Below are 576,716 nucleotides of genomic sequence, written 5' to 3' on the forward strand. Positions count from 1 at the left end.
CATTTTCCATCCGATTACCGACTTCAGGTTATGTGGGGCTTTAAAAGGAAAGGGGAAAAAAAAGTGGGGGAGGAGGGAGCGGGGGAAGAGAAAGAAGCTTGCATTATTTCCAGATGAGGGTGAGACTGGATGGTGTTTTAAAGTGCAACCGGGGAAAGCTACAAGTGGAGTGTATTTTTTTAATTCAGTACATTGAATGAAACCTCAATGACTGCCCAAAAGAAAATAAATCCAAAGTCAGACCCCCAGAAAAGAGGGGGGCGGAGGGGGAGAGAGGACAGGAACCTTGCTGTGATCTAAAGATAAACAAACAAAACCTCAGAACTGGCTCTTCAAGCTTCCCAGTCCCACCCTCCCGCCCTCCACCCCCTCCCTACACACCAGAAGCCAGTCCATACTTTAAGGATAAAACACCACTACAACGTAGCACTTTCACTTTCATTTGCTGGGAGAAAGCCACTGGCATAAACCTGTGGGGGAAATGCCCAAATATGTTTTCCATGTCCTAAGCAAGCAAACAAAGTCTGGCACACTAATCGGAAACAGGAGAGGGAAAAAAAGTGAAAATAGCTCAGGACAAATGCTGTCCTTCAGCGGTGGAATCTGCTGCATCATTTATCTGTTTCTACCGTTGAGTGCAGGATAGGAAGAGGTTTAAGAGTTTCCAAGGTTGGGGGTGGGGGTGGAGGAATTGACGCCTTGAAATTCCAGTCGGTAGTTAACGCCAAGTCAATTTCCGATGGCCAGAACCAGAAAAGGGAATTGGACCGGAGGGAAGGGGGTGGGGAGGAGGACCTTTCTGAAAACAGGCGCTTAAGTTTCAAGCTTCTGCTAACATGATTGCTCATTTGATTTTTTTTTTTCTTCCTACACCGGAGGTAGTAGGTGTAATTCTTCTGGTGAATACATGAATAGTTGGCTAAAAGAAGGCATGAATCAGACTGAGAACGTCCAAGAATTCTTTTTTGAGGGTTGAAAGGGGAAAGCATCTGTCCACAGTCAATAGTCCTCATCTTGACCTTAAATCAGTAGTATTTGGCTCAATGCCATTTAAAACGTAGAAATACGTTCTGTGGCTGGCATTCACAGTTTTAAATAAAGATGGTTCATATAGAAATATAGATATTTGCATTAGCACACAAGAGGTGGCTGATGTCCTAGCAATAATTATAAACGTCAAAAATAAGAAGAGTAGCCACAGAGCTGTTTTTGCATCAAACCCATCCTTTAAATTGTTGTGGACTTGGTCCTTAATTTTTCAAAAACTGGTGGTGGATAAACACAGCCATCACAGAAAACTAAACTTAAGGTGTGAATAGTAATCATTTCTATAAGCTATTTGAAAAATTTTTACTCACCACTAAGACAAACTGCCTAGGAAGTAGCAATATTGTAAAGGAAAGGAGCTTATCCAGTGAGAAGTGGACTTTGACTAATTACTTATTCAAAGAGTGCCATCCTGCGTCTAAACAGAGTAATGAAAATTTCCCAAAAGATTCCTTTTCTCCTCCAAATGACTGTGAATTTAAAAAACAGTATTAGTAAGGGTGAAAAATGATTAGCGAGAGAAATGGATCCATGTGTATGTGTGTATGTGTGTGTTTGCATTTTAATTGCATTACAGAGAATTCCAACACATACAAAAGTAGAAAACTCCAATGTATCCACCATCCAGTTTCAACAAACAAGTTTTGTGGCACACACATTCAAGTAAAATAAAAGGACTAATAAATAACCATTACTACATCACTACTACTCTTAGAAAAATAATTCCTTAATTTCATCAGATTTCAGATTTTCTCAATTGCAAAAAAGGATTTTTTAAAAACTTCCTTTTATTGGAATTAGGATTCATATATTGCATTAGGTTGGTCTCTTGTCTCTTTTTAAAATTTTGTTGTTGTTGTTTTAATCCTCAGCTGAGGATATTTTTCCACTGATTTTTAGCGAGCGTAGAAGAGAGAAGGAAGGATAGAGAGAAACATTGATGTGAGAGAAGCACGTATATTGGTTGCCTCCTGCGTGAGCCCTGACCAGGGCCGGGGCTGGGGAGAAGGCTGCAACCAAGGCACCTGCCCTTGACCAGAATCAAACTCTTTGGTCTTCGGGCCCATGCTCTATCCACTGAACCAAACTGGCTAGGGCCCTTGTCTTTTTTTAAAAAACTTTTTATTGAAGTAGAAAAAGCATACAGAAAAGTGCATAAATATAAAACTTGATGAAAGTGTTCAATCCAATAAATCTTCACAAAGTGTGCCCAAGTAACCATGTAACTCTTTTCATCTATTTCAATCTATCAGTTCTCCCTCATTTATTCTTTAACCTGAAATATAAATGCTAAGTTAATAACTTGTCATCTTAATACTACATATAGCACTTTCATGTGTATGCAAATGTTTTAGTGTAATATCGAGGCATTAGTTCTTAATTTAATCATATGAGACAAATTTAAATTTAACCCTGAATGAATTTCAGTTGCAGTAGAAATTCTTTAAAATTATTTTAACAACCAATCCTTTACTCTTCAAAAACTTTTTCCTATAGCTTTCCTTTTCTCTGTTAAATTATGAAGACAGAGTAGAGTTGATCACAAATCCCCTATTTATACCTACAAAAAGCTATGTGAGTCGTCCTTAGAAGCCTAATAAATCTAAGTGAATAGAGCCCTTTCAGGAAATCAAAGATGGAATAAAAGGAAATTTGAGAGGAAGCAATTTGTATGTATGTATATATGTATGTACACATGTATGTATTAATGTATGTATGTATTTCAGAGACTGAAAAATAGAAGCAATGTCAGAAAAGTTTGAGAGCCAATGAATCGGGACTAAGAAACTTTTAAAGGTAAAAAAGTAGACTTCTAACTTATAATTTTTAATAGATAAGCATGCAAATTTAACTTAATTTTTTAAATAAAAACTAAGGCATTTCTTAAAATTAGACTATACTTGTATTTTAAGAAAAAGAGATGAAGAATTCTGATTTTATGTTTGCTTGGAATTATTAAATTGGAGCAGGTGACTATCTCTAAAGAAGATAAATTTTGAATTCTATATCCCAGACATTAAAATCAGATTCAGCCCTAACCGGTTTGGCTCAGTGGATAGAGCATCAGCCTGCAGACTCAAGGGTCCCAGGTTCGATACCGGTCAAGGGCATGTACCTTGGTTGTGGGCGCATCCCCGGTGAGGGGTGTGCAGGAGGCAGCTGATCGATGTTTCTCTCTCATCAACATTTCTAACTCTCTATCCCTCTCCCTTCCTCTCTGTAAAAAAATCAATAAAATATTTTTTTAAAAAAATCAGATTCAAGCCCTGACTGAGTAGCTCAGTTAGTTAGAACATCATCTCAATATGCCAACGTTATGGTTTTGATCCCCAGTCAGGACAAATACAAGAATCAACCAATGAATGCATAAATTAAGTGGAACAACAGATCAATGTTTCTTTCTCTCTAAAATAAATTTTTAAAAATTAAAATAAATTTAAAAATAGATTCAACACATTAAAACCAAAGTTTATACACTTTCTACACATACATTTTATTCTTTCAGTGAGAATGGATTTGAATTTGATATAGTGAAAACAAATATTTTTTAATCTTTTGAAGGCTCATTGTAGCATTTCTTAAGATGCAAAAGCTCAAAGCATAGAGAAAAAAACTGATAAATTTAACTTAAATTAAAAAGTTAAAAACCACTAAAAAGTAAAATACAAGCTAGAGATTAGGAGAATTTGCAACACATGTAAGTGAAATATAACAAATATCTAGAATATTGAAAGAACTATCACAAATCTATAAGACTGTCAACATAAGAAACTAAGAAACATATCCACTTACCTGTAGAGTATTTTTATGAGTTTCGTTGAGCCAAACTGAAGACAGTTGCCAGGGAGCAAAATCTCAATGAATTGAGAAAATGCTCCGGAGAATGGGAGTTTTGCAGCTTATTTTATACATTAGAATAAAAGGAGAAGACGTAAGAAGTGTTATATGCAGTCCATTGGTGGTAGATTAGGGAGGCGGGAGAAAGCAAAGCGTGGAAATCTCTGGGATTGGATAGAAAGCGAAATGGAGAGACACGCACTTCTTTTACATTGGTGGATACAGTATTAGTTAATAATTGACCTTTACAGCCCATAGAAATGGTATGCGTGGCCTGAGATAGCAATGCGAGATTCTGTGGTCTTGTGCTCTAGCGCAGGTCTGGAAAAGAAGATGACTCTGACATTTCAAAAGTATGTTGTCTTAGACGCAAAAAGACAATTGACAGGCGCACTTAGGTAAAGACTGACCTTTGTCAAGGAAGCTACAGGCTTAGGACATGACTACCCACCGTGTCTGGCCTTTAGCTAGGAATTTGCATGTTCAGACCATTTTATTTGGTTACTTTTGGTTTCTGAGTTTGTAAGTCCCGCTACACAGGCCTCCCCTGAGCTAGTCAGGTTTGGTAGATGGCCTCTATTTCATCCGCAAAAGAGAGAGACCAAAAAAATTAAAAATAGGAAAATGGCATGAATAGAAAAGTCACAGGAGAAAAAAAAAGCTAAGGACCAATAAATGACTAAGGGAGTGTTCAATCTTGCTAGCAATCATTGAAACGGAAATGTTTCTCTTTCATTAGAGTGCTAAGACTGTGAAAATTTAATAATATCAAGTGTTTGGGAGAATAGAGCAAACTGGACATCGGATATACTATTGATGGAAGTACAAATTAAGTGCAAACACCATGGAGAGCAATTTGGCAATATCTAATAAAGAGGAAGATGTGCTAGTCTTTGACCTGGCCTTGCATTTTTAAGTATATAACCTTAAGAAGTTCTTGCACATGGGAATCCCCATTTATAATTACAACAACACAATTTGTCGCAGTGAATAATTGGAAACCACCTAAATGATCACCAATGGGAAAATAAATTGTAATCTATTCCTACAATAGAATTTTACATGATAAATGATGAGCTATATAAAGGTATCAATGTGGATAAATTATATAACATTGAGTTGAAATGCTACAATAGGACACATTACAATTCATATTGGGGTAGGATGTATATAATATACCATTTATATAAATTTTTAATGCTTCACCAAATATATATCTCAAACTTTAAAAAGTGTGCACAGGAGGACATGAGATCTTAAAAATCGCAGCTACCTGGGAGGGGGGCAAGAGAAACAAATGGGGTTAAGGACGAGCACAAAGTGGTCATCAACTAAATCTGTAAAATTTTGTTTGAAAAACAGAACCGGAATTATTATTTTTAAATGTTTAACATCTGCTCATTCAGGGTATCTAGTGTAAATGGTGTCGACTTAAGAAACGTCCAAACACGTAGAGAATTTTTATGAGTTTATTTGAGCCAAAACCGATGCCAATTGCTGGGAAGCAAGATCTCCAATGCTCCAGAGAATAACAGTTTTAGCTTTTCAAATTAAAGGGGGGAGTAAGGAAGATTACATGAAGGTGGGAGAAAGCAAAGATGAGATTACAGACTAGTTAACAAGATTATGTGCTCTTTTGAGTGTGGTTGCTGAAGGATCTGCAGAAGCATTTCAAAAAAATGTGTCAACCTAGCAGTATAGAAACAATGGACAGGGCTTGCTTAAGGCAAAGATAAAACTTTTGCTAAAGAAGTTACAGGCTTGGAGCATGACTACCCCATGACCTGCCCAGTTAGGAATTTATGATCACATCATCCTGTGAGTTTATTTTCAATAGAATCCCTATTTTGTCCCATATTTTAATCTCTGTGTAGTTGGAATTAATACAACTTTACAAAAATGAAAGAAAAAAAAAGATTACTGTTGCCTTAGCCGGTTTGGCTCAGTGGATAAAGTGTCAGCCTATTACTGAAGGGTCCAGGGTTTGTTTCCAGTCAAGGCCACATTCCCAGGTTGTGGGCTCAATCCCCAGTAGGGGGCATGCAGGAGGCAGACAATCAGTGATTCTCTCTTATCATTGATGTTTCTATCTCTCTCTCCCTCTCCTTTTGTCTCTGAAACCAATAAAAATATATTTAAAAAAATAAGATTACTGTAATTTGTTATTACAATTTATCTGGAAATTTCAGAAAGACTTTCATACTTTAAATTTGCAATTATCAATATAATGATATATTATGGATGAGCAAAGCTAACTGAAATTCTGTATATGATTTATCATATTTCAGTCTTTCATTTACCACAGAGAGTGACAAAAAAAAATAGTTTCATTTTAACCTCTCTTTCCTTACCTATTTTCTTTTTAGAGTGGTATAATCAATGGTTTATAACTATATTATAAAAATATCTAACATTCAAAAAGAAGGAAGAGCCTTAACCGGTTTGGCTCAGTGGATAGAGCCTCGGCCTGCAGACTGAAGGGTCCCAGGTTTGATTCCAGTCAAGAGCATGTACGTTGGTTGCGGGCACATCCCCGGTGGAGGGTGTGCAGGAGGCAGCTGATCAATGTTGTTTCTCTCTCATCGATGTTTCTAACTCTCTATCCCTCTCCCTTCCTCTCTGTAAAAAAATCAACAAAATATATTATTTTTAAAAAGGAAGAGAAAATGAAGTTACAGCTAACAGCAAAGACCCTGACATACTACTAATAATCACCTACTCTTTAGCATTGTGCAAAGGACTAAGAAGTATAAAAAAATAAGACAAAGTTCCTTGCCTCCATACATTTACGAATTGGAAACAAGATGAAAGTGTGATGAGGGAAAATGCAGTAAGTTATATAATTTAGCAACATACATTGAAGTGTAGTGGGATTCAAATAATAGAGACTTCAGTGAAGTCTAAATAATTTTTCTGACATCCATGTTGCCAATCTCTCTTCGTCAATTTTGTGGTTCTTATTTGAGTTCCCAGCAACATTCAATTTAGTTGATTACTCCCAACTTCTAGGAATGCTGTGTTTTCTTCCCTTGAGCTCTGTGACACTAGACTCTTCCTAGTTCCCCTCCTAACCCAATGTTCCTTCTTCCTTCTCTACTCAGTCACTAGGTTGTGTGTTAGATACCTAGTCAGCACACATACAAGAATCAACCATTGAATGCACAAATAAGTGGAACAACAAATCAATGTTTCTCTCCCCCTTTCTCTCTAAAACCAATCAATAAAAAGAAACTAAAATGAAAATAATAAAAGGCCCAGGGGTTGGTTCTGATAGCCACTCTATTCTCTGTCAACTGATTTTTCCTTTGATTAATGTATCCTTTTCATAGTTTTGAAGAACATCTATATGCCAATGACTCCTCTAAATTTCTGCTTGAGTGTGTGTAATATGCAACACAAACTTCATGTGACCTAAACATAATTCAACCTGTTTCTCCATCTTTTCCATTTGGTAAACGCAATCCCAATTCACCAAGTCCCTACCCACTGTACCTTCTTCAGTTCACTTTTTAGTTTTCTTAACATGTGTTTTATAAATACTGAGCAAACTTTTTAGCTGTATGTAGCAGGAGGGAGAAGTGTGTCTATTCCAGTTTTAGTTGGAAACTAGAATTCGTCTCTGCTATAGTCTGAATGCTTGTACCCCCAATTCATATATTGAATTCCTAATGCCTAATGTAATGGGTATTAGGAGGCGGGGCTTTAGAAAGGTGCTTAGGTTATTAGGTGGAACCCTTAGAACTTGGATTAGTGTTCTTATAAAAGAGACCGTAAGCAATCCCTCATGCTGTACACGATTGGAGTGAGAAGGTAACAGCTATGAACCAGGAAGAAGGCCCTCACCTGACTACGTTGGCACCCTGATCTCAAGACTTCCAGCCTCCAGAACTGTGAGAAATAAATTTCTGTTGTTTATAAGTTACCGAGTTGGGATTATTTTGTTATAGAAGCCCAAACAGTCTAACAAACTCTCTCTCCTTTATTTTTACATTTTCAAGAAATTTGTTTTTTATTGTTAAGTATCTCTAAAGTCATTTTATCAATATAATTTTGAGATGTAGATCTTCTACTTATTAATTTTTTGGGCACTCTATATACGTTTCATATTTGAGTTCTTTGTTGACTATCGATAGTAAATACTTTCTCCAATTCTATAGTTTTCTTCTCTAAATGTGTTTTCCTTTTTTATAAACAGAAATTCTTTAAAAAAAATTTTTTTTAAAATATATAGTCCATTTTAACGTTTTTCTATTTTATGTTTAGGGAACTTTGTAGTCTCTTAAAGAGATTTTTTTGCTCACTTTTTAAAAAATATTTTTTCATTGATTTTGAGAGGGAGAAAGAGAGAGAGAGAGAGACCAATGTAAGAGAGAAACATGATTAGTTGCCCCCTGTATGCACCCTGAATGGGAATCAAACCTGAAACCTGAGCGTTGCCCTGACCTTTTGGTGCACGGGATGATGCTCAACCAACTGAGCCAGGACTTTGCTTACTTTTTATAATTCTTTTCCTTACAAAAAAGCAAAACCCAAACAAACAATAAACCCATTGGTTTCTTTATAATATGTAACTGTCGTAGAGCGAAAACAACCCTTTCCCTGCTGCCATTACACAGTAAGAATGCATATCATGCTCCATAATCAAAACAAACATGTTATATCCTAAAATAAGCAAAAAAAAATTAGATAGGAAATCCTATCTCACCTTCAAAACACCATATTTCCCACAAGTTAGCTTCCTACCAAATATTTATTCTTTACCTCTGCAATACTGATGTCTAAAAATACATTACAACTTATATGTGCATATGATAATGATGTGGAAAATAATGGAACCAGAAATGTTAATAGGGATGTACAACCACAAAAAAAAAACACAGGATAAAACTAAACAAGGTCCATTCAACTGGTTTAAATTTTCAACCAAATAGAGATTTAAATTCTTCTAAATCAATCCATGTGCACACATTAACCAATAACAAAGTTAAATATGTTTTGTGGCAAGCTAAAACAAATATTTGTTTTTAGGTTAGGCTAACATCACCATCTGGTGTGGGAAAGCTAGACTGTGGTATTCCTTTCAGGCATTTTGCATTATCATATTTAAGAACTGGTAAAATAAAAACAAATTCTAAGTCTGAATAGATTTCAGTGATTTCCTTAAATCCATGACAAGTGAAAATACATATAGATCCTCAGAACTTGAAACATTTTCTCCAACATACTCAAAACCACAAAAAGGTTCAAGGATGGAAGCTTAGATGGAATACAAATCAAGACTAATTCTACTGCGATTTACTTTGTTTATGATTGATCTCAAAAGTGGGCAGATCATCTTGCTAAGAAGCCTGGGTTAATGAATTAAAGCAGCGGTTCTCAACCTGTGGGTCGCGACCCCTTTGGGGGTTGAACGACCCTTTCATAGGGATCACCTAAAACCATCGGAAAACACATATATAATTACATATTGTTTTTGTGATTAATCACTATGCTGTAATTATGTTCAATTTGTAACAATGAAATTGGGGGTCACCACATGAGGAACTGTATTAAAGGGTCGCGGCATTAGGAAAGTTGAGAATCACTGAATTAAAGATGAAATAATAGTCTTCTTTAGAGCCTTATACAAGACACTGTAGTAAAATGATCCTAATCTGGAGATTTATCAGTAAAATGTGAAATGAAGACTTGCCAAATAAATTGTTTATTGCCTTTATCTCATTCTTTCTGTAATTTGTAACACAGAGGTACACGGACAATCACACCACCTGTTCTGGAGAATCATTGTCAGGCTTATTCTGCCAGAACCATTTCTTCTTTCTGCAGTCACTGAAATGAATAAAAAGTTGCTTATTTCTTTGACTCCCAACTGGAGTATTCTAGGAAGGTCAATGTCATCTTCCTGTAAAAGAACTTCAATTCATTAAAATATAGTAGTATTTGTATTTTCTATAGAAGAGACATGAAGGGTACTGTAACCATGTAGAAACTTCCTTTCTTTAATATGACCTTTCTTCCCTTTTTTTATTTAAACTGGCCTCACTAGCACCCTGACTCACCTGCCTCCTTCTCCCTTGCATGTCACTCCCTTAATCATTAAGCCCTCAGGGCAATGAGGTTCTGATCAGCATCAAATACTCTTAGAAACAAAGCCTCGGAACTGTTGGCCAGAGACAACAAAACTAGCCCTAACATCTAGGCCTCAGTTATGTTCAGCTCCAGGGCCAAAAGAGTGACAAAAGCAGATAAAGCGATGCCATGGCTGACATTAGGACCAAATGCCATGATCAACTACCCTGTACCCTAGCACCAACCAATCAGTAGAGACCACAACCCTAACTCCCTTAAATCACCTGATTAATGATCCCCCCGCCCCTCCTTATAACCCATCCCCTGGAAGCCATTGGGGAGCCAGGTCCTCGAGCATTAGCTCACTGTGGGCATGGGCCACTTCCTCAAGTAAAACCCTTTCTTTCTTTGCTGCAAGCTCCTGTGCATGTCTTTCTTTTTTTAAAATTTATCTTTATTGTTGAGAGTTATTACACATGCCTGGGTTGCGGGTTTGGTCCCTGGGGGGGGGGGGGGGTGAGGGGGAGGGCGGCGAGCAGGAGGCAGCCAATCAATGATTCCCTCTCATCATTGATGTTTCTAGTTCTCTTTTTCTGAAATAAAACAACAACAAAAAAGAGCCTATATGGTTTCGGGGACTGATATTGTGTAAGCCACTCAGAGAGCTTCCTTGAACTGGTGTCAGGACTTTCATTATGGATGTTCAGGCTGTAGGAATCTGTCAGATTGTCATGGCTTCCCTTCATTCCAACAAAAATGAAGCTCTGAAACTTTCATATAGGTGTCTTCCTGACTGGCAGCCTTAAAGACTCAGAGCCTAACTGTGATGTGCTCTAATACTGAGTACACATATCCTGGCCTACTGCTTCATCTACCATTGCTGTGGTTCCTGCTCGTAAATGAATTCCTAGAATGCCCCCTCTAAGACACAGGGAAAATGAGCTAATCCTCCCTCTTGATTGAAACTGGACACATTCTTTCTACTTTTTTTACTTAAACTGGCCTCACCCAGCACCCTGTTTCCTTCTCCCTACCATGTCCACTCCCTTAATCATTAAGTCCTCAGGAGAAGAGGTTCTAGTCAGTATCAAATAATCTTAGGAACAAAACCTCGAGTCTGTAGGCTACAGAGACAGTTTTGTCAAACTAGAGATAACGTCTAGGTCTCAGCTGTTTCAGCTCCAGACCCAGAGAAGTGGCGAAATCAGGTGAAGCGATGCCGTTTTTGATGTCAAGACCAGATGCACTGGTCAACTACTCCCTACCCTAGTACCAATCAGTAGAGATCATGACCCTAAATCCCTTAGTCACAACGATTAATAACCTGAAAGCCACTGATTAGTCGGATCTCTGAGCACTAGCTCACCTGTGACTCCGGGACACTTCCTGAACTAATTACCCCTTACTTTTTTTGCTGCAAGCTCCTGTGCATGTCTTACTGGGCTGTGATGTGTCCGGGCAAGTGAACCCATTTAGTCCAGTAACAATACCGAGTGAGTTTTGAATTCTATAATTTAGCTTGCATGAGCCCTATATTATCTTCCTATCAAAAAGTGCATTTATTTTATAAAAATATCATACCACATCACCAAAAGCTAAATATTTTTAGGTAAGAGAATTTTATTTACAGAAACGTCACAAAGATAAACAAAATTTTATTAACACAATTTTGTTAGTAATAATGAACAGACGAATGGTTTAATATATATCACTTGATATGTGATATACATTAAAAGAGTTTTCTACTTTTATCCATTTGTGTGTGTTTTTTATATTTCAATTTTTAACAAATCTAGAAATAAGGCAGTATACATGAGGCATATTTACTAAATACTTTTAAATTATGCTTCCTTCTACATATACCAAGTGAATTTTAAAACCATCTGCATATTAAATGGCCTTTTTATTATAATCCCTAAATTTAACAGAGTTAAGCAACAAACAGAACTCAAAATGCATAAAAGAAACTGTCATAAATTTTTCAAAAATTATGGCTCAAGCAATATCACAAATTAACTAAGAATTTTCCAAATATCGCTGTAAGAGGTACATTAAATGTTTTATAATTAAGTCTAGAATATTTTTACTTGTATCCTTGTCCATCAACTTGAACACACCATCTGTAAACAAATAGTACATGGCAGCACCTGTCATTTTAAGGATAGAAGGAATATGAACTACGTGCTTTCATATGCATATTATTTTCTTTATCCAAGTAACACTCAGTGTTTCCATTTATCCGTGAGTGACAAGATTCTTTAAGTACTTGTGGAAAACAGACCATTCTTTACTGATGGAAAGCTTCCAGTCTTATTCGGCTTGGATCTTCTGGGTGTCTCAAAGCAATTCCATTACGAAGGAGCAGCTCAATATAAGGTGGCCAAAAAGAATCACTAATTTTGACATATGGATCATGTGGAACATCAAACAATCTATTTAAAAGAATCTAGGAAAAGATATTATTTTAAGGAATGTGGAAAAGAAAATGCATCATTTATACAAATACTAAGTGCCGTAGCAATAAAGTAAAACTATACAATTCTCATCTCATCACACTTCATAATATCAATATCTCAATTATTGAAATAAAATTTTCATCTATCATTAACTTTAGCTATTTCAAGTACATATCTGAGGGGCATAAATCTTTTGATCTCACTTAGGTATGATGATAATAGAATTAAATATTATTCCTATTTTAAAGCAATTACTTATTTTAATATACTTAAAATCCTTCTTTTCATTGCTAATTCTAGTAGATGCTAGAAATAATTAAATGATAAAAATTCAACTTTAAAATGAACATGTATACTCTTTTATTTTTTGCTAAATTTCAGTTTATATATTGTTTACTTTTATCATTGATAATGTAAGTTGGAGACAAAAAATGGTTTCTAATTCTAAATTTTAGATGAGATCTCAGGGTATACTATTGGAAAATTACACATGTATTACCCAGTTAATCACTGCTAATATCAGCCACGTATATGACAACTTTTGTTTAAAAAAAAAAAAAAAGTTAAGTCATCCATAAGAAACAGTAGTTTCTTAGTTTCAGTATAAACTGGAATAATTAGAAATATATTAAAATTTTCTAATATAACTTGATATATGATACACAAAAATGGGTATCATATGAATCTAATAAATATTTGTATTTTGCCTTTTCTTTTCTTTTTTTTTTTTTTGCATTTTGCTTTCAGAGCAATAATATTCTTTATTAAGATATCTTGAGGCACCAAAACTATTTAACTGGGTAAAAATGGAGACTTGAGCATCCAATTCATAAAATTACAATGAAACAGAAGACCAAACTAAGATGGCGGCATAGATAAACACCGGGAAATAGTCGCCTCCCACAGCAATTGAAAATTATACCAAAGGACGGAGCAAACATCGTCCAGAACAACAGGAAGGCTGGCTGAGTGTAATTTCTACAACTAGAAGAAAAGAAAAGCACGCTGAGAGCCAGAGGAGCTGCGGAGGCTGAGTGCAGAGGTACGGCGGCGGCTCGCGCGCGCGGAAAAGGGGGTGGCACCTGAGGACGCGGCTGTCTTTTTGAATCACAAGCTCCCGACTGCTCTGAACTCCGGTTCTGAGAAGTCTCTGGGGACCCAGGACACATACGGGGAGAGGCTGCTCTCTCAGGCGGCAGCGGGCGAACTTGAGGGCGGATTTCCCTCAGAGGTGCTTGCAGCCATTACCGGGACACTGAGACGCGCGACTCCGGGCGCGGAGAATCAGCCATTGCTTCTTTCTGCGCCCTTTGACTCCCTGAGACCCCGCCCCACCCAGGCTGCGGCAGAGGCTTTTGCATGTGAATGCCCCGGCCCTTTGCAACCTGATAATTACCTAACTGCAGCCGGGCCAGCCAGACCCGGAACTGCCAAGAGAAGGCCCAAGGCCCCGCAGCGGCTTGCATTGCTTCACAGCTGAACCTCTTCGTGGCCCGGCTGTGAGGCCTCAGGCAGGGGCTGAATTAGCACCTCCTTAGATCCAGGAGCCACTGTACCCAGTGGTCAGAGGGGGACCATTCTCCCACTTCAGACACAGCTGCTTCCCACAGCCAATTGGCCTGGAGGTCAATTCCTCCCAGTGATCCTACAACAACCAAGGCACCAAGAGTGCACCAAGAGTGTCCACCACAGGTAACTGGGGAGGCTGAGCCACTGGGCCCTACAGGACACCTGGCGCGCAGGGCCACTCTATCAACACAGGGAAGCAGCCAAAATGCGGAGACAGAGAAACAGGTCACAATTGTCAGAAACGGAGGAGGACAGACGACTGGATATAGAGTTCAAGGCCACGTTTATAAGGTTTTTCAAGAACTTTATGGAAACCGCCGATAAATTTAATGAATCCCTCAAGGAGTATAGTGAGACCATGGAGGACATGAAAAAGGACCAACTAGAAATTAAGCATACACTGACTGAAATAAAGAATATTTTACAGAGATCCAACAGCAGACAAGAGGATCCCAAGAATCAAGTCAAAGATTTGAAATACAAAGAAACAAAAAATACCCAACCGAAAAAGAAAAAAGAAAAGAGATTCAAAAAGTATGAAGATAGTGTAAGGAACCTCTGGGACAACTTCAAGCGTACCAACATCAGAATTATAGGGGTACCAGAAGGAGAGAGAGGGCAAGATATTGAAAACCTTTTTGAAGAAATAATGACAGAAAACTTCCCCCACCTGGTGAAAGAAATGGACCTACAAGTCCAAGAAGCGCAGAGAACCCCAAACAAAAGGAATCCAAAGAGGACCACACCAAGACACATCATAATTAAAATGCCAAGAGCAAAAGATAAAGAGAGAATCTTAAAAGCAGCAAGAGAAAGACAGTCAGTTACCTACAAGGGAGTACCCATCCGACTGTCAGCTGATTTCTCAACAGAAACCATGCAGGCCAGAAGAGAGTGGCAAGAAATATTCAAAGTGATGAATACCAAGAACCTACAACCAAGATTACTTTATCCAGCAAAGTTATCATTCAGAATTGAAGGTCAGATAAAGAGCTTCACAGATAAGGAAAAGCTAAAGGAGTTCATCACCACCAAACCAGCATTATATGAAATGCTGAAAGGTATTCTTTAAGAAGAGGAAGAAGAAAAAGGAACTCTTACCATTTGCCACAGCATGGATGGAACTGGAGAGCGGATAAATACCACAGGATCTCACTTATTAGTGGAATATAATGAACAACATAAACTGATGAACAAGGACTGATCCAGAGACGGAGAGGCTTTGATTGGACTGTCGGGCCTTGGAGGGAAGGTAGGGGAGGGTGGGGGCAAGGGGGAAGGATCAACCAAAGGACTTATATGCAAGCATATAGGACTAACCAATGGACACGGACAATGGGGGCGTGAGGGGATGAGGGGGGGGGTACAGGGTACACATATATAATATTTTAATCAATAATAAAAAAAAATTACAATGAAACAAATTTAATGATATCACTCTTTCTCAACTTGCCAATTAATTTAAGAAGACACACTAACCCTAGCCAGTTTGACTCGGCTCAGTGGATAAAGTGTCAGCCTGTGGACCGAAGGGTCCCAGGTTCGATTCTGGTCAAGGGCACATGCTTGGGTTGTGGGCTCAGTCCAACGTGCAGGAGGCAGCCAATCAATGATTCCCTCTCATCACTGATGTTTCTATCTCTCCCTTCCTCTCTGAAATCAATAAAAAAAAAATATATATATATATATATATATATATGATAAAATAAAATAGATAAAAAGACACACTAATTGTTAAATATCTACCTCTTCATAGACTATTTTACCTTCCTCTCTGCCCAATTCGCAATGGATTGTCAGACCAAGATTTCTCAAATATTTAACATACTTGATAACTGGATGACGTTCAAAAGCATTTTTTTTAAAATGTCAAAGAGCCCGGCTGGCATGGCTCAGTGGTTGAGTGTCGACCTACGAAGCAGGAGGTCATGGTTCAATTACCAGTCAGAGCATATGCCCAAGCTGTTGGCTCAATCCCCAGTGTGGGGCGTGCAGGAGGCAGCTGATCAATGATTCTCTCTCATCACTGATGTTTCTATCTCTCTTTCCCTCTCCCTTTTTCTCTGAAATAAATTAAAATATGTTTAAAGTAAAATAAAATAAAATAAAATAAAATAAAAAGGTCAAAGATATTTATAAAAGAAAAGGCAAATGTTAAGCAGAAAAAGGTATTTCTTTACCAATTCTGTAATTATTTGGAATTACTTAGTACTCACATTATGAAAAAAAAGAGGCTGATGTTACTTAAGGAAATATTATGTATGGATTTCTACAATTTTGTTAAAAGAATCCTTAAACTATGTACTGTGTTTTCAATAGAATGTAGAGTTGCTAACTAAAGATACATTTAATGTAACAGCGTAAGATTTCATTGTGTAAATATTAAATAATATCATAAAATTTTCTTGAAGTAATAATCTTGGAATATTATTAAGAGTAGGCTCTAATTTCATGTTCTTTAAAAAATGACACTATTCTTACTAATGCTATATAGAAAACACAAACTAATTTTATACCAAAGATAAATTAACATAAGTACATCTAATAAAGATTGGTGTTTACCTTAAGAACTAAAGCAGTACTTTTTCTTTTTCAAGCCTATGTAAAATTATTCACAAATCACTAATTAAGAGACATCTTCAAGACAAAACAACTACACAAAACACTTACCTCTAACATTTCATGCAATGTTATCAGCTGTATATTTGATTCTTGAGTATTTTTCTTTGAGAGAAACGTGAATAACAAAGAATTAACATTATGATTCTGCCAATGGCAGAATATTAAACTATACTTATTACAAAAAATTAATATTTCTTAATTGCAATGGTACAAGGTATACTAAAACCAAACACCTATAATTAGGTGATTTAAAAAGAATTCTGAATATAAACGACCTGCTTGTACTAAGTCATTTTCATAAAAAAAAATAAACAGTTGAAACAACCTCTAAGACAGTGAAATCTTTTGCAATTACTAGAAGATACATTTCAGACTATCTGTAAATATAAAATGGATGCTATATTATATATATTGTACACTGGCATATGTAAAAGTCTAGTGTTTGACCTCAGAGGGAAGGTAGGGGAGGGTGGGGGTAAGGGGGAGAGATCAACCAAAGGACTTTCTATGCATGCATACAAGCCTAACCAATGGACAAAGACACCAGGGGAGTGAGGGCATGAGTGGCGGGTGGGGGGGCAATGGGGGGATAAGGACACATATGTAATACCTTAATCAACAAAGAAAAAAAAATTTTTTAAAAGTCTAGTGTTTGAATCTCCCAATCAAAATAACCCAAACAAATGACATTCCAGAATGTATTTATACAGCTTCAGTACAGGAAACTTGCTTCCCAGGGAGCCTTATTCGTTCATCTTTCTATAGTTCTTGACAGTTCGTAATGTTAACTGGTTCTTTATCCTTGAAATGACAGAATTTCTTCCAATTCCATGAAAGAGTTCCTTAAATATTTGAAGGCAGCTATTATGAATCTTTTCCATATTAACCATTATCAGTTCCTCCAATTATTTTTTATAAGCCATAGACTTGTAGCCCTTTCATATTATGGTTGTTCTTTAAATGTGGCCTAATTTGTCTTTTCTGCTTTTTTTTAAAACCCAGTCTCCACAATGATATTGGTGTGATTTGAACACCAAAGATAAAAAAAAAGACTTATTTCCATACTTGTAGATGCTGGAATTCTATTCATTAAGTTTAAGATTACATTAGCTTTTGGACATCTATTTCACCCTATTAACCTCTACTTGAACATAGTGTCATATTTATTTTTTTAATCCTCACTCAAGGAGCGAGGATATTTTTTCCTTTGATTTTTAGAGACATTGGAAGGGAAGTGAGAGGGGGAAAGAGAGAGAAATATTGATGTGAGAGAGAGACACATCTATTGGTTGCCTCCCACACGCACCCTGACAGGGGACCGGAATCAAACCTTCAACTCAGGTACAGGCCCTTCACCAAGAATCAAGCCTGCCACCCCCAGTGTGGAGGGGAATGATGACACTTTAACCACAGAGCAACACTGGCCAGGGCACATGAACAGATTTTAAACAATTCTTCTGATTTTAAAAGTTACACGTGCTCATGGAAAATATTCAAAATAGCAAAAATGAAAAATCTCTCCTATGATCCTAGCCCCTAGACATAAGCACTATTACATCTTTTGGTATAAATTAGACATATAATTTAATCATCTATGTTTTACCCATTCAACAACAAATTGTGAGCATTTCATTAATTCCTTTGATAGTGAGTGTTCAATACATTTTTTAAAAAATATCTTTTATTGATTTGTTTTTTAAGAGAGAGGAAGGGAGAGGGAGAGGGAGAGGCAGGGGTGGTGGGGGGAGAGAGAGAGAGAGAGAGAAAAGAAACATTGATGTGAGAGAGAAACACTGATCAGTTGCTCCCTGCTCCTGCCCCACCAGAGATCAAACCTGCAACTTAGATATGTGCCCTGACTGGGAATCGAACCCACCACCTTTTGGTGTATGGGACAACTCTCCAACCAACTGAGCCACTGGACCAGGGTTCAATAGGTTTTTTAAAGCTGCATTTTCCCCATCATATGGATAAATATAAAAAAATGTATTTAACTCCTCTTGTATTGTTGAACAACAAGGTTGCTTCTAATTTTTCAATAAATATTTTAATGTAATGAGGAATTATTTCTCTACATCTATCTATGTGTGTGTCTTTGAAATGTATAATAAACATAGAAATATTTATCAGAAATTTACACTTGATCCTATCTGAAACAATTTCATACATGCATATACACATGAATGTTTTCTTTAAAACTTACCCTTTTCTTTTTAACATTTCTATCAGGCAGAGGAAAGTGGTCTTCTAGAAACTCACTCAAGGTAACCAATAGTTTCTCCTTATATTCTTTTACATCATGTAGTTTAGTTTTCAGCTCTTTAAAGGTTCTAATAGATTTCAAAATAATGAAGAGAAATAGTTCACTGACAAAATACCTAAGTATATAAAACTGGTTATTCATAAGGTTGATCAAGAACTCAGTTCAAATTTCATTTGCTCAAACCAAATTTAACTAGTTTTATGAAAGTAATATTCTCTACTTAATATATAGGGAAACTAAAAGTCAAGTCATTCATAGAAGATCATGTAATAATAGAAATCAAAAGCTGGTATAAGACTCATTGTTTCTGGTAAAATTTACCCCTTTTCATGTTAAAAAAAAAAGAAAGAAAGGAAGGAAGAAAATACTTTCTCCTAGTTTAAAAACATAGGACACAAAAATAATACCTTGATTCTGTCACAATCTGATGTTTCAATTCATTGTGTAGTGCAATAAGAGATTCAAATATCTGTTGCTGCTCATCCAACCATTGTTGCTCCCTTTCAACACAGAAAAATAAAACATCAATGCCAATAAAGCAGCCAAATAAAACATCAATGCCAATTCCACAAACCAATGACTTACAGTAATGATAAATATACCTTTCCAAGTCTTCCTTTAACTTTGCATTCTTTGACTGAACAGTAGATAGTACCAATTCAAGATCATGTCTCAATTTTTGGAACTAGAACAAAATAATTCATATTAATTGCTTATTCTTTAATCATATAACTAGTTATATTTCTGAATGATAGTAAAATTTATGTTTAATTCTAAATTTATATTCAGAAATTAACAGCAAAAAATCTGAGCAGAAAGTCTTTAAAATGGACATAGACAGCAGGTGCTAAGTTCTCTGTAATATTCCATTGTCAAATTCAAAAATATAAGACAGGGTTTTTGAGCAATACATTACATACTGAAAGGCAATTTAATGGTGAGTTTTCAGTAATCAGGTAAATTAGGTCTCCTTTCTAAGGAGACTATACAAAAACAAACACAAATCAATATTATTCATTCAACAAATATTTATTGACTGTCAGGCATTGTTGAAGGGAGTCAGGGATGCAAAGGTGAACAGAACAAAGAGTGGAATCCAGACAAACAAATATATAATTCCAGTGAGTGATAAAGTCTATGAAAAACAAAATAAGTCTAGCCCTGGTTGGCTGGGCATTGTTTCATGCACCAGAAGGTCTCCTGTTCAATTCCCATTCAGGGCACATGCCCAGGTTTCAGGTTAAGTTCCAGTCGGGGTGCATACAGGAGGCAACCGATAGATGTTTCTCTCTCACAGCGATGTCTCTCTTTCTCCCCATCTCTCTTTCTAAAATCAAGAAAACCGCCAAAACCGGTTTGGCTCAGTAAATGGAGCGTCGGCCTGCGGACTGAAAGGTCCCAGGTTCGATTCCAGTCAAGGGCATGTACCTGGGTTGCGGGCACATCCCCAGTAGGAGATGTGCAGGAGGCAGCTAATCGATGTTTCTCTCTCATCGATGTTTCTGACTCTCTCTCTCTCTCTCCCTTCCTCTCTGCAAAAAATCAATAAAATATATTTTAAAAAATAAATAAAATCAAGGAAACATATTTTTAAAAGTAAATAAATAAACAGATTTAGGGCAACCTCAATCAAAATTCCAGTAAGCTTTTTTATGGGATAGAAAGACAAGCCAACTCTATATGAAAAATAAAACAATTTTGGTAAAAAACAACAAAGTTAGGTAACTCATACTATTTATTATCAAGACTTATTACAAAACTTCAGTAAGTAAAATAATGTGGTATTGGATTAAGACAGAAACACAGAACCAAGGAAGAGACACATCCAAAGCACAGAAAGGAGAACAAATAAAGAGTCTAGAAACTGATTCACCCATACATGGTAATTAAATTTCAGTAAAAGAAAAGTCAAAACAGATAGTTCTTTGGGACAATTTGTATCTATATGCAAAAAAATCAACCTTTAACAACTTATTTCATGTATAAACATTATTTCAAAATGGATCATAGACCTAAATGTGAAACCTACAACTTAAGATTTCTAAAAGAAAACATACATGAACATCTTTGTGACCTTAAGTTGGACAAATATTTCCTATATTTGAGCATAAACTTTAAGAGTTGATAAAATAGACTTAATCCAATTATGAGCTTATGTTCTTCAAAAGACACTTAAGAGAATAAAAAGACAAGTTTCAGTGGAAGGGTTAACTCAGCAGGCCAAGGTTGCACAAACTCTGCACATTACCAAGAAAGGCTTTTCTTTAGGACTGGCTCCTGGTGGATTCCTGGAAGAGAAGCTATGAGACACTGGAATATTCTGCCTATTGCGAGTGTTTTTGCGTATGCCCGGAGCCTTGGGCCAGTTGGTACCAGTCTGATTACACAGTTTATTCTAACTATGTCATTCTTGGTAAATGCATTTTTGTTCGGGGACCTGGAGTCTGCGTAGCTGAGGTCGGTCAAGGAGGCCCTGCATGCATAGTGATGGGACTCCTGATAAAAACCATGGACAATAGGCTAAAATGCATTTCCCTGGCTTTTTTTTAAAAAAAAATATGTTTTTATTGACTTTAGAGAGAGAGGAACGGAGAGGGATAGAAAGAGAGAAACATCAATGAGAGAGAAATTTCGATTGGCTGCCTCCTGCACACCCCCTACTGGGGATCCAGCCGGCAACCTGGCATGTGCCACAACCTCTTGGTTCATGAGCTGATGTTCAACCACTGAGCTGCACTGGCCAGGCGAACTTCCCTGTTGGACCACACTTTGACCAAGCTGTCACACATAGTTGCAGGGAGAAGTAAACACATCCACTGGGAAAGGACAGCTATACGCTTGGCCCACGTGCCTTTTCCCTTTGCTCCTTTTAGCCTGTATCCTCTCACTATAATAAACACAACCATGACTATAATAGCTCTTCTGAATGCTGTGAGCCTATCTAGCTAATCACAGAACCTAAGAGTGGTCTTGGGGAAAACCCTGACAGTTGGCATCAGAAGTGGACTTTGTGGCCAAAGGAATGGTGGCATCAGAGGTCTCCTTGACGTTTCAACAGCTTGAACAGCTATAATTCAACAAAGGATTTCCTGCTCAACAAACACATCTAAGAGATCCGAGTATTGAAACAACTGAAGGTGGGCAAGAAGAAGAAAATGGGGGAGGTGGAAAGGGAGAAGAGCTGAGTTGGTGCCAAGGATGCAGCCTGGATCTCGTGGCCCAGAATTCACTGTGAGGCTCAGCCTAAAGAGGGGCAGAATCAGGTTAGCACTGGTACTCCCTTCAGCAGGGAGGAGCAGAGAGATACAGTGAGTATTCCTGAAGGAACGGTTAGTATGAACTGTGGCTGAACCCAGTGACCTGGGCAGGGATGACAGGCACACTCTGTGACTAATCCAGGGTTGGGTGAAGACACAGAGGGGAGGCCGCTGAGGTTTGCCAGTCACCATTACTGGGAGAACAAAGCAACAAAGACAGCCGCCCCCATCCATCACAGCTGTATCTGGCTGCAGTGGACAGCACTGGGATTTCACAGATTTAGAACAAATTGTCCACCACATTCCCCCATTGGGTCTGGCCTGTGACACTGAGGCAACCTGAACACAGAGGAATCTTCCCAGGAAACACAGGACATTTCCATCATCCTGCCGAGACCTGAAAGTCAGAGCTGTGCAAAAGACGAAACAACTTGTGCATCAATGCCACCTACCAGAAAACAGTAGAAAGACTGCTTATCAATTTAATGCCACTCACATATAGATACCTCAGTAGAGGAATCCACCATGAATAACCAAGATAACAGAGCAGCTCAAAAATAAAATAAAAAATCTCCAGAAAATAAACATGAAGACATATTAATACGTAATTTAAATAACAGAGAATTCAAGATTGCAGTTCTGAAAAAAACCTCAACGAGTTATAAGAAAATACAGATATGAAGTTTAATAAACTCAAAAATAAAATCCATGAACAAAATGAGTACTTTACCAAAAAGATTGAAACTTTAAAAAAGAACTTTAAAAAATTCCCTAACTTGACAAAGGAAATAGGTTAAGTCCAGGAATTGCAGAGAGTCCCAAACAAGATGAAACCAAAGGGGCCCACACCAAGACACATTATAATTAAAATGCAACAGATTCAAAACAAAGAGAACCTTAAAAGCAGCAAGAATAAAGCTGTTACTTACCTAAAAGGGAACTACCATAAAACTGATTTTTCAACAGAAACTATACAGGCCAGAAGGGAGTGGCATGAAATATTTAAAGTGATGAAAAGCAAGGACCTACAACCAAGATTACTCTACCCAGCAAGGCTATCATTTAGAATGGAAGAAGAGATAAAGGGCTCCCCTGACAAGAAAAAGCTAAAGGAGTTCATCACCACCAAGCCAGTTTATAAAAAATGTTAAAGGGTCTTCTTTTAGAAGAAGAAGATAAAAAATATTAATAATAAAATGTCAATAAACATATATCTTTAAATTACTTTTAAATATAAATGGATAAAATGCTCCAATCAAAAGACACAGGGTGGCTGAATGGATAAGAAAAAAGACCCATACATATGCTGTCTACAAGACTCACTTTATGAGACTGACGCGCTGCCTACTGCGCTAAGGAGGCAGCTAAGACTCACTTTAGACTGAAAGATACACAAAGGGATAAAACAGATATTTCATGGAAAAAAAAAAAAAAAAAAAAAAAAGCTTGGGTAGCAATACTTATACCAGACTTTAAAACAAAGGTATAACAAGAGACAAAGAAGTACCCAGTAATTCCACTTCAGGGTTATTTATCCAAAGAAACCCAAAACACTATGGAAAAGACATATGTATCTGTATGTTCACTGCAGCATTATTTAAAATAACCAAGATATGGAAGCAACCTAAATGCCCATCAATAGACAAATGAATAAAAAAGAACTGGTACATATACAATGGAATATGATCACTTTGCAAGTTATATAAAGGTCTAATCACCAGGTGGTATACCCAAAAGTAATATAACATTGTACATGAACTGTAATTTTAAAAAAATTAAAAAATAACAGTAATAAATATCAAAGGTCCAAAAATTATAAAATATTTTCTTCAAGAAAGCATAATTAATATCAAAGTAGAAAAGATGGTTTTAAAGAATCTTTATCCTATTCCTTATGGCATGAACTTACCTAAAACATTTATAGTAGGGTGACTAAAAATTCATTAAGTGACTTACCTCTTCTTTTCCTAATGTTACCAGAACCTCTTCACTAAGTGGAAGTACTACAGAAACAAAATTAACATATGCTTAGTTAACTTTGAAAAATCAAGAATTTGACTTTGTGGTTTCTCAGATACCACTTTTCCTTTCCATTTAATGTTACAGAACTTTTTATGAAATATGTACAGTTTATGAAATTATTCTTATTTAGAAGCTCTACGTATATATTAATTTAGACCAATGGTTGGCAAACTGCAGCTGGCGAGCCACATGCGGCTCTGTGGTCCCTTGAGTATGACTCTTCCACAAAATACCACGTGCAGGCAAGCATGTACAGTGCGATTGAAACTTCGTGGCCCATGCGCAGAAGTCGGTATTTTGTGGAAGAGCCACACTCAAGGGGCCAAAGAGCCGCATGTGGCTCGTGAGCCGCAGTTTGCCGACCACTGATTTAGACAAATGTGCTATCATGCATTTTGTTTTTAGTGGCTTTTTCTTTTCTTGCTTTGTTTTCCCAACCATTAAAATTCAAAATTAATAACCTCTAGTGCATTCCTTCTTTGCATAGGATCCTATTCATGTATACATATACACATTTATCTGTTCATATACATGCAAGAGTTATTAATTTTGTCAGTGCTGGTTTTACAAGAATGGGATCATACCATATACATTATTCTTATCTTTTTAAAAAATATGTATTTATTGATTTCAGAGAGGAAGGGTGAGCGAGAGGGATAGAAACATCAATGATGAGAGAGAATCATTGATGGGCTGCCTCCTGCATGCCTCCCACCAGGGACCGAGCCCACAACCCAGGCATGTGTCCTGACCGGGAATTGAACCGTGACCTTCTGGTTCATAGGTCTACACTCAACCACTGAGCAACACCGGCCGGGCTAGTGATCATTAATTTGCCATTACTTTGTTTACAAAAATATAAACCTAAAAATAAGAATCTTACTTTCAGGAGTTTCTTTCTGCCATTGACTGAGTTCAGCAGTTAAACATTTCACTTGCATAATTAATAATGACAGCTATAAAAAACAACAAGAGAATAAAATAAAATCATTTCTTGTAGAATATTCATAGCTATTCATGATGAATGTGTAGAGATTTTTTATACATTAATACAAGGTCTTAACATAAATGGCTAAGATAATAGCTACCTAAACTATAAAAAAATTATCACTCCAAACAGAATTCTGCTTTAAACCACATTTATAGCTCACAAATTGCCAGTTACATTAGTGATATGGTATTAAAAAATGATCAATTCTACTTCACCACTCAATCTAAAACAAAAGAACCTAACTACATTAAGTTTATTCCCTAAATTAATATATATATTTTTAAAAGGATGCTATTTCTTGCCAACATTTTTAAGACAAATTTGCACTAAAATGCTCTTTTTCCTCTCTATGTGTTTTTAGGAAAATTGCAACTGTTTTTAGCCGAGTAATGAAAAATAACTTCAAATGCATACATAGAGATAATTATAAAATGAGACTGGTTCCACAAGCACATATAAAACAGTTTTACTACACAACAGCTTGTAAATTAGCCAAAGATACATTTAGGACGGGTATGTTTCCGTTACTAGAGGCTCCAATCATTGTAATGTTGATAATTACAAATTTATGTGATAAATATTTTGCCTGATGAGACCACAAAATTAAAGTCCATGTGTGGTTAAAGCTAAATTTCAGCACGTTTTATCTCATCTATATAATTCTTATTAGTAGCCAAACATAAAAAAAATTCATATTTCAAAAATGCAGTAGGTATTACTTCAATATTTACACTAAAAGTACTGTCTTTTTAAACCAAGTTTTATTATACAGAGCAGGTAGTTCCTGCTTTGTATTATAACACTGCCTGTTGAATAGTCATAGGTTAAAAAAACACACAAAACCTAGCCTCTTTAAAAAATTCATATTATTATATAAAAATGCATTTGCAGGTATTTAAATTATTTGCCAAAGGAGAGTTTAACATTATTTTCTTATAGATAACTAAATAAGAATCTGGGAAAGTTTTTTATTAACTATAAAGTGATGTATAATGTTAATTATTATTATTACTAGGAAGTGGTAACAAATTCTTAAAAAGCAGTATCTAAACTAGGCAAAACTATCCTAATGATAAAGAATTCATGTATTTTCCAGCACATATTAGGTTGAAATATATAAAATTACTAATATTCATTTTTAACCTATTAAAAAACAGTAACTTCATACAGTTCAACCTTGTACTATATTGATGAAACACAGCTCTTACCTTGCCAAAGCCCAGCTAAGGCAAACACTCAAATTATTTCTAATCTATAACAAAAGCATAATATGCTAATTAGACCGATGTCCTTCTAGACGACCTTCTGAACGAAGCCGCAGTAGTGGGAGCCGAGGCAGAGGCAGCCACTGTGACAGCAGGGGCCAAGCCCCTTGCACGGATTTTGTGCATCGGACCTCTAGTTCTTTTATAAAATTAAACAACCTTTTCTTAAAAAATATTATGTATAAGGGTAGTACTTCTAAAGGTACATAAACATAAAAATTTGAGAATCTTGTCATTCTCTCATTTAAAATAACATTTTGCTTTAGAAAATGAATTGTTTTAATTGAAGATTTTAAGTCTAATAGGTATACAGAAAAGAGTTAACAAAGCAAGCCCTAAGATTATCCCTAAAGGTCTGCTTACAAGGGTGGCATGCTCCCACCAGTATGGGAGAACTTTCGTTGGACTCATTTGTATATTTTTGTCTTCGTTCTTAGAATTTTTACTACTAAAACATTTTTAAGTCTTTTTTTAAAAAAATATGTTTTTATTAATTTTAGAGAGAGAAAGGGAGAGGGAGAGAGAGAGAGAGAAACATTGATCAGCACGCCCCCTACTATGGATTAAACCTACAAACTGAGCATGTGTCCTGACTGGGAATCAAACCAGTGACCTTTTGGTGTATGGGACGATGCTCAACCAACTGAGCCACAGCAGCCAGGGCACATTTTTAACTCTTATATGATCAAATACATCTAAGTGTTCATATATATAATGTGCTCATAATATATATATATATACATATATATAATAAAAGCATAATATGCTAATTAGACCAGACAGCCAAACAACCTTCCAGACATCATTCTGGACGTCCTTCCGGATGAACTGGGGCAGTGGGGGCTGAGGCAGAGGCGGTTAGGAGTAATCAGGTAGGCAGGTGAGCAGTTAGGGGTGATCAGGCAGGCAGGCAGAGTGATTAGGGACGATCAGGCAGTTAGGGGAGATCAGGCAAGCAGACAAGTGATTAGGGGCGATCAGGCAGGAAAGCAGAGTGGTTAGGGGTGATCAGGCAGTTAGGGGCAATCAGGCAGGCAGGCAGAAGTGGTTAGGGGCGATCAGGCAGCAGGCGAGTGGTTAGGGGTGATCAGGCAGGCAGGCAGAGGGGTTAGGGGTTATAAGGCAGGCAGGCAGGCGAGCGGTGAGGAGCCAGTGATCCCGGATTGTGAGAGGGTGCAGGCCAGGCTGAGGGACACTCCCCTCCCCTGCACGAATTTCGTGAACCAGATACACACACACACACACACACACACACACACGTATATATATTACTGATTTCAGAGAGGGAGAGGGAAGAGAGACAGAAACATCAATGATGAGAATCATTGATTGGCTGCCTCCTGCACGCCCCCTACTGGGGATTAAGCCCACAACCCAGGCATATGCCCCTGACAGGAATCAAACCGGGACCCTTCCGTCCGCAGGCCTACACTCTATCCACTGAGCCAAACCGGCTAGGGCTAAGTGTTCTTTTATAATGTCTAGATTTTTATTAATAGCCAAGTTCTCCCATGTCACTAGGTTGCACAGTCTCCTTGCTTTTCTTGTAATGAAATATGATTGTACCACTATCATTCCTTAACTAATTCATCCCTTTCCCATACATTGGAACTATCATCTTTGTTATTTTAAATTCTTAATCTGTTGCAAAGACCCTTTGGTGTACTCCTAAACCAATTCCATAGGTCTCTGATTATTAAAATGGATATCTTAATCCTTTTTTAAGCCTCGGTAAAATCAGCTACGATTCCACACAGATAGTGAAATACCTGTGGCTACTGTACCTAACACAAAGTAGAAAAGTCTTTGTTCTAATTTTTAACAAAGTACCATAATAGCAGCCAAGGGGCAATTGACTCAACAGTTAAATGTATGTATAGTTGTGGAAAGATAAAAAAGAAAATATTCTTATTTATTTATAATAGCTTATTCAAGATAGTTTTTAAAATACTTCTCTTAAATCAGAAAGAGTAGAGAATTATCCGAATGATTAAGCATACAGGTATTAACAAAACTATTATACTTGACAGATAAACTTCTTATCCAAAACAATGAATTTCAAAGAAAGGAAGGTTTCATACCTGAGCATTTGAATCAGTGAGTGTCTCGGTTCCAATAAGTGATAATTTATTCTGATACTTGATTTAAAAAGTAAAAAACAAAAACACAGAAAAACAAGTCACACTATAACCCAAGATTTCCTTTCCCTCCCCTTTTATACCAGTCAATATCATATTCTTTTAAAACAATACACAATTACCTGATGTAAGACAACAAATTGTTTTTAATTCCTCACTTTCTAAGCAGGAGGGTAAGGAAGGCAGCCAAATTGGTCCCAAGATGAAGACATTAAAAGTAAAAGGGTATATAGACTCTATACAGAATTTAAAAAATTAGTATGGGAAAAAGGAACAAAGAGCAAAAATGAAAACTAGGGTGAGTTAGAAGCTGGATAACGGGAAAATGGGGAACAAGAGGGAAATAACTATAGGAAAATAACAAAAGAGGTAAGAAGACAGTTATGATTATAAAAAAATAAAGCCTTTTAGAGACAGTTTTTTCTGTGCCATTAAAAAAATCCACAACTGTTAATAGCAATTACTGGTATATCTGAACAAAATTATGATTAATTTAAATTTTATTTGTGATTATTTCTATTTACAATATCTTTTACAAATATATATTTTTATTGATTTCAGAGAGGAAGAAAGAGGGAGAGATAGAAACATCAACGATGAGAGAGAATCATTGATTGGCTGCCTGCTGCCCACCCCCTACTAGGGATCGAGACTGCAACCCATCAAGCCTGCAACCCAGGCATGTGCCCTTGACCAGAATCAAACCCGGGACCCTTCAGTCTGCAGGCCAACACTCTATCCCCTGAGCAAAACCAGCTAGGGCAACAATATCTTTTTTTAAAATAAGAGTTTAGTTGAGCCAAATAATGACATAGGCCGTGGAGCAAAATCTCAAATGTTCTAGAAAATAACAATTTTGTAGCTTCTTTTATGCATTTGAAATTAAGGATGGAAAGTATATGGAGGTGGGAGAAAGTAAGGTGGGTATTGGATTACAGGATAGTTAACAAAATATGTGCTCTCTTTTTTAAATTTCCAACTGAAAATTTACTGGGAAGAATAGAATGTGAAAAATGGCTGTAGCCTGCATCATATACTATGATACACTATCATATGCTATTTCAAGTAGAACAAATTTTTATCAAAATACTGTAGTGTACCAGAAGTGACTCTATCTCATGAACTAAAAAAATATATATATATATATACATTTCAAAAATAACATTTTCTAAAGTAACTCGTACTTTTACTCAAACTCCAGAATTGGGTGTCCTCTAACTTCTATATTCTCTATCTTAGGAAGTAACTCCACTAATCATCCATTGGCCCAAGCCAGGAACCTGAAACTATCCATAACTCCCCCATTTCACAACAATTAATCTCCAAGTCCTTTTGGTTCTACCCTCTTAATATCCCTTAAATTCATTCTTCTGTTTGCAATGACAGGAGTTAGCCCTTCAGTACTTCTTACCAGGACGACTACAGCCTCCTAAATGCTCTTTCTATCTGTAGTCTCACCTTTCTTCAAAACCACCAGAGTAATTTTCTCAAACTATATATCTCATCATGTCACTTCATATTTATAATACTTTAATGGCTCCCCACAGTATACACTCAACAAATCTGGTCATGTTCTTGCCCCTAACTATCTCTCCAGTCTCACTTCACAAGTCCTCTCTTCCTAATTTACATAAGTCATAATAGTCTACATGGAGTTCTCTACCAGTAAACTCTTTCAACCTTTATATATTTTGTTCCTTCTACTTTGTATACCTCTCCCAATTTCACAGGCTAACTCCTATTAATCCTTTAGAAATGAATTCAGTCATTACCTCTTTTAGGACACTATCCTTGACCCCTTCAGTCTAGGTTTAGGAGTCCTCCTAAGTACAGTCTTTGTATTTCTAATATAATGGTTACTGCCTTCATTAGATGATAATCTCCTTGAGGGTAGGGATTGCTATAATTTTTTTCTCTTCCTACAGTTCATCTAGTATAAACTTCATTGAATGTTATAGGTCTAAAACTTATATAAATATTTATCGTACAATATAATGACGTTCAGGAATCAGCAGAATTATTTCTCAAGTCCATTATTGAAATAGAAATCTTATAGTAATTAATTGATATATCACTTTAATCTCTTGATACTTACTTCTTCCAGATCTTTCCACATTTCTTCACATTTTTTAATAAGTTCTTCCTTAGCAGTTGTAATATCTTCATCTGTAGTACTATCTGGATCTAGATCTTGGTTACTCATTGACATTGCCCTGTGATTTCCTTAGCCTTTTAAGAAAACCTAAAGTAAAAAATATTTGTTGAACACCTATTACTTGCCAGATACTCACCTAGGAGCTAAAGGTGTAACAGTGAACAAAATAGATTAAAATCCCCCCTATGATGGTGCCTACATTCTAGCTAAGAAAAACAAAAATAAGCCTAAAAATGTTAAAAAATCATACTATAGTACATCAAATGATTTATAAGTGCTATGAAGAAAAGAAAAGCAGAGAATATAGCCAGTGCTCAGGAAGGGGCAATGTAATTTTACATAAGGAGGCCATATGAAGTCACTAAGAAGTTGAGAACTGAGCAAAAACAGAAAGGAAATAATTGCGATCTGGTGATATTTAGGGGATGACGATCCAGGTGAGGTATCTGGAAGTGCAAAGGCCTTGGGCAGAAGATGTAAGATAGAGAACACCAGATGAGGTCAGAGAGATGATAACAGATCATGCGGGCTCTAGGCCATTTTAAGGACTTAGGCTGAGATCGTAAGTGATTAAAGAGGAATGACATGATTTAAATCACGTTTTAACAGTATAACTCTGGTTAATTACAGCCAAGTAAGGACAGAAGCAGGAAAGCCTGTTAGAAAACTATTGCAATAGCCCAAGGATTAATATTGAGGCTGTACCAAATGTCTAATTCTGAATATATTTTTAAGATAGAGCCAGTAGGATTTCCTAACAGCTTACATATAGTGTAAAATGAAGAGAGGAATCAATTATTACTGAAAAGGTTTGGACCTGTGCAATTGGAAAGATGGAGTTGCCAATTACTGAGATGGGGAAGATGGTGGAAGAAACAAATTCAGCAAGATTAAGAATTCAGTTTTGGCCTGGCCAGCATGGCTCAGTGGTTGAGCATCGACCTATGAACCAGGTCACTGCTCAATTCCCGGTCAGGGCATTTGCCCAGATTTCGGCTCTATCCCCAGTGAGGGGTGTGCAGGAGACAGCCGATCAATGATCCCCTCTCATCACTGATCTTCCTATCTCTCTCTCCCAGTCTGAAATCAACAAAAGTATGTATATTTTTAAAAAGTGTGTATACATTTTTTGGGACACCCTATATTTGCACAAGTCTGCATGGGTATGCTTACTGCAGCATTATTTATAAAAAAAAGAATTATACTAGTAAGTGTAACTCAACAGATTGTCTAGGTTTAAAACCTGGCTTCAATACTTACAAGCTGTGTGACCTTGGGCAAGACACTTGAAGTGACTGTCCATGTTTCCTAATCTTTAAAACGAAGATAATCAGACACACAAAAAAGTGATCTGATTAGAGCAGAAGGCAGAGAAGAAATGAGACCAGCTAGGTAGAATAGGCCAGATAAAGGGAGTCTTTAAAACTAAAAGCAAAACAAACAAAAACCCTTAGAAAGTACTTACTACCGGCAGTTCCTTTCCTGTACCTGGGGTCCACATCAAAGCAAAAGTAAAGGAGAGATTCATCTAGTTTGAAATACAGTAGGTAACCAGGAGACTGCTAAGTAGGTTTTTTTTTAAAGCAGTGATTTATGGAGGTCATTTTGACAAGTTGTACTTCACGGATTAAAAAACAAAGGATTAAGATGGTAAATGTCATGTTGGGTGTTTGTCTTTAACCGCAGTATATTTCCTTTCTTTTTTTAAAGAAGAGAGCCAAGTCCAGAAGGCCACTAAGGGATGGAAGCCTAGGCCAGGGTGCCGGCGGAAGGGTGAGCGGTCCCGCCGTGGGCCACTCGGACAGGGCTGGGTCTCTCCCCAGAGAACAGTAGCCAGCGCTCGCCACCTTCTTCGGAGCGCGTGTGGGAGGAGCGAGCAGCTCTGGGGAGAAGACCTGTTGGGAGCACTGGCGGGAGCCCAGGGAGCTCGTTCCTTCCAATCCCCACCGCGCCGTCCTTCTCCCCTAACCCGCGGGGTTCTAGAGCCGAAGAGCCGGGCTCCAGGCCCCGGTTCCCAGGAGGTCAGGGTCCCGGCTGGCGCGGTCGCCCCGGCCCGTTTCTTACCACTGACGCCCCAGACCTGCAGCCGCCGCCTCCAGCTGTCAACAAGCCTGCGCCCGGGATCCGCGCGCGCTGCTTGCTGATTGGACCCGTCACAGCCAATCCCGAGCCTCTCTCGGCGGCTGACGAGCCGGCTGCGCTGCCTGGGGATTGGTTGTTGAGCTGGGAGCGTCGCGCCTTTTCTGACGATTCGGGCGACATGGCGGCGGAAGCGGGTAGCGATTCCCAGCTAAGACGGAGAAGGCGCCGGGACTCGGAGGAGCCGGAGCAAACGGAGCGCAAAGAGAGGGAGCTGGCAGTGGCCGTAGCCATGGCCCAAGGGAACGAAGAGGATGATGAAGAGCGCTGGGTTGGACCTTTACCGGTAGAGGCAACATTGGCCAAGAAGAGGAAAGGTAGTGGCAGGGATTGGCACGGGGCGGTGGGCTTGCTGCGCGCCCCGAGTGGGGGCGTGAAAGCCAGGCCCGGAGACGCTGGTGTATTTGTGAGGTTTTGTGCCCTCGGAACCGAGGGACGTCTTCTCGCTTCAGGCCACTCTGGGCCTGTGCGTGCCCCCGAAGTAATGATTCGGACGCAGGACAGCGTCTTTTCGATCATGTCAAATACCGTCAATCACTGAGTCGTTATGTAGATGCTAATGCTTATTTATGCCAGGCTGTCTGTGTTCTTGGCACCGCTCGTGTAGTCCCTGTATACAGCGGCCCTAGGAGGCTGGATCTGTGACTCCGGTTAGGAGCTGTGGAAGGGAGTTCTGGGTCTCTTAGAGGCGTTCAGCTCCGGAGCGGTGTCAGGTATGGGGACGCGAGGCGGTGGTATTTAGAATCATCAAGTGGACGTAGGCAAAGATCGTTTCAACCCTGACTCTTCAACTAATGAGTTTTGTGATCCAGGGGTAAAAGTTTCCCGGATCACATATTTTCATCTAAAACACGAGGTCTGTGATTTTCAAACCTTACTCCTTACATACCAGGACATGAAGCATTTTGCTATTAAGGTGGAACAGTGAGAAAATGGTATCAAACAAAAGAAGTGAGTAAAGGAATAGATTGCATTTTCTTTTCCTTCAAGTTCTATGAAATGTTTCCTTAAACGGGCAAGGCCATAAAATGTGATCTTTTAAGAATTCAAATCTTACTTGATCACTTCCCTTACTTAACTCTTTCATTATTTCTCATTATTGTCAAAATAAAGTCCAAACTCCCTATGATGGCTTACAAGGCCTTTCACGATAGCTCCCTCTCTCCTTATCTGGACAGCGTATTTCCATAATAACCCCTTGTCGTTTCTCCTGTGCACGTGGGCCATACTCTTTCTCCACTGGATGGCTGTTGGGGTATCTTGGTGTCTGTCTCTACCTGGAATATTTACCTTCACCCCTTTGACTTTGGCTAACTTTTTGTTGTTGTTCAACCCTTTGCACTCAGCTCAGATATCACCTCCTCGGGGAAGCCTGTGACTTCACCAGTCTGGGCTGGGTTTCTTTTTTTTTTTTTTTTAAATATATTTTATTGATATTTTACAGAGAGGAAGGGAGAGAGATAGAGAGTTAGAAACATCGATGAGAGAGTAACATCGATCAGCCGCCTCCTGCACATCTCCTACTGGGGATGTGCCCGCAACCCAGGTACATGCCCTTGACCGGAATCGAACCTGGGACCTTTCAGTCCGCAGGCCGATGCTCTATCCACTGAGCCAAACCGGTTTCGGCTGGGCTGGGTTTCTAAAGCACATTGCTAATAACTCTGAGATCATGTTTACCACAGGTAATCTTCAAATTTTATGTATCCGAATTTTGAAAAAGCTTTTTTTTTTTAATCCTCTCCCTAGGATATTTCCCATTGATTTTTAGAAAGAGTGGAAGAGATAGGGAAAGGGAAAGGCAGAGAGAAAATACCGATGTGAGAGAAACACATCAGTTGGTTGCCTCCTGCATGTGCTCTGGCTAAGGGCACAAATCACCGAGGTGTGTACTTTGTGCCCTTGACCAGCATCCTTTCCGATGCTTTATCCACTGAACCAACCGACTAGGGCAAAAAAGCTATTTTTTTTAACCTTGTACATTGACACCCTTAAAGTGTTATTACCTTTTTTTTTTTAATTGCCACGGCTTCCAGATAAATGTTTCTGTAATAACTTTTCCTCATTGCACGTTTTACATTTTGAAATTGTATATTTATTCATGTGATTGTCTGATTAATGTTTCTCTCCACTGCTAAGACTAAACATATAAGAGCAAGTCTTGCTGCATAGCTTTGCATATAGCAGGTACTCAATAAGTATTTACTGAATGAATAAACGTTACAGTATTTATGCTCTTACTTATTTTATTGAATTAGAATATTCTTGCATATCCTTTTTTATAGAAAATAAGTGTGGGGGGGGGATCCAAAAATATCAAAGTGCTGATATTATTATTAGGAGACAATGATCTTAGAAACTTAAAACAATTGAGACAGATACGGAAATTATTAGGTGTGAAAATCTACACCCTTAATTAGATGCTTATTGTATTTAAGTCACTCCATAGTGTATTCAGTTTGAAAAAAATTGAAATTTCAAAGATGTATGAAATGTTTTAAAAAATCATTGAAGCCCTGGCTGGTGTGTGCAGTGGTTAGAGCATGCGCCCCGAGCGCCAAAGGGAGGCAACCAAGATGTTTCTCTGTCTCTTCCTCCCTCCCTCCCATCCCACTGCCTTCTACTCTCTAAACATCAATGGAAAAAAATATACTTGGGTAAGGATTAACAGCAACAACAAAAATATCATTGAAGATTTTGTCTGAAAGTACAAGAGTTGAATAATATATTTAACCTTCTAGAAATGGAACCATTTCCTTTAACACATTGTTTGGATATTGGACTTTTGAATACATTTTCAGAAAGACATTATAAATGACTAGAGGCCTGGTGCACGAAATTTGTGCAAGAGTAGGCCTTCCTTCCCTCGTCTGCTGGCACCAGCTTCCCTCTGGCACCTGGGACCCAGGCTTCCCTTGCAGCCATGGCTTTGTCCAGAAATTCATCCGCTCTAATTAGCATATTAGGCTTTTATTATGATAGATTGTATGGCACTACCTTTAATTAAACTAATGGATTCTCAAGGACAGAACTATGTGTTACTCTTCTTTATTCCATGTGCCTTGGAATTTATTTTCAATAAATATCTGTTCAATAAGTGAACTAACTGGCAGCAAAAGGCGTGTGTATCAGATAGGATCAAATTTAACTCTATATTATAGAAAACAACACAATAACATTGAAAAGATAAAGATATACTTCTCTCATATGTAAAAGAAGTCCCAAAGTAGATAGTCTACAATTGGTATGGAGGCTCCAAAGGAACCTAGGCTTTTTCCAGTGTTCTGCCCCAGCATCACTAGGGAATGGCCCTCACCTTTGTCCTGAGTGGTTATTAGAATTACGGTGCTCATGTCCCAGTTCCAAGCTGTAGGACTGAGGAAGAGAAGAAGGGTACACCTTTTGAAGAAGAATTCTTGACTGTGACACAACATTTCCACTTTTATCTCATTGCTACAAGGTTACACCTAACTGCAGGAGAAGGTGAGAAAGGTTATCTTATAGCTGAATGTCAGTATGCTCATATAAAAATGGGGATTTTGTTACTAAAAATGATGGGAAAAGTAACCTATTGGACACAGCTTTGAGTCTGATATACAGTAGTTATAAAAAAAACTGAAATAGCTCATTTTACTTGGCAACTTTGTGGACATTTTTGGGTAAATAAAATAGTCATTGGATTATTTTGTTAGGTACACATATAATATCTTTTACCTGTGAAATTGTTTATGGCTCATATAATGAAATGAATATTTTCTCACATCATCACTCTTAAAAATGTTTTGCCTCTAGAAAGTGCTTTGGAAGCATTCAACTGGATACTCTCTAGGGCAGTGTTCTCAACCTTCCTAATGCCGCGACCCTTTAATTCAGTTCCTCATGTTGTGGTGACCCCCAATTTCATTGTTACAAATTGAACATAATTAAAGCATAGTGATTAATCACAAAAACAATATGTAATGATATATGTGTTTTCCGATGGTCATAGGCGACCCCTGTGAAAGGGTCGTTTGACCCCAAAGGGGTCGCGACCCACAGGTTGAGATCCGCTGCTCTAGGGTTTTCTCAACTCTAAAAAAACCAGTATATTGCTTCAAAGAGGATTAGTGCCTTAAAGATAAACTGAGACATCTTATAGATGGCTACTGGCCTCTTATTATTTAAATTAGCACTAATAATTGGATCTATGTGGTTAGAAAAATGGTTGTGGTATTTTCATGAAGCTTTTTAAGGCTTTTGGTTTTGTTTTTGAATGAAACCTTCATATTAAGCCAGTCAGTCATTCAGTGCCTAAGTTTTGGGGACAGTTAAGTATGTATGTATTACCTAAGAGCTTGTGACTGGCTAAATATTAGTGCTGTTCAATATTATGCAATAATAAAAGTTACAACTGACATGAGACACTGGATTTTTGTTTTTATTACATGTGGAATAGACAGAAATTCAAGAAAATCTAGATGAAAAGACAACATGGAATTTAGAAATTACAAAATAGTATTGAGTTCCAGTTGTTAAAAATAATTTTTTTTCTCAGTTCTAGAGTTTGAAAGAGTCTATCTTGATAATCTCCCCAGTGCATCTATGTACGAGCGCAGTTACATGCATAGAGATGTTATCACCCATGTAGTGTGCACCAAGTAAGTGTATCATATCTTCTTACATTTTCTGAAAAGATTTTTTTTTAATGCTTCAATTTTGACATGAACTAATAGAAGAAACTTTAGGATATTATGGACTTCTGTTTAATTTTATAGGTTCAGTGGAAGTTTAAGTTAAAGGCTGACATGTTCTTTCCTATATCACACAAGGAATGCATCCTCTAAGACATAACTCCTCAGTTTGTGTGCATGTCTTTTGGAAATAAATGCCAAAAGAAGATGAGGTTTCCAGGAGAAGAGTATATTAGTTAAACAGATGGAGTAATTGGTAGCTGGCCCCGTCAGTACTAATGGGGAAAATGATGAGAACTAAGACAACCTGGAAATGTCACAGGACCTTCAAAATAAATGAGTGGGATTTGAAGAATAATCATCATAATAGTAATATTCTACTGTATGTTAAGTGCATATTATACCCAATACTGTTCTAAAGCTTTTTCATAAATTATCTCGTTCATCTTAAGAACAGTCTAATGAGGTAGTAATATAATCTACATTTTATAGGTGAGGAAAATGGCAGATGAGGCTGGAGCAAAAAAATGCAAGGATTAAGTCTTAGAGAGTTTTCTATTCCTTGTATGGATTTTGAGCCTGTAATCAGGAGAGTAATATCAGGTTTGTTTTTTTTTAAGACCACTCTGGCTGTGGTGAGATTAATGGACTTAAATAGGGCCGGAATGGATATAGTAAGAGCAGTTAAGAGACTAGTATAGAAATCTAGATGAGATATAATAGTGACGTGGATGATATTGGCTGTGATTATGGAAAGAAGTAGATGAATTACTTTGCTCTTTGGATCAGTCTATTCTTAATCTCTTGGAAGCCATTTAAGATATACATGTAATTAAAATATTATTATTTTAATTGTGGTAATATAAAATATTCTTATTTTTCCTTTATAGAATAATTCTGACAGACATTAGCACTTTTCCCAATCCAAAGTTATCACTGTATAAAGCAGTATATTGGACTAGAATTGCTATCACTCTCTTCTCAAGTTTTTCTGTTGTTATTGTTAATCCTTACCCGAGGATATTTTTCCCATTAAGTTTTTAGAGTGGAAGAAAGAAAGGGATGAGGAGAGAGAAACATTGATGTGAGAGACACATTGACTGGTTGCCTCCCACATGTGCCCCAACCAGGCCAGGGATCGCACCTGAAATATAGGTACATGCCCTTGATTGGGAATCAAACCCGTGGCACCTCGGTGCTCGGGCTGATGTTCTATTCACTGAACGACACTGTCAAGGCTCCTCAAGATTTTTGTTTTGGTGGGTTTTTTTAGCCCAAAACAGCAGGGTATAATAGAAAGATTATAGAATTTGAAGTTAGGCAGATCTGACATTGAATGCCGCTCTTCAGTTGTGGACCTAGGAAAAATACATTTAACATTTCAAAACTATTTTCTAATTCATAAAATGATGATAAAAAATACCTACACTAATAGAGTTCCTGTAAAGAGTAAATAAGGTAATGTGTGTAAAGTACCTGGCACATACTGGGTTCAATAAATGGTTTTTATTTTTATACACCTGCAGACAAGATTATTCTGTACAAAATATTTTTCCCCCCTAACTATATTTTTGGTAATTTAAACAACCAAAATACCTTGCATAGAATACAAACAAACTTATGTTGAATTTTGCTATATATGAAAGTAATATGTGGAGATTTAATTTATGAACTTCTGAAAAATAGAACCTTTTCCCTGTGAAAAGATAGCCTGTAGGGTAATTTTAACATTAAAATACTCTTAAGGTCTAGTGATTCTTAGTGAGATTTCTTTATTTTTTTAATGTCAAGTCCCAACTCAATTCTGAGCCTAGGTCTTAAGATGAAAATTAGTTATGATATCCAGAAAAGAACTTCAAAATTTGCAATGTTCTATCTATCCTAATATAGGGGCCAGCATAAAGGAAGATTTTTTTGAAAACCTATTCTGAAAGAGTCAGAGATTCTCAGTGAATGATTGGCTTGGGGATATTGAATGATTCATAGATTTATTTTAGATGTTAACTTTTATAATTTCATATGTGCAGGACAGACTTTATTATCACTGCCAGTCATGATGGACATGTTAAGTTCTGGAAAAAGGTAGAAGAAGGAATTGAATTTGTTAAACATTTTCGAAGTCACCTGGGTAAGAATTTCACCTTTTCTTTTTTTTGGCTCTCTTAAACTGTACTAACGTGTGTGTGTGTGTGTGTGTGTGTGTGTGTGTGTTTTAAGTTCCAAATATACTTATTATTAAATATAAAGATGTTAGCTCTGTAAAGTTTCTTTTAAACTGATTTTTTTCCTTTGAATTGTGTGCATTTATGTCATTGGTATTTAATGTTTTACTTTTATTTATTTAAACAGGAGTTATTGAAAGTATTGCAGTTAGCTCTGAGGGAGCATTGTTTTGTTCTGTGGGTGATGATAAAGCAATGAAGGTGTTTGATGTAGTGAACTTCGACATGATCAATATGCTGAAGCTTGGGTGAGTCTTTTTTAAATTACATATTTTTTCACTTAGTGAACTAATTTTTTTAAAAAATATATTTTTATTGATTTCAGAAAGGAAGGGAGAGGGAGGGAGAGATAGAAATATCAATGACGAGAGAGAATCATTGATTGGCTGCCTCCTGCGCAACCCCTGTAGAGCCCCCAACCTGGGCATGTGCCTGACCAGGAATTGAACCAGGTCCTCTGGGTTCATAGGTTGACGCTCAACCACTGAGCCACACCAGCAGGGCATGAAATAATTTTTAAACTAAACTTCACCCATAGGTATTTCTAAACAGAATATGTTACCATCCCATTAAAAAATGTACCTTTGGATTTCGCTTGGGAAATGGTTCCTTGTTATGATGCTATTTGGAGGCTTCTGCTGTGGTTTTTGTCATAATCACTGCAGAAATTTCCGAACAGCATCATAGCAAGAATTCATTATATCTATTTAACACTGCTTAATAACAAGGGTCCATCATGTCTAATTTATTGGCACTTATAGAGTTAAACTTGTGGTATTGTTCTTAGAAAGCTAATGCACATTTTTAGAATAGAAGTTAATTGTTGATGATTTTAAACTTTGAAGTATATTGATACCCAAACTTTGTCCTTAAACTGTACAGTAATGAGACTAATACTTTGCTTCAAGCATGTCTTTTTAAAGATAACACACACCTGCATTTATATACACCTAAATGAATGTTACCTTGAAAGTTGTCAGAAACAGTTTTGAGACATGTTTTTGTCTGCTCAGACTGCCACAACAAAAGACCAAAGATTGGGTGGCATAAACAGAAATTTATTTTCTCACAATTCTGGAGGCTGGAAAGTCCAAAGTCAAGGTTGCAGCAGGGTTTGGTTTCTGGTGTGAATTCTCTTCTGTGTTTCACGTTGTATTTTCATTGGGAACGGGATGAAAGGAGGAATGATATCTCCCTCTTCTTTTTAGAAGGCCACAGGCCTATGGGGGTAGGGCCCCACCCATAAGGCCTCATTTAAACTTAATTACCTCCTAAAGACCCTGTGGCCACATACAATTACATTGGGGGTTAGAGCTTCATCATATGAATTGGGATGGAGAAAAACAGTAGTTCAATAGAGAGCAGGACTCCTTTTGGAATTTCCTATTAAACCAGTGTACAAGCCACTAAAGGAAATCAGTCTCATTTATGGTCAGAACTTATTTTTTTACTACAAATAGAAACACCTATTGATCATCTGTCTTACTCCCCAGCTTTGTTTCCCCATGTTAGCTATTTTTAAAAATCAAATCTATTCATAAATGTTGAACATTTGCCACCTTTGCAAATACTGACAGAATATTTTTTTAGGCTTTGATAGAAATTCTAAGAGAAGAATCCCAAAAATGTTTTGAGCATCAGCCCATCATTAGAATAACTGTAACTTCTCAGACTGATTATTTTGAAGGAGACAACACTCATTTGAGTGTAAAAGTTTGGTGTGTTGATTAACTCTGTCTCATTTTTTTATACTCTGCTCATCAGGGAGCATGTTCAAAGCTTATAGTTATAATATCAAGTTACCAATTATGAGAGTGTGATAAAAGCATGATTTTCTTTTGAACATAGTCATAACTAAAATATTTTGAGTTTTAATATTTCAAGGATGGATTTATAACATACTGTTCATGCTAATGTACTTAAGAGTAAGTTATATATAGACTGAGATCAGAGATTCAAAAAGCATTGCCCCAAACTATCTTCAGCCCTAGGTCTAGTTAGGTTTCCTTTTCTACTCGAGAGAAGTGAATGGTCTGCTATAGCAGTTCTCTTCTAGTAGATTGTAGACCTTCAGAAGTTATTATCTATGCACTGATGAGGTCAGAATGAGAAAAATCAGTAACTGTCCTTAGTTGTTCCTCCCCATTCTGTAATTCTCTGCCTTTTTTGAGCAAGGAATCCAAAACTAGCCAAATCACTGGTCACTGGCCAGGACATATTTTGGTGGTAGGAGTAGGAAGGGATGCTTATTTCTTGTATTGACCTCCTTATTCTCTCAATTCTGTATTATTTCAGCTATTTTCCTGGACAGTGTGAATGGATCTACTGCCCAGGGGATGCCATATCATCAGTTGCTGCTTCTGAGAAGAGTACAGGAAAAATTTTTATTTATGATGGTCGAGGAGATAACCAGCCACTTCATATTTTTGACAAACTCCATACGTCACCTCTTACTCAAATACGGCTAAACCCAGTTTACAAAGCAGTAGTGTCTTCCGACAAATCTGGAATGATTGAATACTGGACTGGGCCACCCCATGAATATAAATTCCCAAAAAATGTGAACTGGGAATATAAAACTGACACCGATTTATATGAATTTGCCAAGTGCAAGGCTTATCCAACCAGCATATGTTTTTCACCTGATGGGAAGAAAATAGCTACAATTGGTTCTGATAGAAAAGTTAGGATTTTCAGGTTTTTAACTGGAAAACTCATGAGAGTCTTTGATGAATCACTAAGTGTAAGTGCAATTTAAATTTAATATATATATATATATTTTCTTTCTTTTTTTCAGAAAATGTCTTTGTTTTGTGCCATTTAAAAGATTTTTTCAGGATATTAAATTGATAACTAGTTATTTTCTCTTGGCACATTATAATATTCAATTGCCTGCTGTCTTGTATTGTTGCTCTTCAAAACTCTCTTCCCTAGGTTTATTTCTTCTGAGCCAATGATCCTTCTAGTATGTATCTGCTTTTTTCTGTTTTGTTTTGTTTGCAAGCTCATTCTTTTAAGATCTTCAGAATTCATTCTAAGCCACCCTCTCTTCCCACTCTGTTCACTCTTGTCTGTCTATGACTATTCCCAAATTTACTTCTCCACGTTTCTATTATGAACAGACATGGTACTGTCTTTTCTTTTTTTTCTATCTTCATGAATGGCATCAATATCCATTAATTGCACAAGCCAGAAACCTGAGTCATCCTTAACTCTCTTCCTTACCCCTCTATTTAATTTGTATCATGAGTCCTGACAATTTTACTTTCTAAATATACTTTAAATCCATCCATTTCCTTTTAGCACACCTATCACTACCATAATTCATGATCTGGCTTATAACATGATCTGCTAGTATCTAATCTGTTATCCATGCTACATGTAGAGTAATTTTTTAAAAGGACATGTTTGATCATGTCTTCCTTTGAACCTTTCAGTTACTTCCTGTTGTTCTTAGGATCAAGACCAAAATAATGGCCCTAACTGGTTTGGCTCAGTGGATAGAGTGTTGGCCTGTGGACTGAAAGGTCCCAGGTTCGATTCTGGTCAAGGGCATGTACCTTGGTTGTGGGCACATCCTCAGTAGGAGGTATGCAGGAGGCAGCTAATAGATGTTTCTCTCTCATCGATGTTTCTAACTCTCTATTCCTCTCCCTTCCTCTCTGTAAAATATCAATAAAATATATTAAAAAAAGAAAAAGACCAAAATAATGGCCTGCCATGTTGTAGTGTCTGCCTACTATTACAGCCTAGTGCAGGGGTGGGCAACCTTTTTGTGAGTGCGTGCCAAAACCAGCAAAATCTCTGACTCAAAATTCTTCTGCGTGCCACCCCTAATTTTTTGAGAACATGTTATGCCTACTTGATATCTCTTAAGGTGTACGTATGTGAAGAACCTTGAAGAAATAAAATTCAATCGAGCGACAAAAACACAGTATATGATGATGAAAAATAATTTATTTTTTAATGTATACATGTACACTGATAGTCCGACAGAAAACTTTATGACTCCGTTTGATATTATCGGTGGGACTTTTGCTGCTGCATCACTGATGACAGAATTTTTACATTAGGTTTATATTTCGTGACCTTCAGAGATATGCACGAGCTACTACTTTCATCCGTCAGGCTACTCCAATTACGAGACTTAACAAAATTCATCACTGAGAACAAAGATTGACAATTGTAAATGGAAGATTATAAGAGAGGGTTTCGTGTGCCTGCAAAGGTTACTGGCGTCCCATGTTTGGCACGCATGCCAGGGGTTGCCCACCCCTGGCCTAGTGTAACTCACCTTTCTCCCTGCCTTTTACTCTAGCCAGTTAGGCCTTGCTTCAATTTCTTGAACATTCTGTTCCTTCTACCTGGAGTTACCTCTCCCTCCATCTCTCCCATTACCTGTTGAACTTGTTCTTCAAATCTCAGCGAAAGGGTCTCTTCCTCTGGTAGTTTTTCACTATTCATCCAGTCTAGGACAACTTTTTTTTATGTGACTTTATAGTACTATTGTCTTAGAAAGCATTTTGTATGATCTGATTATTTGATTCATGTATATCAACCTCCAGTAGACTAAACTTTATACAATCTATGGTCCTGTATCTGTTTTGGCTCATTATTGTATCTCCAGCATTAAGAATAGTACCTGACACATAATTACTGCTAACAAGAATTTGTTAGAGTGTATCATTATAGAATAAGAGTATATCCATGCAGAGTTAACTAGTTTTTCTGGAAATTGGGTCTCATCAGCTGTTTTCATCATGTGGTTCTTTAACAGCTAGTGGTAAGTCTATGTTGAACCTTTGTAGCAGTAATGTTTACTGTATGACAGTGTTGATTCCAGTCTCAGTAGTAACCAATTTACATTATATTCCCTGCATTAAGCTCTTCAAAAATTCTATCACTCTTATTAGTGGCACTGTTGTTTGGTGGCAAGTGTTAAATATAATTTGCAAAACTCTACCAACTTGCAGCTCTTCTAAGCTTTCTTAGGAGAAGAAATATTCAAATCCTAGTTTCTGGATAAAATCTCTTTAACATACATACTCTGAGCTGTTCAGTCCCCTCTATTTCTTCATTATTGTCTTCAACATTTGTTGAAGTGATAGAACTAAAGTATCAAGAGCTCAGTATTAAAACCTATGTCAGGAGTTGATTCAGAATGAGAGAGTTTGAAAAAAAAAGAAAATGGCAAATGCCATTTAAATTCATTCCAAAGCTATTAACAAGTAAGTCACTGGGTTTTCACAGTTCCATGTCACAGGGGGAAGTTTCTAACCAGTAAGAGTCCTAGTTTAAAAGACAAGAAATTTGATTGGAGGGTGTGAAGTATCTTTTGGCATTTATTAGCCAGAATCACTGCATATGGCCACACAGCTGTGTATCACAGAGGCCCTGTTAGTAAGGCTAGAATTCTGTAGCAGGATTTTACTTATCAGGTTAGATTAACGTAAAATAAATATATGGCTCAGTGGTTGAGTGTCAGCCTATGAACTAGGAGATCAAGGTTCGATTCCTGGTCAGAGCACATGCCCAAATTGCTGGCTTGATCCCCAGTAAGGGGCATGCAGGAGGCAGCCAGTTATTCTCTATCGTCATTGATGTTTCTATCTCTCCATCTCCTTTCCTCTCTGAAATCACTGGCAGATGGCCATCTACAAACTTTGTCTTGAAACTGAATCCTCTCTCTAACATCTAAGCTGTTTCTGACATATGAATATAAGAATCAATAACATATATTAGTCTCACAGATTGGAGAAAAGGAACTCTAATGACTAGGCTTTTTAACTGGTCTATAAGACCATTCCCTAACACACATACCTCCTTTTGTTTTTTGGAGCATATCGTTCATTCCATATATAAAAAACTGGAGATTTCTAGTTAACACAGACATGAAAAAAGAAGTAGGTGGAACATAAGTCTGGCTTATTTTCATCTGCAATGGAGAACTGCTTTTGAATTATGTTCTTTGATGCCCTAAATGTCTGGAAAACTAAATGTAAAGATCATATATTCTGGGAGGCCTATAGTGTCATAATAGTAATTGGATGTGACCCTTGTTTTTATTTATTAATTATCTTTAAAAAAAAAAAAAAAGGAGCCCTACCTAGTTTGGCTCAGTGGATAGAGCATCTGCCTGCGGACTGAAGGGTCCTGGATTCAATTCCCATCGGGGGCACGTGCCTGGGTTGTGGGCTTGATCCCCAGCAGGGGGCGTGTATGAGGTGGCCAGTCTATATTTCTCTCTCATCATTGATGTTTCTATCTCTCTCCCTTTCCCTTCCTCTCTGAAATCAATAAAATAAAATAATTTTTTAAAAAAGTAAAACATTTCCAAACTAAAGTATACCCATAAAAATAAGCATCTATCCTACATCATATTTACTAATGATGATCTAACTATAAGTATTACTCCATGTCAAAACAACTTGAAATATTTTCTGAAATATCATGAAATTGTTACACATTAGTGAAATAGTAAGAGTTTATTCATTCAACAAGAATTGAGTGCTGCCCTAGCTGGGTGGGTCAGTTGGTTAGAGCATGATCCCCTGCACCCTGCATATGATCCCAGTTAGGTTGTACATCCTGGTTGGGGAGTGTCTCATCAATGTTTCTCTCTCTCTCTCTTTCTCCTCCTCCTCCTCCCTTCCCACCCTCTCTCCCCCCCAGTTCCCTTCTCTCACTCTCATTCTCCTTCCTTCTCCCTCCCTCTTCTCCATCTGTCTCTAAAATCAATAAACATATCCTAGGGTGAGGATGAAGACAAAAAAATTGAGTGCTTAGTATGTCTCCTTCTCCTCCCGTTCCCTTCCTCCTCCTCCTCCTCCTCTCCCTCCTCCTCCTCCTCCTCTCCCTCCTCCTCCTTCTTCTCTCCCTCTTCCACCTCCTCCTCCTCCCCCTCCATTGAGTGCTTACAGTGGTTCTCAACCTTCTGGCCCTTTAAATACAGTTCGTCATGTTGTGGCCCAACCATAAAATTATTTTCGTTGCTACTTCATAACTGTAATGTTGCTCCTGTTATGAATCGTAATGTAAATATCTGATATGCAGGATGGTCTTAGGTGACCCCTGTGAAAGGGTCGTTCGACCCCTGAAGGGGTCGCGATCCACACACAGGTTGAGAACCGCTGGTTTAGTATGTCAGGCCCTGTGATCCTTATATAAGGACTTCATAGTCTATAGCTACATCATCTACTATAGTAGCCACTAGCCATATGTGACTCTTGAGTACTTGGTATGTGGCTAGTTCAAATTGAAATAAACTGAAAGTAAAAAATACAATTTCAAAGATTTAATATAAGAAAAACATGTAATTTTATCTTAATTTTATTGAATTGCTTAATGTTTAAATGTTAATATTTTGGATACGTTGGGTTAAATAAAACATTAATTTTAACTTTCATTTTTGTTTATTGTAGCTACTTGAAAATTTTAAATTACTTATATGGTTTGCATTATATGTCTAATAGAAACTGCTAGTCTGTAGCTTATAAATCGCAGCAGAAATATCCTATAAAGTAGTAATTACATTGACTGTTTTATTTAATTAGAAGAACCAGTTAGTGTAAATTATTTTTTATGATTGAAATAGTGTTTAGAATCCTCCATACGAGATAACACAAATACACAAACTGTCAGTTGCTCTTAATGTATACTCTGCTTCTATTTGAATTCACATTCCCTTTATTATGTAGCTTTTTTGTTAATAAATGGGTTGTTTCCTAGATGTTTACTGAACTACAGCAAATGAGGCAACAGCTACCAGACATGGAATTTGGCCGACGAATGGCTGTAGAACGTGAGTTGGAGAAGGTGGATGCAGTGAGATTAATTAATATAGTTTTTGATGAAACTGGACATTTTGTGCTATATGGAACAATGCTGGGCATTAAAGTTATAAATGTAGAAACAAACCGGTAAGCTTTAATATGCTGTATTTTTTTAAATGCATTTATTGGGGACCATTTCCTCCTTCAGGGAAACAATGGGAGTTTTGTTTGTTCCAAGACAAGTGGAATGGTCCCAAATGTCTAAACTTAACCAAATGTTTTGACTGGATTTTTCTGTGGTCTTTCTGTTGTTTATACTCTTATGTAAAAAGTTTCCACTCATGTTTGTGAAAGAAATGGAAAGAAGATATGCATAGTTTCAGGTTGTTGTTGTTGTTTTTTTTAACAAGTTATAGTCTGTCTTTTGATTATTGATTTAAATTAGCCTGGTTCATGTTAAATGTTGCCAAATATTTTAACCACAGAATTCGGCATTACATCCTGCTAGACATAAAATCAGAACTTAAAATGCATGAAACCACAATAAGCCTTTTGTGCAAACAGTCCATTTGGTTTTAGTTCAGAAAGCTACAATCAGATACTATCACTGAAGGTAAATAAAAAGAACTTAAAAGTGTATTTTAAGGAGAAAAAAATCTTATGCTGTACATTCTCACATATAAACAAATTTATATTTAGTTCTTAGCAATACAAAAATCTTTGAAGGTTTGCACATAGACTAAAATAATGGGGATAGGTTAAACTATATGATTGAACAATTGCAATTTTTTTTTTACCTGAAAATTATAGCTCCCTACCAATTTTAAATAGCTTTTTTTGGTGGTGAGGTGGGTAAAGAAAAACTTTTAAAAAATCTTTCACTATTTTGTACAAAGATCAAGGATAGCTGATTCCCAGCTTTTATCTGTAAAGGTGTTATGATTGGAATTAACTCTGAAAATTTTATTGTATAAAACGTGTTTTCCAGGTGTGTGCGGATCTTAGGCAAGCAAGAAAATATTAGGGTGATGCAATTGGCTTTGTTCCAGGGAATAGCCAAAAAACATCGTGCTGCAACTACTATAGAAATGAAAGCTTCTGAAAACCCCGTTCTTCAGAATATTCAAGCTGACCCAACAATAGTCTGTACGTCTTTCAAAAAGAATAGATTTTATATGGTATGTGGAAGTACTAAGAGATGGACCTTAATGTTTCTTCCAGTTTGGTTGGAGTTTTCTTTTCTTGGCTTGTGCTTTCAACTGAAGAGAATGTTGGCAATAATTGGCTTTCTAAACAACCAGAATACTATCTTATAACATTAATATTATAGAATTTTTAAGTAGGACTTGATTGTAAGTATTTCTGTACAGTTTTCTATTCTGTTTTGAAAATTTTTTAACCTGGCTTTTATAACTATTTGTGTTGTCTGAGATAATAGGAAGTAAGTGGTTATGGTAATAATCGAAGCCAAAATAGTCTTTACTATGGGGTTTTAAAAATTATTCTGTGTTTTTATTATTTTACAATTTTTTCTCTTGAACATAATTTATTTCCCCTGAACTTGCACATTTTCTTCTCTAAGCACATTTTTAACCATTTGACTCCTTTGTAATGTTGCTAACTTTAAAACTGTATTCCTGAGAAATCTATTTTCCTAGTGAGTTAAAAGTACTTTACATGTTAATTAAAATTGGGCTCAAAATCAAACTACGAAGCTATCTAGAAGTAGCACTGTTGGAACTGTTCAACCAAACAGAAAAATCTAAAGTATAGAGACCTCCTGTCCTTGATTTCTGTCCTTCACACTGCAGTCAGAGACATTCTGAGACCCAAATGTGATTACAGCAGGTCCTCAAATATTGTCATTTCCTTTTAACATTGGTGGGGGTGGGTTGGGGGGGGGGCTAGAATTGATTCTCGGCTGGAACCACTGTCATTGTGGAGTTTGCACATTCTTCCCATGTCTGTGTGGGTTTTCTTTGGGTACTCGTTTCCTCTCACATCACAGAGATGTGCACATTAGTTAATTGCATGTCTGAATTGTCCCAGTCTGAGTGAGTGTAGGTGTGTGTAAGCGTGTCCTTCATGGAACAGGGTCCTGTCCAGGGTTGATTCCCGCCTTGAGCCCTGGACTGCAGGGATAGGCTCCAGCCATGCATCACCCTGAATTGGAATAAGCAGGTTGTGAAATAATTATCTAACTGGTTCTTATTAATCTTTCTTTAATATATGTATAGCTCACATTTATTTCAATGTTTCATCCCATTGTTTAATATTAGAAGTGTTTTGGATCTTTATTTAGAAGTTGGGATGATGTTTTTGTGATCAGAAGTAATACCATAGGAACTTAACTCATTTATATCAATTAGTCTGTGGTAAAATTGATTTTGTTATATATTGTTTTGACTAAAGTCACATTTCCAAGAACCTATCGATGGCATTGAGGACTTACTATATTTCTCTGCCTAACTCCCCAGCTGCCTGTATTAGCTGGCCTCCTACCTTAATATTCTTTATTTTTAGGTCATTTGCTACTTTAACCACACGGAACTTGATCTCATTTGTGATAAGTTGGTTATTCTTTTATTTTCTTTTTCTTTATTGATTAAGGTATTACATATGTGTCCTTACCCCCCAGTGCCCCCCCACCCCACCCCCATTCATGTCTTCACCCCCCACCTCCTAGTGTCTGTGTCCATTGGTTATGCTTATATGCATGCATACAAGTCCTTTGGTTGATCCCTCCCCCTTCCCTTCTCCTTCCCCCTGCCTTCCCACTGAGGTTTGATGGTCTGACCAATGATTATCTGTCTCTGGATCTGTTTTTGTTTATCATTGTATGTTCATTATATTCCACAAATGAGTGAGATCATGTGATATTTATCTTTCTCTGACTTATTTTGCTTAGCATAATGCTCTCCAGGTCCATCCATGCTATTGCAAATGGTAGGAGTTCCTTTCTTTTTACAGCAGCGTAGTATTCCATTGTGTAAATGTATCACAGTTTTCTAATCCACTCATCTGCTGATGGGTACTTAGGCTGTTTCCAAATCTTAGCTATTGTAAATTGTGCTGCTATGAACATAGGGATGCATATATCCTTTCTGATTGGTGTTTCTGGTTTCTTGGGATATAGTCCTAGAAGTGCGATTACTGGGTCAAATGGGAGTTTCATTTTTAGTTTTTTGAGGCAACTCCATACTATTCTCCACAGTGGCTGCACCAGTCTGCATTCCCACCAGCAGTGCAGGAGGGTTCCTTTTTCTCCGCATCCTCGCCAGCACTTGTCGTTTGTTGACTTGTTGATGATAGACATTCTGACAGGTGTGAGATGGTACCTCATTGTCGTTTTGATTTGCATTTCTCGGATAATTAGTGACTTTGAGCATGTTTTCTTATGTATCTTGGCCTTTTGTATGATTATTCTTTTTTACATCTAAGCATTTGCACATGCTATTCCTTTTGCCAGCTACACATACTAGTAAACCACCCAACTCCTACACATCAGATCTCAGCTTGGAAGCCTTCTCTGACATCAAGTCTAGATTAGGTGTGCCTGGTTGTGTTGTTGTCACACTTTTGGAGTAATTTGCTGGTATTTTTTTTTTTTTTTTTTTTTGGTTTCTGATACTGTCATCTCCTCTTCATGATAATATAAAATCTGTAAACAGAGGCACATTTTTTTTTCCACTATTAAATCCACAAAGTTTGGTAAAGTGTTTGGCCCATTATAGTATATTCATTTATTCATCTGACATATTATAAGCATCTGTGATGCTATTAAGGTTACCAGCATTTGGTACATGTAAGAAATAGCATTTCCCTACCCTGACCAAGCTTTTAACCTAGAATGGGTACATTCTTTTAAGGTGAGAATTTTCTTATAACTTCCAAAGTCATTGCTAAAATTTTATCAATATATGTTAAAGGAAAATAATTTTTCTTGTTTTTACCTGTAATTTAACTTTTTGAAGGTACAAATTAATCACAAAATATAGTTCTTGATATTCACTAAAAACATAATTTTCCAACCACTTTATTTAAAAACTAAGTAATAAGTTTTCTTTTTCTTTCCCAAAAATTTACTTTTATGTTGATTAAACCACAGATTTTCTCATAAACTTGGAATAGAAAAACAAAATAAGTCCCTCACAGTGTGTCTTTATACAGGTAACATTTCATGAATTATCTTTGAGGTTTATTAGATGTACATATTCTTAAGCAAAATTAAAATGGTCTGTGTACATTTCTATTACCTTTTAAATCCAATATCATGAAATAAAAGTAAAATTTCATAAAATTTGAACTTTAGTAGTTTCATATGTGAGCTAAGTCAAGATAACTTTAAAGATTCATATAAATAGTACAACAGACTTGCCATTCTCCTTTGAAAACTGGAGAATAATATGTGAAGGCAATCGCATCGTAACTTGCTTGTTTATTTGGAATCTATCCAAGTGGACCAAGGAATGCTATTAGGCAAGACAGGGCCTGGGCACAAGCTTTACCTTCCTGCAACTCAGTTGGCATTAGGTAGCGCTTTCTTCTTCCTGAGAGTCAAAAGAAACAGGCCTTGAGAAATCCAGAGTTTTAACAACTGAAAGGTTTTTCTCAATTCTCTTTATACCCTGAGAATCCTGAGATTTCTGCAACTTCACTCAAAATTTGCATTCTTTCTCCCAGGCTTCAGGGTTTAGGTATATCAGATGGGGCTCTGCAAAAAAAAGAGGTCAAGATTCACTACTGATTTGTCTGTGAATCCTCATCCTACCTTGCCCAAGTCTTGTTCATAGTAATAACAAGTGTTAATATATACACAGTGCTCTCTGTACGGTAAGCACTATTCTCTAAGCAGTTTGCATCCCCCTTCATTTAATCTCGTAACAGGTACCATTTGGGGTAGTTCTTATTATTCCCATTTATGAATGAGGAAATGTAAGAAGTGAATTTACTTACCCAAAGTCACATAACTCGTAAATGACAGAGCTGGAATTCAAACCCAGGGTTTCTAGTGAAAAGTAGGCAATAGGTGGCAGGTTAGGACATGATATAAGTATAAAAATAATTTAACTGCCTTACACACCCTTTGATAGGAAGTGATTCCTGAAATAAGGGTTTATTCTGATGTGAATTCATACCTTCCTCAAATATTTCACTAGAAATTAAATTTGCTTGTTCATAAACTTTAACCAGATGAAAATTTTAATTCATTTACTCACTTTTTACTGTCCTCCTTTAGTTTACCAAACGAGAACCAGAAGATACAAAAAGTGCAGATTCTGACCGAGATGTTTTTAATGAGAAACCTTCTAAAGAGGAAGTCATGGCAGCTACTCAGGCCGAAGGACCCAAACGAGTTTCAGATAGTGCCATTATCCACACAAGCATGGGAGACATTCACATCAAACTTTTTCCTGTTGAGTATGTATTGTTTTTGTTGTGTTAACCACCATTTTAAATGTGTATATTTGAAGAAACTGTGCAACTTAAAATTTTTGTTATTTTGACTTAAGGAATTTTGCAGAATTGAAATGTTTGATAGAACATCAACCCTGAAATTTCTGATTGTTACTCTAGACATTTTTATACATATATACACATACTTAACAGGTTTAAAATACGAGGACAAACATCTTGGCTATGAAAGGGATGAATGAAACTAAAAAGTTATGCAAATGTATATTTCTATTACCATTAACTGCACATCCCAACTATAAGATTTGTGGCTCGCTTATTATAACTGGTTTTCCTCTCAAAGCAATCTCTTAAGGGGAGAATACTTATTTTTCCTTCCTGACATTTGCTAGACATATACTTCCTCTTTCTTAGACTCAGTAGCTGTATTTTTGAAAATGAATTCCAATAAAACACATAAGGGCTTCCATTGGAAAAGGGAAAATAGTATTCTGGACATTTTTAAGTTTGCAAAATGAACATGCAATACCAAATACAGTAGTGTCTCTGGCTAGTCTTGATGCAAAAGGTGACAACTTTACAACTGATTTATCTTCGAATCCTCATCCTACCTAGTACCTTTATTTAAAAGTACTTATTTTGAATATCAATGTTTTATCATGCCATACCTTGGTACTGAACAAAGAACTAGCTGGTTTGGCTCAGCGGATAGAGCATTGGCCTGCGGACCAAAGGGTCCCGGGGTCAATTCTGGTTAAGGGCACATTCCTTGGTTGCAGGCTCCTCCCCAGCCCGGGCCCTGGTCAGGGCTCATGCAGGAGGTAACCAGTCGATGTGTTTCTCTCACATCGATTTCTCTCCATCTTTCCCTCTCTCTTCCACTCTCCCTAAAAATCAATGGAAAATATCCTTGGGTGAGGATTAACAAAACAGAAAAAAGACGAACTAGGTATGTAGACTCCTGGATCATCTCATTTCAAGTATTTAGAACCCATGTACCCATTAAGCCTGTTGCTCCCTGATGTACTTCATGTAGGATTCTCTTGATTTCCCCCTCCAACCCCAGCTCTAAGAGTACTACAGGAAAATGATACCACATTAAATTACCCCGTGGGATTAGTTAATATTATTTAGAATGCTTCATACTCAGTGTGTCTGATTATCACTTAAAGTTGATTAAATTTAGGAGATAGCATTTTGGTGAATAAGTCCTTGGTCAGGAATGTGTCACTGTAACCATTAATACTGTTTTTATGAGAAAATTACCTTTCCTGGGAACTTAACCCATCATATATAGCAAATTGTGTATATTTTAAGGTGCTATGGTTGTTGTTTTTACATTTTGGTGGTTGTTGTTAATCCTATCTAAGGATATTTTTCCGTTTATTTTTAGAGAGAGTGGTAGGGAAGGGGAGAGACAGAGGGAAACATCGATGTGAGAGAGACACATAGATTGATTGCTTCCCACTTGCCCTGACTGGGGCAGGGACTCAAGCCTGCAACTGAGGTACGTGCCCTTGACTGGAATTGAACCCAGGACCCTTCAGTGTGCCAGCCAATGCTCTATCCACTGAGCCAAACCAGCTAAGGCTATGGTTGTATTTTTTAAACTAAATAACCTTGAAGTCTAAATATTGTTAAACTCAACTATAATAAGCAAATTGATATAAAGATACTACATTAAACAATAATATGCTATTAAACAATAATATACTACTGCTTATATGCCCTTTCAACTCTTATGTGTCATCAAGGTTAGAAGAGGTTATGAAAAAAAGACTGTCCTTCTGAAACATTTAGATGATATTGAAAACACCATTAGGAAGCAGAACTGCAAAGAAATTGTCTTAAATACTCTGAATAAATTTCATATTTTTAATATATGTCTTACTGTAGGTGTCCCAAGACAGTGGAAAACTTCTGTGTTCATAGCAGAAATGGTTATTATAATGGACATACTTTTCACCGTATAATTAAGGTAGGTTATGCAAATTTTATCATTTAAGGCACAACAAGAAGTTTAAACCTAAGGCATAGCATTCTCTCACACTTAGTTTATTAGAAAGGAAGAGGAAAAATAGATTATGGAAGCCAAAAGAATGGTCATGAATATCAAATCTATAAAAGGACTGGAATAGTAGCGTAATTACCATTTTAGAAACACTAAACACTGCAACAATATTTTTTCAACAGCTGAAAACAAGGTCACATAATGAGTAAAGGGGTCATGCTGAGATAAAACCAATAGCCACTATTCCCTCTGCCCAGGATCTTGTTGGGCAGCATTCCATAAAACATATGTAGTTCTTGTTTACTGACAAGTCAGAAATGATAGGAGGAAAAGTCAAGCTTCAGGGTTCTGGAGGAATTAATGAAATGAAATCCAGAAAATCGAGTGGTTAGGGAAAGGTAGGTGAGAAGAATGAGGCAATTATATATTATACACAAACTAAAATTTACACTATTAATTGTAGATTATTGGGGAAGATATAGATGTCTATAAATGAGAATACCTTTGCATTTTGTTTTAAATTTGGTAGCAGTTGAGTAGTAGAAATACATCATCCAAATTAAAGTATAACTTACTGAGTTTAATAAAATCACTTTATAAAGTGACTGTTAACAAAGTTACAATTTTACTAAATACAAAGCACTCTTTACAACCCTAACTCCAAAGCATACATATAGAAAAGAACAGTGTAATATGTTTGTTTTTAATAATTCTTAATTTTGAAAGTATTACATATGTTCCCCTTTTTCCCCCCATTAGTCCCCTCCAGCCCGTTTAATATATTTTTTGTGTACTTTCTGTTAAGGGCTTCATGATTCAGACTGGAGATCCAACAGGTACTGGTATGGGAGGAGAAAGCATATGGGGAGGAGAGTTTGAAGATGAATTTCATTCAACATTACGACATGACAGACCATATACACTCAGCATGGCTAATGCTGGCTCGAATACTAACGGATCTCAGTTTTTCATAACAGTAGTACCAACGGTGAGTAGAACAGCATTATCTGTAAGCCAAAGATTCATAAGTTATGATCTAAGAGTAAATTCAGTGGATGAGAGCTACATTAGTCTTTATCAAAATGTAAATAATTTAGATAAGAAAATATAAATTTACCCAACAAATCAGAAATACTTTGTAAAACAATACTTCTGTAATTTAGGACACTTAAGTTTTAGTCATCTTCGCCACTGTTATTGTTTTGTACAGTTCAAAACAAATTATTTCACCTCTGGACCTGTTTCCTCATCTTTAGAATGGAGGATTAAAGTACATGAATTCCTGATTTTAAGACATTTCCCCCACACATTTTTATATCTCTAAAATCAGAATGCAACCAATAGCATTGTAGATTTGACAGAATACAGTATAAGAATATCTAGCTTTATTGCTTTGTAGTTCTACATGATTATAAAAATTATACACTTTATTTTTTGGAAATAAGCATTAAGCATTGAAAGAAAAATATAACTACTGTCTGCCAGACAGTCTCATGTAATATTCACAATACGTCTAGTATCACTATACCCAGTTTTAAGTAATAGATGAGGAAACAAATATGACTGCCTTGCCAAAGGTCAAGTAGCAGAGCGCCAGCATTTGAGTGCCCACGTCTTTAATGCCAAAGCACATGCCGCTTAAACTATTCCAAATTGCCTTTTAAACTATGCAAAGGAACTTGCCTTTAGCAAACACATTCCAGATCCCTTTGATCCGAAAGCTGCACATATTTAAACATTATACTATGCTTTTATATTTTTCTTATAAACATGGAAATTACTCTTAAAATACTCTAAGTGAAATTACTGTAAATCTTTTTAATTACATAAAAAAGTAAAGCATAAATTTAAATTCTCTTTAATTTGCTCGCCCAGAGGGTGTGAATTAAGAAACCTGGTTTACCAAGATTTTCCATTTGTCCTCCAACACAGCCTTGGCTTGATAATAAGCACACAGTATTTGGACGAGTGACTAAAGGAATGGAAGTTGTACAAAGGATCTCCAACGTCAAAGTCAATCCCAAAACGGATAAGCCCTATGAGGATGTCAGCATCATAAATATTACTGTCAAGTAAATCAGATGTATCGTTTAATGTGTAAATAAAAATACACATAAACAGGATTATTTTACATTGGGAATCTCTTAAGACTTGCTGAACATACAAATCATGTTTCAAGGATTGCAGTATTGTATTTTTATATTTTTCATTAAAGGCCATTTTTTAAAGCTTTGCTTTTTTCTTGCAATATTTCTCATTAGGTGAAAAATTGAAATGGATTAAACTCAGGCAAAATAGCACTCCTTATATGTAATTTCTCATGAGACTCAAAATCATAGTAAATAATGAGTGGTATGCCTTTGTTCCTTAGCTTTTCAAACATGCCTGTTAATCTGCCCTCACATGTTTCTTCAGACTTATGAAGAAAGGATCTGAGCCCTAGCCAGTTTTGCTCAGTGGATAGAGCCTCGGCCTGTGGACCCAAGAGTCCTGGGTTTGATTCTGGTCAAGGGCACGTACCTTGGTTGTAGGCTCCTCCCCGGCCCAGGCCCTGGTCAGGGCTCGTGCAGGAGACAACCACTCGATGTTTCTGTCTTTCCCTCTCTCTTCAACTCTCTCTAAAAATCAATGGAATAATGTCCTCGGGTGAGGATTAAAAAAAAAAAAAAGGATCTGATAGTATATAATGTTTCTTTTACAAGGTTTGTGTTCCATGCCAAATAGCTTTGTCTTTTGATCATTAAGTCATAAGTAGTGGTAAGTAAAACTTCAATAAATAAGTAGGAAGTCCCTTTGGTCATATTAAGTTCCTTAATAATTATCAAATATTCTTTCAAATATAAGAATAAATGAATATATGAGTCCTTGGTTTTATAGACAGATTTACCAGTTCATTCTTTTTCTAATGCAGCTAAATAATTTTTGTCCTCATTTATACTATTTCTTTTCTTACCTTATATACTATCAAAAAAATATACATTGAGTAAAAATCTTAGTATATAACGAGAGATTAATAGAAATTGTAGTAAAACAATGAGTCCAAAGTCTTATAGTGCTTTCCCTTATTGTTTACTTACCCTGATAACTTCATAACTATTAAGAACTATTGCTTCTAATTTCTGGACAGACTCTTCAAGAACTTATAGAAAGAACCTGTGCAATAGATCTGTTTAGGGATTTCATTCGTATACTTTAAATCTTAGCTTACACTTTTCCTTCTGTTCGTCAGCAGGATATTTCCTTTATTCATTTTATACCACAAACTTTTTTTAAAAAAAGTATGTTTTTATTGATTTGAGAGAGGAAGAGAGGGATAGAGACACCAATGATGAGAATCATTGGCTGTCTGCCTCCTGCACACCTCCAATTAGGGATCAAGCCTGCAACCCAGGCACGACTGGGAGTCAAGTAGGTGGCCTCTTAGTTCATGGGAGGATGCTCAACCACTGAGCAACACCGGCCGGCTGCACCACAAACTTTTATGTGATGGAAACACATGCAAGTTTTGCTACTTTAAAATTGTATCCTCTTCATAAGATGTAGAACTTGAAGTTGGACATAAAATGTCTTTTCACTATGACATTTACCATTTCTTCCTCATTTTTGGTGTTGAGGCTTCTCTCACTAGCAGATATATTCATTCCTAAAAGCTCAAACCTAAATTTTTGATAATACTGCCACCAGGTGGTAGTGATGCCTCATTTCCCTCAAAATCTCATTGTTTTGTCTAAGTGAAAATAATATTTAATGAATTTTTCCATTGTGTTACAAACTTAACATAATCAGTAGACCTAAACAAATTGCCAGATGTTTTTTAAAAGCATGTTTTAAATTATTAGCAAGAAACCATCTGACATTTATTAGTCCTTTTCACTCATTCATTTAGGAGAAAAGTATAGCTAAGCTATCTTCTTCCCTATTCCTATTTTGCAAACTGAGAAGTATCTCAATGTTACATAAAACGTCTTTTAGCAATATTAGTTCATAGACTACGGCTAAGTTTTCCAAGCCATTTTCTAAAAATGGTTATTTAAAATGCTATGCTGTCTTAACAATATTTAGGTCTTACAGAAGCCTACACCTGAAACCTGTATGATCTTGTTGACCAATGTCACTCCAATAAATTTAATTAAACACACACACACACACAAAATAAAATGCTATGTTCTCAAATGAAATAAGGTTGAGTTTAAAATTTAAAAAGCAATAGACTGTTCAATGCAAAATTTTAGTCAAAACACTAGTTATAATACTCATTAAAATGTGACATTGCAAATACAGACTATGTTATTTCTAAATCTTTAATATACTACATCTCAAATTTGACATGTGAATCCCTACCCCGTTTTATTGTTTATCTTCACAACACAAACATGAATTTTTTTTCATTAAATTTTAATGGGGTGACATTAGTCCACATGTGTGGATTACTAATGTACAAAATCTGTATATAGGGCCATGTGCCCACCACCCAAAGTCAGATCTTCTCCTGTCACCTATTAGGACCCCTTTCTTCCCCACCCCCTCCTTCTGGCAACCACCACACCGTTGTTTGTGTACATAAGTTTCAGTTTTATATTAAACATGACTTTTAAAAATAGTTACTACCCCTACTATTAGATGGTTCAAGAAACAGAATTTTTAGAATAACAATAGGACTTCTTTAAAAGGATTGTAACAGTTTATTGCTGTCTATACTGATCATATGTGTAATGAAAAAATGGCTTCTGGTGATTATAAAGCATTCCAGAATTACACACCAGGGCTATACACTTGAAAAACCTGCTTTACGTAAATCATACAGTAATATGTAGGCTTAATACAGAAACTCAGGGCTAGGAATCAAATCCTAATAGATTGTATTTAACATGTTTCTCTTATTCTTAAATTTGACATTCCCCAGAGGGAACTAGCACAATCTTAACTAATCATTAGTGAAAGAATACCACCACAAATAGTAATAATGGCCTAAGAAAAATATTTCTTAAAAAAAAACACACAAACATTACTATTATGTACATTATAACCAGGTCTAAGCACAGTTTTAAAAATTGTGTTTAGTAATATGTTAAGAATGTGAATACAAAGTTTAACAAAATCGGTAAAATAAAAAATAATTTACAAGGAAAGCAAGTTTACATATTAGTGTTAGACATTTTTCTTTCAATTACCTAGTAGATAGAACAGTTCAAGGGCTCACAGGCAAATGTAACATCTTTATTTTTCACAGTTACTGCAATCAGTCCAATATTAAATAATTTAATTCATAAGTATTATTTATATGCACAAACTACACTTGTAACAGCATGACCTTTTACTTGAAAAATAAAGGACAATATAATTATATTATTTACACAATGCCCATAACACTAATGGACAGTTTTTTAATGCTTTGTTTTCTAAAAGTTTTGTTGTTTTTAAACAAAAATAAAATTGAAGAGAATGAACCAAAACAGTACCACCAAGTCACATTTTGTCATCAGACACTGATGTCCTCATAGTGGTTCAACTAAGATTATGATTGAACTTCCATACTAAAATATAAAAAGTATTTTTTAAAAACCATGAAATCCGCCTGGCTGGAGTGGCTCAGTTGGTTGAGCGTCATCCTTGCACCAAAAGGTTGCCAGTTAGATTCCTGGTCAGGGCACAGACCTGGGTTGCAGTTTTGATCCCCAGTTAGGGAGCATATAGAAGGTAATTTGATCAGTGTTTCTGTTCTCTCATTGATGTTTTTCTTCTCTCTAATCATGTCCTTGGGTGAGGATTAAAAGAAAAAAACAAAACAAAACACAAGAAATCCAATCTAGCTATGTTCAAATATAATAAATTGTACTGCCATAATAAGAGAACATCCTTAAAATATGAAAACCAGTAAAGAGCACAGAATTTTTTTAAACTTTTACTCACAATACTGCATAATAAATGTGATAATGACTTTTTCAATGTTTCTTCTGTTCTTTTCTTAGATGTGCTTTTTCTCTTAGCTTTTCAAGGTCTTATCACAAAGAGCCTTAATCACATTTTATTGTCAAGGTAAATGCACTTATTTTGGTAAAACATTTCAAATGACGTAAATGCTAAGCATTCCCCACTGTTTAAATGACTTCTCATAAGGTAAAGGTAATTTTCTACTTAGATGTCTCTCTTTTATATAAAGGCAACCCTGGTTCTTTGTGTAATTTACTACCTTTTATGTATAGTCATTCTCACTAAAGATGCAATATATTTTTTAAAAGAAATACTAAGTACTTTAAATATGCTGAAAAAGTAGAAGGGCCAGTTTAGAACTATAATCTAGGAAATAATACATCCAGGTTCAGCCCTGAAAACTAGTCTTTCATAAGTGAAGGTCAACTAGAACATAACTGACTTTCACAGTTTTATTATTATTAATTATTCTTCAGGTTAGTACTAATGTTACAAATCAGGCCTAGTTAGGCAACATTTCATTTTGACTCACTGGGTTTTATACAAAATGCTTTAGGAGAAAGTTTTAATAAAACACTGTATAAAATATTAATTTTCTATAGCTTATAGTCTTAGCTTTAAAGGTTTTCTATTACTAAAGGTAAAAGTAATTCTATAACCCAAAGATGCAATTTGTGAACCCTATTTCATTAAGTCATTGTCATTCTTACTGTTAAATACTGCCAGAATTCAGGAAAGACAAGTAAAGAAGCCATGCCTCACTTGCTGCAGAGGTCTTTAGGCACTCAGTTGGCTATAAGAATACATCTTCACTTACCCTTTCTCTGTAACTACTTCTCAATATATGGGTCACATATAATCTGAAAAACTCAAATAACAAATGTACATTTTAAAAAATGTAAAATCAAGAAATCCCTATTTAATCCAATTTAATCTCAATCAGATATTTAAATTTTGCTATAGAATAATTTTGGTAAAGCAATATTGTACTGAATTCCCAATCCAAAATTCCTTTCATCTACATATCCTAAATTAACTATCTTTGAGATGTAGAATTTCTTACAACATATTATGTGCAAAATAACTCTTAACCACAAAACGTGAAACAACTGCTGCATTTAAAATCAAGCAACATCCAATACTCCAGCAGCCACAAGCTGCCGTGAGAGCCAGTCCAACCCTTCGTATAGTCCCATCCCACTTCGAGCATCACAGCCCTGAATATACCAACTACGGCCACAGCACAGTTTATGAAGACTGAGAAGTTCAGTGATTTCTTCTACTGAAAGGGCTCCAGCAACATCCTGAAAGATATATACACATCAGAATTTCTTAAAAATCAGTTAATATTGACCATCAATATCATCATTTTTTAAATTATTACCATTTATAAAGAATTCTATTGGTACCATTCTAACCATTCACCTTTCAGTAATTATTCTGAGATTAATAAAACTAGAAAAAAAAAAAGAGTTTTGGTTAAAATCATTTACTTACTTGTATTATATATTGTTTATATAGCACCTTTACAATGAAATCAATAAAAGCCATGCAGCCTGAATGAAAGATACTGTCTGAGTCATTATAAGGCATCAATTTAAAAGAAAAATTAATGTATATATATTTTTAAATTCGTTTATACATAGGGTTTACAAAATGAAGGGTTTATTAAACTATTCAGAATACTCGAACATCCCTACTTCCCAGAAGAGTCCACCAGTAATATTCTCATATTTTTCCAGAAAATTTCCATGCACATTTGTACAAATAAACACAAATAGGAACATACTCTAATTTTGTTATTTACTTAACACACATGTTGAATATTGACAGCTTTCTATTAGGACAAACAGATTTTCTACATTAATTTTAACATGTGAATTGCATTCCACTGTGCAGGTGCAACATCATTTTCTTTACCAGTCCTATACCAAATGTTCCAATCCTATAAGAAGTTGTGTGCTTATGTGCTATTACAAATGCATACATATTTTTTACATACATTTGCAAAAGTATCTGTGGAATAATCTTAGGATATTTGTCTGCAGGATATATTACTAGAGGTATAATTACAGAGTAAGAGGGTATATGCATTCCCCCCTAAGAAAATGTCTCAGTTTAATAACGACAGCATAGTGTATGTAAGTCTGATGATTCTCAAAGATTTTTGTCTTTCACAATGTGATAATTGGAGAATGGCATTTTACTTTGTCTTATTTGTATGTCTTTAATCATAAGTACAGCAAAGTGTATCAGCTTATTTTTGGCCATTTTTTAATTAGGGGGAAATCCTATATTCCTCATCGTACTCCTCCTTATGACATCTAAGCCGCTCTGTGGCACTTAAAACCATTTTGATCCTCCTAGAAACTTATGGTCAAGATCTAGAAATCTGCTGTTCCCTGTCCTTCATCCTCCCCTTTCAATCACCAAATTCTAACAATTCTACCATCATAAAATATCTTCAATCTGCTTCCACCTATCTATTCCTCTAAACAGGGATCTTGTTAAATCTCTCACTTGAATTACTGCAGCAATTTACTGCATCTTCCTGTCTCTAGTCCCTTACCCTTGATTAATTCTACATCCTACCACCAGGATTATAGTCTGAAAACAATGATGTGACCTTACAACCAACTAATCCAAAAACCTTTTGATAGCTCTCTTTTCCTCACAGAATAAAACCTACATATCTCAGTATGGTCCTGTCAGGCCTTCCTTCACAATGTGGCCTCATCTGTTATTCTAGATTTTCTTCATCCTCTACCTGCTCCTCACATACAAGTCCACTGGATACTCCCTAAAAATACGAATGCTTTTATTTTCTCTGCCTACCATATTTTTGCCTTCACATACTGATTCAAAGACTTATCCATAATTTCAACTTATAATTTCAACCAAAATCCTACTTTTTTACCAATCTTAGAAGATGTCACCTTCAGAACTACTCTCTAATTTGCCATAACATTTTGTTAACATTATTGAAGTTACTTACCAGTTTTCTTTGTATTAGAATGTCATATATATATTCACTTACATGTTTACTTACATACATTGGAGTTTCAGAGAACATCAACTGACTTACTTCTTTTTGAATACTCCAAGGAATGAAGCACAGAATTTGTACTTTCCACATAGATTGCACTCAGAATAGTTAGCAGAAACTTCATAAATATCTACTAATTATTTCTCTTTTGAAATATTTCTAGCTACCCTATGATATGAAATACACAAAACTACTAAAATAAGTATTCTGAAATACAAATGTGTTACCTGTTTGTTAGCAAAAATCAGAAGCAAAGCATCTCGGAGTTCTTTTTCTGTTAACAACTTCGCAAGCTCACTGTGTGCTTCATTAACTCTGTCTCTATGACTGCTATCAACAACGAATACAACAGCTACCAACAAAATGACAAAAATTTCAGTTAGTCACCTGCTAAGTTTCAGTAAATGGACAAAATATTTAATGCTCTCATTATATTATGGGTAGTCTACCATTATTTTTATGGAAAGGCTGCTTATTATTATAGGAGCAATATTTAATGGTATGATCTCAAATAGGTCACATAACTTTTCAGCTTTCATTTCCCCACCCATAACAAAATTTACACTTGCTCTACCAATTAATATTTCCTCTTAATGAATGAAAATGTACCCCTCATGATCTACCTATTGACGCTACTTATTTGTTGATTACTAATTCTTTTACAAAAAGAGAATCCTTTAAAAATAAATCACCATCTTTCTCTCTCCAAAGTACTCTTTCTAGACACCTAGCACAGCACTTTCCAGCAGAAACTTGATAAATATCTATTGAATGAATACTTTTTAGAAATCTTTCCAGCTAATTTATGGTAGCTAAACATATTCAGACATTTAACCATTCCTCATGATCAAAATTCCTTTTTTCTCCATTAATCATTGGCTCATATTAAATATCAAAAATCCCAAAGTAAACATAATTATCTAATCTCTCTTCTAGGTGGAAAGTAGGATGACGTATGGAACAGGTGGTATGAACATAAGCTTTTTATTGGGATACAGGAGGCAAAAGTTAGAATGGGGTCCAACTGTTAATTAGTGCTGGATGGAATATATGTGACGTATCAGAGTTTGGTCTAAAGCAAACCACTATAGGTTCTTCTGCAGATAACAACTGTGAATGAAAATGGAGCTTTTAAGATATTATAATGGGATATATGTTTAATTAAATTGAACCGCATAATCATACACCACAAATTCTATACTACACAATACTGCCAGTGATCATACTCATGACACTAATAATTTAACTGTTAAGAGCAGTACTCATAACAGCGCACATATACAAGCTAAGTATTGTTTTTATGCTATAATTATTCCAGTCTTTCCACCTTCATTTTTTTTAATAATGTGGGGCTGGCTACCAATATTTAAAGGTATAATCAATATTTAATAAATGCTTAAATATCAGCTTTACTATTTAAATCAATATACTGAAAACTGGCATCCTAAAAATCTGAAAAATTACGGTGTCATTTTTTTCTCTTACCTTGGGTATTCAGGTAATAATGTTTCCACAATGGTCTTAATTTGTGTTTTCCACCTACATCCCAAATAGTGAACTTTAGATTTTTATATTCTACAGTTTCCACATTAAAACCTGAATTAAAAAAAAAGTTACTTTAATACTAAACTTATATTTACAGTGACACACCACACACAAGGCAACTCCCTGTTTATAACTGTGACTTACAATTATCTTCACACAGCAATATCTATTGCTGCCCAACCAACTCCACTCCTAATCAACCTATGTGGGGAATGTATACCTTTATCAGTTATTAGACCCCTAAAGCTGGGTCCTTAGGACCTTAAAACACAAGTACCTGCCAACTCCGCACCACTACCACCCCTCACCCTTAACCCTCAACAAGGTCACCAATCATTTATTCCTTCCACCTGTGCCACCAAAATTCTGTTCCTTCTTATTATCCCACCATCCACATTTCAATCCAATCCTACAGCCACTGAATCTTGCATTTTTCCTCTGAAATGCTGGTGTCTTACAGCCAGAAAGAAAAGCCCAGCTCCATGACAGACTGGCATATTATAAGATCCCAAAAGCTCAGCTGTAAGCTAGGGTTTGTTAAGGTAAAAAGCAATACTCATACTTACCAATTGTTGGAATAGGTTGCATAAACTCATCCTGTTTTAACTTAAACAAAATAGTAGTTTTTCCAGCACCATCTAATCCTAATGTAACAACTCGAATTTCCATTTTTGGTCCAATGTGAACTCTGTTGTCCTATAATTTTAAAAATATTTTAAAATTTTAATTTTGACATAGTGTTAGAAAGCATAAAGATTTATACTTTTATTTATAAAATGTCACTGTTGATTACTGTCCTTTCTCCTATTCATTTCTCAATCACTGAAATCTGATCTGAAAGAGAAAAGTCACTCCTTAATGCCACATCCTTTACTAAAACGGACTACTTTGTTTTTGTGTAAATTAAAAATGTATGTATCCACCTAATTTTAATTTCTCCAGATTTTTTTTTAGCTCAACTGAATCTTCTAAGGGTTTTTATGCTGTGTTAAATATGTTGATAAATATATTAATCAAAAATGAAAATTGCTGCTCACTTCCCAGAAATATACAGTTAACAATTTCATATATATCCCACCAGACACTTTCCTATGAACATACTGGTTGATATACACAAACAAAACAAGTATACTTTTGTTTGTTTGTTTATCCTCACCTGAAAATATATGTTTCATTGATTTTTCAGAGGGAGTGGAAGAGAAGGAGGAGGGGAGGTAAAGTGAGAGAGAACATCGATGTGAAAGAAACACATCGACTGATTGCCTCCCACACGTGCCCTGACCCAGGTACGTGCCCTTGACCCTTTGGTGCGAGGGCCGATGCTCTTACCGCTTAGAAACACTGGCCAAGGCAAAACAAATATATATTTTTTAAAATTTTTTTTTCTTCATTTCAGAGAGGAAGAGAGAGGGAGAGATAGAAACATCAGTGATGAGAGAACCACTGATCGCTGCCTCATGCATGACCCCCACTGGGGATCAAGCCCACAACCCCGTCATATGTCCTGACTGGCAACTGATCCGTGACCTCCTGATTCATAGGTCTACGTTCAACCACTGCGCCACACCAGCCAAGCCAAGAATACATTTTAAAAAGATAAATTTAAAAAAACAAACATACACTCAACTTTTATACTCAACAGTATATTATGGAATAATTTCATTTCAAAATATAAAGGCCTGCCCTTTTCTTTCAATTACTTTGTTATATTCCATGAGCCAAGATTTAACCAATTCCCAACTGACAGATGTTAGATCATCTCTGAATTTATCATAACGAACAACATTCTTGTAATGAGTGTACATATTACTAGCTGCATGATCTCTCTGCCTCATTTCCCTCATCTATAAATTCAGGATTAAAACAGTACCAAACTTACACAATTTTTACAAGGATTATTTTTTAAAACACATATAAAATCCTTACAACAGCTCCTAAATAATTGTCGGTAACTATTATTTTGCCTCCTCGTTTTAGCACTCTTCTTTTATAATACAACACTGTCCTGGTTTTTATCCCACCTTTTTGGATGCTCCCTCCCATTTTCCTTTTGTCTACCTTTGTAATATTGGTGTAGCTGAGAGTCTGTATGAGGTGTATTTCTTATCTACATAGTCTCATTTACTCCATGTGGTTCAGTTACCATCTTTATGATGATGGATCCTAAATATACACTTCCGTACAGTCCTACACTTCAGAAATAAAATGATATATGAACCAGATTATCTTTGTGAGAATTCTAGAAACCAGTTGTGAAGTTAAACACCCAGGGCAACAAAAAACGAAAAAGGGATTCCAACAAAAGAGGTAAGAAAATTGACAGAATTCTGCACACCCATCTATGCCCCTGCCTAACCTGGTATGGCACAATGCAACTAAAAGGAAAACACCTATACCAGGACAAAAACATAAAGGTTTTACTGAGCATCCAGCGTTTTGGCTCATCTGGGGTTTGCCTTAGATAGAGACCGGGTACTGTCTCACCCAACTTGAACCTCTTAGGGACAGCCAACGGCACAATTTGAAAACCACTAGAAACAGAGGCAAGGACATGGCACATTAGAACTCCTGCTGTGCAGGGAGAATAAGAGATTATTGGCTTCTGAAAAAATGCAGAGGCAAGCTGCTTCAGGAATTCAAGGCAGCTAAAGCACACACACAACCCAGAGACGATAAACCCCAGAAAAAGTTTGAGAAGTCTAGAATCTCTAGCTGGTGAAGGTCTTTCCAGGCTCAAAGCCAGTTCATAAAGATTGGAGAGGTAGTTGTTTATTCAATTTTTCAACTCTCAACAAAAATAGGACAAGGCATAAAAGAAACAGGAAAACATAACCCAATCAAAGGAATAAATAAAATTCCAAAAACTGACCCTGAAAATTCAGATTTATGAGTTGTCAAAGAATTTAAAAAACCTGTAATAGAGATACTTAAGAAGTTAAAAGAAACACAGACAATAAATAAAATCAGGAAAACAAAGAACAGGCAAATTAGAATATCAACAGAGATAGAAATTTTTTAAAAGAACTAAAATTCTGGAGATGAAAATATAACTGCACTGAAAAAGTTCACTAGAGGCTTTCAAAAGTATACTTCATCAGGCAAAAGAGAGAATCACCAAACTTGAAGATATGTCATTTGAAATCAAGTGAGAGGAGAGAAAAAAAAAAAAATGAGTGAAGAAAGCCTAAGGGATTTATGGGACACTAGCAAGGAGATCAACACTTGTGAGAGTCCCAGAAAGAGAAGAAAGAAAGGGGCAGAGAGAGAGCTTACCTGAAGAAATAATGGTTGAATACTTCCCAATCTGAGGAGAAATGGACATAAAAATTCTAACTCAATGCATCCCAACTAGGATAAACCCAAAGAGACCCGCACTGAGACACATTATAATCAAACTGTCAAAAATCACAGACAAAGAGAGAATCTTAAAAGCAGCAAGAGAAAAAAGGCTCATCACATACAAGGGAGCTTCCATAAGATTACCAGCTGATTTCTCAGCAGAAAGTTTGGGATCCAGAAAGGAGTGGGAGAAAATATTCAAAGTGCTGAAAGAAATAAAACAAAACTGTCAGGACAGACTGACAGTTGTCAGAGGGGAGGGAATTGGGTAGCTAGGTGAAAAAGGTGAAGGGATTAAGCAGTACAAATTGGTATTTATGGATTAATCACATAGATATAGATTCTAGCATAGGGAATATAGTCAATAATATCTTGGTAAATATATATGGGGCCAGGTGGGTACCTGAAGCATCAGGGGGATTACTCTGTAAAGTACCTAAGTGTCTAACCATTGTACTATACATCTGAAACTAACACAAAATAATATGAAATATAAACTGTAATTTAAAAACAATTTTTAAAAAAGAAAAAAGCTGTCAACAATGAATGCTATATATGCCAAAACTGTCCTTCAAAAAGGAAGGAAAAAATAACGTTCCCAGAAAAGCAAAAGCTGAGGGAGTCATTACCACTAAATATGAACAAATAGTAATCTGTACTGTTGTAATTTTGGTGCATAAATTTAATTTTTATAGACTTGAAATAACAAAAACATTTTATACGCCTGAAATCAATAGAAAATAATAGTGAATGTAAACTGTAATTGAAAACTTTTTAACTGTAAGCCTCTGTTAATAGGTATACAGTATATAAAAATGTATTTTGTGACATCATTAACAAAGTGTGGGGGATGAAATAGGTATGCAATTGAAGTTAAAGCGTTTAATATTTAAAATAGTGTTAGAACTAATGTTTTATGTAATTACAATGGTAAACACACAAAGAAAACTTCCATAAAATATAAACAAAAAGAAATGAGAAGGAAATCAAACCATGTCACTACAAAACAATACAGTAAGAGAGGAGAGACAAAAAAAGCTACATGGTATATAGAAAACAATGAACAAAATGGCAATAGTAAGTCCTTATCAATAATTATTTTAAATATTAATGGATTTAGCTCCCCAATCAAGACATAGTTTGACTATATGGATAAAAAAACAAGATTAAAAAAAAGAAGAAAAAACAAGATCCAACAATAGGCTGTCTACAAGTGACTCACTTTACATCTAAGGACATATATAGGTTCAAAGTGAAAGGATGGAAAAAAATATTCCATGCAAATCATACCCAAAAGAGGAGGGATGGCTATCCTATCAGACAATGGGCTTTAAGTCAGAAACCATTATAAGAGAGACAGAAGGTCCTTATATGACTAGAGGCTCGGTGCACAAAATTAGTACATGGGTGAGGTCCCCAGGCCTAGCTGGCAATCGAAACCTGAGCACCTGGCATGGACGGGCAGGTCCCAGCTGACCTCTGGGCCCTGGGCAGCACCCGGCCCCCAGGCTCCTGCGCACCCCCCTCCACCTGAGTCACAGCACCGGCACCGGAGCCCCACGTGGAGATGCAGTGAGTCGGCCAGACGCCGCAGGCCAGGGCACCACGTGGGCCTCTGGGCCACCCAGCAGCACCACACGGAAGCCAGGCGGGCAGCATGCTCTCTCCTGGCTGGCCTCGTACAACAGCTCCTGCATGAACACATGGGGAGCCCAGCCGGCCCCTGAAATCCTAGTGGCTGTGGCCTGGCTCACCCGGAAGAGGCCATGTGGGAGCTTCCCCGGTGCGTGAGCCCTGGCATCCCGAGGAAAGGTAGCAGGCGGAGTGAGAACAAGCTCAGCGGACACCCAGCATTCTCACTGCACCTCTGCCCCCGTCACCCCCACCCACAGGTAGTTTGCGAAAGGTCGCAGCCCCCCACCTGGGCGCCACAGGAGGTTGGTCGATGCCCCCTGATGGTCAGCGCATGTCATAGCAAGCGGCTGAACTCCCGGTCGAACAACTGCCAGAGGAAACAACTTGCATATTAGGCTTTTATTAATTGTCTACACTAATAAAAGACAAATATGCTAATTGACCGTACCTTCACTACATCCATCAGTCAATCAGAAGAGTATGCAAATGAACCCAACTAAGATGGCCATTAAATTTGCATACTGCAGGTGGGGCAGGGCAGTGCCATCCGCCGCCCGCCCCAACCTCGGATTGGGCCTGCTGTGTGCACGACATGGAGAGGCGCCCCAACCCTGGGATCAGGCCTGCTGTGTGTGCGACCCGGGGCGGCGGGGCAGGGCAGCGCCATCTGCCGCCCACCCCAACCCCGGGATCGGGCCTGCCGTGTGCGCGACCCGGGGCAGCGGGGCAGGCACCGTGGGATCAAGCCTGCCATCTGCCACCCAGGGAGCAGGCCTAAGCCAGCAGGTGGTTATTTCCCGAGGGGTCCCAGACTGTGAGAGGACACAGGTCGGGCTGAGGGATTACCCCCCCCCCCCCCCCGCACAAATTTTTGTGCACCGGGCCTCTAGTTTAGGATAAAAGGATAAATTTACAAAGAAGACATACAATTATAAGTAGTTGGATTATAAATATATAAATTAAAGCCAAAACATGAGATCTAAAACTATAAAACTCCTAGAAGAAAACATGGGATGAAAGTTTCATGACATTGGATTTCAGAATGATTTCCTCAATATGACACCAAAGTATAGTCAGCAAAAGCAAAACAGACAAATGGGACTGTATCAATCTTAAAAACTTTTATGAATCAAAGAACACAGTTAACAGAATGAAGCAACAGCCTAGGTATTGGGAGAAAATATTTGCAAATCATATATCTGACAATGGTTTCATATCCAGACTATATAAAGAACTCCTACAACTCAACAACAAATATCAAATTACTCAATTAAAAAACAGGTAAAGGACTTACACAAAATTTCTCCAAAGAAGATATAAGATGGCCAGAAAATATGAAAAGATGCTCATCATTAATAATCATCAGAGAAATGCAAATTAAAACCACAATGAGATATCACTTCATGCCCATTAGGACAGCTACTATTAAAAAAATAAAAAATACCAACCCCCCAAACCAAACACCAAAAAGTAACAAGTGTTGGTAAAAATGTAGAGAAATTACTGCTGGGGGGATTATAATATGGTGCAAACACTATGGAAAACAGTACGGCTCTTTCTCAGAAAATAAAAAATTGAACTACCATCCAGTAATCTCGTGGCTGGATATATATCCAAAAAAATTGAAAGCGAGGTCTCTAAGAAATAGTTGTACAGCTATGTTCACAGCAGTACTATTCACCATAGCTAAGAGGTGGAAGTAACAATAATGTCTTTCAATGGATAAATGGATAAACAAAAGGTGGTATAAGCAAACAATTCTGTCACATTTTAACTGTGAGGGCACTGTGCTATATGAAATAAGTCAGTCACAAAAAGATAAATAATGTATGATTCCACTTACATGAAGTATTTAGAGTAGTCAAATTCAAAGAAACAGAAAGTTATCAAGAGCTGGTAAGGTAGGAGAAAAGGGAAGTTATTGTTTATAAGGCACAGAGTTTCAGTTTTGGAAGACGGAAAAATTTCTGGAGATTTGATCCACACAATGTGAATATAGTTAACAATACTAAATTGTACATTTAAAAATGGTTAAGATGGTAAATTTTTATTATTTTTTTTTACCACAATAAAAAAAAAAAAAGTGGTACATCCTCACAATAAAGTATCTTGCAGCTATTAAAAGAAACAAAAAAATGTCACTGTATACTGCCATGAAGTGTTCTCCAGCACATAACACTTAAGTGAAAAGGGCAAGGTGGAGAAATGTATAAGGTATTCTACCTTTAAATGCAGGGAGTGTGCAGGTAAGTATATAAAAATTTCCTCTATTTTTAAATGATGAATAAAACTCAGAAAAAATTCTTAATAGTTTTATATGGGGAATGGTGGAGATGGTAGGGGGGTCGGGGATAGAAGCTAGGCTGCTCTATGTGAACCTTGCTTTATAGTTTACAGATTGGACTCTGAACATTTGTGTGAAAAACTGAACTACCATACAAGCCAGTAATCTCATGACTAGAGATATATACATATAATGTTTTACACAATTATAAAATAGCATTAAATTTTTAAAAATATATATATTTTATTGATATTTTACAGAGGGGAAGGGAGAGGAATAGAGAGTTAGAAACATCGATGAGAGAGAAACATCAATCAGCTGCCTCCTGCAGACCCCCTACTGGGGATGTGCCTGCAACCAAGGTACATGCCCTTGATCGGAATCGAACCTGGGACCTTTCAGTCCACAGGCCAATGCTCTATCCACTGAGCCAAACCGGGAAGGGCATATTAAATTTTTTTAAAAGTCCCTAAAAACAGCTCTATCTCTCATCACTGATGTTTCTATCTCTCTCTTCCTCTCCCTTCCTCTCTGAAATCAATAAAAATGTATTAAAAAAAAAAAAAAGTCCCTAAAAAGAGAAAGCAAAATGGAACACATGCACGTTTTTAAATTAGGGGAATCCACTTTAAAAGAGACTAAAATATATCAAACAAGTACAGGATTCTGCCTCAAAAAAAAAAAGCAACTTAAAAAATTTTTAATAGTCTAGGAGATCTGAATACTCACTGGATAATGAATAATATTAAAGATCTATTGTTACATTTTTTAGGTGAGATAACAGTTTTTGTTATTTTTTTAAGAGTCCTTACTTTTTAGAATTATATCTGAAAATATTTTGTAGATGAAATTATATGACGTTGGGATGAAATATGTTGGGATTTATTTGAAAATAACTTGGGAGCCTGCAGACAGAAAAGGGAATGGGGAAAGGAGAGATGAAATTTAAAAGTTTTTCATTGTTTTGTTTTTAATATATTTTATTGATTTTTTACAGAGAGGAAGGGAGAGGATAGAGAGTTAGAAACATCGATGAGAGAGAAACATCGATCAGCTGCCTCCTGCACGCCCCCCACTGGAGATGTGCTCGCAACCAAGGTACATGCCCTTGACCGGAATCGAACCTGGGACCCTTGAGTCCGCAGGCCAACGCTCTATCCACTGAGCCAAACCGGTTCTGGCTAAAAGTTTTTCATTGTTAAAGTGAGTTTTGGGTACAAGGAGATTCCTTATACCCCTTTCTATTTTTCACTAATAGATTTTTTTAATCCTGTGATTCATGAATTTCTTAGTTCTCTTTTCAAGCTGATTACCATGGAATTTAAGCAACAATGATTCGTCAGAAAAGAAACATAAAGTGCGGTACAGTACATTACCTTCGTAAAAGTGACAGGGATGCTGGCATCCAACTGAATGTGATCTGCAACCTCTGTAAACTGCTGCTGCTGCTTCTGCAATGTTTCCAGTAACCTTGTAATTTCTTGTTTTGCCAAAACAACTCTACAATCATCCTAGGAAAGAGAAGACAGTATTCTTATAAACATGTTAAAAAAGAGATATTATCAAAACTCAAAAAAAAGATCATTTAACATTACAGTATTCAAAGTTAACCTAAGTGTAAATTTGACTAGGATAAAAATAATCAGGCATTAATAAAGAATTTGAGAACCTATCAAAAGAAGAATGAATAAATTGTAGTATATAGTTCACACATACAACATTATATACCACCACTATGAGAATGAACCACAATTACATGTGCTATGAATCTTATAAACATAATGTAGTGTACAAGGAGAAATAACATAAAGAGTTCATACTGTATTACCAAAACAGGCAAAAATAAGAAATGCATTAGAAGTCAGTATAGTAGTTTATCCTTGGGGAAAGGGCTAGTAGTTACCAGCAGGAAGTCTGAGAAATTTCTGGGAGCTGGTAATGGTCTGTTACTTGGTCTGAATGCTGTTTATACAGTAATGCCCTGTCCGAAAATTCAGCCAGCTGAACACTTAGGAACACAGTTCTTTATGTATGTTGTACTTCTATAAAACGTTTTTAAAATAATATAAGATATACATGTATTGGTAAAAAAAAGAAAAAAGAAAGAAAGAAAAGAAAAAAGGACTTCACATCAGATTGTGAAAAGCCTTACTCTAGATCCCCAGGCTCTCCTCAAAGTCAAACACTTTCTAGTTTCTCAATTGTTATTCCAGATATTCTATACATGTGCCAATATATTCTTCAAAAGACAGAGATGTCCCAAAAATATGTACGTTCCATGACAGCAGTGGTGTTATCAGTTTTTATTCACTGTTGCATATTCATATTAGTTGATGGAAATTCCATTATTCCAGTGGCTCAGAACAAAAAACTTGAAGTCACTCTTGCCTTCTCCTCCCTAATAACCCACAACAACCTGTCCACAAATCCTACTGGATACCCAGAATCTGGGCATTTCTACCTGCTACTAACCTAGACACTATTCTCTCTCACTTGGAATTCTACAACAGCCTCCTAAGCATTGAACTCCTTCCTTCTACCTTTGCCCCCACTTCAATCTATTTTTTACACATTATCCAGAGTGATCCTTTGGACATGTAAGATCAAGTCATTTTTATGCTCAAAACCCCACTTCAATCAGGAAAAGCTCAAGTCCTTCCAATAGCCCAAGGCCTTCCTTACATATAATCCATATGACTTCTCATTTCAGCTTCTATTATTCCCTCCTTCGCTTACTTCATTCCAGCCACAGTGCCCTCTTTTGCTGTTCCTCAAACACACTAGGCATGCTGCCTCTAACCATTTCCTCAGCTGGAATTCTCTTCCTCCCAATAGGGCTTTACCTATTTCCTTCACCTCCTTCCTCTCTGTGTTCTTGCTCAAGTCTTATCTTCTCTCAATGATGTTTACCCTATTTATTTATTTGTCCTCACCCGGGAACGTCCTCAGACAGAGGAAGGGAGGGAGAGAGAGAAGAGTATCAATGTGAGAAATTAGTTCAGTTGCCTTCCCTACGTGCCCCAACCAGGGATCAAACCCGTAACCCATGTATATATGTATGTGCCCTGTGAATCTAACTAGCAGCATTTCAGTGCACAGGACGACGCTCAACCAACTGAACCGCTCCGACCAGGCTACCCTGACTATTTAATTAGGCAATCTGCTGTACCTCCACACTTTCTCTTTTTTCCTTAGCTCACTTTTTCATATCCTATATAATTTACTTATTTAGATATGTTATGGTTTATTACCCATCTTCTTGCTAGAATGCCAATTCCACAAGATTATGGCTTTTTGCTTGTTTTGTTTACTGATATATCCTATGTATCTGGAATGTACATGCATATACTAGGCACTCAATACATATTTGCTAAATCAATAGATAAATCCTCACCATTTAGCAAAGTATATCATATGCAAACTGGGTAACAAATGCCTTTTAATAACTCAACTATCAAAAAACATAGTTTTTCTGCCCTAACCAGTTTGGCTCAGAGGATAGAGCGTCGGCCCAAGGACTGAAGAAGGGTTCCGGGTTCAATTCTGGTCAAGAACATGTCCCTTGGTTGCGGGCTTGATCCCCAATAAGGGGCGTGCAGGAGGCAGCTGATCGATGTTTCTCTCTCATCAATGTTTCTAAGTCTCCCTCTCCCTTCCTCTCTGTAAAAATCAGTATTTTTTTAAAAAAATAGCTTTTCTGTGACATCAAAGTTAAGAACCACTAAATTAGAGCTAGAGAGGTACCCCCCAAAAAGAGCAAGGAAGAGAGACTTCAAAGATTAGCAGACATTTCAGCTAGACTTTGAAGGAGGATTTCCACTAGCAGGAAAGGGAGATATGAACCTGCCAAGCAGAAGGAATAGTACATGGTTGGCAAAGAAGAGTAAAGAACTTGGCGTGACTGAAGAATGACAGAGATAGAAGTTCTAGAACCCACGGTTTTATGGTGGGGAGGGCACATGAAGAAGAGGACACTAGTTTGTTGGTGGAGCAGCTGGAGGTTATAGAGACCATGTCCTAAGTACAATGTTAATGAATGCAGTAACATACAATAAAATAAAAATATTTATTAAAGTAATAAAATAGACTAGTGTGTATCTCTGGTAGTTATCTACTTAACCTTAAAAATTCTTCTCCTTAAACTATACCCTTCCTATGTTTAAACTACCTACCTGTTGCAAAGTCTTTTCACAATGGAGACAGGCTGTTGAAACCTGGGACAGCAAAATAGTCATATCTTCTTGTTGTTGCCTGAGCCAAATTAATTTTTCTCGAACATGAGCATCGACAACACTTAAAGCCATTTCTTCTTGACGACACAGAGTTTCATGTAGATCAGAAAAATAAGCTCGAACACATGACCGGGCATTCTCCGCAGTACCCGGTACCTAAGAAAATAAAAATAAAGTTTAAGCAACTCTAACTATAACAAAGATTGTATATGTGAAATATGAAAATTTAAATACCACCTATTATCCTTAAAAATTCTAAAATTTGTATCTTCACCACAGCCTTTGGATACCCAACTGTTTAAATGACATCTCAATAGCAAAAGAGTCTCTCTTCTCTAAAATCCAGTTTCCTCCATCTCAATAAATGGCAACTCCATCCTCCAGATTGTTCAAGACAAAAAAATTGAAACCATCTTTAACATTTTGTTTGTGTCCCACAATTAGTCCCTCGGCAAATTCTCTGGACTCCAGAATATATACAAAATATAATCATGCATCATCACCTCCACCTCTTATCAACCTGACCCAAGCTATTATCATGTCTCACCTGATTATTATAATAGTCTTCTAATTGGTCTTACTATATCTGCCACTGCACACTACAATGTATTCTCCACCCAGCAGCCAGAATGATCTGTTTAAAATGGTAAGTCAAAATATATTCTTTTGCTCAAAATTCTTCATTCCCCTCAGAGTGAATGCCCACCTCCTCTCTGTATCGTGTGTTCAAGGACAGACTCACTGAGAAAAGGATGCCTGAACAAAGACCTGAAGGAGGTAAGAGAAGAACCACACAAATATCTTGAGGAAGAGCATTCCTGGCAGACAGAAGAGCAAGTACCTCTAAGGCCTATTCTGCCTCACTCCCCGCCCCCAGTCACTCTACTCCAGGTGCACGCAGCCTCCTCACAGTTTCATAGCACACCATGCACATTCCAACCTCAGGGCCCTTGCCACTTACTTTCCTCGTCCTGGAATACTCGTCCCCCCGGTATTTTCATAGTTCCCTTTCCCATCTCTTGTAGGTCTTTGCTCAATGTCACCTTCTCAGGGAATGGGTCCTCAAATAGAAATCTAGGTCTCATGCCTGGACCTCCAAGTCAGCTATTCAAGTCAGCTATACTAATCACTAAGACCTAACTATTCAACTTCAAAATCTCAAATTCATCTACCTCTCTCCATTCTCACTACTTTAGTGAATATTGGTCATAAAGCATCTCTCAACTGGATAATTTCAGCAACTGAAATTGTTTCCGGCTTCCAATCTTGTTGCTACTCCAATTCATTTTCTACGTTGAAGAGCAACTTTTCTTTTTTCCTGTTGTAAATTCTCACCCAAGGATATTTTTTCTATTGACTTTTAGAGAGAAGAGAGGGGAAGAGACAGAGAGAAACTCCGACGTGAGAGAGACACACCGATTGGTTGCCTCCCGGACATGCCCCAACCAATGCTGGGGATCAAACCTGCAACTGAGGTACCTGCCCATGACCAGAATCGAACCTGCGACCCTTCATTCGAAGGGTATCACTGTAAGCCAGCCAGAGAAAGATAAATATCACATGATCTCACTCATATGTGGGATATAATGATCAACATAATTTGATGAACAAGAATAGATCCAGAGACAAATGGTAGGGGAGGGGAGCGGTTAGAGAGCAACCAAAGGACTTGTATACATGCATATTAGCATATCCAATGGACACAGGCACTGAGGCGGTAGGGGCTTGCCTGGGGTGGGAATTGCTGGGGGCGGCGGGGGGGGGGGGGGGGCGTCAATCGGCGGGGGGGGGGGGGGGGGGGGGGAAGGAGACATATATAAAACTTTAGACAATAGCCGAAACCGGTTTGGCTCAGTGGATAGAGCGTCGGCCTGCGGACTGAAGGGTCCCAGGTTCGATTCCGGTCAAGGGCATGTGCCTGGGTTGCGGGCATATCCCCAGTAGGAGATGTGCAGGAGGCAGCTGATCGATGTTTCTCTCTCATCGATGTTTCTGGCTCTCTATCTCTCTCCCTTCCTCTCTGTAAAAAATCAATAAAATATATTTAAAAAAAAAACAAAAAACTTTAGACAATAAATAAATAATAAATTTAAAAAGAAATTATTTCATGATTAGTTCAGTATAATTGCTCAATAAATAATAGAAGGTGAAAGGTAAGAAAGAGACAGAGTATAAGGTAAAAAAGAAATTTAAAAATCCATACATGTTCTGTGTGGGCCATTCCAATTCCATCTTCCACTATTTGTTCTCCTCCTTCAATGTGCTGAACGATTCCAACTAATTTTCTGGAATAATCTGAGATTTCCTCAGTGAAGGTCCGTATACAGTGAGCCATATCTAAAATTGAGGCTCGGATCTGGTTAGCTTCTGGTTCCAATACTGAATGCTATAAAATGCAACATTATAGGAAAAAACTCATAGTATTTGACTAATAATATAAAAAATTACTTAAATCATTCCTATTAATTAAAAAAACCTTCAACCACAAGTGGCTTTTTTAACACATTTTACAAAAGCAAGCATATAAAATGCTAATTTGCCTTCACCCAATAACTATTTATCCTGCAAAGCAATACTTTAAATTTTACAAATCAATTTCTCACTAACCAGGAACCCACAAGTACCTCTAAAATTTTATCACAGCAGTTCATCAATAGACATAAATATTATCAAAACAACCTAGTGCATTATGAAAACATACACTGAAGAAAAGAACTTTTGTTTCCTGCTGGAAAGCTATTTTCATTAAAGAAAGAATCATGATGCCTTGCTACTGAAATTTTTGTTATTCAGAAATTAAATCTTGTTTCTTTTCAGTCTACCAAACAAACAGTGGGTTGGCAGACTAGGTAAATCATCCAGTTTAATTACATTCATACCTTGTGACCTTGGTGTTTTCCATATTCTTTGCAGACACAGCACATGAGTGGGCTAGTTTGACAGCCTTCTTCCAAGCAAACAAACTCAATGGCATGCACCTGATGCTGAGAACACATGGTTTTCTCATGAGGTTTATCAGCGAGAGGCACTCGCCTGTGCTTTGCTAATGTCTTCGTAGAATGAGTAACTTGGGAACACTCTGAGCACAAGTGAGTTGCACATACAGTGCAATATACAGATGCAACGTGAGCTTCATCTTCATCGCAACGAATGATGCTCTGATAAAAACAAATTAATGCCTTTGAGTCTAAGACTTAGACTGAACTCCGATCACTATAGCATGACAAATTTTGAAACATAAAAGCCTATAATCTTTTTTAAAAATAATTAATCAGCCTTTTTATATGAAAATACACTGGTAATTAGTACAAAGGTCATTCACTACTCATCTGAGAAATTATTCATTTCTATGGGTGAGAAGCTATTCCCAAAATTGGTTATCAATATATGCTAACGTACTTGAGGCCAAAAATAAAACTATTCTCATAAATTCACAGTCAGAGTAAAGTTAACTTCCACAAAACCCCTTTGCTTTATAAGAAAGAAACTGAATAGAGGTTAGAATTCTTTTTTTAAGACTAAAACCACTGATATTAAAAACATACCTACTGCTTTAGCCCTAGCTGGTTTGGCTCAGTGGATACACATTGGCCTGCGGACCAAAGGGTCCCGGGTTTGATTCCAGCCAAGGGTAAGTACCTTGGTTGCAGGCTTCTCCCAAGCCCGGGGTCTGGTCAGGGCACATGAAGGAGGCAACCAATCCATGTGCTTCTCTCATATCAATGTTTTTCTCTGTCTTTTCCTCTCTTTTCCACTCTCTCCAAAAAAAAAAAAAAAAATCAATGTAGCCCTGGCCGGTTTGGCTCAGTGGATAGAGTGTCGGCCTGCGGACTGAGAGGTCCCAGGTTGATTCTCGCCAAGGGCACATGCCTGAGTTGTGGGTTCAATCCCCAGTAGGGGGTGTGCAGGAGGCAGCTGATTGATTTTCTCTCATCATTGATGTTTCTATCTCTCTCCCTCTCCCTTCCTCTCTGAAATCAATAAAGAAATATATATATTTTTTAAAAATCAATGGAAAAATATCCACGGGTAAGGATTAACAAAAAAAACAAAAACAAAACAAAACAAAATATACCCACTGCTTTACATATTACCTGTCATAATGATAAATAGAAAGAAGAGAAGCACAATGCTATTTAGATAGCAAGGGGTGTGCATCAGAATTAGCTATAAAGCTTTTAAAACCATGGTGCCAAAAGGGGTTAATGAGGGGGGAAAGGGGACATATGTAATATTTTCAACAATAAAGATTTTAAAAGAATAATAATAAAAATAAAAAATAAAACCATGTTGCCAAGAATCCAACCTGGGAAATAACAGGTTAGAGATGAAGCCTGAGTTTGTGTACTTTTCTCTAAAGTTTCACAGGTGAGTCCAATGCACAATTCTAGTTGAAAGCCACTGATTTAAGCAAATAAACAATTAACACCTATGCTGTTAAGTATTAAGCTTTTAGTATATGTGCTGCCAAAGCGAGCACATAAGTATTAAGCTTTTAAGTATTATTTCTAATTTCCATTAATTACTAAAAAGCTTCAAGTTGGAAAATTTTACATGTCAGATCACCAAGAAAGCTTGCAATTTTTTGCTGAATATTAAAAGGCCATAATTAGAAAGGGAGAGATTTGGTATAAAATTTTTCCAGAAATAAAAATTAGAAAATATACCAATGGTGTCACTCAATATCACAAATTAAAAAAAGCACACAAAGTTAGACAGCTTTGTTTGCAATTATGGGAAATACGTACATGTAAAATAAAAATTCATGTCTTCTGTTTTCAAGATCTGACAAGTAATTTACAAGGTCAACATTAGATAATACTCTAATGCAGTGGTTCTCAACCTTGGGTGCACATTAGAATCACCTGGGAATCTTTTTAAAATCCTGACTTCTGGGCCTTATCCTCCGGAAATTGTTTCTTTGTTATGGGGTGGGGCCACATTAGTAACAAAGAAACAGAATTTCCGGAGGATGAGGCCCAGGAATCAGGATTTCAAAAAGATTCCCAGGTGATTCTAATGTGCAGCCAAGGTTGAGACCCACTGCTCTGTCTTTTGAAATAAAGATAAAATCTAGAATGTGTGGAAGAACTGCAAAAATTTCAGAAAACAATGCTTCAGTTTGAAATTTATTTCAATGATTTACTTTACATAAAGAAATCATGATTTAATAAAAGTGAAAATCATTTCGACTTCTTTTATCTTGATGTTAAACATGCTTTTAAAGCTGATCACCAAAATCAATAACTGCTATTTACTATTCTTATATCCAGAACAGCCTATGAGCTATGCAGGCAAACAATTCCGTAAGTGTTAAAAATGTATTTTAATCTGTGTTCATGGACTTCTAATATTTCGGGATATCTACCTGTCTGGAAAAAGAGGATACACCTACACGTAACCTTCTCATAAAGATATTTAATAGTAGTAATTCCCTCAGGAGCTAGTGCTATCTTTAAGGCATTTTGCTTCAATATTAAATAGCCTCCTTCATAGAGTTCCTCTTTCTTTCTTTTTTTTTCTTTCTTTCTCTCTCCTCTCTCTTTTCTCTCTCTCTCTCTCTCTCTCTCTCTCTCTCTCTCTCTCTCTCTCTCTCTCTCTCTCTTTGTACTTTACTGTTCACTAGTTCATTTTTGTATCCTCTGCTTTAATGCACATTTTACTCTTTCATAATCGTACTCTTTCACTTTCTGGGATAGAAAGGATTTATTATAGGGAGATAAGCTTATACACAAGACATAGTTTGGGTATAGTATTATCAAAGAATTCAGGTTTCAGTGTTACTTTTGTTCTTTTGGGATTTTTGTTGCCTTAAGAACTATAATGTAACAAAAAGTTGTGTTTCTAGGATCCTATCAGCTGGAGTAAGTGAGGTAATATTGTGCTTTTCATGGCAGATATTTTAAATTAAAAAAAAAAATATCCATGCTCATAACAAATATTTCACCAAGTTCAATCAATACCTCTCCAGATATCCCAATGGCTTCTTCTGCAGCACCATACTGACCAATATGTCCATTCTGTAGTCGTTCCAAAAGTTCCAATAAAGCAAAATTTTTTTTCAATCCCCAAACACCTGAATCTCCTAGAATAAATATAAAAATAAAAACTAAATCTAACAGAATGCAATCATAATCACTTTACCTCATACCTCAACTGTAATTTCTAAGTCATACAGTTTAGCCATTAATAACGTCTAAATTTTAAAAATGCAAATTTCCCCCATTTCCTATTTATGATAGAACAATTGTCTTAATATTCTTTAAAAAACAGAATTCCTCAGGATTCTACATAGAAACATACTTTCAAGTTTCATTATTTTTCTATCATTTAACTTTATAAATCCTATTTTGTCACTGACTTTTACTATATATTCTAAAATAAGTGCTTTGAATTATTTTTACAGCAACCTAAGGTAAGAAATACAGTTTACATTGCAACCCAGGATCATATGTCATATATATAACTGAAACAAAAGTTTCACACACCAGTATTCACTCTTTCAGTGTGCAACACACTGTTTTAGGTTTATTTCTTTTTAAAACAATTTCGTCACAACCAATTAAATTGATTTCATGACCACAAATAAGCTATGACTCATGTTTGAAATTCCCTGTACAAAAAATACACAACCTAAAATAGCTCTATCTCTAAGCAAACTGGAACTAGAACAGCTAAAGATAATATTTCCCCCACTCTTCATCTAACCTAGAACCTTATAGAAGTTAATGACTATATAAACTCCTTTTCACGCAGATACATCAAAACAATACGGTTGCGGGCACATCCCCAGTGGGAGGTGTGCAGGAGGCAGCTGATCGATGTTTCTCTCTCATCGATGTTTCTAACTCTCTATTCCTCTCCTTTCCTCTCTTTGAAAAATCAATACAATATATTAAAAAAAAAAAACACAATACAACAATCCCTTTTAGGTAGATAAGACTTTAGGAATATCTGGATAAAAAACAATGCTTCTTTTCCCCAGAACTGACCATAAAAGGCCAGATGCGAAAGCATATATGCATGCATGCAAACCCACTCATTCTGATTCTCTCTCTCTCTCTCTTCCTAAATCTACAAATAAAAGCCAGATTCTTCAGCAGTTAGAAGGAATATGTCTGTTATGTTTGTTATGGTGAGTTTCTATGCAACAAATACCACCTGACACATTGTTGTCACCTAATCTATATTCACTGAATGAATGTATAAATGAAAGGATGATGGGGTTACTGGCTGCAGGGCTCCCCTTCCTCTTGGCCAAGCTTTTCTTTAAAAAGGAAAAGGAAAAGGAAAAGGGGACGTAAAGGAAAGACCATTTCTTGTTGTGGTCCTCCAAAAAAATTTCAAATTAGGCAAAATAGCCTCTTCTGACTTTTGTGACCTCCTTTCCCCAGTACCTTCATGCAGCCAATCCAGCATTTCTCCCTCAACCCACTAACCAACTAGGCTTTCTCCTTAATTGTTTACATTTTCCACTCTTATTCTACTACAAGCTCAGTTGTATCTAGTCTATTTATATAAGCATTAAAAAGTATACTAAGCAAGTCCTTTAATTAAAGATATTATCCTGACAATTTTCTAAATATTGTCATCCTATCTAATAAAAGAGAAACATGGTAATTGGCGTATGACCGCTACCCTTCACATTGGCTAATCAGCGAGATATGCAAATTAACTGCCAGCCAAGATGGCGGCCAGCAGCCAGGCAGCTTGAAACTAACATGAGGCTTGCTTGCTTCAGTGATGGAGGACTCCAACGTTCCCCGCCTGCCGCTGCAGGCCTCTGAACTGCAACTCTAAGCAACTATGTAACAAATATAGAAGCTAAACAAAACCCCAGAAACCTGATTTAGTCCGCCAGGCTTCCGCCAGCAGGATCGCAACATTGTAAGCAAAGGTCAGAAACCTACTTTCAGCAGCGGAGGCCTAAGAGCTGGAGCCAAGCCTCAAAGCTAAAGCTGGCCCAGAATAAAAAAGAAAAAAAAGAAAAAAAGGAGCGGTTGGGAGCTTCAGTCACCCCCAGCGTGAAAACAGCCCTCAGCCCCTCACCCAGACTGGCCAGGCACCCCAGTGGGGACCCCCACCCTGAAGGGTGTGTGACCAGCTGCAAACAGCCATCATCCCCTCACCCAAGCTGGCCAGGCACCCCAGTGGGGACCCCCACCCTGAAGGGGGTGTGACCAGCTGCAAACAGCCATCATCCCCTCACCCAGGCTGGCCAGGCACCCCAGTGGGGACCCCCACCCTAATCCAGGACACCCTTCAGGGCAAACCAGCCGGCACCCACCCGTGCACCAGGCCTCTACCCTATATAGTAAAAGGGTAATATGCCTCCCAGCACCGGGATCAGCGGAGCCGCGAGGCCTCCCGGCACCGGGATCAGCGTGACAGGGGGCAGCGCCCAAACCCCCTGATTGCCCTGTGGCTCTGTGTGTGACAGGGGGCGGGGCCACAACCTCCCTATCCACCCTGCTCTGTTCGTGACAGGGGAAGGCGCCCCAACCCCCTGATCAGCCCTGCTCTGTGCCTGACAGGGGGGAGCTCCCCAACCCCCTGATCACCCTGCGGCTCTGTGTGTGACAGGGTGCGGCGCCCCAACCCCCTGATCGGCCCTGCTCTGTGTATGACAGGGTGCGGCGCCCCAACCCTCCCCCCCACCACGGGCCCTGCTCTGTGTGTGTCAGGGTAGAGCCATAACATCCCCATCGGCCCTGCCCTGAGTGTGAGAGTGGCGGCGCCTGAACCCCGATTGGCCCTGCTCTGTGCGTGACAGGGTACAGAGCCCCAACCCCCCTGATGGGCCCTGCTCTGTGCCTGACAGGGGGGAGCTCCCCAACCCCCTGATTGGCCCTGCTCTGTGCATGACAGGGGGTGGCGCCACAACCTCCCCATTGACCCTGCCTTGAGTGTGACAGGGGACGGTGCCCCAACCCCCCAATCAGCCCTACCCTGAGCGTGACTGAGGGTGGCATCACAACCTCCCGATCGCCCTGCTCTGTGCATGACAGGGGGCGGCGCCCCAACTCCCCAATCGGCCCTGCTCTGAGCCTGACCAGGGGCTGCACCTAGGGATTGGGCCTGCCCTCTGCCACCCAGGAGCAGGCCTTAGCCAGCAGGTTGTTATCTCCCGAGGGGTCCCAGACTGCGAGAGGCACAGGCCGGGCTGAGGGACCCCCGTCCCCCCCCCCCCCCCCCCGAGTGCACAAATTTTTGTGCACCGGGCCTCTAGATATATAATAAAAGCCCAGTGACCGGAACGACCAGAATGACCGGTGGCTATGGTGCATACCGCAGCAGCCAGCCAGCCTGATCTGGGCCCCGGTTGGCCCCCCTCCCTGGCCAGCCCGGCCCCCACTCCGCCCCCAACACCCTGATAGGGGGCGGGGCCAGCCAGCCAACTGCCTGCGCCCCCTCCCCCCCACTGGCCCAGCTCGATGAGCCCCCTCAGGACAGGCTGGCTGGACCCTACCCATGCATGAATTCCTGCACCAAGCCTCTAGTTAAATAAACTCCTAGCAGTATCAACCTACTGTCTAGTAGTATATCACTAATATTTCTGTAACTGTCAAAATAACTCTAAAATCACAATGGTTTAAACCAACAAAGATTTACTTTTTGTTCATGCAAGATATCAGGGGATGGGGAAAACAAGAAAGACTTTCCCCTGCTATCCACGATCAGGGACAGAGGCCCCTGAGCCTCTAGCACCTGGACCACCTCAATGTATCAGGAAGGAGGATTTACTGCAAGCCATCATAAATCCCTTCTCAACAGCTTCTATCTGGAAGTTGACACTTCATCCTATTCATATTTCACTAGTTAAAAGGGAATCACACAGCCATACCTAACTCTAAGAGAGTAGGGAAGTATAATTTTACCACAGGGACAGCAGAGAAGAACCAGAAATATTACGGAAATGTACTGATAACTACCACAATTAACTACTAATACAGTGGGGCCTTGACTTACGAGTGTCCCGACTAACGAGTTTTTTGAGATACCAGCTGTCTCTCAGCCCGATTTTTTGCACTGAGTTGACAGAGTAATTTGAGTTAACGAGCTCCTTAAGGAGCTCGGTCTTGGAACGAATTAAACTCGTAAGTCAAGGCCCCACTGTATTTTTCTTGGACTAGAGAATAAATCTGATGCTGACTCTCTCACATTAACAGTCATTTTCTTCTGTAGAAAAGGGAATCACAAATTATTTTTTCTTTGTTATACTTTAACAAATTTCCAATTATCTGCAATGTACATATACATTATTTTTCTAGTATAACTAAAATAGATTTTTAAAAACAATGGCATCAAACTATATAAGGGTTACTAACACATATTTCACAGACTAAAATCTCAGTAAAAATCTAATCTATAAGCTATAGTAATTACAATCTACATCCAAGGCAAAGTTATTGATTGGTTTGTTGGTTTTTCTAATGCCATATGACAGCAATGATGTATAACTTCAACCTAGAACATGACTAAACCATTGTCTGTCACAAATTTCTGATTTAGTTAAGCACTGAGGGTGGTAACAACCCACACTGTGGTATTTATGTAGAAAAGGTATAGTGCCCTTCAAAAGGGAGAAGGGTCCACCCTCCATTTATGAAACATTTTTTTCTAAAATACACACTTCTATAGTTCTCTATAAAGATGAGATATATACATATATATATACATATATATATATATATATATATATATATGTATATATATAATAGAATAAAAAGCCAAACAAAAGAATGTTGAAATACAGGTATCTTTCTTTTCCCCCTAATTATTTCTTGGCTAATAATGCATTAATGTCATCTATAGTAATGATAACACTGTCCTATATTAGTTTTCTGGCAAGAGGACATACTACATATTTATTTAAATCAGAGATTACCAAAACCTTAAGAAACCTATCCTTTCCCTACAAGAACACATTTAAAATCATGTTTTTCAGCTTTTTAAAGTTTTCCAGTCTAAAAACATTTTTTTTCATAAATTATTTTGAACGTGTTCCATTTGACATCAGCCTTAAAACAAATATTGCTACTGACCTAAAGAAAAATGACAACTTTAAACTATTTCTTTTAAAGAAAATTCTGTTATCAAAAAGAATAGATTTATAGAACTTGAGTTTGTAAAATAACTGTTAAAATGTTAATGTTATCATTTCTAAATCCAGTATCCCATGTTAATAACTAATTTTGAAATATAAAGCAAAGTTTTAGAAGATTTAGGAAACTAAAAAAATCAACAAAACGTTTACACTTATTTAAATAGAAAACAAGTAATTATCACAAGCCACAAACACTTCTGTTTTGGTACCAGTAAATAAAACCATGCTGACACTCAAATTACTTAACCTGTATTTTCATTATTGGCCTATTTATTATAGAAAGATTGTTTTATTGTATCAATGGCTTCAGGCAAAAGAATTTTCTTATTTCTTTGAATAGATTATGTTCTCGGGTATCTTAAAAAGCTCTTCATATATAAATAAGTATTGAATATAAACATCTCATAAGATTAAATAAAATTAGTACCTAAGATTGAGTAATTTATACTTACAAGACTACTACTGGCCTTAAAGAAACTGAATCTATCTTCTAATTATGTAACTTTAAAAATCAACTGGGAAGAAATATTTCCCTATGATGTTTGTATTCCATGGACAATTTTAAATCTTAAATATATACACATATATTTTCCTACCTAGGTCTGTTACTTGTCGATCAAAAGGGCAACGGATTGCTCTTCCATGAAGAGGCAGGCGGGTGAGACAGTCATGGCAGACGGTGTGGCCACAGAGCAGCAGGCGAGGAACTTTGTCTCCTTGCAAAGAAAAGACATCTTCACAAACTCCACACTCCAGCACCTAATATTTGAACAGGGAACATGTGGTCTTTAAGTGATTTTAAAAGCACACATATTGCCCTAGCTGGTCTGGCTCAGTGGATAGAGTGTCAGCCTACGGACTGAAGGGTCCCAGGTTCGATTCCGGTCAAGGGCATGTACCTTGGTGGCGGGCACATCCCCAGTGGAGGGTGTGCAGGAGGCAGCTGGTCGATGTTTCTCTCTCATTGATGTTTCTAACTCTCTATCCCTCTCCCTTCTTCTCTGTAAAAAATCAATAAAATATATTTTTAAAAATAAATAAATAAAAGCACACATATTTTTTTTTTTTTAAAGCTGATCTAATATGTTGAATAACGCTTGTTAAATTACTTTATTCCTCCATGGGGGGAAAAACTGTCTAGGTTGGAAAACTTTAAATCACCTTTCATCATTTCATCTGACAGACCCTACCAAAATTACATCAGAGTGAAATCTCCTTGACATGTTGTGTTAAGGGACTAGGATAATGGTGTAAGTTAACATGATCTTTATCTTTTGAAAATTATGACTTGATTCGTTATATCTGAAACAATATATAATTCTCCCAAACATGGGTTATTAAACAACTCCTCTGCAATTCCCTAACCTCCAAAACATCACCATTAATTTGGACAAAACAATTTGGAATATGTGCTAGGATGACAATTTACCTTTCTAATAAAGAACATGTTAAGACTATAAGTAATTTTGAAGTATCTAGTACCCACTTATATCACATAATGTAAAGGAAAGAAAGCAATCACCTTTGACTTAAATTTCAATTCCTTGTTCTCAATTAATAAATATGCCCCTTGGTTAGAGAATATTTTGTCTAGCTAGTTCCAATGACAAGTACATGTTTTGTCCAAGGCCATGTAGTCAGTCAAAAGGAAGGTGACAAGAATCGACATATTCTGATTCCCAGGTCCATGAGTTTATGTTTTATAATTAGTCAACAAACTGTAATTATATCAATGAAAGATTTTTGGTGCTTTTATTTCTTAATACTAGTATATCTGAAGTATTTCATTATTTAAAAATGTACCCACTCTGAACTGTTTACGTGTACCACAAACCCCTATGCCTGCCATCTGTGACCTGCTACAATCTGATCTGTAGTTCCCAGATTGTTTTTGCCACTTTCTTTCTGCTAATGCTGAGGGAATAGCTAAAAAAACACTTTTCTAGTGGATCCTCTTTTACATTAATAAACCAAAAAATTCCTAAACACTGTATCTCTCAGGACTATCTACAGCTCAGTCCAACTGAAATGACCACAGTGTCCCTGGGGCCCCCATGTACCATGAATAAGTGTCTATCTTAACACCCAAAACACTGGAATACCTTTATTGGCTTTCCAACCTGTCTTTCCTGTTACACCAAAAAAGCTCTCAGGGGAACAGGGTATTTCAAATACCAACTAAAGTCCAACAAAATAAAAATGTAAAAACAAAGTGGCCAACCACCATCCCCAACAAAAACATAACTGGAGGTAAAAAAAAAAAAAAAAAAAAAAAAAAATAGAAACTCTCCCCCCTCCAAAAAAAAGAAGGAAACCCAGAGTGGAAATCAGACTTAATCCATTAAAATTTTAATCTTAACTCTGAAATTATTTTGGACTGACTACCTGATATGGAAGCATCTTTCACTATAAATAAACAGGTAATTCATAATTGGCTTGCATCCCAGTATGTTTCAAAAGGAGTTTAAATGTAACACACAGCTCACAAAAAAGGAAATGAAAACAATCTTAAGACGTGTTGTCTTTCCTTTAAATATATAAAAAGATGTTCACTATCACTCGAAACACTTTGAAATGCAATGAAAGCTATATCAGTATACTTTTTTTCCCAGATTAGATCAAAGAGGTTGATAACACTTTGTACTAGTGCAAGTGTCAGGGCGCATATCCCTCACACATTGCTGGTTGCTGTGAAATGTTTTATTGATTGATACAGCTTCTCTGGAAGGGAATTTGGTAATGACTATCAAAAGTTAGAACAGCTCAACAATTCCACCTCAGGAATTTAATCCTACAAATATTTCACACATGTGTAAGAAGATCTACATGCTAATCCTTAACAGTACCATTTGCATTAGCAAGAGATTAGAAACAAAGTACACACCAGCCGTGGGCAAACTACGGCCAGCGGGCCGGATCCGGCCCGTTTGAAATGAATGAAACTAAAAAAAAAAAAAAAAAGACCGTACCCTTTTATGTAATGATGTTTACTTTGAATTTATATTAGTTCACACAAACACTCCATCCATGCTTTTGTTCCGGCCCTCCCATTGTGGCCCTCGAGTCAAAAAGTTTGCCCACCCCTGGTATACACCAATACAAGACTGGAAAAAAATTATGGTACATTCATATACTGCAAAAACGATGTAGTCTACTGAGGAAGAGCTAGGAAACAGCTGCACATAAATTATATATATTATACATACATACACTTCAATTTATCCTGTGTTTTTTTAATGCGGGAAAAAGGTTTCACATAAATATCAAATTCAATTAAATACAGAAATGATATTCACCACAGAATTAGATATTATAAAATAAATGCAACATTTTTTACAAATGTTCTCACTAATGTGACACAATACATTTTACTGGTTATGATAATGAACTCTAAAGAACCAAATTAAAATTTAACTTAGTTCATTTATATCTTATATTTCTGACATTATTATTACACAAGCTAAAAGAACGTATGCTGCTACTATAGGTTTCTTCAAAAAGCACTAGCAGTACACTGATTAGTAAACTAAACACAGGTACAAAAATAAAGTTATTAGACTATTTTGCATCAACTCAGTAAATAATAGAGTAAGAAATTCTTTCTTCAGTATTTATGAATAGGAATTTGGGCCAACAATCTATATATATATAAAACCCTAATATGCAAATAGACCGAATGGTGGAAAACCTAACAACCGAACAACCAGTTGCTATGACATGTGCTGACCACCAGAGGGTGCACACGGAACATGGCGAGTGTTGGCCGTGGCAGGAGGGTGGAGCAGGTGAGCAGGGGTGCCAGACCAAGGTGGGGCGCCAGTTGCTGTCACTGGGGTGAGCCTCTGGTGGTTACTGAAAATTCTTTCCTCCCTTGGTCCCGCCCAGCGCTCACACCTGCTGCTGGCACCTAGTGCCAGCCCTGATCACCCCTCAGGGCTTCTCCACCTCCCCCTGCTCCTGAGGGGCGATCAGGGCAGCAGCCGCCGCTCATACACACTGACAGTGCTGGCCCCACTCACACACACTGCTATCACCAGCCCCAATCACTCTGCACCTCAGCAGGGGAGCAGCAGCGGCAGGAGCGAGGCTGCTGGCTGCAGCAGGAGGGGCCGGGCGGAGGCACGGAGGATGGGCTGAGACCCGCCCCAGTGCCCACTGCAGCCTTGCAGCCCACAGTTCCTTTCAAGGTGCACGAATTCGTGCACTGGGCCCCTAGTATAAGATAAATTGAGTCCTAGGTAGAATAGCTTTTAATTTTATAAACTTTACAAATACGCCGAAGAGGACTTCATTACATGTACTTATTACATATAAATAAAATTTTAATTAACCAGTCCATATTTTTAAAAGACTAAGAAGGCTCACTTTCTCTTTTTTTTTTGGTGCCCTACACGGGATTTCAAACAGCAATCTTCCCGTGCATGGGACGATGCTCAACCAACTGAGCCACAGTGGCCAGGGTGAGGCTCACTTTCAAAAGAAACTTTCCTGATTCTTTTCTGAATGTAAATAATATAATTTTAGATATTTATCTTTGTTTCTCTAATGATAAAAGCCATGCCACTGTCAATTTGTTCATTAAACAAGAGGCCAGTTTACATAATGTTGGCATTATTATACTTCAATTCTTACCTTCCAATTAACACTCCTTGCTTTCATCTATGAAAACGACAATTTAAAAAAAAATTTATGCCAACATATTTCTTACAAATTACAGCATGAGGCTCTTGCCAAAAAGGACTGTCCTATTGCATAGCTTAGGCACATATTACATGTAAAGATTAAAATTAATAAAGTGAGCCTCTAATATATCAAACTGTGTGCTATTACAGACTGAAGTACCATCAGGCTTTGGTAGAGTTTTGAGATTTTAAGATAAACAGAATAACAAAGTAGATACAGCAATAATATTCATGCCTAATACAACTTCTTAATTCACGTTAATTCACAAAATAATCCAGATATTCTCTACTTAGAAAAACATACAATTCAATAAATAAAATGTCAACCACACAATATGCCTTATAATAAGAGGGCTCCTTTGCATCTTGGATATGCTGTGTGTTTTCAGAATAACTTCATCAATACTAGTATATAAAGGTCAGATGAATCAACAACCACCAATACTGACTGAGAATACAGTTGTGAGCAGAAATGTATCATTTGCTGTCATATAAACCCAACATTAGGTGAAAAATCATAGAAGGCTATTATAAATAAAAAATACTTCAGATATTACCTGGTCCAGTGGTTCTCACACATGGTTGCACATTAAAATCATTTCTGGGCCCTGATCGGTTTGGCTCAATGGATAGAGTGTCGGCCTGCGGACTGAAGGGCCCCAGGTTCGATTCCGGTCAAGGGCATGTACCTTGGTTGCAGGCACATCCCCAGTAGGGGATGTGCAAGAGGCAGCTGATCGATGCTTCTCTTTCACTGATGTTTCTAACTCTCTCTCCCTCTCCCTTCCTCTCTGTAAAAAATCAATAAAATATATTTTTTTAAAAATAAAATAAAATCACTTCTGAGAATGTAAAAAATATACTAATGTCAACTTAATCAGAACTGGGGGATGAAGGAGGGGCTGCATCAGTTTGTGTTTTTTTAAACATGCTCAGTGATTCGAAGATGTAGCCAGTAATGATCAGTATCTCAGGTTATAAATAAGGGATTCTATAAACCACTATGATCAGTTTCCCCTTCCAAATTTTCCCATATACATAGTGGGAGGGAAAAATGAATTCCACGTTATTTCAGTTGATTCTTTAGTAACGGCATCTAGGAGCATTTACACAGGGTAGAGTTTCAAACTTCAAGCACAGGGCAATTCATAGACCCTAGTGTTAATGTGCTGATGTTGGAGACTTCTGAAAAGCGTTGACCAGGCCCTAGCTGCTTTGGCTCAGTGGCTACAGCGTCGGCCTGGGGACTAAAAGGTCAAGAGCACATGCCCGGGTTGCGGGCTCCATCTCCAGTAGGGGGGACAGTGCAAAGAGGCAGCCGATCAAAGATTCTCTCTCGTCGTTGATGTTTTTCTCTCTCTCCCTCTCCCTTTCTCTCTGAAATCAATAAAAATATTTTCTTTTTTAAAAAAGTGTTGACCAAGAGAGGAAGGGGGAGATCACCCAATAATTGATGTCTGATCAAGTAATGCAATAGTGAAAAGCAAACTTTGGAGCCTGTCAACCCTGGCTCTGCCACACACTGTTCACTTAAACCTTTGTTTCCTCACCTGTAAAACGGGAATTAACATCAACCTCATCAGTAGACACAAGCGATTTAAAAAGCTAACATAATACCTGGAGATAATAATGGTTTAATAAAAATAAGCTAATTAATGCCTGTTGAGTTTAATTAAAATCAGAAGACCTGGGGGAAGAAAGCCCAGGTCACTTCACGGGCCCATAAGCTTTTCACAAATGCCCCCTAGGTGATGCCCGGCAGGGGACTGGCAAGAACACAAGACCAGCCGCGGAGGGGAGGGCCTGGCTTGTGCAGCCAAGAGGGGCCCAGAGGCCGCGCATCCCGCCCAAAGCAGCCCGGGCCGCGGCGCTGCAGCCCCATCTCGGGGATGAACCCTAGGCAGGCCAACGGTGGAGAACAGAGAACGCAAGGCCCCTCACCTTCACCACGGCCGTGCCCCAGCTGCCCTGACGGCCACTGTCTAGTCCCGATCCAGCCTTGTTTACAACCAGAGCAGCCATCCTTGGAGCAGCAGAAGCACCCGAAAGGGCCTCCAACCGAGGGGCGGGGCAGAGCCACCTACCCAGAAGCCTCGGCGCCCGCCACTGGCGCACAGGCGCAATACGGCGCGGGGCGGGGGAATGTTCCCAGGACCGCCTCCTTCCTCCTCCCGCCAGTCACTAGCTGGGTGCACATCCTTGCGCATGGGCGCTTTATTCTTATTGTTATTAAAGAGTCTGCCATTGATGGAAGGAATGAAGTTAAGAAAAAAAGTAAAGCTAAAACAGAAGTAAAATGTTGGGATGCAACTCCCGCTCCAAGAGCAAGATATTGTCCCCAGCCGCGAAAGGAAGGGGGACCAAGAGGGACTACATCTCCCTGCATGCAGTGCGGTTTTTATGGAAACTACAATTCCCAGCGTGCCACCTCTGTATCTTTTACGCCACAAGGTCGCAATTTCGGAGGCCGAGTATTGCTCTGGCGAGTGGTGTCGTGCAGTCGCCAAGTGTGAATGCGGATGGGAGGAGGAGTATCCTATGTATAGGTATCCCACAGGCCAGATGTGGCCTCGGTGCGAAGCCGCCATTGGGTCGTAAAGGACCTGATAAGGAGGGCATTGAAGACACCACCGGAAGGGACTGTGTTTGACGCCCTGCCTTCCCGAAAGTGCGTTTTTCTGCTCTTTTCCGAGTCGGATTGAACCTCCTCAACCCCCGTAGGCTCTCGGTGGAAAGTGCCGGTCAAAATGGAAGTGAACCCCCCCAAACAGGAGCACCTGCTGGCTCTGAAAGGTAAAGTTTTGCGAACCCGACTCCCCTTCATCTGGTCTCTCCCCTCCTCTCTCTAGATCTCCAAGTCCTGGCCTCACAGCCCTGGCCTGTGGGATGTAGGCCTCGTTCTCCTGACACTCGGTGCATGCCCTGCTGCTCTGCCCCTGGTGCCGAAGCGGCGGGAAGCAATGTCAGCCCTGATTTTAGGTTTGAGAGCCTCCCTCTGGAGTGGAGAGAGAGACCCGCCGCGGCGGGGAGGGCATGGCTTGTCAAGCCAAGAGAGGCAGATCCCTCCGTTGTGTGTGTTGCAGTCACCAGACAGAGCTCAGCCCCAGGAGCTGACGCTCCCACCGCCCCCGGGAGAGCCCTGTGGCCACGGTGACGACGGGCGCCCTGCGGAGCGGTTTTCTCTGGGGTCTTGTCTCTTCCTGCCGCGGACAGAGCCTTCAGCTCCATCCGTAAAAGAGCAGTGCCCAAGAGTTAGAAGTACCCAGTACGGACATAGGTATAGTTCAGGTTTGTTAAAACCTGCTGTGGTGTGCTTCGAAATAGTGTGTATATGGGAAAGTTCACCTCAGCGTTCATTTTCTGTACCTAACAATCAACTTGAGTATGCTTGATAATCAGATCATTATTTAGAGGAAAAACAGGTTAGAGTTTTTCTGGAATTCCTGTTGTTTCCTGGAAAACTTTTTTAAATGCTTTCAGCTGTATCCGATCTGTTTTCCGTACCACAAATGCACTTTTTTAATTCCTTGGATGCTCTGCTCTGTGGTTACTAATCCCTTCTTCGACTGAGCTGAGAAAATGCTCAGTAGACGTTAGAATCCAGTTACATTGCACTTCCTTGTGGTATCCATGGTGAGGGGCCTTCCCTTCCCGAAGCCCGCCAGTCCCATTTGTAGCATAAAATCGGATACTGATAGCTGGGGTTAACAGGACCGTCTCTGCCTGTATAACTAAGGAAGGGCACTATTAAGTCACATAGCAAAATGCCCAATAAGCTTAGTTTGAGCAAATGAGCTGGACTGAAGTGGGTTATTCCCGAAGAAAAAGAAGAAAAGGTGCTGTCAGGGTCTTTATCTCTCAGTCTCACAGCAAGCACGCCGAATAGGGGCTCCTTAACGCTCAAAAAGGTTTCCAAGGTCACAAAGCTAATTATTGATTGAGGCAATATTTCAGCACAAGGCCTTCCTTCGTCTTTTCTAAACTTGAAGTTTAGACAATACTGAAAGAATTCTCAGTGTCATTACCTTACAGTGTGAAAGTATAAGGGGAAAAGTTAAAGCATTCATTCTTGAAAGAATGTGCTATCTAATAATTTAAGAAACACTAAAAGTTATGAATATTATGAATTTACAAGTTGTCAAATCTGTTAATGGACATTGACAGTAGGTGAAAATAATCATGAGATGACTTCTTTTGACTCTTCAGGAAGTGGTCAAATGAGTGTTGACATCATGCCAGGAGTCCCCACCACTGTTATCCTGACAGTGGGAGAACCCTCATCAAGTAGTTCTTTTAATGATTTTGAGGAGAAGGGATTCAACCTCTCTCTCTCTCTCTCTCTCTTTTTTTTTTTTTTAGTGCAAGATATGAAAGAACTTGCAAGTATGGCTTTTGCAGCTTTGTACCTGGTTAGGAAACCTAACTTGCAGATCCTGGAAGGCTCCATTCTTGAGCCTGTATAATAATATGCTGGAACTTATTATCAATGCTTCTTGGGGGGCAGCTTGAGGGACTTCTGTGTTACAGGAAGAAAAACATACAGGTCTAGCCTTCTTGCTTCCCTCCAAACTGGAATTCAGGAGCCATGGTTTTGATGCTGCTGAAGTGCCCTAATTATACAGAGGAGGCTGTCACAGAACCAGTCCCTGGCCTGGATAAAATGCAAACTGAAACCGTTTTTATGCTTTTAGTGTTTACTACTGAGATGTCTCAAAATTTTAAGTATTATTACCTTTTTTAAATTATCTATCTATGAATCTAGTATTTTAAGAATCACTAATTTTTCTTTGTTTTGTGTATAGTCTTAATATTATTAGTACCTACTATATTAATATCATTATTTCCAAATTCTTTATTATCATTTGAGTTAAACATGTTGACTACTAGCATTTTTAGGTTAGAAGTGAGCTGATAGGGCATCTAATCCAGATCCCTTATTTTCATGGGAGAAAGGATTTCCGGTTTTGTGGATTACATTCACATTTACCAATAGCACTTTGGTAAAATAGTATACTGGGATTGGTTTTTGTTTTTCCTTTCCTCCCTGCCTGTTTGTATGTAGGCTATCCCTTCCATATCTTATTCTTTGCAATACTTCCACTTTAGGTCCTGTTTCCCTCTGATTTGGAAAGAGACAGTCTTGTAATTTTAAATTACATCCTAGCTCTGAGGAGCTCAGCTAAGACATTTTCTGTTCATTAAGAGTAATTGGATTACTTCAGAATGACCACAGAAATAATATTGCATTATCGCGCATATGAGAGTGATCCCACACAATTGCTGAAAGTTGCAGAAAAAGCAATTCAAGACTTTCCTACACATCCACTATCAAGATTTATCCCTTGGTTTCCACATGATGGGTCCAAACTTCCGCTCAAACCTAAACGATCACCACCTGTGATTTCTGAAGAGGCAGCTGAAGATGTGAAACAATCCTTAACCATTTCAGAACATGATGTTAAATCACAGAGTTATGATTGTACAGTAGCGTTATTGGAGTTTCAACCTAATTTGAAAGAAAAGAAGCACTTAATCCGGTCACACACACTCAATGAACAGACTACTTCTGGAAATCTGGATAAACAATCAGAAAAAGGGAAACCGCACAAGAAGAGGTCTTGGAGTGTTTCGCTCCCCGGCAGAAATTGTACTGGAGATATTTTTCCTTTGTCTAAAAAATTGCAAGATAGTGTAAAGGCACTAGATTTACACTTATTTTACAGAGCAAGATGGACAATAGATCACACTATATGTAACAACCAAACTCTGGAAGACATTTGGGCAAAACTCAATAGAATTATCAGGCACAATGAGCTTCCATCTTGTAATGCTACAATTCAGAGACATTTGGGCCAAATATGGGTGTTCTGTGATATTATGTACTGTGAATATGTGGGAAATCTCCTTAAAGGAAGATTAGCTCTTACTGGGAAAATAAATTTATTTGTGCGTAAATATGGTATTATTTTTAGTATGTAATGAATTCCAGTGATTGTCAAAAAGAAGACTATTCTGAATGAACAGTATATACTGAAATAGATTAATAAATTTTTTTACTGGTTTTTAAATTTTTAATTACAATTTTTATTTGAACCTTTGCTAGCATAGCCTATTTATTCTTACCATTGTGAAAAATAATTGTGTGGTAGTATGTGTTCAGTTTGTATCCCAGGAATAAATATCATGTGAGTTTGTAGACTGGTCATTTAAGTCAAGAACTTTCTTGATTCTACTTTTAACAGCCACTGTTTAAATTAATTGTGATAAATTATTATTTATACTGAAGTTTGAGGTAAAATGTGCCATTCCTTTTTTTTTTGTTACTTTTTCAATGGTTGAGTTATATATTCCTATGAATTACAGTGAATAGTTTGGATTTGGGTAAATCCTTAAAATCTAATTTTTCTAGTATTTTTTCTTAGCTCATCTAAAATGTAATAATTTTTAAAAAATGAAACTAAAGCCAGTTTCAGTTTCAGGGAATGCTATTTACATGGCATGTATATAGTTCACAATGGGAGACCAGCCAAATTATGCTGATGTTCCCAAAAATATGTAATAGATAACAGTTGATGTGTTGTCTTGAAACAAAGGTTAAAAAAAATGTATAATTTTCTTAAGACCATAATGTATCTTTAAGACTATATAACATGTTTTGAAAAGAAGTATCAAATATGATAAGAAATCAAGTTACTCTTTATTCTAATACAAGTAATTCCATCTTAATGACTGTTAATACCAGTTACTAGCCTGCTGGTTCTTGAAGTCATTGTTGGTTTCCCATAACCAAAATGTTATAAAATGGATTTATGCATCACCTCATAGAAATAACCAAAGAACTTATATGGGTATATGCACAGCCCCTGGATACACAATAGTGGGGGCAGGGTGGAGGGGGTCATTGGGGGAAAAAAGGAGGGACATATATAATGTTTTCAACAATAAAGATGATTTTTTAAAAAATAACCAAAGTGATTATGGAATAAAAGGTGTATAAAAGCATGTACTTATTTAATAAATTTAAATGCCTCCTATGAGCTAGGTACTGGAATGTAGTAGGAAAGGACGCAAACATGTACCCTGCCCTCACAGAGTTTACATGGAATTACTACTATTAAGTAGTAAAACCAAACCCTTGAAAAAACCCAGTAAGAGACATGTTTGCCTTGTGGCATAGTGCCTGGCATCGTAGAGGTCTGTAATACGTGATAAATGTGCCCTTTGGAGAGATTCTTCACAGGCTGATATTGCTGTGAGTCTACTAATTTTTAACTGAAGAGATCATCTTTTCCAATTAGATTTTACTCTGTTCAAATATTGTTTTGTTTTTAACTATTTTTAGTATCATTTTATTGTCTCAAATGAGACTGCTATCTAGAAAATAAGCAGCATGTGCATGAATGCTTCCAAAAGTCTTTAAATGAAAAATCACCTGTTGTAGAGGGAGTTGCCAAGGTAGCTTCTTCAGTAATGACTTCCTCTTTTGTTCATCGGTCTTACTTTTCAATCCAAGACGGCTGGAGAAATGTCAAGAAGCCATTGAGTCTTGCTAGTGAGCTTTTGAATAAGAGTTGGCAAAAATAAATGGTGAATCTGATTTATATTGTTCAGGTCTTATTTACTGTAAGGTTGCTAATCAAGGGTTAAAAGTTAGGTACTCGTGCCCTGACCAGTGTGGCTCTGTTGGTTGGGCATTACAGGTATGTGTCAGGGCACATGCCTGGGTTGCAAGCTCAATCCCCTGTAGGCGGGTGGAGGGTGCAGGAGGCAGCCGATGAATGTTTCCCTCTTAGATTGATCTCTCTCTCTTCCCCTCACCCTTCCTCTCTCTAAAAATCATGCACTAACCTGTTGGGCTCAGTGGATAGAGCATCGGCCTGCAGACTGAAAGGTCCCAGGTTCAATTCCAGTCAAGGGCATGTACCTTGGTTGCGGTCACATCCCCAGCAGGAGGCAGCTGATCGATGTTTCTCTCTCATCGATGTTTCTAACTGTCTATCCCTCTCCCTTCCTCTCTGTAAAAAATCAATAAAAGATATATTTTTAAAAAATCAATTAAAAAAACAAACCTAGGTACTCATAACACTGTTTTTCTTTGATAGCTTTTTATTTATTTTGAAATGATTGCACACAGAGCTGAAAATACAAGGTATAGTCTAGCATCATGGGATTCTTATGAAGAGTAGTAGCTTTTTAATCCAAGAACCACACATTAAAAAGAGCTTGTTTGTTTTCATATGTGGCAGATTTAAATTTTTCTAATTTACTCTCTATCAATTGCTTTTTAACCCTTTGAGAAAAAATGAAAAGGTCATTCAGAAATGGGAAACTGAAGATTAAGTAATATTGCAAATATTGTCAGGATCTTAAAAGAAAGGGTTAGAGGGGACTCATTTTTCTTCTACCTAGAGAGTACTTAAGAAGTAATCAAGGCCTAAGAATTTAGAATCCATGGCTACTTTGCATATTTAGAAACCTTAGAACTCACGATTCTGTCACAAGCTAATAGTAGGGCTAAACAGTGTGTCTGGGTTACAATCTTAACATAGACATGGAAATAAATTGGGGAAACAAAGGCACATACAGGAAAGTGTATCTGTGAGGGCATTTGGTAAAATCCAATCAGCTTTTACTCTCCAGGGAAATGCAACAGCACCATCATTTTATTTTTCCCTGATAACCCATCTACCTTCAAATAAATGTTAGTAAAATGCAAAGAAAAAAGATGAAAAGGCATTATATTAATTTAACTTTATTTGCTAACTCATCAAATAACTTAAAAATCACTTTTTGAAAATTTTCAAAATGAGCTCCTGCATAATGATTCTCTTTGATTTAATCTCAAAATGCCCAAAATTAATTCAGAATTCACAGACATAAATGTCTTCAGGGACTTGATAGTCTGTAGAATGTGGTAAGGATTCCAAACCTGGAGATTAATTTTTTTTTTTTTTTTAATGTTATGGCCAAGCAAAATTTGTGTGCAAGTGGAGCTAGGCCCAGTTTATCACTTTGTAACTTCAGGCCTATCTTTTTCTTAACTTATTTTATAAGAAACCTGAATTTCATAAATAAATGAAATGTCTGTTTTGTGAGTTCTACTGTAAGTGTCACTACATATGGCAATATATGAATATTTGGCACTCAACTAAAAATCACATTGCTTATTGCTCTAATTTTTTTGGCAAAGTACCTACTTTAACATTCAAGGCTGGTTACAAAATTACTGTTTACCAACCAGGGCTTTATTATAATTCCTAAACCTTGCTTCAGTTAGTATTTGCTCTTTCCAACTAACATTATATATAATTTTTGATGTCTATTACTGTAAGACAGTAAATACTGTATTTTAAATGTATATTTGATATAGGCATACTTTGGATTATCTTTCAAGGAGTGAGATAGTTGTATGTTAATAACTAGGCTTTCTCAGTTTGTATTTAAAATCTGCAAATATGACATATAGTGTCTTTTTAATATGTCTCTTGATTTTTAAGTGGATTTATAGGTTAAATTATTTTTCCCAAATAATCTAATATATGTATCTGTATGGTCTTCAGTTAATAAGCCAATTAATTTATTGTAGACCTAAATGTTTAAATATATGGTAAGTCCAGTTCTCCCCCCTATTTCCCCATTTATTTTCTTATTTTCATTTATTTTTCTAGATAAACTTTAGATACATTCTTCTATGTTCCAAGAACAAATCTTACTTCTGGTTGGAATTAAATAAACCAATAAACCTTTAACTGATATTTTTGCAATTTCTACAAAGAATTAATATTACTAGAAGGGCCACTTGCTGAACTTTCGGTGGTCAGTAATTATAATAGAGGGGTACAGCTCACAAAAGTCCTTTTTGTCATAAAGTTTTTGTTTCATATTCAAAATGATGCATCTAAGCTTATTTTCCTGTCAGGCTTCTTTTGATTAATATTTTGTTGATATTGTTTACACTGAAGTCACTCAGGATTTTTTTTAAAGCCTTGTTCTCCTAATATACCTTAATAAAGTCTTTTTTTTTCTAGTTTTTCTGTAATGAGGTATATTATATTTACATTTAATTTTTAAAGTTCATTAAGTTAAAAAATATAAAATTATTTTCTTATGTATAAAATTGTTTCATATATTAGCATTTTTAATGAGCTATTGCTATATAATCTTAGGAAGTATTTAATATCATATTTAGTTTAGGAAGTATCCTATCTAATGAAATAGTAATATGCAAATTGACCATCACTCCCAACACAACATGGCCGCCCCCATGTGGTCAAAGATGGCCGGCAGGGTAGGGCAGTTGGGAGGGACCAGGCCTGCTGGGGAGGGCAGTTAGGGGGCGACCAGGCTGGCAAGGGAGGGCAGTTAGTGGTGACTGGGCCAGCAGGGGAGGGCAGTTGGGGTGACCAGGCTGGCAAGGGAGGGCAGTTGGGGGCGACCGGGCTGGCAGGGGAGGATAGTTAGGGGCAATTGGGCCAGCAGGGGAGCAGTTAGGCGTCGATCAGGCTGGCAGGGGAGTGGTTAGGGAGTGATCAGGCAGGCAGGCGAGCAGTTGGGAGCCAGCAGTCCTGGATTGTGAGAGAAATGTCCAACTGCCCAGGCATCCCTCGAGGGGTCCCAGATTAGAGAGGGTGCAGGCTGGGCTGAGGGACACACACACCCCCGTGCACAAATTTTGTGCTCCAGGCTTCTAGTATAGTTATATTTTATATTAGTATAAAATTGATGAATGCCATGGATTGGCTTGGGAATACTAGCCCAAAGCAATATTAACATATATATTTTTTTTTTACTGTTGGAATTTACAGTGATGCGGTTGACGAAGCCTACTTTATTCACCAATATTCCAGTAACATGTGAAGAGAAAGACTTACCTGGTATGGCACTTACTTTATTCTACTTGCACTTAGGGAAAAATTGGCATCTTGATGGCCTCTATTACCTTCGAATAAGCCCAGCTTTGCCAATTTTATGCTCTTTGCTACATTCTCTGTTCCCTGTTTTTGTAGCATGCGAGTGGTAGCCGTTGAGTAACAGGTCTCATTTATAAGGTACTATTAATATCCGATGGCAACAGGAGATTTTTATTTTAGGTTTAATAATAATACATCCCATAGTCATAATACTATAAAAATTACATTTGTCTTTAAATGTTCCATCAATGTATGTACTAGCATTCCCTTTTTTAAAAATCACTGGAGCTTACTACATTTTGTATCACATGACCTTTATTTCCCATTGTTTCTAATGTTCATTCTCTGTGAAACCAGAATTTTTTGGTATGCGCTAGTTTCATTGAAGATTAGATATTAGATTGTTTAAATATAACTTTTGTGAAGAGATTGTTTTTTAAAAAATCTCTCTTCTAGATAAATATTTATGTTAGTAAAGTTATTTATAAGGTAGAGGTTAGAATTATATGTTTTTTTCTTTCTATAGGAGATCTCTTTAACCAACTCATGAGAGATGATCCTTCAACTGTAAATGGTGCAGAAATTTTAATGTTGGGAGAAATGTTGACTTTACCACAGAATTTTGGGTAAGAAAGATGTAGTCACATAAGACATGTAGCAGTACTTTAAAGGCATTACAAATCTTTAGTTTTCAAAAAAATTAACTATGGGTTGGCAAAGTGCTCATGATCCATTTAAGTGGTAAAAAACCATTTCATCAAAATTATACTATGTGATACTGGTTTTTAAAAAACCGTAAGATATATATGGTTAAGAAAAATAAGAGACATACCAAGATATTAATAGTGATTCTTCAGGTGATAGAATTTTAGTTTTCTCCATTAGATCTTACTATACAAGGTTGGGCAAAAGTCAGTTTATAGTTGTTCGTATGGAAAATAATACAATAATTGATAATAATATAAGAATAAACTGTTTTGCATACTCACAACTCTAACAATACTTTTGCTCTACTCTGTATTTTTTAATGCCCATGGATTCCTTTTATTTTAACTTATTTAATACAAATGTCTTTCAGAATCACCTCTTTTATTCAACTTCACAGCCCTCTCTCAACGTAAGTTATCAGACTTGGCAGCTAATTAGGAGCTATAAATTTTTTTATTTCTTCTCTTGCTCTTAGCTTATTCTAGATTATTATTGGGGTGGATGCCCCTGATTCCATTCCTTTTGCAACGAAGAAAATTTGACATTAAAAGGTATTTTTTAAGTTTTTATGAAAGGTTTACAGAATGTGGCCATTGACTAGTGTCTTCAAAACTTAGAAATATATTCATGTAAAAATATATTGTATAAATATATATTTTAAAATATTTTACATAGTATATACTTACAAATGTACATTTTTATAAAATATATTTTATAAAATGCTTACAGTAAAGCCACTAGTTATTATTTTTATTAGACTAACTTTGAAAAATCAAATATATCAGTAAAAAAGACTCTGAGACCAATTACTTGGGTCTCTTCTAGATTCAGGTCATAAGTTAGTTAACAAAAATTGCCCTTTTTCTATCTTCTTCAGTAACAAATCTTAAGACTATTAACATGGACCTGATTTCAATGACTTATTCCTAAAGAGACTGGCAGTTGGTGCCATAGTTGAGGGCCATGATTTATAGCATGCTTTATAGATTAAACTGGAGGACCGGTGCATGAAATTCGTGCATGAGTAGGGTCCCTAGGCCTGACCAGTGATCAGGGCCGATCTGCGGGGCGATTGGGGGGGCCCCCTGCTGGCACCGCCTTGGCCAGCATGGCGTCGCCCACTCACCAGCTCTGCCACTGCCGCCCGTTGCCTCCCTCTCAAGGGCGATCGGCAGGATGATTGGGGGGCCCCCGCTGGCACCCACCTTGGCTGGCCTGGGGCCTGCGGGCTGGGGGCAGCTCCCGCATTCACTGTCTGCCCCCTGATGGTCAGTACGCGTTATAGCAGCCGGTCGTTCCACTGTTTGGTCATTTGCATATTAGGCTTTTATTATATAGGATAAGTACTTTGAATCACATCCTATATAATAAAAAGCTAATATGCAAATCTAACAGCAGAACAACTGGTTGCTGTGACATGCACTGACCACCAGGGGGCAGACACTCAGTGCAGGAGCTTCCCCCTGGTGGTCAGTGCACTTCCACATGGGGAGCACCGCTCAGCCAGACGGCTGTCGAGTGCATCGGCGGTGGCGGGAGCCTCTGCTAAAGATGTCTGACTGGGCAGTGGGCCCAAGCCGTCAGTCAGACATCCCCCAAGGGCTGAGGGCTCCCCTCCCCCCGTGCAAGACTTCTGTGCACCAGGCCTCTAGTTTAGGAATAAAAGAGCAGCCTAGTGTAAACAAGGAATGTTGAAGCAGTATTTTACCTGATCTCTATCCTTTAATAAATTTTTCTACATTTCAAGTTCCCAGTGGTGTTCAAATAGAATATTTATGATAAATCTTGAATGGATTTCTATGTAAAAATTTATTTTATTTCACAGGAACATATTTTTGGGAGAGACCTTTTCCAGTTATATCAGCGTTCATAATGATAGCAATCAAGTTGTAAAAGATATATTGGTAAAAGTAAGTGGCATTCTTGTTTGTGATATATTTTTTAAAACGACTTTTCTATTATGTTTTTTAAACTTAATTAAAATGTATGTTTGATACAGAAATTTTTGTCATCAACAACAAGCAATAATTAAATACCTAATAGTATAGTAAGCTAAGCACAGAATCATTTTCGTTATCCTCAAAGTTTGTGATAGGTTGGGTAAGAAAATGTACCAGTCAAAGGTAAATAGCAGAATGTTTTTGTTAACAATTTCTGATTAACATAATAAAATTTGAAAGAGGTGCCGAAACCGGTTTGGCTCAGTGGATAGAGCGTCGGCCTGCGGACTGAAAGGTCCAGGTTCGATTCCAGTCAAGGGCATGTACCTGGGTTGCGGGCACATCCCCAGTGGGAGATGTGCAGGAGGCAGCTGATCGATGTTTCTCTCTCATCGATGTTTCTAACTTTCTATCTCTCTCCCTTCCTCTCTGTGAAAAATCAATAAAAAATATATTAAAAAAAAAATTTTTGAAAGAGGAGGAAAGATTACAGGGGGGATATTGCCTAAATCAGGACAGCTTATTAGAAGAAAAGGAACACAAGAAGGTCTTAAAAGAATGGGAGGCTTTAGAGAAAAAGACAAGAGGAATTAGGTAATCGGAAGCAGAGACATAGGAATACATATTGTGTTCTTGTAGCACTAAACAGAATTCACTTGATAAGAGTAAGTAAGATTATAGAGATGTGCACACTGTGGAGCATCTTGCAAGCTAGCCTAAGGCTAAGGTTTTTGCCCCTTTTTTTGTTTTTTGAGACAGTGGGCAGTCAGAGGAGATTTAAAATATATATATTTTTTGTTGATTTCAGAGAAGAAGGGATAGGGAGGGAGAGATAGAAACATCAATGATGAAAGAGAATCCTTGATTGGCTGCCTCCTACATGCTCCCGACTGGGGATTGAGCTCGTAACCCGGGCCTGTGCCCTGTCACGGAATTGAACCAATAGGTCAATGCTCAACCACTGAGCCAAACTGGCCAGGCTGTCAGTGGAGATTTTTGAGCAGAAGTATTCACACTGTTTTGGAAGACTGATGAAAACATTGTATGGGATGGTTTGTAGGAAATAGACCCGTTAGAAGATTTTTACAGTCATTTAGAAATTAAGAGATAGAATATGCCAACTCAATTAAACAACCTGAAATCTATTTACATAGAGAAAGGGCATAAAGAAAGTAAAAACTCACTCTATGTGAGGGAGAAGTTTTGTAAAAGCTGTCCCAAGTGATGCATTAGATCATTTGAGCATTACCAGAATGGAAGTCCAATTAGGATGAGTTTGAAAATGATCAATTATTAGAATTGAAAAGGACCTCAGAGAGCAAATATTCCAAATTTCCTATATGACCCAACTTCCAGAAATTGGATGCAAATTTTTGCATACATGTGCATATGTTTGTTATACTATTGATGGGGTTTCTGCCTTTCATTAAATCAGGGGTTGGCAAACTATAATCAGTAGGCCAAATTTGGTCCATTGCCTGTTTTTATGACTTTTGAGCAAAGAATGGTTTTTACATTTTCAAATGATTGGAAAGAAACATAGCTTATTTTGTGATGTGAAATTCAAATTTCAGTGTCCATAAAGTTTTATTGACACACAGCCACACTCATTTATTTCTGTATTATCTGTAGCAGATTTCAAGCTACAATGGCTGAGTTGTAGTTGCAACAGTTTGTATGACCTGCAAAGTCTAAATTATTTGCTTCCTGGCCTTTTAAAGTTTGCCAATCTCTGCATTCGATTATGAAAAGGTCTGACTTTCAGAACTTTGAGAATGTATCCTTTTTTCCTGGCATTCAGTAAATGTTCTATTTATTTTTATAAGATGAATAAATTAACCAAGGCATGTAATTTAAGATAAATAAGTATTAAAAAGAGCAAATAATATAATAGCATACTTATAAAATATAAGTATTTTATGTAAGTATTTTGGCTTTATTGAATTTTAATTTTTATAAAGGCAGTGGTGTTTGAAATAACAACAGTAGCAAATGTTTATTGAACAGTGCTATGCCCATCAAGAATCCTCTTTTTTTAAAAAATTTATTTTATTGTTGAGAGTATTACAGATGTCCCCAATTTTACCTTCTTTGCCTCACTCCTCTCAGCTCCCACCTCACCCCAGTCCTTCCCCCGTCTATTGTCTGTGTCCATGGAAAGAATCTTCTTCGTCTTAAAAAGATATTTAGACTTATTATGTACACATAAGCCATTTTTTTATATCAGACTCACGATGACATAGGTAGCACAACATGATATTGGCCTGTATTTTTCTTTTTCATGTTTTCTTTTATCAAGTTTTAGGTATCAATATTATGGTTGCTAAAGGACTTGTATGCATGCATATTAACATAACCAATGGACATGGACACTGAGGTGGTGGGGACTTGTCCTGGGGGGAAAGAGTGGCGGGGGGGATCAATTGGGGAAAAAGGAGACATATATAATACTTTAAACAATAAAAAAATAATATTATGGTTGCTAAATAAAAGATTTAGGAACATTCCCTTTATTTTCAATGCTTCGGAGCAATACATGGAGCATTTAGACAATCTGATCTTTAAAAGGTTTGTAGAATTCTGTGAAATCATATAGGCTGGTGCTGTTTTGGGGGGAAGTTACTTGATAGCATTTTCACTTTCATCCTATGGAGATTAGTATGTATAAGCTTTCTATCTCTAATGGTGTAAATTTTGCAAAACTGTTTTATTCTAGGAAATGGTCCATTTTATGTAAATTTTTCAAATTTATTTGTATATAGGTCTTCATGGTAGTCTCTGAAAATTTCTTCTGTTTCAGTGCTATTTTTCCCTGGTCATTTTTTATTTTGCATATTTTTGCTTTCTTTTTCTCTTGATTTAGTTTAGCTATCTCTTGGTTTACATATTATGTTTTTTATTTAGTACTTTATATATAATGCTTTTCTATTCTCTACCTCATTAATGCTTGCTTTTAACTAGCTCTTTCTTTGTGGTTCTGATTATTTACTTTGTCCTTTTTCTACCTTTTTAGCTGGGGATTTGATGTTTATTTTATTTTATTTTTATAAAAGTGAATTTTCTGCCGAAACCGGTTTGGCTCAGTGGATAGAGCGTCGGCCTGCGGACTGAAAGGTCCCGGGTTCGATTCTGGTCAAGGGCATGTACCTGGGTTGCGGGCACTTCCCCAGTAGGAGATGTGCAGGAGGCAGCTGATCGATGTTTCTCTCTCATCGATGTTTCTAACTCTCTATCTCCCTTCCTCTCTGTAAAAAATCAATAAAATATATTTTAAAAAAAAAAAAGTGAATTTTCTTCTGATTCACTGGTTTGGGTGTATCCTACAGATTCTGATACGTAGCTTTTTAAAGAATTTTATAATTTCCTTTGTATTTCCCATTCTACCCAAGTTGTTTAAAAGGTTTTTCAGATAGAAAGGCCATTTTACCTTATTAATAATTTGTAATTATATTATGTCATAATCAGACAGTATTGTTCTTGTAATTTTTCTGTTTTTCACACTAGATTTGGGGTAGCAGTTTTTATCAGTGACTTGTTTAAATTCTCATTATCTGTTTTCTTTTTTTAGTGTTTTTGTATAGATGAACACTATTGATGGCTTTGCATTCTGTGCAGTTTGAAGATTTTTTAAATACCTAAGTTAAGAATGCCCTTTATAGCAGTGTGAGCCTTTCGTATTTAATTTTGAATTCCCATACTACCTGGCTGATTTTATTCTGTTTTTCTGTGTGCATGTGTGTGTGAACCAGGCAATGGTTCTGAGTGTCAGAGCTATACAGAAAGACTGAGGCAGAGAAGTCTTGCTCCTCCTTCATCCTCCTTCTGTGTTCCTGTTCTTTGCAACCATACCGATCCTCGCCATCTCAGTAACCAGTCTCATTTGACTATTTCTGACCACTTTCTTTCAAGGCTGATCTTCAGACAAGCTCTCAGCGTTTAAATCTTTCTGCCTCCAATGCTGCAGTGGCTGAACTGAAACCTGATTGTTGTATTGATGATGTCATACACCATGAAGTAAAGGAAATTGGGACACACATGTAAGGTTTATTTTTACTAGTTTTAGAAGGCTTTGCTTTATATATGCCTTTATTTGAAACTTTTGCTTTATTTCCAGTTATCATTAAACCTAGTGCCTACTTCAGAAGGAATTTTATGTTTCATGTTTACATTTTATCAGAACCAACTTTGTATGTATTTGAATGTTAAAGCTGTATTTTTCTTTCAATCTGAGAAGCAAATATGAACATTTCAGCCATCTAAAGTAATTTTATATTTCTCCACTGCCTTACCACTTAATTAATTCACAAATTCTCTAAGTTCTTATACTCATCTTTCATTACCATCTCTTCTTCATCTCCACTTACATCACCATTTTTGCCTCTCCTCTTTTTTAAAAAAATATATATTTTTATTGATTTCAGAGAGGAAGGGAGAGGGAGAGAGACATCACCATTTTTGCCTCTCCTCTTTTTAAAAAAGTATTTTTATTGATTTTAGAGAGGAAGCGAGAGGGAGAGAGAGACAGAAACATCAATGATGAGAGAGAAACAATGATTGGCTGCCTCCTGTACTCGTACCTACAGTGAGCATTTTGAGAGAAGTTACTGTGGTGTGTTGTTTGTTTCTTTTGTGTGTTAATCCTCACCCGAGGATATTTTTTCCATTGGTTTTTAGAGAGTAGAAGGGAGGGGGTAAGGGAAAAGAGAGAGAAACATCCATGTGTCTCACATCAATTGGTTGCCTCCCACACACGCCAGGCCAGGGATGGAACCTATAACCCAGGTATGTGCCCTTGAACAGGAATCGAACCTGCTACCCTTCATTGCATGGGCCAATAGTCTAACTGCTAAGCCATGCTGGTCAGGACCAAGTACTGTGTTTTGATCAATACTATGTCCCTAGGACCTGGCTTAGTACTAGGCATAGGTATAAAGGAGAAGTTAAATTAGCTATAATGTCATCACCTAGTATAGCCAGTCTTAAAATATTGCTGTATTTCTTTTCATTCTTTTCTATGTGCATATAGGTAGCAGATGTGTATAAATAATTTACGTAATATTTTACAAATGTCATATTACCCATGGTTTTGTCTTCTTCAATTCACTATAATATTTTCCCTCTTGAGTCAGTAATCTTTGAAACACTTTTTTTTTTAAAGGATAGTTTATTGACTTTTAGACATGGAGGAAGGGAGAGGGAGAGAGAGAAACATCTGCTATAAGAGCATAACATTGGTAGGGCATCGTCCTGTGAACTGAAAGGTTCCTAGTTGGATTTCCCGATCAGGGCACGTTCCTTGGTTGCCAGCTCAATCTCTAGGGGTATGTGCAGGGGGCAGCCATGATGTTCCTCTCTCATCAATGTTCCTGTCTCTCCCTCTCCCTTCCTCTCTCTCTCTAAAAATCAATGGAAGCATTTTTTTTTAAAAGGAACACAACTAAAAATGATTCAGAATGATTAAGACATCTTTCTATTTCAGCTTGGTGTGTGCAGTGAGTTATACAACTCAGGGCGGAGAAAAAATGTATTTTAGAAAATTCTTCAAATTTCAGGTAATAGAATATGACAGTGGTAAATGTTTTTATTTGTGTGTGTGTGTTTTAAGTTTAGTTATTTCTATTTATCTACAGTGAAAATAGGCTCCAAATAAAGCAAATAATATTTTTGGACTTGTTATATTGCTAGCAATCTAAAGTTAGATGTAATTAAGTTAATTAAAAGAAGAGAAATTGTCATTACCAATCTATAATAATAAAAACATAACATGCTAATTAGACCGGACATTTTCCGGGCAACATTCCAGACGGAGCAAGGGCTGCAAGGGCTGAGCCCTTGCACCAATTTCGTGCATCGGGCCTCTAGTGTACCAATATGATGTTCTTGTAATGAAACTTGAAGATTTTTACCCCCTGAATTTTTTATTGTTTTTATAACTTCACAAAGCACACATGAAGAGGGGGGAAAATGATTGACAAGTCCTGATAAAATAAGTGTAGTAAATTTTATCAAATTTATACGGAAATATTTAAATGAGAAATTATTGACTTGGGCTGAGTACACCAAGCTTCATCATGGACTCTAGGAGAATTTTGTATTTATACACAATTTCCAAAGTCAGTAATCAAAAATAATTTAAAAACCACTGTTTAACATATGTATGTGTGTCAGCTGGAGACAAGACTACCATGTATGTCTATATATAGATCTAGCTATGATGCTATATATATTTTTGTATTCCTTTAAGTGAAAGAAAAAGTATTGTCAATAGGAAACATATTTTGCTATTGCTTTGCTACATTGCCCATTTGTTTAAGATTTTACATGCCTTTTGAAAAAATAAAAGGTGTTTGAGTTGCTTAATTTCGTAAACATTTTTTGGTAAAATAAACATATAGAAAAATACTGAAATAATGTGTTCAGTTTAGTCAAATGTCATGAAGTAAAACCCAAGTAGCTATCACCTAGTCAAGAAATGATGGATGCCTTTTTAAAGATGCATTTAGGATTATTTTAGGGTTTTTTGTTTTTGTAAGAGTATTGCATACGTATTAGAAAAGTCTTTTAGACAAATAAATTGGAAAATGGCTTTGACACATTTAAGCCCTACTATTTAAAACAAGCAAACAAAAACAACAACTGGTCAAATGATAAGAATCTCCTGCTTGATATGCTTTATTCAACTAGGTTCTCAAACCACTGGATGTGAAAACCAAATTTTACAACGCAGAGGTAAGTGTTGGGCACGTAATAATTTGGATAAAACATTAAGATCTTTTTTGACTAAAATTATGTATTACGTGTCTTTTCATATTTAAATCAATTGCTGAAAGTACTGCAAATTGTGAAAAATGAGCATAAAGTTCAATCAAAAGTGAATAATTTCATTGTAGATCACTTTAATCTGCTGTTTTCAACTTACATGGAATCAGTATGATTTTTATTTTCATTGGTAATTTTGTGAAGCTTTCACCCCTTTCATTAAATGATTGCCCTATGATTCCAATTAATGGTTCTTATTACTGTTTAAAAACATCAGCAATCTGCTGAATATTTACAATGTGATTCCGATATTTCAAAAACTGAAGTGGTAGCTCTAACCCTGCAAAAAAGATTTAATATTTACATGGAAAATATTGATAAGTAGAGCTCAGCAGTATAAAGTTTGTTCTACAACTGGGCATACCAAAATGTCTAAGATAAGGAACCTGACCTTCAGTAAAGACCTATGAGGAGGAAAAACACACACATATAAAATAACAAAACTAGCTACTGTAGTATAAAGTGAGCCTAAGAGAATGATATTAAAAAATGTGCTACAGGACCTCTGGGGAGGAGATTTTGGAGTAGTCTGAAGAAACATCATGGAAGAGGAGGGGAACTGAGCAGAGTCTGGAAGAAGGAATGTTGGGGAGCTCAAGTGTCAGAGCAGTGAAGGCATTCCAAGCAGAGTTGCCCATGCACATGGAACCTGTAGTGAAAAGAGTACATATTTGATGGGAGGGTAGAGTCACATCAAGGAGATTCCTAGATGTTTTGGGGGTTTTTTGTTTAATATATTTTTACTGATTTCAGAAAGGACGGGAGAGGGAGAGAGAGATAGAAACATCAATGATAAGAGAGAATCATTGATCGGCTGCCTCCTGCACGCCCTGCACTGGGGATTGAGCCCACAACCTGGGCATGTGCCCTGACTGGGAATTGAACCACAACCTCCTGGTTCATAGGTCAACGCTCAACCACTGAGCCACACCGGCCGGGCTGCTAGATGTTTAAAGAGTTGACATTTCTTTTTGGGGTTAGGGGAGTTGGAATACTACATAAGTGCTCCACCTTTTTTGTTATTTAATACGTAATTTTGATTAATTGCAATATTAGCTATTTGGCTTGGTGAATTTTAAATATTAATTTATTGCTTTGATAGGAAAGATTTCATTCCTAGTAGGAGGGGAGATTGGTAACTATTCTGTTAGACTAGATATGTTAGAAAGTGAAAAATAAATAGGGCTGTAGGTGGGTCTTTTTTTCTATAAGTGGCTCATAGGAAAGTACATATTGAGGTATTTTGGGTTTTCTTTGTTGAAAATATGTTGCTGTATTCAGATACTTGACAAGTAGTTTTATAATACTTGTAACTTATTCAGTGATTTGTGAATAGTTTTATGAATTGCTAGTTACTCCATGAAAAATATAAAAGTGACTTACTCCCATAAAAGAAAAAAACCCCACAATTTCACCACACCAAAAAGTAACTGACTTTTCATTAATCCATATTCTCTTTCAGTCTTTACTCATTTATACGTAATATTCTGTTTTTATAATCATAGTAACAATTTTATTTACTGCCTTTTTTTGCTAACATTATATGTAAATAAACATAAACTTCAAACTTTTGCCAACAAACTTCAGAACAAAAGTTTTAGTAAAATTCTGAACTTTTGAAAATAGACATCTCTTTAAAAACCAGGAGTATCCAAATAGGATGAGTTCTGTTGACCCCCAAATAGGAAATTCAAGGAAATGATAGGAGTTAGTAAATCACCCTAGAGTAGGTGATACTTTTTATATTCTGTGCCATAGTCCTTACACAATAACTAAAATTAGTCCAACATTTGTCGCAGACATTTGTATGCTGTTTCTAAGAATTCTAATAATATATGAGTCACCTAAAGAAAAACAAGTTTTTATGAAAATGTTGTCATAGTCTTCTAAAATAGAAAAGCCTCACAAGAAGTGACATTAGATGTTGGGATTCAAACATTTGGTCACCTGCTAGGTATAGAGCTCCATGCCAGGTGATGAAGAGAAATAAACTGAACATCTTCAAAATCCTCAAGGAACTTAGGTCTTATGGAGGGGAGTGGCCTGACATAGCTTCGGTATAGTATAAGCACCCCTCCCCTCTAGATCATGAAGTATACTAATACTCTGAGAACATAGAGAAGTGAAATAAGATTTCCAGCTATGTATTTGACAAAAAAGGACATTTGAGATGACCCTTGATTATGGGTAACTTTAGAAATATATTAAAAAGAAAGACTCACTGAAATCTATTAACAATAGAATAAATTCTCAATTGTCTGTGGTCTAGCCCAATGTTCTCTGAAGTGTGATCCATAGAATTTTAATCACACAAGATGCTCCTTGAAAAAAGAATTCCATTATTAGATAAATTTAGGAGAAGCTCTTCATTATAAATATTCTGAATGTGGAGGACAGTGTATGTCCATTTTAAGTAATCTATGAAGAATTACAATGTAGTAAAGAATTTATAGAACTAGAAAGGCATAGAATATACTTTTCTCCCCCAAGATGTGCCCTTGAATATTTGCTTCTATTAAGTACTCACCTATCATGTTCATCTCTATTCATTTAACCTTAGTAGTTTCACCTGTTTAGAAAAATGTAGCTTTCTGTTTACTTTCTTGTTTTACTAATGCTGTCTTGTATAGTAAATTAAAAAAAAATGCAGAGATGCATTTTATTTTAAAGTTAGTTATTCTTTTTCTTTAACATTTAATTCTGATTTTTCTAATTTTTCTTTTTTATTTTTCCATTAGAGTGACCTCAGTTCTGTGGTAATTTGATTTTTTATTATAAATTTATATGCTTCTCTTACCACTTTTTTACTCTGTCTAATTAATCTCTCTTTACAAACATAGTGGGAAAATAAAGTTAGTATGAATACCAGCTATTTGACTTCAAAAAGATGTATATAATTTTTGTACTTTTCAACTTTACATTAAGTATCTTATTCTGTGAGAAAAAATAGATCAGAGATTAAATTATCATATTGAAACAATTATATTCTCCTTTTTAGTGCTTTTCCCTTAAGTGTTTTTTAAAAGAAACATGTTAACCTTGTTTAAAATAGCCTTGGGATTTTCAATATCTTACTATAAAATACCCTACTAGTACTTCAACTCTTTAAATAAACTATCTAATTTAAATTTATCTTCAAAGGCACAGTGGTTTTAGTTTTAAGTCTGGGTCAGGTAAAGATGGCCCTTTGATAACAGTAAACAGAAGAAAATCAAATTTTCCCAAGTTGGCTAAAATCATATTTTCAAATTTCTATTTACTATAAGCATTATTTGCTTATGCAGTGTTACATTATATACATAATAACAATATCAACTGCCATAGCACTGAATTCTTAATTTTTCAAATGTCAAATAATTTTATACTAACTATTCAAACTAACTTAATTTTCCATTATGCTGCTTGTTTTTCTTTCATTTTATCTAAACTCTTCCTAATTTATGCAGAAAATTGCACTTTTCAAATTGAAATGTGGATCTATGGTTATTTTTAAAGCAATGGATTGATGGGATATATTTAGGATTCTTTTGAGAAAAAGTAGCAGAATAATGCCTTTAAATTAAGGTATATTCTTTTAAACTGCTACATCATTATATTTCTGTTTTCATTTGAGCACATGTGCCAAGAACTAAATAATTTGTTTTATTTTAGATAATAATACATTAAAATATAACCTTATTATATTTGCAAATGATTTTCATTTTCTGGACTTAGTGTTTAAAGGCTTCTAAGTGCCAAGATATTTTGGTCATTGTGTGTGTGTGTGTGTGTGTGTGTGTGTGTGTATATAAAGTTTATATACATATACACACACACATATATACACACACATATATATATCATATACATATGTAACTACAAAATTTTGAAAAAATTCATTCTTGAATATCTTTATTATTTCTTATATAGGTTAGTTTATAAAATAAACCAAATTATCTGTTATCCTTCAATTACATGCACAGAAAATAATAACCAAATAGCATAAAAAGAATGTTTAACATAAATAACCAGAGAGTAAAATTTTTTTTATAAAAGCACTTATTTAAATTACCCATTGATTAAAAATACTGCTGAATAGCACCACTTTTCAAATCATCACTAAGTTCAAAATACCTTTTGTTTTGTTTAAAAGTTCTAAAATTGTCAGGTGTAATTCACATATTTTTTACCTTAAATTTATATTTTAAATGAACCAAGAAATTACTAATGGCCACTAACAAATTGCTTTAATTAAAGTTAAATTCTATAAGATTATATAAAATACATTATTCACGTTATTAGTGGTTTCTCTACTCTATAAATTGAAGCAGTATGACAAAGTTATATTATGCTCAAATGTTATAAAGACCAAATTATCTTTTTTTAAAAAAATATATTTTATTGATTTTTTACAGAGAGGAAGGGATAGAGATAGAGAGTTAGAAACATCGATGAGAGAGAAACGTCAATCAGCTGCCTCCTGCACACTCCCTACTGGGGATGTGCCCACAACCAAGGTACATGCCCTTGACCGGAATCGAACCTGGGACCCTTCAGTCCGCAGGCTGACCCTCTATCCACCAAGCCAAACCAGCTAGGGCAAGACCAAATTATCTTAATGTATCACTATGAAATGATAGGTACGCAGGTATGCTAATCATACTAAATTTCATTTTAACATATTAATAACTTATACTAGAAGATTTAGGATATTTGTGAATGAAATTCCAGTTAAATAAATATTTTTTTTTATCTTAATACAAAAATATCATAGTTATCCCCCATCCATTGTTTGACAAGTTATCAATTGACTAACACTTGACTTTGCCCCTGCTAATTATGTTAGGATGAAGATTTCTTTTCTTGCATTAATTTTGATAACTTTGACTTTCAGGCATGAACTAATCACATTTGTGGTTAATATTTTTTCTTCGTATAGATCAGATATTTTGTTGAGGTTAATATTTTAAATAGCATACACTTTGGTGGATATTTTTTCATATTCTCAGACCGATGAAGTATTTCTCGAAGCCCAGATTCAGAATATTACGACCTCACCCATGTTTATGGAGAAAGTTTCATTGGAGCCATCTATGATGTACAATGTAGCAGAATTAAATTCAGTCAACCAAGCTGGTGAATGGTAAGTATGAATTATGAAGTGTTTATTCTTATTTTGAAAGGTATAAACTCTTCTGATATCTGTTACTCTTAGATGGTTTTTAATTTTTTTAAGTTAGTAGACTTTATTTTTTTATTTTCATAGGAAAATTTGATCCAAAAGCAATTTCCCACTCAGAGCATCCTAGTATTTACATGTTGCTTTAATGTGGCACATTTGTTACAATTGATGAACCATTATTGATACTTATAATTAACTAAAATCCATAGTTTACATTAGGGCTCAATTTTTTTATTTTGTACATTCTATGGGTTTTGAGAAGTGTAATGACAGGTATCCACCATTATATTACTCAAAGTAGTTTCACTGCCCTAAACATGCCCTGTGCTTTACCTGTTCATAAAAATAAAGATCCTAGTTACTTGCATTTTATGTCTTACTATTTGAAGCACTTGTTCTTTTAATTTTTATAATAATTCAGTGAGTTAAATGTGAAACCTTCATCTTACCCTGCAAATGATAAAACTGAGGCATGGGAAGGAATGATGGAGGGATTAGAAATGGTGAGTTTAGTTTTAAGAAGAAATATTCAGCCATCATCAAAAGGAGAGGGCATAGAAATAGATGATTGAATTTTTTGTGAAAACAAAAACATATATCTTTCTATAGGTAATTTAGAAAAATAAATAAATGTAGGTTTGGCATTAATATGGATAGGAAGGTAATAGCTGGAGAAAGTGCCTGACTTTCTTAAACAAGAATGAAAGTTTACTGTTATCTTATTATGTTGGTTAGATATAGAAGAGTTCTTAATCTCCCATTCTCCCACTGGGGAAAACAATTTTCCATTCTCTTCCTATTATTTTAGTTCATTTCGGAAATAATTACTTAGTTTATAATATTATGTTTCTTCTTATTTTTTTTGTCTTAAATTTTACATATGTCTCCTTTTTCCCCAGTTGACCCCCTTCTTCTTATTCTTAACTATTTTTTATCATTATAGAGAAGAGAAAAGGATATTTAAAGTTTTGATCTTTATTGCATTTTTTTTCAGTTAATTGATACATATCCAATATTTTAGGTAATGTATTGCATTCTATTATAAAGAACCTCAAGATTTTCCATATCAGCAAAAATTAAACAAAAATAAATCCTCTCAGTATAAGTTCTGTTGAAACAACTCACTTGTTCTGTTTTAGATCTTTGGATGGTAAATCATTCAGTTCCTTTCAAAAGGAACAATCACATGATTTTTCTTTTAAAAGATGCTAGAGCAGCGCTTCTCAACCTTTGGGTCGCGACCCCTTTGGGGGTCGAACGACCCTTTCACAGGGGTCACCTAAGACCACCGGAAAACACATATATAATTACATATTGTTTTTGTGATTAATCACTATGCTTTAATTATGTTCAATTTGTAACAATGGAATTGGGGGTCACCACAACATGAGGAACTGTATTAAAGGGTCGTGGCATTAGGAAGGTTGAGAACTACTGTGCTAGAGAAATCTCTCCATCTCTATCTCCACCCCTCTCAGTGTAACTACGTTTGGGTCAAGAACCTATTTGCAGCCAATGGATACACGCCAGTACTTGTATTGTCTAAAGCCCAAGAAGGAGTTTGCAGAAAAAGCAGGCATCATTAAAGGGGTAACAGTAATCGGGAAATTGGATATAGTATGGAAAACAAATCTAGGTGAAAGGGGAAGATTACAGACCAGCCAACTTCAAAGAATGGTGAGTCTGGGGAAAACTTCGGGTTTTGGTGTGTGGGGAGGGGCGGGTATGTAGGTAGGACAACTTAAATTTTCCTAGGTCTACACACTAAAAACCAGAGCACTATAAAAGGCATTAATATTACTAGACTATAAGAGATAAAAGACTAATAATTTTACTGACCTCTAGGAAAAAAATTGGTATTGAGATAAATGGAAAATCTTCAACTGTTAATTTATCATTTATCCTTCATATGTGGTTTTTTCCTTTACCAAACAGAAATTAAAGTATCTGCTTATCAGTTGTTCCCTCCTAAGGTGACTCATACTCTCTGTTCACCTGACTTCCACTATATTAAAATTTTCCTTTTTGCAGTGTCCTGAAACTCTTAACTACAGTCACCTACTCAGTTTATACCATTTTTAAGATGTTTAAAATCTGAGTCATCAGCAGCCAGGGTGTGAGTCCCACTAAAGTGACCTTGTAAGCATTGGTTGGATACCTCATTTCTGCTCTGAGAATAGGGATAGCTAGCAGTCTTCCTTTCTTGTGTTAGTTAGAATACACTACAGAATCCACCCTTAGTGCTGAATAGTACCTGTTCTGATATATTCTAAAATTAACTGTTCTTTCACTGTCTGAGGTAATAATTTGAAAAAGATTGTTACTGGCCTATTTTTAATGTGACAGTTAGCTATCACCTGCCATGGCATGTTCCAAGCTTTCATGTTTCTGTGGCCTATCCCTGCCCATATGTCTTGTGAAAAGACATGATTTTCTTCCGGGATCATTTCAGAGTGATCATCCTCTTTCTGTTTAGGCAGTAATCTTCCCTATTTAGAGCTATGTGTATATGAGCCACAGTATCTTTGGAAAGCATCCCTTTAAGATCAGACCTCCTGAAATGTCTTTACTATTTACCTATGAGATTTATAGACCTTGAGATTCATTATAACACTACTTAACATGGAGTAATTATAGCAAAAACAGGCAGGGTCTATAGTGGTGTTCTGCAGGTAGTGGCGGCAAAAGAAGTTAGAATGAAGAATAGAATAATGGAAAAATATTTTCTCAGAACATCATCTTAGAGACACAAGAACTGTTGAGTGAGTGTCCTGCTGTGGTACCTTCATAACAATAGAAAGGTTTTAAAATACATATATGTTAACTGTGTTGCTTTTTCTTTTAGGCTCCAGGTTATGGAGATGTTAGGTTGTCTTTGGAGGCAATCCCAGATACCGTAATCCTAGAAGAACCTTTTCATATTACCTGTAAAATAACAAACTGCAGGTAATGCCAATGTTTGTGGATAGATGTCCTTTCCTCCTCACCCACCTAAAAGATAATTTTTATTCCCTTTTTTTCTAAGTTATATTTTATTTTTTAATCACAGTTTACTTTTAATATTATTTTGTATTGGTTTCAGGTATACAGTATAGTGGTTGGACAATCATATACTTTAAAAAGTGTTCCTCTGATATTCCTGGCACCCACCTGGCACCGTACATAGTTATTACACTGTTATTGACTATATTCCCTATGCTGTGCTTTACATCCCTGTGACTTTTTTTAAAAAATATATTTTATTGATTTTTTACAGAGAGGAAGGGAGAGGGATAGAAAGCCAGAAACACCGATGAGAAACATCGATCAGCTGCCTCCTGCACATCTCCTACTGGGGATGTGCCCACAACCCAGGTACATGCCCTTGACCGGAATCGAACCCGGGACCCTTCAGTCCGCAGGCTGACGCTCTATCCACTGAGCCAAACCGGTTTCGGCCCCTGTGGCTTTTATAACTACCACTTTGAACTTCTTGATCCTCAGAGAGAATTGTTAAGTCTTTTAAATATGTTGTCACCTTTCAAGTTTCCTGTTGACATGTAGCCTTCTCTGACGTTCATGTTGAATACTGTAGTTGTTCATGTGGTATCTGTACATTACATATCTTTAAGTTGTGCTGCATTTGGCAGTTGATGTATTTGATTACATTCATGCATTATACCCTATGAGGTAGGTATTAATTATTCAGTCTATGCAAGAGAAAACCAACTCAGAGTTTAAGTGACTTTATTTAAGCTCAGAGAGCTAGAAAAGATGGGGTCAGAATTTGAAACTGGGTGTATTTGACAAAGTCCATATTCTTTTCATTGTTTACACTTCCCTCACACTTCACATCACTAAAGCATGAGATAGTAGGTTCTTATGGAATAATCTATATATATAAAAGCCTAAGTGACCATAATGACCAGTCGCTATGACACACACTGACCACCAGGGGGCAGACACTCAATGCAGGAGCTGCCCCCTGGTGGTCAGTGCGCTCCCACAGCCAACCTCCCGCGGTCCCTAGCCCCCAGCCTGCCAGCCCCAGTCAGCTCCAATCAGGGCGGCCGGCCAATCTCCCACAGTCCCTACCCTGGCCGACCAACCTCCCGTTGCCCTTCCCCCTGAACTAGGCGAGATGGCCCCAATTGCTCCAATGGCCGTCCAGGCCAAGAGACGCCACCTGTGCACAAATTCATGCACTGGGCCTCTAGTATATTACAGATTTAATGTAACAAGGCAGATATTTCTGAGCTATACTTACACTGGAGCTATGTCTTTAGTATCAAGAAAGTAAAAATAGGTTATGAATTTAATATAAGGGATAACCATAGATTGGAAAATAGGACTTTGATAATAAAGGGAAAGTATAATCTAATTATTAGAAAGCTGAGCCCAGAGCTTTGAAGCCAGAAAAACCTAGGATTAAATCCCAGTCCTGTCACTTTTGGTACTCCATCTATTACTACTTGGTATTATTATTTGGGGCATTTTAAGAATATTTCAGTGATGAGTCCCAGCCCTCACTGTGTGAATATATAATCCTTTCTAATCCATTTTCATTTCCACCTTACGATATTTGAGGGAGATAGGAAATAGTCATCCTTCAAAACTTAAAAAAATACCTACTTCCCCTATGAAGCCACCTAGACCCTCCCATGCACAGTTAATATCCTTTTCTCTCTTACAGCAAAGTTTAATACAGTTTTTTAGTGACACTCATATATTGCTACAATTACTAGTCTTTTCCTCACTAGATTGTGAATTATTCAAGGGAAGGGCCCATGTCTTACCCAGTATTGCCGGCCACATTGGAGGAGCTCAGCAAACAACACACACAAGGCAAAGACCCTGCGCATTTACAGTGGGGTTTTTGATTTTTTGTTTGTTTGTTTGTTTGTTCGCTTCTTTCAAGGTGTTTGAGGTATAGCAAATCCATTATTGGCCAAATGACAAAGTGCTATCAACATAGTTTCTGGGTTTCTGTGAAACTTAATGCGAAAATTCATGTAGTGCATCTAACCTGGTCTGCGGCACAGTAGACATTTCAAATGTTTATTTAGGAGACAGAGGCCTATAAAAGCTAAGTACCATTAAATTGTTATATCTAAAAATCAATAAATTAATTTTTAAGTAAATATTTTAAAATATGGAGCCAACTATGAAAAAAAAAAAGAGTTGAAGGTAGTCATGAATGGTGGTAGAGTATTTTTCATTATGAGCCTTTGGTTTGTGTGTTTTTTTAAACAACATGCATACTTTCATTAAAAGTTGTTCTAACATATTTAAGCTGAACTGATTATATCAATTGTAAGCAGAAGCAGGCTTTTTATGTTAACAGTGAACAAACCTGAATAGTTTTTACTTCTTATAAATCATGTCAGTCATTTTCTGTGTTGCCTCCATGTTAAAGAAACATAAATAGGAAAAGCACTGGACCAGTCTCCGTTTGTTACTCTATTTCCTGTGGATTACCTCACAGAAATAGGAAGGACGCACAGCACCAAGATTAGACACAGATGTCTGGAAGTCTCCCAGAGAAGTGGCAAAGCAGGGAGCCAGGTGTCTAGTAATAGAACCAGAAGGCCAACAACCAGAGAGGCAAATTAGTCTCAGTGACACTAACCCTAGAAGACGCTATCTTCTTTCATTTTCCTGACTCTGTCATAAGTGAAATAAAAATGAGATATTTTAATTTGTTTCTGGCTTTTAATTCTCCTGGACACCCAAAAAACAAATTCACTGGCAGTAATGCAAGAATGTCCCACCCTTCTTGTGAAAGGAACAAGATTTATTCCTGTTTTTCTGATTCCCCCAGCAGTGAAAGGACTATGGACCTAGTTTTGGAAATGTGCAATACCAATTCTATCCACTGGTGCGGCATTTCAGGAAGACAGCTTGGAAAGCTGCATCCAAGTTCCTCTCTCTGCCTTGCCCTTACTCTACTGTCTTCAGTACAGGGACTGCAAGTATGTTATCTTTTCAGTCATTTCAGTATTTGGGAGCTGTTAGCCCATCGCATGTACTGTATCCATACTTTCTCTAGTAATTACCATTGAATGAAAACTTAGGCCTATATTTTTCTCTCAATAGAGCGTCTCCGGCTTAAGACTAACAGACACGTTTTTAAAGAGAACATATGAATATGATGACATCGCACAAGTCTGTGTGGTATCTTCGGCCACTAAAGTGGAAAGCTGAAGAAAATTTCCAATGTTATGCTTTTTCATTGAGTTTCACAGAACTTCCTGTATTTTTTGTCACCTTTGTAAAATGATCAAGTCAACAGTAAAAAGAAGTATGCTATTTAAATTTCTTTCCTGTAAAACAGTTAAAATATTAAATATTTGTTTTGAAAAAACCCATCTACTGATTATATTTTGTGAGTTATATTTTAAAACATTTGTACATTTTCTACACATATACTATTTGTTTCATTTAGATGACCATTGGACTTTGTTCTTTAAAAGCTCTATATTTGAGGCCATTTGTCCCTAGCAAGTATCTAGACCAGGCATCAGCAAAGTTTTTATGTAAAGGGCCAGATATTAAATATTTTAGGCTTTGCAGGTCATGTGATTTCTATTGAAGATACTCCACTCTTCTGTTGTGGTGCGAGAGCAGCCACTTGGCCAAAAGAGCACAGTGGGTTTTACAAATCAGGCAGCCAGCCTGCAGGCCATAGTTTGCTGACCTTGATCTAGGAGGTACAACTGTTTTTCTTTTTTTAAAAAATATATTTTACTGATTTTTTTACAGAGAGGAAGGGAGAGAGATAGAGAGTTAGAAACATCAATGAGAGAGAAACGTCAATCAGCTGCCTCCTGCACACCCCCTACTGGGGATGTGCCTGCAACCAAGGTACATGCCCTTGACCGGAATCAAACCTGGGACCCTTCAGTCCGCAGGCTGACGCTCTATCCACCGAGCCAAACCGGCTAGAGCAACAACTGTTTTTTAAAACTTAAGAATTTTTATATGTTATTCAGTAATATTTCAGTTAAGTCCAGATTTTTCCTAGCTCCTCAGTTAACAGAAAAAGTTGTTTAAAACAACTGAGGTGGTCCTCGAATAGCCTTGTATTTACTAACAGAGTATGAATTCTTCTAGTTGTTTTCAAAATTAGTGTATTGGTGAGTATCTGTGTTAGTGTATACATATAAACCCGCACATGTCTAAGTTTCAGTTACCAACAGCAGATCAGAATTGGTTTTAATTCTTAGAATATTGCTTACTCTTAACTTTTAACTAAGAAGCTTGACTCTTCTAAGTCCCAAAATCCTGTTTTTTTCCCCGTAAAATCAGCCACTTATTTCATAGGCATATTTAAAGAATTTCCAGCTTCTGATATTTGACTTTGAATTCTAAATCATGTATTAATATTATAAAACTGTCTACCTCTGCATATAACACTAATTTTACTTATACCTTGAATAAAATAGTGAAAAAGATTGAAAACAACTTTGCAACATGAGTATGTTTTCAATATTTTGTCAGGAAAATAAAAGGTTATGCTGTTAAATAAACACTTATTTTGGTAAGTGAAAATGTAAAGATGTCCTATATAATAAAAGCCTAATATGCTGTGTCCGGTTGTCTGTTCAACCAACCAAAGCTAATGCTAATGATCTGCTAAGGCTGCTCAACCACCATGATGTGCACTGACCACCAGTGGGCAGACACTCGACTGGTCTACCAGTTGCTATCACGTGTACTGACCACTAGGGGGAAGACACTCCAACTGGTAGGTTAGCTTGCTGCTGGGGTCTGGCTGATTGGGACTGAGTGAGATGGGCTAGACCAGGGGTGGGCAAACTTTTTGACTTGAGGGCCACAATGGGTTCTTAAACTGGACCGGAGGGCCGGAACAAAAGCATGGATGGAGTGTTTGTGTGAACTAATATAAATTCAAAGTAAACATCATTACATAAAAGGGTACGGTCTTTTTTTTCAATAGTTTTACTCATTTCAAACTGGCTGGATCCGGCCCGCGGGCCATAGTTTGCCCACGGCTGGGCTAGACACACCCCAGCGCCCTCCCAAGCTGGCCAACCTCCCGCGTCCCTCCCCAGCCCTGATTGTGCACCGGTGGGGTCCCTTGGCCTGGCCTGCACCCTCTCACAATCCAGGACCCCTCTGGGATGTCAGAGAGCTGGTTTTGGCCCGATCCCACAGGCCAGGCAAGGGATCCCACTGGTGCACAAATTTGTGCACCGGGCCTCTAATATATATATATATATAATTGCTTAAATGTAAGAGTACATTAAGTCAAATACAATAATTGTCTTTTCTTAAATGCATAATTATTTATTGCCATGACAAATTGGTCCAAAATGAAGGCTATATTCGAAGTGAGATTTGCCCCTTAAATTGGAGTAATAATTAGTGAAATGTCTGTACAAGATAAAGTGTAAACAGTGTAAAATATCTCTCTCTTCCAAAATGAATAAGATTGATTAAATGATAAATAAGACTTTATAGCCACTGCACTGGGTACGTCCATGGTTTTTCAAGCATCTTCTCATGATCAAACCTTCAGTTTCACTCTGTTTCAAATTTAAAAAGTAGCATATAATGGGTCACTCGGAATCTGCTATATGATTTGATTACAAAGTCTCTTTTTACAAGCAATAACCTAGACATATATTGTTCATTCTTTAAATAAAAGACAATCTTATTTTAGAAAGGATCTGTTTAAACCACATTATAAAAATTAGATAAACAATTTGTTACATTAAATGAAAGTGTCATTTGCATAAAAAAGATACTTTACGTTTTACATAGCATCATAGCTACAGCTACTACAATGAAATGTGGTTAATGTAAGCAGTTATTCCTAAGTAGATTGTATATAAATATTTACCTTAATGCCCTGTTTCAGATAAGAAAGAATAAAATATTTGGGGCATTTCTTACAATCTTAAGAGTAGCTAGCACAATCCAACTACACAAAACTTTCTTGAAATGGAGTGATTCCAAAGTGAGGAAGATACTTGAGCAAAAATGGCTTGAATCAGATGGAAATCCAGGTGAGGGAACTGCTATCATTTAGACTGAATTTGGTATGGGTAGTAGATTAGCAAAGAAACAATCTAGGAGGTAAAAAGGAATAAATACACCAGTTCCTATTACTTATTATAAATAAGTAATCATCACAGCAGATATTAGCAAATCAAGACATTGATGTAAAGGGTTCTGCTTATAATGTCTGATAATGGTATCAGATTAATAGGTATATAAAATGAGTTGTGAGGTACTTTCTCCTTTTCTATTTTCTAGAAGATTGTGTAGCTTGATATTATTTCTCCCTTAACTTTTTGATAGAATTCCCCACTGAAATAAATTGTTTGGGACTGGAGCTTTCTTTTCTGGAGGATATGTTTCTTCAATGAGCCTTAGCTATCTTACAAAAAAAAAAAATTTTAAGTTAATATTGTTGAATATATAGACCTAAAGTTGGTGGTAGTATTTTCTAATGATCCTGTGGTATTTTCTAATGTCTGCATTGATATCCCCTCCTTCACCTCTGATGTTGTTGATTTGTCTGTTCTCTATTTCCCTAGTCAGTGAGCTAGAGGCTTACTAGTTTATCAATCTGAAAGCATTTTTTTAATCCTCACCCAAGGAGTGAGGATATTTTTCCATTGATTTTTTTTTAGCGAGAGTGGAAGGAGAAGAGAGAGAAGCATCGATGTGAGAGAGACACATCAATTGGTTGCCTCCCACATGCGCCCTGACAGGGGGGTGAGGATCGAACCCACGTACGTGCCCTTTACCAGGAATCAAACCCAGGACCCTCTGGTGCAGCGGTCGTCAACCAGCAGGCCGCGGACCACTGGTGGTCTGTGAAGTCCGAAAGGTTGGCAACTGCTGCTCTGGTGCTCAGGCCAGCACTCTAACCACTGAACACACCAGCCAGGGCTGAAAGCATTTTTAATGCACTCAAGATAGCTATGCTAGAAATTTTTTCTTACTCAACACTGGATAACAGTGACTGATTTTTAATTAAGGATCAGCTTTGCTTTCTTTTCATCAATGTCATCATATTCATATAATTAGTCCTTCATTCTGTATAATCCTTGGACACTAGGAGCTGAATTTATGAAAAATTATATTGGTTTACATGGAATAAAGATTTAATTCAGGGGGCCTAAGACTTAAGTCCTTCTCTTCTCTGGACAGAACTGTAGGTTCATTTAAGTCTTTATTGTGGCCTAAGCCCAGAGTGGGGTTTAGGTATTTGCTGGTCAAACTGAGGAGAAATCTCTAACCTCGTACTGTTTAAAATGGTGCTTCCTGGGCCTTTTTACAGGACCTATTAAATAAAAATTGAAAGTGTGGTCCTGAATCTGCATCTTCAGCAAATAAACCAGGTGACTCTTACAGTGAAACTATAGAACCATTAGTCTAATCTCACAAAGGGAAAGAGAGAAAAAGGTTTTTAAACTTTATTCTCTTTTGAGGAGAATAGTTCTAATAATGCCCTATTATCAGTATTACTAATTTAATATTACATTCTTTTTCAGTTTTTTCTCACAACACTTGCAACACCATGTGTCTGCCCAACTTTACCTATTTCATAATTAACAAAAGAAATTCCAGTTAGAACAGCCTCCTCCATCACTATAGTTAGAGCCGTGCCATTAATACCAAACAATGCCACTTCTCTCCACTAATATGTATTCTAGTTTAAATGTAATATTTTAAATCCCCTATTATGTTTAAGTTGCATCAAATTAAGTTAAGCATAAAAGCAACATGCCAAACCAAATCATAGCAGAGGATTACACGAACAAGCACTGTTAATGACAGATGCTTTCTGTATTCTATCAAATAATTAGGTGTTTTTTTAAAAAAAAATCAGTGTTTATGGGCACATAATTAAATGCCACTTAGAAAATCCTTAACTTAAGAGCCAAGCCATTGGCTTATTTAAATGTAGGTATATTTGAGAGTTTTCATGGTAAGGTCACCACTGGAGAAGTTGTGCTAGTTAAACTGAATAGTTATACAACTGGCCTAACCAGTACCATTAAGGATTTCTAAATGTATTATATTATGTACACAGTATAATTAGCCATGCTAATATTATAAATACCAAACTACAGGCAAGATTAGTTAAAAACTAGGCAAAAACCTGAGCATCCTACCTACCTTCACTTTCTATACATTCACAGCATCAATTCTTTTTTTTCAAACAACTCTTCCACCAAATTCTGCTTTCTACCAACTCTGATGCCTCCCTGCCACCCATTAAAATGAGCAGCATTAAAGACAGTGCTGGCTCCTGTGATATATATTCATCACTGATGGCATTCTCAAGGCTAAACCTAGATGTCAAAGTTCTCTCCAGACATGCTGCTCATTGGCAAGCACGTTGCTCTTAACCCAGCATGTGAAACCCTTCCTCTTGGTCATCTTCCCTCTCAGAAAGTTTGCTGAAGGGAATTGGGAGCCAGAGCACTCACCAGTAAACAGCCTTCCTGCTGTTAAGTCTAGCATACAGATATGACGATGAGGATGTGAAGATGAAACCCTGTTGAGTGACCATGTACAAAGGAGTCACATGACGGTGAAGTCTGTTTGTGATAAACCTATTGTCTACACAGATGTATTCTGTAGGTTTTTTGTTTTGTTTTTTGGCCACTATCTACAGCAAACACTTCAGAGCAGTAACCGTTTCCAGTCTAGAATCCCTGATCGAGAGTCAGGAGTGGTCTTCCGTGCTGCTGCTGAATGACCTGCTCCGGATGTGATTTCTCAGTTGCTCTATGAGTTCAGGGTTCTGCTGCTGTATCTGCTGAGCAAACTGCTGTCCCCTGGAAGTGAAAGGGCAAAGTGGTGTGAATTAGGGAATTCCCAGTCACACAATACCCATAAACATGGACTGCAAAGGATGTGGGTGCTACTCAAAGGGAAGTTCTAGAAAGACAAGTTTTAGAATCACAACTGTAGTATCTGCAAGTTTACCATTGCCTCCATATAGCATTATTAAAAGGCATTGTTCTTTATAGGAAGCAAAACACCCAAGCCAAAAAGGTCCTGGATTGGGGGAATACACCCCCCTCTAGTGCCTAACCATGAATAAACAAAGGGTCCAAAAGTATGTGCTTTTATTGTGTGTGCTCAAACATATTACAAGGTATTTGCTCTTGTAGTCAAGTCTTCCCTATGACAGGATGGTACACCCATGTGGGGATGTGTATAGAAGTCACTGAATAGAACTAATTTTTAAAAAGTTACAGAAATTTAATACGATTCCTGATGTGTGACCCGCAATTGGGAGCATTAGACATTGCTATAATCATGCCACTTAAAGATCATTCTGAAAATGCAATGTTGCAAATGGGGCAACATGGCCATGACTACAAAACAGTAATTGATACTTGTGGCTTCGGGTAAAATCTGCAGTGACGGCATCACACAGATTCAAGGAGCAGGCTATTTTAAGCACTTGGTGGAAGTGAAGAAACGAGGTGATGCAAGAAGTTCCTCTAGTGATGACATGCACTGAAGAGTTTGGATAAAATTCTGTCCTAGATTGGCTGAACATTGATATATATGTAAAATTTGATTTTTAAATATATATGTTTACCTAAGTCAATGCAGATTTTGAGTAGCTACTTGACTTCCATCTCCATCCTTGAGTAGCTATTCAAATATGCTGAAAAACGTTTTCTTGAGTGGATTCCTGCCCTTCAGTCTGAAAATCCCAACTTATGAACTACTTTTAAATTTAATAACTAGTGAGGCCACTGATACTAACAGTAAATGATAAAAATTCAAAAGGAAAGCCTCTGCCTCCACCAGCTTCTCAGTGGTTAGAGCATCAGCCCAAGGACCAAAGGGTTGTGGGTTTGATCCCCAGTCAAGGACACAAGTCTGTTACAGTCTTGATTCCCGGCCGAGGTCAGGCTGCATGCGGAAGGCATCTAATCAACATTGGTGTTTCTCTCTCTCCCTCCTCCCTCGCTTCCACTCTCTCTAAAAATCAATGGAAAAATGTCTTAGGGAGAGGATTAGAAAAAAAAGTCCTGATCCCCTCACTTTAGAGACAAACTATAAAACATAAAGTACTTTTAAAAACTTTCTAACTACAAAAAAACTGAAAGACAAACACTTTTTTACTATTTCTATTTCAAGTAACACTTACGCTTGGATGAGGCTAGACAGGTCAGTTAGGCCCCCAACTCCAGCAGCAGGTCCCCCAATGGCATTTGTCATCATTCCTGACATTCTAGAGTAGGCAAGAGGTAAATCACTGGGTTGGCATATAGTCTTAACAAGGAGGATACTGGCCAAGGAAAAGAATTAAATATACCCACCAAACTTTTTAAACAGGGGCCAGTTCACTGTCCCTCAGACCGTTGGAGGGCCGGACTATAGTTTAAAAAAAAACTATGAACAAATTCCTATGCACACTGCACATATCTTATTTTGAAGTAAAAAAACAAAACGGGAACAAATACAATATTTGTATTTACATGTGGCCCGCGGGCTGTAGTTTGAGGACCCCTGATGTAAGCATTAGGCTAAATGTGTGTGACTTTAAGTGCCAATTACTGGCAGTCTCGGTAGTTTTTTTCATTTGGGAGCTAATGTGCCCAAATTAGGAGCTTGCAAGTAGAAGGGGGAAATGTAGTATGCTCGTTCTATATACTCACAGCTGTTGAACTTGAGGATTCTGCATTAAACTTGCTGCCTGGAATTCAAAAATGGCATCGCCCATTAAAGATAGTTAATATTTAGGGATCTTTAACAAAGATTTCTTTTTAGAAAAACAAAAATGAAAGCTAAACCATGTGTGTACTAACATTCTGTAAAGTTTTAGTGTGCTATATAAAGTGAATCTACACTAATAAAAGAGAAAAATGGTAATTGGCGTACGGCGATACCGTTTTCATTGGCTAATCAGGGCTATATGCAAATTAACTGCCAACTAAGATTGGCAGTTAACTGCCAACTAAGATTGGCAGTTAACTGCCAACTAAGATTGGCAGTTAACTGCCAACAAGATGGCGGCTAATTTGCATATGTAGGCACAATGCAGGGAGGCGAAAGGGAAAGCAGGAAGAAGCCCCCTGCCACTGACAGTGATCGGAAACCCAGGGGGGAGCTAAGAGCTGGGGGGCCCTGTGGCCGCCTTTGCCCTGCCCCCCAGCCATGATCAGAGAATCAGGCGCCTTTGCCGCCCTGGCCAGTGATAGCAGGAAGTAGGGGTGGAGCCAGCGATGGGAGCTGGGCACGGTCGAAGCTGGCAGTCCCAGGAGCTAGGGGTCCCTTGCCTGGGCCTAAAGCGAAGCCCACGATCGCGGCGCCCCCCACTGCTACTGCAGGTCCCCGCTGCCCGGGCCGGAAGCCTAGGCCAGAGGCGTTAGGCCTGGGCAGGGGCGGAGCCTGCAACCGTGGGGAGCTGGGGGTCCCCTGCCCAGGCCTGACACCTCTGCCGGAGGCCTCAGGCCTGGTCAAGGGGCCGATCCGGTGATTGGTGATCGGAGGGTGATGAGGGTCAACTCCTCTGGCTGAGGCATCAGGCCTGGGTGGGGGGCGGAGCCGGGGATTGGGGGGATATGATGGTCCCCTTGCCCAGGCCTGAAGCCTGGGTCAGAGGCGTCAGGCTTGGGCGGGGGGTGGAGCAAGCGATCAGTGGGAGATGGGGGTCCCCTGCCCAGGCATGATTCCTGGGCCAGAGGCCTCAGGCCTGGGCGGGGACCAGAGCCAGTGATCGGGGGGAGATGGGGGTCCCCTGTCCAAGCCTGACACCTCTGGCGTAGGCGTCAGGCCTGGGCAAGGGGCCGATCAGGCGATCGGAGGGTGATGGGGGTCAACGCCTGAGAGCTCCCAGTATGTGAGAGGGGGCAGGCTGGGCTGAGGGACACTCTCCCCCCACCACCACCACCCAGTGCACGAATTTCGTGCACCGGGCCCCTAGTGGGAATATAAAAAAGGTACTAGAAAATGATGGCATTTAAAATAGTTTGCAAAGGTAGAGAGACTACAAACATGATAAACTACAGATATTAACTTATTACTACTGATAAGATCAATAATGCCAAATGGAGAAATAGGAACTTGAAAAGTATAAAGCATCTCCTACACTGGAGAGGCTTCACTTCAAAAGAGTACTGTAAGACATGTGACCTGATTCCATGGGCTTAATAGCTTCCACTCTTGCCATGCTAAGGGGGAGGGGAGTTGTATTTATACAAACATATACATTAAAACTACATTTTGAAAGCATAAACAATTTTTTTGCCTCAAATTTTTAGTCAACAATATTCATGTAAATTTTTAATTGAGCCTAAATCTGTGTAGACAGTAGTAACTCCAATGGCTGTCCCCCCAAATCCTCTTTTAATCTCTATCAACCTGACCCTTTTTAGAATGTCACACAAAGTGTTTTTAAGCTCCACCTTCTGCACCTCCTGTATGATAGTCTCACACGTCACTTCAAGCATCTTGAGGGATAAGCTGAATTGGAAACTGAAATCCATTTTCACATCCTATTACAATAGCATAACCTGAGACCTAGATATGAGTAACAATGCTCAAAAATGTCACAAAACCTATAAAGAGACATACATTTACTAGTTAGGTAGCAAGACCATCTTAAATTTGGCCCCAATCCTGAGACTCAAGAGTTATTGAATTACTTGCAAGTCACTTCAACAGTATTTTTCTGGTAATAAAAGCAAGTGGTGGCTTTCCCAACACCTCATTTAGGATCAGTGATTAAAAGACAACTACTGTCTACAAAGACTTCAACTAACAATTTTAAACTACCAATTGCTACAAACCTACCAATTGTTCAAAAGGACTTTTTTATCTCACTAGGAATGCGCCATCTGTATTTCAATTCAGCTGAAGATGTAGTGGATGCAAGACATTTTTTGAAGGAAACAAAGAAGTATTACTGCCTTCAAGGGGCATAGCATCTGGTAGTCTAGTTCTCAGCCAGAAGTATACAGTCACCCAGGGAGCTTTATATACCCAGGTAACATCCTTGATGCACTAAACCAGAGTTTATATATACCAGAGCATGTGTGTTTTCAAAAAGATCTATAAGTAATATTGTTGGTTTGAAGAATGGAGTTTATATATGAACTAGAAGCCCAGTGCATGAAATTCATGCATGGGGAGGGACGGGGGTCCCTCAGCCCGGCCTGCACCCTCTCGCAATCTAGGACTGCTGGCTCCTAACTGCTTGTCTGCCTGCCTGCCTGATCGCCCCTAACCGCCTCTACCTCAGCCCCTGCTGCTGGGGCTTTGTCCGGAAGGACATCCAGAAGGTTGTTCGGCTGTCTGGTCTAATTAGCATATTACGCTTTTATTATTATAGGTTATACTAAAAAGTCAAATTAAAATAGAAAGGAAGCAGACAATGTTGAAAGGAGAGCATAGGGAACCACAATAACCAAATCCTCAGAACTCAGTTACTAGATATCTTCCTAGGGCCATTTTCTTGTAAGAGTGGTCTTCACCCTTTTGTAAATTTGCAGATCCATGTGCCAATCTAATGAAAAATATGGTTCTCACCCTAAAAAAATGCACATAGCCACCTGTACACAAGTTTTCATATACAATTTCAGGGAATCCATTGGTTTCCTGAAGTCTATCCATGACTTTCTCACAAACAGATACACAGGCAGGTTTAAAATCTCAGCCAGAGCATTACATCACTGTCCTATTACCACCACCACCTCCGCCGCTACAAAAGCTCCCTTATTTGTTTCTAAAATGTGTTAGAACTATACTGCTTCATGAAAAACAGAGCCAGCAAAGCAGAAAGGGAAATATACTTACCATACTAATGAAGGCTGGATTATTTATTAAGCTAGTCATGTCAAAGCTCAATCCAGTTCCTGTCTGTAAAAGAATTATATATGAGGATTATTCTAACCACTACAATCTGATTACAGTAAATTGTGAATGACAGAAAATATTTCACTCATTCAGCATTAATAACTTACAGGACTGGATACCTCTCTTAACTTCTGTTCTGCTATTTTCAGATTTGACTTATAGGAATCATTTTCAGGGTCAAGATCTAATGCCTTTTGATAACTTGTAACTGCTTCTTCAAATTTATTCATGGCAGTGAGGGCCAGCCTGAAAAGAATAAAGTATATGGGTATAAAATATATAGTTAAAGAATGTCAAGATATCACAAACGTAGTCAAACAGCTGTCTTGGTATTCAACTAGAATCCAAATTACACTTAATTTATTCATTATACTATGGTTCACAGGAGTATCCTTAAAATTCCTTCTATTTCCAAGATTCTGTAAGTCTGGATTCTCCATTCTGCTTGCTGACAATCTTGGCTAGCTTATATTAACCATGAACTTAATGCTTAGGAATGAACCTTACCTACCCCCTTCCATATGTGAAATAACTTGCTTTATGAATGATTAAACTCCACATAGATGTGAGCTAACTAACCGTCCTGTGGTCATGTAACTCCATGGTGTTAAACTCATTTTAGGACTCTGAACTAGATTTGTGCTTCAGAAATCTCTTCCTATGTTCTAGCAGAGACAGAGTCACAATAAATATCAATTCACCTTAAAAAATAAAAATAGGCTGTGGGGCACTCCTGAACAAGATATGTTAGTTGTTAGATAAAATTAGCATCCTTTACAACTTAAGACATTATAACCCCAGTCACAGATTTAGTTATTTAATTTTTGTTTTCCTCCACCTAGTTAGAATGTATTTATTGGAAAACTACTTCAGAACTAAACAATAATGGTATAAATGGAGATATAGTATTGAGGTTTTTGTTTTTAACAAACCAAGTCAGCTGGCTTACCTCACAGACTTCCAACCTGGATAAAATACTGTGCCTAACCACAGAAAAATTCTCAGACCCTAATTAGTTTTCTACCAGCCAACCTGAAAGATGCTTCATCAAAGTCCTCAGTTAATCAACAGTCAATAAATATTTACTGAAGCCCTACTGTGCACCAGACACTATTTTATAATCCACAATGAAAGAAGGTGAAGTTCTTGAATTTAAGAAAATGTCATTCTACCTAGGGAAAGCAAACAATAAATATGCAAAGAAAAAAGAGTAATATTAAGAAAATGAATAGGGCAGCTGCTCAGAGGCAGCCACACTAAGAAGACCTGAGTGATGAGAAGAAAGCAGGCATATGAAGATCAGGGAGCAGCATGCTAAACAGAAACAGCAGTGGACACAAGGCCTGGGAACCAAGCCAGCGAGTGAGGTATGCTCCAGGAACAGGACAAAGGCGGACGAGGAGAGAGCACAGAAAGCAGGGTGGAAAGAGGTGATGTCAGGGAGTAATCAGGTGCCAGATAATATGGAACTAGGGTTTGGAGTCTGGGTTTTATTCTAGTTGCCGTGGAGCAACATGATCTGATTTATGCTTTGGAAAGCTCTCTCTGGCTTTTTTGCAGAGGATCAGCATGGGGTGTTAGTTGGGGGGGATGGGGGAGGAGAGAAACCAGTTAGGAAGCTGCTGTGGTAGCCCAGGTAAGAGATATCAATTTGGACTAGTGTTATAAACAAGGTAGCAATCAATGCTTCAATTTAAGATATGTGTATGTGGAAACTAGAATTAACAGGACTTGCTGATAGATGTGTCAAGTATAATAAGAATAAAGGATGACTCCTATGCTTGACCCAAGCACTGGTAGGTGAATGATGGTAATATTTCCTGAAATGGGAAAGATTAAAGAAGGGAATAAGAGTCCTGTTTGGGACATGTTAAATTTAAAATGCCTATCTATAATAATAAAAGCATAATATGCTATTTAGACTGGACAGCCAAATGACCTTCTGGACATCATTCCAGACATCTTTTGGCAGGGGCTGAGGCAGAGGCAGTTAGGGATGATCAGGCAGGCAGGCGAGTGGTTAGGGGTGATGAGGCAGGCAGGCAGAGGCAGTTAGGAGCGATCAGGCAGGCGAGTGGTTACGGGGATTAGGCAGGCAGGTGAGTGGTTAGGGGGGATCAGGCAGGCAGGTGAGCTGTCAGGGGTGATCAGGCAGGCGAGGGGTTAGGAGCCAGCAGTCCCAGATTTCAAAAGGGATGTCTGACTGCTGATTAGCCCCTGAGGGGTTCTAGATTGCAAGAGGTTGCAGGCCAGGCTGAGGGAGTCCACTCCCCCCTCGCCCCCCCCCCCCCCCGCACAAATTTCGTCCACCAGCCCTCTAGTTAAACATATAAACAGATGAAAAGAAGTTAATATGATATGGAATTCAGACATATAACTTAAAATATACAGTAAATTAAGAGATCCATCAACATATGGAGTTGATTCTCATTATTCAGAGTAGTTATGCTTTATAAAGTCCCCACAGACACTGATTTAAGAAATACTAAACAATCATTCCTAGGGGAAATACAGGGTTAAGTTCCTGTGAGGTTTTGGTCACAACATTCTCATCAAATGTTCGATACATGATCTTCTTTTATATGTGATTCTGCTTAAAGAAACCTTATTTAGTATATATTATTAATTCATTAGCATCATACTGACAGCCAACAGCACTAACTCATGCCTGAACAAAACTTATCTAGCGCGTATGTTTTCTGAAAGGCACATTGCAGCCTTCTTGCACTTAGGAACCCTTTTCAACACTTCAGTCTATGTTTGGGTCCATTGTAAACAGGGAAATCAACAACAAAAGACACAAAAATGCAAAAAATATAGCATTAAGTAAACTGCAAAGAGGACACTTGTTTACAGCATGCGCATTCAAACAAAAAGGCAGAGTATGGCCTATGCACCTCAGCGGAGACCTTGCACATCAGGTGACTCAAATTTTTCACCCCACGGAATGAACACAAAAGCACAGTGACTTGATTTTGGGGTTATCAAATTTTTTTTAGCAAGTAGGTGAATTCATAAATACAGAACCCATGAATAATTAATATAGACTTTAAGTGGAATTTAAAGGCATCAGTATGAAAACAGAAGAGAGAATAGACAGACAAGAGCCTCAGAAGAGAGGACAGAGCTCTGAAGGGCACCATTAGAGTTGGTAGGAAAGGAAGATGCAGGAAGGGAGACTGGGAAAGAACAGTAAAGTAGAAGGAAAACCAACATGTGTGGCGTCACAGAAACCTAGAGTATGAAGGGTTTCAAAATAAGCTAATCATGCAACATACTAAAAGGTGGATAGGGGAGGACACAGAGTTGCCCTTTGGCCTCAGCACAATATGAACAATTGGTCACCTTGAATAGAGCTCTCAGTTGAGTGATATAGACAAATGCCCCATCAGAATGAGCTGAAGAGAAAACAAGAGATGAGGAAGATGAGGCAGGAAGTGCAGACTGCTATCAGGGGCTTTGTAGAGAAAGGAACTGACAAATGACGTAGCTGTGTGCAAGGATGGTTCCAATGGATGATTCTCTGACGATTTCACATGCAGTTATCGCTGTTACAGACAGGAAAACTAGTGCTGCCACAGATAAAGCAGATGATTACAAATGTAAAGCCCCAGAGAAGGTACAAAGCGATGAGATCTAAAGCATGCATGAAGGCACCCGTCTTAGATAAGAACCCTTCCATTGTAACAGGAGAAAAGGCAGTCTGTGTAGATAAAAAATGCAGGTAGATCAGTGGATTTGGCAGCAGGAAGAAGAGCTATTTTTCTTCTAAATGCACCCATTTTCTCAATGAAGTATAAAGTAATATCATCAGCTAAGAGTACCATGGAGGATGGAGAGAAAATTTGAAGAGAGAAGAGTAGGTGTAAAGCACTCAACTCAGAGTGGTAAGGTGCGCTTAGAAGGAAGTATCTATTAGGACTGTCTGCCCCAAAATACTGGGTGCTCATGAGATCTGTGTCTTCAACATGAAGTGAGTCGACTCATTATGGTTATATGATTTTCTCCACCAACCAACCATTCTTCATACATCTTCAATCATCTCTCGCCCAAGTCACAGAAACTGCAGTCATTTCCTCACTCAGTGTTATATTTATCTTCTTGTAAGCTGAGAAGATGCAATATTAAGCAGGAAATTCAAAATCAAGCCAGTAAGAACAGCATATCTGACACAACTTGGTGCTACTTTGAACGTTCTCCCAGAACTTACCCCATTCTCCCATAGGCCTTGCTGTACTTTGAATCAATTGCTATTGCCTTTTCACAATCCTTTATTGCATCTGTGTAGTGACCTAATTTACTCTGAGCAGCAGCCCTAAGGGAAAAAGAAGAGATTTTTTTGTTATAAGCATCCTTCAAGACACTAATTTAGATTTTCAGATGCTAATACAACATTTTCCTTGTCCCAATTTGTATATCACTCCCAGGAAACATCTATATCAAACTGTCTTAAGAAAATTCCATAATCAAATGAAAAAACACGCAGAAACAAAATTCAGAGAAATTATGAAAGTTGCCTTTCACTGTTCCCTTTGCTATAGAAAAGACAAAATATGCAAGCCATACAACTGATCTACCTACTTATTGCCTTTTTAATTTGCCCAAACAGAAAACTGAGAATGCTAGGACATTTGGGATTACTAAGAAGGCATACAGAGTGACTGACTGCTGTGAATGGCTATTCAGAGTGTTGTGCTGTTAAATGATCACTATACTAGCAACATTAAGATCACTGGACAAGTCTAAATTGAAAATCCCAATTTAACCATGTGCCTAAGTCTGGCTGTAAAATAAGGATGGCAATGTATTCCATCTACTTAGATGGAACATGTATTCCAGAACAATTAAGGATTTTTTAATCCCAGTTTATCTCTAGCAGACTTTCTGGAATAAAGTCTGGGACCTGACAATGTAACGAAGCCCCACACTACCCCTCCACACAATCCTGAGAGTGAGCAGCTCTGTTTCCCTAATGGAGCACTGGCTTCAGTCCTCCGGGCCATAATAAACAGGTAGCATGTCTGTTCAACATGCATGTCCTTCAAACTGGAAAGTTCCCAAATGTCTCCTGTCCTGCATCCCACTTCCACCCCATTCATTCTCCAGACTATTTCTACTTTATTCATTCAACTAATATCTTTATTGAGGGCTCACTAAGGCACAGACACTTTTCTAGGCATAATAGATAGAGCAGTAATTAAAATAATACTCCTGCCCTCAATCATGCTTAGATCTCTGGGTTGAGTCCAATTCCCTGTCAACCTTTCTTCTTACAGTATGCTTGAGACCGTTACTTCTAAAACTAAGATTATAAAATTGTGGGGGAGAGAATAAACAGTCTCCTTTGCTTCAGTTAAAAAAAATTACGTGTGAAAATACAGAATTCAACAAACCTGTTTTGTTAGGTAATGTGGAAAAGAGGTATAGCTATTTGACTGAATACTTGATGCAAACTAATAGTGTGACAAGGATGACCATTAAAAGAAGAGATATAAAGTGTATCACTTTCACATAATTAGAAAGAAAGAAAATGAAGTAAAAATAACTCAGTCAACACAATAACACACACACACACACACACACCAAAGGGGGGGTAAGAAAAGAAGTCAAAAAAATAAGATAGCAGAAAACAATTGAAACACATAAGTAATCACAAAGTTACCTAGATGAAAATAGGATTCTCAAATTGTATACTTTAGAAATCACTTAAAACATAATCAGCCCAGCCAGCATGGCTCAGTGGCTGAACATCAACCTATGAACCAAGAGGTCAGTTTGATTCCTGGTCAGGGTTGCAGGCTCAATCCCCAGTGTAGGGCTTGAGGGGGCAGCCAATCAATGATTCTCTCTCGTCAGTGATGTTCCTATCTCTCTCTGCCTTTCCCTTCCTCTCTGAAATCTATAAAAAAATATTTTTAAAAAAACACATAATCACACATAAGTTGAAGTTTAAAGAAGATAGAAAAAGAAAATCAGGCAAACTGAAAACCTAGCAAAAGAAAACTGGTATAGAAACAATACCAGACATAAGGCAAAGAGCATCATTAAGGATAGAGTCATTATTTATTGATCATCCTATAGAGGATTGGTGGGAACAGGTTAGATGGGATAGAAATGGGAATGAGACATCAGAAAGGATGAAAAAGAAACCTTCATACTGAATAAAACAGAAACAAATTATTCTAACTGGATATTTAGAAAAAGAATTCAAGTAACGTTCAATCACAGTACTTTGAGTGTATATCCTTTAGTGAGATATATTCTAAGGACAAAAATAATTTCAAAGAAATTCTGACGTTTACTTAGACTTACTAGTGTTGTAGTATTGGTGTAATACCAACTGAAGGATAGAGCTGATGAGTAAAGATACTGATGAGGTGGAAAACAGGGTTTTTGTTCGGGAGAAGAGAGATACAAATGTAAAATGGGAGAAGTAAGGGAGATCTCTGTGACACTGAAATGTAAATTGAAGTTATCTGTGTAAATTGATGACTTTAAAAAAAAAACCTTCATATTTCATAGCTCTGTCCACTGAAAGGACCTAGAAGCAATAACATTTCAGTAGCAATGGTCACCTCTTACAACCAGGTCTTGTTTTCTAAACACCATTCTCTGTTAAAAGGAACAGGGGCTACTTGTAGAAATAGCTGAGCTCACATCTAGGGCAGTTTAAAGGAGCTCCCACTAGCCAAATATGGGAGAAAATAACAATTATGATGATTTATTATAACACACCAATTAGTGAATTTTTAAAAATTCACAAGTCTATAATTATGCTCAGAAAGTTAGGGGAGGGGAATGAGAAAGAAAGTGGAAAGGGGAGAAAGGTTAAGGAAGCTCTTCTTTATAGACATATATGAGGAAATAGTATATATACACACACATATATAAAACATGCTGCCATGTGACTGCTTCACATTAGAAGTCTTCAAGTTGAGGCAATTCTCCCTTCTAACATTCACCGGATCAATTCAACTCAAACTTGTGTTGAACATCTATAACATGTTAAACCCTGAACTCAAAACCAGGCAGATATACAGAAATGGAGAAAATATATCTCTGTCTTCCACTCTTTCCCTGTTTAATAGAGAAACAGACATGTAAATAAATAAATAGTATGAGGAATACAATGGAAGTATCAAAGTAAGAGACAACAGGGAAAGGTGTGGTTAACCCTACGCAGAGCTGTCTCCTGGAACGAACGTGACAGCAGAGTTCTTGTCTGTGCTAGCCAGTGCAGTAACGCCTAGCCACACGTGACGAAAGAGTACTTAAGCTAGTGCAATTTTATTTTATTAATTTTTACTTTGTTATTTTATTAATTTTAATTAATTTACATTTGGAACAGCTGCACGTGGTTAGGAGCTACCATACTGGACAGCACCCCTCCATTGGATGTGGCAGGAAAGGGCGTAGGGGCATGGTCAGGAGGTTGCGGACAGAAGAAATTAAGAAAGTCTTCCCAAGAGAAGCAATCCCTACCAGGGTCTTGAAGGATGACTAGCAGTTGACCAATCAGATAAGGCAGGAAATATTCTAGGCAGAAGAAGGAGTACATAAAAGCATGGAGAGATGTCCTAACATGGTATGTGTTTAGTCAGTAAATTTCACAGAGAGTAGAGAGAAGAGGAACAGGAGAGGAAGAAAAGTAGAGCTAATAAAGCTAAAAGAAAAAAAGAGCCCAGATTATAAAAGATCTTATGTATCATGCTGAGGAGCTTAAATTCAATCATGAAAGTATTTACAACTAGTGAACAGAAAGGAAGAATTAGATGATTAACTTCACATTTTAGAAAGATCCTTTGGGCAGAAGACGGGAGTGAGGAGTGCAAGTTGAAACTGTAAACCACTAGTCTAGCAAAAGTTAATCGCCTGGACTAAGGAGCAGTGATGGAAAAGGAGGAGGGAACAAATGAGCTATTGGGGAGGTAAAAGGGAAACAGCAGAAGACGCCCCGATTGCTGGCCTTAGATACTGATAATGAAACAAGGACTAACGCCGTAAGAGTCAGACCCAGAAAGGAGAGTGGGTGGAAGAGAGAAGAGGATGACTTTCAATCTTGATAGCTTTAGCTTCAGATCACCCACTGCAAGCTAGGATGAAAGCAGATTTGTGCAGCTCACAAAAGGAAGACCTCTGAGGCCGGAAAAGGGAATAGGAGTCAGGCTACATCTGAATCTCTTGTGAGATGAAGCCAAACATGCCAGTGTCTGAACTGAATAACAATGTGGTCTGGGCTGTCTGCCCCTGCTGTCTGGTTATCAGGGCATAACTAATGAAATTCCAGCATAACACTACAGTCAGTCACCATGTTTGCAGGCAACCTTGCTTTCTTTAGCTTGTTAGAGCAAGAGCATGAGTTATTTGCACTCTATTTTTATGAAAAATAAGGCAGAAAAATCACAGGTACCTTACATTTCCCATACTACAGAGGAGGGCAAATGTAGGCTTACAGTTGTTTGTATGGAAAATAATACAATAATTAATAAGTAGCAATACCAGAATAAACTCTGTGTTTTGGGTACTCACAACTGTAAACCTACTTTCCCCACCCTGTATTTATTATGCATAAATAAATTATACCAAAAACCTGTTCCTACAACTAGGAATTAGATTGTTTCTGAAGCATATATTGAAAGCCTAGACAGTGATGGCGAACCTATGACACGCGTGTCAGAGGTGACATGCGAACTCATTTTTTTTTGGTTGATTTCTGTTTGTTAAATGGCATTTAAATATATAAAATAAATATAAAAAATATAAGTCTTTGTTTTACTATGGTTGCAAATATCAAAAAATTTCTATATGTGACATGGCACCAGAGTTAAGTTAGGGTTTTTCAAAATGCTGACACGCCGAGCTCAAAAGGTTCGCCATCACTGGCCTAGGACTATGCTAGGGACTTTATATTACTACTCCTCACAACTACTATTATCTCTATTTTACAAGGAAATGAGGCTCAAAAAGGTTAAGTGGCTGCCCAAGGTCACGTAGCTAGTAAGTGGCCAAACTGAGATTCAACTCCAAATTTAACAATCCAAGTACAAATCCTAGTGAACCTAATGACTACAAGGTGCTTAAACTCTGTTATAAAAAGTTTCAGATTGGTTAAAACGGTCATACCAGTATAGTAGCACAAGCTGCATGCAGCTATACAAAATTAAATTAATTAACTAAACATTAAAAATTTAGTTTCTCAATTGCACTAGCCACATTATGAGTACTCAAGAGCAACTCTTGCTAGTGGCTACTGTATTGGACAATGCAGATAGAGAACACTGTCATCATTGCAGAAACTTCTATTGGGACTTCGATATTTAAAACAGAATAACTTAGTGCAGGGAATTCATTACACGGCTGATATAAGAGCTGAGGTACCAAACAGGAGGCTGTGCAGCAATCCGGAGACCAGCAGTAACAGGAAGCCGTTACTTCCTGAAACAGAGGATGAACGGCAGAGCCCATAAACCCAACATCACCTGCTAAAAGCTGGGATAGCAGGGACCCTGGGTGGGAGCTAGACATGAGGATGAGAAGCAGCCCCTGCTGGATAAACACCCTGATGTCAAAAGAGGGGAAGAAATACCACAACTTCTCCCTTCCTTCTGCCCTCCAGGCTCCTGCCAACACCTCCCATAGCTGAACCCAGCCCAAACTCAGGGAACAAAGGAGCCTGAAAAAGGCAGCCTATAGGAGACAGGCTCTGTTTAAAAGGCAGAACAAGGAAAGAAAGAAAGAAGTGTAAGGGCACACAGGTAAGGTGTGGCACAGGTACAAAAAGATCATTTAGATTAAAAAGGAAACCACAAATGGCCAACGTTTGAAAAATGTCCAACCTCAGCAATAATTAAATATAAATTAAAACAATTACTGTGAAAATAACAATATTAAATAACAATAAAGGTGTAGTAAAAACATGTACACTCATACAATCCTAGGAGAGGAAATTAATTTTCAGAATATTTTCAAAGAAATTGGAATAACTTTGTAATTTGCATCAACAATTTTTAAATGTTCATGTTGTTAGACCTCCTGAGTGAATTTTCAAGGATAAGTCCAAAGTCTAAAAAAAAAATAATAATTTCAGAAAGATGTTCATTGTAGCTTTATAATATTGGGGGACAGGAAAGAACCGCAGTGTCTCCCAGTAGGTCAACAGTTAAGTAAATTAAGATACATTATCCATTTAGTAAAAGAATACAGTGTTTGCCACCACAATGATAGGTGCTATAAATATAAAAAAGATAAAGAGGTAATAATACACTAATTTATGTCAACTTAAATAATATTTATGACGGATTTCAATAAAAGAATAATGATCTGCCTAGTGAATAAAGCTGAATCTAAAATTGATAACACATCAAACAAAATATGCCAAGAGGTTAGTAACAGAGGTTGCTTTAATGGAAAGTGTATGAGTTTGGGGTTTGTTATTTTCCTTCTTTATCCATAAATTTTATAGTTTTCCTTCAGAGCTATTAATGCAAATGCTTTAGAGCTGTAAGCCTGTCACAATTATGCCAGTTTACCTGTTGCAGTAATAAACCGCATTATTTGGATCCAGTTCTATTGCCTGTGTGTAACAATCCACTGCAGCAGAATAATTTTCTTCTTTCATGTGGTTATTGCCTAAAATAAAGTAATCAGTAGGTACAGTAAGACAATATACGGGAAAATGTAAAGTCTGAAAGATAAATTTTAATCACAGAAACTCCAATAATATGAAAGTGATCGACATGATTTTTCAGTAACATAGGAGATAAATTTTATATTGTACAATGGAGTTGATATGCCTCAGTCTTTGGTGTGTTTGAATGATTTCAACAACGTGGAGTCTTAATAAAATTAATATTTGTACCGGTATATCTTATAAAATTTAGGCTTCAATAAGTGAGTAAATGCAACAATTATGATTACCTCATGGAAAAAATTAATATATTCCCACCTTCCTTATCTTCATCTCTTCCCTTCCTTTAGAGCCACCCCATCTTAATGCAGCACCCTCCTCAACTGTCACCTCAATCTAGACCTGGCCTTCTGCTCCTTCCCTGTCAAAACGTCCATCTGCTGAGCAGCCAAGCCCTCACCACCGCTGTGTGGGTAAGCTGTAAGGCTAATCATGCTAATATGTTACTGGCAGATAATACTTTTGTATGCTATCTCCTCCAGACACAGATTCTTTTGAAAAGGAGCTTATTAGACATGAATTGCTAGAAAGACAAAATTTCAGATACATGGCTAGCCCACAGGGTACTGATTTTCAGGAAGAACATCTGCAGATACACCAGGAATAATTTAGCTAGGTTAACAATGGAATTTCTTGTGGCTATCTTTTGTATTCCATTAAAGAGAAAAAAGATCTGATTCTTAAAAAATTAAAAATTTTAAAGCACTAGGAGAAAGGATTTGCATCCCAAAAGGCTCTATTATTCCTCCACCTGTCTCTAAACCAGAAGTTCTCCTACGAGGTTTGTTTTGTCATAGACCATTAGCTAATTAATGGGAGAAGGATGAGTGGATTTTTGTTTGTTTTTTTGTTCTTTGCAGGGACAGAAACAGGAAGATTAAATTAAATGCAGGTAGACAAAAGCACTTAAAATCATAAAAAGTTACTGCAAATTAAGTCAGAAGTGAATACAGAGTGGCTGTTAATGGGTGCACAGTTTCTTTGGAGGGCAATAAAAATGTTCTATAATTATGGTGATGGCTACACAAGTCTGTGAATCTGCTAGAAACCAATGAATTTATATACTTTAAAGGAGTAAATTGCAATGGTATGTGAATTATAGCTCAATAAGGCTTTTTTTAAAGTTAAGAAAATTAATTTTCTCCCCACGCACAAAAAGAAATGAATATAATGCTTTTAAAGCAGCTAAGAAGAATACACAGCTTTTATGATTAAGTAAGACGTCAACTACATTAGCTGAGGTACTAAAACAAACTTGCTTCTTCCATGTAAAAGATTTACGTTTTCTGAGTTATTTGGATGTCCTTGTTTCCATTGGAACTTTTTGTCTTGGGATGGTGTTTTATTATCATTACATTATTATTATTATTAAAACCTATTGTATGTCTTTTCCTCTAAACCACCTCAAATGTATAGATACAGTAATATACATAGACTACATGTATAAATACATTTATACACATTGATGAAAAAGCTTCAAGTTACAAAATATGTAATATGCAAAACTTAAGACACAAATGATGAATTTTGTGAAGATAAATATAACTAAGCATTGCACAGCACTTTATAGTTACATGGCCCTCTCCTATAAAATTGTCTCCTTTAATGACCAAAACAACCCTATCAAATATGCCAATATTTCTGTGATGTGTCAGGGAATAACAACAAAGAACTCTTCTTAATTTCATCTGTTCTTTCTGTCGCTCTTCAGAAGCAAAGCACACAAAAATAATTGAAAGCAATTTTCAGGAAGGTACTAGTTGGCTAGAAGAAAAATTTCAAAAAACTCAAAAACACTAAATATACAAAAGTTAAAATAATACTGACAATTATCTTCATCTCTTTGATTAAGCATAAAGAAGAACTTGGGATCATAGAGTACACACAAAGACAGTTACAAGTGATGACCCTTAAGTTATTTGTTTTGCATGTTTTATACACAACAGATCTGGTTCTCTTGAGAAAAGCCACAAACCTTTCTATACTTTTAGATTTCTTCTCTATCACTTTCATTTCTCTTTCACAGTATAAACCAGAATCTTATCCATTGATAGAGTCACATTATCCAGAGTTTCAGAAAGTTTTACCAAATAAATAATTTTTCTATGAAATATTTACCTTCATCTTTTAATTGGTCAGCTTTTCCCACATCTCCAGGTACTGAGTTTGAGAGAGGCTGAATGTCATTCTGAAATAAATAAAAATTTAATATACTTCCACTTAGCTACATTAGGAGTCATCCAATAGAACAATAAGTAATGTAATAATGGACTGATTTACCCATTTCACAGTAAATCATCTGCAATTCCACACCATGAAATCTAACACCTAAATGATAGTGTTAGCAAGAACAGGGGAAAGCCTTTACTTTTATTAGGAGAAAGAATATGTGGAATTTTTCTAGAAGATAATGGGCAACTGTGACTCAAAATTTTGTTTTTTACTTGCTTTCCCTATACCCAGAAATCCTACTTCATGGACATAAAATGGAATCAGTATATGAACAATAGGAATAGAAATATGTTCAAGGGATTGCTTATATTAGTGAAAATTTTGAAATATAATATTTAATATCCTAAAAGATATCTTAGTAAGCCAAATTCACAGTTTACCAACAAAAACATTTACTATAAGATCCTATTATTTAAATGTGTGCACACACATACACACAGTCTGAAAAACAAAGCCTGGAAGGGCACACACGAAAGGTTAACAGCTGTAATCTTTGGAGATAAAAGTTTCAGTCTCTTCTTTATGTCTTTCCATACTGTCCAACTTTTTTTAAAACAATGAGTATATATTAATTTTACCATAAGATAAAAACAGTATAAAATCCCTGTTTTTTAGCACCTACTATCATCGTCAAACTCCCTTTGCATTAAAAAGATTTAAAGCAAAGGCACTTATGAACTAAATGAAAATTTGCAAATATCTTGAGTGACATTGGAAACACACACATTTTCCATTTTTAAATGATTCAGGTTTTCTCCCCAGTTCCCCATTCTGTACTGAAGATTGAGCACAGAGCTAGAAAAACAAAAGTTCATGAGGCACCAAAATGTAATGAAAAAATGGGACGTCACTGTGGGCCTCAAAGTCACTAAACTTAAACTTTTTCAGACAATTTTATGGCCCATGTTTCCTGAAGAGGCCAGAAACCAGAGACACTGTTAGAAGGAGGAATCAGAAAAAGTGGGTTTCAATCTTAGTTTTGCACATTGACCCTGAACCTTTCCCTGTTTTATTTTATTTATTATTTTACCTTTCCCTGTTTTAAAGAGCCCATCAATGGCCAAACTTGCTTCCATCTGCTTCAAAATGATGATTCAATTTCTGATGAATCTATTTCTATGTGGTTACTTCCTAAACATTAAACCTTTTGTTTTCAACTTATAATCCATGTCTTAGGAGAATGTCAATTCAGATGTCAGAAATCTAAAAATGCTCTGATACTGTAAAGGACTTAAAAAGTCAACTAAGATGTATTAAATATAAAAGAAGGCGAGAGGATGAGAATAACTACTAATATGAAAATCTAAAGCACATTAAAAGAATTATGCTTTAGGTCACAAGTCATATCCATGTGGACTGTCTTATATCCAGAAAGAAGTTAGTTACTTATAGGCCTGATCCCTCAAATGTGAACAAATCCAACATAATACTATAGTCGAACTTAACTCAGATACTAATGAGAAGACAATGACAGCTTACCTTACAGAAGGAATTTGTGAACATTTCTGTCAGAGGCTGTGAAACTGCTAGATGTGTATCTTCTGGGCTGATTTTAAAAACTGTCTCCAAGCACTGAATTGCAACTTGAGACAAATTTTAACAGTGAAAAAAAAAAAGTTAGCAAACTAAAAAAGAAACAATCTTTTTCTTTTTCTTTTTCTTTTTTTTTTGTAGAAATCTTCTGCATTCTATTTGCCATCTGTGGTAATTCAGCCTTTATGATCACAGAACATAAGGTTGAGCTGAATAGAGATTTCTGTTTATAGACCAGCAATTGAGGGAAGACAACTTGATTTCTTATTCCTCACTTAAGAAAAACGTTACTTAGAGTATAATTCTCCATATATCTATTACATCATATTTTGTTGAAGCAAGTCATTATCTGCTTTTGGTGTATAACTCAGGTACGGACTGGGTGGGGAGACATGGTGGGCACTTATACTAGAAAGGAAGTCTGTTGTTGTATGACAAGACACCGTAAACAACATTTGTAAAGGATGTGGACTTAATGCTGTGGGCAAATGGAGAACTATTAGAGAATTTAGTTAGGAGAATAACATAACTGGATTTGTGTTCAGAACTGAAGTCTGGTAGGAAGGTTGATAATGGATTAGAGAGGGAAGGAAGCTAAGAGAAAAAATGAAAGCAAAAAACCAGTGGGTTCCCACTTAAATGGTCTAAACAATTCAGGGGTCTGAACTAGGGCAGTAACAGTGAAGAAAGCATATCCTGTCCTCTCTACAAGTACCCATTGAGAGGAATGGAGGCAGATTCTTATCCTTCTAGTGCTCTTGTTTAAAAAGGAATGCTCTCCTGGCTTAACAAGATAAGAATGTGGCCAAAATGTCAAGTGTACTTCCAGACAGTGTGGAATAGATTCACTTAGATTTGTGCATGACTTTTAAATGATACGTTATGTATTAACTGTGGTCCTGAGAAAATTATCTATCAAGAAAAAAGCATTACTACTTTTACTACCCACAGAAACAATCTCCTTAGAAAAGGGACTGAATAAGGAAGTTATAAGTTACCAACTACAAAATGTCAAAGTGTCTTTTAGATAGAAAATACTAGTAATCTACTGTTTACCTATCCCCCAATCCCCCCCTCCCCCCCGCCTTTTTACTTCTGCCAAGCAGTTGTTCTTTTTTTTGTTTGTTTTAAAGAGAGGAAAGGAGAGAGAGAAAGACAGAGAAACAGAGACATCGATTTATTATTTATACATTCATGGGGTGATTCTTGTATGTGCCCTGAGTGGGGATGGAACCCACAACCTTGGCATATTGGGACCACGTTCTAACCAACTGAGCTACTTGGCCAGGACCCAAGCAGTTGTTCTTACACTTCAATTGTACTTGCACTAAAAACATTGGGCCATGCCCTGGCCTATTTGGCTCAGTGATTAGAGCATGAGCCCTCTTACCAAAGGGTCTTGGGTTAGATTCCCAGTCAAGGCACATGTAAGAGGGAACCAATCAATGTGTCTCTCTCACATCTCTCTCTCTCTCTCTCTCTCTCTCTCTCTCTCTCTCTCTCTCTCTCTGTCTCTTATGATCATGAATTTGAAGTGGGACTAGTCAGCAAGGTTGTATTTTGCTCCATCTATATACATTCAGATGGATATGAGAAAGAGTAGATGAAGAACTGGATTTAAACAAGGTTGGATTTTGCAAGGAAGGGAGGGATATACAAGAGTGTGATTATAATGATCAACTATGGAATTTAAATTGGGTAAGAAGAGGGATGTGAAAAGGTAAGGGGTCAAGAGATTGGAGGCCTTGGTAAGGCAGAAGAATTGTTTGGGGAGGGATTCAAGAGGGAATGAGCTGGCAAGACAAGCAATCATGGTCAAATAAAATTATTAAGATAGTGATTATGGAGGGAATGCCAAGGTGGTGAAGTTCAGGGAAGAGTTCCTCAGCCTTGGCACTACTGACATTTTGAACTAGATAATTCTTTGTTGTTGGAGGCCATCCTGTGCATTGCAGCAGCATCCAGGGCCTCTATCCACTCAGTGCCAGTAATACCAGCTCCGCAGTTGTGACAGTAAAAAATATCTCCAGACATTGTAAAATCACCGAGTTGAGGACTACTGGTCGAGGGTCTGACCAAGGGAGTGAGTGGTTGGAATCATATCACCGGAGGGAAGAAGGTCAAGAAACTGAGAGCCAAGGGAATTGCAAGAATCAGCTGTGAGTATATTGCAAATGCCAAGAATGAAGACAGGAGTAGTGCTAGAGAGAGTGACAGTGAGCAGGAGCCACAACCCTCAAAACGTGAAGTAGTTGTCAGGAGATGGCAACCATTAGGAGGAGTGGGTGACAAACTAAGGAAAGGTTCAAAGCCAAGAATATACCAGCTCATTGTGGTGGTAAAGCTGGTACCAGAACTTAAGCTTCTTTTCTAAGGCTTTTTTAAATGTCTAGAAGGTGGGCAGACATCTCCACATGATCTCATATTCAATAAAATTAGACTCACAGAATCAAAAATAGGGGTTGGTCAAAAACAATTGGCACCATTTCTGGGTGCCATGTATAAGAAACAGCTGAAGGCACATAATTTTGGCTGAACACCATTCTAAAAATAGGATACAACATCTTGTTTTTTTGTGTGTGTTTTTAAACTGAATTTTCCTTCTGGCCCTTAAAAGTATGATACTGCCTTTGATTAGAGAAGAAACATCTTTTAGTAAATGACTGCATTTACCTGTTTGCTACAGAACAGCCATAACCAACACCCTCCTTAGGTAACCAGTCACCTTCCCTTCACATACTCTAACCAACCTTAATATTAAATGGACTGATTGCAACGTTCTCCAACTGTGTCACCTGCTTCCCTCACTGCCACCTGGAAAAACATCATCCCACCGACTGCAAGCAGTTTTAGAGCAAAGGCCCAATTTTCATCCCCACCTCCTAAACGCATATTCACAAGGGAAGGGCTTGTTAAAATTAATAGATGTGTCCCCTTCATAGGAGAAACAGCTTCAAGATGGGAAATTCAAATTGTACTGTTATTTATGTTCTCCCAAATGCACTGTCTCATTGCAATAATTAAGTCTCTAGGCCATAAGGAAGCTGGACTCATTGACCCTCCACAAGCCCATGTGCAGAATTCTGCCTTGTTATGGTTATACTAAATGTACATTGATAATGGAGAAACATGAAGCAGAAAAGATGCTGTCAGGAAGCATGTGATGCTATCCTGCAAGTCCTGCTCAACTGAACAGATTACCGAATCTACTATTTAAAGCTCACAGAGAACAAGGGTGCAGTCCTCTCATCCCAAGTCCCCAAATAGGAAGTTGTGAGAGAATAATATGATATAATTATTAGACTTTTACATGGTGCTTTCATAATGACTAAGGTATTTTCATTGATTCTCAACTCAATGCTTTCCTATTAAGAAGATACAGCAAGATCTTCGGAGGAGGAACCAGGATTTAAATCTCAGCTCTGCTACGTGTTAGCTGTGTTCTGTTATATCTGGCTTCATTTATTTATCTGTTAATTGGGGATAATACTAATTTAGCAGGCACTGTGAAGAAAAATTCCCTACAATAGGAATAGCATAGTTCTGACATATAATAGCTGTTCAGTAAATAAACAATAGTCCTCTTATCTTGTTAATTAAAACAAACAACTCAGAAAATGGAAACTCATGATTACCTTAGGTTAGGTCTCTCCTCTGGAAAGGTAACAAACTATTTTGATTTTGTTATAATACGTCATAAAGCCAGGCTTACAGCTATTTTAGTTTGTATTTATAATTATAATACAAATGAACATAAAAACAGCTGCCTACCTTCCAAACTTTCTTGTTCATCTGAAGTATAAGCATCCATCTGACTTTGTTCCCGTAAGAAACGTATAACTGCATAAACTAGGTGCTTGATAGATGACATTTTTTAAGTTTCAGTACTTTTCCTTGTTAAGAAAAAGGAAAACACTGAACTAAGATATTTTAAAGAATCAGCCAGAAAGGTTATAAACGGCAAAGGTTATAAATGACACTGAAAGTAAAAAGCAACAACTAAAATCTGTATTACCTTCACTCCTTTCTGTTTTTAAAGAGTCAGGTGAGCATAAAGTGTTCTTATGGTCATGCATTATATATTTTCATTTATATCTTGCAAAAGCATAAACCTCGCAAAAGAAAGTTCTTCTCAAAACATGTATAACATCAAGCTTTGACTCTCACTGAATATCTCACTATATCTTACCAGTATGCATGGTACAGATAGGAATAAGGATTGGGGTAGAGCTACAGGGGTAGAAATCCCCCCAAAGGCCTCAGGACTAAGTGGAGGGAGATTTCATACTGCTGACTCAGAAGCTGATCCACGCTAAGCATCTTCCTCTATTCCATGAGATTTTAAAAATGTATACATAATTTACACTCCGCCTACTTTTGTAGGCTGGGACAGGTATTTGATGAAGTATAATGAGAGGTTTTCAATCACTGAGTGCCATTCTTAATAAAAAATGGCATTCGTATTTAATCACCAGACATGTCAGGAAATCGTTGCCGAAGTCGATGGATACTATACACCGACCAGAGCTCTCTGCAGTAGCTGTGCTCTCGTGGACAAGCTGGAAGCTCTGGGTCATGTTCATTCACATGGAATACTATCGCATCCAAACAGTGGCGCAGGGCCAGCCGGCATTAATGGCTTATTTCCACTAAATCGCATCGTCCATCTGCTCCCCGGTCCCTAATTCAAAGCCAGGGTGTGGTACCCACCGCTAGGATGTTTATTATTTGTGTGCTTGTTTTAAAAGCGAGCCCCGCCTCTAGGCCTTGGGGTTGCAAGTACTAAAAAAGGCCCCAGGGCAGAAGATGAGAAAAGAATGGGGGGGGGGGTGCAGAGGGGAATGGAAATGTCCAACCTCTTCCAGGCTTCTCATTCTCCCCAGAGCACGGGCACCTCCTCCTTCCTCCCTTCGGTACCCGGCCCGCCTCCGCCCTGACCGATGTTGCAGGGTGCGCGGTGCAGGCCCCGTCCGGGCGGCGGGAGACGCACCCTTCCCAGACAGAAGCCCCTTACCCGAAGGAGGATGCGAGACCGTGGCAGCGGGCCCGCGGCGTCCGTCAGCGGGTCCGTCCGCCCCTCGTCCTCGGGGCTTGACCTGGCTCCCGATCGCAGCTCTGCCAGCGGCAGCCCCAACTTCCCCGCCGCCCAGGCCCCCGCCGCCCACCAGGATGTGCGCCCACCAGGATGCGCGCCGTGCTCCGAGCTGCTGGGTCTCACCAGAACCGCCCCTGGGGCGGCGCAGGACGCGCGGGGCGGGGCGAGGGCGGGGCTGGAGTGGGCGCCGGCGTGGGGCTGCCGCACGTGGGAGGCCGGGCCGGACCTGCCGCTGCCTCCTCCGCCGCCGTTTTCTCTTCCGCTAGGCCGCCTCCCGGCTCCCCGGCGCCCCGCCTCTCCCACCCCCAAACCGGAGGACGACGCGCCCGCCGCCGCCGCCGCCTCTCGGCGCTCCCATGATCGTCCAGTGCCTTTCGGCTGTGCGAGGCCTCCACAGGTACCTCCGGTGCGCGTGGTAACCTTGACCGTGGGCAGGGCGGGGTCTTGTGCCCTGGCCGAGGGGGCGCCCGGCCCAGCGTTTTCCGACCGCACCCCTACGACGCTCCTCGGACCCCCCGCCCCCTCCCCGCGACCCACTCGGTCTACCCTGGGGACACCTGGGGCCAGGAGGTGAGGGCCACCTTTCCTTCCTCCGCCCCCTCGGGAGGCCATCCATTCCCCTTTGTTTGGAGCTGCCTCCGCTGCAGTCCGCAAGGCTGGCCCAGCCTCGGCTCCAAATGAGTGCAGTAAGATGGTCCGGATGAGAAAATCATTTGACTTTCGCCCCCACCCAGAAGTGCAGACCCGTCTTTAAAAGTGCCGCAGCTGTAGACTCAGGAAAAGCAATTTTCATTTGCCCCACCACACACACTTAGCATGCAAATCATGTAACGTCCACACAAGATGAAACCGCTGTGGTTTTGCTGATTTCCGTCCATGCTAATATCCTTTATATTTACCTCTTCCCCCATGAAACATTCGGCCTCTTGCCGGGGCAAATTGACTTGGCTCCAAATGGAGGGAATTATTGCTTGGACACGGTTTGGGGCAGCCTCAGCTGCTGTTTTGGATTGCTTCCTAGCTCCCTAACCCCACCCCTCTGCAACAGATCAGTAGCAAAATGGGAAGAGAATGAAATTCCTTGCACCGATGCGCTGGATGGAGTGGTTTTCAGAAACAATGTCCTGCCCCTCCATTCCCACATCTATCCTTGAACTGTAAGTCTGAATGAAGGTCCAACAGAAAAAAGAAAATTTGTGTTTCTTACTTGATACTTCTAAAACGCCTTGGAACATACCAGTATTTAAGGTTTTTAACGGTTTTCTATTGTACATTGCCACTCATCTGTGTGTTGTTCAGTCCTTAGGGTTAGGATGCATCTGGGGACAATAATAATTTAAAAGATGATTTTGACCATATTTCAAGCTGTCCTTTTAGTCTGCAGGCTGCAAGTGGTATAGCTGGCAAATAAAGCTATACTAACAGATGTAGATCTTCACATAATGCAGTGAGAGAAGAGAGAATAAATTTCATGTAAGACGGTGGTTTTCAAATTTTTTAGTCTCAGAGCTCTTTTACCTCTCAAAAATTAATCAGGACCTAAGAGCTTTTTATGTGAGTTGTGTATTTCCATTTTTACTACCAGTATATTAGAAATGAAAACTGGGAGATTTTTCAAGTATTTATTAGTTTATTTTTAAAAACTAATAAACTCATACATGGATAAATAACATTATTAATAAAAGTAACTATTTTCCAAAACTTGTCCAAAAAAAAAACAGAAGAGTGGCATTGTGGGGTTATTATTTCTTGTGGGGTTTTTCGCCAGCTTTTTAAAATTGTTGAAAATAGGCATAACAAAATTTACCATTTTAGCCCTGGCCAGTGTGGTTCGGTGGTTGGAGCACCAGCCTGGGGCACATACCTGGGTTGCAGATTCGATCCCTGTGCAGGAGGCATCCAAATGATGTGTGTCTCTCACGTAGATGTTTCTTTCTCTCTCTCTTTCTCTCTCCCCTCCCTCCCTCCCTTCCATTCACTCTAAAAATCAATGGAAAAAATATCTTTGGGTGAGGATTAACAAAATTTTTTTTTACCATTTTAATCATTTTTTTAATGCACAATTTAGTGGCATTAAGTACATTCACATTTTTTTGTAACCATTACCATCATGTTTTTCCTAAGCTTTTTCAGCATCCCAAACTGAAACTATATCCATCTATACTAATAAAAGGGTAATATGCTAGTTAGACTGGATCGACTGGACATCTTCCAGACGTCCAACTTCCTTCCAGACAAAGCCAGGGTGGCAGGGGCCAAGGCAGAGGCAGTTAGGGACAATCAGTCCGGCGTGGGGGAGCAAGCAGTTAGGGGTGCAATCAGGCCGGTGCGGGGGAGCAAGCAGTTAGGGGTGTGATCAGTCCGGAGCGGGGGAGCAAGCAGTTAGGGAGCCATCAGGCCGGCAGGGGAGGGCAGTTGGGGATGACCAGAGTGGCAGGGAAAGGCAGTTGGGGGCAACCAGGCCGGCAGGGGAGCAGTTAGGCGGAGATCAGGCAGGCAGGTAGGCAGAGATGGTTAGGGGCGATCAGGCAGGCGTGTGGTTAGGAGCCAGCGGTCTCTGATTGTGAGAGGGATGTCCCAGATTAGAAAGGGTGCAGGCTGGGCTGAGGGACACCACCCATGCATGAATTTTGTGCACCAGGCCTCTAGTTAAACAATAAGTTCTCATTATCCCCTCTCCCATTTCCCAGTAACCACTATGTTTTTTGCCTATGAATTTGACTATTTTAGGTACCTCTTATAGTATTTGTTTACTTGTGACTGACTTAATTCACTTAGCATAATATTTTTAAGGTTCATGCATATTTTAGCATGTATCAGAATTTCCTTTTTAACACTGAATGATAGTCCACTTTATAGACAGTCCACATCTTCTTTGTCCCTTCATCTGTCCATGGACATTTGGGTTGTTACCCCCTTGGGCCATTTTGAATAATGCTGCTATGATCATTGGTGTGTGCATATCTGTTTGAGTCTGTTTTCAATCCCTTGGGATCTATACCTGGAAGTAGAATTACTGGATCATATGATAATTCTATGTTTAATATTTTGAGGAGCCACAATACTGTTTTTCATCACATCTGTATCATTTTATATTCCAATTGACAATGCACAAGGATTCCGATTTCTCCATATCTTCACCAACATTTGTGGGGTGTGTGTGTGTGTGTGTGTGTGTGTGTGTGTGTGTGTGTGTGTTTTGTTGGTTTGTTTTTTATAAGAAACATCCTAGGAGTGGTGTTCTTAGGCACTTTGGCAAAAACAAATGTGTGACTTAATAGAGAATAGCTGGATTCTTACATCTGCTTCTGCATTTAATCTGTTGCACTGTTTGTTTTGGCTTAAGAAGATGAAGAAACTCCCACCTTTCACTCATGTAGTTGGAAAAAAAGAATATTTTAACAGCTCTTTTATTTTATTTTATTTTTTTTAATATATTTTTTATTGATTTTTTGCAGAGAGGAAGGGAGAAGGATAGAGAGTTAGAAACATCGATCAGCTGCCTCCTGCACACCCCCTACTGGGGATGTGCCCAGAACCAAGGTACATGCCCTTGACCGGAATCGAACCTGGGACCCTTCAGTCTAAGGCCAACACTCTATCCACTGAGCCAAACCAGTTAGGCCTTAACAACTCTTTTAGATAATCATAGATATTTAATACCCATCAAAGTTTGACAAGTGGTGGTTTTTTAAAGGTTAGTTGCAATGTGGAATATGAAACTATCAATGTACCAGTACTTCTATTACTCTGTTAACATTGAAATCATGGGTCTGTCTTATATTTTGAATGGATCTAATACTCATGCATGATTTTATAATATCAAACATACTCATTTGGAAAATAGTGGCTCATTGTGTTGAAGAGATCTTCCTAATTTTGACATATTTCTTTTACAGTATCAATCATATTCCTTTTAATATCATTATCCATGTCATCATAAAAGTCTTAAGTATTAGGAATCTGGCAGGCTCACAATGGCAGATACAATTTTTCAAAATTTTCATTTGAAAGCTAAAATTTTATCATTGGTAACATACTGTCAGTTGTCCTCTAAGTGACAGGTTTTTTAAATAACATGTTTTCTCAATAACCACAGTTTGTCCGTCAGTCCTTTTTTTCAAGGACAGACAGTGTTTTAGGGGAAAAAGCAGCTATTTTGGCTCACGATTCAATCAATTGCACAAGTGCTTTTGTGGGGTCTTTTGTTTGTTTGTTTGTTGACTTAAGCTACAGAAATTTATTTTCTCACAGTTCTGGGCACTGAAAGTCTGAGATCAAGATGTCAGCAGGGTTGGTTCCCTGAGGCCTCGCTCCGTGGCTTGCAGATGGCTGTCCTCTATGTCCTCACAGGATCTTCCCTTGCTTTTGATTTCCAAATCCTCTGGACGGCCATTATGTCCAAGAATGCAGAAGTGCTTTGTTCATGCTTTGCCACACATACATGTTCAGTAGATGAGTTTTAGTAAGATTAATACTTTTTAACTGTTTCATCAACGACATCTAAAGTGAAATTGACATTATTTTTTGCATAAGGGAGTGTCAGTGAAGAATACAACTGTTTGGGTAGTTTGGTGCCACTGCCTTGATTTGTTCTAAGGTGCCAGCAGTTTCCGTCATCAGTGCAAATGTCAACCAAGTGAAAAGAGCAAATGCTGTGTTAATATTCTTATGGAATACTTTTAACCCCAAAGACCCCTGCCCATGCCTCCACCCGCAAGGCTTGCAGACCACATTTAGAACCACTGATATGTGTTATTCAGATTTTTTGTTTATGCACGGAAAAAAGTGAATATATGAAAAGCCACACAGTTATTACCTTGTTAGAAGTTGGCAGTCTACCATACATATATCAACTGTTTTGTTACTTAAGGACATAGATTGCATTAATTTACACATACAGGACCTAATTTACATATACAGGACTGGTGGTCATTAACCTAGGGCACTTGTGAGTGACTGAATCACAGAGTCACCTTGTTTCCCAATCTGTGTCCTCCAAAAGGAATCGGTGCTCAACAACATGGAAAGCCCTGTGTTCTCTTGATAACGTTTTTCCTGTTTCCTGACACTTGGGAGTTCCCTTTAGTGTTATAAAAGTAACTAGGTGTTTTTGCTTAACTGACTGACGATTTCTCTTGGGTTTTCCTATTGGCATGTATGCTCTACCCGCTTCCCAAAGCCAGCTTAGCAGCCAGGATCATTGATGGGGATGCTAGGCCAGTTTCTTGGGAATAAGTGAACCGGGAATCTGGAGATCAGAGGGGTTGCTGTACAACTCACCTGTGACCTTAAGTAAAGGTCACCCTCTGGGATCTGCCTCGAGTTCCTTATTTTATAAAATGAAAAGGACTAAACTAAATTATATGTAAGATTTCTTTCCACTCTTGTTGCCATAGCAATTAAACCAAGAGAATTTCTCCTCCTACCTCAGCCAGATTGCACAGCATGTGAGCCAGGAAAAGAATCTAATGTATATTATAGAGTGAGGGATTGACGGAATGGTAAAAAAAAAAAAAAAAAAGAGAGAGAGAGAGAGAGAGAAAGATGATTCAACCGTTTTTAAGCCAAATTATAGCTATAATAGCCCTAGTTTCCTCTCTTAATTGAAAAGACACTTTGGTTTCTAGAATTACAGTAATGTATATTCAGTTACAGAAAAGTTAGAAAGTATTGAAAACAAAAGAAAATACACACCATCCACCTACCCAGAATCAGTTAACAGCTTCCAAGTTCTTTTCTACATATAGACATATTTTTTTTACAAATATGAGGTTATGAAATACTTATTATAATTTTTATGTAATGTAAAGAACCTTTATGTGCCAAAGCCGGTTTGGCTCAGTGGATAGAGCGTTGGCCTGCGGACTCAAGGGTCCCGGGTTCGATTCCGGTCAAGGGCATGTACCTGGGTTGCGGGCACATCCCCAGTGGGAGATGTGCAGGAGGCAGCTGATTGATGTTTCTCTCTCATCGATGTTTCTGGCTCTCTATCTCTCTCCCTTCCTCTCTGTAAAAAATCAATAAAATATATTTTAAAAAATAAATAAATAAATAAATACTTCCATTTAAAAAAAAAAGAACCTTTATGTAATATAAACAGCCACAGTACAATCCATTTATGGGTGTATGATCAGTTAATTAATCCCTAATATTGGACACATCAGGTATTTCCCACTTCATGTGATGAGTTATAGTCCTTAAATAAACATTCTGCTAGTAAGTCTTTTTCCACATCCTGACTTCCTTAGTGTAAATTATTAGCAATGGAGTTTATACATCAAAGGGCACCCATGTCTTTCAGGCCTTTGGCACTCGAGAGCCAGGCAGATTTGTCAGTAGTGGGTTGGCCAGTCGTGGGTCCGCAGGGCCAGACATTGGGGCCACATAGATACTTTGAAATATGTTTATTGAATGGATGGATGAAAAGATGTCACCAGTGATGATAACTGAAAATTCAGCATTTGCTGCAGATATTTAAAGAGGATAGGCCTAGCCCTAGTCTGGTTGGCTCTGGATAGAGCATAGGCCTGCAGACTGAAGGGTCATGGGTTCAATCCCCAGCCCAGATGGGGCACGTGCCGGAGGCAACTAATCGATGTGTCTCTCTCATATTGACCTCTCTCTCTCCCTCTCTCTCAATTCCCCCCCCCCCCCAGTCTTTCTGAAAATCAGTGGAAAAAAATATCCTCAGGTGAGGATTAACCAAAAAAATAAATAAGTATAGAGGATAGGCCTAGATTTGGCATTTTGATAGTGACAGTGAGAGATGTAATTTTCAGTAGAAAGTATTTCAAACCCTATATAAAATAGCTTGTTGTAAGTTTCTTTATGCAAAAAAAAAAAAAAGTAGCCAGGAATACTTACATACATAGTAAATGCAAAAGTATCTCTCTGTCTATATATATATAAAAGGCTAAGTGACCGACCGGCCGGCCGATACATCTGATGCACACTGGCAATTTAAAAATAAACGTTGACTCTCGCATATGTGATACATATAAAGCTCTTGCTGGTGCCAATCACACGCATGTTTTAATTTTATAATGCTACTAGAGGCCTGGTGCATAAAAATTTGTGCACTCGGGGGGGGAGGGGAGGTCCCTCAGCCCGGCCTGTGCCCTCTCGCAGTCTGGGACCCCTTGGGAGATAACGACCTGCTGCCTTAGGCCTACTCCCGGGTGACAGAGGGCAGGCCCAATCCCTAGGTGCAGCCCTTGGTCGGGCTCAGAGCAGGGCTGATTGGGGAGTTGGGGCGCCGCCCCTGTCATGCACAGAGCAGGGCGGATCGGGAGGTTGTGATGCCACCCTCAGTCACGCTCAGGGTAGGGCCAATTGGGGGGTTGGAGCACCGCCCCCTGTCACACTCAAGGCAGGGTCAATGGGGAGGTTGAGGCGCCACCCCCTGTCACACACAGAGCAGGGCCAATCAGGGGGTTGGGGCGCTGCCCCCTGTCACGCACAGAGCAGGGTTCATCAGGGGGGTTGGGGAGCTCCCCCCGTCACACACAGAGCAGGGCCCATGAGGGGGTTGGGGAGCTCCCCCCTGTCACGCACAGAGGAGGGCGGATCAGGGGGTTGGGTGCCGCCCTCTATCACCCACAGAGCAGGGCCGATCAGGGGGTTGGGGCGCCGCCACTGTCACATTCAAGGCAGGGCCGATGGGGAGGTTATGGCTCTACCCGGTCACACACAGAGCAGGGCCCGTGGGGGGCGTTGGGGGGGGGGGAGGGTTAGGGCGCCGCACCCTGTCACACACAGAGCCGCAGGGCGATAAGGGGATTGGGGAGCTCCCCCATATCAGGTATAGAGCAGGGTTGATCAGGAGGTTGGGGCGCCTTCCCTGTCACGAACAGAGCCGGGTGGATAGGGAGGTTGTGGCCCTGCCCCGTCACACAGAGCCACAGGGCGATCAGGGGGTTTGGGCACTGCCCCCTGTCACACTGATCTCGGTGCCGGGAGGCCTCTCAGCTCTGCTGATCCCGGTGCTGGGAGGCCTCGTGGCTCCGCTGATCCCGGTGCTGGGAGGCATATTACCCTTTTACTATATAGAATAGAGGCCTGGTGCATGGGTGGGGCTGGCTGGTTTGCCGTGAAGGGTGTCCTGGATCAGGGTGGGGGTCCCCACTGGGGTGCCTGGCCAGCCTGGGTGAGGGGATGATGGCTGTTTGCAGCTGGTCACACACCCTTCAGGGTGGGAGTCCTCACTGGGGTGCCTGGCCAGTCTGGGTGAGGGGCTGAGGGCTGTTTTCAGGCTGGCGGGTGACTGAAGCTCCCAACTGCTCCTTTTTTTCTTTTTTCTTTTTTTATTCTGGGCCAGCTTTAGCTCTGGCTCCAGCTCTTAGGCCTCTGCTGCTGAAATCAGGTATCTGGTTTGTTTGGGTTCTATAATCAAAACACTGTTATCAACTCCAGCTCTGAGATCCTGGCGGGCTGAAAGCAGGTTTCTGGGGTTTTGTTTAGCTTCTATATTTGTAACAATGTTTCAAACTGCAAGTTCAGAGGCCGGCAAGGCAGGCAGGGAACGTTGGTTTCCTCTGTCACTGAAGCAAGCAAGCCTCATGTTAGCTTCAAGCTGCCTGGCTGCCGGCCGCCATCTTGGCTGGCAGTTAATTTGCATATCGCCCTGATTAGCCAATGGGAAGGGTAGTGGATGTACGCTAATTACCATGTTTCTCTTTTATTAGATAGGATATAATTTTGACATGTAATTTTTTCCAGTAACGTAATTACCGCACAAATTTTTCTTCTAATTAATTTCCTTTCAATATGCACAAATCCATGCACTGGGCCACTAGTACTTTATAGGGTCTATTTCTTATCTTGACCTTTCTTTAAAGGCCAAGCCAATACAGCCTAGTAAGGGTGATAAGGCACATACATAAATAATTAGAATACAAGGTAGCAGCTGATAAGTACCACAGAGAGTAACAGAGAAATTGATATGGGAGTTCAGAGAAAGGAGAGCTTACCAGGATTAAAGGGAGGAACAAGGTCATAATTGGTCCTTGAAGGGTGGTAGGATTTGGACATGTGAAGATCAGGGGAGGGTGTTCTCTCCCCCCTCAGACTGTTTACCAGAATTTATAAATAGCCACACTGAGTAAGTTGACTGTCCAAGACAAACATGCTAAAAACTAATGAAATGACTTTAAGAAATAGAGCGTGCTATACTGTTAATGTATATAATGTTATATGTGGATTATATCTCAATAAAGCTAGAAAAATACAAATCTCAGAATATGGAGATTTACACACATGCACACACTGAGGGGAGGGGAGGGGAGGGGAGGGGAGGGGAGGGGAGGAAGGAAGGTGATGTGCAAACCACATGGCATTGGAGGTAGACCTGGTTTCAAATGCTTGTGTAATCTTATTAAGCCTCAGCTTTTTCATCCCTAAAACAGATAACATTAGCTACCTCTTACAATTTTTATAAGGATTGCAGGAACTAATGTATGTGAAAACATCTAGTACAGTGCTTGATACCAAGTAGGTAAATACGTAGTAACTTATAATGTCTTACCTTCCATTCAAAGTAGGAAAATAGTAGTCTTAGGGACTTGGATAATAAGAACTGACTATAGGTGGATATTGCAAGTGACAAATGCTTTATGGGTGACTTGGGGGATGATATAAATGACCTGATAAAATATTCAGGTGACTCTGTATTAAGTATGAAGTCCTGGATTAAAGCTGAGTTGATCACCACTGTGACAGCAGGATGGCATAAGAACAGCACTTAGGAAATACTTAGAACCTTGATTTGTTTCCAGATTTGGTGTTAATTAGCATATTGTGGCTGCCAAAGAGCAAAACAGGAAAGAGTCACTAATCAGATGACACTTGAAGTCTTGGGTGTTAGTTGCCCAATCCAATGGATACTTTCCAGGCCTGACTTGACTGGGTCTCCATGAAACCTTTACATGCTGGGCCACACAGTCTTTCTTGACTTTCAGAGAAACAAATTCTCGATTTTCCTTTACTCTGAGCATTCCTCAAATTTCTTTCATGCTTCCTTTCCTGACATCTGACCCTCAAGTGCTGGTTTTTCTCAAGTTTCTATTCTCAACTTGTGCAAAGCTCTTGTCTGTCTCCTTTCCTTGAGCCTGCATATGTGCCAAGTCTCTCCCACACAACCCCTTCTGTCTGAAACCTTCCCCCAATTCAGTCAGTGGGGTAGACTTCTTTCCCTACTTTTCCAGACTCCCCCACTATTCGTATTTACACATCTGCTTAGATGTTCCAGTCTGTTCTAAGTTACATGTTTGAAGACATCTGTCTCTGTCTCTCACTAGTCTTCAGGTTCATATATCCAATTGTCAAATCACCACACTTCCACACCCTGGCATATCTCACAGGCACTCAAAAATCAATGTCTAAATTTATCTACCAGTATTTCCCCAAACCTGATCTTGTTTTTGCATTTTCTATTGTCCAATGGAAAATTTGCTGTGTTTCCATCTACCATTTACCACATTCTACCAGTTTTACCTCCTGAGCAATTCTTAAATCCATTGTTTTCTCACCTACTCTTACTGTTAATTCCCATTGTTTATCTGGATTACTGCAGCCTCCTAACTGGTCTCCTTTGCCTCCTAAACTCAGTCTTCTACACTTCCCACAGCTACCAGAGTGCCTGGCTAAAATACAAATATCGCCCTCTACTTGGCGCTTCCCACTGCCCACAATGCAAAATGTAAGCTCTCTAGCATGGTAAACAAACCATGGAATCTTGCTTATCAACCTCTCCAGGCTCATCTCTCTCTGATTCTAACTTCTAACTCCAAATTGGTTGTAATTCCGGGAGGACACTGTGACATTGATTGAAAGTGGCCTTTGCTAGTCCTGTCTACTATTCCAGGCTTGCTCTTACGCTTCTCCACACACTCCACCCCATCCTTTCTTAGATAATTTCTATTCATGCCTCATCTCCAAGAAGCTTTCTCTGAGAACAGTCTAGATGACCTCCAGTTCTGAAATTCTGTTATTCTATCCCATTGTCTTATACCAAATAATAGGACATTTTTAGGTTGAAAGAGGCAGCTTGGGTAAATAGTTAAGATTTCACATCCCAGATCTGTACTTATATAGCAGTGTGACTTTGGAATGATTGACTCAACCTTCCTCTACCTCGGTTTCTTCATCTATATAGAGAGAGAATTAAATGAGATAATTCGTAGACAACACTTAGCACAGCGCCTGGACATAATAAGCACTTTATAAGAAAGTAAATGACCTTGTAGTATATTCATGTAGGTGCTTTCCTTTATTTTCAGTGTGACTTCCAAATCTAAAGGATATAAAAAGAAATTGGTAGTTACCCATCTTTCATCATTGTTAGGGAATTTTTTAAAAACCTGCTTTTTTTGTTTGTTTGTTTGTTTGATTTTTGTTTTTTTTTACTTTTTTTTTTTGCCTTTTCATTTTTATTTTTATTTTTTTTTTAATTGCTTAAAGTATTACAAAGGGTATTACATATGTGTCTTTTTTTTTCCCCCCGCCCTTGACTATCCCCTGGCCTCCCTCACCCCCCAGCGTCCCATGTCCATTGGTTATGCTTATATGCATGCATACAAGTCCTTCGGTTGATCTCTTATACCCCTCCCTCCTGCCCCCCAACTTTCCCCGGCCTTCCCGCTGCAGTTTGACAATCTGTTTGAGGCAGCTCTGCCTCTGTATCTATTACTGTTCAAAAGTTTATAATGGTCTCTATTATCCATGAATGAGTGAGATCATGTGGTATTTTTCCTTCATTGACTGGCTTATTTCACTTAGCATAATGCTCTCCAGTTCCATCCATGCCGTTGTAAATGGTAGGAGTTCCTTCTTTTTTACAGCAGCATAGTATTCCATCGTGTAGATGTACCACAGTTTTCTAATCCATTCATCTACTGATGGGCACTTAGGCTGTTTCCAGATCTTAGCTATGGTGAATTGTGCTGCTATGAACATATGGGTGCATATATCCTTTCTGATTGGTGTTTCTGGTTTCCTGGGATATATTCCTAGAAGTGGGATCACAGGGTCAAATGGTAGTTCCATTTGTAGTTTTTTGAGGAAACTCCATAGTGTTCTTCCATAGTGGCTGCACCAGTCTGCATTCCCACCAGCAGTGCACAAGTGTTCCTTTTTCTCCACATCCTCTCCAGCACTTGTGGTTTGTTGATTTGTTGATGATAGCCAGTCTGACAGGTGTGAGATGGTACCTCATTGTTGTTTTGATTTGCATCTCTCGGATGATTAGTGACTTTGAGCATGTTTTCATATGTCTCTTGGCTTTCTGAATGTCCTCTTTTGAAAGGTGTCTATTTAGGTCCTTTGCCCATTTTTTGATTGGATTGTTTATCTTTCTTTTGTTAAGTTGTATGAGTTCCCTATAAATTTTGGAGATTAGGCCCTTATCAGATATGACATTGGCAAATATGTTTTCCCACACAGTGGGTTTTCTTGTTGTTTTGTTGATGGTTTCTTTTGCTGTGCAGAAGCTTTTTATTTTGAAGTAGTCCCATTTGTTCATTTTCTCTTTAGTTTCAAGTGCCCTAGGAGCTGTATCAGTGAAGAATTGCTTCGGCATATGTCTGAGATTTTGTTGCCTTTGGATTCTTCTAGAATTTTTATGGTTTCCTGTCGTACATTTAAGTCCTTTATCCATTTTGAGTTTATTTTTGTGTATGGTGTAAGTTGGTGGTGTAGTTTCATTTTCTTGCATATATCTGTCCAATTTTCCCAACACCATTTATTGAAGAGACTATCCTGGCTCCATTGTATGTTCTTGCCTCCTTTGTCAAATATTAACTGAGCATATTGGTTCGGGCCAATTTCTGGGCTCTCTATTCTATTCCATTGATCTATATGTCTGTTCTTGTGCCAGTACCAGGCAGTTTTGAGAACAGTGGCTTTGTAATACAGCTTGATATCTGGTATTGAGATCCCACCTACTTTGTTCTTTCTCAGGATTGCTGCAGCTATTCGGGGTCTTTTTTTATTCCAGATGAATTTTTGGAGAGTTCGTTCTAGATCTGTGAAGTATGCCATTGGTGTTTTAATGGGAAGTGCGTTGAATTTATAGATTTCTTTGGGTAGTATGGACATTTTAATGATGTTGATCCTACCAATCCATGAACACGGAATGTTCCTCCATTTGTTTATGTCTTCCTCTATCTCTTTTTTCAACGTCCTGTAGTTTTCTGAGTAGAGGTCTTTTACCTCTTTAGTTAAGTTTATTCCTAGGTAGCTTAATTTCTTTGGTGCGATGGTAAATGGGATTGTTTTTGTAATCTCTCTTTCTGAAAGTTCACTATTGGTGTATAGAAATGCCTCAGATTTCTTGGGGTTAATTTTGTATCCTGCTACATTGCCAAATTCATGTATTAAGTCTAGTAGTTTTTTGATGGAGTCTCTAGGGTTTTGTATGTATAATATCATGTCGTCTGCAAATAAGGACAGTTTTACTTCCTCTTTTCCAATTTGGATGCCTTTTATTTCTTCCTCTTGCCTAATTGCAATGGCTAACACTTCCAGTACTATGTTGAACAGGAGTGGTGAGAGCGGGCATCCCTGTCTTGTTCCTGTTCTTAGGGGAAATGGTGTTAGTTTTTGTCCATTGAGTATGATGTTGGCTGTGGGCCTGTCATATATGGCTTTTATTATGTTGTGGTATGATCCTTCTACTCCCACCTTGCTGAGAGTTTTTATCAAAAATGGGGGTTGGATTTTGTCAAATGCTTTTTCTGCATCAATTGATATGACCATGTGGTTTTTTTCTTTCAATTTGTTTATGTGATATATCACGTTTATTGATTTGCGGATATTGTACCATCCTTGCATCCCTGGGATGAATCCTACTTGGTCATGGTGTATGATCTTTCTGATGTACTGCTGGACCCGATTTGCTAAGATTTTGTTGAGGATTTTGGCATCTATGTTCATGAGCGATATTGGCCTGTAATTCTCTTTCATTGTGTTGTCTTTACCTGGTTTTGGTATTAGGGTGATGCTGGCTTCATAGAATGAGCTTGGAAGTGTTCCTTCCTCCTGAATTTTTTGTAGTAGTCTGAGGAGGATAGGTTTTAGTTCTTCCTTGAATGTTTGGTAAAATTCCCCTGTGAAGCCGTCTGGTCCTGGGCTTTTGTTTGATGGAAGCTTTTTGATGACTGCTTCAATTTCTTCCATAGTTATTGGCCTATTGAGATTTTTAGATTCTTCCTGATTGAGTTTTGGAATGTTGTATTTTTCTAGGAATTTGTCCATTTCCTCCAGGTTGTCTAGTTTGTTGGAGTAGAGCTGACCATAGTATTTTTTAACAATCATTTGTATTTCTGTGGGGTCTGTTGTTATTTCGCCCCTATCGTTTCTGATTTTGTTTATTTGGGTCCTCTCTCTCTGCTTCTTGGTGAGCATGGCTAGAGGTTTGTCAATCTTGTTTATCCTAAAACCTGCTTTTTTTATTGGTGAGGAAACTCTTCTGTACTTTAAAACAGGGGCGGGGAACCCTTTCTCTGCCAAGGGCCATTTGGATGTTTATACCGTCATCTATGGGCTATCCAGAATTACCAACTTAAAAATTAACCTGCTATATTGGATCAAACATTTAATTAACTCACCCCTAATGCCTCACAAGACCATACCAAATGGTTTTTTGGGGCCTCATACAACCTTTGGGCTAGAGCCAGGGGTGTGCAAACTTTTTGACTTGAGGGCCACAATGGGTTCTTAAACTGGACCGGAGGGCCGGAACAAAAGCATGGGTGGAGTGTTTGTGTGAACTAATATAAATTCAAAGTAAGCATCATTACATAAAAGGGTACGGTCTTTTTTTTTTTTTTAGTTTTATTCATTTCAAACGGGCCGGATTTGGCCCGCGGGCGGTAGTTTGCTCACGGCTGGGCTAGACGTTCCCCACTCCTGCGTTAAAGAGTAGCCTCTTGAGGAGAAACTAAGATGGCGGCATAGATAAACACCGGGAAATAGTCACCTCACACAACAATTGAAAAATATCCCAAAGGACGGAGCAAACATCGTCCAGAACAACAGGAAGGCTGGCTGAGTGTAATTTCTACAACTAGAAGAAAAGAAAAGCACGCTGAGAGCCAGAGGAGCTGCGGAGGTGAAGTGCAGAGGTACGGCGGCGGCTCGCGCGCGCGGAAAGGGGGTGGCACCTGAGGACGCGGCTGTCTTTTTGAATCACAAGCTCCCGACTGCTCTGAACTCCGGTTCCGGGAAGTCTCTGGGGACCCAGGACTCATACGGGGAGAGGCTGGTCTATCAGGCGGCAGCGGGCGAACTTGAGGGCGGCTTTCCCTCAGAGATGCTTGCAGCCGTTACCGGGACACTGAGACACGCGACTCCGGGCGCGGAGAATCACCATAACTGCTTTCTCCTCCCTTTGACTCCCTGAGACCCCGCCCCACCCAGCTGCGGCAGAGGCTTTTGCATGTGAATGTACCTAACTACAGCCCAGCCAGGAAGACCCGGAACTTCCAAGAGAAGGCCCAAGGCCCCGCAGCGGCTTGCATTGCTTCACAGCTGAGCCTCTTCGTGGCTCCGGCTGTGTGGCCTCAGGCAGGGGCTGAATTAGCACCTCCTTAGATCCAGGAGCCACTGTACCCAGTGGTCAGAGGGGGACCATTCTCCCACTTCAGACACAGCTGATTCCCACAGCCAATTGGCCTGGAGGTCAATTCCTCCCAGTGATCCTACAACAACCAAGGCACCAAGAGTGCACCAAGAGTGTCCACCCCAGGTAACTGGGGAGGCTGAACCACTGGGCCCTACAGGACACCTGGCGCACAGGGCCACTCTATCAACACAGGGAAGCAGCCAAAATGCGGAGACAAAGAAACAGGTCACAAATGGCAGAAACGGAGGAAAGCAAACGACTGGATATAGAGTTCAAGGCCACGTTTATAAGGTTTTTCAAGAATTTTATGGAAACCACCAATAAATTTAATGAATCCCTCAAGGAGTATAGTGAGACCATGGAGGACATGAAAAAGGACCAACTAGAAATTAAGCATACACTGACTGAAATAAAGAATAATTTACAGAGATCCAACAGCAGACAAGAGGATCCCAAGAATCAAGTCAAAGATTTGAAATACAAAGAAACAAAAAATACCCAACCGAAAAAGAAAAAAGAAAAGAGATTCAAAAAGTATGAAGATAGTGTAAGGAACCTCTGGGACAACTTCAAGCGTACCAACATCAGAATTATAGGGGTACCAGAAGGAGAGAGAGGGCAAGATATTGAAAACCTATTTGAAGAAATAATGACAGAAAACTTCCCCCACCTGGTGAAAGAAATGGACCTACAAGTCCAGGAAGCGCAGAGAACCCCAAACAAAAGGAATCCAAAGAGGAACACACCAAGACACATCATAATTAAAATGCCAAGAGCAAAAGATAAAGAGAGAATCTTAAAAGCAGCAAGAGAAAGACAGTCAGTTACCTACAAGGGAGTACCCATTCGACTGTCAGCTGATTTCTCAACAGAAACCATGCAGGCCAGAAGAGAGTGGCAAGAAATATTCAAAGAGATGAATAGCAAGAACCTGCAACCAAGATTACTTTATCCAGCAAAGCTATCATTCAGAATGGAAGGTCAGATAAAGAGCTTCACGGATAAGAAAAAGCTGAAGGAGTTCATCACCACCAAACCAGCATTATATGAAATGCTGAAAGGTATTCTTTAAGAAGAGGAAGAAGAAAAAGGAACTCTTACCATTTGCCACAGCATGGATGGAACTGGAGAGCGGATAAATACCACAGGATCTCACTCATTTGTGGAATATAATGAACAACATAAACTGATGAACAAGGACTGATCCAGAGACGGAGAGGCATTGATTGGACTGTCGGGCCTTGGAGGGAAGGTAGGGGAGGGTGGGGGCAAGGGGGAAAGATCAACCAAAGGACTTATATGCAAGCATATAGGCCTAACCAATGGATACGGACAACGGGGGGGGTGAGGGGATGAGCGGGGGGTGGTGGGGTGAAGGGTACACATATGTAATATCTTAATCAATAAAAAATATTAAAAAAAAAGAAAAAAAAAAGAGTAGCCTCTTAATACATAGACAAATAGTTGAAATCATTATCATCTTGAGGTAAAAATTGCTAAGAATTAATATGTACTACAGAAATACAAGGTGTCATCATTATTTTGCTTTCTCACATAGTGTGTTGGATTACTTATTTCCCATATAAGTAAATGGCAGTGGCTCCTAAGGATTATTGTGGCAGAGCAACAGGAGAATCGGGACATGGCACGGATCAACACAGGCCATGTGGGCCATGCCCTCTGATTATGTCTCCCTGTCTCTCAACACGAACAGGAGAGAATAAAAGAAAGTAGCAGGCACTGATGTGGGCTTAGGTTAGTAGATGTGGACACCTGGAGGAAAATGGCAGAATTGCCAAGTGATGGGTGTGACTGGTGGTATGGTGTGGTGTGGTGTGGTGTGGTGTGGTGTGGTGTGGTGTGGTAGGGTAGGGTATGGTAGGGTATGGTAGGGTATGGTAGGGTATGGTATGGTATGGTATTTGACAGCCTTGACTCTGGAGCAAGACTGCCTGGGTTACTAGCCATTTCCAGCTGTGTGACCTTGGTTGGGTATGTTCTTTAGTCTCTCTGCCTCAGTTTCATCCTCCCTAAAAATGGGGATAATAATAGAGTCTGTGTCACAGTGTTGTTGGAAGGATTAAAGAGCCAGTATATGCAAAGCACTTAGAACTGTGCCTGTTATAGAAATGGTTGCCATTGTTATTATTGATGGTAGTGATAGTGATGGTTGACAGTGGCCAAGCAGCAGCTAGAGCAGTCGTGGGCAAACTACGGCCCGCGGGCTGGATCCAGCCCGTTTGAAATGAATAAAACTAAAAAAAAAAAAAAAGACCGTACCCTTTTATGTAATGATGTTTACTTTGAATTTATATTAGTTCACACAAACACTCCATCCATGCTTTTGTTCCGGCCCTCCGGTCCAGTTTAAGAACCCATTGTGGCCCTCGAGTCAAAAAGTTTGCCCACCCCTGAGCTAGAGGCTTGCTCAGAACTCTACTGCATGCCAGCTATATGATAGCTGTGCTCAGAGTCATCGGCCTCAAGTTTTAGATGCACTAGGAAGCAATATCACCTAAATCTTCCCTGATCACCCATTTGTAATGTAACATTCTCTGTATCCTCAATGAAGTAAAATGCTCACGCATAGGCTTCTAGTTAGTTACTCATGACTGAACATCGCTGGGCTTTATCCTAAATTAAAGGATTTCAAAGAGCTGAGTTCTAAGGCCTCTTCCAGCTGTGAATTTGTGAATCTTCGATTACTGGTCAATATATATTTATTCTTACCTGCACTCTAGTTTTCCCTTGAGGTTTTCTTCATTTATTATCCTTTTTAATATGCTTGTCAGCATGAGTGTTGTTTTCATGTTGTGTTGATATGTTTTTCAGCCCATATGTGTAGAATAGCAACTAGAGCTAGGCACATAAAGTTATTATTAGTATTTTTACTTTGTACTATGTATATTTTCAATTCTGAGCAAAAGTCAAGAAATCTATATAATGAACCTTCCCATCATCAACCTTCAAAATTGACAGCTCATGGCCAAGCTTTTTATGTGTACCTCTTCTTTCTGCAATTATTTTGAAACCTATGCCCAGCATTATATCACTTTAATCATAAATATTTCTGTATATAGCACTAAGAATGAAATATTTTCAAAAATGCATAATCATAATACCATTGTCACATATAAAAACAATAAATACCTATCTGTGATTGAAACAGTCTCCTCCTCCTTCTCCACCTCCTCCTCCTCCTCCTCTTCTTTCCTCCCCCTCCTCCTCCTCCTCCTCCTCCTCCTCCTCTTCTTTCCTCCCCCTCCTCCTCCTCCTCCTCCTCCTCCTCTTCATCCTCATCCTCTTTTTCTTGTTCTTCTTCCTCTTGTTCCTCTTTTTTAAAGCAAGCTGGTAATTCGCCATGCCTAGAATGAGGAATTAGGCATTATCATTCACTCAGCAAAATAACCATGTGTAGGTGACCCCCCCCCCCCAAAAAAAAGCCTAAATATTGAATAATGTACTGAAGAGAGATCTCTCTCATGAGTAATACACTGAGGATTTTGTTTCTGAAAAGTATACCCCAAACACCAGTTAAATGTGCTAGAAGCAATTTATTCAGCCTCTTAGAGAAAAGTGAGTGGAATGTCTTTTTTGAGTTGTGGTTTTCCATGTGTGTGGGTAGCCCCTTTACTAATGAATTATTAAGGAAGTCTTGATTTCATTTGTGACATAGCACTTTATTTTTGATGCTCTATGGTTTAAGGTGGGTTTACTTAAGCCAGCTAAAGGATTTAAGAAGAAAAATCTTTTCATGTTTATTTATAATGAATTTATTTCAAACCTGTAGTAATTAAACCACTTGTTCTATATACAAAATTAGGTGAAAATCAATTGGACTATTATCTTCTGTTTCTTATTTTACAGAACCTAAGTTTTTAAATTTTTATTTAAATTCTTTAGAATTTTATAATACGAACTTTTCCTAAAAGTTCTATTTGCCAAGTAGAAATATTATAAATATTTCTAATGTCATCCAGTTCTTCATATGAGCTTTAACAGTTTCTGTCTATCATTTCTTATTCTGACTCCTATTTCTTGGAAAAGGTGACTTTGAAGAGTCCCTTTTCATTGATTTACAATGAAGTTTGGAAACAAGAACTTATTTCTATTACATTCCAAAATCTAACATAAAATTGCTTTTTTCTCTTTTTAATTTATTTTAATTTATTTTTAATTAAATTTTATTGATGTGACATTGGTCAACATGAACATATAGGTTTTCTTTCTTTTTTTTTTTTTTTTAATGGATCACTGACATTTTAACAAAGAGTTGAAAGTAAATCATCATTCAACCCAAGGGAGACTTTGTATAATATAATTGGTTCTAGTACTTTTAAAAAAAATTTTAAATTCTTTATTGTTTAAAGTATTATATATGTCTCCTTTTCCCCCCATTGACCTCTCCCCAGCCATTCTCACCCCCCAGCACATACCCTCACCCCTCTACTGTCTGTGTCCATTGGTTATGCTTATATGCATGCATACAAGTCCTTTCATTGATCTCTTATCCTCCCCCCCAACCTGGTTCTACTACTTTTTAAAAATATAACTTTATTGATTTCAGAGAGGGAGAGAGAGAGATCGAAACATCAATGATGAGAGAGAATCACTGATCAGCTGCCTCCTGCATGCCCCTCACTGGGAACTGAGCCCACAACTGGGTCAATGCTTAACCAGTGCGCCACACTGGCAGGGCTGGTTCTACTATTGAACCTTACTGATAGAGGAAGTTGTACACAACTGAGGTTGTATGTGGCACTGTTTCCAAAATAAATAGTATATTTTTACTATGTAGGACTAAGTCCATTATAGTTGTAATGGTCATTTTAGTCATCAAATTTAAATACTACCTTGTGAGGACAAAAAAGGGACTGTAGAATGAAAGAAAATGGATAATGCTTTGGCTTTATCAGAACCTGGACGCTCCTCAGAATAAAAGCCACTGGAATGTCTCTGTGTTTATGGTAGTTCTGCTCTGTACTCCAAATATTTGTAGCTGAGTTGATGGTGTACATTTTTGTGAGGGGCTGTTTATAGGAAGTGTACTATGTTACCTCGACAAGAGCACTTTGAAAGTTCATTGTTTTTATAAAGTTTTTTTGTATTTTTCTAGAGCTGCCCAATCTAAAAAATTACTTTCCTATACCAGCAGGTGGAAGCAAGAGCAGTCGAATTGTAGTACTGCCTTCTCCAAGTGTACTGGCATGTTCTGTGGATCATTTACCCATGACTCAAAAGTATTTTTACTACATATCACTCACTTAACTCCTTTTCTTCAACAACTTTACTATCTTAGCACCTTCTCTTGATTACTTCATCCCCTTATTTACTTGGTGTCTAGGACAGGGTAATTTGGATTTTTATATTCTTTGATTCAGCAGTTACAACATACATGCTATGCACCAACACACTCTTCCACATTTGCCAAGAAATACAAAGATGACTAAGACGTGGACTGTGTTCTCAAAGAGCTTACAGTCCATCAGAATTAGGAGAATATCTTCTTCACTTTTCCCCTGACTTGGGGGAGCAGATCACTCAGCCTTCCTAGTCCAGCTCCAACCAATCCATGGCTGGCTTTCAGTGTTCACCCAGATTTTAATTCATTCAACAAATATTTACTGAGTGCCAGGCACAATATATGAGCTTAATTGAAAAATTTATGCTGTTTTCCTTACAGATTAAAAAAAAAAAAGACCTAATAGTCTTCAGGAGAAGTATCATTTATTTTTTTATTGAATTTATTGGGGTGATACTGGTTAACAAAATTATACAGGTTTCAGGTGCACAATGCCACAGCATATCATCTGTATATTGTATTGAGTGTTTACCACCCCAAGTCAATTCTCCTTCCATCTCCATTGATCCTACCTATACACTCTTCTATTTCTCCCCACCCTCCAAAGTATCATTTATTGTTTGAAAAATTTTTAATACAAAGTGTATAGAGCAAGTAAGCAACTGACATATAGACCCTAAAACATTGAACTGAAGAAATTTAGATGTAGTTAATGTAACATTTCCTGGAATACACTTAGAAGACCTCCCACAAATGCTAATTGAAATAAAAGTATGTACTCTGTCGGGGGTGCCAAACGTCCAGCCCTTGGGCTGTATAAGGCCCGAGGAATCATTTGGTCTGGCCCTGCCAAGGCATTAGGGGTGAGTTAATTCAATGTTTTGTTAAATATAGCAGGCTAACTTTTAAGTTGATGATTTTATATGGTCCAAGAATGATGTTATACATATTCAAATGGCCATTAGCAGAAAAAAAGGTTCCTCGCCCCCTACATCTAGATCAATTCTGTTAGCTGTTAGTAATAATAACAAATATTTAATACAAAGGATAGAAAAGAGGAAAACCAAGTTCTCAGGTTATGTGTGTGTGTGTGTGTGTATAGACTCGGAAATGTAGAAGAACCTCCCCAAACCACACTTTCTCTGTCCTTTGGATTCCCTATCACTTTATTCATATAGAGTTTGCTCCCTAATAATCTCTATGTCTCTTCTTCTCTCGTATGGACAGCTCCTGAGGGCAATAACCATGTCATATTCATCTCTGTAATCTCAATAAATATTTACTGAAGAATGACTGAATCAACTCATTTGCCTCATGGGAAATCCCTTTATAATGAGCCTTTTTTTTTTTTTTTAATAAAGAACTAACATTTGACGCATATAAAGTTTTCTTAGAATGCCTCAGCTGAATCTTATCTATCAGCAATGTAGTTTATGCCCTGGCTTGTGTGACTCAGTTGGTCGAATATCGTACCAAGTACTGAAAGGTCACCAGTTCAATCCCTGATCAGGGCACATCCCCAGGTGTGGGTTCAATCCCTGGTCGGGGTGCATACTGGAGGCAGCTGATTGATATTTCTCACATGGATGTTTCTCTCTCCTGCTCCATTCCTCTCTCTCTCAAATCATTTTAAAAAGCATATCAAAGAAATTAGGTTATGTGTTTGCCTGAGTACTTTCAGAAAGCCTTTGCAGCTTCCTAGGAGTGCACCTTTTCACGTAGTTTCCTGCTTACCGAGAACAGTTAATTAATGGGCTCTGGAAAGGAATGAGACCAGGGTGCAGAGGGTAGCCATCAGGTTGTCCCAGTTTGGGTTGCTTTACTCTTTGGAAATGGGTGACTAAAAGCTGCCCAGGCCTACATGGCCTGTTTTTCAGAAAGAGCTGGATGGAAGCTAACATGGGGCACTCCTTCACGGCCCTTGGCAGCAATCCTTCAGGGAGTGGTATAGATAGCAAACCAGACAAGCTGTGTCAACCTGTAGTCTCTAACTGCTGTATTTACCTCAGTTTCTCCCCATTGCAAGCAGGTGGAAGACCGGGGAGGTGAATTTGTGAGAAATCTGATGTTTTTCTTTTTTAGAATGCAGTTGCAACATGAGTATAGGATAGCAGTTAAGAATATGGGCTCTGTAGTCAGGCCTGAGTTTAAATCCCAATTCCACACCTCCTGTGTGATCTGGAGCAAGCTACTTTACTTCTCTGTGTCCAGAAAAGTTGGGTTCATAATACCTGCCTCTTGTCTTATTAAATAAGAAACAAATTAAATAAGAAAATGTATGTAAACTCTTGGTATAGTGCCTGGCACAGTAACTGGCTCGCTAATATGTACAAGTTTCTAGCTTAGGATCCTAGATGAAGTGTGGCAAAAGCTAAAACTGTGAATTCAAGTTTGAACTTGCTGCATTTGAGACGTCCGTGGGCCTGGAGCTTCAACTAGATATCTAGCTGGAATCAGAAACCCGACTTTTTTGAATGAGTACAGGAAGAGAAGCTAGCAAAAGAGGCTGAGAAGAGATAGTCAGGAGAGGACTAGGAAGAGGACTAGAATACCAAAAGTAACAATTTTGACTGTGTTTACTGGTAAAAGTTGATTTATTCTAAGGCATTTATCTCTAAAACATTCTGCTCATAAAACTGTTTGATCCTAAGCCAAATTGAAAGATCGTTAAATGAAAAAGCTGAGGGCAAGCCGAAGCCGGTTTGGCTCAGTGGATAGAGCTTCGGCTTGAGGACTGAGGGGTCCTAGGTTCGATTCCGGTCAAGGGCATGTAGCTGGGTTGCAGGCACATCCCCGGTGGGAGATGTGCAGGAGGCAGCTGATCGATGTTTCTCTCTCGTCGATGTTTCTGGCTCTCTGTCTCTCTCCCTTCCTCTCTGTAAAAAATCAATAAAATATATTTAAAAAAAAAAAAAGAAAAAGAAAAAGCTGAGGGCAAAAGGGTGGCATTGAAAAAGCCAGAGAAATAGGGGCAGGTCCAGCAGGGCCTTGAATGTAGCTTTGATCCTGAAGTCAGTGGAGTCAGAACTTGATCCTGAACCATGGCACTGAAGGGGACTGCCATGATCAGATTTACATTTTAGGTAGTTTACTCTGTAGGCAATCTGGAGAATTGATTGTAAGACATCCAGAAAGTCTCCTGGGTTTTTGACTTGGGCGACTGAATGGATACTGGTGATCTTCACCGAGATATAATATAGGAAGGAGACAGGCTTGGTTCTGAGGGGTAAGGAAGATGGTCAGTTTCATATTAGACATATTGGATTTGAGGTGGCCATTGACATCCAAGTCAGCTACCCAATAGTTTTTAGATACATGGGTCTAAAACTCAGGGGAGTTGGGCTAGAGCAGGGGTGGGCAAACTTTTTGACTCGAGGGCCACAATGGGTTCTTAAACTGGACCGGAGGGCCGGAACAAAAGCATGGATGGAGTGTTTGTGTGAACTAATATAAATTCAAAGTAAACATCATTACATAAAAGGGTACGGTCTTTTTTTTTTTTTTTTTAGTTTTATTCATTTCAAATGGGCTGGATCCGGCCCGCGGGCCGTAGTTTGCCCACGGCTGGGCTAGAGGCACAGATTTGGAGGTCTTTAGCTATGGCTAGCATATGCAGCCACACAGGTGGGCCAGAACACCCCAGGAAGAGTGTATAAAATAAAGAGAAGAAAAGAGAGCACAGAACTGAATCCCAAGAAACACTAGGGAATCTTAAGGAAGGGAATAAAGATGTTAGATGATGGAAATTGTGAAGATACAGCCAAAGACATAGAACGAGAAGCATAATCATTATCACAGATGTTACGGAAGGAAAAAGTTCCAAAAAAAGAGGGAGTTAAAAAAAATCCCAGCCAGTGTTGCCCAGTGGTTGAGCATCAACCTATGTATGAGGAGGTCACAATTTGATTCCAGGTCTGGGCATATGCTCACGTTGTGAGCTTGATCCCCAGTGGGGGGCATGCAGGAGGTAGTCAATCAATGATTCTCTCTCATCGTTGATGTTTCTATCTCTCCCTCTCCCCTCCTTTCTGAAATCAATAAAAAATAGACTTTTTTTTTTTAAAGAAGGAACAAAACACTGTCGAATATCACAAAAAGTTAATTTAGGTAAGTACTAAAGGATTAGTTGGATTTAGTAAGTGTCAGTTGGATTTAGTAAAAACACTAGGGACCCTGCTGAGAGCAGTTTTCTTTCTTCTTCTTCTTCTTTTTTTTTTATGAGGCCAGGACCCAGATTGAAATAGGTTGAAGAGTAAGAGAGAGATGAAGACATGAAGATGGCAACGCTGGCTTGACCACTCTGAAAAATCTTGGGAATGAAGGGAAGGGGAGAAATAGAGGTCATTTCTAGTGAGGGACCCAGGATCAAGGAAGTTTTTGTTTTATTTTATTTAGATGAACACACTTAAGCACTCAAGCATGTATACGTTTGTAAAGAGGCACTGTAAATGAGACCTTTAAGACTCTACTAAAAAAGATACTATTTCATGGAGTGATGTCTTGGAAGAGATCACATAAGACTCTCTCACAGATTGAGAAATTGGTTTTAGATAAGACAAATACATCCATTGGGAGTAAAAAAGAACGAATGTTATAGATGTAGCTATATTTGTAGGTGGGAATTTCTATCTAATGGCCAGCAGGGTTAGCTAGTGACAGTGAGAAGAGAAATTTTGGGAAACTGATCACAGTTTGAGATAATTGGTGTGGGATTGGGGGAGCACAGGGTGACCTGGATGGATTTTCCTGAAGTCTTGAGAGTCCAGCATTTGAGCTGGATAAAGACTATGATAAAATAGCAGTTAAACCCCATAGCCCTGGTTGGTGATCTGGATGTAGGAATAGAGAAGGTGGCTGTTTAAAATAGTCCTGGGCAGAGGTTTTTATGGTGTATCTAGCAGAAGGACTAGAAGCCGGGCAATTGGGTTTTTAGTGAAGGATGATTGAATTGATAGATGTGGCTCACTTCCAACATTTGTGTAGCCTGGACAACAGTATAATTGGGAGATTGCCCTGGCCCCCTTCTGTACCATGAGGCGCCGCACATGTACCTGGACTCCCCCACCTGTAAGTGCAAGCTCCAACCATACTCTCCCCTGCTAATGACTCTCCCTCAACCCCAGCAGCATGTACACCAAGGGTGCACTTCACCCTCAGGGGGACTGGCCCAGGGAAGAGGCCCACACAGGCTCTGGGGGCCATTTGAATAAGGAATTCTGGAGTCCAGAGTTGTGTGGTGGGGGTGGGGGGAAGGTGGATGTAGGCTCTGCCTGGGCACCTCCTCTTAGCTCTCTTGAGAGGAGTGTAGAGGCAGGAGGGCAGAAGTAGGAGTCATCACCTAGGTCTAAGCAGAGCTACAGAAGAAGCCTGTTAGAGTGAGAAAATAGAGGAACCAGGGAACTGGAGGTCTAGGAACAAGAGAAATAAGAATCACAGGTGTAAAGTGGGAGCTGAGAAGACAGATCATGGTCAGAGATTGGAATACTATCAGAATGTACTGCCTCTGAGGAGCATCTCCAAGAGGTGATAAGAATAAACGTGAAGGTTCTTGGAGTGAAGTAGGTCAAAAAACTGAAGTTAAGGGAGCGATGTAGCTCATCCATCTACCCTTTTAAAGTCTCACCAGCATAATTTTGGAGCTTAAGATGGAAAGGACTTTAAGACAAAGTGGAAAAGGCAGTGCTCTGGGAAGAGGTTGAGGAGGCAAGGAAGTTCAGTTATCAGGAGAGAGACTTGGAGTATAGGAGAGGTTCACCAGTGGGAGATGACTTAACATTGGGACAGCGGCAGCAGTGTGAAACCTGCAAGGATGTTCACAACGGAGAGAAAACTAGGCTCACGGATGTTTGATATGTTGAGGGTCTAAGACAGGGGTGGGCAAACTTTTTGACTCGAGGGCCACAATGGGTTCTTAAACTGGACCGGAGGGCCGGAACAAAAGCATGGATGGAGTGTTTGTGTGAACTAATATAAATTCAAAGTAAACATCATTACATAAAAGGGTACGGTCTTTTTTTTTTTTTTTAGTTTTATTCATTTCAAGCGGGCCGTAGTTTGCCCACGGCTGGTCTAAGACCAGGCAGGAATCTTCAGGTAAAATTTTGTAACTTGGTTAGCATAGCTAATAAAATTAACTCTCCATTGTAAAAATAAGGATTTGTGAAATTTAAACAATCTTGTAGAAAAGCCACTTTTAAATTTTAATCATGTTGTTAGTACCTTTAGCCCTGTTCCTTGTAGAAAGAACTAAAAGTCTGTGGCTCTTGAAAGGCGTGCCTCGTCATACTAGGTGTACTGGTTAATAATAGCGGATTTTGTCATCAAAGAAAACAATAATTTCCAGAGAAACATCAAAAGTGCTTTATTCAAAGTAATGTCCATCGCTAGCTACACATTTCCCCATCTTTCAGGTAATTTGTGGATACCGTCCCAATAGAACTTTTCTTGTTTTGAGGCAAACCATTCAGAGACCCCATTTTCCACTTCTTCGTACGATTTGAAGTGCTGCTCAGAAAGTGCGTGTGCCATTGATCAGAACAAGTGGTAATCTGAAGGAGCAAGGTCTGGTGAATACGGCGGGTGGGTTAATACTTCCCAGGCAAGATCTTTCAATGTGTCTTTAACTGGTTTTGAAGTGTGTGATGGTGCGTCATCATGAAGCAAAATTACTTTGCAGTGTCTTCTGGAACATTCTGGTCGTTTCACTATCAAAGCATGGTTCAAATTGATTATTTGTTTTTGGTAGCAATCGATATTAATGGTTTCACCTGGTTTTAGAAGCTCATAATACTAGTAAGGAGAGGGGTGACTTAGTTAAATCAGTGAGTGCAAAAAACAACTATATGAAGAGTAAGAATCAAGATTAGAAGGGGGCGGTTCAGATGAAATGGAACAAGGTAAATAATTTAAATAAATATAAAGTAATTACAGTCTGGGTGGTTGATGAAATGCAGCCCTCAGTAGGAGCTTGTAGAGAAATATTAATTCCAAAGTAAATACTAGGAATATTTTCGAAGTGTTTTTGAAGAATTGGGGCAAATGTCAAGAAATGCCATGCAAACCATGTGCTACAACACAGTAACACTACAGGGAAAGGATGAGAACATGGATAAAATGTAAATTGTGGGGAAAGAGAAGTTAGGACATTTTACATAATGGAGTTTCACTCGAGTCCTGATTCTACTAAGACACATTTCCCTGCATGGATGTTTATTTGTGACGATGACGGGAGATGGTGTTGTTGTAATGTTTTAGCCATACCAGTCCCATCCATCTCCTTTCAAATCTATAAGATAATACAAGTGTAATATGCTAATTAGACAGGACATCCTTTCGGATGACCTTCCAGTCGAAGCTGGGGCTGCGAGGGAAGCCCAGGTCCCGGGTGCCTGCCGGGTGCCTGCCGGCGTCAGGAGGGAAGCCCGGGTCCCGGGTGCCAGAGGGAAGCCAGTGCCGGCAGCCTAGAGAAGGAAGGCCTACTCTTGCACGAATTTTGTACATCGGGTCTCTGGTAAATAATGAGCATCTGTTATGTGCTCAGCAGTGCAGTGAGCTCAGGTTAGGGTTATGACAAAAGAAATGTGCCATGGTTATTATGCTTGAGAAAGTCCTAGTCTAGTGCAGAATACAAGACAAGCCAATCGAACAGGTGAATGACAGTAATTTAAATGAATGGCACAGATGAAAGATGATAGAAGCTCAGATCTGGATGAACTGGAATTGTCAAAGAAGCCTTGATAAGAGGAAGTAGAGGCTTTTAAACTATGCTTCAAAAGGAAATGAATGCAGCAAGTCTCAGAGCATTTCTGAAAGTACATTCCATAAAATGTTTTGCAAAAATTTTAAGACAATGAACTCAAAATAGCTGTGGCATGCTCATTTGTCCAAATGAAATTCTGCAACGTGGTGGTCTCTGTCAGAATCTATGCCACTTGCTTTCTTTGCCTAAGCACTTCATTTGTGTAGTGGACACAGGAGACTACAACTGCACCTTCCTGTCAATCCCAGTATAGTTTCTGTACTGTTTCTTATTAGAAATTGCAGAGTTGTGTGGTTGAAAGTACTTTAAAGACTGAAGAGACCATGAAGAAGGTGTGGTTGGGACAGAAATAATAAAGAGCCTGGAAGTTTGTAGGAAAAAAACAACACCACCCTAGTGTTTAATTAGATAGTAGACATCTCTGATGTAATCTAGATTTTAACTTTCAAATGTACATAATAACCCCTGTAGAAAAAGACAGGATCACACTCTGTTACCTGTTTTCAACTTTTATAGCTCTCAGTTGCAAAAAGTCAGTTTTTAAAAATCCTCACCAGATTCTCAAGCGAACAAGCACCGTTGCTGGAATGACTGCAGGTGCACTCACCAGTTTTCCCAACCAGGTACGGAGGCCCTTAAGAGCAAGAAGAGAGAAATGTACCAACATTCTAAGCATTGAATGAGCTTGAAATGGTAACACAAGGGGAGGAGGAGGGATGCTCGGCAAAATGACGATGGAAGAAGAAAAGCAGATACAATGCAGATAGAAAAATTCTCAGTAGATCAAAATGTTTTCATTAGCCCTGACCGGTTTGGCTCAGTGGATAGAGCGTCGGCCTGCGGACTGAAAGGTCCCAGTTTCGATTCTGGTCAAGGGCATGTACCTGGGTTGCGGGCACATCCCCAGTAGGAGGTGTGCAGGAGGCAGCTGATCGATGTTTCTCTCTCATCGATCTTTCTAACTCTCTCCTCTCCCTTCCTCTCTGTAAAAAATCAATAAAAATATATTTTAAACAGATGTTTTCATTAGAAGCATAAGGGGATCCTTCAGTCTTCATTCCTTTTCTTTGATAACAAGAATTCTAAATCATGAAGTAATGAAATTAAAAATTCCAGAAGACGAGAAAAGACGTTATAATATAAAAAATTTAATATGTTCTGTTGACTCTGGAAATCATGATTTCTATTGTCTGCGTCTTTTTACCCCTTCCACATTCAGGGAGTATTACTTCAAGGAAGGTGTAACTTTTTATTCATTGCAGTAGAGCTGTACAAGGGTGATCATAGGTATATTTGTACAGCCAAGGCAGGGTTGCTCACATCTTTATCATTTTAACTGAGTTAAAGTCAGGTGATGCTGTGACCAAACACAGCCTTTTGATAAATGTTAGGAAATAAATTGGTGGAGGTCATCTTATCAGTGAAATATTTGGAGTAATTTTGTTTTAAAGCTGTTTAACAATAATGAAAATGTGTCCATAATACTTGGTTTATACTAAGAAGAGTGGTGAAAAGAGCAGGGTATTAAGATACAGAAGTCCTATGTTTTGTCATTAGTCATCCACTTGCCGTTCATTGCCTGAGAAACCTCATGGCCAGCCTCTTCACCTGTGCGGAACTTCCTTGGGAGCCCCATCAATCAAGGTCATGGCTGACTCCTTCGAGGCCTTAGTTCTGTGTGTCTATGAGGAATTGGGGGAATAATTATTTTGGAAACTTTTAGCCAACACCACACACTGAACTTCACATCCCTGGTATTTTAGGCGACCACCAAGCTTAGAAGACCCTCCAGTCACTGGTCATTTCTTGTATTCCAACCTTTATAATTCTTTTTCCTGTGCTCATTCCTTTATCAGTTTTCATTCCTTTATTAGTCAGTGCTCTGTGTGAGCCAAATAACAAAACCACATTCAAACTGGCCTAAACAATAGACTCACATAACTGGAAAGTCCAGCTGTCGGTCAGGCTTCAGGATTAATTGATCTAGGGGCTCAGTGATGTCAGTAAATATCTAGTTTCCTTCCTTCATTTTTCTATTCACAGTGTTTATTTCATCCTAAATCAGGTTCCATTCTTTCTCATAAGCTGGATGCTGGCTGTAGTCAAGGACACAAGCTTTCTCATTTATACCCAGTAGGAATAAGACCCTTTCTCTCGCAGGATCTGAGGTAGAGGCAGCCACCTTTAAAGATCATGGACTATGTGGGGGATGCATGGATATGGGAAGAAAACGCATATATAATTAGATGGGGGAGAGGTGGGCTGGACAACCAATACCGATGTAGCTGTCTGCTCTAGACTTCTCCCTTGTTACTTCTGGAGCTCTGGTCTTGTGGTAAACATACTCCACTTTGTCATACTCTGGATGGTCTCTTCTCCTTTTAACCTTTCCTGAAATCCCCTCAGCCCTGAGGAAAATACTTCTCCTACACCCATCTTTTCTTCCACATCTCATAGCACAAAGTAAGGAGGAAAATCCACCTCTTTTGTCCCCCAGATCCTACCTTGCCCCCAGTTACTCTCCCAGGCCAACACTTCTTCACCTTGTATAAAACCACTGTCGAGGCTCGCAGTCTGGTTTTACCATTCTATACCCTGCCCACAATGTCTTCTCCCAATCACCTGGTCAGCCCATCCTATTCTTTGAAGACTTCTGTCCCTGGTTCACTCTTCCTTTCTACTCCCAGGCCCAGCTGTCAAGCTGTGGACTTCAGTGTTCATCGTAGACAATTTATCCAATACTAGGATGTCGGCTCTTTGCATTCTTCAACTTGTTTATCTCAACCATCCACTTCCAAGAAAATATGCTGGATTTTGTCAGTCTGTTTAGCTTTTCAATTCCTAAACCCAGACATCTCACATTTTTATTACAATCTAACTACTCCCATTTTATCCATTTTATTGACCTTACTGAGATTGTAGTCTTTTAAAACAAATTGCTGTCCATGCTTTATATGCCATTTGTTCCTATCTCCTTTGACCTTTCTCTAAATGTCATTTAAGAATAAATTTAAAAAATTAGTTTCAAGTGGAGTCATGAAAAATGATCAATTGCTTAAAATATATATTCAAACAAAACAGAAATGTATATTTATTTCTAAATATTTTGATGTAAGATGAAGGCTTTTTTAGCAACTATGAATCACTTGATTGGAATTCCTCACTGTCCTTGCTTAACTACATCTAAAATGTACCATTTTTAAATTTCCAATTTTTTTTTTAAGTGGAACAAGAACACACCTAAAGACACACATAATTAATCTGAATCAGAAGTCTTCTGAATCATCACAATTCTTTACTTAAACTTCTATTACAGCCGGGTTTTGTTTTTGTTTTTTTGGTTGGCTTTTTAGTCACTATCTATTAAAAAGTATTTCCAAAACAGTTTAGCTAAACAGCAAATCATTCTGTTTACATACATTTAACCGGTTAAATATTTAAATTGCATAAAAACAAATAGTCATAAACAGGTTTTGGAATTTGACCTTTGGTGAATATATAACTCAACTGGTTAAAGGAGAAATGTGAAAATATATTAGAAAGTAGTCTGCCAGCCTTGGGTCCATCAGCCAGTGTTTCACATCAGAGACTTCAGTTCATGTGGACAGACAGCATGTAGATCTCCCCAATCTTCCATTGCCTCGGCCCCTTCCAGCTGCGCAGGCCCCTTCCAGCTGCGCACCGAGTTAGCTACCTTTGTTTTCATGCCAGAGAATTGCTTAGGTGTACTCTCCAGTTTTCACCTTCTTCACACCTCTTAACAGTAATCTGACTTCCACCCCTGTCACCCCACTGACACTGCTCTTGCCAGAGTAATCAATGGCATTCCTGTTGCTAAGTTCAACAGGCTCTTCTGTCTTTCTTTATATTGTTATTCGCTCCCTCCCTTCCTTTAATATATATTTCTTTATTGATTTCAGAGAAGGAGAGAGATAGAAACATCAATGATAAGAGAGAATCATTGATCAGCTGCCTCCTGCACACCCCCTACTGGGGATCGCACCAGCAACCCAGGCATGTGCCCTTGGCCGGAATCGAACCTGGGACCCTTCAGTCCGCAGGCTGACACTCTGTCCACTGAGCCAAGCCGGCTAGGGCTCACTCCCTTTTTTAATGCTTACTTTTCACAACTTCCTAGACCCAGCCTGGCTTGGCTTTCCTTCTACCTCAGTGATTAAACCAGAGCTAGAACTCAGTTCTTCTGTTTTCACTCTGCAGATTCCCCTGGGCCAGTCCAACCACCCCTCTAATTACCATTTAATATTAATGTATTCCACTTACATGTGCCACAACCACTTGGCATGTCCAAAGTTGAATTTCTCACCCCCACCCCAAAGAGCCACCTCCTCCCCTTTCTCAGTTCCCTATTTTAGTGATGGCACCACCATCCATTTCCAACACAGAAACCTGGACATCCTCCTTGACTCTCTCACCTCCCCACACATCCATTCAGTACCATCTCATATTGATTTTTTTTAAATCACTCCAATTCCCTTTATTTTCTAGTTCAGCATGCCAAAATTTTATGCCCTAAATACAGTAATAGCTTTCCTCTAGAATGATTTCTCTTTTCCAAACTTTTCAACTCACTATAATTTAAGTGATTTCTCTAAAATGCATATTTTATTTCCTCTCTCACCTGATTAAAAGACTTCAATGGCTCTCATTGCCTTCAAAATAATATTGAACTTTTTTTTTTTTAATTTCAGAGGGGAATGGAGAGGGAGAGAGGGACAGAAACATCATTGATGAGAAAGAATCATTGATCAGCTGCCTCCTGCATGCCCCATACTGGGGCTTAATCCTGCAACCCATGCATGTGCTCTGACCAGGAATCGAACCGTGACCCCCTGGTTCATGGGTAGATGTTCAACCACTGAGCCACACTGGCCTGGCAGGGTTGAACTTTTAAATGATTTACAAGGCTTTGCATTCAGTACTTCCTACTTACCTTTTCAGACTTCTCTCTCCTTAAGCCTTTGGCCTTTGGATAGCACATTGTCTAGATCTTGGCTTGCGCATTTCTCCTTCTAGACAATATTCCTAGAAAAGTTCCTTTTGTGGCCTTTCAGAGTTCCCTCTGCTGACCCTATCATAGCCCTCATCTCAATATAGTATAATTGCCTATCGATCCATTTGTCTTCTCCACTGTATTGTGATAGCATGGTCCCAGTCAGTTCGCCTTTTTGTTCTCGGCACCTATCACAGTGACCAGACACAGTACACGCTCCTAAATATTTGTGAGTTTGTGAGTGAATGGCCTTGAGCAAGTCACTTAGCTTCTCTGAGCCTCAATTGCATCATATATTTAAAAGGGAACAATGTCTGACCTACATTATACGGTTGTTTTAGGGTGTTGTAAAATAATAGGAATGAAGTTTAGCGTAGCAGTTAAGAGTGTGGGATCTGGGTCTATACTACCTGCTTTTTTCTTTTTTTTTAAATTTATTGCTGTGACATTGGTCAACATGAACATACTAGTAGAGGTTTCAAGTGTGGGTTTCTGTTACAAGATACTACCTGGCTTTTAACCCTAGCTCCCACCATAGTGACCTTGAGCAAGTTACTTAACTGCGTTTTAGTTTCCTCTTTGGTAATACAAGAATAACCATAGCATCTGCCTCGTGGGGTTTTTGTGAGAACTGAGTTAATATGTGAAAAGCACTTAGTACAGTGCCCAAACACAATAAATGTTAGCTATTAATTGTAACATTTTTATTTATAAGCTCTAAAATTACCTGTACACACAAACACATGCATCTGTAGATAGATGCACACATGGCACCAATTATTAATTTGAGTATTTAGGGCAGGGGTGGGCAAACTTTTTGACTCGAGGGCCACAATGGGTTCTTAAACTGGACCGGAGGGCCGGAACAAAAGCATGGATGGAGTGTTTGTGTGAACTAATATAAATTCAAAGTAAACATCATTACATAAAAGGGTACGGTCTTTTTTTTCAATAGTTTTATTCATTTCAAACGGGCCCGAATCCGGCCCGTGGGCCGTAGTTTGCCCACGGCTGATTTAGTGGGTTGGAGGACTATTATCCTTAATTTTTTTATCCTTAATAATTATCCTTAAGTTTTTCTTTTAGAATAATGTCATAACTATACCAGAGTTTATTTTCCAAGTTTTAAATTCAAATTCCTATTCTTGATATTTTGGTAAAAAAAATTTTTAACTGGTGTTCAACCTAAATTTGAATGCTGAATCCCAAACATTTTTGAGACTGCATAAGTAGTAGGTGGCCATTGCACAGGAAAAACATTTAAATAATAAAAATTACTGGTTTAATTTATAAAGTACAATTATTATGTTTTTGACATGTAACTTTATTTTTCTATGATTAATTACACAAACAATTTAATGTTTGGAAAATACAAATTTAATTAAATCTGTAACTATTCAAGAAAAAAATATAAGCATTGATGGGTTTTTTCTGTATACTTACTTTTTATTGAATTTGTTAATGTTACAGAGCTCTTGCACTGCCAAAGCATGCCTGAGAATTCAGAGAAAGAAATGGCACAATAGACAGCCTATTCACCATCATACAGTATATTAAAACTTGATTCATGTGCATTTTGACAATTTCCCAATTTTTAAAAAGCTCTAATAAGAGTTGATGTTAAATCCCCTTTATATGTATAGTACAGTGTGCCATTAAATAAGTTCCACATATCCATATCAGTTTATTCCTCAATAACATAACCTTCAACATTTTGCTGGGGGGGGGGGGGGGCGGGAAATGCATATTTTTCAGAGAAAACATGTGGCTCAAGGTCCAAGAGATTTAAGAGTTTTGGTTCCCAAATGAAGTCTTCAGTTTAAGCAGGAACCCAACCTCTCCTTGGCTTGCTCAGCAACTCACCCAAACACATCAGAAGTCAGGCATCCTGCCTGCCACCTGGAATAACACCGGCATTATTGCCCAGAAAGAGTGGGCGGGTCCTGTCAGGAGATCCCATAAGCCCCCAGGAGTCCGAGTCCCGCACTGACACTTTCACAGGAGCGTTGTGCATATGTGTTCAGCGGAAAGAAATTGCTCAATTTTATTAAAAAGTTCTCTTTTATTTAAATTTAATTAGATAATACCCACTTGTCTATTGACTTTAGATCGACAGAAATGCCTAATTTTTATTCTCTTTCTGATTCTCTTTAGAATTGGTGGTTGCAGGATTTTCTTCAGAATGACTCTGGGGCAAGAAGTGATGTCTCCTCTTCAGGCGATGTCTGCCAGCACTGCGGCTGGCAGGAATGTGTTAAGATGGGATCTTTCACCAGAACAAATTAAAACAAGGACCGAGGAGCTCATTGTGCAGACCAAACAGGTGTATGATGCTATTGGAATGCTTGACCTTGAGGCAGTAACGTATGAGAACTGCTTGCAGGCACTGGCTGATGTAGAGGTGAAGTACATAGGTGAGTAGGATGCAAAAGCACATCAATATTTCATTTTGTGGGCATCATAAACCATTGTACGTGTTCTGTCTTATCAATCCGTTTTCCAGTTTCACAAGATATTGATTTTTACATAATGATTAATTAATTGCTTGGAATTAAGTTACCTCGCATTAAAATTTTTTTATTATGTTAGCAAAGGTGCTCTAAAATGTACACTCATTACAGCTGCTTTTTGGAGTGCATCGACAGTATCTATGAAAACTTTTAAGAAGTTCAAACCCTGGCCTAGTAATTCCACATCTATGTATTTAACTAAGGAAATAATCAGATACAGGAAAAAATCATCTATAAATTTATGTATAGATAGATACTCTCATAAGCAAAAGCTTGGAACAACTCCTAAGTGTCAACTAATAGAATGACTAAATAAATTGTGATACATTCACCCTAACACTGTAAAGCCATTAAAATCATGTATAACCCTGGCTGGTGCGTGTTAGTTGGTTGAGCATCGTCCTTTGCACAGAAAGGTCACCAGTTTGATGCCTAGTCAGGGCACATACCCAGGTTGCAGGTTCCATCCCCGGTCAGGGTACATACAGGAAGCAACCATTCGATGTTCCTCCCCCTCTTTTTCTCTCTCTCTAAAAGTCAATAAAAATATTTTTAAACATAATAACAAAATAATGTTTAGATGCAGTATTTAATGACCTAGAGAAAAGGACAAAGAAGGAAAGCCAAAAGAAAATTTTAATAACAAATTTTAAAATAATGGTTAGTATCTTAAATGGTGGGCTGACAGTTGACTTTTTTACTTTTCTCTTTATGCTTTTCTCTATCTTCCATTTTCCCTACACTTAAAATGCATTATTTTTATTATATGAGTATGGCATTCTCTGAGTTATAAGAAATGAAGATTCACAGGAGTTACCTCTACGGGTTGGATATATTTGGTAGGATAATTATGACTAAGCAGCCTTGGCTGTGTATCCACACTTCATAAGAGCATGGATAACGTAAACATTAGTATGTCTTTTGGAATTTGGAAGGTTGTCTAGAACCCTCCACAGCCCTAGTGCCCTGGTCATCGCTCTACCCTCCCCAACCCCTCAACACCAAGAGCTCCCTGCTCTCTCCCACCACAGTGGGGACTTGGCTATTCTCCCTGACCTCTGCTCTTCTGTTTCAGTTTCTGCCTCAGCTACCAACTGCATCACTCTCATCAGTGGCCACGACTTCTTGCTACAAGTCCTGAGTTTAAACTCTGAATAAAAAGGATCTGATTGGTCTCGTTAGTCCAAGTCAAAAGGGAAGGGGTTGGCCCCCATTCGGCAGAGCTTTCCCAGTAGGCAATTTCATATGCATCTCCCACCCTATATATGGTTTGTCCCACGTTCAGATACGAACTTCTTTATTCACTTATGGCCAAGTTGGCGTGCCAGCCTGGTAACTTATGTATACACTTAACAAATATAAACATCAGTGGGAGGAAAAACAAAAACAAAAAACTTATTTATTATATTTTTCCCCAATAATGCATCTTCTAAATATAGTTTTAGGTTTGTGATGTATGTTCTTACTCTCTTATAACTTTTTCTTGGTGGATTAATCATCCAAAGAATAGCCTTTTAAAGACTAACTTTCTCTTATCTGTGTGTTCTCATTGTTCATTCTACCTCCAGCAAGAGCTGTTAAAATCCTTCCCATTTAGTGTCAGTTACTAGACATCAGCATTGTTTATAGTTTGGCAGCTAGAGTATAAGTCTGGTTTCAGGTCTTTGTGGGCAAAGTTAGGAAGGAAATGGTTTGCAGTATTATTATTTAAGAATATGTTTCCAACTTTAGGTTCCTATATTTTATGATGCTCATTTGAGTTCTTGAGCAATTTTGCCCTTCTTAATAATATTTTTGAGCTTATTTTAAAAGTAAACAGAAATGATAACTATTAGTTAATTATATCACTTAAATACTATAGGTATTAAAATTTAAATCTGTTTTATTCTTTATTTAAGAGACATAAAATTATAGACTAAGTCAAATCCTTAAAAATAATTATCTAATTTGATTTTTAAAAACACATTATTAATGTATTGAGATATTTGTGACAATTTTTTATGCCTTTATTTGGAGGAACAGTGTTTTAAGAGGACTAATAAGAGTGAGGTTCGAAACCGGTTTGGCTCAGTGGATAGAGCGTCGGCCTGCGGACTGAAAGGCCCCAGGTTCGATTCCGGTCAAGGGCATGTACCTGGGTTGCGGGCATATCCCCAGTGGGAGATGTGCAGGAGGCGGCTGATCGATGTTTCTCTCTCATCGATGTTTCTAACTCTCTATCTCTCTCCCTTCCTCTCTGTATAAAATCAATAAAATATATTTAAAAAAAAAAAAAGAGTGAGTTGGCTTCTTTAATTGTACAGTTTCTTGGTATATAAAAGAGAGCTCTACTGTTTACCATATATCACAGGTGTAAACTTTGCCTATTTACAATACCTTTAAAGTACCATATATAAAATAAAAATGTATTCATTGTCATAGTATAACCACTACCATCACTATAAACCATACTCATTGTTCCTATAGTATGGATTATTACATTGACATTAGATTTTTGCCCAATTAAAGCCACACACAAAAAATATGTGAAAAACCCAGAACCAACTTTAATGTGTAAAAGTTAGAATGGGCTACATTAGCACCATCATTTAACAGGAATAACCCCAATATTCAGCTCTTTGCTGGATGTGTCTACTGAGTTTCCCAGGAATCCTCTGAAATTGTATGGAACTCATTGTTTGTATGAATGTTTGCATTGGGGAGGAGGGGTATGTAATTTTGATTAAATTATTTAAGAAATCTGTATGCAGGTTAATAACTTCTATTCTAGCCCGGCTGGTGTGGCCCAGTGGTTGAGCAGCAACATATGAACCAGGAGGTCACAGTTCTATTCCCAGTCAGGGCACATGCCCAGGTTGCGGGCTCAGTCCCCAATAGGGGGCACGCAGGAGGCAGCCAATTAATGATTCTCTCTCATCATTGATGTTTCTATCTCTCTCTCCCTCTCCGTTCCTCTCTGGAATCAATAAAAATATATGTTTTATAAAGAAAAAAAAAAGAACTTCTAAATTAAAGCCACCCCACTAACTTGGTGTGCTTGTGTTTTAAACATCCTCTGCCTCTGCCTCTGCCCCTGCCCCTGCCCCTGCCCCTGCCCAGGCTTGCACTCCCTGCTTCTCCAGCCTCTCCTTTTGCCCACCATCCCACCATCCTCTAAGGCCCCGCCTTCTCCGCTGGGCGCTGCACAGTGGCCAGCCCTCCGCGTTGCTGCCTTTCAGTTACTATCCCACTCATTTAGCAGCTAACCTGCTCTGTCCTGCATTGTCCTTTGTCTCTTTATGTGCTGTTCCCCACCACCGCTCCCCAGATTATAAAATGCCTTAGTATAAGAACTATGTCTTTATTTTTCTATATTGCCAGTTAGTAAATTACACCCAAAGAATACTTTAATAAGTGCCCAGTGCACACCCTATTGTTCCTTATAATGCCACTGGGACAGCCAGGCTCTGTATTAAATGCTGTGTCTTTTTATAGCCTTAGGAACTTTTACAGAAAGTGTAAAATGAAAACTTTTGTCAGGATAATCATTCATCTAGACAGGAGGTATTTTTTTTAATCCTGACTTGAGGAGCCCTTACAGTTTTCCCCTCTATTAACAGTGGAACGAACCATGCTAGACTTTCCCCAGCACGTCTCCTCTGACAAAGAAGTACGAGCAGCAAGCACAGAAGCGGACAAAAGACTTTCTCGCTTTGATATCGAGATGAGCATGAGAGAAGATATATTTCGGAGAATTGTTCATTTACAGGTAAATGATGTTATGAATCCCTTTAAAAGAAAAAAAATCTACAATAAAAAAGTAAAAACCTTTGATCAGCAATAAAAAGTACTTGAATGCTTCTAGATTTTGTTTCTAATTGTTATAATAATGGGCATAGCACAGTGTTATATAATGTTATATTACACCACTTAGGTTTATGTTTAGTTGCTTGCCGGGAGCCGGTCCATGCTTGCTGTTTCAAGGGACCTGGCATATGTGGCATACTGTTCTTAATATGTTTGCTCACCTTCTTGGCACTATGTGTTTTAACCAAGGTCTCTGAGAAAGGTTGTTTCCCCAGGTAGGGATTTTCCCCTGAAGTTAGGGAGGGAATAAAACCTCTTAACTAAGTGCCAGGTGGGTAATTAATCACTTTAACTACGAACAATCATGCTTAAGCTACATAATCCTTACTCCCTGGAATGGAGATAAGAAACGCCCTAACCTTTGAAATAGAGATTGATAGGATTGGAATCAACTGGTATAAATACAGATGTAAGAAGACAGAACAGAGAGAGAGACAGAAATTGGCACAGAACCTACACAGAATGTTCTCTAGAGACAGAAGAACTTCGCTGGAGAGAACATGGCAAAACATCCTGGACAGAAACTGGCCTCAGAACCTAGAGACAGGCCTGACCGGTTTGGCTCAGTGGATAGAGCATCAGCCTGTGGACCAAAGGGTCCCAGGTTCGATTCCGGTCAAGGGCATGTACCTTGGTTGCGGGCACATCCCCAGTGGGGAGTGTGCAGGAGGCAGCTGATCAATGCTTCTCTCTCATCGATGTTTCTAACTCTCTATCCCTCTCCCTTCCTCTCTGTAAAAAATCAATAAAGTATATTAAAAAAAAAAAAAAAAAGAACCTAGAGACAGAACCTAGCGAAAGAACATGGCAAAAGATCCTGGACTGAACCTGACTACAGAAATTGGCAAGAGAACCTGGACAGAACCTGGCTGGAGAACCTAGCAAGGGAACATGGCTACAGAACCTGGCTAGAGAACCTGGAAAACCTAGCAAGAGAACATGGACACTGAACCTGGCTGGAGAACCTGGACAGAACCTGGCTGGAGAACCTGGAGAACCTGGCTGGAGAACCTAGCGAGGAAACATGGCTACAGAACCTGGCTAGAGAACCTGGAGAACCTAGCAAGAGAACATGGACACTGAACCTGGCTGGAGAACCTGGACAGAACCTGGTTGGAGAACCTGGAGAACCTGGCTGGAGAACCTAGCAAGAGACAACATGGACACAGAACCTGGGTGGAGATCCTAAGCAGAACCTCTCTGGAGATCGAGACCAGAACTTGGCTGGAGATCCTGGCTAGGCTGCTGATCAACTGAACGCTTTCTCCGTGTCATTCCTTCTTCGCCGACTCCGTCTACGCCTTTGGGGACCCCTGGACCCGCTGGGGTTGGACCCCAGCAGTTGCTGATTATATTCACCTAAGATTAGAGACCAAATATAAAAGAGTATACATCTAGCTCTAGCCAGTTTGGCTCAGTGTATAGAGCCTGCTGACTGAAGGGTCCCAGGTTCAATTCCGGTTAAGGGCACATGCCTGGATTGCGGGCTTGATCCCCAGTAGGGGACGTGCAGGAGGCAGGCAATCAGTGATTCTCTCTCATCATTGATGTTTCTGTCTCTCTCCCTCTCCCTTCCTCTGAAATCAATAAAAATATTTTTTTTTAAAGTATGACACATTAAAAGAGTGTACATCTACAAATCTAAGGCTGCTTAGCCATCATGAACTTGATGGTTCAATGTAAATATCTCTTTAAATTTTCAAAATATTACAAGATATTTATTAGATCAGATCAACTAGAAGCAAATGGGTTTGAGTTGTTTATCTGTAAATATCATGTGCTTTTGGCCATCATACCGACAAATGTTGATGCTGCATGCCATAGTCATTCCTGTCTGTCATCCTCACATTTTCCAGGACTCAGGGAAATTATGTATAATAAATGTTGGAGGTGCGTCTGCCATGAGTGTTTTGGTCTTTTCATAACCAGTGTTGATTTGCTTTCTAGTATTTTTATCCTCTCTTTGCTTTGAATTTTTATTTTCATGACACCTCAGCAATTTGGAAAATACCCAAAGTTTTATATAATTTTAGGCATTTTTGTTTAATTTTACATGTTTCTTTATGCAAAAATCTCAAAAATTTTGTTCCTTTTAGCAAGTTGAGAGTGTTGAAATAAAACAGCAGTGTTATTCAAATAGTTTATTTGTAACTCACTACAGAATATGTAGTCATGACTTATTTAGACATATAAGAGTATATGCTGTCTATTCCCTCATATCAGATGAGCATTTTTCAGCCTGTTATCTGTAATCTCAGTGATTCAGAATTGTTCATATTTGGCACTATAAAAATAACATTGATTAAAAGAACTTTATGATTCTTTATTAGTTGTTCCCTTTTTTCTTTTTGACCTTAGTTATTATTCTGTATGATTCAAATCATGACCTTTATAAACTTTTTATTTCATTCCCAATAATCGAATTTCCATTCTACCTATGTATTATATATGTATTTTTAAACTTTCCTCAGAATTTTTAATTTTCCTTAACTCTGTTTTCATCCTGACTTCTAAGTTCTCATTAGGGATTTTCAAAATCACATTTCCCAGTCCTGACAAAGGTTTCCCACTTGTTGGCTAAAAACCAGCAAAGATGAAAAAAGGTTTTACAGACACTCTTTCCAGCCATAGTGGTAAGAAAAATGTACAGTGTCTTCATGTCAAAATAATCCAGACATGCAGTTTTTTATTCCAGTGGTCTGCTACGTAATAAGTACAGAAGAGGGATTCTTTAGTGAAAATAGTCTGAATTATGCAAGCTAAATTGGGAAATACAGTTATCTGATGTAATATTTATATTTTTTTAGATCTGTGGGCTTTGGTCTTGCCAATTCATCTCAGCCAATTAGTGATTTAAGCAGGAGACTTTTGACATAACGGTGTAAATGAATAGATCATGTGATTAAGTATTGTGATGTACTCTAACAGTCATGGAGACCCAGTGCCGAAATAAAATACAAGATCCCAGAACCCAAAGGTGCCCTAAAACTTGTCCCTTTGCTAAGCTCTTAAAAGCCTAGGGATCCCATAGAAAGCATCAGCTCCCTTGCCTCAGTTTCTTCCTTAGGCAGGCCCCCCTCTTTTGTGCTCCCTAAGTACTCACCTCTCTTTTCATTGACTACATGATGGACATATTTGCTGGTGCATCCTTTTTTTCTTCATACGACTTAAAGAACCTCAAGGATATTCATCTCTGTTTGCCTGGTGCCTGGTGTGAATAGGAGCTCAGTGGACGCATGTTGAATGGATCTGAACTGGCCCCAGTTAAAATGTGGCTCCGTGCAGTGTGGTTCCCCACTCCCAGGGCCCTCATTCTGCCTGTGGCCCGCACAAAAGCAGTGAATCTGGTGATGGCATGTTGAGTTATCAGTCAGCAAGCAGACATTTTGGCACTTCTATCCTAACTGTAAGCAGTTGCCTAAGAAAGTTCTCTTCTCAGTAACAGGATAGGAACCTAACAGTGTACTGATTGGGAAAAAAAAAAAAAGAAAAAAAAAGGAGACCTGAAAAATTGCAAATACCAGTATAACACATGTAATTAAGTCATACCTCTATGTCAGCTTTTGCAATAAGATATATGTTATCATACTCTGTTGTCTTATATTGTCTTATATTTCTTAGCATACCTGAAGTTTATGAATCAGTTTCTCTAAATGATACTCAGGGAATATACTAGCTTAATTCTCAGAGCTCTTTTAACAGTGTTGTAATTTCTACTTTGTATACACACTGAAATAATTTTTCATTTACATATTTTAGAAACTGGAAATGTGAAGGTCTTGTGAAGAAAAGGACAAAAAGTCATGGGACAGAAAGCAGGGGGGATTTGGGGAAAATTAAGAAAATTTTTCACTTTTTTATTATGAAATTCTAAAGAATTATGAATTAAGGATGTTAATGTGGTTGTATGGCATACTGGGCAAAGTACTCAACTAAGAATTTGAAGGAGTTATTTCTACCCCCATTTTTACCACTAAATAGCTATGTGATCATAGGAAACTCATTTACCTTCAGTCTGCCAAATGAGTATACAAGATACAAACGTACGTGTAAGAGTGTGTGCGCGCGCGCGCTCGAGTTCACACTTACACAAAAGCCCTTTGCCACGGGAGGAAGTTGGGGAGGGAACTAAATCTTGTCACCACAGAGATTTAAAAAGAACTCTGCTGTCATATAAATTGGAAAATTACTTCAAAGAACTTCAGCCCCCCACCCACCCTACTCCTAAAGAAGAGAAACTTCACGCTGAAATGCCTGAGACCTGGTTCCGATCCAAGGGGATTAAGTTCTGGTTCGGGAAGGAAGGTGCAGCTGCAGCAGAGCAGCCTGGAAGTGCTGAGTCCCTCCTTGGAAGGCCTTGGGCGGTAATTCCAACCTTGCCTGGCGAGTGTAAGGGAGAATATTATGATCCGCTCTGGGACAGGAATGTGCGTTAGAAGCACATTTTAGAAGTGCCTTACTCTTACCAGAGACCTCTGGAGATTCCCCAGGACCTCAGCGTCTGACTGGCAAAGGGCGTCTGGTTACAATTGAGGCCGATTTTTGTGGCTAGTCACATATTTCGGTAATGGTCATATTTTAATTAGACCTACTTCAGGGCTGGTTTTTCTCAGAATATCCTTCCACCTGTTTATATATACTTGTATTACCTATTTGGAGAGTAAGTCGTCTTACCTAATGTAGAGCATGAAGTTGGAGTTGACTATGCTGACTATCTTCCGGGCTTTCTGAAGTAGCAGCCCAGCTATGGCAAATCCTACTGAAATAATTTCTCATTGGCATATATGAAGAAAAGGACAAAAGGTCATGGGACAGAAGGCGGGGAGGATTTGGGGGAAATTCAGAAAATGTTTCACGTTTTTATTATGAAATTCTAAAGAATTTAGAATAAATTAAGAATGGTAATGTCTGAGAGCCATCCTGAGTGTAGAATAATTCTGTTTACACCAGCCGGTGAGACAGATGAGCCTCTGTCCTGACCTCAGGACTGAATGTACCCAGTGAACCCTGGGAACCAAGTGCCCACACTGCTGTCCAGCTCTGGGCTGGCTTCTGTCTTGACTCACTGCCCTGCTGGGAAGGCTCCCTGCCCTGCTGGGAAGGCTCTCTGCTCTGGATCTCCACCTGCTCACTTGGGTCCTTCAACTTACCCAGGCCCTTATCAATAGGGATATTTTCCCTCTCCCTCCACTACACATAGCTACAGCCTATGTTCTCCCCTACCTTTCGACATCCACCACTGTACCGTCTAGAGACTCCTGTTGCCATGCCTCACACCTCAGGACAGACTTCCTGGCGCTGTCAAGCCAGCCTCTATCAACTCAGGTGAATCATCACATCCGCATGAACACTGCGATTTGAGCCACTAGCCATCCCCAAGGGAACCAGCCCACATCGCAGTTATCTCCCTGGCCATTCTGGGTGTCTTCCCATTGCAGACACCTGCTGCTGAGATCCCAGTGTGTGCCAGTACCAGCTAGAGAGGGTTCCAACTCCGGTCATGCCTGCATGCTCAAAAATGCTCTAAGGACATAAAGGAGGTTATTATGGAAAAATGAGTAATTGTTCTCTGCCTCCACTGAGGATTAAGTCAGAGGAAACTGTGAGTAATGTATGCACAACAGGTGCTTTACTACTGTGACATAATATTTTTTATCGGGAGGCAAGGTGAGATACAGATTGTTTTATTAAGTAGCACCCTCAGAGTACAACTCTACTTACCTGCTACAACAAAATGTAAAAAAATTACAGAATTATTGTAGCAAAAGCCTTGCATAAACAATATAAAACACAGGCTCTAAAGCAGTGATGGCGAACCTTTTGAGCTCGGCGTGTCAGCATTTTGAAAAACCCTAACTTAACTCTGGTGCCGTGTCACATATAGAAATGTTTTGATATTTGCAACCAGAGTAAAACAAAGACTTGTATTTTTGATATTTATTTTATATATTTAAATGCCATTTAACAAAGAAAAATCAACCAAAAAAATGAGTTCGCGTGTCACCTCTGACACGCGTGTCATAGGTTCGCCGTCACTGCTCTAAAGCGAAGATCTAATTGGGCCTTTCTAAGATCTAATTAGTTGGGGAAATACAAAACTCCGGGATGGACAGTCCAGGTCTTCCCTGGAGAGAGAGTGCAACCAATGGCAGGGTCCTAATGCTGAGCGGTCTCTAAGGCTCTAGAGGCAAAGGCCCTCATTGCCTCTCAACCAAACAATTTGCTACTCCCCTGTCTGGAGTCCGTTTCCTCCGAGGGACCACACACTGGCCAGCCTTCCAGATGTGCCCTGTATATTTTGCCACCTGTTTGGAGTAAATACCTTGCTACGGCTCATCCCCTAGGGCCCTTCGTTCCTTTGAGCGAGTGCCGTTCGTGTTGCTGCTGGCAGGTTGAAATGCACTGTCCAGTGTTCCTCCTGTGTGCTGTGCGGACTCCTTTCCCCCATGTATTTGTTCATGCGCAGCTTGCTGCAGCCCCCTGATCTCTCTCGCTAAATGACAGTGAGGCATTTTTAAAGTGCTAGAAGCCTTTATCCAGCTGTCCTTTTTTGGTATGTTGGCCAAAGAGTCCCACTCTCCACTCTGTATTATTTGCCCTTTATATTTATGCCTGCCTCTCAAGTGGAACCAGGTTAGCAAATGATAGAAAGTTAAATCCAGATGATTTGTGGGAAGGAATGTGTTTTGTGAGAAAGACCACTGGGTCATAGAGAATACTGAGAAGGCGGTTATGCAAATGCTTCTATGATCACGCTCTCACATGGTGCGGGCACTCTTGATTGTGATGCAAGGCAGGGCAATTCTGGCTAGCTTTTTGTTTATTTAAATTTTCTGTTTTAGGTGAGCAGAGGCTCATGAAAGCATAAAAGAAATTAGGTCTTCAAAAGGGCCTGAATCACCTATGTGCTACATAGCTCAGCAGAGATGATGAATAACTTTGCTCTGGCCTCTAGTTTATCATTTACTGACACTGCTGTAACAGAATGGTTGTCACACTCTTTAATTTCAGGAAACCTGCGATCTGGGGAAGATAAAGCCTGAAGCCAGGCGATACTTGGAAAAGTCAGTTAAAATGGGGAAAAGAAGCGGGCTCCATCTTCCAGAACAAGCCCAAAATGTGAGTTTATGTTCCCTTTTCTTTGTGGGGGGAAAAAAGAGAGTAAATAAAACAAAATGCAACGAAAAAACAAACAGGAAATAAGGAAAGACGTGTTTTTAATGTGGGAAATAATGCATAATAGAAATCCATTTACAATGTATTGGATAGTCAGTGGTTTCAAATTCCACAACTCCTATCCACCTCTTGGTGACTGACAAAAAGCTGGTAACTTAATTTTTCTTTAACCCTGTCCAAGTTTTCTTTCTTTCATGTGTGCTGGGCCTATTTTCTCTGCTCTATCTTACCTTCTCTAATACCTAGTTCCAGGCCTTAATAGTTGACTTGTGTTTTTATTCCTTTGTTCTTACAGAGATAGGGCACTGGTAATAAAATCCTTATGATGGGGCCGAAACCGGTTTGGCTCAGTGGATAGAGCGTCAGCCTGCGGACTGAGAGGTCCCGGGTTCGATTCCGGTCAGGGGCATGTGCCTGGGTTGCGGGCACATCCCCAGTGGGGGATGTGCAGGAGGCAGCTGGTCGATGTTTCTTTCTCATCGATGTTTCTAACTCTCTCTATCTCTCTCCCTTCCTCTCTGTGAAAAATCAATAAAATATATTTTAAAAAAAAAATCCTTATGATGGGAAATTATAAAACCAGCACTTTAAAGTGGAATACCCTGCGATTACTATATGCCCCTTAAAGGTAGACAGATCAGCTGCTAAAAAATGCTTCTAAACTTTTTCTTTTCTCTAATGCCAATCAAATCTTACAGTTTCAGAAATAAACTCGACGGTAGGATTAATTCATTCTTTGGAAAAGGAAAAATGATTTATTTCCAGGTGATTCTTCTAGGCCCGTGGTCGGCACACTGCTGCTCGCAAGCCACATGCGGCTCTTTGGCTCCTTGAGTGTGGCTCTTCCTAAGCCTTAGGAGCACTTTAATTAAGTTAATAACAATGTACCTACCTATATAGTTTAAGTTTAAAAAATTTGGCTCTCAAAAGAAATTTCAATCGTTATACTGTTGATATTTGGCTCTGTTGACTAATGAGTTTGCCAACCACTGTTCTAGGCAGTAGAACTAGAAACTAGTTTGAAAGGAGTGTAGACCATGTGATGTCAGCATGGCAGATAGACCTGAAGGCACCACTGAGGTACAGGCACCTTTCTCCCACCTGCACGCCCTTTGAACAACTTGATCCTCTTCATCCTGGTTACAGGAAAAGTGGGACTGATCTCACTTATCAGACTTGCCCTGGTCAATCATCAGTTCTGTTTGGGGCATGAACACTGTGTTAGTTAAAATATCTTTGGTTGCAGCTAACAAAACCCTGTTGGAACAATTTAAATAATAGGAGAGATTTACTTGCTTGTATAGCTGGAAGGTCCAGAGGTAGTCAAGCTTCATGGGTTAGTCTGATCCAGATGCTCAGTGATGTCATTGGCCACCTGATTTTTCTTTTTCTTTTTTTTTTAAGTATATTTAATTGATTTTTCACAGAGAGGAAGGGAGAGGGATAGAGAGTTGGAAACATCAATGAGAGAGAAACATTGATCAGCTGCCTCCTGCACACCCCCTACTGGGGATGTGCCCACAACCGAGGTACATGCCCTTAGTCGGAATCAAACCTGGGACCTTTCAGTCGGAAGGCCGACGCTCCATCTACTGAGCCAAACCGGTCAGGGCCCACCTGATTTTTCTATTCCTCTACTCTGTCTTCACAGTTAGTGCTATGCAAAGGTAGCTCCTTTTATTTCTAAAACTAGAGGCCCGGTGCATGAAAATTCATGCACTTGGGATGGGGGGTGTCCCTCAGCCTGGCCTGGCCCTCTCACAGTCCGGGAGCCCTCAGGGGAGCGGGCCTAAGCCGCAGTCTGGCCTGCCTCTGCAGGAGGTGACCGGGTGGGCCAATCAGGGGACTGGCGCAGGTGGTGAGCAGCTGGCTCCACCCCCATTGCGCCACTGCCACTTGTGGCCTCCTTCTGCGGGAGGCAATCCCGGCGGGCCAATCTGGGGATGGTGAGCGGTGGGCCCCACCCTGTATCGGCCCGCCACCATGGCCAGTGGCTTCCCTCTGCAAGAAGGCCTACGGGAGGCGACCCTGGACTGATGGGGGAAGGCACCAGGCAGCCCCGCCCCGAATCACACCAGGCAGGCGATCAGGGGATGGCGTTGCTCCATCACCCCACCCCTGGTCGCTGCCACCCCGCCACCCCACTCATCCCCTCCCTCTGCCCGCTGGCACGCACCTTGACTGGCCTGGCACCACCTGCTCACGGGCCCTGCCCCCACCAATCCATCGTTCCACCGATTGGTCAATTTGCATATTATACCTTTATTATATAGGATGACTACAAATCTAAAGACCCCACCATCTAGAAGTACACAGAGAAGCCTCCATCAAACTTCTTCTCATGTCTTAATGGCCCAAACTGGATCATCTGCCTGATCCTGAATCCCCCATTAGTTGAGCGAATGCCAGACCTGGGTTACCTGAACCAGTCATTAGTGCAGTGCAGATGGGATTACATAACCAGTGCAGAGATCACACCCCTGGAACTTCAGATAAAATCAGATCCGACTCAAACTCCATGACTGCTATGGCGTATGGAGGAAGTGGAGGGAACGGGGGAGATAACCAGAATGTCCAAAAATGACTGTATGTGTCAAATTTAGTGTTCATCAGAATTACTTGGAGGGCTTGTTAAAACTCTGAATGCAGGAACCCACCTCTGAGAGTTTGTGTTTCAGTAGATTTGGTGTGGGTCTCAAAAATTTGCATTTCTAACAAACTCCCAGGTGATGTTGATGCTTTTGGTCAGGGCCACGCATGGAGAACCAGTGTGGTTTACATAAACTTCATTATCTAGCATTTCCAGAAAAGTGGGACAGATTAATAAAATTATTTCATGTTTTTTCTTGTGGTTCCCTTCATATTGCTTCCTTTGATCTCCCACCTAATACTTATTAGACAAATGTTAGGGCTCATAAATTGCATTTGTTTGCAAATGCTCTATAAAACTAGGACGTACTCATAGACACAACTTAGAAGAGAACAGACAACTGTGTAATCAAGTACATCTCCAAGATGGGACTTCCTAAGGGTTGGGTACAGAAGTCAAACTTTATCTAACAGTAAAATTTACTTGACTGATGGTGATACAAAGAAACAGTTCATTTTATTGTTAATGTCCTGTATTTGTGCCTTTGTTTCAGGAAATCAAAGCAATGAAGAAAAGAATGAGTGAGCTGTGCATTGACTTCAACAAAAACCTCAACGAGGATGATACCTTCCTTATATTTTCCAAGGCTGAACTTGGTAAAATTTTGTTATTTTTCTAAATGAAATTATGTAATTTAGGTAGATGATGTCACCTCACAATTTGGCATGTCAAAGTTACAAGAATTCTTTATAAAATGATCCACTCTCTTCTATAGAACCCACCATCTTTTCTACAGAAAAGACCAACAAGCCATTTTTAGATTATAGGCTAATGAGAGTGTATACTGTTTCTGGAGACAGTCCTGAGAAGATTTCGTAATCTTTCTTGGTTAACAGCCTTCAGTGCCTTGAAAAATTTTTTGCCCCAGTGTCCCCTACATTGTAACTTAAACTAGTTTCTTCTTATTCTGTTTTGGACCTTGCTTGGTTTAATTTTCCTGTTCTCCATCAAACCAGCACTGAAGCCTATGCATATTTTGGATTAGCATCTCCTGAGACACCTGTTCTCTAACCACCATCCACATGAGATTATAAGAATTGTCATCATTTTACTTGAATTTTAATTACTCCACAAAATTTCTCGAGTTCTTAATGGCACCATGCCAATGCTAAATTAATCAATAATGAGTGGAAAACTTGATGTATGAGAGAATTTCTTGCAGGTGCTCTTCCTGATGATTTCATTGATAGTTTAGAAAAGACAGATGATGACAAGTACAAAATTACCTTAAAATATCCACACTATTTTCCTGTCATGAAGAAATGTTGTATCCCAGAAACCAGAAGGAAGATGGAAATGGCTTTTAATACAAGGTGCAAAGAGGTACTTATAAATGTTTGTCTTTGTTTGTTTATTTGTTGTTATGGAGGACTTTAAGAAAAGGGTTTGCTTTATTAACCAATGTTGAAGTCAGCTCTGAGACTATTATTCTTATTTGTGAGCATTATGCTTCCTAATTCCTCAGACCTAGAATTTTAGCTTTTTCCTTGCCCACTTGACAACCTCCCTTGTCTGGCCACAGGTTAAACTATTCTAATGAAAATAGAATGGATTAAATAAACTAAAAGTTGTATTCTTTTCCCAAGTCGATAGTCCAGGGCTAGTGGAGCATCTCTCTCTTTCTCTCCTCAGCAAGTGACTTCCAAGGGCATTTCAGTTGTCATCTTCCCAATCTGTTGGAAAGAAGGAAAATAAAGTACAGTGAAAGTATCTTTGAGAAAAGGACCTAGAGCCCAGCCATTGTGACTCAGTGGTTGAGCGTCGACCTATGAACCAGGAGGTCACAGTTCAATTCCTGGTCAGAGCACATGCCTGGATTGCAGGCTCCATCCCCAATGTGAGGCATGTAGGAGGCAGCCAATCAATAATTCTCTCTCATCATTGATGTTTCTTGCTCCCTCTCTCTTCCTCTCTGAAATCAATAAAAATATATTAAAAAAAGAAAAGGACCTAAAAATGACATATATCAGTTGCACATTGCATTGACCCAAATTCCATTATATAGCTACTAGAGGCCCAGTGCACGGATTTGTGCACATTGAAAGGAAATTAATTAGAAGGTGGCCGGTGGGGCAGGACTGAGCAAGACGGGTTGGACATGCCCTTGAGCCAACCTCCCAAGGTCCCTCCTCCACCAGCCGCACCTGGGTGGTGCCAAGGCTCAAAGGGCATTTGACCAAAACCAGCAGTCTGACATCCCCTGTGGGGTCCCGGAGTGCAAGAGGACACTCTGCAAAGTTGCTGTCAGAGGGATCCCACCTGCCAGAGGGATCCCACTCACTCCGCAAATGCCCTTTGAGCCTTGGCACCACCCAGGTGCGGCTGGTGGAGGAGGGACCTTGGGAGGTTGGCTCAAGGGCATGTCACTCAGCAGCTCCTGCATTGAGTGTCTTCCCCCAGTGGTCAGTATACTGGACAGTTGGCTGGTTGCTTATCCTTTTGTATGTATAGATATCTAGCTATAAGGGAGGCTAGGAAATATAGTCTTCAATTGGTAGCCATTTGTTCAGCTGAGTGGATTCTATTACTAAAAGGAAGAATTAGAAATGGATTTTAAGAGTCACCTAGCCAGTTGCACCACAGTCTATCCAAGTAACATGAGCACATTTCCCCCATTCACCACGTGTCAGATCCCAACCAGTTATTGCCTTGAGCTCAAAGACTAAGCTCTCTCCGTGGTAGACAGTCCTCCCCAGTTGTAGCTTCTCATGATGTAGCAGCCAATGAAAAGGAAGACAACTTGTCTGGCCCACTCACCCAACACGCACACCCAGTGGTGGAATAGGAACAGAATAACCACAATAAAGAAAAACTCCCACTTGGAGTAGGAGAGAATGGGATACATAGCAGGCCTTCCAACGTTCAAAAACAGTTTGGCAGGAATTATAAGGATTCTGAGTCTGGGAAGTTCCTGGGATGGCCCATTGGACTTATTTTGGGTCTCTTTTCAGGCAGGGATTCCTTTAAGAATTATATCCGTGGCCTCTGGTTTTACCTGCAGAGAATTCTTTATTGTTCATTACCCCTCACGACCACATTGTGGGCGGCTGCTAGCATAGATTCCTGCCGATACCAGCTCAAAGCCCGAGAGTTGCTTTAGAAATCAAATAATCATAAGCTTTTGTAGGCCAGGCTTATATCTTTGGTAATAAAATCCAATAAAAAACTTAGTAGGTTTTCTGTCTGTCTGCTTCCAATCAGATTCATGTTAAAAAAAATAGCTATACATGTCCTGGCTGGTTTTCTCAGTGGTTAGAGTATCGGACCAAAGGGTCTCGGGTTCAATTCCCAGTGAAGGGCACGGTACCTCAGTTTCAGGTTCAATCCCCGGTCTGGTTGAGTGGGAAGCAACCAATCAATATGTCTCTCTCACATCAATGTTTCTCACTCTCTCTCTCTCCTCCCTTCTTTTCCCTCTCTTCCACTGTGTCTGAAAATCAATGGAAAAAAATATACTCGGGTGAAGATTTAAAATAATAATAAATAACTATGACTTTTCTTAAACCTACCAAATCTTTTCTAATATATGGGTTCCTGTATCATGTCCCTCCTGCTCTTCCTTAATTTAATGGTGCCCGTTTCAATTTAATGGTGCCCGTTTCAGTGCTGAAATGGCAGACTTGAGCAGGGAGACAGCCTTCTCAACCAAGACTCCACAGTTCAATAACTCCAAGTCTTTGCTCCTGACATTAGGATGCAGGGGAACTGGCTTTTCCAGCAACCCGAGGCCCTAGACCAGCCGTAGGCAAACTATGGCCCGCGGGCCGAATCCGGCCCGTTTGAAATGAATAAAACTATTGAAAAAAAAGACCGTACCCTTTTATGTAATGATGTTTACTTTGAATTTATATTAGTTCACACAAACACTCCATCCATGCTTTTGTTCCGGCCCTCCTGTCCAGTTTAAGAACCCACTGTGGCCCTCGAGTCAAAAAGTTTGCCCACCCCTGCCCTAGACTGTGGGCCACAGGCAGAACCTCTCTCAACAAATCTCTTTTCCTTCCATCTTGCAAACTGACCAGTTCTCACTTAAGCACATCTTTCTCATGTAATTTCCATAAAAGCAACAAATACCAGCAAACACACAACAATGTTATTAGTTTTCCCAAACAATTCCCCTCTCTAAGACTCAGTAGGTAACTGGCCTACCTTCCAAATTACAGCAAGCAACAGTTTTAACAAATGGGACCTCTGGTGTAATGAGGAATACCAGCTTCCCAGCCTGCGGAGTCTGTGTGCTCATCCTCACCTCCCACTCCTGTACATTTTTTCATTTTTGTTTTAGCAGCACTCTATTCCTAATATCAGTCCTCGGGATATTAGGGTATAGTTTAAGCAACTGTACAAGAGTCCAGCAAAAGCACAGAGACTCAAATAAAAGTTATTTCTCTTCAGAAAGCATTAATGGTTACCGGGGCTGGGGAGCCTGGGGAGTTATTTCTTAATGGTTACCAAGTTTCTCTGTGGGGTGTTGGGTAAGTTTTGGAAACAGATAGTGGTAATGGCTGCACAGCAGTCTGAATGGAATTAGTGCCACTGAATTATACACTTAAAAATGGTTAAAATGGCATATTTTATGTTACATATTTGACCACATTTTTTAAAAGGTTTATTTCTCTTAAAACTAATAGTACAGAGGTGAGTGGTCCAGAGCTGGAGGACAGCGCTGCCATCCTCAGTATGTGGCTTTCAGGGTCATTGTTGCGGTCGTCAGTTCACAGCTAGCAAGACAAAGGGATGACCCAGAAACTTCAATCATCACCTCATTCATATTCCACTGTCCTACAACCAGCTTTAAGGAAGTCTGGGAAAAGTAGTCAGGTGACCTATGTGTCTGGCAAAAGCTCAGAGAATTCTAGTACTAGGACAGTGATGGCGAACCTTTTGAGCTCGGCGTGTCAGCATTTTGAAAAACCCTAACTTCGGTGCCGTGTCACATATAGAAATGTTTTGATATTTGCAACCATCGTAAAACAAAGATTTATATTTTTTATTTTTTCTTATATATTTAAATGCCATTTAACAAAGAAAAATCAACCAAAAAAATGAGTTCGCATGTCACCTCTGACACGCGTGTCATAGGTTCGCCATCACTGCACTAGGAGGAAGAGTGGGGGAATAGATATTGGGAAGAAATTGACAGTCTTAATTTTAGAACTTGGAGAATTATGCCATGTGTTTCTCTTATTGATGTTTCCATTCCAATTTTAAAATAAGGGGAATGTAACATAATTATATAGTATTGGCTCTTGTACCAGGCACTTTTCTGTATACTTTACATATATTTTCATTAGCCTCTTCATTGCACCCTATGACTTAGCTGCTTTCATTATATGTATTTATATGTGTTTTAACAGATAAGAAAACCGAGGCTTAGAAAGTAACTTCAGGGACTTACCAACAGTCAGACAACTAGTAAGTGGTGGAGCGAAATTTGGAATCTAGATAGACTACTGTGGCGTGTGATCTTCCTTAGAAGCACGTCTATTAAATTGCTCATTTAATCATTGGGAGTAGTAGTTCTTTGACTTCAATGTCTATTTACTTTATCTTTTATTGTTTAAAAATGTTATGCTAAGTGAAGTAAGCCAGACACAACAGGACAAATATTGTATGATTCCACTTACATGAGGTTCCTAGAGTAGTCAAATTCATAGAGACAAAAAGTAGAATGATGGATGCCAGGGGCTGGGGGTATGGGGAGTGGGGATTAGTATTTAATAGATTCAAAGTTTCAGTTGGGAAAGATGTAAAAGCCTGGAGATAAGACTATCATTATTTGTATTCTTAATACAAATATAATATAGAAAATGTTTGTAATAATTTGAGAAAAATCTCTGAAATATTTTTAAGTGTAGAGTTCTATGGCATTAAATATATTCACGATGTTGTGCAACCATCACCACCATATGCCCTCAAGTTTTATCCATGTTTTAGCATGTGTCAAAAGCTCTTTTTAAGGCTGAATCATATTTTATTGTATGTATACACCACCTTTTCCTTATCATTTATCCATTGCTGGACATCTGGGTTGCTTCCACCACTTGGCTGTTATTCACATAATGCTGTAGTGAACATGGTGGGACAAATATCTGTTTGAGTCCTTGTTTCCACTTTTTTGGGATCTATGCCCACAAGTGGAATTGCTGGAACATATGGTAATTCTCTGTTTAAAATTTTTTTGAGGAATCCCAGTACTGGTTTCCACAGCAGCTGCACCTTGACATTCCCATCAGTAATGCACAAAGATTTCAAATTTTCCTCATCCTCGTCAACACTATTTTCTGGTGGTTTGTTTTTTTTTTAATAATAGCCAGACTATCATTAAAAAATAGGCTATTAGTATGGCTATTATAATGACGTTAAAGAGGCTAATTTTGTGTTACATTTATGCTACCACAATGAAAAAACAATGTAGGTACCAATATGTGTTACAGTCTTGTCAGTGAGACTAAATGTGGCTTCACTCTTATCCTTAAGAATACATTTTCACTCTAAGTTTACAGTACCTAAAATTTTATTAAGACCTCATAACTAAAAACAAACGAAAAAACCAACAACCTCATAACTATCTCCTGAGGTTGAAAAAGTCCGTTAATTCAGAAATACAGTTGGATCGGGAATTTTAAAAAAACTCTTAACACTGAAATGAAATAATTTATTAGAAGTTGAGATGGTCTAAAAATATTTGATAGTTTTACCAACCTGAAAATAAATATAATAACTCTTTCAGTGCTTTGGATCCAATTAATTATTTTTATCCAATTAATTATTAATGTTTGTTTTTGTTGTTATTGTTTATTACTAGGAAAACACCAAAATTCTACAGCAGCTACTCCCACTGCGGGCCAAAGTCGCCAAGCTACTCGGCTATAGCACACATGCTGACTTTGTCCTTGAAATGAACACTGCGAAGAGCACAAGCCGTGTAACAGCCTTCCTAGGTTAGGTCTCTTTAACTTACTTATTAGTTCTCTAATTCCATTTCTGTGACTGTTTTGCTGCATGATACCCACTTGACAGAGAGCCCTTAGACTCTAATACACTTTTGAGGACATTCTATTTTTTATTCATTCAAGAGAAACTTATTGATCACCTACTATATATTAGATACTGTGCTTGGTTGTAAGGGTTGCCCATTGTTTATATTACTAAGGTAGTCCTTGCTTCATTCTGTATTGTGTCTTGATTGGGATTTTTATACTAATGTCTAACAAAACATCTAGGGTCCTAACAGCAAGTATTAGCTTATTGGCTTTGTTTGCTGCTATTTGGTGATTGTAGTTATAGTGTAGTTAATTACTAGTTTATATGAAATAAGCTGACAAATGTGACATAAATAAAACATTATAATCCAAAAAAATAAACATTTTATAGTCTAGAAGCCACTTACTATATACAAAAGCAATATAAATATGCATCAAAACTATTATCTAATAACTATATTCACATTTATTTAAAACCACTTTCACTAAACTTTTTAAAACCGTGATTCTTATGTCCATGATATTGAGTCACTGGTACTCTATCACTCCTGCCCATCTCTATCTCAACCAAGGTGTCACTGATCCAAGAGTCAAACTGTTTATCTCTCTATTGTAGTGAAAGTGGTTGAATAACAACCACGGTATAAACACTGATTTTTATTGTAATCTTTTCTAACAATAAAAATCAGTGTTTATACCTTTTTAACTTTCCTCATTGACCCGTTTCAGACTTTATTTACCTTTAACAACTAGTCCAAGTATGTAGTCTGTTACTTTGGTATTTTTTTATTAGCTTAATTGAGTTAGAAATTACTAATAATGCCTTAAAATAAGCCTTCAACCCAAGATTTACTTCTCTATGTCCTAAATGGCCATACCTGGCATTACTAATGTATAGGCTGGCATCAGATATGACTTATAGCAGATGCACCATAAATGGTAGTTATTTGTTATTATATAATTGATTTATTCATTCATGAGACATTTAGGAAATCACTATTCTGCATTAGGCAGTATTCTAAATGGTAAACCATAAAAAGGAATAAAACGAGGTTCTTTTCTCAGTGAGTTTTCCCTGAGTGGAAATAACAGAGATGTGAACAAGTAATTGCCATATATTCTGATGCATGTTGTACAGAAAATGACTCAAGGAGTTAACAATTTTGATGAAAATGCTTTCTTTAGTTGTAACTGCATATACTGAAAAATTTCCTTAAGAACTACCTGATTAACTTAATTTCTTTAAAGTCATTTCCCTCTCATTTGAAATTGGCATATGTCCATCTGGGTTGTCCTCTTGCTACCTGTACTTTCATATTCTCTGGCAGGCCCACTCAGAATTATCTCATGTATCTTCTAGGCGTTTCCTTCTTTCTCTTCACCTCATTCCTCAGACTCTTGTCTTCACCTCACAATTTCCATGTCCCTTACAGAGCCAAACACATGTTTATCTTATATTTGTAACAGATTGTGAGGAATTAATACATAAATAGAGCATATTCATTGAGCCAAATACAGTAAAATAGTCCAAAATAGACCACAGTATATAAATTGTGGTATTCATCTAAAAAGTGGAATTACTGTGTCCAAATAGTCCTTCTTCATAGGAATTGGGTAGTGAAACATACTAAACCCATGGCCATCAAAGGCATTGAGCAATTTTTAGTAATACTAGTCACAGGTTACATTTGATTTCTTTTCCCTGCCTTTCTGAGAAGCCTAATCTTCTTGAAGAATAATCATGTATATGAGTTTAGTTTCACTATTCCTTTTTCCCCTGAATTAGAAAATTTGTGAGTCAGAGTTCCCTGTGATAAACTTCAGTTTTGTTGATGCCGTGAAGAAGTCATGGCCTAGTTTGGGTGGTACTAAAAGAAAAAGGGCCGTAGCCGGTTTGGCTCAGTGGATAGCGCGTCAGCCTGCGGACTGAAGGGTCCTGGGTTTGATTCCGGCCAAGGGCATGTACCTTGGTTGCGGGCACATCCCCAGTGGGAGGTGTGCAGGAGGCAGCTGATCGATGTTTCTCTCTCATCAATGTTTCTGACTCTCTATCTCTCCCCCTTCCTCTCTGTAAAAAAATCAATAAAATATATTTTTAAAAAAATAAAAGAAAAAGGGGTGAGGAGACATAAAATAAATTACCTTAAAGAGAACAACAGTGCTGTCATAATAGAGTCTGCTTTCTTTTCCTTCCCTTCCTCACTGCCACTCTCCCTCTATAGAAAGCACCATGCTGAAGCACAGGTATGTATGAACATGTTTGCTCCTAAGAGCAATAGATATTGACTTTCCCCCCTTCCCTCACAGATGATTTAAGCCAGAAATTAAAACCTTTGGGTGAGGCAGAACGAGAGTTTATTTTGAATTTGAAGAAAAAGGAATGTGAGGAGAGAGGTTTTGAATATGATGGGAAAATCAATGCCTGGGATCTGCATTACTACATGACTCAGACAGAAGAACTCAAGTACTCCATAGACCAAGAGATCCTCAAGGAATACTTCCCAATTGAGGTGGTCACCGAAGGCTTGCTCAACATATACCAGGAGTTGTTGGGACTCTCATTCGAGCAAGTGGCAGGTGCTCATGTGTGGAATAAAAATGTTACACTCTACACTGTGAAGGACAAAGCCACAGGAGAAGTATTGGGACAGTTCTACTTGGACCTCTATCCAAGGTACTGATGACCATATTGTTGGAAGAGACTTTAGGGATTCAGCTCCTATCCAGATTATCACTATTGTCTTCCGTAGATCTCTTGTGTGGTTTTAGTAAAGGGAATAAAGATGTGGGCTCTGAAGCCAGAAGGTCTGGCTCCATTCCTTGATAGACAGGTTCTTAATGTTTCTGTGCCTCAGTTTCGTAACCAATGTTACAGGGCCTATAAAATGGGAATACTAATCCAGGTTTGTTTTTTTTAAGTTGCTTGAAGTTTCCTTCCTCTCTCTCCTTGGGGGCACCTGTCTTAGATTGTATGTTAGTTGATTGCCATTCAACCTCTGCTTTCTGAAGGATTCAAGAAAAGGTGTGATTTGCAGATTGTCCAGCATGTTATTGTTGTAAGGATAGGAGCAGTAAATGCCCTTTCTAGCAATAAATGCCCTTTATACATTATAACAGGTAGCTGGAAAAAGATAAGTGTGTGTTTTTTAAAACCTCAATAGCATCAGCAGAAAAAGCCCAAGAGGAATGAGTCACTAAGAAAAGTTAATACAGAAAAATACATACAAATAAAATTCACCCAAACCTGAGAGTCCTGTTGGCCTCCTAGCAAAAAAAGAAAAAGAAAAAAAGAAAGAGGAGGAGGAGAAGGAGGAAAAAACCTGGTCCTAGAATAAAGTCTAATAGCCATTAGCTTTTGGAGAGACCCTCACTGATACCTCATTGTCTAAGAAGAGTCAACTTTATAGTATAATTCATGCTTTTCCCCAGGCTAACAAAAAGCATTCTATTTCAAAAAGACTTGTGAAGTTTATCAAGGGAGCTCATTTAATTGTGAACACTGATTCTTCCTTCCCTCCTTGAATAAAACGAACAATCTTACTGTATGGAATTTGGTATTTTATCAATTCTATTTTTAAAGGAAAACTACCTCATAAATCAAACTGTACCTTGTAGCTCAGATTTCTCAACACTATTTAGTGTTTAATGACTCCATTTTTTTATTGCATTTATTGGGGTGACATTGGTTAGTAAATTGTGACTCCATCTTCGAAGATGAAAAGTATGAGCTCATTAAAATAAGTTGGACATGTAATCGGGTGGTGAACACACAATACAATATACAGATGATGTGTTATAGAATTGTTCGCCTGAAACCTATATAATTTTATTAACCAATGTCACCCCAGTAAATTCCATAAAATGAGCAAACAAATAAATAAGTTGGACATTCAGCCATACACTAGGTGTGGTATATATTCTTAGTTCTGATATTAAGATTTTTTGCTGTAACCGGTTTGGCTCAGTGGATAGAGCATCGGCCTGCGGACTGAAAGGTCCCAGGTTCGATTCCGGTCAAGGGCATGTACCTTGGTTGCGGTCACATCCCCAGTAGGAGGTATGCAGGAGGCAGCTGATCAATGTTTCTCTCTCATCGATGTTTCTAACTCTCTGTCTCTCTCCCTTCCTCTCTGTAAAAAATCAATAAAATATATTTAAAAAAAAGAAAAGATTTTTCAACAGAATTTGAAACCTTGGAGTAATAACTTATATGACGTGATCGTTGGGTTTTTGTATGTTTCGTTTTAGTCTTTCCATCTGAGTACAATGTTGATCTACTTTCTAAAAGGTGAATTAAATGTTTTGAAACATCTTCTACCAAATATGTATCAAATATGACTTAATGACTGAGAGAGGCCAGGGCAATCTTGTTAGAGAAGGGTGTTCATCTCTCATAGATTGCGCTTCCGGTTCCCAGGGAAGGGAAGTACAACCATGCAGCCTGCTTTGGTCTCCAGCCTGGCTGCCTCCTCCCCGACGGGAGCCGCATGATGTCGGTGGCAGCCCTTGTGGTGAACTTCTCACAGCCCCTCGCAGGCCGTCCCTCCCTCCTGAGGCACGATGAGGTGAGGACTTACTTCCATGAATTCGGTCATGTCATGCATCAGATTTGTGCCCAGGTGAGTGCCAAATGCTTTTTCAGATGTTTTTTCTCACTGCAGTTGGGTTGCTCCCCTTAACATGGTTTTTCAGAAGCTGAACATGGTCAAGAATTTCTCAGGCCTCTTGCAAAAATACAAAATTTTTCTGATTGGGTCTGTTTCACAGCATATTTTTCCTTGGAGGTGGATTCACTGATGAAAGCATTCACTGAATACCAGATACTGTCCTTGTGGTTTTCAACCATCTCAAACTCTTTGCTCCTTTTTAAATAATAAATATTTTGTAATACCTTTCTTTACTAGCCTCAAATTAAAATCATAGATCATGTAGTATAATCATGGGGAGACTTTGCCAGAGAGGGGATGTGTGTGTGTGTATGTGTGTGTGTGTGATGGATTGCAATTGACTTTTCTTTCTTTCTAAAAATGAAAAATTACCCTTATTTCCAACTTGATGCAGTCCAGTAAACTAGGCCAGTACTGTCCTAGAATAAACCAATATGAACTTGCTGATAATTTCACTGTTATTGACATATGAAAACATCTAGTTCAGTTGTTCAATCTAAGGTTAAAAAGCTGATGTTGGAGCATTTGAGATCTTTCTTCCCAGCATAAGTTTTCAGTTTGGCTCAAATAAACTCATAAAATAACATAAAAAACAGATGTTAACAGAAATGGAGGGACACTTTTCCAATTTGAAATCTCTATATAGCTCTAAAGGAAAACTTTTAAAATATATACATATATACATATACATATACATATAATAAAAGTTCATTATTAGGGAATTACATATGTGTGTGTGTAAGTCACATACACACACACATATTATTGATTTTAGAGAGGAAGGGAGAGGGAGAGAGATAGAAACATAAATGATGAGAGAGAATCATTGATCGGCTGCCTCCTACACGACCCCCAGTGAGGATTGAGCCCACAACCCAGGCATATGCCCTGACGGAATTGAACCATGATCTCCAGGTTCACAGGTCAATGCAAAACCACTGAGCCACACCAGCCAGGCTCTAAAGGAAAACTTTTAAAAATAATCTCTTTATAAGAATAGTTTTATATCTATAGAAAAGTTGCAAAGGTGGTACAAAAATTGCCCAAGTGCCCTTTACCCTGATTCTCCTACTGTTAACATCTTACCTTACTATATAGTAGGTAGTGTCACAACCAGGAAGCCAACATTGATACATCACGCTTAACTAAACCCCACACTTTATTTGGATTTTACTAGTTTTTCCCTAACAGCCTTTCTTCATACAGAGAATTTTTATAATTGATGCAATGTCCTCAGTAAAAGAAAGATTTTTTAAATGACTTTTAAATGGTAATGCCTTAGCATGGCTATGTACTAAGGCATACTGAAGTATTCATGGATTTGCACTATATGTGAATAACCCTGAATCCAACAGCAAAAACTGCATATTGACCTAAGGGGTTTGTGTTGTCAACTGGAGTCGAAAAATGGTATTGCCATTGTCTTAGTTCATGTTGCTATAACAATACCATAAACCAGGTAGCTTATAAACAACAGAAATTTCTCATACTTCTGGAATCTAAAAGTCCCAAGATCAAGATGTCTGGTTCATAGATGGTGCCTTCTCACTGTGTCCTCACATGGTGGAAAGGGTGAGGATCTCCGTGGGCCTCCTTTATAAAGACACTAGTCCAGTGCATGAGGGTTCCACCTTCATGAACTACTCACCTCCCAAAAGCCCCACCTACTATCATTGCATTGAAGGTTAGGTTTCAGCATATTGACTTGGAGAGGGAACAAACATTCAGTCCATAGCACCAAAGGTGACATGATTTCTCAAAACGGTGAACACCTCTTAGGAAAATTCCAAATGAAAAAGAAGTCTTACTTTGATTTACAGAGTTGATCCCAGTAGTTGGTGCCTTGGAAATTAAAATTGTACAAAAAGGACTTTGCAAAAATATGTGCAATGGAGTTAGTTTCTAGGTTCTTCAGTGTAGATTTTTCATTTATTTGAATTCCAGCAAGAAATATAAGATGTGCAGAATAAGGGACAATTTTTGTGGTCCTGACATGTGCAATAAAATAACCCCCAGAGAAGCCCCTAATTATTGCAAGAACCAAAAATGTAGCTACTCATTTCTAAAATACTACATCCTGGTGCTTCCATGTTTTACTTAAAAACAAACAGGGGAATAGGATATGAATCTGTTCAGATAAATAAATAAGTCCTGACATACTAATATAACCATTTATATCCTCAGTTTAATCTAAGGAAATTAAATCTTTCAGAATAACCTAAATTTTCTTTCTTAGATACTTATAGAGCCTATTTTCACAGCAATCAGATTCCTGAAATACTTATTTTCCATCAATGTCCATTCTATAACTGATGTTTTATTTAATTATGATATATCAAAAATACTCATAAAAGTATTTTTATGAGTAATTTAGGAAACTGAATTTTTACATGGAATTCCAAAGGACTCACAGAAACCTAGAAGCCCAGAGCATGATGGATTCCAAGTAAAGAACTCCTGCGTTTATAGCAGCTTCCTCCTTATTTGGATGTAATTAACAGCTAATGATCTCACAAGGAAGTAATTTGGTATCCTAATCGCATTTATTAAAATAATAGTGATCCTCAAATAGGATTTTCAACGCTGTTGATGCATGTCCTTGTTTTCAAACACAGAGCTCTTATAACCTTAATATCATATGCTTACCACATATTCCTAGCATAGTTCTCCACAACTCTATTTTCATGATCTATATTATTTTTGATTCTTTGAGATGGCCACATTACTACTAGAAAATATATCTTTATACTATGTCATCTTAGAGCTGTTTGACTTGTGACTAAAATATTTTATTTGTTTGTTTGTTTGTTTGTTTGTTTATTCCATTAGTTCTGTGTCTCGTGAAATAGATATATTCAAGTCTTAGAGTTTGCCTTACCTCATTCATGAACACAAAATGTATCACACAGATGTTGGTACAATCTCTTGCTTGGTCATCTCACGAGACTATCTTTGACAAATCTCTTATTTGTCTATTAATCCTTTCAAATGTCCTATAACATTTTAAGAACTTTTAAGATAATCATATTTGGAATCAGTAATCACTACTTTTGTCTTAAAAGTGTAGGCACAGATCCATGTATTTGCAGTAAGAATTTCAAAACCTTTTGTACTGACCTGACCTGAATATTAGTGAGGGAGTTTTATAGCTTTAATGTTCAGTAAAACACTTCTGACTTATCTAAGACACATATTGCGAATTAAAAAATGTGCCACATATATTTAGTAGATTGGATTTGAGCTGTGGCAGCTCATTGTTTGAGTTCTCCACTGTGGCAGTTTGCAAGTTTGATGACCAGCCGAGTTCATTGGAGCTTGTCACAGGGATATTTAAGTGTGTCGGCAGGAACATCCAGTTTCAAACATGTAGATGTACTAGTTCCATCTGTCTGCCATCTCATCATTCAGGAGATGAGTTTCACTCCTGTCTTCCTGTGTTTACACGGCGGGGGAGGTAATTTTGAAGATAGCAATCAAGAGGTGGTATCTCTAGTGTCTGTTCCTGTTTCTCAGCTTTATTGTGTCTTGGGCTCTCAGTAATCAATGGCCTTTTGAACTTACGAAGACAAGAGCAGCCATGCTTCCTACAGGCTCCCTTGTGATGCCCATGATGGCTTGTGAGTTAAAAGTATTAATCATTTTTGAACTGAGAGATATTTTAAAGCAACACCTCAGAATCACAAAGCCTTATTAATTAAAAATAAAAGGGATGGAAGGGCAGAAAAACCTCAAATAATGAGATTTTTAAATAAACTTAATTTGGTTGAAAGACTAATAGGCATCTTGTCTGCTTTATGTGTATTTAGTTAGACACGGTTGTAAGTAGACGAATCCTGTATGAGTCTGGAAGGCACAGTAGTGTTACAAGATCACTAGATTAAAAATCGTCCATGTAAAAAAAAAAATCGTCCATGTGTTTGCGGATCTGGTTCCGTGACTTTGGCAAGTTATTTGATCTCCTTGAGTGTCTCATTTTTCTTATTCATAAAATGAGGACAACAATACTCATACCTACTTCCCTAGGGTGCTGGTGAGATTAAATGATGTGTGAAAAGGTAATTGGGAAAGCATAAAGTGCCATACATATTTGAAGTATTCTTGTAACTGTGCTTCTATATAATTCAGAGCTTTTGGGGTCAATAAGTAGCACACAAGTCATCATTTAAGAGGGGGGAAAGGGAGTTGCCATGAAGAAAAGTACAGTCACTTAGGGTTAAAGAGAATTCACAAATGCTCACCCTCAGTGAATTTGGGGTGAGGATCTGTGGAAGGTGATTGGAGACCATTGGGTTTCTGTCTGGTTTTGCTCTGTTTTAATGATTATTGCCTTCTTAGAAGTTTGATTCCTGAAGCTGGAGTAGAATGGGCAGTTAGAGTATTGGGAGTCGTAGAAGATTAGCTGAAGAGAAATGTGCACATGTTATCTTCAGCATGAGCACCAAGGAATAGATGCTTGGAAGAAGCCTAGAACAAGCTTGGTCGGACCAGCCAAGACCATCCTGGTCAGGCAACCTGGGCAGGCTCAGAAGTATAATAGCAGCCAGGATGTGCATAGTGCTTTCCATGTGCCAAGCACTATGTATACTCAGTGCCTTACACCCGTTAGTTAATTTTGTCCTTACAATATTCTCTGAAGTAGATTTCCCAATCTGCTTCTATTATTATGCCATTACACTATTATTTTCCCCATTTCCAAGTGGAAAAAACTGAGACTTAGAAGAGTTAAATGATTCACCGAGGATCTGACCGTTCAGGTTCTACACCCTATTGCCTATAACGAACCATTCCCTGTGATCTCAACTCATGCACTGGAGATGCTAGGTTATGCCTGAATTTGGTATCTCCACTATGTATTCCGTTGGAAGAACTTTTTCTTCTACATTTCTTAAATGGCACTCCCTCCAAATCAGTCTCATGTAAGCTTGTATGGAATAAATGAGTTTATCTAATTCCACATATCCCTCTTTGCAAGTTGACCTCTTAGGTTTCAGCCCTGATAATACAGTGAACATCTATCAACAACCTTGTATTCTTTGCTCCCTACACCCAACCTATAGTTTCCAACATCAGTGTTAGAAGTGATTTCTTTCAGGATCTCATTTTTGTTAGTTTAGTTAGTTGTGTGTTCATTTGTTTACATATAATACATATTCACATATGTACATAGAATAAATGCCAAAGTCACAAACCAAATGTGATGATCTTTGCATTATTTATTTCTGCTTGGAGACAAGCTATTACTTACTGTATTTTTTCTGTGTTTCTTTTTAAATAATTAGAAAATGTTTTTGGTTTTTTTGGTTTTTTAAATATAGTTTATTGATTTTTTTACAGAGAGGAAGGGAGAGAGATAGAGAGTTAGAAACATCGATGAGAGAGAAACATCGATCAGCTGCCTCCTGCACATCTCCTGGGGATGTGCCCGCAACCCAGGTACATGCCCTTGACCGGAATCAAACCCGGGACCTTTCAGTCCACAGGCCGACGCTCTATCCACTGAGCCAAACCGGTTTCGGCTAGAACATGTTTTTATAAGAGAAATGTTTAGTTACCTTAGAGACAAAGTTATTGATTATCTCTTGTGTCTGATATACTAGGTATGGCAAGATGAGGTTGAAAAGGGCAGGGGGAGATAGTATCTTGAATGTTTAGAGTTTAGTTGGAGGACATGAGATGCAACTTTTAAAAAATTAACAATATTATTAAATGATGCAAATACTTAAGTATTGAAAAAAGACAGATGGGAACACCTACAATACTTCCATAATAAAGATAAATTTTTTAAAAAAGGAAGAAAAAAGACAGAACAGTGAGATGATGTTAGGTCGGAGGCTAAGAGGTCAGGTCAAGCATGATAATAGGAGAAAGTCTCTGAGAGCTGTTTAAGTTTGGGTCTTCATGCAGAAACATTCCCACGGCTTCACTTATTTCACAAATACTTACTGACCAACAACTTTCTGGGCATGTGCTGGATTCTGGAGATAGAGTGGTGTATAAGGTATGCATGTGAGTTTGAATAGTACTTGTATTAGTTTATATCTAAAAAGAAGCAGTTTCAATATAAGAATTAGTGGTCAGGAAGGTATAGCCAGTTTGGGAGTAAGCCTGTGAATTTAAGATGTAGTTTTCAAGATTCCTGCAAATTATGTGTTGTTTCATATGTCTTTAAAATGATGTGGTAATACTGAGCTGTTGAACTATGGGCTGTTGTGAGGATTAATAAGAAAGTTAACAGTATGGTTCAGGTTCTCTCTATTACTATTATTCCAGTGATTTCTAGGTATACGTGAAGTTGAAAGATGACCTTTAACTCTCTTATTTATGGCAAAGCCTAAGAGACTGTAGCACTTTCTTTTTTTAATACCTTGTTTTATAAACGTCTCCATCATCCCAGGTTTAGGGGTTGATTAAACAGGTCAGGATATGGAATGACCACTAAGCAATCATAGGGGATCACCCAGACAGCCAAGGTCGGTTCTTCTGAGGCCTGTTTATTTTCCTAAACACAGTACACTTACTGATTTTAACAAATGCCTTTTCTTTGAGTTGGGGTTTGCTATCATGAAAATAACACTTTAGGTGTAACCACTAATAGCAAATGGTCTCTTAATTAGAAAAATCCCATAGGACTTTGGTCTTTATTATTAATTTTTTAAGCATATATTTTTTAAAATATTTTTATTGATTTCAGAGAGGAAGGGAGAGGGAGAGATAGAAGCATCAACAATGAGAGAGAATCATTGATCAGCTGCCTCCTGCATGCCCCCTACTGATGATTGAGTCTACAGCCCGGTCATGTGCCCTTGACCGAAATCAAACATGGGACTCTTCAGTCTGCAGGCCAACACTCTATCCACTGAAGCAAACCAGCTAGATATTACAAAAACTCACATAAGTTTTGGAGCTTTAGTTTATATAATTTTGCTCCAGCTCTCACTGCGTTGTATAAATTGAGAAGTTACTCTTTTTTTTTAATTGATTGATTTGAGAGAGAAAGAGAAGCATTGATTTGCTGTTCCACGTATTAATGCATTCATTGGTTGCTACTTGTATGTACCCTGACCTGAGATTAAACCTGCAACCTTGGTGTATCAGGATGATGCTCTAACCCTGAGCTACTCAACCAGGGCAAGAAGTTACTACCTACAGCACCAAGTCATCTATATATATAAAAGCTTAATAAGCAAAGTGTCCCCTCTGGAGTTCTACCAACCAGGAGTTCGATTGCTTGCTATGACATGCGTTGACCACCAGGGGGTCGGTGTGGAATGAAGGAAGGCCCTGGCCAGCAGCAGGGGAAGGAAGACCCCAGCCATCAGCCACTAGGGACTCTACCTGTGCACGAATTTCATGCACTGGGCCTCTAGTCTATTATAAAAGCCTGTAATGGAATGTATTTTAGGCATCTTATTGTATGTTTATAAAGATAATAAAAAAAATCTCATAGTTTTAAACAACCTTTTTTTTTCCTCAAGTACCTCTAACCAAATAGGAATCTAAGTTTACATTGTTTTTCTACGCTTTTATTGTCAAAATATTTCCTGTAGCAGTAATGCCTTAAACTTTTGGAAGTGTCACATGCAAAAATCATTTGTTAATTAGATGATTTTGTGTGTATTTTACAATACTCTGCTTTATCTGGGAAGTATATTAGCGTCAGCAGTTACTATGGCTCATAAGTTAATATATTCAACACCTTCAAGTTGTTCATGTTGAAAACTATATAAAGTACTTTTTAGGGTGCTTTGGAACCCACAGTTTACAAGTGGGAATGGTATTTGCTAGGTCCTCCACAATGAATAATAACTCAGCAGCCACGCTGTTTTGCAAGCCCAGCCCCCATCAGGCTGCTGGATCCTAAGACTTGCCTGCCGTTTCTGTGTGTACACAGACTGTGTGGATGCCTTTCTCTTTAAGATTTAGTTGTTTGCTAGAAATTGAGCTTTTGAATTTTGTCGGGTCTTTGTACTCCTCATTTGAAAAATATTTAAATGATATTGCCCAAAGGGCACACAGAGAAACAGCGTGACTGACTTTCGGGAAATTAGTAAGCAGCAGAGTTATTTTTAGTTTTTACTCTTTGCAAACATTTCCTTTTGTTCTTTAGAAGACATTGTTGATCTGTTCATTCATTTGCTGTGCTCTCTCCCCCACTGCAAGATGGCTTTAGATAGAATAAGCCTTCTCTTCTCCACTCTGCATGACATAACTGTGTTAATTCTTACTTTATTCAATTTTAACTCATGACTTATTCATTTGCTCATGTTTTCCTAGGCTCTGAAACACCATCCCCACCACCAACACACACATGCATTTTGTTGTTATTTAGGGTTGATTTCCCCTCATCTCCAAATATTGACTGAAAAATATGCACACTGGCAGCATGTACAAAATGTATATTTTATTAAAAATTGTCTAGTGGTAGCTGATAGTGTGAGTTTGCATTTATTTGCTGTTAGTACTTATTTTAAAACTATAATCTTAAGAAAAGTATGCAGTTCAGATTACAGATTACCAGTCCAGAATAGGTGGTTACAAAGGCTGGCATGTGCACGTCAGCCTCATGTTTGGTCTTTGAAAAATCTTCCAGCACATAGAGGAAGTCAGGTTTCTACGGAAGTGCGCTGAGACCACACTTACTCTTCACATAAAGGCAAATGTGATATGATTTTTCTACTTCAGATCCCTTTCAAGAACACTTAGTCATTTTGTAACATTATAGCTTAACCTGTTATTTTTCCCATTTTTTTCCTATAAGATGGGGGGAGGCATTAGAGCATTTGTGGTTAAAATTGCGGGTTCTGGAGTTAGACCACATGGTTTCAAATCCTAGTTCTACTGTTAATCGCGGTATGCCTCAATTTCCTTATCTCAGACATTGCGATTACAGTATTTACTTCATACAATTGTTTTGGAATTTAAATCAGATACTACATGAAAAGGACCTAGCATAATGCCTGACATAGTGAAGTCTCAGTAGATGTTGACTATTATAATTACTGTATATGTTTGTTTTATCTAAATGTAGGATCAGTTTTTTTAGAAGATTATATGTGAAAAAGAGGCAAAATACTCAGTTATCTGGAACCCTTTCTCTGCAAGAGTATTTTATTGGGATGTCCTCTAACACAGGTGGCCTATTCCAGCAACCCAGCGATTTTAGTCTCCTTTGGCCCTTTAGGATTTGCAGCTCTTCATATCTAGGATCAGCACAATTAGAGTGGGAAGTCAAGCAAAACATTTTTTGCATAAAGGGAGGAAGGCAGAATGTGAGTTGGCGTTGACATCTGTGCTTCTGCCCTGGGCCAAAAGCAGAATGGTTATTGCTGCTGATTCGGCATCCCATCTGCTCCCTTCTCAGTGGTTAAGCCGCTCTTCCTTTCCCTTCCCTGTAGAGCCGTGGGGATGATGAAGTCAGGGAGTGAAGACTGGGATCTAAAGCTTGTGAAGAGGGAAGCCTATCAGATAGAGTTGCAGGGAAAGACAACAGAAGGATAACCCCAGTGACCCAGCTGGGAAAATGCTAAAACTCCGCTGCCAGTGGCAATTTTACACAAGTTCTTTGGATGGTGTGAAGGTTAAAACCAGCCTGTTCTAGTCAAGCTCCAGCTCTCTGCTCAGGAACTTTTCTGACATCCAATTCAACAATTTACTAAACTTTCCCTAAAACAACAACAGAAACCTTTATTTTAACTCTTAGCCAGAGCTTAGAAGTACTTTCTTTTTACAAGGTGTCAATGTAAGAAACACCCCAACCTGGAGAGAATTTTTATGAGTTCATTTGAGCCAAACTGAAGACATGCCAGAAAGCAAGGTCTCAAATGCTGCCTGCGAATGACAGTTCTGAAGTTCTTATGTTTGGGATTGAGGGAAGTAAGGGAGATTACCTGAGGGTGGGAAATCTCTATGATTGGATTACAGGGTGGTTAAAAATTGGGAGCTCTCTTGGTGGTGGTTTTCAGAGAGGTCTGAAAAAGAGGCATTTCAAATGTGCATTAACCTAGATCAGTGATGGCGAACCGGTGACACGCGAACTCATTTTTTTGGTTGATTTTTCTTTGTTAAATGGCATTTAAATATATAAAATAAATATGAAAAATATAAGTCTTTGTTTTACTATGGTTGCAAATATCAAAAAATTTCTATATGTGACACGGCACCAGAGTTAAGTTAGGGTTTTTCAAAATGCTGACACGCCGAGCTCAAAAGGTTCAAGGTTCACCATCACTGACCTAGATACACAAAAACAATGGACAGGGCTTGCTTAAGGCAAAGAGAACCTTTTACTAGGGAAGTTAAAGGCCTGGGGCATGGCTACCCACCTTGACCTGCCCAGTTAGGAATCACTCTGTGAGGTTACGTTAGGTCACTGATTTATTATAGCACCCCTTTTTTATTCACAGAAGAGTGCTTTAACTTCTGAATATATTCTTTGTTTCTCCTTTCTTTAGCCGCATTTATCTCACCCCTCTTGCCAACTAATAGCCTAACTCCCACTGAAGTGACATCTCATTTTATTTTTTAAATTTGTTTTAAAAGTTTTTTATTGCCCCGCCAGTGTGGCTCAGTGGTTGAGCATCGACCTATGAACCAGGAGGTCATGGTTTGATTCCCAGTCAGGGCACATGTCTGGGTTTCGAGCTCAATCCCCAGTGAGGGGGCGTGCAGAAGGCAGCTGATCAATGACTCTCTTTCATCATTGATGTTTCTGTCCCTCTCTCCCTCTCCCTTCCTCCCTGAAATCAATAAAAAGCAATAAAAATGCCTGGCCAGGGCAATGGCTGGCTTCTCATTTTACAGTAACATCTTCTACCTAATCTGAGAGGTACTACTCAGACTTTCTATAAACATGGTTTTCTTAGACACACTCACTTAAAGTTTAGAACATAAAACATCACACATACACAAAGGGTATCTGTCTGTAGTGTTGTAATTTAACTCTTTAATTGATTTTGATTAAAACCTGAGTAGTTAAGTAGTAGAGAAGAATCAGTTTAGAAATCAGTAGAAAAATCCTGATTTTTTTTTCCAGTTATGATTTCTGGATAATTGTTCCATGTTTGTTTATGATTCAAAAGAATAAAACATTATTTTAATATAGAGTATTAGTGGTTATTTTTTATGCTGCTTGGCTGCTGTGTTTTATTTTCATTTAATTTTAAGGTTTTCTAAACCTTCATTTAAAGGGGCAGTTGAGCCAAAACTGGTTTGGCTCAGTGGATAGAGTGTCAGCCTGCGGACTGAAGGGTCCCAGGTTCGATTCCGGTCAAGGGCATGTACCTGGGTTGTGGGCACATCCCCAGTGGGAGATATGTAGGAGGCAGCTGATCAATGTTTCTCTCTCATTGATGTTTCTGTCTATCTCTCTCCCTTCTTCTCTGTAAAAAATCAATAAAATATATTAAAAAATAAAGGGGCTGTTGACTCTGATTCTGACAAGTTTTAGAGAATTTTCTTTATATGTAATTCATCACCTATTTGTTTTTCATCCCTTGTTCTTGTTGTTTTAAAAAAAGACCTCTATGTTTCCTTTCTAGACTGATTTTGCACGGTTTAGTGGAACAAATGTGGAAACTGACTTTGTAGAAGTGCCATCACAAATGCTTGAAAATTGGGTGTGGGACATTGATTCCCTCCGGAGACTGTCAAAGCATTATCAAGATGGGAGACCTATTATGGATGATCTGCTTGAAAATCTTGTTGCTTCTAGACTGGTCAACACAGGTATGACTTGTAATTTTAGAAAGGGAAAATAAATTAGAATTGCTTAATAGGGGATTGCTGGCATCTCCTATAGAACTGTTTCCCCTTTAATAATGACAGTACCTCCAGAGCACTAATGTGGGAAGACCACTTAATACACAGCAATACTGAGCCCTGGGATTATGTCCAAGAAAAAAAATACATCTACTTTTCCATCTTAAATGAGATGTTTGCTTCCATTTTGTAATGAGTACTACAGGAGTCACTTTTGAAATCTATGATCTTGTGCTATTAGATCACACAGTTCTCTTCTGCAAAACATGCCCAAACATTCTTATGTTATTAGGTCTTCTGACCCTGCGCCAGATTGTTTTGAGCAAAGTTGATCAGTCTCTCCACACCAACACATCGCTGGATGCTGCAAGCGAATATGCCAAATGCTGCACAGAAATTTTAGGTGTTGCGGCTACTCCAGGTACGGAAGTTCTGTTACGACTTGAGTTCGGTTTTCCTGTGTCGCACAGGATGTGCTCCTCACGCTGCCAGGGAAGAAGGGGTTTGTCAGGCACATTACCTCATGCATTTTGTTTCTGATTCCTGTCATCAGACCATGACTTTCGGACTTTCATATTATGAGTTGTCCTCTCCAAATGTGCTTGAAGGAAAGGTGGTTCCAGCTTTTGCAGCATTTTAGTGTAATCAGGCGTGAGCAATTGGCCTCCACCCCAGAGCGCAGAAAGCCATTCACATTTGGCAGCACCCACCCGGCTCCTCCCTCCCTGTGTGCACCAGGACTTCCCAATGATTTCAGGAGGAAGCTGGGGGGGTGGGGAGTGGGGGCAGTTTTAGAGAGAAGCACGACTTCTGCGTTGTTTCTGACTCTGAGATCAGCTGGACTTAGATCTCTGACCTAATACTTAGATGATTCATGTGGGTGGGTGGATAGCTGCACACACATATGTGTTTACACTTATATTATGTATATTTAAAGCTAACATGTAGTTCTACTTATATGTAGTTGGTAAGGAGACTTTTTTCCACCAATAAGTTGTTATTTAAATGAATCAGTCATAGTTGTAGAGATGATAAAGTTCAGAATAGTCAGTAGAGTCTAAGCTCCTCACTTCCTTCTGTGACCTGTTTATAGTTGACCCTACAGCAGCTTTGTGCCTGAGGCCACTTCGACAAAATCCTTTCAAATGTATCCCTAGAGGTAAATGGAGTTGTTAAAAACCTTTTTATACAGGAAAAAAAAAAAACCTTTTTAGCTTTTCAAGTAAAGAGTTCATTTTCCATAATTATGAATCTAATAAGTGCCGTTCTGACACATTTTAAATATAAAGATGTGACAAAGAATAGGCTTAATATTAGAGTATTTGTAAAACACATGTGTGTCTAAGGGAGAAGAAAGGACTGAGGGATTCTGAAACACTGAGCTATCTGATGGGTGTGGACAAAGCCTCTGAAACTATTGTTAAGCATTCCAGAGCTTAGGGCCGAAACCAGCTCCTAGGTTGAGCCATCCCTGGAGGGAAGTTTGTAAACATCTTGACCAAGGGCACAAGGAAACCTAGGTTGTATTGGAGGTGAAATCCTATCTCTCCTCCCCCAGCAGGGCTCCCTAGGAAACCTTAGCTAGCTGATAACCTGACCTGGTAATTAACATTTACCATCACATTGATTGAAATGTATCTTTCCTTAAAGGCACAAACATGCCAGCTACTTTTGGACATTTAGCAGGGGGATATGATGGCCAATATTATGGATATCTTTGGAGTGAAGTATTTTCCATGGATATGTTTTACAGCTGTTTTAAAAAAGAAGGAATAATGAACCCAGAGGTATTGTATTCTTTTCTCTTTTTGTTAATTTTAGTTGCTTTCTCCCCTTTAACTCCTAGTGTAAAATACGAATTACACCTAGATTTTAGAGTAAGAGATTTGATAACAGCTTTTAACTTAAAGTCTTGCATCTTCTTAAATCATCACACTTCAAGTTGCAGCACACAAGTGATTAACTCTAATTCTCTATGTTTAAAAAAAAAAAAAGCCTACTGCATTTTCTTGCTTATTAACATTCCAATATATTGCATAATTAAAATTGAAAGCTTTGTTTGTGCATTTGCACATTTATAGCTGCTAGTTTTGACATGTGCCACACAGTGCTTTAGCTTTACGGGTGATTGGGAAAGAAAACCAAACTCCTTCCTCATATAAATGGTCTATTTGGGTTTTGATATTCTCTACGCACTTTCCTTATACATTTTCTGTGGGAGACACCCTTTTCCTGTGACTGGCATACCCCGCCTACTGCATAGTTTGTAACCTGAATGCCTTTAAGTAATTTAAGCTGCTTCATTAACCTGAGCTGTTCCTTTCCGTGTACAGCGAGTTGACTGCCAGGTGGCTGCCAGCCAAACCTTCCTGAGTTACAGTCCCCCAGTCTCCAGTCTTGCAGAAGAGTCAGCTGTCAGATTTTCTCTAGGGCTAATGCATTTTCCACTGTGTTTTTTTATTTTTGTCATTCTGTTTGATCCAGAAATTAGAAGAACAAATTACCAACATCAGACTCTCTGTGCCTATTTCAACTAGCTGATTTGTTCCTCAAACTTTATGTTTCTGGGTTGCATAGTGCCTTACATGTTCACACTGAATGCATTGATGTAATTTAGATTACTATCCCTCCCACCCCCCACCCCCCCATCACCACCACCACCACCATCACAAAAAATAATGATGATAATAATAAAACCCACCTCCTGTGTACCTACATTCTATACCAGCCATGGGCAAACTACGGCCCGCGGGCCGTATCCGGCCCATTTGAAATGAATAAAACTAAAAAAAAAAAGACCGTACCCTTTTATGTAATGATGTTCACTTTGAATTTATATTAGTTCACACAAACACTCCATCCATGCTTTTGTTCCGGCCCTCCGGTCCAGTTTAAGAATCCATTGTGGCCCTCGAGTCAAAAAGTTTGCCCACCCCTGTTCTATACACTAGCCTTTCTAATCACTCTGTCTTCCACCCTCCCCTACCCAAGCTGTGAGGTCCCTTTAAGTCTCCTTCATTCCTGGGCCAACTCATTTACAATGGCAGTGGTCAACCGTGGACTGCTGTTCTCATAAATATCCTGACTTCAGCATGACCTTCAGCCAGTGCCCAGCCCTGGATTCCTCCACCGAGTCATTTAGAGATGGTGCCCTTGGGGTTCAGAGTGTTCTGGGGAAGATCGTATGACTCCATTAACATGCCCAACTACAAAGTCATGCTGTCCGACTGAACTGGACACCACTGTCACTCTGCAATCCTGCTCCACTCCCTTGTTGAGTTCTCCTGTCTCAGAAGTGATTCCTCTAATACTAAGCCTTCCTAGTTTGCCATCTTGGAAAAATTCTGGAGCTATTGCTGTTAGCTCTGATAACCTGTGTTCTTTGTTACACAGTCTAATTTCTTAGTGTAAGGAACAGTCTTTGCAAACCTCTATTTCCAGGCTTTTGCCTCCACCCACTGAATTGGAAAGTTATCCTCTCTCCAAAGTTACCAAGGATGACCCAATCGGCAACCTTTAAAGGCACTTGTCTACCTTTTTGATTTTTGTAACTTCTTGCTGCTTATTATTCCTCTCTTTGTTCACAGCCCTGAGGTTAGCAATCCTTCCTTCCCAGAACCTCCTGAGTTCCTATAGGTCTTTCCCCCTTCACAAATATATTCATTCTATTTCTTCCACCTAAAATGTATGCCTTCCTTGCCTATGCTTCTCAAAAAACATTCTTAAAGGCCCTACTCAAATGGCGTCATCTTTCTTGGCAGTTAATTTGCATATCACCCTGATTAGCCAATGGAAAGCGTAGCGAAGGTACGGTCAATTACCCTGTTTGTCTTTTATTAGATAGGATAGACTCTCTCTGTTTGCTATCTCTGTGTGTTTTCTCTCTAGTTTTTTTTTTTTTTAATATATTTTATTGATTTTTTTACAAAGAGAAAGGGAGAGGGATAGAGAGTTAGGAACATCGATGAGAGAGAAACATCGATCAGCTGCCTCCTGCACACCTCCCACTGGGGATGTGCCCACAACCACAGTACATGCCCTTGACCGGAATTGACCCTGGGACCTTTCAGTCTGCAGGCCAACTCTCTATCCACTGAGCCAAACCGGTTAGGGCTTTTCTAGTTTTTTATATTTTTCACTAGAAGCCCAGCATGCAAAATTGCGCAGCCCCGCCCACCCGCGGCCGTCTTTAGTCAGTCATTATGGCGTTAGGGCCACGGCCTTTTATGATACAGATAGTAAACAGAAAATCTTAACTGTTTAACTAGTTTGTTAAATGTTATCTAAAGTTTTTGTTTCTAGTGGAAAATGGAGAAGTCTCATTATCAGACATATCTTTTACTTCTCCAACTGGTCTCTTAAATAATTGGAAGTGCTTGAGATGAACACTTTTCCAGTCAGCTCTAAGAGCTCTTGAAGGATATCTGTAAGGTCACCAAATGTAGTTTCAAAATCCAGCAGCTAATCATAGGGTTGAAAACACGGGGCTTTTAACTAGGGCCATTTCTTTTTATAAGACAATTTCATCGTGGGAAATTTTCCTAAGAAGTCATAGATTGTGGACTCAAAGGCAATTATATTGTTAAACTAGAATTATCTCCCTCCTCTTTTGCATTCAGAGAAATTGCTAAGCTTTTTTTTTTACCATCAATGAAGAAGAAATGGCAATCAGGTATCACTGTAGAAAGGAATACCAAGAAAATCAAGATAAAGTGAAGCTATTCTATTTAATGCGTAATGCCCTAAAGAAGCAGCTAGATCTTACATCCAGTAATAGACCAGACACAGAAACATGAAGAATCTTGGTTAAACATGAAGAACAACAACCTGGCGGAGAACGTGTGCTGTGAAGCTAAATATCCCAGTGCTTTCCACATAGAGTCCTAACCCCAGTTCCTGCCGTTATGTGTTGCTAGGGGAGAACAGGAAATTTCCGCTCCCGACAGGCCTCGCCAGTGGGTTAACCTCTGCTTCAGCTCTCCTAATCTACCACCCCAAACTGATTCTTCTCACACTTCAGCCTTTTCTGAGTTAGATTTTGCCTGATTTCAAGGACAAAGGAAGGAAATAGGATTGATTTCCAGCCTGCTTTTTGAATATTTACAAGGCCAGACCTTGTAAGTCTTGAATCCCAGACAGCTAGAAGCAGTTTTTCTTCCTTTGTGCTCTTACAGCCCTCCTTTGTGTTTCTCTTAGAGCCCTAATAATCTGCCTTGTTAATTCCCTATTTCCTTATCTTACCTTGTAACCGGAACGGTTCTATTCAGCTGTGTTTTTGTCCTCTGCTTCAAACCTGTTACATTTAATTAGTACTGTTAGGAATGGGCACCTCTTGGGATCTAACCCGTAGTTCTGAGCCTATCTGCTTCCATTCCTCTATCCCCCTGACACATACTGCTACCCAGGCTATCTTTTTTCTCCTGATCTCCTCCCTCCCCTTAAATAAAGGTCTATCCTCCTAGCCTCACAAATTGAAACTTTGCTTAATGTTTCCAGAAGGCCACTTCTAGTCAAGGGCCGATTCCTGCCACTGTTCTTGTTTTTATCCCCTGACTACCAGCACCAATCTTTCACTGTCTCTCTCCTTCTTTGTTGTTGTCAGAGGTATTCTTTTCCACCCACCATCTCCCCACCTTCGGAGAAAACAAAGGGTGTACTGTTGGAAGGAGCTTGCAAACAGGCTGCAGAAGGAAGATTTCGAAGTCCACTTTGAAAGCAGGCCCGGAGCCTGTTAGGTGCCGGCTCAGCATTCCCTGCCCTGGGTGGGTGCTCTGCCGGATGCCTGTTACTCTGTAGGAAGGAGCCGACTCTGGCTGCACTCCCCAGAGTCCATCCTCACGAGCAGGAGGAAGAGAGGGAAGGAGGTTTGGAAGGCAGTGGGCGCTTGCATGTGCTGCTTTAGAGATGCCAGAGGTAGCAGGAGGCCCAATCTGTTTCCCATTTATATAGTATTCGCATTACTCGTAGATTGTGGACATCCTTCATTCAGGTAGTTTTGAATGCTCTTAAAGTATCACCTCAAATAAAAGGTACATATTCGTAGATAAAATGAGTGCCTTGTCTCTCCTACTTAATATTCTTACTGAATTACAGTTCTTACTAATAGTGGAGATGAAGTCTGTTGTGCTTTTTTTTTTTTTTTTCATGTGTAGTAAGACACAGAAGTAATTTTAAGGAAATACCAAACCAGGACTGCATTTGTTTCCCTGAAATTTACATGAGAAACTGAACAAAGGGCAGTGTCAGAGGGAAGGAAATGAAAGGGGAGGGATAGGTGACAACTAAGGCTTATTGAATACTATATGCCAGGTATTAAAGTAGGGAGTAGCCAATGTACTGAAATCATCTCCTCCGATTCCCCATAAACCAGCCGTGGGCAAACTACGGCCCGCGGGCCGGATCCGGCCCGTTCGGCTGTTCTCTCCGGCCCACTGAGCTGAAAGAGCGGAGGGTTCTCTTGCTCTCCCCTCCACTCCTTCACCAGCAGCAGTGTTAACATGGCAACGTCGGGAAACACGGCCGCAGCTCCTTCTTCTGAGTCCAGTTTAAGAACCCATTGTGGCCCTCGAGTCAAAAAGTTTGCCCACCCCTGCCATAAACTGTGTGAGGTAGGCATTTTCCCATTCTACAGGTAAGGAAACCAAGGCCCAAGGTCACATAGCTGAGGGTGAAGCCAAGAGTCAAACCTGGGCCTGACTCCAAAACTCCTGATCTGGCTTTAGAAATCACCCCTGTTAGAGAGGACTTGCCAGAAGATACACTTCCCGGATGAAAGACCAGAGAGGTGGCTGATGGTGATTCTCCTTCATGGAATAGGTACTAGGTGCTCTTACTATATGCAGATCCTCCTGAAGGATTTCTTTAGCCTGAAAAATGTTAGTGATTGTCTTAGAGCTTCTCTTCCTGCTTTCCTCACAGTTGAAGTTTCTTTACTGTCATATGCAAAGTAGAACAACTTAGTGCAAAGACTTCTTCCACCTGTGGCATGTGTCTCCCAGACCACGTTCTCTCACCCAGAGGGCCCGGTCCCTTCCAAAAATGCAAAAATTCACTTAACTCTTTCCTTCCTTCCTTCCTTCCTTCCTTCCTTCCTTCCTTCCTTCCTTCTCCTCCCCCTCCCCCTCCCCCTCCCCCTCCCCCTCCCCCTCCCCCTCCCCCTCCCCCTCCCCCTCCCCCCCCCCCCCTCCCCCTCCCCCTCCCCCTCCCCCTCCCCCTCCCCCTCCCTCCCCTCCCCCTCCCCTCCCCCTCCCCCTCCCCCTCCCCCTCCCCCCCCTCCCCCTCCTCCTCCTCCTCCTCCTCCTCCTCCTCCTCCTCCTCCTCCTCCTCCTCTTCTTCTTCTTCTTCTTCTTCTTCTTCTTCTTCTTCTTCTTCTTCTCTCTCTCTCTCTCTCTCTCTCTCTCTCTCTCTCTCTTTCTCTTTAATCTGTTACCAAGACAACTCTTAAACTCTTCTCCAAACTTCATTGCTAAGGAAATGAAACTATTAAAAGGCCATTGCTCTGTAATTCAGGAAATTGAATCAACTTGTTTGGAGCCCTGAGCAAGGAGGACTAGAGCTGCACTGAGCCCGTATTGTGAGACTAAACAGTGCCCTGCTCTGCAATGATTTGACCACGCAGAGGAGGATGAGCTGCTCTTCACAGCACCATGCAGCTCGCTCAGAGCTTTTTTTCACCACCTAAACTACAGTTCTCTGTGCACCATGAGAATGCTTTGTAAGATATTAACAGTTAGGGTAATTTCTTTTTTACTTTATTTAGATTTTCACAAAAGTTCCTATATTTGTACAATGAAATATATCTAATAAATAAAAGATTCTTAGATCATGAGCATTAAAAATTTCTGCAGGTAAATATTAAAATTATTGAGGTTGGGTAATAGTCACATGATGGTTCATGATACTGTTTTCTCTGCTGTTAGTATATATTTTAAATTTTTCTGTAATAAAAGGATTAAAATATTTTTATTAGACTGCAGATAAATCTAACTCACATTTTCTAACTTCTTCCGATACTGCTAATCCAGAGAATGTAGTCTTTCCTTGCCTCTCTTCCCCTCCCTAACTTAAAACTAGTCAAATTTAGAGACATCAGGCAATAGATGGAAGGGGAGGGGGGAGGTAAAGTATGGTTAGGCTCCAGAGCTCTGATCTGCTACTTCTTGAAATAATAAATTCTATGACAGTCACTCACATTTTAGGGTCTAGATTGATAGCCACATAGACTATTGAGCACTGGAAATGTGGCTAGTGCTGCTGAAGAACTGAATCGAGATGTGCTATAAATGTAAAAAACACACTAGATTTTGAGGACTTAAAACAAAAAACATCTCAGTAATATTTTATATTGACACTAGAGGCCTGGTGCACAAAATTCGTGCATGGGTAGGGTCCCTAGGCCTGGCCAGCGATCCGGGCCGATTGTGGCCTTTTGGCTGCTGACTGGGGCCTTCCTTCATTCTGCGCCACCTCCTGGTGGTCAGTGCACATCATAGTAAGTGATCAAAGTCCTGGTTGAACTCCCGAGGGGACCCTTTGCATATTAGCCTTTTATATATATAGATATGTGGAAATAATATTGTAGATATACTGATTTAAATAAAATATTTTTCTAAAATTAATTTCACCTATATTTTTAACTTTTTAAAATGTGATCACTGGCCTGTGTGGTTCAGTGGTTGAGCATCAATCCATGCAACAAGAGGTTGTTGATTCGATTCCTGGTCAGGGCCCAGGTCAGGGGTTGCAACTCAATCTCCAGTAGGAGGGGTACAGGAGGCAGCTGATCTGTGTTTCTATGCCTTCCTTCTCCCTCTCCCTTCCTCTCTCTCTAAAAAAATTAAAAAGATGTCATTATTAGAAAATTCAAAGGCATATATGTGCCTCACATTGTATTTCCATTAGATAGTATTGCCCTAGAGTTTATGAGAAGATAACTTTATGTGACTGATTATTTATTCCTGATTAGGGCCCAAGACTGTAAAGTTAGATGTTAGCCTGTAAATGATTAAAAAGCTGATGGTTTCTGTTTATAATCAAAAGATAACCCCAAAAGTTTTCATTTTATGGCCCCCTAGGGTACTAGTTTTGTATCTAGTTGGTAGATTTCATTTATCCATATTTTCTTTTCTTTAATGGTTTTACTAGACTTATCTCTCATGGTTGTACCAAGCAGAATCATTGTTGTAAGACAAAAGTTAGATTACTTTTGTTTCTGGAAATTGTTTTAGCTATTCTTTTTTAATTAATTTATTGTTATTATTGTCTAGCTATTCTTGTAGTCAAAAACACTCTTGGTCCTATAGATCAAATGAGATAATGGATATAAATTTAAGAGTGTTAACTCTGAGAACTATGGTTTAATGTTTCTGTTTAGAATTATGCTTCATTGAATTGTCTTGCCTTGCTTCCCTAAAAGGACAGTTAGAAGGAAGTGAAAATATTGAATAACATGGATATTGAGTTACAGTTCTTTTCTTTCACTTGATCTGCTCATGTGTTTATGTACATAAAGGCATAGGAAATGTAATATTTTATGAATTTTTAAAAAATTTTTAATTGATTTGAGAGAGAGAGAGAAATACTAGTTTGTTCTTCTATTTATTTATGCATTCATTGGTTGATTCCTGTATTTGCTCTGACTGGGGCTCAAACCCGCAAACATGGTATATCAGAATGACTCTTGAGTGAACTGAGCTACACGGCCAAGGTAGAAATGTGATACATTTTAAAACTGCAGATCTGGTTCCCAAAAACACCTTTCCAAAGGCCCTCATTTCCAGTGCTGGGCCCACAGAAATGCCTCACCCTGCACCATGGGACATGTGCTATTCCTACCCCCTCCTTGTCCGCTTGTAATAGGGGTGATTTATGAGCCCCTCATAAAAACAGAGAAGAAGCCAGTTGGCAGGAGCTGTGTCACCATTTCCAGGTACACAGAACCCTGCTTGTGGCCTTCTTGAATACTTGGCTTTGCTAACCCTTTTGAAATCACATTTGAGGGGTGGTAATAAATAGGAACCTGTTATACATTCCATCTGGCAATTTTTAAAATGTTTTATTTATTGATTCTTAAAGAGACAGAGAAAGACAAAGAGAGAGAGATGTGAATGTATTGTTCCACTTATTTATGCATTCATTGATTGCTTTCTTTTGTGTGATCGAACCCCAACCTTGGTGCATCAGGACAATGCTCTAACCAACTGAGCCACCCGGCCAGGGCCCACCTGGCTATTTTTTGTTTGTCTGCCTGTTCACATTGTCAGTTTGCTACTGAGAATCAAAGGAGACAAGACAGTAATAAATGGAAGTGTAGAAGACCAGAGGTCTGCGCTTCAGATCGCTTAGCTACCAAAATAAATAAATACCGCAGAGATGCCGCCCAGACGGAGTAGAGCTAAAAGTCCCCTTTTTTTCTCACTCCTACCCCTTTCTCTTTTGTATCTAGAGGTTTGCGAAATCATTGTGACCGTGAATTGTTAGGCATGATGTTTTATTTTATTAGGTTGGAATGAAATACAGAAACCTAATCCTGAAACCCGGGGGATCTCTGGACGGCATGGACATGCTCCAGAATTTCTTGAAACGTGAGCCAAACCAAAAAGCGTTCCTAATGAGCAGAGGCCTGCACGCTCCGTGAACTGGGCTCTCTGGGAGCGGTCCATGTCTGCAGGACAAGTCGACATCGCCGTGTGTGCTACTGGCCTGGAAACTGAAGGGAGTTTTGCAAATGAAAATGTAGATTTCTATTGACTGCCTTTTGTTTCTTGATTTGAAGAATTACACAGATGTAAATGGAATTATAAATACGGTGACCTACGGAAAGACCCATTCAAAAACAATTGTACTATAAAATTTCATAAAAATAGATTTGATTTCTTTTTTTATAAAAGTTTCATATGAATGTAATTTGATTTTTTTACTCTTGTAATCTAAATAATATAATGTAAGAGGGCTCAGAATTCTTAAATTGAATCACATACATTATATAATTTGATCCTACTTATGTCTTGCAGTTCTTTACTTGGGATTTCTGGACATAAGTGAATCACCACATTCCTCTGGTGAACATTTTCTTGGAGCCCCGCATCCACTTTGACTCTTTGTGTCACAGTCAAGTGTGACCTCTTTGCCTACATACCTCAGGGCCAGGGGAACATGCCTCAGTAATGCATTTATCTTTGTATTTAAGGCCTCGTGATTCCAACTTTCTGCCACACTTAAATTATGTTCCTCTATTTGGGTTTGTCTTTTCTGTCCAAAGTCCAGTCAGAGAATACCGAACAGTTACGAACTCTAGCCTTGTGTAGATTGCAAATTTTTGTACCTTGTTTAGACGATCTGGGGAGCTTGTATTAGAGTTCATTTTCACGTCGGGGTACAAGATTGTCAGTCTTTTGGCTCTGTAGCCAGTGAAAACACTGAAGCAAGGAATCGTTCCCCATATCACGTTTCTAGTAAGTGGTGGGGCCTCTGCCTCATTTACTGCCCACCTCACCCAAAGTGGCTGGTCCACCTGCCCCAAGTGGCTCTTTAGAGATAGAAGCTGACGCAGAAGAGGTCCGGAACCGCAGTAGAGTGGCTTCCGGACAGAGCGTCTTCGAGCAGCTCTCCCAGGTGGCAGGTGTGTGCTTACACTCAGCCACTTACTGAGGGAGGGGCCTCTTCAGGAGTCTGTTTTCAGAGACTCTTGGGATCTCTTTCAGCAAAATGGGGGCCTGAATTCCAGTTCTGTAGCAGACCAGTAAACTCTGAGCTTATTTTTCCTCTAGGAGTCTACTCAATAAGAAAAACACAACAGGGTAATAAAACTTTTTAAAGGAAAAAAGCAAACTTTGAATGTACGCTACCTAAATCTTTCAGGTGCTCCCACTGTGTGCCTGAGGTCTGACTTCACTGGCCCGCCACAAAATTAGAACCTTTTTATTGTCTAGTCAAAATGGACTTTGTGCTAAGTAAAAAAATATATATATTATGCTGCATAATAAAATTATAGACAGCAGGAGAAGTCGACAGCTTTAGAGACACAGAAGAAAACCCCGAGTTTATGAGTGCCAAGCAAATACCTTAAACATCCACATGAAATCCTACCCTCCCTTTGGAGACAATTGCCTGGCCCTTTTCACTCCCCACTCAGTCAATGTCACCACCTCTCGTCCCCAAAGCTGTTTTTTATGTTCTTAGCAACCTGTGGTACTTTTCTATATTTTTTCCCCCAGACTGTTCTGTTTTCCAGTTTCAGACAAAAACTCTCTTCAGCTTTTTCTATTGCCCAGTGTTTCTCCTTAACAATAACTTTATCATAACTCTTAACTTACTTCACGTGGAAAAACTAATACTTGGTGTGAAAAAAGCTGCACACAATAAAGTTGCATTTATTATCCACAAGAATGAGCTCACATTTCTTTCATACATGCATGTGAAAACTGAAGTGCATAGAAGAAATAAAGCTATGTTGTTCTTTTCACTTAAGGTGCACATCTAATAGTTAAAATCTGCCAAAGAACAGCAACAAAAATGCACACACAAATACGTATATATTCTCTGGCATAATTTAAAACTAAGGACTTAGTTGTTAAAGCTCTTTTGAATGTGACTATCCATCTGCTTGTTCTTTTTTTCCAGATCTGCGCATAAAGTGTCGACAAGGCACTCTGAATGGTGGGTAACCATAAAAATTGTAGTTGCACAACCTACACTTGAGGTTTGTGGACTGAGCCCACACATAAAGTCTCTCTTGCCCTAGCCAGTTGGCTCAGTGGATAGAGTGTCGGCCCAGAGTGTGGACTGAAGGGTCCTAGGTTCGATTCCAGTCAAGAGCACATACCTTGGTTGCAGGCTCAATCCCTGGCCTTGGTCAGGGCGTTTGTGGGAGACAACCAATAAATGTGACTCTCATGGACATTTCTGTTACTCTGTCTCTCCCCCTCCCTTCCTCTCTCTCTAAAAATCAATGGAAAAATATCCTCGGGCGAGGATTAACAACAACAAAAAAGATACTTGAACCCTGGCCAGTGTGGCTCAGTTAAGCATCTTCCAATGCACCAAGAGGTCGCAGGTTCAATTCCAGGTCAGGGCACATGCCCAGGTTGCGGACTCCATTCCCAATTAGGGGTGTGCTGGAGGCAGTCCATTGATGTTTCTCTCATCAGTGTTTCTCTCTAAAATCAATAAAAACATATATTTTAAAAATAGACACTTGATGTCTCTGTTGACATCTTTGTGGCTAAGATGAGGATATGCCTGGATAATCATTAGTCAGGTAAATTCCTAGCTATTGAAACCACTTAAGAGAGTTGAATAATGATTCACATTAAAAGTTTTGGGAGCCGTAACTGGTTTGGCTCAGTGGATAGAGCATCGGCCTGCGGACTGAAGGGTCCCAGGTTCTATTCCGGTCAAGGGCATGTACCTTGGTTGTGGGCACATACCCAGTGGGAGGTGTGCAGGAGGCAGCTGATTGATGTTTCTCTCTCATCGATGTTTCTATCTCCCTTCCTCTCTGTAAAAAAAATCAATAAAATATATATTTTTTTTAAATTTTGGGAAATTTCTAGTTCTTTGGGTGAAGACACAAGAAATTCCATAGACAGTATTATTTATTTATTTATTTACTTTGCATCTACTTTTTCATTATTATTATTAGCTAAGGTATTACAAATAAATGTGTCCTCATCCCCCTCATTAGCCCCCAATTCCCCCCCCCCCCCCGCCCCGCACACTCATGCTCCCATCCCCCTGTTGTCCATGTCCATTGGTTTGGCTTATATACATGTATACAAGTCCTTCTGTTGATCTCTTCCCCTTACCCCCGCCCTCCCCTACTTTCCTTCTGGGGATTGATAGCCTGATCGCTGTTTCTCAGTCTTTGGGTCTGTCCCTTTTCATCAGTCTATGTTGTTCTCTATAGTCCACAAATGAGTGAGATCATGTGATATTTATCTTTCTCTGACTGGCTTATTTCACTTAGCATAATGCTCTCCATTTCCATCCACGCTGTTGCAAAAGGCAAGAGTTCCTTTTTTTTTTTTTTTACTGCAGCATAGTATTCCATTGTGTAGATGTACCACCGTTTTCTAATCCACTCATCTGCTGATGGGCACTTAGGCTGTTTCCAAATCTTAGCTATGGTGAATTGTACTGCTATGAACATAGGGGTGCATATATCCTTTCTGATTGGCGTTTCTGGTTTCTTGGGATATATTCCTAGTAGTGGGATCACTGGGTCAAATGGGAGTTCCATTTTTAGTTTTTTGAGGTAGCTCCATACTGTTCTCCACAGTGGCTGCACCAGTCTGCATTCCCACCAGCAGTGCAGAAGGGTTCCTTTTTCTCCACATCCTCTCCAACACTTGTTGTTTGTTGATTTGTTGATGATAGCCATTCTGACAGGTGTGAGATGATAACACATTGTCATTTTGATTTGCATCTCTTGTATAATTAGTGACTTTGAGCATGTTTTCATATGTCTTTCGACCTTCTGTATGTCCTCTTTCGAAAAGTGTCTATCTAGGTCCGTTGCCCATTTTTTTATTGGATTGTTTATCTTCCTTTTGTTAAGTTTCATGAGATCCCTGTAAATGTTGGAAATTAAACCCTTATCAGTGGTATCATTGTTCTCCCATGTAGTGGGTCTTCTTGTTGTTTTGTTGATGGTTTCCTTTGCTGTGCAAAAGCTTTTTATTTTGATGTAGTCCCATTTGTTTATTTTCTCTTTAGTTTCCATTGCCCTAGGAGCATTATCAGAGAAGAAATTCCTTCGGCATATGTTTGCAATTTCGCTGCCTGTGGATTCCTCTAGTATTTTTATGGTTTCCCGATAGACAGTATTATTAAATTTACAGATAACAGCAGGAATGTTTAAATATGACATTATTAAGATTTAAATTATTTTAGTGCTGAGACCAATTTGAGATGAAGTTGGACACATTCTCTTGCCAAGGTGTAAAAGGAGGGGAACCTGACTTGATAGTGGCACTCAGAAAAAGACCTGGCAGTTTCATTTGGCCAAATTCCTGTATAAGCCCGCAGTACAGCACATGCGGGCAGGGTAACAGGAGGAGAGAATGAAAACCTTATAAGATTGTATGATGGAAGGGTGTACCTAGATCAAAAGAATAAGCCCTCTGGACTCTGGTGAAGTAAGATCAATCACAGCTAGAATATCATGTTCTGTTCTAGGTGTCGGGTTTTAAGCAGACTATGGCCAAGTATTACAGTGCTTGGGAGAGTATGAACAGAAGGGTGATGACCTTGAACTTCTCAAGAGAAATACATGAGAGAATTAGGGAAGTCCCGGCTGGAGATGAATTCAGAAATGTTTTCAAATCCTTGAATGGCATGGGAGAAAGAATAGGATGATTCTGCATTGCTGCAGAAGCCAAAGCTTAGAGGAATGGTTGGAAACTGTAAGGAGGCTTCATTTCAATGTGAGGAAGCGGTTTCTAATCATTATTGTGGATTTCAGACACATTTTGCTAAAGCTAATGAGTATCCAAACAAAGCCTGTGGCTGCCGGGAGTGTTACAAAGGGGATTCCTTCTTTGAGTACACATTCGTACCAGGTCAGCTTTGAGATAAGTTTAAGGTGCAACAAATTTGTAATAATCATCAAATTTGTAATATTTCACTCAGGTGAAATATTTACATGCTGGATCTTAGAAATGGCATTTAGATGGGTGCAGCTCCCTTGTAATGCAGGGATATGGTTCAAGCATTTATTGTTTAAGCATTGCTTACTCCTCATCTGTAATCAGTGACTGCTTATCTGCAGGTTATCAGTCTTCCTGTGAGTAATCAGATAACAGGGTGGGAGGGTAAGAGTTGTATATGACCGTAATAAAGCCAAAGGCTCTACAGAAAGAAAAAAGGTTTATTTTCTTCCTTTACAGCATTTACAGTTGCCCTGTCCATTGCACCCACCACTATCTTCATCACACACTCAGAGGCAAAAACGAAACTCAGACACCCAGTTTGTGCTCTGCACCATATTGTGATTCTTTGAGTCATTGGTTCTATCCTACAGCCCTTGACTCACAGTGTATAGTTCGTAAATATTTTTAAAGAAACATACCTACTTTAAAATAACCTTTTGCTATAAGGGATCATTTTTTTCTATAATATTGCAAAATATCTCATAAGTGAATCTAAAGCTACATAGATAGGTTCTTTTTTACACTCTGTACAAGAAGAGGCCCTTGTCCTTAGTGTGCTGGAAGAGAGTGTGAGGTAGATGAAAGAAAGGTGCTTTTCGTAAAAAACAAAACAAATTTTAAAAATATATTTGTATTTTATTCTTTTTATTTATTGATTGATTTCAGAAAGAGAGAAACAGACTTGTTGTTCTACTTATTTATGCAGATCCCGCAACCTTGTAGTACCAGGATGATACTCTAACCAACTGAGCTACCTAGCCAGGGCTAAACCTAGGAATTTCTTTTTCTTTTTTAAGTATATTTTAGTGATTTTTTTTTTTTTTTTACAGAGAGGAAGAGAGAGGGATAGAGAGTTAGAAACATTGATGAGAGAGAAACATTGATCAGCTGCCTCCTGCACACTCCCCACTGGGTTTGTGCCCGCAACCAAGGTATATGCCCTTGACTGGAATCGAACCTGAGATGGGACCTTTCAGTCTGCAGGCCGATATTCTATCCATTGAGCCAAAGCAGGGGTGGGCAAACTTTTTGACTCGAGGGCCACAATGGGTTCTTAAACTGGACCGGAGGGCCGGAACAAAAGCATGGATGGAGTGTTTGTGTGAACTAATACATGTTAACACTGCTGCTGGTGAAGGAGTGGAGGGGAGAGCAAGAGAACCCTCCGCTCTTTCGGCTCCGCGGGCCGGATAGAACAGCCGAACGGGCGGGATCCAGCCCGTGGGCGATAGTTTGCCCACTGCTGGGTTAGGGCCTAGGAATTTCTTAATCTCTCTAGAAGATCTATGGTTCCCTAGAAGATGTATGAAAGGGGAGAGAGAGCAGATGTCCACAATTGCCTTGAAAGTATATTGAAATTTTTTGTACCTAGCTTTGTGCATTTCTTGTATGGAAAGAATCCCTAGTGTGCACCAGAAAATTGTAAGAACTACTGTCTTAAACAATTTGTTTTCAAACTTATGGTTTTGAATTCAATTTGAAGAATTCTTCAAATTCTTCATTTTGAAGAATTGAATACAAAGTGCCCGTGATCTTTAGGCACTGTTCTTGGTAATTAAGATACAAGAATGTCCACCGTGAATCAAGTTGCTCACAAGGGAGTGAGGGAGGCAAGTATGTTAATAATACACTGAGATAAAGTGCAGAAGAAAGGTAAGTATAAGAAGCTTTTATGTTGTTTTCTACCACACTCGACCCTTATACAGTTTAACCTTTATGCCTCAGTATTTTATGATCACATTCCACCCACCACCACAGACTTATTCCTAACCACCTGGTTGACTCCCTTTTCAGCATGTCCACAGTTGGTCGAAATGGTGTTCTTCCATGTTTGTTATATCCAGGAGTTCCTTAGACCCCGTGGTTAAAGGACTCACAAGAAATAGATGAAAATACTCACTTTAACCATTATTATTCCAAAGAATAGTTTATTAATTTTTAGAGAAAGAGGAAGGGAGGGGGAGAGAGAGAAAAACATTGATGAGAGCATAACATCTATCTGAGAGCCTAACATCAATCAGCTGGCTCCTACACGATCCCCAGTGGGTGTTGAGCCTGCAACCTGGGCATATGCCTTGACCGAGCATAAGACGACACCCACCAACTGAGCCACACTGGCAAGGGCTCACTAACCATTTTTATGCATTGTGAACAAATGGTTGTAAATTCTAGCCATTAGAGGAGTGATGTGGGACTCCTGTTGACCTGGTACGTTTAATATACCCAAAAGGCATTAGTACATCCTATAAATATAGAAAACGGGCTGTTAAGATGACCACTGAGCTATTTGGAGATGGTCCAGAATTAGTCAGGATTCTTTATTTCCTTCTCCCATCTGTGTAAATAATTTTGTGTTACTACTAATAAGAACAGAAGGGAAAGCACCCAACTCTTCAGTCCCTTATGGACTACTAGAGGCCCAGTGCTGAATTCATGCACAGGTGGGGTTCCTCAGCCTGGCTGCTGATCAGGGCTGATTGAGGCCGGCTGCCAGGGGTCGGGACCACAGGAGGTTAGCTGGCCAAGAGAGGTTGGCTGTGGGTGCGCATTGACCACCAGGGGGCAGCTCCTGTGTTGAGTGTCTACCCCCTGGTGGTTAGTGCACGTCATGGTGACCAGTTGACCGATCATTCGGTCAACTGGTCATAATGGTTGCTTAGGCTTTTATATATATAGATGTACTTTCTTTATATAGCAATGATTTAAGCAAATGAATGAAAGATGGAAAAACTTCAGAGTGCTGGGGCTCATGACAGGGCCTGGAACTGGACTTTAAACTTATATCCCATTTCCTTGTGCAGATGTACAGTAATTTATTTCATCCATCTTCTGGTGAACTTTCAGGTTGTTTTCACTCTTTGAACATTGCAAACAATGCTGCCATGATTATTTTTATAAATATGTTATTTTCCACATCTGTCAGTGTATCTGTTAAATAACTCTTTAAAATGGAATTCCTGGTTCAAAGGGTAGAAGCATTTTAAATGTTGGCAGATACTGTCAACTTAAAGCCATGTTCTTACTAGTGTTAACTACAGTTGTTTAACAGGCAGTCACTGAAGATAAATGAGGAAAATTGATGATTAGCAAACAAAGCAAAAATATCTGCATGATATCACTTATGCTTTCTCACCTCATTGGGTGATGGTTACTTCTTTCAGAAAGGAGGAGGGGTTCCAGACAGGAATTTTCTTTCTCTATCAAGGGTTGGGTAGGTCCTAAAAGGAACAAAGCAGTCATCAGTCCCTTTGTATTCAAGGGCAAAGTGGGAAACACCAAAAAATCTATTTTGTCATCCTTGTCCCAAATCAGATGCCTTCCTGTGGTCTCAAACATCTGTGTGACAAGTGGGGCTTCTGTTGTAGCTCACAATCCAGTCACTGTTCTAAACTGCACCCGGCGCACTGCGTCTCAGCCTCAGAGATAAAGTCTTCCGCCAGAGGCTGTTCCCCTCTGTTCTGTTCAGGCAGCCGCACAGCCAGTGAATTTCCAGCTGGGATCAGGCGGCAAGAGGGAAATGTCTCGCACGTCATCTGTCAAGGCCTTCTGCACCCCAGTGTGTTTTCTCCTCTCATGGGTCCCTGATTGGGAAACCTTTTCTGAAGCCATTTGGGAAGGTGACCCACCTTTACGTTTCCTTTCCTAGTTCTACGTTAGTTAAGGTTAGGGAAATAGGAGTGGCTTAATGGTGACTGTAAATCGGGCGTGGGGGTGGGGATGGAGGTGGGGGGGACATCCGGCCCACAGGTCCGCAAAATCATTTGGTCTGGCCCTGCCAAGGCATTAAGGGTGAGCTAACTAAATCTTTGACCAAATAGAGCAGGCTAATTTTTAAGCTGATAATTTTATATGGCCCACAAATGATGCTATACATATCCAAATGGCCCTTGGCAAAAAAAAAAAAAAGTTCCCCACCCCTGGTCTAAATGAAGACAGAACCTCTCCATCCACAGAGCTCAATGCTTCTGTTTTATTATTTTCATGTCAGTAATTCTTTAGTAGATAAGCTTCCTGCTGTGTTCTAAGCAGCCATAGGCAGCATCTCTTTCTCTCCTGACCTCCCTTCCTTTCATCTTTCTTTTTTTTTTTAATATTTTTTTTATTGATTAAGATATTATATATGTGTACCCTCTACCCCCACCCCCACCCCCGCTCATCCCCTCACCCCCCCGTTGTCCGTGTCCATTGGTTAGTCCTATATGCTTGCATATAAGTCCTATGGTTGATCCTTCCCCCTTGCCCCCACCCTCCCCTACCTTCCCTCCAAGGCCCGACAGTCCAATCAAAGCCTCTCCGTCTCTGGATCAGTCCTTGTTCATCAGTTTATGTTGTTCATTATATTCCACAAATAAGTGAGATCTTGTTGTATTTATCCGCTTTCCAGTTCCATCGATGCTGTGGCAAATGGTAAGAGTTCCTTTTTCTTCTTCCTCTTCTTAAAGAATACCTTTCAGCATTTCATATAATGCTGGTTTGGTTGTGATGAACTCCTTTAGCTTTTTCTTATCCGTGAAGCTCTTTATCTGACCTTCCATTCTGAATGATAGCTTTGCTGGATAAAGTAATCTTGGTTGCAGGCTCTTGCTATTCATCTCTTTGAATATTTCTTGCCACTCTCTTCTGGCCTGCATGGTTTCTGTTGAGAAATCAGCTGACAGTCGGATGGGTACTCCCTTGTAGGTAACTGATTGTCTTTCTCTTGCTGCTTTTAAGATTCTCTCTTTATCTTTTGCTCTTGGCATTTTAATTATGATGTGTCTTGGTGTGGTCCTCTTTGGATTCCTTTTGTTTGGGGTTCTCTGCGCTTCTTGGACTTGTAGGTCCATTTCTTTCACCAGGTGGGGGAAGTTTTCTGTCATTATTTCTTCAAAAAGGTTTTCAATATCTTGCCCTCTCTCTCCTTCTGGTACCCCTATAATTCTGATGTTGGTACGCTTGAAGTTGTCCCAGAGGTTCCTTACACTATCTTCATACTTTTTGAATCTCTTTTCTTTTTTCTTTTTCGGTTGGGTATTTTTTGTTTCTTTGTATTTCAAATCTTTGACTTGATTCTTGGGATCCTCTTGTCTGCTGTTGGATCTCTGTAAAATATTCTTTATTTCAGTCAGTGTATGCTTAATTTCTAGTTGGTCCTTTTTCATGTCCTCCATGGTCTCACTATACTCCTTGAGGGATTCATTAAATTTATCGGCGGTTTCCATAAAATTCTTGACAAACCTTATAAACGTGGCCTTGAACTCTATATCCAGTCGTCTGTCCTCCTCCGTTTCTGACATTGTGACCTGTTTCTCTGTCTCCGCATTTTGGCTGCTTCCCTGTGTTGATAGAGTGGCCCTGCGCGCCAGGTGTCCTGTAGGGCCCAGTGGCTCAGCCTCCCCAGTTACCTGGGGTGGACACTCTTGATGCACTCTTGGTGCACTCTTGGTGCCTTGGTTGATGTAGGATCACTGGGAGGAATTGACCTCCAGGCCAATTGGCTGTGGGAAGCAGCTGTGTCTGAAGTGGGAGAATGGTCCCCCTCTGACCACTGGGTACAGTGGCTCCTGGATCTAAGGAGGTGCTAATTCAGCCCCTGCCTGAGGCCTCACAGCCGGGCCACGAAGAGGCTCAGCTGTGAAGCAATGCAAGCCGCTGCGGGGCCTTGGGCCTTCTCTTGGAAGTTCCGGGTCTGGCTGGCCAGGCTGCAGTTAGGTAATTATCAGGTTGCAAAGGGCCGGGGCATTCACATGCAAAAGCCTCTGCCGCAGCCTGGGTGGGGCGGGGTCTCAGGGAGTCAAAAGGCCGGAGAAAGAAGCAATGGCTGATTCTCTGCGCCCGGAGTCGCGCGTCTCAGTGTCCCGGTAATGGCTGCAAGCACCTCTGAGGGAAATCCGCCCTCAAGTTCGCCCGCTGCCGCCTGAGAGAGCAGCCTCTCCCCGTATGTGTCCTGGGTCCCCAGAGACTTCCCAGAACCGGAGATCAGAGCAGTCGGGAGCTTGTGATTCAAAAAGACAGCCGTGTCCTCAGGTGCCACCCCCTTTCCCCTTTCATCTTTCTTTCTTCCAAAAGACTCATCAGATGGGTGGGAAAATCTGAGCAAATCCCAGTAGGAGTGTGGCAGCGGTCTGAGTCAACCAGGCCATGGATAAAGTTCTAGGTGCTTTTTAATTTGGGAGTGGGGCTTTTCTCACAACCTCTCATTGTAAATTACAGTCAATATTCTAGTGCCTGCAGGCTAAATAAGAGGTTCAAAAGGATTATGATAAGAGTAAATTATATACAATGACTCCTAAAAGTAAATGCCTTTTTTAAAATGTCTGTACTTAGAAGATTTGGCTGCTTTTATTTTATTTTATTTTTAATATATTTTATTGATTTTAGAGAGGAAGGGAGAGAGAGATAAAAACATCAATGATGAGAGAGAATCATTGATTGGCTACCTCTTGCACGCTCCCTACTAGGTAGGGATCGAGCCCGAAACCCAGGCATGTGCCCTTGGCCAGAATTGAACCTGGGACCCTTCAGTCTGCAGGCTGACGCTCTATCCATTGAGGCAAACCAGCCAGGGCTTGGCTTCTTTTATAATTCAACCAACTTTAATATTAGCAACTTGTTCCAGGAAAGTCAGACTGCTATCTAGTTGATGGGTATCTACTGAAGTTCAGGTTCAGGAGGAAAAAAAGAAAAAAGTAGCTTAAACGTTTTTTGTTTGTCTCCTCAGTCATTACCCACAGGATTCTGAGAAGTTGTAGGAATATGCAGGCACAGACTCAAGGCTCAGCTTTCTCTCCAGCGTTGTGGAAAGGGACTGTACATCACGGGCAGAGCCCCAGCTTAAACTTTTTTGTTGTTGTTTTTTTAAATATATTTTATTGATTTTTTACAGACAGGAAGGGAGAGGGATAGAGAGTTAGAAACATCAGTGAGAGAGAAACATTGATCAGCTGCCTCCTACACACCCCCTACTGGGGATATGCCTGCAACCAAGGTACATGCCCTTGACCGGAATCGAACCCGGGACCTTTGAGTCCGCAGGCTGACACTCTATCCACTGAGCCAACCCGGTTAGGGCCCAGCTTAAACGTTTTAAGCCTAGTTTAACAGGCCAGCTAGTATCATAAAGATTGTGTGTATTTATATTCAAATCTACAAAGGCCTGATAAGTTCCTCTGTCTACCTAATGAGTTTCTCAGGAGCCTATCAGAATTTACTGGGGAGTGTTACTACCGCAGCTCACTGTTTTCTGTGGTGCCAGTAGCGAAATGTCCGCATGCCTGCTGCTGTCCTCGGGGACAGCAGCAATGAAGTCATTGCACTGGAGAATGAATCATGTGCCCAGGATATACTTCTCTCACCCTGAACACACTGACTCTCCCAGGTTAGGTCTCCGGTCAGGCCCCTGGAAGGGTTCTAGCAGCGGTGCCACATCAGGAACACTGCGGTTTGTAATATTTGAGGTGGGAATGACCAAGGCTGGTGTGCAGGCTGAAGTTCAGATTTGCCTGTCAGAAGGTGAATGCTGGGAGGTCAGTGTTAGGATGGAGAGCCAAGAACTTGGTAGCAGGAAGTGCCGCTATAAACTAGAGCAGTTTCAGGAATGTTAGGCGGGGAGGCACTATAATGTTCAAGAGAAGAAAGTGTTTTTGACTTCAAGGATATGCTTGATTAAAAAATTAATATTTTAATTCAAGGTGAATAGGGGGAAGTTTTCTTTTCAAAAATAATAGAAGAGAATATCTAACCCATTTCCAAAGCATCTTCAGGTTTTATTAACCGTCAACAATCAAAGGCATGAGTTAGAAGAAAACTCCTAAAAACTTCCTTATTACCTCTTATGTATAAAAATGTTTGTAGTCATGTTTTAATGGAACATTACCAAAAGTTGACCTTTACTGGGCATGCCAGGAAAATCTACCTGTCATCTAGAGACTCTAGAGCAGCGGTTCTCAACCTGTGGGTCGTGACCCCTTTGGGGTCGAACAACCCTTTCACAGGGGTCTCCTAAGACCATCGGAAAACACATATATAATTACATATTGTTTTGTGATTAATCACTATGCTTTAATTATGTTCAGTTTGTAACAATGAAATTGGGGGTCACCACAACATGAGGAACTGTATTAAAGGGTCGTGGCATTAGGAAGGTTGAGAACCACTGCTCTAGAGGAAGTAAGAAAAGGAGCTGTTTGAAAAACGTGACAAGTTTGTTAAATTTCTAAACAACTTAATCAATAAACAAAAGAACAAATTGTGTGGCTCAACTCTCTGGGAACCTATAACCAACATACATAACTCCCCCAACAGAGGCATCTGTCTTAGGTCTTGAAAATTATTACTTTTATCATGGTTTTTATCTTGAATATTTCTTTGTTCCCACAAAGCTCACCTTGCACCTGCACCCTCTCAATATACATTCTCATACCACAATCTTTGAATAAAGAAAATACAGTTTCAGGCTGGCTGTTTCTTTTGATACTAAGACACATAAAAGGTAAGTATGGGAAAGCGAGAGAAATTAATTTTTATTCCTTTCCCATCTGGCTTTTGCAAAGCAAACTGCAGGAGAATAGAGTATAGTCTCAATCAGCGTGCATTGTATTTCTGCCTGTCTTTCCCTCACTCTGCTCAGGATTAAATGTTCCCCTTGTCCTCAACCAAAATGGAAATATGATCTCATGTTTGTTTATTGTGTTGACTTTGTATTTCCTAGGTCAATAGGGTGTAAGTTTTGATTTACTGATGTGACTTGTTCCCACAGAAACTCTTTGGGGAGGTTGCTGGAAGCATATCCAAGTGTCGCTGAATCTCTTAGGTAGACAGTATAAAAATAGAATGGTGCTTGGAGTTGCTGAAGTGGCATCATTGAGTAGTGCCATCTCTAAGCTCCAGGTGCAAGTCCAAGGATTCTGTCAACAGGGCTGCCAAATACTAATTAAACTAAGTGGGTATCAATGCTATTCTTAAATCTTTGATCTTGGGATGTTTCCAGTAAGAAGAAAGGGGGGGATATATTCCAATTCCTATACAAAAATACAAAAATTCAGGTCACATTAAGCAAGAAATTATCAAGAAAAAAATTACTGTATCTCAACCAGTGTCTGTGTGTGTGTGTGTGTGTGTATTCTTTTCTCTCATTGTCATTTTTCTATGTAAAAAATAAAAAAACATATTTCAAAGGACAAAACAGCCTATTTAAATAAGATACATCAAGATGAAGAGATTCATAATAGCCACTACAATTTTCGATGAAAAAGGAAAATTTTCAGCATAGAAAACAGGAAAAGTTTATGAAACTGTGGAGTTTCAAATACATAGAAAACATAAGAGAAAAAATAAATTATTGTACTTCTGAAACCAACAATGCCATTTCATTTCATAGCCATCAGATTGGCAGCAATTTGTCTTTGAAGGTTGAAGATGAACACAGCCAGTAATTCCACATTAAGGTAGGCACCACCAGACACACTCTTCTGTACGTGTACCATGAGATACCTACTAGAATGTTCACAAAAGCCTTGTTCGGAATAGTGAAACAGTGAAGGAAAACAAAAGTGGATACTGCCTTGGATTATCTAAATATATAAAAGCCCAGAGACCATTATGGCGGAACAACCGGTTGCTATGACATGCATTGACCACCAGGGGGCAGACACTCAATGCAGGAGCTGCCCCCTGGTGGTCAGTGCGCTCCCACAGCGGGAGCACTGCTCAGCCAGAAGCCGGGCTCACCGCTGCCGAGCACAGTGGTGGTGGTGGGAGCCTCTCCCATCTCTGTAGCAGTGCTAATGAGTGGCAAGCCAAGTGGTAAGGAGCAAGCAGGTGGGTGGTTAGGAGCGATCCGAGGGGTCCTGGATTGTGAGAGGGCGCAGGCTGGGCTGAGGAACATCCCCCTCCCCCTGCACGAATTTTGTGCATCGGGCCTCTAGTATTTCAATAATGGGCTGTACTGCAATTAGGTACGTGAACTGAAGCTACCTATATCAATATAAATTTCATTCAAGAACAATGTTGAGCAAAAAGTGTCATTGCAAAAAGATATATTCAGGTTACCATATATATTCAAAGCAATACTATGTATTTTGGATCTATACATATTAATAAAAGTGTAAAATATCCACAGGAAAATGGACACCATATTCAGGACTGTGGAGAGGGAGACTGGAGAATGGGGTCTGGGAGAGATACTTGGGGGTCTTCAACTATAACTGCAGTCTTTTAATTTTTTTCTTTAAAAACTCAATGCAAATAGGGAAAATGTGAAAAGACTTTCTGTTTTTTTAGGGGGGGGCGTGTCAAATGATCTTTACTTGGAATTTTTTCCTGTGTAGTTCTTAACTAACTGGGCAACCCACTGCACCACTGCTATGTTCTGAGGCTGACAGGTTGGTGGCCATCAACACTGCAGCCCACAGACCGGGCAGTCCTCAACATCTCTTTATGGTTCCAGAGAGTTCTCTAGCTAAAGATCGGTGCTGCCTCAGTCAGGCAATGTTGACGATCTCATAAAAAATATTTCCCTTGAGCTCAATGGTGTGTTTGTTTGTTTTTGCCAGGTCATTGCACTTGCCGTTCTTCCTACCTAGAGCATTCTTATTCTACTACCCATATTGCTGGTGCCACACTTCCTTCTGATCTTTGCTTAAACGTCACCTTCCCAATGATGAGATCCCTGACTACCCTACTGAAAAGAGCAGCACATGCCCTACCCCCCCACCCAGGTTCTCCCAATCACTTTCCCTGTTTTTGTCCCATTATCACCATGTGACCGCCCACATATTTTCCCATATATTGTGTTTGCTTCCTATTTCCCTCTATATTTTCTCATATATTGTGTTTGCTTCCTATTTCCCTCTATTTTTTGCCTGTCTTATTCACTACCCTATCCCTGTCCCTACATCTATGTCTAACCCATAGTAGCTGCTCAATAAGTATTCGTTAAAAATGGATAAATTAACTAATAGTGACAGAAAGCAGGTCATGGTTGCCGTGAGCTGGTGAGTCCAGGGAGTTGACTGGGAAAGGATCCAAGGAACATGTCCTATATCTTGATTATGTATTTGATTACACCGGTGTATACATGTGTTAAAACTCATTGTCAATATACACTCAAATAGGTACATCATACTGTAAATAAATTATATCTCCATGAAGGGAATTTTTTAAAACTAACCATTTGCTTAAGATCTCAGCATTTGCAAAGCAGTACATGTATAATTCAAACTCAGGTGTGTCTGAGTCCAAAGTCCCTCATCTTTGTATGAGATATGCCACCTCCCTAACCTCTGCCCTACCTCTTCACCAGAAGGCTCGGTCTCACTTGTTTTCAGATGTACACATCTCTGAGACAAACAATACCTTTTCGGTTCTGTTTCTCCCACATTTTTAAGACCTTGGAAACATGAATCATATAGATGGTTAGACTGTGTGTGTCTCCCTCTGGGAGACATGGTATAGAACAAAAAATTAGAAATCCCCACAGCCTGTTTTCTAGGACAAGAGTCATTATCTCTCAGAGGCTCAGATTCCAAATCTAAAACCAGATACTTGACAGGTACTCCATGATACTTAATGGTGTGATGGTCACTTTTATTTGTCAACTTGCTAGGCTATGCAGTACCTAGTTATTCAGTCAGTGCCAAGTGTTTCTGTGAAGGTATGCTGTGGATGTGATAAACACCTGCAATCAGGTGACCTGAAGGAAAGGACATTATCCTCTATAATCTGGGTGAGCCTGATTCAATCAGTTTAAAGTTCTAAGAACAGAATTGAGGTTTCCCCAAAGAAAAAGACACTCTGCCTGTGGACTGAAGTGTCCACTCCTCCCTGAGAATTTCCAGCCTACCTTGCAGGCTCTCTCATGGCCTGCCCTGTGGATTCCGGACCTGTCTCCCTAACCCCCAAACTGCCAATTCTTTGCACTAAATCTCTCTTTTTCTCTGCATATGTGTGTCACATATATGAAAAGCATGCAGAAGTCCTGAAAAAGTGTCATTTCTTCCAACTGTTAGTGTCCTAATGGTAACTCCTGGGGCTAATTAATTCCCAGGCATTCACATTGCTAAACTGGACTTAGGGTGTCTGCAGGGCTGAGCCCTGAATGATCATGGATATGTTGCCATCTCTTCCCTCTCCCTGCCTATGATGGAGTGGGCTTATTATTGATCTCTATATCCAAACTTAAGCCCTTCCTTATCCCTCTAACCCTTGCCCCTGGTTCACCTTTCACTGAGTCCCGAGTGGTGAGTACCACCTGAATTTCCTACTTCTGTGCCCAGTCTGCTTTATTGGAACCCTAGTGATCACCATCTCTGGAATTGAAATGATTGTGTCCTTTGGACACTGCATGAATAGCTCTGCCTGTCCAGCTGGTTAGGCTTCTGCAGTCAACCCTGGCAGCCAAGCCCATCTTACCATCCTACCCTGATGGGCAGATCTCAAACCTTCCCCACCTCACCAACTCCATGCAGCCCCAGCGGAGCATCAGGCTTCCAAGTCCAATGGCACAACCTATAAAAGATGATTAGAAAACCAATTCCAGTTAACTATGAGTGGCTAAGCCACAGAGAATAGGGCTTTTCCAAAAGCAAGTAAGACCCAATTTTCCAAAACTGAGATTGGAAATATTCAGTGTGTGTGTGTACACGCTGAACTTTGTGACTGATTATTTTCAGAAATTAAATTCTTTGTCAGCTAGCTGTTTTGCTGTGTTATCCATAGTTCTTAACCATTCTGTACGTAAAGCTAATTGCAATATATGCTAAATTCTGTAAACTTACATATCCAGGGTGCTTAGCAAATACTGAGTTTTTAAGAACTACTCATTTTAGTACAATTGGTGTGGCTCAGTGGTTGAGCATTGACCTATAAACCAGGAGGTCACGTTTCAATTCCCCATAGGGGCACATGCCTGGGTTGCAGGCTCCATCCCCTGTAGGGGGTGTGCAGGAGACAGCCAATCAATGACTCTCTCTCAACATTGATGTTTCTATCTCTTTCTCTCCCTCTTCATTCCTCTCTGAAATCAATAAAAATATATTTTAAAAAATGAAAAGTTAAAAAAAAAATTCATGTTACTCATGAATTTCAACTTCCTTCACCACAAAAACCTTACATCCAAGTTTTGAACAAGAATGACTAACTTGAGATTCCTTTTCTTGCCTCACTTCTCCCCTGATGATACTTAAAGCAGTGGTTGAAAACAAACAACAAAAAAGGAGAGGTCTGCCTAAACCAGTTTGGCTCAGTGGATAGAGCGTCGGCCTGCGGACTGAAAGGTCCCAGGTTCGATTCCGGTCAAGGGCATGTACCTGGGTTGCGGGCATATCCCCAGTAGGAGATGTGCAGGAGGCAGCTGATCGATGTTTCTCTCTCATCGATGTTTCTAACTCTCTATCTCTCTCCCTTCCTCTCTGTAAAAAATCAATAAAATATTTTTTTTTTAAAAAAAGGAGAGGTCTTCATTATTTCTAAATTTAATGGTAGAGATTTCTACACCCAATCACTGTATTCTTGGCCAGATCACTTACTGCCCTTGAACTTTATTGAAAAAGGAAGGCAACTAGGCTGATATTTTTCAAAGACCCTTTTAGCTCTAAAGTCCCATCCATGAGCCTATGTGCTCTGGCCTTGAAAAATCAAAGTCGTGTTTGATATGCCCATTCACCTAAGGAAGGAGGGCGAGGCCAGGCCCTCCGAAGTGCTGGGGGCATGTGGCTCTCCTAAGCTCCACAGGCAGCTGGTAGTGGGTTAATCGGTAAAAATGTGGCCAGTGCAACATGTGAGCCCCTTGCATATCACAACACAAAGAATGCCCTTCCTTTCTCTTTCTAGAACAAAGAGGGATTTCAACTAAAGAAGAAAGGCGCTTTGGGCAGTGAAAAGGAGGAGGTGGGACAATGTTTGTTTTATTTTTCTCCTTGGTGGTGGGAGGGAAATTGTCAGAGAATGGAAGATGCCATGAGGTAGATGGCTAATTGTCCATTTACATATCCTCTTTGGAAAACTGCATATTCAAGTGTTTTTGTCCATTAAAAAAAAATAATAATGCGTCCTTGTGCAGCGGCCAGGCTAATCTTTTCTGTGTCATTCTAATTCTAGTATTATGTGCTGCCAAAGTAACAACGCTTTGTCTATTTCTTAATTGGGTTGTTTGTGGTTTTGTTGTTGAGTTGTAGATCTTTATGTATTCTGGATATTAATTGCTTATTATATATATGATTTACAAATATTTTCTCCTGAAACAATTGTTTTTAAGTTGGTGTATTTTAATTTTTTCAAGCCAGAGCACACATAATGTATGACTTAAGTGATACATGCTTATGCTATATTTTTAAAAAACATTAAAAAAACTAAAAATCACTTGGAACTGCACAGTCCAGGGGTAAAAACATTATTTTGCTATACATCCTTACAGGCTTTTTTCCTATGCATGTAGAAAACTTTTTACAACCCAGACTCTACATGCTATTTTATAATTTTCCTTTACAATAGACATATGTATAGTTGTCCCTCCATATCCAGAGGTACCACATCTGTGGATTCAACCAACTGTAGATCAAAAATATTTTGGGGGAAAAAAGTTATGTGTTGTGGACCTGTACTATGTAGTTAGGCCTATGATGGTTGCATCTGTACTGAACATGTACAGACTTTTTTTCCTGTCATTATTTCCAAAATACAGTATAACTATTTACATGACATTTACATTATATTAGGCATTATAAGTAATCTGGAGGTGACCAAGTATATGGTAGGGCATGTGTAGGTTCTATGCACACACTACGCCATTTTTTATAAATGGGACTTGAGCATTCAAGGATTTTGTATCCGAAGGAGGTCCTGGAACCAATCCCCTGGATACCAAGGGACCATTGCATATATGGCTATTCTAATTCACCACAAAATACTTCAGTGAATAGATATACCATATTGCCTGAGGAGAGGGGCTGGGGGACTCGGTGAAAAAGGTAAAGGGATTAAGAAGTACAAATTAATAGAATTTGTACAAAATAATCACAGGAATGTAAAGTACAGCATAGGGAATATAGTCAATAATCTATACTAATAAAAGGTTAATATGCTAATTAGACCAGGTCAACCAGCTATCTTCTAGACATCTGACTTCCTTCCGGACAAAGCCATGGTGGCGGGAGCCGAGGCGGAGGCAGTTGGGGGTGGTCAGGCCGGCAGGGGAGGGTAGTTGGGGGCAAGATCTGGCTGGCAGGGGATTAGGGGTGATCAGGCCAGCAGGGGAGGGCCGTTGGGGGCATTAGGCAGGCAGGCAGGTGAGTGGTTGGGGGCCAATGGTCCTGGATTATGAGAGGGATGTCTGACTGTCGGACATCTCTCGAGGAGTCCCATATTGGAGAGGGTGCAGGCTGGGCTGAGGGACACCCCTCATCCCCGTGCACGAATTTCATGCACCAAGCCTCTAGTATTGTAATAACTCTGTGTGGTGCCAGATGGATACTTGAAATGTCAGGGGGTCACATTGTAAAGTATATGATTATCTAACCACTACGCTGTATTCCTGAAACTAATATAAAATAATATTGAATATCAACTGTAATGGAAAAATAATTTTTTTAAAAAAAGTAAACAAAGGAGAGAAATAGATTGGGGAATGGGGTGGTGAGAGGGTCCATAGGAATAAATTAAGGTAACTCTAGTTTTTTTCGTTTTTAGAACTCAGGTTCTGATTAACTTAAAGGGCAATAACCCAGTTTGAAAAATAAAAGTTGACTGATTAAATTGTAAAAAAAATATAGATATGCTGTATTTAATCAGTATACTAGCAATAAAATATTTAGGTGGTTTCCAACTCCTCCTTATTATAAACAATGCTTCATGGAGGCCCTTTATGTCTTTGCATATTTGTCCAATTCGTTTACTGGGATAAATTCCCAGAAGTTGAATTTCTGGGCCAAAGGATATTCATATTTAAATTTTTTATACCCTCTGTATTGCCAATTACCTTCCAGAAAGGCTGGACCAATTCATACTCTTACTGTGTATGAGAGTGCCCATTGTCCCGCCCCCTTGCCAAGTTGGCATGCTTTCAACAATGGTAAAAATAGGTTCTTGTCTGCTTTTCTCCCATGAATCCTGCCAAAGTGCATGATGTGAAACTAAATGAGAGGAATATAAAGTTGACAGATGGGAGGTATTTTGGTCACTGTAATGTTTTATCTAAAGCACACAATTTTCCCCTCAGAGCAAATGTGATAGATAAGGTCATTTCATTTTTTACTACAAGTTCTAGGAAGTAATTTCCTAAGTGGATGGATTCCTTAGAGAGAGAATGTCTCTGAGGATGTAGAAATTATTCAAACCAAATGTGTGTTGTGTTGATAGTGGATATGCATTTTTTTCTTACATAACAGTAGGCATCTTTTTTTTTTTTTTTAAGATGTAGTGTTTTACTCTATATTCTCCAAAGTGTCCTAGCACAGCCTTTTCTGAATATAGTCACTTATTTGTCTGAAGTTCTCACAAAGGAATTTTTCCCCCAAACTTATTTTTTGTTCTTTACATTTTTAAATTTAGGTATAATTTCTATTCAGTGTGAATACGTTTTTTTCTTTAAAATCAGATTACAAATAAATGCAACTTTAAAACATATATATATATGTATATATATTTTTTTTTTAATTGATTTTGGGGAGGAAGGGAGAGGGAGAGAGAGATAGAAACATCAATGATGATAGAGAATCATTGATTGGCTGCCTTCTACACAACCCTCCCCTGGGGATCGAGCCCACAACCTGGACATGTGCCGTGACCTGGAATTGAACCGTGACCTCCTGGTTCATAGGTTGATGCTCAACCACTGAGCCATGCCTGCTGGGGTAAATGTGCATCTCTTATGTGGGAGTTACTAGGGGGTCTGGTAAGAGCATCTAGACTCAGAGGAGAGGGGAATAAAATCAGAATTCCTGAGGAAGCAGGGAGCAGAGCACCAGACAAGTGGCCCTCTTGTGTCTTGGTGCTTGGTCCCATTGTGGTAGTTCAGCTTTCATTTCTGGAGCACATGAAGGGCAAACCTTGATCATGAGCCTGGCTGAAGTTTTCCAGTGACCTTCTAGAAGACCATGCATGCCCACTGCCCGCGAGTTTGGCATGCTTGTTCTAGACCAGCGGTTCTCAACCTGTGGGTCGCCACCCCTTTGGGTGTCGAATGACCCTTTCACGGGGGTCACCTAAATACATCCTGCATATCAGATATTTACATTACGATTCATAACAGTAGCAAAATTACAGTTATGAAGTAGCAACAAAAATAATTTTATGGTTGGGGGTCACCACAACATGAGGAACTGTATTAAAGGGTCGTGGCATTAGGAAGATTGAGAACCACCGTTCTAGACCCTCTTTGGCTCTGGTCAGGATCCTAGAAGACTAAATGTACCAGTGAAAAAAATAATAATAATTAAATAAATAATAAATAAATAAAATCTAGACTGAGGTAAGGAGAAATTTTATTATATTGCAATAAGGAGTGGGGACTACCAATAAGGAGAATACTCTAGTCATAGACCGTAGATCTGCAAGCGTCTCAAAGGGCAGGCAGATGAGGAGGAGTAAAGAAGGATGGGAAGAACCAGGTGTGGTGGATTGGGATGAGTAGGTCGAATTAGGAAGCTAAGCAGGGAATGTTCCCCCTGAGGTCAGCAAGAGGTGGTGGTTAAGGAGGGGTTGTTCCTTGTTCTAAAACAGGCATACCTCGTTTCGTTACACCTCTCTATTGCATTTCACAGCTGTTGCTTTTTTTTTTTACAAATTGAAGGCAACACCCTCCACCAGCAGAAAGGTTATGACTCACTCTATTGACCTTATTACCATAGTCTGGACGTGAACCTGCAGTATCTCCAAGGTACCTCTATACTCAGAGATAGGCCAAGTTCCAGGACCAAGTGTTGGGGGGTGGAGAAGAAAAGTCTGACTGAAGTTTAACAAATTAAGTTAGAGGGTCTTTTGTTCAGCTTGGTCAGTGGAACAAAAGATTCAGCTAATTATTTAGGAGATAAGGGAAAGTTAGAGAGTTTGTGTCTGGTTGTCATAAGTAGACAAGGAATCAGCGTGTCACTTGGGTAAGATTCTTTGCAGTGAGACATTTCCTGGAACACAAAGGGTGAAGGGAAATGTGAATGGAGGCAGGAGTATGCCAGCAGCACAGGGCTCAGGTAAATTTCAACGTTGTCACCAATACCCTTTGTCACCCCATGTGGTGACAGAACGCCCCTTGTGGAGAATCCATCCACTTGGTTTGGGTGAGGTTGATCTTACCTCCCTCCTTATATGGATAGGCGTGTGGCCGGCCTTGCCCATGCCTTCCCAATTCAAATATCTTCTTCTCTGTTTACTAGTAACAGTCCAGCAAAGGGTACATGATCCAAGCAGGACCAATTTGTCCACTGAGATTTGATTACATGGATGCTGGAAAAGAGAACCCTGGCATTGTTCAAGCCCCTGGGTCCAACCATGCCCAGCTTAGTTTTACCTCTAGACTTCCCAGGTATGTTATCCCCTTTTGCTTAACAAGTTGTTGTTTTTTTCCCCAGGGCCTTGGTTGCCTTGGAATGGTTGAAGGGCCCCGACAACCTCTGATATGAAAGATTCCAGGTCCTGTTTTAATTCCAAGAGTGGGAATATTGGCTACAGACTTCAAGCTATATTTCAAGCTTGAGTAATTCCATCTGCCCATTCTGAAAATTTTTACTGCAAGAATATTCAAGATTCTCAACTTCCTTCACTAGACTTCTAAGCATCATTAAATCTCCATGATTGTTTTTTGGTAGTCAAAGGCAAGTCCTGAATTTGGGGGGGAAATCTGTTTTCCAATTCCAATTTTATTTATTTTTGTTGTTGTTATTTTGAGAGTACATTTATTAAAGCTGAGGACAATGAAATAAGGAAGGGGCTTGGACAGAAGAAGCGACAGGAGAGAGACTAGGTGGCACTGCTCTGGCTCACTGAGAAATAAGTCACCGTGAAAGAAGTGAGCCAAGCCGGGGCTGCTGTCAGCTCACTGGAGACTCAGAGAAAAGGGGCCTTGTGGACAGGTTCAGGGGGTTGGCCAGGGATGAGCTGCTCCCCTGGTGGCAAGGTTCGTGGGGTCCCTTAGGGTTAGGAGATGCGTGCCTGTGGGGACAGGGAAAGGGGCAGGAGTACTCCCAGAAGAAAGAGCAGGCGCTGGTTCCTTCCTCCTGAGGTTTAAGGGCTGGGAGTTTAGGGGAAGTCCTAGAGAAGGATCTCAATAGAATATTCATTAGCTTTTCCAGGTGTGTTCTTTCAGGGTTGTGGTCTCTACTTGTTGGTCAGCTGGACAGGGGGTCATTAGTGATTGCAGCTGGTCCTGGCATCAGCTGCCTGGTTTTGCTGCTTTTCTGGGCCTGGAGCTGAAATACAACTGAGGCCTGGGGGAAAGGCCTATCTCTAGTGAGGAAAGGCCAGGGCGTCTAAGCCGCCTGCCAGCGATATGCCTGGGGAAGAAAGACCACCCTGGGGGCAAGGTCCAGCACCAGTTTTGCCAGGGGCTGGACTCCCAGGGCTCTCCACCCGGTGACCTTCTGTATGTGGCTGTAAATGCTTGGCCAGTTTGTTCAGCTCTCTCAGTTTCCTCATTCCACTTGCCAAGGAATTTCCCTCGCTTCTTACTATCCTGCCTCAGCTAAACAGCACCGGAATGCTACCCAAGACTGGATCTCGGCTCAGCAACCTCAACTTTAACTCTGGCTAAGGGAGAATTCAGAGCTAAGACTCAAATATAAGCAAAAGATTATTTAGCCACGGAGGGTGAGGCTAAGTTGGTTGAGTGTAGTCCCATGCACTGAGGTTGGGGCATATGCCTGGTAGGAGGCATGCAGAAGGCTGCCAATTTCTCTCATCAATGTTTCTCTCTCCCTCTCCCTTCCACTCTCTCTCTCTGAAAAAAAAAAAAATCAATAAAAATGTGTGTGTATATATATATATATATCAAGAAACAAAGTTTAAAAAAAGTTTATTTAGAAAGTCATAAAGGTAGAAGAAGTGAGTCATGGAAGAAGTTAGCCAGCTGGGCTGCGTGGTGGGATCAGGAAGCAAGTTACAGATGCAAAAGAGGGGCCCTTGCAACTTGGGAGAAACAAAGCAAGGATATACGTGGCGAGGCGGTGGGGAGGAGAGGGGGAAAGGCTCAGGAGTGCTTCAGAGAGAGGGTGTGCTGGGGAAAGAAAGGGGTGGGGAATGGCAATGCTTCGCTCAAGAGCCTCCCCAATTCCAGTTTAAAAAAGAAATTCTAGTTTGTTTGGTTTTTTAAATGTGCTGCAATACCATAGATACTCAAATGGTTTTCAGGTTCTATTTGGTAAGTTATATGGGCAATGGGTTACCATAGGGATGGAAGGACTTGCTTCTGCACTATTCAGGGAGAGCGCACAGCAAGGCATCGCAGAAGAAATACAGTGTGACATTAATATGAAGCATGCAGCTTTTGTTTACAATAGACATTTTTACTTAATAAGCAGATTGTTCTGATAAACTTAAAATGTCTTAAAATGGAACAAGAAAGGGATTTTAAATGTTTTAATTATGAAGAAATAAATAGGAAGTGGCAGCTAATCTTCATAAGTAAACTTGAAAAAAAAAAGTTAATTCAACAAATATTTCTGGCATGTCTGTGAAGTGCCGGGCACTGGATACAGCAGTGAACAGCACAGACAAAATCTCTGCCCTCTTCAAGCTTCTAGAAGGAAAATGTGCCAGGAAAAGAAAAATGACAAATGTCCAATAATAAACTTGTCTGGGTCCCTAGGCCAGGAGAGTCTCTAATCTGCTCTTGTTTAGCTATTCTCCGCCTATTAGAAATTGTCGATATGAAATGCTACAGTGCCCTGACCGGGAATCAAACCTGGTTCAGAGGTCAGTGCTCAACAACTGAGCCATACCGGTTGGGTGGTTCGTGACTTCTCAAAAGAAAGATTTCAATCAAGATACAAAGGGCAGTCCTGGCTGGTGTGTTCAGTGGTCAACACGCCCGCAGAAGGGTCAAGGTCCTAGTCCCAGTCAAGACACATACCTCTGTTACAGTTTGCTCCCTAACCCTGGTCAGGAAGCAGCCAATCGTTTCTCTCTCACATTGGTATTTCTTTCTCTCTCTCTCTCTCTCTCTCTCTCTCTCTCTCTCTCTCTCTCTCTCTCTTCCCTCCCTCCCTTCCAGTCTCTGAAAAGCAATGAGGAAAAATATCTTTGGGTGAGGATTAACAAAAAGAAAAAAAAATTTTTTTAAACAAAACAAAGCAAAGCTAGCAAGAATTCATTGCCCACAGCAAAAACACACTTAGGACAGTGAAACCAGAAAGGACATAGAAGAAGCAACAGGAAAGCCTAGGCTTGGCTGCTTTGGCTGACTGAGAAGTCAGAGGAAAGGGGGCCCTGGAGACAGGTTCAGGGGGTTAGCCCGGGGATTAGTTGCCACTGCCCATTGCTCCCCTGGCTGCAGTCTCATGGGGTCCCTCAGAGGGAAGAAGGGGGGAGGGAATGGTGTGGTGAGTGCCCCAGGGGGAGAGCTCCTGATGAGGGTATTTATCTCCCTGTTGCAGGTGGGAATCTTAGGGGCGGTCTCAAGGGAGGGTCTCACAGACTATTCATCAGCTTTCCAGGTGTGCGCTTTCAGGATCATGGCCTCCACTGATTGGTCAGCTCCAGGTTAGGGAGTCATTAGTCAATGAGCTGGTCCTGCGGCAGCCATAGCTCACGTGTCTGGTTTTGCTGCTTCTCTGGGCCTGGAGCTGAAATACAACGGAAACCTAGATGCTATCCCTAGGTAAGGAAAGGTCAAGGGGCTAAGAAATGTCAGGGGGTCCAAACCACAGGAAGGAAAGGTTACCCTGGGGTCGAGGTTCTTGTTTCCCCAGGTTGCCCCTTGCTAGTCATCCAGGGCTTTCTGCCCTGGTGAGTTTCTGTACTCGGTCTATCGTCCTTGCTCTGCTCAGGTCTGTTTAACTGCCAATAACATTTTCAGGTTTTGTCTATTATAAGAAAAGCTACTATGAAAATTCTTGTACATGTTTTTTGCTGGACATATGAATTTCTTTCTCTTTGATCTATGCCAAGGAGTGGAATTGCTGGGTTATAGAGCAGACATAGCTTTAGCTTTAATCAAATTATTGATATGTCTACAAGGTTCTGAATTCCAAGGGCACAAAAAAGTATAGAGTGAAAGTCTGTCTCCCACCCCCAGTTACACAGTTCTCTTTCCCAAAGGCAACAGATGTTACCAGTTCCTTGTATTCCTCCAGAAACACTGCATATAAAAAAAAAACACACAAGCATTTATATGAATAGTGTCCTGTTTTACACCAAAGCTACAACACAGTGCAAACTCTCTTGTCAACAGCTGTGCATTAATCAGCCCCGGATGGAAGGGTCAAGGTATTTCAGATAGAGGCAATAATTTCTGCCAAGTGAACTGTAAAAATGCCCTTAGGTAATTCAGATAGTTGGGTGTGATGGAGTGAAGCCTGTGAGCATATAGGAGCTGGTGAGAGATGGTGCAAAAATGATACCCAGAGGCCAGATCCTGAAAGGCTTTGAAATGCCATACGCAGAAGTTTGGATGTCATCCTGAAGGAAACAGGGAACCATTGAATGGCTTGGGGTTGGGTGGGGGGAGGTGAGGTGGGGAGTGACAGGATTGGGTTTGTAGTTTTAAAGATTACCGTGGCAGATTAAGGGGAGGAGAGACAGGTGGCTGAAAAACTATTAGTCCAAACAGCAATTGATGTAGCAATAAGAAACTGGTGAAGGAAATACATTAGGACTTGACTATGAAATGTAAAGAGTGAGGAAGAGTTGAGAGATATGGCGTGTAGAATATATAACTATTTTTTAAAGGGGAAGATAGCCGAAACCGGTTTGGCTCAGTGGATAGAGCGTCGGCTTGCGGACTAAAGGGTCCCAGGTTCGATTCCGGTCAAGGGCATGTACCTGGGTTGCGGGCACATCTCCAGTAGGAGATGTGCAGGAGGCAGCTGATTGATGTTTCTCTCTCATCGATGTTTCTAACTCTCTATCTCTCTCCCTTCCTCTCTGTAAAAAATCAATAAAATATATTTTTTTAAAAAAAGAAACATTTAAAAAAAGAAAAGAAAAGGGGGAAGATAAAGAATTCAGTTCAGACATTCTGTCTGAGGCCTGATGTAACACCTAAATGTAATTTTAATCAATGCCAATTCCAAGTTTCCTGAGGTAATGACAGTCCATATTGATGTAGGTCAGTGGTCGGCAAACCGCGGCTCGCGAGCCACATGCGGCTCTTTGGCCCTGTGGCATGGGCCACAAAGTTTCAATGGCACTGTACGTGCGCGCCCGCACGTGGTGTTTTGTGGAAGAGCCACACTCATGGGGCCAGTTTGCCGACCACTGATGTAGATAATTAAAGTCGATCTGGGTGATTCCTACACCTCCAGAAGGTTCCGAAGCCTTCCTAATTCCTAAGGCACCCTTGGGAAAATTAGGCCCCCAGAGAGGCAGAATATTGTCTAGTTTGAGTCTCACATCTTTTTCTCTCAGCCGAGTACAGGAGGACTTCTTTGTCCTTCTAACAGTATCTTAAAGCTCTCCTCCAACACCATATTTCAAATGAATCTTTTTTTTCCCTATCAGCCTTCTTCACATGCATCCATAGTGATTGGGAGTACAAGGGTATGGATAATTTTAGCCTTGATCTCTAAAGACACATCTTTTCTCTCAGTGTTCCTTCCTAAGTCTTCCATTGCTTAGAAGTCTTAGCCTTCTCTTGATTTATTGGCTAATGTCTCCATTTGAATCAGTGACTGAACCAAAGTAAGCAAAATCTTTAACAATTTCAGTGTCTTCATTGTCTATTTCTTCTATAGTTGTGATTTTTGTTGTTTTCTCTAAAAAAAAATTTTTTTTGTATTCTTGATGTTCAAATGCTGTTCTGCTTTAGCAGTTCCTTCTTTCACTTTCATCAGAAGTCATTTCAAACCATTGCTGCTTTGCGCCAGTAAGATGGTGTCATCTGTATATCTTAAATTATTGGTATTTCTTCTACCAATTTTCGTTCTTCCTTCTTTTGAGTCTAGCCAGTAGTCAGCAAACTGCAGCTCGGCAAACCGCGGCTCGTGAGCCACATGTGGCTCTTTGGCCCCTTGAGTGTGGCTCTTCCACAAAATACCGACTTCTGCACATGGGCCACGAAGTTTCAATTGCACTGTACGTGCACGCCCGCACGTGGTATTTTGTGGAAGAGCCACACTCAAGGGGCCAAAGAGCCACATGTGGCTCATGAGCCGCGGTTTGCCGACCATGGGTACTAGCCCATCTTTTCATATATGTTCTGTGTACAGGTTAAACAAATAATGAGATAAAATGTGCTCTTGTCTGACACCTTTGCCTTTAGGAAGCCATTGTCTCTCCTATTCGGTCTGACAGTGGGTTCCTATCCACAATACAGGTTGCACCTCAGGACAATTAAGTGCTGAGGCACACCCATTTCTTTCTGAGCAAGCCATAGCTTTTCATGTTCCCACAGTCAAAGCCTTTACTGCAGTCTATAAAACATAGGCTAGCCTTCTGAAATCCTTTGGAGCACTCCAGGATCCAGCAAATATTCACAATTAGATCTTGAGCGTCTCTTCCTTTTCTGAATCCAGCCTGAACATCTGGCATTTCTTGCTCCATGTCAGGCATAAGCTTTCTTGCATCATCTTGAGCATCACTTTACTTGTGTGGGAAATTAGAGCAATTGTCCTACAGTTACTACACTTCTTGGTATCTCCTTTCTTAAAGACTGGGATGTATATTGAATGTTTCCATTCTGTAGGGCATTGCTGTTTTCCATATTTGTTGACATGTGCTTGTTAGTATTTTGACAGATTTAGTCTCTGTGGCTTGAAATCATTCTATTGGTATCCCGTCTACCCCTGGTGATTTATTCTCCTCCCCCCCCCACCCCCCCCCCCCCCCGCCCCCAGTACTTTCAGGGAAGCTTTCACTTTGCTTTCTAGAATTACAGGTTCTTCCTTATTACTGTCAAAGGTATCTGCCATCCTTTTCTCTCTCCTATATATATATTTTCAGGACACTGTTTCCACCTTCCTTTTGTTTTCTCCTGGTCAAATATTGTACTTCGTTGGTCAATCAGCATTCCTAGTCCAGGTTTGGGTTTCCCTTTTATTTCTTGAATCTTCTGGTAGAAATCTCTGATTTTCATTTTTTGTTGTTCTCGTTTATCTCTTATGTTGACTATTGTAATAGTTCTCTTTATCTCTATGTGATAGTTGTTGAAAATTGTGGTTAGGATTCTAACCTTGCTTTTGTCACCTTTAACTTTTGCTTCTCACCTGCCTTTAATAATTCTTAAATGTTTCTTTTGTTATCCATCTCAATTTTTCTTTTGTTTTTACTTCTGGCATTGTCTTTTTGCATTCTTCCTTAATAACATTGCTAGTATCAGTCTACAGTTCTTCTGTCTTTTGGTCAATTAAATTTCACAGTAAAAATCTGTTTTTTATGTGGACTTTAAATTCATCAGGAATGTTATTTACATTATATTTTGGCACTTTGATTCTTTTAGTGCTTTTTTTTAGTTTCACTCTAATATTTGATAGTAACAGTTTCTGTTCAGTACCACAATCTGCTTCTACTCTCATTTTGGAAGAAAGAATACAGCTTCTCTATCTTCTGCTTTCAATTATATAGTCGATTTGGTTTCTATATTGGCCATCTGGTGATGCCCACGTATACAGTCTTCTCCTTCCTCTGATATAAATTGTTATTTTCTTCAAGGAAATCAAAGGAAATGTGAGCATATGTTCCAGGTACTTAATATATAAACAGGAAGTAACATAGACCTTGAGACATTCTGGCTTATTAGCACTGAAATGAAAACCTCAATTATTTTTTAAATTAGTAAGAACTTTTTTTTTTTTATATAGATTATAAAGCATGTACGTATGAAAAGTACATTGGGCTTAGAATATAGCCCTCGCTTTGGCATTAACTATGTGGTCTTGGATTTATTTTAACCTCTGTATTCAATTAATCCAGAGTCCACCTCGTGGCTGTCAGTGAACACTTTAATGCGACCTCGTTTGTCTGTGCCTGGTCTATGCCCACCCCTGGGACTGGGGGTGAGATCAGCCCTCTCCAAACAGAAAAATCATGATTCGGGAGGAGTCCCAAAGAAAATTCCATGGCAATGGGTTGTTACCAGAAGAGGAAATGGATTTGGGGCAGGGAAAAACATTAGATGTCCATCACATCCCACTGTGATCTTAGTTTCTTTATCTATAAAATGACAGGGTTGGTATAAAATTTTGTTCCTTAGTCCTCTTAGGGCAGTCCTCACATGATTGAAAATAAAGTATTGCCTGAGTTAAAGTGGGAGAAAAACGGTGTTCTTCTCTTGGAGTTCTAATTTGTGATATCCATTCTTTGTGACTTCAGGGCAGTCTCATGAGTTCAGACCAAGAGGTTTAAAACAGGTTCCAGAGTGACTTTCCTGTTTTTGTGAGCTGTCTGTGTATACTTCCTGTAGAGAGACTGTCATATAAATAGCAACATACGCCCTGAAACAACATACTTCTTTGACCCCATCACTGTTTTTATCTTTGGAAAGGCTATGATGTGTTGTTGGGTGTTAAGAATAGTTACTCCTCAGTGTGCAGTTGCCAAACTGAATTTATTTTTACACAAACCAGATAGGGTCTGACTAATACAATAACTTCCCAGAATTCAAGTTTTTCACAGCATGTCTTCTTATTCTACAACTCTGGGGGTGGGCTAGATTCAAAGGAATGTACAAACACGCTTTCGCATAATTTTACATCAGTAGCTGCTTTCTCTCCGATCTCTGTGATTATTTTTCAGTGATTATTTTTCATGGACCTGGCTTTCACAAGATAATTGTGACATTACCTTTAAATTATATAATTACACAGAGATATGTCTATTGAAACATTTCCTGCTCTAAAATTCTAACAGCAAATTTGTCTATGTTATCATCATTAGCAAACTGGAATGACAACAACAACAACAATAATAATAATATTGGCTCCCTATCTTAGAAAGTTGTTGGACTCATGACAATGAGATAATGCATGTAAATTACTTGGCACGGTGTCTGGCACAGGCCAAGTGGTTATAAATGTTAGCTATCATGATTATTTGTAAAAAGAATAAAATACCGCCCTACCCAGTTTGGCTCAGTGGATAGAGCGTTGGCCTGTGGAATGAAGGGTCCCGGGTTCGATTCTGGTCAAGGGCACATGCCTGGGCTATAGGCTAGATCCCCAGTAGGGGTTGTGCAGGAGGCAGCCAATCAATGATTCTCTCTTAACATTGATGTTTCTATCTCTCTCTCCCTCTCCCTTCTTCTCTGAAATCAATATATATCTATAATAATAACAACATGATATGCTAATTAGACCGGACAGCCAAATGACCTTCTGGATGTCCTTCCAGATGAAGCCAAGGTGGCGAGGGCCGAAGCAGAGGTGGTTAGGGGGATCAGGCAGGCAGGTGAGTGGTTAGGGGTGATCAGGCAGGCAGGCGAGTGGTCAGGGGCAATCAGGCAGGCAGGCAGGTGACCAGTTAGGAGCCAGTGGTCCCGGATTGCGAGAGGGATGTCCGACTGCTGGTTTAGGCCCTATCCTGCAGGGATCAGGATCGGGCCTAACTGGCAGTCGGACATCCCCATAGGGGTCCTGGATTGCAAGAGGGTGCAGGCTGGGCTGAAGGACCCCTTTCCCCCCATGCATGAATTTCATGCACCGGGCCTCTAATATATATATATACATATACATATATATATATATATATATATATATATATATGTATATGTATATATATATATATATGTATATATATATATATGAATAAAATACCTACCATAAAGGATCATTCTGAGGATCAACAGAGATAACAGAGATAAGCATATAAAGTGTTTAACATAGTTCTTGGAACATCGGAACCATTTACAAATAGTTTTCTGCTCTGCTACTAGTAGAAGAACCTTGTGTTTTTTTAAGGACTAGTAGTATTTTCAAGGTCAATAGCTAGCAATATTTACTTTACTCATGAATGAAAAAATTCTTCTAGGTAAAATACCAGTGTTACTGCTATTTATTAGTTTAGCCCTATTTTGAGTCAGCTGAATAGTGTTATAGTTAATCTACACTAATAAAAGAGAAACATGGTAATTGGCGTACGACCGCTACCCTTTCCATTGGCTAATCAGCGACATATGCAAATTAACTGTCAGCCAAGATGGCGGCCGGCAGCCACGCAGCTTGAAACTAACATGAGGCTTGCTTGCCTCAGTGACGGAGGAAACCAACGTTCCCCACCTGCGGCTGCAGGCCTCTGTGCTGGCAGTTTAAGAAACATTGTAACAAATACCGCCGGACTTCAGCCAGCAGATTCGCAACATTGTAAGCAAAGGCCAGAAACCTACTTTCAGCTGCGAGGCCTAAGAGCTGGAGCCAAGCCTCAAGGTGAAGCTGGCCCAGAATAAAAAAAAACAAAAAGAAAAAAAAGGAGTGGTTGGGAGCTTCAGTCACCCCCAGCCTGAAAACATCCCTCAGCCCCTCACCCAGACTGGCCAGGCACCCCAGTGGGGACCCCCACCCTGATCCAGGACACCCTTCAGGGCAAACCAGCCAGCCCCACCCATGCACCAGGCCTCTACCCTATATAGTAAAAGGGTAATAAGCCTCCCGGCACCGGGATCAGCGTGACAGGGGGCAGCGCCCAAATCCCCTGATCGCCCTGCGGCTCTGTGTGTGACAGGGGGCGGGGCCCCAACCCCCTGAGCAGCCTTGCTCTGTGCCTAATAGGGGGGAGCTCCCCAACCCCCCCCCCCCCCACGGGCCCTGCTCTGTGTGTGATAGAGGGCGGTGCCCCAACCCCCTGATGGGCCCTGCTCTGTGTGTGACGGGGGCAGCGCCCCAACCCCCTGTTCCGCCCTGCTCTGTGCATGACAGGGGGTGGCGCCGCAACCTCCCCATCGACCCTGCCTTGAGTGTGACAGGGGGCGGTGCCCCAACCCTCCAATCGGCCCTACCCTGAGCGTGACTGAGGGTGGCATCGCAACCTCCCAATTTGCCCTGCTCTGTGCATGACGGGGCTGTGCCCCAACTCCCGAATCGGCCCTGCTCTGAGCCCGACCAGGGGCTATACCTAGGGATTGGGCCTGCCCTCTGCCACCCGGGAGCAGGCCTAAGCCAGCAGGTCATTATCTCCCGAGGGGTCCCAGACTGCGAGAGGGCACAGGCTGGGCTGAGAGACCCCCCCTCCCCCCCAAGTGCACAAATTTTTGTGCAGCGGGCCTCTAGTTATATATAACACATTATATTAAAAGCACATACCAGCTCTGCCATTTACCAGCTATTCTATCTTGGGCAAATTTCTAAATTTTCTAAACCTTCATTTTCTTATCTATAAAAGGTCTATAATAATATTTATCTTACTTCATATGACTATACTAAAAGATCACATGAGATTGGGTTAATTAAAGAACTTTGCAAAAGATCAGAAGGAGAAGAATATAAATTAATTTCTTGATTTATTGTGAATCCTCGAAATGCCAAGTCTAAGCTTTATTTATAGTATTTTACTTAATCCTCACAATAACCTCATGAAGTAGGTACTTTTAAAAAATATATATTTTATTAATTTTTTTACAGAGAGGAAGGGGAAGGGATAGAAAGTTAGAAACATCGATGAGAAAGAAACATCAACCAGCTGCCTCCTGCACACCTCCGACTGGGGATGTGCCCACAACCAAGGTACATGCCCTTGACCGGAATCAAACCTGGGACCCTTCAGCCTGCAGGCTGATGCTGTGTCCACTGAGCCAAACCAGTTAGGGCAGTAAGTACTATTTTTATGTCTGTTTTTACAAGTGGGGATACTAATTTAAAAATTGAAAATAAAATGGAGGAGACCAACAAACATCTATTCAGACTCCAGGTTACTTTTAATCTGTCTATAAAGGCAAGGTGTTAATATTATTTTGGTTTATGGTCATAAACTAAAGAACTTTTCATGACCTAGTGGTAGAGAAAGCACATCCAGGTGACTATCTCAGAGAGTCATTTACTGACGTGTTTCACACATTGCTAATGTGTTTAAAGGAACAGTGCTAAATAAAAATAATTACTATCGCCGAAACCGGTTTGGCTCAGTGGATAGAGCGTCGGCCTGCGGACTGAAAGGTCCCGGGTTCGATTCCGGTCAAGGGCATGTACCTGGGTTGCGGGCACTTCCCCAGTGGGGATGTGCAGGAGGCGGCTGATCGATGTTTCTCTCTCATTGATGTTTCTAACTTTCTATCTCTCTCCCTTCCTCTCTGTAAAAAATCAATAAAATATATTAAAAAAATAATAATAATAATTACTATCTCCTACAAACATGTATAAAAAAGTGATAATTTCCTAGGAAGATGTAGACTGGTTCATTTTCCAAGTAGGAGCCAGGCCAACAAGTGCCTCTTTTTATTACAGAAGCTGTCCATTTGACAGGCATAGGACTTCACAAGGAAAACAGAGAAATCCTTTCTTCCACAGAGATTCTGACTCATATTTGGGACAAATAGAACGGGATCTGGTACAGCTAGCTGCTGCTCACTCCTAAAAGAGCATTTGAACTTGATGAGAAGAGAGGAGCATAGTCACGCATGCAACCATAAGTGATGATGAATTGATTTAGTTCTTGGATTAAAATCTTTTTGCGTTTCACTACATCCATGGTCCTAGCCAAAAACAATTATTTTTCTTTAGACTATAATTCTTATAAATGTTTTATAAATAAACCTTTTAAAAGTGCAATTAGCTCAGCTTTCATACTGTGAGACCCTTGGAGTCTTTGAAAGTAGATGCTGAGAAACTTGTGGTGTAGGTGTGAGTTGAACTTTGCTGCTCATTAGACTGAATTTTGAACAATAAAATGGCCTCAAATGCAATAATTGCTCTATTATATTAACTGTCAATCTATACTTACCCACCAGAAAACCAAGACTGTTGATTCTTCGTGAGGTAGAGCCGGTAGCAAGCTGGAACCAGCTACAGAGCTGGATTTTGAATGCTGATTATTAAACCTTGAAAGGCTAGAAGCTGCTATGATGGGAGTATTTACACCACAGAAATTGACAAATCCTGCAAATCAGCCCACCTTACACTTGGCGCCTGTCCCACAGAGATGGTTAGCATCACACTGCTGGGTAGAGTCATCCATCCTGTTTGCAGTGAGACGTCAGGAAATCACTCCCAGGCCTGATGCTGCTGCCAGTGATCAGCAATTGGCTTCCCATAAAACCTAGAAAGTTACCAACCCAGACAAATGTGAACCTCAGAACACCAACAGTTACAGCTGTTTCCGTCTCTGAAGGGCAGAGGTGTCACCTGCTGCTTAGCAATGGCAGGTGGACATGCAGCACCAAAATATCTTTAGTTCAGTGGAAAGTGGGTGACTCATTCTTCCGGTCAGCAAAGTGGGGGGGACATTCATCCCTCCCAACATGATGGGGTTTTCCTTTTAATATCATGAATCACAATGACTATGTATGAAGATTATGCAGCAACAACATGGGAGAAATTAGATCTCACACTGTTGAAATACCTGAAGAACAATTCTCCATTGGACTATTAGTGGTCGGCAAACTCATTAGTCAACGGAGCCAAATATCAACAGTACAACAATTGAAATTTCTTTTGAGAGCCAAATTTTTTAAACTTAAACTATGTAGGTAGGTACATTGTTATTAACTTAATTAAGGTACTCCTAAGGCTTAGGAAGAGCCACACTCAAGGGGCCAAAGAGCCGCATGTGGCTCGCAAGCCGCAGTTTGCCGACCACAGGACTAGGTCATTCATTATTCTACTAACGTTGCCTTGTGTAAATACTGCCTTCCCTGTATGTCAGCCAGGCCAGAGCTGTTCTAACTTGTCCGTTTCCTCTTCCAGGGAATGTTTGAAGAACCCGGTTTGTTTATTTTGTTTGTTTTCTGCAGATTCACCAGGCCTCTACCTAATTCACCTGAGGCCTACCATAATGTCTGACTAAAGCCCATGAATACTTATGTTTTTTAATCTTGTGACTCAAGGTATAGAAATGAAGGTAAGCCCTGGAATACAATCCAGTGTCTTTGCCAAGAGAAGAAATATGAATTTCTTCAGACTATTGCTATGCAGTGCCTGGTTTGAATCCAGTGAGATCTCCCCCAAATGTGGAACCCATATCGTACTTTCAAGAGAGCCTCAGAAATAGAAAGCTGTATCACGCATCTTTATGACGAATGGGCAGAGAGTTCGGAAGCTTTTCAAATTAACATTTAAAGCAGAAATCCTTGATCATGGCTCACATTAGAATCACCTCAGGGGCTTAAAAAAAAAATCTCAACGCTCAGGCTCAGATCAATTAAATGAGAATTTGGGGCATGAGATCCAAACATTGATAGTTTTTCAACTTCTCTGATGATTTTAGTGTGAACCAAGGTTTGAGAACCATTGACTTAAAGCACTGGATTTTCTGCCAAGTGAGATTTATTCTGTTTAGTCACCTTCCTAGTATGTTAGAAATCTTTTTTTTTTTTTTTTTGGTATCTGGTTAAACCCAGTTGTTGGCCTTACAACTTTAAAAAGGCAATGAATCATGCATTAAGAACAATGATCTGGAATGGCCCAGCTACCTAACATAACACAGCTATGATCATGTCACATCCTTGCTCAAAAAGCTTCTTTGTTGATAAGATCTGGTACTGCTGAAGGTGCAGAGCAAAAAACATTCGAACACCTTCTTTGACAGCATAAATGTATATAAATTTTCCAGAGGACAGTTTGAAAATATATATCAAATATTAATGTGCCTCTATCCAGCAATTCCACACTTAGGAATTTAGCCTAAAGAAACAATTGGGCAAGTGTCAGGAGATAATCCTACAAAGATATTTATTGCAACATTGGTTATGTTAACATATTTTCCAGATTCTTTCATTTTAGTACATACAAGCTTTGAAATGCTTGAGTGCTTAAGGCTGTTCAAAAAGTCTTCATAGCGTGCATGAACATGCAGAGGTGTTCATGATACATTACTGAATGGAAACAAACAAACAAACAAGCAATGGCCCCAACACATGTATAGTATAATTCCACTTACATTAAACAAATCTATATTTTTATGAATTTTTGAAACTTGGAAAGTGGTAACCAAACAATTAACACTGATTATTTCTAGGGAATAATATTATGGTATGGTGGGAAAGAGGAGAACGTTTGCCATCTTTCTGTACTTCTGTATTGTTTGAATTTTTAAATATGACATATGTTACTATTATAATTTAAAGATGTGTTAAATCATTTTTGACTTACCACTTTCTGTGGAATAAAGTCTAACTGTCTTAGCTTTTATACCTAAAGCACTCAACAATTGGTCTCCAAACCACTTTTGCCAGTCTTTTAGAAATGTTGGTTGATAGAATTGAGGTTTACCTTTACTCTCCTACTTATACTAACTTGTGCCCAACTGTTCCCACCAAATTTGCTTTGGTGTTTTCAACCTTTGGGAGTGCCCCTGCCTTTGCTTGGAATGCTCTCTTTCATCCTCCCCATTAGCTAAAATCCAACTAAACTATGAAGCTCAGGTCAAGTGCTACCAATACAGCTTTCCCTCCCTTGAATTCCTATATTACATGATATCTGATACCCAAGAAGTGGTCATGATCGAATGAAGGAATGAATCTTCACAATCAAATTCACGTCTCTGTTACGTTTCATTTTCTCATTTGTAAAATGGAAATGTGTTACCTATCATATTGGGTTACTGTGAGGATTATGATGATTATGAAAAGCACTCAGCACAATATCAAAACATAGTAATTCATAATTCAAAAACGCTGATGTTGTGATTGCTTTTTCATTTATTGACATCTTAGTCAACTTCTAGACAGCAAAAAAGGCATGCCTTATGTCTCAGTATCCTTCTCCAAACTCTGTGCAGTAGGGCTTTCTATCTGATACATAATGTGTGTTGTTATTGATGCCAATGAAATATACATAATACTAACTTTCAAAAAATAATACTTCACTTAGTTTGGAAAATACTATAACTTCATGTTACCAAGAATAAAATATTAACATGGAATTATAATAGCAAAGCATTGCTGGCATACAATACTAGTCAACAAAACAATATGCTTTTCTTTTTTAGTGAAATCACAGAGGATAGGGTAACTCATTCTTAGAATTTTATTTTCACAAACACAGTCAATACGAGATGCTAGACAATAATAGTGAATTAGTTACCAAAAAACACCAGATGAATTTGGTTTGTTTAGTATCTCTTTGGCATATATCCACGATGCTTCTGAGGAAGGCTCCATGTGTTCTCGAGTTTTGACGTAATGGGTGTTTACTGCTGTCATAGAAATAGAATGCTCTACTGCAGAGCCATAGCAAGAAACACAAAGTTTCGCCCTAGCTGGTTTGGCTCAGTGTGTAGAGCGTAGGCTTGTGGACTGAAGGGTCCCAGGTTTGATTCCAGTCAAGGGCACATGCCCAGGTTGCAGGCTCGATGCCCAATGGGGGATGTGTAGGAGGCCAATTAATGATTCTCTCTCATCATTGATGTTTCTATCTCTCTCTCCCTCTCCCTTCCTCTCTGAAATCAATGAAAATACATTAAAGAAAAATTAAAAAATAAAAGAATGACCAAGTTTCATGTTTAGTTTCTCAGACTGTTCTAGCTTAAAATGACTACTAGATCACAGCTTTAAAATCTCAGTAAAGTTACTGGCAGCTTGATTGGAACAGTTTCTGTTCTCACTTAATCCCACCGGACAGACAGGATCTTTGTGGTGCGGCACAGTGCCATTGAGACAACTGGTGTCACCTGATAGAGTGCATTACTCTAGGACAAATAAAGTCAGGTTTGTATTTTATCTTTGGAGGCCTAATGAGCATTTTGCTGAGCATGACTTCTTGTCTGTGTGTCCGCTCACTACTTTATAGTTTAACAGACTTTGTCCCTCAGCAGTTTGTGTCCAACTCTGTGTCCAATAGCTCATAGTTAATATAAAAGTCAAAGTGGGAATCATTACAAAAAGATACATCAATACCTTAAATATTTTCTTAATCTTACAGCTTATATGTGTAACTAGTTTAGCAATCTTTTTAAAAAATATATTTTTATTGATTTCAGAGAGGAAGAGAGAGGGAGATATAGAAACATTAATGATGAGAGAGAATCATCGATCAGCTGCCTCCTGCACGCCCCCACTGGGGATTGAGCCTGCAAACCAGGCATGTGTCCCCAACTGGAATTGAACCTGGGACCCTTCAGTCCACAGGCCGATGCTCTATCCACTGAGCCAAACCAGCCAGGGCTAGTTTAGCAATCTTTTGATGGAACATCAAAGACTTTACATTTGGTCTGCTGATTATTAACAATCACTTTTATTTTGATATTTTATTTTTTTCACTTTTATTTTTAATTAAATTTATTGGGGTGAAATTGATAATAAATATTATATTATTATATTAATATATTATATTAATAATTAATATTAATTAATATTAGTATATTATATTAATAATATAATTAATAAAATTATATAGGTTTTAGGTGTACAATTCTATAACACATCATCTATATATTGTACTGTGTGTTCATCACCCAAGTCAAGTCTCCCTCCATCACTATTTATCATCTCCTTACCCTCTTCTGCCTCCCTCCCACTCCTGTTCCCTCTGGTAATCACCATGCTATTGTCTGTGTCTATTTTGTGTGGGTTTTTTTTTGCTTGATTCCTTTACCTTTTTCACCCAGTCACACAACCCTCCTCCCCTCTGATAGCTGTCAGTCTGTTCTCTATGAGTCTGTTTCCGTTTTGTTTGTTAGGTTTTTTTTTGTTCATTGGTTTCCATGTATGAGTGCAATCATGTGGTGCTTGTCTTTCTCTGACTGGCTTATTTCATTTAGCATAATAATGTTCAGGCCCATCCATGCTATTGCAAAGGGTAAGATCTTCTTTTTTTTACAGCCAGTAGTATTCCATTGTATAAATGTACCACAGCTTTTTTTAATTCACTCATCTACTGATAGATACTTGGGCTGCTTCCAAATATTGGCTATCTATATAATAAAACACTAAGCGACCTTTACAATGGAACGACCAGAGCGACCAGTCGCTATGATACGCACTGAGCACCAGGGGGCAGACACTCAATACAAGAGCTGCCCCCTGATGGTCAGTGCACCTCCACAGGGGGAGCACTGCTCAGCCAAAGCTGGGCTCACAGCTGGCGAGTGCAGCAGCGGGGGCAAGACCATCTCCCGCCTCTGCGGCAGCGCTAAGAAGCAGCAAGCAGGTGGGTGGTAAGGAGCAAGTGGTCCCAGAATGCAAGAGGGATGTCAGCCTGCCAGGAGAGGAACAAAGCAGGCGGACATCCCCCGAGGGGTCCCAAACTGCAAGAGGGCGCAGGCCAGGCTGAGAGACACACACAGCCCCCCCCCACCCCCACCCCCCCCGCCGCCAGTGCATGAATTTTGTGCACCAGGCCTCTAGTTGTAAATAATGCTGCAGTAAACATAGGGGTGCATATATTCTTTCAAATTAGTGTTTCAGGTTCCTTTGGATATATTCCTAGAAGTGGCACTGGGTCATAAGGCAGTTCCATTTCTAATTTTTTGAGGAAGCTCCATACTGCTTCCCACAGTGGCTGCATCATCCACAATCAGTTTTAGTGAGGCATTCAAACCAACCAAATAAAAAACCAGCCAGCACATATGAACTGAGCTCATTTATGTAAAATGGATAAAGATGTTAGATAAAAAGATGAAATTAGGGAACTTCATGGTAATAGGCAAGTGAAAAAGCAGGTTACAGAATAGTGTTTATTATGGTGCTAGCTATTCCAGAAAAGCAAACTGATAAAAACCCCTGAATGTTGGTATGTACGGTGAATGAATAAGGAGAAAAGTGTGGAAGGCTGTTAACACCAGTAAATTCAGGAAGATGAAGACATAGAATGTGGAATGTGGCAGGGGACAAGGGAATGATTAGCTTTATTTTAGACATCTTTGTATTGTAATGAATTATTGCAGAAATACATGATCAGTATAAGATAATATGAAATAGCTATGTTTATTAGAAAATGAAAAAGAATCTATAGAAAAATTATTAGAACTAATATAAGACTTTAGTAAGACTGCTAGATAAAAATAAAAATTCATTGGATTTCTAAGCACCAGCAACAATCTGTTGGAAAATACCATTTACAATAGCAACAAAATATAAAGTAACTGAGAATAAACCTAACAGAACATATGCAAGACCTGTATGGAGATGATTACATACATTACTGAATGACATTAAAGAATACTTCAGTATCCAGCGAGATAGACCATCTTTTTAGATTGAAAGACTCACTATTTTAAGAATATTTTCACAAAATTGAGTTATAGCTATAATGCAGGAAAAGCAATTATGACAATGTAGAACAGAATAGAGAGATCAGAAACAAAACTACAAACTATACATTATGCAAACTTGCGTTATGACAAAGAGTCATAAGCAGCTAAAAAGAATGATCTTTCCAAAGTTATGCACTCTCCCTGGGGGCAGCCTGCACCCAGTGACTGGTCACAAGGGCTTATAAAGGCCTAGCAGCCCACCCCAAAAGAGGTCAACCTGAAGGATCCCGGCTTCAGAGCTCCCTGTGGGGTGAGCTGAGACTTTTCTTGAAATCCCACCACAGTTCAGGTCCCCTCTCTGTCCAGACCTGCTTCACTTCCCTTTCCCTCCACAGGTGTTATCCCAAGAGCATTTCCTCATTAACTTCCTGCACATATCTCTGTCTCAAAGTCTGTTTCCCTGGATTAGCCCTGTCCGGTTGTTCAGTGGTTAGAGCGTCGGCCCAAGGGCCAAAGGGTTGCAGGCTCACTCCCTGGCCTGGTAGAGGTGCGTGTGGGAGGCAACCAACCAATGTGTCTCTCTCACGTCAATGTTTCTCCCTCTCCCCACCCCCACCTTCCTTCCACTCTATCTAAAAGCAATAGAAAAACATTCTCAGGTGAGGATTAAAAAGAAAAGCAGGTTAGAGTACTTGGTAAAGTTGAAGATGCACATGCAATTCCATTCCTAGGTATATACTCTAGAAAAACTCTCACGTGAAAATATACAACAGAGTTCTTCGTAATGGGGAGAGATGAGGACGTCATCAGAAAAGTGCCATATGGGGGTTCTAAGGTACTGGAAGAGATGAAATTGTCTCAAACAAGAACAAAGAACAAAGGACTTTCTATAAAATGAAGAGCTCACTTGCCTGGGAGGGTAAGTGCCAGGGGACTTGAGGACTGAAGGTTGGTGGAATGCAGATCAGTGGCATATCTGTAGAAGGCAATCTAGCAGTGGATTCTGAAACCTCTTGGCCTGGAAAAGGTGGGAGGCGTGGGCCACAAAGGCTTCCTAATCTGGCCTAACAGTAGGGGTCAGGCAAGAAGTTAGAAGTTTCGCTTTATAGAATGAGGCCAGCTAATGGAGTACCGTGAGGGCCAATTAAAATGATCCATATTTGGTACGTTGGAAAGAGAAGTCAGGAACAATTGTGAGCAGAGGCGGAACATCCTGGAAGAGGTGTATCAGGAAGGGGAATCCAGCTGCCGAGTCTGTCCCTGGTCGCAGCATTTGCACCTTTATAAACACGTACCCTTCTCTTGACTGGAAAAAATGCTTCTAGTAAATGGTACTGGTGACTAAGATCAGTGGCTTGTGGGCAATAAATTACTTACTGGATTTCTGTTTGCAGAGTTTGGTGCTGCTCTCTGACTAGCAGTGCACTCTCCGTGCCACACAGCTGTTGCTCTGACCGTGTTGTTGTCTTTGCAGGCTCAAATGGTTAACGTTGTCCTTAAATGACCGCATGGAGAGCCGCCCTGTCCTGATTACAATAGCATCTATGTCTGATCTTGGACAAGCCATGCTACAGTCATAAGTCTGCCACTCTGGTATGTGCACTATCCCAGCAACACGTTTTTCTCAAAGCTGAAAGCCACGCAAATAATAGACAAGGTCTCATTTCCTGAAAAGATCTAAAATTGCTTTTGTTTTGAGGGCCTATTATCTCTTTGGAAGACACTTGATTAAAATACAATGCTAATGGGCCTAAGGTTTCAAGTGAATCCCCTGGTGAGAGCTAGTTTCCTCCGTTTCTATGGCCTCAGATGGTATTTCTAATGAGTGCTCTGGCTCCTTTCACAAAAATGGGGCCACACAACAATCCTTACCTGTAGTTTAATACCGCTGCAGATTCTGGAGCTAATCTTGTTCTTCGACCAGGGGAATCACAGCACCTGGGCTATTAACTCCATGGTACTCAGCAAAATGATTGCTGTTTCTGGTCCTCTTCTTGCACCTTCCAGGCATGAAAGGACTCTGGTCTTGCTTTCTGTAGACACGTCTTTTTAGTCCCTGTAAATACCTAGTTTTATCTCTGTAGATGCCCCTTCCCCTTAAGGGCTCCAGACTGGTCCACCCCACTCCCAAATTTCAGGAAATGAAGGTCAACCATACTCAGATGTTTGTCTGGGCCTGTATTATGTGCTGCTGCATCCCTGGCACCCTTTAACACCAGGGGAAATGCAAGGTTGCCCCTCCCTGCACTCTGCTTCCTGAGGAAGAAGAGCTCAGCTGTAAATTATCCAAAGTACTTGGGCTCTGTAACTTGTGTGGTGTGAGGGAGTGTGTGGGTATGTGTGTGTGTGTGTGGGGGGGGGGGGGTAGAAGGAAGGAGAGCCATGGGGTTAAAAATAAGTGTGTTTTTGTACTTCTTTTTGAGGTGTAGCAAACAAAGTATACATATTTTAGATGTACAGTTTAATAAATTCTTGTATATTGAATGTACCCAGGTCATCCCTACCCAGAACAAGATATGGAACGTTTCCAACAGCCCAGGAAAATGTCTTCAGTCTTTTCCCAGGCAATGTCGAACACCCCCACCAGCCTGGACCCAGAGACAACTACTAGTCTGACTTCATGGCCATGGCCATTCTTAGTTTTGCTGTTCTTTAACTTTATAAACTTGAATCATACAGTGTGTTCCTTTTGTGTCTGGCCTCTTTTGCTCATTGTTCTGTCTGTGAGATTAATTCATGTTGTTAGTCTATGTTCTTTTCCTTGGGTATCGCTCCCTTTGACTCATTTCACCATTGCAGTAGCGAAACCACGATTCAGTCCTGGGCCTAGCGGAGAGGTAGACCTTAGGTCAGAGGAGAAGCAGTCTCATACAATCTGTCCTATAAGTAAGACTTGTAGGCTTTAGGACCAAAGCTTGGTAGTGACTGTCCTGGAGTGTTGCAGTAGGCACCTGGATGATGGCCACATTATCTTTTGGCACTTTTCCTTATTCCTTTGAACATGGCACTTGTCTCAACAGGGTTTTCCCCTGGTCATGTGATCTTCTGTGAATGCCTAACTATAGATTCTGCTAATTCCTACCTGTTCACGGCTCTCACTCCTGACCAAGGAGTAAAAGAATAGAGCCAGCCCAGCAGTGTGGCTCAGTGGTTGCCCAGAAGGTCATGGTTCAATTCTGAGTCAAGGCACGTGCCCAGGATGGGGGCTCAATCCCCGGTGGGGTAATGCAGGAGGCAGCTGATCAATGATCCTCTCGCATCATTGATATTTCTATCTCTCTTTTCCTCTCCCTTCCTCTCTAAATCAAATATATATATATATGATATATATACATATATATATAAATCATATATATGTGTGTGTGTGTGTGTGTGTGTGTGTGTGTGTGAATATATATATTCTTTCTTTCTTTCTTTTTTTTTTTTAGAATAGAGCCAGTTTAGGACAAATCTTTTATTCTTCTAAGAGCAAGTTCTACTAATGGGGATGCTGTGCATTCTTATTGTAGACAAAAGGCAGCATACTAATGAAGTGTAAGATTTATTATCTCCCGATGTCAGCTGGTCTTCCAGGAGATCCATTAGTTTTCTGACCATGTGTTCTTTCTCCAGGTGTAAGTTATTGATATCCTGGTACAAAGTTTTTTATCCCTCTTTTCCTATACATTTAAATGGTGGTTTAAACCATTTTGATAGTTTCTCATTTTATAAAACAGGATTACGAGTCAGTCTTTCTCCTGTCTACCTTCTGAATCCACATCTCCTCAAAGTGAGAAGAAAGAAAGAATGTGAGTTTTGTGGGGTCTCCTGTTCATCACTGAGTTCATCATTGATGCAATTTTCCTAGAGCTTCTACATAAACCCTTTATTGTCACCTAATCACCTAATTCCTTTTCCCAGGAAATAACCTTCCCTTTCTACAACAATCTGCTGCTGCAAAATGTGATTTGTAATTCCTTAGCTACTTACCTATAGAAAAAAATGTGTGTATGTGTGTGTGTGTGATTAAATGCTATTTATCATTGGCTTATATTATTTTATAACAAACAATCCTTCACCTTTTACTCTTATTCTACTTTGATAATGGATGGGTATTGATAGCTTATCTATTGCCAACTTTTTTATTTACTTGCCTGTCTTCTTCATTAGGTTAGCCTTCCTAAGATAGGATTGTCTTTCTTCCCTCTGACCCCTGGGTCTAGCTCTGTGCCTGATGTATAGCAGCTTCTCAGTAAATGACAACTGCCGTGTCAGCAGTGGGGCACTGACTTCCAGGATACTGGCCGAATTTACAAGACTCATTCACTCATAACTGGCCGAATTTACTTGGAAAATCTATTGCTGCTCTGCTACTGGTAGCCATTTACCACTTGACTCATCCTCAGCACATCCTCTGATGTGATCAGCATGACTTTCTCTGACAGAGTCAAATATAGAAGACTGTTAAATAAATATCTCTTTTGTTTGTTTCATAAAGGGCTTAGAACTTCAAGAAGGATGAAATAAAAGCCTCGTTCATCACTAGTCAATCACATGGTTTGAGCACTGATTTTGCACTAGGCACTGGGAACACGAAGTTTGGTATGGAAAGGATCCCTGGTTTCAAAGAGTGAGACTAACAGTCCAGGGAGGCAGACTGCCATGTCAACATGTACTATAATGAAAGGAATAAACTCGGTGCTATGGTGGCACAGGGAGGAGATAAGGAGCCAACTCAGCCTGGGAAATCTATAGACCCCATGTGGATATGACCAAGCAATTGGAAGACTGAGGAAAATTCACAAAAACAGGATTCCCTGTAACCGATACAGTTTGTGTACTCTGGGAAGTGAGCTCTGAGACAGAACTTAGTGTTTGGAACATTTATTGGGGAAGGAGAGAAAGCAAGATTAGGCAGAGGGAGAAGTCAAGGTGTGATGCAAGCCTGGCGGCCTTAACCAATTCCTGGGGGAGCTCTGGAGCTGAAATTGTCTACGAGTTGTCCCACAATTGGGCAAAATTGGCCAGGCCTTTCTATCCTCAGCTCAATCATTGGATATGGGCAAGAGGTGACCTTGGGAAGGCGGATTTCTGCAGCTGAGGCAATTCCTACAACACCTAAGGCTGTTGAATGCTGTCAGTTGCTCTCCCAGACTATCCCTTGTGCTACTCAGATTCACTACTTCCTTTGTGTCCAGTAGGCCTCTCTTCCTTAGAAGGAGAGGTTAGAACAAGTTACACCCCCTGCTACTGAGACCCTCTCCTACACTAACCACTCTAGAATCCCCTTGCTCTCAGCTAGTATATCTGCTGGGTTTGGTGGCTTAGCTGGTGGCATGGCCCAGATTCTCATTCTTTTTTTTTTTATTTTTTTTATTTTATTGATTTTTTACAGAGAGGAAGGGAGAGAGATAGAGAGTTAGAAACATCGATGAGAGAGAAACATCGATCAGCTGCCTCCTGCACACCTCCTACTGGGGATGTGCCCGCAACCCAGGTACATGCCCTTGACCGGAATCGAACCCGGGACCCTTCAGTCCGCAGGCCGACGCTCTATCCACTGAGCCAAACCGGTTTCGGCAGATTCTCATTCTTGAGTGGAATGAGTCCCTCATCTCCATGCCTTTCTCAGGCTAAGGATACTTCTTTCATCTATTTCCATCACAATTTGGCAAGAGTGTAACAAGAGGTTCCTAAGTAGATCACCTGAGTTCCACAACATGTTCCTCCATGCCCATGCCCCCATTGTGTAATAGTGGCCCTACCTCCTCTTGATGATTAGGGTCAAGTCTCCCTGCCTAGATAAGGACTCCTCTTCTTATTTGTTTTTTCTTCAACCAAGGAGCTTAAATGCCCAGGGACAGCCTTCTTACGGTTCAATGGTATGTTTATTTTGTTCTCTGGGGGAGTGTTTCCTCTCTGGACATCAGAATCTCTAACCTCCACAGAGCCTGTGGTGATGGGAATGGGTAGCACAAATTCCCTAGGTGTTTTGTTGGGAATGATGGGAAGTAGGATCATTCCTGCTTTGACTCCTTTGGTTCAAGTCCCATGAATTTTTCCTACCAGGGACATTGCAGCCCAGAGGATGGTGCCCCATTCTTGCAAAGTATTGGCTCTGAGCTGGCACTTAAGCATGTCTTCAGCAAGCAATTTCAAATATTTAACTGACCCGCAGCTTGGTGTGGAATGTGATAAAAAAGCCAGGGGAATTCCATGGCCATGGGCCCACTCCCACATTTCCTTTGCTATAAGGTGGGTCCTTTGGTGTGATGGCTCTTATGTGGGATCTCATGTTCTTGGATCAGACACTCCTAAAGCTCTAGGATAGTGGTCCTGGCAGAGGCTCTGTGGTCAGAAAAAGGTAACATATAACCAAAATGTTTGTCTATCACTGTCAGAAAAAAATGAGTGGAAGGGGCCCAATGTATTCAACTTCTCACTAAGTGGTTATTTGGTCTCTTTGGGGGATGGTGTTTCCGTCATGACTCAACACTGGTTTCTGTTGCTGACATATTGCCAGTCAGCCAACGACACTAGTTATATCAGATTTAGTTAGTGATAGCCCATGAAATTGGACTCATGTACAGCCTCCATCTTTCCTCATGGCTCTGTTCATGTGCTCATCTGCTCAGCATGCCAGTATTGGGTGGCCTATGACATTGGCTAACTGACATCAACCAGCCCAGTTGTTTTGTCTATTTGGTTGTTTAGTGCCTCCTTCATGGTAGATTATCCCTGGTGGGCATTAACGTGTGATAAAAAGATCTTCACACTTCATGTCCACTCTCTTATGTCCATCCACAAATGTATATGCTACTTAATGAGAAATACCGTCAATGCACCCTAAATCAATGATTTCCACTTTAGCCTCTGGGAACTCATTCAAATTTTCCCAAACTAACCTTTGGCTAACTTTCCCCAGGACTACCATTGAATTGATAGTAAATCAATTCAAGATTCTTTTTAACTGTTTTTAGAAAGAGACACCATTTAAGCCTGGTCTCTATGGAAGATGAGTAATTTATTACTTCTACTTTGTCTTCAAACATTCCCTAATGCTATTTATCTTTAAGGAATGTCAGACTGTATTATAAGATTTGATTTTTAGAATGTGTAGTTGTCAGTTTTACACCTTAAGGGATTAATTAAAAACAAAGCATTCTGAAGGATGATTTTTACATGAATTTTTTGACCATTCAAAAAATAGTGTGAATTAACCTTACCTTTAAAATTTTTGTAAATATCTCTAATATTATGTAAATAGCTCCAATTTCAAAAGATGTTGAAGTGTTGGTATACATTTCATTGCTGAAAGCTAGTCTCCTAACCTCATTTTGTGTATGAGCAAAGGGTGAGATTATTTCTGACACATACAATAAAAAAGATATTGTTGCTGAATAAAGGCTTGTCATTAGAAAGAACTTATCCAACCAGTTAGACCTGTGATAGTTACGTCAACAGGGCCAGGTTAATGCTAGCATCCAACAAACCCTGTGGGCTCATAAGTAAGCCAAAGCACAATCCACCTTGGCTTATAGATTCATAAGCATATTTCTCTCTAGTGATCTTTTTTTAAATTATATATGTATGTATAATTTAAATATATAATTTATATATATATAAAATCCTCAACCAAGAATATGTTTTTATTGATTTAAGAGAGAGAGGAAGGGGGAGAGAAAGAGAGAAAGAGAGAAACATCAATGTGAGAGAGAAACATCTATTGGTTGCCTCCTAGGAATGTGCCCTGACAGAAAATTGAACCCACAACCATCTGGTGTACAGGACGATGCTCCAACCAACTGAGCCTCTGGCCAGAGCTTCCCTAGTGATCTTGCTCTAATGTACAACATTAGGACAGTTTGAGCATTGCAAGAAGTCTTGGTCATCAGCATCTCCCCATGTTAGCTACTATCACCAGTTAATTATATAATTGTTAAGGCGAAAGACTGATAAAACTCAATGTGTGTGCCTTGAACAGAGGTATGAAAAACTCTCTGTAGTTGGTTCATTGTCTTCAAGGCTGGGATGGTGTAGAAGTATTTTCTGGTTCCTTTGAAATAAACATTTATTGTATTTCTGTTTTCCAGAATGCTTGGCTTCAAGCATGAATCACAATTCTCTCCCTCTGGTTTCTACCTGGCCTTTTTCCTTTTCTTTGGTTTCTACATCCCATTTATACCTATGAGGGAGAAGAGGAAAGCAAAAAAAAAAAAAAAAAAAAACACAAAAGAAGGATTTGGTTGAGGTGGCTTGTATAAGAGAGAGAGATTTATGTGCTGCTGTTCCATTGCTTTCCTCCAAAACCAGTATGTGGTGAGTACCCCACTTGTATTATATTCGTCTACTATTTACTCTTGTTAGAAGTAAAAATTCAGTGTCTGAATTTGAGTATCAAGAATTATGATACTCAGTGTGGCTCAGTGGATAGAGCATTGGCCTGTGGACTGAAGAGTCCCGAGTTTGATTCCAGTCAAGGGCATGTACCTCCATTGCAGGCTCAGTCTCCAGTGGCAGGGCATGTGCGGAAGCAACCAATCTATGTGTCTCTCTCACACTGATGTTTCTCTCTGTCTCTCCCCCTCCACTCTCTCTAAAACTCAATAGAAATATATCCTCAGATGAGGGTTAAAAATTAAAAAGAAAAAGAACCATGAATGCAATTAATTGAAATTCACCTCATTGGACACTGGTGAATGTAACTGAGATACCAATCCCTTGTCAAATAAAGGGAAAGAATTAAGCATCAATTCTCTGTTAGGCTTAGTTAAGGAGGAAAAGTTCTTCACAGAAGAATTTCAGCTAATAAATGTGGAAATAATGATAGGATTAAAAATAATGATTTGAAGCCCCTGCAATAACTGATTCAGGCAAAATTCATTAATGGTTGATACCATTAGTTGAAAGGCTAACAGGGAACTTACAATGGAGGGATCAGGCTGTCACCATATGAACCCTCTGATAATCTTAGCATCACAATTGTAGAGCAACCAAATATTGTGGGCCATAGGATGAAGTTGGAAGCTCACAGTACTTCCTATGAAGTGTTCTTGTGGCCACAATTTTAAAAAGTTGAACTTGAATATAATCAAGCCCCTAGAGTTAACTTCCACTCGTATTAAATATAGGTGATAGAGAAAAAAGTTCAGTCCTACAACAAAGAAGCAAACATCGTATCAGAATGTGGGACATTCTTCAGGCAATTATCTGATTTCGGCAAGTAGCCAACAGCAATGGGCAGAGAAAAAGGGAGAGAGCTGCTCTATAGTGCAATAGGCCAATGCAACAACCGAATGCCACATGTTTTGGATCCTGATTTGAGCAAATCAATTATGAAAAGATTATTGTTATTTTTTTTTAACAATCTGTGATATTTTATTGAGGAATGGATTTTAGCCTTGGCCAGATAGCTCAGTTGGTTAGAGTGTCATCCCCATAAAGCAAGGATGTGGGTTTGATTCCCAGTCAGGACACATATAAGAACCAACCAATGAATGCATAAATAAGTAGAACAACAAATCAGCCTCTCTCTCTCTCTCTCTCAATGTAAAAAAAAGGAATGGATTTTAGATAATGCAAAGGCATTGTTACATTTTCAGTGCGATAATAGCATTATGGCTATGATTTAAAATTTCTTATTTTTAGAGATTTGTAAGTCAGGTTTACAGAGGTGAGATGATGTCTGAGGTTTACTTTCTGAAAGTACTGCAAAGACAAAAAAAAGACAAATGAAATGTTGCAAAATCTTTGTAATTATGTGATTATAATTATATGTACTTATAATCAGCATAAGGGGTAGGTACATGGAGGTTTATTGTACTATTCTGCTATGCTTATGTGTGTTTGGAATTTTTTACAATGAAGATTTAGGCATAGGAGGGAGAAAAAGAGAAGGTGAGAAAGAAAGAACATATACTAATACAAAAGGACATATAAACATTTTAGAACCTAGAGACCAAAGCTTAAACAACTTCAGCTTTTTATAGGTGCTCACAGGTTTCAAATATCCTGTTATGGAGGAAAACATGCCATGGGAAAATGATACAGTGAAGTGTGTGTGTGTGTGTGTGTGTGTGTGTGTGTGTTTATATTTCTAATTGTTTAAATAGTAGGCAACAAATCTCATCTTTAGCAAAATGATAATTGTTCTCAGGCAGACAATCCACATGCAATGTATAAGATAAATATTTTATCCTTACTAAATACTTTAAATTCTCCCCCAAATGTCTTCATTTAAGAATAAGTTAAAAATCATGCTCAATATAAATACCAAACATAGAGATATACCACAGAACAGATGTCTTATTAGTTCACTGTAATTGTATACATAGGGACTCAAGTGTACCAAACCAAACTAGAACTGATTTGGTACCTTGCCCTACATTACAAATGCCAAGTATCTGGGAATGAGAAGACCTGAGATTCATCCTTCCGCTGCCACTGACGTATTATATGACCTTGGGCATGTTCATTCATTTCTCTTGGCCTTGTTCCCCCATCTACTGAATGTGCATAACATTTTCCATCTACTTACCTTGGGGAAATGTTTAGGACAAATGAGAAAACATCAGTGAAGTGATTTGAGCTGCTCAGGAAAAAAATATTTTTCTAGTACTATAGTATATTACATTTTTATTTTAACAGAGAACTACACAAAGTTTCTGAATTCTAGATAACAAACCAAGCTTTATTATAATCAACAAACACTACATAGATAACATTTCCTAGCAAGGAATGCTGTCCAAATAACTTTTTAATTGCACTCAGATTCAATTCCCCTTTAAACCCCATAGTTTCACTAGAAAGGCTATGGAAATTGCGAGTTAACAGAGTAGATTTGCAAGATTTCAGCTATGTACTAAAAGGTCTAGACCGAAAGGTTTTAAAACCCTGACCTGATGGTTGGCTGTGACTATAATAAATATTTAATTTGAATAATCACACAGGAGCAGAAAAGGTTAAAATTAGTAATTAATTTTAGTTCTTAAAATTACTTTCTAATCTCCCATTGTGTAGGAGCAGTAAAAGTATTAAAATGTGCATGGAATATTGATTCTTCACCTGGAATTACTAATGACGAGGATATTTCTAAGTCTTCCTTCAATTAAAGAAATTAAATGTATGCCCTAACCAGTTTGGCTCAGTGGATAGAGCGTTGGCCTGTGGACTGAAGGGTCCCAGGTTCAATTCCGGTTAAGGGCATGTACCTTCGTTGTGGGCACATCCCCAGTAGGGGATGTGCAGGAGGCAGCTGATCAATGTTTCTCTCTCATTGATGTTTCTAACTCTCTATCCCTCTCCCTTCCTCTCTGTAAAAATCAATAAAATATATTTTTTAAAAGAAATTAAATGTATAATAAATGTATTTTAATAGTTCAACAAGTCATTCTGAGTCCTGAAATGCTGAAAAAGGCAAACACATAGTGTTGGTTTAAGTAGGAGAGGTTAAAAAAAAATACTTCTTTTTCTACTTTTAACTCTTTCCTCTTCAGTCTATAAATTCAAGTGTTTAGATAAAGTCAGTCACCTGCTTAGACCTCTCCAGTGGCTTCCCTGGTGCACTGATTATGAAACCCAAACTCCCCCAGCCCAGGCTCAAGGCCTTGTTCAACCAGCCTCTGCCCACTGCCTGCCTTTATCTGCAACCATTCTCTCCCTCACCTCCCCCTCCACCTCTTCACACGGCTCTTTCTTCTGTTCCTGGAACTTGCAAATTTATTCTTTGCACTTGCTATTTCTTCCAACAGAATTATTCATCCTTCATTTATTTACATGCCTGCCTCCTTTTCACCATTCAGGTCTCAGCTCGATGTCACCACTTCAAAGAGGCTTCCCTGACCCCCTATTGTCAACAGCCACCTCCCCACCCTCACCCTCTATCACATCACTCTGTTTTGACTGCATAGCATTGGTCACTTTCTGATTTTATCTTGGCTGATTTATTTGTTTGCTTATTGTCCCGCTCTTCCCTTCTATACAGCAGGGCCATTGTTTCTTGTTCACCTCTGTTTCTGGCATAGTCCCATAAAAATATGCTAACTATTCATTCAAAAACTGTGTCTCGGCATTATTCTCCAGCACTTATCTTCATCTTCTTCTGCCTATCTGAGGTTGAAACCATCTCATCCCTGAAACAATGCTCCAGCAAAGAAGGGGATAGGAAACTCATTTTGCCTAGTTTATAACCCATTTTGAGGCTGACATTGCTTCTATCAGAATCAGGGATTAGGGGTTTTTTACAAATCACATGCCTCAGACTGTAAAAGAACTGCTGGTTCTGGACCAGCAGTTTAACCTAGGCAAGACCCTCCATCAAAACTCAGAGTCCTGATTTTCCCCAATCTGGGTAAATCTGAGGGTTTACTTGCTAATCCAAACAGTCAAAAGAACTGGAGCTTTATTTGTAAATGTCCTAGTAGCCAGGGAACCTGTTACTTCTATAACGTCATTCCTTGGTTCAACAAATGTTAATTGGGAGCTCATTAGGTTCCAGAATTTTACTAGGTTATTTACAAGACCATTACAAGACATAGAAAAGTAAATAAAACATTATATTTCTCCTTAGGGAGCTAACATCTAGTAGGGGGTCACAGACAGGCAAACAAAAAGTTAAAATACAGGGAGTAAGAATGAAGTGTTATGGGAGTACTGAAGGGCGTCTTAGTCTAGTGGAGGAGTGATGCTGAGAAGGCTTCCCAGAAAATAGAATACTTAGACTGAGATCTGAGACTGAATGTAGTTGATAACCTATCTCAGGTGACACAGAGAAGCCAGAGTACCAAGGGGTGAGTACAGTACACACGAAGACCAGGAAATAACAGCACACACAAAAAGAAGCTCATTGTAGCTACAGCAAGGTTTGGGGAAGGGGAAAAGGAAGGGGGTGAATCTATAGAAACAAGAAGGGATACCCGGCTGGCATAGCTCAGTGGTTGAGCATCAACCGATGAACCAAGAGGTCATGGGTTCAATTCCTGGCCAGGGCACATACCCAGCTGAGGGCTCAATCCCCCATTGGGAGAATGCAGGAGGCAGCTAATCAACGATTCTCTCTTATCATTGATGTTTCTCTCTCTCTCCCTCTCCCTTCCTCTCTGAAATCAATAAAAATATATTTTAAAAAAAAGAAAAAAGAAAAAAACAAGAAGGGATAAAAATCATGAAAATCTGATAAAGCCAGGTTGAGAAACTTGGACTTAATTCTGAGGGCAGTGGACAGATATACAGTATATTATTTGTAGCAGGAGATGGTCCTGGCCGGGTAGCTCAGTTGGTTAGAGCATTGTCCTGATAAACAAAGGTTTTGGGTTCCATCCTGGTCAGGGTACATACAAGAAGCAAACAATGGCCCGGCTGGCGAGGCTCAGAGGTTGAGTGTTGACCTATGAACCAGAAGGTCACGGTTTGATTCCCGGTCAGGTCACATGCCCAGATTGCAGGCTCAGTTCCCAGTGTGAGGTATACAGGAGGCAGCCAATCAATGATTCTCTCTCTCTTTTTTTTTTAATATATTTTATTGATTTTTTACAGAGAAGAAGGGAGAGGGATAGAATGTTAGAAACATCGATGAGAGAGAAACATCAATCAGCTGCCTCCTGCACACTCCCCACTGGGGATGTGCCCGCAACCCAGGTACATGCCCTTGACCGGAATCAAACTCGGGACCCTCCAGGCCGCAGGCCGACGCTCTATCCACTGAGCCAAACCGGTTAGGGCAATGATTCTCTTTCATCATTGATGTTTCTATCTCTCTCTCCCTCTCCCCTCCTCTCTGAAATCAATAAAAATATATTTTTTAAAAAAGAAGTCGCCAATCAATGCATAAATAAATGGAACAACAAAAATCTCTCTGAAAAATCAATAAAAACTGTTTGTAGCAGGAGAGTGTCATGATTAGGTTTATGTTTTAGAATGACCACAGTAGCTACTACAATGTGTAGATTGGATCTTTAAGGACAGAGATCAGAGGCAAGGAAGTGATTCAGAAGCCTTTTGCAGTAGTGAAGTTGAGAAATGTTAGTGGTACTGTTAGTGGCTATGGTAATGGAGAGAAATGATTTGCAATATGTTGAACAATTAGAATTAACAAGACTTGGTATTTGAATGTGAGGGATTTTGGACTAGAATGAGTCAAAAATGACAGTTTGCTGACTTGGGAAGCTAGTGTGATGGTGAGGTCATTCACCTAGTAGGTTAAAGATGAGAGAAGGGGATGGGAAGATGATACGTTTTGAATGCATAACCCATGTGGTGCTTCTGATACCTCTTGAGTTATCGATCTGGTAGTGGTCATCTAGGGCTCAGGAGAGGGATCTGGGCAAGAGTCTAGAACTGGGAGCCAATGGCATAGTAATGGTAACTGGATCTATGGGGGTGGGTAAGATCTGTTGTTCTTCATGGCACATGTTGCAGGAGAAAGCAGTTAATTTTTTAAGAAGCAATTGATTTCTTCAATGAGAATGGCTGATACAGAATAGAAATAGGCTATAAAAAAAGGCAAAAGAACTTGGGGTGGTGAACACACTACACAATATACAGATTATGTATTATAGAATTGTATACCTGAAACCTATATGATTTCATTAACCAACTAGAGGCCCAGTGCACAAAATTTGTGCAGCGGGGGGGTGGTCCCTCAGCCTGGCATGCACCCTCTCACAATCCGGGACCCCTCAGGGGATGTCCAACTGCTGGTTTAGGCTCAATTCCACATGGATTGGGCCTAAACCGGCAGTCAGACATCCCTCTCACAATCCTGTACTGATGGATCCTAACTGCTGACCTGCCTGCCTGCCTGCCTCATCACCCCTAACCCCTCTGCCTGCCTGCCTGATCGCCCCTAACTACTCTCCTGCCTGCCTGATCGCCTCTAACCACTTTTCCTGCCTGCCTGATCGCCTCTAACCACTTTTCCTGCCTGCCTGATCACCCCTAACTGCCTCTGCCTCCACCTCTGCTGCCGCAGCTTCATCCAGAAGGATGTCTGGAATGGCATCCAAAAGGTCATTTGGCTGTCCAGTCTAATTAGCATATTACACTTTTATTATTATAGATGTCATCCCAATAAATTCAATTAAAATGTAAAAAAAAAAAAAAAGGGAGAGAGACACTGAAGCAATATATCATTATTGTTATCAGATTTTGGAGGCTTTTAAGTCGAGGCTAAATAAGTGCCCAACATGAATGACTAAGTAGTGAACAGGTTGGAAAAGTTTCTTTTTGGAGGGCTCTTCACTGCTAGTCGAGGGAGCGCATGCTTCTTCCCAGGGTTCTTCTTCCTAAGGAGCTTTCTGAACAGCTCTTTGAGACGTACAAATGTCCATTGTACTGGCGATTTCTCCCAAGGTAATACTTTTGTCCTGCTCCTTCCAGGAATCCAGTGCCCCTGTGAACCAGTGTAGAGGTTTGCCAGCAAACTGCCAAAAACAGAAGTTATCTTTGCTTTACTGGAAGTGCCATTTTCCCAAGATGTTTGTTTAAATGTTTATAAGAAAAGGGATGCATAAAATCTGGAGACTTTTTGTTTGGGTAAAAAACACTGTTGTCAAAGAAGTGAAGGGAAAGGGGGTGCATCATGAGAAAGAGAGGAGCATTTACAGAATATCTATTTTCTTCAACATTAACTCATTCAGTCAAATAGTTGCAAAATCTAGTGCCAACTGCAGGCTCTCAGAACCTGATTTCTGTAATGGCCCATTTGTATTAGAATGTGGCAATGTCAGAGGCCCCAATTCATTCTCTGAATGCCCTAAAACATATGATTTCAGATGAAGAGAAAAATTGGCAGCCACACAAGGAATAATGAGCTGAGGACTCTGTAAAAGATGTCTATGGAATTACATCCAGAAGGAAGAATGGCATTCCTCTGCAAAGAACAAAAACAGAGCCAAAATATTAGACTCAAATGGATAAAGTATGCGTAGCCCAAAGTTAAGACAAGAGTGTATTGATTTGTTTCATAAACTGAGAACTCAAAGATGTAAGCATCTGGAAGAGAAGCAAAAGACATGTTAAGTATATCATGTCTATTTTTATGTATATACTAGAGGCAGCTGTAGGGTCCCTGGAGGCTGCCGTCCACCGGCCGGGTCCTCCCTCCTTTCCCCCAGCCAGCCCCGCACCCTGGTAGAACTCCCAGACAACTCCCAGTAGAGGAGACAATTTGCATATTACGCTTTTATATAGGATTTTTAATTGAATTTAATGGGGTGACATTGGTTCACAAAACCATACAGGTTTCAAGTGCACAGCTCAACAAAATATCATCTGCATAGTGCATTATGTGCCCATTGCCCAAAGCAAAGTCTTCATCCCCATTTATCCCCACTTTGCCTACCTCTCCCTACCCCTACCCCCTTTCCCTCTGGCTATCACCTACTGTTGTCTGTGTCTATGTGTTATTTATACATGTTTGGGGTTGTTGTTTTTTTTTGTCTTCTTAATCCATTCACTTTCTTTTATCCAGCTCCCCAACTCCCCTCCTCTCTGGCAGCTGTCAGGCTGTTCCATGAATCCATGCCTCTGTTTCTATTTTGTTCGTTAGTTTATTTTGTTCATTAGATTCCACATATAAGTGAGATCATATGGTATTTGTCTTTCTCTGAATGGCTTATTTCACTTAGTATATAATCTCCAGGTCCATCTCTTTTATGGCTGAGTAGTATGCCATTGTATAAAAATACCACAGCTTTTTAATCCACTCCTTGTCTTCTGATGGGCAGTTGGGCTGTTTCCATGTCGTGGCTATTATAAATAACGCTGCAATGAAAAGGGATGCATAAATCTGGAGACTTTTTGTTTGGGTAAAAACACTGTTGTCAAAGAAGTGAAGGGAAAGGGGGTGCATCATGAGAAAAAGAGGAGCATTTACAGAATATCCATTTTCTTCATCATTAACTCATTCAGTCAAATAGTTGCAAAACCTAGTGCCAACTGCAGGCTCTCAGAACCTGATACATATATTGCTTTGACTTAGTGTTTCAGGTTTCTTCGGATATATTCCCAGAAGTGGGATCACTGGGTCAAAAGGCAGTTCCATTTTTAATTTTTTGAGAAAACTCCATACTGCTTTCCCTAGCGGCTGCACCAATATTTATAGTAAAAGAGTACTTTTCCCACCAATAGTAAAAGAGTATTAATATTTGTTGATTATGCAAAAAATACAGCCTTCCTCCTTGCAGAACAATGGAAAATATGAAAGAAGAGAATAAAAATTAATCACAATCCCACATCTCTCCAACCTTAATATTTTGCTGTATTTTCTTGCATTCTTTTTTCTAAATGTATGTATGCTTACATGTGCATGTGTTTAGTTAAGACACTGATTCATATTATAATGTATCTAAAATTGTGGTGAGACTTAAATTGTTGGCTACGTTTAATTTCATTTTTTTCCCTAAAAATGAGGAAAAAATCTTTGGTGTCTTAAAACTGAGGACCTACAATGTATAATTTTATAAAAATTGAAGTTTATACCACTTTATTCAGAGGTAAAGGCAATGTGCTCATGTTTGGACAAAATAGTATCAACTGGAAAGAGGTTATTTTGGAGTATTTTTGGCAGAGGTAGGAACTATAAGAGAAAGAGTGGTGGCAGGCAAAATGTGACTCTCCAGAAAATCTAATAAAATGCTACTCAAATAAAATGAGATGTCCAGGCATTCTTATACCAACTGAATTCTCCAACAGCAGAGCCAACCTTATTAGTGTGTGTCCTGAATATAAATATTCCCTCAACCCAGAGGAAACATACTAATGCCTTCCTTCCAGGAATTCAGTAAAGACAATATTCATAGACAAAACTATATTAACATAATTTAATAAATTAAACTGATAAGTTCCCTCTTTTCTGTGGTTCCTGACAGATGAGTTTCTGTTACCAAATCAGACAAACATTTTTCAACACATAGGAAGGAATAGTTCCTTTCTTCTATATATGCCTCTAATTGGCCAAGGTGCTTATTCATTCCGGGACCTGTGCGAAGGTCTGGGGATATAACTGTGAGCATATGCGAATGGTTGCTCTCTTCAGGCAGCCGAGAATCTTGTGTGGGAAGCAAGGGGAGTCCAGTAAGCACAGTGAGGTGAAAGAATAGACAATGGAAGGAAGTATGGGGCACTCTGCAAGCACATGGGAGGGTTTCTTAACCCAGATTTGCAGGGCTGAGCGGCTTTCCTGGGATGTGATAGCTAAGTGACCTCAAGAATAGTAGCACCCGTGGGCATAGCTCAGTGGTTGAGTGTCGATCTAGGAACCAGGAGGTTACATGCCTGGGTTGTGGACTTGATCCCCAGTGTGGGGTGTGCAGGAGGCAGCTGATCAATGATTCTCTCTCATCATTGATGTTTCTATTTCTCCCTCTTTCTTCTTCTCTGAAATCAATAAACAGTATATTTTTTAAAAAATTAAAGTAATGTCCAGTGGGAGAAGCCAGACACAAAATAACACACATTATTCTTCTTGGGTACAGTACAAAAACAGGCAAAGTTATCTGTGTTGTTAGAAGTCAGTCTAGTGGTTATCCTTGAGAGAGGCAGTGACCTGAAGGGAGCAGGAGGAGGTTTATCCTGTATTTTGTAGTACTTGTCTTCAGAGCACTAATTATATATCCTCCTGCCTAAGACTTCTGATAGAAATAAAATTTATGTCCAGAAAACATATACAAAACTTATAAAGAGGGCTAAAATATACTTTGCCTAAATGCGTCAGAAACACCATCAAATTTATGTTGAAGTTAGAAGTGCTTTCTTCTTTCTTAAAATCCTTAGTCATCACCTCTTTATCTTCTTGGGCCCAGTATGCTTTCTGAGATTTGGTTGCATGGCCCAAGCCTCTGGAGCCTTTCTGCTGGACCAGCTGTCAATGAATGAAAAATAAGGAAGCTCTCAATTGTACAGCATGTATCAATTCATGCAGTTCTAGAAAAGGAGTATGTGATTTGATCTTCAGTAGCTGGGGTCTGGTGGTGGGAAAGTGATGATAACTATGTCTGGTTTTTATATCAACCTCAATCATTCACTGTCTATCAATTGGTTCTAAAAAGATGCTCAGAGCCATACATTTAATTTCCATAAATTATTTGTTAATTACCTGAATTAAATTTTCTCTGTCCAGCTTCTCCTTGTACTCTCTTAGGCCACTTTCCCCACCATCCTGCTGGTGAGTGCCAGTAGAAATCAGAAACTAATTTTGATTTTGGTGTAAATTCGTGGTTTTCAATTGGGACCGATTTTGCCTCCCTAGGGGGCATTTTTGGTTGTCACACTGGCATCTAATGATGGAAGCCAGGGTTGCTGGTAACATCCTATAATGCACAGGCAAAGAATTATCAGGTCCAAAATGTCAATAGTCTTGAAGTTGAGAAATTCTGCCCTCAATGAGGATAAAATACAGAAGCAATTCACAATTAACAAATATATTTCAAATTGAAGTATGAGTGATTTGGAGCTTACCTCTCTTTTGGACTCACTATTCCACAACGTCCTCCATGAACAAATATAACGGACATTGAATATGCACTTCCTACTCCTTGTGCACATTTCTCAGTGGTAGACACTCTCTCTTTTCAAATGGGAATGTCTAATGCTGGTTAATTACACAATGGCTTAGGTATATATATGGGCAGTAGAAATGCAAGTGAAGAACTTTTCATAGAGTCTTAACTAAGAGTGAGGAAAATATTCTCCATGTCAGATCTTTTGGACTTCAAGAGGGCCAAGCCTCTGGATGTTTTGCTTTCTGCATGTTTACCCAATTTTTATATAGTCTTTTGATACCTCGAAGGCCTATTTCTTTATCCTCCTTTGGCCCTGATTAACTGAGTTACTTTCATGCTCAGACTTCAGTTCTGCACGACTGGACAAATTCTTGGCACGAACCTTACTTTCGCATCCTCATGCTGAAAGAATTGTTAATATTGATCATTTTTTAATTGCTTTTCACATTTCTTTCAGGAGTGAGCTTGGAATGTTCTTTAATTTACATTTGTCGCTACAGCACTGGAAACAGCATTTGTTCTTTGACATGAAATAAATTAAATTTTATTTGGGAAAAGTAATTCAACACAATGTAAAGTTGTAAGCAGCGTCCCTGTAGGGACACTTTCATTCTGTGGCTGCTCGTCTGCACTTCCAGCCATAGGTAACTTACTGTCTGCACCCCAAAAAGGAGTCTTCAGCATCTGAACGGTCAGTTGAAAGGGCCCAAAGAAATGTGCTCTTATTAATAGTCCAGCTATAATGTGGCCACATGTCTGGTTCAAAATTGAAATTCATAATGGCATCTAAAAGAATGGGTTGATTCCAGGACCTTGCAGGAGCTCTAAGCCACGCCAGAAGATTCTAGTGAGCCCCAATTCTGCCAGCCCTTACCCAGCACTCCTTCCCGAGAACTTTGGGGGATGAGAAAGAAGTAAGGAGTAGGTCTGAGGACCCATGTGCTGCCATGGGAGTATACTATCAAAGCATACTTTAAGCTTCCAAATTGAAGGAAGAATGTGTCAGGTGACTATGTTTCTTAAACCCAGGTCTAACCCAAACCCTGGTCCTCTCTCCAGACCCTGGAGACTCTGAAGTCACTGTGTTTAGAAAAATAATTGTGAAATTTTTTTTCTCCAGTGTGCTGCTGACCTTGCCTTGGGAAAATGTGTGTAAAATGTATCCTAAATCGCATCTTCTCGTTGACTCTGTCCCTAGCTGAAATAGAGTAAATGTACAATGATTATCACTATTTGACATGACCATAAAAATATGAGGATAATAATCATGGAAATTATTTTCATGGAAGTTCAATTAACCAATTTTTCAACAGCAGAAACACAGACATTTAAAACTTTTTAACGTTTTAAAGTAAACATGGCAGACATTTTAGGTAAACTCATAGGTGGAAAGTTATGAAAAAAATTTTATAACCACAAAGATGCTGTATAACAGGTCCCTATACGGCAATATAGAGCTAGTGTGGTCAGATGACTATAACAATGTTAAGAGCAAAGATTTGGAGTCAAACAGGCCCTGCTTTTGCCACTTATGAGTGGCCTTTGACCAGTGACAAACTTAGCCTCAGTTTCTTATATTCAAATGAAGATAATAATGATACGGACTTTGAGAAATATTAAATGACTTATTGTGTATAAAATGCTTATTCAGTCCTTCAATAAATACTCATTTATATTTATTATTCTTATACACCAGGTAATAGTGTACTTAATTCACTGGCATTAATGGTTGTTGTGCAACCATTACCATTATCCATTTCTAAAACTTTTTCATCATCCCAAACAAAAATTCTGTACCCATAACAATCATTTGCCATTCAAGTAGTCATTTTTAAATGATTATTTTATTATCTTTTTACATAATGAACAGCATAATTCCCTTTAATATTATGAAGTATACCATCACTGTAGAAAATTAGAAAATATAGATAAAAATGAAAGTTAAATCATTTGAAATTTCACTCTTCACAAATCAGTAACATTAAAAATTTGGTATATTGTGTCATTAGTTTTTCCTCTTACAAACATATATGTAAAGTGAAATCCTATTTTAAATTTTATTTTTTAACCACTTCAAAAATCTTTTCACTAGGTAAGCACATTTCAGTAGAAGTGGTACATAACCATGAAAAAAAGAGGCGAAAAACTACTTTTTCTCTTTAAAAAGGTTTGATGGGGAAGCAGTGAGGAAAGGCCAAAATGACTTGCTTTTATGGAAATCACTTCATCTGAAGACTAATTTTCCTTAATGTACAGCTGCCAAGAGCCTAAGAATTACTATAGGAACTCAGCCTAAAGCCTAATTGTCATTCTTCAGAGTCTTTCAAAATAAACAGAGATCTCAAAACATAAGACTCAAGCGCTAGCTGGTTTGGCTCAGTGGATAGAGTGTTGGCCTGTGGACAGAAGGGTCCCAGGTTCAATTCTGGGCACATACTTTGGTTGCATGCTTCTCCCCAGCCCAGGCCCTGGTAGGGGCTCACGCAGATGGCAACCAATCGATGCGTTTCTCTCACATTGATATTTCTCTTTGTCCTTCCATCTCTCTTCTACTCTCACTAAAAATCAATGGAAAAGCATCCTCAGGTGAGGATTAAAAAATAAATACATAAATAAATAAATATAAATAAAGGGCACACCTTAACAGAACATATTCTAAGAACAAATAGATGTACAAAGAAATCATAATGTTAGAGGCAATATTGCTATTATTATATGGAAGCTATTTAAAATAAACTATAGTTTATTGCAAATAGTAATGATATTGAGGTTAGGAACAAAGATTTTCAGTGTAAGAAAAATAAGTAGAAAGTCAAAGAACTTAAGTAAAAATATCCTATAGGATTACATTGTTCAATGTTAAATTTGAATTAGAAATAAAATTTCCCTCAGCATTTTTTTCCTTTTTGAATATACATTTCTCCTAGTATTATCTACTAAAAAGGCATATAAGCAATGAGTCCAGTAGCAATGATGATTCAATGATGATTGAATGAAACCTTTGGTTGAAAGGCAGATGGGAACATTACCATGAGGGATAATAAGGCTGTCAGCACATGACAGGTCAATCTTAGCATCTCTAAAAGTGGAAAAACCAGATATCATATGTCTCCTGATGTGATTACGTGCCACCTCATTGAGTGGGGGGAGTTGACCCTGAATCTACTAAATTCTTTTCACCCAACTTTCATGTACAGGAACAACAGGGTATAGAGGAGGAAGTTAAATGACATCACAAGAAAGCAAACATTCCTCAAACAACTTAACATGGTTTTTGCCCCTCCTTAAAGGCAGGGAGGAAAGGAAAAGGGAGAGAGTGACTATTTCAGATGAAAAGAAGCTAAGAGGCACAGCAACCAAATGTTTTGTATAGATGTTGTTTGTATCCTTATCCTAAGAACTGTAAAAACATTCTTTTGAGACAATCAGGAAATTTGATTATGCTCTTGGATATTAAAGGATGCTGGAGAATTATTAATTTTGTTAAGTGTAAAATGACATTTTGGTTATGTAAGAAAATGTCCATTCTTTTTAGCTATTCATACTAAAGTATCACTATGATACTTGACATGACACAATGTCTGGGATTCACTTTAAAACATTTCAGCAAAGAAAAAAAGGGGAACAGATGAAGCAAACGTGGAAAAACTTTTGTTGAACCTGGGTAGTATCTGTTCTTGTTACTATTGCTGTGTAATAATGTGATCTCAAGATTTACTGAATTAAATGCAATAATCATTATATCTTGTATTTTCTCTGGGTCGGAAATATGGGAAGGGCTTGGCTGGGCAGTCCTGGCTCTCGCGATTTCTCATGTGATGATGGTTGTTGCTGTAACAGATGGTGGGATGCGGGTGCAGACAGAGTGGGTGCATGTAGTCACAGGCCTCTCCCTCTGATCTCTCCATGAGGGTTAAGTTGACCTTTCTCTCACATGATGGCCTCGGGGCAGACAGAATGCTTGCTTGGTAGCAGTTGCCTTCAAAAGCCAGTATTCCAGTAAACAGAGTAGAAGCACATTGCCTTTTATGCCCTCCCCTGGGAAGTCACGTAGTGCCATTTCCTCTGTAGGGTACTGGTCGAAGCAGAAGCAATATAGGTTGCACTTTTGGGGAAAGGATTGTCAAAAACTTTGTGCACATATTTTAAAACTGCCACATCATCCCACACATCTGGTGACTAGCCCCCAACTCAAAAGACCACAAAAGAATTGACAGCCTATTTATCATGGTTACTCATAAGTGGGGATTTTTATGATTTCCCCCGACCACGGAACAACTGATTCTTTCTGAACTTCCCATAGACCTTACAGATTTATCTAAAACTTCATAAGCTGGGACCTCTTAAATTACTTTATGAGATAGCACTTGTGAGATGCCTGGCCCAGTACTGGGTCCATAATAAATATTCTGCAACTGTTGGTTCTATCTGATCATTTGTTGTTACTGTTTGAGCACACCATTAATAAATCATAGTTGGTATGACATCATGAGTTTCTGACAGGCCTGGCACAGATACAGCTTTCAGGAGGAATGGAACCTCTGTAGAAACTAAAATTCAATCCCAAAATGTTGCAATTGGACAATGGTTGGAGATAACAGGGAGTAAGCTACTATATAGGCCAGAATCCTTATTTTGCTTTCCAATTTGTTTATATTTTCTGTCAGCTTTCTTTTTTCCCAGATTGCCTTTTTAAAAACTTTCCTGAGCAACAGAAAAATAAGAGCATCTCCCTTATGTGAAGTATGAATACATCATGCCAAAGCTTTTTATAGAATACTATTGATGTTTAGAATCCCATCTGTTTTAAAATATTTCTGAAGATTAAGCAAAATATAGACCAGATTTGAATCTATAAGAAACCTCATATTTTCTTTTTAAATCTTTTTTTTAAAAAATATATATTTTATTGATTTTTTACAGAGAAGAAGGGAGAGAGATAGAGAGTTAGAAACATCGATGAGAGAGAAACATCGATCAGGTGCCTCCTGCACATCTCCTACTGGGGATGTGCCCGCAACCCAGGTACATGCCCTTGACCGGAATCGAACCTGGGACCTTTCAGTCCGCAGGCCGACGCTCTATCCACTGAGCCAAACCGGTTTCGGCTTCTTTTTAAATCTTAAATGTAAAAGATAACCTTAAATTCTAATGTTTACACTGAAATTAATTTGCAATTTCAATTAATGTGTAATTTCTCAAACTGATAGAAATGTTAATCGGGTAATTACTATAGTGATTAAAAAAAAAGAAAACTTAATATTTTTTCTTTCTCTTAAAAGAAACTTAATATTTTAACATTCTAATATTTTCTCTTCCCTAAAAGATCCCTTAAAATTACAAGTCACGTAACAATAGGCTAATTATAAATTATGAATATTTATTTATTAAAATACTTTATTTTCATTAATGTTATTTTATTAATAAAATTACATTGTAGTGTTCAAACTCTTTACTAATATTGATTGTCTATCCTTCCAACAATTATAAAATTCAATGCCTTCATTTTTTCCTCTTCATTTTATTACCCAGGGATATTTGTGGAATTGATATTTAGCTCCACATACCTTGGCTTAATAACTTTAAGAATTCCATGTTCCCAATCAGTCAATTATGCTATATCATAGGGCATACAATTTCAGAGGTTCAAAGGCTATTGACTGAATTCAATTGTGATTTTTATATCACATGCCAAAAAAGAAATCTCAAAAATTGCAAACAGATGAGTCTAGAATGAGTCCTTACATTCTTAGCAAAATGGCTTATTTACCTTCTAAATCATGTCCTGTAAGAAAAATGCTTTTTTTGTAAATGACATTTTATTGAAATCAAGAGTAGGCCTGGGAAAAAAAAGGGGGGAGTACTACATATATTTTCTTTATTACATTCTTTGTGTGATATGTTCTGGCAAAATAGAAGGCATTATAGAAACCATTTAACTGAGAAAAAAATTCTACTCCTCACACAACTCTCACTGATGTCAGTGGGAGTTCTGTGAATGGAACAAATGTTGAACTTTACCCTGCAATGTTTAAACTGCAATCCTCCCTGCTCTTGGCGGAGCCTGGCTTCCCACTGAAAGGCATTGTAGTCTGTGCAGGGATTACACAGCGGGTTAATAGTCTAGGTTTTTTTGCTTCTTTTGGAGCAACAGATGAAACACAATACCTTCTTTTAGGGCTATTACATATTTTTCAATACAAAAGACTTTAAATGAGGTGGTGTGAGATAGTAAAAGGTAGAGTCTGTGGATGGAAATTTACGTTGGTAATGATTCTTGAACTACCTTCTCTATTAGTCACTCAGAAGCATCAATGAGTCCTATACATTAAAGGCAAAAATATTACACACTGTATAGCATATCAGTATGGGAGCCATGCTCATTCTATTTTTGTTATACTCCATTAGACACGTATAAAGAATGATTATCACCAAGATTCCAACACAGATGGTTTTTGGTAAAATGAGATAAAGTGATTATAAATGAGATGAAGAGAAAACACAGTATCATCATTTCAAGGTAAACTTCTGCAGTACCAAATTGGAATGGCTTATTTCTTTAAAACAAACAAACAAATTATATATATAGTATTGATTTCAGAGAGGAAGGGAGAGAGAGATAGAAAGAAACATCAATGATGAGAGATAATCATTGATCAGCTGCCTCCTGCACGCCCTCACCAGGGATTGGACCTGGGACCCCTCAGTCCGCAGACTGACGCTCTATCTACTGAGCCAAACTGGCTAGGGCAGAATGGCTTATTTCTTTATATTTAATCCCATGAATACAGAAGATGTGACTCTAGTCATGAATAGCACCATTATCAGGATTCTATTGTTTCTACTTGGTGAAATATTTCCACCAAGTAGAAACAATACTTTGTAAGTCCTTTATTTTGTATATTTTGTAAGTCCTTTATTTTCTACAATGCATACACATTGCCTTTCTAATAGAAAAAGGGAGAAAGAAAGAGAAGGGACCAGCTTTTGTTTTAAAGGAGCAGAGGAAGAGGAAGACAAAGAAACAGGAAGTACTTCAAGGTGAAATCAAAACTGCTTTTGTTTTTATTCAATAGAAGATTGCGAATTACGAAAAAAAATCCCCAGTGATTAAAAGTGAAAATGTGGGCAAAAATATGATGTGGAAAATCTATTGATACAGGCAGTAAAAGTAGTCACAGGGCAACATAGAAGTTAATGGCGCTTACACTCTGTCCCAGGCTGCTGGGTTCATATTCCAGTTCTACAACTTCCTAGCAAGGTAATCTTGTGCAGGCAGGTTATCTATTAACTGGCATCATAATTTATTGTTCTGATAAGGATGTATTGAAGAAGAGGAGTGAGTCAGAAGCTTGGGAGAAGTTTATAGAGGCCAGGCTGTGCTGCTTGGATCAGCTGTAAAAGTCAGATACTAGCTTCCAAAGGTAGCTGAGAGGAACAGTGGGGAGCCTCAATGTCTGCAGTCAAGGTTGCCCTCTGTTCCACTAATTTTCTACTCAGAGGCACTTGGTACAGCAGGATCCTGTGTCCTGGGATATCAGACACATTCAGAAATGGAATGGCCTTTAGCAGTTTCCTTTCTTTTTAACTCATTCACAACTATTATTTTTTATAGTATAGATTTTTTTTTTTTAGTTTATCTATACTCAATGTCAATGTTATTCATTTTTTATTTTTTTTAAACGTTTCCCTTATATAGTATATTGAAATCGATCTCATTTGTGGCTTTTAGGAGCATTTAGCCTTAAATTTTTTTCTCTACTTGCTGTTTTTGGTGATTTTTTAAAACTCTCATTTTCTCTCTCCCTTCACCTGTTTGTTTTCTACAAACTTATTTTAGCCTTTTAAAAATATTTTGCTGGCAAGCCAAGATGGCCTACAAGTACATCCAGCAGCTATGGAGGAAGAAGCAGCCAGATGTAATGAACTTTTTCCTCAGGTTGTACCGCCCGCTCTCCACATCCACAGAGGGTCTGGGGGCCTGGCTGCAGGAATGGCCGTGTGTGGCAGGAGTAGGGGCATCCACAGTGAGAAGGCTATACAATGCCTGCATGACTATCTGGCCTCCTACTTGGTAAAGGTGAGAAGCCTGGAGGGTGATAATCAGAGACTGGAGAGCAAAATCTGGGAACACCTGAAGAAGAAGGGAGCCCAGGTCAGAGACAGGGGACATTACTTCAAAACCACCCAGGTCCTGAGAACTCAGATCTTTGCAAATTCTGTGGACAATGCCTGCATTATTCTGCAGATTGACATCAGCCCATCTTGCTGCTGATGACTTCAGAGTCAAGTATGAGACGTAGCTGGCCATGAGCCAGTCTGTGGAGAGTGACATCAATGGTCTCCGAAAGGTCACTGATGACATCCATCTCATCTGCTGCTGGAGAGAGAGAGAGAGATCAAGGCTTTCAAAGAAGAGCTGCTCTTCAAGAGGAAGAACCCCGAGGAGGAAGTGAATGATCTACAAAACCAGATTGCCACCTCTGAGTTGACTGTGAAGTTGGATGCCCCCAATCTTGGGACCTCAGCAAGATCATGGCAGTCATTCAGTCCCAGTATGACGAGCTGGCTCAAAATAATCAAGAAAAGCTAGACAAGAATTGGTCCCAGCAGACTGAGGAGAGCACCACAGTGGTCACCTTGCAGACCACTGAGATAGAAGCTGCTGAGATGACACTCACAGAGCTGAGACATACAATCCAGTCCTTGGAAACTGACCTGACCTGAATGAGGAATCTAAAGTTCAGCTTGGAGAACAGCCTGAACGAGGTGGAGATGCACTATGCCATGCGGATGGAACAGCTCAACGGGATCCTGCTGCAGCTGGAGTCGGAGCTGGCCCAGGTCCGGGCAAAGGGGCAGCGCCAGGCCCAGGAGTATATGGCCTGCTGAACTGCAAGGTCAAGCTGGAGGCTGAGATTGCCACCTACCACCACCTGCCAGAAGAAGGGAAGGACCTCCATCTCGGTGACACCCTGGACAACAGCCACTCCATGCAATCCATCCAGCAACGTGGTGTCTGAGGTCAAGACACCGAAGTTCTGAGGTATTAAGACAGCAGAAGCGGGGCACCCCTTGGGGTGCAGGAGGCCAATAAAAAGTTCAGAGATCATTGAACATAATTATTTTTAACTTCATGTCCTAGTTTTAAGTCTTGTATTAGTCTTTTTAAAGAAATTATCTTAAGCCTACTTTTTTCTCTTTCTCTTCTATTTAATCCCCTATTTTTTCTCTATTACTTGTCTTGATAATAATTGGCAGGAAGCAAATCCAGAGGCAGGAGAGGCATTCTTCTCTTTCCTCTTTCCTATGGCTACTCCTGCGCTTGTTTCCTTGGATCCTTCCCACGATTCTCCAGCCCCAACAGAACCTTAGTTCGTGAGCCTGGGGGAATCAGAGAGTTAATTCCCTTCAGGGCCTTAAACTCATTACAGCACTTTTGATTTGTGAGAACATTTGCTACCATCTCACCCTGTTCAGCCCTTAGCCGAGGAAACTAAAATCTTAAAATCCATAGTTTCCACAGTGTAATCATTGGAATTTGGTCACACTGTGGCAAATACATATCCAGAAGCCTGGGGGTCTGGCCTAGGGGAATATGCCCAAAGCGGGGGTCCACCAGTGTGTGCCCAGGCCTGGCCTTTTGAGGTGGTACTGTTGAGCTTCCCTATAGACATTCATGACAGCAGCATCAGAAAGACTCTGTGTCTTGTTTCTGGGACCATGTTTAAGCCAGTTTAATGCCAATTTATTTGTCATCAAATTAGTTCACTTCCCTTTCTGTCAAGGTCAGAAGAGCACCCTTTGTTTCTTTGGCTCCTCTCTAGGCCACTGAAAAGGTACTGCCCCAACTGCAATAAAAGAGCAAAAGCTAGCTGGAGTTTCAGTTATCCTGGTTTTAAAATAGGGTTGCTCCCCACCTGATTTTTATTGCCTTTGTATTTCTTTTTTGTGAACTGCTGGTTTATGTCTTTTGTAAATACCTCTATTGGAAAACAAGCTGATGGTTACCAGAGGGGAGAGGATTAGGGGGATTGGGTGAAAAATGGTGAAGGGATTAAGATGGACAAATGGGTAGTTATAAAATAGTCATGGGGATATAAAGTGCAGCATAGGAATATAGACAATAATATTGTAGTAACTATGTATGATGCCAGGAGGGTACTTGATACTTTGTAAATTATATGATTATCTAATCACTACGCTGTACACCGGAAACTAATATGAAATAACACTGAATGTCAAAAAAAAAAATACTTCTATTGGATTATTTTCTTCTGGGTTTTAAAGAGCTCTTTATATTTGTATTATGGATATTAGCTATTAATTCTTATACATATTTTCTCTCATACTGTCATATGTCTTTTAACTTTGAGGTATCTTTTGCCAACAGAAGTTTAAAAACTTTAAGTAGTTCTATCTGTCACACATTTCTTTGGTGGTTTCTGGTTGTTTGTTGTCTGGATTATAGTGGTGGCAATGTGGTATAGTTGAACACATTCTGAACTGGGGGGGAGATGGGTTCTAATTATGCTTCTGCCACTAACCAGTAGTGTGACGTTGGGCAAGTCTTCAAACCTGAGGTTCTTTACCTGTAAAATTAGAAACCAGATGACCTCCAAAGTCCCTTCCTATTTATTCAACTGCTATGAAGAATTCTCAGATTCTATGTTTTAAAAGCTTATTTTCTTTAAATAAGCCAAATGTTCTCCCTGAAATTAACACTTCTAAATTGCCTGGCAATGTTCTCATAGAGTAAAATGTAGCCAGTATCTCAATTATAAAAACTCCTTAAGTTTTGGCATCTGAATTAATGACCTAAATTTTTTTATGAAAGGTGAATGAGTTTATATCTACTTCCTGTTATAGGCCATAGGCTTTATAGGAAATAAACTTTGCATTCAATATGTATTCTAAAGTATTTATACTATAGAACCACTATGTCAGTGGACATTGAATATGGCTTAGGATATTTTATTAATGATAATGATCTTTTATTTGGTGTTTATAGTGTGCTTTTATGTACTTCATCTCATTTGGTGCCCTGATAATCCTATGAGGTAGATAAAATAGGCCTTATTATTTCATTTTATAGATCGTGAACTACTGCACAGAGAAAATAATTTGTCCAAGGTCACTAATTAATAAATTCTAATGCCAGTGCCATAACTTTTCTGAAAGACAATAATGCTGAGAAAAAATTTATTGGCTGTTTCATTACTTCGGAAGACAAAATAGAAATATCAGTTATGTATGAGGTAGGGTGGTCAGAAATCAGGTAAATGAAATAAAATATCAAGACTGAAAAAGAAAAATTATGTTGAAAATTGTAAAATAAATATTTGAAAACTATTTCTTCTCTATATATTTATTTCAACATAAAGAAGTACAAATGCTGCCCTGACTGGTTTGGCCCTGACCAGTTTGGCTCAGTGGATAGAGCGTTGGCCTGCAGACTCAAGGGTCCCAGGTTCAATTCCGGTCAAGAGCATGTACCTTGGTTGCGGGCACATCCTCAGTGGGGAGTGTGCAGGAGGTAGGTGATCGATGTTTCTCTCTCATTGATGTTTCTAACTCTCTATCCCTCTCCCTTCCTCCCTGTAAAAAATCAATAAAATATATTTTAAAAAAGTACAAACGCGTTGGAAGTGACATTTCTATAAGTAGGTTGGTATGCTATATGGCAGGAGATATGAAAAAATACTATGTAAAGTTTTGTATAAGAAAACTAAAACCCTCAGAGGGAGTTTCCAGAGGTAGAAGGAAGAGAAACCTAGTGTCCATTTTAGAGAAAAACTGGAAGAACAAGAAAATAAAAAATGAAGAAAACTAAAATACTGTATGATCTGATGGTTGACATTAATTTAATGACATTAACTTAATGGCATTGATTTAAAGGGATTAGACTAAGGAAAACAGACGAGAGAGGAAATATAAAAAATATATTACTCAGATCAGCCTTTTTGAAGGAAATTTGCCGTCAATTCCCAGAAAATAAATTTCTTTCCAACTGAGGAAAATATGAGTATGAAATGTATATCCAGAATTATTTTAGAAAATCCAACTAAGAAATATCATTTTACAAATACTTATTGAACCAGATTTGGGTGAGACTTTTCCAGTATTTTGATTATGATGTGGTCATCATCAACAATGATTTACTCCTACTTTCAAATAGAAATGACATGCTTAACTAAAAAACAGTTTTTATTTAACATCTTAGAGCAGAGCATTTAGCCTCTTACTATACCTCTGATTATGCTTGATGCCTATATATTGGCTATTTTCATGGCAGATTTGATGCTGAATAGTTTTTATTTTTCAAGACAAAATACTATACAAAAAAAAGTAAAGCTATTATGTCAGCTTAAGTAAGTAGGAAAAGCGGTTTTGTTACTCAAAGAAAGATAATATTCTTAAGTGAAAGCCTCCATTGAAGGGAAGTAGGCAGCAGTATTTACCCTTTTCTTTTATTGATTTAATAGTGTTATGATTTAGAAAAAGTATACATATTGAAACAGATTATGATTCATACCAGGGAAAATTTGAGATGGGAGGTAGATCAGAAGGTAATAAAGTTGGAAATTATAGGCTCACTATTTGCTGCAGTTGTCCTAGTTTTACATATGTTGTCCCTGTGTAATTACTATTATTGTCTATTAATTAATTCTCAAAAGTGTTCTAGTGTGGATGATATACTATACGCTGTCAGTGCATTTAAAAAATATTTTTTTGATTTCAGAGAGGAAGGGAGAGGGAGAGATAGAACATCAATGATGAGAGAGAATCATTGATGAGTTGCCTCCTGCACATCTCCTACTGGGGATCGAGCTGTACATGCCCTGACTGGGAATCGAACCATGGTCTCCTGGTTCATAGGTTGATGCTCAACCACTGAGCCATGCCAGCCAGGCCTGTCAGTGCATTTTAAAGTGCACTGCTAACAATAGCTAACACTTTGGAGTCTGCCAAGCATTGCGCTAAGCACTTTATGAGCATTGTCCCATGCAGTCCTCCCAATAATCTATGAAGCTGTTAATACTGTAGTCCCCATTCTAAAGAAGAGGAAAGGCAAGTTTATGTTTATAGATGCTCAGGAACTTGCCCAAGTTACTCAGTAGCCAGCTTTTGAAGTCAAGCCATCTTTTTTCAGAGGTCACACAAATAATCACCATGCATTATTTATTTTCTCCACACTTACAAAACTATAAGACGTCTGAAAAAAATTTAACTATGATAGGCTACAAAATGTCTGATAGAAAAAAAAAAGATTATCGAGCTTATACTAGGGGAAAAACAACTTCAAAACTTTTCATAAAACTTTTCACAAATAGAGGCAGACTTCTTGTGATTTATAAAATATTATTGAAAATATGTCTGGCCCTGGTTGGTTTGGCTCAGTGGGTAGAGTGTCAACGTGCAGACTGAAGTGTCGCAGGTTCGATTCTGGTCAAGGGCACATGCCTGGGTTGCGGGCTTGATCCCTAGTGGGGGGCATGCGGGAGGCAGCCAATCAATGATTCTCTCTCATCATTGATGTTTCTATCTCTCTCCTTCTCCCTTCCTCTCTGAAATCAATAAAAAAATATTTTAAAAAAGAAAATATGTCTGAAAGCCAGAAACATGCTGTGGGAGGGATGATTTCATCCCCAAAGTATTCTAAAATCCTTAATTTTAATTCTTGCATGTACTGCCTCTTTTGATCCATAGCATCTCTTTCCCACACACTTGTCACCCTAACCTCCTGCCGTTTCTATCTAGGGGCTAAGATGGAAGTGAAAATAGGGAAGTCAATCCCTATGAAAAATACATGTTATAATGTGTTTTGATCTGATCTAACGCTTCTAGACTTTTTCAAAAAAGAAACCTAACCCTAATCTAGCCAGAATATTAAATTTTCCCAAACACTACTGTACAGTGTTTTAGGAAACCAGTTTGGTTTTAGGTAACCAGTTCTTTACTAGGTGTTGAGAAAGGGAGAAAAGAAGAATGATCATTCTAAACTTTCCCTCTGCTAACTTGGTCTCCACATTGCTTCTGTGCAGCTGCTCGGGTGGCAGGGGAAATGACAGGACGGCCCTTAAAAACAGTGGGTAGGCTCTCTGCTGAGAAACATCCTCCCCACCCCCGATGGATGCTGTGTGCTTTCCCTGGAATGGCCAAGGCCTTGAGGCTTTCCTTCAGTTATGTGGCTTATCTCTAGTAGACAGTAATTCCTCTCCTGAATCCAGCCATTGGGAAGGGGAATCCCAAAGAAGAATTCCTGTCTTTCACAGAGAATTATTTAGAGAAAGTATTTAGAGAATCACAATTGGGAAGATCAAGCTATACCATCCACAAATATTTATTAGCTTACTCTCTAAGGTCCTGGAGTTCAGTTTATTATTACAGAATCACAGTTAACCAGCCTTGTTTAAGGTGAGGTTTTACTTCTCCTTTTAATCATAGTTGAAACTGTGAAGTCCATCTCAGTTCAACTATGGGAAGATTGTCAAAGAAAACTAATCTGTAAAGCACCCATTTGTTAAAAAAAAAAAAAAAAAAAGAACAAATGGAAGATTTGGCTATATTTGTATGTGCTGTTCATATGAGTTAGAACTAAGTAGTCAGTGATGAATAACAAAGATGCATCATCACTTCTGATTACTGAATACCCTGATCATATAGCTGTTATGTCACCATTGTGTATGAGCACAGATGCAGAGTTCCTGCTGAAGATATCTTACAAAGGGATTTGTAAAGAAATATTTGTCAAATAGTTTAATTGGTAAATGCATCCTGTCTTCCATCCTTGTAAGGCCAGTGTTTTGGAGCTCTTACCGTGTAAGTATCAAATGGGGGGCACTTTTTTGTCTATACATCTGTACTCTTCATATATTGCCCTCAAAGTTAAACCACATTTTCCTCTCCTACCTACTCAGCATCAGCATATGTCATCGTTATATTCCCTTCCATCAGAAGCTGCTTTGGGGAAACAATCTGATGAATTAGGTATAAATAACGAGTAAGGCTTAAAATATTGCCTTCCCCTGGATTATGGCTTTGTGCTGGAGAAATAGACTGAAAGGGATTAAACATAATGGTAAAATATCAGGTGAGTTGGAGTAGGGACTTTTGGTTATAGGACTTTCCTAGTGCAAATGATAGGGTTGGTCCCATATATGAGTTTAACTTTAAAAACAGGCTAGGGCCAGGGCAGGTCCTACTTATTTAGGGTGGGGGAAGTTAGGTTTATTTGAGTCTATGATGTCACATGTAAAGAGGTGTGGAATCAACCTGAGGCTAAACACAGCCCTGGCATTCCAGATGCCTCAGGGAGGGCAGGGGGTGCTTCCCGACAGTGACCTTTCAGTTCAGAGCTCTGCCCTTGAGTCTGCTCAACGCAAACCAGTGGTTGAAAGTGGGGCGGGAAATCTTCCGTGTGCAGATTAACAATACAATATGCTAACTTTAGAACTGACCCAACGCCCAAGACTCGCGTTCACATAAAACCACCAGCGCGGTATTACCAGCATCCCTGGCTGCCGTTTCCTTTCCTAGCTGCTGCTGAAGCGCTCTTGCCTCCAGTTCAGCAGTGAGCGAGCCTGCATGAACCCTTTGGTCCTAACGGAGAGTGAACCCTCAACCTCTGCGCTGGGAGAAGGAGCTACCTGTGTCTCTTCCAGCAGTTGTGGAAGTCGTTTAAAATGCTCCCGCCCCTAACAATGTCTTCCATGTCGTCGGGAGGCATTGCACGTGTTTGTCAGGAGCGTACAACTCAGTGCGGCGAAGGATTCTGATGGGCTGGATGAATTCCTTCCTCTCTTTGGATGCGAGTCAGCAATCATGTGCAGGGCGCACAGCTCTTTATTCAAACTTGGTGACACGGAATTATCTCTGGGACCCAGGCGGAAGGACTGAACCGGCGACTCGAGGGACACGGGAGAGTAATTACCGTCCCGCGCCCGGTTAAGCACCGCGGAGCCTGGGGGCGGGGGCGTGTTCCGGAGCCAGGACGTGCCTCCTCCGGGGGAAACCAGGCCGCCTTCTCCGCGAGCACACTTAAAGCAGTAACTGCGAAAACGGCAATGTTACGGCTGAGGCGCTCTCTGCCATATGTGTTGACAGGAAGCGTTGAGTCCCTGCAGTAAACGCCGGCGCTGCCAGGCTGAGCGGCGGGGGCCAGCGCCGCGCAACGACGGCCCCGCCGGCCCCGCGGGCGCTGGAAGCCCGCGTCGCCTTCAGAGCGCGGCCCCGGTTTCCTCTAACAAAGGCTCGACCAGGAGGCGGTTTCGCGGGCCGTCTCCCCCTCCCACCGACGGCTTTGTCTGCCCGCCCGCCCGGGCGAGGCTGGGGCTCGGAGGACCCCAGCGGCTCGCGGTGCGGGGGCTCGCAGCCCGGCCGGCGTGGGAAGCGGCCCCCCGCGCGCGCCCGGAGAGGACGCGGGAGAGCGCGGCGGCGATCCCTGCAGCCTCCGCCGCGGCCGCCCCGGACGCCGAGCCCCCGCCGCAGACGCACAAAGGAACTCCTGCCCCGCGCCGGGGCCTGAGGGCTCCGCGACTCCCGGGCGGGCGCGGGGCGGCCGGGATCCTAAGCATCCCCCCACCTGGGGCGGCTCGGGAGCGGCCCGGGCCGGGGAGGGGGGCTCAGGCCGCGCCCCCCTAGCCGAGCCTCGCCACCCCCGGCCCCCCGAGCCGCCGCCGACGTGGGCCGCCCCGCCCCCGCGGCCGTGACGGGCTCGCGCGCCTCGGGCCGGCCGTGGGCGGTGGGGGCGCCCCCGCGGGAGGCCGCCCCGCCCCCAGCCGCCGCGCGCAGCCTCCTCCCCGCCCCCTGCTCCCGGCCGAGGCCGCCGCCGCGGAGCCTGGGAGGCAGCACCTCCCTCCGCCCCAGCCCCCTCCCCCCGGCCCCGCTCCCCTCCCCGCCCCTCGCTCTCTCGCTCTCGTGAATGTGGCGCGGCGGCGCGGGACGCAGCCTCTGCCCCTGTGGCGGCCCCGCGAGCTCGTGAGGAGACGCAGCCGCCGCCCCCTCCCCTGCGCTTCCCGGGGGAGCCGCGCAGCCGGGGAAGAAGGACGAGGAGGGAGCGGAGGCGCGGCGGCGGGAAACCGAGAGCGGGAGACGAGGGCAAGTGGGGAAGGCGGGGCGGGCCGGACGGAAGGACGGACAGCCCGACAGACGGCCCGCTCGGCCCCTCGGCCCCGGGCGGCGGCGCGGCGAAGGGCGCGGCAGGCGCTGTCGAGACAATAACCCCGCCGCCCGGCTCCGGGGACGGCGCGGAGGAGGAGGCGGCGGCCTAGCGCGGCCGAGGTCCCAGCGCCCCGCCGCGTTCGTGTCCCCGCGGCCGGGCCCCGCCGCCGCCGCCGCCGTCGGGAGAGCGGGGCGCGCCGGGGGCCCGGGCCGAGGCCGCCGCCGCCCCCTCCGCCGCCGCCCCGGCGCGGAGCTGGTTTTCCGGGTTCCCCTGGACCGAGCTGGATCCTGCCGCTCGCCAAGGCCGGAAGTGAGTTTCGCACGGTAATTCCGGGCGGTGTCACGAGTGAAAAGTTTTTTTTTTTTCCCCTCCCGGCGGAGATCCTGGTCGGGGCTGGGAAACTCCTGCAAAACTCGAGACGCGAACGCCGGCCCGCTCCCAGCCCCAGCCCCCGCCGCCGCCGCCGCCGCTCTTCTGACCGCGGGAGGCCGCCCCGCATCCGCTCTCACCGGGAGGAGTTCGGCCGGAGCCCCAGTGACTAACGAAGGGGAGGAAACCATGTCTGGCGGAGCCCTGAGAAAGCTGCCCTGAGACACCGTCCGACCGAAAGGTAATGGGCACGAAGCGTGTCTCCAGGTCCCGCAGCTCCTGGGCAGGGAAGAGGAGAATGCAGCTTCCTTTCCCCCAAGTTGTCCTCAGTTCTCCTTTGCTGCTGTCGAGCTGGGTAGTGTTTCAGGTGCTAAAGAGCAGAATCGGCCCCCCACGCCACCCCCACCCCCGACCCCACCCCCTCCCCAGCACCGTCTGGACTCGAGTTAGTTCAGCAGAGGTCGGAAGAATGCGGTGGGAAGAAAACTTTCAAGCGATCGGAAGAAAGACCGCCTTTGTTCAGCACTAGGTCCCGAAGTCTTGCTTTTCCGGAGCATATGCCATATACATATATATATATATATATATATATATATATATATATATATATATATATACACACACACACACACACACACTTTTTATTTATTAAGTTGCTGAGCCTGGCAACTTTTGCTGTGGGAGAAAGTTAGTGAGGTGGCTGCAGCGAGTGATTTGCTGCTGTTGAGATGGCTGCCGCGTTTGTTTATACTGAGACCGAGTATCTGGCGTTTGCGTTTAATCCTATATAGAGATTTTTTTTAGTTCCAATCTTTATAACTATGTGAGAAAAGCCATATAAACAACAAAAAAAGCGCCATTCTTAGTTGTTTTTCTAGGTAGGTAATATTTCTTCAGTATCTGGTTCCTTTCAGGCATTTAGAACCTTGTAATAATCGTCGGGTTAATTAATTGAAAGCAGCGTCTGCTCGATGTTTCTATGTAACTGACTTGGTGGGAAGAAAAAGGAAGGAGTCGTGTTATGGATGAAGAGAGTCAGGATAAAAAAACGAACCCCTGTGAGTGGTTGGATTTGTTGGGACTTCTCTGCAATTGAGAGCAGAACACACAGGAAGGGAAGTAAAGCCCTTGCAAGGATTTTCATGGGAATCGTACTGACTGATAAATAGCAGAGTGTCTTTTGAATAGTAGAGTGTTTCCCTGTTTGTGTCGGCCCTAACGTTGTGGCCCGCTCCACCTCCGTGGCTGGTTAGAGGTGCCCCACTCGGGGGGCAGGAACTGGGGAAGCGCGGGCGACGTTCCACCGGTCAGGGCTGCAAACACCTCGGAGCCCTCGGCGGCCCTTAGAGGGCCAGCTAGCTCCGGTCGCAGCAAACACAGTGGTGTCTTCGAAGTGTGTGTCTCCACCCCCGCCCTCCCCCCCATACTTTTGAGGTAAAGGGAGGTGAAAGTTAATACTGTGCTTTTGACTAGTTATTAAATAAATGTGAGATTCTGTGGGTAGGTATATCTTAAGTATAAATTGTTGGGTTTGTCCATGCTTCCCCAAGAAAAATTGTTGGCTTAAGTTCAAAGAAAAGAAAAGGTAGGTCTTAAAGAGCAGGATCAAATATTTCACAGCTTGTTCTTTGTTATTTAGTAAGTACATTTCAAAATGGAATTCTTTTGACTGTTTGTTAGTATATATTTTGATTTTTTTCCCCTCAGAGCTTACTTAGTCTCTGGAAATCTTTTTTTTTTTTTTTTTTGGTAAGATTTGGGAACCACCCAGAAATTCCTGTTAAGTCAAAGTAGCCTTATCAAGGAATTTAAGTGCATAACTGATCTACTTTATGATTTTGGAACATATCATTAGGCAGCGAAAGGTTATTCTTGGGCACCTGAAAGAGCGGAACAAAATAAATGGCATTGAACCTCAGTTTCCTTATATGGCTTATACTTGGCCTCAGAGCAACAAAGCCTTAATGGAGCAAGTCTTTTATAGAGAATTATCACTTTAATTCTCTGCATTAGTAAATTTTACATACAAAAAGTATTGCAGCACTCAACTACTTAAATCCCTGTTTTTAGATCTTGTTCTTGAATTTTTTTCTTGAGGGGGCAATATGTTTGCAGAGACACATTTTTTAGAAGCGAGATATTCATCTTTGTAGTTGCCATCAATGCCTCCCTGCCCCTCCCCCTGAAAGGAAAATTTACTTTGTGGATTACTTACACTTTTGTTAGTTTAACACTGAATTAACTTAATGAATATTAGGCCTTATGTTATTGTCACAGTATAAATATTTTCAAAGCCTTGTTTAAATGTGACAATGGTTTGTAAAGAAATTTTAAAAAGGTGATAATGAGTTAAAATATCTCTAAATGACTTTAAATTTCGGATATTCTTGTATTTGTGTGGGTTTTCTCGGGTTAAATTGTCAGATCTAGAGTATTTCCAGTATTTGCTTATATTGCATAAAATGTACATTTAATGGAACTGTTTATTTGAAGGTGCTAGTTTTCAGTAGTGATAAACTTAATCCTTCAAGTAATTAATTCAAGTATTACGTTATGAAGTCAGTCTACTGTTTGAGAACAAGCGGTTGCAAACTTTTCATGTATTTTTCCAGCTTACAGAGGTTAAAAAATGGAAACCAATATTTTATTGTAATAACTAGATATTTTACATTTATCATTAGTAAGTCTTTAAAATTCAGCTACTTTAGAGATATTGGTGCTGAGCTCTTGATAGTAAACAATATCATACTTTAATAAACACATTTTAACTTTTCAGAAAGTTAGATGCATATATGGCACTTATTTTAAATAATTGCTTATAGATAACCTGATTTAGAGTTTAAGCTATTTTTGGTTTAGAAATAGATAATGGCAATATTTACAAAGTATTTGGGATAATGCAGAATTTTACTGGTTTTGGATGGCAAAGCACTTCTTTATGTAATTGTTATTTATCTAGAATTTTTTTTAAACACATTTCATTGCTTTCCACTCTTTCCCATCCATTTCTGTTACATGCTTTGTTTTTTTTTCTGGGAACACTGGATAAAAGTCCTAAAGATGTCCTTTTCTGACAACATATTGTTCACAATAGGTTATTCCGTTTTTGAGTGCATACTATTTGCTCTTGAGTAGAAAATGTGTACATGAATTGTTGCTGTGTTATATTTGCTTTTGAATTTTCTAAGGAAATAAGCCCAGCACTTCTGTTTTTTACCTATCTTTGATTTATTCCACATTATTTGCTTTTTGTTTTTTTCTTGGTGCTTATCATCACTAATTATTGAATCCTACTACACTCATGTTTCAGTTTACCTTTTAGCTTTCTCCTCTATCTTATATTTCCTAATTGTAAAAAAAAAAAAAAAAATCTAGCTGTTATTCCACTTTCTTTACTAATTCCTTTAGCTTCCTATTTTTAGTTAGCTTCATTTACTTCCCCTATTTCTCTATATTCAGCTGATGTTTCTTAATTATATTTTGTCCTTCCCCTCTCCTAGACTTTATTAGTCCATGTTTATCACCTAAAAAACCTGTTTAAAACATGAGTAGATAAAGTTTATTTTGTCAGCCCTGTGTAATTCTGAATATCCCTTTTGCATTCCAACTCAGTTTACATATCAATATTTTAATCTGGTATTTATGAATTTGTTGTTTTTATTTGTACTTTGTTGCCTCAATTCTTTTTTTTCTTTAATATCCCCTAAGTTACCTTTGCTAAGATCAGGTTGTTATGTACTATTGTATTAAGACTCTCTACAACCACCTATCCATATTTTATGTGTTTGGCCTCTTAAAACACACAAACCTTTTATCTATGTACCTACCTTCTACATTTTGTTCTTTTTCTTCCTGTCTTACCTCTTAAAGTTAGATGTCTTCTCTGTAGTGTTCCTAAAATTTTGAAATTGCCTTTCTTTGTCTGTTTTTATGAAATAAGCACAGTGAAATTCTGTCATTCACTTTATTCTTGTCACTTCAAATTTTGTTCCAGGTGTCATTGGATGAAGAAGGCCTTGCCAGGCTTTATAAATAAGTGATAGTATGTAAGACAATAAAAAAGAATATCAAAAAATTAAGTTAATAAAAGAAGTAACTACTTACATGGTGGTTATTTATGACTTTAGATATAGAATGTAGTAGAAAAACTTGAAAATAAAAAGACATCTAAGAAATCAAAACAGGCAAAATACAGTCTGAGGATTTCATTCATAAGGCCATCCTTATGCCAAGCCCATTTAATTTTGTATATAGTAAGCTGTTTCCTGCCTTTTTGGTGTACCAGAAGGGGTGAGGAGGCAGTTTGACAGCATCATGAAGTTATGGCCTATGGCAGTGGTTCTCAACCTTCCTAATGCCGCGACCCTTTAATACAGTTCCTCATGTTGTGGTGACCCCCAACCATAAAATTATTTTCGTTGCTACTTCATAACTGTAATTTGCTGCTGTTATGAATCGTATTGTAAATATCTGATATGCAGGATGTATTTTCATTGTTACAAATTGAACATAATTAAAGCATAGTGATGAATCACAAAAACAATATGTAATTATATATGTGTTTTCCGATGGTCTTCGGCAGCCCCTGTGAAACAGTCGTTCGACCCCCAGGTTGAGAACCGCTGGCCTATGGTGTGACAGCAAGGGAATAGAAAAGGAAAAAAGACTGAAAACTTTGAAGACAGGGTTGTCTTAGACAACTTGCTTTGGGACAGAGTGCCTTATATATTTCATTTGTCCTTAGAAGGAGACACTCTATTATAGCATAGTATAATTAGAAGTAAATAGCCCTAAGGTCTTGGGATCTCCTTATATTCTAGCAAATTACTGAGAACCCAAAGCTTTGGTTTATGTGGGTTATATTTCCCATATTAGAAATTTTAAAATATTAATTTAAAATAACAATAAACTATGCATAACACTGTATAACTATTTTTCAAAACAAATCTTAAGCCAAAATGTGGGATTGTTATATATTTCTGCAAGTCCCTTATGTATGGTTGAATAGAAAACAGCTCGACTTGTCATATCCACTTGTACATTCAATCTTGCAGTATGTTTTGGTTGAAATATATGAAGAAAATCCAACATTATACAGATAATGTTTGAAAAGGGGAGGAGTATTTTCATAGCGTTCTTAGGTGGTTGAGGGTATTCTTTGATACCATATCAAAATTTTTTTAAAATATATTTTATTGATTTTTTTACAGAGAGGAAGGGAGAGGGATAGAGAGTTAGAAACATCAATGAGAGAGAAACATCGATCAGCTGCCTCCTGCACACCCCCTACTGGGGATGTGCCCGCAACCCAGGTACATGCCCTTGACCGGAATCGAACCTGGGACCTTTCAGTCTGCAGGCCAACGCTCTATCCACTGAGCCAAACTGGTTTGGCAATAGAATATATTTTTTAAAAAAATTAAAAAAAAAAGAAAAGTACTGGTTCATTGAATTACACATTTCCCCCCAAATGTTGACACATTTCATTATGCATTAAGAAAAAAAAATGTTTATATCACCACTAATCTCATCAGAAAGTCTTTAATTTTGTGAAGCTCTCAAGCTCAAAGTTTTTACCATTCTAAATTTTCACTTGGAAGTTGAAGTATTAATCATTGGTAACAGACATGTTAGTGTCTTTCCTTTGAAGTTGCAAGCTAACTTTATTTTTGAGAAGATGTCTGTCAAAAAAAGTAGGGTAGTTTTCTATTTGTTCGTTGGTCAAATGGTGTTCCATGAAAGAAAGGTTAATTACACTCATAACTCAAAATAATTATACAAGAGCTTTAAAGAAAGACATATATTGAAATGTTGAGATGGAATAAAGTTATTTTTCACCGCTTCATTAGAGATATTCTTTTTTTAAATTTTTTTTCTTTTGAGTTTTAGAGAGAGAGGAAGGGAGAAGGATAGAGAGATATTGAGCCCACAACCCAGGCATGTGCCCTGACTGGGAATAGAACTGGTAACCTCTTTGTTCATGGGTCATGCTCAACCACTGAGCCGCAGTGGCCAGACCGTTAGAGATATTCTTAACTGAAAGTGGCATTTAAAAAGATATCTGGGCCCTAACCGGTTTGGCTCAGTGGCTAGAGCGTCGGCCTGCGAACTCAAGGGTCCCAGGTTCGATTCCGGTCAAGGGCGTGTACCTTGGTTGTGGGCACATCCCCAGTAAGGAATGTGCAGGAGGCAGCTGATCGATATTTCTCTCTCATTGATGTTTCTAACTCTCTATCCCTCTCCCTTCCTCTCTGTAAAAAATCAATAAAATACATTAAAAAAATAAAAAGATATCTAGGAGTATGTAGTGTGGTATTAGTATGGCTTGGTACCACAGCTTATTGTGTGCGCTAAGGTACTAGCATTTTTTTACCCACAATTTCTTTTGCACCATTGCTGTCAGGAAGGGGCAAATGATCTAGTATTATTATGAAAATAGTTTTGACCTTGAAGACTACTTGAAAGTGTCTCAAACTTCCGGGGCCCTTAGATAACACTTGGAGAAATAGGTGAATATTGGGATTTATGGAGCTTTCATTACTTCTCTCCCTCCTCCTACCTCCCCCCCACCCCCCTTTCCCCTGGTGTCAGGGAGTATCTTGAGGCTTGATATTTTAGCTCACTTATTTGGTCTTCAGTTCTTTTTAATTATTTTCTTATTTTTCTGGGGGGGGGGGGTGGCGGATAGAGTTGCTAAGAGCTCTGCTTTTTTATAGGAGTTGATTTTACTTTTACATTTTCCTCTATTTTCAGTATAGGAAATTTGATCTTATTGTACATAGTATACACATCAGGCTTTTGGTTTTTCCTCAGATGTTAGATTTTTTTTTGTTGTGGTGGTTCAAGTTTCATGTTATGGTCCAGACTATACCATATTGGTTATTTAAGTATATTTCCCCCACCTAAGTGAATCCCTATTCTTCTGGCTTTGGTTTATTTAGCTAATGGGTTTCTCTTTTAGGTATTTGGGTTCCTTGTCCTCTAACATGTTTCCTGTCCCTCGGGACATAATATTCTCCTGTTTTCACAATTATACTGCCCAAGTGTCTATACCTACAGTATAGAGACCTGTGCTGGAGGCCTTAAACATGGCAGCTATTCTGTGGTTTTTACTACCTGGATGACTGCCCAGGACACACTGCTCCCAATCCTTCTTGTTAAGAAAACTTATCCTTCTTTTGGAGATCCCACTTTATGCTTGTTTTGTGTATCTGGTTCCTCAGATGTGTTGTGCTTTATTATCATTCCCCTCCCCTCAACCCCCAATTCATTTTGTGTTATCTACAAATTCCTTTCTGTTCTCATGTGTAGATATACTACTCCCAGGTTTTTAGTACTGCTGTAAATTTTTTTGTAATTCTTTTTTTCATATTTTAAAGTTTGGAAGAATAACAAATATACAGGAAAGTTGGAAGCATAGTACAAAGAACATTTTTGTTCCTGAACCACTTGACAATAAGTTGCCCACATGATATGTCATTAACCCCCAATACTTAATGTTTATTTCCTACAGTAAACAAGGACATTCTCATACAGAATGGCTTCGTAACAATCAAAATTAGGAAGTTAACAAAGAATGCATAAATTTCACCAGTTGTCCCAGTCTTTCAGAGCAAAAGGATCCAGTTTAGAACCATGCATTACATTTAGTTGTCATGTTTCTTTAGTCTTTAATCTGGAACAATTTCTGCACTTACTTCCAGGGTCTTGACCAGGGGTGGGCAAACTTTTTGACTCGAGGGCCACAGTGGGTTCTTAAACTGGACCGGAGGGCCGGAACAAAAGCATGGATGGAGTGTTTGTGTGAACTAATATAAATTCAAAGTAAACATCATTGCATAAAAGGGTATGGTCTTTTTTTTTCAATAGTTTTATTCATTTCAAATGGCCGGAGGCCGTAGTTTGCCCACGGCTGGTCTTGACACTTTTGAAGATTACAGATCAAGTTATTTTGTAGACTATCCCTAAATTTGCATTTCTCTGATATTCTTATGAGTATATCTTTGATTAGGTTTCATGACTAGATTTGTATTAGATCTTTGGCAGGCTTATCCTGAAAGTGGTACTGCATTCTTCTCTTTGCATCTTACTAGGTTGTAGGTAGTTCCACTTGTCCCGTTGCTGGTAGTCGTTGATTGTGTGTGTAAGGGTTATAACTGCTAGACACCTATGTGAAGGTAATCTTAACTCATTTGTAATTAAATATTTTTAGGGTAGGTTTTTTTGAAACTGCAAATATTTTCTTCCTCATCAGATTTTTAATTTATTCACTTACTTGCACTTACTAGAGGCCTCTACCTACTAGAGGCCTGGTGCACAAAATATGTGTACAGGTAGGGTCTCTGAGCCTAGCCGGTGATCAGGGCTGATTGGGGCCTTCTGGCTGCTGGCTGGGGCCTTCTTTCATCCCGCGTTGCCCCCCTGGTAGCGCATGTCATAGCGAGCGGTTGAACTCCCGAGGGGACACTTTGCATATTAGCCATATATATATGATTATATTCACTGGGTGGTACGCCATTATCTTTTTTTTAATCCTCACCTGAGGATATGTTTTTATTGATTTTTTGTTGTTGTTTTTAGAGAGGGAGAGAGGAGAGAGACGGGGAGAGACAGAGAGGAAGTGGGAGAGAGCAAAGGAGCATGGGGAGAGAGGCAGAGAGAAACATAGATCAATTGATTGCTTCTTGTATGTGCCCCAAAACCTAGGTATGTGCCCTGATTGGTAATCGAATCTATAACCCTTTGTTTTATGGGACGACACTCCAACCAACTGAGCCCCCCCAGCCAGGGCTCCATTATCATGTATTTTGATTAAATTATTCAAGAATCAGTACTTTTATTGTCCACATTGGATAAGTTTCTTGTGAAGATAATGTTGGAGCTCCATTTTAGTGTGAGTACAGTGATTTTGATGCAGCTGTGTTTTTCCATATTGAGGTTATATTGTTTGCATAATTCCAATGTTTGGAGCATGTGTCTATCCTGATAATGATGTCCTTGGAATTTCAAACCTTAGAGTAATTTTAGAACCTTTGTGTATCTGGTGGTGGGATGGGGAGGAGGTTATTTTGTTTGTATTAGCCAGTAAGAAACCTGTAATCTAAAAATGAATCTCCTTGACAAGGCTAACACCCAGCCTAGAAAAAGTTGGTTTGACTTCCCCATCCCTGAAGATTTTGGAACTGGTTTAAGAGGCATACTGGGATATCTTTTTGTGACTAGAATAGATTTACTCTCAGTTTTCTAGGAAAAGATAAGGATCCTGGCTGCAGCAAATGGATTCTTTGGGTGCCCTATTAATCTCTGGAGACTTAAAAAGCTTTAGTTAATTGTTCTGGGGCTAACTGCAGAATAGCAGAGACTGTGTATAGTAGATACAGTTTGATTTGTTAGATACCTGATATCAACATAGTGTCTTGTTTGCTATTTCTTTTGAAAACAGTTCACAAACAAGAAATTCTGGGAGTCATCTTCGTTATCTTCCTAACCTTAGTTATTAAAATCAATACTATTTCTAGCAAGTCTATCTTTTAAGTATTTAAGAGTGAGATACTTTAAGGTAGGCTAGGAAGGTTGGAACTGGAAAGGTAAAGGGCTAAAACAAATACCTTCATTTTATTCTGCTTCTAAAAATTCACATACAGAACTTAATAGAAGATGAAAAGTCTTCATAATCCCATTTCCCAGAGATACTCTTGTTAGTGTGTTTTGTATTTTTGGACATTTATATGCATTACAGCATAACTGTGTGCATGTACATATATGTGCATGTATAAGTATCTTTAAATAAAAATGAGAGATATATTTTATTTATATGTAAGGGAATTGTGTGTGTGTGTGTGTGTGTGTGTGAGAGCATTAGGATTGTTTCTAGGTTGTTATACATGATAATACTGTACAGAATATGGGTTTATTCTTTTTTAAATATATTTTTTATTGATTTCAGAGAGGAAGGGAGAGGGAGAGAGAGATGGAAACATCCATGATCAGAGAGAATCATTGATTGGTTGCCTCCTGCATGCCCCTACTGGGGATCGAGCCCACAAACTGGGTATATACCCTGCCCAGGAATCGAACCCTGACCTTCTGATTATAGGTTGATCCTCAACGACTGAGCCATGCATACTCACAACTATAAACCTACTTTTGCCCTACCCTTAGACATAAGAATGGCTTCTTGAGTCTTGTGGTTTCTTAACTTTTTTGTTTATCGCTGAAAAAAAAACAACAATACTAATTGTAAACATTTTCCTTGAACTGCTTAGTATTTAGTGTGACGCACAGTAATTATTATGTATATCAGTAACAGTTATTTTGGTCTTTTATTTGATTACTAGTGGCCCGGTGCACAAAAATTCATGCACATTATAAAAGGGAATTAATTAGAGGAGATATTTTAATATTGCTATTTGCCCTTTCTCTATAATAGAAGTGTCAGAGATGGAAGAAAACTAGTAAAATGTATATGAAAATCTTCCTCCTGTCAGTGTCTGGGACCCAGAGTCAAGTCCCTGCCCACCCATGTGCGCCTCAAAATCGCACGAGACCCAGACCTGGCTGCTCCCCCTCTCCATTGGGCTAGATCCAGACCCGGCCGGTCCCACCCTTGTCAAGCCCTGCCAGGCGGTGGGCACAGCCTCAGGTCCCCTGGCCCGGCACCTGGGCAGGGGGCACGGCCTGAGATTCCCCAGTCTGGGGCGGGGGTCATGCCTTGAGGTCCACTGTCAAGCCCCGCCGGGTGGGGGATGTGGCTTGAGATCCCCTGTCAGGCCCTACCAGGAGGGGGCACAGCCTCAGGTCCCCTGTCAAGCCCCGCTGGGCAGGGGCGTGGCCTGAGGTCTCCTGGCCAAGGGAGAGGGGAGCAGCCTCAGGTCCCCCAGCCCAGCACTGGAGTGGGGGGCGCACCTTGAGGTCCCCCGTCAAGCCCCAGCAGGCGGGGGGCGTGGCCTGAGGTCCCTGGTGCCAGGACAGGGGGCACGGCCTGAGGTCCCCTGTCAAGCCCTGCTGGGCAGGGGGTGCGGCCTGAGGTCACCTGGCCTGGTGCCAGGGTGGGTGGGGGTGCAGCCTCAGGTCCCCTGTCAAGACCCGCGGTGGGGGGCGCAGCCTCAGGTCCCTGCTGATTGCTTGTTACGGGAACTCGGCCTCCGCTGTGGGTGCAGCCATCTTGTGTTATGGAAACCCCACCTCCACTGTGAGCGCAGCCATCTTTATGGTGGAGTGACGGTCAATTTGCATATTCCTTCTTCATTATGTAGGAGGATAATAGTAAACTCTCTAGTTATGTAGTTTATATGCCTAATAAGTATTTCCCAAGAGATCTTTGCCACTACTTACACCCTAGGGTTAATTTTGTCAATTTTCATGTTTCACTGACCTTGGTATCATCCTTCATTGTAATATATTTAATAGATGATTTGGTATAAATGAAAGCTATATTCTCCAGAATGCTAATATTTTCTTCATATTCAATGGATTTTATCACTGAAAGTGACTAACTTAGAAATAGTCTGTTCACATAACCTTCTTCCTTTTCTTTTTAATTATCAGAAGAGGAAACTATTGGCCCAGAGGGGGAAGTGAAATCTTAGAGGTCATCTAGTTTGCTAGTGACATAAATGAGATTAGAAAAATAAATTCAGGTTTCCTGATTATTGGCTTTTCCCTTATACCAGCATTTTCTTAAGTATGTTATGAAGTGTATAGTTTCTTTGGAATAGCACTGTGTTTTATGTGCCAAATGTTCACTTTTATTTTACTTTATTTTGTACGTCCTTTCAATTCGCTTCTCCTCCTGTCCCAGCTTTATTGAGATATAATTGACATATAACATTGTGTAAGTTTAATGTTTACAACATACTGATTTGGTGTACTTACTTTGCAATATGATTACCACCATTGAGTTAAGTATCACCTCTTATCATTCCATTATGTCACATAATTACCCTTTTTTTGTGATGAGAATATTTAAGATCTATCTGTTAGCCACTGTCAAGCATCGTTAACTGTATTTGATCCCCAGAACTATAGTTTGTTTTTTTCCTTCACAACTATACTTCTAACTGGAAGCTAGAATAGCACTGTTTTCCAAATCTTTTCAATAGATGTTATAAAAAAAAGTTTTGAGTTCATAAATAAAATCTTGTATTAATATACTTTTTTACCTCTTTGGCAGATGCCAGTTCTTCATAGATGATTGTTTTAAATTTTAGAAATAACTAGAGTAACATCTAAATTTACAAAAAAATGTTAGCATCAATATTTGAGCCAAGAAGTTCTATGGAGCCCTGGCAGGGTAGCATTGTCCCTGATACACCAGGTTGTGAATTCAATCCCAGTCAGGCCACATACAAGAATCAACCAGTGAATACATAAATAAGTGGAAGAAGAGATCAATGTTTCTCTCTCCCCTTTCCTCTCTTAAATCAATAAATTTAAAAAAAGTCCCATGGTAAGATTTATCCTAAGGCAGTATGTAATTTATAATTTTAGATTTTAACTTTATTTTTTAGTAGTTTCAACTTTATAGGAAAATTAAGAAAGTATAGAGTTCCCATAAACTTTACTGCCCCCATTTTTCCTGTTAACCTGTATATTTGTTACAATTGGGGAACAATTATTGGTACATTATTAACTCACATTACATTACCATATTAACTCATATTACATTACATTTACTTTAGGGTTTACTCTTTGTGATGTACATTCTATGGGTTTTGACACATGTATAATGACATGTATCCACCATTGCTGGCTAGAATAGTAGCAGTGTATTCAGTGGTGAGTGAAATTAAAGGAGAAGAAGAAGGAATTAGAAATACTCTGTTAAAAGGTACTTGCACTATTTGAGAAAATCAAACTGCTTTTTTACTGGCACATATACAGGAATCGTGTAACATCGATGTTCAAGTTACCTATATTGAATGTTGGGAAACTAATTTTGAAAGAGATGATAAACTTTTGGTACTTCGCCTTAACAGTTTCTGGAGAAACAAGCAGAAGTGGAAGCATTCTCTTCACTAATTTTTTAGTTATTGTTCTACTTATCCATCAAGTCCAATTCAAGTACCATTGTTTCCCCTGAAGCTTTTCCAGATATTTAAGAAGCTTTCCCTTCTTTGGAGTTATAACTTAAAATCTTTTTTTTCATTGTTTCCTTTTTTATTAAATTTCTTGACATTGGTTAATTAAATCATATAGGTTTCAGGTGTACAATTCTGTAATACATCATCTGTATATAGTATTGTGTGTTCACCATCCCAAGTCAGGTTGCCTTCCATCACCATCTATATCTCCCTATACCCCTCTCCCCCATCCCATTTTCCTTCTGATAATCACCATACTGTTGTCTGTGTCTATGAGGTGGTGTATTTTTTGTTTGTTTTGTTTTTTGCATGCGTGTGTGCACGAGTCTGTATTTGCTTGAATTGTGGTAAAATACACATAAAATTTACTTTAACTTTTTATATGTTCACTTTGGTGGTATTAAGTACACATTGTTGTGCCAGTCAACACCATTCATCTTTAGAACTCTCTGCATCTTGCAAAATTGCAATTTTTTACACATTAAACAATAGCTTCCCATTACTTTCTTCCTCCCAGCTGCTGGCAGCCACTATTTTTTCTGTCCATATGATTGTGATTACTTGAAGTGCCTCATATAAATGGAATCATAAAATATTTTTCTTTTTAGATCTGGCTTATTTTACTTAATGTCCTCAAAGTTTATCCATGTTAAAATTTCCTTTTTGAGACTGAGTATTCCATTGAATATACTTTTTTTTTTTTTTTTGCTTAATTCATCTGCCGAGGACAGCTGGGTTGTTTCCATGTTTTAGTTCTTGCTTAGCATCACTTTGAATATTTCTTGCCATTCCCTTCTGGCCTGCAAAGTTTCTGTTGAGAAATCAGTTGACAGTCTTATGGGAGCTCCCTTGTAGGTAACTAACTGCTTCTCTCTGTTCATAAGAATCTCTTTGTCTTTAACACATTGTATGTGGGAAACGTGTTTACACGTTTTACGTATTTATACGTTCTACCAGTGTAGTAGAGCGCGAGACACGTATTAATACGTTTTTTATAGTCTAGCGGTAGAATGCGGGTAACGTATAAATACGTAAACTAAAGTTATCGTAATTTTACTGAACGTTGCCATTTGCGCAAAAAATTAGCAAAAATGGCCCGCGCCACCTGTTAGCACGCGATAAAAACTACCCGCAAACAATGTGTTAACTTTTGGCATTTTGATTACGGTGTGTCTTGATGTGGGCCTTCTTTGAGAACACTGTGCTTCCTAGACTTGTATGTCTATTTCCTTCACCAGGTTAGGGAAATTTTCTGTCATTTTTTTTTTTTTTACATAGGCTTTCAAGTACTTGCTCTCCCTTTCTTCTCCTTCTGGCATCTCTATGATAATGAATGAATGTTGGTATTCTTGAAGTTGTCCCAGAGGCTCCTTATACTATCCTCACTTTTTTGGGTTATTTTTCTTTCTAAGGTTTTTTATTAATTTTTAGAGAGAGGAAGGGAGAGGAAGAGAGAGAAACATCAGTGTGAGACATTAATCAGCTACCTCCTGTGTGCCTTCTCCCAATCTCCCCAGGATTGAGCTAATAACCAGGGCATGTGCCCTGACTGGGAAGCAAACCAGTGACCTTTTGGTCATGGGACAAAGCTCAACCAACTGAGCCACACCAGCCAGGGCTGGGTTCCTTTTACTTTTTGCTGTTCTGGCTGGATGTTTCTGCTCCTTATCTATCTAATCTCTGATATGATCCTCTGCTTCATCTACTCTACTGTTAATTCCCTGTAATGTATTCTTTATTTCTGACTGGTTCTTTTTTATGTTTTTAGTTTTGTTTCTAAGTTTCCTTTTTCTTTGTTGAAGGTCTCACTGAGTTTACCTACTGTTCCCCTAGTTTATTGAGCATTCTTATAACCAGTGCTTTGAACTCTGTGCCTGATAGATTGCTTGTCTCAATTTTGTTTAGTTCTTTTTCTGGAGTTTGGTTCTTTTCTTTCATTTGGGACATGTTTTTTTGTCTCCTCATTTTGGCAGCCTCCCTGTATTTGTTTTTATGTATTAGGTAGAGCTATAAAGTTTCCCAAGCTTGATAGAGTAGCCTAATGTAATATGTACTGTGTAGGGTCCAGTGGCACAGCCTCCCCATTCACCTGAGTTGGGCATTCCAGGTGTGCTTCTCCCCCCCACCCCCACCCCATGTGCACTGTGTGCACCCTCCTGTTGTAGATGACTGTGAAGCAAGACCGGCTGCCACTAGTGCTGGGCCTGAGGCTACTTATGATTGGTATGGGCATGCCAAGGCCATATGCTGCTTTTTTGAGAGATTTTAGAAAAGTCTGAAGCATGGTCCAAGACAGGCCCCTACACGCGGAAAAGCCACTGGAAACAGCTTGGGTGGGCCCTCAAGTTGAGTTCGGCAACAATGATAGCCAGGTTGATGGAGACTCAGATATGGCACCTGCCTGCCAGCTCTGTGGGGAGGGGCTCAGAAAAGGAACAATGGCCTCTGCCAGTACTTCTGACTGGGAGAAAGCTGCTTGTCCAGCTCTCATCCTGATGCCAGACAGTTCAGTTCTTCCTTGTATGTTTCTGGTTTCCTTCAGGAAGCTGCAGCCCCCGTGCTTGAGCCCTTTAAGAGGAACATCTGGGACTCCAGCAGTCCTCTGTCTCACTCACCCACAATCCCCGTTTGTTTTTACAGCCAGAAGTTACGGGGTCTTCTCTTCCTGGCACTGGAACTGTGGACTGGGAGGTCTGGTGTGGGGCTGGGACCCCTCACTCCTCTGGGGGCTTCTCTGCAGCCCAGATATCCCTTCTGATATTTATCAGCCACATGTGGGTGTGGGACCAGCCCCTCCTACTAGCCTTGATGTGGCTGCTCCTTTATATCCTTAGTTGTAGGACTTCTGTTCAGCTAGCTTTCTGAACAGAAATGGTGGTTCTATATGATGGAAGCCGCCTTTCATTCTTTTAGCAAGTTTTTTACAGAGTAAGATTTTTCATTTATGAGGTCCAATTTATCAGTTTTTTATTGTGCTGTTCTTAAATATAAGATGCTTTGCTTATCTCTATGTCCTGAAAAATTTCTCCTATAAGTTTTTCTGAAAGTTTTAACATTTGACATTTTTTTTTTCTTGTAGTTGGTATATTAAGGAGACACTCATAAATTTCAAGAATTGCTTAATTTCTGATATCCAGTTTTAAGTTTGGGAACATGACTTTTTTTGTTGCTGTTAATCCTCATCTAAGGATTATTTTTCCATTGCTCCCTGTTGGAGCGGGCCTAAGATGTCAGTCAGACATCCTCCGAGGGCTCCTGGACTGTGAGAGGTCACAGGTTGGGCTGAGGGACCCTCCCAAGTGCACAAATTTTGTGCACTGGGCCTCTAGTATTAAAACAAAAGCAATAGCAAGTGGTAAGTATATTGTGATTATAGTCCTTAACTCATTCACTACTGCATATAAAATGCCAACAGTGAGATTTATTCACTGGCCCCTTAAGAAGTCTGACACTGAACACCATCCCTGTGATAAATTGGCATGCCTTCATTTAGCATGCACTTGATAACTCTGTTTGACAATCAGACCTGGATGAGAGGTGATGACTGTGGTTTGGTTGTCAAGAGTAGCTATTGGCTTTTATTATTATTATTATTTTTTTTTTAATATGGAATGCTTTACGAATTTGTGTGCCATCCTTGCACAGGGGCCATGCTAATCTCTGTATCGTTCCAATTTTAATATATGTGCTGCCAAAGCGAGCATAGCTATTGAAAGGCACACAGTGCTTCAATCAGTTGTATGTCCATACACACAAAAAGGTCGTCTCCTTGTCTAGTGAAAACACCATGGTCCTTCTGATCTAAAACAGTGATAATATTTCTGGCTCCAGTCCTGGTTTTTGGTGTCCTTCATCATGGAATGTTATCTTCTGGTCATTTTTCATATCTTTGTCAATGTGAACTTCTAGAATCTTCTCTCCAACTATCTTCCTTCCATTGCAGCTTTTGCATCTGTCTTCAGTGCATCTGACCTGGCATTCCATGCACACAGGCTGAATTTGCTAAAGGTCCCATCTGATGAGTTCTCATTTGCATCCCAGTACCTCTGAGATTGGGCCAGTACTCTACTGCTCCTTTATTCCCACCTCAGTCTTCACATTTGTTACAGATCATATTTGTTTGCTGAGATAGTTTTCTTGTTGCACCATTATATAAATCTAAGGTTACTGAGAGCTGATGCTTCTTTTTATCTGCATCCTTCCTCCTCCTCCTCCAAAGAATATATCAAAGATGTCCATGGGAGAGCCAAAACTGCCCCCTCTCCACCTTCTTTAATTGCCTGTTCTCCTCCTTTGCCATATAATTCCCTTTTCTTTGCATCAAGAACACTTCATAAGCTTGAGAAATCTGTTTAAACTTCTCTCCTTCATTTGGATTCATATCAGGTGGTACTTCAAGGCCAGCTTCCTGTAAGCCTTTTCAGTTCTTCTTGGGTGGCATTGGGTTTGACTCCCAGGACATCATAGTAAGTGGTTTCTTTTACCAGTTTTGACAGCCAGTGAGCAGTCCCCGGCCTGTGTGGGGGAGTGGGAAAGAGCCTATTGCTCTGTGCAGCTTGGGCAGCTGTACTCCCATTGAGCGTTGTGGAAAGTCCCACCAACATTTTACATTCAAATCTGTGATCCATTTTGAGTTAAAATTTTAAATAAGGGGTAAGATTTGGTTAAGGTTCTTTTTGTGGCCTATGGATGTCCAGTTGCTTCAGCACTGTTTCTTAGAAAGGCTACATTTTTCCTCTGTGGAAATGCCTGTATCTTTGTTGAAAATCATTTAGAAATATTTGTGTGGATAGGCATTTTTTTAAATAAAGAAAGGTAAAAAATAGAAAAAAATCACATGCAATTCCACCCCTCTGATATACTTATAACAGGGTAATATGCTAATTAGACCAGATAGACCGGACATCTTCCAGATGTCCTTCCAGACAAAGCCATGGTGGCGGGGGCTGAAGCAGAGGTTAGAGGCGCGATCAGGCTGGCAGGGGAGATCGGTTAGGGGCAATCAGGCATGCAGGCAGAGTGGTTGGGGGCGATCAGGCAGGCAGGCAGGTGAGTGGTTAGGAGCCAGTGGTCCCAGATCATGAGAGGGATGTCCAACTGCCGGTTTAGGCCTGATCCTGCAGTTGGACATCCCCTGAGGGGTCCCGGATTGGAGAGGGTGTAGGCTGGGCTGAGGGACCCCCCCCCCTTCCCACCCTGGGCACAAATTTCGTGCACTGGGCCTCTAGCCTATAATAATAAAGGCGTAATATGCTAATTAGACCAGACGTCCTTCTGGACGAAGCTGGGGCTGCGAGGGAAGCCTGGGTCCCAGGTGCCTGCCAGTGGCCGGAGGGAAGCCAGGTCCCCGGTGCCAGAGGAAGCTGGTGTTGGCAGCTGGGGGAAGGAAGGCCTACTCTTGCACGAATTTTGTGCATCAGGCCTCTAGTCTATTAATATTTGTTGTGTTTCTTTCTAGTCTTTCTTTAAGCCTGTGTGTATGTGCATAAGATGATATGTTTTTTTTTCTAAAAAACACAAATTGTTCCTAGCTTTTTGTTCTTGTATTATTAGCAATCTTCTTTTATGTAGCTCTGCTGTAATTTATTATTTATGAGATTTTATAGTATTTCCATTTTTTATAACAAAAATTCAACACAAAATAATACTCAGTTTTAACTTGTTAAATTAATTTGACCTATGCATCATTTACCTTAAAAAGGACAAAACTCTACTTTTTGTCCACTTTTTAACCTACTATCTCTGCCAAGCATTGCAGTATGTACTAGTATTGGGCACTTTAGAGTAGAGTACTCCTTTGAATTGTATAATGTGAAGAGATTTCTGTGTATCAATTTACAGAGCACTGTTTCTACACTTTGGATATCTATCTACCTTGTCTACATCCTATGTAGGAACAAGGACTTGAGGCAGATTTCTGGAGATTCTATTCTTCTAGCTTTAGAAATTATATATAGCAACAGCATTTATACATCTACCTTGTGCTAAGAACTGTTCTAGGCTCCGGGGAGCGGACAAGGAACAAATACTATATGAAGTCCTGCTTAATTATGTTGTAGGCTGTAAGTAGCACCACTTTTATTCTAGTAAAGGAGGAAACTGAGGCATTCTTTTCTTTTGTCAGGATCCATTGTGCCATACAGCCTCTTGATTTATGTAGTTAGTTTGCTGTATAACTTTCTAGGTGTGTTTGCTTGTTTGGTTGGTTGGTTGGTTTGGGGATCTTTTGAAATGATACTTCAAGGGCAAACTTAAAAAAAAAAAACTAACTTCTTTTATTTGTTCACCATATGATAGAATTATTTAAATAAGATACCTGTATGTTCAGTTTGACTATTTTGACTATTTTAATATTTCTTCATAAAATAAGATTTGAGGTGATTTTTTTTAATTAAATCTTTATTGTTCAGATTATTACATTTGTTCCTCTTTTTTCCCCCCATAACTCCCCTCCTCCCAGTTCCCGCCCCACCCTCCGCCCTCACTCCCCACCCACTGTCCTCATCCATAGGTGCACTATTTTTGTCCAGTCTCTTCCCGCATCTCCCACACCCCTTTCCCCCCCAAGAATAGTCAGTCCATTCCCTTTCTATGTCCCTGATTCTATTATGATCACCAGATTATTTATTCACTTGATTCTTAGATTCTCTTGTTGATAGATGCATATTTGTTGTTCATAATTTGTATCTTTACCTTTTTCTTCCTCTTCCTCTTCTTAAAGGATACCTTTCAGCATTTCATATAATCCTGGTTTGGTGGTGATGAACTCCTTTAGCTTTTCCTTATCTGTGAAGCTCTTTATCTGACCTTCAATTCTGAATGATAGCTTTGCTGGATAAAGTAATCTTGGTTGTAGGTTCTTGGTATTCATCACTTTGAATATTTCTTGCCACTCCCTTCTGGCCTGCAAAGTTTCTGTTGAGAAATGAGCTGACAGTCGTATGGGTATTCCCTTGTAGGTAACTGAGTTTCTTTCTCTTGCTGTTTTTAAGATTCTCTCTTTATCTTTTGCTCTTGGCATTTTAATGATGATGTGTCTTGGTGTGGTCCTCTTTGGATTCCTTTTGTTTGGGGTTCTCCACACTTCTTGGACCTGTAAGTCCATTTCTTTCACCAGGTGAGGGAAGTTTTCTGTCATTATTTCTTCAAATAGGTTTTCAATATCTTGCTCTCTCTCATCTTCTGGCACCCCTATAATTCTGATGTTGGTACGCTTGAAGCTGTCCCAGAGGCTCCTTACACTATCCTCGCATTTTTGGATTCTTTTTTCATTTTGCTTTTCCGTTTGGGTGTTTTTTGCTTCCTCGCATTTCAAATCATTGACTTGATTCTTGCGCTCCTCTGTTCTGCTGTCGGGAGTCTGTATAATATTCGTTATTTCAGTCAGTGTATGCTTAATTTCTAGTTGGTTCCCCAATATACGATCGAGGGTCTCACTAGTTTTCTTGTAGATCTCATTAAGTTTATCGGCGGCTTCTAAACAGTTCTTGAGAGACCTTAAAAGTGTGGTTCTGAACTCTATATCTTCCATTGACAATTTTGTCCTGTTTCTTTGTCTCCGCATTTTGTTATGCTTCCTTGGTGCACCCCCTGGTGGTCTTTGTGCGCAGTCTTATAGTTAAACCTTGATTGTTGTAGCTAATACCAGGGAGGGTTTGACCTCCAGGCCAAGTGGCTATGAGAATCAGCTGTGTCAGCAGTGAGAGAACTTCTGTCCTCTAGGGAGGTGCTAATCTGGCGTTTGCCTGAGGCTATCCGGCAAATGCCTCTGTGCAGGGCTTGGGCGGGGTGGGTAGCACAGGATCAATAGGGTGGGCCAGAGAGAGCAGTTATGGCGGCTCTCAGTCCTGTCCCCAGGGCCTCTGCCTCTCTGAGTCCCAGCAATGGCTGCAAAGCTCGGAGAGAAAGCTGCACTCGCTCTGACCGAAGCCAGGCAGTCCCGCTTCTCCCGTTTGAGTCTGGGTCCCTAAAGACTCGCCTGTATCTGGAGCTCAGAGTCTGCGACTCCCTCCCGATTGAAAACGCCAACCGCGCCCTCCGCCGCCAGCCCTCTCCGCGCACTCCGCACCTCAGAATTTGACTTCAGCACTGTGCCTCCTCTGAGTGTCCGTATGCGTTTCTCTTTCCTCCTAGTTGTAGGACTTCCACTCAGCCAGCCTTCCAGTGGTTCTGGGTGATGTCCCTTCCGCCTTTTAGTTTCACTTTTGAAGTAGTTGTTCAAAGCAGCAAACTCTGGCGTTAACCTATGCCACCATCTTGGTTCTCCGACCAGGTGATTTTTAATAGGATGTGAATACTGTAGTTAATAGGATTGAAAAGTCAGATCCAAAAAAGGAGTGAGGAACTATGTAACTTTTAAGTAATTTAGCATCATTGCTGTGATAGAACACCTGATTTAACTAAGCTTCCTGTGAGCCAGTCTTCTCATTACCCCAAATAACGATACATCACAAGTTCTTTAGAGGAGATGAAGGTTTTTTTAGTGTTTAAATTATAAATGATTTTCAAAGTGTCAATTCTCTTATGAAAGAGCTACTGAGTGATGAGTGGATAGTGTTGACAACAATTTAACAGCACATATTCTATGACTCTCAGGCTCTTTTTCATAATTTTTTAAATAAAAAGAAAAGGGTATAATAACTAAAACTCAGCAAAGATGGATTATATAAGACAGTAGGCAAGTATGCTTCCAAATAATAGATTTTTTTAATACCCTAACTTGATCTAAGGTTATAGTATTTTCAATATCCCTTAACCATTATTGTTCTAGTTTGGACTTTTTCTAGCTAGATAGAAGACAATTCCAAGGTTTTGTTTTCTAATGAAAAACTAGCATATCAGAAATCTATTTTGCTTATTGATGCTCTGGAAATCAGTTGAGGAAATCACATGTTTGTTTATTATTGTGTTAAGAAAGTTGAGAAGTATTTACACCTGACAAAAAGGCTGTTTCTTCTCTACAAGGGTACTTGTTATAGTAAAGCCTGTCGTTTTCTTCAGGAGGCAAGTGTAGATCTGCTCCTAGCACCTAAATGCAAAAGCTTGACTGAGACCACTAACAGCACCAAAGAATGATACAGATGATTTTAGCTTAAGAGATTTTCAAGATTTCCATTCTTGAAATAAACATTTACATGTCTGTTATGAATTAAAAACTTCATAGTCCCAGGAAATGTCAAATCTTGGGCAGCATGGTGTCCCAGTTTGCTTGACTGAGTTCGCTTAAAAAAAATCAAAACTGTTCAGGTAATTGATAGAGGTGACTAAGAGTGAGGTAGTATTCAACACTAAATGTTGGAATTGCATGTTGGAATAAGTGACACTGACACAGATCAGAGATGGTATTGTATAGCCATTCCTTTTTTCATAATAAGTTAAGCATCAGGTCTAGTTATCCTTTTCTTTAATAGACTTGATTTTTTTCAGAGCAGTTTTATGTTCACAGCAAAATTGAGTGTAAGGTACAGAAATTTCCCGTATATCCCTTGTCCCCAATATGCATAGCTTCTCCCATTCATTTAACTCTTAACAAGTGTACCACAATGACAAATAATTATCACCCCAAAGTTAGTGGTTTATTTTAGGGTTCACTCTTGGTGTTGTACATTCTGTGAGTTTGGACAAACATGTAATGACATGTATTCATTATTATGGCACCATAGAGAATAGTTTCATTAACCTAAAAATCCTCTGTCCTCTGCCTGTTCATCCTCTCCCCACCCCAACTGGAAACCTCTGATGTGTCCATGATTTTGCCTTTTCCAGCACGTCATATAATTGTAATTATATGTATGTAGCCTTTTCAGAATGGCTTTTTTTTTTTAACTGTGCAGTATGCATTTAAGATTCCTCCATGTCTTCCTGGCTTGTTAGCTAATTTCTTCTTAGCACTTAATAATTCATTGTATGGATGTACAGTTTATTTATCCATTTGCCCCCTGAAGGACAACTTGGTTGCTTATAAGTTTTGGCAATTCTGAATAAAACTGCAATAAACATTCATGTATAGGTTTTTGTGGAGATACACATTTTCAGTTGCTTGATATAAATACCAAGTAGCGTGACTACTGGATCATATGGTAACAGTATGTTTAGTTTTCTAAGAAAGCACCAAACTGTCTTCTAAAGTGTCTGTACCATTTTGCATTCCCACCAGCATTAAATGAGTTTCTTGTCCTCACCAGCATTTGATGGTATCAGTGTTACAGATTTTGGCCATTCTAATAATTTTACAGTGCTATCTCATTGTTTTAATTTGTTTTATTTCTAATGACATATGATGTGGAGCATCTTTTCATATGTTTACTTGCCATCTCTATATCTTCTTTGGTGAAGTGTTAAGAACTTTGACCAATTTTTAAATTGGATTGTTTTCTTATTGTTGACATTTCCTAGCTCTTTTTGTATTTTGGATAATGATTATTTATCAGATGTGTCTTTTGCAAATACTTCTGCCAGTCCGTGGCTTGTCTTATTTATTCTCTTGACATTGTCTTTTTCAGAGCAGAAGTTTGTGGTTTTAGTGAAGTCTAGCCCTTTCTTTCTTTCATGAATTGTGCCTTTAGTATTGTATCTTAAAATCATCACCATACCCAGAGTCATCTAGGTTTCTTCTCTATTATCTTCTAAGACTTTTATAGTTTTGTGTTTTACATTTAGGCCTGTGATCTATTTTGAATTTATTTTTTGTGACAGGTGTAAGGTTTGTGTCTAGAGTCATTTTTTTGCATGTGGAGGTCCAGTTCTGGCACCATTTGATGAAAAGACTGTCTTTGCTCCATTGTATTGCTTTTGAGGCTGAAATTTTTAAAAATTACATGAAAGTAATTTATGAGTTAGTGGTCACCTTTTCTCAGAGAACAGTGTCTGCTGTTACTTTTTCCAATCATCCATTTTAGTATATGAATATCTGTATTGAAATTTTAGAATGGTTACCATCCATAGGCCATGGGGTTTTATTGCAAAGGACTCCCGTGTGGTGTGTGTGTGTGTGTGTGTGTGTGTGTGTGTGTGTTTTCTCAATAGGAATATTGAAAGTGTAATTACTCAGAGGGAAGGTGGGGGAGGGTGGGTGGGTAGGAGGAGATCAACCAAAGAACTTGTATTCATATATGCATAACTCTTGGACACAGACAGTAGGGTGGTGAAGGCCTGGGGTGGGAGGCAGGGGCAGACTAGAAGAGGTCAGTGGGGGAAAAGGGGACCATATGTAATACTTCCAACGATAAAGGTTAAAAATAAAAAGAAAGTGTAATTAATATCATGTTGGTCCTTGACATTTTTGGTCCTTGACATTGAGAATCATGATGTTATGGAATACTGTTATACTTGGAGTCTTAAAGACTTACCTGTGTGGGGTTTTTTTTAAGATTTTAAAATTGGTTTTTAGAGAGAGAGTAAGGAAGAGGATGAGAGAGGGAGAAACTTTGACTTGAAAGCAACACATAGATTGGCTGCCTCCTGCACTCTTCCCGCTGGGAATTGTGCCCAAAACTTGAGCATGTGCCCTGACCTGGAGTCTGACTGGCAACCCCTTGGTGCCTGAGACAACACCCAACCGAGGCACACCAGCCAGGACAAAGACTTACCTCTTATTTGTCCTTATTTGACCTTTGTTCGTATTTAAATGTACATAAAATAACATTAGAGGGACACCAGAATTCATTGTGTTTGAATGAACTTGGCACAGAGCACCCAGCAATTCTTAGCTGCTCTAACAACATTTCTCACTTCCTTTTACTACAGAGAATTTTAAAGAAATTTGTTATTTAACACAAGTACTTTCAAAAGTAATGTTTGAAAAAAATCAAGGCTGATTGCATGCATTATATGAATTAGATAAGCCCAAGAGGATTTAAGTATAGTATAGGTAGGGGGTTTCTACAATAGGACTTGCTATAGTTAAGGTATGAGACCTTGGAGCCAATAAGGCTGAACTCAGGAGCTCAACTGGGCCACCTTCCTAATACAGGTTTCCCCACTATCTGAAAGCAGAGTGTTCCTATGAAACCTTTCGTAAGCCTAAATGGCATAAAGTGAAGAAGCAATTGCCATTGATTTATATGGGAAAATTTTTATCATTCCCTGATCAACCCCCCCTCCCCCAGTAACCTACCAAATCATCTATACTATCTACACTAATAAAAGAGAAAAATGGTAATTGGCGTACGGCGCTACCCTTTTCATTGGCTAATCAGGGCTATATGCAAATTAACTGCCAACTAAGATGGCAGTTAACTGCCAACAAAGATGGCGGCTAATTTACATATGTAGGCACAATGCAGGGAGGCGAAAGGGAAAGCAGGAAGAAGCCCCCTGCCACTGACAGTGATCGGAAACCCAGGGGGGAGCTAAGAGGTGGGGGGCAGGGCAAAGGCAGCCATGATCAGAGAATCAGGCGCCTTGGCCAGTGATAGCAGGAAGTAGGGGTGGAGCCAGCGATGGGAGCTGGGCACGGTCGAAGCTGGCAGTCCCGGGAGCTAGGGGTCCCTTGCCTGGGCCTAAAGCGGAGCCCACGATCGCGGGGCCGCTGCAGCTGCGGGTCCCCACTGCACAAGCCGGACGCCTCAGCCAGAGGCGTCCTGCAGGGGCAGGGGTGGAGTCCGCGCGATCGCGGCGCCCACCGCTGCCACTGCGGGTCCCTGCTGCCCGGGCCGGAGCCTGCAACCGCGGGGAGCTGGGGGTCCCCTGCCCAGGCCTAATGCCTTGGCCAGAGGCGTTAGGCCTGGGCAGGGGCAGAGCGGGAGATCGTGGGGAGCTGGGAGTCCCCTGCCCAGGCCTAATGCCTCGGCCAGAGGCGTTAGGCCTGGGCAGGGGCGGAGCCTGCAACCGTGGGGAGCTGGGGATCCCCTGCCCAGGCCTGACACCTCTGCTGGAGGCCTCAGGCCTGGTCAAGGGGCCGATCCGGTGATTGGTGATCGGAGGGTGATGAGGGTCAACTCCTCTGGCCGAGGCATCAGGCCTGGGTGGGGGGTGGAGCCGGGGATTGGGGGGATATGATGGTCCCCTTGCCCAGGCCTGAAGCCTGGGTCAGAGGCATCAGGCTTGGGCGGGGGGTGGAGCAAGCGATCAGAGGGAGATGGGGGTCCCCTGCCCAGGCATGATTCCTGGGCCAGAGGCCTCACGCCTGGGCGGGGGTCAGAGCCAGTGATCGGGGGGGTCTGGGGGTCCCCTGCCCAGGCCTGACGCCTGGGCCAGAGGCGTCAGGCCTGGGCAAGGGCCCGATCCTACGATTGGAGGGTGATGGGGGTCAACGCCTGAGGGCTCCCAGTATGTGAGAGGGGGCAGGCTGGGCTGAGGGACACTCCCCCTGCCCCCCCCCCCACCTAGTGCACGAATTTCGTGCACCGGGCCCCTAGTCCTATATAATAAAAGGGTAATATGCAAATTGACCCTAACGGCAGAATGACTGGTCATTATGACACACACTGACCACCAGGGGGCAGATGCTCAATGCAGGCGATGCCCCCTGGTGGTCAGTGCGCTCCCGCAGGGGGAGCTTTGCTCAGCCACAAGCCAGGTTGATGGTTGCCAGCACAGCGGTGGTGGCAGGAGCCTCTCCCACCTCCTGAGCAGCACTATGGATGTCCGACCGCAGCTTAGGCCTGTTCCCCACTGGCAAGTGGACATCCCCGAGGGCTCCCAGGCTGCCAGAGGGATGTCTGACTACCAGCTTAGGCCCGATTCCCCGGGGAGCGGGCCTAAGCCAGCAGGTGGACCTCCCCTGAGGGGTCCCAGACTGCGAGAGGGCACAGGCCAGGCTGAGGGAACCCCCCCTGCCCCCCCCCCCCGAGTGCACCGGGCCTCTAGTACCAAATAATACAAAAACCTTTGTTTTATTTACCATGATTGAACTATTTAGTTAAGTCCAGTTTTACGCTATACCTAATACCCTTTCAAACTCTTCAAACTCTTTTAGGCTTTTCTGATACCTTAGGACACATCTTACTAACAGATGCACATACTAAATCAAGATACAGTACATATGCTTACAGTCACAATTCAAAGCTACACCAGCTTGATTCTGAGATGCTGAGTGTATTTCCCTAGGAAGGAGTTTGGTGGCACCACTCCCACTACTTGGTATGTGCTGTCTCTATAATGCCATGTTTCTCAACCTTCCTAATGCGACCCTTTAATACAGTTCCTCATGCTGTGATGACCCCCAACCATAAAATTATTTTCGTTGCTACTTCATAACTGTAATTTTGCTGCTGTTATGAATCATAATGTAAATATCTGATATGCAGGATGTATTTTCATTGTTACAAATTGAACATAATTAAAGCATAGTGATTAATCACAAAAACAATATGTAATTATATATGTGTTTTCCGATGGTCTTAGGCGACCCCTGTGAAAGGGTCGTTTGACCCCCCAAAGGGGTCGCAACCCACAGGTTGAGAACCGCTGCTATAATGGCTCACTGCAAAACAAATGCTGAACACTATTTTTGCTTTTCACCTTTTTTCATAAAAGCAATAATCCTCTTTGGATTTCTTTTTGTTAAGAAAAACAGTAATGCCCTAACCGGTTTGGCTCAGTGGATAGAGCGTCGGCCTGCAGACTCAAGGGTCCCAGGTTCGATTCTGGTCAAGGGCATGTACCTTGGTTGCGGGCACATCCCCAGTAAGGGAGTGTGCAGGAGGCAGCTGATCGATGTTTCTCTCTCATTGATGTTTCTAGCTCTCTATCCCTCTCCCATCCTCTCTGTAAAAAATCAATAAAAAAATATTTAAAACAAAAAACAAAAAGAAAAACAGTACTAATGTCGGTCTTTCCTAAAAGTATAAAAGCAAAGTGGTGTACTGTGAACTTTCTGATGGCGGGGGGAGGAAAGGTGCAGATCTGTAGTATAAGCTAATTAAGCAACACACTTCTCTCATCTGTGGAATGGGTACAAAACTAGAACCTGCTTTACAGGGTTATTTAAATCATAAATGAGATTGTTGATGTATTAGCAGACCATCTAGCACAGAGTAGCAAACAATAAATATTTAGTTTTGTTTTTACTTTGTATTATCAACTAGTGAGACAATCACTAAACCTCAGTTTAAATTTTGACTTTAAGACAGCGATGTCTTATAACTACAAATGTCAGGTTAAAAGTTTCTAATTTCATTTTGATTAAATGGAATAGTTTATAAAAGTCTGTACTACAGCAGCATTTTCAACCTTTTTCATCTCATGGCACACATAAACTATTAAAATTCTGCAGTGCATCAAAAATACCTATTTTTGCTGCTCTGACAAAGTTATAATTTTGATTCATTCACACTGGACTGCTACTTTTGTATTGGCTGTTATATTTTTATTTGATAATCTAAGGGAAAAGAGGTCAGTGCCCCTGATTAAACAGGTATCGCATGTTTTAAAAATTTTTGTGGCATACCCGTTGAAAATTGCTGCAATATAGCAAGATAATTAATGTTTAGAACTGTACATTTTCTGCTATAGTGATTTGTTACTAGACTTGGTATTTCTTTAAAGCCCAAACATTGTTATCCTACATAACAACAATGATGGTAATAGTTTTCTTTCTAGTGTTCATACATCTTACCAGAATGTTTATTTCTTGCATTCTAGCAGATTCTTAACCATGTGCCATTTTAACTATTGTCTGACTTTTTAAAATTAATTTCTGTTTTGTGTCCCCTATCTATATATATAAAAGCCTAAGTGACCATTGCAACCTAACGGACGACCGAACAGGCTGCATGGAGCAACTAGGCCAGCAGGGGGGTTAGTGAGGGGCGACCAAACGACCGAGCAGCAGGCTGCATGGGGCGACCAGGCCAGTAGGGGGGTTAGTGAGGGGTGACCAAAAGACCAAGCAGCAGGTTGTGTGGGGTGAACAGACCGGTAGAGGGATCAGTGAGGGGCGACCAAATGACTGAGAAACAGGCTGCGTGGGGCGACCAGGTCCACAGGGGGGGGTTAGTGAGGGGCGACCAAACGACCGAGCAGCAGGCTGTGTGGGGTGACCGGGCCAGCAGGGTAGGGCAGTGAGGGGCCACCAGGCTGGCAGGGGGGGCAGTGAGGGGTGACCAGGCCAGCAGGGGGGGCAGTTGGGGATGATCAGGTTGGCATGTGGGGCAGTTTGGGGTGACCAGGCTGGTGGGGTGGGGGGGCAGTTAGGGGCAACCAGGCCGGCAGGGGAGCAGCAGTTGGGGCCGATTAGGCTGGTACGGGGGGCAGTTAGGGGTGATCAAGCAGGCAGGCAGGTGAGCAGTTAGGAGCCAGTGGTCCCAGATTGTGAGAGGGAGGTCCGACTGTCAGTTTAGGCCCGCTCCCCAGGATCAGGCCTAAACTGGCAGTCGGACATCCCCCGAGGGGTCCCGGATCGGAGAGGGTGCAGGCTGGACTGAGGGGACACCCCCCCCCCCATTCACGAGTTTCATGCACCGGGCCTCTAGTTATCTATAATAATAAAAGTATAATATGCTAATTAGACCCAGCATCCTTCCAGACGAAGCTGGGGCTGCGTGCGAAGTCTGGATCCCAGGTGCCAGCCAGCGGCCAGAGGGAAGCCAGTGCCAGCACCTGGAGGATGCAAGGCCTACCCTTGCACGAATTTCGTGCATCGGTCCTCTAGTATTTTATAAGCCCTTTGAGGTCAGAGAACCACATATTCTACTTTATATTCCCACAGCACCCTTAGTAGTGAGTCAATGAATAAATAGGTGACTAAATGATGTAATTGAGAGCTATGGGGGGGGGGGGAAGACCTATAAGAAAAAGTAATGCTTGATTAGTAGAAAATTGTTTTTGTTCTTCTTCTAGTTTTCTCTACATATATGATGCTAATTTACTTAAAAAGTAAATGGGTTTCAGCTCTAAAGGATATTTTAAATGATTTAATAGAATCATAGGTATTATACCTAAAATGTTCATCTGAATCCTACTAAAAATGAATCTTTTAATAGATAAGGCTTTCATCATGTAGTGATATTTTTAAGCTTTACTTATAAGTATTAATTTTCCTGTAACAAAGTGTTAACAGTGATCTGGTTTCCTTTGGACAGTTTGTAATTTTCATAATCATACCAAGGCTAAGGTAACCCCAAAGCAAACACATTAGCTTTATAGAAAAACTAGAGGCCCGGTGCACGAAATTTATGCACGAGTGGGTCCCCTCAGCCCAGCCTGCACCCTCTCCAATCCAGGACCCCTGGACCACTGGCTCCTAACTGCTTGCCTGCCTGCCTGCCTGATCGCCTCTAACTGCCACCCCTGCTGGCCTGGTCACCCCCAACTGCCCCCCTTGCTGGCTTCGTTGCCCCCAACTGCTCCCCCTTCTGGCCTAGTCACCCCTCACTGACCCCCCTGCCGGCCTGCTCGCCCCATGCAGCCTGCTGCTCGGTTGTTTGGTTGCCCCTCACTGACCCCCCCTGCCAGCCTGGTCGCCCTACGCAGCGTGTTCGGTCGTCTGTTCGGTTGCGATGGTCGCTCAGGCTTCTATATATATATATAGACTAGAGGCCCAGTGCACAAAAATTTGTGCACTCGGGGGTAGGGGGTCCCTCAGCCCTGCCTGTGCCCTCTCACAGTCTGGGACCCCTCGGGGGCAACCACTTGCTGACTTAGGCCTGCTCCCCAGGGGATTGGGTCAAAGATGGCAATCAGACATCCCACTGGCAGCCCGGCAGCCCTCAGGGGATGTCCACTTGCCAGCGGGGAGCAGACCTAAGCTGCAGTCAGACACCTTTAGTGCTGCTGAGGAGGCAGGAGAGGCTCCCACCACCACTGCTGTACTGGCAGCCATTAGCCTGGCTGGTGGCTGAGCAGAGCTCCCCCTGTGAGAGCGCACTGACCATCAGAGGGCAGCTCCTGCATTGAGCACACTGACCATCAGAGGGCAGCTCCTGCATTGAGCATCTGCCCCCTGGTGTGGTCAGTGTGTGTCATAGTGATCAGTCATTCCCAGTCCTGCTGTTAGGGTCAGTTTGCATATTACCCTTTTACTATATAGGATAGAGGCCTGGTGCATTGGGGGGGGGGGGACCGGCTGGTTTGCCCTGAAGGGTGTCCCGGAGCAGGATGGGGGTCCCGCTTGGGTGCCTGGCCAGCCTGGATGACGGGCTGATGGCTGTTTGCTGCTGGTCACACCCCTTTCAGGGTGGGGGTCCCCACTGGGGTGCCTGGCCAGTCTGGGTGAGGGGCTGAGGGCCATTTTCAGGCTGGCAGGCGACCGAAGCTCCCAGTCTCTTTTTTTCTCTCTCTTTTTTTTTTAATTCTGGGATTTATTTATCTTCTATAGCTGTCACTGGAGCTGAGGCCCGGCTCCAGCTCTGAGGCCATGGCTGGCTGAAAACAGGTATCTGGGGTTTGTTTGGCTTCTATAATTGAAACATCATTGCTGTCCTGCTCGCTCCAGCTCTGAGGCCGCGGCTTGCTGAAAGCAGGTATCTGGGTTTGTTTAGCTTCTATAATTGAAACATTGTTGCTTCCGGAGCTCAGAGCTGTACCGTGGCAGGCGGGGAACCTTGGCTTCCTTCATCACTGGAGCAAGCAAGCCTCATGTTTGCTTCAGCTGTGTGGCTGCTGGCCGCCATCTTTGTTGGCAGTTAATTTGCATATCCTGCTGATTAGCCAATGGGGAACGTAGTGGAGGTATGGTTAATTACCATGTTTGTCTATTAGATAGGATTAGGATTTCAAACTATTCTTTCTTGTGGTGGTTTTTTGTTCTGTTTTTCTGATTCCTACTTTTTTTTGTTCTTTGCTCATGGTTCGTTCTCTATTGCTTCTCTTCTCTGATTTAGGAAAAAAATCTATACTAATAAAAGAGTAATATGCTAATTAGACTGGGAGACCTTCTGGACATCCTTCCAGACAAAGCCAGGGGTGTGGCCAGCCTGCAAACCACCTCCAAATGACCCTCAGCCCCTCGCCCAAGCCAGCCATGCCCCCCCCAGCAGGGACCCTCACACCGATGGGGGCGTGGCCATCCTGCAGATGGCCCTTGTCCAGACTGGCCACACCCCCTTGCGGTACCCTCACCCCGATGGGGCGTGGCTGGCCTGCAAATGGCCATCAACCCCTCACTCAGGCTGGCCCCACCCCCAGCAGGGACCCTCACCCCGATGGGGGCGTGGCCAGCCTGCAAACTGCCACAGCCCCTTGCCCAGGCTGGCACCACCCCCAGAGAGGACCCCCCCACCCCGATGGGAACCGCCCTGAAAACTGCCCCAGGCCCCTTGCCCAGGCCAGCCCCCAAGGGGACCCCCACCCTGATCCGGGACCCACTTCAGGGCAGACCAACCTGTGCCCCAGTCTCTATACTAATAAAAGGGTAATATGCTAATTAGACCGGACGTCCTTCCAGACAGAGCCATGGTGGCGGGGCCAAGGCAGAGGCAGTTAGGGGTGATCAGGCTGGCAGGGGAGAGCAGTTAGGGGGATCATGCCAGCAGACAGGTGAGCGGTTAGGAGCCAGTGGTCCTGGATTGCGAGAGGGATGTCCCGTATTAGAGAGGGTATAGGCCAGGGCTAAGGGACACGCCCCCCTCCTGTGCATGAGTTTCATGCACTGGGCCTCTAGTATACTTACAAAGAAATTCATCTTAAGAAATAAGAGCTTTGCTGAGACTGGTTTGGCTCAGTGGATAGAGCGTCGGACTGCGGACTGAAAGGTCCCGGGTTCGATTCCGGTCGGGGGCATGTGCCTGGGTTGCGGGCATATCCCCAGTGGGGGATGTGCAGGAGGCAGCTGGTCGATGTTTCTCTCTCATCGATGTTTCTAACTCTCTATCTCTCTCCCTTCCTCTCTGTAAAAAAATCAATAAAATATATTTAAAAAAAAAAAAAAAGAAATAAGAGCTTTGCCTTCACCAGGTGAATTTGCATTTTAATAGAGGTGTTTGGAGAGGGTCTAAAATAAGAGAAGGAAGGAAGGGAGGGAGGAAGGGAGGGAGGGCAGGAGGGGGGAGGGGAGGGGAGGGGAGAGAAGTAGGGAGGGAAGGAGGGAGGGATAGAAAAGAAAGAATTTAAAGCAGTGTGGCACAGTGTCCAGGATCCTCAAATCAGGTCATGCTTTTCAGTAGGTTTGGATCGGTTTCTAGGATGGTATACACACTGCACAAAAAACATACTAGTGGTATTAACTTGTGTCCTGGTATGTTTCTTTTTTTAAAAGCTATTTTTCAGTTGAGCTATAATTCACATGCAATAGAATTCACCTGTTTAAAGTGTACAGTTTGGTATTTTTAGTACATTTGCAAGTCTCTGCAACCATTTTCACTATCTGTAACTCCTAAAACATCTTATCACCTCCTAAAAACCCATACCTATTATTAGCCACTCCTGTTTCCCCCTGCCCCTAGACTCTGGAAACCACTAAACTACTTTCTATTTCCATTAATAATTTGCCTATTCAGAGCATTTCATTAAATGGAATCATGCAATATTTGGTGTTTTGTGTCTGGTTTCTTTTTTTTTTTTTTTTTTTGTAATGTTTTTATTGATTTTTAGGGAGAGGGATAGAGAGATAGAAACATTGATGAGAGAGAAACATCATTGATTGGTTGCCTCCTACATGCCCCATACAGGGGAGCGAGCCTGAAACGTGGCCATGTACCCTGATCAGGAATCAAACTATGACCTCTTGGTTCCTGGATTGACACTCAACCACTGAGCCACACAGGCCAGGCTATGTCTGACTTTTTACCACAGCAAAGTTCATCCATATCATAGCATGTATCTCTATGTTTATCTCTTTTTACAGCTGAATAATCTTCCATTGTATGGATATACATTTTATTTATCTAATCGTTATGGATGAATATTAGATTGTTTCTACTTTTTGGCCTCCATGGTTAATTCTGTTGTGAACAGTACTTGCTGCAAGTTTTTCTGAAAGCGTGTGTTTTCGATACTCTTGGTTGTATACCGAGGAGTGGAATTGATGGTCATGTGGTAATTATGTTTAACTTTTTGGAGGAACTGCTAAACTATTTTCCAAAAGTGACTGTACCAATTTACATTTCCCTCTATAATGTTTGAGGGTTCCAGTTTCTCCACACCCTCCCTGACACTTGTTATTGCATGTCTTTTTCATTATAGCCATTGCTAGCTGGTGTAAAGTTTTATCTCATTGCGGTTTTGATTCATATTTCCCTAATAACTGTTGATGTTGAGCATCTTTTCGTGTGCTTATTAGCTATTCCTGTATCTTTGAAGAAATGCCTGTTCACATCTTTTGCCCATTAATTTTATTTGTTTTTTTATTGTTGAGTTTTAAGAGTTTTTTATATATTCAGGATACAAGTCTCTTATCAGATATATAATTTAAAAATATTTTCTCTCATTCTGTTGATTGTTTTTTCCCCTTGCTAGATAGGGTTGATATTCTTTTTTATTTTAATGGGAATGTCTCTGGTATTTCTTCTATTTTCTTGAACATGATGCTAATGGTTGTGTTTTTTTTTAACTGAGGAAATATCCTGTTTCTAGTTTACTAAGATTTTTGTCAAGAATGTTAGATCCTTTTTGGCAGTTTCAAAAAGATTCCTCTTCATCTATTTGTGTGATGTACTGTTAATAGATTTTTCTCATGTTTATTCATCTTGGCATTTATTCTCCTTAGTCATGTATGGTATTACTACTACATTTGAGTTTCTCCTCAAATCTAGGATTTTTTTTAAACATTCTTGAATACAAATGGTATATGTGTGTTTATGTTAATTTTTGGGTATTTGATAGGTGCTAATATTCGAATTATGTTGAATTTGTATCATGAATTGGGAACATAATGAGTCCTGAACCTTGTATTAAATTCTTTTCCTTGAAATTTTGCAAGTGCTTTGTGTCTTTTAGAGAAATAGTTTATTAACAAACTTTTAAATTTTTTGATATTCTATTTCTTGAGACCGTTTTGTAATTTAAATTTTTATAGGAAGTCATCAAGATGTAAAATATATTACTACATATTTTAACTTAGTAATTTAAAAAAGCTTTTTGTTTTGTAGTATATGATAGGTAAAGGTCTGTCTAATCCTAAATACAAAAATACTTTTTTATTTGTGCTATTAAATTCCCATTCTGATTTCTACTGGTATGTTTTGTATCTTTAGACTTGCTGGGAAACTGTTTATTCTTAATGTTTATATTTGGCTACTCCCCCCAAAAACAGATCCAGCTCTTGAATTCTCTCATCATTTTTACTCTTTCACTCTTCTAAATTATTACTTCCTGCTTTTTCCTTTAAATCCCTCCATTGAATGGAGATATTCTGGTGTCTAACAGGCCATTCTGGTGTCTAGCAGCACATCCTCTGGTCACCTGTGATTTTAACTCTAGGTACAAAAACAGTACCATAGAGCTCAGTCACCTCAGGCTGATCTTTCTAGTGAAAGGGAGCCCCTGTGATTTCTCTGCTATGGGAGGCTAGCTAGACCAGAAAACAAGCATGGGCTAATAGTGAAGGGAATTTAATGTCCATGGAGCCAATTCCTAATAGTGGGAGACAGGAGCAGATGGATAACAACAGCTCACCTCTCTACCTATAGGCCAGGGGTGGGGAACCTTTTTTCCCCCCAAGGACTATTTGGATCGGTATAACATCATTCTCAGGCATACAAAATGGTCAGTTTAAAAATTAGCCTGCTATATTTGGTCAGACATTTAATTAACTCACCCTAATGTCTTGCCAGGGCCGGACCAAATGATTTCACAGGCCTTATACAGCCTGCAGGCTGGACGTTCCCCGTCCCTGCTATAGGCAGACAATTCTGAGAGCTCTCCTGTGTTTAAGTAAATGAGTTGTTCTTGGGAATGATTTTGATAATGTACCATTCCTTATATTGACTTTCCCTCCATCTCTGTCATACTCTTCCTGCTCCCACAGGTCATCTCCTAGACAGAATACCTGTCAGCCTTTGCTTTTGGGAGAGCCCAAACTGAGATAGGTGTCATAACTCTTAGTATTTAAAGAGTTAGTAATATTCAGGACTTGAAACTGGATATCACCCAGGGTATGACTATAGAGAAGAGGGCCAAGATCTATGTTCTCTGTCACTATAATGTGTTAAGTTGGCATAAAGTGGAGCAACTAGCAAAAGAGACTGAGTTGTCACCAGTGGTGTAGAATGAAATTAGGAGGTGTTGTCTTGCTAGCTAAGTGAAGAACAGGTGTAAAGTACTGGGGAGGGATGCTGCTAATCAAGTAAGAGGTGAACTTAGGATTGTCTATTGGATTTGGCAATATGTAGGCCTTTGATAACCTTGGAAAAACAGTTTCCATTGAGGTGTTAGGAACAAAAGTGTGATTGGAGTGGGTTTAAGAATAAAGGAAGTGAGTGTATACTCTATAGACTGTTTGTAATTATGCTGTAACAGGGAACAGAAAAATGGGTTGGTAGCTGGGGAGATGTCCCCAGGAGAGGTCCTTTTTAAGATGGGAGGAGAAATATGCCTACTTGGTATAGCATATTGCTGCACATGTTCAAAATCAGTTGATCCTTGGAGCAGTTTAGAGAACTAGGATTCTCTTTGGTTTATTTGACCATTTGTTCTGTTCCCGTTAAGGCTTCCCAGATCATGCTTAAAGAGTTCAAGGGGGGAAATAAATTACCAAATGTCATTAGCAGAAACTTTGGAGATTGGGAGTTATTCTGGCATGGAGATGAATACGAGGAAATAAAAATATGGGAAGTTAATCCTGCCACAGAATTGTGTTGTGGGAAAGGGTTTAGAATCCAGTCAAGATTGTATGAGAAAGGTATTTCTACGTTTGAAATAATGCCAAGATTTAATTTTCCTACCGCATTAAGCAACATCATTGTGAATGTATGTTTGTGATACATATTGCCACAAATGTTGCCTTGCACAGCTTTTTTGACTGGTTGTTGAACCAGCTATATGTTAGAAATTTACACCCAGACAACCAGTACTCTTTTCTGCATCCTTTCACCTTCCCTGAGTTTGGTTATGAGTCATAGTGAGCTGCTTTCTTTCCTTATTCTCCCTCTAATTCCTCCTTCTGATTATAGGATGACCAAATGTTAGGCTTTCAGAGGTAAGGAAACCAATTAATTCTGTGTGAGATGTTTGCATTTGTAGTCTTATTTCTAACTAGGGGCCCAGTGCACAAATTCATACACCTTGAAAGGAACTGTGGGCCGTGGAGCTGCGGTGAGCACAGGGGTGGGTCTCAGCCCATCTTCCGCGCCCCCGCCTGGCCCCTTCCACTGCGGCCCCGCTCCCCTGGCTGCTGGCAGCCCTGCTCCCGCCGCTGCCACTCCCATGTGCTGACAGCGCCAGCCCTGCTCACACCTGCTGATGGTGTGGAGTGATTGGGGCCAGCGCCATCAGCGGGTGTGAGCGGCGGCTGCTGCCCCGATTGCCCCTCGGGATCACTGCGGGTGGAGAAGCCCTGAGGGGTGATCAGGGGTGATCAGGGGTGCCTGCGGCGGCTCCAGCACCAGCAGCAGGAGCGAGTGGGGCTGGCGCCGGCAGCAGGTGCAAACACCGGGTGGGACCGTGGTCACAGGAGCAAAGAATTTTCAGTAACCACCAGAGGCTCTCCCCGATGACAGTGACCAGGACCCCACCTTGGTCTGGTGCCCCTGCTCACCTGCTCCACCATCCTACCACAGCTGACGCCTGCCATGTTCCACGCTCTGCTGCCTGCTATCGACGCCCGCCCTGTTCCGCGCATGCCCCCTGGTGGTCAGCGCACATCATAGCGACTGGTTGTTTGGTTGTTCCGCCATTTGGTCTATTTGCATATTAGCCTTTTATTATATAGGATCGTGGAATGAAAGATTGTTATCTGTAAAAATAGGCCCTCTTGTTTTACAAAGTATGTCATTCCTCCTAAACTGTGATGGAGAAGAATTCTGAAGATTTTTCTTCTACCTTGAGCAATTTTCCTTCATGATAAAGAATCTTGGGGAGAAACCAAGATGGCGGCATAGGTTAACGCCGGAGATTGCTGCCTCGAACAACCACTTCAAAAAACAACTAAAAGACAGAACGGACATCATCCAGAACCACAGGAAGGCTGGCTGAGTGGAAATTCTACAACTAGGAGGAAAGAGAATATCATACCCAGACTCAGAGGAGGCACAGTGCTGCAGTGAAATACTCAGGTGCGGAGTGCACGCGGAGCGGGCTGGAGGCGGAGGGCGCGGCTGTTGTTTTCAATTGGGAGGAAGTTTCAGACTCTGAGCTCCAGATCCGGGCAAGTCTCTAGGGACCCAGACTCAAACGGGCAAAGCGGGACTGTCTGGCTTCGGTCGGAACTCGAAGGCAGCTTTCTCTCCGAGGTTTGCAGCGGTTGCTGGGACTCTGTGAGGCAGAGCTCCTAGGGACAGAACTAAGAGCAGCCATAACTGCTTGCTCCGGCCCGCCCTGTAGATCCCCGGGGGCCCTCCCTGTAGATCCCCGGGGACCCGCCCCGCCCAAGCCCTGCACAGAGCCATTTGCCGGATAGCCTCAGGCAAACGCTAGATTAGCACCACCCTAGAGATCTAGCACAGAAGCTCTCCCACTGCAGACACAGCGGATCTCACAGCCAGTTAGCCTGGAGGTCAAATCCCCCCGGTATTGCCAACAACAATCAAGGCTTAACTACAACAAGACTGCGCACAAAGACCACTAGGGGGTGCACCAAGAAAGCATAAAAAATGTGGAGACAAAGAAACAGGACAAAACTGTCAATGGAGGATATTGAGTTCAGAACCACACTTTTAAGGTCTCTTAAGAACTGTCTAGAAGCCGCCAATAAATGTAGTGAGATCCTCAAGAAATCTAATGAGACCCTCGATGTTATGATAAAGAACCAACTAGAAATTAAGCATACACGGACTGAAATAACGAATACTATACAGACTCCCAACAGCAGACCAGAGGAGCACAAGAATCAAGGCAAAGATTTGAAATGCAAAGAAGCAAAAAACACCCAACCAGAAAAGCAAAATGAAAAAAGAATCCGAAAATACGAAGATAGTGTAAGGAGCCTCTGGGACAGCTTCAAGCGTACCAACATCAGAATTATAGGGGTGCCAGAAGATGAGAGAGAGCAAGATATTGAAAACCTATTTGAAGAAATAATGACAGAAAACTTCCCCCACCTGGTGAAAGAAATAGACTTACAGGTCCAGGAAGCGCAGAGAACTCCAAACAAAAGGAATCCAAAGAGGACCACACCAAGACACATCATAATTAAAATGCCAAGAGCAAAAGACAAAGAGAGAATCTTAAAAGCAGCAAGAGAAAGAAACTCAGTTACCTACAAGGGAATACCCATACGACTGTCAGCTCATTTCTCAACAGAAACTTTGCAGGCCAGAAGGGAGTGGCAAGAAATATTCAAAGTGATGAATAGCAAGAACCTACAACCAAGATTACTTTATCCAGCAAAGCTATCATTCAAAACTGAAGGTCAGATAAAGAGCTTCACAGATAAGGAAAAGCTAAAGGAGTTCACCACCACCAAACCAGTATTATATGAAATGCTGAAAGGTATCCTTTAAGAAGAGGAAGAAGAAGAAAAAGGTAAAGATACAAATTATGAACAACAAACATGCATGTATCAACAAGTGAATCTAAGAATCAAGTGAATAAATAATCTGGTGATCATAATAGAATCAGGGACATAGAAAGGGAATGGACTGACTATTCTTGGGGGGGAAAGGGGTGTGGGAGATGCGGGAAGAGACTGGACAAAAATCGTGCACCTATGGATGAGGACAGTGGGTGGGGAGTGAGGGCAAAGGGTGGGGCGGGAACTGGGAGGAGGGGAGTTATGGGGGGGAAAAAGAGGAACAAATGTAATAATCTGAACAATAAAGATTTAATTAAAAAAATAAAATTAAAAAAAAGAATCTTGAGTTTTGGGGGTAGGGGAAGGTAGAAGTGGGGTAAGAATCTTGAGTTTTATATCTAACTAGAGGCCTGGTGCATGACATTTGTGTACTGGGGGTGGGGGTTCTCTCAGTCCAGCTTCTGGCTGAGCGGTGCTCCCCCTGTGGCAGTGCACTTACCACCAGGGGGCAGCTCCTGCATTGAGCATCTGCCCCCTGGCAGTCAGTGCGCATCATAGCGACCATTTTGCCGTTCGGTCCATTTGCATATTAGGGTTTTATTATATAGGGTCTTCTAAATCAAAATCTCTAGGTGTGGTAATCTATACTTCTGAAAAATACTGTACATGAGTTTTATTCAATTAGTTCCACCATCGCACCCCAGGTTTCTGTTTTCCTCCTCATGAGTAGCTTTTTTATTGGTGAGAGATTTTGCTAGGACTGTGTGAATTGTTGCCTAAATTGCTTTATAAAAAAATTTCAATGGGCTCTTCTCTTTCTTTAACTAGATTATTTCCACCTGCCTACAGATCCATTGCTGTGACTCATTCTACCCTCACTACTGCTCTATTTTTCTAATGTCCTTCATAGCCAAACAGCCTGAGTTGTCTTTATTTATGTCAAGTTATGCTGTTCTTATTTCTTGAGTCCCCTCCAAACATTTTGTTCTCCACCACTCCACAATAAATGAGCTTGTCAAGATAATAACCTTTGTATTACTATACAGTGGTAATTCTCATTAACATACTAGTAGCTGATAACTTCTTCCTTGAAACCATCTTTTTTCTACCTACATTTATTCCCTTGATGCTTTCACCTAATTTTATTGCTTTAAATATCATCTCTAAGCAGATGACTTCCAAATTTATATCCTCAGCTTGGATCTCTTTCCTCCATCTCTGAACACCCATATCCAATTGTTCACTCAGGATCCCACTAAGACAGCTGTCAGGTGTTTTTACACTAATGTTTCAAAGCACAAGCCCCTCTCATCTCTCTTCTCTCAAACATGCTCCTTCCATGGTCTTAGTCCATCTCAGTTTTATTGGCAGTTCCATTCTACCAGGCTATCACATATGTGGGAATATGTACAATGACAAATTTTTAAAAAATACATTTTACTGATTTTTTACAGAGAGGAAGGGAGAGGGATAGAGAGTTAGAAACATCAATCAGCTGCCTTCTGCACACCCCCTACTGGGGATGTGCCTGCAACCAAGGTACATGCCCTTGACCGGAATCGAACCTGGGAGCCTTGAGTCCACAGGCTGATGCTCTATTCACTGAGCCAAACCGGTTAGGGCTGTAGAATGACAAATTTAGTGGCCATCCTTTGCTTGCTACATACAAAGGTATTGTTTGTGGCAAGTACTATATGTAGAATTTGTGGAGAAGATTAAACAACTCAGTAGTCCTAAACTACTTAGCATAGAGACAAATAGCCTGTTACATTACAGTGATTCTGTAAAACTTCAAAACACGTTTTTTAATATCACTGAATTTTCAAGAAAGAAACTATGATATATATGCTTTTTATTAATGGGATTGCTTTGGGTTTCAGATTATTTCACTTTGGAATATATGTTGGTTATAGGTATAGAAAATTTAGCAATGGTTTAAGCAAATAAAAATTTAGTTATCTTGCAAACTAAGAAATCCAGAATTAGATAGTAGTTAGCATTGCTTCAGCTAATTTTAACAGCAATGCTATTAGAGACCCCACAGCTGGTTTTGTGCTTCTACACTGTCAGACTTATTGATTTGGTGTTAATTCTCTTGCTTGCTGACTTTTATGGTTCTAGGATGATTGCTGAGTAGTAGACATTACATTCACATCTAGTCCTGGATATGGACAGCACATTAAAAATTTTTTTTAGAATCAACCCTCCTCATTCCACCCCCAAAGCAGATTTCTGAGTATATGTCATTGGTTTTAACTGTTATCCATTCATTGCCTTTCCAGCCTTAGAAAGCTTAAAAGTGGGTATTTAGTGGGGTCATTACCAGCCTGAGAGAAGAAAAATTCTGGAAAGGAGAAATAGAATCTGACAAGCAATTAATAGCTTCTGCCACATAAAACTAATCAAAAACTACTCAATTTCTATATAATTGGTGATTAGCATTTATTTGCTTGTAAAAACTTGATCATTTCTCAGTAAGTTCAGATAAATGGGATTTTAATGGTAGATTGAGAGATATTTGTTATTTGATATAGAGCAGGGCTCTAGATAGCATACAAATGAATTAAGAATAATCCAATGACTGACTGAGAAGTTAGCCATTTATTTAGAAGTTAGCAAGTTTGCATGTATCAGTTTACACTGGTGAATTTTTGAGAATTTTAATTTACATTTTGAGGTAAATAAATTAGAAGAGATGTTTCTTAGAGTCATAAAAATCTAATTTTTGTGTTAATTTTGTTTGTTTTCATAGAATGTTGGCTCAGTTAAGAAACAGCAGGGAGATAAATTCAGCCAAGTGGTAAGTGGCTTTAATTTTTGTTGTTACAAAGTATTTTGGGGGGAGAAAAAGAAAGTATTTTGGCTTATTATTATGCCTTTTTTTCTTGGCTCGCTCCTCTTTCTCCATTTGATTAGAAAATTTTTTCATCTACCGTGTTGTCTGATTTATGAAGTGACTCTTGCTTGTCACAACACTAAAATTCTAATTAATAGTCTCCATGTTGATCTCTTCCTGTTCAGACTAAGTGAGGCTTTCTCCCTTTGGTTTGCTTTCTTACAATATTGTGTAAGGGAGGATTTCTTTGGGTGTTGTCACTCAACTTATTTCCTTCTCTCCCCTCAATAATTGAAGTTCCCTCATTTTCAATCAGCAGTGTTTAGTCTGCTGAATTGGGTCCATTTTTGTATTGGCTCAAGGCCTACTGTATTTATTTATTTATTTATTTATTTTTGTAAATTCTTTTTTTTTTTTAACTTATTGCTTAAAGTATTACAAAGGGTATTACATATGTGTCCATTTTATCCCCCCGCCCTAGACAGTCCCCTAGCCTCCCCTATCCCCCAATGTCTTATGTCCACTGGTTATGCTTATATGCATGCATACAAGTCCTTTAGTTGATCTCTTACCCCCCTACCTCCTGCCCCCCAACCCTCCCCGGCCTTCCCGCTGCAGTTTGACAATCTGTTTGAGGCAGCTCTGCCTCTGTATCTATTATTGTTCAAAAGTTTATAATGGTCTCTATTATCCATGAATGAGTATTTAATCTGAAGTCTAAACTGTTCTCTTCATAGCCTCTGTTCACAGAAAGTTTTCATTTGAGATATAAACTCTTTTTGTAGCTTCCTAGAGCTATGCATCTAATTCCTTTTCTGAGTTAATTGTCTCTTCTGACCTCTGCAGTTTCTGAACATATGTCTGCGCATGGTCTATTCATGATTTCCAATATAGAAAAATCTTGGAAGTTGTTTTATGTTCGTTAACTATTACTTTGAGGGGGAACAAATAGTGGTAGACTGAGACTTGACTTGGGGTGGTGAACACACAATACAGTGTACAGATGATGTATTGTAGACTTATACACCTGAAACCTGTATAATTTTGTTAACCAGTGTCACCCCAATAAATGCAATAAAAAAACCAATTACTCTGCCCTATAAATTGCCATATATCTCAAGTGACCTACACAGATAATATCTAAAACAACTTCTTAAAATCACATATATCCTATCTAATAAAAGAGAAACATGGTAATTAGTGTACAACCGCTACCCTTCCCATTGGCTAATCAGGGTGATATGCAAATTAACTGCCAGCCAAGATGGCGGCTGGCAGCCAGGCAGCTTGAAACTAACATGAGGCTTGCTTGCTTCACTGACGGAGGACTCCAATGTTCCCCGCCTGCCTTGCCGGCCTCTGAGCCTGCAGTTTGGAACATTGTAACAAATATAGAAGCTAAACAAAACCCCAGAAACCTGCTTTCAGCAAGCCAGGATCTCAGAGCTGGAGTTATACATTGTTTCGATTATAGAATCTAAACACACCAGATACCTGCTTTCAGCAGCGGAGGCCTAAGAGCTGGAGCCTCAGAGCTAAAGCTGGCCCAGAATAAAAAGAAAAAGAAAAAAAGGAGCGGTTGGGAGCTTCTGTCACCCGCCAGCCTGAAAACAGCCCTCAGCCCCTCACCCAGACTGGCCAGGCACCCCAGTGGGGACCCCCACCCTGAAGGATGTGTGACCAGCTGCAAACAGCCATCATCCCCTCACCCAGGCTGGCCAGGCACCCCAGTGGGGACCCCTACCCTGGTCCAGGACACCCTTCAGGGCAAACCAGCCAGCCCCACCCATGAACCAGGCCTCTATGCTATATAGTAAAAGGGTAATATGCCTCCCAGCACCGGGATCAGCGGAGCTGCGAGGCCTCCCGGCACCAGGATCAGCGTGACAGGGGGCAGCGCCCAAACCCCCTGATTGCCCTGCTCTGTGCCTGATAGGGGGGAGCTCCCTAACCCCCTCATCGGCCCTGCTCTGTGTGTGACGGTGCAGCGCCCCAACCCTCCCGCCCCACTGGCCCTGCTCTGTGTGTGACGGGGTAGAGCCATAACCTCCCCATTGGCCCTGCCCTGAGTGTGACAGGGTGCGGCACCCCAACCCCCTGATCCGCCCTGCTCTGTGTGTGACAGGGGGCGGTGCCCTAACTCCCCTATCGGCCCTACTCTGTGAGTGACGGGGAAGCTCCCCAACCCCCTGATCGGCCCTGCTCTGTGCGTGACAGGGTATGGAGCCCCAGTCCCCCTGATGGGCCCTGCTCTGTGAGTGACAGGGCAGCGCCCCAACCCCCTGATTGACCCTGCTCTGTGTGTGACAGGGTGCGGTGCCCCAACCCCCCCGCCCCACAGGCCCTGCTCTGTGTGTGACAGGGTAGAGCCATACCTCCCCATTGGCCCTGCCCTGAGTGTGACAGGGTGTGGCACCCCAACCCCCTGATCTGCCCTGCTCTGTGTGTGACAGGGGGCGGTGCCCCAACTCCCCTATCGGCCCTACTCTGTGAGTGACAGTGGGGAGCTCCCCAACCCCCTGATCGGCCCTGCTCTGTGCGTGACAGGGTATGGAGCCCCAGTCCCCCTAATGGGCCCTGCGCTGTGAGTGACAGGGGGCAGCGCCCCAACCCTCTGATTGGCCCTGCTCTGTGCGTGACACGGTGTGGCGCCGCACCCTCCCCATTGACCCTGCCTTGAGTGTGACAGGGGGCGGTGCCCCAACCCCCCAATCGGCCTTACCCTGAGCGTGACTGAGGGTGGCATTGCAACCTCCCAATCCGCCCTGCTCTGTGCATGACGGGCGGCGCCCCAACTCCCCTATCGGCCCTGCTCTGAGCCTGACCAGGGGCTGCACCTAGGGATTGGGCCTGCCCTCTGCCACCCAGGAGCAGGCCTAAGCCAGCGGGTCGTTATCTCCCGAGGGGTCCCAGACTGCGAGAGGGCACAGACCGGGCTGAGGGACCCCCTCTTCCCCCCGAGTGCACAAATTTTTGTGCACCGGGCCTCTAGTTTAATAATATCCCATGTCCTTTATTCTCAGACATTATACTCACAAATCTGTTATGATTTCTGGAAAATGGACTTTTAGGCCATATCTTTCAAATTTTTGGCTACTATCATATTATGTAAATATAAGCAAAGTAGTTATAATATGATGAACCAGAATAGTAGAGACATCTCACCGTAGTTCCATAGAAATTCAGTGGTAGAAATGTTCTGTATCTTCTCTTATTCAGTATAATAGCCATAGCCACATGTGGCTACTGAGCATTTAAAATGTGCTTAGTGCAACCAAGAAACTAGATTTTAAATTGTATTTGGTTTAACTTGAATTTTAAGATTAAAATGCCACGTGGTCTAGTGGTTACCATATTGGGCAGAGATGAGATGCTTTTCCATTGTTTTTACCCCCTGATTCATTATCAGCTAGTCTTAGCATCTCTTGAACAAAACATTTTGTTTTTATTTTTTGGAATCTTTTTAATCTTAAAAACACATAAGTACAAACTATATTCCCCTTTCACAATTAAATTTTTACTAGATCAATAAAATTGCTTATTCTTATCAGTAACCCTCTTCATATAAACATGTATTGTTAATAAGCATTCAGTAAACTTTACTGAATATTTGTTGACAAGATTTTTATTACTGTTTTTATTCAGTATAATTGACATTATATTAATTTCAGGTGTACAACGTGAATGATTTGATATTTTGTATATATTGCCAAATGATCACCGCAATAAAGTTAACATCCATCATCACACATAGTTACAAATTCTTTTTCTTGCAGTGAGAACTTTTAAGATCTATTCTCTTAGCAACTTTTAAATATACAGTACAGTATTATTAATTATTGTCATGATCCCCATGAGACAAAGATTTTATAGAAACATTGGATGTTTGATATCATAGTGTAAGGGAAGAAAAAATTTTCCTTAATGGTCTCTGGGTCCCTGGCTGCATCTGAAAATTAAACTAACAAAGACAGATTAACAGGAGAAAAGCATACACATTTATTTAATATTAGAGGCCCGATGAATGAAATTGGTACAAGGGGCTTGGCCCTCGCAACCTCGGCTGCCTCGGCCCTCCCAGCCCCGGCTTCGTCCAGAAGGTAGTCCGGATGGTTGTTCTGCTGTTCGACCGTCCAATCTAATTAGCATATTCTGCTTTTATTATTATAGATAAGTTTTAAATGACATGTGAGCCTTCATATAGAAACAAAGACCCAATGAAACTGTTAAAACTTAGTTTTAGCCGAAGCCGGTTTGGCTCAGTGGATAGAGCGTCAGCCTGCGGACTGAAGGGTCCCAGGTTTGATTCCGGTCAGGGGCATGTACCTTGGTTGCGGGCACATCCCCAGTGGGGGGTGTGCAGGAGGCAGCTGATCGATGTTTCTCTCTCATCGATGTTTCTAACTCTCTGTCTCCCTTCCTCTCTGTAAAAAATTAATAAAATATATTTAAAAAAACAACAAAACAACTTAGTTTTATTGTGTATTTTTTTTAAGAGAGAGAGAGAGAAATGGGGAGTGGAGAGAGAGAGGAAGAAAGAGAGACAGACAGACATGGGTTTGTTGTTCCACTTATTTATGCATTCATTGGTTGCTTCTTGTATGTGCCCTGACCAGACATCGAATATTGGGATGATGCTGTAACCCAGTGGTTCTCAACCTTCCTAACGCTGCAACCCTTTAATACAGTTCTTCATGTTGTGTTGACCCCCAACCATAAAATTATTTTCGTTGCTACTTAACTGTAATTTTGCTACTGTTATGAATTGTAATGTAAATATCTGATATGCAGGATGTATTTTCATTGTTCGCGACTCAGGTTGAGAACCGCTGCAACCAATTGAGCTATGTGGCCAGGGCCAGAAGTGCTTGAATTTAATTTGATATGTGATATATATAAATTTTATAGTACGGCAATGTTAAATGCACTTCATTGTGTGTAGGTGAGGTATTTATCTGTGATACGTAAATTGTGATAAATGCATAATTTGTTTTGAAAAATTGTTTTAATATGTATGTTTTTTCATTTTACTTATTTTGTTAATATGTATGTTTTAACTAAATTTATTGTTTGAATATTGCAGTGTCTAAAAATGACTACAAAACGAAGTTTGTTTGTGCGGTTGGTACCCTGCCGATGCTTACGAGGGGAAGAGGAGACTGTCACTACGCTTGATTATTCTCATTGCAGTTTGGAACAGGTTCCCAAAGAGATATTTACTTTTGAAAAAACTTTGGAGGAGCTCTATTTAGATGCTAATCAGATTGAAGAGCTTCCAAAGGTATGTTAATACTGTCTTTAAAGGATTGCCTTGTTATTTTTATACCTAGAAATATGATATTCCCAATGTTGCCTTAATGCTGCTGATGTATAAGGTATCCCCTAAAAATATATGTACACAGTAATTATAAAGGCAGTGTTTTCAAAATTGAGCTCTCAGCTGTTGAAGTATGTATACGTTTTTTTTTTGGGACACCCTGTATTTGTGTGCACTGTTTCAACTTTTTTTGGTTTAATTTTATCTTAGGGTATGCCCCACTATCCTATCTAATAAAAGAGAAACATGGCCGAAACCGGTTTGGCTCAGTGGATAGAGCGTCGGCTTGCGGACTGAAAGGTCCCAGGTTCGATTCCGGTCAAGGGCATGTACCTGGGTTGCGGGCACATCCCCAGTAGGAGATGTGCAGGAGGCAGCTGATCGATGTCTCTCTCATCGATGTTTCTAGCTCTCTATCTCTCTCCCTTCCTCTCTGTAAAAAATCAATAAAATATATTTAAAAAAAAAAAAAAAAGAGAGAAACATGGTAATTGGCATACGACCGCTACCCTTCCCATTGGCTAATCAGGGAGATATGCAAATTAACTGCCAGCCAAGATGGCGTCCGGCAGCCAGGTAGCTTGAAACTAACATGAGGCTTGCTTGCTTCACTGACGGAGGACTCCAACGTTCCCCGCCTGCCGCTGCAGGCCTCTGAGCTGCAACTCTAAGCAACTATGTAACAAATATAGAAGCTAAACAAAACCCCAGAAACCTGCTTTAGTCCGCCGGGCTTTAGCCAGCAGGATCACAACATTGTAAGCAAAGGCCAGAAACCTACTTTCAGCAGTGGAGGCCTAAGAGCTGGAGCCAAGCCTCAAAGATAAAGCTGGCCCAGAATAAAAAAAAAAGAAAAGAAAAAAAAGGAGCGGTTTGGAGCTTCAGTCACCCCCAGCCTGCAAACAGCCCTAAGCCCCTCACCCAGATTGGCCAGGCACCCCAGTGGGGACCCCCACCCTGAAGGGGGTGTGACCAGCTGCAGACAGCCATCATCCCCTCACCCAGGCTGGCAAGGCACCCCAGTGGGGACCCCCACCCTGATCCAGGACACCCTTCAGGGCAAACCAGCGGGCACCCACCCTTGCACCAGGCCTCTACCCTATATAGTAAAAGGGTAATATGCCTCCCAGCACCAGGATCAGTGGAGCCGCGAGGCCTCCCGGCACCAGAATCAGCGTGACGGGGCAGCGCCCAAACCCCCTGATCGCCCTGCGTCTCTGTGTGTGACAGGGGGCGGGGCCACAACCTCCCCATCGGCCCTGCTCTGTTCGTGACAGGGGAAGGCGCCCCAACCCCCTGATCAGCCCTGCTCTGTGCCTGATAGGGGGGAGCTCCCCAACCCCCTGATTGGCCCTCCTCTTTGCGTGACAGGGTACGGAGCCCCAACCCCCCTGATGGACCCTGCTCTGTGTGTGACAGGGGGCAGTGCCCCAACCCCCTGATTGGCCCTGCTCTGTGCGTGACAGGGGGTGGCGCCGCAACCTCCCCCTCGACCCTGCCTTGAGTGTGACAGGGGGCGGGCCCCAACCCCCCAATCGGCCCTACCCTGAGCGTGACTGAGGGTGGCATTGCAACCTCCCAATCCGCCCTGCTCTGTGCATGACAGGGGGCGGCGCCCCAACTCCCCAATCGGTCCTGCTCTGAGTCCGACCAGGGGCTGCACCTAGGGATTGGGCCTGCCCTCTCCCACCCGGGAGCAGGCCTAAGCCAGCAGGTCATTATCTCCCGAGGGGTCCCAGACTGCGAGAGGGCACAGGCCAGGCTGAGGGACCTCACCCTTCCCCCCAAGTGCACAAATTTTTGTGCACCGGGCCTCTAGTATATATATATTCCTCAGCCAAGGACAGCCTTAGAGAGAGGAAGGGAGAGGTAGATAGGTAGCTAGAGGATGGATGGATGGATGGATGGATGGATGGATGTACAGACAGACAGATGTATGTATGTGAGAGAGAAACGCTGATCACTTGCCTTCCGTATGCTCCCAAATTAGGGATCAAACCTGCAACCTAGATATGTGCCCTGACCAGGAATCGAACCAGCAACCTTTTGATGCACCAGATGATACTCAACCAACTAAGCCAGTCCAGCCAGGCTCAACTATTTTTAAAATAGAATTTTTAACCTCTGTCTCTTAATGTTAACTGCTTGAGTAGTTGTGTAAATAACTTAACATTTTGTATTTAATTCCAGTTTTGTTATAGCCACTAAGGTAGATAATAAGACTACACAATTTCTGCAGCCAATAGATTTAACTAGACAAAGAATTGAAATTAATTTTCTTTTTCTAGTTTTATAGAACATTGATCCTATATTATTATCATTGGGGATAAATTGGCGTTTTTTGTTTATTACATTTTAATTTAGTTGTTAAACAGCTTCTTAGAGGTAGCATTCCGTTTACGTCATTTCAGTTTGTTTGGAAAGGTTTTGGAGGACTTAATATTTCTGAAATGTAGAAACAACTAGAAGGAAAAAGTTGGATTGTTGCCATGAAACATCTCATCTACTTGATTAAAATTTTTTGTGACTACTTTTTCCCTTAAATCTTAATCCCTCTTTATTCTCTACTCAATTTCTTCTTTTTTAAATGGAAAAGCTGCAGTAGCTTTAATTTAATTGTTAGGACCATTTACCACCCAAACAGCAGTATTTTTCTAACTGTGGGTAGACACATGAATGGCTTAAAAGTCAATTTAATACGTGTGCCTTTCCAAATAATAAGCTATGATTTTGACTGGCAAATTTAGAAAATAAAAACATAGCACACCCAGTTAAACAATTTTCAGATACATAATAAATAATTTTTCAGTACAAGTGTGTCTTATGCAATATATAGGACATACTTTTACTAAAAAGTTATTCCTGAAATCCTAATTTAATCAGGCATTCTGTATTTTATCAGCAATGCTAACTTTAATGGAATAGAAAATAGAGTGTGTTGTATATATCCATTGTTACATGAAAAATTTGTTTTAGATTTGTGTGTCTGTATGTATACCTACTAGATGGCAGTTTTGAAAAAGGCTAATATTTCAGTGGCCATTAGTAAACAAATTTTAAAATCCAGTGCCGTTCTAGGTTGTCTTATAAAGAAATCCATATATGGCTATGGATAAAATATTAAAGGTTGTGGGTTGCCCAGCTGGTGTGGCTCAGTGGTTGAGCGTCAACCCATGAACCAGGCAGTTGGATTCCAGTCAGGGCACGTGGGAGGGTTGCCGGCTCAATCCCCAGTGTGGGGTGTGCAGGAGTTAGCTGATGGATTATTTTCTCTCATCATTGATGTTTCTCTCTCTCCCTCTTCCTTCCTCTCTAAAATCAGTAAAACATATTTTTTAAAAAAGGTTGTGGGTTGCATGTTTATCAATTATTTCCCTATGTTGTGATCAAGTGCTATGCAATGTACTTTTTCCATGTTGTTCTTCAGCAAATAATTATCTTTCTTAGCTAGTTCTCCTAGAGAATGTGGAAGACTAAGATTAGTTTCTTTCTCTATTCACCACCAGTGGGGTATCAATCTAGGGATTGTTGAAAAGAGAGAGGCTTGTTATGATAGTTCAAATAACTGAATAACTTAAACATAACCATTTTTCATTTTTGAAAGCATGCCCTTCTTAAATAGGGTCTATTCATAATGCCATTCTGACAATAGTTTTTTTTTGTTTGTTTTTCTAAAAGACTTTACTTTGTTATAAAAGTTTTAGAGTCACATCAATATTAACAGGAAGATAAACAGATTTCCCATGTACCTACTCTGTCCTCACACATGCCTCCACCATTATCAACATCTCCCACTAAAATGGTACATTTGTTACAATTGAGGAGTCTACTTTGAAAAATCATAATCACCTAAAGTCCATAGTTTACATTAGGTTTCACTCTTAATGTTAAACATTTTGTGGGTTTGGACAAATGTATAATGAATGACATGTATATTATGATGGTGTCATATAGAGTCTTTGCACTCCCCTAAAAATCTTCTGTGCGCCATACAGGATTTTTTTTTTTTTGTATGGAACTTAGAAGTGGCTCACTTACCTATTGCTGTTGGTAAATATATTTTTAGGTCACATTTAATTATTGTGACTTTAGCATAACAATATAATTTCTCCCATACTTATTTTGTCCTCCCATACCAGAATTCTATATTTTGAGTAAATTTAAGTCGATTGTACTTACTTAAATTTAATTTATGTAAACTTTCATTTTGGAATAAGGGTGCTTGAAATACAGGCCCCAAAATTTACAATATTTTATGGCCACTTATTTTTTACTACCTCTATAGAGAATACAACCATGTACTTATTCTCACATAGTGCATTTGCTCAAGGAAGAAGTATGAGGATATAAATCATTCTGAGTAGGTTGATTGTGTTCAGATTCATAAGAGCATAAAACAGTGATATCTTTCTTGGTATTTGTGTAGGTATAACTGATTCACTTATAATAATACTGTTTATTTGTATAAAGGTTAATAAATGAAAAATTAAAGAAACTTAAGAAATGATCAAAGTCCTTTCTTCCCTTGTTTTAATAGCAACTTTTTAACTGTCAATCTCTACACAAACTGAGTTTGCCAGACAATGATTTAACAACATTACCAGCATCTATTGCAAATCTCATTAATCTCAGGGAACTGGATGTCAGCAAGAATGGTAAGATTCCCTGCCCCCCCAGGTTTTTGTACTTGGGAGCATGTTATATTAAGATTTCTGTTGTGTTTTAACAAATAAAAATATAAAATTAAAAAGTCATTATAATGTATTACTTTAGTTTTCTTATATATAAAATTTATATTGTTGACCTATGAGAGCTTAAAGCAAGGTAGAGAATAAGTATAAAAAATATGAGCCCAGCCAGCATGGCTCAGTGGTTGAACATTGACCTATGAACCAGGAGGCACATACCCGGGTTGTGGGCTTGATTCCCAGTGGCGAGTGTGCAGGAGGCAGCCAATCAGTGATTCTTTTCATCATTGATGTTTCTATCTCTCTCTGACTCTCCCTTCCTCTCTAAAATCAATAAAATACATTTTTTAAAAAGTATAAAAAAATTAAAATGTCCTTTTAATTTAAATGCTGGGATACATGTATGTGCATATTCATATATCCTTAAATTTATATACTTATTTATATACATTGCCCTGTTGTTTGTAATGATGAGAAACTAGTAACTGTGTCTATTGTTGATTACACAGTTATATATATCCATAAGAATGGAGGTCATGTAGCTCCATCATTACTGACATGAAAGATTTAGTGTAAAGGAAAATAATTGTGCAACATTATATATGAATTGAACATGAACAAATCATTTAATTTATTGAGAGACCACTCTGTACCAAATACTTTATTAGGAGCTGGAAATGCAATTAATGGTGAGATATAAAAAAGACATGGTCACTGTTCTCCTAGGATGTATAGTCATCTTTAGTTTAGTATACATTGAAGAGAGTGGAAGATATATTCCAAAATGTTAAGTGCTTACCTTGGAGTGAGAGAAAAGTAGACACTTGCAAATTTTAGAATGAGCATGTATTTATTTTATAATTTATGAAAAAAAGGAAAAGTAACAAGGATCAATTCTAAATGCTCTGCTCAAAGATAGAAGACTTCAATGAACACTTAATACTCAGTCATCCTATATAATAAAAGGCTAATATGCAAATCGACCTAACAGCAGAACAACCAGTTGCTATGATGAGCACTGACCACCAGGGGGCAAACGCTCAACACAGGAGCTGCCCCCTGGTGGTCAGTGCGCTCCCACAGGGGGAGTGCAGCTCAGCCAGAAGCTGGGCTCACGGCTGGCTAGTGCAGCGGCAGTGGTGGGAGCCTCTCCTGCCTCTGCAGCAGCACTAAGGACCCCTCGGGGGGTGTCCAACTGCTGGACATCTCCTGAGGGGTCTCGGACTGTGCGAGGGTGCAGGCCTGTTGAAGGACCCCTCCTCCCTCCATTGCACGAATGTCATGCCCTGGGCCTCTAGTATTTAAGTAATTCTTTATAGCAACTGGAGAAAATTTTGACAAGCCTCAAAAAGTTAGTGCAGTAGTACCAGAGGACACCTAGCAATTGTATTCTATAGCCCTTTGTCTTGATGATATGAGTATCCAGCAGTTATTCTATATGTCAGTTTTCCTAAATTTCAGGTCTTATTATGAAAACCACTTTAGGAGAGATTAAAAGTCTTCCTTGTTTTCAGAATTAACAGTTAATTTTGGCAAATGAATTAATCATTATGTCTACCCATCTCCATTAAAAAGCAAAAGTTACTTTAAAATAAATATATAAATTTATTACATGTCTTCATTTACTAAATCCTAATTATCTTAATTGTTTAATATCAAACAATGAAATTGTGTATTTCATAGGAAAATGGTTAAATTAACACTTCCTCTATAAGTATTTAGAATATGTTTATATTCATTGTAGGTTTAGGTTCAGGTTACAGTGATTAGTACCCTATTGCGTTTCAGTTGTCAATAACCAATACGTTTTAGTTTTAAGGCTAACTCAGTTGACCCTTGAACAATGTGGGGGTTGTGGGGCCTAGGGGCCACGACCAACCTTACAGTTAAAAATGTGTGTATAAGTTCAGTGGCCCTATGCATATGGGGATTCCGAGCCACAGGTTGAAAACAACATACTTTTTAAAAACCTTTTTTATGATTTATTGGTTTATTTTTCATGTCTAATTTTTATTTTGGAATGTGAAGTTATTTTCAATTAAAGCATAGTTGACATACAATATCATATTAGTTTCAGGTGTATAACAGTGAGATTTCACATTTACACACCTTACAAAGTGATCACCACAAAAAGTTCACTATTCGTCTGTTACTGTACAAAGTTAAGATGTTATTGACTGTATTCCCTATGTTGTACTTTACATCCCCATGACTTATTTATGTTATAACTCTAAGTTTGTCCTCTTAATCCCCTTCACCTTTTCGCCCATACTGCCATCACCCAACCCTCTAGCAACTGTCAGTTTTTCTGTATCTATGAGTCTGTTTGTTTTGCTTGTTCATTTGTGTATTCTTTTAGATTCCTCATACAAGTGAAATAATACAGAATTTGTCTTTCTCTGATTTATTTAACTTAGCTTTATACCCTCTAGGTCTATCTATGTTGTCGCAAATGTCAAGATTTCATTCTTTTTCATGATGGAGTATTATTTCTTTGTACATGAATATGTATGTGTATGTACAAATGTTGTGTACACACACACATCCACTTCTTTATCCATTCATCTATTGATGAACACCTAGGTTGCTTCCATATCTTGGCTATTGTAAGTAATGCTGCAGTGAACATAAGGGTGCATATATCTTTTCAAATTAGTGTTTTGTTTTCTTCAGATAAGCACCTAGAAGTAGAAGTGCTGGATCTTCCTTTGTCTATTGTTATAGCCTTTGTTTTCAAGTCTATTTGTCTGATTTAATATTGCTATACAGCTTCTTTTTTTTGTTTCTTTTTTTGTTGTTGTTTCCATTTTCATGACATCTTTTTCCATCCTTTTACTTTCAGTCTTTATGTGTCTTTCAGTCTGGAGTATCATGTAGGCAGCATGTGTAAGAGCCTTGTTTCTTTTTTCATCCTTACAGTCACCCCACGTTTTTTCAATGGGGTACTTGGTCAGTTTACACTTAAAGTAATTATTTTAACCTTTTTAAAATGAATCATTTAACTTTTCAGTTAAATTTTTTCTATTATAGTGTTTTAAAATTTTAATATAATTATTTGATTGAATTCATTTATGATATCCTTCTTTTTCTTTAAAGATTTGTTTAGCAATAAAAAGGAATGAAATCTTGCCATTTGCAACAATGTGGATGGACCTAGAAGATATGCTAAGTGAAATAAGTCAGACACAGAAAGACAAATACCATGTAAACTAACTTATATGTGGAATCTTAAAAACAAAAAAAAAACACACAAAAAAATGCATAAACAAAACAAAAACAGACATAGATATAGAGAAAAGCTGATGGTTGCCAAGCGGGAGGAGCTGGTGGGATGGGAATTTTAAAAAAAAGAATGCTCAGAGGAGCCTGACTAAAATTTGGTCAAGGAGAGAGTTTTTATTGCTAGTTTTCTGGGTTAGAGTGGCACTATCAATGATTCAGGAGAGATAAGAAGGAAAAATATAAAATAAAAATAAAGTTAGTTATTTGTATTGAAAGTGCCTTTATTCCCTGTAAAACAGAATTAGGAGGCAGGTTCCTAGGATAGTCCTAAAAGCCAAAGGAAGCTTTGTAGTATACAGTGGAAGGAAGCTATTATGGACTCATTTTTCTTTTCATTCAGATGACATTTACTAAATAATTCTGTGTCTCTACTCCATGTATTTAAATCAGGGGTCCTCAAACTTTTTAAACAGGGGCCAGTTCACTGTCCCTCAGACCGTTGGAGGGCCGGACTATAGTTTAAAAAAAAAAACTATGAACAAATTCCTATGCACGCTGCACATATCTTATTTTGAAGTAAAAAAACAAAACGGGAACAAATACAATATTTGTATTTTCATGTGGGGACATGCAAAATCAGGGTCCTTGAGGACCCCTGATTTAAAGGAGTGATTATCAATTAGCATTCATGTACACAAATTAATAGAAAGTCCCTACCCAGCTTGAAAGAAAATGAGTCTAATTGTGGAGCCCTCTAATAATCACAAGCTCTATAGCATGGTAAATAGATAAGTGGAACAGGGAATTAGAATAATGCGTAACACTTCAAATGGTGAACACACAATACAATATGCAGATGATGTATTATAGAATTGTATCCCTGAAACCTATATCATTTTATTAACCAGTGTAACCCCAATGAATTCAATTAAAGTATTTTAAAAATTAAAACTGAATAAAGAGAAGAGATTTAAACTTAAAAAAAAGAATATACAACAGGAAGTAGTACCCCAGAATATTCTAGAACTAGCTATATCAAGAAAGGTTTAGAAGCATAGGAGGAATTATTGAATTGGACTATCGTTCAGGTACAATGTTTTCCCGGCTTCTAGAATACTGGCACATAGTAGGTGGTCAAGAAATAATTGCTAATGAAAAAATGGTAAACACAAGGAGGGCTCTATGCAAAATTAGTTAGAGATAGAATAGTATAGCCCAATATAAATAATAAACCAGCACATAACAAATGCTACTGTATTCCAAGTATTATCATAGTAAAAGAAAAAAGAAAAAAGTTAGTAAATGAAAGTATTATTCATCAGATTTTGAAATTATTTAAATTTTTAGGATTCAGATGACCACTGATTTAGAGGTGGATGAGAGTTTCACCTTACGTCTGAGTGAGAAAATTGAATTACCCCTAAATTTTTTCTGTATTATAACATCTAATCATGTTAAATCTTTAAATAAGATGTTGTAATGTTATATCTAAGCTCCTGTGTTTTCTCATTTTAGGTGTTCGTATCAGTGCAATCTAATAATATTCTAGTATATTTCAATATGCTGGATACTGTTTTCATATTCATTAGCTGTATGCCCTGCTTGGAAGAAGGCAGGAATCATTGTGGCATACTTGATCTGTGTTTCCACAAGCTGAATTTATTTAAAAGCAATTGTTTTAAGATCTTTGCTTTTAGATTTTCATAGTTTCTAATCTTTTGCATAGTCCAGTATTTTTCAACTGGCCAGATAGTGTGGTTTAGTGATTAAAACACTTTTCTAGGAATAAGACTTGGACTCTAATCATTGCTTCTCAGTTTATTGTTTCCATTATATTGGGGAAGTAATCTAATTCTCAGTCTATATATTATATTATCAATATTACCATTTCCCTGCCTGCCTCATGAGACTGCTAACCACATTTTGGACCAGTCTGTGTATAGGAAGTATATAAATTCAAGGTAATATTATTCATCATTATTTCTTACAGAATTCATTTTTATTATCTTTTGCATTCTATGATTAAACTGGAGTGTTAATTTATGAGTCTTGCTAGTAATTTGCTTTTCCCTTTTGTCTCTATAAAGTTTTGGTTTATTGTTACCATTTTAAAGCAATAAAAAGTTTGCCAAGCTGCTATCCCAAGCCCTTGCAAATAGCAGTTGGTGTTAAAGGCAATTATCTGTTGCATTCAAATGGCCTACCTTCTTGAGAAGACTAATGAGAATGATGATTAAAACATATCAAAGTGGTAGATGGAGAAAGCTTGTGGGGAGGGGAAATAAAAGAACTGAACACTTTGTAGTTATTAATTCTTCCTGTATGGGAACACTGAATAAAAAGCCAACAATTATAAGGCAGAGAAACTAGAAAGAATAGCTTAGATAAGCGATTTTAAAATTGTTTGCCACAAGAATTTTTAAAACGAGCAATACCTGACTAGTCAAGAGCACTGACCTCTTTTCCCTTGGATGGCAAATAAAAAAATGACAACAGCCAACACAACAATAGCCACCTGGTGTGAGTGAATCAAAATTATACCTATTTTTTGTCAGATCAGCAAAAAACAACATTTTTGTGTGTGCTACAGAATTTTAGTAATTAGTTCATGTGTGCTATAAGTTGATAAAGGTTGAAAATCATGCTTAAATCTTTCTGCTATGGGAATTTACCTGGAACTTAAAAATTGTTTAGACTGGTTTCATGTAATAGATTCTTTTAATTTGATCATTAATTATTTGTTCATTTTTTAGGAATACAAGAGTTTCCAGAAAATATAAAAAATTGTAAAGTTTTAACAATTGTGGAGGCCAGTGTAAACCCTATTTCCAAGTAAGTTCTTCTCTGTTGAATTATAAGTTACTTTTTTAAATTACTATCAAAATATGAATAGTAGTTGAATGTACAACTATGAAATAGTAATAGGATATTACTTTCTATATTGAAATGAACTTTTAGTATTAATCTAAAATCTATAAAAAATTTGTTTTAAATTAAAATGGAATCTTTTAAATAATCTTTCTAGTCCCATATTTTGCAAAGGTAAATTTGACATCCAAACAGATAATGCAAGTGTTTTGCTCCAGGTTTTACAGATAGTTAATGTCTGAAATGCGACTAGAATTCAGGTCTCCTCGCTCATTGTTGCTGGCACAAGATGAGAACGTCTTCACCTGCAAATCAAATGTGTGGCACACTCAGACTTTTGAAAGTAGTAAGCTGAAAGGTCAAGGAGGGAAAAACAACAAAAAATGGAAAAATCCTATAACAGAGGTCATATATATTATTTGGTAATACATATACATATAATGGCTAAACACAGAACACTTTCCTGGTGCCAGCGCTGTTAAATTTTATAAAAATGGAGTGGTGAAGTAAAAGAGGAGAAGAGTGAAATGAAACAAGTGCTAGGATTGCTAAGTTGAAAGTTGAAACCAGCTTTCACATAGTATAGTAATGTACTTAATGAGTGTTTCTAAAAATACCATTTCTTTACTTGCTGTGGAAGATGGAGGAATGTGACCTAGGAGAGAAGGAAGATGAGTCAAAGACTGATGAGTCTACTGCAAGAAAGTTTTGTACTTGATAAAATCCAGGACAAACATGTAAAGATTGTTTTATCCTCATCTGAAAATACTGCTCTAGCATCAAGTTCTAGATCTGTGATTTCTTTTGTAAGTCAGAGGGAATACAAGTTAAAGCTAATACTTATAGGTTCTTATAGGGCTTTAAAATGTCATGGAGCTTTTTATATTATTTCTTTTTTGTGCTTTCTATAAAATTATAGAATATTTGATTATTTGGGGACTTAATGTTGAAACTGAAAATAATCTAAACCAGTAATTCTCCAATGAGGATGATTTTTCCCTGAAGATTTATTTGGTAAATTCTGGAGACATTTTGGGTTGTCAGAGCCTGTGGTACTGGGCGGTGCCACTCTCCTGGTTTCTAGTGGGTAGAGCTAAATATCCAACAGTGCAGAATATCCAACAGTGCAGATGACAGCTTCCTCACAACAAAGAATTATCGAGCCCCAACCATCAATACTGTCAATTCCTTATCTAGTCCTTTGGATTGATGTTAGCCAAGGAGAATTTTAAGAGTGCCTGCAGATGTTATAATTATGTCTTAAATTCTGTGTATTGTGGCTTATTCATAGCTGACAATTTTGTGCAGATTTTATCTTAAAGACAAATATTGTCTCACTACCTTTTAACAAAGAGATACAGATACAAGCATTGAAACAGGTAAGTTATTACAAAAGGCAAATTTCAATTTGAGGATCACTTGTAAAAGTAAAGAGGTGACTATTATCTGTTAAGAATATGTATTGGTTAGACAGATTCTTAGGTTTTAATAAGAGACTGAAATTGTGTATGTGAATTTAACTTAAATTCTGGTATATTTTGTATAGGCTTCCCGATGGATTTTCTCAGCTGTTAAACCTAACTCAGTTATATCTGAATGATGCTTTTCTTGAGTTCTTGCCAGCTAATTTTGGCAGGTAAATTATAGTTCTTTTCTAAAACCTTGTCTTGTTAGCTCCTGTAAAGTTTATAAAACTACAAGTTGCTTTAGTAATACAGTTAATTACAGTTTCATAGGCTCTTTTGTAATTATTTTTAAGCATTGTGGTTTTTAGTTTCTTCAGAACTTACTTTGACTTTGAATTTATTTTTTCCAAGTTAGCAATAAGCAGTGAAATATTGAAAATGAAAAGTAATGTGAAACTTGAATTGTTTTTTAAAATATGCAAAAATAGCTTGACCAGTGTGGGTCAGTCGTTCAGCATCAACCTATGAACCTAGAGTTTGATTCCTGTTCAGAGCATATTCCTGGGTTGCAGGCTCGATCCCCAGTACGGGGCGTGTAGGAGGCAATCAATCAATGATTCTCTCTCATCATTGATTTTTCTATCTCTCCCTCTCCCTTAGTCTCTGAAATCCATAAAAATATATTTTAAAAAATAAAGTATGCAAAAATAGAGTTTAATTGGGGGTTATTTCTTCATATTTGAGATAAATAATGCTTTATTCTTAGCATTTATCATATTTGAAAGTCTGATTAGTGGTTTATGTCTTCTCCATTAGAATCTCAAAATTCTGGAGAAAAAAATGTGTTTCTCGGTTTTCCACCACATTGTTTCCTGCCCCCCCCCCCCCATATTTAAACATTTTATAGTCCCTGAGTAATTTTTTTAAAAGAAAAGATGAATCACTACTATGTATCAAATTATTATAATTTTTAAATTAATTGCTAGAGAAACTGCTATCTAACTACATGTTAATTTTAGAGTCATCTTTTTTGTCTAAAATTAAAGAAAAATATCATATGATCTCACTTGTGGAAACTTTTTAAAAAATCCTAAACCTCCAAGCTTATAGATATAGATAACAGATTGGTGGTTCCTGTAGGTATGTGTGGGTGAAGGTGATAAAAAGGTACAGACTTTCAGTTAATTTTTAATACAGTACTGTGCACATTGTAACTAACAAATAAGTCATGGTGTGTAATATACAGTGTGGTGACTATATTTAATAATTACTGTATTGTATATTTGAAAATTGTGAATAGAGTAGATCTTTTTTTTGTTGTTGTTAATCCTCACCTGAGGATATTTTTCCCTTTGATTTTTTTTTCTTTTGAAGAGAGAATGGAAGGGAGGGAGGGAAGGGGAGAGAGAGAAACATTGATGTGAGAGAGACACATTAATCAATGGATCGGTTGCCTCCTGCATGCACCCCAACCAGACCAGGGGGTGAACCACAGTCCAGGTATGTGCCTTTATCTGGGAATCCAAATGGCTACCCTTTGGTCTGCAGGCTGATGCTCTAACCACTGAACACACCAGCAGGGCATGACAGTAGATCTTAAAAGTTCTTATCACAAGAAAAGAATTTGTGACTATGTATGGTGATGAATATTAACTAAACTTACTGTGGTGACCATTTTACAATATATACAAAGATGAAATAATTACATTGTACACCTGAAACTAGGATAATGTCAATTATCCTATACTAGAGGCCCCGTGCACAAAGTTTGTGCCGGGGGGGGGGGGGGCGGGCGGGAGCTCAGCCAAGCCTGTGGCCCTTTCACAGTCCGGGAGCCTTCGGGGGATGTCCAACTACATTTTTAAAAAATCACCTTGTACTTAATTTTCTTACTAACTCCTCCTTTTAAACACCCCTCACTGTCATATTCTGTTTCTTCTTTTTATTTAACTACTAGAGGCCCGGTGCACAAAAATTTGTGCACTTGGGGGGGGCGGGGAGGGGTCCCTCAGCCCGGCCTGTGCCCTCTCGCAGTCTGGGACCCCTTGGGAGATAATGACCTGCTGGCTTAGGCCTGCTCCCAGGTGGCAAGAGGGCAGGCCCAATCCCTAGGTGCAGCCCCTGGTCAGACTCAGAGCAGGGCCAATTGGGGAGTTGGGGCGCCGCCCCCTGTCATGCACAGAGCAGGGCGGATTGGGAGGTTGCAATGCCACCCTTAGTCACGCTCAGGGTAGGGCCGATTGGGGGGGTTGGGGCGCTGCCCCCTGTCACTCACAGAGCAGGGCCCATCAGGGGGGTTGGGGCTCCATACCCTGTCACACACACAGCAGGGCCGATGAGGGGGTTGGGGTGCCACACGCTGTCAGACACAGAGCCGCAGGGTGATCAGGGGTTTGGGGAGCTCCCCCCTATCAGGCACAGAGAAGGGCCGATCAGGGGGTTGGGGCGCCTTCCCTTCTCACGAACAGAGCAGGGCCGATAGGGAAGTTGTGGCCCCGCCCCCTGTCACACACAGAGTCGCAGGGCAATCAGGGGGTTTGGGCGCTGCCCCCTGTCATGCTGCTCCAGGGGCCAGGAGGCCTCGCGGTTCCGCTGATCCCAGTGCTGGGAGGCATATTATCCTTTTACTATATAGGATAGAGGCCTGGTGCATGGGTGGGTGCCGGCTGGTTTGCCCTGAAGGGTGTCCTGGATCAGGGTGGGGGTCCCCACTGGGGTGCCTGGCCAGCCTGGATGAGGCGATGATGGCTGTTTGCATCTGGTCACACCCCCTTCAGGGTGGGGGTCCCCACTGGGGTGCCTGGCCAGTCTGGGTGAGGGGCTGAGGGCCGTTTTCAGGCTGGTGGGTGACTGAAGCTCCCAACCACTCCTTTTTTCCTTTTTATTTTTTTATTCTTGGATTTATGGCTGTCACTGGAGCTGAGAGCCTGCTTTAGCTGTGAGACCTCGCTGCTGGAAGCAGGTTTCTGGCTTTGTTTACTTTCTGTATTTGAAACTTTGTTGCGACTCCAGCTCTGAGATCCCGGCGGACTGAAAACAGGTTTCTGGGGTTTTGTTTAGCTTCTATTTTTTTAACAATGTTTCTTAGCAGCTCAGAGCCCAGCAGCGGCAGGCAGGGAACGTTGGAGTCCTCCATCACTGAAGCAAGCAAGACTCCTGTTGGTGTCAGTAGCCTGGCTGCCGGCCGCCATCTTGGCTGGCAGTTAATTTGCATATCGCCCTGATTAGCCAATGGGAAGGGTAGTGATGTACAGCTAATTACCATGTTTCTCTTTTATTAGATAGGATTTTCCTGGCCTCACTCCATTTTAACATCCTTCTCTTTCCTGCTTTCTTTCCCTCCCTCCCTCTGAATCTCTCACAGCCCCTCTCCCTCCCTCCCTCCCTCCCTCCCTCTCTCCCTCCCTCCCTTTTCTTCCTTCATTCCCCGTGTCTGTCTCCTTCTCAACCCTCCCCCCTTACCCCCCATTCGCCTTTCCCTTGTGAGCCTGAACCCTGCCTCCCTCCCTCCTTCCCTATTATTACCCCCCTCCCCACCATGTTCACTGGTTTTCTCTTTTAAACCTTCCCCTTTTCTCTCTGGGACCTGCTTCCAGCCCCACCTGAGCGCACTTTGATATTAAAGCTTCCGTTCGGGGGGGCATTAACCCCCAGCCCAGGGCCCAGCCCCAGCCAGGCCTTCACCACTCCCCCTTCCCCAGCCTCCCCGCCACCGTCCTCCTCCCATTCCCTGCCAAGGCCACCCCAACTTCTAGTCAACAAAATACACTTAATGCGCCACCAGCCTAAGCCTGGCCAGTGTCTTTGGGGTCCAGCTCTCAGCGACAAAAGCGGTACCCTCCTTAGTGTCCAACTCCACCCCAGGTAAGCTGTGCCTCCCCTCCCAGCACAGGGCGCCCAGCCTAGCAAGGGTGGCTGAGACCCGCGCTGCCCGGGCGCTGCTGCCACCTAGAAGGCCTTGAACCGTCTTCTTCCTGCGTCTGGGCAGGGCTCCCTCTCCGTGCCACCTGTGCCCCACCCCTTGCTGGGCGCAATTGCTCTGCCCCCCGTGGTCACCACCCCTTCCCGCGTGCAGCCCTGCCTTTCCTTCCCTTTTCCATTCCTGCGTCTTTTTCTTGTTTCCTTTCTGTATTTCTGTTTCTCCTCTTGGCCTGTCTGCATGCAGGCCTGCCTTCCTCTCCCTCTCCTTTCTTATCCCCTCCTATCATATTCTATCCCACCTACCCCGGGCCTCACAGCTGCCTGAGCAGGGGGCAGGGATGCAGCCTGCTGAACGGTCATTACTCGTTACATGACAGCGTCCTGGGCAATTTGCATATTCCTCTATTATTAGTGTAGATGAGAAAAGGCTAATATGCAAATCGACCAAGCAGCAGAACGACTGGTCACTATGACGCACACTGACCACCAGGGAACAGACGCTCCCACATGAGGAGTGCCGCTCAGCCAGAAGCTGGGCTCACGGCTGGCTGGCGAGCACAGTGGCAGTGGCAGGAGCCTCTCTTGCCTCCGTGGCAGCGCTAAGGACCCCTCAATGGACATCCCCCGCAGGGTTCCGGACTGCAAGAGGGTGCAGGCTGGGCTGAGGGACCCCCTCCCCTCCAGTGCACGAATGTCATGCACTGGGCTTCTAGTATTACAATACAGAAAAAAACAGTTCTGGGTAGTATTGCAGCCCAATGACTACATTGTCATGCTCCATATATTTATAGATATAAACATATTTGTATATGCATCTATACATACACACACAGATAAAGGTTATATGCTTGTTGAATTCCTATTCTGTATCTGGCATTTGGACCACTTTTTATTTTTATTGAAATATATTTGACACATAACACTGTGGAAGTTTAAGGTATACAACATGTTGATTTGATACATTTACATACTGTGTAATGTCATTGCTATTGTAGCATTAATTAGCAACTCTGTACCACCTAATCTGCTCATTTTTCCTCTAAATTTATTGGAAAAAGCATCTTAGTAGTGCTGGAGGATATCTCCTTTTCCATGTCTCCTGTGTTCCCTTATGGTTTTCTCTCTAAGCCAAACTCTGGAGTTAAATTATTATTCAGAGACAGTTAATAATTTTGGGAGGTATTTTCACAGGCATAAAGTGCTCTAGGTTTGATATTTAGGAACAGTCACTTTGTGCTGTGAATATGTCTGGAAGTATTTACTCCCCTCCCCCCTCCAATAATTCTGAGGAGCAGAAATAGTCTTTTCTTCCTTTGTATTACTTTGTATTCCTGTGTAATTTTCAATACAGTATTCTGCATATTGTAATTACATAATAAATACTGATTGCTGTAAAACTTCAGAGTATGATATTAATTTGTTAATTCTTTGTCTTTGTCATAGATGCTTGATTTTTTTTCTTTGTTTTGCAGATTAACTAAACTCCAGATACTAGAACTTAGAGAAAACCAATTGAAAATGTTGCCAAAGTAAGTACAGGTGCTATGCTTTCTAAAATTTAATTTAGAATTTTTAATTCTTAGGTCCTTAGAGGAATATTAACTTTTTAATATCTGAAATACAAGTGCAAGTTATTTTTAAAAACTGGCATTTGTGGTCATATTTATATTAGTTGTGGTCAATGTATAAATCTGTGCATCTGTATTTGGCATTTAATAGTGATTTCATAGTCTCTGGAACACAGTCTTGTGACAGAAGTCAAAGTAATAAGTATGTAAAACTTGCTTGAGCCCCAAATAAAAGTCCTAATTCATATACCAGAACTCTTACATGGTACTCACTAGAGAAATTCAAAGGGTCTTCATGTGAAGTCTGATAACTATAGTTCTAAGAGCCTGTCTGGTTTTTCAGTCTATTGTAAATGAGAAATGTGGTGGAGGGCCCTCTACTGGTAAGCGAACATCAAAAAGAGATGGCAGTCCAAGAGCAAATAAGATAAACAGATCTACAAATTCAGAATACACTGTGTAGTCTGTTCGTTTGTTGTAGAAATGTCGTAAAACACTCTGAATTCATTGCTATATTTTTTTTACAGTTTAGGCATTGGCAAACTATAGTCTGTGGTTAAATCTGGCCCACTGCTTATTTTTGTAAATAAAGTTCATTGGAACCACATTCATTCATTTTCATATTGCTTATGGCTGCTTTCGCTCTGCAGTGGTAGTGTGGAATAGTTGTGACAGAAATTACATACAAAGATTAAAGTATTTACTATCTGCCCCTTTATAGAAAATTTTGTTGACTCCTATTACAGTTTGTTTGTCAAAAGTTAATTGTCACCTCTTCAGAGAAGTATCTGTAGTTCCCCAGGAGTTAGTTGTTCTGTTTACTCGACTCTGGGCACCGTGTTTACTTAATTGTTATGACATTTACCACAGTAGTCCCATTTTTTTTTTTATACATTTCACTCCCTTCTTACCTGACCAGCATATGTAAATATATATCTTGTACTCATGTATTTATATCTTCCTCCTTCCCCTACCCCCACGACTATAATCTTTGAGGGCAAAGAGCATATCTAGTTTTAATTCACAAAAGACATTATATATTAGTTCAGTAATTGTTCAGTGCAAGAATGAATGGCATTTTATAGTGATAGTTGTGATTATAAATTAAGTGGGAATTAAAGTGGTGAGTATAAATTACAGTGGGAATTAGACTAAGGTTTAAATACGTTACATATTTGGTTTTTGTCATTGTCTCCTTAATTCAAAACTTGACTTTTTTTCTAAGAGGTTTGAATAATCAAAATGTAATTTATTTACTGAAATAGCCTACAGTTAATATGATCTATCTGATCATAAGGAATTCACTGATTTTAACTCAGTGAATTTTAATGCCTTAGCTTCAAATTTGCAAATACAATTTTTTTCTGTTTTGTTTTGTTTTTAAGACTTATGATTAGAACCTTTGAAGCTTTACAAACTCAAATCAAAGATCAATGGGAAAATGCCCTAACCGGTTTGGCTCAGTGGATAGAACATCGGCCTGCGGACTCAGGGGTCCCATGTTCGATTCCAGTCAAGGGCATGTAATTTGGTTGCGGGCATATACCCAGTGGGGAGTGTGCAGGAGGCAGCTGATCTATGTTTCTCTCTCATCAATGTTTCTAACTTTCTATCCCTCTCTTTTCCTCTCTGTAAAGAATCAATAAAATATATATTTAAAAAATCAGTGGGAAAGCTGTTTTAGATACATAGTCAAGGGAAACTTAATACCATCTTAATAGTGGAGGGCATGTACCACGAACACAGAGGATGTGTATTTTTCCTTTGAGACAGGAGAAGAGAAGATAAAAATGAATTAAATACAAAAGAATTTTAGAGGTAAATAGGAGGAAATTTGAGGGATATTGTTTCTACTTTCTCTTTGAAGTGGGAAGCTGGATCTTAAATGAAAAGACTTGAAAATGTAATAAAAATGAAATTGTGTGTCTTAGGTAGATTTTTGAGGTGTAGGAGTAGGACCAAAATTGCCAGTAGTAGCTAGCTACAACAAGTTCAGATGGGGATGCTTTTAGGACTTGACATTACATTTCCTCTTTTTAGTGCATATATGTGGCATTCACATTTTCTTAAATCAGTTTTAAAATAACTTTCTAAGGATGCCATTTGTAATTTTTCTAATGCATTGCTTCTCTTATTGTTCCTTCTTTTGTAACCTTCCCTTGTTGATATGATTAATTGATACATGTGAATTTTCTGTTATTTTGTCACAGCCCCTCTTTACTTTTCTGAAATGTCCACCTGATACAGCATTATGGACCAAGGAATTAAATATCATAGCATGTAATCTTTCTTGAGAAAGATCCTGTAAATACCTTTTGCATTGTTATGAAGCGAACTAGAACTGCCTTATAGGTTTCCTGGGACAAAGACAGATAAGAGTAAGGGAAGTGAATTGTAGTACCTCGTGGTACCTGAAAACAGACTTCAGTAAATCTAAGTTAAATAAAGCAGCTTTGAGAAAAATTGGTTTTGTGAGATAAATTAAATTAGAATTGATAGAATGGCATATTTGAAACAGAGGTGTTGGGGAAAATTAGCTTTCTCTAATGTTAGGTCTATAACACAGTGACATTACAATTATGATATGTGTTTTATATTTTTTCACTAAAAAGCCAGAGAAACATTTGTTAATTTTACTTACTGTTTCTTATATGTTAAATTTCCAGACATGATAGAATTGCACTTGCACATTATCTTTCATACTGAATTTTTACTGTAACTTTTCTATGTTTAGAAATACCATTGTGCTTCAGCTACCTACAGTATTCAGTACAGTAACATGCTGTATAGGCTGTAGCCTAGGAGCACAAGGCTGTACTATATAGCCTATAGATGTAGTAGGCGTAACTATCTAGATTTGTGTAGGAATACTCTGTGATGTTCAAACAGTGACCAAATCACCTAACATTTCTCAGAACATATGTCCGTCATTAAGTGAGACGTAACTGTACTTTTTTTTTCTTAGAAAATTATTCAACATATGAAAACCTATACACCAGTAGAGATTACATGTTTTATATTGTTCATTTGAAAACTTCCATGTAGTTGATATTTTTGTATACTTAATTCTTTATTAATCCATTGTGCACAGAACCATGAATAGACTGACCCAGCTGGAAAGATTGGATTTGGGAAGTAATGAATTCACAGAAGTGGTAAGTTCTCAACAATCTTACTGTCCATAGTCTTATATTTCATCAAGAACAAAATGTGAAAATTAATGTATTCTCTGCATTTTTCAAGTATGAAATTGGGTAAAGATAAACACAATTTTGAGAGACAAGATATGAAAGTTCTCAACAGGGAAAATTAACCAGATAGAAACATTTGACAGGAGTGAGGATAAAAAGTAAAATTAATGAGAAACCCATGTACAAAGGTAACCAAAAGTTTTTAGGCATAGGGAGTAGAAAGTTTGAAAGATTGTAAGGGAAAAACAAAGTTTCATCAGACTAGAATGCATGAGGCAAAAGTGCTACTTCTGGTCAAAAATAACTCTCGGGGGTATTGCTTAGGAATTTATTCAGTGCTAAAACTGAATAAATTGTACTTAACAGCTAAAGGGGAAATATTGAGTGAAACATCTGTTATTGTTGAGTTGGTAGTGAGATCTCTGGATTATGTTTTTGCTTTGTATGGTAAGTGTACTATGATACTGAATGAAAAAGGAAAGGAATATGTAAGCAGTTTTTTAGCTTTCGTCATTTTTCCAAGAGAACTCAGAAATTTGCCAGATATATTTTTTGAAGAAGTTATTAAAAATGTTTACATTATGTCTGCAAGCTTATTTTTTTTTAAATTGTGGTAGATTTCAAACGATAGTGTTGAGAACAAGAATTCTGCAGCACTGCCAGCTGCATGATTGCCCTGTGGGTATTGTTTTGTACATTTGCTCACTAAATACACTCAGCTTCTCAGGTTTTGGGTACCTCATTTTATTTTAATGACTCTTTCATATTCTTATATTTTAATTGAAGGTAATTTATGATTGGCTTTACTGTGTGTTTTGGAAGACTTTACTGCTTGTGAAAAAATACATATTCTGTGCTTCCCAAATTAACTGTTGTACTCTCTCAATATATGTTTTATATGTATTAATCTATTTCCATATTAACTGTTTGAAAATTCTTAATTATTGTTTATTTTATGAATTGGAGCAGCATTCAAAAATCATTAATTTTTCACCCTAGCCGGTTTGGCTCACTGGATAGAGTGTTGGCCTGCAGACTGAAGGGTCCCGGGTTTGATTCCAGCCAAGGGCATATGCCTGGGTTGCGGGCTTGGTCCCCAGTAGGGGCCGGGTAGAAGGCAGCCAATCAATGATTTCCTCTCGTCATTAATGTTACTATCTCTTCCTCCCTCTCCCTTCCTCTCTTAAATCAATAAAGAAATACATTTTTTTAAAAATCATTAATTTTTGTATCATTTTGGTCTTCCAACTATATATATATATGTGTATATACACACACACACACACACACACACATATACACACTAATAGAGGGATATGCAAATTTTCCGGAACGCCATCACGTAACTACCAATCGGGACGGGATGGGGCGGGGCTGTAGCAGAGAACTCTCAGCACATCCGTGCCGGGGGTCCGAAGGATGCGGAGAGGAAGGGAGAGCAGATAGGCAGTTAGCGGGATCAGGCCAGGAGGAGAGAGCAGATAGGCAGTTAGGGGGATCAGGCCAGGAGGGGAGCACAAATAAGCAGTTAGGGGCATCCGGCCAGGAGGGGAGCGAAGATAGGCAGTTAGGGGGATCAGGCCAGGAGGGGAGAGCAGATAGGCAGTTAGGGGGATCAGGCCAGGAGGGGAGAGCAGATAGACCCATCAGGCCAGCAGGAGAGCAGTTAGGGGCATCAAGCAAGCAGGCAGGTGAGCTGTTAAGAGCCAGTGGTTCCGGATTGTGAGACTGATCCCGGATTGGAGAGGGTACAGCCCGGGCTGAGGCACCCCCCTGCACCCCTACCCCCCATGCACAAATTTCATGCACCAGGCCTCTAGTACTTTTTAAAAAAACATACTATTAGAATTATAACAGGTAAAGCTCAAAAGGGAACTTTAAAATATCCATGTTGTACCTAGAATTCTTACCTATATTTATATGTTAAACGTAAATTGGAATGATGTGCCTTTTATCTATTACTCTTGTTATTATGGTGATTAGATATGTTGGTACTTGATGCCATCACAGTGTCATTGATTGGACACAGGTTTGTGGGGTGACAAATATCTTTGAAGGATGAATTCAGAAGAGCTTCCAAGGGTGAATGCCCACAGTCAAATTTTGCTTGAATACCAAGGACCACTACAGCTCTTTGATTGATCTTTTGGGCCCTCAACATTACATTATAAACAATCTTCCACCATGTAATTTCTGGGAGTTTAAAATAACTGAGCCACTCAGCTGGTTAGAGTGTCATCCGTACACCAAAAGGTTGTGGGTTTGATTCCCAGTCAAGGCACATACCTAGGTTGTGTGTTTGATCCCTGGTTGGGCCACGTATGGGAGGCAACCAATTGATGTTCTCTCTCCCTTCCTCTCTCTCTAAAAATAAGTAAAAGCATATCCTCGGGTGAGGATTAAAAAATAGTAATCTATAATATAATAGTAATCCTATATAATAAAAGGCAAATATGCAAATTGTCCCCTCAACCAGCAGTTCGACTGAGAGTTCAACCAGGGGCTGGTCCCTTCTCCAGCTGGACCCCACCCATGCATGAATTCATGCACCAGGCCTCTAGTCTATAATAAATAAAGTATAATATGCTAATTAGATCAGACGTCCTTCTAGATAAAGCCGGGGCTGCGAGGGAAGCCCGGGTGCTGGCAGCGGAGGGAAGGAAGGCCTACTCTTGCACAATTTGTGCATCGGGCCTCTAGTAAGATAACAGAATGTGCTTATCATGTGATTATGCCGTGGTTTACTTACCTTTCCCTTATTGGACATTTAAGATGTATGTTGCCCTATTTCTTTTTTTCTTTCCTCTTTTTCTTAACAGCCTTCATGTTTTTACAGGTAATGATTGAGAGAAGCTTTTTATTGTACTCTTGAAAGCAGTGGCACTTATTTTTATTTCTTTATTGTATAAATATATCTATTATGTAATCAAAAGCTTACATGAATGTTATTCAGTCTGCTGTTAGGGATTGTCTATCTTTGTGTTCTCCTGTAGTTGTAATATAGTAGAAAGGCTTGACTCTCAGCTCTGCTTTATTTCCTCCTCAGTTTTTTGTTTTAAACTAAAAGTTGTCATTAGACATTTCTAGGGGCTTCCCCCCCTCCCCCCAAATAAAAACATTCAAGTAAATAATTGGATTCCCTCCTCTTCCTTCTAACTCCAAACAGCCTGAAGTACTTGAGCAACTAAGTGGATTGAAAGAATTTTGGATGGATGGGAATAGACTGACATTTATTCCAGGGGTATGTATATCAAATTTTAAATGGCTTTCCTTACTGCTCTGTATCCTTTACAGTTTTATTAATTGTATATTTTCAAATCATTTTTACTTGGTGAAAATATGGGTGGTTATTTAATTCTTAATAGTATTAAATAGTTATAAAGAATTTTTTTATTGTTAACACATAATTAACTAAAACCAGAAAATTTTCACAATAAACTTTTGTAAAATAGTCTTTTTTTAATACCATGCAGTGTGCCCTTCCCAGTGGTTGCAATTGACTTTGTAACCTAATTCACTTTGCCCATGGAATTGTTCGAGTATTTTCCATGTAGTTTCTGTTTTATCAACTGACATTTTGTTCATTCCCACACCTAAAGAATAAGAATCCTTGTGTGTGTGTTATCTCCATTGTCACTCTGCTGGGCTAAAATTAGTAGAAGCTCTTAGCTTTATTACTGAATACATAACTAATGGTACTTTTTTTTTAAATTATGAGTTTCCTCTTTCATATAAAATATTTAATTAGAGCGTATAACTTGGTATTAGGTCCATTACCTAAACGTTTTACAGATCATTTATTGTTGATAGTCATTCGATCTTCTTTTTTTACCTACAGTTTATTGGTAGTTTGAAACAACTCACATATTTGGATGTTTCTAAAAATAATATTGAAATGATTGAAGAAGGAATTTCAGCATGTGAAAACCTTCAAGATCTCCTATTATCAAGCAATGCACTTCAACAGCTGCCTGAAACTATTGGTTTGTATTGCTTTCTAGTTCATGTAATTAATTTTTAGTAATGTAAAATCTGAGGAATTAAGTTTTTGCCATTGTTGAGATAGTTTTACTGTACTGCTGAAGTCACAAATCTTACTTGAATTTTTCCTAATTTACTAATAATTTTTCCTAATTTACTCCTTTGTTGACATTACTGTATTTTTATTTAAGGAAATGTCATTTTTATTACTGTAATAAAATTTAGTGTTTTAAAAAAAGGTTAATTGATCCAAACTTGGTTGAATTCTTGGTCGTAGCCCTTAACCTTATAACTTTTTTTCAGTCTTACTTCATTTTAGACCAGGCGTGGGCAAACTTTTTGACTCGAGGGCCACAGTGGGTTCTTAAACTGGACCGGAGGTCCGGAACAAAAGCATGGATGTAGTGTTTGTGTGAACTAATATAAATTCAAAGTAAACATCATTACATAAAAGGGTACAGTTTTTTTTTTTTTTAGTTTTATTCATTTCAAACGGGCCGCAGTTTGCCCACGGCTGTTTTAGACTCACAGCCACAAGAGACCAGTTTAGCAAATTTTATGAGTCTGTTAATTCGTCTAGTTGCTTGTCTGATAATGCATCAAGGAATTAAATTATTTTGATTAAAGAATCAAAAAGTTAAATCTTGGCTTCTTTGTGATGTGTAAATATAAAACTAAAAAATATTTTTACGTGTTTTTCAATTGAGCTACATAGTCTTTTTTAGCTCAGGTTACATTTTTTAAATTCCATAATTTATTCAGAATGTTTATTTTAAATTAAGCTACATTTTCTTCCTTTAGTATTTGTTATACATAGAATACATAGAATAGTTTGTTACACACCTATGAAGGCTACCTTCATACTACCATTTCTTTAATTCATTAATAACACAAGTTTGTATTACATGTTTTTACTGTGCATGGCATTGTTTTAAGGAGGAGAACTATAACCGTGAACCAAGCAAACAAAAAGTCCCTACTCAAATGATGCTTACATTTCAGAGGGGGTTAATAAGTAAATATACACTAATGTTAAGAGGTAATATGTAGGTAAAAATTGAAAATATATGGTAAGGAAATAGAATGAAGGGGTTTGTGTAGTATTGCCAGGTTGATTAAGAAAATTTTTTATGATTAAAGTCAAATGTCATTTGTGTTCACATTGACTGTTGGTTGACTTGCTTATAGTTCAAGCTGGAAAATTGTGTATTATTTCTTCTCTCAATAGGTTCATTGAAGAATGTAACAACTCTTAAAATAGATGAAAATCAATTAATGTATCTACCAGACTCTATTGGAGGGTAAGATTTTTGTGAATTAATAAAACTAGAAGACTTTACTTTCAATTCAGCATGCCATATATATTTTAAGATAATTGCATAAATAGCATCTAAAGGAGATTTCATAAACATTTAAAAAAGCAACTGATTGCAGGTTGGGTATATTTATAATAAAGATAAATCGATTTTTTATTGGTGAAGTTTATCTTAGTGGAGACAGTTTTGCTAGTTTCATTAAAGTCAAGTTCAAAAGTTCCTAGGTTCTTAAGTTTTGGATTATATATAAGAAATATTTTTTAATGCATGTTTTCTTTCTTAATTAAAGGTTAGTATCAATAGAAGAACTGGATTGTAGCTTCAATGAAGTTGAAGCTTTACCTTCATCTATTGGGCAGCTTACTAATATAAGAACCTTTGCTGCAGATCATAACTATTTACAACAGTTACCCCCGGAGGTACTGTATTTTGACTTTCTTTTGAATTTTCATTTTTTTCTAATTATTTATTATAGGTATCTAGTATGGTTTTATTTTCTTTCAGAAATAATTACGTAACTAAGTTATTTTTTTAGCTACATTGGTTTACAAGAGATACCAAAGATACTTTTCTTCATACATGAAAATTGATAATTGAACATATAATTAATAAAGGGAAAATGTAAAATTAATAAAGGGAAAATATAATTTACTTTTATAAATGAGAAGAGTCTTTTTCATAACTTTTGAAAATATTTTACTTATGTCTGTTTAGCAGAAAGCCAAATTTCTGATCTCCAGTTTTATGTTTCTTTCAGATTGGCAGCTGGAAAAATATAACTGTGCTGTTTCTCCATTCCAATAAACTTGAGACACTTCCAGAGGAAATGGGTGATATGCAAAAATTAAAAGTCATTAATTTAAGTGACAATAGGTTTGTAATATGTATTTATTGGTTTGTTTATAGAAGACATTGATTAGATAAAATTAAAGTTTCATGCCCTAACCAGTTTGGCTCAGTGGATAGAGTGTCGGCCTGCGGACTGAAGGGTCCCAGGTTCGATTCTGGTCAAGGGCATGTGCCATGGTTGCGGGTACATCCCCAGTGGGAGGTGTGCAGGAGGTGGCTGATCGATGTTTCTCTCCCATCGATGTTTCTAACTCTCTATCCCTCTCCCTTCTTCTCTGTTAAAAATCAATAAAATATATTTTTTAAAAAGTTTCACTATATATATATATATATATGCATATATATATATATATATGATAGGAAATCTAATACATGTTCTTTTTATATATATTCATTTTTATTTTTTTAATATATTTTATTGATATTTTACAGAGAGGAAGGGAGAGAGATAGTTAGAAACATCGATGAGAGAGAAACATCGATCAGCCGCCTCCTACACATCTCCTACAGGGGATGTGCCCGCAACCAAAGGTACATGCCCTTGACTGGAATCGAACCTGGGACCTTTCAGTCCACAGGCCGACGCTCTATCCACTGAGCCAAACCGGTTTCGGCTATACTCATTTTTAAATAGAATTTTTATCTGAAATGATCTAATTTTACCAGATTTTAATCATACTGTTGTTATTTGTCACAGTTCTTTTTTTCTTATGTTTTTATTGATTATTAAAGAGAGAGGCAGGGAGAGGGATAGAGTGATAGAAACATCAATGAGAGAGAAACATTATTGATCTGCCACCTCCTGCACACCCCTAGGAGGGACGGAGCCTGCAACCCCTGAATGGCCATCGAACCAGTGATGTCATGGTTCCTGGGTTGATACTCAACTGCTGATCCATACCAGCTGAGCTTCATGGTTCATTTTGTGTTTACTTTAGTTATGCAACCTTTATTCTCTCCTTTATAGCAACCTTTTCTATTCCTAAAGTCAGATCTTCAGAACCTTAATACTGCTGTTGAGCAAAGCAGCTTTTAATGTAATCTGCTTTTTTGTATTTTTCTCTGCAAAGGTGTGATTAGACACCCATCATATAGCTTGGACGATATAGCCAAGGTGTAGAGCAGGTAGATCACTAGGGCTGCTAAATTGTAACAAAGTTTAAGGTAAGAACAATAATTTTTCCAGAGGTAAAGATAAAATACAGTAGTCCCCCCTTATCCATGATTTCACTTTTTGCGGTTTCAGTTACCTGCGGTCAATTGTGGTTTGAAATATTTAATGAAAAAGTGCCAGAAATAAGCAATTTATAAGTTTTAAATTGTGTTCTGTTCTGAGTATCATGATGAAATCTCATGCTGTCTCACTCTGAGCATGAATCATCCATTTGTCCCTCATATCTACACTATATAAGCTACTTGCCCTGTTGTTGATCACTTTGTAGCCTCTTGTTATCAGATCAACTCTCACCGTATCACAGTGCTTGTGTACATGTAACCCTTATTTTATTTAATAATGTCCCCAAAGCACAAGAGTGAGGCTGGCAATTTGGATATGCCAAAAAGAAGCCATAAAGTGCTTTCTTTAAAGGGAAAGCTATGTATGTATTGGGGGTGGGCAGCAGGGAGGAAGTAAATATAGGGTTTGGTACTATCCTTGGTTTCAGGCATTCACTGGGTGTGGGGGTGGGGGGTGGAACTTACCCTCTGTGGAAATGGAAACTTCTCTAATGATAAAAGAGTGTTTCTAGAGCAGCCGTGGGCAAACTACGGCCCGCGGGCCGGTCCGGCCCATTTGAAATGAATAAAACTATTGAAAAAAAAGACCATACCCTTTTATGTAATGATGTTTACTTTGAATTTATATTAGTTCACACAAATACTCCATCCATGCTTTTGTTCCAGCCCTCCGGTCCAGTTTAAGAACCCATTGTGGCCCTCGAGTCAAAAAGTTTGCCCACCCCTGTTCTAGAGCATTTTTACATTTTGTTTTCATAGTTTCTTAACAATCCTATGAAATAGTATAACAGGTATTCCCATTTTGTAGAGGAGAAAATTAAGACTCAGATTTAATGACCTTTAATGAAAACCCAGTTTTCTGACTAGATAGGATATTCTGACTTCTATTTTTTTAAAGAATAACCACTGCCTTAAAAAAAAAAAAAATCCTTGTTTTAGCCCATACATTGTACCCTAAAACTAGGGCCCTAAGTTCCAACAAATTGCCTTGGAAGATGGGTACAAAAGAGTAGATAAGTGTAAGACAGAAGGTTTAAGTAGACATTCTATTTAAATAGGATTCTATTCTAATTTAGCATTCTAATGAGTTTTATATTACTTTGTTTTTACTTGTTATATTGTTAAAACAGTCCTCTTGAATATGAAAGTGCTGGCTTACAATGAAATATAGATCAGTGCAGTTTCTATAACAAGCTGTCACTATGAGTGCTTCCTATAACAGAGTTTGTTCTCTAAATACAAATAAAACATCCAAAGCAGTTTTATGAGACATTGCTTAATGTGTTCTTGTCTTTTCATGAAGGTAGGGATAGGTAATATTATTTCTTACTAGATAATTTTTTGAGGTTATTGGATTATCCATCCCCCCCCCCCCCCCGACCAAATTGATTCAATTGAAAAATTGTATCTTAAAAACTTATTCCTATAAAACTGAAAAATATTTTGTTTTAGGTCCCATTCAAAGACCTATATTGTTGTTTTTTTTCATGAATTAGCTACTTTTCTCCTATTTTCATATGCAGTAACATAGCATTTTTTAGAAGACCGAGTTATTTTCATTTTAGCATTTCTCATGTTAAATTTTAATTTTTGTTTGTATATTTTCCCATAGGTTAAAGAATTTGCCCTTTAGCTTTACGAAGCTACAACAGTTGACTGCAATGTGGCTCTCAGATAATCAGGTGAGCATTCTGATTTTGTAAATTACTGAAGTTTCAATTGTAAACAGTTATGTACTCTAATTTACATAGTATTATTTGAGAGCAGTTATACTGGTGAACACACGTAAAAACATATTATACATTAAAGAAAACCTTAGAAAATATTTAGATGCAGATAACTTTAGTGAAATATATGTAGATTTTTAAATAGTAAATTCTTTTGGACTTGTCTGATCTATTAAAAAAATATATTAGGTTAGGAGGTCCGACACAACACTCCCTAACTTTTTAGTTTTTATAGTAATTCTCTATGGCATATATCTGTAAAAATTTGATATTTTAAATTATACTTCTAATTAAGCACTTTCACATACCTTAAGGAAGTGTTTCTAAGGGATTAAGAGTCATATCTTGGGCTTTTCTTTGTTTGGCAAACATTTATTGAAAGCCTACAGCAGACCACAAACTATTCTGGGAGCAGGAGATATATTGGTGAAGCAAGTACTCTTCTTACGTCCTTATTGAGTTTACATTCTAATGGGAGACAAATATCTGTGTAATGTTTCAGAGCTAAAGAAAAATCTTGATGGGAATTAGAAGAATATGAGGGTTGAATATACTATTTGCTGATTTTTCTCATAAAATAAAGCTTAGTATTTGACTTTCAGCGATGCCTTATAATAATTTATCTAAAACTATTTAGATACACTGGTCTCATGAGGTATTTATAAGTTCAGTAGTGACATTTGCTTCAGGGACTGTATTATGTCTCTCTTTTGGAGTATATTAACAACCCTGTTGTGTACTACAGTAAAGAAATCCACTTGTCTGTGTATCAGGATTCTCCAAACTTCTTAACTGAGGATCCCTTTCCACCTACCTCTTATTAAAACCCTAAAAGTCTTAAGTTGATGTTGATCCACATTTATGAATCGGACTGTAGTATTTACTTGTTCTGAAAATTAGGAAAGGAGATATTAAAATGACGATATCTTTGTTTTTATTAGAGCTTGAACACAAGTGTGTCCATATATTTGGTGCTCTTGACTCTCTGATCTTTCTTAATTGAATTACTTACATTTGAACCTGATTTGAAATTTTGCAGCTGGATTCATTGACATAACTCCCGATCTTGGAGACTCTTAGACTGTTAGTAAAATAACACTATGGTGGATAAATTATTGCTAGCAGATTATGCCAGGTGACTCAGTTTAGTGAAATTATCTAGTATCTAATATAGTTTCTTCATATTTGCATTGTTCTATTCTTGCTTCCACTTGTTAATTACTTTAATACAAAAATTATGGTGATGAGGGTCTTGTGTTTTTCTCACTTTGACAAAATAGTAAAGTAGTAAATAGTAAAACATATTTACAGAGCTATAAAACCTCCCTAACAGTGTGACCCAGATGTTTTACTATAAAAGAACAAAGTATGGGGGAGAAAGTATGTGACAATGGTTTGACTATGAGTTATGAAAATAAAGTGCTCCTGAATATTTCACTGACAGTGTAGGGAATATACCTATAAGCAGTACATGCAATAACATAATTTTTCACGATTCTCTCTGATGGCTTGAACAGAACAATTGATTATTTACTCCTCATTCATTTTGCCATTCTCATTTAAGAACCATTTAATGAACAACTGCTTCATGCCAGGCAAATGAAGGTCACTTTAATACAGTATGGTAAAAGACTTGGTGTAGGACAGCGGCTTCTGCATCAAAGAAAGGAAACATAACTTGGGGGCGTAAAGGCAGGTTTCCCAGAGGAGGAGATGCCTGCAGTGCCTAATTACTTCTCAAAAGAGTTACAGAATTTAAACAAAGGAAGGGGAAGAGTGTTCTGGTTTGAGAGAATATTATGAGCCTAAGTATTTACTGGTGAATCAGTCTAGTATATTCGGTAACTCTACAAGTAGTCCATCGTGACTAGAGCATTACCTATTAGATGGAAGAATAGGAAATGAGGCCAAAGAGGTGTACAGTGACCAGGTCATAGAGCATGTTGTATGCCATGCAAAGGAGCTTGTATTATATTTCAAGAACAGTAGACTTTATTTTCTTGCACGTCAACTCTAATAAATTAATGAGTGGCTTTGAAAGATTGTTTTAAGGATTCTGAAGCTATATTCAGGCTCAGTTGAAAATTGCTGTGATTAGGGTGACTGTAATTTATTGTCCATATTAGGCTAGGACACTTAATAGTGAACGAAAGGCATGTAGTCATTGATCAGTTACTCATCTGTCTTCAATTTAAGAGGAAGAAGTGATTGTGTGATACATGTGAATCCTCCTGTAGGAGAAGAGGAATCAGTGTCACATATGAGCAGGCAAATGTGATCAGATTGATATTTTAGAACAGTTGTGGGGAACATCCAGCCCACAGGCCATGTAAGGCCTGAGAAATAATTTGGTCTGGCCCTGCCAAGGCATTAGGAGTGAGTTAATTAAATGTTTGACCAAATATAACAGGCTAATTTTAAAGTTGATAATTTTGTATGGCCCACAAAAAATGATATAAATATCCAAATGGCCCTCAGCAGAAAAAAGGTTTCCCACCCTTGTCTTTTTGGGCTGTGTTATAGAAGATGGATTTAGCAAGGGATGATGCCAGGTGTGAAGGCAGAGGAGACTGGTTGGAGAGCATTGCCATACTCAAGACAATAGAAAATGTTGCCTTGAAATAAAGTAATGATAACAGTGCCAGGGAAGAGCCAGTATATTTAAGGCATAACTTAAAAAGTCATGTCAGTACAACATTTGAAGAGGGCATGTATGTGAGAAGAAAGGAAGTAAAAGCAAAAATGATTCTCAAAAGTTTTGCTTGAGTGACTAGGTGGAGATTAATACCATAACCAAAATAGGGAATTACAAAGGAGAAAATACGTTTCTGGGAAGAAGTTAAGTTCCAGTTAGGTATACTGCGTTTGAAGGACCCTTAACATTGAGGTAGGCATGTGTAGAACAATTCTAGTGGCCATGAGACCCCTGCAACTTAATTTTAGGCTACAGTTTCTATGAACTTGATTTATCCTTTCTTTTAATTTCTAACTTCCAGCAATTTCTCAAAATTATTCCTAAAGGCATAATTTCCTTTTTCCCAATACCATAATATATTTATTCCTTTTAACATGTGAAAAAGATTTGTGACACAAGAAGAAATATAAGATTTATCCCATCATCTTAATTACTTTTCCTAGGGGGCTGTTTCATGACTTTTATTATTTTCTCAAAATTGATTATTTAAAATGTTTTTAAATGCTAGGGATGGATGAATCCTGAGGACTACTACTATTTAAGTGGCAGGTGAGTTAATAGTCTTAGAAACAGTGACCATAGAGGTAGAAGGAAAACTATGTGGTGGTGGTTTCAAGTTAAGGGTGAAGCAACTAGCTTGAAAGGAGTTGAATCAACTACAATAAAAAAAATGGAAAAAAAATAAAACACTTGGCGGCTAAATAGCATGCTATTAAACAATGATTGGGTAACCAAAGAGATCAAAGAAGAAATAAAAAGCATTCTGGAAACAAATGACAATGAAAACACAATTCAAAATCTATGGGACATATAGTGAAAGCAGTCCTGAGAGCTCTACACGCCTACCTCAAAAAACAAGAAAAAATGGTAATAAGTTATCTTACCCTACAACTTAAAGGATTAGAAAGAGAGTAACAAGAAAAGCCCAGAGTAAGCAGAAGGAAGGAAATAATAAAGATCAGAGCAGAGATAAACGACATAAGAGACCAAAAAAAATACCAAAGATCAATAAAACCAACAGCTGATTCTTTGAAAGGACAAACAAGATTGATGAACCTCTAGTCAGGTTCACCAAGAAACAAAGAGGGAGGACCCAAATAAACAAAATCAGAAATGAAAGAGGTGAAGTAACAACTGACCCCACAGACATATAAAGGATTATAAAAAAAACTATATATATCCTGGCCTGTGGGGATCGGGCACAAACCAGCTCACATCCCCTGGGGGGTCCTGGATTGCAAGAGGCCAGGCTGAGGGACCCCACCAGTGCACGATCTGGGCTGGGGAGGGACTGTGGGAGGGCTCCAGGGTGTGTCCAGACCATCTCGCCCAGTCCCAATTGGGGCCGGCTGGCCAGGGAGGAACCACAGGAGGGCTCCAAGGCATGCCTGGCCCATCTCGCCCAATCCCGATCGGCTGGACCTGAGCAGTAGCTAAACTACCAATCAGAGCATCTGCCCCCTGGTAGTCAGTTCATGTCATAGCAACTGGTCAAATGGTCAGACACTTAGCATACAACTTTACTCCAACAAACTGGACAACCTAGATGAAATGGACAAATTCCTATAAAAATACCAGCTTCCAAAACTCCATCAGGAAGAATAAAAAAACTTAAATAGGCCAATAACTACTGGTGAAATTGAAACAGTAATCAAAAAACTTCCAGCAAACAAAAGCCCTGGACCAGATGGCTTCACAGGGGAGTTTTACCAAACATTAGAAGAAGAGCTAAAACCTATTCTCAGGTTATTTCAAAAATTCAAGAGGAAGGCACACTTCCAAGCTCTATCTATGAAGCCAGCATTACCTTAATCCCCAAACCAGATAAAGACACTACAAAGAGAATTATAGGCCAATATCCCCGTTGAACTTAGATGCTAAAATCCTCAACGAAATTCTAGCAAATTGGTTCCAGCATTACATTAGAAAGATCATACAAGTGGGATTTATTCTGGAGATGCAAGGATGGTACACTATCCATAGTTGATAAACATTATACATCACATAAATTGAGAGACAAAAATCACATAATCATATCAATTGGTGCAGAAAAGGCATTTGACAAAATCCCATATCCTTTCCTGATTAAAAACTCTAAGCAAAGTGGGAATAGAGGGATCATAACTCAACATAATAAAAGACTTATATGACAAAGCTACAGCTAACATACTCAGTGGGCAAAAACTAAAACCATTTCCCTTAAGAACAAGACCAGGATGCCCACTTTCACCACTCCTGTTTGACCTGGTACTGGAAGTGCTAGCCATAGTGATCAGACAAGAAAAAGAAATAAAAGGCATCCAAATTGGAAAAGAAGTAAAACTGTCATTATTCACAGATGACATATTGCACATAGAAAACCCCAAAGAATCCATCAAAAGTTAGACTTAATAAATGAATTCAGCAATGTAGCATAATACAAAATTGACACTCAGAAATCTATGACTTTTTTATACACCAAAAATGAACTCACAGAAAGAGAAACCAAAAAAAACAATCCCATTTACCCTTGCAACAAAAAAGATACCTAGGAATAAACTTAACTAAGGAGGTAAAAGACCTGTACTCAAAAAACTATAGGACGTTGAAAAAAAAAAAAGAGATAAAGGAATGCATAACCAAATATACCATGTTCGGGGATTGGTAAATCAACATCATTAAAATGTCCATACTACGCTAAGTAATCTATAGATTCAATGCAATCCCCATTAAAATACCAACGAGATATTTCATGAACTCTCCAAAAATTCATCTGGAATAAAAAAAAGACCTCGAATAGCTGCAGCAATCCTGAGAAAGAAGAACAAAGTTGGAGAGATCCCTTTACCAGATATCAAGCTACTGATATATTACAAAGCCACTGTTCTCAAAACTGCCTGGTACTGGCACAAGAACAGACATAGGCCAATGGGACAGAACGGAGAAACCAGAAATTGACCCAAGTTATTATGTCCAGTTAATATTTGACAAAGGAGGCAAAAACATACAATGGAGTCAAGACAGTCTCTTCAATAAGTGGTTTTGGGAACATTGGACAAATACATGCAAAAAAAAAAATATGAAACTAGACCACCAACTTACACCATATGCAAAAATAAACTCAAAATGGACAAGTGATTTAAATGTAAGACAGGAAACCATAAAAATTTTAGAATAATCCATAGGCAGCAAATATCAGACATATCTCCTAGCAATATGTTTACTGATACATCTCCTAGGGCAATGGAAACTAAGGAGAAAATAAACAAATGGGACTGCATCAAAATAAGAAGCTTCTGCACAGCAAAAGACACATGAACAAAACACCAAGAAAGCCCACTGCATGGGGAGAACATATTTGCCAATGTTACATCCGATAAGGACCTAATCTCCAAAATTCATAGGGAACTCATACATCTTAACAAAAGTAAGATAAACAATAAAAAATCAGGCAAAGGACTTAGACACTTTTCGAAAGTGGACATACAGAAGGCCAAGAGACGTGAAAACATGCTCAAAGTTACTAGTCATCCGAGAGATGCAAATCAAAACTACAGATACCATCTCACACCTGTCAGAATGGCTATCATCAACAAATCAACAAACAACAAGTGCTGGCGAGGATGCGGAGAAAAAAAAACCCCTGTGCACTGCTGGTGGGAATGCAGACTGGTGAAGCCACTGTGGAAAACAGTATGGAGTTTCCTCAAAAATTAAAAATGAAACTCCCATTTGACCCAGTAATCCCACTTCTAGGACTATAGCCCAAGAAATCAGAAACAACAATCAGAAAGGACATATGCACCCCTATGTTCATAGCAGCACAATTTACAATAGCTAAGATTTAGAAACAGCCTAAGTGTCCATCAGCAGATGAGTGGATTAAAAAACTTTGGTACATCTACACAATTGAATACTACGCTGCTGTAAAATAGAAAGAACTCTTATTATTCACAACACATTGGGTGGACATGGAGAGCATTATGCTAAGCGAAATAAGCCAGTCGGAGAAAGATAAATATCACATGATCTCACTCATTTGTGGAATATAATGAACAACATAAACTGATGAACAAAAATAGATCCGGAGACAGAGAGGCATAAAACAGACCGTCACACTTCAGAGTGAGTCAGGGGAGTGGGGCGGGGGGTAAGAGATCAACCAAAGGACTTGTATGCAGTGCATATAAGCTTAACCAATGAACACAGACACTAGGGGTGTGAGGGCATGTGCTGGGGAATAGGGTGGTTGGGGAGAGGTCAATGTGGGGGGGAAGTAGACTTACGTAATACTTTAAACAATAAAGAATTTAAATCTTAAAAAATGGAGTTTAATATAACAGGATAAATGCCGTTGAGAGGTCAGTTCAAATGAAGTCTGACTTGGAGTGCTGAGCACACAATACACTATAGAGATTATGTGTCATAGAATTGTGCACCTGAAACCTGTATAATTTTTGTTAACTGGTGCCAGCCCCAAAAAAGTCAGTAAAAAAAAATACATTATATTTTGGCAAGTTATAGCCAATGAGTTACAACTAATGTGAATTTAGAGAGATGTCAAAACCCAAATTGAATCAGTCTAAGAAATAAATGAGGGAATTGAACCATGTGATTGTTGATTAGACTTCTAAGAGGGTTGAATGAGAAAGAAAAGTGAAACAAAGTAAGTGGTAGCTTAGGGTAAGAAGGGATCCTTGAATATTGTTTTTAGGTTGTTGGGAATACTCTGTGTGGAGATTGAGATTAAGGACATGAGTGGGGTTTGGATAGCTGAAGTGGAATCTGATAGAACCAAAAGCTCTGGTAGGGATTCTTACCTTGAAGGGAGCTTGAGTTGAAGTTTGTAAATGATAAAACTCTTAGAATGTAGCCATTTCTGAACTCTTAGCAGTTCTTGAATCCTATTTTTTAAAAATTTTTTTTTATTGATTTCAGAGAGGATGGGAGAGGAAGAGAGAGAGAAACATCCATGATGAGAGAATGTCATTGATTGGCTGCCTCCTGCATGCCCCACCCGGAGCATCGAGCCTGCAACCTGGGCATGTGCCCTGACTGGGAATAGAACTGTGACCTCTTGGTTCATAGGTCAACGCTCAACGCCTGCTGGGCTTGAATCCTATTTTTACCTTTAAAAAATATTTTAAAAGATATTACCTTTTTCAGACTACAATTTAGAAATTTAAGGAAGGATTTTCAGGCAACTTTGAGAACTGTGTTGAAATTGGTTACCACAAACTTGTAGTTAACACTAATTTGCTCAGTTGTGCAATATAGAAAAAGCACATAATTGTAATGATTCTGCATTGCACCTTTGCCAAGCCAGGTGCAAGAGAAGGACATTGTAGCAAATAGATCTTGATAATTGGCAGGAAAGTGGTTGTAATGAGATATGGTGAGGTACAAAAGGAGAAGCAAAGATAGGAAAGAATGCTGGTGACAGAGTTAAAGGTTCAAGGGAATGACGGTCTTGGTGAGGCACATTGACAAGTCATGTGAGAGCTGCCTAGGGCCTATGTTGCCATACCCTGTGGTTGTCCTTTTCACTGGCCACTCCTCAGCTTCACTTTTAGGAATTCTTCTTGTACTTATCCCATATACTAGTATGTAGTGCCCCTCCTGGTGCTCTAGACTAGCAGTGGCCAACCGGTGGTCCACCGACCACTGATGGTCCGTGAGGTCCGAAAGGTTGGTGACTGATGCTCTAGACTATGCTTTAATTTATTTCCCTATACTTTCCTCTTGGAAACATTTATTTACTGGACTAAAAGTATGGCTATGTTATCTATATTTTATGTCTGTTGAATTAGCCATGACTGTGGAAAAATTGGCTTAAAAGAGTTAGGATAGATTTATACTACTAGAGGCCACTGGATATGTGGAAAGGACGTAAAATGGTAGAGGCAGGATTTATGTTTCTCAAAAGAACAGGTGTTTATACTTGTGGAGAGATGGGTAATGATCTCACAGCATTTGTAGGCACTAACTCACTTCCTGATCAAGGGTTTATGAGATGGCGAATAAGCAACCCTTATTTGAGGAGGTTTCAGGTAAGCCCCGTCTTTGGAGAAGGAGTAGATATACCATTTCCATTGTCGGAAGAGATCAAAGGGAAGTTTTCAGTGAAGAAGACATTTGAGATGCAGAGGAGTTTGTTTACTGTGGAACAAGGAGGGCCCACAGAGGAAATGTTTGAATGGGAGTAATATTATAGCTAGCTGCAGGGTTTTCACAAGAGTAAGTCCAGCCGAAACCGGTTTGGCTCAGTGGATAGAGCATCGGCCTGTGGACTGAAAGGTCCCAGGTTCGATTCCGGTCAAGGGCATGTACCTGGGTTGCGGGCACATCTCCAGTAGGAGATGTGCAGGAGGCAGCTGATCGATATTTCTCTCTCATCGATGTTTCTAACTCTATCTCTCTCCCTTCCTCTCTGTAAAATATCAATAAAATATATTTAAAAAAAAAAAGAGTAAGTCCAAAACATTAATTGATAGAGTGGCAGGAGCAGGAAGGACTGGGTAGTTCCCTGCCTATCTGGGGTTGGCCAAGGCTTGGATTAGTAGGATGTTAAGTCAGAAGGGTTGCACAAGCATTAATATTAAGTAAATTGAAAACACTAGTTAGGGAAATAATTTTAAGAAAAAATGAGGTCCAAAATAATGGGCTTCCAATTCCACTACTGAGTAACTTGTGACGTCATTAATAAAAACATTAGACACAGAGAAGAGAAAAGCAGGTGACAATTTATTGTTTTAAGTACTGTCTTTCAGCTGAAATAAACTGCATAACTTAACTAAACCTTCTAAATTATTTCTACGAAAGTATCTTCTCAAATAAGAGTAGTAGGGGAAATGCAGTGAATGGAAAGCCTTATTTTATAGCTTTATTAAATCAATATGGTAAGTAATTATTGGATTGTGGATATGAGATCTTTTAATACTTTATTTATAATCAGTGATAAGTTCAATACACTATTAGTTTGCTTTGTACTTCAAACTAAATTTTATTTAGACTTTTATGAGGTTTAAAAGCAATGCTTAGCCGAAACCGGTTTGGCTCAGTGGACAGAGCGTCGACCTGCGGACTGAGGGGTCCCAGGTTCGATTCCGGTCAAGGGCATGTACCTGGGCTGCGGGCACATCCCCAGTGGGAGATGTGCAGGAGGCGGCTGGTCGATGTTTCTCTCCCATCGATGTTTCTAACTCTCTATCTCTCTCCCTTCCTCTCTGTAAAAAATCAATAAAATATTTTAAAAAAAAAAGCAATGCTTAAAGTTTTATTATGTATATATAAATTTGTTTTTGCAATCTACACATTGATACTTTATAGAAAAAATGGTGAGTACTTATTCAAAAGAATTGCTAGATATGTATTTGCTTTAGGATTATTGAAGATTAAACGTTTATTTTCTTTCTATAGTCCAAACCCCTGATACCTCTTCAAAATGAGACTGATTCAGAGACCCAGAAAATGGTGCTTACTAACTACATGTTCCCTCAGCAGCCAAGGACTGAGGATGGTAAGAATTTCAGAATGTCTTTCTTTAAAAAAAAGAAGAAGAAGAAGATATATTTACAAATATATATATATATATCTCCTATCTAATAAAAGAGAAACATGGTAATTAGCCGTACTTCCACTACCCTTCCCATTGGCTAATCAGGGCGATATGCAAATTAACTGCCAGCCAAGATGGCAGCCAGCAGCCAGGCAGCTAGAAGCTAACATGAGGCTTGCTTGCTTCAGTGATGGAGGAAACCAACGTTCCCCGCCTGCCGCTGCTGGCCTCTGAGCTTGCAGTTTGAAACATTGTTACAAATATAGAAGCTAAACAAAACCCCAGAAACCTGCCTTCAGCCAGCCGGGATCTCAGAGCTGGAGTTGATGCAGTGTTTCGATGATAGAACCCAAACAAACCAGATACCTGCTTTCAGCAGCCGAGGCCTCAGAGCTGGAGCCAGAGCTAAAGCTGGCCCAGAATTAAAAAAAAGAAAAAGAAAAAAAGGAGCGGTTGGGAGCTTTAGTCACCCGCCAGCCTGAAAACAGCCCTCAGCCCCTCACCCAGACTGGCCAGGCACCCCAGTGGGGACCCCAACCCTGAAGGGTGTGTGACCAGCTGCAAACAGCCATCATCCCCTCACCCAGGCTGGCCAGGCACCCCAGTGGGGACCCCCACCCTGATCCAGGACACCCTTCAGGGCAAACCAGCCGGCCCCCACCCATGCACTAGGCCTCTATCCTATATAGTAAAAGGATAATATGCCTCCCAGCACTGGGATCAGTGGAGCTGCGAGGCCTCCCAGCACCGGGATCAGCGGAGCCGAGAGGCCTCCCGGTACCGGGATCAGCGTGACGGGGCAGCGCCCAAACCCCCTGATCGGCCCTGCTCTGTGTGTGACGGGGTGCGGCGCCCCAACTCCCCCTACGGGCCCTGCTCTGTGTGTGATGGGGTAGAGCCATAACCTCCCCATCGGCCCTGCCCTGAGTGTGACAGTGGCAGCGCCCCAACCCCCTGATTGGCCCTGCTCTGTGGATGATCGAGGGCGGTGCCCCAACCCCCTGATCCGCCCTGCTCTGTGTGTGACGTGGCGGTGCCCCAACTCCCCTATCGGCCCTACTCTGTGAGTGACGGGGGAGCTCCTCAACCTCCTGATTGGCCCTGCTCTGTGCGTGACAGGGTACAGAGCCCCAACCCCCAGATGGGCTCTGCTCTGTGCGTGACGGGGCAGCGCCCCAACCCCCTGATTGGCCCTGCTCTGTGTGTGACGGGGTGGCGCCGCAACCTTCCCATCGACCCTGCCTTGAGTGTGACGGGGCGGTGCCCCAATCTCCCAATCAGCCCTACCCTGAGCGTGACTGAGGGTGGCATCGCAACCTCCCGATCCGCCCTGCTCTGTGCCGACGGGGCGGCGCCCCAACTCCCCAATCAGCCCTGCTCTGAGCCCGACCAGGGGCTGCACTTAGGGATTGGGCCTGCCACCCGGGAGCAGGCCTAAGCCAGCAGGTCGTTATCTCTCGAGGGGTCCCAGACTGCAAGAGGGCACAGGCCGGGCTGAGGGACCCCCCCCTCCCCTTCCGAGTGCACAAATTTTTGTGCACCGGGCTTCTAGTATGTATGTGTATATATATATATGGTGGTGAAGACCTAGGAGGAGGGTACATAGGGGATGGGCAGAGGGGAAGTAAAAAGGGGGTAGAAATGGGAGACTTCTGTAATATTGTCAACAATAAAAAATATATTAAAACAAAGTAAAATAAGGATAAAACAATAATACTGGTAAATCACAGCAAGTTGTGAAGTGAATTTTAAGTCTCTAAGAGTTGCTGGTTTGAAGGGAATTTGGAGAATCCTATATAATAAAAGGCTAATGTGCAAATCCACCAAACGGTGAAATGACTGGTCACTATGACATGCACTGACCTCCAGGGAGCAGATGGTCAACACTGGAGCTGCCCCTGGTGGTCAGTGTGCTCTCATAGGGGGCTCACGGCTGGCGAGTGCAGCGGTGGTGACAGGAGCCTCTCCCGCCTCCTCAGCAGTCGAACATCCCCCAAGGGCTCCCATGCTGCGAGAGGGCACAGGCCAGGCTGAGGGATGCGCCCCCCCCACCTCACCCCGAATTTCTTGCACCAGGCCTCTTAGTTGGTTAATAAAGTTCTCTGAAAATGGGATAAGAAAGCAATGTCTCAGGGTTATAGATAGTGGAATTTAGAGGTATGTGCATATAATGTACTTCCTTACATGATTCCTTGAAATTAAGCAGCAAACATCTATTATGGATCTCTCTATTCTAAATCACATTTAGGTAAATGTTGGGAACTCATATTAAGTGTTATGTGATTAGGATTATTAAACCAGGAAATATTTTGTTCACTTCTGTTGTTGGTTGTAGAATTAAAACTACCCTTGGATCTATACACTAGGTAAAGATAATCTGTAAAATTCTGAGTATAAATGTTAGTTCTTCTAAGTTCTTAATTACATTTTGCCAAGAAAGGGGAATATACCAATTACTATTGGTCACAAATGTTCAACAATTAGGGCATTAAAGCCTTTGAAATTAAGGAGCAAATTGTTTTTGTATATGTTGTACTGTGTGTGTGTGTGTGTGTGTGTGTGTGTGTGTGTGTGTGTGTGTGATGTTTATTATATGTGGCACTTAATATAATTTTTATGTATTTTTCTGAAACCAGTGAGCATCTTTATGACCCCAAATTAATTATAAATTATCTCTTAATACATAGAGACACTGAAGAAAAAAATCAGTTTTAATTTTTAAAATAGACCATAGGCAATTTAAATAAATTCTTAAGCCTCAGTTTTCTTATCTTGAAATAATGATAATGGCGTCTGTTTTGCAGGAATTTTGTAAAAAATGAAAAACACTGGTTATAAAGTGCCTAGCACTATGACAAAATCAATTTGCCTGTTATTATTCTTACATTGTTTTGGCAGGTTTAGTACACAGCTTTGAAATACTTAAATAGATTAAAACTAAAATAATTCTACTTTTGTTCCATAACTAGTGATAAATAATTAGAAAACTCATTACTTCACTCTGCTAATTATTTGTTGCTCTTTGCAAGAATAAATAAAATATATGCTTTGATAAGTTATTTTGTGGGTATATTTAATGAGATTTATTTTGATGAAACAAATGTTTAGCTTTGGAATTGAATTAGCAAGTAATAATTTTTCATTATTACTCTAAAACATAGTGGATTTTTTGTTTGTTTTTCTAGTTATGTTCATATCAGATAATGAAAGTTTTAATCCTTCATTGTGGGAGGAACAGAGGAAACAGCGGGCTCAAGTGGCGTTTGAATGTGATGAAGACAAAGATGAAAGGGAGGCACCTCCCAGGGTGAGTGTTCTTTCCTCCTTCAAATTTGAAATAGATATGCTGATACTTACTGGGTACTATATACCCACTAGAGGCCCAATGCATGAAATTCGTGCAAGAGTAGGCCTTTCTTCCCCGGCTGCTGGCATTAGCTTCCCTCTGGCACCCAGGACCCAGGCTTCCCTCTCAGCCCAGGCTTCGTCCAGAAGGTCGTCCAATCTAATTAGCATACTACACTTTTATTATAGACTAGAGGCCCAGTGCACAAAAATTTGTGCACTGGCGGGGGGAGGGGGGGGTGTGGGATGGGGGGTTGTCCCTCAGCCAGACCTGTACCCTCTCACAGTCTGGGAGATAACTACCTGCTGGCTTAGGCCGGCTCCCGGGTGGCAGATGGCAGGCCCTCTGTCACGCCATCCCGCCTCACTGCCCGCCGCACACAGCAGGCCTGGCGGTCGGTAGGGCAGGGCGGGCGGATCACAATCGGCCCAGCGGGTGGCGGGGTGGGGCGTAGGGCGGGCAGATCACGATCTGCTGCGCCCCGCCAACTGGCCACATGGACTGCAGGTTCGGCAGGCGGCGGGGCGGGGCACAGGGCAGGCGGATCGCACACAGACTGCAGGCCTGGCAGGCAGCAGGGCGGGGCGGGCCACCGGGCCGCGCACACGGACTGCAGGCCCCGCCAGCCGCCGCACCGCACACATGGACGGCGGGCGGCAGGGCAGGGCGGGATCGTGATCTGCCTGCCCTACGCCCCACCGCGCCAGCCGCCGGGCCGCGCACACATATGGCAGGCAGGCAGCTTCTGGGGCTGAACACGGGCGCCTGGATGGCGACTCGCACTTGTGGCTTGCGCTGTCCTGCCCTGCCTGCAGTATGCAAATTAGCCGCCATCTTTGTTGGCGGTTAATTTGCATATCATGCTGATTAGCCAATGGGAGGTATAGCGAAGGTATGGTCAATTACCATGTTTGTCTATTATTAGATAGGATACTGTGCTGTTTTGGGAGACACAAAGAAATATATTATTTCATTTCTTGCTCTCAAGGCACTCGAAGTTTTACTGATTATGTATCATGTGAAGTAATTTGAGAACAATATAAAATTATGTGATTAAAAGCTAGATTTCATAGTGTATCTAACTATAAGAGAAAAAAAGGTTATTGCTTCTCCCTTCCCTTTCATTAATGATATATATATATATTAGGGATAAAGAACGCTATTATAAGCCTTTTGTTTCTTTTTGGGATTGAGAGTGTTTGTCAGTGTTAGAAGTAACAAATACCAGTTTCCAAGTTACTTAAGGATGTAACTCTTTTTCCTTTATGTAAACTAGCTGAACTTCAGAAAATGACAGGTTTACCTTTAAAGTGTTTGGTTCACTGCACATAAGACAATATATAAATGTGGGAATTTTATATGTATCTGGATTAATATCTAGCTGGAAAACATATCTGTTTGAAAGACAAGTGACAATGTTGGCAATATCCACACCATATATACCTCAAGTGGAATATGTTTATGCCTGTTAAGAAGTTTTTAAAACAGTCAAATCAATATCTCATCTTTGACTAGTGATAAAACCATACTTTTATTGAGTCTAAAATGCTTTTAAAGGCCTATCATCTGTTCTCACAGTTGCCTCTATGAGCCAGATATCCAGTGTAATTAAGATGGATCATAGATTGAATTTTGAGGTGTCTTTAGAAATATTTATCCATATTTTAATTTTTTCTTAATTTCTCTAGGAGGGAAATTTAAAGAGATATCCAACACCATACCCAGATGAGCTTAAGAATATGGTCAAAACTGTTCAAACGATTGTACATAGATTAAAAGATGAAGAGACTAATGAAGACTCTGGAAAAGATTTGAAACCACATGAAGATCAGCAAGTTGTAAATAATGATGTGGGTGTGAAGGTTAGAAAACTCAATTCAAAAGAATTAAGTAAAACCTACTGTCAAGTTATTTTAAAATATTAAATGATAATTGATATAATCATCCTTTTTTTATACACTAAAATGTACTCCCAATTTTAGGGTGATATTCTCAGCTACTTGAACTAAAAGGTGTACTTCCTAATTGGTAGTATTACACTTCATTATGGTTGCAGACTATTCAGATAGGCATGGGAATGTCAGCATAAGCTTTCAAAACAATTTATTGCCTGAGCAAAGAAGATAATGAATGTCAGAAAATTTATTGTAATGAAAACATGCCCCCTACCCCCACCCGTAATACTGATTCATTCTAATACTAATTGTAAATGTATTACTATGACATACCATTGGCATTTCCTTGGGATATTTCAGAAACGTACACAAATCCCTAAATTACATCCCTTTAAGGGACTTTTTTCTCACATTGTATCACAGAAACACGTTTTATCGTGTCACTAGAGTTATTACACATTTCACAATGAATAGAAAACAATCTAGCCATTCTGAATTTGACCATGGTGAGCTAGGTGACTCACTCATGACCATCCGCTTTGGCAAGTTCTAAGATGGAATGTATCCTCAGCTAAATAAAGTGTGAAGTTTAATGTGGCTCATGGACTTTGGGTACCTCCTGTCCCCAGAATCAGCATTTTATCTGAGTGCTACAGATTTCCATGTTTAAAGTTTCCTTGATTTATCCAGGATAATAAAACATTAAATTACTTTTAAATTTTCATCTGAACTTTAACACAAGAATAGATATAAAGCATAAGGAAAATGAATTCTTTATCTTCTCTTTTACTTAGACTTCAGAAAGTACTGCTCCAGTAAGAAGCAAAGCCGATGAAAGAGAAAAATATATGATAGGAAACTCTATACAGAAGACTAATGAACCTGAAGCTGAGACCAGTCCTGGGAATCCACCAGTGACTGCAAATATGAAAGCCTCTGAGAACTTGAAGCAGGCTAATCATGATGATGTTTTTGAGGTATGGCTTTATGATTATTCTGGAATGATCATAGCAGCTGATAAGAATGTAATATTTCATTGTTACTAACTGAAGATAGGAGAGACTTCATATTGATAGCAGAAAATAATGCTAATGCTTTACTATTGAGAAATTTTATAATGTTTGCTATAATATAATATCACTCATTTACCGGTTTAAACTTAAATTTTTTGACCCAATGTATTCAAATATTTACAATGTATTTGAGTTCTATAAAATATGTAATAGTAATTGCTTTATTTCTATAACTTGAAAATGAAAAGATTGCCAGTGGTATACTCCAATTATTTGGTTTATTTAAGCATTCATCATTGATTATGAAGTATTTTTTTCCTTAAATATCTGAGACATTTTTCCTTAGAGTTTCTTCTAGTGGATTAATCAATGAAAGCTGTAGCCTTTTTTAAAAACAGCTTTATTGATGCGTATAACTCATATATACAACTCACCCATTTAAATAAAGGGTACAATTCAGTGGTCTTTAGTATTCTAAAAGTTGTGCAACCTTCACCATAATCACGTTGAGAACATTTTCATTACCCAAAAATCAAAGTTCATGTTTCTTAGCTACCATCCCACATCCTCTCCCATTTCCCTAACCCCTAAGCAGTTAGTAATCTACTTTATCCGCCTTTATAGATTTGGCTACTCCTGGCATTTCATGTAAATACAACCATACAATCTGTAGTCTTTTGTGATTGGTCTTTCACTTAGGATAATATCTTCAAGATTATCCATATTGTAGCATGTCTCGATACTTCATTCATTTTTTATATCTGAGCAGTATTCCATTGTAATGGTAAATAACAGACATTTGGGTTATTTCCACATGTTGGATGTAATGAATAAGAGTGTTGTACATATTTGTGTGCAAATTTTTGTGTGGATATATGTTTTTTTCTTTTGGGTATATACTTAACAGAAGAGTTGTTGGATCATATGATAGCTTATGTTTAACTGTTTGAGAAACTTCCATTTTTCCAAAAGCAGTTGCACCATTTTACATTCCCCTCATACACTGGAGGTCATGGGAAATGGTAACCTGTAACTTTTAAAAATGAGATTCTAAAGTGTTTTTTATTTATGGGTACATTGCCCACTATGTGTCCACTAGCTCCAAGTGGCTATTTAAATTAAATTTAAATTAAGTAAACACAATTAAAAATTGAACTTCTCAGTTACACTTGCCACGTTTCAAGTGTTCAGTTTGACACATCTAGATAGTGGCTATCATGTTGAACCACTTAAATTATTTCTATCATTACAGAAAGTTCTATTGGAAATCACTGGTGTATAGGAATACTGACATTGTGGGTTTATAAGAGTCTCTATAGTCCTGAAAATTTAAATGTGTTTAAAGCACATCATCTAATGGTTATCCTGTGAGCTTGTATTTACTACAAGAAAAAACTCATGCTTTTGAATGCACTAAATGGGTCACATTATTCAGTAAATTATTATATATGTTGAACCTAATAACAGTCTATGAAAAGGTTATTGGTTTTGTCCCAGTGAACTTATTGCTCATTTAGTATAATTTCTATGGGTAAGGAGCTATACTGGCAGAATTGAAAAATGGATACATCTACATTAATCTACACTAATAAAAGAGAAACATGCAAATTGGTTGTCACTCCACTACACCCACCAGCCAATCAGGGCGAGTATGCAATTAAGCCAACAAAGATGGCGGTGGCCATGGAGCTGGAGTGAGCAGGGGGCTTGGGTTGCCTCTGGCAACGGAGGAAGCCAAGCTTCTTGCCTGCCCTGGCCACCACTGAAGGAGTGGCTGGGGGCCAGGGTCACCAGGGACAACCCAGGCTTCTAGTTGGCCCTGGCCTCTGCTCAAGGAGGGGCTGGAAAAAAAATAAAAGGAGGAGCTGCCCTCCACTCAAGGCTGGGTTGAAAAAAAAAGGAGGGGCAGGAGTCTGGGTCGTGGGGAGGCGTGGCCAGCCTGAAAACGGCCCTCAGTCCCTTACCCAGGCTGGCCACACCCCTATGGAGTAAGAGTCCCCACTGGGGGGTGTGGCCAGCCTGCAAACAGCCATCATCCCCTCACCCAGGCTGGCCAGGCACCCCAGCAGGGACCCCCACCCTGAAGGGGGTAGAGCCAGCCTGAAAACAACCCTCAGCCCCTCACCCAGGCTGGCCATGCCCTCCCAGCAGGGACCCTCACCCCATGGGGGCATGGCTGGGCTGGAAACCACCGCAGGCCCCTCACCCAGACTGCCCCACACCCCAAGGGAACCCTCACCCTGATCCAGGGCACCCTTCAGGGCAAACCAGCCAGCCCCCACCCGTGCACCAGGCCTCTATACTAATAAAAGGGTAATATGCTAATTAGACTGGGAGATCTTCCAGGATACCTTCCAGACATTCTTCTGGACAAAGTCATGGTGGCGGGCTGAGGTAGAGGCGGTTAGAGGCCAAGAGGGGAGGCCAGTTGTGGGTGATCAGGCCAGGATGGGACAGCAGTGGTGGGTGATCAGGCTGGTGCAGGGGGCCATTGGGGGTGATCAGGCCGGCGGGGGGCAGGCAGTCAGGGGTGAGCAGACCAGCAGGAGGGCCAGTTGGGGGAGAGCAGGCTATCAGTTGGGGGTGATCAGGACTGGGGGGGGGGGTTGGAGTGATCTGGCCAACAGGGGGGCAGTTGGGGGCGAGCAGGCCAGTGGGGAGGGAAGATGGGGGTGAGCAGGCCAGCAGGGGGGAGCAGTTGGTGGGAGCATACTGGCATGGGGGGCAGTTGGGGGTGATCAGGCTGGGGGGGTGGCATTTGGGGGCAAGCAGGGCGGGGGTAGGGGCAGTTGGGGGTGAGCAGGCCAGCAGGCAGAGTGGTTAGGGACAGGCAGGCAGGCAGGCAGGTGAGCAGTTAGGAGCCAGCAGTCCCAGATTGCGAGAAGGATGTCCGACTGCCGGTTTAGTCTCGATCCCTGTAAACCGGCAGTCGGACATCCTTTGAGGGGTCCCAGATTGGAGAGTGTACAGGCTGGGCTGAGGGACACACACACACACATCCTTCCCCACTCCTGTGCACGAATTTCATGCACCGGGCCACTAGTAATGATATAATTAAGGTTAAACTGTGTGAAGTGTATAAGAAAAGTATTAATACAAGTCAAGTATTAAAGGCTACAGAAACTTAGAAAAGAGATATTTTCTGGATACAATATTTCAAGGATGCTCTAAGATGAAGAAAGCATTTAACCCGCATTTTGAAATACTAAATTAGCTGAAATAAAATTGAATGAAGTGTGTAAGCATAATAAGAGCAAATGAATGGTGTTTGGAAAATGTAGAAAAGAGCATGTTTCATCTGACTAAATATGTCAGGGGTGATAAATATCCTATCTAATAAAAAGGGAATATGCTAATTAACCCTCACACCATCTCGAAGATGGTGGCACCCACAGACAATTAGGAGGGGATATGCTAATTGACTGCCCCACCCTCAAAGATGACAACACCCAGTCCCCTCCGCCCCACTGGGGTGGCAGGCTGGCCTTGCCGAGGGCCTGCCTCTGGAGTCCTTCAGTCCCCTCAGCCCCCCAGCCTCCCAGGGCCGGCCCAAGGCACAGGCAAGCCTTGGATGGCAGCTGCCCAGCCGCCCAAGGCCACCCAAGACTCAGGTAACCAGGGCCACCCAAGGCTTGCACTGCCGGCAGTGACAGCAGCAGAGGTGTGATAGGGGCATCGCCTTCCCCTGATCACCGGGTCACCTCCCGCCCCTGAGGGCTCCCAGACTGTGAAAGGGGACAGGCCTGGCTGAGGGACCCCCACCCCCTCCAGTGCATGAATTTTCATACACCGGGCCTCTAGTATGAAATAATATGAAATAAAATTAGTAAAGTTGATTGGTTCCTGATTATCAAACTCCTAGAAACCATGCTCAGAAGTTTGAACTTAATGTTCTATCATCTTTGGGGGATCACTGAAGGCTTTTTAGTAGAGCATTACTTGTGAAGGGCTATGTATTAGGGAAATATGGCAACAGATACTGAATTCTCCAAGTTTAAGGGCTTTTGAGTAATGATAGTAGAAAATGCAGCCTAACGTTAGTTGCAAGAATATTACAGATGTAATGTGTGATACCCCTGCCTTTAAGGAATGGAGAAGAGGAAACAGTCATATAACCATGCCTGAAAGCAGTGATGGTGTTAAGAGAACAAATAGACAAGGAAGGACAAGTTTGTTTTGGATAGGTGGATTTGAAGAAATGACAAAACCATCAGATAGACATATTCATTAGATAGTTGGGATCTTTAGCTCAAGTGAGAAACAAAAGCTAGATTATAAATGGGATATATGTCTATATTAAACATAATTATTGAAGAAAGTGATTCCATCCAGGGGGAAAGAATAAGAAAGGAAAAAATATGAGATAGCTGCAGGAAGATTGTGATGTGAGCAAAGGAGAAAGGTGGGAGGAGATGTAGAGACTGCAGTTCCCAGGAGCCCAGGAATAATACAATTTCATGAAGGAGAAGTCTGGCCAGCAGTTTAAACGCTGCAGATATAAAAGATTAGGACAGACCATTTGCCCCTTCTTATCCCATGCATTCTGTGACTAAGTCCTGTTAATTCCAAAATTTCTTTATCTCTTTGCTAGCCATTACTGCCATTGCCTAAGGACAGATGCAGTCTCTTCAGGGCTATTGTGAAAGCTAGATGCCTTTCTGCCAGTCTCTTCCTATACCTTCTTAATAACAGCATTACTAGTTTAAAAGATAGTCTGATCTTGTAAGTTCCTGGCTTGGCAACCTCCAGTCACAGCCAACACATACTTAATTGAGTCCGTACTCAGAGCATAATATTTCACCATGTAATCCAGTCTCCCTTTTCTGTCTCTCCCACATTTACCCTGAGCTCCAGCTGCATGGCGCAGATTTGCCATCCTTTCTTATTTCCATCCTTCCTCTACTCAGAATGTCATTCCTCTCTTAACTAACCCATCACAACTAAACCAAATTACATTCTTTTCCTATTCTACAAACGCTTTCCATCATCATACAGTTTTAAACAGGGTTAAAAAAAAAACTGTGGCCCAAATCTGGCCTCTGCCTGTTTTTGTATGGCTTGCAAGCTAAGAATAGCTTTTACATTATTAAATGGAGGAATAAAAATCAAAAGAATATTTCATGATATGAAAAATTGGATGAAATTCAGTTTTACTGGTACATAGCCATGGTCATTAGTTTATATTATCGTCTATGACCACTTGTCCACACGGCAGTTGAGAAGTTGAAACAGAGACTATTCTCAAAGTGCAAAATGTTGACTAGCCTTTTCACTGCACATTTGCCAACTCCAGTCCATATCTTTATTATGGCACTTATGTGTACCTAAAAGTCTTAGCACTTTTAAGAGAACACCTATTTAAAACCTTTTATTTATTTTATCGTATTAGTAGAATAATTTAAGCTGATTTTATATGTAATGTATACAATATTAAATTTTTTCCATTAATATAGGTCTTTTTGTTTCCTACCCAAAATAGCTCTCAATGGTAGATAACTTGGGATAATTGCCAAATATTAGAGAAAAATTCCTGGAGAATATAAAATTCTGTCTTCAAATTGGGCAAAAGTTGTTATTAATTTATATTAGTAAAAGAACATCTCAGTTCTTCTGATTCCTTGGAACCCAGTGATCCTTGGAGCCATAAATTTGAGGATTATGGGAAGAAGAGGTTTTTGTTGGAGCAAACTGTTTTTCAATGGCAGGGATTGTGTTTTATGTATTTTTATGTCTCTGGCACCTGACATAGTTCTAGGCACATAGTAATCATTAATACATTTGAATTAAGGTCTGCCCCAGGAAATTATCCCATAGGTGCTTTGGAATATTGTTAATAACTACCACAGTTTTATTGCTGTATCTTAAAAGTTTTTAAATCATATACTACTTTTAGTCACTGTTACTATAAAAAGCTTTCATATATGTTCTAAATATTCTTTTCTCTTTATAAAGTTCTTACGATGTAATATTTATTCATTTAAAAAAAAACAATCTATTCGCATAAATGTTTTCACTCTTTTGTCTTTAAATTAGGAATCTGAAGAACTTTCTTCTGATGAAGAGATGAAAATGGCAGAGATGCGACCACCATTAATTGAAACCTCTATTATCCAGCCAAAAGTGGTAGCACTTAGTAATAGCAAAAAAGGTTAGCTGTGAAGGAAAGCTCTGAGATTAGAAATGAGCTGAATAAAATGTATAATTGTTTTGGAATATCATTAAATGTCATTATGTTATTTAAAACACTTTTTAGCAACAATTTTTAAAATATACTTTTTTGAAAGGTCTTTTTCTTCTCTCTCTTGTTTTTAAAGGAAAATCTTGATAGACCTTTTTTCTTCCCTCATGCATGTCTACTTACAAGGACATGGACTTTATAGGGAGACAAGCCTAGATTATGATTCCATTTCTACCACTTATTTACTGTATGATCCTTGAGGAGCCTAATTTTATCCATGTGTACATATCTAATTTGACAGAAAGTAAGGCTAATGAAGGAGTTTGTGAATATTAAATGTACTAGATTATTCAATGTACTGAAACCTAGCCCAATACTGGATGTATAGTAGATGTTTGTTATTATTTTATCTATCCCAGAACTTATTTTCAACCATTCTTTTTCCAGCCATTCTTTCATTTAACATAAAAGGGGACTTGAAGGATATCTGTCTCTTCCTTTTAACCTTCCCTCACTCCTCCCCACTAGTGTCTGAACATCTCTATATTACCTCGACCAAGTATTGATCCAGCTATTGCCTTTTATGGCATTAATAAAATTTGCTAGCAAGGTGCTCCTCAAGTAGCTTGGATTTCATAATAATAATGGTGGTAATATATGTTGAATACTTACTAATTGCTACTTTCTATATACTAAATATTTTACATGTTATCTAATGATCACAATTGTCCCATGATTTGGAATTGGAAGAAGAGGGATATATCTAGGAAAGAAATTGTTACAGATAGTTTAACATTATTTTAAAAATTCATAATCTGAGACCCTAATACCTTAAAGTTGAATTAGAGAGCCCTGTGCTACTGTTTTTAACTGTAAACACAATCTAGACTACTTGAACTAAAATATTTGGAACAGCAAAAATATCCTTAATTCAGATTCATGTAATCTATGACTGTATCTGTATATATACTCTTTCTATGATTTGGCTAGAATTGAGTTAGTTAAAAACATTCTTGAGGGTTCTAAGATATTATGTTATCTTTTTTATCACTACTTTTAAAAATACTATTTATACTACCTACCTATACTGGAATATGAATATTGTCTATTTCTGTTTATATTATTGTTACGCATAAAGCCATCTCACATACGAAGAGTTCAGTATTCATGTACAATTTTTTGAAATGATTTAAAAATACGAAGAGAGAGCTGACCTTGTGAAAATTTCTTGATTTGTTTGGTGATTGTTTTTTGATTGATTGCATTGCTCATTTTTATTGTCAGAATAGATAAAAACAATTCCTTACATGTATGATATAATTTCTCCCCAAGATCAGTTTACTTAAGGTATAAACTATACTTTGTATTTCTTATTATTATGACTTTTTAAAATTGTAAATGAGTGGGAAAGCATATTTACTAAAACTAACCGATAGCCTTAGAACACATTGAATAATATAATCTTGTCAGTAATTCAAACTAATAAAATTCTGGGTAACCCTAACTTTGGTTATATTTTTAAAAAGTAAAGGTGTATCTGTCACTATTTTAAAATTCTTTCATGTTTGTGTGTATTAAGACTGAATTTTTATAGATGCCTCTGGTTATCTATTAATTTATATAATTCTTTACCTTATACGTTGAACCAGGGCAGTATAAAATGCTATTTGTCATCACTGGGAAGTAGTTCACACAGGATTTTTGGTGACTTTATCAGAGGCTTGAGTTTTTTGTTTGTTTGTTTGTTTGTTTCAGATGATACAAAGGATATAGATTCTTTATCAGATGAAGTTACACACAATAGCAATCAGAATAATAGCAACTGTTCTTCTCCATCCCGGATGTCTGATTCAGTTTCTCTTAATACTGATAGTAGTCAAGATACCTCACTCTGCTCTCCAGTGAAACAAACTCATATTGGTATTAATTCCAAAAGAAGGTTTGTAAATATCTTAACAAAATAATTTATTTTTACAAAAAATAGAGCTAGAAATGCAAATAAATATATATGACCAACCTAAGGATTTCACAAATATTATAGAAGTGGTTCAGGCAGTATATGGTTTCTTCTCCACTTTATTACTAATTATTTTAGCTTTTATACATTTCCCTTTTAGTTTTTAAGGGGACAGAGAAAAGATTTAAAATATGTTCTTATTTTCTTCATTAAAAGGTTGAACAGTTCTAGATATTACAGCATAAATAACCTATTTTGGGGTAATTCAATTAGAAACTGATACTTTTAGGATTAGAAATGCAAGATCATTTTGGGGTGATGCTCCAAATTAAAGGATTTATTTAAATTCTTTTGATTAGTGATGTATCTTTGGATTAGACTTAAATTTATAGGTCAACTTCTCTAAAAAGGCTTAATTCCTACATGTTGGAATTTAGCTGAAGTTTAAAACGAATTTATTATTTGGGCTCTCAAGTTTGGTTATCAAAGTAAGACTGTACCATTTTACTTTGATGTTAATCTATCAGGTAGAGTATTTGATAGAAAGATTTGGGTTACTACTGAACCCAAAGCTTAATGTATGGATATTGCTAAATATTTTTTAGAGTTCAATTGTTGTTATGCTCCAGGCGACATAGTTAAGTCAAATTTTTGTATGTATTGATTTATATTGTTGGAAAAGAAAAATGCCTTTTTTATCTCAAAATGAGTTTAGCTGTTACGTAGTTGTAATTATGATTAAATACTTATATCTGTTCTCTGAATTTGAGGTTAAGACCCAGTATGGTAAATTATTAATTTTTATAACCTTTTAGATGTTAAGATAATGAGTAATTTGTTGAATAATAAAATTTTACTGATGTTGGGAAGTAGTTTAGTATATTCTAAATCATGTTTTTTATATAATGAAATAAAGGCTAAGAAAGACATAGCTGTATCTCTGTTGTATTTCTCATCATGAGTATTATTTGTCACCTAATGGGAAGATTAATATTAAGGAATATTTGTTGAAATATAACTTGACTACTTTTTGAAATACAATTCGAAGACACAATTATGTTTTCATATTACCAAGCAGAAATAAAGTATTTTCTGTAATTTTGGAATATCACCTTTAAATATTTCCCAAATTCAATGTAGATTAAGTTTACTTTCAGGTTTTTGTGTATTTTATTTGTTTGTTTTTTGTGTGTTTTTTTGTTGTTGTTGTTAACCCTCATCAAGGATATTTTTTTCCATTGAATTTTAGAGGAAGAGGGAGGTAAGGAAGGAGAGAGAGAGAGAGAGAGAGAGAGAGAGAGAGAGAGAGAGAGAGACAGACACATCACTGTGAGAGAGACACAATGATTGGTTGCCTCCCACATGAGACCCCACTGGACCAGGGATCAAACTTGCAACCCAGGTAACATGCCCTTGACTAGGAATCAAACCCGAGACCCTTTGGTGCACAAACCAACACTCTAACCATTTAGCAACACCAGCCAGGGTTAATTTCAGTTTTGATACTTCATATTTTGTAGAGCTATTGTTTAGTTCTTTATATAATTTCCTTATCTATATATTTGAATCTAATAACAGTTATTATGATAACTATGGCTAATATAAGGTTTCAGAATTATTCATAAAAATGTTCTGTGCGTTTTACTCAACTGTTCAAATTATTGGCTCTTTCTCCATGTATCTGCCCATCTTTCAAGCATGTCATATTTTAAAGTGTATTTTTATTTATTTCAGAGAGGAGGGGAGAGGGAAAGAGAAACATCAATGATGCGAGAGTACCATTGATTGGCTGCCTCCTGCATGCCTCCTATTGGGAATCAAGCCCGCAATCCAGCCATGTGCCCTGACTGGGAAAGAACCGTGACCTCCTGGTTTATAGGTCGACACTCAACCACTGAGCCACACCGGCAGGGCAAGCATTTCATATTTTAGCACATTTGTGAAAAGCTGTACCAGAAGAAGACACATAATTTTTTTCTTTATTTAGCTCAAACTGTATTGTGACTAAGTGATTTATGACATTGATGAAAATTAATCTTGATTATAAATTTTCAGATAGTTTTACTTTTCTCCATTTAATATAAATCTCCCATTACTAAGAAAACTGGGCTTTATGATGTTTTTGATAACATTATTTTTGTTTTAGGCAAGAAGATGAAAATTTTAACAGCCTTTTACAAAATGGAGATATTTTAAACCATTCAACAGAGGAACAATTCAAGGTTCATGATAAAAAAGATTTCAACTTACCTGAATATGATTTGAATATTGAGGAACGATTAGTTCTTATTGAGAAAGGTATTGACTCAATAGCCACATCTGATGAATCTCACAAATTAGACCATATCAATATGAATCTTCATAAACTTATAACCAATGATACATTTCAACCAGAGAGAATAGGAAGATCAAAGGCACAGGATATCATGCTTGGAACGGCCTTTTTAAGTGTTAATGCTAAAGGACAAGCTGAGCGCTTGGAAAATGGAAACAAGTGTCCTAATCTGGAATGTGTAAATAAGGTGAATGGACATTCTGAGGAAACTCCACAGTCTCCTCTGAAGACTGAGCCCCAGGACACTGATCCTTCTATTGATATGGGTATTTCCAAGAGCACCGAAGATCTCTCCCCTCAGAGAAGTGGGCCAGTTGGGTCTGTTGTGAAATCTCATAGCATAACTAATATGGAGACTGGAGAGCTAAAAATCTATGACATTCTTAGTGATAATGGACTTCAGCAGCCAAGTGCAACAGCTAAAGTCACATCTACTATTGATGGAAAAAATATAGTCAGGAGTAAGTCTGCTACACTTTTGTATGATCAACCATTGCAAGTATTTACTGGTTCTTCTTCATCTTCTGATTTAATATCAGGTACAAAGGCAATTTTTAAGTTTGATTCAAATCATAATCCTGAAGAGCCAAATGTAAGAGGCCCTATAGCAAGTGGCCCACAATCTGCGCCTCAGATATATGGTCCTCCACAGTATAACATCCAGTACAGCAGCAGCGCTGCAGTCAAGGACACTTTGTGGCACTCCAAACAAAATCCCCAAATGGATCACGTCACTTTGCCTTCTCAGCGCCTTCCTCGATCAGAGAGCACAGAAAACCACAGTTATGCTAATAAACATTCTGCCAATATGAATTTCTCTAACCATAACAATGTTCGAGCTAATACTGGATACCATTTACATCCAAGACTTGGCCCAGGAAGACATGGGGAAATGTGGGCCATCTCACCAAATGACCGACTCATTCCTGGAGCAACTCGAAATACAATTCAGCGACAAAGTAGTGTGTCCTCTACAGCCTCTGTAAATGTTAGTGAGCCGGGTCCCACAAGGCGGGCCCAAATCCCTGAAGGAGATTATTTATCATACAGGGAGTTACATTCAGTGGGAAGAACTGCTCCAATGATGTCAGGATCACAGAGACCTCTTTCTGCACGAACGTATAGCATTGATGGTCCAAATACATCTAGACCTCAAAGTGCTCGACCCTCAGTTAGTGAAATACCAGAGAGAACTATGTCAGTTAGTGATTTCAACTATTCACGGACTAGTCCTTCAAAAAGACCAAATGCAAGGGTTGGTTCTGAGCATTCTTTATTAGATCCTCCAGGAAAAAATAAAGTTCCTCATGATTGGCGAGAACAAGTACTACGACATATAGAAGCCAAAAAGTTAGAAAAGGTAATTAAACATGAATTTTTTTATTCTCACGAATTAACTGATTTTCCTTTACAAATCTGGCATTCTTGGGGGTTTTTTTTAAAACAAGGTGAAACAAGCTACTCTGGATTATTGAATATATAGGATGTCCTTAAAAAATATATGCATACACTTTGAATAATTATAATGGCAGTGTTTATTAAAATACATTTCATTTTCAAAATTGAGCTATCAGCTGTTGAAAATGTATACATTTTGGGGGGACACCCTATATATTTATAGTCTAGGAGTTTTTCCTTGGTGCTGACAATAGAATTCCTAGTTCCAACTTGTCAGACCCGGAGCCGTTGAGGTGGTAGTATAAGCTTCTCTCCCTTCTCTTACTCCTCAGTGTTTTTTTGATAGGCTTACATTCATTTTATTTATTTTTGTATGTGGTTTTTAGATTGTGCCACACATACTATGAGTAATACATGTATATACATATGTACCTCTGTTTAGCATTTTCTGACCTCTTGTCATCTATTAGTAATTGATTAAGTAAATATGTATGCAAAAAATAAGCAGTTTATTGTACAGTTAACAGAAAAACAGATGTACTGTAAATGTAAATATTTCATCTAAGATTTTTTCCCCCAGTTATATGACTAACACTGTCACTGACACAGATGGCTTCTGGCATGGCATTACTCTTTTCGAATTGCATTTGTGACCTATTTAAACTCCCTTGTCTGGCTCTACTATAGTGTGTACATGTTTGTTTTTTGAAAGAAGTTAACATTTTTAAATATCCTGTAAAACTCATATATTAGTGTCACAGTTCTGTGCTCAAATGTATAGGCATATTCTTTCTTTAGGATTTAGCTTGGTACCTCTTAGTGGATTTTACCCAAGAATTATCTTATCTCTGTTTATTAAATATAAGATACTGGTTTTTGAAAAATATACAACCTCAATTAGTCGTTATTTTAAAAAATTCCTTAAGTTGAATTTTTCAGAAATAAATACCTAAAATATAATTAGTACCTTATATCAACCCACATTGCATCTCTGCCTGTAATTGTTAGCTCTATGCAATGCTGTCCTCTCAACTTTGAATAACTAAGCCATCTGTAAGGTTAGGTAACTTCATTCTCATCTACTTATTGTGTTTTAGCTATAACTTTGTACATACAGTTAAGGTTCTTTGAACTTGTATGTTTTTGCTGACAAATTTGGAAATCTCTTAAGCAGAGGAGTAATATAGCTGTTTTATAAATAAACTTATGGTGTGGTACTGGGTTTGAGGAGGAGAGGCTACAGAGTTAAGTTGACTGGGTAATGAAGCCATCTAGTAGTAGTCCCGAAAATTCATGAGAATATATCAGTGGAATTGAGGGAAAGAAATGAATTTAAGAGGCAGTTCTGAAATAGACTTGATAAGAATTTACTTTTGGCCGAAACCGGTTTGGCTCAGTTGATAGAGCGTCAGCCTGCGGACTGAAAGGTCCCAGGTTCGATTCCGGTCAAGGGCATGTACCTGGGTTGCGGGCACATCCCCAGTAGGAGATGTGCAGGAGGCAGCTGATTGATGTTTCTCTCTCATCGATGTTTCTAACTCTCTATCTCTCTCCCTTCCTCTCTGTAAAAAATCAATAAAATATATTTTAAAAAAAAAAAAAAAAAAAGAATTTACTTTTGATTGTAAAATTCCTATAATCAGTCATTGAATCAAGAAATTAAACTTGAGATTGGTGCCTGGAATAACTAACTGGTTTTGAGGAATGCCAGTAACTACTACTGAACATAGAGGAGGAATAGCAGATTTGGAGGATGAAATGAGTTTGTTTATTATACTATACTATACTATACTATACTATACTATCTTATATAATTAAAGGCTAATATGCAAATCCACCAAATGGTGGAACGACCAGTCGCTATGATGCCCACTGACCACCAGGGGGCAGACGCTCAATGCAGGAGCTGCCCCCTGGTGGTCAGTGCACTCCCACAATGGGAGCGCCGCTCAGCCAGAAGCTGGGCTCATAGCTGGTGAGTGCAGCGTTGGTGGCCGGAGCCTCTTCCCCCTCCATGGCAGTGCTAAGGATGTCCAATTGCAGGGAGCAGGCCTAAGCAAGCTGTCAGACATCCCTTGAGAGAAGCCGGACTCACGGCTGGCAAGTGCAGTGGCAGTGGTGTGAGCCTCTCCCACCTCTGAACATCCCCCAGGGGGTCCCAGACTGCAAGAGGGCACAGGCTGGGCTGAGGGACCTCCCCCACCCTCAGTGCACAAATGTTGTGCACCAGGCCTCTAGTGTATTAATATTAGTTGACATCTCCAATGGCTATTTTCCCATTACTTTCCTATCTGACAGAGAGTGCCTGGACTTTAGTAAATGGAAGCAAGTAGCAGCCACTACATTGTTCATTGTGCCTCTCTGCTTTTTATATTTAGAAATTTGCCATATGGTTGCTTGGAGAGTATATGAAAGTAGTGTCTCAATTTTGCCCACTGGTAATTTAGAGATGAGAATTGAGGTGAAACTAGGAAATGCATAGGGCAATGTGATGTAGACTCCAAACTTGAAAGTATTGATTGACAATGGTGGAGGTTGATGAAAGATCTCTGTTTGCTCCTCTGTAATCCCCCTTTCCTCCCCAAAACATAATTCTGATGGCATGGTGGACATTTGAAAAATTTCTTCAGGGAATTTCACAATGCCTTTCCTACCTCTAGGGGTAAGTCCTCCAATCAAAAGTTGCTACTTTGCCCAGCTGGGAGTTTATTAATAATACAGAAATAGATAAGTTATTGACCCTTACTTGGTTTTGAAACGTGGTAGTCACACCTCTCCCACCCCAACAAACTATCTAGAATCCACACATATAAAATAGGTTTCACCTCAAAAATCTCAAGACTTATTTATAAATAAAATTTAACAGCACTGAAAATGAATAAAATTTATTTCAAAGTTGAATTATTAAGTCAGCATTTGCTAATAGTACTTATTAAATTAAAACAACTTAGATACATAAGCACTCAGCCAGATATGATTAAAGATTAACACATGATAATTTTCTTTTTTTTCTTTTTTGAAATTTCCAGTGTATTTTCTTGACATTTCCGGGCACATAATCTTTTTTTTTTCTTTCTTTTTTTTTTTCTTTTTCTCCCCTACCCCCCAGTGTCTTATGTCCATTGGTTATGCTTATATGCATGCATATAAGTCCTTCAGTTGATCTCTTACCCCCCCCCCTTCTGCCCCCCTACCCTCCCCGGCCTTCCCGCTGCAGTTTGACAGTCTGTTTGAGGCAGCTCTGCCTCTGTATCTATTTTCAACATGATAATTTTCATATTCAGTTGCTCTTATGCAACTGTTTGCATGTAATGAACAACAGTGCTCAGGACATTTGCCCAGCACTGTTCTGTTCAGTGTTTCCATGTGTTGTGATGGAGTGCAGTTTTATATGAGTGTCAGAGCACAAGCCTGAATTAAAAACCAGACCTGTCCTGAGCATACGCTTTCTTATTCCGTGAAATATTTACAGAACGTCATATGTGTTCAAAGATGGCATAATTTTGTTTCAAATGTACATATCCTTAAACAAGGTCAGTCAGTCCACTCAACAACATGTTAAAACAAACCATGTGTATGTAACTGTGTGTATAATTTCTTTATTTTTACATTCTAACCAGCTGTTTATGGAACCTCTGAATTGCCTCTGCTAAATCCTTATTTATCGTGAAATGGTTTGGAAAAGTACAGGCCTAGCCTAATAAGTTTAGCTTTTTCTTTAGTTATTACTTTAAAATCCACAAAATAACTAAAAATGTACCTTGTAATTTTATAGATCCATTTAATTCTGGAATGTCATGTTAATGTTTCTTAATAGTAGACATCAGTTTCATAATCTGGAGAAGGTGTATATTCCCTAAGAGTAATATAGAAATGCTTGTAATGTCATTTCATATTTCTTCATTACAAGCCATGCTCAAAATGTGGTTTCTCTCAGTTTTACCATCAGACTCTGAATATTCAGGAACATGACTAAAAGCATGTACATGAAAGAATAGCAGTTAACAACTCTGAAAGTAAAGAAGCAGGAATAATGAGAATCAGGCAGTGCATTTATTGAGGTACATTTTTCAGGCAGCCCTAGGATAAATGATTAGACATTTATATAAACTCAATATTTGGAAGGATTCTATCAATTGTTCTTTGTATTTAAGCAGCAAAGGGCACTACTAACTCCTAAAATATAATGTTTTTAATATCTATTTGGATGGGAGAAAGTTTTTGTGCACTTTCTAGTTTTTGTTTTTATTTTGGTAATTATAGTGCAGTGGGAGCCTTTTAAATGTTATATCCTAAAATTCTGTGTTTATATTAAACTTTTACAATGGCCAAGAACCTAGTATGTTTTGCCAAATATAATTCGTGCTATATTATGTATTTAAACTCTGCTTTTATTTAATAATAAGATAACTTCTATAAAATGAAGCAGACTTTATTTTTACTTAACTGGTTGTTGGTAAAATTTACCTTTAGAGAGTAATTAGTTTGTGTCCCATGTATAGCTGTACAGATACATCTAGGTATGATATCAATTCCTATTTTTTGATGTCTAAACTTGAATGGTGGGATTACATGTGATTTGTGCGTATATTTGTATGTTGTCATGTATCTATATGGTAAATAGTGCCAGTTTCTTTCAGTGGCACTGAAATTCCATGTTGCATGATATTTCTGTGTGGTATTGGGCTTACTTGTAAAAGCATCTATACATAACATGTCTTGTAAATTTTGCATGCTACACTAATCTGTTAAATCTATCCCCTCTTCATTCAGAGTGTGCTGTCACGGTCCTTTAATTCCAATTTCACTGCTGTAAGCAGCTTTCACTGTGGCAGCTCTAGGGACCTGCATGGCAGCCAAGGCAGTCTTGCCTTTTGTGTTGCAGACGGAAGAGGTTCTGGTGGGCACATTTTCCGAGTGAGTACCTGCAGTAGACCAGTACTTTAGTGCACAGAGAGAAATAAACCCCACATTTTAATGTTTTAACGTTTCTGGAAAATAAAATTTGCTGTGGGGTTAGGTATCTTGTTACCTCCCAGTTCCACCATGGCTTAGTGCTAAAACTTGCTGCAAAGCTGATTTAGTCTTTATCTCTTAGGTTTCTGTGGTCATAACTAAGGATGTAGTCAACTCTTTTTTTATGTAAAAATGGGTGAGCAATAGAAATAACTGAGAGGGGTTAAAATTATTATTTGTAGTGTTTTCTCTCCTGAAACTAGCTTGCTCTCCCTAAACTCAAGATTTTAAGACTGTGCCATATGTAATCCACAGAAGAGTTGTGCGGAGCAGTAGTTTTCTTGTTAGTGATTGAGTATTGGCCAAAAAAAGCACTAAGAACTAAGTGGAACTAAGTTTGATCATAAGTAGCTAAATATAAAAAATGAGGCTGAAAAATTGCAATAAGTACAATGAAAAGACAAAACCCAAATTCTTTATTACCCACATTTCAGCCATAGTCATTTGTGGTGAAAATGAAAGGTTTATTCTTTTAACCAGTGAAAGTTAAGGATAGGGTGTAGGAATAGCAGAGAAGGAGAAAGAACAGAACAACTCTGGCCTGGCTCTGTTTTAAGATTTTCTCTGCCTAACAACTTGAGGTAGTAGCATGGCCTCCAAGTAAATATTTCCTCTGCCCCTCTCCTTCCATCCTGAAAAGACCTTTCTCCCTTATGACCTTATTTTATCCCCTCCCAAGTTTTATTTCCATATTGACTCTGCTTACTTTGGGGTGCTTTGCTTTTTCCTGAGCATCTACTCTCCCCATCCTCACCCCGTCTTAATATATTCCTGATTTGTTCTAGGATAGGAGCTTGGCTCTGACTGTGTCTCACCCATCTTGCTTTGCCTTCTGTCACCTGGCACCACTTGGTTTCTATGTTATATTACAGTGGCAACAATCGTTTTGTAAGTTATCAGATTGAAACAGGGAGAGAGGGTTCTGGCACTATTCTAGCTGAAGTCAAAGTAAAGACAGGGGCCTTTATTAACTCAGGGGTAATCTTACAGTCATCTGGAACAATTGTTCTTTACAAATTCTTACACAGTAATATTTTTTGCTTGTTCTTAAATTCAGAGCCTTTGAGTCTGTTGTTGCATTTTACTTTTTCAATTATAATATACTTGTTCTTTTAAAGATTAAATAAACATAGTTGTACATTCAGGCTTGACTTTAAACTTAAGCTATGAGCTAAGTTGATTTTTATACATTCTGAAAGCACAGTTGAAAATGGAGAAGGAAAATAAAGTTTTCATTTAATTAAGTACACAAAATTAGACCAAAGTACTAAAAATGCTAAGCCATGGTTTGAACTAGCAATTAACTGTACATGATAGATCTGTTGCAGATACAGTTTCTAAGATTACATTATAAACCCTTAGGTTTATATGTATCCTGTGGCATATCATAATGAAGTAGATTCAAATTATTTTTCAACATGATGATGTAATTTGCATATTTATATTGCTACCCATGTACTGTTTTGAAAGTAACAATTTCTCTAGTTTTCTAAAGTATAGCTAAGTGTATTTAGAATGAAATTAAAATGAAAATTTTAGGTATCTTGCATCCCAGTATATTTATAAGAAATGTTCAAGATAATGAAATTGCATCTACTTTTAATCGAAAACTATCAGTGAGATAAGCTATAATATAAGGGTATCACTTGACATATAAAAATAGGAATTCTGGTTAGTTAATTTTAAAAGCATTTCCCCAAACCAGTGCTTTTGAAAATACGGAGCTGACTAATATTAGTATGATGGAATTAGGGTAAAACAAGTTTTATTTAACGGTATGTTTATTGGTACTGCTCATCATTTAAAAGAAAATCCTCAGTGATACTATGCTGTTGAAAGAACATCAGCTAATTTTTTTACCAAAAAACTTTTTGTGGTGCTCAACAGGAATATATTTTAGTTGCTCTTAAAATTTGGGACTCTCTTTTTTTTTTTAAATATATTTTATTGATTTTTTACAGAGAGGAAGGGAGAGAGATAGAGAGTTAGAAACATCGATGGGAGAGAAACATCGATCAGCTGCCTCCTGCACATCTCCCACTGGGGATGTGCCCGCAACCCAGGTACATGCCCTTGACCGGAATCGAACCTGGGACCCCTCAGTCCGCAGGCCGATGCTCTATCCACTGAGCCAAACCGGTTTCGGCAGGGGACTCTTAATTGGATTAAGAGTGTGGCTCAAAGTGTTACAGCTAGCTATTATTGTAAATAAAACTAAAAGCATTATAAAGAAATAACATTGTGTATCTGTATATATGTTTTATATATTACAAGAACAAACAGCCCTAGCCTGTTTGGCTCAGTGGATAGAGCGTTGGCCTGCGGACTGAAGGATCCCAGGTTGAATTCCAGTCAAGGACATGTACCTGGATTGTAGGCTCAATCCCCAGCCCTGGTCAGAAAAAAAAACAACAAAGAAAAACATTTTGCCATTAACTTTGGGAGATGGCTAAAAATGCTAGTTTCCCCCCCCACCCCCAGTTTTATTGAGATGTAATTGGCATAACATTGTATTAGTCCAAGGTGTATATCTTGATAATTTGATATAGGTATGTATATATTACAAAATGATTACAATGATCAGTTTAGTTAACATCAGTCATAAAGGTACTCAGATTGATGGCAGTTTTGATGTTAATGTTTCATTTGGTTCTTCATCTTTCTATAGCGCTATTTTTTTCCTAATCTCTCAAGTGTCATCATCATTTGGTTGTACATCTTAAAGATCATTACTTCTTTATTTTTTATTTTCCCCTAATTTGAAGCATCCCCAGACATCCTGTCCAGGAGATCCTTGTCAAGATGATATATTCATTTCAGGACAGCACAACTACTCATCAGCTACACTTAGTCACAAAGATGTTCCTCCAGACAGCTTGAAAGTAGGTGCTCAGGAAATAAAGTGGTATCTGTGAGCTTACTATGTTTGTTGTTTTTGAACTAGAAATAGCATAGATGCTTTAACACTGAAAATACTTTTTTGAGAACTTTCCTTCCTTGCTTAGTTATTAGTAAGGATTTATTTTTAAAATAATTGAGAAATCGAATATTGTATTCCGCTATTTTTCAATTTATTCCATGATTTTTTCCTACACTAGTAAATTATTTTGTTGTATTATTTTGTATGTCTATAGTATCACCTACTTATTTTATCATTTGAATCAAAGGGATTTTGGCATTTGTGATAAAACTATTTGAAGAGTTAAACTTGAACCTACCTTAAATTTTTCATTTGAAATTATTTTACTATTACCAGGAGCATATTAAAATACTTTAAATGTAACTAAAAGTAATTAGACTTTTATATGTGGTAGAATAGATGATGGTTTATTATTAATTTTGTAGCTAAAGTGTCACTCATTTTGAAAGTTTATTTTTTTGTCACCAGTGCCAGATAGATAATTATTTTCTCTTCTTTTTTTTTTAATATATATATTTTTTATTGATTTCAGAGAGGAAGGAAGAGGGAGAGAGAGATAGAAACATCCATGATGAGAGAGAATCATGGATCAGCTGCTTCCTGCAAGTCCCCCACTAGGGGTCGAGCCCACAACCCAGGCATGTGCCCTTGACCAGAATCGAACCTGGGACCTTTCAGCTTGCAGGCCAACGCTCTATCCACTGAGCCAAACGGGCTAGGGCGATAATTATTTTCTTTAGTACTCTCTTCTGTCCTTTCTCTTAACTAATTCCATATCCTAGTATAACCAGATATAATTATGTAGCATAGTAATATATGATATAAATTTTTATATTGTTCTTGAGAGTAGAAACCCAGCCACATAACATTTAACTTCATACATATCTATCTCTTTTTGGTTTTTCTTTTAGTTGAGCTCTGTTATCCAGTTTTGTTTTTTCATTTAAAATCCATTGTATGGTTTAGGTTGCTGAGATTGTTTTATGCTTTTTATTGCTCTGAGCCACCTGTGTATTATACATAGCTTAATATATTACCCGAGTACGTTTAACATTGATGTAGAAAGTCAGGCACAAGTATCTGGGTGTCAAGGAGCCTTGAGCATGGGTCACAAGTAATTATTGTCTGGAGAATTCTCCACAGGAGAAAAGTACTGAATTTGCACATAGGAAAAAAAGGATATAAACATGGAGAAAAGCAAGTGCTGTTTACCGAGTTGTGTGTAAGTAATAAAGAAACAGCACAACTACTTAGGTACTCCTGGGCAAACTAACTGCTTCAGATCTACAGTGATCGAGGGGTAAATACCCAGTAAAAAGACTTTTCAGGAAATACTGACATCTTTGTGCTAATACCATCTGTCATTAAACACTCACATATGTTTCCAGTCCTCAGAATTAACTAGCTTCTCAAATATAAAACAGTGAAAAACAGGACTCTTTTAAAAAGTGAAAATCATCTTTACCAAAGCAAGATTTACAAAGAAAAGCATTTTCAGTTTTTCTACTTTTGGATAATTTTTAGGGAAATTGGGTTCAAATATTTCCCTCACAATTTTTCTATGATTTCCATGTGGATGAGGTCATCTTTTATTAATAATCAACAATGATGTTTTAAGTAACTGAATAGCTTAAAGATTTATTTCCTCTTCCAATCAGAATCTCTTCACATGCAAATATTTACAATATAAATATAACCTTATTTGCCAGACAGAATAAGCTATTAGCCAAATGCTACAAAGTGATTTTAAATTCAGATTTAATCTCTAAAAATGAAAGGCATTAAAACAAAGATAATTCTCTTAAAACACCAAAATAATCTCAAATATTTTGTTAGCATGTGAAAAGTAAAATAGAATGTCAAAGTTTCGTTTTTGTAGTTACTATTCTATGGAATTAATATTTAGAGAGTTTTGAAATTGCTAACTGATACACAGCACTGCATAGCTGAATTGGCTTGTTAATTCTAGAAAGAAAGGAATAAATATAGAAAAGATATAGGATTAGAAAAATATTCTACCAAAAAATTACTTTTGTTTTAAAGAAAAACCATTGGCAAATACTTGTTTTATGTGCATGTGAGAAATTAAAGATAGTATAGGAAAAGATACCCTTTTAATGGGCTTACTTAAATTTAAGATTTTTGGCATACTGTTTACCATTTTAACATTTGGTTATGTGAAAATAATAGGTGCATTTATATCAGACAGAAAAGCAAATATTTTAAAATGTAGATATGATTTACTTTCATTTAAAATCTTTGAAAACTCATTCTATCATCAAGCACTCAGGCAAGTTTAGAATTAAAACATAAACGGGTTTTTTTTAGTGTAAAATTAGAAAAAATAGTATAAGTGGCATGACACTGTGATTTAGAATGTTAACCTCTATTGCTTTTGAAATGCTCCAAAAGAAAATCCAACTATTTGTATTAAGACATCATTATTGGTCATTTTAAGACACTTCATGTTTTTCTTAGATGCCTTTGAGTAATGGACAGATGGGCCAGCCTCTCAGGCCTCAGGCAAATTATAGTCAAATACATCACCCCCTTCCTCAGGCATCTGTGGCAAGGCATCCCTCTAGAGAACAACTAATTGATTACTTGATGCTGAAAGTGGCCCACCAGCCTCCATATACACAGCCCCATTGTTCTCCTAGACAAGGCCATGAGCTGGCAAGGCAAGAGGTAAGAATGATCAAGAATATTTGAAATATGAGACTAAGCTTTTAATGTATTTTATAGGTTATTTAATTATTAGCAATAAATCCATATAGAATTTTAACATAGTTTTTTTTAACCATTTTGTGTTTAAGGTCTTGTTTCCTGTTAAGTTTATAAAGTGTTAAACTTCGTGGGTTTTTTTGACTTTATGACCCCAACCCCCATTCTCATTAATTGACATAAGATGTAGTGTTTTAGGCATGATTTTCTTTTTTTCCTAAGGTGGTTATTTTTCCCAAACTGGTTGATGAAAGCAGACCTTCTTCAACAATATAACTAGGCCATTAAACTTTTTTTAATATATATATTTTTTATTGTTAACAGTGTTATAGATGTCTCCCATTTTCCTCCTTAGACCATTAAGCTTGAATTGGCATGTTGTGGTTTGCTGTGGTTATTTGACACTCGGCTTGTGAAACTTGACTTAAGTCTCCAAACTACTTTGAGAATTAAATCTTACAAAGTACTTTAAAAAAAAAAGTCGCTAGTCATATATTTTGATAGCTTATTGATAAAATGATATTATTAGAAATTTAAAGAGCAAATGCTTTATTCATTTTGGATCTATGAATTTCCCAATAGACAGAGATACTATGTAATGTAGATGTTTCATAAATAGAAACCAATAATGTACATGTTTTGTGTGTATGCTATGTCTTTAAGATCCGTGTCTAAAAAATACAATAGGGTTAACATTAATTGGTTGCCTATTCTCATAAAACAGCAATAGATTAAGTTATGAGCTTTGCTTTATAATCCTAGCTGTGCCGTTAACTCACTAACTCATTAACATAATATTCCATGTCATAGTTTCACTTCATCTGCCCAGGTATTTGTTTTAGATGAATCCCTACGTAGTTATGTTTGTTTGTTACAACTTAATATACCAATACTTAACTATGGATGTTACTGTGTTGCAACTTACCTTATTTTGATATCTCAGATTCGAGTGAGAGTTGAAAAGGATCCAGAACTTGGATTTAGCATATCAGGAGGTGTTGGTGGAAGAGGAAACCCATTCAGACCTGATGATGATGTGAGTTTTATTTATATATTCTTTTAAAAGCCCATAAAGTTTTATTCACTATTAATATCTATTATCCTATATAATAAAAGCCTAATATGCAAATTGACCAAATGGTGGAACAACCGGTCGCTATGATGTGCACTGACCACCAGGGGGCAGATGCTCAGTGCAGGAGCTGCCCACAGGCCCCAGGCCAGCCGAGGCAGGTGCCAGCGGGGGCCCCCCGATTGCCCCGCTGGTCACCCCACAGAGGGAGGCGACTGGCAGCAGCAGTGGGGCGATCAGGGGGCGGCACTGAAGGAGGCGACTGGCGGTGGCAGCAGGGGACCAGGCCAGTGAGCAGGCAGTGCCAGGCTAGCCAAGGCAGGTGCCAACTGGGGCCCCTGACTGCCCCACCAGTTGCCCTTCAGATCAGACTTGATCACCAGCCAGGCATAGGGACCTTACCCATGCATGAATTTCGTGCACTGGGCCTCTAGTACATATGTAAAAATCTAACATGTATTTCTGTAAATCTAGACAGACACCTTTTTTATTTCTTTTTGGTATTGTTCAGCTTTTTGTTTTGAAATGTGATCGGTTTAATTGTTCGAGGCATATAAATTTAACCAAATATTTCACATGTTCCTCATACTGTGAAGTGATTTTTAACTTCGTAATTATTTTTCTGTACATCTATAGAATTAACTTCATCACTTAAACAGAAATAACTATACTGAATTGTCAGAGACAAAAATAAAAATAATAGAGTTGGGTTGCCCTGCCACCAGCCTGCTCTCCAGTGGGTGACAGGTTTGATCCCCACCCCCGCTCAGGGCATGTGTGGGAGGCAACCAATCGATATGTCTCTCTCACATAGATGTTTCTCTCTCTCTCCCTCCCCCTTTCCAATCTTTCTAAAAAAAAAAAATCAATGGAAAAAATATACTCACTCCTTGGCTAAGGATATAAAAATAATAATAGGGTTGATTGTCACGATGTTTTCAGAGAAGACAAGGAGAAATCCTTACAATTCAAATTTTTGCATACTGAGAAAAATTGCTTCTTGGTACTCTGTTATTTATGCATACTGCTTCCCATTAAGTAATTTTTTGTTGTTGTTATTAAAGGGTATATTTGTAACAAGGGTACAGCCTGAAGGACCAGCATCAAAATTATTGCAACCAGGTGATAAAATTATTCAGGTAACTAAGATACGTCTTTTTATTATTTCCTTTATTTTTTACTTTGTAATTAATCTGCCTCATCAAGAAATTATTAAATGCCTTATTTGAAAATAAGCATTTTATGAAGTTTATCTTTAAATATTTGTAGATAAAAAGAGTGATATATTCTATAGGCTACTCTAATGCTTTCATAGTTTAAATAATATTCACCTTGTACTGTGGAAAATCATACTGATACTTTTAATACATGTTTGATATATTTTAGTATTTTATTTTAGTTCAAAAATGGTAACTTCTCTAAAATAAGGTGATGAAAGAATCTTTGTTGTGTTAGGAGAATTAAAGTAGTTAATTCATGGAAGCACTTAGAACTGTGTGTCTGGCACACAGTAAGACCTCAGTAAACATTTAGCCTAAATTATAGGAAGTGTAGTGTTCTTGATCTGTTACCCCTGCAACTTGGTGACTTTAATCGCATGGTAGTGCATACACACAACACTGACGGCACTGTGTCTTTGACAAATATTCCTGGCATTGGCTATTATGTAGGAGTCATCTGAAAATATAGGTTCCTGGATCCCACCTTCAGAGATTCTATTTTAGTGCTCAGGAGTCTCAATGTTGTTTTCAATTGCCAAAATCATTCTTATTTTCTGCAAATAAATTACTATGAAATGTTTGGTTTTTTAAAAAGTATTTTTCTTCTTTCTTCTAGGCTAATGGCTACAGTTTCATTAATATTGAACATGGACAAGCAGTGTCCTTGCTAAAAACTTTCCAGAACACAGTAGAACTCATCATTGTACGAGAGGTTTCCTCATAAGAACTGTGGACAAAAAGGGGGGGAAGACAGCAAGATTTATTGGAAGATATTTGCAGGGGAAATTAATATTTTGACTATTTTTATATATAAAGAAGAACTCAAAAAAAGTATGTTCAAATTTGTACATTAATGAAATAATGAAACTTGTGGCTAGAGGGGAAGAACCACTGTACAGTATATAGGGAAGACTGTTGAATTCAAACCATATAAAACTTCCTGTTAGGTTTTTTTAAAGACATAGTAATCAAGGCTACAAAAACAAACGTATGTTGTTTTTGTATAGATTGTAGGTTTATTTTTGGATTTCATATACAGACTGAACTCTGCAAGGCTCTTGTTAGCCTTGATTGTAGCCCAGAGACAGATGGCAGAGCTAGCTGTCTCATAGCTTTTATGCCCTTATTTTTATTCAACTGATTATTAATGTTTTTCTGCTGAAACTTTTTTTTTTTTTTAATGTGGGCAAGAGATTTGAAGTGTTGGCTTTTGCTATGTGCATATTGAATCAAAGAGTGAGCAGGTGAAGGTGGTGCTGGTGGGTTCACTTTCCAAGGCCTGATTAAGTTAATTCCTGTAAAAATCTGAAAGCAAAGAATGAAAAAACAGCTTTCTGTCCATGTGTTTTTATTAATAGAATAATGCAATAAAAAATGTAATGTCTTTTTAAAGAAATAAAGAAGACGATGATTGCATTTTATGAGCTCTACAGGATCTATACTTGTCATAGACATTGACTACATAAATTTCCTACTGGTGATTCAATTTTCCATTTTTTAGTCACAGGAAATTTTAAACTCTACTGTAGATGTACGTCCATGCTTTTTCTGTGATATGGAAATCCCTTGTTTTCTTTTTTTTTTTTTTGCAAATGATATTTGCGATTTGTTTTATAATTAATACTCCATTTTAATCTTAATTTATAATTTTTATTTTAAGCAGCAAAGGAAACTAAAATGGCCAGTTTTAAGATTGTGTTGCTATGACACAAAATGTAAGAAGATTTAGGAAAGCCTCTTGCTTTTGTTTGGCCCCACATACATTGCCTTGGTAAAGTAAAAGGAAACAGTACGCATGGAGCTAGGAAACCAAAGCAAGTTTGTGAAACTGGCACAGTGATAGAGCGTTGCTGTGGAGGGTTGTAGAGCAAAGGGATGGGTCCTTGGGGCCTACCAGTGTGTAAAGGTGTTCAGATAAAGGGCTGTTCCTACAGGTAACCTTAAATGTGAACTCGACACTTCAGAGTCTTTAAAGGGTTTCTAAGTGTGTCAGTGTAATAGTGTTTTACCACCAACTGCCTTTGTTGTCATTAGTGTAAGAAATTGTGGGTAGAGGTTTATTAATTTGTTTATCCAAACAAAATTTTGTTTTATTTTTCTGTATGTAATCAAATAAAAATTGAATAGCATTCAATGGTAAGAATGAATGCATGGATATTTGGACCATAAAAAAGTGCCATAGAAGACCAATAACTGTTTTTATTCAAGGCTGATCTAGAGCCTTTCATTAGAGCAATATTCAGTTATTGCAATTCATTTTTAATTACTAAGAAATATAATTTTGGAATTTTTAATATGTTATTCTTTGTTCTTCAACCTTGTTTTAATTAAGACTTTCATAGGACTAGCAAAAACAGCAATCGACATTATTTTGCAAAAGTGAGTTAGACTCATTGCTCTTGCTAGTCAGAGTAACTTTTCAAAAGATGTGAACTCAAATATTGCACTTCTTTCAAGATGTTATCAATTGGTTATTGTACTGTATAGTTTTAATAATGTTGATTGGAACCCTTTAACAACTCTTTGTAAATTTTAACTCATTTTTGTTGATTTTCAGTACTATTTACATAGGAATTGATTTTTATGGATATAGTAGAAGAAATGTGCTGTATTTTGATAAAATTCATTTATTGTATGTGTGTTGTAATCTCTAAAAAAAGAATGACAAACAGATTCTTTAAGATAAGCCTTGGTGTTCCCTTTATTCATAGTTGATTTTAAACTATTTTAGCATTGTAATTTTACAATGTAATTTCAATATATGTAATTTTACATTGTATTTCACATCAGTTTTATTGATTTAAATCAATTTTTCAGTCATTTTCTGCTTTTAATAGGAATACATAAAAGAGATATAATTATTACATTTTCAACTACTTTACCTCGAATTAGATATACAAACTATAATTTTAGAAAAGGAAGTAAGCCACAAAGAACAATTGATTTATCAATGATCTAAACTTAATTGTCTGCTTTTATATTGAAATGTTACAAATGCAACAGGTATTATATGCACTAGTATTTTTTCTACTCTAGTTAATTTAAAATATTTTTTAAATGTTCTTGTAACACAAAGTTGAATAAGGAAATTTTGTTACCAAGAGGAGTAACATGATACATGATATAATGTTAAAAACTAATAGCAAAAAGTTTTGCACTTAAAATAATAACTAAAGTTTTCTTCTAAAATATTGGAAAATTGAAATGAAATAACAAGGACTCTTCATTCGAATTTTTGTTTTGGTAATGATAAAGTTTCAAAATTTAAAAGATTAATAATTCAAGCCGAAACCGGTTTGGCTCAGTGGATAGAGCGTCGGCCTGCGGACTGAAGGGTCCCGGGTTCGATTCCGGTCAAGGGCATGTACCTGGGTTGCGGGCACATCCCCAGTGGGAGATATGCAGGAGGCAGCTGATCGATGTTTCTCTCTCATCGATGTTCCTAACTATCTCTCTCCCTTCCTCTCTGTAGAAAATCAATAAAATATACTTAAAAAAAAAAGAGAATAATAATTCAAATCTTTTGAGGACATAGAAAGGACATTTTTAGTTGTTTTAAAGGTGAGTGATTTACAGTCAAGGCCTACACCCATAACAGACTTTATTTTAATAAGTATCATGTAACAAACCATCAAAACTTTATTTTTAGTAACAGTGTTTAAAATTGACTACCCTAAAATTTTAAACCATTAAAAATTATGTGTCAAGGGTAATTTACTCAGTACAGAATTGTACCCATAAAACTAAAGTTGTTTTTCTCATTCATTAAAGAATCATTAGTTTATCAGAATCCATGAAATTCTAAAATTCCCTATGTATTTATTTTAAAAATTTTTTCTGACCTCTTTAGAATTAAATGTTTATATACTTTTAAAAAATTTAAACACAAATATTGCTATAAATTGAACTAAACTTTTAAGCATTAATTTGCTGTTTAAAAAAAATACCATTAGCAGCTATGTAATATTTTTGTCAATCAACATTTATAAAACATTCCAAATTTTTGTATATATCTAGATTGTTTTAAGTAACCACAGTGACTAGGTAATAAACTAATGCTATTTAAAGTTGTGTGATTTTATGAAATTCAGGGTGAGAAGAATTGTCACAAAGAGAAAGATATACAATTATTTTCTTTGACCACTGAGAAAATCTATTTCTGGGTATGGAGAAAGTGTTGTATTTTACTTTAAAGGAAGCCAGTGGAGTATGAAATATTTTTCAGTTAGTTTGAAATTGGTGATCAATCCAATCTACTTGGAAGGATATTTTTTTCCATTCTTTTGAAATTCTTATTAGCTTATCATTTTGGTTTAAGGTATATAGATTTCTTAAAAAAGAGATACTGAAATCAAAATTAAAATAATTTCATGTTTCATCAAAAGCATAAATACACGTAGTTGATGATGTACAAAGGGAAAAAGATCACTTTTCTTTTAAAAGGCAATATAGATTATATAGGCAGCCAGTTCAAACGGTTAGGCTCAGGAAAGGTTGGCACGTTTCTTTACCTCTGTAAAACTTGAAGCCCTGTGGATAGTAAGCATCGTTACTCAGTTTTGGAAAACTCTTAAGAGAATGCTATCTTCTTTCTAGTATGCATTCTCTTTGTGAAGTTACAAAATAAGTTTATGGTCTCCAAAAATACACAGTCCCAACAACATCCAAGCATCTGAGAAACTTTCTAAACAGAGCTTAGGGAAAACACCTCAGTAGAATCTCCTTGGGGTTTGTTTTTGTTTTTGTTTTGTTTTGTTTTAATCTTTATTGTTGAAAGTATTACGTATCTCCCACCCCATTGACTTCTAGCCCACCCTCACCCCCACCCCAGGCCTTCAACACCCTATTGTCTGTGTATGCATACAAGTGTTCATTGGTTGATCTCTTCCCACCCACCTCCCCTGCCTTTTCCTGAGTGTTGGTGAGGATGTGGAGAAAAGGGAATCCTTGGGTTTTATGTTCAAGAACAATAAAGCTATTCCTGAACATTTCCATAGAATTGTTAGGAAAGGGCTGGCAAAAATGATCCTGCTACTATAATTACCTTTTCAAATAAACAAAACACCTAAGGAAAGTTCTGATCTCCCATTGGATTTCACGTGGTCCATCTAAGCTGCTCATTTGGCCCTCAATTTAATTTCAGGATCAAGTATGAGAAGCTCATGAATGGCCACTAAGGGAAGAAATCCGAGCTATAAAATTAGGCTCCCCAGCCCCATTCCCCTGAATTCAATAAAGCCAATTTTATTTTGCATGAAAATTAAGTCTAGAAATATTTTTCATGACCTGACCTTCCTTTAAATCTAAACAAAACAATTGTGTTCCTCCAAAGCAAGGCTTTAGAACCTTATTAATTTTTTTGAGAGGGAAAGGGAGAGCGAAACGTCAATATGAGAGAAACATGGATCAGTTGCCTCCTGCACATACCCCGATTGGAGGTCGAACCTGCAACCTAGGCATGTACCCTCACCAGGGAATTAACCCACAACCTTTCGATGCACAGGAGGATAATGCTCCAACCTGCTGAGCCACCCGGCCAGGCCTAGAAGGATCTTTTTTTAAATGAGCTTTTTTCAATTAATTTCCTTGTTCAAAAACAAACTAGCCGAAACTGGTTTGGCTCAGTGGATAGAGCGTCGGCCTGCGGACTGAAGGGTCCCGGGTTCGATTCCGGTCAAGGGCATGTACCTGGGTTGCGCACATCCCCAGTGGGGGGTGTGCAGGAGGCGGCTGATCAATGTTTCTCTCTCATCGATGTTTCTAGCTCTCTCTCTCTCTCTCTCCCTTTCTCTCTGTAAGAAATCAATAAAATATATTTTAAAAAATTAAAAAAAAAAAAACTAAAGAAAAATAAGGTAGCCCTAGCTGTTTTGGCTCAGTGGATAGAGTATCGACCCACAGACTGAAGAATTCCAGGTTTGATTCTGGTCAAGGAAACGTACCTCAGTTGCAGACTTGACCCCTGGCCGTGTGTGGGAAGACAGCCAATCGATGCATCGCTCTCACATAAATGTCTCTGTCTCTCCACCTCCCTCCCTTTCTCTCAAAAAATCAATGGAAAAGTATCCTTAGGTGAGGATTAACAACAACAACAAAAAGAAACTAAACAGCCCTAACCGGTTTGGCTCAGTAGATAGAGCCTCGGCCTGCGGACTGAAGGGTCCCGGGTTCGATTTCGGTCAAGGGCATGTACCTTGGTTGCGGGCACATCCCCAGTAGGGTGTATGCAGGAGGCAGCTGATCGATGTTTCTAACTATCCCTCTCCCTTCCTCTCTGTAAAAAATCAATAAAATATATTTTTTTAAAAAGAAACTAAACAATGTTACATGTTTTTACAAAAAATTTTTTTGAAAGTCAGGTCCAAAGGCAGAACCTTATATTTATTACTATTGAATTTCACTTTGTAAGCTGGGGTTTACCATTTGTTCCTATTAGGATCTTTCTGAATTGTTCTGCCAGTAATGAAGTTGCTATTGCTTCTAATTCCTGCACTCTACAAATACGATGCACATTTCCGTATAGGCCATAGAAAAATGCATCAAGTTTTATTCATAATCCCTCTTGCATTCCAGTGTAGCATTCATAGGTTCTCCACTTTAACAAGAGCCTCACCCTAGATGTGCTCTCATTGTCTCTGTTCTGGAGATCTTGTTTAAAGGGCAGGCACCAGTGAGATTTCCTCACATTTCAGAGGACACCCCAGGTTGACATCACCCACATATCCACCTCTACAAAGAAGGTCACCTCCTGTCTCCAGCTGCTGCTCCTGCTGCTGCTTTTTTATTCACTCTGAGCAGGACACAGGCTACCCAACTGTCCCCTCCCCAGCTGTCTTGAATTGCAGATCTATTTAACTAATACTGCTTGGGAACTAAGGAAGTTCTCATTTCTAATTTGTGAAGCAGGGATAGTAATAGTACCTAGTAAATAATTAATGGATAGCAGTTACCAACAAGTTATCAAAAAAGAAAAATTCCCTTTTCATAATGTAAAAGTTTTTATAGCTAGTATCGGAGGAAAAGATGATAAAATGGAGGATCCACAGGATCAAAGAGATAGAGAGGAGGCAGACGCCAGGCCTTCTCTAAGCGAGAGCCTTGAAGCAAGAGAGCTGCTCTTCCGTTGACCTTGAAGAAGCTCCTTACTGTGAACTGCCAGTGGAGATGGGCAGTTTCTAGTAGCTGAGGGCCTTCGTTCTACAACTGCAAGGAACTGGGTTTTGCTAACAAGCTGAATGAGTTTGGAAGAGGACCCCAAGCTCCAGGTGAGCACACAGCCCAGCTGCATTGACGGCAGCCTGAGGGACCCTGAGCAGAGTTCCCAGCTAAGCATGGATGGACTCCTAACCATCAGAAACGGTGAGGTAATGCCCTAGCTGGTTTTGCTCAGTGGACAGAGCGATGGCCTGGGGACAAGGGTCCTGGGTTTGATTCCAGTCAAGGGCACGTGCCCGGGTTGCAGGCTTGATACCCAGTAGGGAGTGTGCAGGAGGCAGCTGATCAATGATTCTCATCATTTATGTTTCTCTCTCCCTCTCCCTTCTTCTCTGAAATCTATAAAAATACATTTATTAAAGAAAAAAGAAACTGTGAGGTAATATGGGTTGTTTGAAACTGCTAAGTTTCTAGTCACAGCAATAGAAAACTAAAAACAACTAGCCATAGTTCAGTTTCTACTTGCACTCCCCATGGCCCCTCTAACTCAGAGCTAGAGTGGATCCTGTCTGAGACCCTAAAACCCCAGCCTTGGTTTTGTATCTAGAACCCCATTTTGAAAGTCCCTTCCCCAGGCCCCACTCCACTCTCTTTGTTCAGACCCCCTTGGTTAATACTGGCCCTAATGGGACTTGTTAGATTTGGTGATAGGAAGAGCACTCCACTCCCTTCTGTCGGACCTGCAAGCACCCAGAATACCTGGGAAAGGTGTATAACAAGACGATTGGTGTCATGCAAAGGATTGTATTCTGAGGACAACAGTGAGTGATGCAAGTGATTTGACTTGAACTTTATAAAGATCACTCGTGAAAAATGGATGTGGTAGCAGTAGCTGGGGTAAAAAAAAAAAAACCCAAAAACTTAGAGTTAGTGACATGTTTAGAAGGTATTGTAAAATCCAGAATAGAGATAATACTGGCAGAAGCCACGATACTGGAATGCCAGATTAATAAGGTACAGTGGGGTGAGGAGGCAGTCAGGGTGGAGGAATTAAGAGTGACTCCCAAGTTGTGGCTGGATTTGAAGGATAGGTGGTGACGCCACTAGTCGACCTCAGGAATAGGAAATGCCTTACCCTTGCTTAATCTGGAGCATTGAAAAATCCCACCTGGCGCTCAGGAGAAACTGGTGAGAGAGAGAGAGACCGAGGGCCTTCAGTCTATTATTGTTACGATGATAACTGGATGCCAGAAGCTAGTCGTCTTCGTGCCTTTTCTGAACTCCAAACTTTCCTGTTCTTTGATATTTAAAATTTACACCACATAATTGATTCTCATATTGTTATGTGTATTATTTAGTCTTATTTCCGAAACTATTGGGAACTCCATGATGGAAGAATCTTTTATATCCACTCCAGTGTTCTGGGTATGCAGTAGGTACTGAACACAGTGGAAAGGACCACTTGTTACCCTGGAATTTTACATTTCATCCACATAAGGAGAGAAAACAGGCCAAGAGGTCAGACATATAAGGGAAGTTGTGCAGGGTCTGTTAGGCCATTGTAAAGATGATTTTGGCTTTTACGCTGTGGGAGAGAGTATAAAATGAAAGTGTGAGAAGCCCGTTGCTGACTTGCAGCATAACTAGCTTTGAAAACAAAGGCTTTCTCATGTACATATTAAAAGTACTCAACATTTGAGTTCAATAAATGTTGTGGATGATGAATAAATTCTGCATGTGCTGTTCAGATGGTGATATAGTATCATATAAATAGTACCATTTCACATTAGCAATATTCCCTGGCATGAACATGCATTCATTGAAAAACCAACAACCATCTGTCAAAAGTGAATCCTAAATTGGCTCTTTGGCCCCATAAGAGGCTATAATGAACCTACTCTTGACGTTTAGAAAAAATGGTTGTCTTCTGACTGGAAAATCCTGGTGGCACTTCTTTGATTGAGGTGTTATCAGCACCGTATGCTAGAGCATTAACCAATTCCTGCCGTCAGACTTGCCTGCTCTTTGCCAAAAATCCCATCTGTTCTCCATCCTCAGTTTCTTCCCAACCCAAAAGCATGTTTGTTATCTTTAGGAACAAAAACAAAAACATCACTACTATAATCACCATATTTGTAGTTTAAAAATGAATCAGACTTAACTGGTTAAGTTTTTCAAGTATTATTTATTGATACATTAGGCAACTGTATAGATGTCAGAGTACAGAAAATCAGCTTTTTTACCTCAATGTTTTTGAAAACCTTGCCACTATGTTAAGAAAGTGGTTTAGCCGAAACCGGTTTGGCTCAGTGGATAGAGCGTCGGCCTGCGGACTGAGAGGTCCCAGGTTCGATTCCAGTCAAGGGCATGTACCTGGGTTGCGGGCACATCCCCAGTAGGAGATGTGCAGGAGGCAGCTGATCGATGTTTCTCTCTCATCGATGTTTCTAACTATCTCCCTTTCTCTCTGTAAAAAATCAATTAAAAAAAAGATAAAATTAAAAAAGAAAGTGGTTTATAGCTGTATATAATCTTCCCTTTTTAATATATCTTTATTGATTTCAGAGAGGAAGAGAGAGGGGGAGAGGGAGAGACATCAATGATGAGAGAGAATCATTGATCAGCTGCCTCCTGCATGTCCCTTACTGGGGATCGAGCCCACAACCCAGGCATGTGCCCTTGGCAGAAATCGAACCTGGGACCCTTCAGTCCACAGGCAAATGCTCTATCCAGTGATGGCGAACCTTTTGAGCTCGGCGTGTCAGCATTTTGAAAAACCCTAACTTAACTCTGGTGCCGTGTCACATATAGAAATTTTTTGATATTTGCAACCATAGTAAAACAAAGACATATTTTTGATATTTATTTTATATATTTAAATGCCATTTAACAAAGAAAAATCAACCAAAAAAAAATGAGTTCGCGTGTCACCTTTGACACGCGTGTCATAGGTTCACCATCACTGCTCTATACACTGAGCCAAACCTGCTAGGGATATAATCTTCCCTTTTTAAATATCATTATTTGTGATATAGCTTTAGAGATACCACTAATAAACTAAGAATTTCATTATCGAGCATTCATTATATTATAAAATATATTGACAAAAGCCAGCCTGCATTAAAACATTTAAAAAGACGGAAGGATTCCAATAGACTAGTACATTAGGAAAAATCAAATGTACATTTATTTGTACTTAAATAATTCCTGGGCATCTTTTATTTTGATCAGTAACAAAATTTTTTATGACACTAAAAATCCAGAAAATAATCTGGATATTATTTTACTACAGATAATTTCTAAAAGCTTGTATTATCTAGTTTGATCTAAACTCCTAACTATAAAAGAGAAAACAAATTAAAATATTGGCTTTAGAATTGGCTGTCATCAGACAAAATTGGTATTCCTGCCCGGCCAGTGCGGGTCAGTGGTTGGGCGTCGACCCATGCACCAAGAGGTCCTTGGTTACAATCGCAGTCAGGGCACATGCCACTTTTGACAGTATGGTTGGGCTTGGAGGGCATTGTGCTACGTGATATAAGTCAGACAGAGAAAGACAAATACTGTATGATATCACATATCTGGAATCCAAAAAAAGCCAAACCAGGGGCTGAAGGGGTGGGAGAAATGGGGAAATGTTGGTGAAAGGGTACAGACTTCCAGTTATAAGCCAAATAAGTTGTGGGATCTAATATACAGCATGGTGAGTAGAGTCAATAATACTGTATTAAGTTAATATCTATCATTGTGTAGAGTTATATTTTATGTAGAACTTAAAATATCAATCACTTCTCGAATCTGGAGAGAATGTTTATAGGGAAAAGTCCATCACAGAAATCCACTTATTTAAAGCAAAGGACTCGATTTTGTTTTTCAATTAACAACCTGTTGCCCAAGCTCATCAAAGGATCAGTCATAACTGGATCCAGAAACTACCTGGAGAGTACATTCCCATGGCATCCAACTTGCCTTTTTATTGATAACTGTTCAGTTAAATTTCATTTCAAATTAAAGTAAAACCAAGTGTATTCAATTCTTTTTTTTTTCCCTTGGTAAAGAAGAGTTTATTTTTAAAAAGCTCTAGTGTTCTGCCCCCACCCTTGGCTCCTGGAGTTAGGGTCAAGAGTTACCTGCACAGGACTGAAGGCAGGGAGGTGCGGGGGGGGGGGGGGGGGGTAGGGCTGGGTTTCTGTTGGGAACGCCCCACCTCATCTATTGTGCATTTTAAGGAGATGGCAGTCCAGCTCCTAGTGGTAAGACAATGTAGACTCCCAAGATTCATGTTTTAACTTTACTCACAAGTTAAACAACGTCATTTGCCTCTGTCATGATTTCCCAAACCAGATTTAGAGATGCTGGGATAGCAGCAAGTGGGGCTCAAGCCCACACACATAATTTCATTTAGTATCCAAGTAATAAATGCCAACTCTTCTGCTCCAGGGCTGGAGTCTCTAGGCTTTTACCCCGTAATCCTGAACCCTCAGGTGAGGGTTCCCTGCTCCTTCTTCAAGGACTCAGGGTGGCGAGCAGCCAGGCAGCCACATACTTACTTCACATGTAAGTAGGAAGCCTAATTTCAGATTCAGCTCCTCCTGCACCAGCAGGGGTCAGTCAGCATTGGGCACTTTGGGATGGCACTGGGCGTTGGGGTCTCCTCCTGAGGCAGTCAGGTGGGGTGCCAGGGCTCTGGTGAGACTTCAAGGCAGGGCCACTTCTCAGTCCTAGCTCTGGGCCAACATGGTCCCCCAGTTTGGCTGTGCCAGCTCACAAGCTCTTAGCTGGGGTTCTGGCACCTGGGGCTCAGCCAGAAACAGATTGAACAGTGTTGCTAATTCTTCAGCAAAGTCCTCTGGCCACTGGGCCTCATGGAGGCTGTCCAGGCAGGCCTCTATCTCTTTCCGTCCCATCAGACCTTTCTCTACCAGCTCCCGGAGTAAGAACTTGGCCGAGTGTCTGCCAGAAGCCCCACGTTTCTTGGGCTCAGCAAGAGCTGCAGCGGAACAGGCACCTGAAAGTCATCCTTCCACAGGGAAAGCAGCATGTGGAGGAGCCTTCGAGCCTGCTGTCTCTCCAGCCGGTGTTGTGTTGGGGGCCCTAGGACAGGAATTTGGTCTGCAACAAGGAGAGACGCTAACTCCACAGAGCACTTTGCCAGATGCTGCTCGGCAGGTGGGCATAGGAACTGGCGGCACCGCAGTGTTTGACCCAGCGGGCCTAGGAGCTGCTCCAGATGCTCTGGGGACACTCCTTCCTCAGGGTCTCGGGGCCCCACGGCCACAGAGAGTACATCTTTGATTTCCGAGATGAGGTGGGAGGGGAGGGGAGCATGGTGCTCACAGGCACGGGAGCAGCCCCTCCGATCGCCCCGGACAGCCGGTTCTGGACCCTGGGCTGGAAGCATGTGACTCACTGCCGCTTTCACCTCTCTCCTGATCAGTGCTGTGATGTTGGCTGACAACCAAGTACAGGCTTTCTCTGTTGCAAGCCCCACAGCAATGTTCTCTGCGCTGCTCAGAACTGCTGCAGGAGTCTCCTCAGGGGCAGTGCCCGCACGGCACCGGGGCTCTTCTTTTGGCAGAACTCCCGCCCCTGGGTCAATGCCTGGGCCCCATGGGGGCACAGCTGGGAACACAAGATCTCCAACAGCTGGCCTGGACCTCCCCGTTCCTGTCTCTGTGTCACCAGCTGCTCTTGAAGAAGCGACTCAGCCTGGCGCACCAGATCTGCCACCAGCGTGGCCTTGATATGTTTGACACAGTTAGAGCCAATTCTCTCTGCCACAAACTCCACAGTCCTGTGCAGGGAGGGTGGCTGGTTGTGGAAAAAGGCTTGGGCCAACTGTGCCTGCAGCCCCTGGGCGGTCCGGAGGGGCTGGGCTCCCAGGCTGGTGGTGGGGCTGGGGGTGATTTTCCTTACGAAGCCCCCACTCCGCCCACTGCTGCCTGATACCCACGAAGGGAGCGGTTTGCGGAGCTCTCCAATATACGGACAGCAAGTGTAGAGCAGGTGCTGGTCCACCACAGGCACGCCATCCAAACCATGCTCTGAAGTGTTTGTATCCACCTCAAAGACATCCACCTGCCCCTCCTCCACAAAGAACAGGTCCTCAGGGACTGTGGGAATCTGGAAAAGCCAGCCAAGGACAGCAAGCAGCAACAGCTTGTTCAGGAAGCACATCTCCCCTTCACCGTCCTTAGACAAAACCAAGCTCCGGTGTAGGTGCAGCAGGAGTGAAGATGCTGCGGTAATAGTCCAGCATGGGAACAGTGTGGTCAGCCAGAGAGAGGAACTCCGCCAGCCAGGGCACTGTGAGCACCGCTCGGTGCGCCCGTGGCCCCTGCTGTAGCAGAGATCATGCACCCAGGACTGGGGGCACCTGGCTTCTCAGGGCCAGAACGGAGTCCTGGAGCTCACGGGTCGGAGGTGGTTCAGGCCCCCGGTATGGCAGGAAAGCCACAAAACCCAGGAATTTAGCCAGAAGCCTCAGGCTGAGCAGCACCACAGCAAACTGCCTCCGTCCACCCTGCCAGTCCACATCTGACTCTCCATCTTCATCACCAGGCTCAGGATGAGGCAGGACAAAGCTGTTGAGCTCCCGAATCTTCAAACTCAGACTATCCATGAGATGCTGATTAAACTGGAAGCTGCTGGCACTCAGGATGAAGTCCCTGAAGAATCCCTGACAGTCCGGGAAGGAGGGCGGTGGGCAGGGCCCACAACTGCTCTGAGGGGCTGCAAGCCGTTCCTGTAGGCGCCGCAACCGTCCCAACTTGTCAGCTCCAAGCATATTTAACGCATCTGGAGCCTCACCCAAGACAGTGCCCCCAGCACCACCAGGACTCTGACACATCTGGAGAAGTTGTTTTTGGAATAGCCGAACAAAATGACTGTGGCTGCAGGCTGCAGAGAGCTGACCCATCATGGCTCTGATCCTGCTGCCCAAGCCCTTCTCAAAATCCCAGCCAGGCTCCTCATGGCGATCTTCCCACTCTCGAAGCACCCATAAAACACATCCCTGTTTTTTAAAAGTATGAAAGGCTCGGCCACTGGAGAAGTTGGCACGATTGTCAGTTTCTGGCTGAACGGAGACAGCTTGAACAGAGGGTGGCATCACCAAAGAGACCTTGGCAACACTGCCCTCATAGGCAGCTCAAAGGCAGCCCTGCAGAGCTGGTGAGAAGCATCGCAGCCGCTCATTCTCAGCCAACAGCTTCAAGGTCCCTTTGTCCAGGTAGGGAAGAACTTGAAACTGATGTTCCAAAACCTGCACTGCAAAGAACACACAATCATGCACACTGTGGAATAGTGGGCTTTCCAGGGAGTCTAGGACTCCTGGATTGGGTTCAAGGTCACTGTCCTTAGCAGCCACCATCCTCCGGGCAGTAAGGAGCTGAAGGACGAAGAAAAGCTCCAAGAAGAGATTTGGCACCAGGTTTTCTGCAATGCATGACAAGTAGACAAGGGCCACCAGCTCCCGGCGCTGGCGGGAAGACACGTTGGCAGGGTCAGCAGGTTCAGCTGTGAGGTTTCCTGTCCGGGTGGGCAGGGAAGACCCCGATTCTGGGGTGGGACAGGTGGGAGCAGGTGACTGCTGCAGCTGCATAGAGCGCTCCTTCCCAAGCATCTCCCGCTCCTCTTGCAGACTTCTGCACCCTGCGGCCGGCCCAGGCCCCAAGGGCTCGAGTGCAGGACTGAGGGCTGGGCACTGGGGACACAGTTGATGGGGGGGAGGTGAAGCAGGTCTTGGGCTTGGAGAGTGCCCGCTCCTCGCTCACCGGGGTTGGGTTGATCCTGCGTGAAGGCCTCATCCTGCCTGCACCGCCGGGGGGGGGGGGCACTGAGCCCAGCGGAGGGAACTCGGGGCGCTGCGCGCGATCCAACGCACGGCGGGCTGCGACCGACACCTCCTCTCGCAGCAGCGACTCCAAAACGGCCGCCGTCCCGCTCTGGCCGCTCCGATGTGTTCACTTCTTTACAGTTAATCTTGCTCAGGTTCAGCAAGATTTAAATGATATCATTGACTGTACCTGACAATATTGACTTTTATCTGAGACTTGAGATCCTAGAACAATGCGAAGGTTAGAGAAATCCCCACCCCTCCGCTGTATTCCAGAAGTGGCTCACAGCAGGGAGCCACCTCTCCCCCAGAGCCTTAGGCCTCAAGGGTGAACTGTTGACCTATGACACAGGTCCTCCCAATTCCCACTCTTTAATTCACAGATGATTAGTTGAACTGCTAGTCCCCACTAATCAATCAGAATATAGGCTTGTCAGCCAAAGGTTGCATTTTCTCCATGCCCCCAGGTTCTGGAACCTTGACCCACACTCCACCTTCATGAGGCTCCCTCCAGAGAATTGGAAGACCTCAGGCTAAAATATTTTCTGATCTGCTATCCAATCAAATCATGTTCTCGCCTCACCTTCCTATACTGGCTTGTTCCTAATCTTGCTAACCCTTCCCTCTGTAGAAAATCTCTTCTGCCTAACCTTGGGGGGAGTGCAGACTTTATGCAAGTCCCCCGGGCCTATTGGAATAATCCGTTTCATCCTCCCATAATCCTTTCCAAAAAAGTATGTTCTTACCAAGTCTGAACCTCTTTTTCATTTAACACAATTCTTGTACTATTTTGTCTGCCCTGTATCCTGTGTAACTCACTAAATTCATGTGCACGTGGAATGACCACTCCAGTTTCAGTCAATCCTCACCACTCTTCTGTTGGGGCCCAGCCCTAGCAGGTCCAGGGGTTCCCAAAGGTGTGGACAGAGTCAGTGAAGAAGGAATGACACAGAGGCAGCATTCAGTTGACCAGCATGGATGGGTTCTCTCGCCTGGTTCTATCCAGGATCTCCAGCCAGGTTCTGTCTTTTATTGTCTTGTTACATCTGTATTTATACCAGTTGATTTTAATCCTATCAATTTCTATTCCAAAGGTTAGGGCATTTCTTATCGACATTCCAGGGAGTAAAGATTATGTAGCTTAAGCGTGATTGTCCATAGTTAAAGTGATTAACTACCTGCCTGGCATTTAGTTAAGGGGTTTTATTCCCTCCCTAACTTCAGGGGAAAATCCCTACCTGGGGAAACAACCTTTCTCGGAGAGGTGACCTTGCTTAAAACACCTAGCGCCAAGAAGGGGAGCAAACACATTAAGAACAGTATGCCATATACACCAGGTCCCTTGAAACATATGCTGTGCAGATGTTTCTTCCCTGCAGCGACTGTGTCAGGCAGCAAGGATGGACCAGCTTCTGGCACTCTTCAATGTTATTATATAGAGGCCAGGTTCATCTTGTGGCAACACAAAATTCAGCCGAATAAATTAGGTCTGATTATCTTTTAGTGTTTCATGGATCAGGCCGCAGGCAGCAAGGCTTTTAGCTACTGCAAGGGGCTCTCAGGGGTTGCACAACCTGCAAAGTTTTCATAGGAAGAAGGTGGGGCAAGGAAGCGTTTTACAAAAGAAAAGAAAGGCATGTTCTGGGGCCAAGGCGTCTTTTCTTTGGGGGAAGAGGATGAGAGGATGTTTATCATGCAGATGCCTCTTCTTTCTAAGGAGAAGCCTCTTTAGACTGATTACCTTACTCGTACTTGACTGTAAAATTCCAGACCAGTTGATTAAGATTCCGTTTCTCCTTTCACCTTGTAACATTTCCCTGTCGGCTGCAGGCACAGCTCTCCATGCGGCTTCTAACTGGGCTGCAGCACGTCAGGTCTCCTGGTTATTTTAAAAATACCAAAAAATTCACATGTAAAGACTAAATTTTAAATGATTTTACCACGGAAAGAAATGATAATGATGTGATATGATGGAGGTGTTAGCTAACACTTTAGTGTTAATCATTTTGCAATATATTTATGTTCAAATAAATACCTTGCATTTTCTTAAATTTACACAATCTTTTCTGTTGAACATAAAAAAATATCTCAATAAAGATAGGAAAAATGAAATCTGGCATCCTATATAATAAAAGGCTAATATGCAAATTGACCAAACGGCAGAATGACCAGTCGCTATGACGCACACTGACCACCAGGGGGCAGATGCTCAACGCAGGAACTGCCCCCTGGTGGTCAGTGTGCTCCCACGGGGAGAGTGCTGTTTAGCCAGAAGCAGGGCTCACAGCTGGCGAGCGCAGTGATGGAAGCAGGCCTCAGCCATCAGTTGGACATCCCCCGAGGGCTACCAGACTGTGAGAGGGCAGAGGCCGGGCTGAGGAGCTCCTCCCCCAAGTGCATGAATTTCATGTACCAGGCCTCTAGTTGTATACAATTGAAAATCAAATATGATATTTAAGATAGTTCTTTTGGAAAGGACGGAATATTTCCATAAATATGCCTTTGAATTTATTAGGCAAGAAAGGCAGTTATTTTCCATACTAAATGGTTTTCTCTTGATTTCTCCAATATTCTTGATATTTTAGTTTATCTGTAAGTTAATCAATATAGCCATTTTAGAATTCAATTGATCATCTTGAATGTTTACACAAACACCCTCTGTGACACATGAGGTGACCTTTGGTTTATTATGATCCAACTATAAGCCTGAGGGCTTTGCCACATGTCATCACAAAGTTGTTTTTTGTTAGATTTACATAAGATCCTACATCCTCTCTGACCCGATTGTAGTAAAGATGTTCCTGAGGCAGTTTCTAAACAAAAAGAAAAAGTAATTTAGTTTGTTTTATTGTGCTTCCTTAGATTCTAGAACACAGTTAAATACTAAACATTTTAAGAAGTTTCAGGATGGACACCTGTGTGTTAAGCCAGAACGTGGCCCTTTTCCATCTCTGACACAGTGGTCAGCATGTGTGGAGGACAGCCGTCGCCTTCACAGTATTCAGAGTAAATGGAGTCTCTATTCAAGTTGTCAATTTAATAATCTAATAATGAGATGACAGTGACTCCTACTTCCTGGTGTGTCTTTTGGTAAAACATTTTTGGAGCTTTCCTTACTTTTGTTCACTTTGGTAGGTGATTTTTCAAATATAATAAATTTATCCTTAGCAAAATATTTTTAAATAAATTTACTAAACTAATAGAAAGAGTCACCTTATTCTTTTTAAAATTTATTTTGCCAACACCAAACATGGTATCTATCTTCTATGAAAGGATGAATTGAGTTGTGTCTTCAGGAAGGAACTTTCACCCTAGCTGGTTTGGCTCAGTGATTAGAGTGTCGGCCGGTAGACTGAAGGGTTTTGGGTTCAATTCTGGTCAAGGGCACAAACTTGGTTTGTTGGTTCCACCCCCGGCTGGGCCCTGGTCAGGAGTCAATCAATCGGTGTGTCTCTCTCACATGAATGTTTCTCTTTCTCTGTTTCTCTCTCTCCCACTCTCTCTAAAAATCAATGGGAAAAAAATATCCTCTGGTGACGATTAATAAAAAAAAAAAAAAGAAAAAGAAAAAAGAAAGAACTGTCTCCTTAAAGGCATTTTACTGTCTAAGCCAGCACTGTCCAATAGGACTTGCTGAAATGGTGCACATGTTTTATGTGTCCTGTGCAATACAGTAGCCAATAGCTATATGTGGCTCTTGGACATTGAAACATGGCACATGAAAAGGATGTCTGTTCTCATCAATTTTATTCAGTGTTGTACTGGAGGTTCTAGTCAGGGTAATAAAAAAAGACAAAATAAGTTAAAGGCATACACATTAGAAGGAAAAAGAAACTGTTCCTATTGACAAGTGACATAATCCATTTGTAGAAAATCCAAAGGACTCAACAAAACTACTAAAACTAGCAAGCTCTCAGGATACAAGACCAGCATAAAAAATAATTCTATTTCTATATACTAGCAACGAACAGTCTAAAAGTGAAATGAAAAAGACAACCCCATTCCTAATAACAAAAAGAATAAAATACTTTGTAATACATTTAACAAAGAAGTGAAAACACACTACAAAGCCCTTGCTGAGACAAAGTAATGAAGATCTAAATAAATGGAAAGAAATTCCATATTCATGGGTTGGAAGTCTCAGGATTAAGATGACAGTTCTTTCCAAAGTGACCTATAGTTTCAGGAAAAATACCACATGATCTCACTCATTCATGGATAATAGAGACCATTATAAACTTTTGAACAATAATAGATACAGAGGCAGAGCTGCCTCAAACAGATTGTCAAACTGCAGCGGGAAGGCCGGGGAGGGTTGGGGGGCAGGAGGTAGGGGGGTAAGAGATCAACTAAAGGACTTGTATGCATGCATATAAGCATAACCAGTGGACATAAGATATTGGGGGATAGGGGAGGCTAGGGGACTGTCTAGGGCGGGGGGGATGAAATGGACACATATGTAATACCCTTTGTAATACTTTAAGCAATAAATAAAAAAAAAAGAATAATAAAAAAAAAGTGACCTATAGTTTCAAAGCAATCCATCACAATCCTAGTAGGTTTCTGTGTTTGCTTTTGTAGAAATGTTGCAAGCTAATCCTAAAGTTGAAAAGAAAATGAAAAGAATCTAGAATAGCTAAGGCAATTTTGAAAAAAAAAGAATAAACTTGGATAGTTTACAGTAATCAATTTCAAAACTTCTTATGAATATATAGTAATTAAGACAGTGTGGTATTGGTGTTAAGATAGATATACTAGTATAGATTAGTAGAACAGAATTGAAAGGCTAGAAATAAAATTGTTCAACTTATGGTCAATTGAATTTTGACAAAGATGCTCAGACCATTCAATGGGGAATGCATAGTCTTTTCAATGAATGGTGCTAAAACAATTTAATATCATGTTAAATAGGTGGAGGAGGAGGAAGAATAAAGAAGGGGAAGAGGAATAAGAAGAAAAAAAGAGGAAAAGGATGAAGAACAACAATATAAGTCCTTACTCAAACTACACATAAAAGGATATATCAGAGGCCTACATGGAAGAGCTAAAACTAAAAATTTCTAGATAAAGACACAAGAAAAACCTTTGTGACCTTGGGTTAGGCAAAGATTTCTTAGGTGTGGCAACACAACCACAATCCGTAAAAGAAAACTGATAATTTGGACTTGAAAATAAAAAACGGTTACCCTTTCAAAGACACTATTAAAAAAGAAAAAACAAAACATTGATATATGTTCAAAAAATAAAAGAAGTTACAGAGTGAGAATAAATATTTGCAAGTCACATGCCTGATAACAGATTTTTATCCAGAATTATTAAGAACTTTTACAACTCTAAAAAAGGAGACAAGTAACCAAATTAAACAATGAAAAAAGATTTCAATATTTGAATTGGCTTATCACCTGAAAGATATATGAATGGCTAATGAGCACATAAAGAGTTGCTCAACATTAGCCATTAGGAAAATGAAAATTAAAACCATAATGTGATACCACTACATACCCACTAGCATGGCAGTAATAAAAAAAGATGACATTGCTAAGTGTCGGTAAAGATGTGGAGACAACGTAACTGTCATCCAGTGTTGGTGGAAATGTATAATAGTACAGCCTCTTTGTAAAACAGTTTGGCAGTTTCTTAAAAAGTTAAACATCGTATGAACCAGTGATTCCACTCTCAGGCATTTCCTCAAGAGAAGTGAAAGTTGTACAGGAGTGTTCATAGCAGCATTAGTTATAATAGCCCCACACTGCAAACAATCCAGATGTCATCAACTGTTGAACAAATAAAATGTTGAATATTCATATAATGGTCTGCGATTAGCACTAAATGGGAATAAGCTACTGATACATCTTCCTGATGAACCTCAAAAACATTATGCTCTGTTAGGAGCTAGGCACTAAAATAATGTGTTGTGTAACTACATTTATATATAATTCCCCCAATAGGCACATGTATAAAAGACAAGAAGCAGAGCAGTGGTTGCCAGGAGCTGGGGAATTATTGGAGCTGATTCACAACACTATTGAGATGGTCTATGAATGTTTGCTACTGAAGGTCCCAGAGCTGTCCTGTCACCTCCCTTTCTAAGATTTCTTCAGTCAATTCTTTCTGCAATTCCATTAAACACTTTCGTTGTCTCCCTACATATTTTCCGTTTTTTTTTTTTTTTTCAGATTATCCAAAGTCTGTTCTAAATATGCCATAGTCACACTCCTTCTCAAGGTTTGGTTGTGCAATTATTTCTTCCACTCCATGAAATTAACTTTCCAACTTTGTCTACACTTTCTGTTTAAGCCAGCTAGAATTACTTTTTGTAATAATAATAATAAAGTTATGCCATTAATAATAAAAAAGTTATGGTTCATTTAAGGATTCATTTAATGATGAGGCTCCAGAGCTAGCCCACTGGAAACATCATGAACTAATTGAGAGTTCTGAGTACAAAAAAGGACAAGGCAGTATGATTTAGCACAGGAAAAGACTAAGAGCATTTCTGCTTCATTTCTGGAAGTCCTATTTTGAAACACACTACTGCACACATATCCACACACAGGAGCACTCCACATGCATAGTTCTCACTCCTCTGATTCTTCTTAGTATAACCTATTAACCCCCTTCCAGGGCTCTCTTGCTGTCTTCAGAATATATCAGCACTCCTTTCAAGATAGGGCCACTTACAGATTCTTCCTTATCTGAAATTATTCTAAATTAGTCTCTACTGTCAAAATTTACTTTAAAATTTCATAGAGTAGTTTCTTTGCAGATCTCACTTGTTTGAAAAATCAAGGTAAGAAGAGTAAACAGAGACACCAAAACCTTTTCTTGTAAATACAGTCCACACTCATCTGCATACTTCACACCACAAGCATTCCCTGTCTGTCTGTACTCCCTGGAACTGCTCTCTCCAGTCACCTCTTGCTTCAGCACCCATAAAATTCTCTCTCTCTCTCTCTCTCTCTCTCTCTCTCTCTCTCTCCCTTATTCTCCCTCCCCCCCCCCCCTTATTCCCTCTCTCTCCTCTCTCTCTCCTAATTTACTTACTGGAGTTGATCTTTCTTATGTTTGGTTTCTGGTTTGCTCTGTGGGCCTAGGCCTACTTGTAAGAAGCCCTCTCTGAGCTGAAGCTTTTTTGTCACTGATTGTCTCATCTAAGAGGACTAGTAATGAAGAAGCATATGCAAATTGGGGCTATGAGAAAGATTACAGAGGCTGGAGACAGAACATGGCATGGAGGTTGGAATTCTAAAATATCTCAGAGGCAGGCTTATGGTCAAGATGGCAGAGTAGGTAAACGTGGTACTCGCATCCTCCCAGGACCACATCAAAATTACAACTAAGGCACAGAACAACCATCATTCAGAATTGCCTGAAGTCTAGCTGAACAGAAGTCCTATAACTAAGGACATACAGAAGAAACCATGTCGAGCCTGAAAGCCTTATCAAAAAAGAATTCAATTATGAGGATTTGTTTCCTACCCAAAATGGTTCATTTAAGGATTCATGAAGTATTCATCCTTCCGTGAGTTCATGGGGAGAAGATGATGTCTAGAGCCTCTACCTGTATGGCAATCAAATGGGACTGGAGGTATTATTTTGCTAACAACCAAATGCTTTTTTTATTGGTTTCTTGCTGGACCAAAATAAGAGTTATGAAAACCAGTTTTGTGTCAATTGGGAAAATCTGAAGATGGATTATGACAGTATGTTTTTAATATTCTTGGGTAAAATAATAACATTGTGCTTTGCTCATTGGAGAGGAATGCTGAATTATCAAGGATGACGTGTCAGAGTATCAAATAGTTCAGCAAAAAAAAAGAAGTCTGAAGATAAAGCACATGTAATAAAACTATGACAATGGGGAATCTAGGTCAAGAATAAATAGGTGTTGCTTCTCCCCCGCCCCCAAGTAAACAAAAATAAAATTATCTCAGAGGTCCAGGGTGGAGCAGTCTGATATTTGCCAGAGTGGCAGTTCTAGGACAGGCCCAGGCTTGGGAAATTCTGGGAGATTCATAAAGGATGTAACACTATGACTTTTGCTTCTCTAAACTGGTTCATGTAGCTTTTTTGGGGGCGGGGGGGTCTAAATACTGACATTATATCTATCAATTGACACACTTTATTTTTTTTTAATTGCTTAAAGTATTACAAAGGGTATTACATATGTGTCCATTTTATCCCCCAACCCTAGACAGTCCCCTAGGCTCCCCTATCCCCCAGTGTCTTATGTCCATTGGTTATGCTTATATGCATGCATACAAGTCCTTTAGTTGATCTCTTACCCCCCTACCTCCTGCCCCCCAACCCTCCCCGGCCTTCCCGCTGCAGTTTGACAATCTGTTTGAGGCAGCTCTGCCTCTGTATCTATTATTGTTCAAAAGTTTATAATGGTCTCTATTATCCATGAATGAGTGAGATCATGTGGTATTTTTCCTTCATTGACTGGCTTATTTCACTTAGCATAATGCTCTCCAGTTCCATCCATGATGTTGCAAATGGTAAGAGTTCCTTCCTTTTTACAGCAGCATAGTATTCCATCGTGTAGATGTACCACAGTTTTCTAATCCATTCATCTACTGATGGGCACTTAGGCTGTTTCCAGATCTTAGCTATGGTGAATTGTGCTGCTATGAACATAGGGGTGCATATATCCTTTCTGATTGGTGTTTCTGGTTTCTTGGGATATATTCCTAGAAGTGGGATCACAGGGTCAAATGGGAGTTCCATTTTCAGTTTTTTAAGGAAACTCCATACTGTCTTCCATAGTGGCTGCACCAGTCTGCATTCCCACCAGCCGTGCACAAGTGTTCCTTTTTCTCCACATCCTCTCCAGCACTTGTCGTTTGTTGATTTGTTGATGATAGCCAGTCTGACAGGTGTGAGATGGTACCTCATTGTTGTTTTGATTTGCATCTCTCGGATGATTAGTGACTTTGAGCATGTTTTCATATGTCTCTTGGCTTTCTGAATGTCCTCTTTTGAAAAGTGTCAATTGACACACTTTATTCCTGATTTTGTCATCTTTGCAGAATTTGACACTTTTCGTCATTCTCTTCTGACCACTTCACTTCTTCTTTAAACTTTTCCTCCCAGAATAATCAATGAAAAACTCACAGGAGAGAACCCTGATATCCAAAGACCAAAGGTGGAGACCACACAGAGACTGGTAGGAGGGGTGGAGGCATGAAAGGGCTACCCAGGCACCCACAGATGGTAACCGCAGTCCCGAAGAGATGTCTCAGCTGTGGGGGGTGGAATGCCATGAAGAACTCTGGGATCTAATCCTGAAGCTGGGCTCCCGGGCAGAGAGCACCAAACTGAGGAGGGTACCCACATAACATCTAGCTGTGAAAAGCAGTGGGGTGCTGTCTGCCAGGGAGTGGCAGCTAGAGTTCAAGCACCCTCTTAAAGGGCCAACACACAAAATTTCCCCATGGAGCCACCCACTTTGTGCTCTAGCAGAAGGAGGGTGAAGTGGACTGAAGGTGTGAGAGCAGAACTCAGGACCGGAGACCCAGGGGACAGAGCTCAGAAGGCAGACACCCCAAGTTTCCTGGGCTGAGTAATTCCCTAACACAACAAGGCTATTATTAAAAATAAACGGTCAAATAAAGAGCTTCCCAGACAAAAAAAAAGGCTAAAGGAGTTCATCACCACCAAGACAGCATTACAAGAAATGCTAAAGGGATTGCTGTAGGGATTGCTGAGAAGAAACAGAGAGAGCAACCTAGCCATATGGAATTAAAATGGCTATAAATAAGTACCTCTTAATAATAACCCTATATGTAAATGGATTAAATGCTCCAATCAAAGGGATTAGGGTAGCTGAATAGATATAAAAACATGACCCAACTATATGGTACCTACAAGAGAACCACCTCAAAACAAAAGACACACACAGGATGAAAGGGAAGGGATGGAAAAAAGTTTTCCATGCAAATGGAAAAGAAGAAAAAAGCTGGAGTAGCAATACTCATATCCGACAAAATACACTTTAAAAGCATCATGCTAAGTGAAATAAGCCAGTTGGAGAAAGATAAATATCATATGCTCTCACTGATTTGTGGAATATAATGAACAATATAAACTGATGAAGAAAAATAGAGCCAGTGGGAAAAAATATTCTAAAATATAATGGGGACACAGCTGATTCTCACAGCCAGCTGGCCTGGAGGTCAAATCCCCCTAGTATTAACTACAACAATCAAGGCTTAACTACAGGAGGACTGCACACAAAGACCACTAGGGGGTGCACCAAGAAAGCATAAAAAATGCGGAGACAAAGAAACAGGACAAAACTGTCAATGGAGGATATTCAGTTCAGAACCACACTTTTAAGGTCTCTCAAGAACTGTCTAGAAGCCGCCGATAAATGTAGTGAGATCCTCAACAAATCTAATGAGACCCTCGATGTTATGATAAAGAACCAACTAGAAATTAAACATACACAGACTGAAATAACGAATATTATACAGACTCCCAACAGCAGACCAGAGGACCGCAAGAATCAAGGCAAAGATTTGAAATGCGAAGAAGCTAAACACACCCAACCAAAAAAGCAAAATGAAAAAAGAATCCGAAAATACGAAGATAGTGTAAGGAGCCTCTGGGACAGCTTCAAGCGTACCAACATCAGAATTATAGGGGTGCCAGAAGATGAGAGAGAGCAAGATATTGAAAACCTATTTGAAGAAATAATGACAGAAAACTTCCTCTACCTGGTGAAAGAAATAGACTTACAAGTCCAGGAAGCTCAGAGAACCCCAAACAAAAGGAATCCAAAGAGGACCACACCAAGACACATCATAATTAAAATGCCAAGAGCAAAAGACAAAGAGAGACTTTTAAGAGCAGCAAGAGAAAGAAACTCAGTTACCTACAAGGGAATACCCATACGACTGTCAGCTCATTTCTCAACAGAAACTTTGCAGGCCAGAAGGGAATGGCAAGAAATATTCAAAGTGATGAATAGCAAGAACCTACAACCAAGATTACTTTATCCAGCAAAGCTATCATTCAAAACTGAAGGTCAGATAAAGAGCTTCACAGATAAGGAAAAGCTAAAGGAGTTCACCACCACCAAACCAGTATTATATGAAATGCTGAAAGGTATCCTTTAAGAAGAGGAAGAAGAAGAAAAAGGTAAAGATACAAATTATGAACAACAAACATGCATGTATCAACAAGTGAATCTAAGAATCAAGTGAATAAATAATCTGGTGATCATAATAGAATCAGGGACATAGAAAGGGAATGGACTGACTATTCTTGGGGGGGAAAGGGGTGTGGGAGATGCGGGAAGAGACTGGACAAAAATCGTGCACCTATGGATGAGGACAGTGGGTGGGGAGTGAGGGCAGAGGGTGGGGCAGGAACTAGGAGGAGGGGAGCTATGGGGGAAAAAAGAGGAACAAATGTAATAATCTGAACAATAAAGATTTAATTAAAAAAATAAATAAATAAATAAAATATAATGGAAGTAATCCTGTTATTTGCAGATTTTTAATATTTCCTGCAACTTTTGTGATATCATACTATGTTAGTACACTTTTGGTAATATTATTATACTTAAAATCCTTTTATTCATGAAATATTAATGTTTATTGCATGTAATATTATTATATGTAAGATCATTTTTCTTGAATAATTGGTGTTTATTGCATGTAACATTATTATATTTAAGATAATTTTTCTTGAAATATTAAGGTTTATTGCATGTAACATATTTAAAATTGTTTTTCTTGAAATAAAAAAAACTTGAAAAAATCCTATCTAATAAAGAGGGAATATGCTAATTGACCTTCACACCATTGCAAAGATGGCGGTGCCCACAGCCAATAAGGAGGGAATATGCTAATTGACTGCCATGCCCTCAAAGATGGCGGTGCCAACAGCCACAAGATGGAGGTGCTTAGTCCCCTCAGCCCCATCAGGGTGGCAGGCGGGCAGCAAGCCAGGCCTGCCCCTAGGCGGGCCTGGCAGCTCTGTGTTCCTACCTCTGGAGTCCCCCAGTCCCCTCAGCCCTCCAGCCGCCCAGGGCCGCCTGAGGTGCAGGTAACCAGGGCCACCTGAGGCTCAGGTAACCAGGGCCAGCCGAGGCTTGCGCTGCCGGCAGTGGCAGCAGCAGAGGTGTGATGGGGCATCGCCTTCCCCTGATCGCCGGGTTGCCGCCTGCCCCTGAGGGCTCCCGGACTGTGAGAGGAGGCTGGCTGGGCTGAGGGATTTTCATGCATCAGGCCTCTAGTAAAATAAATAAAAATGCAAAAAAAAAACAACACCCAAAAACTTTTCCTCCTCTTACTTTTGTGACTATCCTCCCTCCTTGTTTGGTTTTACTTGTATTTGATTATTTGTTTCTTTAATATTACCCAGTGCACTTCTGCTTATGTGTGCCTGAAATAGCTGTATCTACCCTCAAGCTTAAATCACTGTATCTTAGTGCTAGACAGTTTCCTGACATTTCTTTCCCAGAATGTGTCCATAATGGATCTCAGTAGTTTCTGCTCCTTCATCACAAAGCTGCTCTTCTTATTTTTAGGCCTAAATTATAGCACTATTATGCAGTCCTCCAGGGCCAGAAACATAAATCCTTCTTCTGCTTTATCATCAATAGTAGATTACTAAATTTACTAAGTACTGCTTTTAGAACCAGTGGTTCTCAAAGTGGGGTTCTCAGATCACCACCAGTAGCAGCAATATGTGGGAACTTGTTAGAAATTAAAATTCTCAGTCTCGCTCCAGACCTAATATGAAACTCTGGGGATGGAGACAGCAATCTGTGTTAACATGCCAATGAGGTGATTTTGATTCACCGTAAAGTCTGAGGGCCAGTATTCTAAACTAGAAGTTTTTAATCCTAGGAATCCATTTAGGAGGACCAAAAAGCATTTGTAAGTGTGTCTAAAACTGAATGTGTATCTGTATATACTTCTCTGAATGAATAGCTTTTACTCCTTTTATTTTCAAACTAGAGGCCCGGAGCATAAAATTTGTGCGTGGGCGGTGGGGGGCGGGAGGAGGTGTCCCTCAGCCCAGCCTGCACCCTCTCCAATCTGGGACCCCTCGAGGGATGTCCAGCTGCCCGTTTAGGCCTAATCCTAGTGGATGGGATCGGGCCTAAACGGGCAGCTGGACTTCCCTCTCACAATCCAGGACTGCTGGCTCCCAACCGCTTGCCGGCCTGCCTGTCTGATTGCCCCTAACCACTCCACTGCCAGCCTGATCAATGCCTAACTGCTCCCCTGCTGGCCTGGTCGCCTCTAACTGCCCTCCCCTGCCAGCCTGGGCGCCCCTAACTGCCCTCCCCTGCAGGCCTGGTCCCCCCCAACTGCCTTCCCTTTCAGGCCTGGTCCCTCCCAACTGTCCTCTCCTGCTGGTTTGATTGCCCACAACTGCCCTCCCCTGCCAGCCATCTTGTGCCCACATGGGGTGGCCATCTTGTGAGTTGGAGTGATGGTCAATTTGCATATTATTATTTTATTAGATAGGATGACCAAGTAATCCATATTTAGGACTGTCCCTTGCTTTCCATTACCATGATCCAGTCCCTTCGCTTCTGATTTGCACCCTTTTCAATGTATTTCCATGCTGCAGAGACAGTAATTCTAACACATGATTTTGATCATGGTTACTCTGCTGCTCCAGGGACTATAATAGCTCCCAACAGATTATGATTAAGTGATCTATTAGTATGACAAATACCACCTTTTACCAAGGCTTATTATTTTTATCCATTTCTAGTCATTCTCAGCCTTTGGTCTAGCAATAGTAAATCTGAATATTCTGGAACTCATTTAGGCTCTCAGACCTCTCTCTCTTTGTATATTCTGCATGCTTATTCTGGAAGGCCCCTCACTACTCCTCCCTCCTTGCCTGGCTAATTCCTATTTATTCCAGATTCAGTGCAACATCTCTCCTGGGAAGTTTTCCAGTAAGACTAAGTTTAAGTGGCCCTCTTAGGTGCTCCCATGACCTGTGCTTATCCCTCTGGTAGTAGTTCTCAAACATCTTTATACTCTTGAAAAATATTGAAGACCCTAAGAGATTTATGGGTTCCAGAGATCTTCCCAATATTCACATACTTATACTAATAAAAGGGTAATATGCTAATTAGACCGGGTCAACTGGTCATCTTCTGGATATCTGCTTTCCTTCCGGACAAGGCTATGGTGGCGGGGGCCGAGGCAGAGATGGTTATGGGCGATCAGGCCAGCAGGGGAGCAAGCAGTTAAGGGCGCAATCAGGCCAGCGCAGGAGAGCAAGCAGGTAGGGGCCATCAGGCCAGCAGGGGAGGGCAGTTGGGGGCAATCAGGTCGGCAGGGGAGGGCAGTTGGGGGCGATCAGGCAGGCAGGCGAGCAGTTAGAAGCCAACAATCCCGGATTGTGAGAGGGATGTCTGACTGCATCCTGTGGGATAGGGTCTAAACTGGCAGTTGGACATCCCCCGAGGGGCCCCAGGTTGGAGAGGATGCAGGCTGGGCTTAGGGACACCCCCTTCATCACCATGCATGAATTTTGTACACCAGGCCTCAAGTCTATCTACACTAATAAAAGAGAAAAATGGTAATTGGCGTACGGCGATACCTTTTTCATTGGCTAATCAGGGCTATATGCAAATTAACTGCCAACTAAGATTGGCAGTTAACTGCCCACTAAGATTGGCAGTTAACTGCCAACTAAGATTGGCAGTTAACTGCCAACAAGATGGCGGCTAATTTGCATATGTAGGCACAATGCAGGGAGGCAAAAGGGAAAGCAGGAAGAAGCCCCCTGCCACTGACAGTGATCGGAAACCCAGGGGGGAGCTAAGAGCTGGGGGGCAGGGCGAAGGCGGCCCCAGGGCCATGATCGGAGAATCAGGCGCCTTTGCCGCCCTGGCCAGTGATAGCAGGAAGTAGGGGTGGAGCCAGCGATGGGAGCTGGGCACGGTCGAAGCTGGCAGTCCCAGGAGCTAGGGGTCCCTTGCCTGGGCCTAAAGCGAAGCCCACAATCGCGGCGCCCCCCGCCGCCACTGCAGGTCCCCGCTGCCCGGGCCGGACGCCTAGGCCAGAGGCGTTAGGCCTGGGCAGGGGCGGAGCCTGCAACCGCGGGGAGCTGGGGGTCCCCTGCCCACGCCTGACACCTCTGCCGGAGGCCTCAGGCCTGGTCAAGGGGCCGATCCGGTGATTGGTGACCGGAGGGTGATGAGGGTCAACTCCTCTGGCTGAGGCATCAGGCCTGGGTGGGGGGCGGAGCCGGGGATTGGGGGCATATGATGGTCCCCTTGCCCAGGCCTGAAGCCTGGGTCAGAGGCGTCAGGCTTGGGCGGGGGGTGGAGCAAGCGATCAGAGGGAGATGGGGGTCCCCTGCCCAGGCATGATTCCTGGGCCAGAGGCCTCAGGCCTGGGCAGGGGCCAGAGCCAGTGATCGGGGGGAGATGGGGGTCCCCTGTCCAAGCCTGACACCTCTGGCGGAGGCATCAGGTCTGGGCAAGGGGCCGATCAGGCGATCGGAGGGTGATGGGGGTCAACGCCTGAGGGCTCCCAGTATGTGAGAGGGGGCAGGCTGGGCTGAGGGACACTCTCCCCCCGCCCCCCCATACCCAGTGCATGAATTTCGTGCACCAGGCCCCTAGTAATAATAACAGGATATATGCTAATTAGACTAGACGTCTTCTGGACATCCTTCCTGGCAAAGCTGGGGCCAGAAGGAAGCCAGCAAGTCCTGGTGCCTGCCGGCAGCCAGAGGAGGGAAGCCCGGGTCCCAGGTGCCAGAGGGAAGCCCGGTGCCGGCAGCTGGGGGAAGGAAGGTCTATTCTTGCATGAATTTTCATGCACTGGGCCTCTAGTATTATTATAAAACTAGAGGCCTGGAACATGAATTCGTGCACCAGTGAAGTCCCTTGGCCTGGCCTGTGGGATCGAGCCTAAACCAGCTCTCTGATATCCCCCCAGGGGTCCCGGATTGCAAGAGGGTGCAGGCCAGGTCAAGGGACCCCACTTGTGCAGAATTGGGGCCGGGGAGGGATGCGGGAGGTTGGCCAGCTGGGGAGGGACCATGGGAGGGCTCCAGGGTGTGTCCGGGCTGTCTTGTTCAGTCCTGATCGGCTGGACCCCAGCAGTAAGCTAACCTGCCAGTTGGAGTGTCTGCCTCCTGGTGGTCAGTGCACATCACAGCAAGCAGTTGAGCGACCTTAGCATATCATTAGCATATTATGCTTTGACTAGAGGCCCAGTGCACAAAAATTTGTGCACTCAGGGGGGAAGGGGGGTCCCTCAGCCCGGACTGTGCCCTCTCGCAGTCTGGGACCCCTCGGGAGATAACGACCTGCTGGCTTAGGCCTGCTCCCGGGTGGCAGAGGGCAGGCCCAATCCCTAGGTGCAACCCCTGGTTGGGCTCAGAGCAGGGCCGATTAGGGAGTTGGGGCGCCGTCCCCTGTCATGCACAGAGCAGGGCCCATCGGGGGGTTGGGGCTCCGTACCCTGTCATTTACAGAGCAGGGTCGATCAGGGGTTTGGGGAGTTCCCCCCTGTCACACACAGAGCAGGGTCCATCAGGGGGGTTGGGGAGCTCCCCCATCACGCACAGAGCAGGGCCCATCAGGGGTTTGGGGAGCTCCCCCCTGTCACTCACAGAGTAGGGCCAATAGGGGAGTTGGGGCACCGCCCACTGTCACACACAGAGCAGGGCGGATCAGGGGGTTGGGGCGCCGCACCCTGTCACACTCAGGGCAGGGCCGATGGGGAGGTTATGACTCTACCCCATCACACACAGAGCAGGGCCCGTGGGGGCGGGGGTTGGGGCGCCGCCCTCTATCACCCACAGAGCAGGGCTGATCAGGGGGTTGTGGCCCCGCCCCCTGTCACACACAGAGCCACAGGGCAATCAAGGGGTTTGGGCGCTGCCCCCTGTCACGCTGATCCCAGTGCCGGGAGGCCTCGCGGCTCCGCTGATCCCGGTGCTGGGAGGCATATTACCCTTTTACTATATAGGGTAGAGGCCTGGTGCACGGGTGGGGGCTGGCTGGTTTGCCCTGAAGGGTGTCCTGGATCAGGGTGGGGGTCCCCACTGGGGTGCCTGGCCGCCTGGGTGAGGGAATGATGGCTGTTTGCAGCTGATCACACACCCTTCAGGGTGGGGATCCCCACTGGGGTGCCTGGCCAGTCTGGGTGAGGGGCTGAGGGCTGTTTTCAGACTGGCGGGTGACTGAAGCTCCCAACCGCTCCTTTTTTTTTTTCTTTTTTTTTTTTTTTTTAAATTCTGGGCCAGCTTTAGCTCTGGCTCCAGCTCTGAGGCCTCTGCTGCTGAAAGCAGGTATCTGGTTTGTTTGGGTTCTATAATCGAGACACTGTATCAACTCCAGCTCTGAGATCCCAGCTAGCTGAAAGCAGGTTTCTGGGGTTTTGTTTAGCTTCTATATTTGTTACAATGTTTCAAACTGCCAGCTCAGAGGCCTGCAGTGGCAGGCGGAACGTTGGAGTCCTTCATCAATGAAGCAAGCAAGCCTCATGTTCACTTCCACCTGCCTGGCTGCCGGCCGCCATCTTGGCTGGCAGTTAATTTGCATATCGCCCTGATTAGCCAATGGGAAGGGTAGCGGTCGAATGCCAATTACCATGTTTCTCTTTTATTAGATAGGATTGGTTGAATGGACAGCTGGACAAACGGACACTTAGCACTTTAGGCTTTTATTATAAAGAATGGTTTGACCTTGTGGACCCACTATAAGTTGCCTCTAGGACCCTCAGAGTTCTGGGGATAGCATTTTCACATACTACTATTTCACATACTACTGTCACTTTCTCTCATTAGGTTGCAAGTTTTCTGTGGACCATCTGTAACTGTTTTCTTTGTGCCCCTAAGTGGTGCATAAAACAATAAATATTAATACCTGCGGAATGAGCACATAAGTGACATTATAAACAATGACCGCACAGCCTTGATCTTACTACCTCTGTCCTTAATTTACACGTTTTGTAAAACTTTCCACTTTTTTTCCCTTTACAATTATGAGGCCGGCCAATTTTTTTAAATAGTTGGGGTGAGGGAGCCACCTGTACATTAAAATGACGCGTTTATGGTTTGGTCAAGTATCTGCGATGTCAGCGTCATTCCTCTCCAGCGACAGCAGGCCGGGCTTTCCGTTCCCTAGTCCTAGCTAAAGGCCGGAAAGAGCTGAGTTTCCTACGTTTACAGGAGCACAAGTACTTGGCCCAGTGGCATCCGGGTAAACAAAGGCGACAAACCCCTTGGGGGAGAAGAGGAGCAAGAGCCACGGCCTCGTAGACAGTGAGCCAGGCCGTCGCCTCGCGAGATCTGCTGCGTTGCCCGAGCGACGCTTCCGGCGGCGCGCGCAGCCCCGGGAGCAGGCGAGTTGGGAAATGAGCGGCTAGACCTGCCCGCCGCCGGGAGCTCGCCGGCGGGAGCGCGCTCGCGGCCGCGCGTGCTCCGCTTTCCCGGCTCCGTCGCTGACGCGTCGCAGACGTTGGGGCACTGAAGGGAGCAGCCGTGGGAGCGGGATGAACAGCGGCGGCGGCTTCGGTTTGGGCTTAGGCTTCGGCCTCAGCCCTACGACAGTGATTCAGGTGACGAACCTGTCGTCCGCGGTGACCAGCGAGCAGATGCGGACGCTTTTTTCCTTCCTAGGAGAAATCGAGGAGCTGCGGCTCTACCCCCCGGAGTAAGTGCTCGAGCTCGGCGGGGGGAGGGGCGCGGGCGCCACGGGGACCTGGGGACTGGCGCGGGGGAGCGCGGCCGGGGGCGCGCGGTGCCCGTCACGTGACCGCCCGGCCTTACCTGGGTGCCCACGTTTGATTAGGGCGGCGCGGGGCACCGCGATCCCACCTTTTTTGTGAGCCGGGCTTTGGGGGCTTAACCTCTGCACCGAGCTCTTACAAAGGCTGCCTTTTTTTCCGTGCCTCCAGGACTAGTGCTCTCCGCCGAATCCTGCAATTCGGGGTCTCCCCCTCCCCTTTTTTCCAGAACTTAAGATGGCCGCAGGTGGGCCCCGAACTGCCCTCCCGGCGGACGCCTGGTGCGCGATGCGAAAATCGCGGGGATGCGCCTGCGAACTGTCTGGTTCTTAGGGCCCGGTGCCAGGCCGCTGTTGCCGCCGGGAAGCCTGGGATTGCAGGGACTTGGGCTGTTTGTTCTCGGGGCGGTGCTCAGGAATTCAGCAGCATCTCGGTCCGCTCGGCCGAGCCCCTCCGTGTGGGTAAACATCGCGTCCCGTCACCCTCTCGGCCGCAGATGAGTGTTTCCTCCTGGAAGGTCACGCTGTCCCGACGCCTCCAGAGAAAGTATTAGCTGGTGCGGGATTCTCTCTGCTGCATATTCTTCCAAGTCCAGATAGGCCAGGTCGCGGACACTTCCTGAGTAGTTAGTGTGTTTTGAAGTAAGATTTCCCTATTGCAGTAATACTCTCTACTCAGAATTTGTCAGGGGTTTGTGGGTGGTTCACATTCTTCTACGCATAACGTGTTTTGTTGTTTTTTTTTTTTAAAACGATAGAGCTTAGAATCTTAAAATCCTCAATATTTTGTTTATTCTGTCGAAATCCTGTGAAAGAAGGGAGAGGAGTTGTCGAGTATTTTTCTTTTTAAAAATATTTGTGCCTTTTTGGTTTATTTCACTTAAGTCTTTAGGTTTTCTGTCTGTATATCGCATTGCTACTTCCTAGGTATTGATAAAAGCTGGCCCAAAAGGCCCTCTGCTTGTTGTTGTGGGGTAATTCATGCATACAGGGAAGTTGAGAGAACGCCCAGGTCTCCTTCACCTGCGTTCATCGCTTGCCTCGGTTGATTTCTTTCCGCCTGACTCCCCTTCTCACCGCCCCTCTCCTCTCCCACCTCCCGGTCCGTGGGAAAGTGCGTGCAGTAGTTGTAGACACCGTAGCCATTCATCCCTCAACTTGTCAGTATGTATCTCTGAAGACAAGCACAGCCTCCTACAATGCCACACTGTTTACATGCCCAAGGAGTTTAACATTGATAAGGTAATATATGTTTATGGTAAAAGTCCCCCAGATATTCTAATGTTTTTTTTTTTTTCTTTTTTTGACCTAGATTGTAATCAGACTCTACCCATTGCATTTGGTTATCTCCTTTAATCTAGAACAGCCCCCTGTCATCGTTTTAAAAGTCATGACATTGATACTATGTCTTGTAGTTTGTTTTTGTAGAATGACTCATAATCTGGATTTATATAGATTGCTTCTGCATGAAAACATTCAGGTAATATTTTATCAAGCATACTTCATAAGTGTACATACACTCACATCTTTGTTGACTAGCTGTGACATACATAGCTTTGAACATCTTATTTAACTTTCGAAAATGCTTTCTGCTATCCATTTAAGCATTGGAAACTTCTTAATAATTGAGAAGTGCTTGGAGGAGTGCTGTATCCTGCAAGAATTGGAATCATGCAGTAAAAATATTTTGTATTTAAATCTTCGTAACCTAACCTTGCTTGTAAGGTTGTGGTAATAAGGTTTCTTGTAGGTAGAACTACATCACAGAATAGTCTTCATTGGCAACATAGTACCACTTACATAGTTGAAATGTGGGCTTGGGTGGCACATGCTGCCAGTAATTATCTGACACTTGGTAATGAACTGTTTTTTGAAATCAAGTGTTAATTACTTGCCCTTTAAAAGTCAAAGAGAATAAAGAGCTCTTTATTTAAACATTGTACATTAATATGAAGTGAGTGTGTCACAAACTGTAATATGTTTAATGAAACTAACATAAATATAACACATATGGGCCAGGCAAAATCCTTAACCAGTTTTTCCATAAATGCAATCCCTTATTCCTGTTTTTAAAAAATATTGATATACTTTTGTTCTGCTCTGTAATGAAGTTGTCATATAATATGGTCAATATATTACAGATGTGTTTGCAGGTTTGGGTTGAAATGGATAAAAATGCAATAGTAGTAGTTGTATGGAAGATATACATTTCAGTGTTAATGATAGTGAAATTTTTGCAGCAAGCTTTTTATAATATACTTTTTATAATATGAGGTATAATGTGCAATAGAAGAGTGCATGGATAAGTATTTATCCCAAGTGAACATTTCTGTGTAACCAGCACCCAGATCAGAATTGTCTACACCCTAGAATTATGCTTCCCTTCAAAGGGTGATCCTGTCCCTGATTTCTAATACCATTTCGAACATTAACACTGTTGATTTTTTGCTTGCTGGTTTTCTTTTTCTCTCTGGTCTTCAAAAGTACTAATAAGGCAAAATCTGTCAACTACTTAAGTTTATTTAGTTAAAAAAATATAGCCAATATAGTCACTTTATGAACATTAGAGAAAGAGAAATACCACCTCTCCCACCACCCTAACAAAACCTCTCTCCATTTCCATGTGTTTTCTTCAAGTCCATTTTATATGTGTTTATTTTAATATGGTGTGATCAAAGGATTTATACAAATAAGCATTTTTCAGTGCTTTACTTATAGCAGTGGTTCTCAACCTTCCTAATGCCACGACTCTTTAATACAGTTCCTCATGTTGTGGTGACCCCCAATTTCATTGTTACAAATTGAACATAATTAAAGCATAGTGATTAATCACAAAAACAATATATAATTATATATGTGTTTTCCGATGGTCTTAGGCGACCCCTGTGAAAGGGTCGTTCGGCCCCCAAAGGGGTCGCGACCCACAGGTTGAGAACCACTGACTTATAGTAATATTTACAGACTAATCTATCCTTAGTGTTTGTGTCATTGGAATGATATCATTGGAGATGTATTGGCTGCCTGTTTTGCCTTGGGGGGTGTGTGTGTAAGTGGATTTTAGGGAGAAGCAAGCATTTGAAATGTGTACTTTTGATTGTCAATAATGATTGGAGGGCCTTCTGGCATTTATTGGGTAAGTGTCAGTCATTCATATTAGAAAGTCTTATACAGGGAAGAATTGTGCCATACGGAGTATCACTGGAGCCCTACTGAGAAACCCTATTATAATTCATGTGTCAGTATTTTCATACATAAAACTATGTACTTTGTCCATGCTTTGGTGATAGATCCTCAAAGGGTATGTAGTAATATAATAAAATATTAGATATATTATTACCAACTTGCCTTTTAAAAAATCGTGCAGTGTCATCACCATGTTTAGTGAAAGACAAAATAACCAGTGAGGGCCCAGGAAATTTAAATTATGCTCAAAAAGTTGGTTTGTGATTTCTGCATAAATCTTCAGAAATTCCGACTTAAAAACAACAACAATTGTAGAAAGTCTTATATTTTAAAAAACAAAATTCAGCAAATGAGGTCAAAGTATAATTTGCTATTTGGATACTGCTACTTTCTTTAGAGGCATACATTTAGACCAAATGAAAAATGTAACCCCCTTTCAAAAAGTAAAAATTTCATTGTAAAATGATAATCCTATTAAATTAAAGATCTATTTAATAGCTTAGAAAGCTTTACTCTTTTATTTAATTTTATTTTTTCCGTCACCATTAATTCTCTCTTCCACCTAGAGAGAAAACTTTAAATATAAGATTTGGAAACATCCTGATTTATAAATAAATATAAATACACATTTGTTTACTGAGATACTAATTATCTGTACATATGCTTGCTACTGTATCATAATTTAGCCTATCATATTAAAAATAAAAGTGTTACTACCTCTTCAGAAAAGCTCACATGTTTATATTTGTATAAATAAGTATAAATTGGTCTTTACTCTCTGTTTTAAGGAAGGTAATTGGAGATAAAAGTGAAGAAAATGCTTAAAGCAGTGGTGTAGCCATGTCGACTATCCATGCTCCTGTGATAATGCTGTTCAGAATAGACCAGAATTTTTTCATTTGTTCCTGGACTTAATCTTGGTGGCAGTTTTAACATGTAGTTGCTTTACTGACCAGGCTCACATTTTCTAGTGACATGGGCTTTTGAAGTGATATGGGTTTCAAACAGAGTATATATTTTAGTTTTCAACAGTGATTATTTAGGTTTTCATTCTTTCCCCAAAAGATCTGTCAATTTGGAAAGTGTTTCAGTGGTGGTTTGTCAGATTCCAAATTTCAGTCCTAAAAGAGAGTGTACTGGTACTTGTTGCAGTTGCTAGGACTTTAGTAGCTGATTGTAATCAGGTTTTTTTTTTGTTGTTGTTGCAAAAGACAGAAACAGTGCTATGCAACCTACCTCAAGAAAGAGACATTGAAAATAATGGAGGTTTCATTAAATTGAATAAAGACTAGAGTACAGCCAGGCCTCATGAGACCTGGGGCTGGGAATCAAAATGGTTTCAGCATAAGGTATAAAGCCTCCTCTTAGAGTCTTTGTGAGCTCAGTTTGTTTCTGTGTATTTGCTCAGTTTCTTTACAGACCTATTCTCTAGTCATCTGGCATCTGATTCAAGCCCTGACTCGAAGTGACTTTCCAGGCAAAAGAAAGGGAATCTGATTGTTGACAGTTAATTGGTCAAGCCACCCAAATTATAGGTTGCTGGCTAGCCAGTGAAATGTGGCTAATCAGTTGTGGCTTAAAGTTTACATCCGTTGAGGGTTTCACATCGGAAAGGCCTGTGCTGAAAGTATGTAGAATGTTTTTTGGTAGCACATATAAGATGGGTATCTAGCCCTGGCCGGTTTGGCTCACTGGATAGAGCGTCTGCCTGGGGACTCAAGGGTCCCAGGTTCGATTCCGGTCAAGGGCATGTTCCTTGGTTGTGGGCACATCCCCAGTGGGGAGTGTGCAGGAGGCAGCTGATCGATGCTTCTCTCTCATCGATGTTTCTAACTCTCTATCCCTCTCCCTTCCTCTCTGTAAAAAATCAATAAAATATATTAAAAAAATAAAGATGGGTATCTAATCACTTCGATATCTTAAAAAGGCTTTCCAGGAAACTTGAGCCTTGAAGAAAAGTGGAATTACCATTCAAAAAGGGAGTTACAGAGACATCATAAACAAATGGAACAATATGTACAAAGATGGCCCAGATGTTCTGGATGTGTGCTGGGAACCACAAGTAATTTTATGCCTGGATTTCTGGGCTCATTTTGATGATAAACAAGAACAGAGGGTGTCTTTGAAGAAATTTAAGCAGTGGAGTGACATGATGAAATTTAGGGTTTAGAATGATCACTGGCAGCTTTTGTGAAAGACCATTAATTAGGAGTTAAGATGTAGGCAGTATGATTGGTTAGGAGTCATTGTAGTAATACAGATGAGAAATGGTGAAGCCTGAATTAATGCGACACAGGATTTAATGAACAATTGTATGAAGAAGAGGGAAAGGTCAAGGAGGGAAACAATCCCCAAATCTCAGGAGTTTGATTAAAAATAGATTATACTACCCTGGCCAGTTTGGCTCAGTGGGTAGAGCGTCAGCCTGTGGACTGAAGGGTCCCGGGTTCAGTACCAGCCAAGGGCACATGCCTGGGCTGCAGGCTCGAGCCCCAGTGGGGGGTGTGCAGGTGACAGCTAATCGGTGATTCTCTGTCATCATTGATGTTTCTCTCTATCCCTCTCCCTTCCTCTCTGAAATCAATAAAAAAAAAGTTAAAAAAAAAAAGATTATTTCTTACACTAAACTGGTAGGGTGGGGAACTCATTGTGGTCACTCCTTCTGGGATGAAGCTGATGTATCAGCCACTCATCTCTCTCTCTTTTTTTAATATAGTTTATTGATTTTTTACAGAGAGGAAGGAAGAGGGATAAAGAGTTAGAAACATCGATGAGAGAGAAACATTGATAAGCTGCCTCCTGCACACTCCCTACTGGGGATGTGCCCGCAACCAAGGTACATGCCCTTGACTGGAATCGAACCTGGGACCTTTCAGTCCACAGGCCGACGCTATATCCACTGAGCCAAACCGTTAGGGTAGCCACTCATCTCTTGAATGTTGTTGATCACTGTGGCAGAAGAAAAGAGCTGAGCAATGGCCCTTAAACTACTGAATAGTGACATGGCAGTTATGCTTGAATTTAACTGGCCAAAGCAATTTGCATGGCTACATTTAACTTCAAGGAACAGAGAAATAGAATGTTACCATGTAGCCAGAAGCAGATTTGGAAATATTTGGTGAATAGTGCTAATGGTGTTCACATTAGTGACTCCCAGATTTCTGATTTCGGAAATGTGGTATCTTTAACTGAGTTGTGAAGTACAGGGCAATGGGCAGGACTGGTGAGGAAGGAGAAGGATGAGTTTTAAGACTGAATAAGGGTAGGCCCAGTGACTATCAAGGTGTAGTATTTCAGCAGGCTCTTGGATCTGGGAGTCTAGGGCTAAGAGAGACCTAAGTTGGAGACTTGGTAATGTAAAGGAATTAATTGTGGATGTGTGTATTTAACCTCAGTGACAAATACATGAAGTGATTGGCTTAGCTGTTGAGTTGGGGGCTGGAGGAGGGCGAATTGGGAGTCGGCTGGCCTGAAATCTGAATTGGATGGCGTTAGGCAGGAGTGAGTTAAGTTAGGTGGGGTGAGAAAGAGGTAGCTCTATTTTTATTTCTGCAACTTCAATTAGCCTAGTTATGTTAATAATATGAATAGTTTCAGGTTCCAAGTGCAAATATGTTTTATCACATTTTATATTATTTTAAAAAATATTTTTATTGATTTGAGAAGAAGAGAGAGAGAAAGAGATGGAAACATCAGTGATGAGAGAGAATCATTGATTGGCTGCTTCCTGCACACTCCACACTGGGGATGGAGCCCGAAACCCAGGCATGTGCCATGACCGGGAATTGAACTGTGATCTCTTGGTTCATAGATCCACGCTCAACCTTTGAGCCACACCAGCTGGGCTATCACAGTTTTTGATCAACAGCATAAATATGTATATTTAACCAGTATCAAGATGGATTTGTTGCTATATCTGAAAGACTTTTTAAATTTAAAAAATGATGAATATTTACCAATTAAATAGTATGTTAAGATTGTTTTAAAATTATTGATTAACTGAATGGTAAAGGTTGCTTGAAATTTGGAATTAGATGATGAGACTTTTAAGTTCTATCTTTGCCATTTACTAGATTTAGGATTATGTTAAATGTCCTTGACCTGTTTTATAACTAAATTACTGTTATTGCACAAGGGATATCTGATATTTTCAAATAATCTCTTCTTTTTGAGTCTGAAAAACCTTCATGTTTTAAAGTATTGTACATTTATGTTATATACTAGGTATACCAGGTGTACCAGGTAATAATGCGGATTTTGTAATCAAAGAAAACACGGTAATTTCAAGAGAAACATCAAAAGTGCTTTATTCAAAGTAATGTCTATCACTAGCTACACATTTCCCCCATCTTTCAGGTAATTTGTAGATACTGTCCCAATAGAACTTTTCTTGTTTTGAGGCAAACCATTCAGAGACCCAATTTTCCACTTCTTCATACGTTTTGAAGTGCTGCTCAGAAAGTGCTTGTGCCATCGATTGGAACAAGTGGTAATCTGAAGGAGCAAGGTCTGGTGAATACGGCGGGTGGGTTAATGCTTCCCAGGCAAGATCTTTTAACGTGTCTTTAACTGGTTTTGAAGTGTGTGATGGTGCATTATCAAAGCAAAATTACTTTGCCGTGTCTACTGGCACATTCTGGTCATTTTATGATCAAAGTGTGGTTCAAATTGATTATTTGTTATCAGTAGCGATCAGTATTCATGGTTTCACCTGGTTTTAGAAGCTCATAATACACCACACCTCCCTGATCCCATCAAATGCAGAGCATTGTCTTCTCTCCGAAGCGATTTGGCCTTGCAGGCGATGTTGATGGTTGACCTGGATCAACCCATGAGTTTGTGCATTTGGGATTCTCAAAATAAATCCACTTTTCACCGCCAGCCACAATTGGATGCAAAAAAGACTTTCTTTCGTGCCCTTGAAGCAACATTTTCTGATGACTTTGTGGTGGTTTTCCATTTGTCTTTTGTTCAGTTGATGTGGCATCCATTTTCCTTCCATTAAAATCTTTTGCACTGCTTGTAAATGATCGGAAATTGTTTGCTGAGCAACGTTTAATCTTTCTGCAAGTTGTTTTTGAGTTTGACACGCATCTTCATCCAAAATGCTTGTAATTGTTGGTCTTCAAACTTTTTTGGTTGACCTGGACGTTCTTTGTCTTTCACATTGAAATCATATTTTTAAAGTGTTTAAACCAGTGTTCACAAGTATCTTGAGATGGAGCATGATCACCATAAGCTTCTCAAAGTATATGGTAACTTTCAGCAGCACTTTTCTTCAAAATAATGAATTAAAATTTCCCGCAAATTCTCTTTTTTTGGCACAAAATTCGACATTTTTAAGTGTAAAAATACCTATGATGTTAACACCCTCAGCAAATTTACCTTATGAAGTTTTGAAGCTTGCTGTCAATGCAACAAAATAGCATACATATCAAATCACATGTATATCAACATATGTGTAACTCCATCTATTGAAAAAAAACTGCATTATTAACCGGTACACCTGGTATATATTTTGTTTGGGTAATTTTTTCCTTGTTAAAGATAATAATTAAACACTTTAATTAAACATAATTATGGGCAGGTTGATAAAATGATCATCCATGAGTATAGTGTATTTTGCAAACTAACAAGTTAAGATTCATATTATGAAAAAAATGCTTTAATCTGTGCCGTTTCCTTTTTACTATAAGCTTGCCTAGATTGAACTAAATCTAGTAGGACTTGTAAGAGTCTTTGCTCTTTTGCATATAGTAATATGTAACATTTTGTTTGTGAAATCTTTTGTCTGAACAATCACAATGCCTAGCCTGAAGTAGTCTACTGTATACAAAAGACTTTAATTTCATGTTATCTCATTGTTTCTAAGATTGTTAATGAAGTTTTTAGAAATTTAAATGTGCCAAGGAAGGCTTAGATGTAGTTACAAAATTTTAAGTCTTGCAGATTGGCGCTTTTATAAAGGTATTTTATAAAGGTATTTATGTGGTTCAACATCTTTGGATTAAGTAGTTGTTTTCACATTTTGCTCAGATTAATAATTTAATGTAAAGTTTTTTCAGACTTTAAAAAAAAATTTTATTGATTTTTTTACAGAGAGGAAGGGAGAGGGATAGAGAGTTAGAAACATTGATGAGAGAGAAACATCGATCAGTTGCTTCTTGCACACCCCCTACTGGGGATGTGCCTGCAACCAAGGTACATGCCCTTGACCAGCATCGAACCTGGGACCCTTCAGTCCACAGGCTGACGCTCTATCCACTGAGCCAAACCAGTTAGGGCAAGTTTTTAAATTTAAAGTTTTTTTTTATTTTTTATTTTATTGATTTTAGAGAAGAAGAGAGAGGGAGAGAGAGATAGAAACATCAGTGATGAGAGAGAATCATTGATTGGCTGCCTCCTGTTCGCCCCCTACCGGGGATCGAGCCTGCAACCCAGGCATGTGCCCGTGGCCGGAATCGAACCCAGCGACTCTTCAGTTTGCAGGCTGACGCTCTATTCATTGAGCCATACCAGCTAGGGCAAATTTAAAGTTTTTAGAAGTAAGGCTAATGGCCTGCTTAGTTATCACTAGTCTTTGCAGACAGATCATCATTAAAAGAGTAAGTTTTGCTATTTGATGTCTTAATGATCTTTAGCAATAAAACTTTGTAAGCCTTGATTCTGTAAAGTTCTCAGAAAATTTTTTAGTGAAAACGACAGAGCCAGCCAAATGTTTGTCTAATTGTTTTTCTTTTTATCTTGCAGCAACGCACCTCTTGCTTTTTCTTCCAAAGTATGTTATGTTAAGTTTCGTGACCGATCAAGTGTTGGCGTGGCCCAGCATCTAACTAACACGGTTTTTATTGACAGAGCTCTGATAGTTGTTCCTTGTGCAGAAGGTTGGTACTTCACATGTTTTCTTCTATTTTAATCTCTGTTCTGTCTATTAATTACCTTTGACTTTCTTAGAAATTGGCAAGTAGCTAGTGCTCTGGCATGTGTGTATGTATGTGAGAATGAAATTTGGAGATGGAAAGCATTTTTACTAATAAAACATATTAAAATGGTTAATTTGTTACTTAATGTAAGTTTAAAAAATAGTTAAACATTAAACAGTTTTATAAATGATTTGGCTTCTCCAGTTTACTTTGACTTTCTATAGTTAATTTGCAAGCTGTAAAGAAAGCTTCCAGAAATAAAAAAAATATATAAAAAAGGTTGTTTGGGGAAATTATTTTAAATGTGTAAATGAGTAGCCTCTGTGTATACAATATTAGTGATATTACATCAATAAAAAAATGTGCACATTTTGCCAATTTGGGGTTAAGTGATATTTATGGTTATAAGAAAACATTCGTAATTGAAGCTTTAAAATATTCTCTTAAGGTTGCCATGCAACTGGAATTTACTTTTCTCTTCTGGCTTTTTTTGTGGGAGGGGAAGGAGTAACTGAAGAAAAATCATGACAAGTAAATTTCCTTCATCAAAGAAATAGTTGTTGAAGATGGGAACAAGGCTGAAGCCTTATAGTTACTCGTTAAATTATATGACTTAACCTGCTTTAAGAGCAAATTATTACTAATATTTATTTTTTAGTAACTTCTATTTACAGAGCCAGTCATATAATAAGCTGTGCCGAATTTGACAGTTCTGGTGTGTAATTAACTTTTATCTAGAGCACTGACTATGGCATGTATACATGGATTTTAGAATTGGGTTATTTAAATGTCTTTAAAACGTATTTTTACTGGTGGATGGTGGTAATTTTGCAACATAATAATTTTACCTGAAACAATTTAATGTACTTTCATATGTAATATTTTAAAACCTCTTTTAAATACCAGACCAACATTAAAATAATGTATACTAAACAATTTGCCATACTTTTAAGGTTTTATGCTTATTTCAAAATGCTGTTGTGAGATGTCAGAAACATTAGTCAGATACTGCAAGTATCATTCTTTTATTTTTGAAGTCCCAGAATAAAACATTCTGGATTTTTTCAGATTAATTTGAAAGTATTTTTCCTATGCCTTGGGGTTAGAGTGGGGTGGGGAGAATAAAAATGGAGTAAAGTTATTTAATTATTTGCTAACTCTGTCCTTATCTACTGTAAGGAGATAGTGAACCTAAAATTGGAGAGCCAGGTGAGGAAAGAGCTGGTAATGGTTTAGTTCTGCAAAACAAGTTCATACCAATTTCACAGGAAAGAAGGTTTATTTTCATGGGGGAAAGAAGGTTTATTAAACGGGAATGTTAATTATATCATAAAAATGAGTCATTAGCAGCACCAGGTATTGTATCATGTTGGCTCATTACTGAATTAGAAGGAAGAATTTTACCAGTTGCTGCTTTGTTGGAACCTTACTGTAGTCCCATAAAACCTTTTAATATAGTATTTGAGAAACCCTGGCTCTAATTTATCATAAATGTTCAAAGTTATGGGCAGGTATAGGTTTCTTATTTTGTTTGTTTTATTTGATAGAGATGAATAAATGCATTTTTAATATCATTTTGAGGCAAAGTTTCACCTTTTGAACATGAAAATTTAAATATTTTTATTCAATTTAGTTACGTGTTTTAGAACAGTGGTTGCCAACCGGTGGTCTGCAGACCACTGGTGGTCCGTGGGGTCCGAAAGGTTGGCGATCGCTGGTTTAGAATACTTACCTATAAAGAATTGGTAGTAGGAAAACATTCAGACACACATTTTTCATTAAATAAAATACAACTGAGATAAATTTATAGAACCTAAAGAATGTCATAGTGAGCCTTTAAAGATCTGATTATGCACTGCAAGCAAAGTAATAAAGTATTATATATATTGTACCAAAAAAAGATAGCAAAGTGAATTTGAAATAAACCAAAGAAGGAGTTCCAATGGAGTAAGTTCTATAAGAGAGATGTACTGTGGTGCTGTAAGTAGTGTTCTATTTATTTCATATTGCATTCTTTCCTTGATGTTATAGAAATAACATTATGAAAGAAATGAGAAAACCATAGAAAAAAATTTTAGTTTCAATTTGCTGGGTTTAAAAAAAATAGACATTATTGTGAGGAGATTCTAAGCTGTATATGTAATGTTTGATGTGTAATAGTTTCATACATATTAAGCATTAGCTATTGTCAATGAAACATGCCATTTCAAAATAAATATACTTTCATTATGCTTGTCCAAATATGACCTCTTTTTGTTGTTGTGTGCATCTCAGATTTATTTTTATAAATGTTAACACTTAGAAAAAAAAGAAAAGGTCAGACATAACAAGATTGTCAGCCTAATCATCAGTCATAACTTTATGTCCACATTTTCTGGTAGATGGATTTTGACTATTAATTTGGTTTTGTATGTTTTCTCTATGTGATATTTGTGCATTATTAGATGACTAGACTGGCCAAGGCAGACCTGTTACACTTGCCTGACACTTGCCTGAGTTAGGCATTGTTTGCCATGCCACTAAACCTGCCGTCAAGTGAAACCTTCATTGGGGAAATGAGATCGGAGTCTGAACCGCAGAAGATGGACGCCCTGTCTCTGTTTTTTATTGTTTTACTTTACTTTAATTTCTTTTTCTTTATTTTGTCCCTTTTTTGTTTTTGTTTTGTTAAATCTCTTTCACTTTAACTTGTGAGCTGGTTTTCCAGTTCTTTGTAAATGGTATTCCATTAAGGATTCATAACATTGCATTGCAATATATATGGGGAGATGATCAGAGCTCAATCTTAAGATAAAATAAAGTTTCACAGTAAATTAGGATATAGTGAGTATTAGAAGGCTCAGTGGGAATGTTAATTGGTGTTTATAGACTGATCAGGTACATTTGTTCTTGAAACACTGATACGATTATTAGAAACATTTTCTGACCTTAGTGCAACATTTTGCAGTTTTTCTCCCAAATGTATATGTCTTATAAAAATCAACTGATTGCATCTCCCTGCTAGAATTTTAGCCATACAGAATCATGGAAAATAAGTATATTTCTTATAACAATCTGGGATAGAGGACACAAAGAGACTTTCACTTTAATGATAGTTATTCATTATAGAAAATAACATTTCCTTATAAAGACCTAGTTGCCTGTGAGGGGAATGGATATTTGAGAAGCTATTAAATACTTATGTGTGTGTGTTTCTCTGTTTTCTTGAATTTTTTGTTGAAAATACTCAGAGTTTACTAGCTTCTAAATGGATTCTGAGATTTAGGACTATTAATGTCATACAGTGAGAAACATTGTTCTCTCAGTTGTCATTGAGTATAATTTGGGAAAAATGCTAAATGTTCATTTTTTTTATACTTTTATATGCTGATAGTATTTAGAGGGTAAGTTTGATAAAATTCTATCTTGGAAGTTAACTAATGGAACTTTCTTTAAGTATCTTTAATAATAATTAGGATAAGAAAAAATTAGTGTGCTTACAGTTAGACTTTATAATAGTTTTTTACTACTATGAGAAGCAATGGGAGTCAATCTACAGATGCTTTTTTTTTTTTTTTGAAGCCCACAGTGAAAGGCTTTATAATATTAAGTATTCAACTTTTGGCCTGTGTTGAATACTCTTATTGTTTGTGTATCTTTTTACATCTCTTGTATGGATAATTTGGCTTATTTAATTGACAAATAATATATTAAATTGGGACTTTAGATTGGAACATTAGGGTATCAGAGCACAGAGTTTATAACCGTAGGACCTAAGTTGATTTATCAAGATGTATTTAGGTTTTACAAACATTTAAAAATAATTCCTATTTATAACAAAACATGCCTAATAGCAATATAAATAGTATAGTATATTTGTGGGTATACAGATATATGTATTAATACTAGTAACTATTAAATATAAAATACTGTTATTTGATATTTTCAGTAAGGCCTACCTTTCATTTATCTTTATGCATGTTAAAAAATTTATGTTTATGCAGAATTTACACTAATAAAATAGCTGTTTTTGAAATTAGTAGATTAAAGGAATATAGACTTAGATGTTTCAGAGATTAGAGAAAAGTAGGCATTTATTAAAGCTAATGTAATTTTTTTCTTCCTGTAAATAAGGTGTAACCATTATTAAAAGCAAGTTTTAAAATCCACCTTGAATTCCATTCATATTTAGAGATATGTTTAAATAGTATTGTTTAGAGGTTTATCTCTGCATATCTGGTTGCTTTAAATAAGAGTTTTTACCACTAAAACCTAGCATGGTGCTTCTGAAAAATTTACTCCATGTGCTATTTTCAGTTTAGCATGATTTATAAACTGTTTTAAATTATTTTTGAACTCATAATGGAAATGTGTAGCTAACAAATTATGAGTAGTTCTTCCAAAATAGCTACATGTAGTCAACTTTTTTTTGTTGTTAATCCTCACCCAAGGATATTTTTTCATTAATTTTTAGAGAGAGTGGAAGGAAGGGTTGATACAGAGAGAGAGAAAAAACACACACACACATCTTTTGGTTGCCTCCTGCACCCACCGGGGATCAAGCCCGTAACCGAGCATGTGCCCTTGACCAGAATTGAACCTGGGACCCTTCAGTCCTCAGGCCGATGCTCTATCCACTGAGCAAAACTGGCTAGGGCACTGTAGTCAACTTTTTTAGAAGTAAATTTTTTGGGGGGAAGAGAGAGGACCAGGAACAATGCATGGAAGTTGACGTCCTTATTAAAATTAATTGATTAGAATTCAGTAATTAAATATCACAAATTGATGGACTTATGTCAGAGTAAATTTTTAGTTTTAGTCAGGAATTTTTTTCTTAGCATCTAAGGTTATTTCAGTGTTATTAGGAGATGTTTATAAGCAACACATTTAGGGATCAGCTACTCTTCAGATAAGTATACATAAATTGGTTCTAAAAGTCAATGATTTAAAAAGTTTCCTGAGATTAGGGAAGTTATTTTGCTAGTTATTCTAAAAAGTTTTAGCAGTTTCCCAAGGCATATTCTTTGGACCTGGGTTCTTTTGAGCATTCCTGAGGTTGGGAGGTGACTTACTAACTGAATGGGTGTAAGTTTTTTTTTAAATTGAAGCTGATTTCATGCAGTAGGTTTTTGTTTTTTTCTGTCTACTTGAAATTAAATGGAATTTATTGGAAGGGTTATCAAAATTGTTTGCATCACAAGTAGGTAGTTTCAATAACAGGATAGGGGCACTCAGGAACAAATTTCAATTCGCACATATTTGTTTTTTCTTTTTCTTTTTTTTGACTAATTTGGTTATTTGCCATTTCTGGGGATTAAACTTTAAAAAATGTTCTTCTTTTCTGTATCTGATGTTCTGTGTGCTATTAGTGATGCAGCCAACACGAACGGTTGTCATGTGTAACACAACTTTCGATCACCGCGAAAACACCGTCCTGGGAAAGCGTCCATGCTTGATATCGTTTGGTTCATGAACATTAAGTTTCCAGTACAGGTGACCCATAGCTCAAAGTGTTAAATAATTGTCTACATTATTCAATTTTTAAAATAATATTCCATTAATGAGATTGTTAGTCTTTGAAATTTTGCTCACTTTTATTTTTCCTAGTAGAGCAGGATAAAAGGAAAGACTTAAGTTGTAATTTATTTCTTTATATGGATCTGATAGATAGATTCATTTATTATTATTATTTTTTAAGTACAAGGGTAATTGTAAAATCATAGTGTAAAGTTTGTGTGGTGTTTCTGCTTTCTGTAATGTTTGAAACTTGCCTCTGCAGGTAAAATCCCAGAGGAATCGAAAGCCCTCTCTTTATTGGTTCCTGCTCCAACCATGACAAGTCTGATGCCTGGTGCAGGCTTGCTTCCCATACCGACCCCAAATCCCTTGACTACAGTAAGTATTATATACCTTCTTCTAAAAGGGATGAATGTTCAACTGTTTAACCAGTTGAATAAAGAGCTTAGAAAATTTTTATCTTGAATCTTTTTTATTTTAATGGAGTGATCCAAAAAATCGACTTAATTTTCCCCCCTCAATTGTCAATTACTGTACTTAAACTATCTTTTGGAATTCTGAAGTAATTGAAGAGTCATTTAAATTTAGAACTTAAGTTAATTATTCATTAGCAAATCAGTTATTGAAATTCAGCATTTTAGACAGCATGGGGAATTGAAGAATCTAGGTAACAATATTTCCCAATTCATGAGTACTACACTTATTTAAAAAATATGAACTGATTTACAACCTGATAATGGGAAAAAATATCTCAGAGAAGGATTTATCTAATTGAGAAAATGTAATAAGGTAAAAACATGACAAAATATTTTTTTATGAATTCTGTAGAAATAATAGTAATTTAATATCTCCTTTGTGATTTCTGAGTGGGGTTAAAAAAAGATACTGTTGTTACTGTACTCTTGGTTTTTATGTAAAAGATTCAGGTCATAATTATTTTAAAAGAGTGGTCCTGGGTTCTATTCCAATCAGGGGCTCGTGCCCAGGTTGCGAGCCTGGTCCCCAGTGAGGGGCATGCAGAGGGCACTCAGTTAATGATTCCCTCTCATTGATGTTTCTCTCTCTCCTTTCTTCCTCTCTGAAAGCAATAAAAAAATACGTTTTTATAAAAGGGTCATTTTTCTACGAAAACAAACCCAAGACAAAATATAAATCTCACCTTAAATTGAAAGTTTTATCTAGCTTTGTGGTACTGGATTTTTAGGGAGTGAACTCATGTTTTATGATTATAATTAATGTGTCCAAGTTATAAAAGCGGGTTCTGAAACTGAAGTGCAAAATTTTAGGTCTTGTAATTTTACATGACATTGTTCTGATGGAGATCTTCATTGTGATTTGTAGTGGGAAATGCTTTTTAAATTCAATAGTTGATCATTTGTATTGAGCTTTCTAGAAATTTTATTTTGGGTACATTTTGGTATATTTTAATTCCTTTGACCCCCCCCCCCCCGCCACCCTCAAGTATTTTCTTGCTATTTTGAAAACCATTAGGGTTTATTTATCAACAATATAAAGTTTTTATTATTTAATTTGTTGCCCTTAGGGAGAATAGTATCTTCTTAATTCATCTGTAGAGAATCTGTTGTTATAGAACTTAGTTTATGAGGAATAATTTCAGTTAGAAAATAGAAAGGTGGCCCATTGTGTTTTAGCTCCTGGTTACCTCTCTGACTTTTTTCCTGGCTCACTCTACTTCACCTTTGCCATTTCTTAGACATGTCAAGTACATTTCTGCCTTTGGGTTTTTGTACTTATTTATCCTCTGCCTAGAACTTTATTTTCCAGACATTAGAAAGGTTTACTTTTAAACTTTTTCGTAACAGTGAAACTGTTCATCAGGTTTCTATTTAAAAGGGAGGCTAAAGTTTCTGAATAAGAAGGCAAAATGTGTTACATCTGGAGACCAGATCATCTTTAACCCATCAAAGACCAAAGGGCAACTAAATATTTAGGTTCCTTAGCCCAGGGCTAGAAAGTAGATTAAGCTAAAGAAGGGCAACTTTAATATTATAGAGCAGGCACATCCAATAGAACTTCCTGCCATGATGGCAATGCCTGTTTGTATCTGTACTATTGAGTGTGGTAGCCACCAGCAGCCGAGCTGTTAGGCCCTTGAAATGTGGCTAGTGTGACTGAGGCACTGAATTTTAATTAAAAATCAAAATCAAACTTTATATTCAACAATATAGAAAATATTTAATTAAGGTATTTCCTACAACTTATTTTTTTTTTAAATATATTTTATTGATTTTTTACAGAGGACGGGAGAGAGATAGAGAGTTAGAAACATTGATCAGCTGCCTCCTGCACATCTCCTACTGGGGATGTGCCCGCAACCCAGGTACATGCCCTTGACCGGAATCGAACCTAGGACCTTCCAGTCCCCAGGCCGACACTCTATCCACTGAGCCAAACTGGCTTCGGCTCTACAACTTTATGATAACTTGAAATGGTGATGGTGAGCAACAAATCTAAGATCTGTTAGTAGCAAGATACCACAGATTATAATAAACTAGAGGCCCGATGCACGAATTCATGCACGGGTGGGGTCCCTCTTCATGGCCTGCAGGGATTGGGCCGAAACCCGCAGTCCAATGCCACCTGCAGCTCCTGCTCATCCTGACCCCACTATGCCTGCCTCAGGCTCATGCCCAATCAGTCCCAATCGGGAGAGGTTCGTGCTGCTGCAGCAGCGCTTGCCAGCCATGAGCCCTGCTCATCAGCCATGAGCCCTGCATCTGGTGCCCTCCCAAGGGGAGTGGCCTGCGGGATCGGGCTGAAACCAGCTCTCTGACATCCCCCGAGGGGTCCCAGATTGCAAGAAGGTGCAGGCCAGGCTGAGGGGCCCCACTGGTGCACCATCGGGCAGGGAGGGACTGCGGAAGGGCTCCAGGGCATGTCTGGCCCATCTCGCTCAGTCCTGATCAGCCAGACCCCAGCAGCAAGCTAACCTACCAGTTGGAGCATCTTCCCCCTGGTGGTCAGTGCATGTCATAGTGACTTGTTGACCAGTTGACTTTCTGCCCCCCTGGTGGTTAGTGCACGTCATAGCGAGTGGTTGAGCAGCCTTAGCATATCATTAGCATATTACGCTTTGATTAGTTGCTCAGTTGTTCTGCCGTTCGATCTGTTTGCATGTTACCCTTGTATTATATAGGATACTATGGAGGGAAAAAACCAGTCATGTGGTAGAGAGTAAATGAAGCTTCATATAATAAGGTCAGGGAAACTGACTTGGAGCAGATGATTAAACTGATACTGGAAGAAGTCATCTGGCAGAAGCGGGGAGAAGAGCTTTCAGGGCAGGAGGAAGGAGCACTATGTGAAAAGCCCTAAGGTGGACCCGGGCTGGGTGGCTCAGTTGAGTGGTGCATTATCCTGTACTCCAAAAGGTTGTGGGTTTGATTTCAGGTCAGGGCACATAGGTTGTGGGTTCAATCCACATTTGGGCCAAGTATGGGAGGAGCCAATTGATGTTTCTCATATGGATGTTTCTCTCCCATTCTCTAAAAATCAATGAACAAACATATCCTCCGGTGAGGATTTTTTAAAAACACTAAGATTTGAAAAACATGTGTGTTCAAGGTACAGAATTGCAATCAGTGTGGTTGAAGCATAGTGAGTGAAGGGAGGGATAGTTAGGGCTTTTTAGGTCATGGAAAGAAATTTACCAGTAATTTTTATTCAGAGGTAATGAGAAGTCATGGATGAGTTTTAGACAGGGGTAAGACATGATTTGACATGCTTTTAAAAGATCGCAAGCTGGCTATTTTGACAAGCATAAGTGATATTTTTTTTCATCAACTTGTATTTTCACTTTTAAGAAGTGTTATTAACGGTTGTTAAGTCTTAGTAATTTTGCAATAATATATCCGTATGTAGTCAGTGCTCAAAATTTTCTTAAATTGTATAAGTGGAAATGGAAGTGGTAGTGTTTTTGTCCTTGAAAGGGTTTTTTGTTAATTCTGCAAAACTTTTTCATTTTCAAATTCCGAGATTTCCATCTTTTCTAGTTTAAGTATACATTAAAAATATGTTCTTTAATGCTTGAACTAAAAACTGAGTGTACTAGTGTTATGAAAGATCACTCAAAGGTTTTTGTCCTTTTCCTGCAATAGTATAAATAAGGGCTTAATATTTTAGGGGTTTTTTCCTTAGGTAAACTTTGCCCCTGTTTTAATTTTAGTCTGTAAATGATGGGACCCTGCTTTAACCATGTGTTAGCTGAGTACCTTTGGGAAAATTATTTAATTTCTCTCATTCTTTCTTATCTGTGATAATAGTAATAATAATGGTCTCTTAGGGTTGATATGACGATTAATAACCCAGGAAAAATTAAGTGCTATGATATTGTTAACTAGTGCACAGTCGGTGTTGGTGAATGCCCAAGATCCTCAGTTCTTATTGTTTGTAAATTCACCCACTAGCTAAAATTTAGAAGACTCAAAATCAATACTTGTGGTGCTTTTGCAGTCATTCATTGACACACACAGAATCATGATAAATTTGAGTTTTTGATATGTACATTCCCAGATGAAGTCAAACAGAGGAGTGCTCTTTTTTTAGATTTAATGCTGTTCAAGTGTACCTCTTTTTTGTTTTGCTTTGTTTTGTTAATCCTCACCTGAGGATATTTTCCCATTGTTTTTCAGAGACAGTGGAAGGGAGGGGGAGAGACAGGGTGAGAGAAACATTGGTGTGAAAGAGACACACCGATTGGTTGCCTCCCACACACGCCCTGACCAGACTGGGGATCAAGCCTGCAACTGAGATACATGTCCTTGCCCGTAATTGAACCCTTGACCCTTCTGTCCACGAGCTGATGCTCTATCCACTGAGCCAAACTAGCTAGGGCCAGGTGTACCTGATTTTACTGCACTGTGCTTATGTCCTTACATGTGTTTTTTTTTTTTACAAATTGTAAGCAATACCCTGCACCAGCAAAAAGATTACAACTCTCCCTGTTGCGGTGGTGCAGTGGTCTGTAATTGAAACGGCAATATCTCCAGGGTATGCCTATAAATAAGAGTCCTTGTTGTGGTCTGTTTAGTGCCATGTTTTTCACATTTTGTACTTTTTGTGAATGATTTCACCATTTTAATAAGCTCCCAAGTGTAGTGTTAAAGTGCCGTCTAGTGTTTCTAAGGGCTGGAAGGCTGTGATATGTCTTAAAGAGAAAATATGTGTTAGGGTTCCTTCAGGAATGAGTTGATAGTGCTTCTGACTATGAGTTCAATGATAATGAATCAAAAATAAATGTTAAATAAGGTGTCTTTAAACAGAAACACAACATAAAACAAGGTTATGTGTTGGTTGATGAAAATATTATGACCAGAGACTTGTTAGGAACCTAGCCTTCTATTTTCCCTAGAAACAGTGATTCAGTATTCAACAGTTCAGTGTTTGTGGCAACTTGATAGTACATAACTACTGCAGATAATGAGAATTCAGTAGGACATAACTACTGCAAATAATGAGAATTGAGTGTTTTTAGTGTTACGATTAAGAGTAGATAAAACATCCAGATCGTCGCCCTAACCGGTTTGGCTCAGTGGATAGAGAGCATTAGCCTGCGGACTCAAGGGTCCCGGGTTCGATTCTGCCAAGGGCATGTACCTTGGTTGCGTGCACATCCCCAGTAGGGGGTGTGCAGGAGGCAGCTGATCGATGTTTCTCTCTCATTGATGTTTCTAACTCTCTATCCCACTCCCTTCCTCTCTGTAAAAAATCAGTAAAATATATTAAAAATAATCCAGATAGTCAAGAAATATGTGGCATTTCGAATTACATTAAAAACTTCTGTGACCTCCCTCTTAATAATTCAGACGTATCCCTGGCTTAAAGCTAGGAGCCCCTAGTTTCTTTCCATTGTTGTTGAGTTGATCAATTCTTTTCAAGATTAGATAATGGTAATTTTTGATACTAACCAAAAATGTGCTTTTTTCCCCTTCTTCTTAATAGCTGGGTGTTTCCCTTAGCAGTTTGGGAGCTATACCAGCAGCAGCACTAGACCCCAATATTGCAACACTTGGAGAGATACCACAGCCACCACTTATGGGAAATGTGGATCCTTCCAAAATTGATGAAATCAGGAGAACAGTCTATGTTGGCAATTTGAATTCCCAGGTAATAAAGACACTGATTCTTTCCCCCTTCTTAAAAATCATATAGATTGATAAAGTAATATTTACCTGATTTAAAAAAAATATATATACTTTGTTAAAATGTTACTTTGTTTCTTTAGACAACAACAGCTGACCAGCTACTCGAATTTTTTAAACAAGTTGGAGAAGTGAAGTTTGTACGGATGGCAGGTGATGAGACTCAGCCAACTCGGTTTGCTTTTGTGGAATTTGCAGACCAAAATTCTGTACCAAGGGCCCTTGCTTTTAATGGAGTTATGTTTGGAGACAGGCCATTGAAGTAAGAAACCCTAAACAAAGAAATTTTAATGATTTTTGGAAAACTTTAAAGTATTTTTGATGTAATTAAGGCTTTTTTTTTTCTTTTTAATAGTAATTGGCAATTTGTGGAAAGGAAGACTTTGTGTTAAGTATACTAAGTGAATACCTGAGATACCATTTTAGCCTTTATGGTTGTATTTGAAGACATCTTATTTTCTATTTTATAAAGTTTAATTTAATGTTAATGTTAGTTAAATATCCTATATAATGATCATAGGTATTTTTCCATAAGCTTTAACAGGTCATGTGGGTTTTGCATTATGACGGGACTAATGGACAATTTAACATATGGGTTGAACTTCTTTAATAATACAGTAATAAGAATTTTGGTAAATCCAAAATCCCAGGAAGAAAATAATATTAAGCACTCAGAAATGATCTGAATCATACATTTTGAGTTTTAAGGTTGGCTCCTATCTTTGTTTGCAAAATGAGAAATTGATGTAGCCTGTCAGATACTCTATTTTATGCAGATTATTGAGGTAATTACCTTAGTTATTCAGTTTGATAAGGATTCTGCTATTAAAGGATAAATAACTGTTCCTAATGAAAGCTTGTCTTCTATTGTGGAAGGGGTGAGACTGAAGAAATTCTTCTATGTGCATCAGAGAAACCACTGTTGCCTGGCAGATAAAGAGTTTTATCAAATGCCTCCCACATTCAAAGCTGTGTTTGACTCAGCTGTGGTCCAGGGGTGATTAAAATAGTGTACAGAATATACAGCTTCCCTTGCTCTTCTTAGGGTGAGAGGTTATCAACAAAATCTTATAATCTAAGAATAGAAGTGATTGATTTTAATATTGGTGTCAACATTTTAATTTATTATAATTCTAAGGTGTACAGGGGAAGTAGTTGTCCTGGCCTGTTTAAATTGTTAAAGAAGTCAGCTAACATTCAGAGTTTTTTTCTCCTCTTGCTTTTGGCTTTGTTAGCAAGAGATGATGGCAGGTGGAAATGAGATTCATTATGGTTTTTGAGGTTGGTTGTGGTTATTCTGTATTTAGCTGTATTACTCAATGTGCTTTCAAGGCGTCGATTCATAAATATATGTATCATGTAAACAATTGTTTCATGTTTTGTAAAAGATGGTGTGTATTTGTGATATGCTAATGTTTTTAATTTAGAATAAATCACTCCAACAATGCAATAGTAAAACCCCCTGAGATGACACCTCAGGCTGCAGCTAAGGAGTTAGAAGAAGTCATGAAGCGAGTACGAGAGGCTCAGTCATTTATCTCAGCTGCTATTGAACCAGGTAAGGTCATAGTGTTGTTACACAGGTCATAGTTTAAGATCATAGAATTTTAGAACTGCAAGGAATTTTAGAAATTAATCTTGTTCAGTTCCTTCATTTTACAAACAAGAAGACTGAAACTCAAGAAAGAGTAAGTGACTTACTAATGTCAAAGGTCAAAGAAGTACTTAGCACATTCTTCTCCCATGATACTGAATTGAGGCACATTAGCCTGAGTTAATCAGTTTTATACTTGAAGAGCAAAATTAATGCTCAAAACTGACTTGCTTAAAGCAATGTATAAATGTTATTGTGAGACCAAAAACAAGAATAAATATATTTAGAATGTGATGATTAGGCAGACTTACTTTTCATCAAAGTTTTAATTGTAAATATAAAAAAGATTCTGTGAGTTAGGGAAAATACAGACACTGTTTTAGCAAGGTAAAAGAACACTTACCTCTTCAAACTTTTGTGTTGCTAACTAAAATTTAAGAATCCAATTTAAAACTGTCTAGATGGTTTACATTTGAGCAAGTTTTCTAAATTAGCACTCAGAATTTAAGCCTCAATTCTAGCAAAATAAATGGAGAAAGATTTAAAATCACTGTTATAGGAATTAGAGACATGTTATAATCGTACATTATGGCAGCAACAAAATATTACGAACAGCTGTTTATAATCATCTGGTTTATATGTACTGCTGCAGGGTGGCTGCACTCAACGAGTTTATGCAATGACTTTCTTGGATGTTTCTGAAGGATAATTGCACAGGAGGAGGATGTACAGAGAGTAGGCCCCTTGCACTATATGTGGTACATTCCACTTGTGCCTGATTATTAACTGGGATCTTTAATTGTTCTGAGCTTACACTGCAAAGTGGTTTTTTCCTCCCAGAGTCTGGAAAGAACAATGAAAGAAAAGGCGGTCGATCTCGTTCCCACACTCGTTCCAAATCCAGGTCTAGCTCAAAATCCCATTCTAGAAGGAAAAGATCACAGTCGAAACACAGGTGAGAATTTCTGCTATCACTTTAAATTTTTTTGGTTTTGTATTAAAAATAGTTAAGATTTCTGAGATTTTGTCCAAATGTCAGAATTCGGAAATTTCATAGAGTTCACCAGAAAGTATGGTTACCATGAAATATTGCTTTAATTATAATTAACTGTAGTTAAAAATGTAATTTTTAATACATCATTTTTGTTTCAGTGAATTTTTAGTTTTAGAAGTTGGTTTTCTATCTTAAGATGCAATGTTTCTGATTTTTCTAAGAGTAAACGAGTGTTTATACAGACTAGCAGAAACTTTGCATATTGAGAAACGGGAACCGTGTATGTGGTGATGCTGATGGCTGATTGCTGAAGTTGCTGCCCCCTCCCTCTTCCCAGTCCACTCAAGTGTTGGAAGTACCATCCCAAATCTTGTTTTCAAGTCCTTCTTCTCTTCAGTACTTTGGTACCTGAAACAGGAGTGACTTCCAGCTTTAGTTCCAACTATTGTATTGTGCTTAAGCTCTGTTTCTGTTTTGTTTTATTTTTGAGCATAGCTCTGTTGTTTTAACTTTTTTAAAAATCTGTTGTGTTTGACTCAAAGGGGATCTCAGTTGTCTTCTTTAAGATGTAGAGGGACTGTTACTGAAATGTGGAAATGTATATAGTGGATTCTAACTGTATTCTATATGCACACACATACCTAGGCCTGAAGAGAAGAGGTAGATAACAGTGTGTGCATGTTTATTTGTGTGAGATGTGAGGGTATTAGAAAAAGAGGGGAGAGTTTTAGGGGAGGGATCCAGTATGCTGCAGTATGTTGAACCTCACCAGCAAGCTCAGTTTAGTCTGTTTTTCTGTGTTGTTCAAGGAGATTGAAACAATGAGATAGGAAAATATTTCTTTGACTCTAATAGGGTATACTTCTTGGCCATTTACTGGTTTATACTTCTCTGTTATTCTTAGTTTGCAAAATCTCCTTTGGCATGTGGTTTTACTGTATTCTTCCATCCAAGGTCTTAGAATAAAGCAAGTTCAGATCCAAGTGAAGGAAGATGTTTCATGTAAAAGGAATGACCAGTGCAGCAGAAGCCAGAACTGGAGAAGGAAAGGGGTATAGAAGCAGTGGTGCTAGATTGTTGACATTTTTATAGGTTGACAGGATGTGGTGAACATAAAGGAGGTCAAGGAAATACAGAATTGAATTGAAGAGTTCATTTTGTGTTGATTACAAAAGCCAGGCTCCAAATCTAATACCTTAGTGGTTTTCAGGCTAGAATAAAACCAAACTTAATGATTGACATCATTGTTTCCTTGATAATCTCTGGGAAGCTTTATCTGTTGGGGCAAGTAATTTAACTATCCTCTTTAAGGTTTTTGCTCTCATCATTTTAACTATATTTGGGTATTTTCCCTTTGTAAGGGTTAGTGGGGAGGAGGATTATTCAGTCTAAACTGAAATTTGTTAATTGTTTCTCATTCATGGGACTGCTTTCATGTAGGTCTAACTGTGTAGCGTTATAAATTACTTATTCTTGGCATGCATACAATTGACCCTTGAACAACATGGGTTTGAACTGCATGGGTCCACCTATATGTGGATTCTTTTCAGTAAATATATAGCTCTCCATATCTGTGGGTTTAGGGTTCATGAATTCAATCAACCACATATCGAAGACAGTACATATTTTCGATCTGCAGTTAGGAGTCCACAAAAGTGAGAGGCCTACCATATGCATTGTTCCATGCCATCCTATATAATAAAACCCTAATATGCAAATTGACCAATGGCGGAATGACCTGTCGCTATGATGCACACTGACCACCAGCGGGCAGACGCTCAATACAGGAGCTACCCCCTGGTGGTCAGTGTGCTCCCATGGGGAGCGCTACTCAGCCAGAAGCCGGGCTTCCAGCTGGCGAGCACAGTGGTGATGGTGTGAGCCTCTCCTGCCTCCGTGGCGCTAAGGAGCAGTGAGCAGACGGGTGGTAAGGACGAGGGGTCCCAGACTGCAAGAGGGCGCAGGTCAGGCTGAGCGCCCCCCATTCCATGAGTGTCGTGCACTGGGTCTCTAGTTTTGTATAAGGGACTGGAACGTTTGCAGAATTTGGTATCTGTGGTGGGAGGGGTTCTGGAATCAATCTTTTTTGGATTCTGAGGGATGACTGAAGTTTTGGGGGAGTTAGAAGATTTTTGACTGTCTGGTGGGTCAGCACTCCAACCCCTGCATAGTTCAAGGTTCAACTGTATATATACACACATATCTACATACATACACACACATATACATGAATACACACACACACATTTTTGGTAAGCATATACTATTTTTATACATGGTTTATAGAAACATATAGCTTTTACTAAGTTCTTAAATACATAAGAGGATAAGTTATGTTTAAAGGGGGTGGGGGGAAAAACTCCTTACCCAGAAAACGTAAGGATCTTGCCGTGGAAGTAACTTCCCCCACCCCAGTAGGGGAGAGGGATGTCGGACATTTCTTGGCTTTGCCTCCCCTGCTGTTGGGATTTGATGCCCTTGGCGCTAGCTCTGACCTGCTAGACTTAGCAGGAGTGTGGGCTGTAGGAGCCCTGCCTCTTGAAGGCCGCCTTTCTATGTTCTCACTGTGCTCAGGCGCTTCTAAGCCCCTGCCCTTCTTATTCCTTCCTCTTAGGAGGGAGGAAGGGGTTTTTTGTCACTGTGACCTTGGTTAGGACTGGGATGATTTGTTCCCACTTTTTGTTTCCAAATTTTTATGTGTTCTCATCCAGATAGTGTTAGGAAAGATGGGTGGCACTCTATTATATTTTAAAGACCAGCATAGGACTGTAAGACATTTAATAACATTTTATGGGAAACAACTGACTTACAATTTTTGCAACATGATGGTAAATTGCCCTTTATTCACTTTAATTTATAAATGCAATTTTGCACATTACTCTAAAATGAGAACAGCTAACAATAATTCAAATCTTATCTTTGGTTGGATTAGATTTACTCTTGATTTGAAGCTTTTAGCATTCCTAGTTAAAAAACTTGTAGGTGACTAGAGGGTGATGTAGAGACACGAAAATATTTAATGTCAAAATTAAAATACAATAATTATTCTTGGGCAGTAACTTTCAAACTCTAAGGAGACCTACAGGGTAAGGTGGGAAGCCAAGTAACTTGTATCTATCAGGGGTCTGGTTAAATATTTTAAAGGGTTTTCTTTGCTTAATTAAGGTGGAAAGCACTGTTTGATTAAAACAAATTATTTATATTTTTAGTAAAGTTAAGAACAGAAGTCTTAAGATTTTTTATTAAGTACAAAGAAGCAAAGGCCCTTTATCCTATGTGGATGTCTGTAAATGGACTAAAAATGTTCTCAGTTTTGTATTTTTGCCTTAATACCTATTAGTTGATCCTTGTATCTCTTAGGTTATTATTGATAAAAATTTCAACAAACTCTGACTTATCTTCTTATATTAAAAACGTGGTATGAAGATAAATGTATAATTTTTTTTTAAAATATATTTTATTGATTTTTTACAGAGAGGAAGAGAGAGAGATAGTTAGAAACATCGATGAGAGAGAAACATCGATCATCTGCCTCCTGCACATCCCCCACTGGGGAAGTGCCCACAACCCAGGTACATGCCCTTGACCGGAATCGAACCCGGGACCCTTCAGTCCGCAAGCCGATGCTCTATCCACTGAGCCAAACCGGTTTCGGCGATAAATGTATAATTTTTAAAGACATAATAGATGAGTGGTTCAGTTGAAAATTAGCTGTTGAAAAACAAATTTTGACTGAAAAAGGCGTTTAAAAAACAAGATTTCATTATTAATCGAGGGTTGTCTGATTTCATAGTATACCACAAGCATTTAACTATATGTATTTCTTTTATAGATACTTGTTTTAATTCATGAAAACATGACTCTCAAAATGAGTTTTAATTATATAAAGCATACTTATGAAAGCTCATTTGACCTCTTTGGAATAAATAAAGATAGAATTTAAAGTTTTCATATATACTGTTGATGGTGATGACAGTGAGAGTTAGGAATTTTAAGCATTTACTCTGTGCCAGAGACTGCTAGGCAGTTAATTTTCCATACATCATCTGATTTAATTCTCATGACAGCCCTATAATTCTTACTCCATTTACAAATGAAGAAACTCAAGATAGAGAGGTTGACTAGTCAAAGTTCTCACAGCTAGTGTGTGGCAGAGCTGAGTGTTAGGCTCAGATTGTCTGACTCTAAAGCCAGTGACTCGTCAGTTTATTATTAAGGTTGTGTGCATTCAGTATTGTTATATTTTAATAGTTCCTAGGATATTTCATTATAAAAAACACTAGAGGCCTGGTGCACAGATTCGTGCACCGGTCGGGTCCTGCAGCTAGGCCTGTGGGGATTGAGCTGAAACTGGCAGTCCGACATCCCTCGAGGGGTCCTGGAGTGCAAGAGGGCACTCTGCAAAGTTGCTGTCACTTGGCAGCTCCAGTGTTGAGCATCTGCCCCCTGGTGGTCAGTGCGTGTCATAGGTACCAGCCAGTTGGCTGGTCATTTAGGCCTTTATATATATAGATATTACATAAGCAGTTATTTCAGTGGGAAAAGAAGCCTAGAGAATTTCACAATTGGAAAAACTATTGTTTTTTTACTTCTAGAATTTCAGTAATAAGGGTTTCTTTTAATAGCTATCTTTATCTATATATATAAAAGGCTAATATGCTAAGTGTATGTCCAACCGGTTCAGTTGAAAACAAGACGCACACTGACCATCATGGGGCAGACGCTCAATGCAGGAGCTGCCATGACATGGACTGGCCATTACAAAAAAACGGTACCGTGGACCTGGCACCAACAAAGCAACACTCGGCTTCCCCCAAGTGGGAAACAGGCTTTGCCACCTTCCCAGAGCGACACCCCACCAAATCGCAGCCAATGCTGCTGAGACCCCGTGGCGCAAAATGTGGCCCACAGCCCAGCTTGGAAACAGTCGCTGTGGGTGCCAGGTAATGACGTCACGTAGGAACGCCCGGCTTCCTCTCCCTAGCATCTAGCCTCCTTGGAGTTTCTTCAGCCCAGGAACATGACTTGCTTTATAGACACATGCAAACATTTTACACATCAACCAAATGTCTGTGAAGCATTTTCCTATGCCTCATCTCATTTGATCCTCACAGAAGTCCTGGCGTAGGTAGATAGGAGACTTGAGAAAATCCTGTTTTCTTTTCATTAGCCGGAAAACAGAGAGTTAGAAAGTTTCGAAACTTGACCTGACTGAAAAGAATAAACGGTAGACTTTGAAAATGACTTTAGGTTTTCTCATTGTACAGAATATAGTCAACACTGCTGCAGTTAAATATTTTACCCTTTGTTCTCCCTTCGTGATCAACAGTAATAATCAGCTTTGTGTTGATATTTACTGCTCTGTTGCTGACAATTACTTGGAAGAGAAGTTGGGGTGCTTCACTAGGCTGGAAAAAACAGCTAAATCAGAAAGCAGGTCTAATTAAGCAAGTTTATTCTATATATATAAAAGCTAAGTTGACTCGCACATGCACAATACATGTAAAGCTCTCACTGGTGCCAATCACTAGTACAGTTATAAAATCAGGGCCTTACAAATCCAACGTTTGGTTATGTCTAGCTTTAACTCAAGTGATGATGCTTATTTTTCTGTCACACTAGTACTGTCACTAGTGCTATGCTGCTTATATCTTCATAATATGTATTTTGACAAACAGCACACAGCCATTTATAGAAACTATTGAACTGTGTAATCACTACTCAAGATTACAACTTGTCAAGATAAGTTGTAGTTCCAAGTAGTCATTACATGCAAGTCAAGAGTTAAAGACAATTTGTGATATGGAAACTTGGATCATAGGAGAAGTCGTCTATATTAAGGCACGTAATAATTAGCAAAAGAGATTCGCATGAGAAGAAGAGATAATGCACAGAACTAGCATTATTTTGTCTTCTGTTTTCACAGAGGTATATTCCGTTTTGTGAGATATTCTGGAGGGGGGAAAAAAGGAAAATAAGTAGCAAAAGAAAGCCACACCTGAGAAATGTTAACTTAAATCTGACACAGGAAATAACTTAAATTCTTTCTCTGTTTTTATCTTGGTGTTCTGAATAATGATCAGTCTGATAAAGTTTCCATAAATAAAGTATTTTAGATAATCTAACTAAAGCACTACATAGTGGAGAATTTTAAAATATTGATACATATTTTGGGATAGTTTTTAAAATTCTCTTATTTGAAAGACATCACTAAAAGTTGAAATTCTAAGAAAAAGATTTGACATTCTAACAATTTGTTTTTCTTTAGGAGTAGATCCCATAATAGATCACGTTCAAGACAGAAAGATAGACGTAGATCTAAGAGCCCACATAAAAAACGCTCTAAATCCAGGGAAAGACGAAAGTCAAGGAGTCGTTCACATTCACGGTGAGTTTTGGGTGAAAAAAAAAGGCTTTGTTAAAAATCTGTTGTGAGGGAAAATAAACTTTTTTTCTGATTGTCTTAGTAATGATTAATATTGGTTGCCGTTGATTTGGATCTGATTGCCATTATGACTCATGAGGTTTCTGTACTTAATTCCACCTGGTATTTGTTTTTATTTTACTAATTAATCAATTATTTTAATCCTTACCTGAGGTCATTTTTTTCATCAATTTCTAGAGAGAGTGGAAAGGAGGTAGGCAGGGGAAAAAGAGAAACAGAGAGAGAGAGAGAGAGAGAGAGAGAGAGAGAGAGAGAGAGAGAGAGAGAGAGAGAAACATTGGTGTGAGAGAGACACATTGGCCACTTCCCGCACACACCACAACTGGTCCAGGGATTAAACCTGCAACCCAGGTAAGTGCCCTTGACTGGAATCAAACCTGCAACCCTTTGGTGCATGGGCTCTAATGATTTAGTAATACTGGCCAGAGTGATATTTGTTTTATTTAGTAGCTTCAGTTACAACTGAGTTATATAGAAACTTGTTATGTCTTATAGCTATTATAAATTGTTTTGTATTGATAATTATTGAAGAAAGAGAGGAAGGTCCTTTTGGTGAGTAGAATTATTTCAGTTGTGGATTTACTTTATTTTTTCTTTTTTAAAGGGACAAGAGAAAAGACACCCGAGAAAAGATCAAGGAAAAGGAAAGAGTGAAAGAAAAAGATAAAGAAAAGGAAAGGGAAAAGGAGAGAGACAGGGAAAAGGAACGTGAAAAAGAAAAGGAACGGGGTAAAAACAAAGATAAAGACCGGGATAAAGAACGGGAAAAGGACCGGGATAAGGATAAAGACAAGGAAAAGGACAGAGAAAGAGAGCGGGAAAAAGAGCATGAAAAGGAGCGAGACAAAGAGAAGGAAAAGGAACAGGATAAAGAAAAGGAACGAGAAAAGGACAGATCCAAAGAGATAGATGAGAAAAGAAAGAAGGATAAAAAATCCAGAACACCACCCAGAAGTTACAATGCATCAAGAAGATCTCGAAGTTCCAGCAGGTTTGATATGCTTAAAATTTTTACCAAGGTTTTTACTGATGACAAATGAAAATAAGAATTTTAACTGAGGGGGATAAGATTTTCTTTACAAGTGGAATCAGTACAGTAATATCAAAACATTTTCCTTTTCAGAGTAAGCATTTCTCTAAGAGGGCTTGCCACATGATTGAATCTGTGAGAAGGATGGATGGTATTGGGCAAAATTATTTTGAAAAGTTTTACTTCTCTTTTGTGATCCATTATTTTAACGTGGTGGCAGCACTAGCAGATGGTGCTGCTGCTGATTTTCTTGGAAGGTGGGATGGCAGGGGCAAGGTTTAATTTTTTTAATTGGGGTGACATTGGTTAATAAAATAATATAGGTTTCAAGTGTACAATTTTATAATATAGTAGAGGCCTGGTGCATGAATTTGTGCACCAATGGGGTCCCCTAGCCTGGCCTGCGGGATTGGGCTAAACTGGCTAGCCAACATCCCTCAAGGGGTCCTGGATTGTGAGAGGGCGCAGGGCAGGCTGAGGGACCCCACTGGTGCACAGTCAAGGCCGGGAAGGACTCAGGAGGTTGGCCAGCCGGGGCGGGACCACGGGAGGGCTCCAGGGCATGTCTGGCCCCTCTCGCTCAGTCCTGATTGGCTGGACCCCAGCAGCAAGCTAAGCTACCGGTTGGAGCGTCTGCCTCTGGTGGTCAGTGCATGTCATAGTGACTGGTCGAGCGGTTGACTGTCTGCCCCCTGGTGGTCAGTGCACGTCATAGCGAGTGGTTGAGTGGCCTTAGCAGAACATTAGCATATTATGCTTTGATTGGTTGAATGGACGATTGGACACTTAGCATTATTAGGCTTTTATTATATAGGATCACCTGGATATTGCATTGTGTGTTCACCACCCAAGTTCAAATCTCGTTTCACCACCATATATTTACCACCCTTTACCTTTGTATCACCCAGTCCCCTTTCCCTCTGGTAACCACCATACTGTTGTGTGTCTGAGTTTTTGTTTGTTCATTTTTTGCTTTCAGTTTTATATCCCACATATGAGTGAAATCATAGGTTCTTGACTTTTTCTGTCTGACTTATTTCGCTTATCATGATATTCTCAAGGTCCATGCATATTGTCGCAAATGGCAGTACTGCATTTTATGGCTGAGTAGTATCCCATTGTATATTTGTACCACATCTTCTTTGTCCAGTCATCTAGCAAAGGACAGTTGGACATCACAGCACACCTATTAGGTTGGGTATTATCAACAAGATAAGTAATAACAAGTGTTAGAGAGGTTGTGAAGAAAAGGAATCCTCATTTGCTGCTGGTGGGAGTGTAAACTGAAAGTTTCTCAAAAAATAGAGCATAGACCCAGTAACTCTTCTGGATTTCTACCACCAAAATGTGAAAACATTTATTCCCAAAGATATATGTACCCCTATGTTCATTGCAGCATTATTCACAGTAGCCAAGATATGGAAACAGTGGAAGGGCCTTTTTAAAATTTAAATATAGAAGAATTGACCTCTTAGACTTTCGTATTTCTTTGGAGTGGTGTGGTTAGTTTTATGTGAAATGATTTCTTAAATTGCAGTGTTAGTGCTTTTTCATCTAAGTTAGTTTTTACTGCACTATTTTGTTGAACGTATGAACGTTTACATTTTTTGTTTTGTCATTTTTAAGATTTTGCTTTTTTCTTAGGACTGTTCCCTTAATCTATTAATAAGTGCTCTGCCACCAGGTGGAGTAGGTTGCCATAGTAACTGCAGCAAAATGAGGACCTTCATTGATTGAAGATTATGTAAACCTACATTTCATTATTCCGGATGATACCGTGGCTATAAATAAATAGAAGTTCTTGTGTTAAGCTATATATTAAAATATATATTTTAAGCAAGTTTTAAAGGTATGTTAAGCATAATTTTTCATAGAAAATAATTTCAGAAACAGGAATGTCTTTTTTTAAAATTCTTTTTAAAAATATTATTTTATTGATTTCAGAGAGGGAAAGAGAGAAACATCAATGATGAGAGAAGAAGCATCGATCAGCCATCTTTTGCATGCCCCCTATTAGGGACCAAGTACACAACCTGGGCATGTGTGCTGACGGAATCAAATGGTGACCTCCTGGTTTTATTCTTTTTTTTATTCCTTTTTTTTTGGTTTTATTCTTAATGCTAGTCTTTGTTTAGATAATACAAGATAATTCAAGCATTTCAGTGCTTTTAGTATATGACAGATTTTATGTGTCAGCAATTTTTCATGCCTAACCTTATTTAATCTTTAAAAAAGTCTATGTGCCCTAACCAGTTTGGCTTAGTGGATAGAGCGTTGGCCTGCAGACTCAAGGGTCCCAGGTTCGATTCTGGTCAAGGGCATGTACCTTGGTTGCAGGCACATCCCCAGTAGGGAGTGTGCAGGAGGTGGCTGATTGATGTTTCTCTCTCATCAATGTTTCTAACTCTCTATCCCTCTCCCTTCCTTTCTGTAAAAAATCAATAAAATATATTTTAAAAAGAAATAAGTCTATGAGAAGACTGTTATCATGGTTGTAAAACATGAGGAAACTGAAGGTTAGAGGAAATTTTCCATCTACTTTGTACTTTAGTATCAGAAGTACAATAGCCCTTTCTCTTTTTAGAAATTAAGTTTACTTGAGAATTCTCTAACTAGTTCTTGGTTACTTGCTTTAAGAAAACTTGATTCAGAAGCATAGAGTTGAAAGCAACACTTTGTTAAAACTAGAGGCCCGGTGTATGAAAATTCATGCATGGGGGCCGTCCCTTAGCCCCGCCAGCCTCCTCTCACACTCCAGGAAGACTCGGGCGGGCGGCGACCCGGCGATCAGGGGAAGGCGACGCCCCATCACGCCTCTGCTGCTGCCACTGCCGGCAGCACAAGCCTCGGCCGGCCCTGGTTACCTGAGCCTCGGGCGGCCCTGGGCAGCTGGGGGGCTGAGGGGACTGGGGGACTCTGGAGGCAGGCACACAGAGTGGCCGGGCCTGGCCTTGCCACACACCTGCTGCCCAGCGGGGCTGAGGGAACTGGGCGCTGCCATCTTGTGGCTGTGAGTGCCGCCATCTTTGAGGGCGGGCAGTCAATTAGCATATTCCCTCCTTATTGGCTGTGAGTGCTGACATCTTTGCAATGGCGTGAGAGTCAGTTAGCATATTCCCTCTTTATTAGATAGGATGGGCTTAAAATAAGCTGGTAATATTCTAGCACATTGAACCAAAACCTGAAGAATTAATTTAACCTCATTTACTGTGGGTATCGTTGAGCTCTGTGACTGCATGTTTATGGCTCAGTGATTTTAATGATTCTGTGTTACATATTCTTTTGTGTTTATGTAATTGTTTAGATACCGCTCTTCACAACACCAAATAATGTTTTTGATGCCATTTAGTTGAATTTGCTTTTTCTGGTGACTGTGAATGAAATGTTTAATTTTTTCTTGGCCCATTTTAAAGTCGCTTGATATTTAAGAAAGTTCAGATATTCACATTCAGTGCTAAATATATTCTTAAATAACCTCTGGGGTCTGGAAAATAAATGCTCAGAATGTTTCGTACTTTCAGAGGAGCTTGGTGAAGAGATACAATTTCTCACTTTTTAGCATTTTTCTGCTTTTCAGTTGCTCTGATTTGTTTAGTAAATGGGGGAAACATTTCAATTGCTCAGAAAAATAGTCTACTTAATATTTTTATTTCCAATATTCTCCTAATCTACTTTTTAAAATAAAATTTTTATATATAAAAACTTATTTTTTAAACCCTCACCCAAGGATAAGTTGTGTTTTTTTTTTAAAAATATATTTTATTAATTTTTTACAGAGAAGAAGGGAGAGGGATGGAGAGTTAGAAACATCGATGAGAGAGACAGGGATGGAGAGTTAGAAACATCAGTGAGTGAGAAACATCGATCAGTTGCCTCCTGTACACCCCCTACTGGGGATGTGCCTGCAACCAAGGTACATGCCCTTGACCAGAATTGAACCTGGGATCCTTCAGTCCGCAGGCCGATGCTCTATCCACTGAGCCAAACCGGTTAGGGCCAAGGATAAGTTTTTATTGCTTTAAGAGAGGGAAAGAGAAACATCTATTGGTTGCCTCTCCTACAACGCCTCCCCCCCACCCCCTCCCAACCGGGAATTGTACCCACAACCTACATATGTGCCCCCACCGGGAATCAGACCTGCAACCTTTTTGGTGCAGGGATGAAGTTCCAACCAACTGAGCCATCCGGCAGGGGCAATGTTTAAAAACCTTTTAATGTTTAAAAGTTACTGTCAATAAATAGACCAAGAAAGGGAAGGAGAAAATATTTATTGAGTACCTATTATGTGCCAGGCTCTATGCTTGATACTTTATTGGTATTCTAAATCCTCATCATAACACTGCAAGGCTTGAGTTATTTTCATTTTCCAGTTGTAAAAACAGGTTCAAGTTTAAAGTAACATGACCCCAGTTGTGTGGCTGGTAAGGTGTGGAGCTAAAATTTAAATCTAATTCTAACCAGCTGCAGTTCTTCCTACTAGAGCTGCCCACTTCTTTCTCAACTAATTGGTATTCTATTCAGCCTTAGCTCTTACCATCAATTGGTAGTTATTAGATATCCACCTGTACATAGTACTTCCTGAACAAAGAGTTACACTGATGAAGGGGTAGCCCATTTTGTGTATACTTAAAGTCTGCAATTCACAGATGTTCTCATGCTCTGGAAAAAGTGCGTTGGGTTCTTGTGCTGAGCTGATAACCGAATAGCATTGATTTAATGGGATATTGTTACCTAATTTCTTCATCAGTCAGAAGTGTAATTTTGGGGTATCCTGGAAATAAAGTTGGGTAATGGAGGAGAGAGCTTCAGGTAGAGTTGGAATTGATTTATTTGTGTTCTCAAAATTCTTAAGCTCTTTTGGTCTTAATATCTATTATATATACCACATCTAAAATATTATTTAGATTTTTATTTTATAAATGAAAACATGGAATGTTTCTTTAACCTAGAATCAATTTACTGAGGTGGTAAGAACAACTTGAATTATTAGAAATTGATTCTTTCGGCTATATGGCCAGTGGCCACTAATTATCAGAACGCCTTGTGAGATAGTTGGATACATTAGTCATTTAATAACTATATCCTCATACCTCATTCTTGAATTATGAACATATTGAAATTTATTGTTTTTAAGTTGACCACCTTACTAATGAATTAGAGTATTCATATTTGCTAATATGTTAAGCAAAATAATTCTAATAACAATAAACACTTAATCTTAGTAATTTTTTTTACTTTGTCATATTTAAATCCATGGTTTTAAGTGTTTTACTTATCTTAAGCAACTCTGCACTCAATTTTAAATGAACAGAACAACAGTAATGAAATGGTAGGAGATGGGAGGGCTAAGCATAAGATGAGTAAATGTAAATACTTTTAGAGATACTCGGAATACTTAGGTCTGTAAAGTTCACATTTTTCAAGCCAACTTATTTTTCATTTCTTGAAAAAGGCATGTTAGTGACCTTATTACAAAATAATCCACAGTGGGGCAGCAAGGAGCTAGATGCATGATAGTGGATCTGATAGACAAAACATGTTTTTAGATGCTAAGGAAGAACATATATAACTTGAGAGAATCTGAAACATCCATTAATATTTTTTTCAACTCAAGAAATTATTGTTTAAATAAACAAGATGAGTTGGAGGTCCTCTACTCTTTCTAAGAGGAAATGTTAGGAGATCTTTTTATTAATCTGTAAGATTTATGGTTCATAATTTGACCTGCACTAAAATTGGGTAATAGAACGTGCTCATAAAGGACATGCGCTTAAACTGGCTTCCAAAGAATACTGGTTACTTGAGAGCATTAAGGACTCTTCTGCTTTTACGTGTTTGAATTGTCATTTCTTTATTTACTAGAGGCCCGGTGCATGAAATTTGTGCAGTCGCAGGGGGTGGGGGGTCCCTCAGCCCGGCCTGTGCCCTCTCGCAGTCTGGGAGCCCTTAGGGGATGTCCGACTGATGGCTTAGGCCTGCTTCCTTAGCTCTGCCGTGGACATCCTTAGCTCTGCTGTGGAGGCAGGAGAGGCTCCCACCACTGCCGCTGCACTCGCCAGCTGTGTGCCCAGCTTCTGGCTGAGTGGCGTTCCCTCTGTAGGAGTGCACTGACCACCAGGGGGCAGCTTCTGCGTTGAGCATCTGCCCCCCTGGTGGTCAGTGCAATCACAGGGACCCGTCATTCGACGTTCGGTCGATTTGCATATTTGCCTTTTTATTATATAGGATTTTTAAAATCTTTATTGTTGAAAGTATTACATATGTCCCTTTTCCCCCCTATTAATCCTCTCCAGCTTGCCCCCACTCCAGGCCTTCACCACCCAATCGTCTGTGTCCATGGGTTATGCATATATGCATACAAGTTCTTTGGTTGATTATCTCCCACCCACCCACCTCTCCAGCTTTCTCTCTGAGATTTTGCACTATGGTCCATGCTTCCATGTCTCTGGATCCACTCTGTTAATCAGTTTATTTTGTTAATTAGGTTCCACATAAGAGTGAGATCATGTGATACTTGTCTTTCTCTGACTGGCTTATTTCACTTAGCATGATACTAGATGCCTCCATGCTGTTTCAAAAGGGTAAGAGATCCTTCTCTTTTCCTGCTGCATAGTATTCCATGGTATAAATGTACCACAGCTTTTTTATCCACTTGTCTACTGATACGAATTGCACTTTATTTAAATTGCTGTTGTAATATATGGCATATCGTTGACTTTCAGGGAAAGGCGAAGGAGGCGGAGCAGGAGTTCTTCTAGATCCCCAAGAACATCAAAAACCATAAAAAGGAAATCTTCGAGGTCTCCATCCCCTAGGAGGTAGGTTGAAAGTATGTGCCCATACTAAGAAGGAAGCAGGAGGGACAGTTTTCTCTTCAGTTTATTTTTAAAACTTTATATATATATTTTTTAAATTAAATCTTTATTCAGATTATTACATTTGTTCCTCTTTTTTCCCCCCATAACTCCCCTCCTCCCAGTTCCCACCCCACCCTCCGCCCTCACTCCCCACCTACTGTCCTCATCCATAGGTGCACGATTTTTGTCCAGTCTCTTCCCGAATCTCCCACACCCCTTTCCCCCCCAAGAATAGTCAGTCCGTTCCCTTTCTATGTCCCTGATTCTATTAGAATCACCAGTTCATTCTGTTCATCAGATTATTTATTCACTTGATTCTTAGATTCACTTGTTGATAGATACATATTTGTTGTTCATAATTACTATCTTTACCTTTTTCTTCCTCTTCCTCACAAGGTGAGGATATGTACTTATTTTCATCTTTCTAATAAAAGAGGCAGTACAAAATATACACTGTTGTGCAGTTGCTTTTTTCACTTCACAACCAGATCTTTCCATATTTGTCAGAGAGTGCTGCTTTACTCATTTTTACAATTGCATGGACTTCTGTTGTATGATAGTACCTTAGTTTACTTAACCAGCCTGCGGTAGAATGGGCTTTCTTAGTTTTTCTGCTCTAAATTATACAGTACTGTAATGAATCGTTTTGGACTTAATTCATTTTGTAATGTGTACGTATGTAGGAAAACTTTCCAGAAATGGTAATGTTGGGTTAGAGGATTGTGTTTGTAATTTTGAGAGTTTTCCATATTGCTTTTCATACGGATTGGCAATCCCTGTACTTTAACTAGCTGTGCATGAGAGTGCTTGTTTCCCTACAGCTATAACAGGTTATGTAATCAAAGTTGTGGGTTTTTGCCCACCAGATTGATGAGTAATATTACCATTATAGTTATTTTAGTTGTATTTCTCTTAAGAATAAAAGTGATCATCTCTATATTTGAAGGCCATTTCCTGTGAATTGTCTATATATTTTGCCAGTTTTCCTATGGAGTCTTTTTTTTTAATATTTTCAGAAGCTTTTTCTGTATTGGGGAGACTATTCTTTAGTGATTTGATTTCAAGTATCTTTCCTAGTTTAAAAACTTATCCTTCTAAGTTATTGTTTCTAGATTGATCACCTTTATTTATGAGGTAATTTAGAGTTTGTAATTTTGCTAATATGTTAAATAGGATAGTTTTTAATAATTATTCAGTAACTGTTTTTTTTTTTACTTTGTCATATTTAAATCCCAGCTTTTAAATACAAATGTTTTTTTATTTTTATATAACTTAATTTCTCAATTTTTTTCTATTTAATTCCTAGATTTTGTCATAAATTTAGAAAGGTCTTTTCCTATTCTAAGGTTATGATAGAATTCCCCCATTGTTTCTTCTTCTACTTTTATGGTTTTATTTTTACATTTATATCTTTGATCCATTAGGAGTTTATCCAAATGTACCATCCAATTTTATTTTATTTTTCCAAATGCTTCGCTGTTGTCCTAATACCATTAAAAACTCAATTTTTCTAATACTAGTTTGATAGATTGCTTTTATTATGTACTAAATTTTTCTATTTGGGTTTATTTCTGGGCCTTCTAGGCCAGTGATTTTTAACTTTTTTCACCTCATGGCACACATAAACTAATTACTAAAATTCTGCGGCACACCAAAAAATACATTTTTTGCTGATGAGACAAAAAATAGTGTAGTTTTGTTTCAGTCTTATAGGAGGACTGTTGTGTTTTGTTGGTTGTCATTTTTTAATTTGACAATCTAAGGGAAAAAAGGTTGGTGCCCCTAACTAAATAGTCTGGTATTGCATGTTTTAAAAATTCCTGCAACACACTGTTGAAAATCACTGTTCTGTGCTGTTGGATTGGTTTGACTGATGATTTCTGTGTCATGGTTTTAATTATTCAGATTACATAGTATTTCTTAATAGCTGATAAGGTCTGTTCTCCCCCATACTTCCCATGGCTCTTTTTTCGAGCTTTCCTGACCATGCTTGCATGTCTATTTTTCCCTTTGAACATCAGAGTCAGTTGTCTAGGTTCTAGAAATAAAACCTATTGATGATTTGTATTACAGTTATATTTATTAGAGAAAATTTATAAGTAGCTTTATTAATACATAAGACTTTAATGAAGATGAATCTTTCTATTCAGGAACATAGTATATCTTTCTGCTTATTCAGGCCATCTTTAGTGTTTTTTAAGTGTTTGTTTCATACAGATTTTATGTATTTTCTAAATTCTTATACATATTTTACTTTTATTGCTTTTATTAATGAGTTCCTTTCTTTTCACTACATTATCTAATTGGAGGTTGGGTTTGTACATAGGAAGGTATTGATTTTTGTTTGTTTTTTCATTCCTTTGTTGGTAAGTCATAGTTTTTATAAAAAGCTTTGCCAGAGTGTAAGGAGCATGTTTCCCAGCAGGGTGGTTTTGTTTATTTGCTTGTGGGCTATTGTTTTTAGGTGAGAATAATGAAAGACATAGGATATGATAGAGGTAGCCATATTTTTATTGAAAAAAAAAAAGCTTTGTTTATGAAAGCCAAGACTTCTCTCAGTTTTAAATTCAGATTAGACAAAAAGATATATTTACAAAGTGTCACTGTCTTCCCTATTCCTTTAACCTTACTCCCCTCCACCCTCTGTAAGAGATTGTTTATTTTATCCTTCCTTTCTTTTTGCAAAATTGAGCAGATACATATATTTGATTTTCTCTCTTTTTTCACAAAGGACAGTCTATAATATATACACCGAGAGAGAGAGAGAGAGAGAGAGAGAGAGTGTGTGTGTGTGTGTGTGTGTGTGTGTGTGTGTGTGTGTATGGTCAGTTACTACCCAACCCCACCTTCACCCAAGTTATTTTTTAAAAAATGAGAAATAATTCACTTACAATAAAATTCATCCTTTTATATGTGCAATTAATTGTTTTTTTAAATATGCTTACAATGTTCTGTAACCATCACTACTACTTAATTCTAGAACATTTTTTGTCATTTTTAAGAAAGCCCATACCCATTAGCAGTTTCTCTCTCTCTCTCTCTCTCTCTCTCTCTCTCTCTCTCTCTCTATATATATATATATATATATATATATATATACATATACAGACATATATATATATATTTGGTTTCATTTTATCCTAATTATAGTAGCTAGGTAAATTCTCAAATGTTTCAGAACTAATAAATTGACAGTACTAAATTTTGTTTTATGCGAACATCTGGCTGGTGTGATTCAGTTGGTTGGGCATTATCCCATGCACTGTAAGGTTGCTGTTTCAGTTCCTGGTCAGGAGTGTGCAGGAGGCAGCCGATCAATGTTTGTACTCTCACATCGATGTTTCTCTCTTCCTTCTTTCTCTCTCTCTAAAAATCAGTAAAAACTATTCTTAAAAAAAATAAAAGTTAAATTAAAAGTTAATTGGAGTGTGGGTAGAGTAGGTGGCATCATAGGTCTCATTTATGTTACTTGATCAAACTAGATTACTGATATGCTTATTTACTGATATGCTTTAGTGTTAGGTAACATTTTGTCAACAATAGGTCAGGTCTTTCATTTCTTAGAAGTTAACTGACATATTATTAATATTCTTATAGCAGAAATAAGAAAGATAAAAAGAGAGAAAAAGAAAGGGACCATATTAGTGAAAGAAGAGAGAGAGAACGTTCAACCTCTACAAGAAAGAATTCTGATGACAGAGATGGGAAAGAAAAATTGGAGAAGAACAATACTTCACTTAAAGTAAGCAATGGTCATTCAGTGTTTCGACTTTTAATAATTAATAATTGAGATTGTTCTTTATTGCATAGAAGTAGTTTTAGGCTAAAAGGTCCTTGAGGGCAACTGTGTTTTGTATGTTTTTGGTATTCTTTTGTATTTGTTAAATTGACAGTCTTAATAAAACTAAATTTTGAAGGGATAGATAGATAAGAGCTAATTAAAAGTTAAACAACCACATTCTCTATTTTAGAGAATCATGGGATGGCATATAGTAAGAAAAATTTTAGACTATTTACGGTACATGTAACAAATGTATTTGATATTTATATTCAGATTTCTACTTGATGCCATTTTCCTCAGTATTTTGTTTCAACAAATTTGACAGATGTTCTGTCATTATTAGTTTTGTAATATATACTGAAATTAGGTTTGTTGAATTAGATAATTAATGGAAAACCAAATTCTAGCAATTAAGGGTTTTGGGATGAATATTTTAAGAATTTATGAATTATGTGTATTGGTATAATTTGTATTTGAACATCATTATGAGTTCTGGAGCTTTTATCATACAGTTTTATTTACTCATACTGATAGAAGTTTGTCATTGTCAATAACATGCATTTCTTGAGCACTTACTATGTGTCAAGCACTATTTCTCATGTTCTCATTTAATCCTCACTTAAGCTGAGGGCAAAACATGGACGTTCTCGAACAGTCTTTGTTAGGAGGAATAGTGACTGGCTTTTCTCCATTCCTTTACTTTTGCTTCCTTGGTTTCCAGATTACAAATCTATCCCGGTGTCTTTGGCAACTATTTTACTCTTTCCACAGATCTGTCACATTTTTTGAAGTCAGTGAACAACACTTACTGAACACTTCCTTAAAATTTCTGTTGATCTATTTTTTTCTAATTTAATTTCTATGGGTTGCCATCTTTTATGAGAAGTGCAAAACACACATGGATACATATTTGTTTAATCTATTTATATGAAATGGTAATGGGAGAAAACCCAGTTTTATTAATTCTCAAAAAAATAAAGTTACATATTTTAGCCATAAGCAGATGTAGTAACAGGCAACTCTTGAGAAAAATATTAAATGTATCCCTTAATATTCATTGTAGGAGAAGGAGCACAATAAAGAACCAGAATCAGGTGTGGGCAAAGAAGCAGATGACAAGGATGCACCAAGGACTGAGGAAAACCAAGTACAGCAAAATGGGAATTGTCAGCCAAATGAAGAAAACCTTTCTACCAAAACAGAAGCCGTGTAAGACTGACAAGTGCACCTCTAAATGCACGCTGGAATAAAATCCAAAGCTTTTAATTACTCTTAACAAGATGTTAAATAATGAAGAATCCATTTGAGCATAAAGAGATAAGCTAACAGCTTTTCTAGTTGTTAGGTGGCTTTGTGGCCATCTTGTTAGTGAGTAAGAAAAGAAAGCATGGACATCATGAAGATAACTGATGTTACCCAAACTCATCTTCTAAAATCTGTGTATTTCCATGGTGGCTGGCACACTTGTCCTGTGGTTTGTTAGTGTTTGCCAAGAACCATTACAAATGAATGGGACATCAAAGATCCAAATTTGTATTCTCCTCAAAGACTGGAGATAAACATTGAAGGCTCTTTTAAAAAGTGTTAGTTACTGAATTTTGTATTGTTTTACTTTTTTTTAAATTTCAACATATACAGATTGATGATGTGCTTGAAATCGGTGCAAATATATACCCACCCTTGTAAGTGCAGAATATGTAAGAAGTTTAAACACTTAACTCCACAGGATTTATAGTGATTGTGTTAAATTCTCACTATTGTGTTTCTTTTTCTCACTGTTTAGGACAAGTTTTTCTTTACAATACTTTTACAGATTCAAATTCCTTAATTAAGTGGATTAAAAAAACAACTGACAATGCATGCTACTACTGTTCTCTTTCAAAAGGAAGAACAACTGTGTTGAATACTAATAATAATGTATTAGTATTCAGTGTTTAGAATCATTGGGTTTCCCCACAAAGTAAGCACTTCTTTTTTAACTTTCTTGACATTTCCAAGCTTATTATGAATAATATTGTAGTGTGTATTGTCAGCAGTAGATGGCAAAGGTATCATTATAAAAAGAAAACTTGGGTTTTCAAAGTGGGCTATGGGAGCACAAGCTGAAGCTTTAGTGCCTTCTACAATGTGGTATACTGTTTTCTAGAATTTTATATGTACTAGTCATTCTCAGCTCATACGGAATTTAGATGGATATTCCATTCACTCCCATAGAGAAGTGTGCAAGTGATATGTCAAAAGAGCCTCTTACTTAGTTCACCTAATATGAGAGGGAAGTCCTGTTTTCAAGAATGACTTTAGAGCTTAAAACAACAGTGCAGTTTTGGGACCATCAGTTTTATACTGTGATCATTGAAAATGAAGCATGTTCTTAATTTACTTAAAGCAAATCCTTTAGTTGTCTATATGGGATGGCCTTAATTATTACCTCTCAATCATCTTCTCATAAATGATATGCAGAAATTGAACTTAAAGGAGAATACATGAGGTTGTTTTATTTCTAAGGATTTGTTTACTTGATTTAAAATATAGGTCATCCATCATTCTTAGGTTCACTTTTTGTAGAAAGTATGCAAGCAGTAAAATGACAGCATTGCTAATATTTCCCCATCACCCTAAACCATAACTCATAGTTTCAGAACTCATTTCATTATTGTTATATTTCCAAAAAAGATAATACCTTTTAATTAGCATATTATTAAAAAATCAAGTATAATTATTTTAATACAATATAATACAATCAGATTACTCAGTTGCCTTACCTCACAGGAAGAGTTACTTATAGAGTTCTAAGCTGGGTAGCACATCAGTTATTTGGTTTCAACTTGAGTTTTCTTTTAAGGTTAATACTATTGAAACTTAAGTTTTGGGTGGGGAATGGAAAGAATTGCCCTTATGAAATAATGAAGCCTGGTTTGATTATGAAGCTGCTTAATTCCACCTCATGTGTCCAGAATTACTGTGGTATTTTTTCCCTTTTTGTCACTGTGTACATTAAATTTTTTGAAAATGCTTTACTATGTAAAGTATAGATGGTCATTTTAATCCTTCAACCACATACGGTTGGCTGGTAAACAGCTTATTCTGATACAAGAATGCTTGTATGGTGACTATGGAAAGATCGTGAAGGAGTATGTATGTTTTGCATCAACAGCTGTCTTATTTATGATATGTAAGTAGAATAGAGCAAATGTTTGACTCTGTTATTTTTAGTACCATTTCTTAATAAAGCTAAGTATTTTAGAGGAAAGTATTTGTTATGCATTTCAAAACAGCATCTTAGTTTTATTTTGTTATTTTTTTAGTTTCCATAGAAGTTGTTTTGACATGGAGCGTGCATGTTTGGTGTGGTGTCTATAAAACAAATCATTTAAAGTTTGAGTGTTTTCTTATGTTCTGGGCTCTATTAAATGTTTGTTATGTTATAATTAGCATATTTAATTTGGGTCTTGCTACTAATTATTTTTCTTGCCTATATTTATTCAGCTTTAAAATAATGAAAGACTGATTTGTAAAAGTTAGGCATAAGTAGGAATACAAGAGATCTGGAGAAAGTGAAATAATTTTCTTAAATTAGAGCTTATGTAAGGAAAGCTGTCTAGGTCTATAGATAATTGGTGTGTGTGTGTGTGTGTGTGTATGTGTGTGTGAGAGAGAGAGAGAGAGAGAGAGAGAGAGAGAGAGAGAGAGAGAGAAAGAAAGGGGGGAGTTCTCCTTGTTCACGTATGAGAGCTGAAATGTTTCCATTTGTTTATTATTTTTTCAAGGAATTTGTTTTTTTTCTTTAAGATTATTCTTGTTCATCCCAGGTAGATATTGTCAGAAAAACTTGAGGTAAGGCCAAGATGATAGTCATTTTATACTTGAAAGCTCCTGTAAATATCTTTTTTTGTTTGATCATATGGAGAGTACATACACTCTGTTCCTTAAATTGTAATTGCTCTTCATCATTCTGGACAAATTCTGTTGGTCCTCTTGTTCTTTCTGTCCAGCACTGCACACTGAAAAGGTAATAATATAAGATGGCTCTTCATAAGATAGCCAGTTTCATGTGAGAAAACAAGTATAAATCTTCACTTCTGTAACCATCTCCTTATTTTCCATCTAATCTAACTTATAATTGCAAACACTAGTCAGCTTGTGATTTTCTGTTTAGAATTACTTTTTCAAGAGGTAAAATGCATGTTATGTTGATCTTCAGAAGTGTCAGAGGCTTAAATTTTGGCATACTCAAAAATAACACATTTAGAATTAATATTTTGTCAAAATATCTTGTGATATTAGTCATTTTCATGACCCCATTTATTCCTATATATGTTGCTATTTTTATTTAAAACTTAAAAAAAACAAAAATGACCCAAATTTTTCAACTGAAGATAATGTTCAAATTTAAGGGATATATATATGTATATGTATATATATAGTACATATATAGTAATATATATGTATTTAGTACATATATATAGTAATAGGCTTTTAAAAGTTTAAAAATTTATTAGAGATGGTTTGATTTAAATCTTTAGTAGTTGGAATAGCAGTTAGAATGAATCCTTTTGGAGGGATGCATTGAAAAACTTAACATTTCAATTAGTCATTTTTTATATTTTCACAAAATAGTATCTGAATTTAACTTGGCCATGAAATAGAGTCATTTCAACAAAGTAATTATGTTTCCTACATGTTTAATTTCTTTTAAATCTTTGCTACTTAATATTCTTAGTACTTTCTTATGTTTATTTGCTAATGTAATATTCATTTAAATTGAATTGTTTATTTTCAGATTTCAAAAGTTAGTGCCCCTAAAAGGGCTAAATTGTACTTCTGGAAGCAAGAGTCCAGTATAAATGTAATAAATTAATACTTTAAAATATAATGGACTTCCCTACTTATTTTTGGATTTGTGGGTTCATTTGTTTCTCTTAGTACATTTTTATTGATGATTCTGCTTAAAGACTGATACATTATTTTAAAAATAAAAGCTAAAGCTATTAATGACTTTTGGTCCATATTCTGTTAAGTTGGATTTAATAAAGAATAGGTTTTTTTTTTTCATTTCACTTTTGGGTAATTTTATGGTTTCTGGCAATTAATTTATAATTATTAGTTTATATCTAATACAATATTCCTTCATATATTATTTTTAAAAGCAGATTTGTAGCCTCTTGCCTGATTGTTAAATTTACTTGTATCTAGCTAACATTTTAACTTTGAAAATTGCCACCTTTTGGGAATCTTCACATATTTTACAGTAAATATTTTCCCAGGACTGGAATGAGTAGTTCCCTTCATTCTTGATTAACATTTATTTGCTAGATAGATATTTTCTTAACTACAGGGTATCCCTCAAAAATGTATACACAGCTTAAGCTGATAGCTCAATTAATGTTTCTTTCTAGATTTAACCCATTGGAATTAATAATTATTCAAAGTGTGTACACATTTGGGAGGTGGGACACCCTGTATATTAAGTTCAAATTCGTGAAAATCACACTGAAAGAATTACAGTTGAGATTTAGTTCTACCAACTTAAGGTTACGGGTAGGCAGAAAAATGTTGGGGAACAATCTACAGAATTCCCTGATTTCCACAGGAGATTCACATTTTGGAATACTGTGTAATTGTATAGATAGTTCAGCTTAATGGTTAAATAGTACTCTCCTTAATCTTAATTAGGTTAATACATAGTGTTCTTTACATAATGCTATGAATTATCAAGGGAAGAGTTTAAAATGTAAGCAGGAAGATGCTGCATAGGTGGTGTGTGTTTATGTGAGTAGGACTACTAAATGGTACTAGAAAAGATTTATCGAATGATGCTGCTATTGTGTTACTATATTTTTAATAAAATGGAAATCTTAAAACCTTTCCAGTCTTGAGTAGTAATTTCACTTATTTCTGAGACATTTATTTGTATATTTACATCTTAAACTTTACTGTCTTTATAGTAAATCCATTTTGGATCTTAAGAAAAGAGGAAGGAGGACAAGATTTGGCAGGATTCTAGAGACTTCAGTCTGATCAGACTCCAAGTGCCAGGAACAACCAACAATAGAGGTAGTGTTTACAAGGACTGATTTCTTGCCAGATCATAAGAATTCATTTTGTTAGAGATTCAGGGAATTCACTCAGCCAGTAGCTTGGACCCAGTGGGTCTGGTCTGCTTATGGCCTGGAGTCCAGGTGGCTCAGGAGCAGATTGAGGTGGGGACCATCCACCCTAGAAGTTGCCCACCTGCACGGGAGCTGGATCTTGCCTGCCTTTTATCTTTGTTGTTCTAACTTCAAGCTCCTACTAATTGCATAGTGTGGGAGCAAGCACATTTCAGAAACCTGAGCTGAGATTGAACTGATATGCACCCTAATCAGAATGATATGATTATAGAACAAATTACAACCATTTAAGCCAAATAATTTAAACTTCAACTAGCAACTTAGACTGTTGTCATGTTTGGAGTATGGTGATAAAAGACCAAGTTGAATTTTGAAATCATATAGCCAGTGTGTTTGGTCTGAGAGCTCCCTAGAGTCTTGTGCATGAAGGCTCTTCACTCATTTTTAAGAACAGTGATAATAAACTAATAAAGTGATAGCAATAATGCAGAATATATTCTTTAACTGCTTTCTCTGAACCTCTGGCAACCTCCCAAAGGAACTATTAAATCCAGTAAGTAGGAACAGGGCTGTCACAAGCCTCTGGTGCCTTTGTGTGAGTTAGGAAAAGGTGCTGCCTCTGGGTGGTGCAACCTCATGGGTGCGCAGCTTGACAAATGGAGCGCAGTTTGGAGTTCAGGCTTCCTTGTCTCCTGGTCTGGGCATCTTAGTGCAAAGAACAGTCTTTGCCAGCTGTCTGTGGGCACCAATGGCAGGAAGCTGCTTCAAAAAGCCGCCTTCCTCCAGCCCCAAACTGCCTGGCCTGTTTGGCAGGTAGAGGGACTGAGCGATCAGTGAGACATTTATTAGCTTAAAGAAGGATGAAAGCCCAACTCTGAAATTCTGTGCCAATAAAAATATGATGCAAAGGAGTAAGAATAAAATGTACACAGACAACGGTAGTTTAGAGTTTGAAAGGATTTTGGAAATGAACTAGTTTTTCCCTTCCTGCTCTTTAACAGACGTGGAACCCCAAAGCTCAAAGAGGAAGCAAGTAGTAGCCCCATATCTCACCACGTGTAAGTAGCAGAGTCTGTTCAGGGCCTGAATGCTGTGGTGCTGGGATGTGTTCTTCCCATGCACGACCCAGGACTTGGCTATCAGCAATTTCCTTAGAATATTTGACTGCTATTTTTATAAATTAAAATTTGGATGGATTTTTTTTCTGCTAAATGCCTCTTATATTATAATCCATCTCAAAAATACAGATAAAAAGGTAATTTCTCTGATTCAATTATTACAGGACTTCCAAGCATCATTATTTATAGTATTAGGAAAAATATAATTTTAATGTCCATGGAATTGTGGCTCTGGCAGTAATAATTTTATTACACTTGATGAGCTAACCGAGATATCTGGGTTAATGCAATTTGTATTTAAAGATGTCCTAAAAGGCTAACATAACTTCATTATCAGTATGTGACTTTTAAAAGTGTAATAGTTACTAAACAGTAAGACATCTAACCACTCTAATATGATTTTCTGTTTTTTTCAGGTCAGGTGGCAAAAGTTTAATGAGCAATTAATTATTTGATGAATCAAATATGTCTTATTTTTTGCTCCAAGGGTTTGGCTAGCATTGATGAAATACTAGTTTTTCTTAAGAGTATTTTACCTTTAAGGAATAAAACCTGCCTTAGAAATTATCTCCAGGTTCTCCAAATCCTATATTATACCTAACTTCACTCCCTTGCTAATTACTATTCATAAAATCCACAAATCTTAGAGCTAAATTTTATTTTAGAAATCATTTAGTACCTCATTTTACTCAAGTGTCAGACAACAGGGTTGCCATAACAAAGTAAGCTAAACTGGGTGTTTAACCAACAGAAATTCATTCTCAAGGACATCAGTCTTTGGATTAAGGGCTCTTAGTCCAGCATGACCTCATCTTTATTTTTTTTATTTTTTATAATCAGGTCTTTATTTAATGATCCGATCTGCCAACTTAATCTTTTCCATCAACACAGGGAGCAGAAACCTTTACAAGCTTCATAGGCTTTTGGTTAGGTGCTGCCTTTGTGGGAGCCTTAGCAGCAACAATTGCTGTCTTTTTAGACACTTGCTTAGTCTTTTTTGCTTCCTTGGCAGCCCTGATAGCTTGTTCGTGTTGAGCCTTCCTAACTTCAAATTTCTGATTCCTCTTAGCCATTATATCAACAAGAGATGCACTGGTCATAACCCTCTGGAATTCGACCGCATGGCAGGGTCTTTTCTTTTGAATTTCTTCCAACTGTCCCTTTTCGTTTTTCTTCTGTAGAGGACAGTCCAGTTTTATCTGCAAAAACTCCTCTTGGAAAGGAATGCCCACTTGCATTTTGCGTTAAGAAATTGGTCCAGGTCAGCATGGCTCAGTGGTTGACCATTGACCTATGAACCAGGATATCACTGTTCAATTCCTGGTCAGGGCACATGCTGGAGTTGGGGGATTGATCCTTGGTGAGGGGGCATGCAGGGGACGGCCAATAGGTGATTCTCTCATCATTGATGTTTCTGTCTCTCCCTTCCTCTCTGAAATCAATAAATTTATATTAAAGAAAAAAAGAAATCGGAAAACCTTTCCATCAGTCCTGGTGCACACAGTACCTCCTGTGTAGCTTCACCATCATGGCTGCGGCTGCCAGCGAGGAAGAAAGATGGTGAAGAGAACCAGCATGACCTCCCCTTAACTAATGCTACCTGCAAATACTGTTTCTAAGTAAGGTTACATGCATAGGCACCAGGGTTTAGAACTTGAACATGTCTTTTGGGGGGACACAAGTCTACCTTCTACAGTGTGCAACCCTACTACAATGAATATGACACTCCTGCAGTCGTTAGGCACCTGCCTTCCTATGGGCTCTGGGTGTGAGGTGGAAGTGGCATACAGGGAATCAGCACTTACACAGCCATTTAAAAAAAAATACTGATTTTTTACAGAGAGGAAGGGAGATGGATAGAGAGTTAGAAACATCAATGAGAGAGAAACACCGATCAGCTGCCTCCTGCACACCTCTCACTGGAGATGTGCCCTCAACCAAGGTACATGCCCTTAACCGGAATCGAACCTGGGACCCTTGAGTCCGCAGGCAGATGCTCTATCCACTGAGCCAAACCGGTTAGGGCCACAAACCATTCTTTTTTTTAAAAAAGTACATTTTTATTGATTTCAGAGAGGAAGGGAGAGGGGGAGAGAGAGAAACATCAGTGATGAGAGAATCATTGGTCAGCTGCCTCCTGCACACCCCCCACTGGGTATTGAGCCTGCAACCTGGGCATGTCCCCTGACCGAGAATTGAACTGTGATCTCCTGGTTCATAGGTCGACACTCAGCCACTGAGCCATGCCGGCTGGGCAAAATACATTTTATTTTCAAAATTGAGCTCTCAGCTGTTAAAATGTGAACATATTTTTTTTTTGTTTTATTTTTGTTTTATTTTATTTATTTATTTTTTTATTAGTTAAGGTATTACAAATGTGTCCTCATCCCCCCCATTAACCCCTAACGTCCCCCTCCCCCCCGCCCCGCACACTCATGCTCCCATCCCCCCGTTGTCCATGTCCATTGGTTTGGCTTATATACATGTATACAAGTCCTTCGGTTGATCTCTTCCCCTTACCCCCGCCCTCCCCTACTTTCCTTCTGGGGATTGATAGCCTGATCGCTGTTTCTCAGTCTTTGGGTCTGTCCCTTTTCATCAGTCTGTGTTGTTCTCTATAATCCACAAATGAGTGAGATCATGTGGTATTTATCTTTCTCTGACTGGCTTATTTCACTTAGCATAATGCTCTCCAGTTCCATCCATGCTGTTGCAAAAGGCAAGAGTTCCTTTCTTTTTACCGCAGCATAGTATTCCATTGTGTATATGTACCACAGTTTTCTAATCCACTCATCTGCTGATGGGCACTTAGGCTGTTTCCAAATCTTAGCTATGGTGAATTGTGCTGCTATGAACATAGGGGTGCATATATCCTTTCTGATTGGCGGTGAACATATTTTTTTGGGGACAGCCTGTAGATAGATTTAAAGTCATGGAAACGGGTGAGGTTTGAGGAAAGGGAGTTGAGGGAAGAAAAGGGGGTAAGCCTCAAGAAACTGAAAACAAACCCCTAAGCACATTAGTTACCATTGTGTGCATAGCATAGTGCAGAGCACGGTGTGGTTAGTGAAGACTTGGAACCCCAGAGCCCAGCGTGTGAATTCTAGCCCTGATGTGTCCTAGCCCTGGACTACAGCAAGTTATTTAACCTCTTTGAGCTTCTGTTCCTACATCTGTAAAATGGGAACAAGACACCCTGCTTCCCAGGGCCTTAGTAAGTGTTGTTTCCTATCTCTTACCTCTTGGGCATGCGTTTCTGGGCTGCTGCAATGGGGAAGAGAAGAGAGGACAAAAGAAAAAAATATTTAGTGCTTTGCTTAAAGGCTTCCAAACAGAAAATGCATTGCATAGGTATTTAATTTAATACCTAACTCCTCTGTTGAGGGAATGTATGTTCCTTTATCCCTCGGTTGGTGTGAATCGGGAGAGCCCATTCTGAGTCAGTCTCATTTTCTGTGCGCGGTATGCTTACTGGGATTCCGTTTAATGATATTTATTTCTCATTTAAAAAGCTCCTAAATGCCATTCAATATCTTCATCTGGGCCCAGTTGAGGAAACAGCCATCCAAAGCAATTTTGACTATTTCTGGACTTTAGCTGTAACCACTTCAGGTACCTGATGGAGCCATGAGGTTTTTGCATATTTATTTAAAAGCCACTGGCAAAACAATAGACCACTGTTATTGTTCCTGTTTGGCAGGTCACCGTTGAGTTCACATTGGAGAGTAAGCTCACAGGGTAACTGCATCCTGGCTCACCTGAATCAGAAGGGGATGGAAGGAGTGGGAATCTGCTGATTCTTAAGCAGGTTAGACTTTGCGAGCATTTCAGTGTGCTGAAAAGCAAGCTGTTGTCCACACTAGATCACTAAAATGATGCTTTAGTCAATCACCCGTTGTCACTACGTGAAGCTGACAGAGCACGTTCCTCGTGAAGCGTGTCTTAGGAAAGGAATTGCCTCTGCTCTTTCACCTCTAAGGGTCTTTCAGCCATGAGTGTCTTAACATTTTTTGAGCCATGAGAAATTGGGCACAAATTAAATCTCAAGGAATAGTAAAATATAGAAATAACATAGTAAGCCCTAACTGGTTTGGCTCAGTGGCTAGAGAGAGCGTCGGCCTGCGGACTCAAGGGTCCCAGGTTCGATTCCGGTCAAGGGCATGTACCTTGGTTGCAGGCACATCCCCAGGACGGGGTGTGCAGGAGGCAGCTGATCGATGTTTCTCTCTCATCGATGTTTCAAACTCTCTATTTTCCTCCCTTCCTCTCTGTAAAAAATCAATAAAAAATATATTAAAAAAAAGAAATAACATAGTAATAAATCACATTTTCAACCTAAAAATCCAGCTTATTTTTTAAAATTTTTTTTTATTGATTTCTGAGAGGAAGGGAGAGAGAAACATCAATGATGAGAGAGAATAATTGATTGGCTGCCCCCTGCATGCTCCCCCCCTCCCCCCCCTCCCCCCCAACTGGAGGTTGAGCCTGCAACCCAGGCATGTGCCCTGTCCAGGAATCAAACCATGATTTTCTGGTTCATAGGTCGATACTCAACCACTGAGCCATGCCGGCTGGGAAAACCAGCTTATTCTTTTCTTTTTTTTTTTTTTTAACCAGCTTATTCTTTAGTCTTTTTCATAAAATAGTTTTTTGAAAAGTGAGTTACCCATTAAAGTTTTGTTCTGTAAAAGCGGAAGAAGGTTGTGTGTGTGTGTGTGTGTGTGTGTGTGTGTGTGTGTGTTTCACTAGGCTTTCTAGAGCAGCGATCGCCAACCAGTGGTCCCTGAGGTCTGAAAGGTTGGCGACCGCTGTTTAGAGGACAGGACAGGCAATCCTGCCTCCCTTTGAGAGTCACAAACGGTCCCTGCCAGCTCCCTGTCACTACCGGGGAATTGTCCTCTACAGCCGCAGTGTGGACTGCACAGCCCCAGGGGGGCCGTTCTCAGGGCAGGCATCATGGATGGCCATTTCCTGGCAGATGTCAGGACAGTGTTCTGAGTGTCATTTCCTCCATCACACAAATGCTCTGTAGGGTCGGCAGTGGAGCTGCCCCACAGGCCTCTAGCATGTGAGTCTCAGAAGCGATTTTCCTTCAAGGATAACCTTGGTCTCAGTGAAAGCAGGAACTCGTAAACTTCTGTATTGGGTTTGGCATGTTCTGGGTGTGTGGGGGGGGGGTGGGACTTGGCTCAAATTCCTGATCTGTGTACCCATACCTTCCTTGTGACTTCTTTGAATTGTTGACCTTCTTGCTCAAGGTCTCCCAAAATCAGCTTCTCTGTTCAAGTGAGCTGCTCAGGTGGCCCCATACTAGCCAGCTCCTTAGCCTGGTACCTGTCCCCATTTTGCTTAAGGAGCCCAGTTACTTAAGATTTTGTAAGTTCAGAAATGTCACTGAAAGTCTAAGGAGTTACAGTTCTACGCTGTCACTGTAACATTTGGCACCACACTGGTTTCCTTACTTCTCTTGAGTCCACTTGTCTCCCAAAGGTCCACGGTTCTGACCTTTGACCCGCTGCTGTGGTTTCTAGACCAAGACTTTCCCCCACAAGTTCAATTGTACCAGGCCTATGTTGGCTAGTCTACCTTGAAATTCTGGTAAATAAAAATGTTTTAAAAATAAATGTATTTTAAATTGTGTTTTAATTCATTTTGAATAGGTATTACATTGATATGGTTTCCCTCCTCAGTGACAATGTAATTCATTTCTTCTGTATCCTTCCAGAGGTATTTTGTCGACAAGCAAATTAATTCATATTCATCTTCTCCCCTTTCTATATAATCAGTAGCTTACGATATACAGGGCTCTGAACTTAGCCTTTTTCACTTAATTTACAGTGAGGATTTTCTTCACCTCATTTCTGTCATGGGTGAAAGGGGAGGGAGAAACCTGCACCAGGGAAAGCATCCATGCTGCGGGTGGACACCAGGGGTCGCTGGTGAGCACACTGTGCCTCTGGGCAGGGAGGGGGAGGTGCAGGGACTCAAACCCAAGAGGGCTGGGTTGGTTTCTCCAAAGGTTAGGAGGAGAAGGTAGAAGGCTGGGATCTTAGAACTGGGAGACATGCCTTTCGTGGCCTTCCTCCCATGGCCCAGTGACAGGCCAGCCGACACGAAGACCTCCCTCCAATCTTCCCAAGGAGCAGGCCCGCTCTTACTTTTGGGAGGTTCAGACTCATGTACTCTCATGTAAGCTCTGGGTTTGGACACTTTACATATTTTAGGGTTTCAAATCCTCCATTTCCAGGCTTGGAAAAATAAAGGGGGTGGAGAGATGAAGTGTTTTCGGGACAAGTGGCTAGTATAAACACGGGCACCAGGAGCAGCTTCTGGAATTTTCCACTTTTCTCCTGAGGGTCAGTAACCCATAGAATCTCCAAAAAATCAATTTCTCAGGCCCAGGGTTGCTGGGCAGCTAGTTCCACCCACAACTTTTTCAAAAGATGTTAAACCTCTGAGGTCAGAACCACAGGGATGGTTACTCCTACTGAGGAGCTCTGGGGCCCAGCCTGCCTTCTGTAGTGTGGGCATGCATGTGCCTGTGCGGATGTGTGTGTGTGTGTGCACGCACGCACATGTGTGCATGAGCGTGTGTGCGTGCGCGCTTTGCGGAAGGGCTTTTCTGAGGTACAGCGAAGTTCATGAGCCAGACAGAGCTGAGCTGTCCAAATTGGTTTCAGCTGACAGCCTTTGTTAGTGGCAGCTGCACTCTTGCTATATCTCTTGTTATTTTTTCATTTTCTCTCTGAACCCATTTCTTGAGCTTGGGGCCTCAAAAATAACAAGCTTTTAAATGACTGAGTATACTCTCAGGCTCCAAGGAGCCCAACATCCCACCTCCGTTCTGAGCAGTACTCTTGAGTCTTCGTTTTCCAAATCCGATAGAACAGTGGCAGGAGCCTTGGGAGGAGGGAAATGAAGGCCTGGAGGGCAAGTAAAGGGAGGTGAAAGAGTGGGTCTGAGACACAGAAAATGCTCACCAAAGGCGGTAACCTTCTAGAGCATTCTTTAGCAATCTTAAGATTGCACTTCAGTTTGGATTGCTGAGCAAATGCCTTTTGGAAACAGACGCCTCTGAGGCTCAGGCTCACAGTGTCCTGACCCATGGCAGGGCACCTATAGGAAGCTGTGGGCATGTCCTCAGATGTGGCCTCAGGGGGTCCACGAAGGTCTGCCTCTAGACAGAACCAGAGTCGGAGTGAAGCACAGCCCAGGTGCACAGGGAAATAGCACAGACACTGGGAGATCTGCAAGTCCAAGGTCACAGTGACGCGGGGCCTTGTGGGGTGAGGGGATGGGTCACTAGGGAGGACGTGGGCTGGGAAATATGAGGATGGCAGTGGGAAGCTGACTGACATCTGGGCTGGTCCTGCCAGGCTGCTGGCCTGCCCTTTGAGACTGGGACAAGAGGGGTGACCTGCAGCTAGCCAGGCAGATAATAGAGCCACCTAGGCACAGTGCTGAGGAGGGTGCAGGTGCTGAGGGAGGCAGGAATGTTAGAATGTTCTCTTTGCTCGAGAAAACCAGAGATGCTTCCTTAAGTATAAGGCAAGGAGGGCTGGGTATTTTCATGAGGCTCAGGATGGCTGTTGTTGGCAGGAGGCATGCTGCTACCGAACTGGCCTCCCTGGTCCAAATGGGATGGTCAAATCCCATAATGGCACACACAGTGGATGGAACTAACCTAACTGGTGGGGGAAAGTCAACACTGGTTATAGAGACCCTATAGCTTAAGCCTTGACCTCAAGAAGGCTCTCCTCCTCCCGTAGCCTCTCCTCCAGCCCAGAGCACCAACCAGCAGCCCCGACTTGCACTCCCATTCTCACTAAGTCCTGCTCCGTGGGAACACTCCTCGCCTGTGAGAAACCCTCTCCACCCTCATGCCACTGCCTGGGTTCAGGCCCCATCTGTACTTGTACAGGTTATGCTAGGAGCCTCCTGACTTCCTCCCTCTCTCTAAACTTGGCACACTGGTCTTTCTCAACTCAAGGCTGCTCATGCCATTTCTCTGCATATACTTTCAGTGGCTTTCCACTGCCCTCAGAGGGAAGCCTCCCCCCCACCCCCACCCCCCAGGGGTGTGCATGCCAGCGGGTGACTGAGCTGGCCTTGCCTGCCCTTCTCCGTCTCTGCACTCCTGCTATCCAGACCAGCCAGGCTGCTGCTGGCCCATCCATTCATCGGCCCGATTCCCAGCCTCAGTGCGTCTTCCTCTTGGTCTTGGTCTGGTCAACACTTGCTCCCCTTTAAGTCTCAGCACTAGCAACATCTCTGTTGTGCCCCCACTGTACCCAAGTCATCTCCCCGTCATAGTAAATCTGTTGTGTCCCAAGTTACCAGCTCCAGGTGCAAAACCTCCCAGTTCCTTTCCTGGTGCATAGCCGTGCCTTTTCACTGTGCCCTACACGGTGGAGGGGGCCAGGGAGCACTCTGAAACCTCTTTTATAGGAACACTGATCCCATTCACGAAGCCTCCACCCCTAGGACTTAAGCACCTCCCAAAGGCCCACCTCCTAATACCACCATGGCTGGGGGTTAGATTTTAACATGACTCTTGGGGGGATACATTCAGACCCTAGCAAGTATAATCAAGCGGTGAGATACTGTTTCTTTCCGTGGGCATGCAGCCCAGTCCCAAACATTCCAAGGCAACAAGCACTTTTGGCTTCAGAGAGGGAGCTGTGGCCTTTCAGGAGTGGGTATGCTGTACTCTGAGGGGGCTGCCCACACAGCTCCAGGACAAGGCAAGCATCGCACCATTTATCATAGAAATTGATTTTTCTCCAGCATGTATTACTAAGATATATCCATCTTACTTTGAACTTGGAATGTGCCGCAGCACAAAAATCACAATAAGCATTCAGCAGCAAGGTCAGCCAAAGGTGTTGATGCTCAGAGACCTAAGTTGTTTCATTCTGATCTCAGCGAGAATCACGAATGGCTCTGCAGTTTGAACAAAACTCCCTCCAGCCATCTCAGCCTTGTCTTGCGTGTCTTAAGAGCCAGAGTCAAGACCTACCAGCTCACAACCTTTTATTGGCCATCAGTCAGATTACTACACTTGTTAGAGGCCCTTAGAAATGTGGGTTGTAGCATAGCGCTCACTCCCACTTGCAGTACTTGCACGTTCACCTGTAAAGGCCTGTTTTTGAGCCTGTGTTTTTGAGCCTGTCTTCCCTCTGAGCTGAGCTTCCCAAGGCCTGGGACTGTGTCTTACTAGCATTCACTGCTTTCCTCACCCCTAGCACAGTTTGTAGCTCACAGCTCATGGCCAGGGCACACTCACTGGTGAACGAATGAAGATTCGCAAGGCAGAGTTTGTAATCTATGTGCTGTGGAGATTTAACAATCCCATGAAAATTTAAATAAGATTGGGTTTCTCAGACATCTGCCCTGTGGCTTTTCCATTTCTTTCCTGTTTTCTTTCCATGTCCAGCCCTTGTATTAGACAATCTCCATGACATAAACCTGCTCAATCTGGCCTTGGACCCAGTCATAGCCCTTGATAGACATAGCTGTAGTCGGATAGAAGAAACTATGTTTTCTTTAACTGGTATATAGAATCTAGAATTTAGTATCTTTGAGGCTATCTGGGGTGCTAAGGAGGTTGATCGTGCCGCCTATTTGGGACATCAGACTCCTCTGGATTATAAACGACAGAGCGGGACATCCTGATAACGATCCTTCCTTTGTTATGTGGGTGTTGTGTCTGGAGGTGGGTGGGATCACCAGGGGGTTACTTGGAAGTTACCGTGACTTTGGCCTATACGAAGTTGTGTTCCACCCGGTCGGCATGGCTCAGTGGTTGAGCGTCGACCTATGAACAAGGAGGTCAGGGTTCTATTCTGGTCAAGGGCACATGCCTGGATTGTGGGCTCAATCCCCAGCGGGGGGCATGCAGGAGGCAGCTGATCAATGATTCCCTCTCATCATTGATGTTTTTCTCTCTCTCCCTCTCCCTTCTTCTCTGAAATCAATAAAAAAAATACTGGGGGAAAAAAAGTTGTGTGCCATCCCTATCAATTTGGGTTAGAATTTAGCTGGGGCATTGCTTGGTTCACATGGTGTGGGACACAATGAGGTCAAAATAACCTCCCAAGATCCTACTTACCAAATGGTTCCTGATTTTCTTTACTTTATCCTCCGACTTAGCATGGCTATACGGAGAATAGGTTCTTGTAGCTGAAAAGCAAATCTGTGTCCTTTCGCAGCAGGCTTTATCAGTCCAGAGAAGGCACGGCATTTGATGTTCACCTGGAAAAGTAGTTTCCTATCATTTAATCTTTATGTTCCTTTGATTATTGAGAGCAATATTTGCAGACAACAGTGCTCCACTTTGCTATATTGAATAATTCAAGTTAATAACCAGCTAGATAGAAACCAGACACTCAAACATTACACTGGTTAAAATCATATGAATTTTAAGACCCTTATAGGGAAAACTGTGGAACATTTTAAAAATTCTTGAGCAAAGTGTGTGTAAATGGAATGATAAATTTCCCCAGCTGTTATGGAAATGCAGTGATTTGTATTAATAATCTGCCTGAATGCAGAATCCTGAATGAGCTCTGTGTTTTTACTTGTATCCTTCCTTGTATATTGGCAGCTTGTCCCGAATATCCATTAGGCAGCCTTAAGCTTAGGGAACATGGATCTCTTTTTTATCCACGACAAAATCCTGGGTGTGTTGACAATGAGGGATTAGATGGAGAAAATCAGAGTTGAAAAGGAGAGGGAAGATGGAAGAGAGCTCTAAAGGAGACCTTTCAGCCGGTACCTCTGGGTCCCTTCAGACTTGCTGTGGCTTCCCTTGACGTTTTGGCAGCACTCTCACTAAAACAGGCATTATTATGGACTCTGCTCTGCTGTGTGCTGCTGATTTAAAGGGCCAGGAGGAGCAGGAAAGCTGAGCAGGGTGCTTAGTCAGAGAAGGGAGCCGGGTAGCAAGGGATCTGGGTAACAAAGAGGCTGTCTAAAGCCAAAAGCACTGGTTTTGCTAGAAATGAAGGCCTGCTGTTTGCAGTATATTCACTGGGGCCCTGTGCTGTTGCTGCCACATCCCACGGCGGAGGCCAGGGCTCTCAGAACAGCCAATTCTGCAGGCTCTTACCTAGATCACAGCCCGCACCAGCCAGTTCCTTTTCAGGGGCTCTGAGGTGAGTTTAAATGAGGCATCTTCCTGAGAGGCATTTGGATTTTAATTGGGACCACTCTAAAAGAAATAGAACTCTTACTATTATTTTGTAAATATTGTTTTGTAAGTATAACATACATACAGAAAAGTGCCTTGAATTTTCACCAGGCAATGTCAAACCCAGATCAAGACTAAGCACCTTGTGCCACACCTGAATCACCCTGTTGTCAAAGGTAATGGCTTTCCTGATTTCTATAACCACAGGTTAGTTTTCTGTGTGTTCAATGGCTTTGTAAGGTATATACCTTTTTAAAAAATCTGGTTTTGTTTGCTCAACATTATGTCTGTTAGAGTTATCAGTGTTGTTGCTAGTAGCACTGTTTATTTTTTCATTGTTGTATAGTATTCCATTTAAAAACCCCTCTCAATTTACCCATTCTATTGTTGATGAACATTTTGGTGAGTATTCTTAAACATGTTCTTTCATCTACATATGAGCATTTCTTTTGGGTATATACCTAGGAGTGGAATTGGTGGGTCATAGAGTGTGCATATGTTTAATTGAGCAGATATGGACACGTTCCAAAGTAGTTCCACCAATTTATATTCCTACCAGCAGTGTAAGCACCAATAACTCCATACCTCACCAAAAGGTGGTATTGTCAAATTTTTAATATTTGTTTGTTTTAATTTAGTCATTCTGATGGGTGGGTGATGATGTTTCATTAGGGCTTTAATTTGCATTTCCAGGTGACTGAGCATCTTTACATAGATTATTTGGGTATGATCTTCTGTGTAGTGACTATTCAATTGAGAACAGATGTCTATGGATGGTCTATTTATCTGCATATCACATATGTATATTATAGATTGATACACATAATTTTTAAAAGCATAATTGGGATAATGCAGGGCATAATTTTGCTTTTCTTCCCAATGATGGGAGTGACTGCCTCCTATTTATCTAAACAAGATATGAGCCACCTGGACATCCTTACCGTAGCCCTAAAAACACCATACATACCATGGGTATATGTCATGCATGGATTACCTATACACAAAGGCAATGTGCCCCTCTTGTGTTTTCAGAGGCATTTGAATATTTCTCCCATCCTTGTGTTTTCCTGGGTAGTGGAGTGTCTTTGATTTTAATGAGGTAACTCCTGATGGCAAGTCTGTGCGGGGTGGGAGGGCAAACAGCGCTACTACCTCCTGAGTCTCACTGGACTGTAGGAACAAAGTGTCTTTGTGAGGAGGTTCATTGGCTAATCAGATGGTGTTGGAGATCTAGATGCAGTCAGCTTGACCCCCATAAGGCAATGCATCTGAGTTCGGCCTGTGGCCTGCACAGTTGACCTCGTCATGTGAGCTCTGGGATAAAAGTGAGTGTTGGATTCATGCTTGTTTTGTCTCTGAAATGCCCAGAGGGCCCTCCCTTGGGCTGGGTGGTATTCTGCTTGGGCAGTAGCTTTGCAGATCGCACATTTCTGGGAGTACCTGACCCCGTGGAGTGGTGTCTCCGGCCTGGTGCTGTTGGGGGCTCCATCCGAGTGGGGTCCGGCCCTCTGCCTGTCCACCGGGTCAGCAGGGTGTAAATTGGCAGCGCCGTTGAGAAGACAGCCTGATATGGCTGCAGAAATGTGCTACGCTGGGAGTTTCCTGCCACATGTCGCTGGGGGGCTGTGGCCGAGGTCTCTCCTGTGGTGGACGGGCCCTCCTTCCTCTTACCCCCGGTTCCCCAGGCCAGTGAGAAGACGCTGTCCTGCCTCAGCAGCGTGGGGCCGGGGCCCGGAGGGGAGCTCCAGGGGGGTTCTGTGCCCGGTGGAAACATCTCCCGTGCTGGGCTCAGAGCCTCAGGCGTCTGGAGGAGGGCTCTGCAGCCCACATGCGCGCACACCCGGGCTCTTGTTAGCAGGTGCAGTAGGTGTGGGGAAGCCCACGATTCTGAATTTCTAACAATTCCCAAGTGAGGCTAATGCTGCTGGGTCTGGGACTACAGGCTGAGCAGTGAGGGCTAGCATAGAGGGTCTCAGTGTTGTGTGGGCCACCCAGCAGCAGCAGCAGCATCCCGGGGGCTTTCTCAAAATGCAAACTCTTGGGCTTAACCCTGGATGTATTGCCACAGGAACTGTGGAGGTGAACCCCCATCCCCCCCCCCCCCCCGCAATCTGTGGTCTGACAAGCCCTCCAGGTGATTCTGATGTTTGCGAACCGCGGGGTTAGGGCACAGGCCCACTTTTTAATCTGATGCCACCGGTGTATGTTTTCTCCGATTAACAGAGGAGAAGCTTTTAGAATATTCAAGTGTCTGTGTAACGGCCAAGTGTGAATAGAAAGTTCCTTGCACGGATCAGCCCTCCTGACACCAGCTGCCCACACCTGCTGTTCCCATTTGGCTAACAGCTGTGAAGAAAGAGGAGGCAGAAAGATTTTTATTCTATTCCAAAAGAAGTTCATGTTCACTTCTTAAACCTCACACGACACTGAATGTTATACCCGAAGAAGTGAAGGTTCCTATGCTCCGACTCCCCCCATTTCCTGGAGGAAGTAACCACTGCTCTCAATTTGACATGGAACATCAGACCTTTTTTTTAAATGTTTTTTTTTTTTAAATTGATTTTTTAGAGAGAGAGGGAGAGGGAAAGGGAGATAGAAACATCAATGATGAGAATTATCTATCTGCTGCCTCCTGCATGTGTCCTACTGGGGATCTAGCCCACAACCTGGGCATGTGCCCTGACCAGGAATCGAACCTGGGACCTCTTGGTTCCTGGGTGGACACTCAACCACTGAGCCATACCAGTGGGCTGCACTGTATTTTTGTTTTTGCACAAGTAAAGGATTATACACAGACACACTAGAGAATCCACTTTTAACTACAAAAATTATCGTGCCCTGCATATTGTTCTCCAATTTATTCATCGTATCTCACCGTCTTCCACGAGGATGTAGAAGTTTCTGAAAACCTCAGGGCCACAGGGGAGCCAGCTCTGTGATCACCCATGTTGGTGGGGAGGTGCCCTGCCAGGGCTCTGCTCCACGGTGAGCTCCCAGTGGGGAGCAGGGCACGAGGGCTCCCTGCCTTGGCTGGGCCACACTCCGTCTGATACACCAGCTCCCTCTGATGTTGCCCGGGAGAGGGGCAGTTAGCATACCACGTCTCATCACCTGCTTCTCCTCCCTCTGTCCTTCTTTCTACACCCGGCTTGTTGGGAAGGACTAACCTGTCTCTTTCCTGTTAATAGGAATGCGTCTGGGGTCATCCTGAGTGCATTCTGCCCGATGGAAGGAGCCTGGTGATCTGAACTGGCTCCCAGTGAAGGAAGTGAGTGCATCAGGCCCAGCTGGCAGCAACCCCTCTGGGCAGTTTTAATACCAACAGGTGGAGTGCATTTGGTTGGATAGACAGAGGAGGAGGCTCTAGGCCAGTGGTTCTCAACCTTGGCTGCACGTTAGGATCACCTGGGAATCTTTTTAAAATCCTGATTTCTGGGCCTCGTCCTCCAGAAATTCTGTTTCTTTGTTACTAATGTTGTGGCCCCACCCCATAACAAAGAAACAGAATTTCCGGAGGACGAGGCCCAGAAATCAGGATTTTAAAAAGATTCCCAGGTGATTCGAATGTGCAGCCAAGGTTGAGAACCACTGCTCTAGGCTGAGCTTCCAGGGTGACTCCTGGAACAACTCTGCAGAATTAGCTCACTGAGGATACTGGGGGCTGCTGGGAAGTCAGGAAACCTCTGTCTCGAGCACAGGGCCCCCGGCCCAGCCAGCATCCAAGCCAGCGCAGTGTGTGCCCTGTGCTCTGCCAGCGGAAAAGCCACTGCACCGGGGATCTGCAAACCTGTGGTGTCTGCTGGGTGGAAGCCAGGTAAGGGGAGCCTGAGCTCTAAGGGGATCGGGAAAATGCCATCTTGTTTTCCAGCCTCCCTGTGAGCAGCGGGGCTACCTGGGGTGGGGGTGGGGTGGGGTGGGGTTGTGGAATAGAGATGTGAGACACCATGTACACAGAAAACCAAGGGCTGGATAGAACGAAGATAAAACCATGCTGTTTAAAATTCCCCCAGTACTCTGGCAGTTCCACAGCCTTAGCATTTAAACTCTCCCAGAGCTCTCCGGGGCTTAGAAGTTTCCCAGGCATTATGGAGAGTGATGCATCCTTTATGTGTCCTCCACCAAATGCTCAGTGCCACATCTCCAGGCCAGATCAAGGTACTGAAGGGACCCCTGGATAAAAAAGGAGAGTTGCCCGGATTTTGGGGGCTGTATGGTCTACGGGGGACTCATAGGAGCCACCCAATAAGAACAATCACTGTTAAGCAACGGCGCTGTACAATTTTGTGGTTGCTGTACACACATCATCTTATTCTTGCCTCATAATAGCCCGACAGGTGAGGGTTATTTATCCTTTTGACAGGTGAGCCATCTGAATTTCAAAGGGGTCACAGCTAGCACATGGCAAGGCTGGGACTCGAACCCAGAACTGGTTCCCGTCAAAGTTAACGCTTTTTTCACCTTATCTCACTGATTCCCATAACTGCCTAAGCGCTGGGACACAAGCACACATTCAGCCTAATTGCATTTTTACAGACTTACACCAGGGATTAGAAATGGTGGTGTGTGGTTCAAATCGAGTCTGTCGCCTGGTGTTTTGTAAGCACAGTGTTACTGGAGCAGAGCCAGGCCTGTTCGTTTACGTGTTGTCTACACAGGTTTGTGCCACCGCAGCGGCACCTGAAAAGCAGGAAATATTTATTATCTGGACTTGTACCAAGTGTGCCCCGATTTAAACAATTTCGAGCAGATTCCTTTTCATTCCTTATCTTTCAAATAAGAGCACAACAAACTGATTATCTGAGGACTTACTCTCTGGCGGTGCCTACTTGGGAGCTGTCCCGGGCATGTTCAATTAACGTGAAGAGGAACGTTTGCAGCGAAGAGCACATGGTCTTAGGGAAATGTGTGCTCGAGTCCTGGTCCCGCCACGTACTAGTTCTATGGACTGTGAGAAATTGCTTAATCAGTTGGTTCTCATTTATTCATGCATTAATTCAAAACTATTTATTGAGTACCTACTCTGTGCCAGTTACTATTCTATTTGCTGGGGACAAAGTAGTGAACTAAACACAAAAATCCTTGGTGCAGTTGGCATTCCACCAGGTGGAGGCAGACACTAAAAAAAGAATGAAAAACGTATAACACGAAGATGACAATCGGTGTCATGAAGAAAAATAAAACAAGAAAGAGGGACAGGAAATTTCAGGGCAGGGAGCGAGGGTGTAGACAGGCTGCAATTTTAAGTTGGGTGGTCAGAGAAGCCCTCAGCGAGGAGGTTTGATATTTGAGTAAAGACCAGAAGGAGAAGGAGTAAAATCTCTAAGAAAGAAGTCAGGTGAGGTGAGAGGGAGAGCAGGGCCTGAGGCAGAAGTGTGTCCAGCAAGTGGAAGGAATAGCAAGGAGGTCGGAGGGGCTGGAGAAGAATGAACAAAGGGGTGCATCAGGAGAGGAGGCCTGTGTGGTGCCGGGAGACCCTCCCATCTAAGGTCTAATGAGTTACTGTAAGGATGTTGGCTTTCACTTTTAATGTGAAGGAAAGCCAGTGCAGAGCTTTTGAGGAGAGAAGGACATAACCTCATTTATGTTTTAAATGAGGGGATGGGGAACGTCTGGCTCGTGGGCCATATAAGACCTGGGAAATCATTTGGTCTGGCCCTGCCAAGACATTAAGGGTGTTCATTAAATATTTGACTAAATATAGCAGGCTAATTTTTAGATAATTTTGTATGGCCCTCAAATGATATTATAAATATCCAAATGGCCCTTGGCAGAGAAAAGGTTCCCACCCCTGTTTTAAATGGTCCACTTGGGGTACTTAGTTGGGAAGAGGCCAGGGTGGAGGCAGCGCCACCTGTGAGGAGGCTACCACAGTGATGCAGGTCAGAGATAACAGGGTTTTAGTTCAGGGCGGCAGTGGTGAGTTGGTGAGATGTGGTTTGACTCTGGAAATATTTTGAAGGTAAATCCAACAGGATTTCTTGACAGACTAGATGTGGGGCATGAGAAAAATCAAAGTTTATGGTCTACACACCTAGGAGGATGGGGTTGCCCGTAGCTAAGATGGAGAGGCAGCAGGTGGGCAGGTGTGCGGGAAAGAGTGGGGTTTGGTTTTTGCATGTGCTGAGTTTGAGATGCCCATTAGTCATGTGGGGAAGTAATGAGGCAAATGGATGGATGAATGAAGTACTTGGGATCATGTTATGGAGGGTATGCTGTCCAGAGTGTGACCATAGGAGTGAGTGGCTGAGGCAGAGTGGGGGGTAAGATTATAAGCCCCTGAAAAGACAGAATATTGGCAAGATTATCCATGTGGATATTAAAATCACCAAGGATTTCTGTAAGAGTACAGTTGGAGAGAGTGGCAGTGAGCCAAGAGCGAACTCTTAGAGGAATGAGGGGAGTAATGATGGGCAGGGGGCCAGTAGATGACTGCAACAGGTGGGGGAATGGTCTAATGATCTAAGGTATAAAGCCCAGAGGTGCAAGGTCAGGAAGAAGAAAGGCCTAGAAATGGCAGCGAGCAGCAGCCCCGCCTGCAGTCCAGGGCGTGAGGGTGTGAGGGAGAACATGGCCACCAGCCTGAAAGGGCTGCTGGAGAAGCCGTGCCCTCAGGTTTCAGTTGAGTGAGAGGTGAGGGCTATGGTCCCACAGGAGGCCGGGCTGGCAGGGATTTGGCTGAGCTGGTGGTGCCATCTGGCAGGTGCAGTGGAGGATTTCAGGAGTTGGGGTAGGTGATGGTAGGAAATGGGGGATCAGAAAAGGGAATGGACAGATACTTCGGAGCCCTTGTGGTGATGATGTAGGGGGGATAAAGTACCTGGTGGTCACCAGGCCAAGGGTGGTATCCAAGTGTGAATAATGGGAAGAAGGGCGGGCCAGGCGGCCTGGCCAAGGCATGCTGAGTTCTGGCTCCTACCAAGGACGGTGCTGAAGTTGGAGGAGAAAGGTCTTCTTTGGGGTGTAGAGCTCCCTCTCAATGCCTGGAGACAGGGGGCTCCCTCTGCTCTCCTGCTCTCAGAGGCATGGAGGCTACAGCAAGGAACAGAAAGGACTCAACTAGCCCGGGAAAAGGGAGCCTGCTGAGATGTCCTTCCTGGGCTTGGAGGGCAGCCTGGATGTCAGCAGTTCGTGGCAGTTCACGGCTCCTCTTCAGTCTTAGCAACTTGAATTGCAAACACTTTGCAACCAACTTGCAGTCCTTCTTGCTCTCTGTTCAAATTTTGGATTTGGAATGGCTGACCTGACAGAATCAGGTGGCACAAACGTGTTTCCTGGGAGCCACCTTTCTAGATTGTGGGGCAAAGATGGGGGAGTTCGGGAAGATGAGAAAGTGATTGTGAGTGCGACAGACGTTGGTGAAGTGACTAATTCACTGAATGAACTTAAGATTCTCATCCATTGCTTGGCTGGAGTGGCTCAGTGGTTGAGCATCAACCTACGAACCAGGAGGTCATGGTTTGATTCCCAGTCAGGGCAGATGCCTGGGTTGTGGGTTCGATCCCCAGTGTGTGGTGTGCAGGAGGCAGCTGATCAATGATTCTCTCTCATCATTGATGTTTCTGTCTCTCTCTCTCTCTCTCTCTCTCCCTCTCCCTTGCTCTCTCTGAAATCAATAAAAAAAACACACCCACAAACCCACATATTTAAATCTTAAAAACAAGATTTCCATCCATTAAATGAAGAGCAATAATAATAATATTTGCCTCATTCAGTTGAAGTGTAGATTAAATGAGATTACATATAGGCAAACATTTAGCATAGTGCCTGGAACCTGTTGGCACTTCATACATATTAGCATTGCTTTTAGGTTCATGGCATGAAGTAATTTGTCATCAAGCTGAGGCACAGATTAGAGTTACTCCTGCTGTGTGTGAGTCACTCAGCTAGTGAGGAAGCTGGGAGAGGCACATGTGCTGGACCAGCTGGGGGCACTGGGGTCTGCCAGGTGCCCACCAGGACTCCCAGCAATGGGCACTGACATTTCAGTGTGGCTTTGTTGTACTTTACTGGGTCTGAAGGGGCATTGCATTTCTATTTGTATTGTATTGCTTTTATTGGGGAATGCTATCCTATAAAGAATGGCTTGAAATGGGGACCCCTGATGGTCTGGTGACTCATGCTCAGCTAATGCTAAGGGTCTCCGTTGGCCTTTTGGTGCTGTCTGTTGTGGCAGCCCCTTCATCTCCCTGACCTTCTCCACTGACCTCCACTGGCCTGCTTTTGTCTGGTTACCCACTCAGTTTCTATTAGGACAGATCTTGAATGCGAGCAGCCATGCATTCACTTCTTGGATAAGAATTTTAGTTCTTTTATTTAGAATTTATTGGCTTATGTATCTATCTGAGCACTCGTGGATAAATGTGGGCATGATGCAAAGGTGTGCCCTCTATTGCATGCTTTAAAGAGATCATAATTATACTATTGGTAAGAAAATGTGATGTGTGCTGGAATAATTTTGGTTCGTACTGCGAAATCCTGAGGATGCTGTGTACGTTACTGAGTCTGTAATGTATTATTGAAGAGGAGACTTGCAATTCAGATCACACTAAATTGCAGCGACCGCAAGGTCACCAAGACCCCTCCCACGATCTCCGCACTGTTCAGGTAGCAGAGTGCTGAACTGTGGTGTCAAATACTGATTTTTCTGATTCCTTGCTTTATTGCTGTAAAACGTGGGCACAGTTTGGGGGAAATAAACTGCTATGGAGCTGAGGAGCAAAAGCCCTAAGGCAGTTTTGACATGAGTCATAAATAACACACAATTTTAACTTGGGAAATATATGACTTTAGAAATTCTTGGGGTATGTTACTGATGATATTATTTGATCCGTTTCTTCCAGTTTTTCCTATCAGATGTTGAAAAGAGTAGATAAGTGACAGTAGACAGGTGTTTTAAAATAGATTATTAAAAAATATTGGAATTTGTATGCCTACCCTCCAGCAACAGACCAGGTTTCTGAAGCCAGGTGACATTTCCTTATTACAGTATTAGGAATCACAAATGATGAGCCTACCATTAAAACTCTTATCAGGATTCGTGTTCAATTGCTATTGCTCTTGAAAGGGGCATGGAATATACTGGTTGCTCCTCTTTAGAATATCATGGTGTTTTGTCACTTTACTCACTCTTAAAGGATTTCATGGCAAGATACATACCATATTACTGTAAGTGCATTTTAAAGATACATTGTGAAATATTGCCTGGTTACTATGAAATGAAATATATTGATTCAATTCACCCGATTCTTAGCACAGGAAAATGTAAGAAGTTATCGTAAGTTATCAACTTGAATTGCAAAGAACCATCTTTTCATTGTGAAGAGCAGTCCATTAGGGTAAACATGTTAGAAGCATTGAATTTTGTGTAGGGGAAAGATTGCATCGTCACAGACTGTAAGATGTAGAGTCTCCATTTAACTCTACACTGAAAAATAAAGAGTGAGCCTGCTTTGTTCCCTGCCCTCTTGCCCTGTGTTGGATCGCGTTTCTCAGCCATGCTGGGTCATGGCCATTCAGACAGCTCCTGGGCCCCAGTGGGGTGACTTGCTAATCAGCTTTCTCACAAGCTGTCCAAAGAGAATAGACAATGTTTATAAATGTACTAGGTGTATTGGTTAATAATGCGGATTTTGTAATCAAAGAAAACACAATAATTTCAAGAGAAACATCAAAAGTAATGTCCATTGCTAGCTACACATTTTCCCCATCTTTCAGGTAATTTGTGGATACCATCCCAATAGAAATTCTCTTGTTTTGAGGCAAACCATTCAGAGACCCAATTTTCCACTTCTTCGTACATTTTGAAGTGCTGCTCAGAAAGTGCATGTGCCATCGATTGGAACAAGTGGTAATCTGAAGGGGCAAGGTCTGGTGAATACAGCAGGTGGGTTAATTCTTCCCAGGCAAGATCTTTTAACGTGTCTTTAACTGGTTTTGAAGTGTGTGATGGTGCGTTATCATGATGCAAAATTACTTTGCCGTGTCTTCTGGCACCTTCTGGTCATTTCATGATCAAAGCGTGATTCAAGTTGATTATTTGTTGTCGGTAGTATTCAGTATTAACGTTTCACTTGGTTTTAGAAGCTCATAATACACCACACCTTCCTGATCCCATCAAATGCAGAGCATTGTCTTCTCTCCGAAGCGATTTGGCCTTGCAGTCGATGTTGATGGTTGAGCTGGATCAACCATGACTTTGTGCGTTTGGGATTCTCAAACTAAATCCACTTTTCATCGCCAGTCACAATTGGATGCAAAAAAGACTTTCTGTCGTGCCATTGAAGCAACATTTTACTGATGACTTTTCGGTTTTCCATTTGTCTTTTGTTCAGTTGATGTGGCACCTATTTTCTGTCCTTTAAAATCTTTTCCACTGCTTGTAAATGATCAGAAATTGTTTGCTGAGCAACATTTAATCTTTCTGCAGGTTGTTTTTGAGTTTGACACGCATCTTCACCCAATAATGCTTGTAATTGTTGGGCTTCAAACTTTTTTGGTTGACCTGGACGTTCTTTGTCTTTCACATCGAAATAATCACTTTTAAAGCGTTTAAACCAGCGCTCACACGCATCTTGAGATGGAGCATGTTCACCATAAGCTTCCTGAAGTATTCAGCAGCACTTTTCTTCAAAATAAAGCAATGAATTAAAACTTCACGCAAATGCTCTTTTTTGGGCACGAAATTTGACATTTTTAAGTGTAAAAATATCTATGATGTAACACCTTCAGCAAATTTGACATATGAAGTTTTGAAGCTTGTTGTCAATACAACAAAATAGCGTACATATCAAATCGCATATATATCAACATGTGTAACTCCATCTATTGAAAAAAATCCACATATTAACGGGTACACCTGGTATATCTGGCACAGGATCCAACCGGAATTGGGATGCCCATTCGCGGGTGGGCCAGACCAGTTTTCCTATGGGTTTATCAAAGCTGGTGCCAGTGTGAAGACTAAAGCTACAGTAATCCCAGGGGTTTAGCCACCATTTGGCTCCACACAGAGGTCCGTCTACCCCTAAGAAGACAGCATGAATTCCAAGTCTAATTCTGAGTTCTTGTCCCAAGAAAACAGCTGTCATTTATGTGAGATTTGACATTCCTTCTTCAAAACCAGGCTATTATAATCCCCATGGATTAGTTGGGATATACACTGAGAGCTTTAAGATAATTGCTTTCATTTCCTTCATTGGACTCTCTCACCTCCATGCCTTTGCACAGGCTCTTCCCTCTGCCTCGATCACCCCTCTCACTAGTCTTCCTCCTGGTTCATTTCTACTTGTCTTTAGGACTCAACATAGAGGTAGCTTCTCTCAGGAGCCTCCCTTAGATGCTCTTCTGGACCCCATGCTTCTGCTAGTGCAGCCTTTCCCACTCTCCACTGGAATTTGGCTTGTAGAACTGCCGCTACCAACTAGATCAGGGGTCCTCAAACTACGGCCCGCGGGCCACATGCAAATACAAATATTGTATTTGTTCCCGTTTTGTTTTTTTTACTTCAAAATAAGATATGTGCAGTGTGCATAGGAATTTGTTCATAGTTTTTTTTTTAAACTATAGTCCGGCCCTCCAACGGTCTGAGGGACAGTGAACTGGCCCCCTGTTTAAAAAGTTTGAGGACCCCTGAACTAGATTATAAATGATCTTTTCAACAGTTTAAAAATTGTTTCTTTTTTACATTTAAATCCTTAATTCATATTTATTTTGTTTTGGTGTGACGCAGGGCTCTAACTTTATTGTCCTAACATTTACAGAAGAATCCTTCCCTGAACCTTTTCCTTACCAATGCTGAGAAGATCAATCACTACATACACCCATTCAATTTTTATTATACTGCCTGCAGTGGTTGATGCTGGGGAAGAGAAATGAATGAGATACTGTTTCTGACCTCAAGAACCTTGCATTCTGTTGTAAAAGACCTAAATACCACCAATCATTAGTCAGATAATATAAAATAGCCATTTTTGTAGGTCAAGAATGGTCAAATATTGACAATTTCATACAACTTAATTCAATCCAATACAAAATAAACATAGTATGTTAACTTGTATTTCTCTAAAAATGGAGCCCAAGACAAGCACATGCACAGAGGTACTTTATTTGGAAATGATTCCAGGGAGCAGTGGTAAGAGGGTAATGGGGGAGCAAAATAGGGAGGGAGAGAAAAACAATATGGGAGGATGGTTTGGAGTTGGCCACTGCTCAAGCCATTGGTGTTCGGTTTGCTGGAACTTCTGAGGAGCTTTATGACAAAAGGGGAAATTTTACCCATCAGTGGCCCCAGAGGTGTTTCTTCCATTTGGCCCAAGCATATGTCCACTGGGTGCCTATGGCTGTTCCGGTCTAGGATTCAGAGAAGGGCTGGGCCAGCAAGTGAGAGGCAAGTCATGCAGGCTGAGGAGAGGGGCCGCCAGATCACACCTGCATGAAGCTGGTTGACGTGAGCTGGGACTAGTTGCATCAGTGGCTGGAGTAAGTCAGGGGGCTGAGAGGATGTGTTGGATGCAAACATCGGTAGGTTTAAGGAGGAATGGTTAATTCTGTGGAATCTTGGCTGGGAAGGAATAGGGGTAGGGACTAGGGAAACAGAAGAAGGGAGGATTGAGTTGAGTCTTCAAGGATTCCTTGGTCTCCTCTAGGCGGAAGGTTGAAGGGAGTGGGTCTTCCAGGTAGAGAGAGCAGCCTAGGCACACGAGGCAGGAGAGAACATTTCACATTTGGGAAACTTGAAGTATGTGGGAGGTGGGTTGTGGCTGGAGAGAAAGACAGAAGGTGTATCTCTAGAACATTGTTATATACAAAACTAAGTTTATCAGCACTACTCTAGATGTCCACATGTAGAAGAAAGGGTTGGACCACAAATTATGGCCTCCATCATCTTCCTATGATACTATCTCACTCACATTAGTGTCCTGCTCAGAAACCTTCAGAGACTTACCAATGTTTTATAATAAGTTTTCAATTCTTTGCCTGGAATTCAAGACTCAATGCTTGCACCCATGCCCTAAATAAACCGACTGTTCAGTCAACCTATTTTGTATGGGTTTTAAAATATTTCATTGCAATAATTGGTATCAACATTGGTTGTGTGATATGCACTGTTCTAGGCACTTAATACGATATTCTTTCTAGTTCTTATAAGAACACAGCATGGTTGGCTATATTATCATTTTTTTTAATTAAATCTTTATTGTTCAGATTATTACATTTGTTCCTCTTTTTTCCCCCCCATAACTCCCCTCCTCCCAGTTCCCGCCCCACCCTCCGCCCTCACTCCCCACCCACTGTCCTCGTCCATAGGTGCACTATTTTTGTCCAGTCTCTTCCCGCATCTCCCACACCCCTTTCCCCCCCAAGAATAGTCAGTCCATTCCCTTTCTATGTCCCTGATTCTATTATAATCACCAGTTCATTCTGTTCATCAGATGATTTATTCACTTGATTCTTAGATTCACTTGTTGATAGATGCATATTTGTTGTTCATAATTTGTATCTTTACCTTTTTCTTCCTCTTCCTCTTCTTAAAGGATACCTTTCAGCATTTCATATAATCCTGGTTTGGTGGTGATGAACTCCTTTAGCTTTTCCTTATCTGTGAAACTCTTTATCTGACCTTCAATTCTGAATGATAGCTTTGCTGGATAAAGTAATCTTGGTTGTAGGTTCTTGGTATTCATCACTTCGAATATTTCTTGCCACTCCCTTCTGGCCTGCAAAGTTTCTGTTGAGAAATCAGCTGACAGTCGTATGGGTATTCCCTTGTAGGTAACTGAGTTTCTTTCTCTTGCTGTTTTTAAGATTCTCTCTTTATCTTTTGCTCTTGGCATTTTATTGATGATGTGTCTTGGTGTGGTCCTCTTTGGATTCCTTTTGTTTGGGGTTCTCCACGCTTCTTGGACCTGTAAGTCCATTTCTTTCACCAGGTGGGGGAAGTTTTCTGTCATTATTTCTTCAAATAGGTTTTCAATATCTTGCTCTCTCTCATCTTCTGGCACCCCTATAACTCTGATGTTGGTACGCTTGAAGCTGTCCCAGAGGTTCCTTACACTATCCTCGCATTTTTGGATTCGTTTTTCATTCCGCCCCTCTGGTTGGGTGTTTTTTGCTTCCTCGCATTTCAAATCATTGAGTTGATTCTTGCGCTCCTCTGGTCTGCTGTCGGGAGTCTGTATAATATGCATTATTTCAGTCCGTGTATGCTTAATTTCTAGTTGGTTCCCCATCATAACATCGAGGGTCTCATTAGTTTTCTTGTAGATCTCATTAAGTTTATCGGCGGCTTCTAAACAGTTCTTGAGAGACCTTAAAAGTGTGGTTCTGAACTCTAGATCTTCCATTGACAATTTTGTCCTGTTTCTTTGTCTCCGCATTTTGTTATGCTTTCTTGGTGCACCCCCTAGTGGTCTTTGTGCGCAGTCTTATAGTTAAACCTTGATTGTTGTAGCTAATACCAGGGAGGATTTGACCTCCAGGCCAAGTGGCTATGAGAATCAGCTGTGTCTGCAGTGAGAGAACTTCTGTCCTCTAGGGAGGTGCTAATCTAGCCTTTGCCTGAGGCTATCCGGCAAATGCCTCTGTGCAGGGCTTGGGCAGGGCGGGTCGCACAGGATCAACAGGGTGGGCCGGAGAGAGCAGTTATGGCGGCTCTCAGTCCTGTCCCCAGGGGCTCTGCCTCTCTGAGTCCCAGCACCCACTGCAAACCTCAGAGAGAAAGCTGCACTCGCTCTGACCGAAGCCAGACAGTCCCGCTTCTCCCGTTTGAGTCTGGGTCCCTAAAGACTCGCCTGTATCTGGAGCTCAGAGTCTGCGACTCCCTCCCGATTGAAAACGCCAACCGTGCCCTCTGCCGCCAGCCTGCTCCGCGCACTCCGCACCTCAGAATTTGACTTCAGCACTGCGCCTCCTCTGAGTGTCCGTATGCGTTTCTGTTTCCTCCTAGTTGTAGGACTTCCACTCAGCCAGCGTTCCTGTGGTTCTGGGTGATGTCCGTTCCGTTTTTTAGTTTCACTTTTGAAGTAGTTGTTCAAGGCAGCAAACTCCAGTGTTAACCTATGCCGCCATCTTGGTTCTCCTATCATTCTTACATATAAAAAAATTTAGGCTCAGTACTGTTACGTAGCTCTCCTAACTTTGCACAGCTAGTAAATAGCAGAACTAGGATTTGAACCTGTTTAGCCTACATTATCCCCCCACCACACCATACTATCCCTGTCAATATGAGCATTTCAGCCTCTGCCGGTTTTGCACATGCTGCTATTCCTCCAGTGGTATGGTGGTGAATGTTTCACAATTGGCTTTCTCTTTGTAGCTCTGACATGAATGTTGGTTGATATTTTTATTTACATTAATCAACATGTCAGAATTTCACTGTTTATTGATGACATGAGGGGACTTCTTTGCTGAATCAACAATAATTTTCAAGTGCTGGAAGGAGATGTCTTCAACTGTTTGGTGTCATTTACAATGTAATAACTACCAACATGATATATTTCAATGTTCAATCTGCATTATTAATATTTTCCTTACGTATAAACAACCAACAAAACAACAAATTCAGCCCTGATTCCTAGCATTTGCATATTTCTGCTGTGTAAGTGCTCCTAGCATGAGTTAGGAAGAGATGCACAGCAGCACATGATATTATATAGTATTTCCATTACACAGATGCAATAGATGTAAACGACCTCAAGAGCATAGACAACAGTGATATGCAGTAAAATAGTAGGAAATGATCAGTCCTAAGTATTTACTTATATAACAGCATACAATATTAAATGATTTATTATATGTATAAATTAATTTATAAATAAAATGTAAGTCACTTAATTGTAAGCTTTTATAATTTAACTAGAGGCCCAGTGCACGAAATTTGTGCACTTGGGGGGAGGTCCCTCAGTCTGGCCTGCACCCTCTCGCAGTCCGGGAGCCCTCAGGGGATGTCCGACTGATGGCTTAGGCCCGGTCCCCATGGGCTGTCAGTCAGGCATTTTTAGCACTGCTGTGGAGGCAGGAGAGGCTCCCACCATCGCCACTGTGCTTGTCAGTCATGAGCTCAGCTTTTGGGTACTCCCCCTGCGGGAGTGCACTGACCACCAGGGGGCAGCATCTGCATTGAGTGTCTGCTCCCTGGTGGTTAGTATGCATCGTAGCGACCAGTTCCACCATTGGGCTGAAACTGGCTCTCTGACATCCCTCAAGGGGTCCCGAATTGTGAGAGGGCGCAGGACAAGCTGAGGAACCCCACCGGTGCACGAATGGGGCCGGGGAGGGATGCAGGAGGTGGGCCAGCTGGGGAGGGACCATGGGAGGGCTCCAGGGAGTGTCTAGCCCGTCTCACTCAGTCCCAATCGGCCAGACCCCAGCAGCAAGCTAACGTAACAGTTGGAGCATCTGCCCCCTGGTGGTCAGTGCACGTCACAGCGAGCAGTTGAGCGGCCTTAGCATATCATTAGCATATTACACTTTTTTTTTTATTGGGTATATTTTTTTTTAATTAAATCTTTATTGTTCAGATTATTACATTTGTTCCTCTTTTTATTTTTTTTTCCTTGCTTTTTTTTTTTATTGCTTAAAGTATTACAAAGGGTATTACATATGTGTCCATTTTATCCCCCTGCCCTAGACAGTCCCCTAGGCTCCCCTATCCCCCAGTGTCTTATGTCCATTGGTTATGCTTATATGCATGCATACAAGTCCTTAGGTTCATCTCTTACCCCCCTACCTCCTGCCCCCCAACCCTCCCCGGCCTTCCCGCTGCAGTTTGACAATCTGTTTGAGGCAGCTCTGCCTCTGTATCTATTATTGTTCAAAAGTTTATAATGGTCTCTATTATCCATGAATGAGTGAGATCATGTGGTATTTTTCCTTCATTGACTGGCTTATTTCACTTAGCATAATGCTCTCCAGTTCCATCCATGACGTTGCAAATGGTAAGAGTTCCTTCCTTTTTAGAGCAGCATAGTATTCCATCGTGTAGATGTACCACAGTTTTCTAATCCATTCATCTACTGATGGGCACTTAGGCTGTTTCCAGATCTTAGCTATGGTGAATTGTGCTGCTATGAACATAGGGGTGCATATATCCTTTCTGATTGGTGTTTCTGGTTTCTTGGGATATATTCCTAGAAGTGGGATCACAGGGTCAAATGGGAGTTCCATTTTCAGTTTTTTAAGGAAACGCCATACTGTCTTCCATAGTGGCTGCACCAGTCTGCATTCCCACCAGCAGTGCACAAGTGTTCCTTTTTCTCCACATCCTCTCCAGCACTTGTCGTTTGTTGATTTGTTGATGATAGCCAGTCTGACAGGTGTGAGATGGTACCTCATTGTTGTTTTGATTTGCATCTCTCGGATGATTAGTGACTTTGAGCATGTTTTCATATGTCTCTTGGCTTTCTGAATGTCCTCTTTTGAAAGGTGTCTATTTAGGTCCTTTGCCCATTTTTTGATTGGATTGTTTATCTTCCTTTTGTTAAGTTGTATGAGTTCCCTATAAATTTTGGAGATTAGGCCCTTATCAGATATGACATTGGCAAATATGTTTTCCCACACAGTGGGTTTTCTCGTTGTTTTGTTGATGGTTTCTTTTGCTGTGCAGAAGCTTTTTATTTTGATGTAGTCCCATTTGTTCATTTTCTCTTTAGTTTCAAGTGCCCTAGGAGCTGTATCAGTGAAGAAATTGCTTCGGCATATGTCTGAGATTTTGTTGCCTTTGGATTCTTCTAGAATTTTTATGGTTTCCTGTCGTACATTTAAGTCCTTTATCCATTTTGAGTTTATTTTTGTGTATGGTGTAAGTTGGTGGTCTAGTTTCATTTTCTTGCATATATCTGTCCAATTTTCCCAACACCATTTATTGAAGAGACTATCTTGGCTCCATTGAATGTTCTTGCCTCCTTTGTCAAATATTAATTGAGCATATTGGTTCGGGACGATTTCTGGGCTCTCTATTCTATTCCATTGATCTATATGCCTATTCTTGTGCCAGTACCAGGCTGTTTTGAGAACAGTGGCTTTGTAATACAACTTGATATCTGGGATTGAGATCCCACCTACTTTGTTCTTTTTCAGGATTGCTGCAGCTATTTGGGGTCTTTTTTTATTCCAGATGAATTTTTGGAGAGTTCGTTCTAGATCTCTGAAGTATGCCGTTGGTATTTTAATGGGAAGTGCGTTGAATTTATAGATTGCTTTGGGTAGTATGGACATTTTAATGATGTTGATTCTACCAATCCATGAACACGGTATGTTCTTCCATCTGTTTATGTCTTCCTCTATATCTTTTTTCAACGTCCTGTAGTTTTCTGAGTAGAGGTCTTTTACCTCTTTAGGTAAGTTTATTCCTAGGTAGCTTAATTTTTTTGGTGCGATGGTAAACGGGATTGTTTTTATAATCTCTCTTTCTGAAAGTTCACTATTGGTGTATAGAAATGCCTCAGATTTCTTGGGGTTAATTTTGTATCCTGCTACATTGCCAAATTCATGTATTAAGTCTAGTAGCTTTTGGATGGAGTCTCTAGGGTTTTGTATGTATAATATCATGTCGTCTGCAAATAAGGACAGTTTTACTTCCTCTTTTCCAATTTGAATGCCTTTTATTTCTTCTTCTTGCCGAATTGCAATGGCTAACACTTCCAGTACTATGTTGAACAGAAGTGGTGAGAGGGGGCATCCCTGTCTTGTTCCTGTTCTTAGGGGAAATGGTGTTAGTTTTTGTCCATTGAGTATGATGTTGGCTGTGGGCCTGTCATATATGGCTTTTATTATGTTGAGGTATGATCCATCTACTCCCACCTTGCTGAGAGTTTTTATCAAAAATGGGTGTTGAATTTTGTCAAATGCTTTTTCTGCATCAATTGATATGACCATGTGGTCTTTTTCTTTCAGTTTGTTTATGTGATGTATCACATTTATTGATTTGCGGATATTGTACCATCCTTGCATCCCTGGGATAAATCCTACTTGGTCATGGTGTATGATCTTTCTGATGTACTGCTGGATCCAATTTGCTAAGATTTTGTTGAGGATTTTGGCATCTATGTTCATGAGGGATATTGGCCTGTAATTCTCTTTCATTGTGTTGTCTTTACCTGGTTTTGGTATTAGGGTGATGCTGGCTTCATAGAATGAGCTTGGAAGTGTTCCTTCCTCTTGAATTTTTTTTAGTAGTCTGAGGAGGATAGGTTTTAGTTCTTCCTTGAATGTTTGGTAAAACTCCCCTGTGAAGCCGTCTGGTCCTGGGCTTTTGTTTGATGGAAGCTTTTTGATGACTGCTTCAATTTCTTCCATAGTTATTGGCCTGTTGAGATTTTTAGATTCTTCCTGATTGAGTTTTGGAATGTTGTATTTTTCTAGGAATTTGTCCATTTCCTCCAGGTTGTCTAGTTTGTTGGAGTAGAGCTGACCATAGTATTTTTTAACAATCATTTGTATTTCTGTGGGGTCTGTTGTTATTTCGCCTCTATCGTTTCTGATTTTGTTTATTTGGGTCCTCTCTCTTTGCTTCTTGGTGAGTCTGGCTAGAGGTTTGTCAATCTTGTTTATCCTTTCAAAGAACCAGCTCTTGGTTTCATTGATTTTCTGTATTGTTTTTTTGGTCTCTATGTCATTTATTTCTGCTTTAATCTTTATTATCTCCTTCCTTCTGCTCACTCTGGGGTTTTCTTGTTGCTCTCTTTCTAATTCTTTGAGTTGTAGAGTTAGCTGATTTACTACCATTTTTTCTTGTTTTTTGAGATAGGCCTGTAGAGCTATAAACTTCCCTCTCAGGACTGCTTTCATTGTGTCCCATAGGTTTTGGATTGTTGTGTTTTCATTGTCATTAGTTTCCAGGATGTTTTGAATTTCTTCTTTGATTTCATTGGTAATCCAATCAATATTTAATAGCATGCTATTCAGCTTCCAGGTGTTTGAGTATTTTGGGTTGTTTTTATTGTAGTTTATTTCTAATATTATGCCATCGTGGTCTGAGAAGATGCTTTTTATGATTTCAATCTTCTTGAATTTGGGGATACTTTGCTTGTGACCCAATATATGGTCTATTTTTGAATATGTGTCATGAGCACTGGAGTAGAATGTATATTCCGTGGCACTGGGGTGAAGTGTTCTGAAGATGTCTATTAAGTCCATCTGATCTAGTGAGTCATTTAGGATTGCTGTATCTTTGCTGATTGTTTGTCTAGAGGACTTATCCAGTGCTGTCAGTGGTGTATTAAAGTCCACTACTATGATTGTATTGTTGTTGATCTCTCCTTTGATATCTTCCAGGAGTTTTTTTATGAATTTGGGTGCTCCTGCATTGGGTGCATATATGTTTACCAGGGTTATATCTTCTTGTTGAATTGATCCCTTTAGTATTATGAAGTGGCCTTCCTTATCTCTTGTTATGGCCTTCACTTTGAGGTCTATTTTGTCCGATATAAGTATTGCTACCCCAGCTTTCTTTTCCTTTCCATTTGCCTGAAAGATATTTTTCCATCCTTTCACTTTCAGTCTGTGTGAGTCCCTTCTAATGATGTGGGTTTCTTGTAGACAGCAGATGTATGGGTCATGTTTTTTTATCCATTCAGCCACTCGATGTCTTTTGTTTGGAGCATTTAGTCCGTTTACGTTTAAAGTTATTATTGAAAGGTACTTATTTGTAGCTATTTCTTTTTTTGTGTGTGTGGCTGTTTTCTTTCTGAGCTTTTTATTATTTTTATACCAGTCCCTTTAGCATTCCTTGCATTGCTGGCTTGGTGGTGATAAACTCCCTTAGCCTTTTTTTGTCTGTGAAGCTTCTTATTTCCCCTTCAAGTTTGAATGATAGCCTTGCTGGATAGAGTATTCTTGGATTCAGTCCTTTGCTTTGCATCACTTTGTAAATTTCTGTCCATTCTTTTCTGGCCTGATGTGTTTCTGTTGAGAAATCATTTGACAATCTAATGGGAGATCCCTTGTATGTAACTTTCCGTCTCTCTCTTGCAGCCTGTAAGATTCTCTCTTTGTCCTGAACATTTGCCATGGTAATTATGATGTGTCTTGGTGTGGGTCTTTTCGGGTTCACCTTGTTTGGGACTCTCTGGGCTTGTGTGACTTTTTTCTTCCCCACCTCAGGGAAGTTTTCTGATATTATTTCTTCTAATAGGTTTTCTAATCCTTGTTCATCCTTCTGTTGTTCTGGTACCCCTATTATTCGTATGTTGTTTCGTTTCATGTTGTCCCAAAGCTCCCTTAGGCTCTCCTCCTGTCTTTTAATTTTTTTCTCCAATTGCAGTACATTTTGGGTGTGTTTTGCTTCCTTGTCTTCTAATTCACTAATTCGGTCCTCCGCTTCTCCTAGTCTACTGTTGATACTTTCAATGGAGTTTTTCATTGCAGCTATATCACTCTTCATTTCTTCTTGGGTCTTACTTAAGTTGTTGATTTTTTCATCTGTTTCTTCTAGCTTCTTCCATATGTTATCGATTTTTTCATCTGTTTCTTCTTGCTTCTTGCAGAGGATGTTGATTTTTTCCTCCATCCGGTTTATGCACTCTAGGACCCTTATTCTGAATTCTTTGTCTGTCATGTTGCATGCCTCTGTATTACTTAGCTGCTTTTCTGGAGAGTCCTCCTTCTCTTTCCTTTGGGGGTTTCTTTGTCTACCCATGTTTGATCTCACTGACATATCTAGACGTTGAGTCGTTCAGTGGTTGCTCCCTTGGTGGCAGTGACTCCTTGGTCTGTGGTTGCTCTTCGGGCGGTTGCGGTAGCAGCTGCTCTTCAGTTGGCAGCAGCTCCTCTGGTGTGTGCTGTTCACAGCTGAGGTGGCTCTTCTGGCTGGTGGGGCGAGGCTTCACATACAGCTGCTGTTCCTCAGCAGAGGGTGTGGTGCTCTGGAGGTTGCTGTAGCTTCGATCTGCTGCATTGATTTAAAGGCACAAAATACAACACAACAAGGCACCACGTACCCGGCAGTATGCACAAATATATTCACGATATTAATAACCCCAAATAAAGGTGACCACCCGAATTAAGAGAATTAGGGGATAAGGAGGATGGAAGGGAAAAAGATAAAAGAGAAAAAAGAAAAGAAAAGTAGGGACCAAAAAAAGGAGTGCAAAAATGAAATTGGGAAAAAGGAGGGGGGAAAAAAAGCGAGAAAAGAAAAGACAAGAAAAAAAAAAAGAAAAGAAAAGAGTGAAAAGAGAGAATGAAGTGGAAGAGGGGAAGAGACTTTTTATATGAGGAGAATACTCCTATAGAACCGCCATTAATCCCAACAGATTCCAGCAACAGCTCCCTGGAGATGAATGCAAACTAGAAACAACCAATAATATAACGATGAAAATAGAATGAGAACACTAATCCCAAAATAAAATAAAGAGAAAATAAAATGGCACTTTAAAAAATGGTAAAATGGTAGCAGTAATAATACTGGTTAAAAATAAGAAGGTAGTAGTTAAAAGGGTAAAATGAGGTGATGGAAAAAGAAGAAAAAAAAAAGAAAAGAAAAAAAAAGAAGAAAAAAATTGGTTTCTTAGTTAAAAGGTGAAAAAAGAAAAAAAAAGAAAAAAAAAAAAAGAATTGCAGTAGTGAAGGTCCTTCGGTTCTTCTATTCTTCAGTGTGGCTCGCCTTAGACCTGCCAGGTATTCAGGAGAGTGTTGGGTTTCCCTGCGATACACTGTTCCTCTGTGTTGTAAACCACAGTCCTTATTTTAAAGCAGACCGCTTTTGTTTCCCAGACTGCCTTATTTTGTGTTTAGCAAAGAGTCAGTTTGTGGGTCAGCCTCTGGGTGGCAGTGTTCTGGGGTTGGCCTCTGAGGCTATAGGGCCTCTCTGTCCAGTGGAAGTTCACTGCCCAGAGCTGGCTGCGTAATAGTTAGTTACCGGCGCTGTGTTGTTGCTGGGATTGAAGCATATTACACTTTGATTGGTTGAACGGCCAACCAGACACTTAGCATATTAGGGTTTTATTATATAGGATTTCTAGTAATGGTTGCATTTATTTTTTACTTTTTAAAAATATTTTTGTTAATCCTCACCAGAAGATATTTTCCCATTGATTTTTAGGGAGAGTAGAAAAGAGAGGGAAAGACAGAGAGAAACACATCAATTAGTTGCCTCCTGCACAAACCCCTACGAGGTCCACAGGCTGATGCTATATCCACTGAGCCAAACTGGCTAGAGCAGTGGTCGGCAAACTGCGGCTCGCGAGCCACATGTGGCTTTTTGGCCCTGTGACACGGGCCACGAAGTTTCAATCGCACTGTACGTGTGTGCCCGCACGTGGTATTTTGTGGAAGAGCCACACTCAAGGGGCCAGTTTGCCAACCACTGGGCTAGGTCATTTAACAACTGGCTGGCAATATTTCTGAAAAATGTAACTACCAGCTCCCACACAGTGCGAGCTGGCTCCCGCACACACCTCTGCTTTTCCCCTCTCCACTGACCCAAATTCAACCCAATCTTCGAGGTCCAACCAAAATTCAACTTGCTACAAAACCTTCCAAGTACACCCAAGCCTTCTTTTCCACAAACCCTTCAATCTTTTAAACTGATACAGTCCTTAACACCTGTTATAATATTGTCCAGTTCTGTCTTTTGTTTTTAGTTAATGTCTTTCACCAACAATATGGTCAATTCTGTGAGGGTAGGGAACTTGCTTAGCAGCCTTTGCATTTTCTGACAATACTTAGCATCATCCTCACTCCTGAGGTACTTACCTTCTGCTGTTGATTTAGTTGCTTTTTGGATAAATTACCCATATGCAGTTGTACAAGCTCCATTTGTTCCCATCTCATAAAGATGAGCACAAAACTACAAATCAGGTTCCAGGCTAATGGGAGTTCATTGTGTTTGCATAGCTCATACTCCACTGACTTTGGGGGTTGCAAACTCACTCAGCGTGACCTTGGCATGCACTGCTCACATCTCCAGACTCAATTTCTTTGAAAAGATCATCCTTTGGCCTTCAGAGACCTGCCGGCCCACATCCGCGCATCATTACTGCATGGCATTACTTGCCTCCCCTGAGTCACCTCGTCCTTTTCGTATGCAGGAGTTGTGTCTACCTGTTGAATTTTGCATGAAAACCCAATGGACAGAAGCTCTGTGCTGAATTCTATATCTTGTTCCTTGCTGAGCTTCCATGAATATAAAACACCAGCACAAAGGGGAGAGTCAGCAGGTAGAGATCAACACTATCCATATTTAATGGAAAGGGAGTCTGAGTTCATAGATGGGAAAACCATGTTAGAAGGTCAAGTTCAATAACTTGCCCATCTTGCTGAGTGAGCTCCTAGCAAAAAAGAAATAAATATGGCAAATTTTCATGGGTTGTGTTTTAAAGTAGTACCATCATTTTATTTTTATTATTCTTTTGAAATATATTTTTATTGATTTTCTACAGAGAGGAAGGGGGAGAGATAGAGAGTTAGAAGCATCGATGAGAGAGAAACATTGATTAGCTGCCTCCTGCACACGCCCTACTGGGGATGTGCCTGCATGTACCTTGGTTGTACCTTGGAATTGAATCTGGGACCCTTCAGTCTGCAGGCCAATGCTCCATCCACTGAGCCAAACCGGTTAGGGCTACCATCACTTTAGTTCCTAAGGGGAAAAAGCAAGCAAGTAAGGGATTTAATAGCAATGGGTAATAAGGAAATGTCCCTTACCTACAAAAGCAGGGACAGGGACACACATCCTTCACAAGAATCTGAGCTCTCCTTCGAAGTAATGTTTTGGGTTTCTTTGGATATATTCCCCAAAGAGGAATTGCTGGGTCATAAGGCAGTTCCATTTTTTTTTTTTGAGGTAAATCCATACTGCTTTCCACAGTGGCTGCACCAGTCTGCATTCCCACCAACAGTGCATGAGGGTTCTCTTTTCTCCACATCCTCGCCAACACTGATTGGTGATTTATTGAGGGTAGCCATTCTGACAGGTGTGAGGTGATATCTCATTGTGGTTTTAATTTGCATTTCTCTGATGGTTAGTGATGTTGAGCATCTTTTCATATGTCTATTGGCTGTCTGTATGTTCTCTTTGGAGAGAGTCTATTCATTGCAGTATTACTTACAATAGCCAAGATTTGGAAGCAGCCCAAGTGCCCATCAGTAGATGAGTGGATAAAAAAGCTGTGGTGCCTTTACTACTCAGCCATAAAAAAGAAGAAAATCTTACTTTTTGGGACAGCGTGGATGAACCTGGAGAGTACTATGCTAAGTGAAATAAGCCAGTGGGAGGAAGACAAGTACCAGATGATTTATTTCACTCATATGTGGGATCTAATGAACAAAATAAACAAAATAGAAACAGACTCATAGATATAGAGAACAGACTGAGAGCTGTCAGGGGAGTTAGGTAAAAAAGGTGAAGGGATTAAGCAAAAACAAAACAAAACTCATAGACACAGATAACAGTATGGTGATTACCAGATGAAAAGGGGGTTGAGGGAGGTAGGAGAGGATAAGGGGAATAAATGGTGATGGAAGGAGATTTGACTTAGGGGGAGTGAACACACAATACAATATATAGATGATGTATTATAGAATTGTACACCTGAAACCTATATAATTTTATTAACCAATGTCACCCCCAATAAATTTAATTTAAAATATCTGAGCTCTCAGACTGGGCTGATGAAGATCCCCACCATTCTTTCTTGGTAAGAGGAAGACACTGAAATACCCACAGTGTCTATCCTCTGCCAGAAAGTCAAGGGCTACAAGGGGGAGAGGCCTGCAGCCAGAGGCCCAGTGGTCTCCTTACCGTCACTGGGTGTGTGGCTCCCTCTGTGAAACACACAGTTGCACTTAGCAAGGTCTCCCAGTGACAGCATGGCCCAGAACAGTTTCTTCCCTGGTCCCAGTGGTTTCTGACATCTTCCTGAGGAAACTACTCCAGTGGCAACATGATCAGTGGCAATAGCCTCAGTTACAGCACCTGCAGCTCTCGGTAGCTATTGTTTGCAGAATCCTTTCTGGGGTTCCAGGGATCTCCCCTGTGTCTCCAGGCTTCTCCAACAGGTGCCAGACCTCTGGAGCTGGGCAGCCATCGTCACGCTCTCAGTATCAGATACACAAATAAAAACACTGGTAGAATAACTCTATCAACAGATAAAACGTGGAGTCCCACCATCACCCCCTGTTTCTAGTCACACACACTTCCTTTGCATTGGACTTAGAAGCACCAATGAGTATCTTGCCAGAAAGATCTAGCAAGTTCCCAACTTGCACTCAGTGTGGCTATGGGTTGCATTCTTGTGCTCATAGCTGCTTGCTCTTTAAAATAGTGGTTCGCCCTAACCGGTTTGGCTCAGTGGATAGAGCGTCGGCCTGGGTATTGAAGGGTCCCAGGTTCGATTCCGGTCAAGGGCATGTACCTTGGTTGCAGGCACATCCCCAGTAGGAGGTGTGCAGGAGGCAGCTGATCGCTGTTTCTCTCTCATCGATGTTTCTAACTCTCTATCCCTCTCCCTTCCTCTCTGTAAAAAAATCAATAAAATATATTTTTAAAAAATAAAATAGTGGTCCATTTACTCATTCATTCAACCGCTGCCCAATACTTACTGAGCACCTACTCTCTGCCAGGCATCATGGCATGGAGGATAGGTTCTTGCAGGCCAGCAACGACGATAACAACCACAACCACAACCACAACCACAAGAGAAAATACAGATGCTGAGTGTGTGCCATTCCTCAGCACCAAGAGGTAAACACTACTATTCTTCCCACTTTACCGGTGAGAGAGCCACGGCACAGAGAGGCTTAGCCGCCTGTGTTCACACAGCTCGGCCAGTAAACAGACAATTGCGGCTTCATTAGTGACAGGTGATGCAGGGCATACACTCAGGGGTCAGGTGTGGCAAAAACCTAACCTGGTTATGCACTTGCATCCACCGAATTCTAGGATTTTCCAGAGGTCTTGAAATTTAAAAACAAAAAAATTATTGTTTTCAAGCAAAACTAACAAGAAGGCAGTAACAATCAAATGAAGACATGTTCATTTGAAATAGAAAAAAATGTTCAGTGTTAGGGTTAGCGTGACCTTTACATGAGACTTCAGTGCTTCTGGCAAAACTCACCCCTATTTCTGGAGAAACGGCCTTTGCAGTGATGGGTTAGGAAGGGTGGAAAGATGGGTGATTGCTGAAGAGCTCTCAGGGAACCTTCTCAAGGTAGACGTGACCAGACGCAGGGAGCCCGTTTCCTCACACGTGGAAGCAGGCCCTGCAGACACAGCATGGGGAGACCCGAGGCGGCCGAGCTGCTCTGACCGGTGCTAACGTGGAATTGCACCTCCCACCGTTGTGCTAACTCTGGCAGTCGAATGTGGAGCCTTACCAGGTTTTTTACACTGATTTTTAGAACTAAGAGGGGACATTTGAATCTGAGTCATGTGACCAACAGTTTGAGACACTTGCAAATACACACTTTGGCTATAGCCGTATGATCCCAAATCCCTCATCAGCTCTATCAATTCAGAGAGAAAAAATGAACACAATGTAATACCCTCCCACCCCTCCAGGTTTCATGAAGTCAAAAGAAGTCCTTTCCCCATTTTGTTTGTTAATTTATTTTGTTTTTTAGATTCCACATATAAATGAAATCATATCTTATTTGTCTTTCCCTGTCTGACTGGTTGCCAGATTCGGGGGGGGGGGGGGGGCGGGGTTGGGGGTGTGGGTGAAAAAGGTGAAGGGATTAAGAAGTACAAATTGGTAGTTACAGAATAGCCACTGTGATGTAAAGTACAGCGTAGGGAATATAGTCAATAATATTGCAATAACGATGTATGGGGCCAGCGGGTACCCGATTTATTGGGGGATCACTTTGTAAGTTATATGAACGTCTGACCACGATGCCATACACCTGACACTAATGCACTAGTAATGTCCATGCCAACTGTAATGGACAGAAAAAGAAAGAAGTCCTTGACAGCTGTACTCAGCCGCTTATCTTGTTGTCATGTAGCGTCAGCTTGTGGTTGGGGTGCTGTCTTTTTGTTGATGTTCTGCTGTGGTGATCAGCTGAGGACACAGGCTCTGACGAGAGCTGAATCCTCTGGTGGTATTTTCCACACCAATTCGGGGCATGACAGAAGTTCCGCTGTCAGCAAGAGCAGAAGATGGTGCCAAAAGGAAGCAGCTTGCTGAGCTGTTGGCCATGGTTTTACACTTACCTCTAGAAGAAAAGGCTTAGGCTCCAGTGTGGTTCTGCAGACCTGACTTCTTCCCCACCTTGAAGACACAGTCACAGTTAACTCTTTAAGTGACAAAGGGCATTTCATGAAAATATTTGATACTAAGAAATTGGGGGGCTGTGCTTTGCCAATTATTTTTTGCCATTATTTTATTTATTTATTTTTAATCCTCACCTGAGGATATGTTTTTTTGATTGATTGATTGAGAGAGAGAGAGAGAGAGAGAGAGAGAGAGAGAAATAACAACTGGATGCTTCCCACATGCACCCCTACTGGGGATTAATCCCACAACCTAGGCATGTGTCCTGACAGGGAATCAAACCTGCAACCAACTGAGCCACACCGGCCGGGGCTGGGGGCTGTTACTTTTAAGGCCACCGTCAGGCTGAGGAACAGGTAATGGGTCTAAGGTAAATTAACACGCCACAGAACTCACTGTTCCTGCGAAGATTCACCACTTTCTCCTGATTGAGCTTCCTGTTTGTGGGAAGCTTTTGTTTTTCCCCGGAGTTCCCCAAAAGCCCCTTCTGACCGTTTTGCCAGTGTTTCAGCTGCTTTTATGGAGGCGTGGACTCTTGCAGTTTCGTGCTCTGCTGTTGTCACTGACGTCTCCTAGGCCTAGGCTATTTTCCTTACACGATTGTTGGCTTCTAGCCTTGCATTCTTAGTTCTTTATATATGAGCGATAGTAACACTTTGTGTTCTTAGTTACAAACAGTTTTGCCCAGTTCATCATTTGGTATTTTACTTCGTTCATGGTGTTTTGACCTATTCAAAAATTTTTGATTATTATGTTGTCAGATTTATTAATCTTTTATCTTACACTGGATTTTCAGCCATAGTAAGAAAAATTTCTCTTCTCTCTAATTCTGGAACAATTTACCTATGTTTTCTTATAGTATTTGTATAGCTTTATGTTTAAACTTCTAGTCCATTTGCCGAAACCGGTTTGGCTCAGTGGATAGAGCGTCGGCCTGCGGACTGAAGGGTCCCAGGTTCGATTCCGGTCAAGGGCATGTACCTGGGTTGTGGGCATATCCCCAGTAGGGGATGTGCAGGAGGCAGCTGATCGATGTTTCTCTCTCATCGATGTTTCTAACTCTCTATCTCTCTCCCTTCCTCTCTGTAAAAAAATCAATAAAATATATTAAAAAAAAATAAACTTCTAGTCCATTTGAAATGAATTCAAGTTTATCTTTTTTCCTATAGCTAGCCAGCTACTAGTATACTCTCAGCACTCATTATCATTTCTCACCGGGTTGGGACGCCTCCTCTGGTGTGTCCTAAATGTCCACATGCAGTTAGGTCTGTGTCTGAATTTTCTCTTCTGGTCCATTGGTTTCTCTAGTCACGTGCCAATACCACACTGTTCCTAACTACACAGGCTTATCTTAGATAAGTTAGTCTCATGGACTCCCCACATTGTGTGTTTTTTTAGGTTCCCTGCGCCCCCCCCCCCCCATCATTCTTGCTTATTTGTTCTTCTAACTAAATTTTATAGTAAACTGGCTTTGTGCCAAGAAAGTTCAGCTGGTATTTTATATTGAGGTTGTGTTAGATTTATATATTACCTTCATGAGAACTGATATGCCAAAACATAGTGTGTCTTTATATTTCTTGAAGTCTACATTTGGGATGTAAAGAAATGCTTCCCAGTTTTTCTCATATAGGTTTTGGAAGTTCTTATTAAGTTTGTACCTAGGTATTTTATTTTATATTTTGATGTCATAAATGGACATTCCCTCTCATTCTAACTGGGTCTTGTTTGTATATATAACACCTAATAATTTTTTTACATACATTTTGTAATCTGTTATTTTACTATTTATTTATAGTAGTCGCCCCCCCCCCCCCCACCTCACTTGGGTTCCATTGGGTGTTCCAGATATAAAATAACATTAGCTGCTGGGGTATTATTCTTGGTGGCTTTGGCAAGGACTGTGAAAGCCCCATGATAATGAAGTCTGGACATTAGTATTCAGCAAGAAGATCCATAAACCAAGTTATTCTCGCACACACTTCAGCATTTTTTATGATGTTACTTTGATTTTCGGCCAAAACCAGCCTCTAAAAGAAAATTCAGAAAGTGACAGTATCAGGATCCTTTGTGTCTACAAATACACATATGTACACACTCACAAACTGAATCTGTTTGGCTTTTTTTTCCTGTTTTTCACTTGAGAAAGAAGAGTATGTACAAGGCTGAATATATTAAAAAATGACATCAGATACCTCACCTATTGTTCTTCAAAGCTGAGATAATAATTTCTTAAATTTTGCCAACACTCCTCACTCTTAAATGTCATTTTGTGCCTCTCCTTGCTTCTCACAGTAACCCTGCAGCATTCGGGGGTCGGGAGGTTGGGGGGCTGGGGGGCTGGGGGGCTGGGGGAGGTGGGAGGCGGCCATCCCATTCTAACTTTCCAGAACACAGCGGTACCCAGGCCAGTCAGCTGGCTGAAAGGGCAGGGGTCGGAACCGAGATTTTCTAAGTCTTCGTGTCTTTTCTTCCCAGCACACTCAAGTATCTTTCAACCCTTTTGTTGCTATGAAAGCCCATTTCTTCCTTGTCCTCAGAGGAGTGAGAACAGCTGCTCAGCACCCCTATTATAATATCCCTTCATATGTATGAATCTTGCAATGTGTTCCCTTCCAGCTCCCCTCCGGCGGGTTCAATTGCCCTGATTCTGTGCCTCAGAGTTGATCCCCCACCTCTTTTGTCGGTTTTAACAAAGAGGCTGTGGCTCTTGGGTCCCTGCTCCGCAGAGCTCGTCCTCATTATCCCGCGACCGCACGCCTCCCTCCGGAGAGTTCAGCGAAGCCTGTGGCTTTCTGCTCCGACCGTGCGGCCGGCGGGCGCGCACACGGCTTCCCACGGCTCGCGGATGAAAGCCTGGCCCAGCAGCGGCTCATTCACGGCAGATGCCGGGCGGCCGCACCCCTGCTCATTCCAAAACCCACACATGGGAGCGGACCGTGCGAAGGGCCAACCTCCACAGCAAGCCCAGGTTGGCAGGAAGAGAGAGAGGCTGTCATGAGACTATTTGGAAACTGGGCACCTCTGGCCGAACACGCCGGGTGAACAGTTCATTTCGTGGCGAGGCGCCGTCCTTTCCGCTTGTTATTCATGTGCAAACGTGAGCCCGACCGAGAATTCATTATCGCACCTGAGCCAGCTTGGAAATTAGAGGAGTTAGATACCGTTAAATATAAGCGGCGAGGAGAATAAACCTGGAGAGTTAACAGCTATGCGTGTTCCATGTTAAAGCGTGGGCACGGCAAGCATGCTTCGGTGGTTTTAAAGAAATGAGAGCAGGTGCCGCTTCGCGCTCAGCAGCCTCGCTTTCTTCCCGCCTCTTCTCTCTGCACTCACAGACAGGTGCCGGAGTTGGGTGGTGGGAAGGCGCTTCATCCACCCACCACGCTACCTGCTCTTCCTTTTTCTGGGATCATACTTGGCTGAGGTCACTGTCCTTAGAGAACATTGTTCCAAGAGTCAGAGAAATGGGTTCATGTCCTTGTTTATGAGCAAAGTCCCCCTGCAGCTGAGCACCCACCCCTCTTAGGGCGCCTGGTGATTCTGTCACTAAGCCCTTTAGGGAAATGTAAAGAACCCCGGCCTCTGAAAAGCAGGCTCTATTCAAGCTTAGTGTCATTTCAGGGCAAGAAGAGAAAGCGGGAGGGGTTTGAAGAAGCCCTTTTGTATGGTCTTCGTCTTCGAATGAAGAACTGGGGCTATTATGTGTTTGCAAAGGATTTGGATAATGAGTGAGGAGAACTTTCTAGAAGGGAGAAATGTGGTGAATAAAGGCTAATTATGAGGCTAAGTGAGCAACAGGAGTCTACCTACCCTCGTCCGAGGCATTCTGGTCTGGGTTAAGCGGGGCCTGGTTAGAGAGGTTATTGTATAACGACGCAGGTGAGAGCCCTGTTCCTTCTTCAGCAGGGAAGGGACATTGTAAAGGGGTGTTTCAGAGCAAGAGCCCGATGATGGTTTGTGTGGAGCATGGCCTGAGGGGCAGCACTGAGGACGATGGGAGATAATGACACCCACATCTAATACAGAGGGAATTTGCTCTGACCTTGGTCAAAAAGAAGCTGTGGTATAGTGGACAAAACACGATCTGAGAATTAGAAGGCCTAAGTGTGAATTCTTATTCTGCCTTTGACTTGCTTGATAACCTCAAGAAGTACTTCTCTGAGTCTCTAAGTCAGAGCTGCAAACCAGATCTGGCCCTCGCATCGTTTTCACCTGCACACATGGCTAGCAAAATGTCTTTGTTTTCCACAGTCCCCACCACCCCCTGTTGCCTCAGGCATAACATGCTTCACACTTGTATATCACCAGCCTGGCCTCTTTAGGTGTGGGATCTCTGATACACATCTTGTTAAAATAAGTATATTTATGTTTGCCTCGTTTGCTGTTGCCCACTTTAGGTTATAACTTCTTCGAGTCAGGAAACCAACTTGTTTTCTTCTAGTAGAGTGTTAAAGGCAAGTTAGTGGTTAATAATTACTAGTTGACTATATTCAGTATATTCAGGTATGCAGACATAGACCCTTTTCCCTCTCATTGCTTCTTCCCTAATTTCTGGGAAAACCTCCAGCAGTTAGAATGCATGTTTGGGGAATTACCATCAGGTTAGGGTTTTCTTAAACCTCTACTTTCTCTGATCCAATTTGGACCTTTCATATATTTAGAGCCACAGATGCACAAGTACCTGTGTTTGGAAAGAAATTGGATCTGGCCCCTGTACTTAGTTTATAACAGTGCCTTGGGGATTGGGAGGAAGAGAGACTTGATGGAAAAGTAGTGCAGGAAAGAATCCTAGAGCTTCTCAGCTCAACACCTGTATTTTGCAGAGGGGGCCACTGCGCCCCAGATCAGGGAGGAGACTTGCTGAGAGCGCCCTCACCTCCAGGCCTGGAGCCCAGCACTCCACTGGGGAGCGCCTGGCTTCTCTGGCGCAGTGGTCACGGGATGTTTGTAAGAGGCTGCATTCTGTCTGCTTGGGTCATGTCTCAGGACATTCATTAAAGTTAATCAAATCTTTTAGATTGACTGCCCGTACTGAGTTGCTAAATTTGCTTTTCAAAAACGAGGGTAGTGATGTGACGTTATAGAGCTGAAGACCTGTAGACTAGGTTTATTTTCCCAAAAGATTTGAGAGTCAAGTCACAGAAACCAGATGATTAAAAAATGTAAAGTTTAATCCAATTATCATAGAATTCCAAGTGTTTAATCACATTTTGAGATAATTGTTTAGTTATGGTAAATGCTTTTTGCTTTCATTTTCCTTTCTTTATTTTATTTAATTATTTTATTGTCCTCAAGGAGGTATAACTTTAAAATGAGTTAAAATGTTATATTGCATTTTCCTTTATAACATAAAATTTAATTACATTGCATTTAATTCACTTACGCGTTCATCTAAAGACTGAATTTTTAAGTGTTTTTTTTAAGTTACTAGAAATAGAACTTTTCCCTTCCATATTTCTCTTTTCCTTTCTTTTTGTACCTCTTCTTCCTTTTTCCTCCTAAAGTGAATTCTTTTTTTTTTTTTTTGTAATATTCTTATTTATTTCAGAGAGGAAGGGAGAGGGAGAGATAGAAACATCAGTGGTGAGAGGTCATCACTGATTGGCTGGCTCCTGCATGCCCCCTACTGGGGATTGAGCCCACAACCCAGATATGTGCCCTTGATCAGAATTGAACATGGGACCCTTCAGTTCTCAGGCCAATGCTCTATCCACTGAGCCAAACTGGCTAGGGCCTAAAGTGACTTCTTCAGCATTATTTCCTGTTCGTAGGTTTAGAAAGTTGTAACTTGTTGGAGCTGGCCAAGGCTGCAGAGATCCTCTTGTCTAGGAGCTTCTGGCCTGTGGTTCACTTGTACACGTTCACTTGTAAGGGGGGCTTGAAATTGTGTGCAAAATTCTGTGTCCATGTGTATTTCTCTGGCATGAGGGTCTGTAGGTTTCATCAGATCCTCAGAGAGTCCTTGACTCCCAGAGGTTAGATAAGTGTCACTGATGAGAAAAACAATACCCAACATGTCAAAATACTTCATCCAGGATCATATGACTGTGTAGTGCAGACCCAGGAGTAGACACTGGGTCTTTGGCTGCTAGTACAAGGCTTTTTTTCTGCTCCACTAAGGAAGGAGGCTTAGTTTCCATTTTAATGGAGTTGTTTATATACGGTTGTTAAGTCTTCTTAAATCTGTATTCCATGGATGGCTAAGGAATTAGAAATAAATTACTAATAAAATATGATGAATTAAAACATATTAACTAACCCAAACCAAAATGCCCTCTAAATTCCAAGTGCTCTAATTCCTTTCATATAAATTTCACAAACTCTGAGTATGTCTGATAGATGTATCTGAAGACCAGACAGAAGAGGGAGGGAGAGAGATAGGTCGCATGTGTTAGGGGTGCGCAGCGGGGGTAAGCGAGGGAAAGAAGAGTGATAACTTCCAGATTAGCCAGTCATTTTTCCTCCCTAAATCGGATGTGTGATGGGGGCACCTCCCTTGGGACCACCCAGGATTTCTTAAAATCACCAGAGCATCAGCTCTGCCCTCACTTTCTCTCACATCCAAGGAAGCACATCAGAAGGGAGAATCGCAGCAAGCCTGACATCCTCCTGTGAAGCCCTAAGGATGCCGGCCTCTCCTGCAAGAGGCACCACGCCCCGGACCACTCTCAGAAAGCCTACAGGCACCAACTCCCCATCTAAATCAAGCCAGGAGACTGCTCCCCACAGTGCTCACCTTGCCCCCCCCGCCGACTCCTCACCGACTCCCCACCCTGTCAGGAGCTGCGAGTAGTCCTGTGGGCTGCATGACCTAGGAAAGCTCTCTTATCCCCGCCCCCCTTTCAGGTTAGGGGTTTTGTCAGGGAGTGGAGATGTCTAGCTTTATTGTTCACATTAATGTAAATTATCACCTTTTCAGCCACAAATATCAACTCCTTCCCAATATTCTGATTGCGGCCAGCTCATTGATTGTGAACAGCCGTGAATGGATTTTAAATTCCTCTCCGAGCCGAGGTGCTGGCTTCAGTATGTACATAGGGAGAGGCTTATTATTTATTTTTTCAATGGTGACAAAGATGACGGTTTAATCTTTCTCATGCTCTACTATAATAGAGATGAATCATGCCCAGGCAGTTTAATCATACCTGTCAGAATGGAGGCTGTAATCCTTTGGATTCTGTTTTATTAGCAGCTTTTAAGGATCTGCAGCAACTCAGATTGCTCAGTTGGCCAAACAGCTTGACATCTCTTTCAAAAGAATTAAATAAAATAAAGGAAGGAAGACCAAGTGAGCCGAGTCTGTGACACAGGCTGCTTGCAACCCTGAGCTGGGCCGTGTTGCTGCCTGGGGCTGGAGAGGGAGGCAGGAGAGCCAAGAACCCAGAGAAGAGCTGCGGAAGGGACAGGAAACGCTGTTTCCCAGCCTCGGCCACCCACTGGCCATACCCTCCTCCCCAGTGAAGGGATTGCCAGACCGTAGATGGGTTCCCAGGAGGACATTAAAGTTGGGCTGGTTCTGGGTTTTTCTTGCTCCTACACCCCCCACTTCCTTTCCTGAGCCCAGGTGGACCTCAGGGTGACTAGGACCCTCATGCATGGTGATGTCTCGGGTGGGGTTTGGCTTTGATGGGTTCTAAGATGCCTTTTCCGCAGCAATCAGAAGGGCAGGTGACGATGCTCACCCCTCCACTGGATTTACCATTGTTCTCTGGGCTTTGGGGGGCAGACTAAGACCTCAGCAGCTAGCAGGGCATCGCTTTCAATTGTCTGGGTTTTACCAACATTTCCTCAGCCTCTGGCTATAGTGGCAACCATATGGTATCATATTCTGGAGCACACAGTGTTTAGTGGCAGCCTACTATCCTCAGAGGGGAGTTGAGGAAGAGTTTTTAACACGCCCAGATCATTATCTGGCCCATGGGAAAGACCATCTGCCAGCATCCATTACCTAGGTGGAGGGAGGGAGCAGGATGGTACAGGCAGGCAGGCTTAAGCAATTTTGTTTTTTGGCCTCTGGACTTAGGGTCTGAGGTTAAAAGTTAGGTATTAAATAATAATCAAAATAAAAAAAGAGTTGGGTATCACCTTGTAAACTTCCTAACATATGGGTTGCCTCTGTGATATATGAATAAATCCAGGCATCTGATGGCAGAAACTTCTTTGATTGACTTCCAGGGATTTTTTGGCAGTAGTGTCTTTGATTGATTTCTAGAGATTTTTTGCACCATTGACATCAAAATTAGATGGAAGGGATTCTTAAAACAGCCTGGCAGCAATGGTGTGTGTGTGTGTGTGTGTGTGTGTGTGTGTGAAGAGCCTTACCAGTGCATCTTTTATCTTTTCCTGAAATATACATAGAGATCCAGTACAATATGACCCTTCATACCACCATCCAAAACTAGACAACCTATTGACAGTATCTGGGAGGGGCTGGTGATAACTGTAAAGCAACTGGGGCAAGACTCGAAAAAACTACTCAAGCTTTAGATAGATTCCAAAGCAGATGCCTAAAAAAATGTCGAGATATTGCCTGTCTCACCACCATTTGTCCACTCCGTGTGAGAACTTAGGTCCTATGTAACTTGAAAGTGATCAGTTACACTCTTTGGGTCCCCCTCTTTGAGGATAGAAGAGTACATTCTTTTTTCCCCAAGAGCCTGCCTCCCTTACCTACTTTCTATATCTCGACAGAGACTAAAAATCTCAGAATCACCCAAGCATGAAGCTTGTGTGTGCATGCGCACAGGCACACCACAGCACCCTATGTGCTGGGAGATGCAATGTCTGTGAATAAAGCAGCAACAGGCAGTCCTTGCAGCCCTGCACACTAGGAGCTTCACTCTCTCATACTCCACTGGGTCAAATCTGAGAGAACAAGAAAGAAGAGGTATGAAGTAGAGACCTTTGCAGAGAATCAAAGATCAATTGATAAGAACCACACAAAAGGGAGAATTGGCAGAGAGAGTGGCATATCACACTGTCTGTTGACAAACTGAGTTGAGACAAATGTTCCAGGAACAGGAAACAGTACCAGGGGGCACATGAAAATTTGTGCAGAGCCAAGGAAAGGATATAGTAACTGGGCAACTCAGATGAGAAGCATGCCTTTAAAAATCATCTCCCACAGAATACAGACTGGGGCAGCCACTGTGGAAAGCAGTATGGGGTTACCTCAACAAATTAAAACTAGAACTGCCTCCTGACTCAGCGATTCCACTTCTGGGAATTTATCTGAAGGAACCTGAAACAGTAATTCAAAAGAATATACGCACCCCTATGTTCAGTGCAGCGTTGTTTACAATAGCCAAGATCTGGAAACAGTCCAAGTGCCCATCAGTAGATGAGTGGGTAAAAAAGCTATATAGTACATTTACACAATAGAATACTACTTGGCAATAGAAAAGAAGGAAATATTACCCTTGGTGACAGCATGGATGGGCCTGGAAAGTATTATGCTAAGTGAAATAAGCCAGTCACAGAAAGACAAGTCCTATATGATTTCACACATTTGTGAAATCAAATAAGCAAAATGAAATAATAAGCAAAATACAGACAGACTCTTAGATAGAGAGTAGGCTATTGGGGGTGAGTGGGGAGATAGGTACAGAGGGGATTGAGCAAAAAAAGAAAAAGAAAAAAGAAGAGAAAAAAAACTCATGGTCATGGACAATAGTGACTGCCAGGGGGAGGGTGTGGGAGGAGGTAGATGAGGGTATAGGTGGGATAAATGGTGATGGAAGACTTGACTTGGGGTGGTGAACACACATAATACAGTGTATAGATGATGTGTTGTAGAATTGTGCACCTGAAGCATGTATAATTTTGTAACCAGTATCACACCAATAAATTCAATAAAAAGGGAAAATAAAAAAATAAAAATCCACCCCACATAACAATAAAAATCATCTCCCACAGAACCCAGGAGAAAATTTCACAAGCCTTACAGCAGTTAGAAGACTTGACCTCTGTGAATCCGAAGAGAAAGCCAGAAGCAAAATGAGCTGTAATGAAAAGACAGTCAGATAAGATAAAAAAGGAAGTCAGAGGAATCAAGAGAGGATTGCTCACAGCTAGAATGCAATTGCAGAATTAACAATGATATTGAAGGCAGCAAGAGCAGGATTGAGGTGAAAAGAAGCTGAAGGCAAATGCCACATAATCTTCTTTAGAGCAAGTATATAATATGAAATTAATGATAATCTGAATTTTGAGGTTCAGATTGTATTAATAAAAAAAACTGGTAATGGGTAAAAGGGATGAGGGAATGTGCTTAATTTTCTACTTCAAATAGGGGCAAGTGGAAAAGCAAAACATGTACTTAGTTATGACAGAGAAATGTAGGCTAGAGAATTATTTGCAGTGCTCTCGCTCTCACTCCCCGCAGCCCCTCAGAGCATGCCTGCCTGTTTGAGTGTACCTTCTTTCTGAGTGTACTTTTATAAACTACAAGGGCCCTTCTTTGGCCTCCATAACTCATTTCCTGAGCCTATTTCTTCTACGGCTCACTTTTACTACCTCTGTAACTTTCTAAATACACTTTCTCTTAAACCTTGAAAAAAAAGAGAGAATTATTTACAGAGGCATTAAGTTAGGGATGTAAAAAACAAATTTATAGAACCCTGAAAAATATAAATTAAAACAAACTAAACAAATACAAAGCTAAAAAGGGGAAGAGTCTAGAAGTCATAAAACTAAATTAGCACCAAGAAAGCATAGAATACTGTGATAAAAACAAGAACAACCTGATCAAATATAACTGGGATAAAATATCACTAATAAAAGAAGTAGAGTCTCATATTGAGTCAGAAAACAGAATCCAATCTTATGCTGTTGTAAAACAATATACCTAAAACAAAACTAAGCAAATGTTTCACTGTAAAAGGATCGGTGTAGGTATATCAAGATAATGGAGAAAAAAAAAAAGCAGGGGATAATGCAAATGTGATAAGGCAGAATTTAGGAATAAATTAAGATTATGGGATACTTTATATTGATAAAAGAAATTGTCATCAAAGATATATAATTGTCATGAAACCTTATGAAACAAATAATATTGCTTCAAAAATATACAAAGCAAATAATGTTAGTAGAGAGTCTGAACAACATCAATAATAAGGGCTGCTCTGATATGTATACCTTCTTTTCCAGCATCCATGGAAATAGTATTAAAATGACCAAAAATCGATCTTTCAAAAGGTAAAATAGGTATTACAAAAACTGAAAGTTAATAAAACAGAAACTCCAACCAACAATAGGATTTATAAAACACTTTGCTACACAACTTACAAGTCCAAGTGGAAATAAATACTGCAAGTAAAGGTGGAGTAAGCATTGTCCCAAAGCCTCATTATATTCTTGGTTAGGATGTTCCACTTTAGAAAATTGAGGGGAGTTTTTTTCTTTCTTTCTGAATATCAGTAAGAAAATACTAGAACAACCACATTCTTAGAATGGTTTGAATAAGATTTCTTATGTGCAAGGATGTTCTGAGGTTTTTAAATATATCTTCTAACTTTACGAGGATGCAGTTTTGTCCTTTTCTCTAATTGAAAAAAATTACTTCTTTCAATGAAAGCCCAAAATAGAACAGATAAGACTCAATTTCCAAGCAAAAAAGCAAACAAAACAAAAAACCCAACCAAGCAAATGCCAGTCTTCGGAAAAGCACTGAGACACAACACAGCAGCACCTGCCCCCTCCCTCTCCAACCTCCAGAATACCCCTGAGACCTGGCATGGTGCACGAGCTCTTTGGCATGCACATCCTTCCTGAGTCTCTGGTGTGAGTGGTCTCACCCGTCCCCAGCAGTTTTACTTATTTGCACCACTTGTCTGGCCCTGTCCATTTGAATTTGTAATCCTTAATCAGCTCTAAAAGTTTAATAGGAGATTCTTATCTGCTTTTGGGTTAAAAGCATTACCCAGGAGTTTGCCCTCATAGAATCTGCCGGTGGCCCGCTGGGGCCGTCTCCGAGTGTACAGGAAGTTCAGCTGACACCTGCCCTGGAAAGGCTGCCGGCTCTGGGCTCTGCCAAAACTCTAAGGGTAGCACTTCAGTCTCGATTGAGAGGTGAGTTAACTACATCTTCCTGAAGCAAAACAGAGAAATGGAAAGATTAAGCAATGCTTGATAACAGTTGTAGATTTATTAGAAGGTTTTAGTAAGATTTCCTATAGGCAGTGGTATTCTGAAGTTTCTAAATATCCCTCTTAGGTATATTTAGTTCCTAGCTATATTTGTGTTCATTCTTCTATACTCATCTCCTTCTAGAAAGGATTTGAGGCAATTACTAAGACTGTGGCATGCCAACGGGTCTACCTCAGAGAAAAGCAAAAGAGAAGTTTAAGATCAATATGAAAACTGACTAAAAGCCAGTCTGCGTTTTTAAAAAATTATCTTTATTGTTGAAAGTATCACAGATGTCCCGTTTTTCCTCTCATTGACCCCTCCACACTACCTCTGCTCTTCCGCCAGCCTGCTTTTTATGAGCACCTGGACCAGTAATTCTAAACAATATCAGTGACAAGATTCTCCTCCTTGCCATGATGGGCCACTCCATCATTATTTTAAATACAAACTATATTTGAATCTATTTAAAGTAGGTGTTTTTTATTTATTTTGACATTGCTTGAAAGTTGTATATAATTTTATATAAATTGGAATATAGTTAGTATCAATGCTTCATTTGTCATAAAATTTATTTTTAGTAAAAATGCGTGATATAAAAAATGGGGTCAAATTGCCACAGGACTCGGTCCATGATTTGCTTAGATAAATTGCCCGGGCAAGCTGTCTTTCTCTGCAGATTATTGATCAGACATCGCCATTAGCCTAGTCCAGTGGTCGGCAAACTACGGCTCGCGAGCCACATGCGGCTCTTTGGCCCCTTGAGCGTGGCTCTTCCACAAAATACCACGTGCGGGCGCGCACGTACAGTGCGACTGAAACTTCGTGGCCCGTGCGCAGAAGTCGGTATTTTGTGGAAGAGCCACCCTCAAGGGGCCAAAGAGCCGCATGTGGCTCGCGAGCCGCGGTTTGCCGACCATGGCCTAGTCCAGCTTGCTCAGGTGAACACAGAGGAACTAGAAAAAGTACAGCTCTTGGCATGTGCTCATGTTTCAAGCCCACATTTAAAACAATGACAGGAAGCATCAGCCTAATTTCTGCTTTTAGAAAAACTGTCATGTGCTTCTAGTCTAGTGACTAGCAGAGCGGACCTCGTGCCACATTTAGACTCATAGGAAAAGATTTGTTGGATGAATTTTTCCTAAAATGGTGTATATCTGTAATTTACCATCTGTATGCTGGTGGTGCACTTGAAATTAGACCTCAAAGCAAGTCCACGCATCTTGTCATGAGTTCTAATCAGAGTGGGACTTTTATCTTCCCTGGAGATAAGCAGATGTCACCTTCTCCGTAATACTCTTTGGTGTCTTGTGATTTCCAAAAGGCAGAAGGCAGGCTCCGGGAAGGCAGGCTAATGCAGCCACGTGACACGGAAGTCCGAGTCACCTGTCTGTGCGACTCTCTCAGGAAGGTGTTAAACTCTTCCCTAGTTTTTGGGAAAATTAGGATAAGGTAGACATTTTAACGAAATGCAGCGCATTCTGCACACCATTCTCTGCACTTGGAGCCACCAGCCCCAGCGATATCTTATTTCTGAAGAAAATTGAGTCTATTTACTTGAGTTCCCGTACAAAAGGACCCTCCCCTTCTAGGTGGAGTGTCTGCCCCGTCCTGTGGGCAGTGGTGTGGACCAGATCGATGGGACCATGAGGAGGGGAATTTGTGCCGCAAAGAGTGAACGTTTCAGGACCGACCGAGACCCCACGAGCTGAAGTGTGGAAGAGAGGCTTAGCCCTTTGCTGTCCATTCAGTGCCCTCTTGCGAGCTGGTCAGTCACCACCAGGCGATGAAGGGGACCGAGAGGAAGCAGAAAGCAGATCGGAGCACTCAGGGGTCTTCTCTGTGGCATAACTCCAGCGAGGGAGAGGGAAGGTGTTGGCTTGGCTCAGACTCAGAGCCCGAGGACAAGGGTGGCCCAGGCTCAGCACCGCAGCCCTGGAGGAAACAGGGAGGGGGCGGGCATGCGGGTGCCCCTCCTTGTGCTGCGGTGGACTTATCTCACTTGCCACAGGTGAGGGGTTTGACATCTGAGCTCGGTTGTTAATGCATAACCTGTACAGAGTGTTCAAAAAGGCTTTGGAAATCTTCAAACAGAAGTGCTCCGAGGAGCATGATGCATCTGGGAAAAGAGGGAGACGCCACAATCTCCTATTCTGCAGACTTTCCTGTTTCCTTCATTTTGAGGGTGGGTGGGGGGCGGGGGGAAGGCATAAAAAGCAGCCATTTTATAGCTTGTGGAGGTTTGACTTTGACAAGTTTTGGAAGGACCACAAAGGATTGGCATCGGGGTACAGAAATGGCTAATTCTCAAAAGGAGAAGCAGGTCTAAAGGTTTTTAAACACCTCTTTAGGGGGCAATTATGAATGTGACTTGGTGTATCTAAAACATTCTTGAGGGTATACAGCTTGGCTCTGTTGCTCAATGGATAGGCAATTGGACTTCTAAAACATTCTTGAGGGTATACTCCAATCCACATACAGTTTCTTTGGTCACCCTTCCTCTCTTAGTGCTCATGTCAGAGCCCTTGGAGAACTGGTTCCCCAGTGTTACCTCACAGCCAAGTGCTCAGGCAAATGGTGCAACAAGAGTTATGTTAAAGCCGCGTAACAATTGGCAGCACAAACACTCACCAGTCAAAACGATGGATCAATACAGATGCCACTGGCACAGCTGTACCTGTGTGTGCTGGCTGAGGGTCAGCCCTGGGAGAAAGAGGCATGAGCTAACCTTGGAACTTCAGAATGTCTTCATTAGCTGCCCCACCCCCACAGAAAACACGTGTGTGGGTACAGACACACGTGCGCACTCACACACACACACACACATGCACACGCACACGCACATGCACACGCACATGCACATACACATTCTAGCAGGAGAGAAGTGAGATTTCTCAGAACCAGAGTAAGGGCCAGGCAAGCCAAAGCAAGACTCTATAAAAGGCACTAAAACATCACTGTAATAAAAGGGAAATATTGTACCAGTTAATCAGGACTCCTTGCATAACTAAAGTATAAGTCAATTCCTTGTTGAAATAAACAGTACGTTAGTGGAGGCATAACGCACTGATCTGCTGTATGTCTACCGAGTACTTCTGTCTGGGGCGAGATTCACAGTCCAGATGCAGATTGCGCTACCAACTCTGAGACCTGCCAGCTGACGGCTGCCTGAAGACTAGGTCAAATTCAACAGAGACATTAGAAGTAAATCATGGTGTATTTCTCTGTACCAGACAGTAGCCACAGAAGTCAGAGAATTCTACCAGGTTGTCACCAGAGCACTGAGCTGTCACAAATGGGTACACGTGTGCTGTAAGGTTTCGCTCCTTTCAGGCCTGACGCGGGCAGGAGCTCCTCAACAGCCTCATCTGGGGCTCCTGGGAGGCAGCCTGAGTGGAGCAGGACCTCAAGGCTGCTCTCTGGTCCCCTCGGGGGCAAACATGATGAATGTGCATGGCTTTTGGCTGATGTGCTGTATGAGGTCAGGATGCTCGGCCACCCAGAGACCCGCTGCACTCCTGCTGCCTGTGCGGACAGGCCCGTGGAGCTGCTGGAGAGTTTGTGTCTTGGGGCCCAAGGACTGCGTGGTTGAAGTGGGGCAGGTGCAGAGGTTGGATCGCGGTCCTTGCAGGTCCAGCTCCAGGTCCTGGCTCAGTCTTGAGCTAAGTGTCTGGATTCTTTTTCTTCTGATGTCGTAACTCGAGCCACAAGCTTAGTGGCTTGAAATAACACAGATTTATTATCTTAAAGTTCTAGAGGTCAGAAGTCTGCATTGGGTTTTACTGGACCAAAATCAAGATGTTGGCAGGGTGTGTCCCTCCTGGAGGCTCTCGGGGAGGATTCGATCCCTAAGCCTCCCAGCATCTAGAGCCACGTGCATTCCTTGGCTCCTGACCCCTTCCTCCGCCTTCAAACCAAAACGATAGCATCTTCAAATCTCTGACTCTGCCCTCGGCTTTTGTTGCCACGTCTTCTTCGACTCTGATGTTGTCACTTTGATGTATATGTGTATATATGTATTATATGTGTACGTGTGTGTGTATGTATATATATGTATACATACACGAATAGATATTTAGAAGATTCTTAAATTTCAGAGTCCCAAACTCTGGCCCCTCTCTGGCTCACCTGAGGCATGGGACAGACAGACTGGGAATATGTAGGCCTGTCTCCTTTGAGGCCCTGAATGAATGAGTTATCTCACTCAAGTGCCATTTTCTACCTCACACCTTTGTCTACCTCAAAGGTTATTGTGAAGGTTACAGGAGATAAGATGCACAAAAGCATTTGTCACAACTTCAGATGCTATGGGATCACTCAATAAATGTTAATTCCTTTCTCCTTCGAACTCTTTGTTAAGAAAATGATTCATGCCTCTAAGTTAGGCCTCCGGGTGTGTGTGTGTGTGTGTGTGTGTGTGAGTGTGTGTGTGTGTGTGTGTGTGTTTTAAGTGAAAAGATCCATTTTATAAAAAGGTGAACTGAATTACTGATATTCTAATAGTTACAACAGAAAGCGGAGCGCGAGGGCTCCCCACAGAACCTTCGGGGTTTGTATGAACGACTGTGATGCCCGGCCAGCGGGGGTGAGCTCAGCGCGGCAGCGAGGCGGTGTGCCCGCCTTGATCCCTTTCTTCTCTCTTAAATGTGCACAGTCAGTCAGTTCCAAACACATCATTTTCCAATAGGAAGGTCAGCAAACAGCAATTGCGGAAAAGCAAAAGCTGCTGAGTGAGCTCCGCCTTCAGCTTCCCTCAGGTGAAAGGCAGGGGGCTGTGT

The 576,716-nt window shown here is 39.9% G+C and overlaps 9 protein-coding genes and 3 pseudogenes across 32 annotated transcripts; 7 read left to right on the top strand and 5 right to left on the bottom strand.

The window, feature by feature from the left end:
- Window positions 1-11,561: 11,561 nt before the first annotated feature.
- On the bottom strand, window positions 11,562-32,807 carry CENPK (centromere protein K). Its single transcript, XM_081089974.1, has 10 exons — window positions 32,757-32,807; window positions 30,633-30,779; window positions 28,481-28,537; window positions 25,027-25,099; window positions 24,078-24,124; window positions 19,467-19,549; window positions 19,272-19,364; window positions 18,805-18,931; window positions 16,650-16,703; window positions 11,562-12,400 (listed from the first exon to the last, which is right to left on the bottom strand). Exons 2-10 carry the CDS (start codon window positions 30,744-30,746, stop codon window positions 12,242-12,244), a joined length of 807 nt encoding a protein of 268 aa, XP_080946100.1. The 5' UTR covers window positions 30,747-30,779; window positions 32,757-32,807; the 3' UTR covers window positions 11,562-12,241.
- A 133-nt stretch (window positions 32,808-32,940) lies between these two features.
- On the top strand, window positions 32,941-57,274 carry PPWD1 (peptidylprolyl isomerase domain and WD repeat containing 1). Its single transcript, XM_081089975.1, has 11 exons — window positions 32,941-33,148; window positions 37,366-37,468; window positions 39,529-39,629; window positions 39,851-39,971; window positions 42,019-42,466; window positions 47,452-47,642; window positions 48,484-48,673; window positions 52,735-52,916; window positions 54,807-54,888; window positions 55,727-55,909; window positions 56,854-57,274. The coding sequence occupies exons 1-11, from the start codon at window positions 32,953-32,955 to the stop codon at window positions 56,995-56,997; spliced, it is 1,941 nt and encodes a 646-aa protein (XP_080946101.1). The 5' UTR covers window positions 32,941-32,952; the 3' UTR covers window positions 56,998-57,274.
- Window positions 57,275-60,825: 3,551 nt separating this feature from the next.
- Window positions 60,826-94,744, bottom strand: TRIM23 (tripartite motif containing 23; the record flags this gene model as incomplete). Its single annotated transcript, XM_081089977.1, has 11 exons — window positions 60,826-62,156; window positions 64,126-64,250; window positions 65,384-65,494; window positions 66,010-66,139; window positions 74,078-74,212; window positions 76,874-77,089; window positions 79,137-79,319; window positions 79,813-80,091; window positions 82,897-83,018; window positions 88,637-88,799; window positions 94,664-94,744. 11 exons carry the CDS (start codon window positions 94,742-94,744, stop codon window positions 61,977-61,979), a joined length of 1,725 nt encoding a protein of 574 aa, XP_080946103.1. The 3' UTR covers window positions 60,826-61,976.
- Window positions 94,745-95,218: 474 nt separating this feature from the next.
- Window positions 95,219-124,607, top strand: TRAPPC13 (trafficking protein particle complex subunit 13). Of its 11 annotated transcripts, none has more exons than XM_081089982.1 (14): window positions 95,219-95,515; window positions 103,528-103,596; window positions 104,159-104,258; window positions 104,711-104,749; window positions 106,166-106,250; window positions 110,190-110,317; window positions 111,760-111,832; window positions 112,965-113,009; window positions 115,838-115,855; window positions 118,088-118,221; window positions 119,739-119,937; window positions 121,106-121,206; window positions 124,061-124,211; window positions 124,336-124,607. In XM_081089982.1, exons 1-14 carry the CDS (start codon window positions 95,470-95,472, stop codon window positions 124,441-124,443), a joined length of 1,296 nt encoding a protein of 431 aa, XP_080946108.1. In that variant the 5' UTR covers window positions 95,219-95,469; the 3' UTR covers window positions 124,444-124,607. The 11 variants fall into 11 exon arrangements, with proteins under 11 accessions (XP_080946108.1, XP_080946111.1, XP_080946112.1 ...); XM_081089985.1 differs by having other exon boundaries at window positions 124,064-124,211; XM_081089986.1 differs by lacking the exon at window positions 115,838-115,855.
- On the top strand, window positions 97,086-99,673 carry SHLD3 (shieldin complex subunit 3). The gene has a single exon (XM_081090000.1). The coding sequence runs from the start codon at window positions 97,946-97,948 to the stop codon at window positions 98,699-98,701; it is 756 nt and encodes a 251-aa protein (XP_080946126.1). The 5' UTR covers window positions 97,086-97,945; the 3' UTR covers window positions 98,702-99,673.
- Window positions 124,608-127,561: 2,954 nt separating the features above from the next.
- SGTB (small glutamine rich tetratricopeptide repeat co-chaperone beta) lies at window positions 127,562-154,934 on the bottom strand. 4 transcript variants are annotated; one of them, XM_081089996.1, is made up of 11 exons: window positions 154,572-154,934; window positions 153,329-153,450; window positions 149,504-149,607; window positions 147,911-147,980; window positions 145,635-145,734; window positions 139,316-139,420; window positions 135,213-135,351; window positions 135,046-135,108; window positions 131,907-131,944; window positions 131,396-131,479; window positions 127,562-130,061 (listed from the first exon to the last, which is right to left on the bottom strand). In XM_081089996.1, the coding sequence occupies exons 2-11, from the start codon at window positions 153,426-153,428 to the stop codon at window positions 129,950-129,952; spliced, it is 915 nt and encodes a 304-aa protein (XP_080946122.1). In that variant the 5' UTR covers window positions 153,429-153,450; window positions 154,572-154,934; the 3' UTR covers window positions 127,562-129,949. The 4 variants fall into 4 exon arrangements, with proteins under 4 accessions (XP_080946122.1, XP_080946124.1, XP_080946125.1 ...); XM_081089998.1 differs by having other exon boundaries at window positions 149,504-149,596; window positions 154,572-154,793; XM_081089997.1 differs by having other exon boundaries at window positions 127,715-130,061; window positions 135,225-135,351.
- On the top strand, window positions 154,813-289,205 carry NLN (neurolysin). Of its 4 annotated transcripts, none has more exons than XM_081089981.1 (13): window positions 154,813-155,049; window positions 190,501-190,760; window positions 194,456-194,604; window positions 201,714-201,821; window positions 205,022-205,124; window positions 205,691-205,851; window positions 211,337-211,472; window positions 213,822-214,188; window positions 215,932-216,133; window positions 227,719-227,905; window positions 228,231-228,359; window positions 229,589-229,725; window positions 289,053-289,205. In XM_081089981.1, the coding sequence occupies exons 1-13, from the start codon at window positions 155,009-155,011 to the stop codon at window positions 289,071-289,073; spliced, it is 2,001 nt and encodes a 666-aa protein (XP_080946107.1). In that variant the 5' UTR covers window positions 154,813-155,008; the 3' UTR covers window positions 289,074-289,205. The 4 variants fall into 4 exon arrangements, with proteins under 4 accessions (XP_080946107.1, XP_080946106.1, XP_080946104.1 ...); XM_081089980.1 differs by lacking the exon at window positions 289,053-289,205 and adding an exon at window positions 238,440-240,321; XM_081089979.1 differs by lacking the exon at window positions 289,053-289,205 and adding an exon at window positions 238,440-240,321 and having other exon boundaries at window positions 154,818-155,058.
- Window positions 289,206-308,355: 19,150 nt separating this feature from the next.
- On the top strand, window positions 308,356-309,481 carry LOC308518130 (keratin, type I cytoskeletal 18-like; annotated as a pseudogene). The gene has a single exon. The product of its transcript is annotated as a keratin, type I cytoskeletal 18-like (transcript).
- Window positions 309,482-317,888: 8,407 nt separating this feature from the next.
- On the top strand, window positions 317,889-439,670 carry ERBIN (erbb2 interacting protein). The gene is made up of 27 exons (XM_081090001.1): window positions 317,889-318,232; window positions 360,314-360,361; window positions 365,481-365,678; window positions 370,252-370,369; window positions 376,378-376,456; window positions 378,039-378,128; window positions 383,292-383,348; window positions 386,479-386,542; window positions 389,745-389,819; window positions 390,417-390,561; window positions 391,788-391,860; window positions 392,165-392,294; window positions 392,633-392,748; window positions 395,573-395,642; window positions 405,781-405,880; window positions 409,105-409,226; window positions 410,954-411,127; window positions 411,955-412,137; window positions 418,207-418,321; window positions 420,107-420,290; window positions 422,455-424,003; window positions 428,815-428,958; window positions 431,823-431,939; window positions 434,456-434,665; window positions 435,645-435,737; window positions 436,838-436,912; window positions 437,610-439,670. Exons 3-27 carry the CDS (start codon window positions 365,490-365,492, stop codon window positions 437,715-437,717), a joined length of 4,380 nt encoding a protein of 1,459 aa, XP_080946127.1. The 5' UTR covers window positions 317,889-318,232; window positions 360,314-360,361; window positions 365,481-365,489; the 3' UTR covers window positions 437,718-439,670.
- On the bottom strand, window positions 334,780-335,701 carry LOC308518131 (dnaJ homolog subfamily A member 1-like; annotated as a pseudogene). Its single transcript has one exon. The product of its transcript is annotated as a dnaJ homolog subfamily A member 1-like (transcript).
- A 9,199-nt stretch (window positions 439,671-448,869) lies between the features above and the next one.
- LOC308518132 (codanin-1-like) lies at window positions 448,870-452,695 on the bottom strand (annotated as a pseudogene). Its single transcript has 2 exons — window positions 452,636-452,695; window positions 448,870-452,094 (listed from the first exon to the last, which is right to left on the bottom strand). The product of its transcript is annotated as a codanin-1-like (transcript).
- Window positions 452,696-470,328: 17,633 nt separating this feature from the next.
- SREK1 (splicing regulatory glutamic acid and lysine rich protein 1) lies at window positions 470,329-516,554 on the top strand. 5 transcript variants are annotated; one of them, XM_081090005.1, is made up of 13 exons: window positions 470,329-470,646; window positions 480,652-480,785; window positions 486,173-486,296; window positions 486,583-486,698; window positions 492,282-492,446; window positions 492,565-492,743; window positions 493,909-494,039; window positions 494,916-495,030; window positions 501,338-501,457; window positions 502,119-502,505; window positions 509,267-509,362; window positions 512,999-513,143; window positions 514,246-516,554. In XM_081090005.1, exons 4-13 carry the CDS (start codon window positions 486,636-486,638, stop codon window positions 514,393-514,395), a joined length of 1,551 nt encoding a protein of 516 aa, XP_080946131.1. In that variant the 5' UTR covers window positions 470,329-470,646; window positions 480,652-480,785; window positions 486,173-486,296; window positions 486,583-486,635; the 3' UTR covers window positions 514,396-516,554. The 5 variants fall into 5 exon arrangements, with proteins under 5 accessions (XP_080946131.1, XP_080946128.1, XP_080946129.1 ...); XM_081090002.1 differs by lacking the exon at window positions 486,173-486,296; XM_081090003.1 differs by lacking the exon at window positions 486,173-486,296 and having other exon boundaries at window positions 513,002-513,143; window positions 514,246-516,423.
- Window positions 516,555-576,716: the final 60,162 nt, after the last annotated feature.

The sequence above is a fragment of the Myotis nattereri genome (assembly GCF_964212035.1).
Source record: "Myotis nattereri genome assembly, chromosome: 4".
NCBI lineage: Eukaryota > Metazoa > Chordata > Mammalia > Chiroptera > Vespertilionidae > Myotis > Myotis nattereri.

Coding starts and splice junctions, on each gene's coding strand:
- CENPK (XM_081089974.1), bottom strand. CDS start 30,746: ATGTCAATGAGTAACCAAGATCTAGATCCAGATAGTACTACAGATGAA. Junction 25,100..28,480: donor TCACTGATTCAAATGCTCAG/GTATGAAACCTT, acceptor TGTTTTTTATAG/CTGTCATTATTAATTATGCA. Junction 19,550..24,077: donor TAACATTAGGAAAAGAAGAG/GTAAGTCACTTA, acceptor ATTTTGTTCTAG/TTCCAAAAATTGAGACATGA.
- PPWD1 (XM_081089975.1), top strand. CDS start 32,953: ATGGCGGCGGAAGCGGGTAGCGATTCCCAGCTAAGACGGAGAAGGCGC. Junction 54,889..55,726: donor CTTTTCACCGTATAATTAAG/GTAGGTTATGCA, acceptor CTTTCTGTTAAG/GGCTTCATGATTCAGACTGG. Junction 55,910..56,853: donor TCATAACAGTAGTACCAACG/GTGAGTAGAACA, acceptor CCTCCAACACAG/CCTTGGCTTGATAATAAGCA.
- TRAPPC13 (XM_081089982.1), top strand. CDS start 95,470: ATGGAAGTGAACCCCCCCAAACAGGAGCACCTGCTGGCTCTGAAAG. Junction 104,259..104,710: donor ACTTTACCACAGAATTTTGG/GTAAGAAAGATG, acceptor AATGTCTTTCAG/AATCACCTCTTTTATTCAAC. Junction 124,212..124,335: donor CTTCAGTACAGGGACTGCAA/GTATGTTATCTT, acceptor TTCTCTCAATAG/AGCGTCTCCGGCTTAAGACT.
- SHLD3 (XM_081090000.1), top strand. CDS start 97,946: ATGACCACAGAAATAATATTGCATTATCGCGCATATGAGAGTGATCCC.
- SGTB (XM_081089996.1), bottom strand. CDS start 153,428: ATGTCATCTATCAAGCACCTAGTTTATGCAGTTATACGTTTCTTACGG. Junction 135,109..135,212: donor TAAGAGAGGTATCCAGTCCT/GTAAGTTATTAA, acceptor ATTCTTTTACAG/ACAGGAACTGGATTGAGCTT. Junction 131,945..135,045: donor ATCCAGCCTTCATTAGTATG/GTAAGTATATTT, acceptor TTTGAATTCCAG/GCAGCAAGTTTAATGCAGAA.
- NLN (XM_081089978.1), top strand. CDS start 155,009: ATGATCGTCCAGTGCCTTTCGGCTGTGCGAGGCCTCCACAG. Junction 201,822..205,021: donor TTCCAGAACAAGCCCAAAAT/GTGAGTTTATGT, acceptor CCTTTGTTTCAG/GAAATCAAAGCAATGAAGAA. Junction 205,852..211,336: donor TTAATACAAGGTGCAAAGAG/GTACTTATAAAT, acceptor GTTTATTACTAG/GAAAACACCAAAATTCTACA.
- ERBIN (XM_081090001.1), top strand. CDS start 365,490: ATGACTACAAAACGAAGTTTGTTTGTGCGGTTGGTACCCTGCCGATGC. Junction 370,370..376,377: donor ACTGGATGTCAGCAAGAATG/GTAAGATTCCCT, acceptor TTCATTTTTTAG/GAATACAAGAGTTTCCAGAA. Junction 392,295..392,632: donor TACAACAGTTACCCCCGGAG/GTACTGTATTTT, acceptor TGTTTCTTTCAG/ATTGGCAGCTGGAAAAATAT.
- SREK1 (XM_081090002.1), top strand. CDS start 470,486: ATGAACAGCGGCGGCGGCTTCGGTTTGGGCTTAGGCTTCGGCCTCAGC. Junction 495,031..501,337: donor AGATCACAGTCGAAACACAG/GTGAGAATTTCT, acceptor GTTTTTCTTTAG/GAGTAGATCCCATAATAGAT. Junction 501,458..502,118: donor AGGAGTCGTTCACATTCACG/GTGAGTTTTGGG, acceptor TCTTTTTTAAAG/GGACAAGAGAAAAGACACCC.